General features: G+C 39.3%; 6 protein-coding genes across 12 annotated transcripts; 4 read left to right on the plus strand and 2 right to left on the minus strand.

The window, feature by feature from the left end:
* The first annotated feature begins 23,401 nt into the window (after positions 1–23,401).
* Positions 23,402–263,455, plus strand: Sytl5 (synaptotagmin like 5). Of its 3 annotated transcripts, XM_036175313.1 has the most exons (20): positions 23,402–23,664; positions 23,784–23,921; positions 66,061–66,171; positions 163,765–164,246; positions 182,946–183,155; positions 189,709–189,824; positions 191,326–191,425; positions 197,139–197,273; positions 209,122–209,263; positions 214,566–214,695; positions 217,176–217,282; positions 223,296–223,388; positions 224,117–224,182; positions 227,052–227,230; positions 228,920–229,019; positions 230,707–230,868; positions 255,723–255,831; positions 257,294–257,429; positions 261,021–261,229; positions 262,642–263,455. In XM_036175313.1, the coding sequence occupies exons 4-20, from the start codon at positions 164,128–164,130 to the stop codon at positions 262,782–262,784; spliced, it is 2,256 nt and encodes a 751-aa protein (XP_036031206.1). In that variant the 5' UTR covers positions 23,402–23,664; positions 23,784–23,921; positions 66,061–66,171; positions 163,765–164,127; the 3' UTR covers positions 262,785–263,455. The 3 variants fall into 3 exon arrangements, with proteins under 3 accessions (XP_036031206.1, XP_036031207.1, XP_036031208.1); XM_036175314.1 differs by lacking the exon at positions 66,061–66,171; XM_036175315.1 differs by lacking the exons at positions 23,402–23,664; positions 23,784–23,921; positions 66,061–66,171 and adding an exon at positions 157,790–157,810.
* On the plus strand, positions 123,541–124,071 carry LOC118574418 (huntingtin-interacting protein M). Its single transcript, XM_036175316.1, has one exon. It carries the CDS (start codon positions 123,623–123,625, stop codon positions 123,971–123,973), a length of 351 nt encoding a protein of 116 aa, XP_036031209.1. The 5' UTR covers positions 123,541–123,622; the 3' UTR covers positions 123,974–124,071.
* Positions 125,662–125,991, plus strand: LOC118573957 (histone H2A-Bbd type 1-like). Its single transcript, XM_036174543.1, has one exon. It carries the CDS (start codon positions 125,662–125,664, stop codon positions 125,989–125,991), a length of 330 nt encoding a protein of 109 aa, XP_036030436.1.
* A 19,803-nt stretch (positions 263,456–283,258) lies between the features above and the next one.
* Positions 283,259–362,530, minus strand: Srpx (sushi repeat containing protein X-linked). Of its 2 annotated transcripts, XM_036175471.1 has the most exons (10): positions 362,300–362,530; positions 314,535–314,594; positions 310,002–310,193; positions 307,861–308,037; positions 300,809–300,935; positions 294,867–294,988; positions 294,091–294,270; positions 292,439–292,572; positions 288,852–288,973; positions 283,261–284,527 (listed from the first exon to the last, which is right to left on the minus strand). In XM_036175471.1, the coding sequence occupies exons 1-10, from the start codon at positions 362,391–362,393 to the stop codon at positions 284,344–284,346; spliced, it is 1,392 nt and encodes a 463-aa protein (XP_036031364.1). In that variant the 5' UTR covers positions 362,394–362,530; the 3' UTR covers positions 283,261–284,343. The 2 variants fall into 2 exon arrangements, with proteins under 2 accessions (XP_036031365.1, XP_036031364.1); XM_036175472.1 differs by lacking the exon at positions 314,535–314,594 and having other exon boundaries at positions 283,259–284,527.
* Positions 362,531–411,796: 49,266 nt separating this feature from the next.
* Positions 411,797–461,083, minus strand: Rpgr (retinitis pigmentosa GTPase regulator). Of its 4 annotated transcripts, XM_036174390.1 has the most exons (18): positions 460,905–461,083; positions 458,713–458,838; positions 457,953–458,045; positions 457,127–457,189; positions 456,131–456,289; positions 454,109–454,258; positions 451,693–451,851; positions 447,731–447,886; positions 444,438–444,562; positions 441,437–441,619; positions 440,213–440,381; positions 435,209–435,306; positions 430,433–430,498; positions 428,148–429,008; positions 418,884–419,099; positions 417,355–417,412; positions 415,951–416,039; positions 411,797–412,540 (listed from the first exon to the last, which is right to left on the minus strand). In XM_036174390.1, the coding sequence occupies exons 1-18, from the start codon at positions 461,044–461,046 to the stop codon at positions 412,334–412,336; spliced, it is 3,120 nt and encodes a 1,039-aa protein (XP_036030283.1). In that variant the 5' UTR covers positions 461,047–461,083; the 3' UTR covers positions 411,797–412,333. The 4 variants fall into 4 exon arrangements, with proteins under 4 accessions (XP_036030283.1, XP_036030280.1, XP_036030282.1 ...); XM_036174387.1 differs by lacking the exon at positions 428,148–429,008; XM_036174389.1 differs by lacking the exons at positions 428,148–429,008; positions 460,905–461,083 and adding an exon at positions 460,700–460,735.
* A 21,309-nt stretch (positions 461,084–482,392) lies between these two features.
* Otc (ornithine carbamoyltransferase) lies at positions 482,393–570,585 on the plus strand. Its single transcript, XM_036174391.1, has 10 exons — positions 482,393–482,485; positions 509,538–509,676; positions 512,512–512,593; positions 522,586–522,673; positions 539,907–540,060; positions 548,306–548,428; positions 560,118–560,171; positions 560,255–560,404; positions 563,395–563,532; positions 569,522–570,585. The coding sequence occupies exons 1-10, from the start codon at positions 482,448–482,450 to the stop codon at positions 569,579–569,581; spliced, it is 1,026 nt and encodes a 341-aa protein (XP_036030284.1). The 5' UTR covers positions 482,393–482,447; the 3' UTR covers positions 569,582–570,585.
* Positions 570,586–576,716: the final 6,131 nt, after the last annotated feature.

Genomic DNA, 576,716 nt, shown 5'->3' on the forward strand with positions numbered 1-576,716 from the left:
AAGAGTTAGCAATGCGCTGTTTATCTAAAAGTAGAAGAAAGAGGCTGAAATGTGCTGATCTTACAGGTTCAAGACACACAATATCTCCAGCCCACATCCTTCCTCACTTCATGCCTTACCTTCACAGTTTCTAGGTCCCCATTCTGACATCCAGCTCATTTATTGGATATTCAGGGACTCTCCAAACCACTGGTTAAGGTTTTTTTTAATCAATCTTGGCTGTAGCTCATCATCTCTCCATCTATGAAACTTGTTTTAAAAGTGCCAGTATCGTGCAGGGCAGTGGTGGGGCACGAGTCTACTCTGAGCACTAGGGAGGCCGAGGCAGGAGGACCTCTATGAGTTTGAGACCAGCCAAAAACCAAAACCCATTTTAAAAAAAGGTGTCATGACATAAAACGTGTAAGGACTAAAAGTATGGCTTTTTCTCCTGAGTTTCCTCCCACCCCTCTCACGTGGCTTAGAGAACCAAATTCGGGAGATCAGAGGAGTGAAATGTGTGAGGGAAACAAAAGATCAGGGCAGAGCGGCTCATGAAAAAGGGGAAGGGGAGGGGGGATTTGAACCCGAGGGCCCCGGCACTGTATCCCTGTACTCTGCCTTAGGGCAACCGGCTCAGGTGTAGTAAAAGCTGCCTAAACGGGCTTATGAAGCTGCTTATGAAGTGACGTATGTTAACAACTCCGGAAGTCAGGATTTAGAATGTAGTTAGATCCACTTCCAGGGACCCAAGACTCTCAGAACTGCTTTCAACCGCCCTCCTAGCATGAACCTACAGTTCTCAAATCCACAGTGAACTGCCTTTCAAGGGACCCAACACTTGGAGAACTCTGATAAAAATCCTCCTGTGACCCAACTGACCGTTGGTTCTGTTGATCACATGGGGAACGTCAATCATCTCTGCAAACCCATGGAATGCTTAGGTCCAGTACCTGACACATACCACGTCCTCAATAAATGTCTGTCTTCTGGAGAGGTTCTGTGTAAGGTCCTGTGTGAGAGGTAGGTGAGAAGATTGAAGAACTCACCTGGTCCATCACTGCTGGATATTTGGGTATTTGTAGCCATAGGAACAATAGCTGCTGTGGCTTTTTAAAAATTATTTATTTATTTTTATTGTATGTGCATTGGCATTTTTGCCCGCATGCATGTCTGTGTGGGGATGTTGGATTCCTTGGACCTGGAGTTACAGACAGTTGTGAGTTGTCATGTGGGTTCTGGGAATTGAGATCCTCTGGGAAGAGCGTTTTGTGCTCTTAACCACTGAGCCATCTCTCCAGCCCCCATATGATGAGTTTTTTAGCAGAAAAAATGAAAAGCAAAGTGCAGTTTACCGAAGATCCCCGTGGGGAAAAAAATTACTTTCCCTTCTCTTGCCTACTTTAACCTTAGTTCTGAGACAATGAAGGCCTTTATGGCAATTTAACAGTTTCTTAGATTTTAGCTGAAGGAAAATCAAGTCAATGAGGTGCTGCTAATACTTAAGGAAAATGTGTAGTCTTTCAGGAATGGAGTTAACTTGTTTCCCAAACAGATAATGATAGAGGAAATTGGGGTGGGGAGGAGATGGCTCCGCAGTCAAGAGTGTTGTCTACTCTTCTAGAGGACCTGGGTTCAATTCCCAGCACCTACACGGAAGCTTACAACCTTTGTAATGCCAGTTCCTGGGGATTCTAAGCCTTTTTCTGGCCTCCGAGGCAACAGGCATGATAGTGGTACACAAACATACACACTGGCAAAACACATATACACAATAAAAAAATAGACAGTGCACTTATGCATCACTGAGGTTGCATTCTCGTGTTTTTTTCTTCATGATATACTAATGCTTTGACAGCCCCAAATTTACTTGTATATTTGCTGTGACACCGAAGAAGTCTTAAATGGTTCTTGTATGTTCTGTAAGTTTTACATTTGTATTTTGCTTTCTTTTAGAATAATGTAATCATTCCCTGAAGATTTATAGACAGTTAAAAGTAGATAGGGGGCTGGGAGAGAAGGAGACAGTTTTTCCAGTGACATGGCATTGTTCCAATAAAATCACCTTTCTGCACTAAAATGAGCAACACTGGTTAGATCTCTCTCTCTCTCTCTCTCTCTCTCTCTCTCTCTCTCTCTCTCTCTGTCTCTGTCTCTCTGTCTCTGTCTCTCTCTCTCACACACACACTATATGAAATTAGAAGGGGGACTAGTTAGAGGAAAGGAATGAACAAGAGTGCATTGAGAACAAGGGACGGTAATGGGATGCATTATGATCAAATTATATTGATGCAAGGACATGCCATCCTGACACCCATTGTTATATATGTTTAATATATGCCAATACAAAAAGCATTATACCTTACAACAGATGAGCATAGCTGGGCAGGGTGACTGAGGCCTGGAATTCTAGCACTTCAGAGGAAGGAAGGAAGGAAGGAAGGAAGGGGAGGGTCAGGAGTTCAAGGCCATCTAAGAATGCAGACTAAGTTCAAGGTTAGCCTGGGGCTCATGAGATTTCTGTCTCTGAAAGCAAACAGAGACTCAAAATCAAAGACAAAACAACAAAAAAAAAACATGAGAAGGAAATCTAAGACATTTTTCTTCAGGAGCTATATCAGTAGCCAATAAAGACATGAAAACATGAAAAATTGCTCAACATCAAATGCAAATCAAAATCACAATGATAACTAGGCACAGTAGTGCATGACTTTCATCCCAGCACTCAGGAGGCAGAGGCACGCAGACTTATGAGTTCAAGGCCAGACTGGTCTACTTTAAAAGTTCTAAGCCAGCCAAGACTACATAGTGAGACCCTGTCTAGGAAAAATTACAATAATATACAACTTTATGTAAAGTGAGAAATCCATGGGGTCTGCTTAAAGGGTAAAGGGATTTATTAAGTAAGGAAAACTCACAAGAAAGAACAGAGGAATTGTCGCAGGGTCCTGGAAAAAGTGAGGCATGGTACCATGCTGTTCTGCCTAGAGACTCCCAGCATCCAAGTCCCATGAGGGAGCAGAGAGAGCTGCTTATGTATATGTCAGGTCTTAATGACAGCTGCTGAGAGGCCACACCCCAGGGGCACGTACTTCAAGGTCTTAGGCAGATCTGCTAGGTCTCCAGGACTGCTCTTTAAGGTCATAGAACAGATATCCACTACATCTCCCCTTTTGTCTAAATAAGAAAGTTCTAATCTAATATAAAACTACATACACTGAAATGATTATCAAGTATTGTCCAGGAGAGGGGAAAAGTAATAATTTAAACAAAAATAGAATTACAACCAGCAAGAACAACATCAAACAAGAGACACATACGAAAATCCAGAGATTTCCAGAACATAGGTAAACACATGTTACAGAGATTACTCCAATAGCTGTCCTAAAAAAAAAATCTAACTTTAGTATCTGAAATGTTCTTAGTTAAGATATAAGAGAATTTTAACTGTAACTATCTAGTCTTCAACCCCATCAAAGTCCTGAGAAGGAACGTAGTAATACCTGAGAAAACAGGAAATGCAAGCAAGCAATTTCTGAAAAATTTTGAGAATAGACAGAGACAGCTAGCAGCCTGGACAGTCACTTAAAGTTTCTCAATGTCATTGGTCATCCATTTTGGCTATAGGCCTAGAATATCTGACAGACCATTTTCAGAAGAAGGAATTTTGAAGGAACATCTTACCCTGTCTTGGCAAGGTTCAGTAGTCACTTTTCTTTGTGTCTTGCTCGTCTGGAAAGGACGGCATTCATACTTTCAGAAGTTGAGGAGAGGGCAGTTCTTTGTCAAGAAGAAGACAAATTTCTAAATGGAGTGTCTTAGAAGCTCAACATTCTCTCAAGATCAGATTGGTACTGCCGGAAGCAATCATGTCTCACATCAACAGAATTCTAAGTTATCAAAACATGTAAATGCCATATTTTCTAGGTCTGTGAAGTGTTTGAAGATTACATATCCTTCTGACATATGTTTCTGTAAATCTGGAAAACCTAACTAACATAACTATAGATATGATAAGCATGGATGACTACTAATCTGTAAGTCTTATCTACCTAAAAAACTTAATAAGGTAAACAGTCTGTAAACAGATGTACAGTATAAGGACAATGACCTCAAAATTGTGACAATACACAAAATATCTTAAATGGAGGTAGAAATGTATAGTGTAATATGATAAAATATCCTTAATATGTATTAATATACAAAATATCCTAAACAGAGGTAGAACGTTTGTATCAATATACAAAATATTTCAAATATGAGTAAGAACATGTGTATAATATGACAATTATAGTTATAAATTTGTATCAATATACAAATTATCTTAAATAGAAATATAAAAATAGTTTACATTTGTATCAATAGACAAGAATCCATATCAGTGCAAAGTATCTAAGGCTGATAGTTTGCTAAGTAGTTTACTAGTAGATCCAATAATCTACCTTAACATCCTATACCTAGCTATTCTCTTTTTTTCTCTTTTCCAAAAAGGAATCCTGACTCTAAACTTTATTGTTCCACCCCAACCCTGTAACAATTTATCCATAATGCTGAGAAAATGAAAACTTTTGGGAGAAGGGGCGTTGCTTTCTTAAAATTGCTTCCTGATTTTTAGGGGGCAATGGTATGTGGTGGTATTGTGTTCCCTGAAATATTGTGTGTTCCCCGAAATAAATTTATCTGGGGTCAGAGAACAGACAGCCATTAGAACAGAGCCAGAAATGGTAGCTAGAAAATTGGTCAGAGCAAGCTATAGCAGAAGCTAGGCGGTGGTGGTACAAGCCTTTAATCCCAGCACTTGGGAGGCAGAGCTAGCCAGGTCTCTGAGTTCAACGCCACTTTAGAAACAGCTAGGCATGGTGACACAGCCTTTAATCCTAGAAATCCAGTCTTTAATCCCAGGGAGGGATGCAGAAAGTAGAAAGATATATAAGGCATGAAAACCAGGCACCAGAGTTAGTTAAACATTTAGTTAGTTAAGCATTTGGCTGGTTTAGCATTCAGGCTTTGGAGCAGCACAGTTCAGCTGAGAGCCATTGATGAGGATTTAGAAGCTTCCAGCCTGAGGAAACAGAATCACCTGAGGAACTAGCAAGCTGTGGCTTGTTCTGTGTCTCTGATCTTCCAGCATTTACCCCAATACCCAGCCCAGGTTTGTTCTTATTAACAAGTACCTTTAAGATTCCTACTACAATGGTATCTCTGTGGGATCCTGTAAAAAAGCCAAATAGTAATGTTTGTAGCCAGTCTCAGAGTAAAAGCTATCTGAGGTTCTGCTAGAAGTGTAGCATGGATCATCTCATCTTGGAACTGTCCTGAAGAGTTTGCAGTCCAAAGCTGATCATTGGGTGTTGTTTTTAGGTTCAATGGCACCATAATGGATTGGGTAGTGTTGTTGTGGAGCCCCATCTTCCTTCAGGAGACTTTAGAGACTGCTGTTGGAAAGATTTATATTTCACTGTAGAATACTTGAACATTATTAATATCAAAATGGAAAGTTTGAATCTTAAGATGACATGACATATAAGGAAGGATTCTAAGGAATCAAGAACAAGCAAGGAGAGAAATAGAATCTTGGCAATAATGGTCCCTAGATTGTTTTCTTCTGTCCCACTTTAGTTGGCTCTTCTGATATGAGACAGAATCTCCTATTTTTTTTTCTTTTAGTAACATGCTTGGGTTTAGAGAAGGAGAAAGACACATTCCAACTCCAAAGCCTTGGTTTATAGTTGAATTGAGACCACAATTTTTCTAGAGTTAAAGAGATATTGATGTTAGGCAGTGGGATATTACCCTATAGAGTATATTGGTACCAATAGGTTCTTCCCTTCTGCTGTAGACATCTAGGTGTCCAAGGCCTTTTGATTTCTTGAAGGTGGGTATTTCTATTTTCCTGTAAAGACAAAAAAAGAACCCGGCCAAATGAATTGTAAAAGCCTTATGGGTTGCCACACTACTACTAATAAAAAATGGAGTCTCATATCTGTTGGTGAGTATGTGGGAGAAACTAAAGTATTCATTTTCTAAACACAGATTCTCATATAATTCTGCAATTCTATTCTTAGGAATATGCCTAAGAAAAATGAAAACACATGTTAACACAAAAACTGGTGCATGAATGGTCATAGAAGCATTGCTTATAATAGTTAAAATGTGAAAACAAATTGCATATCAACTGATCAACCAAGGACAAATAAATGTGCTGTGTGGACACAATGGAATGTTGTTTAGTAAAATAAATGTAAAGTATAGATAACATATATTAATCTTGATATGCTAAATGAAAGAAGCTAGTTACTAGGCTACACATTGTACTATTCCATCTATATGAAATGTCCAGGAGAAACAATTCTATAAGGTCAGAAATTAGATTAGTCCTGTCTCAGCTGGAGAGTTGGGAAATAATGAGAAGTGATTGCAGATGTTTATTTGGTTTCTTTTGGGGGAAGAATGAGGAAAATTTTCCTAAATCAATTGTAGTGATGATTGAGTAACTCTATGAACATTACTAAATATCATTGAATTGTGCACTTTAAATGACCAAATTACATGATAAGAGTATATCTCAGTGCTGAACTGCACACAGAGACTCACATAAGCGTGTGTGTATGTATGTGTGTATTCTCTTTTTAATTAAATTCATTTATTTATTTTACATCCTGACTGCAGTTTCCTCTCCCTTATCTCCCTCTCCAATCCTCTCTTCTGTTTCTGTTCAGAAAGGGGCAGGCCTCCCATGAACATCAACACAGCCTAGGTCAGTCCCATGCAGGCTCCCTGGTTGTCAGACTCTGTGAGCTCCTATGAGCCCAGGTTAGTTGTCTCTGTGGGTTTTCTTGTGATGTCCTTGACCCCCCTGGCTCCTACAATCCTACCTCCCTTTCTTCTGCAGATTTCCCAGAGCTTGGCCTAATGTTAGGCTGTGGTCTGTGTCTGTTTCCATCAGTTACTGGATGAAGGCTCTCTGATGACAATTGAGGTAGTCATGTGTGTGCATTCTTCTGGTGTCACTTTCCATTTTCTGATTATTGAGTAGATGTAAGGAAAAGTAACTTAGAGAGCAGAGAATGCTTAGCGAAAGAGACATACATGCTAAACCTGTCCCAAACTGTTCATCTCTTTAGATAAATAAAATGTATATAAAATGTGTAAAGAAATTTATACTCTAGTGTAGCCATAAGTTTCTCTGGTTCCACCTGGCCCTGCAGTCCCATGTTTCTCTGGCCTCGCCCAGCCCCACGGTCCTACAGCTGTTTATAAAATAATCACTCAAAGGCTTAATAATAATTGCAAATAATATGGTCTATTGGAGCAGGTGTCTTGCTAGCTAGCTCTTACAGCTTAAGTCAGCCCATTTCTATTAATCTATGCATTGCCATGTGACTTCTTGACTCACTGGTGCTTTCACATCTTGCTTCTTCTGGCAGCAGCTCACAACATCTCCTCCACTCTCCTTTCTTCTCCTCTCTCTCCAGTTGGAATGTACTGCCTAATCTTATTCTGCCTCACCATTGGCCAAACAGCCTTATTTATCAACCAATCAGAGCAACACATATTCACAGCATACAGAAAGACATCCCACAGCACTCTAGTTTAACTCAATAATTATGTTTGAACTCCTCAATTATCTTTGAGGCAGGAACTATGATAAAGCAAAACTGTGTCAGAGAGAGGAATTGCTATTGACCTGGTTAACAGTGCATAAATGATGGAAGGTCAGCTACTATCTAGTCTGTAAATCACAGATATGCCATGGATGAAGCAGACATTGAATCAGAGCAGTAAAGACCTTCTGGCTAAAAAGACAAAATAAACAAGCATAATCTCATTTTGTGAATATAAAGCACACGACAATGGATCCAGACACATGAGAGATCAGTTTCTCAAGCAAATTAATTTCAGGTATGTTTTGAAGGTTTAATTTATTTGAACTTGTAGCAAGTGTGGTGAAAAACATTTCTTTAATAAAAAATTTTAAATTTTATGTAGTATAGCATACTTGTAATCAATACATTAATAATAAATATATACTTTGATAGAACTTGATGTCCTTACTATCGCAAGCCAGGTCATGGTACAGAACATTCCTCCTACTTCAGACAGATCCTTCTTGTTCTTCTCCTCGGCAATATAACTTTATCTCACCCTGGTAACCATTGATAAATTTTACTTCTTGAACTTGGTATAAACGAAACCACACATGTCCTCTTCTCTTCTACCTCTTTGCCTGTCTTAGGTTCAACAAAACAAAGGTGTCATAGAGCATTATACATACTGTTTTATATATCAATAGATCAGTTTTCTTTCTTGTTCTTCAGTAGTCCTTTGATTAGATATACTGGAATGTATACGTCCAGATTGTAGGCAACAGATCTGGAGACTTCTCAGCATCTATAATTTTATAAGGCAATTCCTAATAAGTTAGTCTATCTGAGTTTACATTTCTCTATGTTTCCATGTGGTTTTGCTTCTCTGGAAAAACCAAACATAGCCTTCCAAATATTGTCAATGTCACCAGAAAAATGGTGGAACATATTATCAGTAGTGATAATTACTTTCCAGAAGTCATAAATAATATTCTCAAAAGTATTTGCCCCGGTCCATATTTGTTATGAGTTGAGAAAATTTCCATTTCCTCAGACCTGGAGTCAATATCAAATAACACCTAATAACCTCTTAATCCTTGGTAAAGTAGTTAACCTTTTTCTTTGCTGTTTGATGAGGATAATAACAAGTACTCTGTGGGATTAGTCTACGGCTTTACCATTTGCTGGTCAATCACCCCTAATTTACTTTCTCTCCTTCCTTACTCCCTCTTTTTCTCCTCCTCCTGTTGTTCTTTTTCCACTTTCCCCTCATCCTTCCTACTCCCTCCTCCCTTTTCTTTTTTCCTCTCTTTCACTTAGTGAGAGTGGACAAAATAGTGATAGTGTTAATTATCTGAATAAACAAAAGTTCTACAATGACAAAGAAGAAAGTAGGTGGGTGGAGGACAGTTGAAGAAGGAACAAGAATAAAAAGTGTGGGAGGACAAGACATCATGTCCTTATCCTTAAATTAAAGTTCTCCATTGGGGGCAGAGAAATGATGAGTAGAAGAGAACACCTGATGTTGTGAAAATTAAGCCTTATTGTCTATCAATGTTAAGCACAGTGAAAAAAAATCAAACTGATCCACCTGTAATGATATATTATAAGGAGAACTGCACTGAACTGAAGGTGTGTCTATGAGACAGTATATCAAAATTAAAGTCTTATTTGCATATATAATAGTTAGAGCAAATGTTCACTGCATGATAATGCTCCCTGTAAGCGAGGCCATTAGGTTGATTTGAACTCATTTCAATGTTCATGTGGGAAGTTGATTTTTTCTATGTGATTACTAAAGTAGTGAAGACACTGTGCTAGTGAAATAGGTAGAAAAATGACTGCACAGAAGCTGTGTCACACAATGTGGCAGCTTATGTGCTGATTTAAGGAAAACTCCATGTTTTAAACAACTCCAAACAACAAAAACCCACCATTCTGCACATCTCCTTGCTCACTCAAGATTCTTCTTGTGGCCTTATTTTGGGAATTAATGGAATTACTTTTATAATAAAAATTAAATTTTACAGTACATTAGAAGTGGTGGCAGATTGTGAATATACACACAAATCCTTTCAATCCATCTCATATGCACCCTCCATCATAGCTTTGTTTTCTTAGTACTAAAACCCTTAGTCTGTTTTTCAAGCCCTTAATTTCAGGCTGGCCATATGACTTAGTTTGATTAGTAAGATATTAGTAAATAAAACACCATGACAAGCAGAAAATTTCAAAGTACTAGCTTACAATGGCTTGCTGCTTACTGCTCTTAGAACCCTGAGACCACCATGTGCATGAATCTCAGGAAGCCTGCTAGAAAGATGAGCTAGCTACTTGGAATCGACAGATACCGCAGCTGACAACCCACCAAACACTAGAAATGTGAGTCATGAGACTGTTTTACATCATCAGGTCAGTGGTTGTTCTGCCAGTCAGCTGACCACCAAACATGAGCAAACCTAGAAGAGATGAGTCCAGACAGGCCAGATTAAGATAACTGCTCTGCCAACCCTCAGAAGCATGACCTAAGCCAAATGGTTATCCTTTTTGGCCACATTTAAATTTCTGATAACTGTCATACAATAGCTAACTGGTATATGTGAAGCCCAGTTTCTTCTGACCTCTTCTCAGTTCTAGTTGTTGCTTTTAAATATGGAGCTTTTACTCTGTGAGGAAAGGTCACGAGGCATGACAAAACCCAGTATCAATTTTATTAGGAAGGGGGGCATAAGAAAGTAACCAGTTCTGTGAAAGACATGTGCAGGGAGAGGTGGGGGAGGAGGAAAGAGAAGAAGAGAGGAGGGGAGTCTGTGACTGGCTTTTAAAGATTTCCCTGCACATGCACATGTGGGCTTACAGATTGTGTAATCACGCAGTGCACTGATGATGTAAGAGGTAAGACCCCTTACTTCGATACTGAACTGCACATGTATGCACTGCATTGATGACGTTTAGTTACTGAACTGCATATGTACAGTCATATAGTTGGAGGAGTGGCAAAATTCTAACATTCTAGACATTTTGCTTATTATAAAAAAGGTGGGTGAACAGGAATAGGGGCATTGTTTCTCCTGCAAAACTGCTTCTAGCTGACTTGGTGGGCATTGGTTGACTCTTGCGGGGGTAGGGAAGGGGGCTTCTGAGGTAGACATCCTGGGATGGTGGGCTGTCATCTGCTGCCTTGGACCTATCCATCATCCCTCTTGGCCTGGGACTCTGGCTGCTTGTGTCTGAGAGGGTGCTGGTGAGACAGAGAAAAGCTTAGAAAAATTTATTATTATTATTATTATTATTATTATTATTATTATTTCCTTTGAGGGGGTTGCCAGTGTGAGAAAGGGGATCCCAAGACCAAGAAAGTTTGGGTTACACCTATTTTAAGCAGACCTGACCTGTCCAGATGGATTCAAACCAGTTTCGGAGCTCACTGACCTGTCTAAGTGGATTCTCTGGAGCTCGGAAAAATTTTTAAACATATTAAGAAGCAGCCATGGGAAATTTAAAATCTTGAGCTAGTGACCATATTGTAATGTTTTAGTACTCTCCTATATTGGCTAGTATTAGAGAGAGCGGGGGAGGAGGGAGAGACAGGGATATTTGAAACATGCTTTTAATTTTTACCTGAGATAAATCTTGTCAGAGACAGATTATTTTCAGGCACCTGTTTCCTTTATTAGTTTAGCATCCAGGAGACACAGGTGATCAATTGCTGAGAGCATTTAACAGTAATAGACTATTATATTAAAATCTGTTTTTTGCAGAGCCCAGACACTTTTGGGTCTGGGGGTGTCAATACCTTTGGACTGTTACTGTTCCTTACTGCCTGGGTATATACTTGATGGTCCTTGGACTCCAGCTCTATGGTGGTCCTGTAACAATTAGCTGAGTAGTTAATTAGAATAGGGAACCAGGAAGAGAAAAGCTTGTGGGGTGAGACCTCATTCTTCTGGAACTGGTGACAAGGCAGTGGATCGTGGTGTCCTCTGGAACTTTAGAGAGAACAGGGCCCTGTCTGTGTCCCTGTGCATGAGGAGGAGAAGCGTGTCTCACCAGTCTGGAGTAAGGCCCATGAAGGAGCAAATGAAATGAAAGCTCTTACCTTAGCTGGGAACTCTTCCCATCAGGTACCCTGAAAGTACAATTAAGTGGTGGGGTCTGGTGAGGTGGGTAAGGCTGTCCCCCTACCCCGACAAAAGGGAAACAAGAAGGAGAGGTGGGACCCCAAAACTCCTCAGGACTGTGTAAGTGGCTCAGTGTCCAACAGGAAGGAAACGGATGGCCCCATGCTACATCCTGGGTTCCCTGTGAGCCTGTGGCCACGCCCAGGAGGTCTGCTGGAGGTCCTTGTTTGATGTCCCCATGTCACAAGTGCATAAGGGCAGTCAGATGACCAGTTATCTCTCTAGGTGCCTTTTTGAACCGAGGAGCAGAGCAGCATGCACTAGCCCACATGGCCTTTTCTAGCACACATTTAAAACAGGGACCTGGGTGCCCTTATGCAGACACTCCGACAGTGTGTACCAGCATTTGGCAATTCTGTTCATGGGCTTTCTCATCTCTGCCATGGTACCTTAAATGCCACAACTGAAACTTCTGCCTGTGGGGTTAGGGGCCCTGCTCTCCAGATGCTTAAGCTTAGCCCTGATGTTGGGAAGCTCTGGGAGACGTGAGATAGATTTTATTCCATGACTTGAATTACTTTTTTTTTGTAGTTTCCAGGAGGCAGGTTGTAAACTGAACTCTGGCTAGAGAGCCATTCAGATTATTGTGATCCCAATGTGGGTCCTGGTTGTAGACTCATTTGCATGCATCCTAGCCTGCTTCCAGCCCTGTCCGTGCTTCTCAGGGCAGCTGGGAAAGGTGGCACTAAGAGTGGAGGTGGGAGCCGGAGTAGAGCAGGAGTGGCCCGGCCAAACTGGAGAGCAGAGCGGAGGTCAGCTAGGCAGAGGTTCTTTGGAGTCAGAGATTCCTCAGGTTGAGGAATGCAAGTGGGCAGGAGAGAACGACTCAGAAAGGGAGGGCTCAGAGCTTAGGTGAAAGTGTGGGGATAGATAAGGCAACTCTTTTCATTTGCCCATTTGCTAGCAGAAGTTAGATAATTCTGGTAAAATATTGTGGTTCAAGCAGCCGTTCTGTGGCCATATTTACCTAAAATAGGGATATTTAAGGTATTTCTCAGAGGAGGAGTGGGACCGAGAGGAGGAAGCCTCTGCGTCACATGACTGCAGCTGAGAGAGAAAATAAAAATAAAAAGTTAAAATAACAAACAGAATCCCAGACTCCCATTTCGGGCATCCCCGAGAGTAGGTAATCTGTAGACCAGCATAAATTATCAGCACAAGTTACCCCAACCTTCATCAAGAGAGGGGCAAGGGCTGGGAGTGTATGCAGCATGAGGACCCCCTGGGGGTCTGACGCAAGAAATATATCTCAGGTTACATTCGTGGGAAATGGCGAGGGATCAGAAAGGGAAAACTCACCAATCTAGGCAGCTGATGTGTTGTGTGTATCAGTCCTGGTAGCTGGGCAAATGAAAAAAAGCGGGCAGCTATAGATCCAAGAAACCTTGGTACAGGGTCTCGGATGCAAAGCTCTGGGAGAGCCTGCTTCATCACAGTAACAATGTTGGTTTTAAATGTGGCACTTGTTACCGTGCAAGAAAGGTCACGAGGCATGACAAAACCCAGTATCAGAGCTTTGTTAGGAGGAGGTGGGGGGGGGGGCAGAAGAGAGTAACCAGGCCTGTGAAAACTATGTGCAGGGAGAGAGAGAGATGGGTGGGCTGGAAAGAGCAGAAGAGAGGAGAGGAGTCTGTGACTGGCTCTTTAAGGATTCTTCTGCACATGCACATGTGGGCTTACAGAGCTATGCTACGCATGTGCAGATTGTGTAATCACGCAGTGCACTGATGATGTAAGATGTAAGACCCCTTACTTAGATACTGAATTGTGTATGTGCAGTCATATAGCTGAAGGAATGGCAGAATCCTAACACTAGTGCTCTCAAAGGAGAAGAATTCAGATGGGACACAGTAGTAGAACTATCAAGAAGTTTAGTTAGAACAAGCAAGGGAGGAAGAATACACTCTTTAGAATAAGAAAGGTCTGATTTTGTGGCGGGGGAGAAAACTCAGCGGGGGGGGGGGGGGGGGGGGGTAGGAGCACTTGCTATTCTAGCCTGACAAAAGGCCTGGAACCCACTATGAAAGGAAAGAACTTGTTGATTTAAGTTCAGCATAATGGCTGCACCTTAATCTACTGCTGTTTCAGACAGCAATTGCGATTCTGCCATTACTGGCCTGCTTCTTTAGCAGTGGCCCAGCCCCTCAGGCCACAGCTTGGTGAGAATTTTGCTCCTGCTATCTCTAAATGTAGCTTTAACTACTGTTATAATCAACTTATATCTACTGTTCTAATTATGAATAAGACTTGAGATTGAAAGGCTGGGGTGAAAACCTATGAGCTCAGAGAGGCTGAGTAGCAACTAGCTAACCTTCTCTCCTTACTGGCATCCATGGAAGACCTGTGGTTCCACATCGCCAAACCAGAAAAACCTGCCATACTCCAAACCTCACCCTACTACATCCTTTGTGTATCTCTCCAGGATGCCCTCTGAGGCTCTATGATTAATTTCTGTCAACTAGTTGCTAATGCAGCCTCCTGTCCCAAGGTTAATTTTATTTAAGTAATACAAATGCAAACTTGTGGTTCACAGTGTGACCAAATATCCCCCAACAAGAACTGGCTCTCCAAAACTGTTTTCTGAACTTCGCACATATGCTGTGACATGTGTATCACACACACACACACACACACACACACACACACACACACACTGGGGGAGAGGGAGAGACACACACACGGAGAGAGAGAGACAGAGACAGAGAGAAAGATAGACAGACTGACAGACAGGGAATTACAAGAGACAAAGGTCCCACAATCCCTTTTGAGAATACATTAAAAAAAAAAAAAGTAAGAGGAAGGGCATAGCAGTGGTGGCTTTTCTCCCTATTACCTGTTCCTCTGTGTCTCCTACAGGGTGTGCACTTTCAGGAAAAGACTTTCTCCCAGAAGTCCACTTTACTCAGAATTCAGTCTGCTATTAACTATACTTGTAAGACACAATAATATGTGGAAGGTTTTAAATACCCCACAATCTTTAAAGTTTACTAGAAGAAAGGGTATCAGCTCTCTGCACATACCCCTAGTTAGGAAGTCCTGAAGTTGCTTTTAGCTGATCCAGCTAGAGACCACTACCAGTTAGTTATTGATTTTCTTTTCTTTTCCTTTTAATAGACCGGGTCTGGATAGACTACAACTCACTATATAAACCAGGCTGTCCTCGAAGTCATTGAGATCCACCTGCCTCCGGCTCTAAGTACTAGGATTAAAGGTGTGTGCCACCATTATTGTCCTTTATATCCTGTTTTGGGGTCCTGAACTGGTTCATCTGGAAAAACCACCACTCTTTATATGTTATTTCATTGACTCCCACCATCAGCTATCTTTATGGCCCAGTTGGAGTGACAACTGCTTCCTATTATCCATTATATACTCTTGTGGAGGAGTATTGGTGGTCAGTCCTACAAAAGTTAATATCCTGCCGAACACTAGTACTAAAAGTTTTGAATACAGCAGAGTATAATGGATGAGAGGAGAGAGAAGCATGTGTATATGTATACATATGTATGTATAGTGGGTATTGAAATTTTAGATAACTTTATCAGTAAAAGCCATTTGAGAAGATAACATTTGAATATAATTTGAAAGACACAAAGGAGTGATTCATGTGGTTTTAAGAAACTGAATATGGAGGCCAGAGGAATGGCTCAGAGATTGAGAATACTGATTACTTTTCCAGAGGAGATGGGTTTGATTCCATTCACATGGTGGCTTATAACCATCTGTAACTACAGTTTCAAAGAATTTAACACCCTCTCCTGGTCTCTGTGGACACCATATATGCAAGTGATGCCCAGACATACATGTAGAAAAAAAAACTTCACACATATAATAAAATAACAAAGAAACTGAATATGCCAAGCCAAGAAAATGGCGAGTGGGAAGTTCCTGAAGCATATGTTCATTCTTTTGAAGTAAAGAAAGGATGTCAGAACACTAGGTCATATAGAAGATGAAGACAGAGAGGGTACAAGGTGAAATATATTCTAGGAAGCAGCAGTTTGGGAAGCCTTCTCCAATGGCAGGTGGTATTCCCATAGATTGTCATACCTCATATGAGGCAAGGCTACTTAATTTATCCAGAGGTATAAGACAGACAAAAACTGGGCCAATCAAGTTATTGCTACTAGCAATGTGAAACTTGAGACATAGAGACCCAGAGACTGAGAAATATTGAAACTAATGGTTAATTTTCATTGTCAGCTTGATTGAATTTGGGATCACCCAGGATATTTGAGGCATATCTCTGGTTATGCCCATGAGGGTATTTCGGAGAGAATTAACCGGAGAAAAGACCTAACCTCAACATGGGTGGCACCATTCTATGGGTTCAATGCTTGAATGGAGCAAAAGTGGAAAAAGGAGAAAGCCCCACTTCTTTGTTTCCTGGCCTGCTGAGATGTAAACAAGCAACTGCCTGATGCTATAGTTTCCTAGCCATGATGGAAGCTGTGATAGATTGAATTCCCTCTGACCATGAGGCAACATTGATCATTCCCCTCTTAAGCTAGCTCTTGTCAGATATTTGGTTGCAGCAGTGAGAAATGTGACTAATACAGAGCTGAAGCTGGATCACTTAGGCTGCTGGAACAAAAAATACAACCAACAGAACAGTTTAACAGCCACGGAAGTTTCTTGATAACTAGCCTGAAGATTGGGAGGTCAAGATCAAAGTGTAGACCCAAATCATGCAGATTTGGGGTCTAGTAGGCACACATCCTAATTTAGTGACAGCTGTGTTTTGTTGTTTGTCTGTTTGTTTGTTGTTTTTTGCTATATGTTCTCATGGTGGGGGAGAAAAAAAGAGCTCTCTAGAGCTTCTTTTACGAAGGGCACCAGTTCCTGCCGGGACCTATCTATTGCCCAATATGATAACACTGTCACATTTTGGGTTAGGTTTCAATATACTTAATTTTGGAGAAACACAAACATTCAGACTGCAACATTGGCTGAACTCAAGGGATCCAGAATCCAAACCAATGTCTAGTTACGCAATTTCAGGACCTTTACCTGGTTCTTGTTCTTCTCAAGGCTTGAGAGTTTAATTTGTTTTGAGTCTGGGGAGTGCTCCTGACTCATTATGATGAATTTGCTCTAGTACTCATTTTTTTAAATAAGGCACAGTTAATTTTTTGTTGCTTGAAAAGAAAAGTCTTAACTAATATAATTATTTTATGATTTCTCTCTAGTTCTTTAATCTATTCCTTCTCTTCTGAAGTAGATTATTAGTTTCTTCAAGACAGGAAAAATTCCCTCAATTTATTTTGTGTCTTTCCTCTACCCAGCTGTGCTTATAGAACAAGATAATAACAGCTAAGCGTTCATCCAATTACTATTATGTGTCAAGGACTGAGCTAAGTACAAATGTAGATCTTTTTATTTAAGCTTTACAATAAGTCTATGAATAACCATTCTGATTTTCTCTACAAATGAGGTTGCAGAGGTCACAGAGTTAATGCCATGGTGAATCAATGGAGTGCGGATTCAAACCCAGGTAACCTTATCTAATAACTTACGTTTTTAGCAGATTGTTACTTTTTAAAGTAAGGATTTGCCTTCTTATTTATTTATTTGCACATATAAATCTCTCTCTCTCTCTCTCTCTCTCTCTCTCTCTCTCTCTCTCTCTCTGTGTGTGTGTGTGTGTGTGTGTGTGTGTGTGTGTGTGTATGCTATGTGTGTGGGATGACTGTGATATCCAGAAGAAGGTGTCAGATTCGTTGAAACTGGAATTACAGGCAGTTATAAGCCATCTCATGTTGGGATTTGAACTCCGGTCCTCTGGATGAACCACAGCTGTTTGTAACAATTGAGCCATCTCTCCAGTCACTTTAGCAGGCATTTTAAAAATTCATGCATTGCATTATGAAAAAATACTAAGTATTTCCATGAAATTACTTCCTGGGACAATCAGCTAATCCTCACCATCCATCCAATCAAGGTTTCTGTTCTGCCAGCAACTCCCAAATACCCGGCAGCCGCTTCTCAAATTATTATACAGAGGCTTATATTAATTGTAAATGTTTGGCCAAGGGCTCAGGCTTATTATTATTATTAACTAGCTCTTACATTTAAATTAACCCATTTCTATTAATCTATTTATTGCCACATGGTTTGTTACTGGTTCTCCAGAGTCCTGCTTCTTGGCCTGTTAGCAGCATCTGTCTTGACCTTGCCCCTTTAAATTTTAATTTTTTCCCTTCTATAACTCCAAACCTTAAGGATGCTATATTCAGTGAAAAAAAATACATACTACTTAACCCTAGACCTAGATACTCCAACTACCAGGTATCATTCTACCTCTGATCTCAGAACACATTCAGGCTTCCTGTTTCTCTTGCTGTTTAATTATGTGCTGCCCTGTGACTCTAGAATGCTACTCCATAATTGCCATCATGCTATTTCAGTGCCATGCAGCTTCTTTTTAATTCTACTTCTCAGACCTTGCCTCTTATGTCAAGTACTGATAAAAATGGACTATTTCCAGGACAAAAACATATTTATAGTTAGCTTAGTATGGTTTAATGCCACAATGTTATAAAATTGATCTGCCAACAAAGAAAAGGTTGAATTGAACCAGAATTAATGACAAATAGACTTTTTAGATATTTTTAAAAAATCAAGGCCTGGACAGATGGCTCAGGGCTTGAGAGTACTTGTTCCTCTTCCAGAAGACCTGAATTGGATTCTCAGCACACACATAGCAGCTTACAATTCCAGAGGATCCACATGTGATGCACAGACATATATGCAGGCAAAACACCCATATACATAAAATGAAAAGAAAAAAAATCAAGCAACCCATTAGGTAGATTTTATATAGTTATAATTATATAATTTTCAAATATTGGTCGTATGCAGACTGATGTTAAATATAACATTCATCACATGTCCTCTGAAACATACCAACTTTGCTTATACACATGGAATAAGTTGAATGAAGATAAAATAGGTTTTTAAAAATCTAGTATTTAGTGAGTGGAGCATACAGTGTGGGGAACCTTGTCTCTTTTACTCAGTGCCATATTCCTAAATGCTTAGGACAGTGTCTGGTACATAATAGGAAGATATGTGCCCAAATATTTCGTGTCTACTGCATACCGAAATGTGTTCTTAGTACTGGGAAGACAGCATTGAAAAGTGCAGACATCTATGCTTCCTTGTGACTTATATTTTAAAGTTAGAGGGCACAGAATGAAGAAATGAGTACGGTATGTCCTATGTCAGGCAGTGATGTAAACTATTGGGAGGGGATAAAGCAGGAATGAGGGATAGAACAGGGATCACTGCTGCTTTGGTTAGGTGGGAGAGTTATTATTTCAAATAGGGTGTGAAGGAAAGTAGAAAACAAAAGGTAAGAGAGTAAGCTGTGGTGATATTGCAGGGGATAGTACCTGCAATGTATTAGCATGCAATGAGTTGACGACCAGTAAGCAAGGGAGCCAGTAAAAGTGAGCAGATTTTGAAGATGACAGGGACTATGTCATGCAGAGCCTTCTGACCATTGTAAAAATGAAGATTTTACTCTGAATGAGTTAGAAACAATGGAGGATCCGCCCACAGGAGATAGCATAAGTACTATATCTAAAATTAGTATACAAAGTAATTTACATCCATATTGAGTTTTCATAAATAATTCATAGATGAAAGAATGTTTGTGAATATATATTCTATTACAATACTATATATATATATATATATATATATATATATATATATATATATATATACACACACACACACAGTAAGTATATGTAATGTGTATATATATGTACATATATATATATATATATATATATATATATATATATATATATAGTATGGTATATGTGATGTACACATGAGATTATATTTTAAAGGCTTCTTCTAGCTGTCTTAGGAAAATAAATGGTGTGGGACAAAGGGCAGAGCAAGAAGACCAGTTAGCCTACTTGTAGTGACACTGAGATGATACTGGCTAGATAAGCATGATAACAGTGGTGATTAGGAGACATTATCAGGCTCCAGAAGTGATTTAAAGGTAGAATGGACTAAGGGTACTAGCTGCTTCATTATGGGATAGGATTTCAAGAGAAACTTAAGACACAGATTAAAGTTGTTAGAGCTTGAACTTCAAAATGTTTGGAGCTGCCACAAAAATAACAGGCTGGGGGCTGGAGAGGTGGCTCACTTGTTAAGAGTGCTTACTGTTCCTGCAGAGTGCCTTGCTTTCCATCCCAACAGCCACATGTGAAGCCTCAAACTGCCCCAAACTCCAATTCTAGGGGATCCAATGCCCTCTTCTGTCCTCTGAGAGCATTTTTTTAAATGTGGTACACATAAACTCACATAGCGACATAAATATACACATAAATAACAAGTAAATACATTTAAATTTTTAATTATACTTTTATTGTATGTGAATGAGGTGGGTTTTTTTTTTTTTTTTTGGCTTGGTTGTATACCACATCCATGTCTGGCAAGAGGAGGGTGTTGGATCCCTGGAGCTTGAGTTCCAGACAGTTGTGAGCCACCATATGGGTGCTGGGAATTGGACCTGGGTCCTCTGGAAAAGCAACTCTCCAGCCTTCATAAATGAATGTATTTTTTAAATAAAAGTTTAATTCTAAAGAGGAAATTTTCAGAGGGCATAGTTCAGGGGGGAAATAGGGAGAGGTGGGTTTTCTGTAAGACAGGTTTGAGAATCCTATTAATCATGAAGATAAAGACCTTGACTAGATTGCTGTCTACAATCCAAGGGAAGTAATTTAGAAAGAATATGTAAATTTGGGAGCCATTATCAAATAATTGGAAATTTAAAACATGAACCAGAATTAGATCATAGATGCGTTATAAGTATTTAAACAGTTATAAGTAAAGGTACACTATTTTCTTCAATAACAAATGGCTTGCACATAATAGAAAAAAGCAAACCTTCAACTTGGCTGCAGCACACTCAAGGGCCCCTTTTCAAAAGTTAGGTTCTGAACATGGGGCTTCTTCTCCAAGGAGATAACCCTTAGCCTTAGGGACATTGCTCTTTTACCTATGGGCTGCTTCACGCAGTGGTCCACTTCTTGCTGCATGGTCTCTGTTCCTTCAAGGCATAATTTCCACTCTGGCAGTTTCTTGCATTTTAATGTTCCCCTGAACTATTCTCTAGACACACAAGCTGTGTGTCTGAACTGCTCCAGTCATCGCCAGCTATATTAATTTTTAAATTTTGTTACTGCTTTGCTTATAAAGTCATGTAAGTTTTGAGTGTTTTGCTGCAGCTCTATTTTTTCTTCTAAGCCTGCTTAGCTTTAGTGTGTTTCTTGTGATTTTACTGTGTAATAATAGATTGTTAGGGTAGGGTGTATCATTTCATATCACAAATATTTGCATATATGCAGTAGACATGTTGCATTTGTCCACATCATTTTGGACATGTTAACCTTTGAGAATTATGCCTATCTTATAGGGTGCTCCTATCCAATGAGCCATCTCTCCAGCCCCCATAGTGGTATTCTCAATGGCCAGGGCCTTGACTTATTCATGTTGATATTCCTAGGACCAATCATAATGCCTAGGTCACAGAAGCTACATAGTAAATATGAATTAATGAATAGGTGATTCTGGTAATATTAATACATTTGCCTGATCATTGGATAAGAAGATATTTACATATATGCAAGTTGTTGAAGAATGTAGTATTTTTGACAGGTATGGGTTCTTTATTATGCTAGAAACAAAACAAAAAATAGCAAAGCATTGCATGCTAGTCAGTTTTCTGTTATTGTAATAAATACCTGTAGTAATTAACTTATAAAGTGAAAAGGTTTATTTTAGAGGTTCTGATCCATAATTGATTGGCCCCATGGTAAGATAGAAGTACATCATAAAGCAAAATTGTTCAGCTCATGGATGAAAAGTAGTAAAAAAAAAAAAAAAGAGGGTAGGGGGTCTCAGTACCCTAATCTGATTACATGTCCCTAATGGTTTTAAATCCTCTCACTAGGCCAAACCTTCTAGTAGCACCGGGGGCTAGGGACCACTCCTTTAACACGTGAGGCTTCGGAGGACACCCAAGATCTAAACTATAGCAAATTCATTGGGATTAAATGGAAAATAAGGCAAGAAGACAACATGTGCAGTAGGGAGGCATATAGAATTAAGAAGAGGTAGAGAAATCGAGGGATGCCATTATTCAGTAAAGTAGATATGGAAGATAAGTCAAAGATTATAAAAGATGAAAAATAGAAGCAAGAGGCAGACGAAGGAAAGAAAGACCTGGATGGTAACTTTGCTGTCTGAGTACAGCTTTGGCTTTTAACTGTATGTCAGGGCATCTGCAGGGTTATTGGGAAGTTGAAATGGAAAAACAAAAACAAACAAACAAAAAACCTCCTAGCTTTCACGCATCCTGTTATGAGAGAAATCTATGTTTATAATGATGATGGGAAAGTGTGGGATGAGAGGGGATGTGTACTGGGGAAGATAGCCTACTGTTTCAAGGAGGCCAACTCTTTCTTGCTTTACCAGAGGTGTAGAAAATGTGGCAGCCTTATTGAGAAAGTGCTCTCTCCCTCTTTCAAAGTTAAAGTAACTAATTTCCATATGCTCTTTGTCACAGTATATACATTTTTTTTTAATGAAGGGTAGGCCAGATGTGGTGGTGCACACCTTTAATCCCAGCACTTGGGAGGCAGAGGCAGAGGCAGAGGCAGGAATAGCTATGAGTTCTAGGCCAATCTAATCTACATAGGGAATTCCAGGCCAGCCAAGGCTAAAAAAAAAATCTCCTCACCACCCCCCCCCCCCGGAATTAACATTCACCCCCTCAGTTTCCTGAGTGCTTGGATTGCAGGTATGTGCTCCCTTCTCCGGTTTGGTCTCAGTTTTGGTATAATGTAGGCAGGAGTACCATTTCATCACCCCTTCGCCAGCAGAACAAGAGACTGTTAACAAGGAAACACCGCGTCCCAGGGTGGAATCAAGAGCCTTGTTTGATGGATGTAATACCGATTGTTTGAGCTCATTCTACACTAGGGCATCCTAACGGTGCCAAGGAAGCACTAGCCCCAAAGCCGGTTTGGGCAGAGCCTCGCTGCTCTTCTTACTGAGAGTCTAATGAAGAGGGTGTCCCTTGCTACATCATGAGTTCACCATTCCTCCAGACTAGTTTTCCAGAGTCCCGTGGCACCGGCAAGGGGAGAATATCAAAAGGGGGTCTCAGGAGACAGGAGTAACTAGTGTGTGGCCAATGATGGGCAGTAGGGTACCTCAGGAATAGTTACTAGTGTAGAAGAGATGGTACCTTGGCCATATCCAGCTGAGAAGCAGGATGAGGAATGAATCCCTAGTAGATCCTGCAAGCTAGAGGAGCCAGCCACACCTTCTCTAGGCTGGATGGGTTCTGGTACTACCACAAGGGGGAGAATGAGGATGGGGTGGTGGACCTCTGTGAGGGTTTGGTTGGTCCTGAAGGTCTTGGCAATACCGAGCCCAGATGGCATGTGGAAGGTGTGTAGGGCTTGCATAGACAGCGGGAGGACAGCAGGGACCTGGAGAGACTAGGGCCAAGAGATGAAGGAGCCTTGTGACAGGAGCACGGGTGTGTGCTGGGGTGGGCTGTGCCTGCCTGGACTGTGGCGCCGCCGCCTGGTGGAGCCTGGCACTGAGCCTGTGGGTAGGGGCGGCTGGAGACCGCCTCTCTGCGCGGTCCCTCTACCTGCTGGGGGCGGGGAGGAAGAAAGGCGGGCACCAAGCGATAGGGTGAGTCACTCCTCTCCCTAGGGTTAGGAGAGGGACTTCTCTCTCCCTTCCCAGGGTCTGCGCATTGGCTCCAGGCTCCGGGCTCCAGTTCCGCGACTCCCTCGGCTACTCTCCCGGGCGGCGCGACTCCTGCCTCCCTTCTGAGGCTGCTCCAGTCGCCTTTCTATATAGGTGAGGACTAGGTAAGTTCTCGTCATTTGATACCCTCTGTTAGGGTGCTGGCTGCGGGGGATGGGGGAGGGTCTTCCAGTCTGTGTCTCTGTCTTCCCTTGCTTCCTTCCTCTGGTTCTTTCCATTGTAGACAGAAAGTTGGATTTTTAAAAACGCGTCAGAGAATATCAAATCTGTGCTTAGACTCCCAGCCAAACCAAACTCTGGAGCCATATTCTTAATCTCCCGGGTACCTTCAAACGTCCTGATGCGATGTTTCTGGGACAAGGTATGTTTGATTTGTTTCCTCTTTGCTTACTCAACACCCCCCCACCCCACCACCACCACCTCTTTTTGTTCCTGGGATAATTTTTAGAGGTGGGGACAGGAGAGCTGAGCTGGGATCCTTTGCCGGGCGCTTTCTTCATTCAGCAAGGTAGCTGGGTGTTTCGTGTAGCCTGAGTTGGGATCTTGGAAGACCCATTCTAGCCTGGACACAGCAGAGCTGGTAAAGAACTGCAGTTATTGCATACCTATAAAGTGACCACGGACAGAATCAAAATATTTTGGAGGTACAATCTGTGCCAATGCAACACGAATGTTGAGGGAATTCATTGAAAGACTCCATGGAATATCCTAGGGAAAAATTTGAGGTTATTGTTGCTTTTGTATTTTCTGTTTTCAGAGATGCTTCCAGGTCTATTATTTCCCTTGCAGAAAAATCAATGAGAACCTATTCTGTGTCTTAGAAGGATTTACCTGTACAAAGCTACATGTTAGTTTGTCCTCTACCAGTGTATCAGGGAAGGGAGTGTCAAAACTCATTGTTTTTAGTAAAATCAATTTGGGGAGAAGGTGTTTCTCCTTTCACTAACATTAAGCAGCAAAATGTTTCTGTGACTAGTAAATAGACACTAATTATTGCTGTCGTTTTTGCATAGAAGTACCAGGGAGAGTATGCTGAAATGCATGAATCTGTGGCTCATGCTGACAACTGGTTGTCAGTATTATTCAGTGTGATGTGATGTTAACAGGTGGTCTTAATTCATATCACAAAATGATTCTGTTCCAGACAACTTATCTGATGGTACAGTACCAAAGTACTCCTAAAATCCAGTATTGCCTTTGATCTTTTGGGGGAGAAATATGGGTGAAGGCAATTTATGAACTCCTGATCATAGATTACTGGTTTTGGAATTGCCCTGTGGATTGCAATCTGTGGCCATATAAACAAACCCCTCTTGCTTCCCTTAGAAACTTTAGATGGGTAGTCAAGTCACAGGGAGTCACTGATAATCCCCTTTCAAGGACCTCCAGTAAGCTCTTCAAAATAAGTTATATTTCTCACTTCCATGATAACCTAGCTCTTCAAAGTAAGTTATATTTCTCACTTCCATGATAACCTAGCTCTTCAAAATAAGTTATATTTCTCACTTCCATGATAACCTAGCTCTTCATGCCTCTGTCATGAGTCTTATTCACGTTTTTATCACTGGAACTTAGTAAAGTATGTTGGAAATATGAGTGAATGATTAAATCATTTTGCAGTTCATATTTCTCAAATTCTACATGGGCAAGCTTCCTCTTCACCCCTAGAATATAATAATATAATCCATGTTATTCAATTCAATGGTATTCATAAAGTGTAGGTCATCAGATTATACTATTTTGTAAATAAATAAGAATATGAATACATACAAATGTGTGTATTTCACATATATACACACATTTATTTTAAAAGTGGCTTTAGCAGTAGAGAAGTCTGAAAGCAGGTGAACACAATGGGACAACAATGTCAATACCTCATCTTTATGATTTCAAAATGGCTTCAACTGCTTCAGATATGATGTCCCTATGCCTTATCCAAGGACGAGAAACAACGGGTTGAAAAGGGAGAGTGGTTTCCTTTGTGTAACTTCCTCTTTTCAGAGGAATGAAAAATAGTTTTCCTCAAAGTTTCCTAACAAATGCTCCTTTTATTTCATTGGCAGGAGCTGGGGCATATAAACTGCTCTTAGTGGCAAGAGTGGAAAAATCAAGACTTTTAGCTTCTATAATGGAAGGCTTATTGGGAGGGATGTTGTTGATGGCTTTGGAGAGCTAACTAAAAGGTCTGCTTAGAATACTATGAAAATATTTGAAGTTTTGATTGTGTCACAGTAAAATAAACATTACTCAAGGTAGCAAAATCACATTCGGAAAGGATTCTCCCTGCCCCAAATTGTATCCTTTTTAGTATGTCTATGAAACCTTCATGAGTTGAACATTAATCCCTATCATAAGATTTTAAGAGGGTGGAAACTTAATCTGACTGTGATATTTATAAGTAAGACCTTTGGGAAGAGATTAGAATTGGATGTAGTCATCAGGGCAGAGCTTTCATCACTGAATACTGGTGGCTTCCTGAGAAGAGGGAGGAGGAGGCCAGAGAACCCTTATGTGCATGCATTTTCTGTCAATTACTTTGTGAAAACCTGCACTATCTCAGGATTCTGCCAGCAAGATCACCACCAGTGTTCTGAACTAAATAAACCACATACACACACACACACACAGCCAAAAATGGACTAATACATTAACATTCAGAAACTATATTGTATATATTCATATTTACATATAAGTCTTACATGGCCTCCATTAATATTAAATATAAACCAGATCCTCTAGTTCTTGGAACACAGCAGACTTTTAATAATTAGTCCTTTGAGTAGATTGTTGGGTTTGAGAGCTACAGGGATAAGGAAAATGTGGAAAAGCTTTAGCACTTAAACGCTGTTTAGAACTGTGGCATCAGAGCCCTGGTGTGAGGATTTATAGAATCCAAGTCTTTCATTTGGATCCTAGGAACCTTGAAGGCATCTTAATGGGAGGAACAATGAAAACCTAGCAAAAATAAGTGCTGACAACTTAGGTCAACAGATTTTCTTGAGGGAGGGACTTCTCTATGCCTGTACTGTGGAGGATGTCCTACCGAAGTGGGGGGGGGGCAGTAACAAAATAAAAGGCCAAATCACTTAAAATGTTGATGTGTGAGGAGAACATTACCATTACAAATTTGCCAGCTGTTATTTTGACTTCCTCCTAGTTGGAGTCCTCAATGTATAGAAGGTCCACTTTGGGGAACATAACAGCAGGAGACTGGATAAGCAAGGGTCAGAGACTGGAATTTTAGATTTTAGATTTTAGCGCTCTGAGTCTTGGAAGGTTTGCCTGATAAGCCTGGTGTAGATACCAACAACTTTCAAACATTGTGGCACAGTAACAATTTCCAGGGAGCTTTTTAAAACCCAGATTCATGGGTTAATCCTTAGATCACTTATGCTGGAAACTTTGGGAATGGGAACCAAACATTAGTGTTTTTAAAAACGTCTTCTAAAATTGCCAGTACCTACTTGAGTTTGGAGACTCTTAATTTTCTGGAACTGCCATACTACATGCCACAAAGGAAATGTGACAAAGAAAATAAATTTATTTTCCCTGAGTCCTGGAGATTAAAAGTCTAAGATCAAAGCACCAGCGGGGTTTCCTACTTGTGAAGCTGATGGCTTTGATTTGGATGCAGCTGCCCTTTTGCTGTGTTAGTCCATAGCCTTTCCTTGGTGCAAATCTGTGCTGCGACACCCACTCTCTAAAGACATAAATCACAGTAGGTTTACTCTAATCACCTCATTTTCACGTGATCACATCTTTAAAGGACCTGTTTCCAAATATAGGCATATTCTCAGGTCCTGCCTGTTAGAACTTAAGCATGACAACATGAAGAAGGCCACAATTCAGCCCATAACAGAAAGTGGGGTACAGCATGGCAGTTCTTACATTTGAATGTGCACATGAGTTACCTAGAAACTTTATTAAAATGCAGGGGCCACTTCTTAAGGTGAGGCATGAGAGTGCACAATTCTTACACATTCCTGGTGACATCATGTTGCTGCCTCATAGATTGTCTTTTAGGTAGTGTGGTCTGTGTAGATCAGTGGCAATCAAGCTTCAGTCACCAAGCTCACCATGAAGAAATGGTTAGAAACAGGTTTCTGGTGTCTGATTCAGAATTTGTGATTCCATTAGTTTGGAGTAGAACCCAAGAATTTGCATTTCTAACTGTCCAGATGACATCCATGTCACTTGTCTAGGAATGATGGTTTGCAAGGCACAGATCAATGACATTTTGATACTTTATGGTACTGGTGAGGTCAAGATCATTACATATATCATGGTATCTATGATATTCACTATCTTAATACTGGACAGATTACATTTTATTTTGTGAAGATTACCTCCCCATAGAGCAGAGAAAAATGTGAGAAAATGCTTCATTGGGATTTTCTACATGTCTTGTAGAAACTGAGGTAGGTGACTATGTGTAGCCTCACGTGTCTCTAGTCATGTTCCTCAACAAGAGAGCTAACTTGCAGCTTGCTGTTTTTACCAGCTTAAAGATGATTGTGTAAGACTTCTCCTATGCAATTTAAAAAGGATTAACCACTCTAGAGAATGTGTGTCTCTCAAAGGGGCAATGAGTTTTTCTCAAAACACATTAATTTTAAATAATTTCTTATTTAGTCCCATTATCATTTCTACACGAGACTCATAGTGTACTATATCAAACAGCATTTCTTCCCCAAAATAACTGGAGATGAGAAAAACATGTTGCTTGTTTGTTGAGAGTAAATTTATTTCTGTGGCTGTTTTAATCACTTATAAAAGATGTAGCTAGCACTTTTATACTATTTTCTACATATTTTCATTATTGTAAATGTTATGCTTCATATACATTCATTTGTAATTCAATAAAACAAGATTAATTTTTAAAAACATTTATTTTATCATTTTAAATTATTTAGGGGAGGGAGAGTGGGTTTGGGTGTGTATGTGGGCATGAGCACACAAGTAGCAGGAAAGGGCATCAGATCTCCTGGAGCTGGAGTTACAGGCTATTTGTGAACTACTAGATGTGGGTGCTGGGAGCCAAACTTGGGTCATCTGCAGGAGCAGTATGCACTCTTAAACCATTTACTCTAGAACTGGACACAAAGAATGGTTTTTGCTAAAATTTTTCGCTTGCACCTTTTCCAAAGATGCCAGATGTATAGAACCTCTAGTCAGAATAAAGCTATTCATTTAATTCCCAAAGAGGAAGTAATATCTTTTCCACATTCTATAAGCGTTTTGCGTTTACCTTCCCAGATTGCCCACAGTTTGCACTTGTTGATTTTTTGCCATCCGTTGGCTGTGTGCCCCCTGCATTGTCCAGGGGAAGAGGTTTTAGGTAGTATTCTAATAGAAGTGTCTTATTTACTGGATAAGACAAGTGCAGTTGGTAAGACAGCTACAATAGGCTGTGAGAGCCCAACAGCATTAAGCATTTGAACGGTACAGTGGATTCTGTTCCTCCTGATTTCATGCTCAACAATAAACCTGATGATGCCACATGTTCATTGCCTACAGGGAGAGGATAACCTGGTCAGGCTGTCTGTTCTGCTGACAGTTATGTTTTTCATTGTAAATTACTAAGCCAACACTCTGGCTTTAAACACTTATGAGTGTTTTGAGTATGAGTCAGCACCCAGCACCCTTAAGCCTGATAAATTCAGGGACACTGATAAGATCTGTTATCTGACAGATGGCTTCATGACAAGTCCTGATGCTGCTGACTCACTAAAGTGAATTAAAACCAGCCAACGTTTACGACTATTAAGCATTTTCTGCATACCAAGCAACATGCAATTTTATTTACCTTATCTCATTTAGCCCTCATATTAACTCTGTGAGTTATTTGGTATGTTCATTTTATAATTTTAAGACAGACATATATATTTAAAACATACCCCAAGACTACTGTAATAGAATTTTTTAAATGAAATTTAATTTTTTCAATTATCATGAAAAATAACAATTCCCTTACGACATTTTTATATATACTTAGTCTGGGTTGTTCCTCTCACCCCCACTTACCCTCTGCTCTCCCTTAACCATATTCTTCTCCCTATCCATACTTATGTGCTTCTGCTCCCAGGATTCTCCTTTCCTCTCCTAGTAACAGAAACTTAAGCTGCCCTCCAATATTCATCCTCACCTTCTCTCTTAGGAACTGAATCCCATTGTTCTTGCTGGTGTATCTAATGAAGAGTCTCTTACATCCAGCTGTGAAGCTATGACTGAATTTCACCAGTGAGAGAGAGGTTTTCTATGAGATACTTCTCCAAAGCCCAGGGGAAGGGAGTTAGCATGCTTGAGAGGAGAGCCTTGTTCTCCCTATTTCTTTCTGGTGCTGGTATAGAATACAGGCAAGACAGCTGGTGCCATCTTAGACCATGGGGCAAGCTGCTGGATGCAAGCTAGCTTTGAACTTGTTGGAACAGCTAGGTAAAGGGGGGAATGCAGGCCTGTGTTGGTACCAGGGAACTTCTGTGGCAGTTTTACTTTAGACATTTGTCTGTTACTGGAACTAACTTGCATTCCCTCACCAGAGAAGCAAAATGAGAATGGTTATTCGCTAGGCATTGGGCAGTGTATACAAACTCTTTGCCAAAGGCCCGCTATTTGTACTGTAATAAATACATGTGCTTGAGTTTCGTTTCTGCCATGTACTGGCTCTGTCTCCTGCACACATCCTTACAGCCCAGCTTTTCAAAGTTTTCATACATGTACATATGGTTTGTTGATCATATTCTCCCTCACCTATCGAACCTTCCCTTTCTTGCCCTGTCCCCTCCTATTAGTTCCCCTTGACAGTTTCAAGTTCATATTACATCTATTCACTTATTCATGTGCCTGCACTCGCACTAGCATATGCACATACACAGAGGTCAAAGGTTAACTTTAAGGAGCTGTCTTTCCCTTTCACCATGTTGGGGCCTGGGGACTGAGCTCAGGCCATCAGGCTTGGTGGGAAGCATCTTTACTGGCTGAGCCATCTGGACAGTTAAACAATTATTTTGTTCATTTGTTTGTTTGTTTATTTCTTTATATTTTGTGTATGGGTAGCATGCGCCATGATGTGGATCTGGAGGTGGAAGGATCACTTATAAGAATTGGTTCTCTCTTCCATCATGGGGGTCTGGAAACGGAGCTCCGTCATCAGACTTGGTGTTTTTACCTGCTTAGCCATCTGACTGGCCCATCCTTGACAGTTTTACTTCTGGTTTTTATTTTGTACATACACACATGATGTTCTGTGTCTATATAAATTTAAAATCCACAACTGGAAAAAAGTGACTTTCCTCCCCCAGACATTCAGTCCAGCTCTTAATCAAGTCTTCGGTCTAGTAACTAACTTCATGCTGTATATCCAGGTGGTGCCTTCCTTAAGTCCTAGTGAATACTCCACTTTCCATACTAGATCTTCATTGGTATTTCCACACAAACGCTTGTTGGAGTACCCTAGCACTCACACACATGTGTTATATAATCTGAGAGAGTTAATAATCTAAGATGGGAGCTGGCGATGAACCCCCTTTATTTTACCTATCCTTGACAACATAATTCTCATTTGCATTTTAGTAGAGTTTGTTCCTCAGAAGTTCTCAAAGGGTCTAAGTAAGATTAAAATATTCCTATTTTAGTTTTCTTTTTCTTTTTCCCCACCTGTATACTTCTATTCACTGGAAACTCTGCCCCAAACAAATTTACCTGTGTACAAACCTTTGTTTCAGGCTCTGCTCTTAAATACGTTTCTGAAACTTATTTAAGACATCATCCAAGCCTTGAATTAAACTGTACTGATGGCACTTTCACATTCTTGTGGCTTTTGATTGATGAAGAACATAGTATGTTTGGTGTGAAAATGTGATGACACATGATGGAATCTGATAACAAAAGTGCACGTGTGGATGTGGATCTGCAGGAGCTCATATATCTTGTTTTGTTCGAGTACAATTTGGGATGATTTTGGAAAAGCAAATTCTGTTGCTCCTCTAGTTTGATTTGTGTGTGTTTTCTAAGGATTTGTGAGCTGGAAGCTTTGTTTGCACGATCTTAAGGGGTATTAGAATCTATAAGAGCTCGAGAGGGAAGATGGTTAAGTTGTGGATTAATGTAGTTTTCCATGGAATAGGATCAGTTATCATGAGAGCAGAGTCTTACAGAGTTGGATCACTCTGTGCACTTGCCCTGTTCGGAATGTAGTCTGTGGTCTTTTATCTCTCCATGTTGTGGTGCAGCCCAGGGGACTCCATCAGAGGCTAAATAGGTAGGTTACCCAATCTTGAGCTTTCAGCCTCCCCAACTCTGAGCTGGATAAAACACTTTTCTTTATAAAGTCTCAGCCTCAAATATTGTGTTATATCAGCAGAAAACAGACTAATTCAGACATTATCTTGGTAAGCTGAATCTACCAACCCTATGACTCAATATTTTTATTCCTACTTAATCTCTAGAGAAAATCTGAATGTGAGTCAGTGTCCTGTTTTTTTTTTTTTTTTTTTTCCAGCTGAATACAAGCTAGAGTTATCTAGGAGGAGAAACATCAAGTGAGAAAAAGGCCTCCATGAGATTGCCTGTAGGCTAGTCTGTGGGACATGACTGATGTGGGAGAGAGAGCTCAGCCAAGCAAGCCAGGAGAAGCAAGCTAGGAAGTAGCATTCCTCCTTAGCTTCTGCTTCAGTTCCAACCTGCAGGTTCCTGCCTTGAGTTCCCAACCTACTTCCCTGAGAGATGGACTAGAAAGTGTAATCCAAAATAAACCCTTCCCTTCCCCAAGTTGTTTTTGTCAGGGTGCTTATCACAGGCATAGAAGCCTAACTAAGACAATTGTACCTCTAGAAATAATGTGCACCACAACATGATTCATAATAAAAACATTCTAGAATAACATAGTTATCCATTGATAGGAAAATGGTAAGTATAATATTTGTTTTTAGAGTAAAATGAATTAACTCTGGATATAGGGAAGAATACAGATTCATAAATAAAACATAAATATAAATCCTTAGGGATTTTACACATTATATATATATATATATATATATATATATATATATATATATATATATATAACATATGCACATATATGCATATGGGTATATGTGTACATATGTATGTATGTATCTCAGAACCTAGGCCAGTACTGGGGAGACAGATGGGATTGGGTAGTAGTATAGTAGATGCACTAGCTTTAGCAATGTTGTAGGTACTGACCTGGGTAATAGATTCATAAAGATTCATTTATTAAAATCTATAACTTAGTCAAATATGCAGATACTTTTGCATTTACCATCTATTATATACATACATGTTGTTAGACTAGTAAAGGCAGCCTCAGTGAAAGCTTCTGCTAGTCCTCACTCCAGCGGCTCTTAGAGCTTTCCATTATGTAATGGATTTTCTCCCTTTGTGTTTCCTAATACCTTTTAGCTAACTAGAATGGAAGGAAATAGTTTTCCTTACCATTATCAAGAGTCACATCCTCTTGTACAAGTGGGAAAGAGCAGTTCACTGTGTCCTCTCTGCCTGTGTCCACTTACCTCTGTTTGCTGTGCTAGCACTCTGCCCAGTGCTCGCTGATGTCAATAGCACAGCTGTTACCCCACTGCTAGGCTCAGCACAGCATCCATAATGCTATATTTTTCATTCTTTGGAGGACATGTGTTTGTGGTGTGTGTGTGTGTGTGTGTGTGTGTGTGTGTGTGTGTGTGTGTGTATGTATGTACTTAGAGAGGCTACAGATCAACCACAAGTGTTATTCATTTTTATCATTTTTATTATTTAAAACCATTTTTAAATTTAAATATATTTTGATCATATTCTTCCCCTCCCCAACTCCTTTCAGATCCTCTCCTCCTCCCTACCCACCCAACTTTACGTTCTATCTAAAAAAAAAAAAAACCAATACAATAACAAACCCCCCAAACCAAGAAAACAGAATAAAACACAGCCTCTTCAAAAATAAAACAAAAATAAAAACACAAAACAGTAACTACAAAAAAAAAGCACCCACAAAAAAAACCATGGAGTCCATTATATGCTGGTCAACTACTCCTGACCATGAGACCTGTCCTGGACTGGTTGATATATCTGGTGTCACTCTATTAAAGAAAACTGATTTTCCCAGTGCCAGCTGGTATAAGTGACAGTTCAGTTGTTACCTTTACCCTAGTGACTAAGTTTCCATTCATTCATTCATTTTTTAAAAATATAACAAAATAAAATATAATAGGATAAAACAAAAATGATCACATCAAAAGTTGGACAAGATGAACAGAAGGGAAAGAGCCCAAGAGAAGGCACAAGAATCAGAGACCTACTCATTCACACACTCAGTAGTTCCATGAAACACTAAACTGGAAGCCATGATATATATATGACCTAGTACTGACCCATGCAGGCCCTGTGCATGCTGCTTCCATCTCTGTGAGTTCGTATGAGCTTTGCTCATGTTGATTTAGAGGGCCTTGTTCTCCTGGTATCTGCCATCCCCTCTGATTCTTACACTCTTTCTGCCTTTTCTTCCACAGGTTTCTCTGAGCTCTGAGGGGATGGATCTGATGGAGACATCCCATTTAGGGCTGAGTGTTCTAAGGTTTCTCATTCTTTGCATAATATCTGGCTGTGTTTCTCTATATTTGTTTCCATCTGCTGTAGGAGGAAGCTTTCTCTGATGATGGTTGAATAAGACACTCATCAATGAGCATAGCAGAATATCAATAGGAGTCATTTTATCACTACATTTTTTTTTCTTTTCTTAGACCAGTATTATTTTGTTTTCCCCTAGGTCCACTATCTAGCCTCAAGTTCTTGGTCATCCAAGTAGTGTCAGGTATGGGTTCCCTCTTGTATTGGTTTGTTACTCTCAAAAGCTTTGTGCCACCATTCCTCTATAGGACACCATTGTTGATACAGTATTTGTGGTTCACTTGGTGTTCATGTTTCTCTTTTGAGAGCTTGCAGAGTACCTTCGTGTCCTAAAGACCCTGAACATACGGGTGAAGACTCTATGTAGGCACTGGCTTGGCATCTGCATCTTCAATGAGTTGTGTGGGAATTGTCTTCAGCAATGGGGACATTTTGTCTGTTTTTGGAGAGAAGCTTGGTTATCACTGATTTCACAGTAAATATCCACATATAAGCAAATACATACAAAATTTGTCTTTCTGAGTCTGAGATACCTCATTCAGTTCCATCCATTTACCTCCAAATTTCATAATGGCATTTCTTTTTAATACCTGAGTATTACAAATACTCAATTGTGTAAATGTATCACATATTTTTATTCAGCCTTCTGTTGAGGGACATTTAGGTTGTTTCTAATTTCTGGCTGTTATGAATACAACAGCAATGATCATGTTTGTCTCTGTGGTAGGATGAAGTGTCCTTTGGGTATATTCCCAAGAGTGGTATAGGTGGATCTTGAAGTAGATTGACTCCTATCTTCATGAGAAACTGCCACACTGATTTCCATAGTGGCTGTACACGATTGAACTCCCACCAGCAATTTATGAGTGTTCCTCTTACTCCACATCTTCACTAGCATGAGCTGTCACTTATTTTGTTGATCTTAGCCATGCTGACGGGTATAAGATGAAATCCCAAAGTAGTTTTGATTTGCAGTTCCCTCATGAGAGGGATGTTGAACATTTAAGTGTTTTTCAGCCATTTGAGTTTCCTCTATTGAGAATTCTCTATTTAGATCTGTACCCTATTTTAACTGGGTTATTTATTTTCTTGATATCTAGTTTTTTGAGTTCTTTATACATTTTGGATATTAGGCCTCTATCAGATGTGTAGCTGGTAAGAATATTTTTCCATTCTGTAGGCTGTTGTCTGAATGATGGTGTCCTTTGCTATGGAGAGTCTTCTTGGTTCATGAAGTCCCATTTATTAGTTGTTGATCTTAGTGCCTGTACTGTTCAGAAAGTATTTTCCTGTGCCAATGAATTCAAGGCTATTCCCCATTTACTCTTCTATCAGGTTCAGCGTAACTATTTTATGTTGATGTTTTTGAGCCATTTGGACTTGAGTTTTGTGCAGGGTGATGAGTGTGGATCTATTTGCAGTCTTCTACATGCTGATATTCAGTTTGACCAGCACCATTTATTGAAGATGCTGTTTTTTTTCTGGTGTGTATTTCTGGCTTCTTTATTAAAAATCAAGTGTACACAGGTGTGTGGCTTTATGTTTGGGTATTCAGTTCAATTACATTGATTAATGTATCTGTTTTTATGACAATATCATGTGGTTTTTATTACTATATCTCTGTAGTAGATCGTGAGATTGGGAATGGTGAGACCTCCAGCAGTTCTTGTATTATTTAGGATTGTTTAAGCTAGCCTGGGTTTTTCTTTTTTTCATGTGAAGTTGAGAACTTTCCTTTCAAGATCTGTGAAGAATTGTGTCAGAATTTTGATGGGGATTGCATTGAATCTGTAGATTGCTTTTGGTAAAATGGCCATTTTTACTATATTAATCCCAGTGGCTCATGAGCATGGGAGATCATTCCATCTTCTGGTATCTTCTTCAATTTCTTTCTTCAAAGATTTGAAGTTTTTAATCCTACCCCAGGATGGGTTATATTATTTGAGGTTATTTTGAAAGGTATTGTTCCCTGATTTCTTTCTTAGTCTATTGGTCATTTGTATATAGGAGGACTACTGATTTTTGTGAGTTAATTTTGTATCCAGCTACTCTGCTGAAAGTGTTTATCAGCTGTAGGCATTCCCTGGTGGAGTTTTTCAGGCCACTTAATGTATACTATCATGTCATCTGCAAATAAAAGTACTTTGACATCTTCCTTTCTAATTTGTAATCCTTCACTTGTGTTATTGCTCTAGCTAAGACTTCAAGTACTATATTGTACCAGGCTTTTTCTTTTGGGCCACCAGCCAGCTCCCAAATCCTGACACAGAGACTTATTATTAGTTTTGAATGCTTGGCTTAGCTTGGGCTTGTTTCTTGCCGGTTCTTATAACTTAACCTGTTTCTCTTCATTTACGTTTTGCCTCAGGGCTTTTTACCTTTTTTCTTTCCTTCTGTATATCTTACTTTCACTGCTTCTCGTATCTGGCTGGCAGGCTACCCTGGCATCTCTCTCATTCTCTCCTTTTTTCTTCTCTTTCTTCTCCTGAACCTCCTATTTATTCTCTCTGCCTGCCAGCTCCACCTATCCCTCTGCTGCCTAGCTATTGGCCATTCAGTTTTTTATTAGTCCACGCAGGTGCCTTGGGCAGGCAAGGTGAAACAGATGCAACACATTCTAACATATTTAAAAACACACCCTTAAGCCGGGCAGTGGTGGTACACGCCTGTAATCCCAGTACTCAGGAGGCAGAGGCAGGTGGATCTCTGTGAGTTCGAGGCCAGCCTGGTCTACAGAGCTAGTCCAGGACAGGCTCCAAAGCTACAGAGAAACCCTGTCTCGAAAAACCAAACAAACAAACAAACAAAAAAATCCTTAAATTATTAAACAAATGCACCATAAACAGATGTAACACACTTTTACACAATTAAAGTAATATTTCACAGCATAAACAAATGTAACACATTTTTGCCTGGTTAAAATAGTATTTCATTGAAAGGACTAAGTAGATACCATAACATGGTGCTCAGTCTTTTCTCAGAAATCAGGCCTCAATTTCAGTTTCCTGAGACTTAAGCAAGCCGTTTCCGGGAGGGCCATGAACAAAAGACAGTCCTTGCGGTAGCTCCTTTTCTGCATGTACTCTGACCGCTCAAGGTCCCAGTTGTTTACTGTCTGGGACCCCTCACCAACTTAGAACTAAGTGCATGAGTCAAGCCCCCACAGTCAGTATGTGCTAGGCCAGCCAGCCCCCATGGCAGCTCAAGGACAAAGCCTGGGAATTGTCAGGCCTGCCTCAAAATGATAACTGTAACCCCCCAACCAGTAAATTCTAAGGTTACACACTCTCACCCAATCATAGGATGCAAAGGCTTGTTACCACCCTACTTGCGGTTTTTCCCTTTAAAAAACCCTCATCCTGAGAGTTCAGGGCCGTCCTCCTCTATATGCTGTGACATGGATCAAGCCCGGGCTTGCTTGTTATCAATAAACCCGTGTGTTTTGCTTCAGATATCGGCTCTGTGGTGGTCTTGCTTGGGGTCTCGACACAGGCACAAGACCACAAAATTGTATTGAATAGGTATGGAGAGAGTAGACAGCCTTGTTTTGTTTCTGATTTTAGTGGAACTGCCTTGAGTTTCTCTCCCTTTAAGTTGATGTTGGCTATGGGCGTGCTGTAAACTACCTTTATTGTGTTTAAGCATGTCCCTTGTATCCCTAATCTCCCTAGGACTTTTATCATGAAAGGGTGTTGGATTTTATCAAAGGTCTTTTCAGCATCTAATGAGATGAACCTGTGGTTTTTGTCTTTCAGTTTGTTTATATGGTGGATTACAGGTATAGCAGGGTCCTGTGCTGTTGTTCCCTTTGGGGCAGGGGGCCAAGTAGGTGCAGAGTCAAACCACACAGACTCCAGGGGAATGTCGAAACAACAAGCTCAGTTAATTCAGTTAGAGGCAAGCCTGATATACCCTCCACCCCTCCCTGGGGAGAGGTCTGATGAATATGCATCTGCTAGTGTGACATGGCTGCCTCTCATTGGTCCAGGTCATCTCCAGATCATGTCTCAGCTGCTGTAGCTAAAGCCCTTAGGCAGACCTAGGCTGGCTCTCAGAAAGTATCTTTTTTTACTTATTTGGGCCAGCTGGCCCACAAGCCTGTTAGGGATGAGTCGTACCACAATTCTTAAGGAGCCTCCAACTTTTTTTTTTTTTTTGAGATATGATCTCTTTTTTAAGACTTATTTTATTTTTCTTTTTTCTAATATATTCTTTTTAAGACTTATTTTCTTTTTCTTTTTTCCCTAATATATTCTCACTAGGACCTGGTGCATACTGATTAGGTTAGTTTTTCAGTGAGACCTGCCTCTTTTTTCTTTACTAATCTTTGTCTGTCTCTGCCTCCCTAGTACTAGGCTTAGAAACCTATTTGCCACTACATGGGTGCTGTGGATCAAGTGATAGAGAATTACATGTCCACACGGTTGGGCTTGCCCGGCAGACTGCCTAACTATTTCCGGTTCAGTATAGCCATCTCCGGGTCAGACATCTTGTGGGACCGGAACTCTGTGGCTTTGCGTGTTTGTGTAAAGCGCGCGCGCAGCCATGTAATCTACACGCATGCGTGGAGTACCCACAGGAGTTCCTGTATGCATGCACGGCCCAACCTTTAAAAAGCCGGTGCCATCTTGCATGAGCCCCCCCTTATCTCCTCACCCACGTGTGTTTCACACAGGCCTGTCACCTCTATCCTCTTTAATAAAAACTCTTCTGTGGTCTTGTCATGTTCGGTACGTGTTCCTTGCGAGGTAAAGCGCCGCTTAAAAACTAACATCAAGTGCTTTACCAACTGAGCCATCTCTCACAGCCTCTCTAAGATTTATCTAAACATCCTTAGTAGGGATTTCATTTTAAGCATAGCCAAGGGAATTACAGCAAAGGAGCCAAGGAAATTACAGCAAAGGAGCCAATCAAATGTTATCTAAGCCATATGCCACAGAGTGGAACTTCACTCAGTGAAAGGTAGAGAAGGTATGGGTGCATTCCAGGCCCCAGTCACACTTCACATGGCTTCTCAGGAACTTTACACTCCACCCCTTTACAAGTTGGTCTCCATACTTCCATCTGGACTTCCTGCCTCCTACTTTGATGTGTTGGTTTTACTCCAGTCTCCCGGGCACCACTCTGATTTCCTGCTGAGACCCATCTACTGCAGAATAACTCTCTGCTGGCTCCCACAGGGCAGCACACAATAGGGTTTTGGCACCCTATGGCTTGTCTTCTTCAAGGCTTTTCTGCTGGGGTGAGTGGTATATATCCATTAACACTTTTGCTCTCAGAGATAGTACAATCTTCTTCTTTAAAAAAGTAGTTGCTTATTTATGTATTGATTTAATGCATATGTGTGTATGTGGCTGCATGTGTGTATGTGCACCACGTACATGCCTGGTGCTTATGAAGTCCAGAAGAAGGCATCCGTTCCCTTTGAGCTGGAATTACAGACAGTTGTAAATCACTATGTAGGAACTGAACCTGAGTCCTCTACAGCCGCACCAAAATGGCTCTTAACCACTGTGCCATCTTTCCAGCCCTCAGGATGTCACAATTTTAAAGCATGTGATAGAATGGGGCTGTGTGTTTTGGAGAGGAAGATCCCAGGGGTTAAAGGCCATTCTAACTCCCCATTTCAAGGGTAGAGACTGTCAGCATTATCGATCACTTCATGATTATCATGACCACTGTCTAGCTGAGGTAGTGTTTGTCAGGTTTCACTAGCTTAAAGTGATTCTCTGCCTCCGCTTCCCCACTGAAACCCAAGGTGCTAAGCAGAAGCCCCACTAAAGGAATGGGGAGCTGTGTGTCACTGCCTTGAAGGTAAATTATCAAAATAACTTATTTGAAATTCTGCCCTGGAGATTTGTCACCTCTCTCTAATTTACTTACTTATTCATTCAATCAAGCATTTGTTTATGCCGGGAAGGCTTCATGGTAATGAATTTTAATTAAATAATCTAATAATCCAATTTTATATTTGACCAATGACATGAATTTCTGTGTCTATGGCTCTGGTTCCTAAGCACCCAAAAAAAGTGATATCGGTGGGTACACATGGAATCTGTTCATTATAGTCTATTTGTATGTTTATGGTTTTATATAACTTTTTCTGCAAATGAGTAAATCTCAATCAGTATCATAGTAAATTCAACTATAAAAGGCATAGTAAAAAAAACCCTCAATTAAAGAGCACACAGTGAAAATTAGGATGCCATTCTCATACCTTTGTATTCCTTTTCAAGGGAACTCCTATCACTGCTATTTTTAAATATTTATTTGTATATACATGTGTGGGTCTGAGTGTAAGTATGATGTTACATATGTGCAAGTACCTACAGAGACTAGAAGGGGAAATTGGATCCCCTGGAGCTGGAGTTATCGGTAGTTAGGAGATATCAGATGTGGGTAATTGAAGCCTGGATTCTCTACCAGAATAGCGAGTGCTCTTAGCCACTGAGCCATCTCTCTAGCCTCTATTACTGCTATTTTGATACAAATTTCATAGATGCAGTGTCTGTCAGTCTGCCACTTTAGATTCTAAGGAAAAGGGTCATGAGGGGACAGGAGAGTCAAAAAACAAAAAAATGGTGTATTGGGACAGGCAGATCAGATAACTATATAATCCTTAATTCTAGCAGTACATTTGCTTAGCAATCTGTTTCCCAAGGTTGATTTTTTTTTTTTCTGGTGCAGTTCTTCTAAATCTCTGTTTTCAACCTCCGACTAGCATACACTGTGGCCATATCAATTTTCTTAGTTGGAAATAACCAAATAAGCTATGTACACTTTAAGCAGATGCCTTTATTTAAAGGTATTAAATGGTGGCATATGTATGGTTCCATTTATCCCCACTGCTAACCATGTCTTGGGGACATGTGACTTTTTAATTTTTTTCTATTGTAATTATCTTTATTTTAGTTTTTTATATTTATATATTTTCCATACCAACCACAGATCCACCTCTCATCCTCCTCCTGCTACCCCCAACCTCCCCTTCCCAACCCCCATCCCCTCCTCTAAAAGGGTAAGGTCTCCCATGGGGAGTCAGCAAAGCCTGGTACATTCAGTTGAGGCAGGACCAAGCCCCTCCCCGCTGCATCAAAAGTGAGCAAGGCATCTGACCTTAAGTAATGGGATCCAGAAAGCCAGATCCTGCACCAGGGACAAGTCTTGATCCCACTGCCAGGGACCCCTAAAACACACCCAGCTACACAACTGTCTCCGGTACACAGAGGGCTTAGTCCAATCCCATTCAGGTTCCACAGCTGTCGGTCTAAAGTTTGTGAGTTCCTTGGAGCTTGGTTCAGTTGTCTCTGTAGATTTCCCCATCATATCTTGACCCACCCCCACCCCTTGCGCATATGTAGTTGGAGTTTCTCTGGTCCCACCTGGCTCTGTGGTCCTGTGTTTCTCTGGTCCTGTCTGGCCCCATGTTCCTGTAGCCGCATATAATCACTCAGAGGCTTATATTAATTACCAACTGTATGGCCTATGGCAGGCTTCTTGCTAGCTAGCTTTCATCTTAATTAGCCCACTTCTATTAATCTATGTTTTGCCACATGGCTGTGGCTTTACTTGAGTCCCATCACATGCTGCTCCTGGGATGGAGGTTTGGCATCTCCTCCACTCTCCTTTCTCCTCTCACTGTCTCTCTTGGATTGTCCTGCCCTAGGCCAATGCAGTTTTATTTATTAGCCAATGGGAACAGCATATATTCACAGCACAAAGAAAGACATCCAACAGCACTCACATAATCCCTCTTCCCTCTCTTTGACCGGACTCCCAGAGCTTGGCCTAGTACTTGGTTGTGGATCTCTGCATCTGCTTCCATCAGTTACTGGGTGAAGGCTCTATGATGACAGTTAGGGTATTCAGTGTAAGCCAGCTCAGGCACCCTCTCCACTATTGCTAGGAGTCTAATCTGGGGTTATCCTTGTGGATTCCTGGGAATTTTCCTAATACCAGGTTTCTCCCTTACCCCATAATGTCTCCCTCTGTCAAAATATCTCTTTCATTGCTCTCTTACTCCGTCCCTACCACAGCTTGACCATCCTGTTCCCTCATGTTCTCACCCCCCTTCCCCTCCCCTCTACTGCCTCCCTATCCACATTTTATTCATGCAGATCTCATCCATTTCCCCTTTCCAAGGTGATCCAGGTTAAACAGCATTTTACTTTCAATAGATTGGTCACTGTAAACAAGGACTTTGACCTCATTTCACTCCACATTCTCTGCATGTGAGTGAAAAGCCACAGCAGAAGCATTAAGAAAGGTGTATTGCTTGCTTCTTTTGAGACAAGAATGCAAAGAAAGAAACAAAGTCCTACATTGCCTCATTTCCTATATGCCTATGTCAATTTCCATGACCTAAATAACTAAATACCTTACAGGTGACACTATTGAGCTGATGATCACTTGTAAGCTCATCCCTGATCTTCAACTGTATTCCCACAACATGCTATAGTGGTTGTCTGTAATGCCTGGTATGGAGCACAAGGCAACATCTGATAGAGGCATTTTACTAAATGAAAGCCTTTGGGTGTAGGTGGATTTGTTTGTAAAGTACATTTTAGAAATTGGTCACATGGAACTTTTATTTGTTCTTCTTTTTTTCCCCTGAAGATCTTGTTCCAGTTAAATATTTGTTGAATGAAACATTTTCATGACCTTTTTGTGTTTTAATTTAAAAGGCAAACCATGCTTCTCCTGATATTAAAAAAATAGATAAAACAAACAAAAAATAAGAAAAATTTCATTTCTGCAGTATTTTAAGGAGTGAGTTTTAGTAAGTTTTGGTGAAATTGGCATTGGTCTCTATAGCCAATGTTGGAACCTTTGACTGGTCACTACTAAGAGTGGAAGGAAGCCAATTGGAATGTATATAACATTTGGCCCATCAATTCCTAACGGGCAATGTGACTGGAACATTTCCTTGGAGGATCAAAAGATTCTGTATTGCCAAAATGCTACTTGGCCCATATGGTTTTGGGCATTTAATCATTTGGTTTTAGCATCATTGTGAACTGGTGACAAATCTAAATATGGATCAATCAATAGTAATAATAATGTGCTCGGCTAACCAGGAGTTTGTGGAAGCCACTCCTAAGTTTTGTCATTTGTTGAGGTAGTTTTCTTTGTATGCTATGAAAAACATTCACAACAAGGTCAAAAACATCTGGCCAACAAGATGCCAGAGGAGAAGACAAACTCCATCCAGGGAAAAATCTCCCACCACAGATTGGCCTCCACCTCTTACTAGCTCTCTATAGACTCATCTAACTTAGGCAACCAGAGTAATCACTGATCCTTGATGATCGCATATATTTTAAACCTCTTCTTTCTCTCTTTACCCTCTGCAGAAGATCTCTCTGGCCCTCCTTGTACATCTGTTGTTTACCAGGCAAGGCCTGCTCCAATCCAGCTGAAGGGAAAGCTTAGCTAAAAATTTTGAATTCTCTTGATTTCCTCATCCTTTCCCACTGTTCTTGCCTCTAAACTTCTGAGACATCTGTCCTTTGATGTCTAGATGAGCTTTCTATGTCTCCAAGATGACTACCGACAGTTCAGCTGTTAGTGTCTGGGCAATACAAATAGACTGATTCTGTATATCAATGCCTTACACACATAGTCAGTCTGTAGTTGGTGGGATACAGTTCTGGAACTTCAGCAGAAAGCTACAGTGCTCCATGCATTTCCTGGGTGCTTGCTGGACGTGTAGACCTAACTTATGACTTTGCTCTTATTTTGAAAGGCTTGCAGAATCCCTGTTGTCACCAAGAGCCATCAAATTACTGCTTCTCTATATTAGAAGGGATTCTGCATTTGCTTTTTGTTTCAAATTCCTCCATGTAGTTTACATGTAAGATGCTGGAAGCCACAAGAGCTTTGACCTGGGGATGTGATTGATTTTTCTCATTTAATTCTATCAACTACATTTAAGAGGTAGCTACAATTATCATTCCTCATTGGAGATAAAGAAACTGGGGCATGGTGATGATAAATAACATAACAATATGAAGTGTGGGGAGCCAGGCTTTAGACTAAGGCATTCTGTCTCGCAGGAAAACTCTAGCTACACCACAGCTGCCTTTCCACTGGCTGGGTGGTGTTTATTGATGCCTCTGGTTACCTCACAGTTTAAATCTACTGAAGCTATTATGAGTCCTGGAACCTCTTCAGTTATGCTCCTTGTCTTAGCAAGAATCGTAGAACACCCCCTTGCTAGAACTAAATGAGTGGGAATTAATTCTAATATGTTCCTAAGGCCACAAAATATAGTATTTCATGTCATTAAGATCATCACTTCTTATCTAATGACACAAAGAGCCAGACGGCAACTTCACACCAAGTAAAGCACAACGCCATTGTGTATGTTACGTGACGTCTTTAACCCAACACTTGAAAATGCTGTATGTTTGCTGTCATTTCTATATCATCTTTCCCTTGACGTCTGGTTGTCTTCATATCAAAGCACAGTGTAACTACCTTTTACATCTATTAGAAAGCCACGTGCCTCTGTTTCATGAAATTAAATAAACATGGTGGTAAATATGAAAAGAAAGACGTCAGAGCATCTTCGTTTTCTTTATAAATGGAATACTGAGTTGAAGAGAAAGGAGTGAGTCACTCTAACAATGAAATGCTACAAGTTTAGGACTAAACTTACTATTTTTTGGCCATTGCTTGTTTCCTGTCATTCATTTGTTGTACATTGCAGGGACAACTGTTCCTCGTTTGCCTTTTATAGTCTCATAACTGAGACATCCACTTTGAAGCTTCTAGCTCCTCTTCATTTCAAAGAACAAAAATTAAATAGCCAATGTTGTCCAGACATTTTAGAAATTTTGGGCATGTACTCTTTCTTTTGGAGTACTTCTTGTGATGGGTTTGGCATGAAGAGTGGATGACCATCAAGGATAGTAGAGAAAATATCATGTTTCCTCTTTTGAAGATGATATTGAATGGAAAACCTTCAAGATAGAGAATCACAAAACTTTAGTTATAGGATTCAAGTATCAGAGAATAAAATTGCAATGTGGACATAATAGAAAACTTGTAAGACTTAGAGTTCATGATCCATTTTAAAGGATTTTTTAAATTTTAAAGTGGGAGTGATGAGATAAATACTAATCTAGGAGAAATAAGAATGTATTTTATAGATCATTTAAATTCAAACTTTCCTTTTCCTTCGGTGCTATGAGCTGAGACTGGACAGAATATACCTCAGGTATACACAATCTTTTGTTACCTTTGCAATCAAAGAGACCTGTGTAGTGCAATTAAGTTTTGTCTAGTTCTTCAGATTTCAGAAATGAGGGGAAGGGATTGTTAGAAAATGCCATACATATATTTCTTTCTTTTTTTATTTTTCTTTATTAAGAAATTTACTACTCACTCCACATACCATCCACAAATCCCTCCTCCCACCCCTCAGCCCTCTCTCCCAAGCCACCCTGCATCCCCACATCCCCCAAATCAAGGTCTCCCATGGGGAGTCAGCAGAGCCCGGCACACTGAGCCTAGGCAGGTCCAAGCCCCTTCCCACTGCACCAAGGCTGTGCAAGGCATCACACCACAGACACCAGATTCCCAGAAGCCTGCCCAGGCACTGGGGACAGATCCCAATCCCCCTTCCTGGGTACCCCCCAAACAGTTTGAGCCAAACAACCATCTTTGGTATCCAGGGGGCCTAGTCCAGTCCCATGGGGGCTCCACAGCCACCAGTCCACAGTTCATGGGCTTCCACTAGTGTGGCTGGTCATCTCTGCATGTCCTCCCATCATGATCTCGACATCCCCCACCTGCAGAATCCCTCCTCTCTCTGGATTCCCGGAGCTCAGCCTGGTGCCTAGCCGTGGATCTCTGCATCTGCAAGAGTCATACTTTTTACATCTCCAGTTCCTCTCTTTCCCAGGAAAGAGGCAGCAACCTTGCATTCTCATTATAAGAACTGCCAAATGGTTCTTGTGCATAGCAGTCATTATTGTTTTGCAAAAACATAATCAGATGTTCTTCTGAGGAGCAGTTGACTTGACAGAGTGATATACAATAATGTCAGGCAAGAGCGTGTAGTCTATCTCTCAGGTGTTTGCCTGTAAAAGCTCTCCAGGCAGAATCTCTGTGAAATAAAGAGATACTTCCATGTAAAAATATCTACAGGGACCAATGTGGTGATGAACACTTTTAATCTCAGCATTTAGGAGGCTTGAGGCTGGAGTGGAGGGCCACTAGTTTGAGGCTGGTCTATGGTCTATAGCAAGTGCTTTTCTCACCAAGCAAAACAAAAGTAAATGGCAGGTTCAAACCCAGCATTGTTTTGAATCTTCAGAGCTAATGGTTTGCAAGAGATGAATGGAATTATGGAATCTGGAAGTAACATGAACTTAAAGGAGAGGCCTGATAATATTTACCAAGTTAATCAAAAAATTCTAGGTTTCATTCATTTGTTTATTTATTCAAGTATTTGGACATATGTTTAATGGGTTCTTGTCACAGGTCAAATACTCCATCAAATATCAAAGATATTTTGGACGCAAATATTACTTTCTAAACCTTATATAATCTCTTGGGGGAGAGATGACGTAAATATAGAGACATGGTAGAAAGTTCTGGGTGTCCTTATAAACTTACAAGATCTACTCATCTAACACCTGTTTAAAGTGAAGTTTCATTAAACATTGCCTCTTTTCTGTTTCCTTTGTAATAACACAGAGCACTTTTGACTATGGATTGGTAATCACTGGTCTGATGGGTAATGAGGTTTGACAATTGTGCCATGCCTATTACAGACATAATTTTAACAATTTTTATGCATTTTAAAGTTTTTTTTTGTGTGTGTTATTGGCCAGTCTTGAGAAGAACTCAGCACCCCTGAACCTTATCATCATCTTTTCTTGTTAATGCTTCTTGTCATGGGTACTCATGAATTGACGTTTTTACTTCTCAATCTTCTTTTCTCTCTGCCTCAGTGGTTTCTGTGTAGTAGCTGCTCTGTCACATTTTTACCAGTAGGTGCCAGTGTCAGATATGACTTCAGGATGTAGATCAGCCATATCTGGGGGGTAAATGTTCTCACGAACTCATAAAGAGCAAAGGATTCTTTCTGCATGTAGGAAGCGTCTGTCGAATCTTCTTTACTAATTATGGTGTGAACTTTCTGAGACATGAACAAATGGCTACACATCTCATATAAGGCACCAATGACAGAAGCAAAGACATAGTCCTCCTCGGAGTGCAGCTTGATGAGCCAATAAGTTGAATTGAGACTACTTACAGGACCATGGACAATTCATAGGTGGCTACACCACTGAAGAAAAACTCTCTTACAGCAACTGCTAATTGTATATAAATCCTTAGGGACAGCCAGGGCCTCGTGAGTCCCTTTCCTCCCCTGATGTGTAGGTCGCCTATCAGTAATCACAGCTGGGTACAGCTTAAGTGGGCAACAGCCATGTTTTTCCTGGAGAACCATGTTTCAAAACACCAATTGAAAAATAGCATGATTTGGAGTAAGTAGATTCTGATACCATTTTTTCATTCAAGTTTTTTTGTTTTTGTTTTTGTTTTTGTTTTTGAAGTCAGGGTTTCTCTGTGTTGTTTTGGTGCCTGTCCTGGATCTCGCTCTGTAGACCAGGCTGGCCTCAAACTCACAGAGATCCACCTGGTTCTGCCTCCTGAGTGCTGGGATTAAAGGTGTAGGCCACCACTGCCTGGCAATTCATTCACGTTTTTTTTTTTTATAGAATTCTCTTGAGTATGTCTACATATCATAACACTTTAAAATGTATGTTTAAATCAACTAAAAAGGCAATTATGCTATTCAATTACTCACACATTCCATGAACTCTTACACACTTGGGTGACTCATCAACAAATCTACAACCATGTTGTTTTCTTCCCATGCTTTGGGACTGAACCTATAGCCATAGTGTAAAGTGACCTTAAAACAAATCAAGGTGTCTTTGAGAATGAAGAAAGTTGCTGTTAATAATTATATCAGCGTAAGATAGTCCCAGACAATCTGGGGTGTACTGTCACATACCAGAATAAACAAACTAGCCAAACACTCAGGGTGCACTAAACTTTTGTTTTAATTAGCATATACTTGGGTTTAATATTATCTCTCAATGCATTTATAGTTTGTAGTGATCAAACTAGAGTAATTAGCATATCTGCCACTCATGTATTTAGTATTCATATTTATCTTTTAAAAAGATAAATTTTATTTAAGATAAAGATTGTTTTTGCAATAGGGCACTGCTCTCAAGTTCATAATTGGTCAGCTTTTGCCTCACAGGTCTGGAGTTTACAGATGTCAGTTTCCATGCCTAGCTTCAAGCTATCCTTTTAATTTCTTCTTCTAACAGGTACACAATCAAACTTAATTCTTTGTATAACTCATCTAGGATTACTAACTAGCACAATTATTTTCTCTTTTATCATTAAATTTCCATTTTTGTCTTTATTTCAATGGTAGTGATTTTTTCTTAGTTATTATAAGCCTCTTCATTTCTAACTTAGAAGTTAGAAATTTTTAGCATTTTGTGTGTGTGTGTGTGTGTGTGTGTGTGTGTGTGTGTGTGTGTGTGTGCCAGCCACAATGAAAGTGTGGAGGTCAACTTGTAGGAGTTGTTTTTCTCCTTCCAGTACTTGGAACCTAGGAATTGAATTAAGGTAACCAGCTTGGTAGCTTGGTGCCTTTACCCACTGAGTCATTGAAGTTGGCCCCAGAAGGTAGATTTTAAATGACAAAATTTTAATTGTTTCCCAGTCATATAGGCTTTATAATACATTGAATAGGACCAGAAGTTGCTATTCTAAAATATAGCTGTAGTTCATGTGTATAATTTCCAAGTTAAAGACAGAATTTGTCATGGGTACATATAGGAGCTTTTGTGTACATGAGGGAAACACCACTTTAATACATTTAATATATTGAGATGAAGCCTAGATCCAGTTATATATAAAAATAGCAAATGTTATCTTTAAAAGTATCTTGTTTAGAACTATGTCTCTTGTTCTAGCTTCTTTTGAAAGGTGAAAGTTATAGGGCAAATGATGTATGGGGCAGAGCACCAGACAGAGCATTTTATCTGAGGAGAAAGCAACTTTTCTTCTGACCAGTAAGAGTGGAAGCCTTGTGCACTCAATATGAGAGCCCCGAGAATGGTCATGACTAATGGGTTCTAGAACAGCTTTTAGATTTCTATCTTCATGATCATCTGCTGCTCACCACAAGGCTTCAGGAACATTGAGAAAATCACAAGTTTGTCCTTTATGTAAAGTAATAGTGTTTATCCTGTTTTGGTGAAATGGGCCAATGAACAAGATCAAGGATTGCTGAGATAAGTGGAAGCGAGGGCAATCTATAAAGAGCAGCCCTCAGGAGCAGGTAGAAGGTGGCGGAAGTGGTCTGTGGAAGGGGCGAGTCTAGCAGGATCCAGGGCAAATCACAACTTTTGAAGAACCTCAGAAGCCTTTGGGAACATTCCTTTCTTTAGCTCAAAATAAATAAATAAAAAAGATCTGAGGGCTGGAGAGATGGCTCAGTGGTTAAGAGCACCTGCTGATCTTTGAGAGAACCTAGGTTTGATTCCCGGCCCCCAAGTGTCAACTCACAATCTTCTGTAAGTACAGTCCCAGTTCTCTATTCCATGACACTTAGGTGGTGCACAGACTAACAAGTGGGCAAAACACCTATATATCTAAAGTAAAAATAAGTCTTCCAGAGGGGATCCAAGAAAGCTGGAAAACTAGAGTTGCATATACAAAGCACCTTCATATGTGGTTGTTTAAAATGGCTTTAATGCTATAATTGAGAGAAATAAAAACTATAATTGATTTGATTGTGATCCTTGTAAAAGTAAAATCTAAGAAAGTGACAAGAATTCTGAAGTCAATCAGGTAGCCCAGAGATTAGCTGAAGAAAAGCAGATGAAAGAGTAATTGGAATTCAGGGAAATTTTGAGTTAAGTCAAACAGATCAATTACTTTCAGGCAAAAGCTGAACGCAGCCTAGGCTGTTAGCCCTCAGAACACTGCTGAAGAGTCTCTGTATCCATAGTGAGTATGAAGTGACTAAGGCCATAAGGCCATCTATTGAGCCCTTCCTCTATCAGATCCTGTATCTTGACAACCTTATCCGTGCTCTGAGAGGAAAACAAGAGTTTAATGATTTACAAATCCTATTTACTCAGCCGTTATGTTTGTGAGGTGGAGATGGTTAGTTACAACTAAATGTCACTTTCCCCCTTTTCATGGTGTTCTGAGCATAAGGATGCTCAGAATAAAGATTACATTTCTAGTTTTCTTTCTAATTGAGTTGGACATATGAATGCATTTTAATCAAAGGACTATAACCTGGCTGGCATTAAAATCATGCTCCTTCTGCTTCAGCCTCTGGATGATTAGAATTGTAGGCTTTTAAACCATGCCTGTCTCTTAGAAAGCTGCTTTGGAGGAAGAAAACTCTGTGTTTCTTCAGCCCACCTCTCTTGCCCTCGGTTGGATTACAGATGTGATGACAATAATTTTCATGGCAGAGCAACTGTGGCAGAACAAGATAGATGGAGCCTAGGCCCCTGAAATTGTTTGTGGGATTGCTAACCAGCTCTCTTGACTTTTTTAGACTTGCTGTGAAGGGGCCCCAAACTAGCTTGACCACATAGAAGCCATGACAAGCTCTGGGCCTAAACACAGCTTCTGTGACAGGCTTACTGACAGGCAACACCCAGATCCAGGAAAAGCCTTAAGCAGATACCACCCAGGGATCCACCCAGGGATGAGGAAGTACCTGACATCCCATATATTCCAACCATTAGATAAGGTGGCTAGATATCCTAGAGTCTAGCACACCTATTTTTGTTTTACAGATACCCTAGACAAGTGTCAGCCAATCAGGGTCCTGGACCATGGAAATCCCCTCACCCCAACCTCTGCTATGATAAAAATTCTGCGCCACCTGAGCTCAGGGCTCTCTGCTCTGACCCCTGTGTCAGACAGACAGAGGGACCAAGCTCTGGAGCTTGAATTAAAAGCTCTTTGCCTTTACATGCGGGGATTTGGTCTCTGTGGTGGTCTTTTGGGGGTCCCTGCGATCTGGGCATCATAGTATACTAGGGGAGTTCATTTTTTTTCCTCCTTCAGCTACTTTTGCAGATGAACATATCACTGCTGTAATGCTGTGACAATCACAAGATCTTAGAGACACTCCCTTAGCAGCTTAGAGCAGACTTGTGTTCATGCCAGAGATGCAAGAAATGAAGGATTGTTTTTCAAACCCCTATCTGCTTGATCTTTGTAACTATTTCAGTATCTAAAGATTGTACCTGAACTCAGACACAAAGGGAATATATGTGCCTCTAGATGGGAAGAATTGCAGTCACTTGGCAAAAGGCATGAATAGAGTGCAGTACAAATTGGTCTCATTGATGTGGTCAATCTAACCTGAATACTAATGTTTTTTAAAATAGGCTCCAAATGAAATTTGGGAACAGTTTTTTTTTTTTTAACTACTGTGTGTAGACTTGATAGTTGATGTATTTGTAATATTGAAGCAATTTTAGCATGTTATCTCTAACAAGAGACTTTGATTATGATTGTGATTCCAATTTCAAGTGCACAATTTTGGCATTGATTTTAATCTTTTAAATTTTGGAAGGTGGAAGACAGATTTACTCTTCTTAAATATATGACAGTAAGAGAAGCTGAGGTTGACTAAATTTTGAACTAAAATTTAGATTGGTAAACACTGACTATTGTGAAGTATGTTATTTGGGAATTTTCTTTTCTATTTACCTCTTCTAAAAATAAAGTTCCCTAACAGTTTTGTAAAAGACTATCTCTAACCTTGTAGCCTATCACTATCTGCTGTTATGTTATAGATTTGCATGTTACCTATTTTACCTACTAAATGCAATTTCTACAAAGGCAAGTGTTCTCGCTTGTTTCTGCTTGCTATTGTATCATGCTCAGAATACCTACAAAGGTGCTTGGCTTGTTCTAGGTGCTCAAACATTTGCTGACTGTACCTATGACTGCATGCATAAGACAGGGCTATCAACATTCTGTCATGGGGGGCGGGGAGTGAGAGCTCACAAAGCCCCGCCCCTTCCTGAGGATTTATAGGCAGTTGATTGTAGCAAGGGGTAAAAGCACAGCAGGCTCCACTCCACTGGAGGATTGATTGGCAGTTAACTGTAGCTAAAAGGCATAGAGCTGATGAGGCCCCTCCATTCCCTGAGGAACTAAAGGCAATTAATGGTTGCTGGGGGAGGGGACATTTTCCCCAAACAGCAGGGTACCTATGCTCCGGTAAATAACCTCTTGCTTATGCTTCTTTTAGCAACTCATGGGTTTACCAAAACACAGAAAAAGAAAAGACAAAGTAGAAATGGAACCAGTTAGAGGAGAGGGACTCAGCCCAAGTGAGAGCCAAACAGGAAAGGCAGTATGATCAAAATCTATTATATATGTGTATGGAAATGTTATAGTAAAAGCCATCGCTGTGTAATATATGTCATGTACATGCATGCTTTGTATAACTATATAAATATAGTACATGAAAAGGGTGAAACCAAAGTACATATATAGTGCTTTTCTACATGTAAAAGTTGCTCAGGGATTAAAACATTCAAACACTGATCCCAAAGTGTCTTTAAGATGCACAAGGGGCAGACACGAAGCACTTATAGCTGAGTCCCGGGAAAGGAGCGGGGAGATGATTATAGTAAGGCTGTCCCCAGAGGGGCTGGCAGGATGGTGGCAAAATCCAGAAAACGGAGGGATTGAGGGCAAATGGAGGGAAGAGGAGCTATTTAATCCTCCAAGTCTTCCAAACTGAAACTGGTTTCTGACACTCTAAAAACCCTCTGATGGATGAAAACTTCAGAATTATAGATGCTTCTGTACCCAGGAACACTAATGAGGACATTCCAGATAAATTGCATTGAGAAGAAGGAGTAAATAGTTTTAAGGAGTTATTGATACAGGCAGTCACTGGGAGTATTATAATAGTGGAACTGGCCTGGCAGAAATGAGATACTCTTTTCTTTTTTTTTAAATTTTGAGGTAGGGTTTACCTATATGGCCCTGGCCAGCCTGGGATTCACTGAGATTCTCTTGCCTCTGTTTCTGGAGTGCTGGGATTTAAAGTGTTGGTCACAATATCCTGCTGAAACACTTGAGTCCCTTAATCAGATTGTTCAAACCGTGGACTCTATAGATTATAAAGGAGGAGGTCAATTCTCAATTGCTTCTAATCTTAAACAGTTTGGTGTAAATGTACCTTGTAAAATACTTAAAATAAAAACATTATTATTTACAAAAGAGTCTATGTTCACTGGATTATTAAATTCAATATTTATGTTTATAGATAAAATATTCTTTGATATGTGTTATGTAACTGACAAATACAACATTGCAGTTTGATAAATATAAACACACATATAGGTACATAAACTCACACATATGTGTATATATATATATATATATATATGCATATAGACACAACACACACACACACACACACATATATATATGTGTGTGTGTGTGTGTGTGTGTGTGTGTGTGTATGATACCAGTAACATATCACAGTTTCAACAGGAAATCTGTTTGGAAGCTAGCTTTTTCTTTTCTACATTTCCATATACATATATATGTATGCATATGTATGTATGTATTTATTTCTTAAAAGATTTATTTATTTATTATGTATATAGTGCTCTGTCTGCATGTGTCCCTACAGGCCAGAAAAGGGCACCAGATCTCATTACAGGTGGTTGTGAGCCACCATGTGGTTGCTGGGAATTGAACTCAGGACCTCTGGAAGAGCAGTTGGTGCTCTTAACCACTGAGCCATCTTGCTACATAGCCTTGGCTACTATGGAACTCATTAAGGAGAGGATAGATCAGGCTGGCCCCTCACAGAGACACACTTGTATCTCCTGGAACAGAAGGCTTAAAGGTGTCTGCTACCATATCCAGTTGAAATATATATTTATTTTTATTTCATATGTATGAATGTTTCACCTGTCTTATGTGCACCACATGCATGCCTGCTGCTCACAGAGGCTAGAGGGTGTTGCCATCTTTAGAAGATACAAATGGTTTTGAGCAGCCATGTGGTTGCTGGGAGTTGAACATGGTCCTCTGCAAGAGCAGTTAGTGCTCTTAATCACTGAGCCAGCTCTACAGGACCTCTTTTCTGCTTATTTTCTTTTTTCATTTTGGATAAAAGAAAACAAGCTCCTTTCTTTATCTTATCCTGAGCATTTCTTCAGTTTCCCTCTTTTGTTTGAGTAGTTATATTTCCTTGGAATGTGAGGCTTGCCTTTTCACAATTGGGTGTTACAATAGACTATGGTAAGTATTGTGTATGGTTCAAACTGTAAAGTTCTGCTTTCTTTCTTCCATTATAACTCTGTGCTGTTAGGCTGGTAGATGAACTACCTGGAAGCTCTTAGCAAAAGACTTTATGTGGAAGGCTTTAGTCACCATGTGGTCATCACGTGAGCTGTGTGTGCTCTTGGCTGCTTGAGGGCTCAGGAAGCTTCTCTTCAAAAATAGAAATTGGACTCACAGGCAGACTCTCAGTAGGGTGCCTGCCCTTTCCTCTTACAGCCCCTATGGGAAAGCGAGCAAGTGAGCCCCCTACAGGTGAGCACAGTCCTGAGTGAGCGTTCAGTTCAAATAGCCCCAGTTCAAATCTAACAAAAGCTTTCTTAGAAAATCCAGTTTATGAACTGCTTTTTCTGTGGTTTATCATCCTATCTACTTTTGATGGCTCTTTTCTAAGATCAGTTAACGTCTCAGTGTTTTGACCTGCTGATTGGTTTTAAAATGTGTTTGGGTCACTTGTTCACCTCAGTGTATGTATAATGTAAGAAATACACAAGAACTAATCAAGCTATAAAGAGTTATCTGCTTGTTGTTATTATGAAAAGATCTTTTAAAAAACGTTTTACTTGCTTAGTTTTTAAAATGAATAGTGAATATGTAGCTGGAGTTTTCCTGGTCCTGCCTGGCCCACAGTCAGGACAAATTTCTCTCACCCGCCAGTCCTGCAGCCACTCAGACCCAACTAAGTAAACACACTTATAAACTGTATGGCCATGGCAGGCTTCTTGTTATCTAGTTCTTCTATCTGAAATTAACCCATTTCTATAAATCTATACCTTGCCACATGGCTTGTGGCTTACCAGTATCTTACATGTTGGTACTCATGGCAGCAGCTGGCAGCGTCTCCTGACTCAGCCTTTCCTGTTCCCAGAATTCTCTTCTCTGCTTGTCCTGCCTATACTTCCTGCCTTGCTACTGGCCAATCAGTGTTTTATTTATACAGAGTGATATCTATAGCAGATATAGGTTACTGTTTAAAAAATATACTTTGTATGGTATTTGTCTATTGGGCATCACACACACACACACACACACACACACACACACACACACACACACACATGCACACTCACGCATAATAACAATCCATAAATGGCTGCTTGACATCTTCTCTTCTAACAATTTAAAATTTATGATGTTTGAGTTTTCTGTCTGTAACAAAGATTTAGACTAAGACAAAAAAAAAGAATATAAGAGGAATACCTCATCCCAATTATAAAAATCCAGTTTTAAAACTAATAAAATTCATCTATTTCAAAATTGTTAATGTTATAAAGATATCAGTGCAGGACTCTAACAGGGATGCCAGTGTTACCCAAGTAGGTTCTTTGGGACAGGCACAGACTAGACTGTCTAGGAGAGAGAACAGATTGAAATGCAGAGAGATCAAAAGTAACCATTTTATTGGGCACCCTGGTAGGGTGTGAGAGCAAACTCGAGTTGGTAGTGCAGTTAAATTGGGCATTTTATAAAATTCCTTAGTGCTCCCATCTTGTCTACCTCTAGTAGGTCTTTTCTTCTCCTTGGTTTTTCCCATGAGAAAGGAAACAGCCCTCTTAGGAAGCCCATCTCTGTTCTCCTTAGCCCTCTCTATTTTTTAAACCTTTGAAACTAGAACCTAATTCCTGTGTCTAAAGCAGTGAGAGCTTTGTAAATGATTGTTTTGCTCTTTGTGATAGATTCAAGAGAAGATTTTATGTTTGTTAAACAATTGTTTTATGTTTTGTACTGTTTGTTTTTCAGAATTTTTGACTATTTAGGAAATTGTCTCAATGTTCATTTAAGTATCAGTCTGTGTTAAGGTCTTAAATGACTGCTTTGTAAGCAGCTATTTTAAATTGATTTTTAGTACATTTAATGGCCTATGTATCTATGACTAGAGACATGTATAGCTGTGTATCTAAGTGACATATTATACAAAAATGTATGGAGTTAAAAACACGTAACAGTTCATACATGCAAAGTAATCAACAAAAGCTGCTGCTCAGTACAGTGCCTTCTCAGTAGCCCATTGTGGCTCCAACTAAGCAGAGCCAGGGGCACAGCAGGCTAGAGCATGCCCTGCTTCCCCTTGACCTGGGGCTAGGCTGAATACCCTGACCTATTTCCACCAAAGATAAAAACTACAAGAAATCCCTGTAATAGCACCCTGGAGAAAGAAATAATTCATGGAGATTATGAATTATGGAAGGCTAACAAGGAAATTCTTTCCATTCACAAAGGTATTCATCACTTTGGTCTTTTAAAGGAATAACTGCCACAGATGGGGGGCTATTTTCATACTATATTGGTCCTTGCTAACACTAATATGGGCCTCTGGAGACAGCCACTCTTTATATAAAAGTTCCATTGCATGTTTGGTATAAGGCTGTCCTTACAGACTTAAAAAGGATATCTGGCACTATGCTGTTTGTGACGTGAATTTTTTTCTTTCTTTTTTTTCTTTTTTGGTTTTTCGAGACAGGGTTTCTCTGTGTAGTTTTTGTGCCTGTCCTGGAACTCCTTTGGAGACCAGGCTGGCCTCGAACTGACTGAGATCCACCTGGCTCTGCCTCCCAAGTGCTGGGACTAAAGGCGTGTCTCCAAAAACCAAACCAAACAAACAAAAAACCCCAGCAAACTTTGTGGCATTGTTTCTTTGTATATGCTTATTCCCCAACCTTGAGCATGTGACAGCATTGAGAATCCACTGTCTACCATCACAGTGAAAACCAGAATCCTGGAAGCCAACGAATGAGTAGAACACAGTTGAAGTATTTTCAAAGCCACATTCAGAGAATTATCCTTATTTGACCCAGCTTGTGTTTCCAGGAAGAACATGTTCAAGACTGTCTTTATTGGATTGATGTGCATCTTGTACAGTATGGAAAAGTTTTTCTGCAGAGCATATCTCAAGTAGGCAGGGACAATGGTTGAACCTTGAAATTTCCTATGGTAGACAACAATTGGGGTACACAACAAGTTAACTAAGAAAAACTGTGGAAATGTCACAGTGGACACAGGCTCTCCTTCTGCCTCATTGATAAAAGAACTTAAAAATGCACAAAAAGAGAACTTGAGAACAATTTATTGGTGTCAGGAGAATAGCCTGAATGCTAAGGTAAAGGTGTTGGAGAAAGCAGATGGAAGAGCAAGAGACAGAAAGCTACAGTTTTAGGAGATTACACATAAAAAGGTAAATTGTAATGACAATTACCAAGGGAGGCACAATTTCTACAGTGGTATAGCCACTGGTCAAATGCCTATGTTCATGTAAATGACTGTTCATCTGTGTTCCTATTAGAAACTCTATTCATACTGGGTCACCTTGCTTAGTCTTACTACAACTTGATACGCCTTGCTTTGTCGCTATCCATGGGAGACCTCCCATTTTCTAAATAGAAATGGAGGAGGAGTGGATGGGGGGGCAGAAGGGAGGTGTGGGGGAGGGACTGGGAGGAGAGGATGGAGGGAAAACTTTGGTTGGGATGTTAAAAAAAGAAAAAGAAAAAAGAAACCCTAGGAAACAAGAAGTAAAAGGGGCCTAGTTGGAAGATCAGTGAGTGTAGGAAGGGATAAAAGAGGGTTTGGGGTATGAATCCAATCAAAATATATTACATACATGTGTTGAAAACATCAGAATGAAACAATTACTATATATACTTAACCTAGGTTCATAACAAAACAAAGAAAAATTATCCATCTTGGAAGACACACCAGGTGTACAGAGCCTTTATTTTATTATACTCTTATTATAGTTTTATTCAAGGGGTTAAGAAATTGCCCTCCTTCCAGGGTGGTGTGGACCTTGGGCGTAAAAAGTGTTTTACCCTTTCAGACCAAACAGGCAGGAAATATAATATTTGGTTCAGCCTTGCAGTCAGCCAAAACTTGCTCTATGTGACCTTGAGGTCAGGATGTGTCTAAGACAGGAAGGAGTAAGAGCTAACCGTATTTATTGTCTTCAGTTTTCCTTTCAGCTAGCTTTGTTAGCTTAGCACCAGGAAAGAAGAGGTAATCGTGTTACCATCATCAGTTTCCCTCCCGCTCCATGGCGGGGGGGGGGGGGGGGGGGGTGTTGGGGTCTACAGACTACATAGGAACAGACTCAGGATTGGTTTATGTGAGTGGCAATCATGTTAGTAACTTTTAATTGGCTAGGGTTAGTTGGGGCTTACAGTTAACATTTTGGGGCAGACCTGGACAATTCCCAGGCTTTGTCCTTGAGCTGCCATGGAGGCTGGCTGGCCTAGCACCTACTGACTGTAGGGGCTGACTCAGTGCAGAAAGGGAGCTACTGCAAGGACTGTGTCTTTTGTTCACGGCCCTCCCAGACACTGCTTGCTCAAGTCTCAGGAAACTGAAATTGAGGTCTGATCTCTGAGAGAAGACTGAGCAGCCTGTTTTGGTGTCTGCTCCATCCTTTCAACCCAAAGAACTGAAGGAAGCTGGGCATGGTGGTGCACACCTGTATCCTGATGTGGTGCACACCTGTATCCTGGTGTTCACTCCAGTAAGATCAGGAATTCAAAGTCATTCTCAGATAGTGGGTTTAAGGCAAGCCTGGGCTCCACGAGACCTTGTCACACAAAACCAAGCAAAACCAGAACAAAACAAAAGAGAACAGAAAAGAAATAAAGGATACCAGGCCTGGTAGTTCACAACACTTGAAAGGCTGAGGCAGTAGGATCACCCATGAGTTCAAGGCCAACCTGAGCTAGAAAATGAGACTCTGTCACAAAAGCAAAACAGAGAGAGAGAGAGAGAGAGAGAGAGAGAGAGAGAGAGAGAGAGAGAACTAAAGTGTCCAGCAGTGCCTTACCTGAAAGGCAGGGTGCTGATATACTCAAAGTACTTAAAAAATACAAAAAACTATTTATACCTACATAAACCAAAAAAATCAAGAGAATTTGTCACATGATGGGTGACTACTCAGTTAAAGAATTAAATGAAATCTTTTAGGCTGAAAGAAAAGACACTAGACTGTTATCCAAACTCACAAAAAAAAAAATATTAAGAGTAACTAATAAGGTAACCACATAGAGAAACATAAAAGCTAGTATAACTTGGCATTTTGTTTATAAGTTTTCTATCATATCTGATTCAAAAGGAAACTGTATAAATCCATAATTATAACCTATTAGAAGCTCTAATTTGTATAAGAATAATACTATAAGGATGGAGTATGGACTGGTGACAAACTGGGGCAAAAGCTTTTACATTCAGTTGAAATTAAACAAGTATTCATTACTGGACCTAGTGGTGCAAGCCCATAATCCCAGATGTTCAGGAGGCGGGGGCCAGAGGATTAAGAGTTCCAGGTTAGTATTGTCTGCAAAGTGAGTGTTGTGGGGTATCTACCCAAGAAGACTGCTCAGACATGGGTTTAAGCCAATAGAAAGGCTTTATTAACTGGCCAGCAACTACACTGGGTGTTCAGGATCCCAGTGTAGCCCAGAGGTTTCTCAGGGTGAGCTTTTAAGCACAAAAAGACCATGTTCTGGGTTGACATACTTCAGTTAACAAGAGCAGTTAGCCAGATGTGCAACTACAGAAGCCACAAAGCAAGCTATGAACTTCCCTGGATTAGGTCTTTGTTTTAGTTTTGGCAGGTGATGCTATCTATGCACTGAGTTTTATGGCCTGAATGTTGGATAATTTATATTCACTTTTGTTAGATACAGATTTCTATGGAGGTGATTTTCTTGATGGAATGTTATCTTACTAGAGAATGACCTCAAAATATCTATGTAGCCCAGACTAGTCGTCAGCCTATGATTCCCCTGCCTCAGGCTCAGCTCAGCTCAGCTCAACTGTCATTAGTAATCTATTGTTTCCTGATGCCAATAACTTTAAATTAAAAAGTAGCACAGTTTGGTAATGCTCACCTTGTTGTTCCTGAGACAGAGTTTCTCTCTATGGTCCCTCCACACCTGGAACTCACTCTGTAGACCAGGCTGGACTCGAACTCACAGAGATCCTCTGCCTCTGCCTCCCAAGTGCTGGGATTAAAGTTGTGCACCACCATGCTAGTGACACACACCTTTAAACTCAGCCCTTGGAGGGCAGAGGCAGGCAGATCTCTGTGAGTTCAAGGCCAGCCAAGCTACAGACTGAGGCACTCTCAACAAATTGAAACCAATCCTGCTTTGAGTTGTAGCATATCGCCAGGGAAGACTGTTCAAAAAATGGGTTTAAGCCAATAGAAAGGCTTTATTAGCCTGCCAGCAAGTACACTGGGCATTGGGAATCCAGTGCAGCTCCAGGGTTTTCTCAAGGTGAGATTTTAGGCACAAAACTCATGTCCTTGATTGGTATACCTCACTTAACAGGAGCAGCCTGGAGAGGTGGCTCAGGGCTTAAGATTACTGGTTGATCTTTCAGAGGTCTGAAGTTCAATTCCCAGCAACCACATGGTAGGTCACAGCCATTAATAACAAGATCTGGTGTCCTTTTTTCTGTTCTACATGCATACATATATGTAGGTAGAACACTGCAAACATACTAAACAAACATATTTTTAAACAGTGAGCCAGAAATGGAAGTACAGAACCCAAAAGCAAGCTTGGCACCTTTAAAGCTCCCCAGAACTGTGGACTTTGATGGATTGGATCTTTGCTTTCATTTTTGGTGGCTGCTTCTGTCTACATGCTGCATGTGTTATATACAGCCTCAATGGTACTTCCATCATGGAGTCAGTTGTGCTAAGGTCTGGGGGCCTGTTACATGAGTTCTAGACTAGCCTGTGAAACTGAGTGAAATCAGGTTTCAAAAATGAAAAGTCAAGAGAGAGGTAGGGACATACATAGTTCAGTGGTAGATCACTTATCCATCATGCCTCAGGCCCTAGGTTAAATATCTAATACAGAAAAAAAAGTTGGTTTAATTGAAATTTCTAAGGCGAACATTAATGAAATAAGTGAAAAATATATCTAAATAAATGACAGATGAATTAAGCTATATGCTATACAGAACCATTTTAACACAAAAAGGCAATAATGGAGGAATTGAGTAACAAGAAAAGCACAAGACGTATCAGAAATAAATATGAAAATTCCAGAGACAAGTCCTACTTTATTAGTAATATTGTTATATATAAGTGAATTGGGCTCTCCAATCAAAAGGCCTAAATTGGCACAATAGAATTAAAAATATAAATAACCAACTATATGGTGGCTATAAGAGACATTCTTTATGTCCAGTCACAAGTAGGTTGAAAGTTAAAGGTTAGAACACGATGCAGTATGCAAACAGTAATAAAAAGGGCTTAACAAAGCTATTCTATCATACAAAATAGACTTGGAGAAAGGCTGTTGCTGTAGTAGCTGGTGAGATGGCTCAGTGAGTGGAAGGCATGAGGACCCGAATTCAAATCCTCAGCACCCACATAAAAAGACAGGTGCAGCCATGCATGCCTCTCACCCTAGCTTTCTGGGCTTAGGGACATGCAGATCCTTGCAGCTTGCTGGCCAGCCAGCTCAGCTGGAACACTGAACTTCCAGCTCAGCGACAGACCCTGTCTCCTCTGGCCTCTGCATGTGTGTGCCCATGGGAACAGTCATGTATGCTTCTCCACATACAAACACCACCCCCACACAATTGTTGCTAGAGACAAAGAAGCACATTTTAAAATGATAAAATGCCAATGTGTTCCATCGAGAAGATATGGCAATTGTAAATATATACCCAACAGACACCCCAAACACCTCAAAACAGATGAAGCTGACAGAAAATGTCATAGGGAGTATTTTTGTGTTCATTTTCAGGAAGTAGTCTATGACAACCACATGTATTAAAAACTAGAAAAATTATACTGTTTTAATATTGGCATCATCTTGTTTCAGTAACTGTCATTTTGATATGTTATAGTCATCAATGGGTTGACTACCACTTAGATTTCATTACCACTTATTTTTGTGCATGTAAGTCTCTCTGTGTTTATGTTCCTGTGTACCATGTGTGTGTATGGGTGTATATGCAGTTTTGTGTGGAGGTCAAAGTTCAATCTTGGGTTTCCCTCCTCAGGTGCAGTGGACCTTTTGTAAAATTTTATTTTATAACAGGATTGCTCACTGCCTGGAGCTCTCCTGCTAGGCTAGTTTGACTGGCTAGGGAGTTTCAGGGGTCCACCTGTCTCTGCTTTCATTGTACTGAGATTATAAATGAGGACCATCATGCCCCACTCTTCCGTGGATTCTGGGCAATCAAACTGAGGTCTGTATGCTTGAACAGCAAATATATTACTGATTAAGCTATATACTCCCAGCTTCTTAAGACCTTTATTAAAATCTCAATAACAATTCATGAGATTTTAAAAGGTCAGAGAGCCTTTGCATCCAGACTGCTCATATTCAATATATTACCAACTTCTCTTAGACATCTGGAGGCGGCATATTCCTGACTGATGCTGTGATGACTGACAACCCTCAGAATCCTGCTTGGCCTACCAGAAATCTGAGGGTTCCTTTAGTGGACATTCAGAATGATATTCATCACCTACAGTTTGTATGGTTTGTGCTGTGCTTGAGAAGTGTTCTCACACTCCCCAAAATGTCAACTGATAGACATGAGAAGTATACTTTCTATAATGGTGCATCAGATTATGAGTCTCAGTCTCCAGAAGCTGTGACTATAATGAGATACTGTCGTCGTGGCTTGTTGTTTTCATCAAATTCAGTGGCTGCCTCTTAATCAACAGCTGTCCTCATCAGCAACTGCAACTCTGCAGCTACCAGCAGCTGGAATTCTGTCCCCTCAGGCCACTAAAGGAAACTTTATCTATATCTCTAACCCTCTATAGAAATCAGGATTCAAAGGTAAAGGTGAAATTCTGCTTGCTCAGAGAGGCTGAATAGCAAGTAGCTAACCTTCTCTCCTAGCTTGTGGCTCTCTAAAAAATCCAGCACCCGTCTGCTCTGCCCCCACTTAAGAACCCTAGCTACACATGGTTCCAATCCCTACCACTTCCTGTCAGCTAGTTGCTGACTCAGCCTCCTGACTACAGGTTAATTTTATTTAATCAAACAAATGTAACACGTCTTTGCGTTGTTAACAAAAGCAGTAGGAAAAAAATGTAACACACCTTAAAATAATATTCCATAGCAGTTTGTCATTTGGGACAGACTTTTTTTGAAGTAAAGTGATTGGACCTAACCAAAATACAAGCTCATAGGGCAGAGAACTACACCCAGTTGATGATGGAAGATGTGAGAAGGGAATGTGAGAGAGATTCAAAATAACAAAAGACTAGGATGCACCATTCCTAGCTTTGAAATTGAGAGGACAATGTGGGAAGAAGTGTAGATGTCCTCTAAGCCAAGAAAGGCAACCGGAAGTGAAAGGGAAAATATTTGCCAATAACCTTGGTGAACTTTCTGTTGAAGCAGATTCTCCCAACCAGAACCTTAGAGAACTTAGCCTAGGCAGCTGATGACCTAAGTCATGCCCACCCAAAGGTCTGACCTTCAGAATTATGAGGTCATGTGCTTAGTTACCTGGCAATTTGATTCACAACCCTAGCAACACAGTGAATCAATTGAGTACCAGTGAGGAGTTATCCTGTTAAATATTCTTTCTTCCTGTGAGCACATCAATCAGGTACACAGTAGATGTGAAGATGTCTGGGGCACCCAATGAGCTTTTCAAATGTAATATTTTACTAACATAGACAGAAATGGATTTAGTGATTGGCATATACGTGATAAATATTTTCTTCATTGTTTCTTCAAAGGGATTAGGCTATAATGCTATCTGGGGGACACATGGGCTAAGGTACTACTCCTGTACAAATTATTGAGAAATATGAAGGGCATATATGATCTACCTGCCCATTTTTAACCTTTTCACAGCAGTGTAGTAGTTTCACCGGACCTGTAGAATTTATAGGAATATAAATAGGGAAATCTTTTCTAGGACTGTCTTTTGTTATATGGTTTTCTGTCATAAAAAATGTTCCTGTGCCAGGTATAGGTGGTTAAAACTACCTTAATAGTCCTCCTGCTGTCCTACAAAGTAGAAAAGTTTTGCTCTTCAATGGAATCTCTCCAATAGCAGCAATCTCACCCCAAACTTTGGCATGATTCAGCCCATGGCTGGCTTTAAACTGTTGACAGAAACAGTTAATTACAATGATTTTTTTGTTCCTTTATATTTTCTCAACCTGTCTTTTCTAAGTCACATGCTTTAAAACTTTGGTTTGAATGGAAAATAATCTTAGAACTTACCTTCTGAGCTTCATTGTCAACTTTACATCTCTGAAGTTTCTCTCCGTCTTCACTTTCTCCTAGTCACCTCTCAATCTCCCTCTTTCTCTCCCCACTCTGCCTATAAAAGTGTGTGTATATTTATACATAAGAGTATATACGTGTGTGTGTGTGTGTGTGTGTGTGTGTGTGTGTGTGTAAATGGATTCTATAAGTAGAAGCATAGGGCCTGTTAATATTCTGATCCCGCCCCTTGGTGTCGCCCTGTGTCCTGACATAGAAGTCTCTTTTTAAGGAAAAACTCCACCCCTTTCCTCTCTATTTCCCTCCACTCTCTCTTTCTCCCTTCCCCCTCTCCCCTCCCTCTCTCTGCCTTTTTATCTCTCTATTATAATAAACTCTCCACGTGGCTGCAGCGTCTGGGTTTTGTATTCCTGGCTACGACCACCATGCTTACATGGCATGCATCTCCCCAGCCTGCTGCTGCATCTGCCCAGCATGTTTCTCTGCACGTTTGGGATACCCTTTGGAGGGGGGGTTGTGTCATAATAAATCATAACAGTTCCCACTTAGTATTTTCACTTTTCATCAGCTAAGCTCAGAAACTTTCAAAGATCAATTCTGATAAATTACCATGAAATAGTGAGACAGGCCACCTGGCAATTGTTTTTCATCCCAGTGAAGACTGAACTTCTAAACAATTTATTTGCTAGATCAAATACCTAGTTACATGAGCTTGCATTTGTACAAATATTTTGGCACTAAGTTTATGAGGTTGAGTTGAGAGATAATTAGTACTAGTTTCCTAGTACTAGTTTCCTTTTGCAGAAGTCATTCTCTCACTTACAATTTTATTTCTCTTTAAATTTTAAAATTACTTTTATGTGTATAGCTTTTTTGGCTGCCTGTAACATGTGTGCCTGGTGACATCAGAGACTGGAAAAGGGCAGTGGATCCCACAGAACTGGAGCTACAGATATTTGTGAGCTGTCATGTAGGTGCTGGGAATTGAACCTGGGTCCTCTGGAGTAGCTCTTAACCACTAAACCATCATTCCAGCTCCTACTTATTTCTTAAGCTTAACTTCTCATCATGATTTTCTTCTACATTTATTCCTTCAGCTTTCCCTTGCTGTGCTGATGCTGGTGTAGAATTTCTTAGGCAAGATCTCTGTAGGCAGTTGCAGGACTTGACTTGAGATAGTCAAGAAAAGTATTGCTAAGTGTGCAACAGGAACTAGATCTCTGTTAACTTTAACAGTGTCTTATGTGCTGTATGCTGTCATAGTAGGTGAACTGTCTGAGCTCCACGAGTCATACACTTCACTGCATTTGATGAAGTCAGAGAGGCCTGAATTTCCAAGGAAAAGTCCCTAAGCACAAGGCATCTGTGTATAAGGTAAGAAAGTGTTACATTTCCAAAAGTTTTATGTTCTAAATCATGTTTATGGTAGGTTATAAGTCCAATGCTTCTGAAGGCACAGCAAGTGTACAACAGTACATCCATCAAATACAATAATCTTGGGTGTTTGTGCACAAAGTAGGCCTGATGTTGCTATGCAGATTTGAGATCAACATTGGTGATCCTCTGATTTTTTTTTTGAAACAGGGAGATTATTTTATGGGAAATTTCCTCATTTAAAAGTGTCATATAATCTCAACATAATGAATGGGCAGGACAATAAAGCATTTTTCGTCTGGATTTAGACACTGGATCATTTAGTAATCATTGAAACCAAATTTTCTGAATTTTGGTTTCATAGGAATAATTATCCTTATTAATTCTTTCTTAGAATTCCAGATTTTCAGGTTTGATACAATCAGGGACAGTTCCAATCAATGGAGTAATTGTGGGAGTCTGCTGGAGTCCTGCTCTGACCTGGGTTCTTAGGGGGAGGAGAGAAAAATGAGGAAATGATAGATAGAAAGAAAGAGATGATAAGAAAGACAAAGACACACGATAGCTTTGGGGGGGTCCTGGGTCACTGTCACCTCCTACCTAGTCACCCTGACGTTTATTGAAAAGGGATTTTTATAATATGCCAAGGAGAGAGGCAAAAGCCCTCCTTCTTGCAAGATCAAAGCACAACATACAGCCAAAAGTAGACCCTTCCAAACACCTGGTAACCACGCCCCTGGCCAACTTATCTCATTAAGCAGTCCTGCTGGGCAAAGCAAGCTCAGATTCTGTGACCCTGAGTAAGGTCTCACTAGAGAGCCTCTGTGGGCCACCACAAGTAATGGAGTAAAAAGGGTTCAATCCTATCAATAATTGATCCAAATCAGATATTGATCAGCACTTGATCCTGATCTAGAGTTGATTCAGTCAGTTGCCAGTCTGATCCAGAATTGATCCAGTCTGAGCTGGATCTAAAATGTGGTTAATCTGATAAATATGGTTACAAATCAAGGTTTTGTTCTAAGTACTGGCTAATCTAATAAGGGCATTGATGGTGCCGAATTTTACCAGAGTTAATCATTTCAGAGCTTTATTTCATGGCTCCCCAAACTGAAACTGATTTAATCTGATGTTTGCTCTGACCCCCAGATAAGTTTATTGGGGTACTCAATATATCAACCACAGCTGAGGTAGCACATCTTTCTCATAAAATGTTCTGAAACTATAGTTGGTTAATCTTGATTGTTAACTTGTCTGTATTGAGTGATGCCTGAGATATTCGTAAAGCACATCACTGGGTATGTCTATGAGGGTGTTTCTAGATAGGAAAAGATCCTGAGGCCTCCAGACTAATGAGTTGACTAATCTATTGTTGGATTTAAGATTTGAATAGACATGGGAGGTATCACAGAAGATGCTTCTTAGTTGCAGAAAATTAAGTGATATCTCTCTCTCTCTCTCTCTCTCTCTCTCTCTCTCTCTCTCTCTCTCTCTCCCCCCCCCCCCGTGTGTGTGTATGTGTGTGTGTGTGTGTGTGTGTGTGTGTGTGTGTGTGTGATGTATCCTGTTCCTCTCCCCCTACCCTCTCCCTGCTTCCTGGATATGGGATGAGCGGCTCTGGCCTATCATACTCCATACTCTCTCTGCCATGATGTTTCACCTCAGGTATAGAAAAAAAAGCATCCCTCACATGATCCGTAAGCTCTGAAATTGTGATCCAAAAATAAATCCTTCCTCCTTTTAAGTTGTTTTTCTTGGGTATTTTGACACAGTGATGAAAAATGAACCCACACATCCCTTTAGTGTTCACCTGAGTATGCAAAAGACTACTTATAGCTGCTATAGCTACTCTCTGCCTTGTTGCTGTTTTTGTTTTGTGTCTGTGGCCAAGGAGGCAAGTTTATCTTGTACTATGGGGAAGGGACCCAAGCGCTTTTAACCAGAGACTGGCTGCTAAGGAGTTGTGGATAAAACCACCACAAGTTCTTTGCTCTTCTATTAAAGTATCTTTAAAATGTAAATTTCATTTTCAGTCACTTACCAGCTACTGTTCTTCTTGCTGATTTAGGATCACACATGGCATCACAGTACTAAAAATACCAAGCCACATCAAGGTCCAAACCATTTTCATATATATATATATATATATATATATATATATATATATATATATATATGTGTGTGTGTGTGTGTGTGTGTGTGTGTGTGTGTGTGTGTGTGTTCTTTTGGTAGAATAAGTTTCTAAAGTCAATTTTAATTGTGCCTTCTATCTTAGGAAATCAACTACTTGAAATTACATGCAGGGGAAAAATATCTTGATTTATATTTTACCTTAGCCATCCCTGTACTATGACTTTGGTTTTCTTGATGTTAAGGTCAACTATCTTGGTAGGCTTAAACTACCATTAAAATCATCAGTGTAGTATGTTTTTAATATTTTGAAATAATTCAAATGCATTATTCATACATCTGCATGGATCAAATATGACTTGTACAAGTAATCTTTATAGTAATAAGCCTTTCATAAACATAAACATGAATTATTTCATCAGTGCATTCTGTTCTGTCTATAATGTGTCAGCGTTTTAGGTACATATGCAGATTTTATGGCATTTTTCCTTTATGGTAATGGTAATATATCTCTTTAAAGAAAATATCACTTTATTTCAAACTTCTCTTAATTTTACCCACTGTCACCTCCTACCTAAATGAGTCATGTCAAGTATCACACGCCACTTCTTTTGACAATTACCTGATGTTTGAAGTAATTTTTATGCATTCTGTCACTTTCCCCTCTTGGTTCTTTGATGTATTATAAGCAGCATGCTCCACTGACTTCTGAGAAGAGTTTGTAGGAGGAGACTCAAATGGTGCTTATGCTTGTCTTTCAGCTCCTGCATCTAAGAATCTTCATGGTTTGTTTTCTCCTGCTCTGTTCATGGAGTAGGTCCACTCTCTGCTAAATTTCTGAATGGCCATTTCTTCTCATCTTCTCTGTCTTGTATGGGTTCTTCTGTCCCCTTCCTCATTGTTATGATACACTTTATCCTCAGATAAATTTAACCAAAGACTTTTCTGTGTGGAAATCTCGTAGATCGTAATGGAAAAATAGTCCAGTACCACGATCTTACAACTGCTTCCCACACCAACATAACCTCAGCCCATGGCAGGGAATTTCTTCTCAGGCTCCCCACAGTACTTATCTTCTTGACACTTTCTCTTTCTACTTGCTTGCTGTCACTTTAACTCCACTACCATTTCACTAATTCAGTTCTCCTTTCTGGTTCTCAATGATTTGTAATTAAACAAGGGCCCTGGCATCTTTCCACTCCAAAGCTAGTCCAGATCCATCATCACAATATAGTGTTTTCCTAACTGAGAAAGCTGTCTGCCTCTTGCCTGACTTGGATCCCTCTCTTACAGAGAGGAAAGTGCCTGTAGTTAGTATGACTTTAAGTACCATATTTCTTCTGTTATGGTAGTTAAAAGGAAAGATAATGGGATCTCCTTGCTACAGAGAATATTAGCACAGGTTTGGGAAAGAAAACCACGGTGAATTAAGAAATAAATACATCCTCATATTAACAAGGGGTGAGCACTGTAGATATAGGAACTATTGCTTGAGGTCTTATAGTGGGAGAGAGATTGAGCTCCGCTCCAAGGAAGACAAATGGTGATTTAAAATGGAGAAGTAGGGTGTTGATAGGATCTGTCCATGAGGGACCAGGAGCTAGCCAGATCCTTGACAGGCAGCGAGATAGGGAAGGCGGCTACTGATAAAGATGGCAAACTCTGACTTCTTCCTTTTCCTCCTGACAAAGGTCTAGTGGGAGTTTTCTCCCACCAGCGGGGCTCTCCTTCTGGCTGATATATTCAAAGTCAGTCTTGAACATGTTTACCTAAAGCTGTGGAGCAAACAGCTCCCCTTTCTTTGTTTAAGCTGCCCAGTCCAAAATTAGGGGAGAGGAACCCATGCAGGCCACCAAAATCACTTAACTCCCTCATGGATTTAGGTCACTTCTCTACACTGCATGGAGCTTCTCCTCTGCATACGCACTCGTGCCTGCATATGTGCATGTGTGCGTGTGTGCGTGCGTGCGTGCGTGTGTGTGTGTGTGTGTGTGTGTGTGTGTGTGTGTGTGTGATGGTCAGAGGACAAATCTCAGCAGTTGGTCCTCTCCCACAACAAGATCGAGCTCAGGTCACCAGGCATGGCTCCCAAACTGTCTCCCCTGGTCTGACTCAGAACTGTATTGAAGAGTGGAAACATGAGGAAGGTTGAGAAGCACTGACTTAGCAGGATTCTTGATTGAACTGGATTCTCTAAAGACAGCGGGGAGGTGGGGGGGAGCCCGAATTCCATCCTACTTGATCAGAGGGCTCAGCTGAGACTGACTAAGGTTTCATCCAAGGAGAGTATTTGCCGTTTTCCCTTCTTCATGGAAAAAACAGAGAAAACATTTTGTCTTGTGGACATAATAAATCCAATTCTTGGTTGGGCACAGCTTTTGTTCACTAGCGTTTTCAAAAATAACTGTAAAGGTTGGTTCCTAGACAGTTTTGTTGGATGATACAAGTTATCAGCGATTTACACGTGAGTATTTCTATGATGACAAATGAAACACAAAATTAATAGTTGCAAACTCAGTTTCTGAGTCCTTAAGGGAAGCAGGCATTGGTTTTAGACTGAGCTTAAAGCGTCTTGAGATGGTAGTGACAATCTGTCTAGTCTTCTGATTTGCACTTTGAATGCCTTCTTTGTGTTCTGATGGATTTTCTGAGCCTTTCTGCAGCATCAGGGGTGATCTGTTGCTCTGAGTTCCTTTAAGTTCATATTATGTCACCTACCTTTAGCTTAAATGTTTTTGGGAAAGAGATTAATTCTCAGAGATGCAAAATCAGTAGAGCTGGAGGAAAAAAATGAAAATACTAGTTTGAAAAATTATAAACTTGTATTAGAGGAGGCAAAAATAATTAGGAATTTTGTAAGGTTATGCTATAGGCTTTGTCAACTTGAGCTAGCTTAATTCACCTGAGAAGGGAATCTCTTTTCAGGGATTGCCCAACTCAATTTGGTATGTGGGTATATGTGTGGAGGACTGTCTTGATAGTTTTTCTTGTGAAAGAGCTCAGACCACTGTGGGCAGCACCATCCCTAGGCAGGTGGTCCTGGTCTGTATAAGAAAGATAACAAAGCATGAACCTGAGAACAAGTGTTCCTCTCCAGTTTCTGCTTCAAGTCCCTGCTCAAGTTTCTCTGCTTACTTCCCTTAATGATGTCCTCTGACCTGGAAGTATATATAAGCCAAATAATTCCTTTCCTTCCCTAAATTGCTTGGGGTCAGAATGATTTATCACAGTAATAAAAAGGAAATAGAACAGTGTCCCATTGAAACAAATTTCCTCCTTACATTATACCTCTTTTTAAAATTTATTTATTTTTCATTTTGAGAATTTTATATCTGAGCAACATATTTACATTGTTGCTGTATCCCTTCTCCCCAGCTCTTCCCATGTTCCCGCACTTCCTCTCTAATTCATGACATTTTCTATCATTATTAGTGTTATATACAGAGCCCCTACTGATTTCATTAATATTGCTATTAACCTATCAGAAGACTCATCTCTGGAGAAAACGGATTCCCCTTCTTTCAGCAGCCATTGGTTGTCTGTAGTTTCTTGTCTATGGGGGAGGGGCTTGAGAAATTTCCACCATCCATGTTGGCATGTTGACTGGTGTTATTAGGCAGGTATTATTTAGGCAACAGAATCGTTGAGATGTCCTGATCCTCTGGCTCATATAGTCTTTACATTCCTTCTTCCATATTTCCCAAGTTTTAGGTGTAGGAATTGTGTTATAATGTATCAACCAGAGGTGGGGAACTCACAGTCCCCATTCTCTTTATTTCAACTAGTTATGGATCTCTGGTAGCAGCCTCTCTCTACTGCACAGAGAAGTACGTTTTTAAAAACTGCACTTTTTTAATGAGTGATGAGATCTCATCTTTGTCATTGGCTGTGAGTGTGTCCAAGTGACTCTCAAAATGTTTATTGCCATTGTTTGAGGTTACCTCCCAGAACTATTGCTTACAATACCTCCTATTTTAGACACAGGACTTGGAGATATCCAGCTGGAACTGACCTAGAAGCCTCCTCCCTGAGGATTGGTTTTCATATTATCAGAAGGTGCTATGCAAGCTGCCAAGGGAGAAAAGCAATTATAGTCATGTCCAGCTGTCAAACCTACAAACCACAACAGTGACTAGCCAGGCACTATATTCCCAGTGGTGCTACTTTGAAGGTGACCAATGGCTGTCTAATTGCACTTAAGACCCCCCGGCCAGAGGAAATTAATGCCTAGTGCTGTAAACTTAGCCATCTGTGTCTGATGAGCTCATTCACCCTAGAAGAGAAGCTACTGTATTACCACCTTCCTACACCAGGACCATTTGTAACTGCACCCCCAAAATTTACCTTTAGACACACAGATGAAGTGTATCTGGAACCCTTCATTAAAGAATCTTTTTAATTTCCCTTTTGATTATTGTTTGCAAATGAGGTCTGGTCTCATTAGATTTTTGACCTGATTATTATATAAACACACCAAGAATGGCAATTGGTCACATAGGACTTTCAAAGTTAGACAACCTTTTGTTTGGTAGGGTGAGCAGAGTCTCACTCTGTAACCCAGGATGTAGTTTAATTTATATTTGTCCTTCTAAATCAGCCTCCAGGGTTTCAGGGATCACAGGCATGTGCCACCATTTCTCAGAGCCACTGAAACTTTCCATGAGAAATATCATATTAGGGTTTGGACAGACAGCTCAGATGTTAAGAGCACTTGCTGCTCTTGGAGAGGACCTGGTTTCAGTTTCTAACACCCACATGGTGGTTCATCATCTTCTTTAACTTCAGTTCCAGGGGTCATACATGTTCTTCTGGCATCTGTGGCCATTGCACACGGGTGGTAGACGGACATATATTCAAGCAAAACATTCACACACATAAAATAAATCTTAAAAACAAACAAACAAATCAAAGGTTTAGAAGCCTCTTAAGACTAAAAGGCTAAGTCGAGTACTTGCCATCAGAGTTTAGCTGCAATAGGTATAGATCAGGGCAGATATCTCTGTTGTTGAGATTTCCGTGTGTATATTGAGGTTCCTGGGAAAGCCAGAGAGTGACTCTCTGATGTGTAATGTGGGAACCTCACAAATCAAGTACTATCCTAGTATTCCAAGTGGGCATTTGTAAGTATTGGTTCCATAAACCTACTTTAGTTTCTTGAATCTGTCTTATATCTGATGCTAATATGATATTCAACCAAAGCCTTGATAATACAATTAAAGTTTTCAATTGTGTCCTATTATAACAGATTCTTACTGAAGTTTATACAAATAATTAATTGCCTTGAAAATTAGAATTTTAAAATTATATATATATAAAACAGAATGAGGAAGGGATGCTTAATTTTTACTTGCCAAAGGTATACCCCACTAAATTCTGTGTGTTATAGACAGTTTGAGAGAAAAGTGGAAATTTTTTTAATCTGGGGAAGAAACATTAACTGAAAATCAAGGTATCAAATAGGAAGGCCACAAAACTATGGTCATTCTCCTTAGAATCAGTTCTCCGGTTCTGCCTGTCTTAGGTGAGACATTTTATGAATCCCTGAGCTTTTTTAAATTTATTTTTTATTTTTTACTAGAGTTCTGGAAATATTTGTACAGATCAGTTTTATTGGTCAGAGATATATTTTGGAGTACTTCTTAGAGTTGAATGTTTTTGACGATGAAACACATTGGGATACTAGGGAATTTTGAACTTGAGAAAAGAATCAGAGTAAAACAATGACAGAGTAATAAAAGACCTCACAATGGTGACTGGAAAAATTGTCCAGAGGTTAAGAATACTGACTCCTCTTCCAGAAGATCAGAGTTTGGTTCCCAGCACTCATGTTGAGTGGCTCACAATTGCCTGTAACTCTAGCTCAAGGGGATCTTATATCCTCTTCTGACCTTGGTGGGAACTCACTGTTTAGCCAAGGCTAAGCTCACACTCTCAAGGATCATCTTGTATCAGCCTCTAAAGTGCTAGAAATACAGGCATGAGAAACCATGTATGGCTTTATCATTTTATTTTATTTTTTAGATAAAGCACACTGAGACATACAAGTATGATTGTATTTTCATTTTATTTTTTACATTTCCTAGGCCACTGAATCAAACAGTCCATTCCTCTCTCCTTTGATTGGTGTGTTTGAAACAATTTATTTTTAAAGTTTATCTCACTGTAGTATATGTTCCCTTCCACAACCAGTTTGAACCATGGTTTTTCATGATCTCATGACCTAATCATCACTCTCATGACCATTTGTTGTCTCAGAGACCCTGTTGTCATAGGCAGAGCTAAGATTAAGCAACAGAGCCTTGCTGAAAGCCCTATTTCTCCATGTCTTATATGTAACTTCTACCAAACATTCTCCCTTGAGAACTGGAAACCTCAAATGTTTTTAGAGAAGCAGATGTCATCATGTCTGTTTCTTGCTGGAAGAGGTTCACAGGCCTAGTGTTGTTGTTTGTGTTTTGCTCTTTTGGGGGCCACCACCCAGCTCCCAAATAAATCACACATGGAAGCTAATTCTCAATTATGAATGGCCGGCCTTAGCTTAGCTTCTTTTTAGCCAGCTTTCCTTGACTTTAAATTATCCCATATAGCTTTTGTTTCTGGGATGTTCCCATTCTCATACTTCTGTAAATCTTACTCTTACTCCATGGCTTGCTGGTCCCTGATGTCCTCCTCCTCCTCTGTCTGCTAGATCTCCTCTTCTCCCAGGTTTCTCCTTCTGCTTGCCAGCCCTGCCTGTTTCTCTCTCCTGCCTCATTGTTGGCCATTTAGGTCTTTATTAGATCAGCAGGTGTTTTAGACAGGCAAAGTAATACAGCTTCATGGAGTTAAACAAATGTAAAATAAACAGAAGTAACGCACCTTAAAATAATATTCTCCAACAGTCTAGGGTTTAGGGTGTTCTAGATCTTACTATCATTGCTATCATGGATATCTAGGGGCTCCCTATTAAAAGAAGGTGGACAACAGGTAGCAGTTGGTATTTCTAAGTCATCATCATTTTAAGTTTTAGTACTTGTAGTCTAGAAGACATCAGTTGGACCAGGAGGAAAGTGAGCAAGGGCCAATTAAATTAGCAATAAAGAGTCTATGGGGAGCAGTATAAGTTACAGCTGATTTTGTTGATAGAAATGTTATCCAAACTATTTGTCCCATTTGGTCCAGTGTAGAACATGATATCTGGGGGAGTTAGGCCAATGTCTCTGTTGAGTAATCATTTGAAACTGAATCTATTCAGTGATGGAAGAAACAAACTTGATTAGCCATTGAAGAAGCCAGGAACTGAAAATGTAGAACACCCATTGCAATCCTATTAGAGTGGCAAGAAGAAGCAGTCATGGCCATGCCTATTCAAACAGTGATTGGAAAATATGTCAGTGAGAACAAAGAACAGAGCATTAGGCCAAGAACAGAGCATTAGGCCAAGTACAGACCCTTCCAATCACCTGGCAACCATGCAAGTGGTCGAGCAATCCTCTAATGCACTTCTGGTAGGTTAAGCAAGATCAGATCTCACTAGGAAATCTTTGCAGGCCTCCACGGGGGACCCTTAGATTTTTCTTTCTATTTCTGACTTTTTATGATTATTTTGTGCAGTTTTTCTTTCTGTTTTGGTGTTTTGGTTGTGAGTCCCATATGTTCTTCATTGTTTTGATAACTTCATACATGAGCATTCTACTTGTATCACTCTTGCCCCTCCACTCCCCGCTGATTCCTCTCATGTCCCACTTCCAACTTCATGACCTTTCCTTAATTATTATTGTTATGCACACAAACACATAAACATGTGCACATGCATGTGCATGCACACACACACACACACACACACACACACACACACACACACCAATTTACTGAATTTGTTCAACATTGCTCAGATGTACATGTGTTTAAGGGTGACCACTTAGAATTGGACAACCTATGTGGACTCTGGCCTCTGATGAAACTGATTCTCTCTCTTAGCAGCCATTGACTACCTGTAGCTCCTCCTCTAGGAATGAAACCTGATGTAACAACATGGACAGGCCCCTTCTAAAGTGAAAGGATAAATCCTCAGTTTGCTACCCAGTAGGGATCTCTTGTATCTTGCATTGAGCATTTCTTTTTCTTTCTTTCTTTCTTTCTTTCTTTCTTTCTTTCTTTCTTTCTTTCTTTCTTTCTTTCCTTCTTTCTTTCTTTCTTTTTTTTTTTTTTTTTTGGTTTTTCAAGACAGGGTTTCTCTGTGTAGCTTTGTAGCCCAGGCTGGCCTCGAACTCACAGAGATCCACCTGGCTCTGCCTCCCAAGTGCTGGGATTAAAGGCGTGCGCCACCACCACCTGGCTGCATTGAGCATTTCTTGAAAAATCTTTTTTTTTTTTTTTTTATCCCACACAGGTGAGCCCAATAGGTCACATCATGAAGTTTGACAGCTGTCCCTTTTAAATTGGCCAAAGCTGGTCATCTCACCTATCTTAGTAGGTCTTTTGGAGTGCTAGGTTTCCTGGTTGAACAAGGTCAAGTTGAGAATCCTCCTGTGGGTTTGTTGAGTTTTGTTTTATAATATCAGGTATTTTGTTTTTATGATTATACTTTCCTTCGGGTGTTTAAAACCATGTAGATGGCCCAAATTAATCTCTTCTTTCCTCCCTCCTTCCCTCCCTCCCTTCCTTCCTTCTTTTTTTCCTTAGTATTTAAATTTTTTTCATTTTACATACCAACCACAGTTTCCCCTCCCTCCCCTTGTCCTGTTTTCTCCCATCCCCACCCTCATCCACTCCTCATAGAGGGTAAGGCTTCCCTCCCATGGGGAGTCAACAAAGTCTGGCATATCAAGTTGAAGCAGGCCCAAGCGCCCCCCCCCCCCCCCCCTTGTATCGAGGCTGAGCAAGGAATCCCACCATAGGGAATGGGCTCTAAAAAGGCAGTTCATGCACCAGGGATAAATCCTGGCCCCACTGCCAGGGGCCCCACAAACAGACCAAGCCACACCTACATTCAGAGGGCCTAGTTTGGTTCCATGTGGGTTCCCCAGCCATCAGTCCAGAGTCTGTGAGTTCCCACTAGCTTGGGTCAGCTGTCTCTGTGAGTTTCCCCATCATGATCTTGACCCCGTTGCTCATACAATCCCTCCTCCCTCTCTTTGACTGGACTCCAAGTGCTCTCAGCCCAGTGCCTAGCTGTGGATCTCTGCATCTGCTTCCATCAGTCACTGGATGAAGGCTCTATGATGATAATTAGGGTAGTCATCAATTTGATTACAAGGGAAGGCCAGTTCAGGCACCCTCTCCACTATGGCTAGGAGTCTTAGCTGGGGTCATCCTTGGGGATTCCTGGGAATATCCCTAACCCCATGACGGCTCCATCAAGATATCTCTACCTTGCTCTTCCTCTCCATCTCTCTCCCCCTACTTGAACATCCTGTTCCCTCATGTTCCTATCCCTCATCCCCTGCCCTTTTCCCCCTTCCCAGTTTACCCAGGAGATCTTATCTATTTCCTTCCCAGGGTGATGATTTATGGGTGTCCCTCTTAGGATTCTTCTTTTACCTAGTTTCTCTGGGGTTGTGGATTATAGTCTGATTATCCTTTGCTTTACATCTAATATCCGCTTTTGAGTGAGTACAAACCATGTTTATCTTTCTGGGTCTGGGTTACCTTACTCGGGATGTTTTTTTTCTAGTTCCATCCATTTGCCTTCAAATTTTTATGATTTCGATTTTTTTAACCACTGAGTAATACTCCATTGTGTAAATGTACCACATTTTTTTTTTATCCATTCCTCAGTTGAGGGACATCTAAGTTATTTGCAGGGTCTGGCTATTACTAATAAAACTGCTATGAATATAGTTGAGCAAGTGTGCTCATGGTATGATTGAGACCAAGGATTAACAGGAGCTGATAAAAACCGGACTTTCCAATTAAGTCACACTCACCCACAAAAGCTGAGTCTTGAGGTAGGTTGATCCCCAATTTTCTGAGAAACCACCATCCAGTGGTGATGACTGGATAGGAGACTTCCTGTTGGGCCTAGTGACAGAAAGCTAGATTCCTAGCATTTGTAGTTTTTTTTTTTTTTGTAATATTTGTAGGTACTTAGCCAGGGCTAGACAGGATTGCTTTCTTGTCCCAGTATCTGTGACCTTGAACACCAGGCCCTTTCTGTGTTTTGAGGTTCTAGGGTGTAGCAGCCTAAAGTTAATATTGGTCTAATTATCTGTCTTCCAGTAGTTGTGTTTTCCCTTCAGTATAATCATTATTTGTAACCAGAGGGGAAAAAAACTCTACAAAGGCAACAAACAAACAAGAACTTACCCCACAGTGGAAGATATGGTCTTAAAGGGCCATCCTCTGATGCTTAATTTTTTTAATGTCTAATCATCTCCATTATATGATGAGACCAGGTTATATCTCATTTTATCCCCACTGAATTTTGAATGAATGAGAAATATATAGGTTATAAGATAGATTTGACCACAAGAATAAATCATCTGTATTGGAACCTAATTTACAGCTTTTACGGAGGTCAGAAGTGAGTATCCTCTAGATTGGGTAGGGTCATTGGTAATGGGATGGGGGTGTAAATAGGTGTTACTGGGAGAATAGAGGAAGTCTCAAGAGTCTTATTCTTGAAGGACCTTAAATTAATGAGGACCTTCCAAGCTTCTGGAAGATTCCATGTAAATAGATCCCATCAAAGCTAAAATGGAGGAGTCATCTTTACATTTACTATAAATATCTTGGCGATCAATCTCTAAAGAACAAAACAACTTTGTGTAATTAATATCAGACTATTTTCCCTCCCATTTGCAGAAAAGCTCCAACTGAGGACTGGTGTTCTGTTTAAGGACGCTGCTAGATGACTATATCTCCTCATCCTCTAAGAGGTATCCCAGTTTCTTGGGGGTGGTCCCAAGGGGGTTAGACCCTCTGGTATACAGAGCTGTAGCTCGAATGTTAAAAGGTCTTTTAATAAAAAAATCTGGAGCCAGAATATTGGGGTAATGCTGAAAGATCAGAGAGACAAAGGAACAAGCCACAGCTCACCTCAACAACTTCATGAATCCTCTGACTGAATGTCTTTGAGTCCTCACCTGAAAGGCTTCACCGGAAAGACTTCAGCTGAAAAAGCCTCTAGCTGAAAGGGATGCTTCTGCTGAAAGGCCTTTAGTTTCTGTTTTCTCATACCTCATCTACCTTTCTCTGCCCTGCCATCACTTCCTGGGATTAAAGGCATGTGTGCTTCCTATATACTGGTAGCAAAGGCATGAGATCTCAAGTGCTGGGATTAAAGATGTGTGTGCTTCCCAGTACTGGGATTAAAGGTGTGTACCACTACTGCCTGGCTCTGTTTTCTCTCCTAGACTGAGTCAATCTCATGTAATTCAGGGTGGCTTTGAACTCACAAAGATCCAGACGCACCTCTGCCTCCCAAATACTAGGATTAAAGGTGTATACCACTACAGCCTGACCTCTATGTTTAATCTAGTGGCTGGTTTTGTCCTCTGATCTTCAGGCAGTTTTTATTAGGGTACACAATATATCACCACACAGAGCTGGTGTAGAGAATTTGCTTTCTAATCAGAAGAGGGAATAGAAGGGAAGGGCCACAGGTTACCAACAGACATGTCTAGTCCCTGGGTGTGTCTTAAGTTCCTGTTGTAAGTAATTCAGGTCTCACTACGAGTCAATTATCCCCTTCTCAAACAATGATACCCATAGTAATAAACACGGAGCAGTTCCCTTTAGCTCCAAGGATCAGATGCAGCTAGCCTATCCTGTCATATCCTATCTAGCTTTACCTATAGCTCCTCATCAACTCTCTATATAATTTCTCTTCTGGTATAGGAGCAACTTTAAGGTTTTTAATTCTGCATATAAGGACTATGAAGAAAGGAAAGTGCTTTTCGTATCTGTGCTGGTAGATCTTAATTGTCAACTTGACTGGATTTGGAATCACCTAGAACACATTTGTAGGTATGTCTGAGGTGGTAAACCATCCCTGAATGTGTGCAGCATGGGGCTGAGGGACTGTATATAAATGAGGGACTGAATAAAAATGAGAAAGTAAGTTGAGAACTAGCATTCATCTACCTCTGTTTCTGGATTGTGGATGTAATGTGCCCAGACACTTCACACTCCAATGCCTTTCCACCATGATAGATTTGATAGATTGTATCCAAAATAAACCCTCTTCTTTCCCTAAGTTTCTTTTTGTCAGTATTTGGTCACAAGAGGAAAAGTAACAAAATATTCTGCAGTCCCACATGCATCTTTTAGATTTCATATTGACCTAAGAGAGGGACTTAGAGACTATAGTTAAAGTTTGGGGTCCTAAACTTGGAACCTAATGAGTGACAAAAGTCAATGGCAAATCCTGTAGAACATGTGGGTAAGGACATTGATTCTCCTTTCTCAAAGTGGGGATAATGTGCTCAGGACTTTGTCTCTAGGGCTGTCCTAGAGTAGTTAGTTGAATATGATCAAAATATATAGTATGCAATTCTCAAAGAATTAATAAAATGCTTCCAAGGGCACTCATGCATATGGTACACAGATACATATAGGCAAAACACCTATATATGTAAAATAAGAATAAGTAAATCTTAAAAATTAGAACAAGGGGAAAGGGTATTTACAGAAGCATAGGCATCTTACAAATTACTACACTATTATAAGAAATACCCCTCCCCCAACAACTATTAACTTCCTATAGCTTCTTGGGGAGGGGTTGGTGTGGGAGACTCCTATGCCCCCTTCCTTAGCTACTGTTAACTGCCTACAATTATTTACACACCCACAATGGAATACAGTCGCAACCTTGTGCAGATTAGCAAAGCTGCTCTGAGTGCAATGGCCATGTCAAGCCCTGAAAACTTTGTTCCACAATATTTAATCTCGTCTTCCCTTGCTTAAAATCTCTCCACCTTTTCTTCTATGATGTTCTGTGAGGTTTGGAGGGGTGATATCAGTGTATCATTTATAGCTGAATATGCAACACTTATTCTCAGCACTTTGAAGAAGGTATTGGATCCCTGGGGACTGAAATTAGACAGTTGTGAGCTACCATGTGGGTGTTTGGTATTGAACCTAGGTCCTCTGGAAGAAGAGCCAGTGCTCATAGCATCTGAGCTGTCTCTCTAGCCCTCATGGCTTTATTTTATCATTATTCTTTAAAACTTCTTACTTTTAATTTTATGAAATTAAAATGTAATTTCATCATTCTTCTCCTCTTTTCTCTCTCCAGCACATCCCATGTACCCCCTTGCTCTCTCTCTCAAATTCATGATCACATTTTCTTAAAAAAATCTATATATACACATCATACTACACATACACACACACACACTCACACACACACACACGCACACACACACACACACACACACACACACACACACATTTATAAACTACAGGGTGAAGCAACACTTACAAAGTCTCAACAACATGGCTGCCTAATCAAGACTTCAACAAGGAAGACACCAATAGACATGCCAAGATGGAAGGTAGAAATATCATGGGGCCCCAACCATAGATAAAGCAAGTTAGGAATGTTGAGAGTGAGAGAAATATCCTTCCCTCAGAGAAAAGCTCCCCAACTGATTATGTAATACCAAGAGGTCAGTTCTAATATCATACACATTCAAGAAACATTATATGATGTGGGATTTGAGTGACAATGGCCCCCATAGGCTCATATGTTTAAATACTTAGTCCCTAGTTGGTGCAACTGTTTTGGAAGGGTTAGGAGGTGTGGCCTTGTTGGAGGAGATAGGTCACTGAGGGTAAATTTTGAGGTTTAGAATTCCTGTACCATTCCCAATTCTCCCTCCCCCCCTCTCTCTCTCTCTCTCTCTCTCTCTCTCTCTCTCTCTCTCTCTCTCTCTCTCTCTCTCCTTCCTGCTTATAGGTAGATGTAAGCTCTCATCTAGTTTCAGCACCATGCCTGCCTGTTGCCATGCTCACCACTATGGTGGTTATGGACTCTCCCTCTGAAACTATAAGCCTCCATTAAATGCCTTTTTCTACAAGTTGCCTTGGTTATGGTACTTTGTCACAGCAGTAGCAAAGTAACTAAGATAGAAGTTGTTACCTAGAGTGGGGTATTGCTGTGACTGACCTGTCCATGTTAGTTTTTTGGAGGAATATGGAAGACTTGCAGACTTTTGACTAGGAAAGCAGTTGAATGTTGTAAGTGGGGCTTAGTGGGCCATCATAGTAGGATCTTGGGAGATAGCAGGGTTGAGAGCAATATATACTGTGGAAACCCAGCCCAAGAGGTTTCAGAGGGGAATAATGTTAGCAACTTGGCTAGAAACCATTCTTGTGATATTTTAGCAAAGTATGTGGCTGGTTTTTGCCCATGTCCTAGGAATCTACCTGAGGCTAAATAGACTAGTTTGGGTCTAATTATTTGTGGAGGAGATTTCATGACAGCCTAATATTGACTATGTTGTGTGTTTATAAATGATCACTCTTATGCAGATGTACAATGAAAAGGAGCAATTGAGGCAAAAAGAAATACAAAATGTACAGTTTGAGGAGAAATATAGAACCAGGCAATTTAATGTTGGAGCCTTGGTTTGTACTGAAAGAGATATAGAGAAATGGAACAAAGGGAATGATGCCCTCAGGGCAAGACCCCATCAGCAACTAATCCTGCAACTAATCTTATGCAACAAGAGCAGACCTAAAAAATTATCTGTCCCTAAAGAGCAACAACAAATCAAAGTTTATGCAAATGAAATTCAAGGAGGGGACCAGGTTCTACCTCAGGCTTATGGCAGAACTTGTCAGCTTTGGCTTCAGGCATGTGTGTCTGGTTTTAGAGTCATGAAGGATACAGGAATACAGGTGTTAATGGAATCTTCCTTCTTGGTTAAGGAAAGCCCCTGAGGTCAGGGATATGGCAGGAGAGTCCCTGCATGGAGGCCTTGAGAGGCCATTTTGTGAAGCTGTGAAAGTGTTAGCGATGTCAGACCTGAGGGTGTTCTTCCAAAGAGAATTGCAGGGTGGAACCAGCTCAAGAGAGAGAAGTGTGCTGATGTCAGCAAATCAGAAAGGGGATGGGTTATCTAAGCCTTTTGGCATCAGAGATATAGGATTCCCTTTGGGAAGGGTTAGGAGGTGTGGCCTTGTTGGAGGAGGTCTGTCATTGAGGGTAGGCATCCTACATCATTCTCATTTTTCACTCTTTGCCCCCTACTTATGGGTCAGATATAAATAAGCTCTAGCTAGTGCTCCAACATCATGCCTGCCTGCCTGCTCCCATGTTCTTGCCACCAGCTTCCTACCTTGAGTTACTCTCTGGCTTCCATCAATAACTGTGTGACCTGCCATATGTAAGCCAAGCAAATCCTTCCAAAACCCAAGTTGCTTTTCATCATAGTCTTAATTACAGCAATAGAAACCTAAGGCAGTAACCTGGTCTCAAGTTTATAGCAATCTGCCTACCTCTGCCTCTTGAGTGCTAATATTACAGGCATGAATCACCATACCTGGCTCTAGAAAGGGAATTTTAAATTAATGTACATCTATTATTATAATATTTGAGTTGGGAAGAATTTCTTTTATCTAAAGAGCAGTGCATTATGTAAGTTACAATGAAATAGTGCACTTCATTTACAATAAAATGGTGATTCTTCATTTTTTGACAATAGAGTATCATTTTAGAACTATGGTGAAGGAAGATCATTTATACATAATTTAGTCACAAGTGGTTTTATTGTAATACTGAATATCTGCTTACTTTTAAGGAAGCGTAACATGTTAGGAGATCAGTACACTAAAATTTCTGTTTTTAAAATTTTAGACAATTTAATAGTTTCTTAGTGTGAAATTTGTAAATCATCTTCTATTGTAGTAATATGCTTTTTTTTGAGACAATGTCTTACTCTGCAGCCTAGGATGACCTAGACTGGCATCAAACTCACAACAACCTTCCTGACTCAGCCTCCTGAGTGCTGGGATCATATTTGAGCCACCATGCCCAGTGGTCATTTTTTTAATGTCGTTTTACTGATGTATAACCTAAGTGCAAAAAGTCACCAAGTTAAACTGTTTACTTTATAAGGTTTCTATTGAATGTATGCAAATAATTAATTACCACAAATAAAACACAGAACATTTCTGCTTTTCCTTAAAGTCATCTGGACAATTCATGGTCAATGCCTTTACCTTAGACCCAGGTAATTACTGATTTGCTTTCTTTGAAAAGAGGATTTAGATTTTAGATTTTTTTTTTAATACTTGGAATTATGCTATGTGTAGCTTTTGTCTATGGGAAAAAGTAAATTAGAGGACAGTTGGTTTTCCCCACAACAGTAAAACCACTATTGCATAGGTTGGCATATTTTTCCATCAAGTTGGACTTTTGGTCCATAGGGTTCACAGCTAGCTAAAACCAACAATGATTCCTTTCTCCCTCAGCAGCCTCTGGTGGCTCAGATGATAGCCAGCAGGAAGAAAGTTTCCAGCTCAGTGCCAGCCTGTTATCTTACAGCCAAGGTGTGTGGTATCTTTTGTAATATGATTTTATCTTCCAGTTCTGCTAGGTAGCCAAGATTATTGATAAGAGTTCATATTATTGTAGGCTCTGGACCCTCCATACTTGGGACTATTAATTCTTCTTCAACCCAGAACACACGCCCTCTCTACTTAAAACTTTCCACCTACAGTATTCTCTCTTTTTATTTTCCTTTGTTCACTGTTCTAGTATCTTTCCTCACCCAAGATACTACCCTCCATGTCCCTTAGTCTGTTTTCTGGCTTCCATCAGTATTCCATGTTCAACAAGTAGAACTTGAGTGGGAACCAATATCCACATATAGGGAAAAGCGTGTGGTATTTGTCTTTCTGGGCCTGGCTTATCACTTTATATATAGGGTTTTTTTTTCAATTCTATCCATTTCCTTGCAAATTTAATCATTTCATTTTTCTTTACGGCTGAATAAAATTCTATTTGTATGTGTACCACATTTTCATTATCCATTCATCACTATTTCCTAGGTGTTATGAACAGGGTAGCAGTGAATGTGGGTGTGGCAGTATCCCTGTCATAGGGTAGAGAGGCCTTTGCATATATGGCCAAGAGTGTAATATAGTGTCATATAATAATTATATAGTGTTATATGATTTTTGTTTGTTTGTTTGTTTTTCGAGACAGGGTTTCTCTGTATAGCTTTGCGCCTTTTCCTGGAACTCACTTGGTAGTCCAGGCTGGCCTCGAGCTCACAGAGATCCTCCTGGCTCTGCCTCCTGAGTGCTGGGATTAAAGGCGTGTGCCACCACCGCCCGGCTGTATTATATGATCTTATATAGTAGTTCTAAGTTTAGGTTTTTTTTTTTTTTGAAAGCTAAGAATGATTTCCAACAGTTTATATGTTTTAATTTTTTTTTCTGATGGCTAAGGAAGTTGAATAGAAAGTGTTTCTAGCTATTTGTATTTCTTCCTCTGAGATCTCTCTCTTTTTAGTTTGTAGTCTATATTTTAAATTTTTGTTTGTTTTTGTTGTGTTTAGGTTTTTTTTTTTTATTTCTTTCTGTATTTTTGTTACTATTCGTTTGGATGTACACCTGGCAAACTTTTTCTCCAATTTTGTGGATTGGTTTTTCATCTTATTTACAATTTCCTTACAGATTTTTTTTACAAAGCAAGTAAATTTGTCTAATTTGTTAGTTATCTAATGTTGATGCATAGCACCACTGTCAACTTTCATTTTAGATTCTATTCTTTGATCTGATAATAAAAACAGGTCATTCCAGTATGTGCTAGTTAGTATGGATAGTTACCTTGACAGGCTCTGGAATCACATGGGAGACCTGCCTTTTACATGTGTGCTCACGATCCAAATTCATGCTTACATATCAAGTACTTTAACAAATGAGCCATCTCCCAGTCCCTATTTATGGTAAGTGCCCTTTATTAATACTGAAGAACACAATAGAACAGTGGTTCTCAAATACTTTGGCCTCCCCAAAGTTATTGTGGATCCCAAAGAGCTTTTCTTTCTGTTGACTCAATCTCTTTACATTAATAATACTAGAATTAATACTATACTGAACAATATAGGACGTGTCTGTAATCTCAACATTCCAGAAGTAGATGTAGGAAGATTGATGTAAGTTAAAATTCAGCCTGGTCTGCACAGTGAGTTTTAGGCCACCCAGCAGAACATAAGAGCAAGATATTGTCTTAAACAACAAGAACCAAAACTGTTATTTTAATCATAATAATATAAAGAGATGTGTTCTACAGGCTCTCAGAAAAGAGTCATGGCATCACCACAGTGTTATATATTGAAATATATTCCACTGTACACAGCAGATGAAAAAGGCGAACAGAACCTTGGCATTAGGAAAGAAAATGTGACTTCCCAGGAGGCAGTATCAGGGATCTCTAGAGGTTCTCAAATGATGTTTCAAGAACTATTTCTGGGATAATGTGGCTCAGTTGTAGAGTACTTGCTTAGTATACAGGAAACCTAATAAATACATGACTAAATAAATAGAACCACTGATGCATAAATGTATATTTAATATCTTTATGAATAAAACCAAATTAGCATTTGTGTATCTAGGTTGTCATTATCTGTCTCTTTTCTCAATGATGTGAGCAGTACCTGCCCAAACAATGTCAATCTAATTGTAATATATTTCAAATAATGTAGGGTATGGTCCTAATACGTAAGAGAAATATCTGATTCATGTATGTATTTTCTTCTCAAGTCATCCAGTTAGTTTTCCGAGGAATGCCCTTCTGTTCTTACTGGAATCCTTTCTTCTGCAGCTAAAGGAGGTTTTGGCAGTACAGATGATGGAACTCAGATCCCCGCATGTGCTAGGCAAGTGCTCATCTACTCAACCACACCCATGGCCTGAAAGCCCACAGACTCAGCTTAGTCTGTTGTGGGCAGAGGCTTATACACAAACACTGCAGCTTCTCGCTTTTAGCTGTAATAATTCTGAGTTGTATTCTCTGTAAATTCAGATGATCTTGATGGAATTGTGCCCCAAATGCCCATCACAGGAGGCTGCTCATGAATGTGCCAGGTATTTCTTCCATCTTTAACTCACTGCTGGTGCTCCCTGAGGTCTCTGTCATATGCACTCAAAACCTGGTCTCAAAACCCACTTGTGGCCCATCTTGAACTAAAACAGCCAAAAGATATAGTTCTGTCTTTTATATTTACGTGTAAGCTATCCACACCAATACATTTTGCTCACTATAGCATTAGGACTAGGTTTTAATCCAGGACTGATTACTGTTCCCATGGTAGCAGCTGGAGCTCACTGACAGTAGTGTCCCAGTAAATATTTAAACAACCAGCTCCAGGAAAAAAATCCTCACTCACTGGTTATGTTGATTCCTGGAGTATGTATTCTCCTAATGTAGGTGATTTCAAGCTACCAATATGTTAGAATAAATATGCACAGTGAACTCTCATGAGCCCGGATAAGTTGGCTTTAGTATATATTCCCTTTTTGTTGCTGTGGTAACGCCTCGGGCAACAGAAATTTAAGGGAGAAAAGGGTGTATTTCATCTTACAGGTTCCAGTCCATTATTAAGGGAAGTCAGGGCTGGAACTTGAAGCAGGGACCATGGAGAAACATTGCTTACTGAACCTCTCACGGCCTCTTGCTTAGCTAGCTCTCCTATCCACTCTAGGACCACCTGCTCAAGGGATGTCTGCCCTCAGTGGCCTTGGCCCCCCACAGCAATCAGTAATCAATACAGTCCACCTAGGCTGAGTCAAGCTGGCAGCTAAAGCTAATGAGGACTACTACTGCTGCTTACAGGAGTGAACTGTCACAAAATGGGGAGTTCTGCTGGTGAATATGACAGAATTTCTCATATTGTAGCATAAGTGTAAACTAGCCATATTTTCTTTTGTTTTAAATGTGGACTCTGAGGTCTAGGGTGAGGAAAAGATCTATCTAGTAGCATAGAGTTAGGCACACCCTGGATCCAGTTTCTTTATTGTTCACTGGGAAAGATGGCAAGGTGCAGAATTTGGTTAGTATGGACTGGCAAAGGATTTGAGTTTTCTAGGGTCAGTGGTAATGGTAAAACATGTTCTGGAAGTGTAAGGAATAGGGTTAAGTCAGAGAAATTGTTGCTAACCGTCTTACTGGGTTGGATTGGATTTTTTGTTTGGTTTTTTTTGCTGTTTTTGTGTTTTTGTTTTGTTTTGTCATGCTCTTTCCTCCTTCTGACATTCCCTCTGACATGCCTGGATAAAGCTGTGTTCAGTCCTAAGGGTTCAACATTTAGTAAAACAGCCACTGCCCTCATCCAGTCCTCGTTTGAATGAAGATGTTAAATAATGGACTATGAATGCATTAAGTCTTAAGGCAGGAGGAAAGGTGCTGTTTACTAACAGCAACCTCATCTGGAACTTTGGAGAAAGGATCAGACTGCAGGCAAGCAAAGAGACTTGCAGAACAAGGGTCAAGGCAAGAAAACAGAGCTGAAAATATGACAGTACCAAGGAACAAATTGAGGGACAAATCAACATCTCAGAAAAAAAGACAACATATATGATTCTAATGATCATTTAATTTGTTGTTTGGGGTGAGATGGATTTGGGCAGACGTGAAGAATCAGTGAAAATGTTAAGCAGGAAAGGGCATGCCTTAGTTTGTTTTTAAGGTGATCATTGTAATTATAGAGTAAACAAGAAACCAGGCTCAAACTCAACCAGGACAGTTTACTCTGGTATGATTAGGTAGTTAACCCAATATTTCCATAATAAATATGCTGATGGTTTAGTTTGCCAATCTGGTAGTTTGATATGATATAAATATCACCTATGGTAACTTAATTTTTATTCTTATCAATCTAATTTCCCATCTTTATACCACTATAGTAGTTATGAAGTCATTGAATTTGTACCTTAAGACAGTTATAACCGTAAAATGTAAAATGTAAAAATGCCAAGCGCAGTCCTATGTACTGTGTAGGTATAAACACTCTAAACATGCATGCCTATCCTATATTCTTCCTTATTTGGCCACGTGTCTAAAATACAGAGAAATCACTTGCCCTATCTTATATAACTGAGAACCCAGAGACTGGCTTTTACTACACAGTCGTTTATCATCTGTGTCAGAAGGGTTAGTTGCAGCAAGGCAGTTAAATTCACTTAGTGAAGTAAATTGTTTTCAGCTATGTGAATTGCCCATTCAACCATTTTGTTTGATAAATTTGTTGCCTGATAAAAATAATTAAACTTTTCATTTAGACAGTCAGAACCACAGCATTATGCATTCTTTGTTTTTAACCTCTTTTGTTCAGCTAGCAAGCATCCTTGTATTGTTATGGACTTTGTATTTTTATTTGCTTTGTATGTTTCTCTTTTTCCTGAGGTGCTGCAGCTCAAAGCCAAGGCCTCACCTGTGATAGGCAAGTGCTTTACCAATGAGCTACACTCCTTAGTTGCAGGTACTCTTATAAATATGTCAGAAACCCTAAGTGATTCCAAATCAAGGAGGTATATTTCATCATTTTCTGGCCTTCACAGGTGGAGAAACTAAGGCACCAGAGGTTTGACCATGACTGAGGTGTCCCTGAGTGTGGTGGAGCACACCTGTAATTCCTCCAACACTTAAGGGGAGCATGAGTCAGGAAGACCAGGAAAGTTACTAAGTTAGTTTGAGGCCAGCCTGGGTATCATGAGACCCTGTCTTAAAACAAACAAAATGAATATGTAAATACACAAATTAAACAAACCAAACCAACCAAATTACCAACAAAACCAAAAACAAAATAAGACTAAAGTCAAAGAGCAGCAAAGCGCCTCAGGATGGCACATCTGAGCAAACTGGCTAGTGAGCACGTTCCTCACCTCTTGGCTGTCATCTCTTTCCTACCTAGAACGCATTACCTCAGTCTCCGGGAATGCTAATTTGCTAATGATGAGAATGCTGCTCTTTTGTTTTACATTGAAACTTATTTTCCTAATCTTTCCTCATATGGTATGTATGTGTACTAATATTTCTAAATGTTTCACAAAAATTACATAAAAGTTAGGTCTGCAGGGCGGTGGTGGCGCACACCTTTAATCCCAGCACTCGGGAGGCAGAGGCAGGCGGATCTCTGTGAGTTCGAGGCCAGCCTGGGCTACCGAGTGAGTTTCTGGAAAGGCATAAAGCTACATAGAGAAACCCTGTCTCGAAAAACAAAAACAAACAAAATTAGGTATATAATCTATAGATTTTTTCCTACTTTACTAATATATAATTAGTATAAAGCAAGTGTGTTTAATGCATCAAATTTGATTATATCTGTATATATGTATTTGTGTGTGTGTGTGTGTGTTTGTGTGTGTGTGTGTGTGTTAATACCACAGTCAAGTTAATGAAACCATACTTATCAATTTTTAAAGTTTCTTATTTCTCTTTAGTTTTTCTCTTTTGGTGCTAAGGACATTTAACATGACGTCTGCCCTTGAGAACTGTTTAAGTGCATATATTAGTTTGCCTCAGCAATTTTATTATAGTGACCAAAAGCAAACTAATACGCACACTTAAACATCCCTCAAGGGAAGACACCATATTAAATGTCCTCACGTTTGTCATATTAAATGTCCCTATACATACTGGAATGTTGACTAGCTTGATCAGTCAACAGATTTTTTTTTAACTTCCCTTGGCCTCAGAGTGGAAGAACTACCACAGATACGCTATAATTTGCTTGCTGATTGACGGATACATCTTCATTTTCCATGCTGGAGCTGACATGTTTAGGGCCTGCCTAATTTAGATCCTTATAGATGAAGAACAACCTTATATTTCATTGTTAGATATTTTCAGGTGAAAATTGCAATGTGGTCACTATTCACATTCTTCTCAAATGAGGTACACATAAAAGAGAATAGAAATCTTCTTTTAGAAAATCTGTATTTAAATTAGAAGTGGAACTGTAAGGACTCTAAATTATATGATATCAATATGAAAATACTTGAAATTAATACCTAGGTGGTTTGTTTGTTTGTGTTTTTTACTATTTTGTGATTAAAATTTCTTGAACACTTACCCGAAACAAGTACAAATCCACACTGCAATTTTATGCTATGATGAGCTCAAGTACTAAGGATATTTTAGCTTTAAAGAACGTTCCTGGTAGGGCATGGTGGTACATGCATACAGTCCTAGCACTTGGGAGTTCAAGATCAGCCTCAGCTACACAGTGAGTTCAATGAGAGCTTGGGTGACATGAAACTGTTTAAAAGAAATGAGCAAGGCAACGTCCATGAAAGTTTCCATATGATGAGACACAGGCGCTCTCCATGCATAGCCGACTTTCTCGACTGCTTTTCCATCACTAACTGAAACTCCAGGCATTGCCCAAATAACTAGAGAACACTTGATACCGAGCCAGAGAGTAAATACCTCTACTTGTGCTTCAGCTTGGGAAAATTCAGCCCCTTAAATGCTATCAGAAAAGATAGCATGAGTCAGAGTACAGAGGACACATCTTAGCTTGTTTGCACAGGTGATTCATACTTCACAGATGGGTGATTGCAATGACAAAGAATACCTTTGCTCCCCATTTCCGAGTTTGAATTAATTCCTTCCCTCTTCCCTATCCTTAGTGTCCTTGACTTTGGTAAGAACCTTCTTGATTATATAACTGTTTTTGCTTCTTCTATTATGGAAATGACTTCTGGAATGTCCTTTGCTTTTTGTGGTTAATTTTGTACTAGAAAAAAACATGAGTTTCTTGAACCAGAGATCATCTAAATCTTTTGAGAAAAATCAAACCCACCCAACCAAGATCTCCTGGATCATTTCGCTATTGAGCAAAGATTACTCAGTATTCTATATAATCTTAGCATTAGGTATTAAAAGATGAACATACCATGCTAGCCTATTCTAAATGATTTTTCACAATTTAAAATATTCGAACTTGCTGGGCAGAGGTGGCACATTCCTGTAATCCCAGCACTTGGGAGGTACAGCCAGGTGGATCTCTGTGAGTTCAAGGTCAACTTGGTCTACAGAGCTACACAAAGAAACCCTGTCTTGAAAAACCAAAACCAACAACAACAACAAAAAGAAAGAAAGAAAGAAAGAAAGAAAGACAGACAGACAGACAAACAGAAAGAAAGAAAGAAAGAAAGAAAGAAAGAAAGAAAGAAAGAAAGAAATGAAGGAAGAAATTTTAAAAATTGAACTCAATATAAAATTGCTTGGAATTGATGCCAGCTTTCTCTGTTTTGCAGTTATTGTTTGAGACAGAGTCCCATTCTGTAGGCTAGGCTGGCCTCAAACTTGGAGCACTCTTCCTGTCTCTGCCTCCTAAGTGGGGCTTATAGGAATGAGCTACCATACCTGCATGGTCTGCTTATGAACTGTAGGAACTGAAGAACAAGATAATATTTAATACACGTATTATATTAGTTAGATAGTTTGAACAAGATAATATTTAATACACATATTATATTACATTATCTAACTAATATAATATATGTATTAAATATTATCTTGTTCTTCAGTTCCTACAGTAAAGAAAACTTAGAATAAGAAACATTAAAGAATTTAAAGTTACAGATTTGGCAGACCTGGGGTTGCCAAAAAGAGATGTGTTACCTCAACTTCTGGGTTCTCCGAACTGTCCACTATAAGAGATTCTGACTCATAGCCTGGGTTTCCTTTTATTCAAGTTCTGTTTTTCCACAGTGGAAAAAAATCCTAAGGAGAAAAAAAGATGAAAACCATAAAAATACTCAAGAAAATAAAAGGACCCTAAAGTGGACTGAGGCAGTGACAGTGATTGAATAGTGTCAAGTTGGGTCAATGGAACCAATACTATTCTCTACATTATTCAGAAATAGCACCTGCCAACTCTGTGTGAGACTGTGAAGGGGAAAAGTGTGTGGGCTCAGCAAACTGGGACTTTATGACCATCATACTCATCTTCTGTTTCATGGCAGATGGCTGGACAACTATTTCAGATTGGTCCAATTACATCAAAAGCATTTAAACTTGAAATAATTTTTCCAATTTTTGGACAACTGTCTTGGTAAGAAATAATTTCAGACATGCAGTCAACATGAAATCACTGTTAGGCTTGTATGTTCTAGTTATATTTATTCTGCTTATGTCCTTAAAACAATGCAGAATTCATTAGTTCATTAAATGAGCAATGTTTTTTTGGTTGATGTCTATATGTGAATTACAGATAATTATTGACCTGCAGGGAAAAAACTGATACTTTGGTGGCTGGGGTAGTTTTTATGATTATTGGTGTCATCTTTTCACTTTGGTTAAACTCAATAGATTTGCTTTCATGTGGTAACACACATCATATTTCTGGGCCTGAGTTGAGGTGGAATCCTTTGAGGATTTTTTTCTCCCATGTCATGGCCAATAAATACTCTGGGAGATTTCTTGGTATCCACATTGGGATACTAATGAAAATTCATAATTCTGACCTTGCTGCCTAGAACATGAACATTTTAATGATATTTTTTCTGTGTGTGGAATGCCATAGACACAATGAAAAGGACATGATCCATGTGTGTTAGATACATATCTGTAATTCCAGTACTTTCAAGATTGAGGCAAGAGGTTTAGAGGTTCAACTCAAGCCAGGTGATGGTGGCGCATGCCTTTAATCCCAGCACTCAAGAGGCAGAGCCAGGTGGATCTCTGAGTTTGAGGCCAGCCTGGTCTACAGAGTGAGTTCCAGGAAAGCCAGGGCTACATGGAGAAATCCTGTCTTGAAAAACCAAAAAATGTTTAACTCAAGCCTTAACTACATAGTGAGTTCCAGACAAGCCTGGACTACATAGTAAAATAAACAAGCTTCAAGCCTGGCCTGGCCAACTTAGAAGGACCTTGTCTGAAAATAAAGCGCTATAAAAGGTCTGTGGATACAGCACAGTGGGGGTGTGTTAGTGACATGTTGTAGTTTCTTTTGATTGCTGGGCCAAAGCACTTGAGCAAAACAGCTCAGGGAGAACAAAGGTTCTTTCCTTTACAGGTTACATTCCACCAGTGAGGGAAGTCAGGGCAGGAACTTCAAGCAGAAACTATGGGGGAACACTACTTTCTGCCTCTCTCAGGGGCTCATGCTTAGTTAGCCTTCTTCACACCCCAGGACAGCCAGTGAGGCCCTAGATTAGTCTCTATTGTCTGTCTTCCCAGCCATTTCTACCTTGCTCTCTCTCTCTCTCTCTGTCCCGCTCCCCTTTTCCCCTTCCCTAGTCCCACAGCTGTTAGTCCCAAATAAACACACAGAGGCTTATATTAATTACAAACTGTTTGGCCTATTGCTCAAGCTTATAGCTGACCAGCTCTTATGCTTAAATTAACCCATCATTCTTGTCTATGATAAGGCACATGACTTCGTACCTTTTCTCAGTCCAACATTCACATCTTACTTCCTCTGCTAATGGATGCCAACTCCATCTCATCTTTTCCTTTTTCCAGGCTTCTGCTAGTCTGGTCACCCCACCTACATCCCTCTTCCCCTCTCTTCTGCTCTCCAGTCTCCCTCCCCTCTCCTCCCCATCTCTCCCTCTCTCTCTCTTCTCTCCCTGTCCCCCTCTCCTTTTCTGCATCTCCACCTATCTCTGTCCGCCTGCGTCTGTCCCTCACCTTCTCCTCCTCTCTGTCCCTCGCCCCACCTGCTGTCTCTTTTCCTCTCCCCTATCCCCCTCTCCTCCCCTCTCTCTCCAACTCCCTCTCTCCCTCTCTCCCTCCTCCCTCTTACCCCCTCCTCCCTCTCTCCCACTCCTTCTCCCCTCTCCTTACTTTGTCTCTCTTCATCTCTACCTCTCTGTCCCCACTCCCCCTCTCCCTCCCCCTCTCTCTCCCTTACAACCTCTCTCGCTCTCATCTCCCACTCCCTCTCTCCCTCTTCTACTTTCTCTCCCCCTCTCTTCTTCCCCCATCTTTTCTTCCCCCTTTCTCTCCTCCTTTCTCTCTCCTCACCCTTTTTCCTCTTTCCCTTTCCCCTCTTCCTCTCCCCTCTCTGCTCTCCCTTTCCCTATCTCCTTCTCTCCCCACTCTTTTCTTCCCCTGTCCCTTCCCCTCTCTCCCTCTCCCTCTCCTTCTCTCCATTTCTCCTCTCACTGTCTCCCTATAACCCTCTCTCCTTCTTCCTCTCTGCCTGCCCCTCACCTTTTTTCTCTCCCCATTTCCCTATTGCCTTTCCCTCTCCTCCTGTCTCTCTCCCTCTCTCCCCTTCTCCCTCTCTTTTTTCTCTCCCCCTCTCTTGCTCCCTCTCTCTCTCTCACCTCTCTCCATGTCTGTCTCTCTCCCTCTGGCCTTTCTTTTCCTCCCCCTTCTCTCTCCCCGTCTCCATTTGCCCCTCATTTTCTTGTTCTATTACCCTCCCCTCTCTCCCTTTCCCCCTCTACACCTCCCCCCTCTCTTTTCCTCTCTCTCCCTACCCCTTCTCTCCTCCTTCCTCTCTCCCTCCTCCCTTCTATCTCTCCTCTATCCTTCACCCTCTCATCCTCTCCCCCTTGTCTCTCCCTCTCCCACTCTTCATCTCTCCCTCTCACTCTGTCTCCCCTCTCTCCCACTCTCCTTCTATCCCTCCCTCTCTCTCCCTCTTCCTTTATCCCTCTCCCTCCCTCTCTCTTCCTCTCTCTTCCATCTCTCCCTCTCCCCCTTTCCTCTCTCCCCATCTCTTCATCAGCCCCTTCACTCCCTCTCTCCTTCACTGTCCCACTCTCTTTCCCTCCATCCCTCCCTCTTCCTCTCCTCCTCTCTCCCTGTCTCCCCCTCCCTGTCTCTCTCTTTCTTTCCCTCTCCATCTGTCTCTCTCCTTCTGCCCCCTCTCCCTCTTTCCCTATCTCCCATGGCCCTCTATCTCTCCCTCTATCTCCCTCTCTCCTTCTCTCCCTCTTCACTTCTCTCCCTCCCTCTCTCCATTTCCCACTCCCCTCTCCTTCTCTCCCTATTCCTCATCTCTTCATTCACCTCCCTGTCTCCCTCACTACCTCTCCCTCCCTCTCTCTCATTCTTTCCTTCTCTCTCCATCTCTCTCTGTCCCTCTCTGTCTCCCCCTCTCCCTTTCCTCCTCTATCTCCTGTCTGCCTCTCCCCCTCTCTCCTTATGACCCTCACTCCCTTTCTCCCTCTCTCTTCCTTTCCTTCTCTGCCCTTTTCTCCTCCAATTTTCTCTCCCCCTTTCTCTTCTCTCTTTCCATCTCCCTCTCCCCTCTCTCCATCCCTGTCTCTCTCTCCCTTTACTTCCCCTCTTCCTCTCTCACTCTCTCACTCCCCCTTTCTCCCCTCTCTTCCTCTTCTCCTTCTCTCTCTCCCTCTCTCTTCTCCCTTTCCCTCTCTAGCTCTACTTCTCTCTCTCCCTGTCTCCCCTCTCCCCCTCTCCACTTTTCCTCTCTCCCTGTCTCCCCCTTCCCCCCTCTCCACTTTTCCTCTCTCCCTGTCTCCCCCTCTCCCCCTCTCCACTTTTCCTCTCTCCCTGTCTCCCCCTCTCCCTCTCTCTCCTGCTCACTCTGTACTTCTCTCACTCCCCTCTCCCCTCTATCCACTTCCCTGTTTCCCCATCTCCCTCTTTCTCTCTCTCTCCCTTTCGCTCTCTACACTTCTCCCTCTCTTTTGTTTTCCCTCTCCCCCTCTCAACTTATCCCTCTGTTCCTCTCCCCTCTCTCTCCCTATCCACCTCTCCCTCTCTCATTCTTTATCTCTTCATCTCCTGCTTCTGCTCTCTCTTCCTCTCCCCATCTCCCTCCATTCCTCACCCTCTCTACCTTTCCCTCTCTATACTTCTCCCCTTTCCCTCCCTTCCCCCTCTCTCTACATCTCTCACTCTCCACCTTTAATTCCAGAATTCAGGAGGTAGAGGCAGGTGAATCTCTTGAGTTCTACACCAGCCTGGTCTGCAAATCAAGTTTCAGGACAACCAGAGCTAAACCAGAAACCCTTTCTTGAGAAACTAGAAAAAAAAAAAAAAACAGCTGCTACAAATTTTATGAGAAATTTTCTCCACAGCTAGAGGTAAAGTAATTTTTTTAAACTTTAATTTATGTACCTGGGTGTTGTGTCTTTATGTATGTATGTATGTATGTATGTATGTATGTATACCACATTTGTGCCTAGTGCCCTTGGAGGCCAGACAGTTTGTGGTCCAAGGCTTTTAAAAGTTCACTAGATGAGCTTGGAAAGACAATGAACATAAGGGTGTAAGGCATGACCTAGAGGAAAGAGCACCATAACATTAGCCTAGAGGCCTGAGAGCATACAACATACTTGAGCAACCACAAAAAATTCACTATGATTGCGTGAATTATTTTGGTTTTCAATTTTATGCAACACAGTATGTCCATTAAAAGAGCACAGTTCATAGTTTTGATATATACAGCCCTGCCACAATGGCTGTTATAGTCAACATACAGAGATTCTTGTTCTCTAGTATCCATTTTACTTTATCTCCTCTAGTTCTAGCATCAGAAAAACAGTGATCATCTTCCTGTTTCTGTAGATTAACTTCCCTTTTCTAGATTTAAAACTTACTTTTAAAGACTGGATCTCACTGAGTGGAGCATGCTAGCTTGGAACTCACTATATATACTAACATGGCCTTTATCTCCCAATTGCTGGAATTGTTGTGTACCATGTATGAATAATACTTTTGATCCATGAGCATAGAATATCATTCTTCTAGTGTCTACAATTTTTTTCACTGTTTTAAAATTTTTACTGTAGAATGCTCTTGTTCTCTTGATTAGGCCTATTCCTGTGTATATTCTTTTTATGGTGATTGTGAATGTACTTGTTTACTGCCTTAGGGTTTTTATTGCTGTGATGAAACACCATGACCAAAAAGCAAATTGAAGAGGAAGGGGTTTATTTGGCTTATATTTCCACATTGCTGTCCATCATCAAAAGACGTCAGCACAAGAATTCAAGCAGGGCAGGAACCTGAAGGCTGAAGCTGATGCAGAGGCCATGGAGGGACTCTGCTTACTGTATTGTTCCATATGGTTTGCTCAACCAGCTTTCTTATAAAACCTAGGACCACCAGCCCAGGGATGGCACCACCTACAATGGATGGGTCCTCCCCCATCAATCACTAATTAAGAAAATATCCACAGGCTGGCCCACAGCCTGATCTTATGGAAACACTTTCTCAATCAATGTTTTCTCCTCTCAGATGACTATAGTTTATGTCAAGTTGACATGAATCTAGGCAGCACATTTATCTTATATTTCTTTTTCAGTATGCTTATCATTGATATGTAGAGAGGATAAGACTTTTGTGTGTTAATTTTGTATACTGCCACTTTACTGAATGGGTTTTTTCAGCTCTAATAATATTTTTGTTTGTTTGGTTTTGGTGGCATCATCTGGGTGTTTTATCTATAGAATCATATCATCTGCAAATTGGGGTACTATGACTTCTTATTCTCCTATTTATGTCATTTTTATGTCCTTCTCTTGTCTTATTGCTATAGCCAAGATTTCAGACATTACATAAGAATGGAGAGAGTCAATACCCTGGTCTTGTTCCTGATATTAGTCAGAATGTATTGGGTTTTTGTTCCACTTAGCATGATTTTGGCTATAGGATTTTTATGCAGAGCCTTTATTAAGTTGAGGCATGCACTCTCCATTTTTACTCCACAACTTTGATCATAAATGTTTATTGAAGTTTTTCAAAGGCCTTTTCTGTGTCCATTAAGATAATTATATAATTTCTGTCCTTGAGTTCATTTATGTGATGATTTACATTTTTATTTTGAGATGGGGTCTCATATGGCCCTGGCTTGGAACTTAATGCGTGGCCCAGCCTGAATTTAAATTTATTAACATCTCATCTCTGGCTCCAGAGTTTTGGGATTGCAAGTGTCTTAGTTAGGGTTTATATTGCTGTGAAGAGACACCATGACCAGGCAACTCTTATATGGAAAACATTTAATTGGGGTGGCTTACTTACAGTTTTACAGGTTCAGTCATTATCATCATGGTGGGGAGCATGGTGGCATGCAGGCAGATGTGCTATAGGAGTAGCTGAGAGTCCTACATCTTGCAGGCAACAAGAAGTTGACTGAGACACTGGGTAGTATACTGAGCATAAGAACCTCAAAGCCTACCCCCACAGTGACACACTTCCTCCAACAAGACCATACCCACTCCAACAAAGCCACACATCCTAATAGTGCCACTCCCTATGAGATTATGGGCACCAATTACATTCAAACTACCACAACAAGTAGTTGCCACCACATATGGCTTTTTATTTCCTTAATGTTATCCTTTGATGAGAATTTTATTTTAATAATCTGTTTTATATTTCATTTATGCTTTTGGAGTCTTAAGAAGTCTTCACCTATCTGGGTGGTGTGGTGATTTTTGCCAGGCGGTGGTGGCACTCGGGAGGCAGAGCCAGGCAGATTTCTGTGAGTTCAAGGCCAGCCTGGTCTACAGACCGAGATCTAGGTCAGGCACCAAAAATACACAGAGAAACCCTGTCTCGAAAAACAAAAAAAGTTTTCACCTAGCTTAAAGTCACTAAAATCTATTTCCTTCTGAAAGTTTTGTAGTTTTGTCTTTCACATTTAGTTGACCATCTATTTCTAATTTATTACATATATTATAAGTGTGCATTCCTGTGGCTTTGTGTGCATTAATTATCAATGCATCTCCAGAACTCTTTTGTGGGTCCAGAACGAACCTCTGCCCTGATTAAAGCTAGCTCCACATTCCTTTGGCCTCACCATTCTTGTTTCTGTCTCTAGGAGTTTGACTACTCTTAGTTCTTCCGATAAATGGAATGATAGTGTCTGTCATTTTGTTTTCTTTCCTTTTTTGAGACAGGGTTTCTCTGTGTAGCTTTGGCGCCTTTCCTGGCAAAGGCCTTTCCCAGGCTGGCCTCGAACTCACAGAGATCTGCCTGGCTTTGCTCTCCAAGTGCTGGGATTAAAGGCGTGACTTACTTCCCTTATGTATTTGTATATATATGTGCATCTGGTGAGCAAACCTAGGGCCTTCTGAGTATTGGACAAGCACACTAGCTCTGAGCTGTATCCTCAGCCTTTGTCTTAGACAATGGTTTATCTTCAATTCCCTACATAATGCCTGTAATATAGTAGATACTTAGTGAATAATTGTCAAAGGACAAATGAAAAGGAAGGAAGGAAAACAATCTGGTAAAGCATTAGCTATCTTAATTATGATACAGAATTAGTATAAGAAAATGCAAAAGGAAGTAAGCAATGTCTGGTGTTACTGATAATTTGGTATGTTCGGGAAGTGCTTACATATCCCTACCTGCACTGTATCATTTAGTCTGTACCATAGGCCTCTGAGTTAGATGACATTCCTACTTTACAAATCTAAAACCTGAAAATAGGAACAGCTAAGGGATCTGAACAGAGTGACTTCACTAGGTTGTAGAGTTTGAATGAAGTAAGTTTGGAGCTAAGTTGTGGGAGAAACAATTTTAGCTCTAGGAAAGAAGTCTGGACTCCAGTTACACGTGTTGAAATCAGCAGTAGAAAAGCATTTATTGTAACATGTGAATGGAAGTATTTGCTCGAGAACACAAACTGGAGGATGAAACTAGATATGTGTGGAGGGGGAATCCTAGTGATCAAACTGGGAAGTATCAAAGAAAGAGGTAGGAAGAACTATGGAAGAGTCATGCCCTAATAGCTTAAGGAAGAAGAAGGGCTAAGGAAAGGAAGTGGGTGGCTCATATCTCACAGGAAGAAGAGAAGACCTCAGAGATAATGGCCGAAAGTAGTCATTGTGCTTTGTGGATAGCAACTGTGTCAGTGGCTCTATGAAAAGAGTACTGCTTTTGAATTGGTTTGGACAGAGTCAGATAAAAAAAGTGAATAAAATTAGATGATAAGGACATAAACCTGTGTTTATGAAGGCAAAAGCAATGGGAGGGAGGAGTAACCAAAACTGTGACTTGTTGTTGTTCTAAGAGAGAAAGTATTTGACCATGGAGTGTGGGTTGAGGCGGGTCATTGAGTTGGATGAGGAGGTTGAAGTGCCAGGACAAGTGAATGGGAATCCCAATGAGAGACATCATTATCTGTTTGTGCTACTCAAACTGTGGTCAACAGACTTCTACTAGTCAGTGGGTGGTGACTTATTTGTCTGAGAGGCGACAGGCACAAAAATAGAAGATGGAGCTTGGGAAATGATGAAGGTAAAGAAACCTAATTATACAACCCGGGGACCAGAGTTCAAACACCCAAAGAGAAAAATGTGGCATGGTCACTTAGATGCCTTTAACCCCACTGCTGAGGAGACCAGAGACAGGATTGCTGAGGCTTCCTGACTGCCAGCCTAGCTCTCAGTTTGGTAAGAAAACCCTGTTCCAGGGGGATAAGTTGCATAGAGCAGCACACCTGATGTCCTCCACTGACCTGCACATGCACCTACACATGTATATGCACTGCACATATACATTCCCCTATATAAATAAATAGATAGGTAGATAGATAGATAGATAGATAGATAGATAGATAGATAGATAGATGTAAAAACCATTTAGGAAAGTTCAAAGCAATCTGACAGTCATTTGTTATTTAACTGTACTACTTAATATAAATATTTTTAAATTTAGGGCTTGCCTTTTTATATCTTTTATCATTGTTTTTCTGGTGATTTTTAAAACTTACAGTGATTGATTAGTTGAATGATTGTGTGTGTGTGTGTGTGTCTGTGTGTGTATGTAGGTCAAAGGACAACCTGAGTGACATAGTTCTCTCCTTCTGTGGTGATTCCAGGGATTAAACCCAAGAATCATTCCCGGTGGTAAGTGCCTTTACCTCCTGATAAATACAGTTGATTTTTATTCTTTGGTAATTTCACACATGTATGGAATATTTTTACATCATATCCACCCCTTTCTTCTCTCTAACTCCCCCTAGATCCCTCCCAACATGTCCCCCTCTCAATTTCATGTTCTCTTTGACCATTTGCTTCTAAGTAATCCATCAATTCCAGTTAGTGTTTGTTGTCTAAGTGTGCATGGGTTTGGGGCCCTCTGCTGGAGCATGGGAACCCTACTAAGGACCATAACCCCGGAAACTTACTCTCCTCCCTCAACAGCCATTAATGCCCAAGACATATAGCATCTCAGCTAGAGAAAGGCCTTGGTGACCCCTCCCCTATCTATGCTGGAATGTTGAAAGGCTAGACCTTGGGCAGGCAGACAGAGCTGTTGTAAGTTCTTGAGTGGAACATCCTTGTCATGGATACTAACAATCTTTCCACTCCCTTCTTCTGCGGTGTCTCCTGTTCTGTAGAGATGAGCACTCCATAATCACTTATTTTCTGCACTTTGATCAGTTGTGAATCTCTGTATTAACTATCATCCAGAGCAAAAGGAAGGTTCTCTAATGGAGGAATAAAATCTGTACTTCTCTGTGGGTGTAAGGATTGTATTCAGAAAGCATTTTGGTACTATGTCCATTTAGTAAAATAATGACAGTAGAATGTCCCCTAGTGCCTATAACCAGCCATGGGTTGTTGCCCAGTTTATAGTCCGAGCCTTAAATCCAATTAGAAAGCTGTTGGTTACCTTATAACATTTTTGCCACTATAGCAACAGTAGACATATCTTGCCAGTCCAGTCATTATTGTAGCTTATAGTGTTCACACCTAAATAAGACAGTTGATTATACCCCACCCCCAGCAGCTGCATAGTACCTCCTGTCACTATAAAATCTAGTCATCATGGAGGAAACTTGAAGACAGTATTAATTTTATTTCTCCATATCCTGTGACCATAGTGTGTTCTGTCTTCAGCAATAGATTTTTGTTTTCTTTTGAGATAGCGTCCCACTATATAACCCTGGCTATCTTTGAACTCACTATGTAAGCCAGGATGGTCCTGAACTCACAGAAATCGCCCTGCCTCAGCCTTTCAAATGTGTGGATTGAAAGCATGTGCCACTGTGCTTGGCTTAGCAGTAGAGTCTTACTATGAAGTTCTGGCAGGCAACTAATAGCCATGACAGTAGCCTGTGTTGTTTGGGGTGTGGTAGTCTCTGGAACTCCCTTGTCCAGCAACTCTTAAGAGAGGGCTATCCTTCAACCTGGCACTGGGCTTTTTGTTTGATAACTTATGGCTTCTGGGAGAAACATTATTACCTGTGTAGGATAATGTCAGTTAAGCTTGTTAAAGAAATGTGTATTTTTAGAAAACCTATAAATAGATTCCTATTCCTATTCAAACATCTTTAACGTCATCTATCCTTCTTCCATCTCTCTGCCCTACTTTTCCATTTCCTTTCCCACTTAACCCCCTCCCTTTATTAGTCCTCTTTCCTACTTCATACTACTGCTGTTCTCCCATATGTCTTCCCATATACTCTTCCTCTACCACTGGCCCCTTTCTAGTTTCCTGGATTATACGACAAATCTGAAGATCTAAAGCTACATTGTGTATATGAGCAAGAACATGTGCCATTTGTCTTTGTGGGTCTTGGTTGCTCCACTCAGCATAAAAATTCCTAGTTCTATCCACGTTCTATTTTGATATCTGTTGTTATAATAACACATTCTAGCCAAAAGAAACTTGGGAAGGAAAGGATTTATTTGGACTACACTTCCAGGTCACCATCTATCACTGAGGTAAGTCAGGGCAAGGGCTCAAGGCAGGAACCTGAAAGTAGAAATCATGGAGGAAGATGACTTGCTGGCTTGCTCTGTCTCATGCTTAGCTAACTTTCATATACAGCTCAGTACCTACCAGTCAAGGGATTGTGTTCACAGTGGGCTGTGCCCACCTGCATCAGTTAGCAATGGAAACAATCCTTCACATACATGCCATATCTACCTGATAGACAATTAGCTGACATTCTACTAACAGATCTCTTTAGGCTGTGTCAACTTGGTAACTAAGGTTAGCTAGGATAACCAATTTACCTGCAAATTTCTAATTTCAGTTTTCTTTACAGCTGAATAAAATTCTGTTGTGCATATGTACCACATTATTACCATCAGTTAATGGACATCTAGGCTGACTCCATTTCCTGATTATTGTGATTAGAGCAGCAAGAACATGGATGAGCAAGTATCTCTGTAGTAGGATATGGTGTTTGGAATACATGCCCAGGAATGGTATAGATTCATCGTATGGTAGATGTATGTCTAGCTTTCTGAGGAACCTCCATAATGATTTCCCTAGTGTCTGCACCAGTTATAACTTCCAAGAACAGGGAATAAGGTCTCTCTTTTCCACACAACCTCAATTTTTTTGTTCTGTTTTGAGAATTTCACACACGTATTTTGGTCTTAGGCTGAGCCATTCTGATAGGATGAAATCTCAGCTTTGATTTGCTTTTCTGTGATTGCTAAGGATAGTGAAGACTTTCTAAACTATTTCTTGGCCTTTTTGTATTTCTTCTGTGAGCTCTCTGTTCAGATATAAAACCCATTTAGAAAAAGCATATTCTTTGAAAATTCCATACATGTATGCAATATATCTTGATCATATCTAACTCTCACTCCCTCACTCCAGCTCCCCCAGAACCTCTCTTATCCTATCTATTCCAACTTCATGTCTTCTTTTTACATTTTTAAAAAATTTACTTATCTTCTTCTTCATTTTTAACCCAAAAAGCCCAGTTAGTGCTGCCCATATGATCATGGGAATGTACTTGCAGTCACATTCCTGGAGAATGACTATCCATCCCCAGCAGCCATCAGCTGCCAGCAGTTCCTTTACTTAGGGGTGGACCCTCCAGAGGCTACCCCTCTCTTCATGCTGGAAATTTTTAAATACCCGTTTTGTTGTTGAGGAATGTCATACCCATGTATAATGTATTTTGATCAAGTACATTTCCATTGCTTCACTCTCAATTCCTCCCCTACACCCCTCCATTTCCCTCCCAGATTTCTCTGCTCTTTTTTTTTAAACTCACTGAATCCACTGGATTTATCTTGCTCAGGTCTTGTGTATGTAACCATTGTTGCTGAGTTCATATATGCAACAGCCCTGCCATATGCATATTAGAGAATTTCATAGCTCTTTTCCCCATCCTCCAGTTCCTACATGCTTTCTGTCCCCCACCTTCATGATGTACCCTGACCCATACGGTGGGATGATATCTCATAATGTCTCATGAATCTCTGCATTGACCTATTGCAATAAAAAGCTTCTCTGACCAAGGTTGGGTACAGGACAAGCATATGGATATAAAGATCAGCATTTAGAAGGCAGTTTGATAACAGGATTCTTTAGAAAAAAAAAAACACCAGTACATTCTCCTCTATGGCCTATGATTTCCATAGCTGTAGAATTCGGCCATATTTACAGCACCAGACATGATATCTATCCAATGGAGCAGACATCAAACCTAATCAAGAGAGAAGTTTGTAACGCCTGTAAATAGGCCTGCCACTCTTGCACAAATGGGCACATCTTGCCTGGCTGATTGGTATGGTAATGTTCAGGGTCCACCAATGGATAAGACCATTGATGACTTTTCTCCCCCAGCAGCTTGTATAATACCTTCCAGTTCCATGGGAACCAGCCACAAGGAGAGTATTCTGGTCAATTAAAGATTGATATCTCTGAGTTCTGCAGCCAGAGGGTGTGGTGTCTGCAGCAGGAAGCTGAAGTTATGGTGGGCAGCCAAGAGCAGTAGCAATGGTCTGTATTGCTTTGGGTACTTCTGAAGCCTCTCTGATAAATAGAAAGGCAACCTGTACCTGACACCAAGATTTTCATTCAGTTGTACCTTTTGGGAGCAGCATTGTTCTCCAAAGTTGGATGTTTCTATTCAAATTCCTTTATAAAATTGTTTTTTTACTTAGCTTAAAAAACAGTGGGTTTTCATAGGGTCTCTTTATAATCCTTACCTTTTCCAGCATATCTTCTACTGCCCCTTTCTTCCACTCTTCTGTCCTCAACCTCACTTAAACCTTTAGTTTCCAATATCCTTCTACTAGTCTTTCATATCATGTTTATTCCAGTATCTGCTCTTACTTTTCTTAACTAAGGTTGAAGGATAAGTTCTCTAGTAGCTTCTTCATGAACACTCATTTTCAGTAGGACTTCCCTGGCCCCTCATTTCACCATCCCCTTCTGTTCCCCATCCGCTCGAGCCCTTCTGCCACCAGGATATCCCCTTTATGCTTTTATTTCAGCTGTATGCTACTTTTCCCACTCCCTCAATTTGTCCTCCTTGTCAGTGACTGGTTCTAGATTCCTGGCTTCCACATATACTCCTCTTAAACACACACAATTTTTGAGGCCAGGACTTTCATATGAGAAAGAACAAGGAGTACTGTTTGTCTTTCTGGGCCTGGGTGACCTCACTCAGTATTATTTTTTTCCAATACTGTGTACCTTGAATTTTCATCACTCAGTTTTTCTTTATAGATGAGTAATAGTCCATTATGTATATGTACCACACTTTTATTATCCATTCGTTAGTTTATGGACATCTAAGTTATTTCCATTTGCTAGCTGTTGAGACTATGGTAACAATGAACATAGGTGTCCAGGTCCTTGGGTATACAGTACTTTGTATATAATCACATCCATGCAAGCATTTGTTGTTGTTTCCATTCCTATTTAGAAAGTTATTTCCTGTACTTATAAGTAGAAGTGTGTTTTCTATTTTCTCTTCTAGCAAATTCAGGCTATCAGGTTTTATGCTGAGATCCTTGGTGTGTTTTCGTTTGAGGTTTGCCCAGCAGCTTTGTTAAACATGCTGTCTCTTCTCCAATGTATACTTTTTGGCATCTTTGTCAAAGATAAGGTAGCTGTAATTACATGAAGCTATAGTTGGGTCCTTCTTTTGCTTCAGGATTGCTTTGGCTGTACTTCATTTTTAGGCCTTTATATAAATTTTGTGATTTTTTTCTATATCTGTGAAGAAAGGTTTTGATTACAATTATATCACATCCGTAGATTAATTTTGAAAAGGTGACCATTTTATGATACTAATTTTTCTAATATATGAGCAAAGCAGGTCTTTCAATCTTTTGGAATTTTCCCCGAATTCTTTCTTCAGTTTTTAAAATATTTCATTGTAGAGGACCTTTGATTTCTTGGTTAGTTTTATTTCCAGGTATTTTATGTTAGATTCTGTAGATATTATGAATGAGATTTCTTTTTTGAGTTCTTTTTCAGTATATCTGTCATTGGTACATAAAAAGGCTAATAATGTTTGTTGGTAGTTTTCTATTTTGCCCTTTTGATGAAAATACTTATCAGCTCTAAGAGCTTTTTGGTGAAGTCATTAGGGTCTCATGTCTGCAATCAGATCATCTGCAAATATGGAAGCATTGGTATCTTTTCCTATTTGTATCTCTTTTATTTCCTCTTATTGTCTTAGCTCAAGCTAAGACTTCAGACACTATCTCGACTACAAGTGGAGACCATGGATGCCTTTGTTTTGTTTCTGATCATAGTAGGAATGTTAGTTTTCATTACTTATCATGATGTTGGCTGAAGATTTGTTGTGCATGGCCTTTATTATGTTGATGTGTGCCCTGTCCATTCTTAGTCTCTGTAAGACTTATCATGAATGGATATTGGATTTTATCAGAACCTTTCTAAACAGTCTATTGTTGACACTACAGAGTGTGTTTCTGGGGTCTCGGCTTGCTACCTTCTTTGCTGAGGTCAGCAAGTGTGATTGTTTGAATAGCTCTAGCTAATTTTTTTATTGTACTTGAAAATTCTTCCCTTGGATATTGGTGTTTACCACAAAGAAAAAGTCTTTTAACTGGAAAGATGGCTTAGAAGTTATGAGCACTTATTGCTCTTGCAGAAAATGAAGGTTCAATACCCTGCACCCATACAGTGGCTCAAAACCTTGCTTAACTCCAGTATCTGTTAATCCAACACCCTCTGTTGATCTATACAGGCGGCAGACATACCTGTGGTACACATATTTACATTCACACAAAACACTCATACTCAGAAAACAAAAATGAATATTTAAAACATTTAGATAATACAAAGTCTTTGTAAACAAAAAATAGAATTTATTGGGACTTTGAATTTTTTCGCTTAATAAGATTACATTTGAATTGTTCGCACATATGTGCACATGCTATAGTTAGTGCACATGTCAGGGGACAACCTGTAGCAGTTGGTTCTCTTCTTTCTTGGCAACTGAACTCAGATAATCATCCTTACCCACTGAGCCATCTTACTTGCCCCACAAATCGTGCTTTTCAATCAGTTTGAATATATTGTAAGGAAGAATGAGATGGGCAGACTGAGAATCTCAGAGATGGCTGCTCTTTCAGGTCAAGGAAAGATAGTAGAAATTCTGTATGGGGCTCTAGTGGATGCTTTAGCTATCTCCATGGAAAAATCCTATTGATTAGATGTCATAATTACCTATCCAGTGATTTGGAACTTTGTTTGCTTTATGAATAAAAAGCCCCAGGAATGTCTATATCTTTTGACTCTAGTGTGGAGGGTTTTTTTTTAAGTTTTTTTTTTTTTTTTTTTTGGTTTTTTGAGACAGGGTTTCTCTGTGTAGCTTTGCGCCTTTTCCTGGAACTCACTTGGTAGCCCAGGCTGGCCTCGAACTCACAGAGATCCACCTGGCTCTGCCTCCCAAGTGCTGGGATTAAAGGCGTGCGCCACCACCGCCTGGCTTGTGGAGGGTTTTTTTGTTGTGTTCTGTTTTTGTCACTTTCTGCCTATATGTCTGGAGGAGGAAGTTATTATTTGACAAGTTTGGTTTTCATAAAATGGTCTTTTCAAATGTAGTGACGATACCTCTTAACTAAAGACCTAAAGGTCTCTCTGTTTTGCTTGCCACTGTGAGAATTGTGGGGAGTATCTTGTCGCTGTAATTCAATGAATTGCTGGCTATTTCTTATTGCTTAAGGAATTAAGCATCATTTCAGCCTCTCTGCAAGTCAAATCATTTCCATATGACTTATTTTATGAGAACCAGTTTTGGAAATTACATGATCAAGTATTTTCCAGACTACCAAGTTATTTATCATAGAGGAACTTTATAAGTGTGTGAAGTCTCTAGGGTTGTTTCATTTGCAATGGAATAAATACTCTAGATTTTCCATGAAATACTGAGTGTCCAGGGATCTGTGGCTCCACGATAAAGTAACATGTATCAGATATCTTTTGCCATAGTAATGCTATGTAATAAACTGACAAATATTCATAAATTTAAAAAATGAATTCTTTTAGCTAAATACTGTGAGGTGTTCTGCCATTAGTTTTGCTGAAAATGCTATAAATTATTTTTCAAGCAACCCTTTAAAATCTCTGGAAATAGTCCCACAGACATAACAAATGGAGATTGTTTTTGTTGTTTTTCCAAGACTAGGCATGTTTTACTTCCAACCGGCCTCTTTCTCACAGCAATCCTCCTGCCTCATTTTCCTAAATATAGAGATAAAATGTATGAACTCCCATACCTGGTAGAAATATTTATTCAAGAAAATTTATGAACACTTCCTAAGAGTAATTAGAATATATAGTTTGTGAATTGAGACCTCAGTCTTCTCCCCCCACTGCCTTAGTAAAATGGAAACTTTACTTAAGACTTATAGCAAAGAACACATGAATCCATTTCTCTTCAGCTCCCATGCCAAAGGCTGTTTTTAGAACTAATAGGATGCTTACTTTGAACATTTCATAGGTGCTGGTTCAGTCATTTCAGGTATAGTTAGAGACTGTAAAACTTGGTCAGTTTTTTCCTCAATACTGTGCCTAGTAGTGTCCATTTGAATGAAACTATAAGAGCTGGCATAGTGCTCAACATCTAATCTAGATCCAATCTAGCTATTTTTGCTTTGTAGTATTAACTTTGTAGGAACTTTATAAGTTCCCGTTGGGTGTTTAAGGCCATAAAGATGCATCTGGATCTCACCATGTGGCTTCCCTTGGAAGCATTGCAGAAATTCTTCTCTCCAGAGTCACCTCCCTACATACCGTGTACTGTGTACTGATAAGACTCTTCTTATGACTGTGGTTATATGACCTCACTGGTTAAGATCAGGTGACTCACTGGAATTGTGGGTAGGTGTCATCTCCTGGGCCCTGGCTGACCAAAGTATTAGTTGCCCTCTTATGCTCTTTGACTTCTATCCTCTTTTGCTTCAGTCTCCAAGTTTTGATCACTCAGAAGGACAATTCAGTCAGTCTTGGAGAAGGAATAATATCATGTTTTAGTTTTAACTTTTGTCTAACATTTACATAATGCCCAAATATACAGCACCTTTAACCCTTAAGGATATGCATATATATGATGTGGATTAGTGGGCACCTTATACACACTGGTGATTAACTCTGAGTCACCAATAATGCATTTGCGTCATATTAAGGAAAGAGATAAAACAACAAATGGAGTCATTTAACCAAGAGCAAGACCAGCTATGGATTCCTCACTTCATGTTTTGTGTGTCCTTCATCTCCTTGGCTTTCTATTGCATGAGCCTCTATCTGTGCCTGCCCGTGCCCATCTTGTCAATCTGCTTGTCCCTGTGTCCATGCTTGTTCCTGTGTGTGCTATATGAGCTGTGTGTATTTCTCCCTGGTGAAGGGCTTTACTCTGTGTTCATTGAACAGCACAGAAAACATCACATGGGGGGAAGGAATGGGATACTTTACAGAAATCTTTAACAGAGTTTTCTGAGGGACTAAGTCTCTGGCTCCAGCTGATCCCAACTAACCCAGATAACAAACATCATTATTTATCAAGCAATACTCCTAATGATTGCTTTCAAACTCTATGGTAGATTTTAGAAAGTTGCTTTCAACTTCTGTATTTGCTGCTTCATCAAATGATATACATGTGTTACTCTGGGTCAGGGTCATGGAAGAATGCATAACTGAAGATTGCAGCTACACATTAGCTTAGATTGTAAAAGTTGATTGCAAGGCAAATCCAAGGTGAGTAAGGTTGGTTGTTTCATTGTTTTGTTAAAGGCAGGTTAAACAAACAGGCTCAGTACACAGTCGGCTGGCAATCTTAAGTCTTAAGTGACTTCAAGGTGAATTATTAGCTTTGGCTCTAAGGTCCAGCAAATGTTCCAGTCTCTTAGGATGTAAGATATATTTTCAGAATATTGCATCACCACAGAATATACCATAATAACCTCAAAACTACTTATTAGGATTTTAAGAGACTTTAAAATAAACAGACTTCATAAATCCATATTCTATGAAGACTTATCTTTTGGAAACTGGAGAAGTGTATTTTCCTAAGTACTTAAAAGCCTGACACACTAAGCAGAAAACGTAAGTGATGCTCAAGAAATATGAATCCTTGTTCTTCAAGCCATTTTTTCCATAAATGCTATAAAGAACTGGCCACTACTCCTGGGCATAGAGCCTACCCTGGAATGTGGTGGATATACCCAGTGATACTCACTATTATTTTACTATACTAAACATAGCAATAAAATGACTCTTAGTAGCATATTGATACACCCATAGATGAGTACATTGTTCACACTTCATAAGGGAAATTCCTTCATGCAATAGATGCCCCCTTTTAGTTCTTTATATATTTAGATATAAACCCTCTATTGGATGTATAATTGGTAAAGAGCTTTTCCAGTTCTGGAGGCTGCCCCTTTGTCTGAATTATGGTGTCCTTTACCATACAGAAACTTTTCAGTTTCATGAGATCTCATTAATTGGTTATCTCCGTGCCTATGCTATTAGTGTCCTGTCTAAAAAATCTTTTCCTGTGTCCATGAGTTCAAAACTATTCCCTACTTTCCCTTCTATCAGGTTCAGGCTATCTAATCTTATGTTGAGGACCTTGATCTACTTGGAGTTGAGTTTTGTGCAGGGTGATAAATACAGATCTATTTTCATTCTTCTACATCTACTTACTCTGACCACAACCATTTGTTGAAGATGTTTTTCATCCAGTATGCATTTTTAGCTTCTTTCAAAATTTAGGTATCCATAGGTGTGTGGACTTATGTCTGAGTTTTCAGTTCAATTCCATTGATCAGTGTGTCTGCTTTTATGCCAATATCACGATGTTTTTTATTACTTTGCCTCTGTAATACAATTTGAAATCTGGGATGGTGATACCTCCAGAAGTTCTTTTATTATTCAGGATTGTCTTAGCTGTTCTTGGATTTTTGTTTCTATATGAAGTTGGAAATTTTTTTTTTTTAATTTCTGTGGAGAATTGTCTTGGAGTTTTCATGGGGACTGCATTGAATCTATAGATCCTTATGGTAGGATGGCCATTTTTCTATGATCCATGATTATGACAGATCTTTCCATCTTCTGGGATCCTCTTAATTTTTTCATCAATTTCTTAAAGTTTTTATCATACAAGTCTTCCACTTGCTTGCTTAGAGATATCCCAATATCGTTTATTTTTCTTAGGCTATGGTGTTGCATCCTGATTTCTTTCTCAGTCTGTTTGTAATTTGAACATAGGAAGGATACTTGTTTTTGTGTGTTAATTTTGTAACCTGCTACTTTGCTGAATGTTTTCATCAGCTGTAGAAGTTTTCTGGTATGTCTTTAGGGTCTTTTATGTATAAAATCATATTATCTGTAAATAAGGATACTTTGACTTCTTCCTTTATCATTTGCACCCCTTTGATCTCCTTCAGTTATCTTATTGCTCTAGCTAAGACCTCAAGTAGTACATTGGTAGGTACAGACAGGATGAATTTGTGTATGAATTAGTTTTTTATTGACATAATAAAATGAAGGTAACATATTAGAAGGAACTATTTATTTTAGGGTTTATAGTTTCAAAGAGATAGTAGTCTATTACCATCAGGGCAAACTTGAAATCCTATAGTACAATGAATGTCCTATGCCCAGCTTTGCTGCCTTCAAGATACAGCTCTCTGATGGGCTGGTTCCATTCCCTTTGTGAAGCTATCCTTGGCAGATATCCTATGTCTCTAGCATGCCTAACATGATGCCTCCAACAAAATCCAGACTTCACTTTCACAGCTTTATACATTGACATCTCAGGGCCTCTCGCCCTCTCCAAGCCTTCATGCAGGGATTACTCTGTCACATATTGCCTGGCCTCAGAGCCTCTCCCTGACCACATAGGATTCCATAACCCCTTTACTCATGTGCCCTTCATTACTCTAAAGCCAGAAAAATGTGGACAACATTGCCAAGTTCTGATGACTACTTGAAATCGAGCCTGGCCCCCTTCAAACACATTTGCAGCAGCTTTTGTTGGTTGGTTTTTAGGGGCAGAACGTTCCATAGTCCATTTGCTTTCACAAGTTGGAAGCTTAGCTTGGTGGGGTCTTGCTCTGAGGGCAACCCTCACTTTGTTGAATTGCTAGTCAGCCTCCCCTCAACCTCCTATCTATTTCAGCACAAGCATTGCTTCCAACATTAACTTTCTTGATACTTTTTTTTTCTCTTCAAACTGTGTGTTTTGTATTTCTTTTTGTCCCATTTGCTATTTTTTCATTATGAACATAAATAATAGTGACCACTAATAATAGTACAACAGAATTACTATTAAGCTGTCTTGACATCTCTGAAAAAGAAATTAGTTATTACTTTTTAAATTTAGCCTTAGGCAAATTCTTAGGACAAGGACAAAAACCAGCCACATTCACAAGGATGGTCTATTTCCTAGTTGCTAATATCATATCACCCTGAAATCTCTTGAACCAGGTCCCCATAGTCTGCTTAGATCTCTTTTCTTTCTTTTAGGATCCTACTAATATGGACCATTAAGCTTTGCTTTTTAGCATTCAAGCATTTTTTCAAGTCCAAAGGCCCAAATTTTCCACATTCCTCCAAAAAACCACGTGGTCATATTTGTCACAGCAATAGTTCAATTCCTGATACCATTTTCAATATTAGCCACCCCTCTATTGCTGTGATAAAATACCATGGCCAAGGAAACTTATGGAAGGAGAGGTTTATTTGGGGCTCACAGTCCCAGAGGGACAAGAGTCCATCACCATCACAATGAGGAGCATGGCAGCAGGCAAGAGGCATGGCATTGGAGTAGTAGATAAGAGCTCACCTCCTGATCTGCAAACAGGATGCAGAGAATTCCCTGGGACTGAAAGGAGGCTTTTTGAATCCTCAAAGCCAATCCCTGTGACATACCTCCTCCAACTAGGCCACAACTCCTAATCACTCTCAAACAGTTCCACCGACTGATACCAAGTAAATAAACACATGAGTCAGTGAGACCCATTCTCATTCACACTATCACAGTATCTTTGTCTTGTTCCTGATATTAGTGGGCATGCTTTGAGAATGATGTTGGTTGCAGGCTTGCTTTAAATGGCTATTTTTATGCTGAGATATATACCCTATGTCCCTAATTTCTCCAGAACTTGTATCATGAAGGGATTTGTCAAAGGTCTTTTCTAAATGAAATATGAGGATATTATGGTTTTTGCCTTTTGGTCTGTTTATATGGTAAATTAGATTTATTCGTTTATGTATATTAAACCATTCCTGCATTCCTAGAATAAAGCTGCGTTCCTAGAAAAAGATCATCTGCAGATGATCTTTTTGATATGTTTTTAATTCACTCTGCAAGTCTTTTATTAGAAGCTTTTGCATATATGGTTTTTTTTTTTTTTTTTTTTTTTTTTTTTTTTTTTTTTTTAGCTGAGGATCGAACCCAGGGCCTTGCACTTGCTAGGCAAGTGCTCTACCACTGAGCTAAATCCCCAACCCTGCATATATGTTCTTAAGGGATATTGGTCAATAATTTTATTTTGTTGAGTCTTCATGTGGTTTTTATATCAGAGAAACAATGGCTTCAGGATGTTATTTTAATTTTCCTGTATCTGCTAAGACTTTTTTTCTAACCTAATACATGGTCATCTTTGGATAAAGTTCATGGGTTTCTGAAAAGAAAATGTATTCTTTAGTGTTTGGGTTGAATGTCCTGTAGATGTCTGTTAGATCAATTTGATTTATGATGTTATTTAATTCAGTGTTTCTTAGTTTAGTTTTTGTTTGGATGGTCTATCTTTTGGCAAGAGTGAGATACTGAAGTCATCCACTATCATTGTGTGAGGGTCAGTATATGATTTTAGCTGTACTAGTGTTTATGAACTTGGGTGCCCTTGTGTTTTTGCAAAAATATTTAGAATTGAGATATCCTTTTAGATTTTTTCTCTTAATAAGTCTGTAGTGTACTTTTCTCTCTCTTCTGATTAGTTTTATTTTGAAGTTTGTTTTTTTTCAAACATTAAATAAAATACTACTGATGTGATGAAACATCATGACCAAAAGCAAGGTAGGGAGAAAAAGTTTATTTGGCTTACATTTCCACATGGCTATTCATCACTGAAGGAAAGCAGGACAGGAATTCTCAAACAGGGCAGAAACCTGGAGGCAGGAGCTGATGCAAAGGCCATAGAGGAGTGCTGCTTACTGGCTTACTCCTCATGGCTTGTTCAGCCTTTTTTTTTTAAATATATATATATATAGAACCAGGACTACAAGCCCAAGGTTGGCACCACTTACAATGGGCTGGGTCCTCCCTCATCAATAACTAATAAGAAAATGTCCTACAATTTGATTTGCTTACAGCCAGATCTTCTGGAAGCATTTTCTCAATTGAAGTTCCCTCCTTTCAGATGACTATAGCTTGTATCAAGTTGACATAAAACTAGCCAGCATGCTACACCTCTTTGATTCTTTGTCCGTTTGCTTAGAATACATTTTTACAGCTTTTTATCCCAAGGTGAGGTCTGTCCTTGATGGTAAGGTGTGTTTCATGGAGGCAGCGGAAAGATAGATCCTGCTTCCTAGTAATATCTGTTAGTCTATGTCTTTTTATTTAAGAATTGAAACCATTAATATTGAGAATTATTGAGCAATATTTATTAATTTCTGTTATTTTGGTTTGGTTGTGGGTTTCCCACCCTCTTTTTTTTGTGATTGATAGTTTCACTGTGAATAGTAATCTGGGCTGTTATCTGTGGCCTCTCAAGCTTTGAGTATCCATCCAGACCCTTCCTGCTTGCAGAGTCTCCACTGAGAAAGGTCAGGTGTTATTATAATAGTTCTACTTTTATATGTTAGTTGGTTTTTTTTTCCCTTACAGCCTTTAATATCCTTTCTTTGTTTGATCCAGTTAGTGTTTTGATCATTATGTGTCACAGGGGGTTTCTTTCCTGCTCCCGTGTATTTGGTGTACTGTAAGCCTCTTGTACCATGATAGCCATCTTTCTTTAGATCATGGAAATTTTCTTCTATGATTTTGTTAAAAGTATTTTCTGTGTTTTTGAACTGAATTTCTTCTGCCCTCCTCTATACTTATTATTCATAGGTTTGGGCTTTTCATAGTGTCTCAGATTTCCAGGATGTTTTGTGCTTGGCTAGTTTTAGATTTAAAATGTTCTTTGGCTGATGTATCCATTTCTTCTACCTTGTCTTTTCCATGTATTTCAGTCTGTTGGTTATTTGCCAGTTTTTAATTATTATACAAAGCAATAGTTTTCATTATGGCATTTTCATATATAGCCCCTTCCCTATCTCTTCCTTCCCCATATCCATTTCTTCTACACTCATGTGATTCCACCCCTCAACCCTTCCACACTCAGTATTACGCTTTCTATTTTCCTGTTACATGTGTTCCCTCCTACCTCCATTTTCTTTCAGCTCATAGTCCTCTTTCTACTTACATGATCTGTCTGTACTTACAAAAATACACATCTTTAAAAATTTAGATACTAATTATATATATGAAAACATATAGCATTTTTCTTCCATGCCCTGGGTTACCTCACTTAGTAGAATATTTTCCAATTCCATCATTATCCTGATTTTATTTTTCTTTATAGTACAGTAAACTTTCATTATCTGTATGTACCACATTTCCATTATCCATTAATCAGTCTATTGGTATCTAGGTTAGTTCAATTTCCTAGTTATTATGATTAGAGCAGAAAGGAACATAGATGTGCAGATCTCTGTAGAAAGATAAAGAGTCTTACGGGACAGCTAGAGCATATGGTAGTTCTATTTTTAGCTTTCTGAGGTGCCTCTTCCCTGACTTCAGTATTTGTACTAGTTTACACTCCCACCAGCAGTGACCAAGTGTTCTTCATTCCCCAAGAATGCCAGGATTGTTATATGTTTTCTTAATGATAGTCATTCTAACTGGGGTGAGTTGGAACACCAAGGTAGTTTTTTTTTTTTTTTTTTTTTTTTTTTTTTGTTTGTTTTGTTTTGTTTTTGTTTTTTCGAGACAGGGTTTCTCTGTGTAGCTTTGCACCTTTCCTGGAACTCCCTTGGTAGCCTAGGCTGGCCTCGAGTTCACAGAGATCCACCTGCCTCTGCCTCCCGAGTGCTGGGATTAAAGGTATGTGCCACCACCGCCCAGCTCAAGGTAGTTTTAATTTGCACATCCCTGATGGTTAATGATGTTGAACACTTTTAAACACATTTTTGGTTATCTTGTGTTTCTTCTTCTGAGAATTTTCTGTACTTTAATTTATTGACCAGTGGGTGTGGGCATATTTATTTCTTGTATTTTTATATAGTCTAGATAATAATCCCTTTGCTGAAGTATAAGTAGCAAACATTTCCTCTCATTCTGTAAATTTATTTTCAAAGTGTCTTACCACTTTGCTGATAGTTCTTTTAGCCATACAGAAGCTTTTTAATTTCATATCATCCTATTTGTCAATTCTTAGGTCTATTTCCTGTTACAACGAGAGTCTTTTTTTGGAAAGTTCTTGCCTACATTTATGTCTTGAAGTCAGGTTTTAAATGTAAGCATTTGATTCATTTTTAATCTATGTTTATTCACAGTGATCGCTGTGGATCCCATTTCATTCTCCTGTAGGTGGATGAACAGTTTTGCTGATAACATTTCTTGGTTAGGTGTTTGCACCTTTGACAGTCAGTAGAAAGCCATAGCTGTGTGGGGTTATTTCTGTGGACTTTCATTGATCTGCAGAGTGGCTTCTGTAGCCGTACCATGCAGATTTGTCACTAATAATCTATAGAATATGTGAGATCAGTTCCTCATGTGGTGACCACAAACCATAAAGTTGTTTTCGGTGCTACTTCATATGTAATTTTGCTGAATCGTAATGTAAATATCTGTGTTTTCTTAGGTGACACCCAAAGGGGTGGTGAGGCACAAGTTGAGAGTCACTGAATTAGTGAAATGACGTATGAATTGGGTATGGAGAGAAGAACAGTGTGTCAGAACAGCTCGACACTTCTGCCTCTTGTAGTTGTGATTATCTACTGGTTCAGATGTAGCTTTGAATGAGGCATGTAGCTCACTCTTTCATAGTCAAACTCAAACATGAATTCTTATTTAACTGTTTTTCCATACCAGATCTTTATTTTCCACAAACTTCTCTCAATTTGGCACATGAAAACTCAGGCAAGGGATTGTCTTCCTTCTAATATATATATGTATTTTTTTTTCATCTAATTTGGGTTATCTCACAGGATACTTCAGACCACTTTCCCAAATAAGATGTTCTTCTTCATGGTCTGGGATTCAGAATCTTCCAGATAGTGAGGTGTGCACCCAGCAGTGACTTCTGGGTATTGAATGGCTGGTTGTTTAGTCTAGGGAAGAGCAAACCAGGCAGGGGACACGTGGTTCTTTTGTTGTTGCCATGGTCACTACCAAAGAGACTTGTTTCCTTGAAAAAGAAAGAAAACAAGAAGCCAAGTGGGGATGATGATGGGGAAGAAAAATCTCTGTTTTCATGCCTGCCAGGGTGTGACCCCCAATGAAGTGGTCCTTTGACAAGCAGTGGCTTTATACCTTCCCCAAGGTGTCCCCACCAGTATGGATTTGGAATTGCTGGCTATGCCTGAGGGCATTCATTGCCAATTCATTGATATATCTTTGCCCAAGTTTCTTAGACCCCCTCCAACCCAGTTATGGCATGATTTAAATCTTAACTCTTAATTATGGCCCTTGAGCTCTGTAATAGAAAATCATACCATATCCTGTGAGTTGTGAGTTTCTAGCATTTGAGGGCCCACTTTATCTGCAAAAGGTACTTCTATCTTCCACTAAGAAAGCTTTTTATTTTGTTCAATTTTCATTTATGCCACCTAAGTCTAAATTGTATTTTGCTCCCCTTTATAATCTTCATGTCTACCTGATAGTAGTTAAAGAAATACGTGACTTGCCAATTGAGTATGGAAAAACAGTCTTCCTTGGATTCCAGGCCTGCAAATAGCAAAGCTTATAGTGACCAGCACAAATACAAACAGTAAAATCAAGAGCTCTTGGCCAGGTGAATGATAACTCTGTAAGCCTCAGGTCCCCGCGAACTAACTGAAACACTGATAACATACTTATGTCTGCAATCTACAGAGGCTAGGCATACTGAAGCGGCTGTCCTAGTGGGTTTCTCTATTGCTGTGATAAAATATCCTACTTGGACAAGAGAGAGTTTATTTGGACTACAGATTCAAATCATGTCATTGAGGAAATCCAAGGCAGGAACTTGGAGACAGAAACTGCAGCTGGAACCCTGGAGGAACTTACTGGTTTGTTGCCACTAGCTTCCCTAGTTACCTTTGTGTTCCTTTCATTTTTGAGATTATCATACAATCACATCATTTCCCTTTTCCCTACATCCCTCCAGCATTTGTTGTCAGTTGTTTCGTTGACCTTTGCCACTCTGACTGGGGTGAGCTGAAATCTCAAAGTTGTTTTCATCTATAGTTCCCTACTCACTAAGGCTAATGAATATATTTTTAGATATTTCTTGGCCATTTTTTCTTCTTTGAAGAATTTTCTGTTCAGGTCCCAGGCCCATTTTTGAATGAGTCATTTGTTTTATGAGTTCTTTATATATTCTGGTTATTAGTCATCTAACAGATGCATAGTTCCATTCTGTGAAATTCTTATTCACCTAGCTCATTGTTTCTTCAGCTGTGCAGAAGTTTTTTAGTTTTATAAAGTCTCACTCATCAATTGTTGGCCTTAATTTTTGGGCAAATGGAGTTCTATTCAGAAGCTCCATTCCTCTATCTGGATCCTGTAGCATACTGCCCATGTTTTCTCCTAGCAGTTTCAGAGTTTTGGGTTTCACACTTAGGTCTGTGATCCATTTGGAGTTAGTTCTTGCTCAAGGTGATAGATATAAGTATAATTTCAGTCTTCTGCATGTGGACATCTAGTTTCCCTGCATCATTTATTGACGATGTTGATTGGGATTGTATTAATCTGTAAATAGCCTTTGGTAAAATGGTTATTTTCACAATATTATTTCATCAATACATGAGCATGGGATGTATTTCCATTTTTTAGCACCTTTCTCTCTCTCTCTCTCTGTCTCTGTCTCTGTCTCTGTCTCTCTCTCTCTGTCTCTCTCTCTTAGGAACTACAGTTTTCACTGTAGATGTCCTTCACTTCCTTTGTTAGGTTTATTCTTAGTTATTTTATTTTATTTGAAGCTATTGTGAACGAGTATATGTCCATAATTTCCTTCTCTGTATGTTTGTTATTAGAGTACACAAAGCTATTTATGTGTGCAAGTTCATTCTGTACTCTGCCATGCTGCTGAACTTGTTTATCATTTCTAGAAGTTTTCTGGTAGAATTTTTGTGATCCCTAATGTATTGTAGTATCATGTTATCTTCAAATGAGATTAATTTGTCAACTTCTTTCCCTATTTGTGTTCCCTTTCATTTCCTTTACTTGCTCTTGCCTTATTGCTTTACCTAGTACTTAGAGCATAATGAGGGTGTGGCTAAGTGGCTACCCCTGTCTCATTCCTGACTTTAGTGGGATTTTGTCAAGCTTTTTTTCCACTTAGGATGATGTTGGCTGTGGGTTTCTATTCTTTACTATAAACTCTAGGACCAACGTCTAAGGGCTTGCACATCCACAGTGGTTCTGGTCTTCCTTCCATCAATCATTAATCAAGAAAGTGCCCCTACAGACTTGCCTACAGGCCAATCTAATGAAGTCAGTTCCTCAATGAAGCTCCATCTTTCCAGATGATGCCAGCTTGTTTCTGATTGACAAAAGTGCCATTCCAGTGGTCATGAGAAGGGGAGACCAGGAAAAGCCTGTGACACAAGGACAGCTTTGACCAGAAAGCAGGTTGAGAAACAGGCCAGGAAACTAGCAGGGCTGAGTGGGAGGGTCCACAGACAGAGAACAATAGTGTCTCTCCTAGAGCTGCTTTTGAGGAACAGGTACCCTAGAGGCTATGGAAGAGAGCAGTAGCTACTGAAGAGAACAGGAGAACAAACAAGGTTTTTAAAACCATCGACACTATGGCTTCTTAGAGCCAGGATTGGGAGAGCAGTAGTTATGGTCTCTTCTGAGGCAGGTGAGACCAGAGAAGCAAGAGAGGAGAGGAGGCAGATGCCAACAGAGAGTACCCAAATGATCAGGGCCATAGAAGAGGGAGATACAAGAATGGAATTGAGGGCTTTGGGATGAAGGAGAGGGAACTGAAACTCAAGACAGGGAGAGAATGGCATCCTAGTGGCAAGAACCCCAGGGAAAAGAAAGAGGGAACCGGAGAGGATCCCAGGCAACAGGATTTAGGAAAAGGAGAGAGAGCATCCCAAACAGGGAAGTAGGTGGAGGAAATAGTGGGGACATAACACAAAGGAAACAGATAAAGTAACTACGGAAGAATAAATGTGCTGCAGGAGGGTACTAGGGGGGAAGAGTGGTGGTATCTGAAGCTACAGAGTCAGTGAGGAGGCTATCATCTTATATTCAGGTCACCCTTATACATCCAAGTCACACTACCAAGTCTGTTATTAAAGAATCACTGAGGTCCTTTGGATGAGGATATCTAAGGTTCTTCTAGAGCACTTTCCCAAAGAATGAAACAGTACCACCAACTGGGAACACAGACATAGCAAATAGTCAGATGCATTGAGGTTGGATGAAAACAGCATTCTGCCCAGGGTCTCATGAGTAGTGAGTGTGAAAACTGTGTTCCCCCTCCTCTGGAGAACACAGCAAGAGCCACTTTTATTACTGTTGGATTTGTCTAGAGAGTCAGTTTCGAATATGTTCTGTGTGGTTTGAGATAGGTGTTTGAGATAGGATATGGCTAAGTAAGTTTGTTAACACAAGTGATAGTGTACCTTTTGGACTCGGGAGGCAGCACAGATACTGTGTTTACTGTCATTTAGCCTTTAGCTTTGTGGCTAAGTTAAGGCCCCAAGTTGCTCTTCTGCTTTATCTTTAACTAAGCTGGGACCGGCAATTTGAGGATTACTTGATGTTCTAAACTGCCTCTTTCAGACTCTCTCGCCCTTCCCAGTTTCCTCTGTGCACACTCCAACAGCTGGTGTCCACCAGTGTCTTGCCTATACTAGTAAGAGGAAATTTTGGCTGAATTGTTTCCTATCATTATGTGAAAAAAAAAAAAACAAACTTGTGACTGATCAATGTGAATATTTATTTAGCTGAACAGATTTCCAAATAAAATGTTGAAACCATACCCCCAACTACCACTTAAAGTAAAATGATAGAGGAAGGAAATGAATTAAGGGAAAGCTCCTAAGGAGAAAGGAACCAGGATTTGATCATGTGAAAGCCTCAGCCTACTCAAATTGTAAATGATGAAAATTAAGAGATTTATTCTCAGCAGTGGTCCTCTGTAGATTAAGTCAAGATACAGCTAGACATCTTAGTGCTAGTGCCCTTGAGGAAAGCAAAACTTGAAAGTATTCCATCCCATAATGGCTATTTTGAAGATGTGCGCTTCTCAACACAACCAAAACTTAGAGATAAGATATTTCCATTAAGGACCTGTGAAGTAATCCAATGTCTAATGGAATGAATTCCCATGAGTTATACGGAAGTTTAGGAAATGTTATATCAGCAGAAATAATGCCAGATTAAACTGATGACAGGCTGAAATGACAAAAGCCTGTGGGATTCCTAAAATCTGTGAGGACAAAGGTGGATAACTTTTGTAACCTTATGTTGCTACTCAAAGAGACTATCTGAATGTTCAGAGGGGAGAGCTTTGGATATAGATAAAGTCATAGGTCCAACAGGGCCAGAGCGAATGGTCTCATATACCATGAGGTTATTGTTCTGCCCTAAAATCTAATAAAAGTTTAGTTATTACCTGAAAAGTGTGTTTGACATGTTTATCGGTGCCCTGTAATTAATGTAAGGTTATAAAGATAGGCAGTTTTCAGCTAAAACACATTATTTCTACAATGTTAATTCAAGTGTAATTGAGGGTAGTTAAATATCTCTCAAAATCATGGAAGGGAGGTCAGATTGCTATGGCAGATATTTCTAAACTGAGGCCTAGTCTGGACTCATTGATGCCCACTGGCACCAATGACATCTCAAAGCCTAAGATGTCATAAAGGTCTGACCAATAGCAGAGGCTGGGGATGCAATGGGCAGGGCTAAACTTTGAGTGTCTTCAGAGACCTAGTCTTGCTGGTGAACCAAGCAGAGCGTACCGGAGCCCAGTCCATCAAACCATCATGTCAGAGAAGAACCAAGGAAAGTCTTGCAGTGACAACAAGAACATGGAAGATTCTTCTTCTATACCTGAGGTACAGGTTCCTGTGAACTGTGTGTACCGCCTACTGCAGCAGGAGCAATATACCCCCTGCCTAGGCTCCACCACTTCAGATTTCCTCCTCGCCATGCTTGATTACCTTACCGACTACATCCTAGAGGTGGTGGGCTCCGAAGCCAACATCAACAGCCAGCAAGATGTCCCACAAGATGGAGAGAGGCAGGCAGACAACAACCGTGAACCCTCTCATGCCTTCAAGAACGCACCTTTCTCTCTGTTTGATGAGATGCCTGGACCCAGAAGGAATGGCTAAAGAATGGGGACAGAACCTAAGGGTGGGAAGCCTCATGGACTCAGCTAGAACCATGATGGCCAATAGCAGAGGAGGCTCCCCTGGTGTCCATGAGTACTAATAAAGCATTTGACCAAAAGTTACTTGTCCTGACTCTTCTCAGTTTGTCTTTCTGGGTTGGAGATGTCCACAAGATACTAAGGAGAGGGTGGAGGATGGAAGTTGTGGTTAGTAATGGGTATGTAAATCAGTGATATATAGTGACCACCTCTCTGTGGGGGTGGAATGGGCAGTGACCCTGATAGGAAGAATTGGGTGGAGGAGAGGGTAGAGAAGGCTCCCTTGTTGACTCTGAGGACAAAAGAAGCCTCAGGGAAGCTTGGAAGTTGGCTGGAGTCTCACTGGCAAGTTGGATTTTCAGTATGGTAACTTAGGAGACACTGCTGATGACCAGAAATTCTGCTTGGAAGTCTTCTTTCATGGGAGTGAAGGTCTCAGATCAGAAGAAAATGGCTGTTGGCGAGGGGTTCCACACCATGGGCATGAGCTTAAGGGGACAGACCATTCACATGACGATGGAGTGATGGTGAAGCTGGATAGAAATGAACATTTTAGAAGAGCTCAAGGGGTTGGGGATTTAGTTCAGTGGTAGAAAGCTTGCCTAGCAAGTGCAAGGCCCTGTGTTCGGTCCTCAGCTCTGGAAGAAAAAAAAAAAAAAAAAGAAGACCTCAAGTGGTTAGGCATCTGGTTTCAGGATTTGCCTTTCTAGAGAGCCCACAATTTCTAGAAATTAGTCACTTCTGGTTAGAAGACTGAAGAGAATCTAGCTTGCCAGATATTTCTACTGTTCATTTGTCTGTTATATCTTAATTCAGTCGAGAATGTTATACTCTCTGGGAATTCTAGTTGAATTTTTACACCTATTTTCATTTATACATGACCCACAGTTGAGTTGCAGAGTTGAAGCTATAATCTCTGTTCCCTTGAACTTGTATCACCTCTCAGGCCTGTTGTATAAAGGGCTTGACAACACAGTATCAAACAAGTGCAACCTCAAATTCCACCTCAGGCAGTAAACAAAATCTGAGAAATGGTGACTACTTAATCACATAGAACTGTCCATCTAGCACGTTTAATCCACCTACTATGGCTTCTCTGAGATTAAAGCCTGCCTTCTACAATACTGCCCTGAGATTCTCAGAGGGCTACATTTATTTCTAATAACCATAGCCATGGGCCAGAACCCAGGTTTTACACATTGGGCAGCTTTGGAATCCCTGGACAAGGTCTAAGTGTACTGATGGATTTCCTGACGTTACTCATCTGCCGATGGAGGACATTTCATGTTCAATTGTAACACCTGTCAGTGACCAACAGTTTATAGAAGGATGCACAAAATGTCAAAGGTGATGCTAGAATCTTTGAAGCTGGAGTGGGCTAAAGTGGGGTGAACGGTTTTAACTGAAAAACAAATGTTTGCTGTGCTGTTGAAATAAGCAGAACATTTTCCTACCATGGTCATTTCTAGACTGAAGGAGGAGCAGTGGTCCAGGGGGGGCACTAATGACATAACAAAGTCTGCTGTCACAAAGGTCTCTCCTGACCAATGAAGGGCAGGCATGAGCACTTGGTGGTTATAAAAGCTGATGTCTTGAGAGACTCAGTTCAGAAGAGATCCAGAGCTGAATGCAGTACATCCAACGGGCACCATGGAAGAGAAAAGGCGTAAGCAGAACATATCCCGGTCCAGAAGAGCTCAGCTGCAGTTTTCTGTGAGCCTTGTCGACCACTTCCTCCGAGAAGGAAACTTCTCTCAGCATCTGAGCGCTTCCCCATCAGGGTTCCTCAACGGTGTACTCGAGTCCCTGACATCCAATATCCTTGACCTGACCAGCAAGGAGGCCCACAGCAGCGGCAAGAAGCTCCTGGACTCAGAGCATGTGTCCCAGGCAATACAGAACAACGAAGAGCTTCATCAATTCGTCCAAGATGACAACAAATCTGTGGTTGACAAGACACCAGAACCCGATAAGAACTGATGATACTTGGGTCTCAGAGGCTGCAGGTTCCCTCCTTAAGCCTCAAATTGCCCCAATGTCCCCCTAGCTGGGGGGAGGGAATTAGACATGTTATTAAAAGTGTCTAAACCATTACCAGTGCTTCTGACTCCTTTCAGTGCGCCTTTTTGAGCTAGATGTAATCATGAAACACCCTGGAATGCCATGGGTAGGGTGGGGGGTGGAGTGGGGGTGGGGGTGGGAGAGAAACTGTGGTTAGCATGAAGCACTTAAACTGTGAATTGGGGGGGGGGAGTTTCTAGTGGAGATGGTGTGTGATGTGAGGAGGCAGCTGAGGCAGATGACAGAGAAGCCATTCTGGTGAGCTGTGAGCATAGAAGGCTTTGGTGTTGCCATCTGGAGTTGGGTTGGTGAAAACATGGGCTATGTCGGGGAAGACTTCATTCATAGTGGGGAATGCTTCAGGTCAGCAGGCAATAGCAGTGTGTGTGGGAGGGACATGGAGTAGAGTGGCACACTGTTGGCTTAAATCTCAAGGAACGGATATAAGCATTGCAGCTTGGAATGGAAAAGGATCCTGGCAGTCAGGATCCAAGGAGAACCACAAAGTCACTGTAAGCAAAGGCATTTACAGCCCTGCTGCAGTGAAAGGTTTTCTCAATGTAACAACTGCCCCTGAGGGGAAGATTTCCCCGAGAAGCTGTTACAGCTTTGCCGGGGTCCCCCAGAGTGTGACAATGCTGCCCCTGAGGGGAAGTTTTCCCAGCTTTGCCGGGGTCCCCCAGAGTATAACAACTGCCCCTGAGGGGAAGGTTTCCCCAGAGAAGCTGTTACAGCTTTGTCGGGGTCCCCCAGAGTGTAACAACTGCCCCTGAGGGGAATTTTTCCCAGCTTTGCCAGGGTCCCCCAGAGTATAACAACTGCCCCTGAGGGGAAGGTTTCCCCAGAGAAGCTGTTACAGCTTTGTCGGGGTCCCCCAGAGTGTAACAACTGCCCCTGAGGGGAAGTTTTCCCAGCTTTGCCGGGGTCTCCCAGAGTATAACAACTGCCCCTGAGGGGAAGGTTTCCCCAGAGAAGCTGTTACAGCTTTGTCGGGGTCCCCCAGAGTGTAACAATGCTGCCCCTGAGGGGAAGGTTTCCCCAGAGAAGCTGTTACAGCTTTGTCGGGGTCCCCCAGAGTGTAACAACTGCCCCTGAGGGGAAGTTTTCCCAGCTTTGCCGGGGTCTCCCAGAGTATAACAACTGCCCCTGAGGGGAAGGTTTCCCCAGAGAAGCTGTTACAGCTTTGTCGGGGTCCCCCAGAGTGTAACAATGCTGCCCCTGAGGGGAAGGTTTCCCCAGAGAAGCTGTTACAGCTTTGCCGGGGTCCCCCAGAGTGTAACAACTGCCCCTGAGGGGAAGGTTTTTCCAGGGAAGGTGTTACAGCTTTGTCGGGGTCCCCCAGAGTGTAACAATGCTGCCCCTGAGGGGAAGGTTTCCCCAGAGAAGGTGTTACAGCTTTGTCGGGGTCCCCCAGAGTGTAACAACTGCCCCTGAGGGGAATTTTTCCCAGCTTTGCCGGGGTCCCCCAGAGTATAACAACTGCCCCTGAGGGGAAGGTTTCCCCAGAGAAGCTGTTACAGCTTTGTCGGGGTCCCCCAGAGTGTAACAATGCTGCCCCTGAGGGGAAGGTTTCCAAGCTTTGCCAGGGTCCCCCAGAGTATAACAAGGCTGCCCCTGAGGGGAAGGTTTCCCAGCTTTGTCTTGGTCTCCCAAAGTATAACAACTGCCCCTGAGGGGAAGGTTTCCCCAGGGAAGGTGTTACAGCTTTGCCAAGGTACCCCAGAGTGTAACAATGCTGCCCCTGAGGGGAAGGTTTCCCAGCTTTGCCTTGGTCTCCCAAAGTATAACAAGTGTCCCTGAGGGGAAGGTTTCCCCAGAGAAGGTGTTACAGCTTTGTCGGGGTCCCTCAGAGTGTAACAATGCTGCCCCTGAGGGGAAGGTTTCCCAGCTTTGCCTTGGTCTCCCAAAGTATAACAACTGCCCCTGAGGGGAAGGTTTCCCCAGAGAAGCTGGTACAGCTTTGTTGGGGTCCCTCAGAGTGTAACAATGCTGCCCCTGAGGGGAAGTTTTCCCAGCTTTGTCGGAGGTCCCCCAGAGTGTAACAACTGCCCCTGAGGGGAAGGTTTTTCCAGGGAAGGTGTTACAGCTTTGTCGGGGTCCCCCAGAGTGTAACAATGCTGCCCCTGAGGGGAAGGTTTCCCCAGAGAAGGTGTTACAGCTTTGTCGGGGTCCCTCAAAGTGTAACAATGCTGCCCCTGAGGGGAAGTTTTCCCAGCTTTGTCGGGGGTCCCCCAGAGTGTAACAACTGCCCCTGAGGGGAAGGTTTCCCCAGGGAAGGTGTTACAGCTTTGTCGGGGTCCCCCAGATTGTAACAATGCTGCCCCTGAGGGGAAGTTTTCCCAGCTTTGCCGGGGTCCCCCAGAGTATAACAACTGCCCCTGAGGGGAAGGTTTCCCCAGAGAAGTGGTTACAGCTTTGTCAGGGTCCCCCAGAGTGTAACAATGCTGCCCCTGAGGGGAAGGTTTCCCAGCTTTGTCGGGGGTCCCCCAGAGTATAACAACTGCCCCTGAGGGGAAGGTTTTTCCAGGGAAGGTGTTACAGCTTTGTCGGGGTCCCCCAGAGTGTAACAATGCTGCCCCTGAGGGGAAGTTTTCCCAGCTTTGCCGGGGTCCCCCAGAGTGTAACAACTGCCCCTGAGGGGAAGGTTTCCCCAGAGAAGCTGTTACAGCTTTGTCGGGGTCCCTCAGAGTGTAACAATGCTGCCCCTGATCGGAAGGTTTCCCCAGAGAAGCTGTTACAGCTCTGCCGGGTACTGATCCGCCAGAGTGTAACAATGCTGCCCCTGAGGGGAAGGTTTCCAAGCTTTGCCAGGGGCCCCCAGAGTATAACAACTCTGCCCCTGCAGGGGGAGGTTTCAAACTGCAGTGAAAGTGTTACAGCTCTGCTCAGGTACCCCGGAATATAACAATTTACCTCTGTTAGGGGAAGGTGTCCCCCAGCGAACGTTGTTACAGTTTTGCTCCACTCTGCTCCATCAAAAATTGTTACTTCTCTGATCCACTCTATTCCTGCCAAAGAAGGTCTAACCCAAACCTCTTTGAAGATATTTATCGGGGGGTGGGCAAGAATATGGAGGGGGGCTGCCTCTTTGCCAGGGTGGGAAAGGGCCGCAGTCAATTGAACAGGTACAGGGCTTATATAGGGCTTCTTCAGGGTGGAGTTTTTCTGGATGGGAACCGGTCAGATTTCAATTCCTTAGTTTGGACAAGCTCAGACACGGGCTGGATTTCACGCTCAGGCACTGGTTGGTTTTTGTGCTCAGGGATTGATTGATTTTCGTACTGAGTTGGTCAGGGGCAGAAAGTGTTGGTTTGGCTCTGATTTCAGGGCCAAAGTGTATTTCTTTCACTGGCCCTTTTTAGCCTTCTGGCTGTGGTTTCAGGGTCAGGGTGTGTTTCTTCGGCTGGCTCTGGTTTCAGGGCCAACATGTTTTCTTTGGCTGGTCCTTTTACCCTACAAGGGGTGTTTGTGGAACACTGAGGGGCAACAGTGAAAGCAGAAGGAAATACACAAAACAGAAACTATTATCTATGTTTTCCCTTGGAAGAACTTAATCCTCTGCTTCATTTTAAAAGAGAGGATGTACACAAGGGTTAGTTGGTGCCTATGGTGCTTAGATGTGTGGAATATGTGCTTCAGTTCCCTGTGTACACTGGTAAACTAAGTGACAATTGTATCTAAATGCTGTCTGGCTTAAGACCTGCATCCAGGCAGGTCTAACTGGTTACAGAACACTGGTTTCTTCTAGTCCATGCCTTTAGCGAGAATACCATGGAGTTAGTCATTATACTCAGATACCTTTTCTAAAATAATGCCTTTTGTGTGAAGCCAGCCTAGTTCTCAGGTTTGAGTACTAGGTTTGTGAAACACTGTCTGACACTGAAAAGCCATTTACTGGCTTAGGCTTGAGACTTAGGCCTGAGGCTTATGTGTGAGGCTTAGGCCTGAGGCTTATGGTAGTCTAAAACATAGCCCTCTGGGTATGTCACAGTACAGCATCACAAAGGGACTGACTTAGTATGGGAGAAGTTACAGTAGATAGGTTGGTTAAACATGCAGAACGAACAACTGTGTGTAGACTTTATAGTCCATGTGGTAGTTTAAAGTCCCAGGCTTTCTAGTGTCCTTGAGATAGTTCCTTTTCTGAACATGAGTTTGGAGGTTGGACTTGATTCAGCCATGGCTGGCAAAGCTGTTGCAGAATCAAGGATAAACAGGAATACTGTTCTCCTTTTAAACATTGGGTTGAGCCATGTCTTATGGATGTTATAGGAAACAAAGAGCCCATAGGGAGCACAGTAGAAGCCCAATGAAACCCCTATCAAATGCCCATTCTACAAGCACAAGGAATCTGACTTTCTGGGGTGGTAATAAGGCAATGTGAACACTGATGCCCTTAGGAAGTCATGAGCCCACCCAAGTATAGTCTTTATGCCTTTATGAGAAGTGAAAAGGAGAGGGTGAGAACAGATTCCCTGTAGCTTGGACGATTTGAGACAAACTAGTATCTATTAGTGCTCTGTTGGGAGAGAGTACAATTAAATACCAGAAATAGGTTCACACTGTAGCCTCCATATTTTCCAATAGGCTTCTAATCAGGTCTGATCATACCAATGTGATGGTAGGCCAGGATCAAGGTCTGACATGGCTCAAGTTAGCACACAATATCATATTAAGAATTGATGTGCAGCTGGGTGGTGGTGGCACATGCCTTTAATCCCAGCACTCGGGAGGCAGAGCCAGGCGGATCTCTGTGAGTTCGAGGCCAGCCTGGTCTCCAAAGAGAGTTCCAGGAAAGGCACAAAGCTACACAGAGAAACCCTGTCTCAGAAAACAAACAAACAAAAAATAAATGATGTACATTATTATAGGTGTGTGACTATTTCTGGCTAGAATGCCAGAAATGCCTATAATGATGGCACATGGAAAGTTAAGTCAGGACAACAAGTAGTTCAAGGCAGCCTTAGCTACATAGCACATTTGGGGACAGTCTAAACTTCATGATTATGCCAGTCACAGCAGTAGCCTGCTCCCTGGTATCAACTTCTGTCTTAGTGTTCTTAGTCAGTCACTGTGAAGAAACACCATGACCAAGGCAACTCTATCAAAGAAAGCATTTATTTGGGGCCTTTTTTACAGTTTTAGAGGTTTAGTCCATCATCATGACAGGAAGCATGGCAGCATGCAGGCAGAAATGGTGCTAGAGAGAGATTCTGGGCTTGGAATGGCTTTTGAAACCTCAAAGCACATCATCAATGATACACTTCCTCCAACAAGGCCACACCTTCTAATCCTTTCAAATAGTGCCACTCCCTGGTAACTCCTGGTAAATCTATGAGACTATAGGGGTCATTCATATTCAAACCACCGTAATGACTAACCAAGCAAGAAAACAACAGCAATAACAAAATTAAGAATTGATAGAAGGATCTTGAAGCAATTGCTTGGTTTGGGCAGGTACACACGTCTGGAGAAATAAAAAGACTTCATATGTGTTTTAATTTTGCGCATCAGCCATGGGTTCCCCTATCCTCCCCATCTTGCGCCCGCCCCCACCTTCCCCCCAGCCCCTCCCCTCCATTCCCATCTCCTCCAGGGCCAAGACTCCCCTGGGGATTCAGCTCAACCTGGTGGATTCAGTACAGGCAGCTCCAGTCCCCTCCTTCCAGGCTGAGCAAAGTGTCCCTGTGTAAGCCTAAGCTTCCAAACAGCCAGCTCAATCACTAAGGACAGGTCCGGGTCCCAATGCCTGGGTGCCTCCCAAACAGTTCAAACTATTCAATTGTCTCACTTATCCAGAGGGTCTGCTCCAGCTGGGGGCTCCACCGCTGTTGGTTCATAATTCATGTGCTTCCATATGTTTGACTATTTGTCCCTGTGATTTTCCAATCTTGGTCTCAATGTTTCACACTCTTATAGTCCCTCCTCTTTCTCAACAATTGGACTCCTGGAACTCCACCTGGGCCTGGCTGAGGATCTCTGCATCCACTTCCATCAGTTATTGGATGAGAGTTCCAGTATGACTGTTAGGGTATTTGGCCATCTGATCACCAGACTAGATCAGATCAGGCTTTCTCTCGACCATTGCCAGCAGTCTACAGAGGATGTGTCATTGTGGATTTCTGGGGACCTCTCCAGCACTCTGCTGCTTCCTGTTCTCATGTGGTCATCATTTATCATGGTCTGTTATTCCTTGTTCTTCCTTTCTGTTCTTGATCCAGCTGGGATCTCCTGCTCCACTAAGCTTTCTTTCCCTCAAATCTTGCCCTTCATTACTCCCACTGTTGTCCAGGTTGTTCATGTAGATCTCATCCATTTCTCTGTCATTGGGTGATCCCTGTGTCTTTCCTAGGGTCCCGTTTTCTAGGTAGCCGCCCTGGAGTTGTGTAGGAGTCTAGTCATCTTTGTTTTACATCTAGTATCCTCCTATGAGTGAGTACATACCATGTTCTTCCTTCTGAGTCTGGGTTACCTCACAGGATGATTTTTTTCTAGATCCATCCATTTGCCTGCAAGCCTCATGATGTCATTGTTTTTCTCTGCTGAGAATATGTACCATATTTTCTTTATCCATTCTTCAGTTGAAGGGCATCTAGGTTGTTTCCAGGTTCTGGCTATTACAAACAATGCTGATATGAACATAGCTGAGCAAATGCCCTTGTGGTATGATTGAGCATTCCTTGGGTATATGCCTAAGAGGGCTACAGCTGGGTCTTGGGGGAGATGGATTCCCAATTTTCTAAGGAAGCGCCATATTGATTTCCAAAGTGGCTGTACAACCTTGCATTCCCACCAGCAGTGGAGGAGAGTTCTCCTTGCTCTACATCCTCTCCAGCATAAGCTGTCTTCTGTGTTTTTTATCTTAGCCATTCTGACAGGTGTAAGGTGGTATCTCAGAGTCATTTTGATTTGCATTTCCCAGATAATTAGGGATGTTGAGCAATTGCTTAAATGTCTTTCAGCCATTTGAACTTCCTCTGTTGAGAATTCTCTGTTTAGTTCTATAGCCCATTTCTTAATTGGACTGTTGGGCATTTTGATGTCTAATTTCTTGAGTTCTCTATATATTCTGGATATCAGTCCTCTGTCAGATGTGGGGTTGGTGAAGACCTTTTCCCATTCTGTAGGCTGTCGCTTTGTCTTGTTGACCGTGTCCTTTGCTCTACAAAAGCTTCTCAGTTTCAACAGGGCCCATTGATTGATTGTTTCTCTCAGTGTCTGTGCTACTGGTTTTATATTAGAAAGTGATCTCTGGTGCCAATGCATTTAAGACTACTTCCTACTTTCTCTTCTATCAGGTTCAGAGTAACTGGATTTATGTTGAGGTCTTTGATCCACTTGGACTTAAGTTTTGTACACGGTGACAGATATGGATCTATTTCAGCCTTCTACATGTTGACATCCACTTATGCCAGCACCATTTGCTGAAGCTGCTTTCTTTTTTTCATTGTACATTTTTGGCTTTGTCAAAAATTATATGTTCATAGGTGTGTGGGTTAATGTCAGGGTATTCAATTCGATTCCATTGGTCCACATGTTGGTTTTTATGCCAGTACCAAGCTGTTTTTATTACGGTAGCTCTATAGTAGAGCTTGAGGTCGGGGATCGAGATGCCTCCAGATGTTGTTTTATTGTACAGGATTCTTTTGACTATCCTGGGTTTTTTGTTTTTCCATATGAAGTTGAGTATTATTCTTTCCAGATCTGTGAAGAATTGTGTTGGTAATTTGATGGGAATTGCGTTAAATCTGTAGATTGCTTTTGGTAAGATCGCCATTTTTACTATGTTAATCCTGCCTATCCATGAGCATGGGAGATCTTTCCATTTTCTGACATCTTCTTCAATTTCTTTTTTCAGGGACTTGAAGTTCTTGTCATATAGGTCCTTCACATGCTTAGTTAGAGTAACCCCAAGGTATTTTATATCATCTGTGGCTATTGTAAAGGGCGATGTATCTCTGATTTCCTTCTCAGCCTGTTTGTCTATTGTATATAGGAGGGCTACTGATTTTTTTGAGTTGATCTTGTATCCTGCTATGTTGCTGAAGGTGTTTATAAGCTGTATTAGTTTCTTGGTTGAATTTTTGGGGTCACTCATGTATACTATCATGTCATCTGCAAATAGGGAAAGCTTGACTTCTTCCTTTCCAATTTGTATCCCCTTAATCTCCTTATGTTGTCTTATAGCTCTGGCTAGAACTTCAAGTACTATATTGAATAAGTATGGGGAGAGGGGACAGCCTTGCCTAGTTCCTGATTTTAGTGGTATTGCTTTGAGTTACTCTCCATTTAATTTGATGTTGGCTATTGGCTTGCTGTAGATTGCCTTTATTATGTTTAGGTATGTTCCCTGTGTTCCTGATCGCTCCGAGACCTTTATCATGAAGGGTTGTTGGATTTTGTCAAATGCCTTTTCTGCATCTAGTGAGATGATCATGTGTTTTTTTTTTCTTTGAGTTTGTTTACATGGTGTATTGCATTGATGGACTTTCGTATGTTGAACACCCTTGCATCCCTGGGATGAAGCCTACTTGATCATGATGGATAATTGTTTTGATGTGTTCTTGGAGTCTATTTGCCAGTATTTTATTGAGTATTTTTGCATCAATGTTCATGAGGGAGATTGGTCTGTAGTTCTCTTTCTTTGTTTCATCTTTGTTTGGTTTAGGAATCAGGGTAATTGTAGCCTCATAGAAGGAGTTTGGTAATAATCTTAATTTTGTTATTTGCTGTTGTTTTCTTGCTTGGTTAGTCATTGTGGTGGTTTGAATAAGAATGACCCCTATAGTCTCATAGATTTGAATGCTTGGTTACCAGGGAGTGGCACTATTTGAAGCTTCTTTGATGAGAGTTTTCTTGGTTATTGTGTCCAACTGCTCAGTTAAGCTGTTCTAGATAGTAGACTGTCTCCACTGACAAGACCTCAAAGGTAGTTAAGTGAGGACATGATGAGCCACCCTGCTGCAAGAGTCTATTCTTTGAATAACTGAGTTCTTCTCTTTTTACTGGGATTTGAGACAGTTCATGAAGACAAAAACCTGCATCCTGCAGATGAGTTTAGGCCTCCCAAGAAGAGAATACAGCAACTGAACGACAGGTATTATAAGGTTCTGTTATCTCTGCATGTTTTTTCACAAGTAAGGATTTTGTATGAATAATGCAATGTAAGATCAAATAATCTTTCCATGATATGTAAAATAAAAGTATAAAGTCATTAAAGGTGGTGATCAAAATATTTGTAAACATGATTTACTTGATTTTCTTGTAAGCATGGAACAGGTCCTGAGCATCTGTATTTTAATCAAAAGCAAAGGTAAGTTTGAAATGCTTCCTTACTTGAAAACTTCTAGAACATACTAGACACACACTAATACAGGTTATAATCAACATCTAAAAATAGTGACTGAGGGTTGAGGATACAGCTCAGTGCTATAGCATGATTAAGCCTTAAATTCAACCCCTAGCAAAACAAACAAATCAATCAATCAATCAATTAATAACTAAAACCGTGCCACTATAATGTTTACTATTGTCTGGAAGGAAAGTACTGCCAGAACACTAGTAAATTAAAAATATTTAGGACTCCCCATTATTTAGTTCTTTCCCATTAGGTGACATACTTTCTAAAATACTTATTATTTCCCATGCCCTAATTTAAGCATTAGATGATATGTATTATATAAAAATAACTGTTCATTGAAACATGTATGATTGTTATGTATAATTTATAAATAAAATGAATTAATATACAAATATAATCTATAGCAGGCCTTGATCTTGTTAAATTAAAATTTTACTTATTTATTTTTTGAGCTGGGAATGGTAACAAACCATCTTTAATCCCAGAACTCCAGAGGCATCGGTAGGTAGATCTCTGTGAGTTTAAGGGCAACCCAGTCTACACAGTGAGTTTCAGGCAAGGCACAATGACATAGTAAAAATCTGATTTTAGAAAAAGGATATTTTTTGAGAATGTCATAAATGAGTACACTGTACTTACATAATTTTCATCCCTCCCTCTTCCCCATCCAGCTCCTCCCCTGTTCTCCCAAGCCCTGCTTGAATGCATGGCTCTTCTGTAATTAACATTCATTTACCTCCCATCCCTACAAAACCTCCTTAGTGCACTCGTATAGATGTGTGTTTAGAACTGATCATTTGGGATAGGATAACCTATCAGGAGCCTTTTCTCTGGAAAAAACTATTCTCGCTCATTACCTGTAGCTTTTCAACCTGGAATGGTGCCTTGAGAAATTTCTCCCATCCATGTAGATATGTTGACTGGTGTTATCATTATGTGGGTCTTGTTTAAGCAGCCATATTATTGAGATTTCACAGAGCTTTGTGAGGAAGACACTGTCTCCCAGCAGGGGTACTGGTTGTCTGACTATTACAATCCTCTCCAACCCTCTTCTGAGACTTTCCCTGAGGTTTAGATGTAGAGGATGCTTTGTAGACATAACAATTGGGACCGGGAGTCCCATGCTCACTTTTTCTTTGCATTTTGACCAGTTTTGGCTTTCTATAATGACCTCTGTCTTCTGCAAAAAGAAGCTTTTTTGGTGAGAGTGTATATAAGCATAAGTATTTAGAATATGATTAGAAGCCATATCAATTTAGAAAAATGTTACTATTGGGGAGACCCTCTTGAATGAAATTTTTTTGCATGGAACTCCTGAATATATATATATATATACACACACACACACACACACATCAGATAAATATTTCTGTAAGGACTTGCTTGTCACAAAGTCACAGAAGAAATATTTGTATGTAACTTTCCAAGGGTTTGTTGGAAAAAAGAAAATTTTAAGTATAAAATGCATTTCAAAGTATTTAAGATGGCTTGAAGAAAGATACAAATAAAATTGCCAGGGGATTGGAGCATTTATGATAAGGTCATGGATGCTTGAAAAGTTAAATGACTTTAGCATGGCTTCCTATTATTCAAAGTGGTGATATAAGAAATAGTTAACACTACAAACTATTTTTCTTTTCTTTGTTGATATTTATTTTTGATTGTTTATGATAAGACTTTGCTATATAGCCCTAGCTAGACTTGTACTTGTTTTGTTTTCCAGGCTGGCCTTAGACTTGGGGCAGTCTTCCTGGCTCAGCCATCAAGTCCTGTGATTATATGCCTTTCCTTTTACTTTAAAAGGAACAATCCAGGGCATGAGAATATGAGACTAATTTATTTTAAGTTATTCTGTTCAGGTACATAACATCTGCTTGGCAGCTGTGGTTACCCACCCAGGTTCTAAATGAGATGGAGCCTATCAACATTCCATCACAGAATCAGGAGGAACTATTGGCAGTTAACAGCCACTGGTTGAGTGGCAGCTTTTTTTTTTTTTCTTAACTCAGTGATGATTGGCAGTTAACAGTCGCTGAGGGTGTGGGTTTTTTCCCCTCAGTGCTTTAGTCAGTAGTTAAGTTTCCTGTACTTCTGTAAATAACCATTCAAGAAACCTTAATGAAATGTAATGAGTCAAATCAAAGATGTTAAAATAGGACTGGATAGGAAGATGAAGGAATTCATTTGGAGGGAAAAAGAGTAAGAGGACAATGGGGGTTGAGTATGACAAAAATAATGAATGTAGATAACTTCTTGGGAGTACATTACTAAGAATAAAAGAAAGTGCGTTTGTACATTTTGACATCCAGAACTGTATGCATATAAATATGCATGCTTTATAAGCCACCAAGTGTTTGCTAATGTGTTTACCAACACTTTGGAAAATTGATACATCTGAAGAGTGATCCTTTAGCATATTTTATTAAACCAGACTCAAGCTGTAACAAATCTTAGTCTGTTTTACATAGCAAATCCAATTCTCCAGTTGAGTTCAGCACCCAGTATGAAAATGTGATTCTAAACCCCGTTTTGAAAATCTTATGCATTAACTCACGAACTCTGAGTCAGCCTTGAAAATACTTAAAACAAATTTGTTTCCTCTTTCAAATTATGTTTATATAAACTTTCTGAAGTTTTCTGTAGCCATTTAATTTTGTCTTGTATGACCATTTTTCCTATTCTAGAATAAAAAGCCATTTGCCTTCAGTACAGAAACATCCCTTCTGTGCAAGGACTGGCTGTGCAGGCCTGGCATCTCAGAAATAGATTTGATATTTAAATTTGTTATCTCAAATGTAGGAGCCAAAAAGGCCCTCAATCTGTAAACTTGATACTCAGGAAACCTGGCCATGTCATTGGGTCTGGAAAGGGGGAAGGGTGAGGGAGGTAGCAGAATCTAGCCATCCATCCCTAGTCAGAATCTCTAAACCTCAAATTTATGAATGCTCATGGCTAAGGGGGGAAAAGGGAATGTCTCATCTCAGAAAGAACAAGTCTAACTGTCTGCCTTTTTGTGCTTTTGAGGCCCTCAGCGAGTTAGATGATGTTTACCAGCATCAGTTAGGGTGCTCTTGACTTAGCCTGTGGATTCAAATGCTGATCTCGTCCAGAAGCAACCTCCCAAACACAAGTGGTGTTAATATTTTGTCAACTGCCAGGTGATCCCTTAGCCTACTCAAATTGACAAGCAAAATCAATCACTCCAAAACAAAATATGAAGCAAGTCTTGTTTGACCAAGATTTTTGTAACTTTATGTGAATTTCAATTCTTAAAGTGATTATGTGAGATATATCACTCAGAAAAGAATTCCTTTCAACTCAGAGATTTTAAGAACTAATATATTAGTATCATTCAGAAGTAGGACAAATGATACATTCATGTAATTGGAAAGGAAGGCATTTCTGAATTACAGACACAGAAAAAGATATACAGGTCAAGAGAAATTCTATTTCTCAATTCTTCAATTCTACAGTTTCACTCATAGTCAAGATGAACCACAGATATAGTAAGTATTACTTCAGATACTTAAGCAAAACAAAGCAAAATTGTACATTCTCCCAATGGAGATTATTTGATCTAAAAATCATACAAAAAAGTGACAAACTGGGTGATATATTACCTCTCTCATAACAGGGATTACATTTCCATCTCATCCAAGTACTAGCCACATCTTACCCTGCTTAGCTTCTAAGATATAAAAAAGATAGGGTTCGTTTGGGATCATATGGCTGTAGATGAATAATGTCTCACCAAATCAGAAATCCACTTACAAAGCTCTTAAAATCATCAGACACCAAAACCCAAATTTTCATCTAGCACTGCCAATATTATGGAGTAATTGATTGTCCCTAAGTATCTAAAATCATGCAACCACTAAGTTAGTAGCTCAGCAAATTGACACTAGGAAGTTAGAGTTGGCAATGATCTATGGGTGATTTGGATCCTCTCAGTGAGTTAAGAAAAGTCTGTGTTTGCTTAAACCATGCATGAAGTATACTTTTCTATCTCTGAAATTTGTCTGGCCTTGACAGGTGAATATACTGAGAATTTAATTTGACCTCTAAAATTATTAATGATAACTTTTAAAAACAGGGTTAAAGCATGACAATCATACATATATGAAATAAACGTTTTTAAAATGTGATCTTTGTGGCAATATCTTAGTTCTGTTGCTGTGACAAAATACCATGACCAAGGCAAGTTATAAAAGGAAGCATTTAATTGGGCTTATGGTTTCAAGATGGTTAGAGTCCATGGTGGAACAAAGGTATGGTGGCAGGAACAGCTGGAGGCTTACATCTTGATCTGAAAGTGGGAGCCAGAGAGAGGTGGGGAGAGACAGGGAAATTGAAAAGGAAATGACTGTAGTCTTTTGAAGGCTCAAAGCCCACATCCACACAGTGCCACATGTTAATCCTCATCCTTCCCAAACTGCTCTACCAACTAGAGACCAAGTATTCAAACACAGGAACTTATGGGGATCATTGTGATTCAAATCACTACAGACAGGATCTTGTTATACTGCCTAGGCTGCTCTGGAACACATGAATCTCCAGCCTGTAACTGTTAGGTTTATAGGCTTGTGGCACCACATCTGGAAACGTATGTTGAACTACATCTTTTTAACTCATGGAGAAACTAGAAGTTATAAATAAGAGAATCAAAAGTATAGACACGAGAATACCCACCAGAACTGTTGAGCTCTACCCCAAGATCAGAGTAATAAGCCTTAGGGAGAAGCTTCTGCCCAAAACAGTTGAACCATGGGCCTAAGCAACATAGTATGATTTTGAGGTGTTGATACCTAGTAGTATTTTCTACTTATATATTAGAATTTCTTGAGAGCAATGACTCTACTTTTTCTTTCTTTTTTTGAAACCAGACAAACCCCTACCTTCTTAATATATTGGCTGTTCTAAATTTTTATTACGTGTGTGTGTGTGTGTGTGTGTGTGTGTGTGTGTGTGTGTGTGTGTATGTGTGTGTGTGCTGTAGCATGCGTTTGGAATTCAGGTGAACACTTGTGGGGAGTAGGTTCCTCCTTTACACCATGTGGATCCTGGTACTAGAACTCAGATTGTCAGGCTTGGTGGCAAGTGCCTTTACCCCTGAGCCATATCAGGGTACAACACCATAATTTTGATGCTTTTACATTGTACTTGATAGCAGATAGGTTGCATTTCAGTTTAACACAACCACAATTGAAGAAAAAAATTGCCTTAGAACACAGCTGGCCAAAGCCTCACTTGACTGAATGATGAGACTCAAGCAGTGAGTCATATGACATTCACAGTCAAAGGAGAAAGACTGCTTAATTCAAGCTCTAACCTACCTTTTTTCTGTCTTATATAGTTCAAGACTCCTTGAGTAGAGAATGGAACTGCCCACAAAGACTTGAGTCTTTCACATCAGTTAACAATAAAGATATTCATAGACATGATCATAGGCCAACCTGATTTAGATAGTTCCTTGGGTGATTCCAACTTGTGGAAAACAACCAAAACACTGATGGCTCACACTTAGAATCCCAGCAGCTGGGAGGGTGAAGTAAGAAGATTGTCATGAGTTCAAGATCAGCCTGGACTACATAGTGAGTACTAGGCCTGGCTGGGCTACAATGTGGGTCTATCTCAATGAAGAAAACAAAATGTTATGTGTGTGGCAGTTTTGCTTACATATGTAATCTAAATCAGTATATATATATATAAGTAGGAATTCATGGAGGTCTAAAGCAAGGTGGGAGAAAGAAGAGGACAAAATGGAGTAATGGGGATGGGAGACAATGTGTTCATTGTAGTTTGTGGTCTAGGAAAATGTGGTCCAAACTGTTTACAACTGCCCTGGCTGAGGCTACCCTTTCAGGTGTTGGGACAGTGAGCTGCAATTGTCCTGTAGTTTCTTCAAGGTGTCTGTGGAGTGCTCTAGATATTTGGTAGTCACATAAGAAGAATCCTGCTGGCTAATTGACTGAGAGTTCTTTTGCTTAGGGCAGCCAGAGCAGCAAGAAAGAGTCCATTTAGAGAGTCTGCTAATTCAAGAGTCAATTTGCCCTGTTCTCAATGTCATTGCTCAGTTACAGAAACATTAATGTCAAAAGAAGTATTTACAGTGTAAGCTTAATGAACTTCTCATGGATGCTACTAGTGATTTTAACGGTGTTTTAACAGTACCCCAGTACTCTTGCTAAGAAAACATCCCTCATTGTTCAATGTAGTGTCATGGTTAAGTAATGGACTACGAGACTTCACTTCTATTCCTATGAATTACTAATTGGGTAGCTGAGAAAACTACTTTTTTATTTCTAATATGCATGTAATAACATTACCATAGGTTTAATAATTTGGAGGAAATGTAGGAGATGATATATGTAAAGCACTTTAAATAGTGCCTGACACATTATTATTCCTTTTCATCCCTCAGATTCTGTATTACCCATGCTTTTCATGGGTAGAAAAGAATATTAAAAGAATGAATCACCTTCAAAACATTGGTATAAAAAGGATGTCATGTCAAGATCTTCTTAAGTGTTTACAAGATGAAATTGACCCCCTTCCCAGTCCTTATTCTTGCTCAGCTCTATAGACATTGCATACTTCCTGAAATAGCTGTCTACCACAGATAAACATTACCGTGTGTCACTGGGTGTGTTCAACGTGTAAACATATTGTGGGAACAAGGGAGGCTGGTTTTTCAAGTTCCTGCTCTTAGCACTTCCTGAGGGTCAAGTAGTCCAGTTTGTGTGTCTGTAAGAAAAGTGCGCCTACAAAAGCCCTCTCACCTTACTCAGGTAAGAATGATGTCCCTAGGGACCTATGGGATGATATTTGCTTTCTTGAATTTTTTCATTTTGTAATTATTTGAGGTGAGCAAAAAAATAGGAAAAATAGGGAGAAAATGATTCTTTCTAGCACTTGATACAGGTCTCACTATAAAGTAAAAAATGGAGAAAGGGGTTGTTAGATGCTGAGAGTTTGATAGCTTTGGATGGAAAATGGATGTTCTGAATTCAGTATTCCAAGTGAAATCTTGTGGTAGAGTCTACTCAAAGGCCAACCATCTCTAAAACCAAGTAGGTGTCCTAGTGACAAAAATAAATCAAGTTCTTAGCAAAAGTACTGTCATTTGCCAAAGAGTTTGCATGCCTCTCTCTATAGAAGACAGAGTCATTTGCTATGAATTCTTTCATTTATTTGAACTCTCAGATATTGTAATTAGAGTTATTAAATTATATTTATATTCAGCTCCATTCTCTTTTCTGTTGTTTATGGTTTGTTTGTTTGTTTGTTTGACACAGGGTCTCTTAATTGGACCCCCCTCTGGAACTCACTATGTAGCCCAGCCTGGCCTCTAACTCATAGTAATTCTCTTTGATAAGAGTGTTTTAATTAGGATTGCTACTTTCCTTATTTAAATGAAATATATGTAGTAGGGGCTCATTATGCAGCCCACAGTAGCCTAAATTTGTGGCAAACCTCCTGCCTATGAAACTGAATGCCGAGGATTATACATTTAAAGGACCTACCACGAACTACTGAAAATATTCTTGCAATTCACACAGTTTGTGAGAAACTGTATATTTAGAGACAATAGGAGTTTATATTTAAAACATTCAAGAATGACGAGTGTAAAATGTTCCTTATATGGGAAAATGTATGTAAAGTACTATAAGATAATCTAAAAGAAGGAATTACAGATTTTCATTTTGAACTTTATTCATGAGCTGACTGGACAGCAGTTTCCATGAATGACTGTTACAGTTCATACATGAAGTCATTCTACTACTCTAGTGAAACCCTCAACTACTATAGAACTCATAAGTACTATATAATTCTTAAATCCTATGTCAGTAGATAAACACACATATCAACACATCTGTATATTTCTATATGAGCAACTACTATCAAAAAAAAGAGAAAACATGAGAAATAATCTTACTGGCATTTCAGTTGCTGAAATTCATTTTTGTCTATGTGTTTACAGGCTCCTGACATCCTCTGCTAGCCTCTCTGTGGGTTAGTGGTGTTGTCCTTCAGTTTATTCACATTTGATGAAGTTTTCTGATTGGTTTTGTTTTCCTCTACTTTGTGTCTTGGAGCACATTTAGTATTTTTGTTGTAACTACTACCTTACAATTATTTAGTATGTAAAGAGAAGGGAAAGAAATGCTTTAAAATATGGGTAATGAGCAGTTTATTTGCTTAACTTTATCACACATTGCCATATGTTATGACTGTTTTGCCAACATGCATAAACACATGGTTAATCATCTTTAGTGTTTTCTATTTCAGATTTCCTTTAGCCATCTTTTGTACATCCATATGTTACATGTGTGTATCCTCTGTTCCTCTCTTACCACCTCCTTCCCACACAAATTCACACATTTTACTTGACTTCCCAGAACTCTCCAGTCTGGCTCCATTCCTATGCAATCTCTTTCTGTGGGTTGTTTTGTTTATTTTGATCTATTTCTTCATACCTTCTGGTTATGTTTTTTTCTGCGTGTTCTATCATGGACTTCTGATTCTTCTTTAAAGACATTGGTAAACTACACAGACCCTATTACAGGCTGAGCAATGCTAGTGGCACCGTAAGTTCCAGAAGAAAATCTGATAGAGGATAGAGTTCTTAGAGAAACAGAATGTAGCCCTGCCTGGTGGCACAGACCCATAACACCAGACAGTTGGAAGGCGGACGCATAAGGGTTGCAAGCTTAAGGTCTACCTAGGCTACAGAGTGAGTACAAGGCTATATTGGACAACTTAGTGAGACCAAATATCAAAGTAATATATATTGTTATTATATATTACTCTTGTCTTTCAGAAAAAAATCTCTAATAGATAATTCATACAAGATGTCCCTACTGTCACCTAACTTTCTCTCTTAATATTTCAAATGTCACATCTATCTTGGTCATTTTATGAACATTGTACATCCAGGTACCATATCATGCTGCTGTGTGTCCAATTGTATTGTTTAATTCTGATTTGAACATTTATTTAGGGACAATTATGCATTAGAACTGCTGGGCACTAGGGTTACAGTGGAGAACATACAGGTTTGCCCTTGTGTTCTTCCAGTCTAGTTAGGAGTTGTAAATTTACCCAAGTAATTAATAAAATCATGGTAAGAATAGTAAAGAATACTTTTCCAATTCTTCATTACATTTGTCTCCTTTACGGCATTTAAGATTGGTTCTTATTTCTTGAAATATCTTCTTCCTTGTCCATTTCTACACACTGATCATCATCTTTTTTTTCTATCACTTTCCCTTTTGTCTCCTTGTCTTCTTGTCTTTTACTGTTAGTTTAACATTTAGCTTTGAACCATTTCTTTCCTTTGCCTGTGATTCAGCATCAACATCAACAGGGAAGCCAGACTAGACTTGAACTTGATATGTAGCAAAGAATAGCCTTGAACTCCTGATCTTCTTGTCTCTGCCCACTAAGTGCTGCACCCCACAGTTGTGAGTGTCACCTCAGAGTGGCTGCTTATCTTCAGACATTATCTTTCCATCAGGTATATATTTTTTTCCAGTGACACGTGCAACTTCACCTGATGTTCATAACTGTTTAGCCAACATCACTGTCTTTGTGTCAAACACTTTATTTTCATGTGTGTTCTTGATAATGACATTGATGATAGGTTTTTCATATTTGAAACCTTAGAGACAAATTTTCTCCTAATGTTCCTTTGTACCCAAACTGCTACCAAGTCTTTTTATTTTTATTTCTTCCATCTAGTGGTTATCTTTTCTCATGTTTCCTTTCTGTTATTTTTCTTTTATTCTTTATTTTATAATTTTTCTCTTCCACAAGTCTAAGAACTTTCTAGAATTCAAAATCTTGCCTAGACCATATATACATCAAATGTCTATAACTCCTAGATATCTTCTTTTTCTGAACCCTGGAAACAGAATAATGAAGTTGGTAGAAAGAACACTGCCAAAATCCTAGGGTGAAGATACAATTCTACCATTCACTGCCTCCACTATATCCTTAGCCTCGTTTTCCTCATACTCATCCATTCTTACACAAAGATCACAAGGACAGAGATCAGGGAAGTTCTTTTATGTTCTGTCAAAATCGTCTTAAAGTGTCAAGCATTATATAAATATTACAGTAAGAGTTTTGTTTATTAGAATAACTCAGAACTAGAGTGTAGGGGCTCGATTCTTATCTATGTGAGGGAATAGAGCATATCTAGGATGAAAAAAAATGCCTGGTAATGTGAGTTTGCATCTCAGGTGTGCTACATATCAGCTATGTAAAACTGAGTGTCCTTACCTGCAAAATGAGTACACTCACAGGAATGTTGTAGAATAAAAAGTGGTAGTCAATGTAAATTACTTAAAAACCATGACTAGTGTAATAAAAGTAAACCTTCTAAAATTGTGAAAGAGGTGCTGGATGACAGGTATAAGGTGAGAGCAATTTACTAGAATTGAACCACTAGGTGAGAGTTGAGTACATCCAGAATGGAAATACAGAGCCCCAGAATGAATACCTACATCTACCACAGTCACTTACATCAAAATTGCAGCAGAACTGAGCAATGTCTCATCAGAAAGGCAGTCGGCTGGGGCTCGAAGACACAATGTACTCTTTAGGGTCATGAAATGTGTCAGTTTGTTGTGGAGTGAAAGTGTCAGTACTCAAATATCCAAAAGCTGGCACGTCTGTTCTTTCTGTTCTGGAAACCCCTTTACCTAGCATGGGTGTTGAGTATTTCAGAGTGAAGGGATCTTAGGAAGATGGTTAATGTTAATGTCCACATCACTCAAGGTGTTTTCTTAGTAGCGCATACTAGTCACCTCAGATGAGATTGTTTGCTTTGCTTTCCATGTTGAAAGAAAAAAAATGATGCTTAGAATATTCCAGATGGTGCTTTTTAATTGCTTAAAATTTTAAAACTCACTTAATTCTCATAAGAACACCATGGCACAGGCATCATCATGCCATTTACATAAGGATCATCCGAAGATCATCAGGGTTATGTACTATTAATGGGCAACTTGACCAGGCTTCAAATCTAGGCAGCCCAGCAGATCTCATATTCTCAGCTCTGTTATCTCAGGGCCTTTGTGCTCCAGAACCTGGAATACTGGACTGCTATTACATGCTATAGTTCCAGTTTTTCTTTATTTTTAGGTTTTTTTGGTTTTGTTTGTTTGAGGTAGGGTCTTACTGTGTTGCTTTGTATGGCCTGGAACTCACTATATAGACCAGGCTGGCCTTGAACTCACAGAGATCTTCCTGAGCACTGGGATTACAGGTGTGAGCCACCATGCCCAGCTTTGCTGTGTAGTATTCCATGTCTAGTATTCTTTTCATAATAGATAAAAAGTATTTAAATAATATTTTAAGACAGGGTCTTGCTATGTAGCTCAGACTAGCCTTGAACTTGAAATTCTCATGCCTCAGCATCCTGAGTACTAGGGTTATAGACATATACCATCATGACCTTAAATATTAACATTAAATATTCCAGTATTTACAGAAAGAGTCTGAGTTTTTCTTCTATGACTATGTTTTAGAATTAAACATTTCCAGTACTGATGCTTTCAATTTCCTACATGGGTATAGAAAGATGCTTTTTTTCTTGTGCTTAATGTTACTAGCCATGAAGATATTTTCATGAGTCTGTTAGTTTCCATTTTTTCCCTCACTAACATTGTAAAGTTCAAGGTGTAAACATGGTAGTTTTACATGTGGCGTCTCAGCACTTAGGAGGTATAAGCAATAGGATCACAAGGTCAAGGCCAGCCTGAGCTACATAGTGAGACACTTTCAAATCAGAAAACAACAAGTTCATATTTTTTTACAATGCCACTTTGTTCCTGCTTCTTATTTGACTTCAGTATTTTAAATCTCTTCTTAAATTCACATGACTTTACATGTTTATAGGTACATTGTATCCTTTTAATTACTTCTTGGCATTTAAATGTTCTCTCAAACCTGAGTTTTTAATTTTTCTCTGGAATCTTTATTAAATACAAAATAAATAGGCTTTTACTTCATTTTCTTCTTCATTGACTAAAAGTATTAAAGCCAAACTTACCTTCACTGACTGAAACCTTAATGACCTTATTCATTTTGAACTCAGCATAGTCCTATTTGTAACTCTTGTTAAGGTTTAATTTAGCAGTTTCCATCCCTTGTAACAGTTGACTTATCCAGGCTAATTCAATTTACTCTTTCAAACAGAATGTCAGGAAACACTGTGTTCCTACATTAGTAGGAACAAGAACATATCCAATTCATTTAAGAGTTGGTGGTTCATGTAAATAGACTTCACTAGCATTTTTATTTTAGTGGTGTGCAGTCAGAAAATGTTTCCAAGATAGTATCAGGACTTGGAAGGAACTAGGAAAATTAACACAAAAGCAACTCTAAAATCAACATCATTCTAAAGCTGTTAAGATTCTAAAAAACCACACAATATGGTTCTTAAAAGTATTTAATGTTGCTCATGTTTTCAAAGAACAAAAGTGATAGACTTTACCAGAAGTTATAGCTCAGTTGGAGTAACAGGTGTAGTGAATGTTTGGGAGAAATCAAGCTTGGAGCAAGCTACCATATCACGATATTCTAGGATTCAAAACTAGACTTTAAATATAAACATACATTTATATGGATCATAAAATGGAAGTTCAATAACAGCCCACTTGGTAAACAGATAGTCATAACCAACACATTTTTCTAATACAAATAGTCTAGTTAAATCCCTTACTATATATTGCCAAGAGCTATACATATAGACACTGATAGTTTTTGTCTCCTAGTATGAAGTTTTGGTAAAATTAATGTATGATTTAAAATGTAAGTTAATTTTATTAAATAGTTTCAAACAAAACAGTAAAAGCCTAGTACAAACAGGCTGTCTTTTTTTTTCTTCTAATTTTCAGCAAATAAGGCTATATATAAAGATGTTTATAGGAGTTGAAGATGCTGCTTGGTTTTAGGGCCTTCAATTAGCATGCTCAGGGCCCTGAATTTGATTCATAGCAACACACACACAAAAAAATCGTAAGTGTAAACAGACAAATATTACAGTCCATATTATGAATAGAGATAAATGTATACTGAAAACTCAGTTTGTAATGAAGACTCACTTTACTGAATTCCTTGTAGTTGGGAAATTACTGTTTATCTTAACTACATAAAAATGGATGTTCTGTTTTCTCTTTCATTTTTACATTTTATTTTATTTCTCATCTTTTTCTCTTTTTCTGTCTCTTTCCTCTCCTCCCCTCCCCTTCTTTCCTTGATAGCTAGCTCTTATAACTCAACTCAGCCCATTCCATCAATCTATATGTTGCCACGTGGCCGTGGCATTACTGCTGGTCTGCTGGCATCTTGTTGACTTCACTCTAATAAATAAAGGACAAAACAGTTTTATTTATTATCCAACAGGAGCCACACATATTCCCTCCATTTCTCTCTTTCTCTGTGTGTTTGTGTGTGAGTGCATGCACATGTCTAAATCAGTTCAACACAAAAATTCACATGGCTAGTTATTATCTTTCAAGTAAATTTTTGTCTATCCTGTCTATCATTGTTCTTGTGAGTGAAAGTCCTATGCCTGGCTCTGAACTTAAACACCATAGGATGTAACTATGTATTAGTTCTTAGCCCCACAAAATATGTTCCAAAGCAACTGGGATGAAATATAGTACAAACCTTTCATTATATCAGGGGAAAATAGTAACCTAGGTCTGCAAACATGAAAGGTATGCCCAATACTGCTACTAATAATAGAAACTGCTCACATTTCTGCGATTTTCCATTTCTCCATCACTAGTCAAATAGTTTCTGTGGTACCAAGGCATATACAAGTTCAGTCATGCATTTGAGATCTTATATCTCTCATTTTTGAGACCTAGCTTTGACCCAGAATTTTGGGGTCCCATTGGTCAACTTAAGTAACTTCTGATGGATTCTTCCTGGCATCTATTTTTCTGCTTCCCTGATTTCAATCTTCCTCTATTGTCCTTAGCTAGAATCTGCAAAGCTGTTGTGAATCTGGCTCCAGCATCTCACTAGTTTGCTTCCTGTCAGTGACCTTTTGTGAAGGGCTCTTGAATTATCTAGGACCACCATTATTCAAAATATCTTAGGTCTATTAGCCCCTTCAGTACTCCCATTCCCTCAACCCCTCAACTTTTCTTCCTCCTTTGTCTTAGCTCCCTAATCCCTCTGTGCTCACAGAAACCAAAGGGCACCAGGCCTTCTACAATTTCATTAATCTCTAGCCTGAAGTCTACAGCTTTGCTTTCTTTCCTTAGTCAGAGAAAATTGTTCCAAGTTTATATCCTCTGTCCTCTCTATACTAAGAAAAAATTCAAATAGTCAGGCCTCCAAAAGTTGATATTGGTAGAAAAATGCAGAATTTGAAATATATTTAAAACAAATATATTGAAGACCACCTTATAGTGATGTTTCCTAAATTATCTGAGGTAGAACAAATTAGCTTTTTTGTTTTAAATTTTCAAACACCCTCAAAGGAAAATGTAAATAGTAACAGGATGTAAAAAATTCTAAATATCATATATATAAACACATACATATGCAAACACACGCACTCATGGTGATGGACACTTTTCAAACCATCACTAAATAGCACAAAAAGCATGTGATATCACTCTTCCAAGTATAAAAGGAGTGAATGAATGTACATTTCTATGGTCCATGTTTCATTTTTCAACTGTGTCTTCATGTATAGCAATTCATCTCTGCCTATTTCTTTGGTACAGATGTGTATCTTCCACAGCAATAATTTTGAGATTAACTAGGGAAAATGGAATATATGTAACTATCACAGATATGTATACACACAAAAATCTATGTGAATATGATATCTACTATGATACACACATACACACATATAATTGTATAAAATGGTGATTGATTGAGTACACAGTGACTAGGTAAGTGTCTTTATGGCACTGCCAGTCTGTACTTTTTTTAATGCCTTGTCATTATGATCATTCCAAATTGAGGAAATTGTGACTATTTCTGGCTAAAGGCCAAGAATAAGGAAGCCATATCTGTCAAGCAAAGAAAAACAATGATATCACAAAGCTTAAAGTTCACTGCAGCAGGCAGCTTTAGAACTTTGTCAGTGTACACAAGACGAAGACAAAGAAACCGAAGCAGGCCCTGGCCCCAGGTTTGACAGGGATGGAACTAAGATGAACTAAACATGTTTCAGAATGTGCCAAAATCATGGAAAGTCAATAACAATAAAGGAGCAGCATCATTAGAGGCAGTTAACCACAATTTGAATTCTAGCTTCACCACTTATAAACTGTGTGGCCATTGGCAAGTTACTGAATGCCTCTCTATTTGTTTCCCTTATTTTTAATTTAGAAATAATAAAACTAACTCAAAGAGGTCATACCTTAGAACAGAAACTGACTCTTCTATATAAGTGCCATACAAGGATTATCTTTGGCATAGCTACAAGGAAAAAAGACATAATGCAATATAATCATTGAGTGGTAAAAATACATTCCAGTATAAAATAGAGCATAGGACATGTGACTTTCAAAACCTTGGATATTTTGAATAAATTCTACTTGGCCTTACATTTGATGTCTGTGGAATCTCATCATTTCATACAAAAAAAATTGTAACAGGGATCCTTGGAGGAGTTTTACATTAGACATTCATTTTGGTTTATCCAGGTAAATGTTATTATTTACTAACTTCCTATTATATAGGTGGAATATGAGGATTAAGCATGTTAATTTCTTCAACACAGAGATGTAATCTGATATCAGATCTTCCAGACATTCCCCACATAAGGTAGCTATTTAACTACCATAGGAAATTTTTATAAGCAATGTTTGGATCTCAAACTGAAAAATCAGATTTGATGTGAAAGAATGCACATAACATACAATTCACTCTGAAGTATGTGGTTCAGTGGGTTTTTCAGTGGCATAAGTACAGATTAGTTATCCATCATTTTAATTGACCTTTACAATATTTTGTTCTGTGATAGATATGATAACAGAATCCCTAAGGTCTTAATATTTGGGCCACTGATACTATAGAAGTCTTGAGTCAATGTCTAGTAGTTTGTGAACCTTTTCTAGGACTCTCAGTTTCAATTATTGTTTTAGGGGCATATATATAACTCAGAAACTATTAAGGAACTTTCTACCACCGTGCTCTACTGTGCTTTCTGTCTTTAAATACATACATCTCAGTAAGGGCCCTTCTTAAAACTTAAAAGAAGTGTACTTCATAACTTTTGTCAACAAAATATAGTAGAGATTATAATCTTAATTGTGGTATAAGCACTAGTTACTAGAAAGTGTTTGCCAGCCCTTTGTGTAGATGGTTGTATAAAACCATCTTTTAGGAATAGAAATATTGTTCACCTTACTATGCACAGCTTCATAAATATGTGGTGAACAGGCCTGTTGTGGAATATAAGTGCTTAATAATGCGAAGATGTGTTGCATCCTTTTATGTTGTTTGTTTAACTCTGTGAAGCTATGTTACTTTGCCTGTCTAAAACACTGGATTGGTATAATAAAGAGCTGGATGGCCAATAGCTAGGCAAGAGAAATGATAGTCAGGGCTGCCAGGCAGAGAGAATAAATAGAAAAATGAGAAGAACTAGGGGTGAGAAAGAGGCAAGAGGCTACCAGGGACCAGCTACCCAACCACACAACCAGCCATAGAATAAGAACTAAAGAAAGATACAAAATAAAGAAAGGTAAAAAGCCCAGATGCAAAATGTAGAAGAGAAATGGGTTAATTTAAGTTAGAAAAGCTGTCTAGAAACAAGCCAAGCTAAGGTTGGGTATTCACAAGAAAGAGTAAGTCTCCGTGTGTGATTTATTTGAGAACTGGCTCAAAAAGAGCAAAGAGAAAACAAAGCTAACTACACAGGCCAGTGCCAAGAACTGTTTTTGGTTGTTTTTTACTCTTTGCTCTTTGGGGGGACCCGCCACCAAGCTCCCAAACAAACCACACACAGAGGCTTATTCTTAGTTATATATGCCCAGCCTTACCTTGGCTTATTTCTAGCCAACTTTTCTTAACTTTAAATTATCCCTTCCATCTTTTGCCTCTGGGCTTTTTCCTTTTCTTACTTCTGTAATCTTAGTTTCAATCTTACTTTGTAGCTGGCTGTGTAGCTGGGTGGCTGACCCCTGATGTCCTCTTCCTTCTCTGGCTACTTCTTCTTTCAGATTTCTCCCTGTATATATTCTGTCTGCCTGCAAGTCCCACCTATCCTTTCTCCTCTCTTGCTATTGGCCAATTCTTTATTAGACCATCAGGTGTTTTAGACAGGCACAGTAACACAGCTTCACAGAGTTAAACAAATGTAACAAACAAAAGTGACATACCTTAAAATAATATTCTACAACAAAGTACTAAGTAAGTGGGGAAGCAAGCTGTCTGTATTTGGAGATAGTCCTCTTTTAGAAGAGCAATCTTGGTAGATGAAGGTCAACTTTGTTTGAATTTAAAAGTAGAGCTTCCAGGGCTTAGACTGTAGTTATGTGGTTGACTGTCTCTAGAACTTGATTATTGATATGCTCAGCTTTTTAAATAATATGGTCTTGTGTAGGCCTAAGAGATTAGGATGCCTTGGTAGTGACTGATGGTACAGCTTCCAGGCAGGCATATGAATGGCCCCAAGTTTAATTCCTAACATTACACAACAAAAGGATTTTCCTGGAGTTACAATCTACTTTCATGCTAGCACTATGTATGGATTTCCATAAAGGACCTATGCTGGTTATTTTTATGTAAACTTGATATAAGCGAGGGTCATCTGGGAAGAGGGAACCTCAAGAAAGTGCCTCCATCAGACTGGCCTGTAGGCAAGTCTATGGGGGCATTTTCTTGATTAATGATTGATGTGAGAGGGCCTAGTCCACTGTAGGTGATGCCACCTCTGTTTATGTGGTTCTGGGAGGTATAAGAAGGTTGGATGAACAAGAGCCTGGAGAATAAGCTCTTCTCCTTCATGGCCTCTCCTTCAGTTCCTGCCTCCAGGTTTCTGTCTGAGCTCCTACCTTGACTTCTGTCAATGATGGACTATGACTTGACAAATCTTTGGAACTCTTCCAGTGACGGGGACCTGCCCGTTCTGTTCTTTGCTTCCTTGTAGCTATTTATTTCTTCAGTCTCATTCTCTCTCTTCTTTTGCCGTCTCTCTACTTCCTCTGCCCCTCTTCCTGACATGGCTGCTCTTAAATTGTTCAGCTGTGTTTGTTTGTTTCTTCATCTGTCATGCTCTCGTTTTAATCATAAATTGTATGATCATTCATGTTCTATTTTTGGTTATTCTATTATACATATATGAAAAATATTTTGTAATTGATTTGTAAAATTTTATTCTTTACTTATTTTATTTTGTATGTATGGTATTTTTGCCTGCATGTTTTTCTGTCTGTGCATCATAGGCATGCAGTGCCAATAGAAGCTGGAAGTGGGCATCAGATCCATTGGCACTAGAATTACAAATAGTTGTGAGCCATCATGCAAGTACTGGAATTGAACCCATCCTCTGGAAGAGAACCTAAACTATGAAAACTTCTCTCCAGCCCCTAAAATTAATTTATTGCTTCTTCTTCTTCTTCTTCTTCTTCTTATTATTATTATTATTATTATTATTATTATTATTATTAAGAGATTTTACATACCAACCACAGATCCCCCTCTCCTCCTTCCTCCTTCCCCCTAGCCTTCCCCCCTCCAACATCTCCTCTAAGGCAAGGTCTCCCCTGGGGAGTCAGCAGAGCCTGGTAGATTCAGCTGAGGCAGGTCCAGTCCCCTCCCCCCTACACCAAGGCTGTGCAAAGTGTCTCACCATAGTCATTGTGCTCCAAAACGCTGGTTCATGCACCAAAGACAGATCCTGGTCCCACTACCTGGGGCCTCTTAAACAGTTCAAGCTAAACAACTGTCTCGCCTATCCAGAGGGCCTAGTCCAGTACCATGGGGGTTCCTCAGCTATTGGTCCACAGTTCATGTGTTTCCACTAGTTTGGCTTCTCTCTTCATGTTACTAGCTCTGTCTGTGTAACTGACACTAGGTAAGAAAAGCCCCCTCAAAAGAAGCCTGTTACTGAGCCTAACGCTCAAATAGCAAGGGAGGCAACACAGGAGAAACCCTCCCAGCTGACTTGCTGAGTCTGAGCAGCCAGCTTATACAGCCTGACAAGGAATATTTAACCAATCATAGTCATTTATTTCACACCCTTGCCTTGTTTTCACTGTTCACAGCAGTCCCACTAGACCACCAAGGCAAGTGCTTCCTCTCTCAATTACATGAAAATGCCCCTGAGGACATCCAGAATTGATCAAAGTTTGGGATAGCAAAAACCCTGGGGCAAACAAATTCTGGCAGCCCGGCTGTGGCTGTGCTTAAGGGGCTCAGACAGGCAGCTATGAGTTGTATGGTTTTCTTAAGTATTCTACATGTCTGCTACTGGCATCAAGGTAGCCTACTTGAGTAGTTGACAGATAAATATTAAATAAAAATATTTTATTTTGGTCAAGAAGGCCAGAGAAGCAAGGGAGATTGTTAAAACTGTTAACTGTGGAGTTAAATTGCCCTATTGACCCAAATCATTACTTATTTCCAGGAAAATGAGCATGAGACTGTCTGCTTACAGCTTGAACTAAAGACCTTTCAAGTACAGATTCTGATTTGTTTCAACACATTTTAATGCTTTAAAAAGATCTATTTTTAATCATGTGTAGATATGTGTTTTATTTTAACATATTTTAATGCTTTAAAAAGATCTATTTTTAATCATGTGTAGATATGTGTTTTATTTTAACATATTTTAATGCTTTAAAAAGATCTATTTTTAATCATGTGTAGATATGTGTTTTATTTTAACATATTTTAATGCTTTAAAAAGATTTATTTTTATTTTTTAATCATGTGTGGATATCTGTGTTTGCATGTGGGTATGTGCACATGAGTCCTTAGAGGCCAGTGGAGTCTGATCTCCTAAAGCTGGAGTTACAAGTTGTGAGTCACCTGAAGTGGGTGCTGGGAACTAAACTCAGGTCCACTGGAAGAACAGCAAGTACGTTTAACTGCTCACCTTCTCTCCAGCTCCTATTTTTAACATTTCTTAACACCTGCCAAGTGTTCCAGGGACACATGAAGATCCATTTATTTTCCAACATTCACTCATTTCCAACCCTATGAAAAGAATCTCACTACACTAATGCTGGAATATGTGTGGCTTTCTGCAATTCTCCAGGATTCCAGTAGTCTTCCATACCATCCATAATCCTCTCCCACACAGCCTTGCTCAGATGTCCATTATTATTTGTTTTCATCTTAGTTCATGATAATTTCAGATCTCCTAACCAAATGCAAACCCTTTCCTATTTTTCTTTTTTAAATCTAGGGTTGCCTATTCTAAATACCTGCTTTTCCTTCCAAATGATGCTCATTATGACAAGGTCTACAGCTATGTGAATTTAGCATGTTTTAGGTGACTATAATCACAACATTTGGCTTGCATGTAATTAGATCACAAACAAAAATAATTCCAGGATATACTAACTTATAAGAAGCTTGGGCTGTTAGGCTAAATAAGGTATTATATAAACCTGGATTTGATTAAATTAATTACTATGGTGACTTTTCTAGCTATAGTGTGATACTCTTTGCACCTGGAGATATTTGTAACAGATTGCTTGATTGGTTAGCTGAGAGTTAAATATAACAATGGTCTGTGTCATTACCTATGAGTGGTAACCTTGACTCCCAGCTCAATACACTCAACTACCTCACCCACTCTGTTATTTATACCTCCCATCCTTTTCATTATCTTCCTTATTCTTCTATCCATTTTTTGAGACATGATCTAATGTAGTTCTGTCTTGGCTTGAACTCACTATGTAGCTGATTCTCTTGTCTTCACTTTCTTAATGTTGTGATTACAAATTTTAACCACTGTGCTCAGCTCAAATTCTCCATACTGAAAGTTTAAAATATTTGAAAGCAAATATGACCAAATGGTAGGGGACATAGGAGGGCATCTATGAAACTTATGCAAGCTGTTTTTGAGAGTCTCACTGTAGTACAGGCTGGCCTTGTACTACTCACTGTCTAGCACAAGTTGGCTTTGAATGTCTGATCTTGTACCAACCAAGTGCTGAAGTTATAGGTGTATACTGTCATGCCTGGTGCTCCTTATGGTTCTACCCTTGGCACTTCTTTTCCTCTGAGTAATTTCATTGATTTGCTTAGATTAAGCCACTGCCCATTATCTAGGCCTTAGTGCTTCCCAATAAAATATCACTAATCTTTGTTTCTCTGATGAACTCTAAGGTGATGATTAGAAGTTCCATATCTCAAATTCCCAACAGATGTTTGTTGATGTTGGCTTCAGAAGCACAATGACTTCAGGTCTGAACAGAAACGAATTCCTTTTCTTTCTCATTTTTTCTTGTCATAGAGTCCCCAGTTCTGTTAACATTATTTCTAACATCAGCATCCCTATGCTTTCCACACATTATGTTAAATCAAAAACCCTGGAATTAATGTACATAAGAATATCACAAACCTACTTTTGAACAAAACATTAGATACTCTTCCATCATTAAAAACAGAAGAATCTTTTCATCTCTCGTGGGAAAGCTCAGAATCACCACTCCCATGTAGCTAGTCACAGGATCTTGTTACAACAATTATTATTATTATTATTTCCCCTCTTTCTCAATAATGATCCTCATTTTCTTTCCCACAACAGAGTTTCAGTTGCTAATTGCTACCTGGCATTCTCAAGGGCCTTCTCATGCTTTGCCTGACTGACCCTTCAACCAATCACCAAGGAGTGCTGGTCTTCCAAAATACATGTCTAAAATAAAAACCTGTATTATCTATTACTTGGTTTAAAAGCATTCAACAGCTTGATAGCAGAGGGACACTCTTTGTCTTTACAAGGTCATGGATCTGTTTCTTCAAATAACATCCTATCAGGAATTCAACTTACAGAACATTGAAATTTGAAATAGAGGTCAGCTCCATAGGTTTGGCCACACAGCATCCCTTTGCTGTATTTATAAGAAAATATTCCCAAATAGAGTTTTCCAGAACACTGAAGTCCAGTGCTATCTATCAGACTAGCAAGTCTTCATTACTTTGGTCTTCCCCTTCCTTCTTCCCTATTGACCCATACCTTAGGCCAGCAGTAACAGTATATCCTGAACTGGGGGTGTTTGCTCGTGAATTTCTCATGCCTTATCTGTATAACCCATAATTACAATTTGTTTCTTATTAACTGTTATTTTGTCTTACCAATTATGGCTTTTTCTGTTTATCTCTATCTCCATTAGGAAATATCAAGGCTCTTCAGTCTAGGACCCATGATTTCTTCATGTATGTATTCTTTCAAGACAGTTTCTGATATTTTGCACACATCTATTGTATGAACATTTCTATGCTTTGCAACAAGCTCTTTTTTAGATTTTTAAAAAATATTCAAATGGATAGAACATCATGTTTTAAAAACACCCTTGGCCTTAAATCTCAATAAAATATTTTTTTCTGCTTTGTGGCTGAACATGATAATTTCTGGATATGTGTACATGTATCATGAGAAATGAAGATGAGCTAAAATGGTTAGAATATTTTTTTATAGAAGCCAGTTTTTGAATTAATTAATTTGTTTAGTTTATATCCCAGTCACAGTTCTCCCCTTCCCCCTTCTTTTCCTACTCCCCAATCCACTCTTCCTCCATTTCTATTCAGAAAGCAGCAGGCCTTTCATTGATATCAGCAAAAACATGTCATATCAAGTTGCTGTAAGACTAAGCACCTCCCCATGTATTAAGGTTGGGCAAGATGAGCTGCTACAGGCCAGAGGAATATATTATAAGAACTTGCCAGACAGTGGTGGTGCATGCCTGTAATCCCAGCACTTGGGAGGCAGAGGCAGGTGGATCTCTGTGAGTTCAAGACCAGCCTGGTCTACAGAGCTAGTCCAGGACAGGCTCCAAAGCTACAGAGAAACCCTGTCTCGAAAAAGGAAAAAGAAAAAAAAAGAGTTGGGGATTTAGCTCAGTGGTAGAGTGCTTGCTTAGCAAGAGCAAGGCCCTGGGTTCGGTCCTCAGCTCAAAAAAAAAAAAAAAACTCAGCTCACTATGGCAAAGCCACTACCTGAAGGGATCAAGGAATTCCTCCAGAGGAAGTCAAATTACAAGGAGCTTTTGGTGTTATTATTTAGCTTGTTATATATCAGCTGTTTTCTGTTATGAAAATCATGTGTGCCTTCATAGCTTTCCCAATTGATTTTTCCTAAGAATTGCTAACAGTGTGGACTGATCACTATTTGTACATATATGTTTGAGGTATTTGGAGAGCCACCTTAGCCAATATGACTAGGGTCCCAAAAGCTAGTAAAAGAGTCAGAGACAGCCCCTGCTGTCACTGTTAGGAGTCCCACAAGCTACACAACTGTCACATATATGCAGAGGGCCTATATAGTCCCATGCAGGCTCCCTGGTTGTCAGTTCATTCTCTCTGAGCCCCTGTGAGCCCAGGTTAGTTGACTCTATGGGTTTTCTTATGGTGTCCTTGACCCCTCTGGCTCCTACAGTCTTCTCTTCTACTTCTTCAGGATTTTCCAACCTCTGCCTAGTGTTTTGTTGTGGGTCTGCATCTGTTTCCATCAGTTGCTGGATGAAGCCTCTCTGATGACAATTGGGCTAGTCACCAATCTATGAGTATAGCAGAATATAATATTGTTAGACATCATTACATTGATATTTTCCCTCCAATTATGTTTGTTTAGTTCTATCTTAGGTCTCTGGGAAATCTAGCCTGTAGGTCCTGGTGCTCCAGAAAGTATTAGGGGTGGGCTTATTCTCCTGGCATGTGTTTTAGGCTAGACCAGTCATTGGTTGGCCACTCCCTCAATCTCTAGGACATCCTTACCCCAGCACATCCCATAGAAAGCACATCATTAAACAAATGTTACACCACATAAACAAATGTAACACATCTTAAAACAATATTCTACAACAAGTTATCCTTTACTTTACAACTAATATCCACTTATAAGTGAGTGGTGCATGCCATGTTTGTCTTTCCATATAATCTCTCCATATTCTTCATGAAGGCACCACTTTCATCATGTCCCATAAGTTTAGGTATGTTGTGCATTTATTTTCATTGAATTCTAGGAAGTCTTTAATTTCTTTATTTCTTCCTTGGCCCAGTGGTAACTCAGTAGAGAGTTGCTCAATTTCCATGAGTTTGCAGGCTTCATATATTTTAAAAGTATCTTGGTACTATTAAATTTTTATTATTAATAATAAACTGACATATTTATAAATAGTTGCTAAAAGTCTTCATAGAAAATCTAGGAAGCCAGAGATGCCCCAGGTATTTTGCAAGTCAAATGAAACGGAGATATGTTTTCAATGGATCTATTTTAATGGTATATTGGTTAGCTTTAGTAAGGTCTAAATGTTTTTTAGCATGTGTTAAGCAACTCTATCAACAATTCATTTCAATAAAAACAACAAATCCATGAAATAAATTTTAATATTTTCATTTTAAATATGAATAAACAAAGACACAAAAACTTAGAGCTTGTTAATTCTCAGAGTAGAATTTTAACCAAATCTGAGAGAGCACTCAAAGACATCCTTTCTTCTAAATATGTATTACTGCATACTCTGTAAACTATAAGGCATTTGATAATTTTTGTGAACCTCTGAAATGCCCTCTCTTTGCCATTAGAACATATATTATCAAGGTAGAGCATCTGTCATTCACTCATCATCTAAGCTTCAACTGTTTGTAGAAAGCTCATGAATCTCTATTATAAATAATGGCATATACAAATGTATAAAGAATTTAGTTTTCCCTGTCTTTTTACTGATTTGTGCATCTTTGTGTGAAAACTTTTATACAGCTACCTCTTAATAATTGAGTGTTTTATACCTTGCTAACTTTTCTTTGTGCAATGACACACCTCATTTGGCCAACACAAAATGAACTCAATGTTTGTTTGTTTTTGTTTTTTGTTTGTTTTTGTTTTTTAAGAAAGAGAAAGAACATTAAAAAAACATAGGGAAGGATCCAGAAAGAGGGGAAACAATATGATCAAAACATAGTGTACGTTTTATATTAAAAGAATCTTACCAAGTTGCCAGGGTAGGTCTTAAATTTGTGATCCTCCTGTCTCAGCCAGATCTAGTTCCTTTGGACAAATGCATTTGTATGCTTAGGGTCTTAGGCAAGTGCTCATGCTCAGGCCGGATGTGGACTTGGAGATGCTGGTTTAAGAAAAAAATGTTTAACAGTTACCTTGAGTTAGTTGCTGAGGGATCGTTATTGATTCGATTTCAGAACTTGTGTCAGTTGACAATGTGAAAGTGGGGAAAGATAGCATTATTATTATTATTATTATTATTATTATTATTAATAGTCAAAGAACTATAAGCTAATGACCACTAACCTATCAGTAGAGAGAGAGAGAGAGAGAGAGAGAGAGAGAGAGAGAGAGAGAGAGGAAGAGAGAGAGAGAGAGAGAGGAAGAGAGAGACAGAGAAAGGAGAGAAATTGTTTTTAAATAAAATAGTAAGTAATGAGATATACTCAGACACACCTATTTTTTTAACTCAGTCATTTATTAGCCCTTGCTGTTTTCTACTGTGTGTTGTCCAAAACAGATACTTAAAGAAAATATCATGTGTCTATTTGAAGCTGTGGTAATTATTGATGTAACTTTTTTGATGACCACCAGAGTTAATGACATGTCCAAAGTGACCAATGTCCCAAGCAGCAGAGTTTAGCCCAGTTCATCGAGGCTATTAACCACACAGGGAGGAACACACATTTAATGTGTGTAAGCCCATAGCTCTATTTACATAAGGAAGTAAGAATAAAGTAAAAATGAATTTATGTCTCCTAATTTGACTAGTGTTCAGAGTGTGTTTAACAAAAAGGATGAGAATAATTAACTCATTTCCTCACATTTTTTGTTTGTTTTTGTTTTTTGCTTTGTTAAAGGTGGTAAAGGATTCCCAAAGTAGAGCTACAGTCTAGCTGAAGAGGGGTTTCATAAATTGGCAAATAGTTAGGTAAACTAATTGCAGCCAGGTTAGTCCTCAGTACAAATGCTCAGAAATGCAATTTAGCTATCACACAATGAACAAGTGGATAAGAAATGGTTTCAAACTAAACTAAACACAGGGGGCTCTGCACACAAGACTAGAATATTCACTCCTGAAGGGAGAACTCTTTGGGAAGACAATTTTATCTAAGAAGGATCTAGAAAAAAATGAAATTTGAGCAAGGGAGTAGCTATATGATTTTAGTGATTAATTATATGAAATTTACCTATACAGTGGTCCCATCACTGAGCATGAAACGTGTTTCAGGTAGCAAGTTATTCCCACTTGGAGGCCACGTGATTCTTTCCTGATGGGAGGAGCATCTATCTCCTTTAGTCTCCCTTATCTATGCCCAGGCTCACCATCTTCTTTCTTCCACTCTGTTTCTAAATTATAATCACAGTGCAGTTCTGCCTTCCAGAGGAAATATCCTGATTTTCTTAATGAAATGTTGACTATTTATGATCTCTTTGGTCACCATTTTATACATCAACTCAGGTACTAATATATTAGCTTATTAGTCCACATATGAGCAAAAGGGTCATATTGCTAATTACATTCTGTCGATTCAATTTGGTTTCTGTTAGATTCTTTAAATTTCCTTCTATCTGTCACTTCATGGTTTACATCCTTCCCTTTATCAATTGTTACATGTATTTATTTATTTATTGAGTGAATGAGTGGGTGGATGTGCACAGCATGTACTTGTAGAGGTCAGAGGTCAACTCACTGGCGTTGGTTCGCTTCTTCCACCATGTAGGTTGTAGGGACCAAACTCAGCTCATCAGGTCTGGTAGCAAGCACCTTTACTATTTCATCTTGTCAGCCTTCTCTTCCTTTATTTACTCCCAGGACAAACTCGTGGATTTTCGGAGTGCAGACTTCTATCTGCAGGTCAAAACATGCGTAACTATTGATTTAACTCAAGCATTCCCAACCCCTCGAATATTTTAAAAAATACATTCTGTAAAATATGCATGTAGGACATATGAAATCTGATTTTTTTAGTATAAAGTATGTTGCAAGTGAACCTGGACTATAGGGATTATATATTCAGTCACTGAATTTCCAATTATTTTTTCCATTTCAGCTTAAAAACAGATGAGACACACAAGGATGGAAAAGCAAATTGTGTACTTTATCTGGAGAGGCAGCAATTGACACTGGTAGAAAATGCCAAGCATTGTATTTTCTGTAGGATCTCCCTTGACCCTGACCTTGCTACTTCCTCTTCATTTCTAATCTCCACAGACTAAAGTAATGGTCTTTGCAGATTGGCAAAAGGCCTTGAGTAAATCCAGTCTGGAGGGACCTGGGATATTTCCTCAAATGGAGCTACTTCTTGGTCTGTAGGAATCATTTCAATTTGGAGTCACTACAGCAATGTTGTAGTTGGTACACTCTGAATACAACAAAGTTAGTGGCTTTGAAAAGTTACAGAGCTCTGAAAAAGGTCCTTTTCTTTTTCATTGACTAACATTTTTTGGGTCAGTTTGATATCATGGGTAGTTGGCTGTGCTATAGCAGCCTTTGAATAGGTATTTAGTTATGTCTAGAAGCCTGACAAGAATCAAGGAAACTATGTATCTGTAATTCATAGGTGTTAAGGGACCCTGAGGGATGGTATTTTCAGATGGCAGCAATTCCAAAATCTGGCAAACAACTGTAAGAATAATCATTCTTTAAATTTTTTTTTTTTTTTAAATTTTTATCCTGGTGTGACCAGACACCGGATGACCTGGGAATTGAACCTGGTTCCTCTGGAACATTAGTCAGTGCTCTTAACCACTGAACCATCTCTCTCCTCTCAGGGTTATCATCATTCTTAAGGGGCTATAAAAAGAGAGTCCAGGTACAAAACTAAAGTTAAGGCCATGATCCAAGTCTTAGTGATCTTCTTATGTTGTCAAGAGAAGTAGTTGAAATATGTCTTTCTTCAGCATGGTTGTTCCCTGTACCTGGAGGGGATGTGGTCCAGTGTTTCCAGTGATTACCTAAACTGTGACTAGTAAAAAATAGACACACACACACACACACACACACACACACACACACACACACACACCACAGAGTCATGTATTTTTATTAATTTGAAAGTTGTGCTTGAGCTAGGTACACCAATGTTTCAAAAATTAAGTAATTGAACAAGTGTAATGTGTGATATGACCTAATTAATCTTTCTCATCTTTGTTTTTTCCACCTTTTCAGTGTTTTCTACATTCTTGGGCCCAGAGGAATTGGTTCCTGTTCTGAAGCTTTTGGAGAGGTCAAGGTTCAGCAACATTAGTGAGTCTTAGCTGCTGACTGGGTATCATAGCAAAGGCTTTCAAGACTTGTTTTTTCAGTGCAAACAATGACTTTCATGGACTGTAATCTCAGTAGCACATGTTTTCTCTGTAACGTGAAGGAATACCCAGCACTCATCAGCAAATCTGTGGAGACCTTATAAAACCCCTTGTACCTGAACAGCTGTGATTCCAGGGGGCCAGGGAGCTAACTTAACAATAGTAAATATCCATTTGCCTTCTGGAAGATTCAACTGCTGCCACACAGAGCTGCTGCTGCAATACCATGTCTAAGAACTCAGAGTTCATCAATCTGTCATTTTTATTAGATCATGAGAAGGAAATGATCCTGGGAGTCCTAAAGAGAGATGAATATTTGAAAAAAGTGGAAGACAAGAGAATAAGGTAATACGTGGTTTTTGCTTGGCCCGTTTTCACTGATTTCTATGTTTGCGGTAATTTTAATTGGAAATGTGACAGCCGCACTGGAGACAGCTACTGATCAGGGACTTTATGACTTTTGAGAAGTAGCCCAAATATTTGAAAATGGTATCTCAGACATCCAGAGAACAGAAAAACAGACTAGAGGCAGAGCTGTCCTATAGAGTTCTCAACTTCCACCTGTGTGAGCCTGTGTTAAGCCTTATGCCTAGAAAGCATCTATAAACTCTCAAAGCAATGCCTCCATCTGGAGACCAAGTTTTCAAACCAGGTTTAAATGAATCCCCAGGGGAGTCTTGGCCCTGGAGGATATGGGAATGGAGGGGAGGGGCTAGGGGGAAGGTTGGGGCAGGAGCAGGAGGGGGGAGGACAGGGGAACCCATGGCTGATGTGTAAAATTAAAACACAAATGTAATAAATTTTAAAAAGGGGGAAAAAAACCATGGAAACCCATAGACTGACATCATGCATTTAAACTTGACAGATCTAGTGTGTCCCCAAAGGTTCATGTGTTGAGGTCACTATCCCAATGGGAGGGAGTGGAATCTAGTTAGAAGTTTTAAGTCACTAAAAGCATGACAGTTAAAGGGGTTATTGGACACTAGTTTCTTGCTCTGGCCACCATGAGATGGTTAGGCATCCCTTACTATATGCTCTTGTCATCATATTTTTCAATAATCTCCAAAAACAGAGCCAAACAGCTGTGGTGATAATTTGTTGTACTTCAGTAAATCTTGCCTGAAGGTCAGAGGACAGAGTCAGCCACTAGATTAGACATAGAGGTCAGGCAGTGGTGGCGCACAATCTTAATCCTATTACTTAGGAGACAGAGATCCTGTAAATTCAAGGCCACAGTGGAAACAGAGCCAGGCAGTGATGGCACACACCTTTAATCCCAAATTTTGGGAAGCACACACGTCATTAATCCCAGCACTAGGAAGGTTGAGATAGGAAGTGAAATGGCTGGGCAGCGAAAGGAATATAAGGCGTGAGGAGACAGGCACTAGTCTTTTTTGGCCGAGGACTCAGAGGCATTCAGTCTGAGGATTAGTGGAGACAGGATAGGCTGAGAAGTGGGCAAGGTGAGAAGTGGCTGTGGCTTGTTTCTTCGTCTCTCTGATCTTTCAGCATTTACCCCAATATCTGACTCCAGATTTTTATTATAAAGACCATTTAGGATTTGTGCAACAGCAGCCAGTGAATGAAATCCCTTTCTTTTTCAGTTTTTCATCTCAGATAATACAAGAATTGCCTACTACTGCCCCCAATTTCTCTCATTTAGATTCTTCATCAACAAAACAATAGTGATAACATTGTTCCTCATAGCGCTGCTGTCAAGATTAAGGAAACTGTTATACTTGCTTGTGAATTCACCTCTCCCCGACCCCAGCAACCTTCAACTTACTATGTATTCTGGAAAATGAGTGACTTCATGAACTCTCTCTCCTGTAGCAACTCTTAGCTGTTTATAAATTTTCAGGCTGGGCGGTGGTGGTGCACACCTTTGATTCCAACACTCAGGAAGCAGAAGCAGGCAGATGTCTGTGAGTTCAAGGCCAACCTGTTCTCCAAAGGGAGTTCCAGGAAAGGCGCAAAGCTACACAGAGAAACCCTGTCTCGAAAACTAACTAACTAACTAACTAACTAACTAACTAAATAAATAAATAAATAAATAAATAAATAATAAATAAAAACATGTTTTAAGCCAGGCAGTGGTGGCACACACCTTTAATCTCAGCACTCCAGAGGCAGAGCCAAGTGGATCTCTTTGAGTCTGAGGCCAGCCTGGTCTACAGAGTGAGTTCCAGGAAAGGCGCCAAAGCTACACAAAGAAACCCTGTTTTTGAAAAAAAAAAAATTTCAAGGATGAGCAGGGCTTTGTGAATCTTTTCCCGCCTGCACACAGAAAATGAATGGTTCCAATCTAGTGTAGGACTCCTATTGATCTTCAAAGCTGTCGACAGTTTGTTAGTGCAACAGTGGCCATGCCATGCCTGGGAACATTCCATAGTAGATACTTGTATAATTATAGCTATTTTGACGACCCTGTTGAAAATACACTCATGGTATTACCACTGCCATCAGTAAAACGGAACAGAACAGAAAACATTACATTACTTCTGCCTGGCATTTACTGATCATTCTGTCAGCTGTATGCCATTATCCAAAGTTACTACACCTTTTATCAAACATTAAAAACTGACAGAATGTTCTTTAAGTTGATCTTCTCTGTGTGGTGACTGAAAAACTAAAGTGCAAATTTACTGTTTTGTTCTGCATGCCTAGTTCCACTGAAATGGCTACTAAGAAAGCCTGAACTTAGTTCCATCAAAAACCCATGCACTCGAGCTAAGACGCTGCCTTCCACCTTTATTTGGCGGTTCATTCTTTCGTTTCAGTCCTGGGGGAAGAGAAAGAAGGAGAAAGATTAGAGAAAAGCAAGTAAGATAAACATTCAGTTCAAATGAATTTAATGTAATTTCAATAATAATACATTCAACCTGTAAGTCAGGGAAGCCAATAAGTACAAAGAAGAATATTCTTTCAATGCCCTGTAAGTGTTTAATCTCACGGCCTCCATAGCAATCCAGAGAAATATTGGCTTGGACTTCTAGCTTGGTCAACATTTTGTTTTAATGTTAATAGAATTTTCACAAAGCTTCTTAATGCATTAGCAGAAATCTCAGCATGAGAGACTTCAGAGAGTGGCTCAGGAGTGGAGTGTGTACTGCTTGTACAGAGGACCTGAGTTCCAGTTCCTGCACCCATGTTGGCTCTCAACTGCCAGTGGCACTAGTTTCAGGCACATCTGACACCTCTGACCTTCTTGGGCACCAACATTCACCTGCATATATCCACACATAGACACATACATAAACATAATTAAAAATAAGAGATCCTAGTGTGAAAATACTAGTTCCTTAATGGGACTCAAACTGTGTAATGAGTCCTACAGAATAATAAAGAAGTTCTTCTACCAAGAACTTACTAATTTTAGTGAATAGATATATGGAGTCCAACTAAAATTTGATTTTACAGAATTTTCCTTCAAGTGATTTTTTACTGTTTTACAGTCAAGGCATATTGTAGGAACAGGCATATAAAGACATGCTATTTGGAGACATGTCAAGCATTGAGCTGCTAAATGCTAAATTTCTACATGCTTCAACTATTTTTTGTTTGAAATAATGTCACTATAGTCATAGATAAGTGTGCTGCTTTTCTATATGTTTTTTATCTATGTGTATATATTTGTGTATATCTCTCTGTAGAGATGTATAGTATACTATTTTATTTTCAATTTATATTATTATTTTAAAGTTATATTCTAGATATATAAATAGACAGGAAAATCAACTGTCTTCCTTATATATGTATGTACCTGTCTGTCTTCATCCTTGTCTCCTCCATGCGTGTTTGTTTTAGTATTCTCTCTTTTAATGTATTGTCTTTAGGGAGAACTGATGTTGAGGACAAACATCTAGGTAGCAGAAGGTAAGCTATACCGATAGCCAGAACACTGACATTCTCTTTTTACTGTAAACTGTACAGACAGTATGATAAAGTCCATGTAATCTAGAACATGACTGAATGTTGGAGCTAAGGGTAGGAACTGAAAAATATTTGCCTCCTCCCGCCTCCAATGGTGGTCAGTTCATCAGAAAATATATAATATTGTATATATTCCTAGGAATGTAGGCATTTTGTTTCTTATAAGTAATATAAGTAAAATTTTATTAAATATCACATTAAAGATTTAAAATTTCAAGTAAATAGTCTTTTGATATCAATAGGATCATGTATCTCATGGGTCGATTTTGTTTATTGTTTGAAGATGAACATCTCATCTTCCTGTTATATAATCTAAAATTAATTATCAATTATAGTTTTTTAGAAGCAGATAATTTTTTTTCAAAAAGCACATTTAAGTCACTTATTAATCTTCAGTGAGTTTCAATTAAATGGTAGCTTAACTTATGCCAACAACCAGGAAAAACTCATGGAAACATTTTTGTAATGTCGCATCTATGGAAATATGAATCCACATCATTTTCTTCTTTAAAATTAAAATGTGGAAATTAAGCACTAAAACCTTTGCTGTACATATTCTACTTCCTTATCATAGTTAAAATAAGCCACATTGTACCAATTCAATTTAGAGACATTTCAGAAATGTACTTGTGTTATGTATCTGCCCAAACTACCTGTACCCAGCAGCAGAAGTGCTTTGAAAGATATTTTCAAGGGCAGTGTATTCTCTTTAAAGCATCTTGATTTTTTGCATAAATGTCCAATTTATTTTCACCAAGTCAGTTCTATTCTTCCATTTGTCATAGCAACCATCTTTTAAAGCCCAGTATTTTGTTCTTTGTTGTTTCTTAAAGGAATACCATTTTCCTACCGGTCACTGTACTGATTCTATCCCTGTTTCTGTGTTTTCTAAATAATTTATTATATTAATAATATATTTTTCTGTTTGGATGCTCAGGAAAGATATCCTTTTGAAAATGCATTCTTATTCCTCTGTGGGTCAAGATAGACAACAACAGTTGTTTTCAGAAGACTCAGTTTGCTAATTACATATGAAATCAATTCAGTGTCAAAGAGTACTGATTCATTTCTCACTTCTTTAGAGTTGTAGTGAGTTAGTTATCTTTGTCATGTGACCTATGAAACCATTGTCTAAAATGTTGGGTCTATCAAAAGGAGACCTTGAGCCTAGGGTTTGTGTGCAAGTTATCTATATTTTTAAATTGGTAAACCTTGAAGTCCTAGGGAAGACAAGGTGACATGTCAGGTAGCATCTGGCAGAGGGAACTTGGAAAGAGCTTAACCAGGGCAGACAATATTTGCTATTTTATTTTCCATCTTTAAATGCATGCAGAATGCCATCACATATTTGCAGTATATCTACAAGCACATTTAATGTATCTTGAATGTCCATAATGAGTCTCTGGGTTGGTTTTTTTTTTTATATATATAGTGATAGGGCATTAGTTACACTCTTCCTTGTATTCCTGTGGTTTTATCTATTTTGCTTAATTCTACTGCTTTTCAATATTATTACTCTTTTAACTATTTGTGTGGGGCTGGGCTGGGGTGCCAGCTGTCTTAGAGTTTCCATTGCTTGGTAAAAACACAGTAATCAAAAGCAACTTGGGCAGGAAAGGGTTTATTTCATCTTACAATTCTCAGGTCACTCGGTCAGGTTTCAGGGCAGGAACCTGGAGGCAAGAATCAAAGCAGTGGCTATGGAGGAATGCTGCTTTCTGAACTGTTCCTCAAGACTTGCTCAGTTCAGTTTCTTATATATCCCAGGACCGCCTTCCCACGGTTGGCACCATCCACAATGGGCCCAGCCATATCAATGATTAATTAAGAAAACTCACTACAGACTTGCCTACAGGTGAATCTTAATGGCAGCCTTTTCTCAATTGAGACCCCCCCCCCAAATAATTCTAGCTTGTATCACATTGATACAAATTTAGGGGAGACACTAGCTATCCAGCTTTTTATATAGTTTTGTGGGAACTCCTAGTGTATTACTAGGCACTAAGCTTTATGCTTAGAAACCATTGTCTTAATTTGAGTTTATCAAAAGGAGACCATCTATAGATGTACAAATTTCAGATTGCCGCCTTTTCTTAAGACAATCTCCAAACACGAAATGGGCAGAATTCACAGACTTCTTCATTTGGACAGGAACCACTGCAATCCTGTAATTCTATCAAAGAGTCTTTTCTTTTGATCCAAATCCAAGTTCATCCTGTCTCACAATTCTCAGAGAGTGTTTATCTTTTAATAGGCTCTGATCTGAAAACTAATCACAATTGCTATGAAATTTGTTATAATGAGAGTGGTGTTGGTTAAAATGTAGCTGCTTAGGTGATAGTTGTTATGAGAGAGTTTGTGACAAGATTCAACCCAGGAAGATGCTGTCTGGTAGAAGTAGGCCAGCAAAAGAAAGCTTTTGTGTTTATTGAGGCTCACCTTTGAGTGTGCTCAGCATGCCTTTGCACGGCTAGGAAAGACACACCATTCACAAATACATTGTCCTTTCTTAGCAGAGCAATTTAATGGGCACAGAGCCTGTTAGTGTATGGGCAGAGTGTAGTGTGCTTATTTGTTTTAAATACCAGATTCTGCCTTTCAGCTTTCTTTGCTATAAAATGGGCATCATACCTTTCTCCTGGTTGTCAAATATTAATATCTTGACACATTGTTGTGGCTCTACACTGTGGTGTTTAGTAATCTATCATACACTCACAAGCTGCTATCCAAACAAAAAGGTAGTATATGCATGTCTATCTTAGGTTTCTTTGCTCTTGTGCTGCTTGAGATAGAGTCCAGGGCCTCATGTATGGTAAGCGAGTGCTCTGCCACTGAGCCATACCTTTAATCACAAAGCTAATGGGTTTTGAATATTTTTTGAGATTATAATTACATTGTTTCTCCCTTTCCTTTCCTCCCTCCACGTACCCAGCCTTGCTCTTTTTTAAATTCATGCCTCTTTTCTCATTGAGTTTTGTTCCATGCATATATGTATATGAATATACAAATGCATTCCTAAATATAATCTGCTCTGTTTATATAATGTTACTTGTATATATGTTTTCAGGGCTGACCATTTTGTACTGAATAATTAGTTGGTGTGGCCCTCCCTGAGGAAAACTATTTCTCTAAGCATTACTTAGTTGCCTGTAGTTTTTTGTGTAATGTTGGGGCCTCTTACCCTTTCCCGTACCCACTTTGTCTTGCCTATTGGTATTGTCCTTGTTCAGCTTGTGTTTAGGCAGGCATGTTAGTAGATTTCATATAAAAGCTATTATTTTTATATTCTGAGTGTATAGGATGGAGATGCCATCCACCCTGAATTTTCTTCAAGCAGAAATGAATAGATGGCACTCCTTCTGAATATTAACAAAGGAAGAGGTGCTATGAGCTAGGCAGCAATCATCATCAGGCTGATGATATATTAGTCTGCCTGTGTATATGATTTCTGTGGTCCTTGTCTTGTGACTGGTTTGCCATGCATTTAATCAGTCCCATCAGTTTCGCTTTCTTAATGGAGTTTGAAATTTTAGCTCTAGACAAAGATTTAGTTTGCTTGATGATGAAGGCACTGTAGCAGAGATCCCAAGAGTACCTCTTTCATGAGTGGGCAGTGCAAGAGCTAATATTTATTTGGTCCTTTTTGGATTTACTGGGAAAGATATTTGGCTACAAATGACAGATATTATGTAATGACTTAAACAATGTGGAAATATTACATAAATTTTCACTAGTGTAAAATTCTAGATTGAATGGCAGCTCTATTGCACTGTTAATTCAGGTAGGGGTCCTTAACTTTTACTTTTCCAGCATCTTGAAACTTTGTCTCTTGATTCAAGATGAGTCCGTAAGTCTTACAACAGTACCTAAGAAGATAAGGGAAAGTGCTTGTTCTTATTTGGGTCATTGTTTTTAATTTTTAAAAATTTTATTGCATTTCCTTTATTTTGTGTGCATGTGTATGTATGTGTATGAGCATGCATGCCATAGTATGAATAGGGTATGTAGATCAGAAGGCAACTTGTGAGAGTTGGTTTTCTTATTCCATCATGGGATCCCGGGGATCAAACTCTTGTCTTCAATGGTGTTGAGAGTTCCATTATGTGCTGAGCCACCACATTGGCTCACTAGATATTAATTTTTATTAGATGAGTAATTTGAAAAGAATACCTGCTAGACTATAGGTTGTTACTTCCCTGTGTTTATTTTTTCTTTTGCTATACAGAAACTTTTTAGTTTGATAAAATTCCCTTGTCTACTTATGCTCTTATTTCTTGTGTTTTAGGATCCTAATTTAAAAGATCATCGCCTATACCGATGTCATGAAGTGTTTCCCCAATATTTTCATCTAGGAGTTTCACACCTTGCATTATATTTTGAGTTGGTTTTTTTGTATTAGGTGAGAGTTAAGGGCCAGGTTTCAATTATCTGCATATGAGCATCCAGTTTTCTCATGCCTGTTTATTGATGAGCTTGTCCTTTTTCCAGAATATATTGTAAGAATGTTTGGTAAGAGTAAGTGGACAATAGACTCATGAATTGATTTCTAGAATCTTGTGGAGGTTTGAGTAAGAATGCCTTCCATATGTTTGAATACTTGGTCCTCAGTTGATGGAACTGTTTGGTGTGTGGCCTTGTTGGAGGAGGTGTTTCAGTGGGAGCAGGCTTTGAGGTTTTAAGACTCATGCCATTTCCCAGTGTGCTCTCTGTCTCTTGCTTGTGGTTCTAGATATGAACTCTTTGTTGTTCCTACCACTCTGCCTTGACTCCACCATGATAGTCGTTAACAGCCTGGAACTGTAAACCCAATTAAATGCTATCTTTGTAAGTTGCCGTGGCCATTGTATTTTATCACAACAACAGAAAAGTAATTAATACCCACCTCTATTATATTCCATTGGTTAGTGTGTTTGTTTTTATGAAGTATTGTGATATTTTGTTCACTACGGATCTTTACTATATCTCAAAATCAAGTACTGTGATATCTCCTTTTGTTTGCTTGCTTTTTTAAAATTTAATTTGAAGGTGTTTTTTTCTCCTATATGAAATTAGAACAGTTTAGAAATCTAGTCTCTCTTCTAAGTACCTGTGAGATATTCTACTAATTGAGATAAAAAGGAAAAGAGATTCTGAAATACTTATTAGAATTGCCATTAATTACAATTCTTCAAGCTATGCTAAATACTTACAAGCAATGTCATTTTAAATCCTCATAATGATCTTATGAGGTTGTTCTGCAGTGGGGACATTTGGAGATATGGATTTGGATAACTATCCAGTTACCTTTAGTCTTGAGGAAGAGGGGTTAAATAATTGTGTTAAGGTCTCAGATAAAATAAGTGGCATATTACACATTTGAACTCAGGCAGTCTTGATTGTACAATTCTATGCCTTGGACCACTATGTAAACTTTCCTTGCTTCTTATCTTGGAGCTTGTTGTATGCATGAGATTATTGAAAACATCAAGAATTAAGAGAGCTTTATAAACTGTTTATCTATGACTTCCTTCTCTAAGCAACTCATTGCTTACATTCCAAAATTCCTACTTTGATTCCAAGTTCTATTAAGCACAGCTTGCTCTAGTCAGGATAACAGAAGACATATTTTTTTGTTAGCAGTTATGCATTTGCAAATAATGTATCTGGGTTATGATAAAGTAAGGGGCTTTTATATGTTGAGCTGTTTGGATGATTAAATAGAAAAAATGAATTCAATATGTAATTATAATAAAGAAATAAAAAACTAAATCATTCAGCAATAATCAAGTAGTCCATCTATTCAGTCCTTAATATTTTAGATAAATTAATATAGGCTATCAATTCACATGTTCATATTAATGTTATTTCTGTGCATCAACAAAGGAAACTAAGAATAAACACTTTAAGTGTTTATAAATCCCAGGTTTATCCCAAAGAAGGGATGATACTGTTTTTTAATTGACTTTCTTCAATAGCAAAACTATTTTCTGTTGTCTTGCCTTGTAGCTGAGGCTGGTTTCTTCCATGCTGAAAACATATAAACTATCCCCTATCTCAGTTTTTTCTTGAGGTGTTGGGATTGAATCTAGAGCTTTCCATATGCTGCTAGGCACTCTACCACTGAGCTATGCCTCTCAGACCTCTTTGCTCCTCTTTGAGTAAAATCAACTAGACAGAATATGGAGGCTCAGACAGCGCAACAACAAGCTCAAAGCCAGACTGGGATAAATAATGAGAACTTGTCTCAAAACAGGAGAGAAGTAATTGGAACCAAAATATTCCTTCTTTCTGAATATAATCATTTAAAATGAGGTTAAGGAAGATAAGACAGAGATGGGGAAGGGATTATTATTTTACTTTCAACTTGGAAAGGCTAACTGGAATGCCTAGTGATAATGAATAGTGCTCATAGCTAGGCCAACCAGACTTCCTCTCTTCCTTTCCTCTCAGTCCTCCCCTATCTCCTCCTGTCTTACTCTCTTACTTTTGCTTAAATTTCTTTTTATTCAGTCCAATGAGTGATATCTGTCATGTCCCAGGTACTGAGTTATGTACTGAAATGTACAATACATAAGATTTAATCTGGCCTCTATTTCTATAGTCTTATTGTTTTGCAATGTATGTCTTATAGAAACATGAAACCACTTTAGAAACATGGAGAGAGAAACATGAAAACAGTAAAAGCAGCCAAATAAGGATTTAATTTGAAAGGTATGGTAAGTTCTGTGAAGAACCTAAACATATTATTCTTGGTAAAAATAAGATAGGAACCAACCACAGATTTGGTGGTCAGAAATAGTATATTTGGAGAAGAATCAATAAAACTAGAAATAAAAAAAAGATATAAGTGTGGGAGAGATGGCTTAGAAGTTAATAGCGCTAGCTACTCTTCCAGTGGACCAGGGTTCAATTCCACGTACCCACATGGTAGCTTATCTGCAGCTAGTTCCAGAAAATCTGACACCCTATCTGGCCCCCATGGGCATTGCGTGCATATGGTACATATATTTACATGCAGCCAAAACACCATTCATATAAAATAAAATAAATAAATATATTTAAAGATATGACCAGGCAGCCACATTGAAAATCAAACTGAATGATCTTTAGTCAATGTATGCTAAGTTGTCTTGCAATAACAATAAAACCCCACTACATATCCATGGCAAGGTGGGCTGAGGATGTTACTTCACAACATTCTCAGATTACAGCCCAGACTTGTAGAGAAGACACAGTTTTAGACATTGCTTTCTCTCTAAAAAACATACAAATGATGTCTGTGATCATAAAGCTTTTATGCAAAAGCACATGCCATATTTCATGGGCCTATACAAATTGCATGACCATATCCAACACCAAGAATGCAGAGATGTCCAATTTTAACTTGTTCATAGGGAACATGGGAAATATTTGTGAAAAGTGTTATATCAAGGAGCAGAAAGGGAAGACACGCTCAGCAAAAGAAACAGGATGCACAGAGGCCCTTAGAGCTGAGGAAGAAGTTTGTTCATTTTTTGAACTTGAAGAAGCATTTTGTTGCCAGGATTTGGTGACTAGAAGGGAAATGACTAGAGAAAGGTGGGAACAGCAAGGACCACATTAGGCAGAGGGGAGTAGATTTCATTCCAAGTAGAAAGAGTAATACCTGAGAAATTTTAAGCCAGTCAAAATTATTTGAGAAATATTTTAAAAGGCTATTGTTCAGTGGCACAGATTATTCCAAGCAGAATAAATTAGAATCAACTTAAAAGGGAAATAAGAAAAACAAACATTTTCAAAATTCTAACTGAAACTATATGATGGGCCCAATTTAAAGCAGTTTTATTTGAGGTAATACACTGACTGGTTTAAATATTCTTCTCTTTTTAAGTACATATTATTCTCTAATTCTATCTTCTTTTCTTATGCTTCTAAATGTACAAGTGCTTCAATCCACTACAGTGGACCACAGGAAGAAAGACAATGATAGGTATTGTGGAACAGTGTCCTCTAGGTATGTCTATGGGACAGAATTTATAAAGCACTGGCATCTTGAAGATTATAGACAGCAGCTTCAGAGAGAGAGGGAGGGAGGGAAGGAGGGGAGGATAAAGAGAGAGGGAAAGAAAGAGGGGGGGAGAGAGAAAAACAGAGACAGAGTTTTAGTAGGTAGCCTTCCATACATTGTCCGTGTTCCTGTTAGTAACCCCTAACCTGTGCTCCAGTAAGTAGTCTCAATTAAATTACCTGTTTACCAACCTGCACTTGAGTTGAATAGTTTGTTTCTATTGCTGGTGCCCTATCTGTGACAAGTAGACATTTGTTGGCATTTCATCAAAAAAGTTTATGAAACGGGGCTTTCTCTTCCCCTCCCTCTTCTATTTCCTCTCCTCTCTGCTCTTCTCCTCCTAAGGATCCAGGCCTGTTGATGTTGGAAGGGCAGAGAAGAGCTCTGCATCACTGCCTTTAGCATTTGATGATGGGTCAAAGTCATTCTTTTTCATGTGTTATGACTGCTTTTTTGTATGGGGCTGATGACATATACCGACTATTGCTTATCCTTTCAACCTATTGAATATACACATATTACCATAGTCTTCTGACTCCAGGTCTGTTGGGCAGGAGAGACACAGCGTAGGAGAGTATCTTCAGTCTAGGTTCCAAGGGGAAGCGGCCAAAGAGGAGTACTGATGGATATGCTGAAATGATAGAGTCATAAGTAAATGAACTTGAAAAAAATATCTGGTCTGAGAATGTAAGATGTTTGAATTCATGATTTTTAATATAATTTCCTTTCTAGAGATGATAAGTCCCAAGGCTTATCTGTGACAGTGTATTATTCATAAGAATACCTAAAAGTGAAGTCAAATATGAGCAGGCCCAAAACCTGAGAACCCAGTGAGTTGAACTTGTTATGCATAAAGATGTTAGAGTCTCCAAGAAATTAGGCTCACAGGAGGACATATTTATACCTGATGCCTCTTATAACAGATTATCACAAAACTTGTGGCTTTATGTAAAGTAAATTTATTTTCACTCCTCTAGAAACCAGAAATCCAGAGTGACTATTACTTGATTAAAAATCAAGATGTTAGTATAACATTACCTCATCCAGAACATCTTCAGGAGAATCTTGTCCTTTATTCTGCTATTTCCTCAAATTCTTGGGCTGTGGTCACATTACCTCTGTTTCTATCTCTCTGGTCACAGTGCCTTAACCTCTGCATGTCCTGTCCTCATCAATCTCTATCATATTGTTTTCTGTTATTGTTATTGAAAGAATACTTGTGATTAAATTGGCCTATCTGGATAATCCAGGATAATTTTCTAATCTCAATCTTTATCTTGTTACATTTGAAAGCACTCTTTTTCTTTTTTATTATTAATTTTTTTCATTTATTTTATATATCAACCACACTTTCCCCTCCCTCCTCTCTTCCTGTTCCTTCCTCTATCTCCTTTCTACCCTTGACCCTGCATTCACTCCTCAAAAAATATATAAGGCCTCCCATGGGAAACAACAATGCATGGCTTATCTTGTTGAGGCAAGACCAAGCCCCTGTCCCCTGCATCAAGGCTGAGAAAGGCATCCCACCATAGGGAATAAGTTCCCAAAACCCAGCTCATGTGCCAGGGATAGATTCTGGTCCTACTGCTAGGCCCCACAAACAGAACAAGCTACATAACTGTCATCCACATGCAGAGGGCCTAGGCTGATGACAGGAGAAGGCCAGTTCAGGCACCATCTCCACTATTGCTAGGAGTCTTAGCTAGGGTCATCATTGTAGATTCCTGGGATTTTCCCTGGAACCAGGTTTCTCCATAATCCCAAAATGGACACCTCTATCAAGATATCTCTTTTATTGCCCTCCCTCTACATCCTTCCCCCAACTTGACCATCCTGATCTCTCATGTTCCCATTCCTCATCCCCTTCCTTCTGCTCCCTCCCCCCACCCTCAGTTTACCTAGAAGATCTAGTCTCTTTCCCCTTCCCAGGGCGAACCATGCATCCCTCTTAGTGTCTTTCTTGTTACCTAGCTTCTCTGGCGCTATGGGTTGCAGTCTGGTTATCCTTTGCTTTACATCTAGTATCCACTTATGAGTAAATACATACCATATTTGTCCTTCTGAGTCTGAGTTACCTCACTCAGGATGATATTTTCTAGATCCATCCATTTGCCTGAAATTTTCATGATGTCATTGTTTTTACTGTTGAGTAATAATCCATTGTGTAAATGTACCATATTTTCTTCATCTATTCTTCAGTTGAGGGGCATATAGGTTGTTTCCAGGTTCTGGCTATTATGAATAATGCTTCTATAAACATAGGTGAGCAAGTGTCCTTGTGGTATGATTGAGCATCCTTTGGGTATATGCTCAAGAGTGCTATAGCTGGGTCTTGAGGTAGATTGATTCCCAGTTTTCTGAGAAATCACCATACTGATTTCAAAAGTGGCTGTACAAGTTTGCACTCCTACCAGCAGTGGAAGAGTATTCCCATTGCAAGAGTTGTAACTGAAAAAAAAATATTTTAATATAATATATTTTGATTGTGGTTTTTACTCACCCAACTCCATCCAGATCCACACCCATTCCTACCTACTAAAGTCCAAACCATTTCTTTCTCTCTGTAATTAAGATGTAAACAATTCTAAATGGTATAATGTTTACAAGTTCCAAATATTAGGACCTGATATGTTCGGCAATTATTCTATTGACATAATGGGGAGATGGTAGTGTGAAAATATTCAAAGGATGAGACAGGTGATTAAGTAGGTAATAGATGGTGAAAATTAAGGAGACAGCCTCATTTACTTTCTATTGCTGTGATAAACACTGTGATCAAAAGGAAGTTGGGGAGGAAAGGGTTTATCTCCATTTACGTCTTGTAGTCTATCATCCAGGGACGTCATGGTAGAAACTTAAGGCAGGAACTGATGCAGAGGCCATGGGGGTGCTGCTTACAGGCTTGCTCCCTATGTCTTGCTCAGCCTGCTTTCTTATAGAAGTCAGGATGTCCAGGGATGTTGTTGTCCACGGTGGGCTGGGTCTTCCCATACCAAACATTAATCAAATAAATACCTCTACAGGCTAGTTTAATGGAAGCATTTTCTCAGTTGAGGGTTCCTCTTCCCAGATAATCATGGCTTGTGTCATGTTGAAAAGATACTAATGAGCATTGACATAGAGTGGGCAGATGATATAGCTGGCTAGTTTTTATCTCAAAAGGATGATGTAGCAATTAAATGAGGAGCCCAAAGCCAGCTAGGGCTATTCTTTAACCATCACTGACATTTAGAAAAAAGTTGATGATGAATGTAGTGAAATGGAACACCTGGGTCTGAGTGTTTGTGTGACCCAGAGCCTGATTCTTGTCTTTTCATTTTCTTTCCTGTAAAGTTAACATAGGAATATTGTGATGTGAGACATAATATGTTTTGCAGTTAGCTGCTGTCTCCAGAAAAGAGGGATTGCTTCTCTGTGAAGAATTCACAATATAACACAACACATAATCCCTCAGGAAAGGGGAATTATTCTTCCCCCAATAGTCTTTACCCACTTCCACAAAACAGGGTGGTGTCAATTCCTTATCCTCCCTTGCAACTACTTGGCAATGATGTGACGCTGTCTAGTCAAATCCAAGAAGGCTTTTGGGAGGATTTCCAAAGTAGATTTTGCTTTGTCTGTGAGGAGCCCTGTGCTAAAGCACCTAAGCATGCACTCCCTTGTTCTGCCTTAAACAAGGCTACAATGCTGGAGCTTCCTGGTCATTCTGCATAAGAATAAGCCATATTTTGTACTTAAAGAAGCAACAAGGTCAAAGGATGTAATGATGCTATTTTGCATCTAAACTAATCAATGCAACTGCCTATGGTGATATTTTGTTTATGCTCTAACAAATAAATCTTGCTTAGAGATCAGAGTGCGGAGCTAGCCACTAGAGGCCCGGCAGTGACGGCACACACTTTTGATCCCAGTACTTGGGAGGCAAACAGGAGGAAACAGGAAGTGATATGGCTGGGTGGAGAGAGGAGCTGATAAAGCAGGATGGAGACAGGAGCTCGGCCCTTTGAGTCTGTGGATTCCTACATGTAAGAAGTCTTTCTAGTGGCTGGTGCTCTGCTCCTCTGTCTTTCAACTTTCACCCTGATTAAGACCAATCAGGATTCATGCTACAACTGCCTAACTTGGTGTTTCTTATTATCTAAAAGAACAGAAAATAAACCCAGTTGAAAAGCCTGGTTCTTGGATCCAGAAGCATTTATAGACTGTGAAGGCGGCTTTTCTATTTGTGAGAGGGAAGATGAGGTACTAGGATAACAAGCCAGAAGGTGCCTTCTTGAAGCTACTACAGCCATGCACATATAAATGAACTCCACCTTTATTTGTAAGAGCTGGCTGCTTGAACAGAAAGCAGATATACCTCTCAGTTTATCCCTTTCTTCCAGCTTTCCATACTTCCTTTCCCCTAAGTACCATTTTTCCAATTGGACATTTTAATAAATAAAATAAATAATAAATGATGAAGTGATTGTGTTTTTAAAATATTTTATTTTTAATCACAAGTGTGTGTGTGTGTGTGTGTAGATATGTGCATGTGTGAGTGCAGATGCTTACAGAGGACAGAAGAGGGCATCAGATGGCCTGGAACTGGAGTTACAAGAAGTGAGCTGCCCAATGTACTCAGGTCCTCTATAAGAGCTGTACTTGAACTTACTGCTTAACTGTTTCTCCAGCCCCTGATTAAAAAAAAATTAAGACAGACTCAGAAGGAGACTTGAAGTCCATTTTATTAGCATGAGAGAGAAACAACAGTAGGGGGAAATGGAGGAGAAAGAGAATGTACCTTTGAGTTAGAGTTGGGGAAAGCATTTTCAGGACTTTGGCTGGTAGTCCAGAAGAGTTAAGGAATGAGAAAAGGTTATTTTGGGGGGGGCTAGAACTCAGAAAAGTGTGTACATTCAGCAGTGAAGATCTGTAAGCAGAGGATCTGGGGGCCCAGAGGTCCTGATGTGTGTAAGTACATCATCTCATCAGTGGGACAATTATTCTTCTTTCTTTAGCATGTTTCCCTTTGAATTAGCTTTCCTGAGGGGTAGTCTCCTGACTAGGTGACTGATGGGCCAAGCTGGTTTAGCTCTTAAGGGAGGTGATGATATTGTATATTTCAGGCATGTCAGAATGTCATGTTTCTACCCAGGGCCAAAAGTAGAACTCAGATTTTGATCTTTTGACCAAGACAAATTAGCTTTCTTTTAATGGTCCAAAACCACAGTCCTGTTCATGCATCGTTTTAAATCATAAAGATGTAGCAATTGTGATGCTTCTCTTTCTAACGTTACCAGGGAAACAGGAAGTAGGGGCCAAAGTTGACTATGATCCATAGTAAGATCCATCCATAGTGACCTCCAAGCCTGCTTATGTTGTCATGACAACCTTCCAGCACATGCTGAATTAATATATGAAAAAATGTAAATAATTTTGGAAAACTTATTCCTCAGTTTAAAATTCTTGATTTATGATTCTCTCATTGGGCTGAGAATGAAAAGTTCTGGTTTTATCTATCCTGGCTATTATCTTTAAAATATTTTATTTTTATTAACAGGAATGAACTGTTAATAGCATCCACTGTGATTTTAGCATATACACACTACACATGAACCAATGCAGATTCATAAGACTTCACAAAATAAATAATTACCTTCAACTATTCAACTGCTTTATAAGCCTGGAGTTAGACCCTGAACACATGCTCAAGAAAATACATTCATCCATTTTGTATCTGAGAAGACGCTAGTCTGATTTAGTCTGTCAAAAGTTAATGTCATAAACATGAAAGGAAAATGGTGTGAAAGATGTGGAATGTCTCCAGGTTTTCTTTCTGGGCATTGAAGACAAGATAAGATATCAGTAACCCGAATGAGTGGCATATCTAAAAAATATTAAAATGGGAACTGGTCAATCTTCTAGAGCAGTGTTTGCCAAACCTGACAGTATACTAGAAGAAATAAAGACATTTTAGACATAACATTTCCCAGGCCACCTCTTAAACCAATAGCATTCAAATTTGTGGAGATGAGACTTGGCCACCAGTATGTCTATGCTATTCTGGTGTTTAGACAAGTTAGAGAAAACTTGTTCTATACTGTCTGTACTTCCTATACTATCATCAACTGGATATTTTGATAAAATGCAGGTTATGGCTTTAAAAAGCAGATTTTGATCTTGTAAACTAGATCCTGATATTTAGTATCCCCAAGAATTTCCTAAGCACTGCTTCTGGAGAAAGGGCTATGCTTGCAATTTCAAGTTTCTAAAGGGCAGATAATTACATTTTTCTGTCAAATAGTTTTAAAAAGTGGGTGTGAAAGTGGCATGTACTTGATACCTATGTGACAGGAATCATGCTAGGAACTTCACTTTTATTAACTCATAAAAACTATCTTTGAAGAAGGTAATTGTTCATGTTTTAGAAAAGAAGAGATTAAATTGAGTGGATAAATCATTGCCTGAAGTTGGACTGCTAATTTGTGTTCTATCCTGGACTCAAGCATAGATGTGTCTGACAGAAAGGTTAATATGCATTGTTGGAAACTCTTAAATGCTAAGCAGAAGTATGTAGAACTGAAAGGGTAGAATATGTTTGTAGTTACACTCTTTATAGGTGCACTCCAGGGAAGAACTGATGTGACTGAATAGAGAGCACCTCCAGGATTATAATATCAGAGGCATCCTGGGTAAATGAATAAACACTGATGATAGCCAGTGCTGGTGGAAGATAACAAAAGACAAATACTCAACAGCTAAGTTCAAAAGATCATTGATTCTGGAAGGAGAAATTGTATTGGCTTGGAATATTTGGCTCTGATTCCTTGATTCAATTATGAAAATATTTTTAAATAAAGAAGGCTGTGTTCTTGTGTGAATCTTTTGGTTCCATCTATGTATTTATTTGCATGTTTGGGGGGATAGCATACACACATGCCATGTGTGATATGGAGGTCAGAGGACAACTTGAGGGAGTCCGTTCTTTCTCCTTCCACCATGTGGGGTTGAACTCAGATGTCAGATTTTATAGCAAGAGATTTTACCCACCAAGGCTTCTTGTCAGCCCTCTTCTGAGCTTTTAATGGGCCTTTTTCTCTGACCAGGAAACTGAAAAATGAACTTTTAGAAGCAAAGCGTAGAAGTGGGAAGACTCATCAAGAGACCAGCAGAGTCTGTGTTCACTGTCAGAAAAACCTTGGCCTCATCTTTGACCGGGGAGATCCATGCCAAGCCTGCTCATTCAGGGTGTGCAGTGAGTGTCGAGTCACTGGCCTTGATGGCAGCTGGAAGTGCACTGTCTGTGCCAAAGTCGCGTGAGTTTCCTGCCTTTCTGTACAAAAATCCATATTTGATGATTGACAAGATTCAAATGGAGAAAGTAAGAAATGAGAAAAAGAATTTTAAATTGAGAGTAGATTTAAAAGCACACCTACAGGCTTGATGTGTGTGTGTGTGTGTGTGTGTGTGTGTGTGTGTGTGTGTGTGTGTGAGAGAGAGAGAGAGAGAGAGACAGAGAGAGACAGAGAGAGACAGAGAGAGACAGAGAGAGACAGAGACACAGACACACAGAGAGACAGAGACACACAGAGAGAGACAGAGACATAGACAGAGACAGACAGACAGAGACACACAGAGAGATGCAGAGACAGATATACAGGCACAGAGACAGATTTAAAGGAGTGTTCAGTGCGAGAGAAACAACCCTGAAGCATTATAAAATTGGAGACCCAATGGAATCAGTGTCTCCCTGTAGTTAAAAGCCAGCAACATATTTTCTTTTCTATAAGTCTGCTACATTACTGAAGGTGTTTTTCAGCTGTAGGAGTTTCTGGTAGAATTTTTGGGGTCACTTATGTATATCTTCATATCATCTGCACATAGCAATAATTTGACATCTTTATTTCCAATTTGTATCCCCTTGATCTTCAGTTGTTTTATTGCTCTAGCTAAGATTTTAGGTACTATATTGAATAGGTATGGAGAGAGTGGACAACCTTGTTGTGCTCCTGATTTTAGTGGAATTGTTTACACAAATCTCCCAGGACTGATGAGAAGTTTCTCAATAACTATTTTTCCAATTCTTATCCAATACTTTCTAGGTTGTCCCATTTCTGTTCATTCTCTGACATAGCCCAGACCCTCATTTGTTCTGTCAAAAGGACCTAAGGCCTAAGACTCAAAAGCCCTTTACTACATGGAGCCTCAGACTTCAATATAAGACAAATTTTTACTATACTAGTTCTAATTACTAAATCACAAGACCTGTGTCCCTATGTTTTTAAATCAGTTCATTTGCTAGATAATATTGGTGGTAAATAAAGGTCTAATTCACTATATCTTTTCTATGAAAGACAGGAGTCAGATTCTCTTTAGGGTATATTAACAAGAAATTAACTCTTAATATGTTGAGTTGAATTTGGAGATTGTAATAGAATCCTTTCCTGTGCGTCCCACTTAGATCACTTGTGCTATGTATTTCGCTTATTTATTGTATTCTTTATCACTCTTCCTCTGCTATAATGTAAGCCCCATAGCCATGAAGACAGGAGATTCAAAAAAATCTCTGTTGTTCAGTGATGATGTCCTCATGCCTGGAGGAATGTCTAAAGTAGGTACTCCATGTGTATTGGTTAAATGAGTACATGGATGGATGAACAAGATAATGAAATGATAAGTGGATGAATGAATGTCTTCTACTTAAAGCACATCAGGCTGGAATAGGAGGGAAAAATAGAACAAATATAATTTTATTCTATGGGGAACATGAAGTTGGCAGGGGGTGGGGCAGGGGGGGGAACAAGAGCCATGACAAGTATATCTGCCCTTTAAACAAAGTAAATGTCTACCCATCACAGAAAAATACAAGTTGTTGTTAAAAGATGCAAGTATAAATATTAAAATGTTGAACAGGATGCTTTGCTTAGGAAGTATTAATATATTAATAGAAAGCTTCTCAATCAATTGCCTTCTTTTTATTGGTGAAACATTAACTTGATCAAGCCAACCATCTATTTGTCTTATTGATCTATTCATCCACACATCTGTCCATCCCTTCTACACATTTGGTGTTAACCTATTAGTATAAAAGGAGCTAAAATACAAGGATAGGGAAACATGGAATGCCTTCAATGGCTTTGTAGTCTAACATAAAAAATAAGGTTATTGTGTTATTTTTTGCACCTATGAAAGAAATTCTTTGTCATTCTGGACATTCTAAAGAGAAAATAGCTTTTGATGTGTGATTCTTATACTTCTCCAGCAACAATTTTTCTATAGTTGGTTTTTCTGCAACTAATCGGAAATTACATGAGTATTTAATATATGAAAGTCCATGCTTACTTTTCCAGCTGAAAAATCTATTAGTAATACTTCTCTAATATTTAAGCTACTTGTTTGGGTGATCTCTGAGACTAAAGCTTTCAATATTGGTAATAACCTGTTTGCTATTCATGGAGTGGTTTTCAATAAGGAAGCATCAATGATATTTTATTGGCAAAGACTGTCCTTTGTTATAAGAGGATATTACAGCCCTACTGGGTTGTTTAATAGACCATTAAATTGAAATTCCCACCCTAACCTCTAAGAGATGAGATGAGTCAGAAGGTGACTCATTCTCTAATCAGTTGGAAGAACAACCTTTATTGTCATTTACTTTGGAGAAGGTTTTATTTCTAAAGCACTGAAATGTTTATTGCAAGGATTGGTAGAAGGAGGCTGCTTCCTTTGTAGCTAATCCATTTTTGCCTTTGTTGCCCCTGAACCACATTTCAAATGTTTTCATTGCCTGTAAGTGATTTGTAGTTTCACTATCATATGTACAAGGATTTCTTTGCATTTTTTCCTGCTTGGAAAAGAAGGAACCTAGACCTCTCCATATGGACAAAGTGTTTGTGTTTCTCTTCTTCTTTTCTTTCAACCTCCAATAGTAGGAATTCAATAAATATGTACTATGTAGTGAGTGAATTTATAAATAATAAGTTTAACTAGCTTCCTTATGATTAACAGGTGGAAAATAATATCTTAGTGTATCTTACAAAGCATATGTTATTACAGGTGTCTTCAGTAGTTAATGATAGATAAGCAAACAAAATACTTTGGTTGCTATGCCTGCTTAAAACAAGAATAGAACTTCTTCACATTTATGTAAATGTCCAAGTAAAGGAAACTTACATAAGCCCCAGGAGTTTAATGTTCATTCAAACCACAAGCTAACACTCTCTGATAGTCAGCAGTCCAATCAGTATTCACAGATAGTAAGTATGGTGCATTGTAATGTCAGTCAAAACCCATACTTCAGAGTTCAATTTAGAGGAAACAGTCTATTTCAAGCCTTGAGTTGTTTGAATACTACAGTGACATGGTAGATGGATTGAAATCTTATAGCAAGTTCCACATTGCTTTTTCATCTTCTCTCATCACTTCTTTATTCTTGCTACTTGGCCCCAGTGGGCACACACGTGGAAGTGTACACACATTCATTTGAAATGCTAAGCATTGTGACTATTGCTTTTGCTTCCATACATCTTCCCACTCCCATCAAAGCCTTGTTGCAGCTGACAAACATAAATTCTCTTCTGGTGATATATGTCCCAATGGAAAGAGTATGAGACTTGGAGTATGAATGCTGTATCTGCTATCACATCTTTGTAGCTTTGAGGAAATTGTTTAACCCATGTGCGTTTCCTAGTCTATAAAGTGAGGACTGTCATTGGTAGCTTACATCTCATAGCAGGAATTGGAGATTGAACATATAAAGTGCCTAGCACATTACTTGGTACCTGGTAGGTACTCAGTATTAATTTCCTGTTCTTCTATTAACTTTCTGTCTACATCCAGAAACTGCAAAGGGGACAAAGGCATTATCTCTGATACTTCAGAGTTCTAAAAATGACAAATTACTCAAGTTCATACCAGAGGTGAACAAATACAGTTATAACTATAGTTCTCACACAGATGGCAGGAGGTAGTGACTAACAGCTCTGGAGAAATAGTATTTGTGTTATCTGTTGGCAGCTGTAGGTATATGCTGAAGACAGTATGGAAGTCCATTTCCTTTAGAATGTAGACTGCCACACATGAAACTGTCACTGTACTATCCTCTGCAACCCCCCATAAGCACACACACAAGTAAGAGACAAGACTTTAGCACACCCCATTGGATGATTTTCAAGTGCTCAGCTATGTCCTGTTGCTCCTCTCGTTCTCATGTCACTCTGTGACTTCCTGCTCTGTGCTGTCTCTTTTGACTTCCACTTATTTTTCTTGGTTTCAATAGTTCATGTGATTACTTTGGATCCACATGAGTGATCTAGGACAGTCTTGGTACTTTCATGTCACTTGATTAGTCAATTCTTGCTGTGAAATTGGATTACTTTAGTACTTACTTGAGTTTCTGATTGACAGGAATCTTGAAAGAACATGTTTAGAAATTAACATTCCACAGATACATACATTTCTAGCCTAGGTAATAATATATAAGCCTATAAATCTCTGGAGATATATCCAGGAATAATCTATTCAAATGTATTCTTTTGGCAGATTATATCTTCCTTATATTTGATGCATTTTGAAATCTCTACAGTTATGAATTAACCACTAAATAATCTGTGCTTTTCAAGAGGTTATAGAGCCATCAGGAATGAGTGTGGGGAGTACATGGTATGGCCATATTTTCACTGTCTAAGGTTAACAGTTCGATATTTAGTAGAACTGTGGTGAATTTATATCTTGCCTTTGTGTCTTACACTAAGAAGCAGGATTTCAATTACTATGAGGAATAAAGCTGATGTGTTTTCCTGGATGAATTTTATATGTGGGATCCAATTACTGATTTTAAAGCACAGTTTGTTGATAAATCTCAATATGATGCTCTGGGGTTAGAAATCTCTATTTGGATCATAGTTGCTTTTCTTCAGCCATCATACCAGACTTACTAATTCTTGCAAAGTCTCATCCTCATGATACCTTGATTTATATTTTATCATTTCTTGTCTTGTCAACTAAAGTAGTTTCCTAATTAGTTTGCTAGTGTCTCATTTCTCTATGTATTTATCCAAATGTTATATAATTGAGTGTGAACTTTAGTGTGAGTTTCCTATTGCCTCCAGAATGACATTTTGGCTTCTTAGCATGGCATTCAAAGGTTGCTATTTCATAGCCCAGGCATACCTCTCAATCTCATTTTCTACTATAATCCTCTAAAATCATTTACCCAATAATACAGGATTATTTCCCATCCTCAGCTCATGCCCTTATGATCTATTTCTTTGTTTAATTAGAAATAATTTTAGACTACCTAATGACTTTTATGGTTCTATGTCTTTGTTGTAAACCTCAAACTGAGCTTTCTAACAGTGTAGCTGCCATGGGTTGAATTCCAGGAAACTTGATTCATTTCACAAATGCTTACAAACTACAGTACCAAATATTACTGCTAGAAATGATAACCCAAAGAGCCAAGACTCCTGCCTTCATGTCACTGATGCTAGTGAGGTTTGTGGTAAAGATATGAAATGAAGCTAAAATCTTAAAATGATGGAGTAGTCACTCATTCAAGTAAAAATTATAACTTGAAGTATAGATCAGTACCATTTATGTGCAATTTTTACACAATAAAACTACCACAATAAATTTCACCATCTGTGTAACAAATGTATGTTAGTATATATAATAAAAAGAAGAGCCAGGCAGTGGTGACACACGCCTTTAACCCCAGTACTCTGGAGGCAGAGCCAGGCGGATCTCTGTGAGTTCAAGGCCAACCTGGTCTACCAAGTGAGTTCCAGGAAAGGCACAAAGCTACACAGGGAAACCCTGTCTTGAAAAACCAAAAAAAAAAAAAAAAAAAAAAAAAGGAGAAACTATTGCTTGAGAGCACAGTCTATAAAAAGCCTATTATTACAGTACTATGTGGGGAGGAGTTGAGTTACATATAGAATGTCTCTCAGAGAGTTAATAGACCAATAGACAGGACTTATAATTCTAAGATAAAGTTTAAAGCTCTGTAGGTCATAGAAAAGGTGAAGGCATAAAAGAGATCCACAGACATTCCTAGAGGGAAGGTAAGAGGTGATTCCACATAGCCACTCTAAGATGGCTAGGATCTGTTCTAGTTTCTTTTTGACTGCTGTGATAACACATGGACCAAGAGCAATTTGGAGAGAAGAGGGTTTATTTGGTCTCCATGTCCCAAGCACAGTTCATAATTGAGGGAGCCTGGGGTAACAACTCAAGGAGGAGCAGAAGCAGGAACCTGAGGGAAAGTTCCTTACTGGCTTCTCTCTATGGATTTCCCAGCTTGCTTTCTTATAGAACCCAGGTCTTAGTTCCCAGAGATAACATCACCCACAGTGGACTGGGCTCTGCCACATCGATGATCAATCAAGAAAATGCCCAAGGCCAGTCTGATGGAGGCAGTTCCTCAACTGTAGTTACCTCTTGCCAGGTGATACAGTTTGCCCTGACTTGACAAAAACCAACCAGCACAGGGTTGTTCAAGGATTCTTTCCCATCAATTGATTACAAAATCCAGGAAGACATTCCTAACAGGACAGTTTGAAAATCTTTCCGCCTCTGTTAGTTCCCCCTTGCTCAGGAATGCATCCCATCACCGTTCTCCCAGAGTATTGTGATAGGCTTTGTCCTGTTCTCTACTATAGCCCAGCATTTATGTTCCATGAAGGAATCTTCCCAAAACAGGTTCTTACTGATGCTGTTATCTCATACAGAGACTTTGGTTGGTCCTCATTTCTTATATTGAAGATCTTTTATCCACACTCAGCATTTTTACCTAAGTGGTTTTGGAAAGTTACCTATGCAAAGCTAAAGCATTTAATTTTAGTACCTTCCTTTTTGTTCCGTGAGCAGGCAGCTGAGGATTATAAGTGGAGAATGGTTTTTTGAAGAGAAGGCAAAGCGTTTCAAGCAAGTCAATGTTCTGGGCACTGATGTTGTTCGACAGTCCATCTTAAGAAGAAGTCCAGGTAACTAATACAATTATTTGTTTGGGTAACTAATGCAAGCCTTTGGTTGGGTTAAGTAACTTCCCTATAGTAATGTTGCAGGTGAACACAGTCTCATGAGCCATTTCACAACTTAGTGAATTTAAAGCTTAAAATCTAAATCTGAAAATCATAGAAATGAAGTCAGTGGAAAACAAACTTCATACTGATTTTCCACATATCTGACATGCTGAGAATTTAAAGAAGCCAGTTATCCTCACCACAGCCTATTACTTTTCTAGACACATTTCTGATGTTTTACTAAACATTTAAGAAAGCAACCTAAAACAGGTGAAATAAATTATTTCCATTTTGAAAACAATTCTTGATTTTTTTTTACCAAGTTTAATTTCAGATCTTCTGTTAAATGGTAGTTTTTAAATTTAATTTTTGGTTCCTAACCAAGCACTGGTATTGTACCCTAAAGTCCCCTCTCTCACAAATGGGAACATTGGGAAATGCCAAGGAGAATTTTGGTTGTCATAATGATTAGACTGAGTCAATGGCATTTACTGGACAGGAACCAAGTGTGATAAGCTAATGGGCTTAAAATATGCAGGAAAGTTTTAGTCAATGAAAAATTATACTGGCCCCAAATACCAAAGATAACCAGCTTGAGACTGTTTTCCAGTGTACTCAGATTACAATCTAATTGGTTCAGGATTGAATAAAGCTTTCTTACGTGCAAATTTCCCATGCACGGTTTATATAATAAAAGTGGAATGGGTACCTTTGGGTCTAGGAAGCTTACAACTGATATTTGTGTCACTTTTGGTGTGGCATTCACAACGAAGGGATCCTTCTAAAGGTGAGTAACATCAGGTCTGATGTTAGAAGAGTCAGTTGAATGAAAATTATCCAGTCAACTATAACCTCTCTGTATACTAAACCTCAGTGCCTTCCAGTGTGTGGGCTACATTGCCAGGCATAAGATACATGCACACATGCCTGTCATCCCAGGAAATCTGGCCTCTCATTTCCATGATCTCTGGCTGTGGTGTATTGTGGCACACTTGTGTTCACTACTTCTGGGAGACTGAGGCACAAAGGTTATGTACTTAAAAGCAGACTGGGAAACATAGTGAGTTCCAGACCAGCCTTAGGAACATAGAGAGAACTTGCCTCAAAACAAAACAAAACACCTATAAAAATAATTCCTATAACCTATGGATTTAGAGATTTCTTGAACTTAGCATTTCATACCTTAAAGATATCTTTATTGCAGTCTTCCTAGGGAAGCTTATCATGCCACACCTTGACCTGAAGAGTCCTGGTCTTATTTCTTAGTTATCTCTATGCATTCAGCAAATTAGAAATACCTATGTATACAAATAACTTGGCATTGAACTGTTATTACCAATTATTATAGGCTTTTTTTGGTCTTGTGGCAACCTAGGAAAATGAGTGCATAAGAGAAATGTATTATCCTTTCTGCTTTTTTGTATGTAAATTTATTTTCTATTTTTCCCATGATGATCTGAAGAAATACAAAGCCAAGAGCAAGCCCACCAAGATGTAGACAAGTCAGATACTTCATCTTCTATCAGGCAGAAAGCCACTCATGATGGACCTAGGAGGAAGGGGTAAGCACAGCCTATGCACTCTAATGTGTCTGATGTGACTTCAGTGACCCAGAGGAGGTGAGAGGCTCAAATAGGGGAACATTTTCTCCTATGGAAATGCAGTCTTAAATACTTTCAACCTCAGATTAAAAATTCCCTGGCTGGAGCCAGTCAATGGTGGCCCATGCTTTTCATTCCAGCACTCAGGAGGCAGAGACAGGTAGATCTCTGTGGTCTTGAGGCCCATCTGGTCTACAGAATGAGTTCCAGGAAAGCCAAAGCTGTTACACGGTGAAACCCTGTCTCAAAAAACAAAACAAAACAAAATCCCTGGCTGACCTGAATATATAAAAGTCCCTATTTCATTTGCCTTATTTATTCTTATGTCAAATGATTCCCATTACTTCAGGCAGATCTCTAGTCAGAGTTAGAGCCTGTGCTTCCAAATGCCAGTATCCCTCCCTTCCAATCTAACTGCTGGTATATAAAAGCATAGTTACTTGAACATTCTCTATTTAAAATGCAGGCTGACTTAAGGAGAAAAACAAAAGTCACATTTGACTGCTTCGACTTAGTTCAGAAGGCAAATGTGCATGTCGAGTACTGCAATGGGAGATAGGTCAGAGAGCAAGGTGCAAGAAGGCACGGGGAACTGGCAGTGAGGTGCCACAAAAGAATAGGAGTTGCCCCCAAATAAAGACCATATTGTAAGGGTTCTAAGGTTCGAAGCCTCCTGGTGCCCCTCTCTAGGTTGCACTGCATTGTTCTCTCTGCAGAAACCAACATGCTGACAGTGGCTGACTGTAGCTCATTTTTCTCAGTATTCTGAACTATAAGTGGAAATGAAATTAAAGTGTAATTTAACTCAGACTCTCTTGACGAAGCCCCCTGTTCATTAATTAGCAGAGACAAATGCAAACGATTTCTTAAACTCCTATCCTAGACATTGAATCCTCCCTGCCCTATTGCGTTCACATATTTGTCCAGATTCCCACAATGCCTGGTGCCCGTGAATCTCTTGTCATCTTGCACTCTGACCCATGCCCCATAGACACACACTTAATGGTAAGCTGTTTTTGTGCTGTCCCAGTGGCTTGTTTACTTTTGTGTTAAGGGATCTAGCATAGTGCCTAACCTTAAAAAGAAACAGTGGATTGACTGAATGAGGATCTCAGAGCCTCCAGACGCTGTTAAGAGCTATAGTTCCGGCACCACAGTTAGGGCACACAACTGGAAAACAATAACTGACAAACACAATGAGTCACACAGATCCTGACTCATTCGAACCACCAGAGCACCAGGCTGAGCCCTGCTGGCACTCGAAGCTGGCAGCTGTGGCTCTGCCTGGAAGGATGGTAACATCCGGTTAGAGAGAAAAGCTTAACACCTAAAAAGTTACTAAGTTTTAAAGGCTTGTACGAAAATATAAAATGGCAATACATGCTGTCAGGGTCAGAAATACAGCAATGTGTTAATAAGTCACAAGAGATGGCATAGGCAATAAACGACACATAATTAAATAAATAGATACTAGCTGCTTTGGGGGTACACAAGAGTCATCAAGACCCACATCAATTACAAGTGGAACTTGACAAGGAGATTGACAGATGGGTGGGGTTCATGTTACCAAAAAGAAGAAGGGGTGATTCTGAGCATCAAAAGCTAGTATTACATCAAGCATCATTCTCACCCCAAATGTAATTTTCCAGCAGAATGAAGATTCTGACATTTTGATAGTGACATTTTGATAAAGTCCCTTGAAGCAAAGACAACTTAGCAGATTCTGTTAAGATTCTGCCAGTACCTTTGGAATCCATTTGTTCACTTAGAACATTGTTGAATATAAAATAAGTGAAATGATCATCCTGGTACCATCTTCCTAAAGAATACAATTGGGATTCTGTTGCTGTCACATTTAATACTTTTATTTATTCTTTGAAAATTCCAAATGCGTATGCCATACATTTTGATTTTATCCACCCATATTACCAGCAAATCTCCCTTGGACTCACAAACCCATCTTCTTCTGTACTTCATGTGCTCTTCCAAAATTATTATTATTATTAGACCCCTGAGTCCAATTCTTATTAAAGTGTGTTTAGAAGCAGCTATGTTTGGTGCACTCAATATCCTGGACCAGGCCTTGAACTCCATTTCCTCAAAAGCTATTTTTGTTTTATTTCCAATTAACTACATGACATAGTAATGTGATCAGATTTTGCCCAGCATGTGACCTTTCTTTGTAGAAACTTCATTACCACAGAAGAGGTACCATGGAAGATAAAAAGACAGATTCCATTAAAGAATGCATGCACGTATGTATGCGCACGCACACACACACACACACACACACACACACACACACACACACACACACCTATGAAAGAGAGACAGAGAACACAAAGTGGATAAATGGGGAAGGGAAGGTGGATTGGTGACAAGTTGGGGGAGTGAATGTAAACAAGACCCATTGTACAAAATTGTCTAAGCACTAATAAATAATTTAAAAGATATGTCATTCCCAGTGAATCTTGGTGATACAGAGTATGCTTAGTAGGAACATAGCACATTCTTTTATTCCCCAGAGTTCTTCTGGGTTCCGTTAATGAGAAAGGTAGTCACAACTTTTTTGTTGTTGTTGTTTCTAATTTTTTTTCTTTATTATTATGTGTTTTAATTTTATACATCAGCCATGGGTTCTCCTGTCCTCCCCCCTCCCGCCCCCACCCCCACCTTCTCCTCAGCCCCTCCCCTCCATTCCCATGTCCTCCAGGGCCAAGACTCCCCTGGGGACTCATTTAAACCTGGTGGATTCAGTCCAGGCAGGTCCAGTCCCCTCCTTCCAGGCTGAGCATATGTCCCTGTGTAAGCCCAAGGTTCCAAACAGCCAGCTCATGCACTAAGGACAGGTCCTGGTCCCACAGCCTGGGAGTCTCCCAAACAGATCAAGCTATTCAATTGTCTCACTTATCCAGAGGGCCTGATCTAGCTGGGGCCTCCACAGCTGTTGGTTCATAATTCATGTGCTTCCATTCATTTGGCTATTTGTCCCTGTGCTTTTTGCAATCTTAGATTCAACAATTCACGCTCTTGCAGTCCCTCCTCCTTCTCAACAGTTGGACGCCTGGAGCTCCACCTGGGGCCTGGCAGAGGATCTCTGCATCCACTTCCATCAGTTATTGGATGAGAGTTCCAAGACGACTGCTAGGGTGTTTAGTCATCTGATCACCAGACTAGGTCAGATCAGGCCCTCCCTCGACCATTGCCAGCAGTCTATAGAGGCTATATCATTGTGGATTTCTGGGGAACTCTCGAGCACTCTGCCTCTTCCTGTTCTCATGTGGTCTTCATTTATCATGGTCTATTATTCCTTGTTCTCCTTTTCTGTTCTTGATCCAGCTGGGATCTCCTGCTCCCCTAAACTTTCTTTCCCTCAAATGTTGCTATTCATTACTCCCACTGTCATCTAGGTTGTTCATGTAGATCTCATCCATTTCTCTGTCATTGGGCAATCCCTGTGTCTTTCCTAGGGTCCCATTTTCTAGGTAGCCTCCCTGGAGTTGTGTAGCAGTCTAGTCATCTTTGTTTTACATCTAGTATCCTCCTATGAGTGAGTACATACCATGTTTGTCCTTCTGAGTCTGGGTTGCCTCACTCAGGATGATTTTTTCTAGATCCATCCATTTGCCTGCAAACCTCATGATGTCATTGTTTTTCTCTGCTGAGTAGTACTCCATTGTGTATATGTACCATATTTTCTTTATCCATTCTTCAGTTGAAGGGCATCTAGGTTGTTTCCAGGTTCTGGCTATTACAAACAATGCTGATATGAACATAGCTGAGCAAATGCCCTTGTGGTACGATTGAGCATTCCTTGGGTATATGCCCAAGAGTCCTATAGCTGGGTCTTGGGGGAGATGGATTCCCAATTTTCTAAGGAAGCGCCATGTTGATTTCCAAAGTGGCTGTACAGGCTTGCATTCCCACCAGCAGTGGAGGAGAGTTCCCCTCGCTCTACATCCTCTCCAGCATAAGCTGTCTTCTGTGTTTTTGATCTTAGCCACTCTGACAGGTGTAAGGTGGTATCTCAGAGTCGTTTTGATTTCCATTTCTTGGATGATTAGGAATGTTGAGCAATTCCTTAAATGTCTTTCAGCCATTTGAACTTCCTCTGTTGAGAATTCTCTGTTTAGTTCTATAGCCCATTTCTTAATTGGACTGTTGGGCATTTTGATGTCTAATTTCTTGAGTTCTTTATATATTCTGGATATCAGCCCTCTGTCAGATGTGGGGTTGGTGAAGACCTTTTCCCATTCTGTAGGCTGTCGCTTTGTCTTGTTGACCGTGTCCTTTGCTCTACAAAAGTTTCTCAGTTTCAAGAGGTCCCATTGATTGATTGTTTCTCTCAGTGTCTGTGCTACTGATGTTTTATTTAGAAAGTGATCTCCAGTGCCAATGCGTTCAAGACTACTTCCTACTTTCTCTTCTATCAGCTTCAGAGTAACTGGATTTATGTTGAGGTCTTTGATCCAGTAGTCACAACTCTTAACTGTGCTGTGCTCTACGTTGACACCTTTGTTTTTCCCAGAGACTCCCTTCTGGGCAAGTCATCTGTAGTTCCCTACTCTCAGCGTGCTTGCAAACAGCCCCCGCCCAGAATATGCTTCTCCCTCTGGGCTGCCACTGATGAGTTTCCAAACTAGGCAGTCTTTTGCTTAGCAGGGACAGAGCCCTGGCTTATCAACTAGTATGATGGCTGGGGAATTAGAGGCCCTGGCACCCAACTACCCAAAACCCCTCAGTCATGGCCTTTTATTGAACAATCATTTATTGGTGAAAGTAATATGTTATTTTTATTATTCAATTTTGGTGCTGGAGATCAAACCCCGGTCTTTGTTCTTACTAAACATGCTCTGTATCACGGAGACACACTTGAAATTATATTATGTATATTATATATACATATAATGTGTATAGGTGCTTTGCCTTCATGAATGTCTATGCACTATGTGTGTGCCTGGTGCCCAGGGTTGCCAGAACAGGGTGTCAGTATAACTGGAGTTATACACTATTGTGAGCCACCTTGTTGGTGCTGAGAGTTGAGCTTCGGTCCTCCAGAAGAAGAGTCAGTAATTTTAACTGCTAGATTGACTCTTCATCACCTCCTTTACTTTTTTAACCCATCAAGAGCTACTTGTGATATCTAAATATTTTTGGATATGTGGCTTTCCACTTGAGTGTGGTTGACTTACCAGGGACTACATTCTTAGAGAAACCTGACTCTCCCTAGATTGGCAGTTGCTCCACAGGTAGGGGAGGGATTTAGTCCCCAATTCTCCTTTCCATACTGGGATTTTTGTCTGGCTTTGGCTTGCACATGTTTGGTTTGTTGGTTTGTTGGTTTTGTTGTTTTTGCACGCTGTCACAACCACTGTGAGTTCATATGCGCAGGTATCATTCTGTGCCCAGAAGATGTTGTTTCCTTGTGGTTGTCCATCATCTCTAACCCTTAGACTCTTCTGTCCCCTCTTTGGAAATGATCTCGAAGTCTTGGGAGGAGTGGTGCGCATTCTGCAGTCTCACACATTTTGTGTTCCTTTTTCAGTTGTCAGTTTGTGTTAATCACCATCTACTGCCAATGCAAGGTTCTCGGATGGGAGTGGACAGATGCATAGTCTATGGTTACAATGAAAGAGTTTTCTTATCTTACTCTTGAACTCATGTTTATTTTCAGATTTCTTCTGAGCAAGTTCAGATCAGCAACCAGAGGAGAAATCAGAACTCCAAAACCTGAAAGTGGGAGGAGCTATAGCCTGGATTTAGATAGTCAAACTCTTCAGAGTTTCAAGTCAGCCCCTGGTTCAGACAGGTAAGTGACATACAAACAGACCAATGGGCAGCCTGGGAATCAGGTTGATAACCTTTCACCCACATAGGGAGCCAAAGTTTTTGTAAAGGATTGGCATATAATACAGAAAGGACATATAATACAGAAAGGCAAGAAGATGCTTTCCAGTTGTTATAGAAAACCTTTCCTCTTGACCTACAGCTATTAGAAATATTTGTGTCATGTAAAGGAGTGCAGCCTTATGTTTGGGGAGTTGGGCTATAAGTTCCAATAGAGATGTACATGGCAGAGAATTCTTTCATTGATTTCTTATTATTTTTCTGTTTCAACTTCTAAAACAAAAACCTCTAAGTGTCATTTCCATTCCTTGCAGCTTTCAAAAAATAATAATTTCATCATGTGTGTTGCCCTAGAGCATTTTTTTTGTAATTCCATTTATTTCTTGTTCCACTGCCTCTAACTGATTTCCAGATGGGTCAAGTGAGAATCTCCTGTGTATAGTGTCATCACTTGTCAGGAAAAGCCAAGAGAAAAAGTACGGATAGCCAAGAGCACAGTCACTTCTAATCAGAGTTGATTTTCTGGCTTGTTTTGGCATAAGTCAGGCCTTATTTTCATTACTATGAAAGCTAAAAGTAAGAAAATATTATCTGCTCTCATGAGCATGTACATTGATTTGTCCACATGCTAATTCCATTTTGTTTCTGATTGCTCAGGCTGCAGGAATCCTGTTAGTATTTCTTTTCTTTTCTCTCTAGGTTCTATAAGAAGAATTTCATTTTCCTTGTAACACCTTGCCCTTTTTCTCATTGTGGTGCTGAGTATGGAACCCAGGAATTTACACGTTGTAATCTAGTATACAGACCAGAACTATATATATATATATCCCAAAAGAGGGGTCATTCTTTTGATTTTTGGTGCTTGTATTAATGATAGCTTTTCATACTTTTTCTCTGGCATTCCTCTACACATCACTTTTTATAAGAACATAGAGAAAAATATAAGAAAAAAATTTATTAGCCACTTTCAGAGGATTAGTGTTGTATTAAGAATTTTCCAAGTTTTCAAGAATGTAGATATATTCCCTTATATGATTAAAGAATCCCTGTGTGATTAAAACATAAACAAAGCATCTTTGCCCCTGAAATAGTTTTGCTTTGCTTCCCTCTTTTTTTAATTTATTTTACATACTGACCACAGTTTCCCCCCCCCCCTCCCAGTATGCACTACCTCCTCTCTGTACCCCCATTTACTCCATTTCTATTCAGATCAAGCCACACAACTGTCACATATGTGCAGAGTGCCTAGGTCAGTCCCATGCAGGCTCCCTGGTTGTCTGTTCAGTTTCTGTGAGCCCCTGTGAGTCCAGGTTAGTTGATTCTGTGAGTTTTCTTGTGGTGTCCTTGACCCCTCTGGCTCCTACAATCCGTTCTTCTCCTCTTCTGCAGGATTCCCTGAGCTCAGCCTAATGTTAAACTGTGGGTCTGCATCTCTTTCCATCAGTTACTGGATGAAGCCTCTCTGATGACAATTGGGCTAGGCACCAATCTATGAATATAGCAGAATATTATTTGGCTTTATTATATTGACATATTTCCCCCTACAGTCATGTTTGGTTCTATCCTAGGTCTCTGGGCCATCCAGTCTATGGGTCCTGCAGCTCCAAGCAGTATCAAGGGCAGACTTATATCCTGGCATGGGTTTCAGGCTAGACCAGTCATGGTTGGCCACTCCCACAATCTCTGCAACATCCTAACTCCAGCACATCCCATAGGCAAGACAGACTGTAGGTTGAAGGTTATGCAGCAGGATTGGTGTCCCAATCCCTCCACTGGAAGTCTCGCCTGGTCACAGGAGAAGGCCAGTTCAGACTATGCATCCACTATTGCTAGGAGTCTTAGCTGGGATCATTCTTGTAGATTCGTGGGAGATTCCCATGTGCCAGGTTTTTACCTGACCCTGAAATGCTCGCCACCCCTTTCCAATAGTCTCTTTCAGTGCTCCCCACCTCTGTCTGCCCTCTAAACTGACCTCTTATTTTCCCTATAGTTGCCTGGGTTTTTGTTTTATTTTTTTACTCTTGTGGGGCTGGGGCTGCCACCCAGCTCCCAAATAAATACATGGAGACTTATTTATGAATGCCCAGGCTTAGCTTGGCTTGTTTCTAGCCAGATTTTTAAACTTAATTTATCCTGATCCTCTTTAACTGCATTTGCCTCTGGGCTTTTTCTTTCCTTTATTCAATATATCGTTCTTTCCTTCTTACTCCATGGATGGCTGTGTGGCTGGGTGGCTGGCCCCTGATGTCCTCCTTCCTCTTTTTCTCGCTCCTCCCCTTTTTTACTTGAGCCTATATTTCTTCTCCTATTTATTCTTTCGGCCTGGCTGCCCCACCTATAGCCATGCTATTTTGAATTATTTGCCTTATACTAACTCTTCAAGAATGAGGGGCTTTCTCCCCATGATTAAGGTGTTTATACTGTTATTCCAGCAATGCCATATAGGCGTGTTTCATCAAATACTGGTGTTTTGACACAAGATTTTCTTGTAATTATAAACTGGAAGACAGTCTGTAAATAGACTTTAAAAAATTTGTATTTATTCTTTGGAAATTTCATATATGCATACAATGTATTTTGATCATATTCATTCCCCACTTTCCCATCCAACCTCTCCCAGGTGCCTCCTTTATGTCTGCAAAGAAGACTTTATCTTTTAAGTTGTGAATATCTGAAATAGTTTGTAGATAATCCAAATATTGTCATCAGAGTTGTTTGGATTTAGCATGTCAAGAGCAAGGCTTTCCTATTAAGAAAATTAAGATGCTCAAGAGATTAGTAGAGCAAACTGTCCTTTCCCTGGGCTATTTATTGACCTTGGTGATGCATTAATGGATTGCCATAATGAGCTTCATTCCAAGTGATTCTTTAGAAGTTGAGGTTTGTGGGGGGTATCTTTTTTTAACTGTCATCTAAAGAGATTGTGAGATGTCCATCTCTTTCATCTATGACCTGACCCAGTTAGGCAATTATTTTCTTTTCTTCTTGATAAAGCATATTTCTTCATGGTTCATTGGTCTTTTCCTGGAGCATCTGAGCTAAGGCATTCCTTTTAAAAACTCATATATATGAGTGGAAATGATATTTTATCAGATGCCTAATTGGTATATTATTGTCAGTAGTTTCAAAGCTGGAGAAATATGAACAGGATAGGAAAGGCATAGCAGTCTCTCAGGAAAACATAAAAAAATGGCTACTCATTTGTTGCTAGGGACTGGACATACAAAACATCAGACAGTTTTTATTAGGTTGTAAATGTGAACTGTAGTTAATAAATGGGATGCTACTCAAGGCAGCTATTCCAAATTCCTTCTAAGTTTTAGTGAATGGTTGTGTGCTCTTTGAGAAACAAACCTTCAGACAAGGATTCATGGAAGACATTTATCAACCAACTGACTTAATTTTTAAAAGCGTATTGTATGTGTCTTGGTGTTTTGCCTGCATGTATGTCTGTGTACCACATGTGTGCCTGCAACTGGAGTTACAGACAGCTGTTAACTGCTATATGAGTGCTGGGAATTGAACACAGGTCTTTTGCAAGAATGGTAAGTGCTCTTAACTGCTGAAGATTCCAATCCTTAATAAAGTTGGATTGTTTATATAAAATTCAAATTTAACTAAGAGCTTTGTACTTCAATCTAAGTTTTCTACCATGTAGGGGAGAGGGAGAAAAGTTCCAAGCCATTTCTAGGCTGCAGTGTCAATGAACAAATCTTTAAGGCATACAGTGCAAAGCATCATCAGAAAGGCCCTTAGAAACTATGGAGAGTTATACAGAACTAGTAATAAGATGTGTCCCCTTGACTTTATATGAAAAGTGTAGAACACTGAGTCTGAAATGTGCTGTTTAGTAGAAGTGACTGGAGGGTGAGCTGTATTTCTAGGCAGTATTTCTCCCATGTTAATGGAGGCTGTGGCAAGCATCTTACCATGAGCCTTTGAACACCATCATACCCACCTGTTTTCTTGTTCCTTCCACACACACTAAAATAATCCTTTTACTTTGAATTGCTCTCCACAAGCCCTGGGACTGGTTGTCACACTGTCTGTGAAGTTTCATAAGCTGTTGTGCTTGGCTCTGAGTAAACAACAGAAACAACCTCATTAAATCCAGTCCATAGCTAACCTCATCCTCACTCTAAGCCCCACTTTTCATGTCTCCTAGAAATAGGGCATATTTGGTATGTTCATGATTGAAAAAACTTGTCTTTCTGTAATTATATTGTTTGGGGAAAGTAAGTTTGTTAAATCCATCCTATGATTTAATACTACCTCTATTTTTATTAGCAGTAGCATTATTTTCATGTCCTAAGTAAAATTTGAATTATTCTCTTTGCAGCTTCCTCTCCATGGTAGTATTCTATAGCAAGGTGGCAGTGTTCTACTTTGGACTCAAGGTCATGTACATAGTCAACACTGGTTTACTTGGCTTTTGGTTTCTTTACATGAAACACTATGATTTACTCAGCAAATTCCTTAAAAACAGGCTTTAAAATTGTTTTCTCTGAAAACATGTGAATTTTATTCCCTAAATTCACCTGAGTGTTGGGGATAGAGCACCTGAGTTTGATGTTGATATTCTATCTTTAAATGTTGGTCATTCAAAAGTTAAGTACATGGCACCTGAAATATAGCACTCAAGATTGCCCACTGACCACCATATATTCAGATACCACCCACAACACATATTCAAAACTAACTCTGTGTGTGTTTATGTATGTGTGTGGATATGTATGTGTGTGTATGTCTCTGTGTGTGTATGTATGCTTGTGTGTGTGCATGTGTGTGTATATGTGTGGTGTATGTATGTGTATGTGTCTATGTATGTATATGTGTGTATATATGTGTATGTATGTATATGTATGTGTATGTATCTGTGTGGTGTATGTATGTGTCTATGTATGTATATGTGTGTATATATGTGTATGTATATGTATTTGCATGTGTGTGTATGTGTGTGTATATGTGTGGTGTATGTATGTATCTATGTATGTATATGTGTGTATATGTATATGTATGTGCATGTGTGTATATATGTGTCTCTGTGTGTGTATGTATGTTTATATGTATATGTATCTCTGTGTGTGTTTGAGTGTGTGTATGTGTGTTGCATGTATGTGTGTATATGTGTATGTCTCTGTATATGTATGTATGTATGTGTGTATCTATGTGTGTGTGTGTATGTACATTTGTGTATGCATGTGTGTATGTGTGTATGTATATGTGTGTACGTATGTATATGTGTATGTGTGTATGTATGGTTGTGTGTGTATATATGTATATATGTTTGTCTGTTTGTGTGTGCACATGTATGTGTCTGTGTGTATCTGTGTGTGTCTTTGTGTGGTGTATGTATGTGTGTACATGTGTATTGTGGTATATGTTTGTATGTGTGTATGTGTGTATATGTATGTTTGTGTGTGTATGTATGTGTGGTGTATATATGTGTGTTTGTATATGTATATGTGTGTATGTATAAGTGTGTGTATATATGTATATATGTTTGTATGTGTATGTATGTTTGTGTGTGTGCATGTGTATGTGTATGTCCATGTGGTGTATGTATGTGTGTACATGTGTATGTGTGTGTATATGTGGTATATGTTTGTATGTGTGTATATGTATGTTTGTGTGTGTATGTATGTGTGGTGTATGTGTGTTTGTATATGTATATGTGTGTATGTATAAGTGTGTGTATATATGTATATATGTTTGTGTATGTATGTATGTTTGTGTGTGTGCATGTGTATGTGTATGTCTGTGTGGTATATGTATGTGTGTATGTATGTATGTGTATGTTTGTGTATGGTTGTATATATGTATGTTTCTGTGTATGTGTGTCTATGTGTGGTGTATGTATGTGTGTGTGTGTATGTATGTGTGTGTATATGTCTGTGTAATGTGTGTGTGTGTGTGTGTGTGTGTGTGTGTGTGTGTGTGTGTGTTCTGAGACACACAGAAGAATTGCCTACTGTAGGACAGGTAGCTTCCACTATTTTCAATTCTTTTGTTTTCATTTGTCCAGGTCTACTAATTCCTTTTATTGGAAATAGATTCATTTCCAGATAATATATCCTGATTATGATTTCCCTTCCCTCTATTCCTCCTCCCCATCCCTTACTGCCTCTCCTCCCCTCCAGATCCACTGCCTTTCTGTCTCTTATTAATTAGAAAAAACTGCTAAGAGACAAACACTACAAAACAAAATAAAATAAGCTAAAGCAAAAACTATCACTTCAGAGTTAGACAAGACAAAGAGAAGGAAAGAGCCTAAGAGAAGGCACAAGAATCAGGAGTTGCACAAAAACTGTACACATGTGCAGGCCCTGTGCCTGCTGCTTTAGTCTCTGTGCGTTCATATGAGCTGTGCTCATTTGATTTAGAGGGCCTTGTTCTCCTGATGTAGTCCAGCTTCTGTGGTTCTTACACTCTTTCCCCTTCTTCCATGGGGTTCCCTGAGCTCTGGGGTAAGGGATTTGATGGAGACATCCCATTTAGAAACATGTGTTCCAAGGTCTCTCAACCTCTGCATAATGTCTGGCTGTGGTCTCTGTATTTGTTCTGACCTGCTACAGAAGGAAGCTTCTCTGATGATGGCTCAATAAGGCACTGCTCTATGAGTATAACAATATCATTAGGGGTAATTTTACCAGTACATTTTTATTCATTTATTTAATTTTGTAAAGACTGGTACTATTTGTTTTTACTCTAAGTCCCAGGGCTGTCAAGTCTCTGGTTGTTGGTCACCCAAGCAGTGTCAGGGATGAGTTCCATCTTGTACAGTGGGCCTTAAGTCGAATCAATTATCATTTGGTTATTGTCATCAGCTTTGTGCCACTATTGCCCTGGCATCTGGATTTACTAATTCCTACTTTTCTATTTTAACTTCTTTTGGATAAGGGTGATCACTCTTTAATGAAAGCAAGGGATGAGAACCAAAGCCACAAACTGTCATAAACAGCCTAAAGCAAAATTGTCAGACAATTGAAGGCTAAAGAATACAGTGAAGTGAGGATAAATGGTAAAAGAGGTAGAGAAGTATGGGATTCAGCCATATTATCAGCAGGAGATGCAAGCTAATGTTTAGCTCTATAGCCTATAAATTCTCCATCTCAATTTCTCAGTTCTGCTGGAGAAAGAAAGAGGTATAGACAATACATAAATGAAAGGGTATGCCTGTTTTCCAATGACATTTAGTTTATTGATATTTAAATATGAATTACAGTATTTATGTATCATAAGATACTTTTCTTCTTTTGTATTTTATCATCAATCTAAAAATTGGAAATTACTCTTATCACACTAACCACAAAAATATTGTATTGGGAGTATTTCAATCCACATACCATTTTGCTAAACTGTAGTATCTCACAGTCACTCACCATCCAGAAAATGTATCTTCCTTTATCACAGTCACCATGAGGACAGCTCAGCACTTTTCATGTGAGCACTGTGCTAAACAGGAAGGAAACACGGTGGTACACAGAAAGAGATGAATGCTGGTAGGCACATAGAGCTGCAATTAATGCACTCACTGGGCACTTGAGCACATATTTCCCAGCTTCTTCTGTGTACTGGAATCAGATGGGCAGTTTTAAAACATACTGATTTCTAGATCACATGCTCAGGGTATTCAATGTGATGTCCAGATGTGCCACATGGGATCAAGGCTTATCTCTCATAAGACAGTTTAAAGGGATGCAGCATTCGGGGTCCACCAAAGAGCTGCTTCTAACTTTTCCCTCTAGTCTTTTTAGATTTTTGCTATTTCTTTCTCATTTATCAGACTTATCTCATTTTCCAGTTATAACGTCTCTTTCTATCTTTCCTATATATTCATTTCAGATTTGAAAAAACTAAAAGAGGTTAGAAAAGCTTATATGCCTCAGAAGGAATATTCTGCATTCTCTGTGTCATACCATGCATTGCACCTTGGTCTCGGTGTTACTGGCTTTTATATTAATGGTGTCTTCTGGACACACTCATTTAACCATGTAGTGCAAACTCAACATTGTCAGCCAATGTAGAAAGGGAGGGTACTGGAAAATTATTTCCTAGATATCACTCCTGGGAGAGCATTATGTAAACACAGAGAGACAATGCAAACTATAGTATCTGTCCTATCCTTGGATCCTCTATACAGAAATGTATGTATATATCTCAAAAGGCATCATCAATATCTGGGGACATCATGGAATTAGAGATAACAAAAGAGTAGGCATTTCAAAGTATATTTGATACACTAAATTAGACGAGACTCTTCTAATCTAGAAAATGTCTCTCCATAACCTAATATAACTAAGCTTCACAGACCCTGTCAAATGTATCTCCTTCTTTGCAGTTTTCCCTTAACCATGTTAGCCTGAACATTTGTTGCCAATGGTTTCTACTATGTATTTCAATCATGGCAACATGATATCTGAATCAAAAATGGAGCTTTCTTAATTGGCTTTCAAACTTCTTTAAATTTGATGTAGATGCTATCATTCCCTTTCTAAGTGGCAAAGGTCCACGTACTTATGTCATATTTTAAACAACATCTAAAACAATTGGCACCTAAGTATTTAAAATTCTGTGCCTCTTTAGACTAAACCTTTTCTTAGTCTAATCAAACAAAAGGAAAATTTTGAGATACTCACAGTAAATGTCAGGGACAAATGTGAAAGTCGGTGTCATTTCTGAGCTAATGCAGTTGGCAACAATAATTTCCAGTAGCTGACTTATGATCACAAGAATTTTTTCCTTATTACACATTAGCCTGTTAAATGTCATCATTCTGATTAACCAACTGTTGCCAGAGCTTCTACAGTAAATAGAACTTTTGCTTTCAGCCCTTTTGAAACCACGATGGGAAATTTGTCGAAGCTACTTGGATCTGGGATGGCTTTCAACACAGATAGAAGCAGAAGTATTCACATGAATCCCTTTGGTTGTAATTTATTGACTTCTTTTTGAAAGACTCACCATTAGACATTTTCCTTAAGATTTATTTATTATGTATACAGTGTTCTGCCTGCAGGCCAGAAGAGGCCACCAGATATCATTACAGATGGTTGGTAGCCACCATGTGGTTGCTGGGACTCAGAACCTCTGGAAGAACAGCCAGTGCTCTTAACCCCTGAGCCATCTCTCCAGCCCCACCATTAGACATTTTTAAAGGTATCTCCCTCCCTGAAACAGAAGGTAGAGGTGCTTGTAGAATACTGTTCTGAGAATCAGTAACCTATGGTCATGACACGTCACTGGATTGGTCTCTGATCTCTTCCTAACCTAAGTAGGATTTCTGAGATGAGTGCGTGTGGAAAAGTCAAAATGCAGTGTCTGCTGTAGGAGGGTTCAGGAAACTTGTTCTAAAACTTAGAACTCTAAATTGCATTGAACAACTACAACAGAAAATACGTTATTTTGTCAGGATCAACAAGCAGTCAGAACTACTCTAAGCTATGTCGATAGCACTGGAATTTGGAGTTATCTCTAAAAAGAGGCCAGAGATGTTACATGCTATCAAAAGGATACAATATAGAAGGTATATCAAGATTTTCATAGTTGGATGTCAATAACTAACTTGCAGTTCAGTGTTCCTTTGTCCTTTTGTTGCTAGTGCATTCTATCAATGCAGAATTCTTCTGGTTAGAAAGGTTTGATCTTAGTGAAATGACATGAGATCAGTATAAAAAGCAGAATAAATAGGCCTGGGCTTTGGTAGATATGCCGATATATTCTTGCTAGTGCATTCTATTGATGCAGAATTTAGTTAGCGGGAAAGGTAACCAGGTTCATTGTGAAGTTGTCAGACACATGTCTTATCACACATTACTCTTATTTGTTTCCCACTGCCTTCTTCATCCCCCTCTTTTGTTGGTCCCCACACAAGAAGGAAAAACAATTTAGGCAGAAAGGATAAGAATAATTGTTCTCTCTCCCGTCTTTTTGTTTTATGATAAGATCCTACTAAATAGTCCAAACTAGCCTCAAACTCACGATTTTTCTGCCTCAGCCCTTGGAATGCTGGGAATACTGGGATGGAACACTATGCCCTACTTATATTTAACCTCTGTAAGACACCCTTTCCTTATCATTACAATAGAAAGGGAAACTGATGAAGACCTGAAAGACAGTAATATTGCTGCTATTTGCATGCTTATTAAAGACAGTGGTGGCTGGTGGTCCATCAGGGAATAATTGGCTTTGGCAGCTTCTCAGACGAAGTTGAGGTTGGCAGCTATGATGGTCATTGCCTGCTCTTTCTTTTGCAGATTTACTTTCTGGTGATAATGTATGTAGGTTCAAGCATTGATAAAGTTCTTTCTTTGCCTGGTATGCTAACACACATCTTCAATGCCAGCCCTTAGGAGGCAGAAGGAGACAGATCTCTGTGAGTTCTAGGCCAACTACAGCTATATAGTGAGACCTCTTCTCAAAGAAAAAACGGAAAACAAAATTCTTTTCTTACTCCATTTGTTCTCACTTCCAATTGGCTCAACTATAAACCCTAATCACTGGTAATTTAATTGTTGGAATGCCTTAGCAATCATATGCTTACTGATATAGCTTACAAAAACAATTGAAATCATTGTTACATAGTTTTGTTTTCTAGCCTATTTTAGACTCACAGGGGATAAGGAATAAAATAAGAATGAGTCTTTTTTTTTAATTCTTTCCTATGGTGGTACACTTTGCATAGCCTTGGTGTGTGGAGGGGCTTGGACCTGCCTCAACTGAATGTACCAGGCTGTGCTGACTCCCCAGGGGAGACCTTGCCTTCTTGGAGGAGGGGATGGGAGTGGGTGGAGGAAAAGGCTGAAGGGTAGGGAGTGGGAGGAAGGAGGAGAGGGGGATCTGTGGTTGGCATGTAAAATGAATAAAAGTTTCTTAAATAAATAAGTCATCTATTCTGTCATGACTGCAGTTTCCCCCTCTTCCTCCTCCCAGCTCTCCCCCACCTCTCCTCTCCTCCAGATCCACTCTTCCTTCATTTCCCCTCAGAAAAGAGCAGGGCTCCCTGGGATGAATATCTCTTTTAAATTCTAATTTGCCTGAATTGTGTATTTACTTATGATGCTTCACTGAATAAGAACCCTGTGATCACCTCCTGAGCAGGAATTACTTTTCTCATCACTGAATAGAATCAAATCAGTCTCTCAAACGTAAAAATGATTCAATTCTATTTATCCAGTGTCACTATTTTATAGCATATTTGTTAGCCACCATGAGTCAGCCTTTAAGAAATGAACCATAATTTCTAATCATTGATTAACCATAGCTGAATGACTCTGCACCAGAGAACATGGGAGCCCACAGTTAATACCTTCAAGATGCACATATGCATGGGAATTAAGATGCCAAACAATATATTCTGTAGTCAAAGAGGAGACAGCCTGTCAAAACCTGTACGGAAACAGGGACTGAGGAGAGCAAGACAGACAAGGCCTGTGCTTGTCAAGAAAGGCCTGAGTGGGAAGACGGAACTTCTGTTCTAAAGGCAAGGGGGACTGACACGGAGAAAGAATGCTAAAGAGATGGAGACGGAGCAAGCAAATGACTTAGATGTGCATGTAAATTTGGTCAAAGTGCTGATGAAACTGAGAAATGAAGTTGGAAAGGCAGGGTGAAGCTCAGTTGAATGACAATGGAGTTAGACAAGTTGGGATGTGGGCACAGGACCTAGTGAACCCCTGCAGTTTTAAGGGAAGGTGCACACTGACTAGGCAGCTTGGTGTGATTTGCATTCCTCATCATTTTCCTCATAAAAATTTCCTGGTGTCTTTGGCTGCTCTCAGAGTTAGAATGTGCTTTCTCCTATCATTTAGGAGAAGTATGGCATCATCAGACCTCATTGACCAGGAGGCAGGACGAGGAACGCTGAAAAGTAGCTACAACAGTGGTGGAATCCCAGTCACTCAGAGGTCACCAGCCCCAAGTGCTCGTAGTGTGAGCTCCATCAGCAGTAGAGTAAGTAAACAACTGTGAAGAGACACCCATGACTTGGTTTAAATTCTCTGCATCTCATAGCATATTGTTTATACTATTGAATGGAATGTATCCTTAGCTTCGGGTCTGAAACCCAAAGTGAAGACAGAAAGGCAAGCCAGGTTTTAAAGGATCTTTAAATAAATAGCTGTGCAAGTTAAATATGAAGAGTTTGTTGGAGGTTCTGACTTTCATCCTTCCTGCTACTTCTCAGAGGACATATTTATAAATTAGCTGTACTAAATTTTTCCTAAGATGATTGATATTCTATAGGAAAAGTAGAACCTTGGAGTCATTTTATAATTTTCTTTTCTTTCTCTACATCTGTTAAAATGAGAGGTCAATCATATAATTGCTATTATATATGTGTATGTATACATATATATGTATATATATATATATATATAATAAATGAAAAATTATCTTTTGTATCACATTTTTTTCTTTTAAGGAAGAAAAAGCACCAAACATTTGGAAGTAATACTTTTTTTTAAATCAACTATTCTATTGGAAGTCATTCTTGGAATGTTACCATCCATTAGATTTTTTTATTAAGGAAGAAATTCAATATTGCTGGAATCCATATTTAAGAAATCATTATATATGAACTTTAATACTTTGATTCAGCCATAATTTAGTGAAGTGAAACTTCCTGAGACACCCTAGACATGCAAAGATTTAAAATAAGTGAAAAAATCAGCCATGCAAATGTCTGGGTGGGCAAAGTGTCCTCCAGACAGACTAAATCAACATTCAAGAGATACAAAAAGGCTGATCTATCTTTAATGATCAGTGGCCTGACTCAAATAGTTTGTAAAATATCTGTAGAGTTCATGAGGAGCTGCCAGCATAAAGAACCTGATGTGGGCATGCCCAATTTGTTAAAGAAGACTGGAAAGGCCACTGTCCTGCTGTTAGCACATGGAGAAATGAGTACTTCCATATGAATGCAATGAAGTCAAGAGTCAGCAAGGACATTGAAAATGACGCTACAGGCTTTCATTACTTAGTCTGGTTAAGACAGGTGAAGCTATAGGGCTCATGTAACACAGTGATATAGTCTAGCATCTGTTTAGGCAGGATCTTGGGAGGCAGCTGGTGAGGAACAGCTGAGGAAAGTAAGAGAAGCCTGTAGACCATTTAGGAAGCCATTGCCATAGTACAGCCATTAAAAGGGGCTTGGGAACAGGAAAGTAGCAGTAGGGTGGGGAGTGAGCAGGCAGAGTGTTTTAGTATTTTGGAGAAAGAATCAAAACACATTCAGACACACTGGGTATCATTCATTGATCTGTTTCAATATAGCCTAAATTGTACTTCCTTAGATTAAAAAGCATATTTTGAGTTTCATAAATATTTATGCTAAGCTCAGCAGCTGGCTTCTGTTCAGCTGTCAGAAAAGTGCATAGATTGTTGATGACTATATTTTCTTCTTCGGTAACCTAACAAGGAGTAACATTTAATGTATTTATGAGCTGGTGGTAAAGAGATACTGACCAATCAGAGCAGACTTGTACGAGGCTCAGGGGCTTTGCATGTCTTATAAAGAGAATTGTGTGCAAAGAAAGGCATGAGGAAAGGGGCTGAGTAGGATGAACATAATGATAATGTTTATAAGCTATTATGATATAAAAGTATTCATTGGGAAGGTTTTCTCTGCATATACAGTGAGGGGTGGAGCTCGTTCCTATGTTCTAAATGGTCTAAACTGGTGTTTTTAAAGAGGAAAAATACTTTCTTGTTAATAAGATAGTAGAGTAATTTATAAATCACATTGCTTGTATGTGTGGGTGTGAGCTCACAATTTCTCCTATAAATGAAAACCTTTTGAATGTCTCTGTTTATGCTATGATATAAACAGCTAATTTTAGGCTTCATCACCTGAAGCTTTAATGCAGTGGTTCTCAGCCTTCCCAATGCTGTGATCCTTTAATACAGTTCCTCATGCTGTGCTGACCCCAACCATACAATTACTTTGTTGCTACTTCATAACTATAATTTTGCTACTGTTAGGAATTATAATGCAAATACCTGTGTTTTCTGATGGTCTAGGTGACCCCCCCCCCCCAGCCCCATGAAAGGGTCATTCAACACCCAAAGGTATCTTGCCACAGGTTGAGGACACTTGCTCTAGATTATGTGTTATATGTTAATGACTGTACAATGCTAGCCAACCTATTAATGTTCAATATTAATGGTAGCACCAGATCACCTATGGGAAAAATTTCCATCACCATAATTGCCAGTAAGGAGCTTAGTCTTGCTTCATTAGGGGACTTCTGTGTGTGATGAGCTGTTAAAACTGACATAAACTAATTCATCCATTTGACCTTTGTCACACTCTGGATAAACTTTGCTAGTCTATGATAATTAGAGGAATTAGAAGAGATGTACTTTCTGCTATAGGTCTTACATGTTCAAAATAATGAAGTACTGAAAACAGTCTACTGGGGCTGAATTTATTAGCATGCTAAGCAAGTAAGAGCCAGATCTATCTGTGGAGACTTTATTAAAGTATTCTTGAATATTGAAGATGTCAGGCAACCAGGAGGGAATTCATCCTGTAGGCACTGTTTAACTGTTTATAACAGAAAGAATGGTAAAATCTCTCTTAAGTTTAACAGTTATCATGCCATAGTGCCATCTTCACGGACATTTAACCTCAGCCTAGTTCTCAAGAGGACCACAGGGTTTTAAAAAAAAATTAAATAAAGCTTAGTGCCAGGAGGTGGCAGCACACACCTTTTATCATGGCACTTGGGAAACAGACGCAGGTGGATCTCTATGAGTTCAAGGCCAGCCTGGTTTACAGAGAGAGTTCCAGGACAGTCAGGGCTGTTACACAGAAAAACTTTGTCTAAAAACAAAAGAGCTTAGCTAGACAGTATCCCCTAGACATGACAGAGAAAATGTACCTATGAAATGTCACTAATATGGCTGCTAAAGGGGAGAATCAGTTTCCTCCAAGGCTGAGTTCCCTCATAGGTTTTCCAATCTCAAGTGGTCAGCCCTGGACACAAATGTATGTATGAGCAATGCTAAATGGACTCAGTAAGTTATACATACATACATACATACATACATACATACATACACACACTCACACACACACATGCATGCGTGCAAACTATTATTTTTATGTATTCAATGACTGTCTAAATTACTGATAGATTAACAATTTTTTTTTTTTGCAAAAGTAAGCTTAGACCAACCCTATAGGAATCAGCAGAGCTTGGACAAAGTTTTGATTTTGTTATATCATACAATGAAAGCCAGTCTCAGGCTATATTCTGCCACATGTACAATCATTTACTTGTAGTTAGGTGTCCCTGAAATCACCTATGGCATTAAGTTGAAGAATTACCTGCTGTGTCCTGCAGGGCTGTTGGAATTGTCTGAACTGGGGCAGTGAGGGAAGGAAGAAAGGATGAACATGGACATAGAGAAAAGCTGGGATCAGGTTCACCAGGCTCTCTGATGGGAAAGCTGCAACCCCCATCACAAGCTCAGGCTGTTTATATAATAGTCGAATAGGCAGGTGGGTTTGTTGCATACAGCAGAACAAGGAGAACGGGTTATAATGTACAGTTGAAGAAGGATGCAGTTTAGTTAATCTCAGGATCATTCTCTGTAGGGAAGCAGTCTTCTAGCCATTAACATTCAAGGAAAAATAGAGCTGCAGTATATATTTTCTGCACACACTATCAACATTTGTATGTATACCAGAAGAGGGCTTTGCTATTCCTCTGAGTCTCATCTGAGGAAGGATTTGCTATTGCCATGGTGATGAGGCTTTGGTCCTTGACATGGTCATTCTCATGTCAAACAATACACATTCATCCAGGACTTCACCTGTTCCCTACAAGTCTCCGTTCTTATAAAAACAGATAAGCATCATGCATGACATTTATATTTCAACAAACATATAACCATATTTTGATCACCCAGCCTTCTAGATGGAAAAGGTGACAGGGTTTTAGGTTAAATGTTAAATGTGGTCAGAGAAAGTACGGTGTATGTGAGTGAGCTTTCCAGGGTCTAGTTCAGCAGTTCTCAAACTGTGGGTGATACCCCTTTGGAGGTTGAATGACCCTTTCACAGGGTCACCTAAGACCATCAGAAAAAACACACATATTTACATTACAATTCAAAACTAGCAAAATTACAGTTAGGAAGTATCAATGAAAATAATTTTATGGCTGGGGTCAGCACAACATGAGAAACTGTATCAAAGGGTCACAGCATTAGGAAAGTTGAGAACCACTGCTCTTGCTAGACAAAAACTAATAAAAAAAGGAGTCTAACTCAGTTTTCCATTATTGTCACAAGAACTTTAAAAGAAAAGTTTGCTTTAGCTTACAGTTTTGGGGATTGCAGGTCAGAACAAAAAGAAAGAGAAAGAAAAATACCTTCCTTTGTCTCATATAATAAAAAATACCATGTCAGGAACAAGCTGCTCATGTCATGGTTGCCAGTTACCTAAAACCATCCACTTGACACACATCTAAAAGGATCTTATTATCATCCAATAACACCAACCTGAAGGTCCAAGTACCCATTGTTCGGGCCTTTGGGGTAACTGTCCTTATTGGTGAAATTATTAAGGCCACTCCACATAGTTAAAAGGGAGGTTTATTTGTGGGGTAACTCACAAGTGAAGGGATAGGTAGGTTGCAGGGTCTGGGAAAGGTATGGCGCAGTCCGGCGGGGCTCTCTGGAGAACTCTGCTCGGTCTACCTCCAGCATCCAGGGTCCCAGAACCAAGCGAAGCCTCTCCTCTCAATCCTGGGTCTTCAGCTTCCTCCTCCGCCCCGCCTTGTGGGCGTGGTCATTACCGAAGCCTCAATGGGGGTTGGAACTTCCAGGCCAAGGCTGGGATGGCTATCCACTGCATGTCCTGATTCAAACCACAGCAGGGTAGTTGAGGAGAGGGATGTTGACAGAAGACAAGTCCAAGCCCAAACAGTTCTAAGGCTAATGGCTACTCCGTGTAAGATTGGAAGTTCATATATAATCTTTCTTGCTAATCTTATATCACTAGTTTCATGGATGAAAAAAAGTATTCAAATATGTTTCGTGTTAAATTGAAACATTCTTGGATTCAGTTTTATACAGTAACATTTGAAATATGGGCTTCTGATAAGGGTCCTTCAAATGTTATTTCATTCCTCCCCCCCCCAAATAATACACATGAATATCTTTATACTAGAACATATTTATATGAAAAGGTTTTAAGAGAAATCAGTCAGTATAATGTTTCTTTTTTCATTTTTTACTCTGTGGGAAGGAACATGGTTTTGAAAATTCCATGGCTTCGGCTGCCAGTGAAAGCGCCTCTGAGGAGCTCATGAAGAGTCACCGCAGAAACACATCTGTTACACCCTCCATAGCAGTGTCTGGTGCCTCCCTTTCCTCAGGTAGGTGGTTACAATATGAGTGCTGTACTGTTAAAAAAAAAATAAAAGACCAATCAAATTGAATTTCCCGCTTTATATGGTATTGAGTAGATGTTTTATACTTAAGAAAACAATTATCCGTTATAGTAATATAGTAATACAGGTCAAAGCATAAGCATTTTCTAAGGGTGGTCCCAGGTGATACCTTAGGCTCACTGCATTTAAAAAATTCTGCTTATTAAATGTATATCTTTACTATAAGTTGTTGTTAAGGTTCAAGGTTATACCAGATTATCATATAGAAAGACAGAAAATACAAATATTTCTAGGGTACATTTGATACGACAGGCAATAACTCGTGCCTAAGGATCAAGAAAATGATAGTTCAATCTATAGAATGACTAGACATTTCATATTCCCAGAAAAAAATGTTTCATTCTTTAAACTGGAATTAGTTGTAAGTAGCTTGGCATAGTTTGCTTTCTATTGCTGTGATAAACACCATGGCCAAAAGCAACTTGGAGAAAAATGGGTTTATTTCCTTGTATAGCTTATAGCCCATCATGAAGGGAAGGCAGGAACTAAAGCATAGGACCATGAAAGAATGCGGATTACTGGCTTGCTCCTCATGGCTTGCTCAACCTACTTTCACATATACCCCAGGACCACCTGCTGAGGGGTAGTACTGGACACAGTGATCTGCTTCCTTCCATATTAATATCAGTCAAAAAAATGCCCCACATGCTTACCAATCTGATGGAGGCAATTTCTCAATTGAGCTTCCTTCTTCCCAGTAATAACAGTTAAAAAAAAAGAGGGTGGGGTATATACATGGGATGGTTTGGAGGGAACTAAGAGAAGGGGGAAGTGATATAATTATACTATAATCTCAAATATATATATATTAAAAATAAGTAAGTTCAATATCATCTCAATAAAAGGAATTCCATAATACTTTGAAGAAAAAACTAACCAGCACATATATTAAAGATACTAGTAATAAGTCTTTTCATTTATATGGATATTATTTACTTTGCAGTTTATTACCTATGAGTAGAAAAATTCTTCAGAGAAATACATAATTATTGTAATGTTTATGTCCTATATATTGAACTAAATTCATAGTTAAATCCTCAACATTAAGCCATTATCTGTTGCCTAAGGATAATATCTGCATGCAGTCTAAGGCTAGATTCTGGCTTATAACTTGAATGACAAGGAAGCTTTTCCTAGGCAACAGGCTGCAAAAGGGTTTGTATGTACATGTTTTTGTGTGTTTGTGGGTGTAGCCATGTACATGTGTGGCACTGGGAATCAGAGGTCTCTAAAGTATATGTTCTCAAAAATAGGCCAACACGATGGTGCAGTGGGTAAAGGTACTTGCTGCCAAACATGACAACCTGTGTTCAGTTCCCTGGGACCCACATGATGAAAGGAGAAAACCAACTCCCAAAAGCTGTCCTGTGATTTCACTCTTGTTTCATGGCACATGTGAATGTGTACATACATTAAACAGATGAATGGAGTTTTTAAAGAAAAAGATAGGAAAGGATTCACCTGTTCAATGGAAAAGTTTAACGTATCCAAGAAAGTAACATCCTAAAGTCAACTTCTACTGCATGTCTTCCCCAACTCCTCCTCATTCAGTACATACTCTACCTAGCACTGTGCTAAACACTTCCTCATCTCTGCATTTGCCATTTCAAACTGAAATATTTGATTGCTCTCTCCCGTCTCTATAAGCAACTATATTTGTCTCAGCAGGACTTTAGAACAGAACTATTCTGTGGAAGTAAACTGCCCTGACTTGGTAAGCTGTCTACAGCATTGTCGAGAAGCACATCATTTGTTAACCAATATCTTAAAAACTGAAATCAAGATATTCTATTGATTAAGGAATGTTCTAGTAACTAATGAAGTCCAAAGCTCTCAGTCTTTCTATAGTCATTCCCTTTTGCATGAAAGGAAGTCATATCATTTGAAAGTGGAAATTTATGATCAGTTGGCCTCATTTTATGTCAAATGTAAAAACACAGTGAATTCTCTTCAAGAATAATAAGTCCATGAAGCTTAAGAACCCAATCTATGAGCATTTTTTAATATTTAGGAAAGAGTAAATCAGAATCTTTAAACAGCTTAAAGCTACCCTTGGATTTTATAACAGAGCACTTAAACCCTGTGATCAAAGGACAAATGAACACAGATGTGTTCATGTTCATATCAAGGCAATTTCCAAAATAATATAAAAATGTAAGTATGTTAATGTAAAGCAGCATGGAATTTGTGAGTTTGGATACTCTTTCCATTGCATTGTATTTCTCTCTCTCTCTCTCTCTCTCTCTCTCTCTCTCTCTCTCTCTCTCTCTCTGTTTGTGTGTGTGTATGTGTGTATGTATGCATGTCTAAACTGAAATATTGAAGTACTGAAATATTTGCAATGGAAATACAGAACCATGACAAAATCGCTTATTTGCATCTGCATTTCATATTTATCCCTCTAGACCGGAGTCAATCTGAGTTAGATTTGAGTGAGTCACTTACAGAAGACTTAGAGGACACTTCAAGCATAAGAAGCAGATCTGTCCCTGGGGCATTAGACAAAGATTTGGTAAGTTGGATGTGAGAGAAAGTTCAATAAGACATGGAAAGGAGCGCATGATCTTGCTTCAAGCATTTGTACTTTTAGGTGATAAGTTGAGAGTAAAATTAAGACATACAGTGTGTCTTCCTGGTAGTTTTCACAATAAAATATAAAAGCAACTAAAACACTAAAATTGAAAAAATAAAAACAGTATTGCAAGTAAAATTACATTGTGAATATATACATATAACTCGAAACAATATAAAGTAACTTAGCAATGAATTAAAAATGCTATAGTAAGAGAAAGTACACTTTGTTGAAAAATATGGAATATTTAGTATGTATATGAAATGAAGTAACATATCCGAAAAATTTATTAAAGAATATATAAAACTTTTTTTAAAAAAGCCAAACACTTGTAATAAAATTTTAGTCATACCTATAAAATTCTTCTTTAAAACTGATGAAAACCATTTAAATATTATTTTAAAATATTACATATCAAACAGTAACAGTATATGCCATTTTAAATGATGATGTTATTAAGCCATTCCCACTACAACTTAGAAGACAACATGGATTTTCACTGTTATTTTTATTAGTTAATAATATTCTAGAGGTTTGGAAAATGCAATAAGATAAAATAGAAATGTTTTTATAAGTTTCCAGAATGTTTTTATATGGGTCCACAGTAAGTTGGGCTCTTTTGCATTAATATCAATCAAGAAAATGCCCCACAGGCTTGCCTACAGCCAATCTGATAGAGACATTTTCTCAGCTTAGGTTCCTTCTTCCCAAATGACACAGAACTAACCAGAACAACAGACATTAAAAAGGGAATGACATACTGAAAATGGAATTGAGGAAGAGATTGCAGCTTGTCTTTTTTTTTTAATTAAATTTTTTCATTTATTTTACATGCCGACCACAATTTCCCCTTCCTCTTCTCCCATTTCCTCCCCACACGTCCTGTCTATCCACCTCCCCTCAACCACTCCTCTGTCTCAGTTCAGAAAGGGGTAGGCCTCCCATGGTAGTCAATAAAACAAGTTGAGGCAGGACCAAGCTTCCCCCTCCCCGCCCCCAGCATCAAGACTAAGCCAGGCGACCCAGCATGAGGAATCAGAATGTTGACTACCTTAACTGTCACCAGAGAGACTTCATTCTATAACTGATGGAAGCAGATGCAGAGATCCACAGCCAAGCACAGGGCTGAGCTCTGGGAGTCCTGTTGAAGAGAGGAAGGAGGGATTGTAAGAGCCAGTGGAGTCAAGGTCATGACAGGGGAACCCACAGAGACAGCTGACCTGAGCTTGTGGACTCTGGACCCACAGCTAGGGAGCCTGTATGGGACCAACCTAGGCCCTCTGCATGTGAGTGACAGTTGTGTAGCTTGGTCTGTTTGTGGGGCTCCTAGCAGTGGGATCAGGACCTGTTCCTGGAGCTTGAGCTGGTTTTGGGGAACCTATTCCATATGCAGCTTGTCTGACTTAGTAATGATTTTACAGTTGTTTGCTTATGATTGGCTGAGACTTAACTACATTACGGCACTAGGTTACAGCTATTTACATATCAAGTTAGGTTGCAGTAGGTAGGTTGTATGGAAAAACCTTTAGGCTAAACTTAAATTTTGTGTGGAAGCCTCTTCAGATCAACCTTAAAATTTCCCATGGAAAAATCCAAGATGTGGATCGTTTTACTAATGAATTCCATCAAGTATTTGAGCTTATTGCAGTTGTAGACAGTGTCACTCTGTAACCCAGACTAGTCTGGTACTGTGTAGCCCAGGCTGGCCTTAACCTCCCAAGTAGTGATGTTACAGGTGTGAGCCACCAGGCCTGGTCCATTAAGTATTTGAAGAAGAAATTATGGAATTCACAAATTCATTCAGAAAGTTGATGGGGAAGTATTTCCACATTGATTATGTGCCATCCATTACTTCACTGGTTAACAAAGCTAGATAGGCATTAGAAGAACAGAAAACAATATCTCAGTACATGTAATGAATACAGGTGCAAATGTCTTTAATAAAATCGCAGTAAGCCCCATTCTGTAAATAAATAAGTTAATTAATTAATTAATTAAATGGGTCACATACTATAACTAAATGAGATTTACTCCATAAAAGCAAGGTTGATTAGTCATTTAAAAATAAATGAATGTAGGGGCTGGAGAGATAGCTTAAAGGTTAAGAGTGTTTGCTGCCCTTAGAGAGGACCTGAGTTTGTTCCTAGTACCTAACTCAGTTGTCTCACAAGCACGTACAATTCTAGTTCCAAGAGATCTGACACCATCTTCTGGCCTCTGTGGGCACATATACATACAAATAAAATATGAAGCTTTTATAATTAAATGAAGCGGGTACTAAAAAATTATTGGCCATAACATCTGAGTAGGAGAGAAATTGTTTGACAAAAATCCCACTTGTATATATAATAAAACCTCAACAAACTAGAAAGAAGGAGAAATTCCTCAGCTTGAGGAAGGACATGTGTGGACAGTACAATGAACATGATACTTAATGGCAAAAATGAATAAATACTAACTCCAGTAAACAAAGCAGGGTTCCTTCATTCAGCATTACACAGGAAGAATGGAAAGGGAAAAGTGAAAGAAGGTTCTCACTGTCATTAATTTTCAGATGATGTGATCCTACATGTAGAAAATCCTAAATGATATAAAAAATACGACATGACTGCAGCCAATTCATTGAGGTTGCAAGACAAAAGATTAATACATAAATTTCAATTTTATGTTATATACTATCAGTAAATAACTGGAAAACCTAGTTAAGACTGTAATACTATCAATAATATGAAAATAGTTGAGAAAGTGGGAAATAAGTATATTTTCAAAAGTATGAGGCATACTTTGTGATTTACAAAATTTTTAAAAAATATTTATTTTGTACACAGTATTCTGCCTGCATGTATGCCTGCAGGCCAGAAGAGGGCACCAGATCCCATTATAGATGGTTGTGAGCCACCATGTGGATGCTGGCAATTGAACTCAGGACCTCTGGAAGTGCAGCCTATGCGCTTAACCTCTGAGACATCTCTCCTGCCCCAACTTACAAAATTTTATTGAACTAAATTAGAAGCCTGAGTAAATGGAGAAATACTTTGTTTACAGGTTAGAAAATTTTGTGTTTTTAAGATGAAAAACTCTTTCCAGGTTAATCTCTTGAATAAATACCAATCAAATTCCAATAAAATATTTTGTATAAATGGACATGAGAATTCTGAAATTCATATGAACATGCTAGGAGCACAGAAAAAAATTTTAATAACAAAGTTGGATGATTTACACTACTAAATTTTAAGTAACTTCAACTATGAATAAGTGTAAGTATAGGCAATACATGGAACTGAATTGAAAGTCTAAAAATCAACTATTTCAGTTAGAGTCACAAATGCATATGGTTATATAGTCTCTTGTGATTGGGGAAAAGTAATCTCAATGAATGATATTGGGACAATGGATATCTGTATGCCAAAAAAAAGAAGGACAAAGGCTCTTATTCGTCTCACATATATCATGCACAAAATTTACAAATCAATTCAAAATTAGCCATCCAAATGTAAGAACTATTGGTGTGCAATTCTGAAAGGAAACCTAGGAGAAAATCTTCACCACATCCTTTGTTCAGCAGCGCTCTTGGACAGCTCCATAATTATAACACATAATACAGCTAAGGAAAACTGAATTTCACCAAGATTAAAATCATTTGTACTCCTATAAACACTGTTACAAAAATGGAAACAGACATAAATGTTTATGAATCATATATTTGGGAAGAACTTCTGTCTTGAGCATATATATGGGCACCCTACGTTCAATAGTAAAACAACAGTCATTGTCATGTGTAAAAGACTTTAAGGTTGAGTGGTTGGTACTATGAATTCATTATATTAATCTTTCTACTTTTCTGAATGCATGAACATGCTTCTGAACACATCCCATTTCATCCGTATGCTGGAAAGTTTTCATAATAGTATACTTTTAAAACAAAGTCAAGAATGATGTCATCAAACACGATGACTAGCAGTTTGTGTTGTAACTGCTTTGCAATTGCACACTCAAAAATAGGAAATGTAAGAAATACAGAAAAGGCACTAGTTGATGCAACAGTAAGGATGTTTTTGCAATACTTTAAAGAAATGTCTAGTTTGAAAGTATCCAAGATGATAAATAAATAATAATTCACACTCAGAAACATTAAAGTAAAAAACTATCAAATATAAGGGAAAATTCTTAAAAACTTACAGAAATAAATCGTATTATACAAATAAACAAGAATCAAATTAGTATCAGTTTTCTATGGTAATACTGAGTACAAGATGAAAATAGTAATATTTTCAAAGTATTGAAAGAAAATTATTTTAAACCCAAAACTTCTTTCTCCTTTTTTTATTTATTATATTTGTGTTTTAATTTTACACATCAGCCATGGGTTCCCCTGTCCTCTCCCCTCCCACCCCTGCCTCCACCTTCCCCCCCAGCCCCTCCCCTCCTTTCCCGTGTCCTCCAGGACCAAGACAACCCTGGGGATTCATTTAAACCTGGTGGATTCAGTACAGGCAGGTCCAGTCCCCTCCTTCCAGGCTGAGCAAAGTGTCCCTGTGTAAGCCCAAGGTTCCACTGCCTGGGTCCCACTGCCTGGGTACCTCTCAAACAGTTCAAGCTATTCAATTGTCTCACTTATCCAGAGGGCCTGATCCAGCTGGGGGCTCCACAGCCTTTGGTTCATAATTCATGTGCTTCCATTCATTTGGCTATTTGTCCCTGTGCTTTTCCAATCTTGGTCTCAACAATTCACACTCTTACAGTCCCTCCTCTTTCTCGACAATTGGACTCCTGGAGCTCCACCTGGGGCCTGGCAGAGGATCTCTGCATCCACTTCCATCAGTTATTGTATGAGAGTTCCAGCACAACTGTTAGGGTGTTTGGCCATCTGATCACCAGACTAGGTCAGATCAGGCTTTCTCTTGACCATTGCCAGCAGTCTACAGAGGATGTATCATTGTGGATTTCTGGGGACCTCTCCAGCACTCTGCCTATTCCTGTTCTCATGTGGTCATCATTTATCATGGTCTGTTATTCCTTGTTCTCCCTTTCTGTTCTTGATCCAGCTGGGATCTCCAGCTCCCCTAAGCTTTCTTTCCCTCGAACCTTGCCTTTCATTACTCCCACTGTTGTTCAGGTTGTTCATGTAGATCTCATCCATTTCTATGTCATGGATCTCTAGTGTTGAAGATATGGTAGAAGGAATTAAACCCAAAACTTTTTAAAAGCCCATTTAAAGATAACAGGGCCTTCAAGACATACCAAACAAATGGCTACGTAGAAGGCAGTTTAGGTTTAAATATAATTATGAAAAGAAAGAAATCTTAGATCTGCTTCAGAAGATTTTAAAAGCAAATGTCATTATATAAATTGGTAAAGTTATATTAATAAAGCTAGGATCAAAGAAGCAGAAAATAAAGGATACATGTGAAGCAAGTCTTTAAATTCTGTTAAAAATACCAATCAAGGTCACTGCTCCTATAGCATCAAACACAAAAAGGTGTAAGTTAAAAATAATTCATGAATTTTTGTGGTAAAAATACAATGCTAAAAATTATTCAGATAAGAAATAAATCATAACAGATTGGGGGTAGAGAGCGACTAGAGAGAGAGAAAGTGTGTGTGTGGAGGTGCAAGTCTTAACTAAAAATAACAAGTGTATTATCCAAAGTGGATTGTCTTAGAGACTAGGGAGGTGGAAATTAAACCTAGGTTTGTAAGATTCCAAATTTCATGTTCTTTCCATCAAACAAGTATTGCCAGGAAAGAGACCCTACAATGCCCAGACCTTATCTACTCCTTTGATTTTGTAATTAAGATGAACTGGAAATGTGAAAACCTTAACCTAAAAGAGTTTCCTTCCCTGTTTTTCTTTCATTTTCCAAGTGTTAGTGAAATAAATCTGTTTTCATGTAAAATAAATCCTCCTAGGGTAGAAATAAACTGAACCATTGATGTTTACATCCTTTCCTAGAACTCCTTAGAAGAGGCTGAAGATGGTGCTGATGACTTAGTGTCCTCTGGGTTTTCTGCAAACCCCCACAGTCTGGCAACTGGTCTGTCAACGGTAAGCATTCTCCAGGAAACTCTCTTTCTCTTGTTCATTCCCTGTGCATTTTCAAGAGACAGGAAGTTGTGCTCATATGTCCCAAGCTGTTGTAAGTTCCTGCTTGCCCTATGCCCACACACCACCTTGCACTCTATTTTTATTCCTGAATCCTTCCTTCTTCTGTCATGATCCTCAGGCAGCTTTGGAACTCTCTTCATTCCCCTTTTATAAAGAACTGGATAATGACTCACAACACAAAGAATTAAATGGTAAAGGAGATAGAAAGGCCAATTGCCATGATATGACCATTGACAGTTGCGTGAGTCATTTGGTACTCCTAGAAACATACACAATTACTTCATAAACACCTGTCAGAATTCTTAAATTTCTTTATTTTCTAACTAAGGCCAAGTCATCTCAAGTGTATAAATTATTCTAGTTCTCTGTTGATGTTTCCCTCATATCATCTCTCAACTCCCCAACTGCTCTCCACACCACTGCAAGCCATTTTCCTACAAAACATCCCTACTTTGTTTTCTTTTCTGTTCAAAAGAACTGTCCAGAGCTCCCCACTGTCTTCAGGGAAAATTCCACTCTGACCTTGATTTGAAGATCCCCTTGGAGGGCAAGCCTTTAGCAACCAACATGCCATTGTATCTACCTGTGTACCTGTGCGTTCCTTTGCTTTTCTGATTTCTATGCTCTAATACCCTTTTTCTTTTGGTCATTGGATGGCATCCTTAAAGAACTCCCAAGCAGGATCTGATAGGAAGAGGAGCTACCTAAATGTGCCTGATGCTGATTCAGACACCGTGAGTCTTCACCCTTGCTGTTCCCCTCTTCTGAACCATACTTCATAAGCTCCATGGTTTGGGACATGTGGTTGAATGAGCAGTTCCACCTGTTTTCTGACTGGTACACAGCCAGCTACTCCTTTTGGATGGGATTTATGAGCTGACACATCTTAAGTATTCCAGTTCATTAAATGTTAAATCTGAGTACCAGTCAAAAGACATGTCCCAAAATGGTTTATTGATAACATGAGCATCTCCATTTTAAGTCACAGCCATGTTTTAACCCATAAAGAAAAGGAGTTTATTAGTAGTAAAATAGTCATAACTACTTTAAATCCCCCTAAGTCTCAGTTTTGTGACTTCTTAAATTTTCTTCTACTCATAGGGATCCCTTATCCCTCTCTGATCATATAGTTACAGGGGCTTGTGTTGAAAATATAGGTCAGTTATACAAGGAGGCAGTGAGTTGTGGTCCATAGGACTTTTGACTAGAAACCAGAACTTCCCTCTATGACTTAGTATTACTAACAAATTTGTGAAGTAGAGTTTCTTCATGTGTAATATGGTTGAGGTTAATTCATGAAGCTCTTAAGACTTGAACCATTGTCCATGGATCAACAGCATGGTATAGTCATGGACCCCAAACTTTCTCAATTTATACAGCCCCTAGAATCTCAGTAATTCTCTAATATAACTCCTAGGTGAAAAATAAGCACTGTTTTCCCAAAAACTTAATAAGCACTTACATCCTTTGAACTTAGTAGCTATTTGAAAAAAGAATAATTCAGATAAATTTTTATTCTGTTCTTAAGTTGTTCCATGACTTACTAATGGGATGTGTGTACTTGCTGAGTACTATATAGTTTGTCAGATTGTAGAATCTCATTAGATATCACATGTTCATGCGACATTCCACATTAATGTTTCTGCTTTTTTGGCTTGAGAAAATTTCATTTTGTTTGAGAAACTCAATACCCCTCTGCCTTCATCTCCTAAGTTCTGAGATGACGGATATGTACCACCACACCTCCATTCTATATAGATTTTAATGAAACTTTTTTAGATTGAAGAAATTGTCAAAAGCTCATCACATCACAAATAGTAATTCATTGGAAAAAGTATGGTATTAATAATGACACTACAGGCTGCTAGTTAGTGCTTTGTCAACCTTGTATGCTCTCTGATAGATGCTGCTATAGCTGTGTTTCCCTTTCAAATATATTTTGATACTCCCATGAGTTTGCAGTGGTACCCTGGGGTACAAGCACACATTATTTGGATCCATAAGACCTAGCTGTCTGTAGAAAAACTAAAATGTCAGACTCTATCCCAGACTTAATCTCCATTCTAAAATGATCCCTGGTAGATTTATTATGTAGTTAACATTTAAAAATTCTGTTGCATTACTTTAAGAATAGGAGCAACAAATTCTGTTACTTGTTGGCTCTCTTTAAGAAATAGCTTGTATGCAATTTTAGAATTTTTGGTTCATTCTTGCCTTTGACTTTGGTTTAAAAGAGACTATGAGCTAAGTCAGATACATCCTGTTCCTTGAAAAAATACATCTTGTTTGAAACATAATAGCCTTTGTAAAACAATAGCAATAAGATCCAATCATGCACAGGTAGACAGACACATAATAAGATAAGTAGAAATGTAGATACATAGATACATGCATGTATCCACAGATGATATACATCAGATAGATGATCCATAGTTTTCAAGTCTATATATCTATCTATATGAATGAATGACAGTTCTAAGATCTTTATACTACTGTAGTCTTTTCTTCTTAGTTGTGAGTGAGAGGTTATGAAACTTCTGTATCATTCATGAATGTCACTGGTCTTTTGTGTCCATCATGTTACTAAGTTAAAAATTCTTTTTTTCTAGCACTGAATAATAATGCTGCATTGATTTAAAATATGTATCTTTTTTAGGTGTGGTGTGCACACCTTTTTTTAAAAAAAGATTTATTCATTTATTATGTATACAATATTCTATCTGCACATATTCCTGCAGGCTGGAAGAGGGCACCAGATCTCATTACAGATAGTTGTGAGCCACCATGTGGTTGCTGGGAATTGAACTCAGGACCTTTGGAAGAGCAAGTAGTGTTCTTAACCTCTGAGCCATCTCTCTATCCCTAAAATATATATCTTATGTTATAAATGTCTTGACAAAATGTTTATTCATCCTTATAGAATTTTTTTTTATATTTTTGATTAAATGAGGCACTTAATTTTTTTGTGCTATATTTTGGTCATTTACTATTCCACAAAATTTCAAAGCAATCGGTCTTGGACTACCTATGTAGCCACACAACTACTAATTTGGAGAACTGACACCCTTATGAGTATAGGATGTCCTGCCATGCCTTTGTTAAGGCTGCAGCTGCGGTTCCCTGAGAACTGATGGCATACACCCTGTGAGTGTAGAGAAAGACATTTTAAGATTTTTGTTAACTCATAATATGGAGTGAACTTTTCTTTCTCCTGATATTTGAATAGATTGCATTTGAGTCTAGCAGCAAATAGCAGATAGTGACAGGGATGGAAACGCAAGATTGTATTAAAAATCCCCACATAACTCTGTATTCGTTAGAAGGCATGAATGAAGGATTTCAGCTAAGCCAGAGGAGATGTTTCCTCTCTCAGCAAGCGTCCTGCCTCCCTTACTAATGGAGCTAAGCAGAGTGTTCTTCTCAGGTTAGAATTTTATGCACCGCCAGCAAAACAAGCAAAGCTAGTGACTTGCTGCCTTTTTCCTCCTTTGACTCCCCTGCTAGTGACATAGAGCATCAGTTGGAACTGACTAAAGGGGGTGGGTTTTATGAATAGAGCCACAGAATAGCTCCAGGTGACATCTTCCATTTTGTTTATTCCAGACCAGCCTTAACAGCATGATGAGTGTTTACAGTGAGACAGGAGACTATGGCAACGTGAAGGTCACTGGTGAAATTCTTCTCCACATCAGCTACTGCTACAAAACTGGTAGCCTCTACATTGTTGTCAAGAACTGCAGAAACTTGGCCATAGGAGATGAAAAGAAACAGAGGACAGATGCGTAAGGACATAGGATGTTCCACAGCTGTCTCCAGCACTGCCTTCTCTGTCTTGCTTTTTCCATGGCATGCATATTTCTTCTTCAGAAGAGATTAAGAATTTCCTTCAATTAGGAACCTTCTCAGAGCCAGGAGGTGGTGGCACACACCCTTAATCCCAGCACTCTAGAGGCAGAGTTCTGTAGGCAGATCTCTGTGAGTTCAAGGCCAGCCTGGTCTACAGAGCGAGTTCCAGGACAGCTAGGGCTGTTATATAGCAAAACCCTGTCTTGAAAACCCCAAAAAACAAACAAGAAAAACCTTTCTTAGAACGCTCCTTGCAGCCTGGCATGGTGGTGGCGCATGCCTTTAATCCTAGCATTCACACTTGGGAAGCAGAAACAGATGGATCTCTGTGACTTTGAGGCCAGCCTGGTCTACAAAGAGATTTCCAGGGCAGCCAGGGATACACAGAGAAACCCTGTTTCAAAAAGTAAAACAGAAAAAAAAGAAAGAAAAGGAAAAAGAAAGCTACATGTGACTTCCTTCCTATACTAAACTTAAATATTCTCTGGAGTTTGAGTATAAATATTGTGTTCTTATTTTCCTGATTTGAAAGAAGCCATTATATGATTCAGGACTGACTTTTAGCTTGCACAGAGGCCACTTGTAGAGGAAGAAAAACTAACATATTGGCATACACCACCATTTCTAAGTGTATTGTGCTTATTGTTTAAAATACATTTCATGCAATATATTGTGATCATATTCTTTCCCCTCCTAACCCTCCCCCACACACATCAAATCAAAACAAAAACATGAAGTTCAATTTGTGTTGGTCAACCACTCCTGAGCATGAGGCCTGCCTTGGAGTATGTTTAACTACACCCAGTGTCACTCCACTGCAGAAAGCCATTTTCTCTCTCCCAGCAATTATCAATCATAAATAGCTTCTCAGGGAGAGGTGTGACTTTTTACTCATTTCATAGTCTCTTGATTTCAGATGGGTAAATGACAAATACAGTTATTTTGGCCAGCATGAAAAGGAACCATCTAAAACCCCAATAGATGTGCTTCAGAACTCTGGTATAATATGTTTCAATTTTGTGCACACCCCTGTCTTCTCTGATGTCCCTGTCCCAAGAGGCTTCTAAGATAGCCAAGGTATTGGGTTGAACCTCTTTCTGTTAGATTGTCATTTTCGATTTCTTCCTTTTTACTGTTTTCTTTCATTACTCATTGCAGTTGGTCCTATGCCCTGACATCAGAAGATAGGACAAATAATGGAGAGACACATATCCCAGAATGGGTTATAAGATCATTGAGCTAGCAGATTCCATTTGTGTAGTAGTACAAAATGGCAGTTCCTCATGTATGTTTCATGAGTTAGATATTGTTGCTATCCCACTTTCTACACTTGAGGAAACAGACAGAAAAGTTCAAAGCCCAAGGCTATCAAAAACAGTGATACATGGGTGGTCCCAAACAACTTTTCTTGATGCCAGAGCCTGTTCTCTACCAATATACAACACTGCTTCTTTCTTATAGAAACCCCATCATTATATTGATGATACCCTACTACACAGACTGAAGTCTCTTCATTCCTATCTCTTATCCACTTACTCCATTCCCTTTACTCACTGAAGTCCTAGAATATTTCTAGCAAAGTATATGTTTGAAAATAATGATTTTTTATCCCTTGTTATTCACAGTTATGTCAAGTCATACCTTCTTCCAGACAAGTCCCGAAACAATAAGCGCAAGACCAAAATCAGGACAGGTACCAATCCAGAATTCAACGAAACACTAAAGGTAAATAAATACTGTCACAGGGACTCGCATCATATTAATTAAAAACTCTTTGATTTAGAATTAACAACAGGCCAGAAGGTTGTATCAGGGATATTGTTAAGAGTTCAAGGCTAGCCTGAGATAGCATAATGACATCCAAGCAAGTCTGGTCTACAGAATAAGACTAGCCCCTGTATCAAAAATACAAAAACACTAAACAGAAAGGAAGAAATAACTAAATGGAACATTTTTTCATTTCGAAGTTTATATATGTTTTGGAAAGCTGGAATGTGAATGCTATTAGCTTTTCTGGAAATTTCTGGAAAAGAAAAAAAAGCAAACTATCCTTGCTTTGGTCACTCTCCACTGTTTCCGGGATTGTACCTTAAGTCAACATGAGCCAGGGAAATTACAAATTACATCTAGGCTGGTATATCTTGTCACAAAAATAAGTTGCACCTTTGAGAAATCTGCTTTCTTGGACATTTTCTTAAATGGACTTTGTCATTAACTCAGTAAATCATTTTGTACATGTTTATTGCTTTGCTAACAAGGGCTATGTGCTGTTTCTTATTAGGATCTCTGAGTTTGGCTAAGTATAGGTGTGTCGTTAATGAACACTAGCAAAGCAAGGTCAGGTTTGAGAAGTCTCAGAAAAATGCCTAGATAAAACATGAACCAGACTTTAGGTTCTAAAGTCTAAAGAAATTTCTATTTCTTTATAAATAAACCCTTCTCTCACTCTGGATCCATGTGGCCTGGTGAGAAAGACAAAGGAAGGATAAAATATATTAATAAGCATAGAAAAATGCTTGGACTTGTACCTAGAATGATGGATTCAGAGTCTATCACATTGGGTGGTAGCAATGGAAGAAAGCCATGAGTCTACATGCATTATTAGGGGCATGTGTGGAAGCAGGGGCCAATATTAAGGCAGGTCAAATGGAAAATGAACAAATATAGGCTGAGTGTGAATCCAGTGGTCATAATAGGATAGCAAAGATGAGCCCAGGCAGAACAGATAAAGACAGTGACAGATAGATTAAATGAGTAGAGAGCCAAAGTGAATTGTAATGGTAACAGCTGGGACAGGGATACATACAAAGCCAAGCTCGGAAATCAGTCAGTCTGAAGTGTGACCCAGATGGATATACAGAACAACGGAAGATTAGAGTAGCTCTGGTCAAGTGGCCGTGGCTAACATTCTGCTGGAAAAGAAAAGGCAAGCCCCATAATATTTATTTTCTGCTTAATTTATGTATAGCTTTTAACTTCTACTGGGCTTTATGAAGTTTAGGCTATAAATTTCTCATGTCAATACTTTCTGGATTTGAGGATTTTTATTATGAAGAAGTAAGTTGGGGTAGTGTTATATTAAGCCTAGAGCTACAAACTAAAAAACAAATAGGTAAATGACAAAAAAAGAAAACCAGTTAAAATTGGAAAGGGGCTTCTTCATCACATAATACTTTCAATATTGTCCCTGAAATTTATTGACCCCTGTAATAATTTGTTTATGTATGTATTTCTTAACTAGCTATAACCTAAAATGTGTTTTAATGCATATCTTCAATTGTAGCAGAAATAAAAGTCTTTTTTTCATATTGCTGATGCCTATGATCTGAAAATTGGTGAAGTAAATTCAGCCTGCTCTACATTTAGATAGAACCCTTCCTGAGAAACATGATTCTTTACATCTCATTTGTAGTATACCATCAGCCACACCCAGCTGGAAACAAGGACTCTGCAGCTCTCAGTCTGGCACTATGATCGCTTTGGACACAACAGTTTCCTTGGAGAAGTGGAGATTGCTTTCGACTCATGGAACTTTGAAAATCCATGTGATGAGTGGTTTGTGCTTCAGCCCAAGGTAGGAAATACTTCCAGATTAGTCTACCAGCTACAAAATTAGACAAACCTAAGCAAAACTGATATTTCCGGCCTGAAGATGCTGAAGGCTTCTAAATTTCAAGTAATAATCTGCAAAGATTATTAAAATCTTTAATATATATTATAAATCTATTATTTTAAAAAGCTCTTTATAGATACGTGTATAATATATGAAACCATGCAATCATACATGAGTAACTTTTATTACTGAAACTATTTTATCATTTGAAGATATCCATGGATTACTAAAAAAACAAACAAACACACACTATATGATCCTATTATAACAAGAAAGTCTTTGTTTTTATGCCATCAAAAACAAATCCATAGAGCATGACCAATCTCAAAACATTATTTCTCTTTCCCATTCTCTACAATTCATAGCATAAGCAGGAATGGTCTCTTTGGCTCACACAAGAAAGTGAACACAAGTCAAAATATTTCTACTTTAGGGTTCATAAAATGGCAATATAGTCTAGCATGTTCAACCCTAGAACAGCAATGCCTTGGATTCATTATGGCCAACTAAATTTTCTTGACATTTACCATAAGTTTTTAAGTAAGAAGGAGAATGGAAAGGTTACATTTATCCTGCCAGAGATTATTCTTTATATGTAGTGGCAAAAGACCATTTGGCAAAGATAGTGAACTGAATTAGCACTGGTTCCCTCATGGCCTCAAAATGTCTATGTGACCTTAGCCAAGTTCCTTTCTAACCCTTGGTATTCTAATTTGTAACATAACCATCACTGTAGTAGCTGTTGTTGCAACTCTGAGACCCGGGAGATCTGAAATGCTTGTCCCTCTTAGAGGACTGGTATTATGTTTGAATAAGCATTTTCTGTAAGGCTGTCAGCACTGTGTTAAGCACATTGTAAGCTGTCTATAAAAGCTTCTTACCTAGACCTTAGAGTCTCAGCTTTCTACTCTTCTTTGGCTTCAATTTCAGGGTTCACATGTTGTTGACCTCCCTTCCTAGCTCCATGAATGCTAAACCTGTACATTATTATTTGTAAGTGCATGATTATTTCATACTCTGCACTATACTATTCAGAAAAGGAGAATAGTTTTCCTTTTCCAATAGTCAAAGCAATGCCTTTGGCCTGCCTGGTTCTTTTAACTCTAATTATACTATCCTTCCTATCATGAGCTAATAACTCACCAATGGGGTAAGATGCATTGGTTGGAATAAAAACATTTAAAACATAGTCTGGTCATAATGATAGGATTGCCACAAAAGAAATCAGACATAATAGATAGAACTAATGGGAAAGAAAACAATACTAGAGAGAAAAACCAAGTGATGATTGCCGTAGCCCTATTAGTGGCAGCAGTGCTGGTACTTAATAGTCACAACCCCATGAGGTAAGTAATATTCTCCCCATATTATAGATGAAGAAGCTGAGACTTAGAAATTAAATTCAGAGCCAGGTGGTGGTGGTGCATGCCTTTAATCCCAGCACTTGGGAGGCAGAGCCAGGCGAATATCTGTGAATTCAAGGCTAGCCTGGTCTACCAAGTGAGTTCCAGGAAAGGCACAAAGCTACACAGAGAAACCCTGTCTTGAAAAACCAATAAATAAATAAATAAACGAACAAACAAACAAATAAATAAATAAAAGAAGTTAAATTCAACTTGCTGGTGGAGTTTCCAAACTACTGGCCTTAATATTAGTGTAAATAACTCCTAAAATTTTTAGGAGATATATTTGGCCTGTGTGAAATAAAGTTTTCAAATTCTTAAGCATAATAGTAACCATATTGCTGACATGAATGTGATAGAGAAGGAATTACAGTTTTACCAGCAAGAAAATTCATGATATCATTAACTTTTCCTGATATCACATATAAAAAATATTTGGTCATTCAGGATTAGACATTTGTAACTGAATGAAAATCCTTACCATAAAAGTGTTGAGCAGACTTAGCAGTTTTCTGTAACTTGCATTGTTTTTGTATCGTATTGTTATCAATTGTCTGTCTAAGGTCTTTTTGCTCTGCCTAGATAGATATAAATAGGAATAAGATATTAAAGCACTGTTTTGGAGAGCTGTTTGTCACTTGGTGTTTAATAGAAGCAAACAGCAACAAGATGTGGCAGTGGTGCACACCATTAATCCCAGCACTTGGGAGGCAGAGCCAGGAGGATTTCTGTGAGTTTGAGGCCAGCCTGGTCTACAGAGCGAGATCCAGAACAGCACTAAAACTATACACACAGAGAAAACCTGTCTCGAAAAAAACAAAACAAAACAAAACAAAAAACAACAAAAAAAGAAAACCGAAAACAATTTCTTACTGTTCACAATTGTGTTGTGTTGGATATTAATTGATAACTGAGAAGCTTAGGTCCTAAAGACAATTCAATGGAAGTCTTCTAGTGAATAATACCTTTCCCTGGTTCTTTGAGACCTCCTATCCTTTGTAAACTGCAGCTCTCCACATTTCTTGCTTCTTTCATTCCTCAAGGTTATGCATTTGTACTTTCAAACTGTTCAACTACTTTTATTGTTGTTTTCACTGCTCAGGATGCATCTATTGACACACTTTCATTGTTTTGCTGCTGTAATCACTTTAAAACAAGTCACATAAGCCCTTATTTCTAAATGTAGGACTATGTTTGGACCAATCACAGCATTCTCGATTTTATCACCAACAGAAGTAAGCATTTTATGCAAATTAAGGTTTGTATTTAGATTAATCACAGCACAAACTTTTATACATGTCACAATAAACCTCCTATGCAAATAATGCATTGTGTTTGGACCAATCATGAAGTGGTAAGTTTTGTACCAGTTACAAACCTCTAATGCAAATGAAGGCTTATTTTTGAACCAATTATAGCCATCAATTTTATACATGTCACAAAAAAGCTACTAAGCAAAATCAGGGTTGTGTTTGGGCCAATCACAATATTTTCCATTTTTATCACTGACAGAAGTGACTATATTATGCAAATGAAGAGTTGTGTTGGACTAATCACAACATTTTCCATAATATCATGAACAGAAGTGATCATATTATATAACTAAGGTGTATGTTTGGCTCACACCATCACAGCACTCATATTAACACCAATCACAAAAGTCCTCATATACAAAGAAGGGTTGTTTTGGGTCAATCACAGCACTCACATTCACACCTATAACAAAAGGCCCCATATGCAAATTAAGACTTGTGTTTGAACCAAACGCAGCACTCACATTAATACCTACCAACCACAAAACGACTCATATGCAGATGAAAGGGGTTTTGGAACAATAACAGCACTCACATTTATACCAACCAGTCACAAAAGGCCTTATGCAAATGAAGGGTGTATTTGGATCAATCACAGCATTTTCCATTTAGTCAGGGACAGATTAATACCTACCAACCACAAAAGGACTCATATGCAAAGGAAAGGGGTAATTGGAACAATACCACCACCCACATTTACACAAACCAATCACAAAAGAACTCATATGCAAATGAAGGGTGTGCTTGGACCAATGACAGCACTCACATTTACACCAACCAATCACAAAAGGCCTCATAGGCAAAGGAAGGGTGTGTTTGGACCACTAACAGCACTCACATTTACACCAACCAATCAAAAAAGGCCACATATGCAAATGAAGGGTGTGTTTGGACCAAACAGAGGATTTTAATTTTATCATGAACAGAAATAACATTATTATGTAAATGAGGGCTTGGGTTTGGACCAATCACAGCATTTACATTTACACCAACAAATCAAAAGAGATATCATATGCTTATGAATTTATATTTGGACCAATCATAGCACTCACATTTACATCAACCAATCACAAAAGGCTTCATATGCAAATGAAGGGTGTGTTTGCACCAATCACAAAATTTTCCATTTTATCATGGACTGAAATATCAGTATTATGTAAATGAGGGCTTGTGTTTGGACCAATAACAGCACTTACATTTATACCCACCAATCAGAAGAGTGTTCATATGATAATGAGTTGTGTATGGACCAATCACCACTCACATTTATACCTACCAATCACAAAATGCCTGATATGCAAATGAGGTGTGCTCGGACCAATCACAGCACTTACATTTACACCAACCAATCATAAAAAGTCCTCATATGCAAATGATTAGTGTGTTCCGACTGACCAATTACACCACGCACATTCACTAACCACTGACAAAAGGCCTCAATGAAGGGTGTGATTGACCACACAGAACATTTTCCATTTTATCATGGACAGAGAGAACATTATTATGCAAGTGAGGGCTTCTGTTTGGACCAATCACAAAACATTTACAACAACCAATCAGAAGAGGCTTTATATGCTAATGAAGTTGTTTGTGGACCAATCACAGCACTCACATTTACATCAACCAATCAGAAAAGACCTGATATGCAAATGAAGTGAGTGCTTGGAACAATCCCAGCACTTACATTGATACCAACCAATCAGAAGAGCGTTTATATGCTAATGTAATTGTGTTTGCACCTATGACAGCACTCATATTTACATCAACCAATCACAAAAGGCTTGATATGCAAATGAATGGTATGTTTGGACCAACCCCAGCATTTTCCATTTTATCATGGAAAGAAAATACATTTCAAGTAAATGAGGGCCTATGTTTGGACCAATCAAAGCACTTACATTTATTCCAACCAATCAGAAGATTCATATGCTAATGAAGTTCTTTTTGGACCAATCACAGCACTCACATTTACACCAACCAATCACAAAAGTCTTCAGGTGCTAATGACTGTTGTCTTGAACCAATCACAACACTCACATTTGCACCAAACAATTACAAAAGTATTTATATGCAAATGACTGATGTGTTAGAACCAATCACAGCACTCACATTTAAACCAGCCAATCACAGAAGTCCTCCTATACAAATGATTTTTGTGTTTGAACCAATGACAATACTCACATTCACCAACAAATGTAAAATGGCCTCAAATAAAAATGAAGGGTTTGAATGCCTACACAGAGCATGTTCCATTTCATCATGGACAGTAATAATATTATTATGCAAATGAAGGCTTGTGTGTGGACCAATCCCAGCACAAACATTTACATCAAGCTATATCAAAACGCCTCACAAGCAAATGAAGGGTGTGTTTGGACCAGTCACAGCACTCCCTTTTACACCACCCATTCACAAAAGGCCTGATAAGAAAATGAACGGTGTGTTTCCACCAATCTCAGCACCCACATATACTCCAACCAATCACAAAAGGCATTATATGCAAATGAGGGTGTGATTGGTCCAATCACAGCATTCATATTTATACCTACCGATCATAAAAGGCCTCATAAGCAAATGACTGTTATGTTAGAACCAATCACAGCACTCACATTTATATCAACCAATCAAAAAATTCCTAATATGCAAATGATTAGTGTGTTCTAACCAATAACAGCACTCACATCACCAACTAATGACAAAAGCCCTCTTATAAAAATGAAGGGTGTGATTGACTACACAGAACATTTTCCATTACATGGAGGACAGAAATAACATCATTATGTAAATGAGGGCTTATGTTTGGACTAATCACAGCCCTTAAATTTATACTGACCAATCAGAAGAGGCTTCATCTACTAATGAGTTGTGTATGGCCAAATCACAGAACTCTCATTTACACCAACCAATCACCAAAGGATGGAAATGGAAATGAAGGGTGTGATTGGACCAATGATAGCACTCATGTTTACACCAACCAATCACAAAAGGCCTCTTATGCAAAAACTGGAGTGTTTGAATCAGTCACAGCACTCAAAATTACACCAACAAATCAGAAAAATCCTCATATGCGAATGATTATTGTGTTTGATTCAATCACAGCATTTTCCATTTTAACATAGAGAGAAATATCATTATTATGTAAATGAGAGCTTGTGTCTGTCTCAATCACGGCAGTTACATTGATACTGAACAATCAGAAGAGGCTTCATATGCTAATGAAGTTGTGTTTGGAACTATAACAACACTCACATTTTCACTAACCAATCACAAAAGGCCTGATATGCAAATGAATGGTTTTGTTTGGACGAATCCCAGCACTTACATTTATACTGACCAATCAGGAAAGAGGGTTTATATGCTAGTGAAGTTGTGTTTTGTCCAATCACAACACTCATATTTACATCAACCAATCACAAAAGGCCTGTTATGAAAATGAAGGTTGTGTTTGGACCAATCACAGCATTTTCCATAGTATCATGGACAGAAATTACATTGTTATGTAAATGAGGGCTTGGGTTTGGACCAATCACAGCACTTGAATTTATAACCACCCATCAGAAGAGGCTTCATCTGCTAATGACTGTTGTGTTTGAACCAATCACAACACTCACATTTACACCCACCAATCACAAAAGTCTTTATTTGCAAATGATTGGTGTGTTTGAACCAATCCAGGCACTCGTATTTGGACCAACCAATCACAAAATCCTCATAAAGATGACTGATGTGTTAGAACCAAGCACAGCACTCATATTTAAACCAGCCAATCACAGAAGTCCTCCTATGCAAACGATTGTTGTGCTTGAAACAATCACAGCTCTCAAATCACCAACTAATGACAAAAGGCCTCACATAGAAATGAAGGCTTTGAGTGACTACACAGAGCATTTTCCATTTTGTCATGGACAGAAATATCATTCTTATGTAAATGAGGGCTTGTGTTTGGACCAATCACAGCACTTACATTTATACCAACCATTCACAAAAGACCTTATCTGAAAATGAAGGGAGTATTCTGACCAATCACAGCATTTTCCATGTTATCTTGGACAGAAGTGACAATATTATGCAAATGAAGGGTGTGTTTGGACCAATCACAACACTCACATTTACACCAACTAATCACAAACCTCCTCATATGCAAATGATTAGTGCGTTCTGACCATTCACAGCACTCACATTCATCAAGTAATGACAAAAGCCCACTTATATAAATGCAGGGTGTGATTGACTACACAAAACATTTTCCATTATATCATGGACAGAAACTGCCTTGTTATGTTAATGAGGGCTTGGGTTTGGACCAATCACAGCCCTTAAATTTATACTGACCAATCAGAAGACGCTTCATAGGCTACTGAGTTGTATATGGCCCAGTCACAGCACTCTCCTTTATACCAACCAATCACCAAAGCAAGGATATGTAAATGAAGGCTGTGATTGGACCAATCACAGAACTCATGTTTACACCAAGCAATCGCAAAAGGCCTCTTATGCAAATGACTGGAGTGTTGGACTCACTCACAGCACTCAAAATTACACCAACAAATCAGAAAAGTCCTCATATGCAAATGATTAGTGTGTTTGAACCAATCATAGCACTCACATTCACCAACTAATGACAAAAGGCCTCATATAAAAATGAAGGGTGTGATTGACTACACAGACCATTTCCATTTCATCATGGACAGAAATAACCTTGTTATGCAAATGAGAGCTTGTGTTTGGACCACTCACAGCACTTAAATTTATAACGACCCATCAGAAGAGGCTTCATCTGCTAATGACTGTTGTGTTTGAACCCATCACAGCACTCACATTTACACCAACCAATCACAAAAGTCTTTATTTGCAAATGATTGGTGTGTTTGAACCAATCCCGGCACTCGTATTTGGACCAACCAATCACAAAATCCTCATAAAGATGACTGATGTGTTAGAACCAAGCACAGCACTCATATTTAAACCAGCCAATCACAGAAGTCCTCCTATGCAAACGATTGTTGTGCTTGAAACAATCACAGCTCTCAAATCACCAACTAATGACAAAAGGCCTCACATAGAAATGAAGGCTTTGAGTGACTACACAGAGCATTTTCCATTTTGTCATGGACAGAAATATCATTCTTATGTAAATGAGGGCTTGTGTTTGGACCAATCACAGCACTTACATTTATACCGACCTATCACAAAATCCTCATAAAAATGACTGATGTGTTAGAACCAATCACAGCACTCATATTTAACCCAGCCAGTCACAGAAGTCCAACTATGCAAATGATTGTTGTGTTTGAACCAATCACAATACCCACACCCACCAACTAATGACAAAAGGCCTCATATAAAAATGAAGGGTTTGAGACACTACACAGAGCATATTCCATTTTATCATGGACAGAAATAATATTATTATGCAAATGAAGGCTTGTGTGTGGACCAATCACAGCACCAATATTTACATCAAGTAATCCCAAATTCCTTCTAGCAAATGAAGGGTGTGTTTGGACCCAGTCACAGCACTCCCTTTTACACCAACCATTCACAAAAGGCCTGATAAGAAAATGAACGGTGTGTTTCACCAATCTCAGCACTCACATATACTCCAACCAATCACAAAAGCATTATATGCAAATGAGGGTGTGATTGGTCCAATCACAGCATTCATATTTACACCTACCGATCATAAAAGGCCTCATAAGCAAATGACTGTTATGTTAGAACCAATCACAGCACTCACATTTATATCAACCAATCAAAAAATTCCTCATATGCAAATGATTAGTGTGTTCTAACCAATCACAGCACTCACATCACCAACCAATGACAAAAGCCCTCTTATAAAAATGAAGGGTGTGATTGACTACACAGAACATTTTCCATTACATGGAGGACAGAAATAACATCATTATGTAAATGAGGGCTTATGTTTGGACTAATCACAGCCCTTAAATTTATACTGACCAATCAGAAGAGGCTTCATCTACGAATGAGTTGTGTATGGCCCAATCACAGAACTCTCATTCACACCAACCAATCACCAAAGGATGGAAATGGAAATGAAGGGTGTGATTGGACCAATGATAGCACTCATGTTTACACCAACCAATCACAAAAGGCCTCTTATGCAAATGACTGGAGTGTTTGACTCAATCACAGCACTCAATATTACACCAACAAATCACAGAAGTTCTCATTCACAAATGATTAGTGTGTTTGATTCAATCACAGCATCTTCCATTTCATCATAGAGAGAAATATCATTATTATGTAAATGAGGGCTTGTGTCTGTCTCAATCACGGCAGTTACATTCATACTGAACAATCAGAAGAGTCTTCATATGCTAATGAATTTGTGTTTGGAACTATAACAACACTCACATTTTCACTAACCAATCACCAAAGGCCTGATATGCAAATGAATGGTTTTGTTTGGACCAATCCCAGCACTTACATTTATACTGACCAATCAGAAAAGAGGGTTTATATGATAGTGAAGTTGTGTTTTGTCCAATCACAGCACTCATATTTACATCAACCAATCACAAAAGGCCTGTTATGCAAATGAAGGTTGTGTTTGGACCAATGACAGCAGTCACATTTTCACTAACCAATCACAAAAGGCCTGATATGCAAATGAATGGTTTTGTTTGGACCAATCCCAGCACTTACATTTATACTGACCAATCAGGAAAGAGGGTTTATATGCTAGTGAAGTTGTGTTTTGTCCAATCACAACACTCATATTTACATCAACCAATCACAAAAGGCCTGATATGCAAATGAAGGTTGTGTTTGGACCAATGACAGCAGTCACATTTTTCACTAACCAATCACAAAAGGCCTGATATGCAAATGAATGGTATTTTTTGGACCAATCCCAGCACTTACATTTATATCAACCAATCAGAAAAGAGGATTTATATGCTAATGAAATTGCGTTTGCTCCAATCACAGCACTCATATTTATACCAACCAATCACAAAAGGCCTGTTATGCCAATGAAGGCTTGTGTTTGGACCAATCACAGCATTTTCCATTTCATCATGGAAAGAAATTATATTTTAAGTAAATGAGGGCATGTGTTTGACCAATCAAAGCACTTACATTTATACCAACCAATCAGAAGAAGATACATATGCCAATGAAATTGTTTTGAGATCAGTCTTAGTACTTACAATTACACCAAACATTCACAAAAGACATCATATGAAAATGAAGGGTGTGTTTGGGACAATCACAACATTTTCCATTTTATCATGGAAAGAAATGACATTATAATATTAATGAGGGCTAGTGTATGGACCACTCACAGCACTTATATTTATATCGACCAATCACAATAGCCATGCATCATATGCTTATGAATTTATATTTGGACCAATTATTGTGCTCACATTTACATCAACCAATCACAAAAGGCTTCATATGCAAATGAACGGTGTGTTGGGACCAATCACAGCATTTTCCATAGTATCATGGACAGAAATTACATTGTTTTGTAAATGAGGGCTTGGGTTTGGAGCAATCACAGCACTTGAATTTATAACGACCCGTCAGAAGAGACTTCATCTGCTAATGACTGTTGTGTTTGAACCAATCACAACACTCACATTTACACCCACCAATCACAAAAGTCTTTATTTGCAAATGATTGGTGTGTTTGAACCAATCCAGGCACTCGTATTTGGACCAACCAATCACAAAATCCTCATAAAGATGACTGATGTGTTAGAACCAAGCACAGCACTCATATTTAAACCAGCCAATCACAGAAGTCCTCCTATGCAAACGATTGTTGTGCTTGAAACAATCACAGCTCTCAAATCACCAACTAATGACAAAAGGCCTCACATAGAAATGAAGGCTTTGAGTGACTACACAGAGCATTTTCCATTTTGTCATGGACAGAAATATAATTCTTATGTAAATGAGGGCTTGTGTTTGGACCAATCACAACACTTACATTTATACCAACCAATCACAAAAGACCTTATCTGAAAATGAAGGGAGTATTCTGACCAATCACAGCATTTTCCATGTTATCTTGGACACAAGTGACAATATTATGCAAATGAAGGGTGTGTTTGGACCAATCACAACACTCACATTTACACCAACTAATCACAAACCTCCTCATATGCAAATGATTAGTGCGTTCTGACCATTCACAGCACAAACATTCATCAAGTAATGACAAAAGCCCACTTATATAAATGCAGGGTGTGATTGACTACACAAAACATTTTCCGTTATATCATGGACAGAAACTGCCTTGTTATGTTAATGAGGGCTTGGGTTTGGACCAATCACAGCCCTTAAATTTATACTGACCAATCAGAAGACGCTTCATATGCTACTGAGTTGTATATGGCCCAGTCACAGCACTCTCCTTTATACCAACCAATCACCAAAGCAAGGATATGTAAATGAAGGCTGTGATTGGACCAATCACAGAACTCATGTTTACACCAAGCAATCGCAAAAGGCCTCTTATGCAAATGACTGGAGTGTTGGACTCACTCACAGCACTCAAAATTACACCAACAAATCAGAAAAGTCCTCATATGCAAATGATTAGTGTGTTTGAACCAATCATAGCACTCACATTCACCAACTAATGACAAAAGGCCTCATATAAAAATGAAGGGTGTGATTGACTACACAGACCATTTCCATTTCATCATGGACAGAAATAACCTTGTTATGCAAATGAGAGCTTGTGTTTGGACCACTCACAGCACTTAAATTTATAACGACCCATCAGAAGAGGCTTCATCTGCTAATGACTGTTGTGTTTGAACCCATCACAGCACTCACATTTACACCCACCAATCACAAAAGTCTTTATTTGCAAATGATTGGTGTGTTTGAACCAATCCCGGCACTCGTATTTGGACCAACCAATCACAAAATCCTCATAAAGATGACTGATGTGTTAGAACCAAGCACAGCACTCATATTTAAACCAGCCAATCACAGAAGTCCTCCTATGCAAACGATTGTTGTGCTTGAAACAATCACAGCTCTCAAATCACCAACTAATGACAAAAGGCCTCACATAGAAATGAAGGCTTTGAGTGACTACACAGAGCATTTTCCATTTTGTCATGGACAGAAATATCATTCTTATGTAAATGAGGGCTTGTGTTTGGACCAATCACAGCACTTACATTTATACCAACCTATCACAAAATCCTCATAAAAATGACTGATGTCTTAGAACCAATCACAGCACTCATATTTAACCCAGCCAGTCACAGAAGTCCAACTATGCAAATGATTGTTGTGTTTGAACCAATCACAATACTCACACCCACCAACTAATGACAAAAGGCCTCATATAAAAATGAAGTGTTTGAGTCACTACACAGAGCATATTCCATTTTATCATGGACAGAAATAATATTATTATGCAAATGAAGTCTTGTGTGTGGACCAATCACAGCACCAATATTTACATCAAGTAATCCCAAATTCCTTCTAGCAAATGAAGGGTGTGTTTGGACCCAGTCACAGCACTCCCTTTTACACCAACCATTCACAAAAGGCCTGATAAGAAAATGAACGGTGTGTTTCACCAATCTCAGCACTCACATATACTCCAACCAATCACAAAAGCATTATATGCAAATGAGGGTGTGATTGGTCCAATCACAGCATTCATATTTACACCTACCGATCATAAAAGGCCTCATAAGCAAATGACTGTTATGTTAGAACCAATCACAGCACTCACATTTATATCAACCAATCAAAAAATTCCTCATATGCAAATGATTAGTGTGTTCTAACCAATCACAGCACTCACATCACCAACCAATGACAAAAGCCCTCTTATAAATATGAAGGGTGTGATTGACTACACAGAACATTTTCCATTACATGGAGGACAGAAATAACATCATTATGTAAATGAGGGCTTATGTTTGGACTAATCACAGCCCTTAAATTTATACTGACCAATCAGAAGAGGCTTCATCTACGAATGAGTTGTGTATGGCCCAATCACAGAACTCTCATTCACACCAACCAATCACCAAAGGATGGAAATGGAAATGAAGGGTGTGATTGGACCAATGATAGCACTCATGTTTACACAACCAATCACAAAAGGCCTCTTATGCAAATGACTGGAGTGTTTGACTCAATCACAGCACTCAAAATTACACCAACAAATCACAAAAGTCTGCATTCCCAAATGATTAGTGTGTTTGATTCAATCACAGCATCTTCCATTTCATCATAGAGAGAAATATCATTATTATGTAAATGAGGGCTTGTGTCTGTCTCAATCACGGCAGTTACATTCATACTGAACAATCAGCTTCATATGCTAATGAATTTGTGTTTGGAACTATAACAACACTCACATTTTCACTAACCAATCACCAAAGGCCTGATATGCAAATGAATGGTTTTGTTTGGACCAATCCCAGCACTTGCATTTATACTGACCAATGAGAAACGAGGGTTTACATGCTAGTGAAGTTGTGTTTTGTCCAATCACAGCACTCATATTTACATCAACCAATCACAAAAGGCCTGATATGCAAATGAATGGTTTTGTTTGGACCAATGCCAGCACTTACATTTATATCAACCAATCAGAAAAGAGGATTTATATGCTAATGAAATTGTGTTTGCACCAATCACAGCACTCATATTTATACCAACCAATCACAAATGGCCTGTTATGCCAATGAAGGGTTGTGTTTGGACCAATCACAGCATTTTCCATTTCACCATGGAAAGAAATTATATTTTAAGTAAATGAGGGCCTGTGTTTGGACCACTCAAAGCACTTACATTTATACCAACCAATCAGAAGAAGATACATATGCCAATGAAATTGTTTTTAGATCAGTCTTAGTACTTACAATTACACCAAATATTCACAAAAGACATCATATGAAAATGAAGGGTGTGTTTGGACCAATCACAGCACTAATATTTCTACTGACCAATCAGAAGAGGCTTCATATGCTAATGAGTTGTGTTTTCTCCAATCACTTCACTCTTATTTACATCAACCAATCACTAAATGCCTGTTATGCAAATGAAAGATTTTGTTTGGACCAATCATAGCACTTACATTTATACCAACTATTCTTAATAGGCTTCATATGCTAATGAATTGTGTTTTGACCAATCACAGCGCTCACATTCATAACTACCAATCATAGAAGGCCTGACATGCAAATGAAGGGTATGTTTGCACATTCATAGCACTTACATTAATATATACCAATCGCAAAAGGCCTCATATGCAAATAAAGCATTAAGTTTGGACCAATTCCAGCTCTTACATTTATACCAACCAATCAGAAGAGGCTTCAGATGCTAATGAACTTGTGTTTGCCCCAATCACAGCACTCATATTCCCACCAACCAATCACATAAGGCCTGATATGCAAATGAATAGTGTCTTTGGACCAATCACAACACTCACATTTGGACCAGTCAAAAAAGCCCTCATATGCAAATGAACTGTTTTGTTTGGTCAATCCTATCACTTACATTTATACCAACCAGTCAGAAGACCCTCATATACTAATGAACTTGTGCTTGCACCAATCACAGCACTTATATTTACACCAACCAATCATAAAAAGTCTGATATGCAAATGATCTGTTTGTTTTGACCAATCACAGCATTTTCCATTTTACTATGGACATAAATGACATTATTATGCAAAAGAGGGCTTGTGTTTGTACCTATCTCAGCTCTTACATTTATACCAACCAATCAGAAGAAAATAATATGCTAATGAAATTGGTTTTGGATCAATTATAATACTCACAATTACACCAAACAATCACAAAAGACATCATATGAAAATGAAGCATGTGTTTGTACCAATCACAGCACTCATATTTATACCAACCAATCACAAAAGGCCTGACATGCAAATGAGTGTGTGTTTGGAGCAATCACAATACTCACATTATACCAACCCTTCTCAAAAGAAATCATATGAATATGAAGGGTGTTTTTGGTGAAATCACAGCATTTTCCATTTTATTATTGACAGAAATAGCATTATAGTGTTAATGAGGTCTTGTGTTTGGACCTATCACAGCACTTACATTTATATCGACCATTCACAAAAGTCCTCATATACAAAGGTAGGGTGTATTTAACCACACATAGCATTTTCCATTTTATCATGGACAAAAATGACATTATTATGTAAATGAGGGTTTGTGTTTGCACCAATCACAGCACTTACATTTACACCAACCAATCACAAGAGGCATCATGTGGTTATGAATTTATATTTGGACCAATCATAGCACTCACATTTGTACCACTTACAAAAGGCAAATGAAAAATTTTTTCAAAAGCCTCATATGCAAATGAAGGATAGTGTTTGGACCAATCCCAGCACTTACATTCATTCCAACCAATCAGAAGAGGCTTCAGATACTAATTAAGTTGTGTTTGCACCAATCACAGCACTCATATTCACACCAACCAATCACATAAGTCCTGATATGCAAATGAAGGTTGTCTTTGGACCAATCATAGCACTCACATTTGGACCATTTACAAAAGTCCTCTTATGCAAATGAAGGATTGTGTTTGAACCAATCAGAGTGTAAGTTCTGAAGCTTCTCATTGAAATGAAGATTTGTGTTTTCACCAATAATTGCACTCTTTCTTCTATAGCAGTGTCTTTAGACCAATTACAGCACTGTCACTTTTTTATTAATATATTTTGCACCAACCATTGCAAACAACTTATATAAATGAAAGGTTGTGTTTGAATCTATCATATCAATGACTGTTCTAGCAGTTTTAACAGCCCTCCTATGCAAATAAAGGACTGTATTTGTACCTTTTGTAATTTTTTGCACCAATCAGTGCATTGTCCATTTTGAGCTAATCATAGCAATTCTTTTATGCAAATGAAGATTTGTGTTTGTACAAACCATGACATTTTCTTTTATTTATCAGTCACACCAGTCCCTCTTCTTAGCACACATGAAATATAGTTTTCCTCTAACACACCTATGTAGACTTACTCTAAGCTTACCTAGAGTTTACCAAGGCTTGTGATATTAAAGATTTTAGTACAGACTAGATGTATAGCCGAACATCTGAGCACTGCAAGACTAAAGCACCTGGCTTATGTTGTGTGGACACAACAGCTGCCTTGTCACCAACTTTCTTCTGTGCTGCCTTCATAAGACATGGTGCATGCATCCTGACCTGGCAGAGATGGTAAGCCACAAATGCTCATCTCCATCAGAGGGAACTGAAAGTTTCCTATCAAAAGTAGTATGGCTGGCACCACCACATTTCTACAAAATTAAAAGACTTGAAAACTTCCTCTCTCTCTGCTCTGCACAGATTTTGTTCAGATTGCACATAAAAAGGAGCTGATAAATGGCTGCCAGTAATATTGTAACTGTTGATGGTTCAGTCCATCTTCTACCACGAGATAAGTTGTATGTGAAAGATTCATACTTCTTTGATAAGCATATGTCTACTGACAAAAAGACTGAAGAAATCATGAAATAAGGCAAGGTACTTCACCCAATGGTGATCCACTACTTCCACCTTTACAATATCCATATGGTTCTTCCATCAAAGAAAAAGCACATCCACCTTAAGAATAAGGTAATAAAGTAGAGCCATGCTGTCTACTTGTAAGTTGGTCTGAATATATAGTGCTAGCAAATAATGAGGTTCCACTGAACTTGTCTAAAACCTAAGAACTTTGTGCCTACAAAAAATATAATGAGGTATTTGCTGTGTCACATGTATTGTGGAGTCATCTTGCTGGTCCTATGTTTCCCAAATTTTAAAGACATAGGAAGCCTTACAAAACATGGGCTGGTGAGATATCTTAGCAGATAAAAGCAATTGCCCTGTGTACCTGGTGACCTGAGTTTGATCCCCAGAATCCATGAAAAGTGGGAAAAAGAGAAACTATTTGTCTTAGTTAGGGTTTCTATTGCTGTGAAGAGACACCATGACTACAGCAACTCATAAAGTAAAAAATTTAATTGGGTGGCTTATAGTTTCAGAGATTTAGTCCATTATCATAATGGCAGGAAACATGGTGGCATGTAGGCAGACATGGTGCTGGAGAAGGAACTAAGAGTCCTACATCTTTGATCCACAGGCAACAGGAAATGAATTGAGACACCGGGCATGGTTTGAGCACATATGAGACCTCAAAGTCCCCCTCCACAAACGCACTTCCTCCAACAAGCCATACCTACTCCAACAAAGCTTCACCTCCTAATTAGGCCACTCTATGAGCTTATGGGAGCCAATTACAGTCAAACCACCATACTGCTCTACAAAAGAGAGCAGTCCCCTACCTCCACACATATGCCATGGTATGTGTGCCCTCTCTCTCTCTCTCTCTCTCTCTCTCTCTCTCTCTCTCTCTCTCTCTCTCACACACACACACACACACACACACACACACACACACACACACACATACCATAGAAGTCATCAGCCTTTATGTACTTAGGACTAGTAGTTAATGAATGCAAATAGGTTAGAAAGACAAAATGTTAAATTCGGGTAGTTTAATATGTTTAATGTGGTGACATTTTTTATCTCCATCAAAGACAAATGATCTTTATTGATTAAAGGTGAGATATGACAGTTAAGACATTGATTATTTTCATTTGTCTGTTTTGACATTTTTGAGACATGGTCTTTCTATATAGTACCATCTGCCCTGGAACTGATTACATAGACCAGGCTGGTCTCAAACTCACTGAGATCTGCTTGCCTTTGTCTCCTGAGTGCTGGGATTAAAGGTATATACCACCATACCCAGAAGGACACTAATTCTGCTGGTAGATCTTTGTGTTATGTGTTGTTCAGCTGATTTCCACAAAATTTCTTTATTTTCTTGTGAATAAAATAAAGGCAATAACAAACTGTGAAAAAAATTATAGTACAAATTATTTTAAACAGTCTCCTTCCTGTGTCAGTCATTTTGGCTGCTTATAATTTATTGTGAGCTGCCCTAGAGACTTGATGTTTTTAATCTATTATCCAGCTGAGGTGGAGGGTGAACTGTAGGGATTGATTTCTCTCATAATAAAAGATCAAAATCAATAATCCTTAACATTTCAGAAATACTGACTTCCTTTTGCAGTGAAAATGATGGAGCAATATCCTGTTGTACTGCACATTGACTATGCTACTGAAAGTCCCTTAGTACTGAGAGCTTTGTTTTGGTTAGATACTACAAAAGAAACCAGTGAGGAGGCTGGTGCTGACAGAAAATGCATTTGAGATGTCAAACTTGAGTAGCGTAAAGTAGTTTCACAGCCTAACTTCCATTTCACTGCATGACGTGGGACTCTTCATTACCTATAACTCATTATCCCTTTGAAAGCCATGTTATGTAGTTAGATAAGAAGTGTGTGTCAGTATGAATTGCCATCCAAGCCTTCCCAGGAGGTGCTAGTAGAAAAACAAGGACCTCTGGAAAGCAGCAGCAAGCTTAAGTGGTTTTCCAAGAAAAACGTCCTCTTATTTTGCCTTCAAGTGGAAAGTAAATGTACTTTTCTGTGGAATTATTACCTAGCTAAAAGCTGCTCTTTACTTGACAATGGTGGCACTTTTGTCTGTAATTTCTTTCCCCACCTTCCACCTGCAATGCACTGGGACATCTGGTTTTTCTGCATGGAAGTGGATTAGTCTTTTCAGATAGCACCAGACAGTGAGAGGCATCTGATGATTTCACACACACACACACACACACACACACACACACACACACACACACACTCCTGCTCTGAGAGTCTCGATCATTTCCTACTGCTTTGGGGTATAGTTTTAATCAGTGCTGCCTCTTTCCCTGGCACTAAAGTGCTCACTTGATATGGCCCAGCTTTGGTTGTAGCCCAGAGGCCATACCTTTATTTTCAAATAAATATCACTCCCCATTGTTTTCACACCCACCTTCCATGACCTCCCGGTCATATTGATGGAGTAAGCATTGTCTGGGAGCATGGATAACCCTAATACCACCTGGAGCTCAGGCAGATTCTCTCATCAGTTGCTGATGACTGAAGGCAAACAGACGCTCGTACTCTTGTACTTCTACGTAGGGCAGTTCTTTGCTGACTTGTTCCTGGTGCTACCTTGTGTTCTGGTTTCACTTCATTTGCTGACAAAAAGCAACAGAATGAAGGAGAAGGTTCATTTGGCTTACAATTCCAGATCACTGTCCATCATTTTAGGGAAGTCATGGCAGGAACCCAAGCAGTTGAGGAAAGAGAGAAAGAATGCATGTTGGATCATTGATTGCTTGTCTTCATCTAGTTTTCTCATGTCTAATAAAATTCAGAATCTTCCTGATTATTTAATGCTGCTGGCCATGGTGGATTAGGTCTTTCTGTGTGATTGTTAGGTTTTTGTCTGTTTGTTTGGTTGATTGGTTGGTTGGTTTTGTTATTGGTGGTAGTGGTTGTCAAGATGACATAAGCTAGGATCTCAGTAAAGGGAATCTCAATTGAGGAAATGTTCCTATCATATTGGCATGCAAACAAGTCTGTGAGGCATTCCTTTGGTTAGTGTTTGATGTAGAAAGGTCCAGCCCACTGTGGGTGATGCCACCCTGGGTCATGGGGCAGGTGGTCCTGGCTTGTATAAAACAACGAGCTGAGCAGGCTTCTTCCAGCAAGCAGTCTTTCGCCATGGTATCTGTTTCAGTTCCTGCCCTGACTTCCCTTCATGATGGACTGTGAGCTGTCAGGAAAACTAAACCCTTTCTGCCCTGGGTTGCTTTTGGCCATGATGTCTTTAAAACAGCAACAAAAAACAAACTAGAACACCAATCAAAATTTTCTGCAGTCATGGCCACAGGCCAACCTAGATAATTCCTTTATTGAAACTTTCTCCAAGTGATCTAGATTGTATCAAGTTGGCAGTTAAAACCAACTACCACACTTTAGGACTGAGCAATCCCCCCGCCACACACACACACTGAACTTTACCTGCTATCACATACTTGCTAAGCATTTTTTAAAATCTTTTTTTTTTTAATTTTAAGTACATTGGTGTTTTGCCTACATGTAGATCTGTGTGACGATGCCAGATTCCATGGAACTAGAGTTATAGACAATTGTGAGCTGCCATATGGATGCTGGGAATTGAACCTAGGTCCTCTGAATGAACATCCAGTGCTCTTAACCTCTGAACCATCTCTCTAGCCCCTTGTTAAGCATTCTTAACTTTCAGTTTCTCTTCTCTATTCTTGGTAAAGTCATTGGCATAAATTCATGTTTTGGAGTCCTCTGAGTGAATCCAGAATAGAGACTTATTTCCATACTCCTTCTTATTGCTTCCCTACACACATAGTGTTGGTCATACCTGGCTTCCAACAATCTAAACCCATTTTACTCAGTTCCTGTCATATTTTTCTCATACTTCTTTCTCAGTTCATTTAGACAGAAATAACAAAATTTCTGTCCATATAGACCACATATCCACTGTCTATTCACCACTGATGTACGCACGGGCTGCTTAGAATTTTTAGCTATTGTAGAAAGCATTGCAATTAACACAAGAGTACAAGAGTCTTTTGGAAATATGGATTTCATTTCCTTTGGTCATATAACCAATAGAAGGTTTGCTGAATAATATGGTAGTACTACTTTTTAATCTTTATTTTTGAGAAGCATCCATGCTACTTTGTATTACAGCTTTGTTAATTTGCATTCCCACTAACAATGTGCAATTATTTCCTTTTACAGTTGTGCATGTCATCTTTGTAGTAATTTTGAGCACTATTCATAAACCTGTTCATCACTTGCATGCGTTCTTTTGAAAAGTTTAGCAAGGTCATTGGCTTTACTATTGAGTTACTTGAGTTCCTTATGTATCTTGGTTACTTTCTCCTTGTCAGAGGCAGTTATTTTCTCACATCACCTAGATTGTCTCTTTACTTTGTTAATTGTCCCCCTTGTTATACAGAAGTATTGAAATTGTTGTGATCTCAGGTTATAAGATGTGATCCTATTTGTCCGTTTTTGCTTTTGTTTCCTATACTTTTGAGATCATATCCCCCCATTGCCAAAAAAATATGGTTGACAATATCAATGCCATGGAACCCCCTACACTTTCCAAATTATTTTCTAGTTGTCTTACCATCTCAGGTATTACACTTAAATCTCTAATCTGTTTTATTTTGATTTTATATATGGTATATAATACTTATATGGGATAAGTATTTAGTTTTGTTCTTCTGTCTGTAGACATCCAGTCTGTCCAACACTATTTATTAAAGCTATTGCCCTTTGTCTATGTGTGCTGCTGGTACTTGTCTTAGTCACTGTTCTATTGCTATGAAGAGACACTTTGACCACAGCAACTGATATAAGAGAAAGCTTTTCATTGGAGTCTTGCTTACAGTTTCAGAGGTTTAGTCCATTATCATCATGACAGGGAGCATGGTGGCACACGGGCAGACATGGTGCTGGAGAAGTAGTTAAGAACTACATCATAATCTGTAGGGGAGAGTTGAGGGAGAGAGAGACAGAGACACTGACTAGACCTGTCATGGGGCTTTTGAAACCTCAAAATCCACCTCCCAGTGACACTTCCTCCCACAAGGTCACACCTCCTAATCCTTTTCTAATAATGTCACTCCTTTGTGACTAAGTATTCAACTATATGAGCCTATGGGAGTACATTCCTACTCAAACCACCACAGTACTTTTATTGAAAATCAGTTGGCCACAAATTTCTGGATTTATTTCTGGGTTCTTCAATAGGTTCCATGTGCCTATTTGGTTATTTTTTATTCTAGTACCATATTGTTGTGATTACTTTCACAAGGTAGCACACATTTGTTTCAGTATAAAGTAAATAAATATACATTTATATACAAATATCGGTAGGAAACATTTAATATTGTTTGAATATATTTTGCAAATAAAATTTGACTATATTTCCCTTTTATTGATGCCATTCTTAATGCATTATCTTCAACAATTTCTAATGTGTGATATAAAGTGAAATAAGAACACCTTTAAATGAAATTTTTTCTAAATATTCATAATTTTTCTAATCTTCTACAGTTTTAAGGCCACATAAACCAATTTGGCATTCAAATATTTGTTCCTCTAAAGTAGTCTAATTTCTATAGTGACAGCTGTCTTTGTTCACAAATCAATTTATGTAATATTGAGTTATATAATTACTACACAAATGTATCTGTCATTTAGAACCTTAGAGACTCATACCGCTGACTCTCTGTGGGCATGAATTGATCAGAGCAAATACACATGGTCTTTGTAGAGGTAATCCTGCTCATTTTAAGGATAGACTACATTAATCTGATGAATTAGAAATGTGGGTAGTTTCAAGCAGCTTCTAAACACTATTGAAAGTAGGGTCTATGTCTAATGCATCCCCACAATACTTACAAAAGTACCCTGTAGGAAACTGAATGAAATTCTACATTTTCCTGGGCAGAAATTGGTTGAATAATGAAAGTGATGGTATGGCAGAACATGTTACCTTAGAATTTCCAAGCCAGAATATCAAATAAACCCCATTATATATGTGAAGACTTGAAGATGACTCTACACTGTAGCTATCTTTTGTATATTATTATGTTATAAAAGCACTGGTTACTTTTTTTGTCAACTTTACACAATCTAGGGGCATCTGAAAAGAGAAAACTCCAATTGAAAGATTGTCTTGATCAAACTATAGGCAAGACTGTGGGGCATTTTCTTGAAAAAGGATTGATGTGGAGCATCAATAAGGATGATAGAGAGCAGTTCCACCCCTCAACAGGTAGTCCTGAGTTGTATAAGAAAGAGGTTGAGCAAGGCACAAGGAGCAAGCTAATAAGTTTTCTTTATGGCCTCTGCTTCAGTTCCTGCCTCTGGGAGCCTGCTTTCAGTTCCTGCACTGATTTCCCTTCATGATGAACTATAAGATGAAATAAACCCTCTCCACTCCAAGTTGCTTCAGACATATGGTTTGTCACAGCAATAGAAACTAAACTAAAACATCTTAAGATCTCATTGTTACTGTGTTATACTTTCATAATTCCTGGGGGTTACGTTTATTAAAAGTCACTAGTATATTTTACCTTTAGCTGAAAGTCCACATGACATCAATATATCCCAACAATGTATGGTTTGAGTATGTACTAATATGCTCTGTATCTGTAATATGCTCTGCACTTATCTTGTTTCCTAAAACCTATTTCTTAACTCAAAAATTTCACCCACTATCAAATAGGGCTGCTTTGATTAACTGTGGCAGTATAGTAAACTAATGGAAACCTTCCTGGCTTTAAACAAAAATCTGGGATTGCTGTCTCTCATAATTCTGTGTGCTAAATGAGCTCATCAAGGTAGTTCTCAGTCAAGGTATCATAGAGTTGCAGCCAGATGGTTGACTAAAGCTGACATCACGTGAAGATTTTACTGGATTGGATGTTTAAATTAGCTTGCTTCCATATCCCATACTTGACGTTGATATATGCTGGCTGATATAGCTAGGCCTGCAAACTAGATCATTTAGGTGTCTCTTCAACATGTGGGCTGAAACTCTCACAGCATGGGCTCTAAGAGGAAATATTCTATGAATAGCCATTACAAGAAAGGAAATAGAAGAGGTCAACCTTTAGACACAGGCCCAGAAACAACAAGTACTTTGTTTGCCTCCTCTGCCATGTTCCAATTACCAAAGTAATACAACAGCTGCTCAGTCCCAGAGAAGACAAATGGCCACCTCCCATTGATCATAGTGTCAAAAAAGTCGAGACTATTTTAATCAACTATAGTGTCCATTTGAATTTTTCATTTATGACATATAAACTAAAATTACTGAATTTTTTGTTTTTGGTAGAATTGGGGATCAAATTCAAAGTGCCATGTATGCTGGGAAAAAAAGATCTACTACTAGGTACCCTCAGCCCTACTGGTAATTTTAGAACAGTAAGATAAGTTTTTGCCACATACTTTATTTAAAATAATGAAGTTAGCATATGATGGCTTATTTTACCTTATCATATCATTTTTGCTTCTGGTAAGGTTAAATAAAATACTTGCTACTCTTACAACAGAAATAAAAGTCAGGCAAATATCTCCTCTGTGTGTGCATGCGTGTGCATGCATGTGTGTGTGTGTGTGTCTGTATGTCTCTGTGTGTGTCTGTGGGTCTGTGGATGAGTGGTAAGACTTCAAGAGTCTCTAGCTTTACTATGTGAGGGTTTGGCTTCTGAGCATTTTACATCTGCTCTCTGAGAAGCACAGTTCTCTGCCCTTGACTCAGTGCACAGGAGTCAGCTCTCTCTCTCTCTCTCTCTCTCTCTCTCTGAAGAAAACTTTTTTGTTTATCTATTCATTTTGTATCCCAGCAGCCCCCCCATCCTCCCCTCCCAGTTCCTCACCCCCACTCCCCCACTCTCAGCCCCCAATCCCTTCTTCTTCCATCTCGATCCAGGAAAGGGCAGGTCTCCCCTGCGTATCAACAAAACATGGCATATCAAGTTGCAGTAAGACTAAGCACCTCCTCATGTATTAAGACTGGGCAAGACGACCCAGTATGGGGGTGTAAAAGAGTTGGAGAGAGCTGCTGTTAGAAGTTCCCTAAGAGCTATATAACTGTAACATATATGCAGTGTGCCTAGGTCAGTCCCATGCAGAACCCCTGGTTATTGGTTAAGTCTCTGTTAGCTCCTATGAGCTCTGTGGGTTTTCTTGTGATGTCGTTGATCCTTCTGGCTCCTACACTCCTTTCTCCTCCTCCTCCACAGGAACTCTGCCTAATGTTTGGCTCTGCCTCTCTGCATCTGCCTTCATCAGTTTCTGGGTAATGCTTCTCTGATGACAGTTGGGCCAGGCACCAATCTGGTCACAGGAGAGGGCCAGTTCAGGCTACTTATTCACTATTGCTAGGAGTCTAAGCTGGGGTCCTCCCCATAGAGGAGTGAGGTCTCTTAGGGAAATAATATCTAAGGAAATATGGATTCCCTGTATTCCAAATGTGAGAGAAAACATGTAATATTTGCCTTTCTGAATATGCTGTATTTCATTAAGAAGATGATATCTAGTATTCTAACTTTCTTTTCACTTATCTCCCCTTGGCTAGGTGGAGTTGGCTCCTTATATAGGCCTTCAATACAAAGGAGAGCTAACAGTTGTTTTACGCTACATTCCTCCAGAGAAGAACCCTATATTCCCAGTAGGACAACCTCAAGGTAGGGTTAAAATCAATAGATATGATCAGTGACATTCTGTTTCTACAATTGTGTAAATAGATATTAGGGTGTGGTTGGACTATGTTACTTTTCCAGTACAATAATAAAATAGGATCGGGTTCTCTTGAGAGTTGAGAAGTACATGCTATAATGGATATGGAGAAGAAAAGTACAGGACAAAAATCCTACTTAGAAACCAGCCCTGATGGGAGATTATTTCCTGTCAGTCCAAGAGATACAGAATCGCCCCAGTTTGGGAGAGGTGTGTTGTGTGAGGGGGTTTCTAGGAAGCTGCTCTATGGATTCATTCACAGCTACTCGGGAAGTCTAAAGAAGAAATATCTGGCATAAAACAGAGAAAACAAAGAGAAAATTCAGATGACATCAATTTGAAATTTCTCTTTTCTTCCTCCTTTCATTATCTTCTTAGACAGCTTCCTTTATTTTCCCATTCATGGCAATACCGTATGGTCATCCCTGAAAACATACATACGGGGAATGTTATTCAGACCGAGCAGGTTACAGTTAGGAACATATATGTACATACATATATGCATGTAATAACAGCCAATGAAAAAGAGACCATGAATTTGAAAGAGAGAAAGGAGGGATACATGGGAGAGTTTGGAGGACGATTATTATAATTATATAATTATAATTATATTATGATCTCACAAAAAAGGAAAATAATTTAAAAAGCAAAAGCATTGTGAGGATTAAATAGGTCCATATATGTAAGGTATGTCAAAGAGTATTAAATAAAGATCGAGTCATGAGTGATTATTGCTCATGTTGAACCTATTACATCAGAATAAATATTGAAGTTGAAACAGTTTTCTCCCAACCACAAAATGTAACTGAATCTAGGCTGTACCCTCTAGAACTGACCCTGTCTGAAGTTGACAATTTATAAAAAGTGAGTTATTGAATATACCCTTTGGAAGTCAGTTTAAAATATCCAAGCTATAGAAATGTCTCTCCTGGAGCTCTGGTGCTTGGGTCTGGCTTTCACCATAGCTCTTTCTCAGTAAGAACAGGATGGTGCCAGGCTGTGGTGGCGCACGCCTTTAATCCCAGCACTCGGGAGGCAGAGGCAGGTGGATCTCTGTGAGTTCGAGGCCAGCCTGGTCTACAGAGCGAGTTCCAGGAAAGGCGCAAAGCTACACAGAGAAACCCTGTCTCAAAAAACAAAAAACAAAACAACACAACAACAACAACAACAACAAAAAAACAGGATGGTGGTCCAGGCAGGATACTTTCCATTCTATTACTTTAGAAGCTTTACATCTTTCCTTTCCAGAAGCTTTGTGTGTGTGTGCATGCATGCATGTGTGTGTGATATTTTATATACAACAAAAATGCTTGATTACCAGAAAATGAAGTAACTCTTTGTAGATGTTCTCTGTAAATTGCAAAGTGGAATCACTGATCCCTTCCACCTCCTTTCTGCTGGTTCGTGCAGGAAAGAAGACCTTTAAAAAGGGAAAGAAAAAAGAGTCACCTGTCATCTCTGGTGGAATACTTGAAGTGTTCATCAAAGATGCAAAGAATCTGACAGCAGTGAAATCGGGAGGCACTTCTGACAGCTTCGTGAAGGGGTAATTTTGTTCTAGCTCGACACAGATGACACTTACTGGATGTTGAAAAGAGCTGTGATCCACTAGACAATGGGAGTTGTGAGAGGCCCACGTTCTGCATATTGCATGTACTTTGGAAAAGCTCCCCTTAAGCACTTGCTTTTCCATCTGCAGCAATCTGAGTATGGAGTACACTTGCTATTCTAGCTCTCACTGTGTCGCCAGCATGTTTCTAGAGGGCACTGTGAGGCTCACTCTCATCCTGAAGGCTGGAAGATTTTCCCAGGAGATTCATTTCCCAAAAGAGAAGAAAGCATGATTTTCTATGTATAATTTACTTTCATTTTTTCTTTGTTTTCATTTGGTGCAGCAACCAAAATATTAAATACTTGCTGGTTTGCTCTCTTGGGGAAAATTGCAAAATGCAGAGAAATTTCAGCATCTTTCCTGGAAAGTGTTTGAGGCAGGCTCCAGGACTACCTAGTACACATTTGTTGCCATATGGAGCAAATAGCAGTTTTTGAAGGAACATTGCCCTTTAAATGGATGTTCTTGCTCATTCTAGGCAATCCAAATAGCAAGTCTCTCTCATTTCTGACTATTGTAGACTTTTCTCATCCAATTAGAAGAATTTGGGCTAAAACGATATTTTTCCATTCATTCAAGCAAACACTCAAATGTATATGCATCAAGGATTAAATGCTGCTCTTTGAAAAATAGATATAAGTGACCTCACAGAGCACCATTAAGCATAGGAAGGAAAGCAAGTTTCCATGATGCCAAGCCATAGCGTGAGTCTTCAAGGCAGAGATGTTGCCTCTTTGAAAAATGATCCAGGCCTGATGGCAGTGCCTGAAATCCTACTACTGAGGACACTGAGTCAGGAAGATCACCAGTTTATGTCCCTCCCAAGCTACATGTAGCAAGTTCCAGGCCAGCAGGGGGCACAGGGTGAGATCTTGCTTTTCTTCTTTTCATGTATAATCTTTTATAAATTGTATTTTACTTAACTTTTTTCATTTATTTTACATACCAAACACAGTTACCCTGCCCTCCTCTCTTTCCATTCCCTCCCCACCACCACCCCTGCCTCCCATCTACCCCCTTCACCACCCACTCCTCCATCTCCATTCAGAAAGAAGCAGGCCTCCCATGGGTGTATTTTCCCACAAGGAAATGAATCATACCTTTATTCTCATGTGTTTTAAGTTTGGTAAGCCATATACTGAAGAGAGTAAGATGACTAGGGTTTCCACATTGCTGAATTGTGTTCTTTAGTATAAAAGAAACACTTTCTCTGAATCATGCTGCTGTAGTTGACCTCAGGAGCCCCAGCGTCCAGTTTAGGACTTTGTTCCTTACTGTCTTGTATGGTAAGAATATTGTTCCTGTCCTATGGCCCTATTATGACCTTCCAGGGATGACTTAATATTGTCTGAAACAGTTTTTACATTTTCTTATTGAGAATTTATGAGGCACAAATAATAAAGAATAGTGCTTCATTCTTTCTTTAAAAAAAAACAATAAATTCTCTTATGTATTCTTAACTATTAAGCCAATTTAAAAATTATGCAAGGAGTAGGAAAATGGTTCAGTAGTAAAAAGCACTGGGTGCTCTTGCAAAGGACGCAAGTTCAGTTCCCAACACCCACATGACACCTCACAACCATCTGTAACTACAGTCTCAGGAGTTCTGATACCCTCTTCTGGTCTCCATAGACACTGCTTGCACATAGTACATAGACATATAGGCAGGGAAAACACTCACACACATAAAAATGGATAAATAAATGTCCTTAAAAATGAACTGAGATATCTTTTCAAAGAACCAGAGAGCAAGCAAGAACAGGTGTATTTTTAATGTTATAAAATATGTAAATTACATAATTACATATGCTCTGTTTATGAACTGAAATATTTGTGGCTTAAAAGTCAGGGCCCACAAGATGGCTCAGCAAGTTAAAGAGAAACGGGCTTGCCACCAAACCTAATGGACCAGTTTTGGTGACTGGAACCCGCCTGGTAAAAAAAAAAAAAAAGATAACTAACTCTTGCAGGTTATCCTTTGGCCTCCACATCTATACCATGGCATGCCCCCACACATACATGCATACATAATAACATACATACATACATACATACATACATACATACATACATACAATAAAAAATAAATATTACAAAAACATTAAAAAGACATTTTCTCTTATACGTAAACAATGACTGAAGGTAATTTATCTAGGGTAGATGTGGAAATGTCCTGATTATCAGGGATGAAGGTATTTTTCTATATCATTATGGCATCTTCTCCATGGACCAGGATACCTAGCTATGCAGAGCTCAGCTATCCTATGCAAGTCTAAGCTCAGAGGATGCCTCCCATAATTTTTTCATACAGCTGCTTCTATTCTATTGACCAGAACCTAGTCCTGCCGCTATATGAGTTGCAAGACAGCTTTATGGTCTTAATTATGGAAAAATATGTGCCCAAATGTAGAACCACGTGTTTTTAATGATGGAAATACAAGAATTGAAATAAAAGAAAATGTAATATGCTAATAATAAAAATCATGAATTTTAAAAGAGAATAAGTATAGAATGGAGATTGAGAGATAATAGCATTCTCTGGTTAATTTATTAATTCTTCACTGTTTGGTGGTAGTGCTGGGCCCTTGCTAGGTAAGTACTCTATCACTGTCCTACTTACTAGTGCTGACCAATATAGTAAATAAAATACCACATGACCCAATTATCTTCTTTATCCCTGGGCCATTTAGTTTTATTTCTCATAATTGTTTCATGTACTTATTCCATCTACACACTCATTTTCTTCCCTAAACCATGTTTCCGGAAGGCACAAAGGTGTTTGGGACTTACAATTTGAACACACTAGAGATGACCTAGGACACAGGTTGTGTACCAGAGAAGGACTTCCAGGAAACATCAGTGAAAGAGGATAGACCATGAAGCAAAAGATAGAGGGAAGCAGATTAAAAAGAATTGTTAATGGGAAGGTTATCACTGTAGGGTTCAGTTCCACTGGGAAAGCAACAAGAACTCCATGTAATGTTCTTCAGGCGTATCCTTTGAAGACCTGTGGAACTCACCAACCTTTTCTAAAACCCACTGATTGAGAATTACCTTTCAAGCACTCAGTCTTCAGTGACTTCTAGGTGCTCTGAACATAAGGGAGAAAACTCACACAGAACCAGATAACACACAGGATTTGAGGTGTGAAGCTGAAAACATGCCAGGAACTATCCACCCTGCCTTCAAATCAGCCTACAGATGACCCAAGAAGATACAAAGTGAAACACTCAATAGTGGCTACCACCACAGGTCTTTTCTTTCCCGGATGGAGAACAAAATATTTAGAAGGGTTTGGAAAGACAAAAATTGTATTCAGAAACAGATAGAGGTCATTTTACTATTATGGCACTGGTCACCCCTCCAAATAAGATATTATTTAAGCTTAGACGAATCAGGGAGAGAACACCAAGTATGCATATTGCATTCACTCACAGTTACACAGAATTGTAGAAAATCCAAATGACAACTCAAAGATAATTTTTTTTAACTTTCCCACTAATGGGATTGTGTTTCTTTCTACAGCTACCTGCTTCCTGATGATAACAAAGCCACCAAGCATAAAACTGCAATTGTAAAAAAGAGTGTTAATCCTCAGTGGAATCACACATTCATATTCAGTGGCCTATATCCTCAAGATATAAAGGATGTTTGCCTAGAACTCACCATCTGGGACAAGGAGGCCTTTTCCAGCAACATCTTTCTAGGAGGTGTCCGGTTAAATTCTGGAAGTGGTAAGGAACTGGGTGAGCTGGAGCTGGCCTATGCCTGGGCATGGGCAAGAGCATGACTGGTACAGGTGTGATGTGTTACAGACTTTCATGTAGTTTGAGCTCTAACTAACTCCTGAAGTAACACAGATGCCTCATTCTTTTAGATGGAGATCTGATCACTGTTAAAATGTAAGTGTTAATGTGGTAGCTTAAAGTTGAACAAGTGTTATATTTATACTTGATACTTTCATAGAAAAATCTTCAATACATTCATGCAAGTCAATTTCAAGTACTTTCTTGGGTCTTCAGGTTCTGCACAGGTGAAAATCAAGACACAGACTTGTGATAGGAGAGGAAGGCCTCATAAGGTTGCCGTTACTTCATCTTCTTTTAGAACTTCAACTCAACAATGATCATGTTGAAAGGAAACCACATTTTCTCTACAGACAACATTGTTCATACAAGCACTGTCTTAGTTTGCTTTCTATTGCTATGATAAAGACAATGCCAAGGAGCAACTTGGGGAGAAAAGGGTTTATTTCAGCTTGTTATTTACAGTCTGTCATGAAGGTGTGAATCAAGGCAGGAAGTCAAGGCAGGAACATAGAGACAGAACTGAAGCAGAACCACAGAGGAATACTGCTTACTTGCTTGCTCAGCATGTTTTTTATATAACTCAGGACCACCTGCCCAGGGGCAGCACTGCCCCCAAGCGAGCTGTTTCCTCCCACATCAATCATCAGTCAAGAAACTTCTTCACAGCCTTGCCTTCAGGCCAATCAGATGGATGCATTTTCTCAATGACCTGAGTGTGTTATGTTAATAGAAAACTAAACACAGAATGAAAATATATAACTCATGTCATAAAATATAACAATGTGTGAACTAGGTGGGGAGACATATTAGAGTTGTCAAATGCTTTGTCACTAGAAGTACACATGTAGTCATCGCAAATCTCTTTATCCCATATCTTAGGTCAGCCGTATGCCACATTAACATTTTGGATGAGAAACACCCCATCTATATGAAGCTTTTTTATAGATTAAAGAGAGCAGGGGATACATATGTCAGTAAACTTGAAACTTCCAGGGTCAGAGAAGCAGCTATGTTAGAAATAGAGATCTTCATATCTGAGGCCAGCCTGTGAACTCACATTAACTTGGTTTAGATGAATTGGTTCTCTGCCAGGATATCAAAATAGGAAGGAAATGAGACATCAGGGGCCATTCTGATCTCTCTGCACAACTTAAGCAGAAGGAAGTCATGCAGGCTTCAATGGACTGACTCATTTTAACACCTCTCACTAGATATGGGAACTGAGAAGAGGCCAGCAAGAGGATTTCTACTTAAAAGCTCCCCTCAGGGATTCTTACTTGCCTTTTAGAAGGTTGACCCCCTATGTGAAATGTTGTACCCCCTTTTCCCTTCTTCAGGTTTCAGCCATGGTAAGAGTGTAGACTGGATGGACTCTCGTGGGGAAGAACAACGCCTTTGGCAAAAGATGGTTGACAACCCTGGAACATCTGTAGAGGGAATTCTCATGCTGCGTTCAAGCATGGCGAAATGTAGGCTCTGAAGGGACCAATTCTCCAAGAGCTGCATCTCTACTTGCCTGCTGTTTTCTCTCAGCAAAGGACTGGGACCTTGAACTCTGTTGCCCTGTCATGTCTCACCAAAGGGTGTTAGGATAGGAGATGAGCCATGTCAGTGTCATGAACATTTAGGATCTTGCTGATTGTCTAAAAACCATATCCTTCTATATGTTCACCTACTTGGGCTTCCCTGAGTAGATGATAGGAAGTGTACCACACTATTTTGCCAACAAGCCAACTGTGCAATTGCTCATAGACTTCAGAGTGACAGAAATGACACAAGCTTATTGGAAAATAGTATTGAGATTAGGGGGCCTCAACCCTTTTCCAACCAAGTTACTTAAGGTTTCCTCAGTCTGAGAAGAGAAGGGAACACTAAGAAGTAGATTGCTTGATGAATAACAAAGAGAGATACTGGCTACTTTGCTTATCCTGGGACTGCCTGTGATGTAAAGAAGGCATGCTGGGAATGGTTTGAGAGAAGGGGTAGAATCCATTGGTAGTGGCGAACTTCAGGATGGAGGTGGTAATGTTTTATGATGTCCTGGTGGAGTTCTGGTAAGTGCAGAATTCATCCTCTAATTCAGCCTCATTTTGAAAGTGAAGAGAGCTAAATGATTACACATGATTACACACACACACACACACACACGCACGCACGCACGCACGCACACACACACACACTAAAACAGACACAAACTAGAATGTGTGTAGAGAAATTGGAATATAAAGTCATCTTGCTGACAAACTAGCAATTAGAGAACTGTTACAAAAATTATTTTGTCCAATATTACAAGCCATTACATAAAAAGAAATAAGAAATAAGGGACAATCAATTTATATCTTCACATCTCTCCTGCTGCTATAGGAAAAAATCAGAAACTCCATGTTCTCTCTTTCATTTTCTGTTTACTCAAGTTCTTATCTGCTTATGCTATTATAATGGCAAGTTACAAACTACACCAAAAGTCAAGGACTTAAAGTGAAGACCAATTATTTCATGTCTATGAAGGTTGGTTAGGAAAGCTCTGCTTCATCCTTATAGGCCTGAGGATCTAAATCAGATGCTTATTTCTCATCCTCATTAGACCAAAGGAATAGCCTGAGTGTGGTGATGGCAGAGGTGTACTTGGATAAGTCACACTGCTCAATCACGTAAGTGTGTATAGCTCATTTGTCAAAAGGAAGCCATATTGCTAAGTCCAAAATCAATAAAAAAGGAAATATTCCTTGCCCGCAGTGATGCCAGTGACAAGAATGAGTGTTCAAGAAATGATGGTGAAACAGAGGCCAGTAGTTGAATCCATTATAAATCCTGTCATTTTGGTGCCTAAGCTACCAAATTTAGAAGCAAAGTCATTTAAGTACAGAAGGGTTGCCAAGCTTGGTTTTTTATTTTATGGGTTACAACCCTTCCATCAAGAGAACTGAAATAACTTGTCCAAGGTCATGCAGAGGCTGTGACTGAATCTGGACTTAGCTCCTAGGCAAGTTTGGCATAACTCTATGTTATCAAGGTGGATAGATGATCACATGTCAAAGAAATATCATAGTCTGATATTTAAACATAAACATACATGGTCTATGCCAGACGTGGTAGGTTACACTTGTAATCCCAGCACTTTGGAAGTGGATGCAGGAAGATCAGAAATTCAAGGTGAGCCTTGGCTACACAGAGAATTTTAAGCAATCCTGGGCTAAATAGCCAGACACTATCTCAATGGCACCCCATGCACCAAAAACATGCAGATGTTATGGAATCAGATTCATGTCTTCATTTTAGTACATACAAACCCTTTACAATCTAACAAATGAATGTTAGTAGTAGGAGAACTAAAAGCATGTTCAGATTTATTCTTATTTGCTACATGTTTTTAGATACATTTTGAAATTTGAAAACTCATTTAAGAATGTATCTAATATTCTTCATAGTAAGGGAATACACAAACCATTTCCAGCATTATTCAAAAATAGGCCATCTGTAGAAAACTCAGTCTATTGTAGCTCAGTAAATACTGTACTTCTTAAGGATTCACACACCATTATGCAGAAAAGAAAACTATATGCTTGGTACTATTTCTCACATTAGAAAAATAAATCATCTTCAAACATGATTGGATTCAGTGACATGTTAGAGGATGTGAGAAGGTGGTGATGGTGAAGCCAGTCTCTGGATTAGATACAACAAAGTAGATTTATTCACTAAGAAAATGTAGTTAAATAATTCTTAAATTTACAACTTAAACCCAAGAAGAGCATGAACCTTTGTGTTCAGATCAAATTCAAAGCAGTTCTCTGTACAATGGTTTCATGAAATCCAGCATCTTACTGAGTATTTCTTTAACACAAACCCAAGAAACACTAAATAGAACAGAAACCACAGGAAATATGGGTAAGCCATCTATGTTTAATGCTCCTCCCAGCAATCTTCTCTTTTTAACAACAAACACTTTGAAATTCAAAATGAGATATATATCTTACTCAGCCATCCACTTTCATGCATCCTCCCTACAGAAGTAGATATGTATATGAGAAATGAGCACCTATAGGTGCGTGAGTTTCTGAAAGAGATCAGAAACAATATAAAACCCACCAACAGAAGTCTGAAAATCACACACTCTGGATTTTTTCTGTTTCTAGTTACTAGTTGCTTCTCTTGTGCCTCTGATAGTTCTCAGCATAAGCGTTATCATTTGGACTCTTTTGGTGCTCTCTTTCTCCTCACTTCTAACCTACTTTCATGCTAACATATACTTATTATGTAAAATTTGCATATCTGATGCAGACCTTTCTTCTCAGCCTGAGAAGATCCATCAAACCACTTTAGTTATTCCTGTCACAGCCAAGTAAACAGAGCTAAGAAATCATAGGGAAAACACGTAGGTCACAAATACCTGTTTCATAGGATGCCTTGCAAGCCCTAGGTGACCAAATGACCCATTATGACTTTAAGACAAAATTTACTTAGCAGTTGCCACTGATCACCAATCCAAGCTTGCCAGCTTCCAAAAGACATTACCGGTCATTTGAACTTGCTTCCAAAACAATCTGTGTTACTTCCTCTCTCTTCAATAAAATTATAATCTTTTTTCTTTATTCTCTAGATATACCAGATACTGCCGAGTGTGTGTGTGCGTGTGTGTGTGTGTGTGTGTGTGTGTGTGTGTGTGTGTGTTGTATAGTACAATTCTATCTTTCCATTCACTCTCAAAACTCCCTTTCTTGAAGATTTATTTCTATAACTTTATTTTATGATAACAACCTAGATCTAAGCACCAGTATGACATCTCAGAATAGCTTCTTTGAAAATATATTCAAACTAAATACTCTGTTATCATTCTTGTCCTCATGTTCTTGCTCTAGCCTGTCCCATCTCAGTTATTAGGGGCACCCATCCTCTAACCCATGACAGTAACCAGGCATCATGGACTGATTTTCATTTCTTGCTTCTCCTTTGTTCCACATCAGTCCGGGAATCATACTGAGTCCTACTTCTTAACTTTCCTCACCCCTGTGATAGCACTCAAGTCTGAACTAATGTCACTGCTTTCCACGACTCCTTCAATAGTCTCCCAGCTTTAATCATTTTGAATTGTTCATTATTGTTTACTATTATATATGATGTGTGTGTTGCATATGCATGTGGAGTCCTCTCTTTACCCCTTCACATAGACGCTGGGGACTGAACCTGAGTAATTAGTGTCATGCTGCAAGTACATTACAGCTGAGACTTCTCCCTGGTTATTATCTTACTACCATTCCAACCTCCACACTAGAAACAGAATGATTCATCTCAAAATTGTATTTTCAGTGTTCAACCATACAGAAAAGTCAAAAGAACTGTCTAGTGACCACTCTTGACCTAATGACCTAAATTTGCCATGTAGCATTAGCACATGACTGTACTTGCTTGTGATTATAGAGATGATATATGTCCGTCCCTGTGATCTATGCAACTTCCCATGGGCTTTCAATTGACCTGAAAATCAAGTTTAAATTACTGTATATGGTCCAGCATAAGAAGGCCACTGCCTTTCTCTAACGTATCCCAAGCTGTGTCTCCCTTCTCTGCTTCCTCCCTTTCTCTTTAACCACCTTGTGTGCTTTCTTGTTCACATTAACCCAGTCCCCATAAGTCATCCAGGTCTCAATGCTATGAATGCTACTTCCTCAGGAAAGCCTTCTAGATCCTGTGCTGAACTAGGCCACAGAAGCCTGCCTCCATTTCCCGTTCACTGCACCAATCAAAATTACATTCAGTTATTCATGTAAAGAAACTTTTGGTGCCCAAGTGTGCTGTCTCCCCATTATGTAAAGTTCATAAGGCAATACATTTTCACAGCTGTATCCTCAGTGCTTGACTGAGAATAGATAATCAAAACTGTATGTGAAATAAGTCAAAAGAATACAAAAATAACATTACAGAACGTTACATCAGTAAGCATTTTTAAAAGCCACCATTTCAAAGTGAGAGGGGAAGGAGGAGATAGAGGAAGGGTGGATTTGGATTTGCATGTCTTAACTAGGGATTTGGGTCATTGACTGAATGAAATGGGGACCACTGAGTAATGAGCTGAAGACTGACAAAGTATCACGTGATTCAACAGTATCCCTCTGACTGCTATATCCAGTACATGTTGATGAGACATCAACTTGCAACACTCAGGCTATTTTCAACTACAAGTAACAAAATAACAAACTAAAGGTTATGTCATCCATAAGCCTATAAGGAGGGCTTAGTCTAGTTTGCACAGCTGTGATTAAGACTACTGATTCTTCATCACTGTTATAGTCACAATGCTGGTGATTATTAGGGTATCTGAATGAAAACTGAAGAAGGGAGAGAATGTTGGCAAACTAAAAGTAATTGATAGAGAGATAAGATATTACTAATTTGAACAATAGTGTCAGTGCTTTGTAGGAAATTTGTGGACACTACAGATAAAATTTAAGTTTTCATATATGTTATTCTTTATTGTTAGTCAATGCATTCAATAAATTATTTCATGAACATTAAAAAAGATCATTATTTCCAATTCCCAACTAAAAATAAGGGAAAACTGAAGCCCACACAGATTAAAAAAAAAATTCTGAAGGTGCTTGCAAATTGGTCTTTTAAAAATACTATTTCTAAGTTAGTAATAATGTATTATTTCAAAACGACTAAAGGACAAGTTTTAATGTTCTGAGGACAAATGATAAATATTTAATGTGATAGATATGCCAAATAGATTTATTTAATAATTAATGTGTGTGTGTGTGTGTGTGTGTGTGTGTGTGTGTGTGTGTATATATATATGAAAACACCATACCATATCCTTCTAAATGTACATAATATTTGTTAATTGAAACAGAAATCAACCTTCTGTAATACTATAGTAATAGCCCTAGACGGGTAGATAAGCTTTTCAGGAGAATAGAAGACAACCTTGCCTGGAATATTTCACTCCTTATTTGGAGATTCCAGTTTTCAATTTTCCCATGAATAAACCAAACGTGTTGTGAGGAGACAGATAATCTTAAAAGCCCGATTTTATCCTTGAATGCATAAATAGTACTTGCAACATATGAACATAATCATCTCTTATTTTACTCATTTTGTTATCACTGTACTTACTAATGAGGATATAGATTTCCTAGGGCACAAAAACAAGGACAGTTTGGAACATCCTCTACTTCCTCTTCTTTAAAAGGTCATTAATATATGACTAATGACAATTACATACTTAGTAAGTAACAAATGAATTGCACTCACCTGATTCACAGTAATGGGAGTCATGCAATCCTCTGATACTCTCCAAGGTTTATATTTAGCTAGAAAGAAGAAAGCCATGGAAGAAATAATGACGAGCCCTACTTGTAGGAATAAAGTTGTTAGAAGTATCAAGTCCAAGAATCCTCTGAAACTGGAGCATTTTAAGTTGTGTTCAGTGTTGTTTTTTTTTCCATACAATATGTCTCACATTGATCTGAATTAGCAGAACCTTTCCTCTAACAATAGTGCCATTTATGACCTTTGAACTAAGAAAAGAAACAGCATGTACAAATGTATACTGGAAAATCAGGAATGTTGTGACATATTAAGAATTAGGAAAGATTATCTGAAGCATTATTCCACTGCAAAAAGAGTTACAATTTGAGAAATGCTGTATTTAAAAGACAAACTCTGCCTCCTAAACATCCCATAACCTTCCCAAATAGCACCACCAACTGAGTACCAAGTGTTCAAACTCATAAGCTTGTGGTGTTAGGACACATTCAAAACACAGCACAATGCAACCAGGATGCAGTGAAAAAGCCTTAACCCTGGTCTCAGAGGACCTAAGTTCAAATCTTGACTACTTACCAATCATCGGAAATCGGTTAATTATCCAAAATAGCCCTTGGTCTGTTTGACTGTCAAATGGGAAATAATCTACCTTAGAATAACTAAGATACTGAGCCAATGACATGGCTCAGGAAATAGAAGCATGATGACATGAGTTCCATCTCCAAAACCCATAATAGAAAGAAAGCAGTGACTCCCAAGTGTTATCCTCTGGCCTTCACATGCATACTATGAAACATACATGTATGCAGACATGAATTAAATTTTTGCAAAATGAAGATATCTAATGAATTAATGTATATAAAACATGGCTTACAAAATGTAAACTATTGTGGAAAATGAATAACTTTAACACTTTGTGATTTATAATCTCTTTAACTCTTTGTATTACATGCTGGGTTGGATCTTAAGCATTCTATATACAATAAAGTGCCCCCCATGTACAACAAATATTTTAAAAGACACCTATTATGAGACATACTATAGTTTGAATATTATATGTCCCCCAAAAGGCCATGTGTTAAAGGATTAACCACTATTGGGAGGTAAAAGAAAGTTTAAACAGTGGATCACATGTGATGTCTTCAGGTTATAAGGGGTTATTAGGATCCTGGCCCCTTCCCACCCCCAATGCAAGCCATAAAGTAAATAGTTTTATCATATTTTCTTGCCAAGATTTTCTGGCCCACCACCAGAGAACCAAAAGCAATGAGGTCAACAAACCATGGGTTGAAACCTCCAAATCCTATCTATCTCAAGTACTTATTACAGTAAATGGAATGCTAACAAATGTGACAATTTACTTTAGGCCAGAATTTCATGTTTCAACTGATTTGTTAATTAATATTACAGAATATATTTAATTTGCTGAAGATAAAATGTATGGCCCAGTTTTGTTTATGTGATAAAACTGAGAACTTGCTAGCAATCCAACAACCAAGCTTTTCATTCTTTACTACCCTTTCCTCAGATCTTCCCCCAGAGTAAAAGCCATCTTTTTCTATGGGCCTCCCTTATTCTCCATGACATATTGATGAAACCTGCCTTTCTCACATGAATATTTTTCAAGATAACACTTTTAATCTACAGAAAGAAAGTTACCATTCTGTCAAACACACACCCTACAAAAACACAAACTACCATGTCACCATGAGTAAGCCATAATATTTCAACTATGATCATTTACTTCACTAGAATTCATCAACCTGTTTTGGAGAAGGAGCCTTAGAAAAGTAAAATTGAGTTCGTATTTAGTATACCCTGTAAGTGCCAAAATGCTCATACTTTTATCAAATATTTTAACAAAAAAGAAAGTTATCTGTGTTTTCCCTTTTCTCTAAATGAGGCTGAACTGATGCACACAGTTAAAACAAAGTTGAAGTCATTAGAATCTGGCACCAGGTCAGAGAGCTCTCTATGTGCTATCTGTTGTTAAATATACTTATGCCAATAAAGGGAATCTGATTATACTTGCCACATAATTTTATACTTACCCAGATTCTATTTGGACATCAGAAAGTTCAAACTTGTTTGTGAAATGCATAGAAATTGATGGAGTACACTCAGGTTTAAGAGATCCTTTCACTGCTTTTTTGCACGTAGGTTTCTGGAAATATCATTACTGAATTTAAACTCTTTCCTGGCACCTCAGGACCCAGGTTAACATTATTTACTTGTAAAATATATTAATTATCAGAGCTGTGTGAAGATCAAGGTACCCTGGTAGCTTCCTAAGGTCCCAAGAGGCACTGAGCATCACTGCAAAAATAATGAAGTAGGGAACTGCTCTCAGGAAGAATACGGTATTAACAGGAAAAAACCATAATAGCTGCTTGACTGTATAGGTGAGGTAGAGATCCTGTCCCTGAAGAGCAATTCATGAGTAGTAAATTGCTTTCTATGGACAGTTTTAGGACGATGGGATTGTTTTGCTGAATATGATATACCAGTTTGGGCCAGACATAAATTGCTAAGAACATAGGGGAAAGAGGAGCTTGCCTTCCCTGAGGGCTCCCTTTGTATCTCTTCCATCAGTAAAGTGTGCCTCAATATAAGTGTCATACAAATATTTAAGGAGGTTATCAAACACATAAAGTGGTGGGGCACAGTTGTAACCCTATCTACTCAGGATGGTAAGGCAGGAGGATCATAAGTTTCAGGCCAGCCTGGGTAACTTATGAGGACCTTGTCTCAAAAAAAAATTTAAGATGTGAGGTGGAGCTCAGTGTTAGAGCCCTTGCCTCACATGTGTGAGACCCTGGGTTCAGTCTTCAGCATCAAAAGTAAAGTAAATTAAATTGATCTGAGAACTGCATCACCTCATCAGCTCAGCAGGTACTGGCCCAGCTCTGTGACTGCACTGAGTCTCCCATTCCTGGACTAAGCATTGTACTGATGAGCATGGGTTTAGTGGATTGCAGAAGGAAGGCACATTTTCAATGTCTCATGAACATCTATGGATCACTGAGCCACAGACTCAGACCTCTTCTTTAGGAAAAATAAAAAGGGGCAGTTTTCCCAATTCTGTTATAGACTGAATCATCCATACACATATTCATTCACTTGCCAATGTACTCACCTAAACTTTTTTTTTTTTCTGGTAGAATGTTGATCTAGTTTGCCCGCTTATAGTTAACAGATTTTATTTCTTAGAGAAAATTTGGGTTTACAGAGAAACTGTGCAGAAGTTGCAGGGCAATTTAATATACTGTCCATCTCCACAGTTTCTCCTGGTTATCCCTTTTGTATCTCTGTGGCACATTTATTAGAATTGATGAGACAATATTTGGACTTTTTTGTTTGTTTTTTTGAAACAGGGTTTCTCTGTGTAGTCTTGGCTGTCATGGAACTCACTTTGTAGACCAGGTTGGCCTCAAACTCACAGAGATCCCCCTGCCTCTGCCTCCCAAGTGCTAGGATTAAAGGCATGCACCGCTACCACCTGGCTTTGGACATTATTTTTAACTTAAGGTAATACTTTATAATAAGGTCTATGCTTTATATTTCAGAGTACTGCTTGCCTTGATAAATGCATAAACCATAAAGATTCCTTATAGACTTGTTTATTTTGCTTAGCAATATGCATTTAAGGTTCTTTCATGTCTTTTTGTGATGTGATACTTCAATGTTTCCTGTGGTAAGTGCAATTAACATGATACCAATGCTCTTCACAAAATTTTAATGCATATATATATATATATATATATATATATATATATATATATATATATATTTAAGTTTGCTTTTATGTATAATCTATTCAAAGTATGGAACATTGAGAAATTAAATGTTTTAACCTCAGGAGATGATAGGAAGTCTGCATTCATTTGGCTATTTTGTAATTGCTGGCTACGAAGTTCCTATTTGCTTACCTTAACATGTTTAGCACAAAATTAGTAATAATAACATTTAAATGTTTAATATGTTTATTTCTAAGCTTCTAAATGAAGTGTTATGCTAGACTAATGATATATGCCATCTTGGACATTAGACAAATAGTAATGTATTGTTCATTAAATTCACTTTCCTAATATCGCTAACATTTTGTCTTCTGAGTTATTCGGAGCTCTGGAAGATGGATTGTGTGTGCTTGAAGATTAATTATGTGCCATCTAGTCTTACTGTTTTACATTTATTTGTCTTTGAAGACATGAGCATTTGCTGAACTGACAGGGATAAGCTCAACCTATGATTCTGTGTATAAAAATAATCAAAGTCTTAACAAAAATCAGAGAGGTAATGTAGCCCTAAAGTAGAGGTACGTTATTTTCCCTATTGTGTGACTGTACCACATACTTATACTCAAAAGAATGCCTTATGTAACTCTGGCCAAGGAACTCATTTTACAGTGAAGAATGTGCACCTTGGGCTCATGCTATGAAATGTATCTTCAGTCTTACCACATGTCTCATCATCCCAAAATTGTTGGTTTGATGTCTTGCTCAAAGCTCAGTTGTAGAAACAGCTGATAAACATTTAGTGAGGATGAGGAAATAACTTCATGATATAGTGTGTGCCTTAAACCAGAGGCGCATATGTGTTTATGTATATATGTGTATGTATGTGTGTGTGTGTGTGTGTGTGTGTGTGTGTGTGTGTGTGTGTGTGGTGTCTCTCAGAATGCCAGAAGGCATGGGTGAAGGACCATGATGTAGAGCTGTGGATGGCTCCTCTTATGTTTAAACCTAATTGACTTCTAAAGAAATGTTCTTTACTTATTTACAAGCTTGAATTCCATGATTGTATGTGTTCTGAACATATGCCACTCAATTGATTTGGGTAAAGAAGGAGGGTGGAATGATTATTGAAAGGAAGTTGGGTTGCTCACACACAGGGTTACAAGGAGAAGCAGGTAGCCAGAGCAGGGGATTGCCTAAGGAGAACACTTCTTAGCACTTTGATCTATAATCCTGCCAGTGGAAACTACAAGCAAACAAGCAAAACAGGGCCAGTAAGAAGTGTACATTCCAGAAGTGAAAGGTTGGCTTCCTCATCTAGATGAAGCAATCAGTCTAGTTGAAGTGCTGAGGAAGAGTCAAAGAGAATCTGAATGACATATGAGCTCGGTCCCCAAGGCTAGTCACAGAAGAGAGACCAAGGCACTTACATTAGTTAGCTTTTTCTTCCAACTATATTATTTCCTGGCTATAATATTGTAGGGAGAAAAATGGTGGTAGCTAAAGTTTTACAGTTCATATGGGAATATGAAAAGATTGATATTGCCCTTCACTGACAGTAGTCATGGGACTAAACATTTTCTTAAAGGGATAGATGATAAATTGGACTTTATGAGCCATATGGTCTTTGTCAAAATGACTCCTCTCTGCTGCTCTAGCATGAAAACAGGTATAAACAATTTGTAAAAGAATGTGTGTGTGGCTGTGTCCCAACTAAAATGTTACTAGCAAAAACAGATGGCTAGCCTGTGGGCTGTAGTCTGCTGACTTAGGGAGTAGGTGATGGGGAAATTTTGGGATCCCTGTACTGAGGAATTAGATTTTTATTTGGACAAAAGAACCCCGTAGATGCCACAAACCTTCAACATACTTTCTTTTAGCATTTTGAAATGCAAAGTTGTTATCTATCATTGCCCTGAGGTGTATCAGTATATCAGAATGTTTTCCTCTTTTTTTGCTGATAGCAGATAGATTGATATAAGCACAAAAAGAACAAAGAAATAGAAATAGAGTAGATGTGAAGGGCGCAAAAGGATGAGCTATGTTGGGTAGTTTGATTTGTCCCACCACATCCACTCTAAAACTTTCCAAACTTGTGTGCTTTGCTCCTTTATTCTCTGTGTTTTGATTGGTTTGCCAATGGCAGGAACTCAGAGGACAGGAGGAAAGAGGTTGAGTTTTTATGTGCAGTGCTTTTTTCCTCCTGGCCTGTGACTTCTAAAACTATACACACAGTTCTTTCTAGGTTCCCATAATCATGCTCTCTTCTCATCCTGTAAGCCTAGGATAGATGATTCTTGGTTCTGCTGGATTTGAATGCTTCCAAAGCTCTTACTGAGTTCTTTTTCCCATGTCCACATCATTACAAACTAGTCCTTTCATTATGCCTTCTTTAATTCACATTTGAGACTGCCATGTTTCCCACCAGGACCTTGACTGAGAAGGATGTTATTTAAAGACACTGCTACTTCAGAGATGTTCAAATCTGAAAAGAAATCTGCACCTTAAGATCAGTGAACTATGCTGGTTGGTAATACATGCTTAATAAATGAATGAATAAATGAGTTATTAGTGGTCAGTGAGGTAGTGTGATGTTATCAATTATGTATTATACAGAAACAACTTTAAAAATCAGAATCAACACTGCTCCTTCCTAACTACTTAGATGCTCCCCCCCGCTTGTTTCTGGAAACTAACAAAAAGATCGCAGAACTAGCTGTTAGATCAGAAGCATAAACATTAAAAGGTGATTGAGTGATACCATTTCTTATGAGATCATTCCAAGCAAATGCTTCCAAAATGGATATACTTCCCCTTTCTGTGAAATAGTAAGAGGGACTGCGAAGGAACCCAAGAAAGCCTTGGGTGAATGTGTAAAGGACAGATGAAATCCTGAGTGAATGTATACTGTTGGATTTGATGAGCATAATCATCTCAAGGAATCCATTGTCTCCAAGGTAGTGCTCAAAATCTTCCCCTGGTTATGCTCAGTGACAGCAAGGCTTTCCTCTCGTCTAAGTGTGAACATTGACAGTATGTGCAAATAAGAAGTATGAGTGTTTCTGGATGTTTGGCTAGTCTGCAAAAACTAGCAACTTGCAGCTTCCTCCTCTTAAATGACTGCAACCTGAGACTGCTCTCCTAGTGTAGACTAGCTAACTCCTCCTCCTGTGTCATGCATAATAAGCACACTGAGGTTCTGAATTGTTGAGTAGTAGGAGTCTTCCATCAGAGTGACCACATTCCACATGATCCCAGCTTTTCTGTATGTGCGTTTGTTTGTGTTTCTTCATTCCCTCAATGTCCCTCCCTGGTCAGATCAAGTCCTAGCCATGCAGGACCTGTCAGGACAGTCACTTGTGACTATAAAAACTGAATTCTGAACTTTCTGGAGCAGAACAGTTCAGCAGCATGGGAATACATCATACTCCTCAGAGGAAGGGCACACTCATATTCACTCCCTTATGAGATGACTGACATATTATGGCCAAGGCTATTTTAACAGACATAGTCTTCTGTACTGCCATTACTTCTCAGATATTATTTAGTTCAGACTGCCTGTCTAGAACTTAGAAACCCTCTAGTAAAACTAATTATCAGAACTGCACATGTCATATTATGGAAAACTAGTAATGACAAAGGCTACTCAATCCAAAACAAGAATCATCGTACTTTTGCAAAAGTCTATCGCATTTCCTCCGGAATTTCCAGCTTCATGGTTGTTCATATGAAGAAAAAGGAACAAGTACCTCACATCTAGCACTCCTCAGTGTTTCTTGGAGTGCTAATCCAGGAAAAGATGAGGCACTTTCACCAGAATCTAAATCAGTGTGCTGACTCCTTCATTAAGAAAGCTTTGCTATCAAAACTTCCAGCTGAACAATGTAATGTTTATTGACATTTCTAATACCTGCTCTGGGGCAAGCTCTATAGTTTCTTTCTAGATTATTATTTTTTATTGCTTTTAGTTATTCCTTTGAGGGGGACACCCACATGCCAAGACACACTTGTGGCAGTCAGAAGATTAACAGAACAGAGAATCAGTTCTCTCCTTCCAAAATGTGGGAACGAGTAATTGAACTCACAGGTCATTGGGCTTGGTTAAAAAAAAAAAGCTCCTTTATCTGCTTAGTCATCTTGCCATCTTGCCAGGCCCTCCTTGTCTTGATGACCCATAACAAGTGGTTCAGGGATCAGCAACAAATAGGATGGTCAAACTGTGAGAAGCTTTGGTCTAGAGAGTTTTGGAACTCAGTCCTTTCTAAAGTCCACATTACTGCCACTTAACCTTTTTCCCCTTTCTGGTTTTCTAAAAAAGAAGTCCAAGTTTTCACTCTAATCTAGCAGTTCATGCTTTATATTGGGGCACAGGCCTGCAATCATTGCCACTCAGGAGACTAGGGCACAAGGATTACAAGTTCAAGGCCAATCTTTGCTATAGACTGAGTTCAAGAACAGCCTGGAGAATTTAGACAGACAATGTCATAAAACAGGGAAAATAGGGTAGGCTATATAATATGCTCAGGTGTTGAGAACTCACCTGACTCACATAAGGCCAGTCTTTAGTTCAAATCACCTAATAGCCTGCTCAAGTGTCAAACAAAATTCCACAAAAGTAAGGGCCACATTGGAAGATATTTCAGAGAAAGACTGAGATTGGTTTACGTTCAGAGATGAAAGCTTTGCAGCATCCTTCTGCAGAGAAATGTATCATTTCTGGAGAGATGGGGAAGGGAATGGGCAGAGGATAGGGGAGAGGAGATGAGATGATGCAAAGCCCCAAATTTACAAAATGCTATGTAAAGAAATTAAATCATTTTCTGGCTCAAGCAAATACATCAATTGCTGTGCATTGTCACAAGTAGCACTATGTAATGGAAACATCTGCACAATGTACACCCACCAGTAAAACTGATTCTGATTAAAGAAGCTAGGGCTTGGGGATGTAGCTCATCTGGTAAGAGCTCTTGTTTAACATACACAAAACTCAGGGTTCGTTTCTTAGCAGGGTATAAGCCAAGAAGGATGTGCATTCCTGTAATTCCAGCATTCAGGCAGTAGAGTCAGGTCCTGGCCAACATGAACTAGGTGAGACCCTATTTCAAACAATAACTGTAAAAGCTAGAGTCACACTTTTCTGTGTCTTTTTCCTAAGGAGAAATGAGTGCTGCATTTTCCATGAGCTAAGCAAAATTCTGGTATTGTAAGTGTAGAGACTAAGCATTGTCCAAGGCAGAGAAGCACTAGTGAATGTTTCTCCTGTCAGCAGTTCTACCCAGCAACCTTCCACTTCACCCCAAACAGTGGTTGCCACCACAGGCTGCACATGAACATTCCCTTGGAAGTTGTTTTTTTGTTGGTTTGTGTCATTTTCGTTTGGTTTTGGGTATTGTTGGTGTTGTTTTGGGATGTTTGTTTGTTTGAGACAAGATTTATCTTGCAGTCCTAGTTGTCCTGGCACTCACTCTGTAGACCAGGCTGGCCTTGAACTCACAGACATCTGCCTATCTCTGCCTCCTGAAAGCTGGGATTAAAGGCATGTGCCACCACTGCCTGGCTTTCCTTGTAAGTTTTTTATATTAATGTGCTGTCTGTCTATAGCATACTACATCATCATCCCTGAGCATTAGTAGTTTTTAAAGAATCTCAAGCCATTTCAATGACAACCCAAGGTAAACACAAAAAGGCATTAAGATGATGTGTAGGTCAAAGGTGGCTGTAGGCCAGGCAGCGATGGCACACGCCTTTAATCCCAACACTCAGGAGGCAGAGGCAGGTGCTTCTCTGTGAGTTCCAGGCCAGCCTGGTTTACAAAGCGCTATCCAGAAAAGGCACCAAAATTACACAGAGAAACCCTGTCTCGAAAAAACAACAACAACAACAACAAAACAAAAACGAAGCCACAGGTGGCTGTAGGTCTTGTGCCCCAAACACCCGCTCTCCGTGTGGCAGCACTTAGGGTGCAGCTGTATGCACGTCTGTTGCTTTAAAGCCCAACACTAATGTTGGTGAAAAGTAAAGCCTGGAGAAGAGGAAATGGTTGTGGTTTCTGGTGATGATTCATTGTGAGTGCATTGTTAGTATTTGGATGTTTTAACAGGTCGAAAGAGTTTGCCCACCCCAACTATCCACTTATGATCAGTTTACTGAAGGTTGTCATCACTGTCAAGAGACACCGAGAACAGAGACAAACACACCGAATTTGGAGGAATTTTCTCTTGCACTGTGGATCTTTACAGAGCGTATAGCTACTAGGGATAGACTTCTCCAGTCTTGTCAGAATTGGGGAAAAAAAGTCAAAGTTTTGTTCCAAGTTTCTGTCAAAGGTTTCATCACCACTATAGAACTGTGAGACCATTTCTCAAGGAAAGCATGACATTATTCATCAATGTGTTCAGTTTGAAGCAGTAAACTTTTGGTTGTTTAGAGCCATGGGTACCCTAAAACCTCTCCAGAACTAGCAATGTCAAACCCATCCTCCTTATGGGTGTTTTAAATTGTGCAAAAGTGAAGCACTTTAAGCATGAATCAAGCTGCTGTATTTCAACTTCAGCCATTCACAGCAACAAAACAACAAAAACACCACTTTTAAGAATATCATTGATGGCACAGTAAAACCTATTAAGGTGGCTGAATGTTGTCCCTTAATAACATATGTTTTTAATATTTTCTGTACATACAAAATAGAATGTATGTCACTGTTCAATTTGGAAGAACAAATGACACAAAAACTGTGATTATTCAGGCTTGAAACTTTGGCAGCCTTGGTTCAAAGGTGAACCAAGTGAGCCTGTTGCTTTGGGAAAAACAGCTGACAGTATTTATTGCCAATGATAAAACTTATATTTTATACTTTTTGCTTTTTTATTATATTTGTGTTTTAATTTTACATATTAGCCTTGGGTTCCCCTGTCCTCCCCCCTCCCGCCCCCCCCCCCACCCCCACCCCCACCTTTCCCCCAGCCTTTCCCCCCCATTCCCATCTCCTCCAGGGCAAAGACTCCCCTGGGGATTCAGCTCAACCTGGTAGATTCAATCCAGGCAGGTCCAGTCCCCTCCTCCCAGGCTGAGCAAAGTGTCCCCACATAAGCCCCAGGTTCCAAACAGCCAGCTCATGCACTAAGAACAGGTCCAGGTCCCACTGCCTGGGTGTCTCCCAAACAGTTCAAGCTATTCAATTGTCTCACTTATCCAGAGGGCCTGATCCAGTTGGGGGCTCCACAGCCTTTGGTTCATAATTCATGTGCTTCCATTTGTTTGGCTAGTTGTCCCTGTGCTTTTTCCAATCTTGGGCTCACACTCTTACAATCCCTCCTCTTTCTCGACAATTGGAATGATCAGGAATACAGGGAACATACCTAAACATAATAAAGTCAATTTACAGCAAGCCAACAGCCAACATCAAATTATATGGAGAGAAACTCAAAGCAATACCACTAAAATCAGGAACAAGGCAAGGCTGTCCCCTCTCCCCATACTTATTCAATATAGTACTTGAAGTTCTAGCCAGAACAATAAGACAACATAAGGAGATTAAGGGGATACAAATTGGAAAGGAAGAAGTCAAGCTTTCCCTATTTGCAGATGATATGATAGTATACATGAGTGACCCTAAAAATTCAACCAAGGAACTGATACAGCTTATAAACACCTTCAGCAACATAGCACAATACAAGATCAACTAAAAAAAATCAGTAGCCATCCTATATACACTAGACAAACAGGCTGAGAAGGAAATCAGAGATACATCACCCTTTACAGTAGCCATAAATGATATAAAATACATTGGGGTTACTCTAACTAAGCAAGTAAAGGACCTATATGACAAGAACTTTAAGTCCCTGAAAATAGAAATTGAAGAGGTCAGAAAATGGAAAGACCTCCCATGCTCATGGATAGGCAGGATTAACATAGTGAAAATGGTGATCTTACCAAAAGCAATCTACAGATTCAATGCAATCCCCATCAAATTACCAACACAATTCTTCACAGACCTGGAAAGAATAATACTCAACTTCATATGGAAAAACAAAAAACCCAGGATAGCCAAAAGAATCCTGTACAATAAAACAACCTCTGGAGGCATCATGATCCCCGACCTCAAGCTCTACTATAGAGCTACCGTAATAAAAACAGCTTGGTACTGGCATAAAAACCGACATGTGGACCAATGGAATCGAACTGAAGACCCTGACATTAATCCACACACCTATGAACATATAATTTTTGACAAAGAAGCCAAAATTGTACAATGGAAAAAAGAAAGCATCTTCAACAAATGGTGCTGGTATATTTTATATTTTATACATGAGAATTTTATAAAAAAATGCTTGCTTTGCTATAAATATGACAGCAATATTTACACTCTTTTCTGATGAAATTGGTGATCATACTAACAAATATGTAACAAAATTTAGTGACCTTTCAGTAACTTGTATAACTCAGTAATTCAATATTTAGGAAATTGACCTATGCATAGGTTATAAAAACCATGCTGGACTAAAAGACTTAGTCAATGTTTGAATTTGAATGCAGACTATTTAAAAATTTTTTCATGTTGTTATTTATCTTTAAGGAGCTACCATTTATTGACTTTTGGTAACATATCAAGAAAAAGATTCAAGTTACCTAAATGGGTTAACTAAAATACTCAATTTTCCATGGTGTGTGTGTGTGTGTGTGTGTGTGTGTGTGTGTCTGTGTTTGCACTGTTGTGTAATCTTTAAAGCCAAATTTTCTTCTACATTTCAAACAAAATAACTGCTGCAAATAACTGCAACTTCTTTTTCCTCCTCTTCCTCTTCTGCTTCTTGATCCATTCATCCACATTGTGGAGTAAACAGTCCTTTCACAGGTCTATAGCAGTTCTGTGTGGCCCCTTCTAACATAGCTCGATTTCATTTACAAATAGACTGATGTTTGCCCGCTGGTGCTCCACAGACAATCAATAGTGACCACGAGCAGGTGTGAGACTTGAGCCTTCTTTCACTGGCATGCCTGGTTTTACAATTGAGTTCTTAAACTCTATCCCTCGCAAAATCTCTTGGTAAAGTTGGATATAGTATCTTTTCAAGAGATTTCAAAGATTGTAAAAGTGATTTATCTTACCATAGTGCCAACTATGAGGCCACACATGAGCTCCACAGCCCAGCTAGCCTCTTTGATGCCAGATATTAAAGAGACTATCTAAAATGTTAACTAATGTCCCTCATTTTGCATACTTGTTCTGAAAGCATACTTAATTTTCTCAGAAAAGACACAATTCGCTAGCTTAAATTGTGTAAGCTTGGTTGTAGGCATTGTTTTATATATTTTATTTCAAGTTAATCCCCAGGCTTATTTTTTACTTTTGTGGGATGGACCTGGATTTTCAGTGGATGTCCACCACCACCCTGCTCCTTGCCTGACTTTTTACATGGGTGCTGGAAATTGAACTCAGGTCCTCCTGTTTACACAGCAAATACTTTACCAATTGCTCTGATCCATCTCCCTAGCTCTAGCTGTTCCTTTCTAGGATTTCAAAATACATTTTTTTAAAAATCCTGTGAGATTTCCAGGGAAAAACCTGTGTTCTAGAGATAGCAATTGATAAACTTTTTTAAAGTGTTTTCCATGTCTTTTTGAAGCGTATTTTATTTTTTAAAACATCACAGGTCACTCACTCGTCTTCAAATAATCTGCATATTTGGGGGTGAGGGTCAAAGTGCTATACTCCATCAAAGTAACCAGAAAGACTGGTTTGAATAAGTCAGGTAAGTTCCTTTCCGGCTGTCCCATGGGCATAGGGTAGTTTGTAAAGTTCATCACCACTTGACATTCCTCTTCCATTTGTGCTTTTTACTTTAATCTGATACATATAAAGGAAGCAGTAGTTAGAGTGGATTTTAGTATACATGAGAAAAACTGTCAATTTTTCTACATAGACTGTAAATCTATTCAAGGGTTGGCATTTACTCTGCCTAATCTACTGTGAGAATATTGTTCAACTAACCTCCTGTTTTAAGCCAATATATGTTGGAATTTGGACTTTTTTATCATTTTACTATTTTGTTTAAGAATAGATTATGGGCCAAAGTAATGCCAGAAATGTTAGGAAGTGTTTGCCTAGGAGTATAATCTAACTCCTTATTAAATGCCAAGGTGTGATTTTTTTTCAGGCTTAACCACTGACAAATACAAATGCAGGCTCCATAAGTAAAGCTGACCTCCCCACAAAGGGATGCATTGTGTAACCAGTGAGTGGAAACCTCCATGGATGGGTTGCAGTCAAAATTCAGCCCTACTGGCCAATCATACTTTTTCATACACAAACTCGGGGATTGGTTTCAGGACCCCCAAATTTACTCAACTTCTGATATAAAATGGCACAGTACTTACCTGTAATCTATGTACATCCCCTTGTGTACTTTAAACATCTCTGAATTACTTGTAGTACCCCATATGAGGGAGACAGTTTTTATACTTCATTGGTTTGGACACAATGAGGGAAAAAGTCCATGCAGTTTCAATATAGGCATCATGTAGCTTTGTCTGAATATTTTCAGTCCAAGGTTAATTGAATCCACAGATGTAATAGGCACCAAGGGTAAGCAAGGCCAAGTGTATTTACACTCCTGCTTCTAGTACCTTCATTTCTAGGAGTTCTCTTTTTTAACTAAAAATACTTAATTAAATATAATTACATCACTTCCCCCATCCCTGTTGTCTCTCTAATCCCCCATGTCCCTCCCTCCAACACCCTCCACATTTCCCCCTCACTCCCTCTCAAGTTGATGACCTCTTTTTATTATTATTGCTACACATATGTGCATAAATATATAAATTACAACCTGCCGAGTCTGTCTCTTTAGTGTGGCTTGTATTGACAACCCGTTAGAGGGATCATCCCTAGGAGATGATCCTTCTCTCAGTGTCCATTAGTCGCCTGTAGTTCTTTGTCTTGGAGTGGTATTCTGTGATATTTCTCTCTCATTGATAGCATGTCCATTGAGGAGGAGGATACTTCGAGCATCTCTGATAAGATCTTTTATTGAGAGTAGGAGGAAATGGGGGAGCCTTTGAAGACATTTCTCAGGACTTTGAGAAAGTACTTTTCCACTACTAAATTTCAACCTGACTCCAGCATCTATATTACTGATAAGTCCATTGTTTGAGGCTTCATCCATCAACCATCACCAAGATCCACCAAGATCCACCGAGATCCATCTGTCCTTCATACACAGACCACAGAAGTGAATGGTTACAGGACACTCAAGGATCGCCCAATCTGTGGATATCTAACTGTTTATATAAAACCTCATTATGGTTGCCTATAACCTATGTGTATCTTCCTGTATGCTTTAAATCAGCTCTGGATTACTTACAGTTCCTCATACAAGGTAAATACATTGTTGCACAGGAAAATGGAGTAAGAGGAGTCAATACTTTCTCTAGCTGTAGGATCTCACACCATTAGCTATAAGAAGTTAAAGGTTTAGTTTTTTGATTTTTGGATTAATATATTAGGGCCTTAGCTCTCTCTCCCACCTCACTTGATCCCTTGCCAGGACTACAGTTTCCCTGTCTTAAGATAAACAAAAAAAATCACAGTTTTAAAACTACCTATCACATGAAGCAAGTAGGCCTGATGCTTGATTTATTTTTTAAAAAGTGAATTTTAGTAAGTTTGCGTCAAAACATTTTATTAACAAAAGTCTTATATAAAAAAAAAGGAAAGAAAAGTGTGTTTCACAATGAATAATATGCTGAGAGCATGTGTGTGGTTGTAATTTCTAATTATAGAGTTAACCAGCCACAAAGGACTAAAGGGGGGGTTAGAAAGAGTAGATATAGTCATATATTTTGAAACATTTCAAAGTTTAAAAAGATTATGTCAATTTTTAAGGGCAAAGAAAGCATATAATAAAATAGACTTTTAAAATTACAAATGAAAATCTGTACATCAAGAATATTTTTAAGGCCTTCCCAGGTAAAGGGCACTATGTAAGGTACAGCACTATGTAAAAAGAGATGAGGAACCGCCAAGAATGTAACATCCCATCAGGTGTTGCAAGTCTGGCCCATCTCAGCTTGTAGGATCATCTCTTCTTTTCTCAGGGGGAAAGTGTCAATGAGGTTGAAGAGAGCCATGGGTGTCACTAGGGAGACATAGCGTTCTTTGTCCATGCCATGCTTATCCACTAGTACCATGCTGAAGGAATAGAGTGGGATTCGAAGCAACAGCCTGGAATAAACAAAAAGAAGACTTGACTATGTTAAACCCCGACCCCCAAGACTTCTAGGGGCCAACCAGAGCCCTATGACAATACTTTGCAGAGAAATGCTTGATGCCATGAAGGACTGAATCATTTTTATGTCCCCACTACTCAAAGTGTGGACCTTGGACCCATAGCATCACACGAGCACTTGCACAGAAAGAGTTTGCTCATGTCGGACCTCATACCTAACAATCAGGATCTGGGTTACTAGTAATATCTCTACACGATTGGTATTTGGAAGTTGAGAAACTCTGCTTTAGCTTCTTATGGTCTGGAAGATCTCAGGCTGGCTATGGTACTATAAACCAAAAGTTACTACATGCATGTAGAGCAAGGCTAGAAGATTTGGGGAACAGTAATGTCACAACTATAATGGTGATAACTATCACCAAGAATATTTTACCTCTGGGGGGACATTTGGCCATGTCTAAACACACTTTTGGTTGTCCTAAGAAGGGAGTTAGGTACTACTGGTGTCAAATGGATAAATGTCAGACATATTAATATATTTAGCCTACAGTATACAGGACAGATTTTTAACCAGTCAAATCCAGCCTCAAGTATTAAAAGGGCCAAAGCTCAGGAAGCCTGGACAAGGTAAACTTGATTAAAGTAACATTCAACAAATTATAGTGATCACTATCAGGAATACAATTAGAACTGTGTGAGCTGACCTACACCCAGACACTCTTACTTATTTCATTATAATTAGTATCACAAATAATTTTTAAAAATACTCTGGTGCTGGGTGGTAGTGGTGGTGCACGCCCTTAATCCCAGCACTTGGGAGGCAGAGGCAGGTGGATCTCTGTGAGTTCGAGGCCACACTTGTCTACAGAGTGAAATCCAGGAAAGGCACCAAAACTACACAGAGAAACCTTGTCTCGAAAAACCAAAAACAAAAAATTCAGGGATGGTTTCAGCAGTGTGGTGTTTGTTACATAAATAGATTTCATCTGTGTAGATGCTGTATATCAATACCAGCAAGATTAAATGAGAAAGCCAAGAGGCAAGTAAGCAGACAGCTGAGCCCAATGAAATAATGAGGCCACCAATCTCCTCTCCTGGTTTTTGTTCCAGTTGAAATGTGAGGTTATGAAGCAGGCAGAACATACTCTGCCATATGAATTTAAAGCGAAGTTTTCCTCTTATGAATGGTTATTAGTTTTTTTAATTGCATAAAGAAAAGGTAGTGAGGTGGGTAGGTCAGTCAGAAATAGGGGATGAATTAGAAGAAAATATAATAACATACACGTATGAAAATGCCTTAATGAAACCGATTCATTTTCATGCTAACTTGAAAAGTTAATAAAGATAGCATTGAATAAAATGTAAACTGACTGCACTTCTCAAGAAGCAGTTTCATGAAATAGGGAAATACTATTTTTCCCAGTGGAAAGCTAACTTGCTCATCCATATCTAGTGACTAGAAATCCAAAAGAAGATGATTCCACTGCCTCCACCAGATAAATTCAAGCACAAGGGGCTTGGTTCCAGGAACATAGAGGACTAAGAAACTAAGCAGAGCTGGGAGAAGAAAGGTGCCAAGCAATGTTGAGGCTGGAGCTTATAGGGAGGATAGCTGAATGAAAGTGCATCGCGTGGTTTTCAGTTATCAGTTATCAAATGATAACATCCCCAGGGCTATCACACACATTCTTCATGTGACTCTTGTACCTTGATTAACACAGAATGTAAAAAAGGACCACTGCCATGGGAAAAGAGAAGTGATCACATCAGCAACAGTAACATGAGTGGGTCTCACTGGAGCTGAGAGACCACAGACATCTCAAGAGATGGGTAACAAGGTACCTCACAGATTGTGGGTTTGGTTTGAGGGTGAGGTTGACAGTATTCCTGAGCTACATGATGACTATTATCGGATTGGAAGGAACTCTTCCTGTGTCACCTTCCAGGGAAGTCTGAGAATAATGTGATTATTAAAGTGATGTCCTTCTTGGTTCCTGTCAGCTCTGTTCATTTTTTAAACAGTTTAAAATTACATCGAGATTTTATTATTCTTGTATATGTATTTATCATGTATATGTGTATCTGTGTCTACCATCTATCTGTTATGCAAAGAAACTAATTTTACAAACTCTGCAACAAATTTTATCTTTATGTATGAATGTGTATGTAGTGTATATGTTTCTGTATCTGTGTTTACATGTGTTCAGGTATACTATATATGTACAGGCACATGTATATATGTGTGGATGTAGATGTGGTAGCCCAAGGTTGGCATCAGGTGACTACCACAATGACTCTCCATCTTATTCATCAAATTAGGGACTCTCAATCAAACTCAGAGCTCACTGATAAGGCTAATGTAGATAGCCAGCTTGCTGCAGAGATCCCTGTCACTGTCTTCCAAGGATGGAGTTACAGACAGGCCCATAATGCTGTCTTAGACTTTACTTAGGTTCTGAGGATCTGATCCAGTCTTTATGTTTATGAGGCAAGCACTTTATCCACTGAACCACCTCTTTAGTCCTCTGTAACAAGTCTGTTTAAGTAATTGATAAAAGGTGTGATGGAAATTTGTGTGTGTGTGTGTGTGTGTGTGTGTGTGTGTGTGTGTGTGTGTGATCCATACCCAAGCTAGAGTCATCTGGGAAGAAGTAACCTCAATTAAGAAAATGTATTCACCAAATTGGTCTGCCTATGGGGCATTTTCTTGAATTATGATTGATGTGGGAGGGTCCAGATCTTTGGGGGTGGTGTAATCTCTAGGCAGGTGGTCCTGTGTGGTATAAAAGTGCAAGCTGAGCAAGCCAGGAAGAGCAAGTCCATAATCAGTGTTCTACTATAGCCTCTGCTTCATTTCCTGTCTCCAGGTTCCATCTTGCCAAATGATGCTAGATTGTGTCAAGGTGGCATAAAACTAACCAGGGCATCTCTCTGTGATACAATTCTTAGGGAATTTTTGTGAACTTACTTGAACACCTTTGGTAGAATTCGCCAAATGCCATTTCATTGTCTTCATAAAAATAAAAAAGCACTGCATTTCACAGTTTCCTTTGAAGTTCAATTGTAATAATGTGATTAGTTCTGGCCAATGGACTCGGGGGTATAAGTAATACATAACATTTCCAAGGATAAATTCAGAAGAGTATGCTATAATTTGGGTGGCAAGTGTCCTCCAAAGGCCCACATATTAAAGGCTTACTTAGGTGGCGCTACTGGAAGATGGTAGACTCTTTGAGAAGCGAGGTCTACCATGAGGATTTTAGGCCATTTGGAGGCCTCTCTTTGAAAAGGATTATGAAACCCTGGTCTCTTTGTCTCTCTGTTTCCTGGCTCTCAATGTAAGCAATTTACATGACCCTATTTTCCCTCCATGATGGATGACCTTCACTAGAGACTCAAGCAATAGAATCCCCCCATCTCTGACTATAGTCTTCAGAATTACGAGCAAAAGAAACAATTGTAGGGGTTACTTGCCTTTGGTATTTTGGTATAAGAAGAACCTGACTAATACCATTATTTGCTTTTACTTTATTTATGCATATCTCAGACATAAATGTACAAGATGGTGAAGTCATCTGGGACTCTAAAAGACAAGGAGACTTCTGGGACCTTGAGAACAGAGACTTGCTCTGTCTCATGTAGTATACAAAAGATAAAAACTAGGCTAGAAGGGAAGTTTTTTAGGGAGTATTAGTTTACCTTAATTACCCACCTCAAGGTGGCCAAGAGATACAAGAAAAAACATAGGCTATTCCAGAATTGCCTTTTAGTTGTTAAAGCTCACTTTAATGCATTACTCAAGGTCTGACTACTAGGGCTCTAGCTTTATGAGTATGACAGAAAAGAGATACAATTGTTGAAACAGGGATATGGACAAGTGCTCTGGAAAGATGGGGAAAAAAGAGATCAAGCCTGAAAGGGCTAATTAGTATCTGTCCTAACATGAGCAAGGGCTGCTGCTTAGGCTGTTTTGTTTTCAACCTACACACACACACTCACACACACACACACACAGAGAGAGAGAGAGAGAGAGAGAGAGAGAGAGAGAGAGAGAGAGGGAGGAGAAAATGCTTGGCTGGAGGGGGAAGAAGGAAACATTAGCAATTTTCCACTGCATAATTCAGTTGAACATGCAGGAACATGCCAATTAGCATGATTATAATACTCCCAGAATAAAAGCAATTAAGCACTGAAGACTGCCTGAACTAAATACTGAATAGAAGAAAAAGAAATCGGGGAACCTGATCAGATACAAGCACATCCATCGTGAGATACAAGTGTATCCCAGGGCATGAAATTTAAGGTGAGAACACCCCTTACCTGAGCTGCAGCGCTAGAGCTGGCGGCAGGATCTTTGCTCTGATCCTGCCGATGAGGGTTGGGAACACTCCTACCAGCTCCACCACGGTGACATGTCGAAGATCCAGGCCACACTGTGCTTGCTGGAGGGTGAACCAACAGGGGAGGTGTGAGTATAACTAAGGAACCACAGACAGGAACCCCAGCAATGGTCTTGTGGGTACTTCTTTGCTGACTCCAAATTGTTCTGAAAACAGTTGAAAAACCAAGGCTAATCTGGTGCCTAGAAAACCTAAATATCTTCCTAGTGGAATTACACAAAACAGCCTGGCAATGGGATTTTGAAAACCTAAACAATGGTTACACTAAGGTACTTCTAGACATGGTGGGACTTTGCTTAAGTCAAATTTCCAAAAAGCATCCAAGACACACCCTTATCCCCACTCTGAGGTTTCTAACTTCATTCTTATAAGGAATTAAGAATATTTTCCAGACTTGCCTTTTCTGCACTAATTAGCCACCCTCCGCATACTCCTACCCTTTCTCCCCATACCCTAACTGCAAGAAAACAAGGATAAAGCAATTCCTGGGCTCTTAGCTGGCTTTTGGCAAGAGGCTTGCAGATGTGGCTCAGTCAACTCCATGTTAGGAGGTCTCAACAGGAGTAGCAGTGACAATCAAAGCCAAAAAATTTATCAGAAGATAAACAAGATGAATCTGACTGAATGGAAAAAACAATTTTAAATCCTGAACTGTTTTAACAGTACTTTATGACTAAGTCAAGCAAGTCTCCCTTGAAGGTAAGTGTAAAAGTGCTGACAAGAGGACAAATATAAGAATATCTAGATCCAAAATGCCATGGCCAACTAGCTGATCAGCAGTTTATCTAGGGCCTGAGAGGACAGGAATGGGCTAAGTCTGCGGGCTACCAAAACTTCTCCAAAAGAGGCAGATACTCAAGCTTACAGTGACTCAGGGGCTTTTAACCTAAGTACTCAATTCTATCACTACAATCTACAAGTAGTCATAATCAATATGCAGGTGAATAAATGGGCCTGTGACCAATAAAATCTAGCTTTCAAAATCCAGCAGCAATAGGCCAAATTTGGTGCATGAGCCAAGGCAAGTTTATTGGCTTATTCATTTTTCTAGGGATAAGAAAAGCTCAAGGCATGTGTGGCCATGCCATGCTGCTTTGCCAAGAACTATAAAACCAGCTAAGCATATACATTTGCATTTTATGAGGAGCAAGAGGATTATGCTAGCTGGTTTTGTGTAAACTTGACACATCTGAGAGGAGGGAACCTCAATTAAGGAAATTCTTCCATAAGATCCGGCTGTAGGCAAGCCTGGAGGGCATTTTCTTAATTAGTGATTGATGGGGGAGGGCACAGCCCATTGTGGCGGGTGGGGGATAATGTGTACCCTAATAAACTTACCTGGGGATCAGAGGACAGAGCCAGTTACTAGATTAGACATAAAGGTCAGGCAGTGGTGACACATACCCTTCATCCTATCACTCAGGAGGCAGAGATCTGTCTGGATCCCTCTGAGTTGAAGTCCATACTGGAAACAGAGCCAGGCAGTGCTGGCACACACCTTTAATCCCAGTACTGGGAAACATACAGACCTTTAATCCCAGGAAGTAATATGGCAGGTCAGAGAAAGGTTATAAGGCATGAAGAAAGAGGAACTCACTCTCTTCTTTTTTTTTTTTTGTTTTTGTTTTTTGTTTTTTGACAGGGTTTCTCTGTGTAGCTTTGTGACTTTCCTGGAACTCGCTTTGGAGACCAGGCTGGCCTTGAATTTACAGAGATCCACTTGCCTCTGCCTCCTGAGTGCTGGGATGAAAGGCATGGTGCCACTACAGCTTGGCTTAGGAAGTCACTCTCTTTAGGTTGAAGATTTCCTAGAGGTAAGAACTAGTGGTTAGCTGTTCTGCTTCTCTGATCTTTCATCTTTTACCCTGATATCTGGCTCTGGTTTTTTTTTTTTTTTTTATTAAAAGACCATCTAGATTCGAACAACAGTGGTGCCATTCTTGGGCTGGTGGTCTGAGCACTATAAGAAAGCAAAGCAAGCCATGGGGAGCAAGTCAGTAAGCAGCACTCTGCCATGGCCTCTGCATCAACCCCTACCTCCAGGTTCCTGCCTTGCTTAAGTTCCTAGCCTGACTTCCTTCAGTGATGGACTAAGAATGTGGAAGCATAAACCAAATAAACCATTCCTTTCTAAATTGCTTTTTGCCAATGAAAGGCCATTGTAAGGGAAACAAGGCCCCCCCCACTAGCTCTGCTAATTGTAGATTCAGTGGAAAATACTGCACTCTGCCCCCACGCCCCATACCAGAAAGTTAGCCCATCATGCCGTGCTAACAGGATGCTTGCAGGATAACTGCCTGTGGTTGTGCTTGCAAGATAAATGGCTTGAGAAGAATGCTTGCAAAATAACCCCTTGCTAGGTAAGCTTGGAATTTGTTTACCCACCCAGATAAGCTTGGAATTCATTTACCTACCCAGATTCTGAGAAAGACCGAGAAGACATCTGGCCCCCAGATGTCAGCACTCTGGATGACCCCGCTCCCCTGCCCTGATAGAACCGCCTTGTAAAAGGCCTGCGAGCCTTAGACTCGGGGTCACCAGTTATTTCTCGCACTGGTGGCCCACGAGCTCGTGCTAATAAAGCTTCTTTTGTGACCCGATATCGGAGTGAAGCTCTCTGTTTTGGACGCCAACCCTAACACCAAGGTGCTTCGATATAGCTAGTAACCCTAACTAAGACAGAGGTATACAAGGGCAGGTAGGGTGACAGGGATTTATGATACAGATTTAGTGAATTTGGTTCTTATCAAGGGAGCCCAAACATTTCATATGGCTCTTCACAGTTCATGGGCAACCTGTTCAGATGACAAAGAACAGTGAAAGACTCATTATTCATTGTACTTGTGCTGAGTAGTAAACTGCTGCCTTTGATTACACCAAGATGGTTTGAACAGGAATAAATGAATGAGGAATCCTAGAAGAGGAGTGCAGCATATCCTGCTTCTTTAGCATTTCAGTGAAGTTGGCCATTCATTGCCATGCAACTTCAAGACAAAAATCAGGCAACTTCCAGTGCGACCTTTGCAGTTTCTATCCTCCCCCAACATGTTGATTGTCTCATCCAATAGCAGCAAAATTCACCTTTATTAGAGGAGGTGGAATTCCCAAGGAGGGATATTGTGCCTAGAGGCTTTCAGATGCCTTGTATCTTCTTAGCCAGTCTATTGGGAAGATAACTGATTGATCACCTCCAGTCTATGAATGTGCTGGACAGGATCAGCAAAGACAATTGTTCTTTGGCTGGGCCTGGACAACATGCCAATTAAGCTTATTTGCAAAGACAGACAAACCTCGCTGATTGGAGAATGATTGGGTTAGCTCTGGGGAGTCAATGTTAATAAGGTTATACACCAGCACCAGAAATGAATGACTGTCTCTAAAGTGCTGGTCCCTTAAACTCACCCTAAATGCATTAGGCATTGAGTCTGGCCTTTGCTTTGAGTGAAGTGCCTGTCTTCTTCCTGTTAGAGGCCTCCCTCCCATTTTAACTCTGCCTCAAGGCCTCACCTGCAGCATTCCCAGCTGCAGTCTGTAGAGGAGATTTCGAGCTGTAGGTGTGGACACAATGAGGAGTCTCCTTTTCTCATAAAACTGATCCAGAAGCATGGCTGCTGTTCTGACACCAACATTGACATTCATTGCTGTAATCAGAAATGGTCGCATAAGTTCCAAAGCCTTAACTTAACCAGTCACATACAAAACCCTAAGTAGACCCTGAGATGAGAATTCACATGTAAGTAGTTGATTTGAGAAGTGAGTTCATGAAGCACCCATAGTAGATGAGGTGCCCTAGTTTTCTTTTGCTGCTGTAACAAATCACATTAAACTTAGTAGCTTAGTCTAACATAAATTCATTGTTTGGTCAATAAGGCCCAGGAGAGCATGAGTCAAGGTGCTTTAATTATAGTTCTTCCATGGAAACGGATAAATGACAGACAGCCCTAAATGATTGGCTCAGTACACAGAGCAGCAAACAGTCTGGCCCTGAGAAAGAAATCACAAAAGAAACATGAGAACACACTATATAGGGCTTATGAATATGGTGCTAATATTTCAAACTTCAGGTCAGCTTTGAAAACACGGTTCATTTACATTTTCGTTCAGTCAACTACCCTGAGTGACAGCTATGTGTCAACTTCTGGGCCATTGTTTTGAATGAGAGGCAGCCGTTATCTCTAACATGGCCTTTGGGGCTCACAGTCTTGGTCAATGTAAATTGATTTTACATAACTGTACAATTTGAATTTTTCTAGAAGCTTCATTACAAATGTACAAACACATATGTGACAATAGCTTTACATGTCAACCCAATATACCCAAACATTTCAACATGCAAGCAACACAAAAAGTAGGGATGCTTTGTATTCTTTATTGTGCTAAGACTTTTAAATGGGAGGATATTTTACACCCGACAACATACCTAAATTTGGACTTAGTTCAAGTGCTCCATGCCCATATATGGCTAGCAACTACATAGATTTATGAGATTATTTGACAATATATTGCAGGCCTCCGTGTCACAAAAATGGACATCAAGTACTTAGCTGAGGAGTCTGAGACACATGTGGCTTTTCTGCTCTGAATGGTATTGAGGAAATTAAAAAAAATTTTAAAAATTAAAAAAAAATTAGTCTGGAGTTTCCTAGGTAGTCTAGATTTCCCACCCTCAGCCCAATTCATCAGTAAGAGCCTCTGGCTGGCACTTGTTGAATGAAGGCTTACCCTGTTACTACTCTATTATAGCATTCAGTAGACGACCACATTTAGGAGAGGTATGATTCTCTTCACTTTACACAGGAGAAAGGATTTCAAGTGCCCAAGATATGTATGACACTTAAGGCAATGATGCAGGGCCAGAATTATACGGTCTCCACACAGCAGTGTACTAGCATTGAAAACTAAATCCTCAGCTGTAAAGTAGAGGGACAAATGTAAATAAACAAACTATTGGCTTAATGTCACTAAAGACTGGCATCCAGGTTGTTTCTTAAAAGACATGAAGGGGGGAATCAGAGAACAAGACACCTTTTTCACCTACTCAGATGAGCAGAGATGACGCTGAATTTTATGGTGTAAAGGCACTAAAGCTCCTTTTACCAGCTCTGGAATCAGGGTGTTTCAGATTCTGATGCTAGCTGAAGAAAGAACTGCACACATACCTGCACAGGTGGGCTCTGTGCCAGACCAAGCCAGATTGGACTGGCATACTCGGGCAGGACTACCCTGAAGTTCATAGCCACCGATACAGGAGAATTCACAAGTAGCTCCATAGTTATCACCATCGCTGGAACACTTCATGTAACCATTCTCTGGGGCAGTGAGTTTGCCGCAGCGTCTGACTGTAGGGGACACAAACCCAGAATAGCCTTAGCCCTGAGTACTCTTCCATAAAGTAACCCGAGAAGAGAGGCCCCGGGTTTGTCATGAAGTTATACACCAACTAGCGAAATGAGTGGGAGGTAAGGATGACTATTGGATAATGCCCCATAATGATCATCACCCATACCAATGGGACCCTTGAGAGAGCAGCATTAGTCCCCTCATGTGACAGATGAGGAGCCCTGAACAGTAAATGATACTGACTACCTGGCCAAACCATGAAACACCAAGTTTTCAAAATATTTTCTCAGGTAGACCAAAGGTCTGCAAGACCTAAAAGCTGGGACTTCTGACCACTCAGGTTGTTTATTGCAGGTATTAGAGATATTAGCTCAGAGATGGAAAAATTACTAAGTGGTGGTCTTCTTGGACAGACAGCTGTGGGTCCCTTCCCCCAATATTGAAATCCAGGCATTAAGATGGAATGCTTCCCTCAGCATCACCAAAGCCTAATCCAAAGCTGGCAGTAGCCCTACTACAAGGGGCATTGAGAACACACCCGCTTAGTGACCTGTTCCCTCTTTCTTTGACAGTCACCAGGAAGCAACAGTCTCACCTCTTACTTTAACTCGAAACTTGCAGGTGCCCTTGTTCTCAGCTCTGTCATAGACTGTGTATTCAATCTTGTGGTCTCCTTCTGGAAAATTCGAGCCTGGAGGGAGGCCTTTTAGAATAACACTTAAGGAAGAAAACAGAAATACCCAAGATTACGCTTGTGTACTAAAAAGCCGCTGTTGAGCTCTGAGACAGAGGGAAATGCTGCTGCTGAGCAGCCTCTGAGCCTGTCAAGCAGAACCGAGGTTCTGTGAGGAGCGGTCTCCTGAACTTCCCTTTGCTAAGGGGAGATTTGCTTTTTTGTTTGCTCATTTGTTTGTTGCTGAAGCACAGAACGGGGGTTGTGGGCTGAGCCTGCCTGTCATCCTTGTTTGGCAGACAACACAACGCTTTCTGAGTATAGTTTATTGGCAATTTGGGCCTGCAGCAGGTACTAGAATGTTCTTTGCTTTTTCTATCTCTGTCAGTGAAGACCTTTCTGAGCAAATGGTAAATTCTCTGTGGATCCTTGACTACCCTAATACTATGTTAGTAAAAGCAAAACTTGTTGTCTGCTTTATATAAATCTTACATGTATCAGGCATGGTTTATTATTGATTGTTTAATTAATCCTCATAGAACTATTTTGCAGGAAAGGAAATTACGGCAACAAAAGGCTAAGGGGCTTGGCCAGGATTGCACATCATGGGGTGACTATAGCATCTATCTTCATAGCTATTCGACAACACCACCAGTTGGCATAGCATAATGAAATGACAGCTTTGTGGTAGTTTTTAATGTATAGAAAACTCACCTTTTCATTGCGGCCCCTAGGAATGATGACATTTGATGATAATGGCCATATGGAATCATCATTGTCACCACTAAGGAACGCTTTACATATAGGCATGAACTGAGGAGTCTTGGGGAATTATCAGAAATCCCACCACTCAGAGATGTCATTTTTTTTACTTTAGATGCCTTAAGATCTTAAGATCCTTAGACAGTAAATGTAAATTCAGATAAACCCAAAAAGAGTGATCTTTCAAATAAGAGTGGCTGCTAATTTCTCTGAGACTCCATTTCATCATGAACATAACAGGAGTCATCAAGGGGACGCAAAACAAACACCTGTGTCAGGCCAGGCAGTGGTGGCGCATGCAAAAGGTAGATGGATAATTAGTTAAGAAAAGCTGGCAAGAAATAAGCCAAGCTAAGGCTCAGTATTTATAAGTAGTAGTAAGTCTCCATGAATATTTATATGGGAGCTGGGTGGCAACCAACAGCACTGCTGAACTCTGGAGGCAGATAAGCTGCATTGAACAGAGGGTCAGGGTCTACTGTAATCCTTCTGTTAAATGTCACAATTCTAACCTTAATAAGAGGCCCTCCACAAAACTGCAAAGCCTTTAGACAAAAGGGGTCACATGGTGACATGGGGGGGTGGGTGGGTTTTTTTGTCTTTTAATGGGTTTGGGGACAGGGATAATTTTCATTGTTTAGGAGGGTTGGTTACAAGTTGTTAAGAGTTAGGAAAAGGGCTAGGCAAAGGAGATTAGATTTAAGGTCCTTGATTTTAAAAAGATATATAGAAATAGAATAGAGAGTAGATTATTGAATATACTCAGAAAAATAAAGGGAAGATATAGATGCGATATAGATAAGAAGTTAGATTATTGAATCTACTTTTAAAAAACAATTACTAGTTTTAAATACTTTACATTGGATTGGATTTTTGTATATTGCATACAAATTATATATATTGAGATTGATATTGTTAGAAAATGCCATACATATATTTCTAATTTTGTTCAAGATATTGTACTTATACCGTTCATTTAACAATGTAATGCAATTTGCTAATCCTTGAATGTTATTATTACCACCTATTAGGATATAAAGAAATGAAAGTTAGTAATTAGACATTACAATTAAACTTGTAATCATATTAGGTATTTTTTCAAGATCGAGCAGATATAATTTAGACCGGTCATCTTCAAACCCTTCAGAGATCTACAGAATATGGCATTTAAAATGTTTTAATAACTTAGAAAATTTTTCTTTTTTATGACTGTGAGACATGTTGGCTCCTGGCAGTACCAATCTACTTCAGAGAAGATATGGGCATTGAAGAAACTGCATATGGGGTTAATTTTCATTGTGGCAAAAGTTAGCCACTAGACAAGAAAGTATTCTCAAATCAACTGCTGACAAACAGGACAAAATGGACAGACAGGACATGAAACAAAGGACTACCAATTCTTGCCAAGACAAGTGTGGTTGTGGCTTTAGTAACAGGCATCCTCTGAGGCCAGGACAATATGGCACCATACCTGAAGTGGCCTTTGAAATCCAGAAAAGGTACAGTGCCCTTTTCTTTGAAGGCAGCTGAACTGGCAGTGGACCAATGGCTCCTGGTGTGCAGTGGAACTGTAGCTGAAACAGTTATTCTTGAAAGAGTAAGCTGACGGAGTTTCAGTGGTAGACTAGCATTTAATAAAAGAGTTGAAGCCACTCACAAGCTGAGAAGAATAGACAGCTGAATTTAAAAAACATCAACAATTTCCAGAATTTAAAACCCTGAATCATGACAGGACACTAGTGGAATTCAGGTGTTTCTGGTACATGGGCTGCTCTCACCAAATGTGAGGTTGAGCTATAGGCCTTGTGTACATCCTAGCTCAGAAATGAGTCTGTCAGTTAGTTAAGCCTGTAGGCCGAACATGATGCCCCAACACTACAGAGAAACCTCAGGTGACTGTCCAGGCAGCTGGCTGTTTCTGTCAACTCACATTTTTTTTGGAAGCCACTAGTGTGCACTTCCTGTTTTTGTTTTTGTTTTTTTTTAGGTAATATTATTTCCTTCTTAGGTCTCTGAGGAAGTTGAAGATTAGATAGTTATTAAGAATTTCAGAAAAGAAACTCACTAAAGAGATTTAAGTATTTAAATTTGAAAGACATTATAAGATAGTTCTATAATATCTTATGTTAGTAATATAAGTTAGGATAGAAAGTGAATCAGGCACATTTTGGACTTACCAAAATAGGATAGACAATGGAATTATTTTCTCTGAATTTGTCAAATGGACTAGACATTGTTTAGGTATTTATTGCTTGTATATATTGTATATAGTTATTGTACTTTTGTATACAGTTTTTCTTTTTTTAATTAATTTTGTAATTTAATTTAATTTTACATATCAGCCACAGATTCCCCTGTCCTCCTTCCTCCCCCTTATAACTTTTTTCCTTTTTGCTTTTTATTAGAATAGAAGGGCAAAATATGGTGATATTTTATTTGTGCTGAAATGTGATTTTATTTGTATGTTAACAAATAAAATTGTCTGGGGGTCAGAGCTAATAGCAAGCCATTTAGCATAAGTCTGGCAGTGGTAGCACACGCCCTTAATCTGATCACAGCCAGCTTGGAGACACACGCCTTTAATCCAAGTACCAACCATAGAGACCTGGAGGTCTGTATAAACAAGCAGTGACGAGGAGGTCATGTGGTTGGGTTTACAACCAATGAGAAGGCAGAACAGAAAGTCAATAAAAATACAGACACACAGGAAGTCGGTCTTTTTTCTCAGGGGAAGGACAGCAGTGGCTGGTAAGCTAAGGGCTCTGACCTCTTGGGCTTTTAACTCTGCATTTGGCTCTTTGTTTCTTATTTAATAAGACCATTCAGAATTACATCTACAGTGATGTGATATTTTATATTTTGAATTTATTATACAAGACTTCAACTGTTACAGAAATCTAAGAACTGATTATATGCCATGGGCTGAGTCAGGCATTGTACAAGTTAAGGATAAATAGTGCCCAACCCCCAATTATGCCAATTCTGAATTGATTTTTTAAAATTTTTCATGTATGCACATATGTATATATGTGTATATACTATATATATATATACGCATATGCATGTCCCTGTGTGTAAAGTTAGTCACTTTTTTCATATGACTAACTTTTTTTGATATAAAAATTTATTTATCGAAAAAAATTGAGTTTGTGTATCCAAGACATGGTTTTAAATTCATTGCTGTATTTACAGATATTATTTCCAAGTCCCCAGAAACCATTTTTTTTAACTCAATTCCATAAAGTTTCTCCTAGGGACTTCATGATCTGTGTATGTAGCAAGAGTAAATATCTTAATTATCAAACTTTATCTTTGAAAAATTACACTTGGAAAAAAACTAATCCTGTTATTTAAAGAAGAAGATATGCTGGGGGATATTAGAATGTGGGAATAAAATATCCTGCTATGAATAAAAGACCTAATCACTCTTATTAATAAATATTATGTTATTGCTAACAATTGTGTACAAAAATGTTTTGTCCTGAGCCCTGCAATATTGACGAGATTCTAGAATCTATATCCCTGCCTTAATGGCCCAAAAGGACATAAGTCAGAAGCACCCAGGTATGGAACCTCTGCCAGGAGGTCTAACTAGCTATGAATTCTAATGTATAGATGAGCATGCTGACATATTGTTAGGGTACATGTCCAAATGGTAGAGTAGAACAAAATGTGACCACCTATTACTTGGCTGGACATCACACTATGAATTCAGTGGCCCAGGAAAATAGGCTTGAGACAGGGAAGAATTCAGAGGACACCTTCACTTGGATCACAAGCTTTTCCAAGTGTTTGATGTGCTCAAAAGTTTAAAAACAAAAATGCAGCCAGGTGGTGGTGGTGCATGCCTTTGATCTCAGCACTTGGGAGGCAGAGCCAGGTGGATCTTTGAGTTCGAGGCCAGCCTGTGCTACAGAGCGAGATCCAGGAAAGGCACCAAAACTACACAGAAAAACTCTGTCTCAAGAAAACAAAACAAAACAAAACAAAAACAAGCAAAAAATGTGAAGTTTTGAAACAGGAACAGACAACAGACAAGGAATGGAAAAGTTCTGCATCAAACCGTAACCACAGACTGAGAAAAGGCACAGCACTTGACTTAGCATGGGAGACACAGAAGGCTTCCAAATGGCTGTGAGGGCTTCGGAAGGCCCGGGGATATGAGGAGCCCTTTTTATAAACAACAGGAGAGAGTAGATCCCTGCATTAACCAGCTGCCTTCTTTTGCCTTTATCTCTTCCTCTTTCCTCCTTCCCTCTACCCTTTTTTCTGTCTTTCACCAATAAATCTTTTTAAAAATATATTTATTTATTAAAATTTCTTCCATTTTACATACCAACCCCAGTTCCCCTCCCTCCCCTTCTCCCACCTCCTCACCTCCCTACCGCTCTACCCCCATTCACTCCTCAGAGTAGGTAAGGCCTCCCATGATAGTCAACAAAGTCTGGCATACCAAGTTGAAGGAGAGCCTAGCCCCTCCCCATTGTATCAAGGCTGAGCAAGGTATCCCACCACAGGGAATGGGCTCCAAAAAGCCAGTTCATGCGCCTGGGATAAGTTCTGGTCCTGCTGCCAGGGACCCCACAAACAGATTGAGCCACATAGCTGTCACCCACTTTCAGCGGCCTAGTTCAGTCCCATGCAGGTTCCCGGGCTGTCAGTCCAGAGTCAGTGAGCTCCAACTAGGACCTCACCAATAAATCTTAACTGAGTGTTAACTATGTGCCAGGTACTTTTCTAGCCTTTAGGACTACAAATACTGTTTGTTATTTACAAATAAACTATATAGTATGTTAGATGGTGACCAGAGTGACCAGGTCTGAAACATAAATATACCAACATAGATAACACTCTACCCTGGGTAGTAAATATCTCACATTTAGGAAATGTCAGAACATTTCCTAGGAGACAACTTAGGTTGGAAATGTAGGTCAGCACCTATGCTTACTTATGATGTACAAGGCTTCAAGGAAGGAGAGGAAAAGAAAGGGAGGGAGGAAGGGAGGGAGGGAGAGAGGAAGAGAAAGAGAGAGAGAGAGAGAGAGAGAGAGAGAGAGAGAGAGAGAGAGAGTTGCAGCTGCCAAGTTTCATGTTTGACTTACTCAGTAAGAATGCCATCTGCTGTATCTCTTCCCTCTGGGGTTTCCCAGGACACCCGCACTGTTAGCTTATTTGGTTCAGCAATACGTTCTTTCACACTTGGGCACTTGATTCTAGGAGGTTCCATATCTTGAAAAGATAAGCCAATCAAGAAATAATTTGTTAAACTGGTGGTCAACACTTAACATCTGACAAACCAAGACTTCTAGACTCTTGCCATTTCTGAAGAGATTGTTCTCTCTGGATTTCTCCTCTATCCTTTCATCCTGCTTTCTCTCTTTTGCTGAGTTTTAAAGACCTCTTAGGACTCACCTGCACAAAAATAGACCTCCATTCTCTACCATTGCTACATGTACTGGGTGTATTCTTCCTAACTCTGTATACTGACTTAGCAGCAGCACAGTTACTCAGCTAAAGCCAGAAGCCATTCAGCTTTAGCGAGACTGCCCCGATTTAAAGACAGTGTGGTAGAATACCAAGCAAAGGTAGCAACACTATCACCTACTTTGATTCAACTCCATGCAACAAATCTTTTATGAGTGCCAACTTTATCCAAGGGTGTCATTCCAAATGCTGGCACTTGAGGTGGGAGTGAACCTGATGCTAAAAATTTATCAGAGTTTACAGTGTATTGGAGTGCTTATTTCAGGAGGCAGAGCTGGCTCAGGCAAACTTGAATGCCATGGATATGTAATGGAGCTACCTCTTTCGGTTTATACATATTCACAGTGATGCTCACAGGGTTTGGGTGCATTATTTAAGTTACTCCACACCCCCACCATCCAGATGGGTTGACAATGAGGGCTGGAAATGAGTGAGATGTTAATTCTGCATTGGGCTATGTTGCCTGTGATCGAAGCTGAAGTAAAATTTAGAGGTTTTCCAGTTCTTGATGGCAAGCAGGTGGAGAACGTATTTACAGACAGCATGTGGTAGTCAGCTTTGTGTTGCTTTACATAGCAACCGATAATGATCTAAATGCTGTTATGACCAGGGTGAAAAGGGAACGTCCTCTGTGCTACTGACTCAAATCTCTCAGAGACTGACTGCATCAGGTAAAGGCCTTCACACACTTTCCCCTGTAGCTTATCTAAGGATTGCTCATTTTACGTAGTGTAAGAAATAATGAATATTGAATGTTTTTTCAAACAGTTTTACCTTAAGTTACCCAAATTTGCTTTCATTCTATGTCATGCTTCAATGGACTGTGAATTTGCAGCCTTCTTACACTGATCTTAAATTGAATAACTATCATATTTCATTGAATTTAAGTCATAATCAACTAACTATAAGATGCATCCCAGCTCCAATGACATTAAAATATGAAAGCTATGCTGAAAGAATTAATAAAATAATGTATATGTGTCACAATGGTATGGAGTATACTTAAATCTACCTGAAGTACCCATTTGTGGTTACTAAGTTCTTAAAAATAACCTTTTTTATTGCTATGCTAGGCAATAGAAGGCATGCTTTCATAATTCAGGCGAGCATTTCAGTGTCAACGTTCTGGGTGGCTCAGATAAGTGCTGAATGACTGCTACCCACTGATCACAGATAGCTGGCAACTGTTCTCTAGAAAACATGCTTACACAGAAGGTACAGCAGAAAGAAGAAGAGGGGCTGAGGATGGGCTACTGATCTCCATGTAAAATTACACTGTGTTATTTATGAGTGAAGAGAGATTTTTGGTCTCTACATCAGGTAAACTAAATGTGGATGATACACTGTCTGTTTTCCATGTGTCAGCTAGGTGATTGGGGAGGGGAAAGGCAGGGGGTGGGAGACTCAGAGCTTCCCAAAGACAGCTTGTCTGCCTAACAATGATCAGTCAAAAGTGGCCTAGTTGTTCGATGAAGAGCTTCTCCAAACACGAAATGTCATACCATATAGGAAGCAACACTCTCTGAACCCTATGTGCCCACCCCAGCCTAAGTGCTATCTTTGCATGAGTTCATTGACTTTTCACACCTAATGTTAAGTACTAAGTTAGCAACTAAATCAATGTCACTAGCATTCCCATCTATAGACTGGAAAGCATGTCTTCTCTTTTTGGAGTGCCTTGTGTTCTGGTATTTAAATATACCATTCTATATTTTAAATGTGTTTTAAGAATTCAAATGCTTCTCTCTCTCTCTGTCTCTCTCTGTCTCTGTCTCTGTCTCTCTCTCTCTCTCTCTGTTGTTGACCTGGTATTTGCATCCAACCTTTATAAAAATGCATATTCTTTTTAGATTATTTACCACAGCTTCTCTATAAATCCTCAAAGAATATCAGAAAGACTGGATTCTAAAAGCCTCCTTAAACAACTGTCCTCTCTCTCAGTTGACAGACCAGCCTGTGGGTGCTGGTCCTCTGGAGAGCTAAGCTTATTATTCCCCAGTTACTCATAACCACCATAGTTTCTTAGAGTTATGATACATTTCCACGAATGAAATGGAGAAAGTTACTATAGAAACATAATTACTATTCCCCTCGAAGTCCAGATGCCTGCAAAGTCAGTTATTGTGTGGAAATCCTGAAGCCTCTGTGAAACTCCTCTTCTCTGTTCTCTGCCCCATTCACTGGAGCTATTTGACAAATCATGTACCTTCTCTGTATTCCACTTTCCTTTCTGAGTAGAAAATACAATAATCAGATATACTGTACTGTATCAGCGTTGGCAGCAGAGCTATTTACCCAGGATTCTTTAACATGTGCTGGAAATAAATAAGGGGAGAGCCACAGGAACACTGTTTTGGTAACAATGAACTCAAAGACCGTCTGTCAGTTTCAGACCTTGGCTGTTGTGGCAGGGTCTGGCACTTTACTGTCAGATTACTCTAGTTTGGAGGCACTTGTCATGTAATGCAATTCAAATGGCTTTAGGTCACAGTGGGGGGGGGGGGTAAGAAAACAGGCGGAGGTGGGGAGAGAAGAGGGGAAGATTGAGATTCAGTCAAACTCTAGTCAATACAGTTTTCCTGAGCCACAGTGCCTTCTATGTGCAGGAGGCCCATCCTGGACCCTGAAGTCGCTTAATCTTTATAACCTGAGCCATAATGGCTAGCAGAGAGCAGCAGTCCTCATGGCAGTCCAAATTTCCGACCCACAATGTCTCTCTTGGATCAATAATTTAGCTACTTGAAGCCATTTAGTTCTGGGCATTCTGTTGCACAACCACAGATGAGTGAGAGAAATGTGAGAGTCTGAGGGCTGGAGGGAGGGAAGGGAGGAGAAACTTATACAACTGTGTTTCAAATAGAAGTTGATTTTTTCAAAGAATCTAAGAGTGATGATGGAGGCCAGAGCCATCTGGTTCTGGGGGCGCATGAAGACCTGACTGCCAAGGCAGAAGAAAACTTGTCTTAGAAAGCTTGCCCGATTGTTTGCCTTTCTCCAGCCAAAGGACAATGCCCGTGGATGCCTCTGGAAAGTGCTTCCATTTCTTTGGCACTGCAAGATTTCAAGGAACTTTCCAGAAGCAACCAAAGAAACAAGAAGGGAAGCAGTGAGCAAGCAGCACAAGCAAAGGTACCCAACTGTTGACTCATTTATAGTCGAGAAGGCCGCTCACTAAAGTCTGCCTCTTCAGTCACAGTGGTAAATTATGTGAGCCAAAAATGGGACCGGTATTTCCGTCAACCAAGCAGTTGTAAAACTGGAATTAGATTCCTGATGGTATGTGATGTATGTGTTTATGTATTGTATTCCTTACCAGCCCAGGAAACACATTCATCTAAAATAACCTATAACAGTGTACTGGTGCACTTATTCCTAACCCTCTGATAGCAATGGAGTAGTGAATTGAAGCCCAACAAATATCCCCCATGCATCAGATAACAAATCATTTGCCATCAATTTCCATATCTTATATCTCAAAGATATATTGCCTTCAAGGATTTAACTTGTGTTACTGAATCATGGTCCACTCTGTAGAAGATATAAAAAAGAGAGAGGAATTTCAACAATCAAGCTGGTTTGTTCATTGTCCTTTTTTAAAGCAAAAACAAAAAAAAACAAAAAACAAAAAACAAAAAACAAATACAAACAAACAAACAAAAAACGGGCATTCTCTTCGTGTCAAGAGGCATTTGCTAAATTTTCTTCATCCATGCTTTTAAAACTCTCCTTTTTTCTTCTTGTTTTGGTCCATAGCAGAAACGTATGTCTACTTAAAACAAGGTTGCTAAATGAGGATTTGTGTTCACTCTTACTGTCCATAGTTCTATGGAACCAAATAAATGAAAATGGACAGAAATTAAAAATATCTCAGCGCACAATGCTAGTTTCAGTCAATGGGGGAAAGGGCTTCTTAACTTCTTCACTCCCCTGCACCTTATAGTATGCTTTCCCTCTACCCATATGACCCCGTTTATTTCTTAAATAACTGAATTGGACTTTAGTCTGAGGCAGAGAATTAATTTTGACTTGTGGCACTTACAAATTAACCAGACCCCAGAACTGACCACCTTGGAGTCAAAGAATGCCCAGCCTTCCCAGTTTGCAAGAGAACTGGGTTAGCTTTCCTAGCACTCTGCACAGTGCGGGCCAAAATGTGCTGTTTAAGGTTGTGTGGAAACCTGGGAACAACTCAAGCGCCATGTGTCAGCTCCTAAAATAGGCTGAGGCTCTGAGTTATGCTCAAGGAAGCCTGTTCCTGCCAGCACACAGGCAAACGTATTAATAAAGCCAAAGAATAAATGATAGCTTTGGAGCAGAACTCACTGGGGATAAACTCCAGCTTGTCTGTCGCTGAAATCACAGAAAGCACTGCTTACTCTCTCTGTTCCTTTTCATTTACCTTAGAGCTCTAAGCTCTTGGGGACCCTGCACTCCACTTCCCATCCCTGCCTGGTTGTATACACAATTTCCATTCCTCCAGTACACTTGAAAGTTGTCTCAGCAAACGGTAAGATAAATTGCCTGAAATTGGGGTTCATTTCTTACTTCCTTCCCTCTCCCTCTGGGCAAGTTCCAGGGCCATCTGGTCTGGCTTTAGACATGCTTGTTGCTTTTTGAGAACAATCAGCATTTTCTTTCCATTGTTGTGCACAATCTGGAAATCTGAACAACATGTCCCTAGAGTGTTCTGCCAAAGCTTGCTTAGCAGAAAGAGTTTGGGGCTTCTCCTCTCCCACACTGTGACCTCTGCTCCTTCCAATACAAGAACAGAGATTTGATTAATTTCCTCTGGGTTGCTTTTAAGAGCTAGTTTGCACACAGCAAAGCACAGAAGATACATACCAAAGGCAGCATCCATGGGGTACCCTTCTGCTCTGAACACATGGATTTAGCCATGGGTATGCCCAGATCTCACCCCCACACCCACCATCATCTCCAGCACATTCTATCTGTCCCCACCAAGCAGGCCTTCTCAGCAGTGGAGATGCCACATCTTCAGATAAAAGTGCTTTGGCCAAATACTTTGTGGGAATCAGCTTTGCCATATTGTTCCCTTTAGGGCCAGCACTATATCTTAAAACAATATTTGTGTAGATTCCTTTGTTAGCTGGGTGCCACAAAGGTCTCACTGATAGGATATAGAGGGCAGGAAGGCCAGGAGAAGCCATTAGATTTCTGGTAGCACCTTCAATGATTATTTCTTGAGCTCTTCCTTCTCGTCCATCATGGTGTCAATTACATGGGAGTGTAGAGTTGTGGCTGACACTACCATTTCACTGTTGTTGCTCTTCTAGCCTATGCTCAGCTCTCATCCATAGAAAAGTGGGGGATGGGAGTTAGGGGTGAATATGATCTAAATACTGTATGAAATTCTCAACAAATGTAGGATTGTGTTTTAATGTTCTCTGAGGGTAGGACCTGGCAGCTCCACAGTTTAGGAGTAAATGATCCTCTGTGGCAGAGGAACTTCAATACAATACCAGCACTTTGGAGATTCCAGCAGAAAACACTGTCCTATAGCTGGGTGCCTCAATGCCTACAGAAATACCAGAATCCAAAGGTGGTTTTCTATATCTGCAGGGCTCTCATGATTCTGTTTTCCTAACCGTCTTCCTCCTGGGGTTGATGCATCCTATCTAAGGACAGTATTTTTTAGTATAAAGATATTAAACTTCCTCATTTGAACTCCTAAAGCAGGTTTTCCAACTTAGGCTCACAACAGAATCACCTTTCCTGGCTTTTATAGAAGCAGATTGTTGGACACAACCTAGAGTTTCTAAGCTTGCTCATCTCAGGTGGGAAGGGAATTCGTATTTCCCTGGGGAATTTCTAATGCTACTTTCAGATCTCCAGCAGAAAAATAATAATCTGAGACGTTTTTAGAGCCCTATTGGCTTCCCCCAGCTGCCTCTTTGTCGGGTTAATTGAGTCAGAGTCTCTAAGGTAGGTCACTAAAAGGTACCCAGGTGGCAATTATAAGTAGCTATGGTGAGAACCCACTCTATTTGGCAAGTGATTGTCAATGGAGGGGTTATTTTTCTTCCCCAGAACCACTGAAAATATGTCTAGAGACATTTCTGATAGCTACAACTAGCCTGGGGACAGGGTGTGGGGATATTGTCACTAAGCATTTAGTGGGTTCAAATCCAAAGTTCAGAAACCTTCCCTTACAGGATGAATCCCCCCCCAAGCCTGACTTCCAAGACCTGCTGAGTTCAAATCTGCATTTTTCTTAAGGTCCCCAGAAAATTCCCAGGTACTGAAAATTTGAGAAGCAAAAATACCTAAGATTTGTCCCTTTCTATTTGAAGACTTTAAAATCCCTAGAGGGCCTCTGAAAGCACAAAGTGCTGAGCCCTACCTCCAGAATTTTAAATTCAAGAAGTAGAGAGGGCCATGAGAATTGACATTTCTGATTAGTTCCCAGGAGTGATAAGAACAGGTCTAGGAGCTGGACAAGTCAGCTGGAAGCAGGCTGCATTGAAGCCAACTAAGATAGAGACTAAGGTCTGGGGCTGGGCCTATAAGCTCAGGAGCTACTGAATGCAATGTTGGCTGTTTGGGTTGCAAACATGGAACACTGTTGTTTCCTTTCATGTGTATTAGACCAACAAAGACCTACTGCTCCTCTCCCAGGATGTGGCTCCTGAGGCCTGTGGCATTTTCTTACCCACACAGGAGGCTGGTCGGCCACTCCAGGCTTTGTTGTCCATACATGTGACTGTCCGTTCCCCTTTCAATGTGTATCCTGGCGAACAATAGTACTCACACCGAGAGTTAAAGTAGGCACCATCAACACACTTGAACCCTCCATTTGCTGGCATGGCAAGGGTAGGGCATCGTTTTTCTGAAAAGGAGAGAACCAAATATTCCATGTTTCTTAGTTTGTATCCATAAGCTCAGAATCCTGACACTCTGAAAGCATGTAGCAAACAGTTTGCTGCAATATAACACATGGCATTAAACAATGGCTCCTTGTGTGCCACACAGAAGACATTAAGTTTCACATCACATATACCAGGTGGCTGGTATCCCAGCTGCACCATTGTCTTAGCCTGAATTCCCCAGAAACAAACCTGAGAGATGGATTTGCATGCTAACACTTTTGGAAGAAAGTGTTACCAGGGGAGACCAGTTGAAAAAAATGGGGAAACGGGAGAAAGATGAGGAGGGCCCTGGCAAGGGGTGATGGATAGCAGAGTCAGTCTCCTTCAGGGAGGGAAGAAGGCAGTTCCCATTCAGCTTCCACACCTGGAACCACCCTCTACCACTCAGTCATTGGACAGGACTGTCCATGGGAGAGCCTTTCCCTTATAAGAAAAAATCAAATCAAGTCAAAGCTGGGCTGGTGGTTCACACTTGTAATTCCAAGATCCCAGGAGACTGAGGCAAGATTTCCTAGACTACAATAAACAACTAAACAACCAAATAAATAAGAAGGAGGTAGAGAAGCAGCAGGAAGAAAAAGTTTTCTGTAAGAGGTTTTCTTCTTTCTCTGAAGAAAGTGGAAGGGGGCAAGTGTGGCTGTCTCTGCAATCCCAGCTACTCAGGACACTGAAGCAGGAAGATGGCCAGTTCAAAATCAGCCTGGGCTACAAACTGAGCTCCCATCAGCCTTTCAACTTGTTGGGATCCTGCCTTAAAATAAAAACGTTTGCTTGTTTGTTTGTTTGCTTGTTTGTTTGTTCATTTTTAAAGCTAGAGATATAGCAGAGTGGCAGATTTGCCCAGCATTTGCCAGGCCCTGGGCTCACATCCCAGTTCTAGGGGAAAATGAAAACAAAAAGAAACGCAGCAACAAAGCATTCAGAAGGTGGGAAGATACCAGGAACTAGGAACGGGTCACAGGGAAACCTGGTGAAACATTGCTAAGTGTATATATACTACATGGCTACAGTCCTGAACCTCAGTTTCCCCAACCATATCTATCACATACTGTGCAAAACTTGGATGTATGTTAAAGACTTGGAAATTAGGCAATCAATAAGGGATGGCAACTTTGCACAATAAAGGCTTGACCAATGCTGTAGCAGCTATAGGTCTACTGTTGGAATACTGGAGGACTTATCTTGAAGGTGGTCTGCCTGCCTCCAGAGTTAGCCAGCAAGCAAGGAATGACACAGACCAGCTTTAAGACACTGCCCCTCAAATGCGACATCAACTTCTTCCCAGACCCACTCCCTCACATGGACTAAGCATTACTTTTGTTTTCTTCCCCCCCCCCTTTTTTTGTGGAGAGAGGGTGATTTTAGAGACAAGGTTTCTTATAGCTTTGCTGCCTGTCCTGGAACTCACTCTGTAGCCCAGGCTGGCCTCGAACTCACAGAGATCCGCCTGCCTCTGCCTCCCAAGTGCTGGGATTAAAGGCGTGAGCCGCCATCACTTGGTTAAAGCATCACTTCTTTAGGGACTCTTCCTTGTATCCCTAAGTCCCACTCCTCAGAACATTTGCTTTTCATGATTTTCTTTCATTTACCTCTACTCCCAGGGACCTATCACATGGCTTTCACTTCTACCCAGTTACCTCTGTGGTGTTCTGACAAGCCCTAGAAGTGTCCTATTTGTTTCTAAATCACCAACAACTATTTGGAACCTTGTATTTACTGAACAAATATCGCCAGTGTGCTGGGAAAAGTCTCTTATCCATTCTTTTCCCAAAGGTGCACCATACCCTTCCTTCAAAAAGAAGCACACACCCCTCTGCTGTAATGGAGAAACCAACTGGCTTCAAGTCACCACTCAGTGCGAAGCTTCGTCTCATAGCAAAACAGTTTTGCCCCTGAGGACTCAGCCCAGGCCTGGTCTACTCACGTTTGCAGATGACCTTATCCGACCAGCGCTTGTTTGACTGGCAGATGAGCTGGGAAGAACCCTGAAGCTCGTAGCCCTTCCTGCAGCGAATGTCACACCTGGTCCCCAAGGCTGTTTTGTAGTATCCCCCTGGAGGGGCCCTGCAGTACACATCCCCATACTTCACCTTGATGGGCGAGCACCATGGCGTGTCTACAGGAAGAAACAAAGGACAGGAGAAATAAGAAGCAGCAGGTGTAAACAGGGGAGCCCTTCACTCTTGCACTCCCAGATCAGCTCCCGGGCAGATTCTGGACTTCCAATGGTACCCCATGTATTAGATATTTGCACATAAGAAGGTTATGGCTATGAGACTGGCTGTCAGACACGACTAAATATGAATCCAAGTATCTCTAATTAGTTGTATCACGTGGACAAGCTACCTCAACTATATATCCATTGCCTAGCACAGTGCTGAGCAAAAAGTAAATGTTCAATAAGCACTTGCTCCTTCTAGTATTTACCTTAACATGATATCCTCTAGAGACTAATTGATACCATAGTGAATTTATAACACAGACAATTAACTGTGGCTTCCATCCAGCTATATGCATATTCTCTATAATGAAAACCACAGTGTTCTTGCTTACTAATTTGAACTAAGCTACACCAGTGTTCATAACAGAGTGTCATTGTGGCTTACACTCATGGAACAATTATTCCCCTTTTCATACCTCCCCAGTTATGCCCTGTTTAGGTAACACAGTAACACCCACCTCAGATAGAAATCTACAGGGTGCTTTGATATTGGTCTCATAGTTGCTGCATTGACTAGTTTTTGTAAACTTGACACAAACTGGAGTCATGTGGAGAGACAGAACTTCAACTGAAGAATTGTCTCCATCAGATTGGACTATGGCAGTGGTTCTCAACTTTTCTAATGCTGTGACCCTTTAACACCCTCATGTTGTGGTGACTTCCACCATAAAATTATTTTTGTCACTATTTCATAACTGTAATTTTTCTGCTGTTATGAATCATAATATAAATATCTGATATGTGAACCCCCAAAGGGCATGTCTTGCTTAAAGATCGATGAGGAATGGCCCAGATCACAGAGGTGGGTGTTGTCAACTCTGGGCAGCTGGTCCTGGATACTGTGTATAAGAAAGCAAGCTAAGCATGCTATGAAGAACAAGCCAGTTAGCAGCATGCCTATCTAAGCCTCTGCTTCAGTTCCTGCCTCCAGGATCCTGCCTTAAATTCCTGCTTTGGCTTCCCCTAATAATGGACTTATCCTGTAAGCCAAAAAAGAAATAAAAAGGCCTTTCCTATCCAAGTTTCTTTGGTCAGTGTTTTATCACAGCAACAGAGAAGTAAACTAGGACATCTGGCCAGAGCATTCTTAGGATATCACTCATAAAGCTGAACTTCTCCTGTCTTTGGAAGATACTCTCTGAGAGTCATGCAAAAGAAGGGCAAGACTACCATCTTAGTCGGGGAGTTCCTGCACTATCTGGGGACCAGCAATAAGCTCCATCGAGTCTCAGGGTGGGAGTGGAGTTAATGCTCTGAAGAAGTGCTACTGTCCTGCAGTTGCCTGGCTCTTCATCCCCCACAGACACCTGTGCAGTCAGTAAACGGGGTAAGTTCGCCATCATGTGGCCAGGAAGGAACACAGGCCTTATTCCGCTTTGCCCAGGAATTCTCTCCTAAGGACATGCTTCTGCCTGCTTGTCAGTCTTGATAAAGTCCAGGCTTTGCCAATAGGACACCTTTTTTTTACTCTGGTGCTCTCAGGTTCCCTTTGACTAATACTTTTTTTTTTATTATCATATAATGGTTTTCAGAAAGTTGCAAGTGGATCCGAAATTCAAGACTCAGGTAACATTCCCTAGATGGTCTACATAGATTGATGGGAGCGTACCCTAGAGTTTATTCACTTCCACCATGTGGATATAGATGTACAGAGCTCACCTCAGGCCTACAGGCCTTCCTGGAACTCTTACTTTCTGGAAGACATTATACATGCAGTCTTCACGTACTATGTATATTTATGTTCTATATAAGGTCTCTGTGTGCTTTCATATACAACAAATTTACATATTTGAATGTAGCATGTAATTAGCAGATTTTTCTCCCTCATTTTGATTCTTCAAATTCTTCTATCAGTATTGACCACATATCCAAAAGATGTGATGTTGTTATCAGGTGGAGGAAAAAAAAATCTTGTATTCATTTATTTGTAAAAGGCATTTTATTTTTGATTACTTTCCAAGACAAATCTTTGGAAGGTGTTTTGACAGTCTAACAGTTCCTTAGTAACAGCAATAGGAATGTGAATGAATGATTTGAATTTAAAGTGCATATAAGCACCATGAGTTAAGTCAAAGTGAATTAACAAAATGTTTAACATAGAGGCTTTGAGGAAGGAAGATCATGTACTGTTGAAGTAAAGACAAGGTTTACCAAGTAGACATCCAAACTGATTAATCAGGAAAGCCTTTGCATCTTCCTGGGCCAATGTGATAAGCACTCTAATTAAATGGAGTCTGTGGAGTAGGCAGCGTGGTGTGGCAGGCTAATGAGGGCTACTAGTGCATTATGGATATGAGCCAGAACATCTGTTCAGAGTCCAGTGCAGCATCTGTCAGCTGAATGAGTGACGCAGAACTCACTTCCCACTTTCTATCACCCTTGGGTCCCTCTTGCATAAATAGGGGATAATACTGACACTTCTCTATGGACCTTCTCCTTCCCTTAATTAGTGGGAATTTATTATGGTATCCCAAGCAAAACCATCAAGCCTAAATTTCATCCCCAGCACTCAAATAAGTAAATAAATAAAAACAAATCAATAAATAGATGTTACATCCTGGGAACCCACTGTATGCTATTTAATTTTTCTTCTTTTAAATTTGATTTAATTCAAATCAGTTATTGAGTATATACTCTGTACCAGACACTGAGGAGCTTAGTATTCCAGAGATAATCCCACAGTTAATCATGGCTGACCTCTAACTTTTAACATTAATGACACTTAAAAGCTGAGGTCCGACTCTTGAATAGACAGTTGTTTAGCATGAATAAAGGTCGAGGTTCAAGTCTCATCATAACAGTGATACCAAGAAGAAAAAAATAACTCTCTATTGTAAAAACTGAAGATACATAACATGTTTTAGTGTGTCTGTACATACATATGAAATATATAGTGTGATGATTCCTGCCAGCAAGCTATTTAACTGACAGCAGAAATAATGTATCATGAAAAGATTTATTCTTAGACATTCATGGAAGGTTCTGGGATAGACGTATTTTTATGTATATGATCTCTGTAAGGTGAGGATAGACACTGAGCACAATGTCCTAAGGACACGGGGCAACCCCTACTATGTAAGTAGTCTTTACATTGCATGCGTTTTAGGAATGTTTTTCAACTAGAGACTCAGAAAGGGCTTCTAAAACAAACCTTTCAGGAAGTTTTATGAATCAGAGTATGTCCAAACATCTGACTAGAAATTTTGTGCTTGGTTGGATTACTTAATGCCCAAGACGATGAGGATAGACATTATTTGACAAATGAGCTTTTGCGGTCAGAAATCAAAGAAAATGTGGAAACACACCTGGGCACAGGCACTATTGTCTACAAAGACTGCCCACTTCTCTGGAAAACTGAAGGACAGTCTTTAGGCAAAGGCTGACCAGAACTACTTCAATTCCCTGATAGTTCAGAAAGGTCATGACAATCTAGGGTAGTACTTTCTTGCCAGAGTACGAATGCATTCTTGGGCCAAATGTCAAAATGGAACTTTACCAGCCTATTTTTTTCAGAGTTTTCCTTTGCAATAAGAAGGAGCAATTTCAGATGAAAAACATTTAAATTTACCTTCATTTCCACCCTGAGCTCCCTGACTTCAAAGGAACAGCAATAGGAGTATCTGTGGATATACTTACCTGAGCCAGTATAGAAGGTTCTTGATTAGGCTTTATATACCTGCTGGGAGTGGATACTGGTGGAAATATGTAGAGCTGGATTTCTTATGATTAAGTTAAAATTCATTTGAGCAACAACACACTTTACTTATCATTTTAGGAGCCATGCTGGGCTCAGACAGAGCATGAGGTGAGCTCATGAAAATCAAGTTTCTCATTCTCCATTCAGTCAGTACATTAGCAGCACTGGGTGCAGAGATCACCTTGGGGGTTTGCTCTGAACAGTTCGAGCTGTAATGTATGAATCAGGCTTGATTTTCACTTTCATCAGCTACAGCTTGCCTTTGCAGAAGTGCGGACAGTAAAGACATTTAGGAGAATAAAATGACCATGGGGTGCTGAAAGGCAGCACTTCTGGGATTTCTTTTTCTTCCCTTAGTTTTCCTTTTGGAAGGATGAGTGCCTATGCACATTTACTTTTAAATATTTATCTTCCTGGACAGAGAATTAGAACTTCAATGTGTTGTCTGGTCACTTTATTACAGTCTGCTCTGCACAGCCTTAAAGAAAAATCCTCCTGGCCTTAGCAGGTCCTCATCAGCACATAAGCAAAGCATTCACCTTTATACAGAGAGTGTGAATACCAGACTCCATCGTCTTCTAGTGGTGAGTCTCCAGATCCTACAATAAAAAAAGAACAGAAACTGCAGCAAGAAGAGCCACACAGTATGGACGCATTATTTGAAAGCGTTGCTTGGGCATAATCCATGCAAGGGGTGCTATTAGAATGCAGAGCCAAGAGCAGAAGCATCTGTGGCCATTCATAAATGGACAGGAACCTCTCAGAGTGAACCTGGTTGGGCTGTGATGGCTAAAGCCAATCAAAATGAACCTCAGACTGTTTTTGGAATCACACGGGGCCATCTGAAATTTTGGAATCGGGAAAGAGAGTCAACTTCACTCTGAGATGATGCCAATGTATATGAAGCTCATGCCAGAGCAGACACTGTAAAATGTGTGTGACTCAGACTAAACCTGCAGTTCCTCCAGCAAAGACAATCCAGTAGAATCTAGTGTTTGTAGTACCTGAAATAGGTTCATCTGCCGAAATGAATGTGGGCAGAGGCCAAGAAGGGAAAACAAATGTCTTATCTCAATGACAAAAGAAATAGCTGCCTTGGCACATTTGTGGGAAATAAAGGCTGAAACTGAGGACCCTTGGTATTTATTCAGAGTTTCTCGTCTACCTTAGGATAAAGTAAAATTTCTTTGGGCATCTTATGTGGGGGTCCTACCCCCACCTTTCCCAGGGTACTCTTGAGAAGAGAGGGATGAGAAACTTGTAGATAGAATGATAGGCCTAGCCAATGGGAGAAAAGACAGAAACACAGGACAGCTTCTGGAGGACCTGGGTCAATACCCAATGGTCCAGAACTTTATTCAAAAGGGCTTTTTATAACAATTCCATGGTACAAGGCAAAAGATCTCCCCCTTGCTAGATACAGCCAAGTATACACCCTTCCAAACACCTGGTACCCGGCCCCGTGGTCCAGTCATCCTCTTATGCAGCCCTGCTGAGTAAAGCAAGCTCCCATCTCACTAGAAAACCTCTGTGGACTCCTACAGTCTTACTACCCTCAAAACCCATAGGCTCAGGTGTAGGGGGGAAAGACAGTATTATTTTCAATGATCTCAGTTGGCAGTTAAAGGCAAGTCATTTTGTGAATATTGAATGAATTCCTATAAGTAATGGATCTTTATCATTTGAAGCAGTAAGCAAATCTCAGATTTCAATACAGCAATCCTATAGTTAGGTACTTCAGTCTGATCACCAACCCTTAACTTAGCACCATTTTAGCCACACATCTACTTCCCAGGCACCTTCCACTGAACTAGAAAAGGAATGTCTCTCCTAAGAGCTTAGGCAAACGTCTGTGCAAGGGCAGCTCATAATTAATGGTCCCTGTTTCACTGGTGTTCTTGATGAGAGATGCAGAATATGGAAGTGAAAAAATGAGGAAAGGAAGCCAGCTGAAGTGTGACCATTTGGAGAGAATTTCCCAGACAGAGAAGGCCTTCCCTTTGTTCTGCTCGGTTGTGGATTTCCTCACCTGATCCCTTGGCTGAACCACCTGATTCAGACTGTGCAAAGTTACAGAATTTTCTTTGTTTCATATCAAATGGTGAGGGTGTGAACATGAAACCTAGGAATGCAACCAAGAAACATAAAGTCTGGTTTTAGATCCCGTGGTCCAGTCATTCCATTGCTGCACGTATACCCAAGGAAATGACAAAATTCCATGTGAACCTTTAATCACTCACATTTTAAAAGGAACAACACCATGAGCAGTGAACACACACACAAACACACACACACACACACACAAACACACACACACACACACACACACACACACACACACACACACACACATGCTATCCTCCTGGTTTCAGAATGAATTGGCACCCACCTATTCCATAAACTTTTTTTTTCACACTAGCTTCCTTGGTTTTTCTTCTGTTCTGAACAGTCTCTGGACACAACTTCTCATCAGTCTGCCATGTAGACATAGGTGTTTCTTGGGGCTCTGGCTCCACACTTTTCCCCAGACCAATCCTATTCACATAGTTCACTTTAACTGTCTCCATATGCTTATTAAAAAATCCATTATTTCAAGCCTTAAACTTTCAAAGGCTAGAACTTTAATGGTTTTTGTAGCTCCAAAACATAATGAGAAAATATCCCCCAAACCACAAATTCCAAGGTCCTTTAATTCCACATACCTGAGTTTCTGGGCCAGGTTTAAAGAACTCAGTCATTTGCACGAATTCTAGGAATATATGGGTGTCTAGCATGTAACTGAAGATTGCCTTGGACAAACATAGAAGTGTATGTCTCATGATTAAATATGGCCTGCTGTTGTAGAATATTATTTTAAGGTGTGTTACTTTTATGTTGCATTTATTTAACTCTGTGAAGCTGTGTTACTGTGCCTGTCTAAAATATCTGATGGTCTAATAAAGAACTGAATGGCCAATAGCAAGGCAGGAGAAAGGATAGGCAGGGCTTGCAGGCAGGGAAAATATATAGAAGGAGAATTCTGGGAGAAGAGGAGATCTAGCATCCAGAGGAGAAGGAGGACTCCAGGGACCAGCCACCCAGCTACACAGCAAGCCATGGAGTAAGAGTAAGATTTACAGAAGTAGGAGAACAGGAAAAGCCTAGAGGCAAAAGGTAGATGGGATAATTTAAGAAAAGCTGGTAAGAAACAAGCCAAGCTAAGGCTGAGCATCCATAAGTAAGAAAAGCCTCTGTGTATTTATTTTAGAGCTGGGTGGCAGTCACCCTGCTTGCCTGGTTGATCTTTTCTACAATAAAACACGTCAACAATCAAGCCAATATTCTTAGTTCTTACTATTCTATGAGTCCTGAAAGCAGAAGCCTCAGCTCCCCCAGGAACTCCATATATCCCAAGGACTGTAGCACCACTGCCCACAGCACTTAATACTAATTGTCTGGTGCAGTATTTACATTTCTTGGTGCCTAGGTCGAATCTCTTAGCTGAACCGGACTTGCAAATGCTTTGTGGAAGGCATGATTTTATCATGTATATCATAATAATACAACCAGATGTTCAAGGCTCAGAGAATCGGAAGCCACAAAGAGGTATTTCACAATGGCCTGCTTTCAACCACAAATCCTTTGTGGAATAAGTTATCATATTGTAAAATATGTATGATTAGATGAGCCACACCAAATCTTGTTTAGGGGCTCCCAGTTACAGAATCTTCTGTTTCGCTGCTTATCAGTATTTTGGAGGTAGGGAGTTTACAAAGCACAGTTCCTAGAGTCCCCTACTCCTAGATTTGCCCACAATTATTCTGGGCAAATCTGCATTTTAGAGATTTGAAAGAAGAAAGGGAAGGCATTACTCTTCATGTATTTGTTATTTGAGAATTTCATACATGCATGTAATGTGTTTTGATAAGATCCACCCATTCCCTCCCTTCCATTCCATCCTATATTTTCACTACCATTTTTCTCTTCCAACTTCATGTGATCTGTCCCTCCTTCTTTCCCCTCTTCCTTCTCCGATTCTCCATCGACTCCATTCAGTGATGCATGTATGTGAATGGGTGAAGCTACTGGAGGATGAATAGCCTCTCAGGGGCTGCATCCCTGAAGAAAACTGACTCTCCCTCTCACAGAAGTTGTGGAATAGAATATTTGTTTAACTATGTAAAGATGTGTTGCATTTGTTTGTGTTGCAGAATAATTGTTTATGTATATAATATACAATATAATAACTGTGTAAATGTGTTTCTTTTGTTTCTGCTGCATTTGCTTAACCATATAAAGATGTGTTGCTGTTTCACCTTGCCTGCCTAAGGCACATGATTGGTCTAACAAAAAGCTGAGTGGCAGAGGAGGGACAGGTGGGGTTGGTGTGCAAAGAGAAAAGGGGAACCAGACAGCCAGACATGAAGGAAGCAGGAAAGCAGGGTGGACAGTACATAGATGAGGTAAATGAGCCTCAGGGCAGCACAGAGATTAATAGAAATGGGTTAAATTTTAAAAACTAGCTAGAAATAAGCCTAGCTAAGGCCGAGCTTTTATAATTAATGAGTCTTCATGCCATGCTTTGGGGGCTGGCAGCCCAAGAAAGCCAGCACAAGAAGTCATGAATTGCAATAGCACTTCAGCTGGAGATGAGTCCTCCCTCACCAATGCTGGAAATTTGGCTGGCTTGATTTTGTGCAAGAAGCCACAACTGCAGTGAGTTCATAAGTGTAACAGATTTGTCATGTCTCACAAATACTTTTTCTTTTTTTTTTTTTGGAGCTGAGGATCGAACCCCAGGCCTTGCGCTTGCTAGGCAAGCACTCTACCACTGAGCTAAATCCCGAACCCCACAAATACTTTTTCACTGCAGACATCAACTACCTCTAGCTCTTACAGTCTTTCTGCCCCATCTTCTGGGATGATCCCCGAGCCTTGCAGGAGTGTGATACATACATCCCATTTGGGACTGAGCACTCCACTGTATCTTATTCTCTGCATGTGGACCAGTTGTGAGTCTTTGTATTCATCACCACCTGCTGCAGAAAGTAGCTTCTCTGGTGAAGGTTGAAAGATGCACTATGGATATAAAGATAAGACTTGGAGGCAGTTTACTTCATCCCTTTAGCAGAATAATAGTATTAGATTCTCCCCCAAGGACCTATGGTCTAGCCAGCCATAGGTTTTAGTTCAGCTAATGGTAACTATATGAGCTGTTAAATAGGGTTTAAATACAATCAGAAAGTAGCTGGCTACTCTCAGTTACACTAGTGGGTGTGTCTTGCCAGACTAGTCATTATTATGGTTCACAGTGTTCATAGCCAGGTAAAAGTACTGATTAATTTTCTCCCCAAGTGGTGTGCATTGAACTCTCCAGCAATATGAATGCTACTCATTAGCATTAAAATAACCACATCAATACCAGCTTGTTTTCTCCATGCCCTGTGACTCAAATACGTAGTACCTTCAACAACAGGGTCTTGTCATCATTTCTAGACAATAATTAAGAGCAATGACAATAGCTTGTAATGTTGGAAGTCGACAGGTGCACACTGGCTAATAAATCCAAAAGATGTAACTCCTTCCTGGAACTGGGCTTTTTATTTCTAGCCTATTGTATTATGGAAGCATCATCATCCTATATGCTGGGTAGTTTTATATCAATGTGACACAAGCTAGAATCATCTGAGAGGAGGGAACCTCAGCTGATAAATTGCCTCCATAAGATCTGGCTGTAGACATTTTCTTAATTAGCGATCAATGGGAGGGCCCAGTCCATTGTGGGTGGGGTCATCCCTGGGCTAGTGGTCCTGGGTTCTATATGAAAGTAGGCTGAACATGCCAAGAGGAGCACACCAGTAGACAGCACCTTTCCATGGCCTCTGCAATCATCTCCTGCCTCCAGGTTCCTGCTCTGTTTGAATTCTTGCCTTGATTGCTTTTAAGGATCCAACTATTATATGAAACTGTGAGTAAAATAAACCCTTTTCTTTCTAAGTCACTTTTGATCATGGTGTTTTATCACAGCAAGAGTAACCCTATCTAAGACACCCTGTTATATATAGGTAGCTCTATTTAAACTCTTTTTATACAGGTTCATATTATGGAAAGCTTTCACAGTAGTGGGTTTTCATATGACTTTCCAAAAGGTCTCCTTGTATCCCTTCCTCTACCCTGTCCTTTTCTCCCCCATCCCATTTAGCCTTTCCTGTTCCATTATTTCCTGTTCCCCTTATATACCACATGTGTTCTATCCATTCCTATTGAGACCCCTCAAACGCACACTCTGGTCCCTTACTATATTCCTGAAAACTAGAGATACTCCAATTTCAATATGCATATCTGAAAATGGGTTATCTCACCCAGAACAATTATTTCCAGCTCCAACCATTTACCCAAAAATGTCATAATTTCATTTTTCTTTATAACTGAATACCATGGGTACATGTACAACATTTTCATTTTTCACTCATTAACTGGTTGGCATCTAGGCTATTTTATTTTCCTGGCTATTGTGAAGAGAGCAGCAATGAATATACATGGTCATACATCTCTGTATTAAGCTATAAAGTCCTCTGAGTATGGTGATGGTACAGAGGGATAAGATGGTTGACATATTTCGAGCTTTTGGAGGAAACTCCCCACTGATTTCCATAGTGGTTGCGTCACTTTGCACTTCCACCAACGGTGAATCAGTGTTCTCCTTTCCCTACAATCTTTGTTGCTGTTGTATCTATCTTAGTCATTTTGACTGGGGAAAGATGAACCATCAATGTATTTTCAGTTTGTATCACCCTAATAGCCAACATTTAAATAGTTGAACATTTAAAATAGTTTTTGGGGTTGGGGATTTAGCTCAGTGGTAGAGCACTTGTGGGTTCGATCCTCAGCTCAAAAAATAAAATAAAATAAAATAGTTTTTGCCATCTTTTAGTTCTTGGGCCAATTTTTTATTGGGTCATTTATTTTCTTGATATTTAGTTTTGAGTTCTTTATATAATCTAGACACTAACCCTCTATCAGATGGAAAGAATTTTTTTCTCCCATTATTTGCTCAAATGCCCTTTGCAGTACAGAGCTTTTAAGTTCCATGAAATCCCATTAGCCAACAGTTGGTATTAAGGAAAGAATTAATATTTTCCTAAGTTGTACATGCAGAAAATATGCTGTGGTAGATGTGTTAACAGCAGTGAGATGCCATGCCCCTGGCCTCTCACCAGCATTGTGAGATGGACAGAATGTGACATTGGCAGTGATGGCGGTCAAACAACAGTTTTCTCACCTTAGAGTGACAGAATCAGCTTGACCTTTGACCACTGATACAGACTTCCTGACTTCCCTTGTTAGAATCCATCTAATTTACTTTCCTTTTGCCCAAAATACCTAGTGAGGAGTTTGTTTCCTACATTAACCTTTAGCAAATATTTAAGCAACCAACACAGCAATGAGTGGTGTGTGTGTGTGTGTGTGTGTGTGTGTGTGTGTGTGTGTGTGTGTGTGTGTTTTCTGCTGCTACAGTAAGGTTCTGAAATGTCCCCGAAGGCCTCTATGTCCAAAAGATTGGCCCTCTGGGTGGCAATATTGGTAGTGGGCCCTTGGAGAAGATTATAGGACTGTGGGACTCCAGCCCTGTCTCCCCCCATTCTTGGATATTATGAAGTGAGCAGCCTTCTCTGGCCCAGGTGCTTGTCAATAATGCTCTGCTTTGCCACAGGTCACCAAACAATGGAAACAGCTGACCATGTACTGAAACTGTGAGCCAAGAGAATCCTTCCCTACTTTAAGTTGATCTTTTCTCAAGTATTTTATCACAGTGAGAGAGAATTGAGCAGCTTTCTCTTAGTAATTGCTACCATCTACAAATCTTTTGACAATGTGAGAGGGGACTTTTATGTGGGTTGGCTAAATGAGGATTTTGTTTTGTTTTATTTTTATTTTTTAAATTCTCTCTTACATTACATCCTGGCTGCAGTTTCTCTTCCTTCTACTCCTCCCACTTCCCCCTTCAACTCCCACTTCCCCAGATCCACTCCTCCTCTGTTTCCCTTTTAAAAAAAAAGCAGATCTCCCAGTGATATCAACCAAACTAATAATAATAAGATGCAATAGGACTAGGTATAAATAAATCTTCATATCAAGCCTGGACAAAGCAACCTAGTAGGAGGAAAAGGGTCCCATGAGCAGGCAAAAGAACCAGAGACATCCCCACTCCCATTATTAAGAATCCAACAAAATCCCCAAGCTAAAGAATATAGATAAATTAAATAGAGGACGTAGCACAGACCCATCAGGCTCTGTGACTGCAGCTTCAGTCTCTGTGAGCCCCCATGAGCTCTGCTTAGTTGATTCTGCGGACTGTGTTCTCCTGGTGTCCTCAACCCCTCTGGCTCCTATAATCCTTCCTCCCCGTCTTCTGTGGGATTCCCCAAGCTCTGTTTAATGTTTGGCTGTGGGTCTCTGCATCTGCTCCCATCAGTTGCTAGAGGAAGCCTCACTGATGACCCTTGGACTAGGCAACAATCTATGAGTATAGCAGAATATCACTAGGAATCATTTCATTGACATCTTTTTTCTTGCCAGTCATGTTTGGATCTATCCTAGGTCTCTGGGCTATTCAATTTCTGGTTCCTGGCCATCCAGGAAATGTCAAGCCTCAAGTTGGACCAGTAATTGATTGGCCACTTCTACAAGTTCTGTGTCTCCATTACCCCAGTACATCACGGAGGCAGGACAGATTGTAAGTTGAAGGTTTCATGGCTGGGTTGATGTTCCAGTCCTACTGCTAGGAATCTTGCCTGGTTATAGAAGATGGCCAGTCCAGGTTCCCTATCCCCCATTAGTAGGAGTCTTTCCTAGGGTCACTCATAGATTCTGTGGAGTTTCTACTGCACCCACCAGGTTCCTATATCACCCATGCCCAATTCCAGTAGTCTTTCCCAGTAGTCTCTCCCTCCATCTTCTACTCCCTACTTGATTTCCTGTTCCCATCCCTGCCTGCCCCTGGTCCACCCACAAAATCTTGAGTGAGGATTGTAAAAGCAGCTACAGTTAAACTTTCCTTCTACTTTCTGACTAGTTTATCCTTTCACATAACAGCAAGATGTTTTCTGACCAAGTGAATTCTTTTGGAAAGAGAAATACACACTGTGAGCCTATGATAGGTACTGCTTAGCCTTCCTATGCAAGGTTTTCTAGCTAATGAATGGTGTAAATTGGACACTCAAATCTAGTTTGTCTGACCTCCAACCCCATCATGCTATTTTCCTTAAGCCTTACTGCCTTCTGCTCCTGCGTTTTCACACATGGGGTGGTAGGCTTTGGGATTACTGACAGGCAAGTGGCCTCTTGAGTAGTGCCAAAGCAAGTATGCAAGGAACAAGAGAAGAGCAAGATGAAGGATCTGTGCGTGATAGAATCTGCCAGTCCGATATCCGGTAGCCATGATCTCATTCCTTCTGTTCACTTTTCTTTTTTGTGCAGTTCTGAGAACCAAATCCTAGACCTCTTGCTTACTAGTTAATTGATTGATTGATTGATACATTCATTCATTCATTCATGTATTCATTTTAATACTGGAGATTGAACCAGTGAGCTGTATTTTCAATGTTTTTTTTTAACTTTTTATTTTAGACAGGGTTTTACTAAATTGCCTAAGTTAATCTAGAACTTGTTTTGTAGTCTGCACAGACCATAAACCTACAATCCTCCTGCTTCTGCTACTTATCAAACTGCTGGAGTTACAGTCATACACCACCAAACCTGGCTAGTCCCTTCTTAAAAAATCAGAGGTTGCGTTAGCTCTAAGATGCCCTTCCCCAGGGAAGAAATCATGACTCCATGTTAAAATAGATTGCCCTTTCCAATAATTGCTTCATGGAAACTAAAATTAGGCAAATGAAAATAATTCTGTTTGTGGGAGGATCATACTGCAAAAACATTCCCCAAGAGAAAACATACACATTCAAAAGGACAAGACTCGCCCCTCTTTTTCCTTCCTTCTGACTTTGAAGGGTATTATATAATGGTTGAGACTGCAGCAGCCATTTTGTTAGCACAAGGCACAAAGTCTTAGGATTGAAGATTTAATCTGAGGATGGTAGAATGGATGAATAATAAAAAAAAAAAAAAACCTGAGGTCTTCGATGACCTCATTTGACTACTAAACAACCTTTAGATATCAGCTACCTCTCCATATTTTGTCAATGATAAATGTCCTTTCAGTCTAAGCCACTGTGAATAGTACTGTTTGTTTCTTGCAGCTGAATACATTCAAGCTGATATAAACATGAAGACTTCCTATCATTAACTTTTAACAAGTTCAAAGAAAATAAATGGATATTAATTGTTTTTCCAAAAACATTTCCGGGCAGTGGTGGTGCACACCTTTAATCCCAGCACTTGGAAGGCAGAGCCAGGTGGCTCTCTATGAGTTTGAGACAAGCCTGGTCTACAGAGCAAGATCCAAGACAGACTTCAAAACTACATGGAGAAACCCTGTCTCAAAAAAACAAAAAAGAAAAAGAAAAAAAAATCCAGTTTATATTCAACTTGAATATATAGATCAACTTCTATAAAATACCTGGTGAGGAGTCTACAAAATAGAGATCCCAAAAAGTAAAAGACAAACTCAATCGATGTGTTCAGGAAGTTGGGCTTACTGAAAAAAGAATCATACACATTAGCTAAAGATTTTCCACAACGTAAGAAAGGGAGGAAACAGCCGGACCATGGTGGTGCACACCTTTAATTCCAGCACTCGGGAGGCAGAGCCAGGTGGATCTCTGAGTTTGAAGTCAGCCTGGTCTACAGAGTGAGCTCCAGGATAGCCAGGACTGTTATACAGAGAGAACGGGGCTTTTTCTCATAAGGTTTCTATATAAAAGGCGATCCCTTTCGAAGTCCCTTAACTGAGGTTTAATGTGGCAATCATTTCAGTCTGCATATGGTTCAAATTACCACTCTTTGGAAAGCATGCTCCAGTGCTGCTTCCACACAAAGGCAAGCTGGCCCAGAAACCAGGAATCCAAAGCCATGGATGATTCTGTCCCTCAGCTATACTTAAAGCCAATTCCATTTAAAATTCTGCTCTCCTTGCAGAAACTTCTTCTAATTCAAAAGGTCTTTTAAAAGTAACTGTTCACAACTTCCCCACAGTTCAAGGAGGGGTCTTCCTGGGCTCTCTCCTTTCCACTTAGAATACATTGTTTGCATTGAAACTCTATGAGGCATCTAGAGTTTGGAAGATGACTACACTATTCCTTTCCTCCCTCCATAAACTTTCTTACCATTCGGTGGAGTGTAGGGACTTTGGGATTGAGAAAACCTAGCCAGTTGGCTAAAAGGCTCTGTTCATTCAACATGATGCATAATCTTAACTGGCAGATGTATTGGTTCTGTGTTATGTTATCAGTCAAAAGGATTGGATTTATTTTTTTTACTTCATTCTGCATTCTTAATATTTTATACTTAAAATTATACTAAAGTCACTGAGAAAGCAGATAGAATTCACTGTGTGCTAGAATGTTTCACTTGAGAACTATCTCCTACTCCAGAATCAACTGGAACACATTTTTAGTATATAAACTCACTTTCATGGGAGAAAAGATGATAACATTAACTAGAGTTTAATAAGGCTCTGTGACATAAGAATTAAGAATCATGCTTTTATAGCATTCTTTACTATGACACATGCTAACATATTTTCTAAAGAAATATGTAAGGCCCCCGTAATACTGGAATCTTTCTAGTGTGGGATAAGCAAGAAAACACGTTTGAAGCAAGAGGAAGCTATCTACCTCTGTAATTGAAGCATCTGGGAGGCTGAGGCAAGACAACAGCCATAAGTTCAAGGCCAGCCTGGATAACACAGTGAGATCATGTATCAAGAACCAAACAAACAAACAAACAAAAAGCAAAAGAAGTATTTATTTACATTAGATCAGATTGATTTTGTCAATACTAGTCATGTCCAGTGACACATTCTACAGTGATGGAAATGGCCTTTATGGGCAGTACCTAATGGAGTAAGCAGTAGCCACATGGGGATACTGGGATTTAAATGTGATTATTTTGACCAAGGAAATGAATATTTTCTTTTCTGCAGTTTGTCAGCCATGCATAACAGAGGTTCAACAATACTATATGGAAAATTCCATGAATGTTTAACCCAAGACTTTTCACTACATACCATCCTAAATAGCATGACAAAATCACATAGTCTGACCTAAACCTGAATTATCTTTATCCAGAGTATGCATGTTGTTTATAATGTTCACCCATTCATCATCCCAGAGCTATTTGCTTTAAGATCAATTATTATGGTATCGTAGTATCTGTGTTCATGTGGCCTTATTTTACTTCAAAGCACAGGAGCTGGCAACTTAAATATACCAGAGAGAAGCTGCAAAGTTATTCTTTTAGTTAAAAAAGTTAAATTTTCCTAGATAAAGCAAAAAACAATCAGACTGCAACCCACAAAACCAGGGAGGCTACATAGCAGTGGGGACCCCAGAATGACTGTGGTTTATAAGTTTTGGTTTTACTCAATTACTGGGCAAGCCTCAATGAAACATTTCATTATTAGGATAAGAATGTATACTGTATCAAGCTGATGATACAAAAATAAATAAATAAATAAATAAATAAATAAATAAATAAATAAATAAGAAAAAATTCCAATGTAGGAAAGAAAAAGCTCACAAGCTGAAGTTGCTGTGGTCTATAAGGGGACGAATCTTTTATCTATGAACTCATGAAGGCTATACTAACTCCAGATGCAGAAGCTACAACCAGAGCATAAAGGCTTAGTCATTCAGCTAACTTCATCATATAGGCATTGGATTGTCTCACATCGTCACTAGAAGCATGAGCATTGTATTAAATATATATTTAAGAGAAACCATATTTCTATAACATTTATAATATAGTTGTGGTTATTTTATAACTTATTACAGTATAGATATGATTATTCTGTTCTAAAATTGTCAATCTCTTTGCATAATTTATAAATTGGAAATTTATCACAGGTATGAATGTACATGTAAAACCGGTATATGTAGAGTGTGATACAATTCAGAGATTCAGGCAACCCCTGGGACCACACTCTCTGCTGATCAGGGGAAAACATATTTGATTAGCTTTTTAACAAAGATAAATATAGGTCACTGCCAAGGAAACATTATCTAAAGATAAAGCCAAAGATGTGGCTGTAGAATTCTTTGTTAAACTAATAAAGTAATACAGTGTACCTTTTATCATACAAAAGTCCCTTTAAGGGAATTAAAGGTAGGCCTCAGAGCCCTCTAAAAACATAGTATTTTGTGACATTTTCATCTGAATCTCTCCTTCCAAGAAAGCAAGTGAAGATAACATCTGTTTAAACCTCAACTACTCCAACAATATTTTACTGTGTAATATGTTCCTAAAATACTATATTAAAATCAAAGAAGTTATTTTATCCTTGGTTTGTTTACTCATCTCTGGTTTGATGATTCATAATCACACTTTCTACTTAATTCAGTAAGTGTATATTAAAGGCCTCGATTACCTTGTACTTGCAAATGAGCTTCTGGGGAAAATAGCAAAATATGATGATCATACATTACTGGCATAAAATTTAAAGTATTACGTATAGTACAAGAATATTAGCACTATCAAACTTTTCTGTGTGTTTCAAAAATTTCTGTCTAAACCATCTTATATGATTTGCAATTAAGAAAATTATATGTATGCATTTATTCAATTTAATAGCCACTAGGAAAAGCCATATACTCAGTCTTCTCTAGAGAAATAAATTGTCGTCAAGTTTAGTCTCTAAATTCAATGATAAAATTTGTGTTTGGGGAAAATGTATTTCTGGCTCAAGGTATTACAATATTTTATCCTTTGAGACAGTGGTTTGGTATATGCTTTCATAACTTAAAATTCCTCAAGAAATGGGAGCCCACAGAAAACTTTTGTCATGGAACAATATTGTTACTTATTCTCTTGAATTCTACCAGTTGTTAATACATGTGAACAGACAAACATGTGTGGTGACCTCAATCAATGGCCAGTGCACAAGCCATGTGGACAGATGGCAGAGCAGTAATCTTTCTTTCCTGCACACATTGAATTGTAGGATATTCAAATGCATGGGGGACTTTTGGGAAATCACAGCACTGGGTCCCCCAGGGCAGACCACCAGACCAGCTCTGTTAAGTTTTTAGCAACATTTTCCCACAGGAGAGAAAACAGACCAGTATGTAAATGAAGAGTGCTTGGGAGAAACTTAAGTTTTACAAGATGTTTGCTTTGGTCTCAAGAAGCAGGCCCTGGACAAGTATTCACAGAAGCAGAAACTGTCAAAAGTGTCTTTCTTGGATGACGAGTTTCTCAAAATCCATGGCAGACGAACAGATAAAACTGAAGATGAGGAAACAGAGGCATGCACATGGGGGGAAGACCCTTGTTATAACATACAGGTTTGTCTAGGTAATTCTTTGTTTCTTTGTTCAGAATGGAAGACTCTAAAGATTTGTGAAGGGCTTCCAGGGACTGGGGATGGCTTTGCTTTCACCTGATTGATTCGGGAGCTAGATGGTATACCCCATGTGACATAAGGCTGATAGTATGCTGCAGTGGGATGGTCTTTCTGTAAGTATTTGGTTTGTGCAACTCATTTGAAATTGTAGTGTATAGTTAAGAAATACAGATTAATAATTGGTCGTATATGATAATCAAACTTTTAGTCATGTTAGTTAAGTTTTCTAGGTATACATAGATATATTTCAATTAGATAATCTTCAAACACTTCAAAGACCTACAGAATATGGCATTTAAAATGTTTTAAAAACTTAGACTTTCTGGACAGTGAGACATGTCTGCTTCTGGCAGCACCGATTTACTTCAAAGAGGATGGGCATCAAAGACACTCCATATGGAGTTTGCCTTCTTCTTGGCAAAAATAGCCATTTGGGCAAGAAACTGTTCTTGCCTGGACTGCTGATAATATGTTATATAAACTAGACATGCAGGACCCATAGAAAGATTACCACTGAACTTTGCAAGGTGAGATGGTTCTTCAGGTTCCTGCTTAGCAGAGGAGACTGCCAGACATTCTACAGGACACAAGGAGAAGTGACTGAAAACCCCTAGACCTATAGGCTAAAGATGGATGCCCCAACGTTACAGAGGAACTTTAGATGACTGTCCAGGCAGGCAGCTGTCTCTGTCATTTCCAGAATTTTGGAAGTTGTTTACAATGCATTTCCTGTTTACTTAGATAATATTATATCCTTCTGGGGTCTTTGATGTAGTTGAAGACTGGATAGGTATAGTTATTTTTCCTTGGTTATGATAAAAGATAAGTTAGATATGAAACTTTAGACTCACAAATATAGAATAAGTAGAATATTTTCTTTGAATTTGCCAAATACAAATAGACTAGATATTATAACTGTAATTCTTGCTTGATAACTGTTCTATTATATGTAATTTTACTATGTTAAAGTTAAAACCTTCCTTTTTGAGTAGACAGAAAAGAAGTACTGTGGGATGTTGTTCTGTGTGCTGTGAATATGTGTTGCTATGATTAGTTGATAAATAAAGCTGCATTGGCCTATGGCAGGGCAAGATGGAGCCAGGTGGAAAAATCCAAGAGAGATAGAGAAGAAAGGAGAGGCAGAGAGACACCATCCCGCCATCCAGGGAGCAGCATGTAATAAGACATAGGTAAAGCCACATAACATGTGACAATACATAGATTAATATTTATGGGTTAATTTAAGATATAAGAGGTAACTAACAAGAGTCCTGCCATAGACTATACAGTTTTTAAGTAATGTAAGTCTCTGTATGTTTATTTGGGACCAAGTAGCTGTAGGACATGGGGAGGAGAGATTGGTCCTGACCATAGAAATCTTCGAACTACAGTATGCTTTTTTTGTCTATTCTTGGCCATCCTTTCTAGGAGGAAACAATGTTGAGATGGACAGCATTTGGCACAGTATTAAGTTACTGTTCCTAACTAAATGTATGGCCCAGACTGAAACAGCTTTCCTGCCTTTTAAAAATGGGATGGAGGGGACAGGTAGAAGGGTGCAGTATGAATTTCAGAACACTTTCATCCTCAACCTTTGCAGTTAGGAAAAATGAAGTCAAATGAATCAACTTGAGCTCCCCTCCTCCAACAAGCAATAAACAACTAGCATGATGTGCAGTTTCCATAGTCACAATGTTCTTTCATATATTGCCTCTAAGTCCTCAGTTAAAACTTATTCTTTTGGTAGGTGTCATTTAATGACCCTGATGTCATACTGGGAGAGGCAGTGACTCTTAGCTGCCTTGTTCATAACTGTATTCTCAGCTCAGAGAATGATCTCAGCATCAAGGAAATAAACTTAATTTTTTTCAATAATGATATTTTTTTCAAACATCAGTGGGTTCATTATTTGCCAATCCTATCATACATCAAAAGAGTGCCTGGGCTTATTTCTTTGTCCTTTTGTATGATCCTCATGAAAGCCAGGCTCTTCCCCTTAGTCTATTTTCTATTTTTATTTATTATTGTATATGAATGTTTTCCATGCATGCATGCATTTATATGAACCATATGCATGCCTTATGCCCACAGAGGTCAGAAGAGGGTATCATATCCCTTGGGACTAGTTATTGGCAATCGTGAGCCACCATGTGGGTACTGGAAATCTAACCCAGGTCCTCTACAAGAGCAACAAGTGTTCTTAACACTGAGCCATTTCTCCAGCCTATCTTCTCTATTTTAAAGACTTTAAAACCTACTCTAGTTTGTTTCCAGTAATCATTATTAATTTTTGAGGCAGAGACACTCTCAATGCTCAAGCATTTTAAAACTTACTATGTAGCCCATGTTGGTCTCAAATTCTTCATCCCCCTGCCACAGCCTTCTAAGTGCTGAAATTACAAGTATGAGTCTCCATGCGCCATGCTCTAATTAGTCTTTAAAACTCAATTCTCTTGAAGTTCCATTCCCTTGAGATTCTCTGTTTACAATTTTGTATTAGCACTGAGTCTGTGTTTGAATTTTTCAGAAATCGTTTGAGAAGTGTATAGGGTCTGTCTCTGCAGATAAGCATTAACACTTCAGGGAATATGACAGGGGTTTGCATTGTCATATAGCAAAGCACTCCTCTCTACAAGAACCCTTTGAAAGGGTTCTTCTTCTTAAGACAGTAGTGAACACACTACTCATTTTCTCAAGCTGTTTGCCCAGTATCAAAAAAAAAGAGACATTCGTCTCCCTCATGAAGGGTGTACTTACAGAAACAGATACTGTATTTAAGGTTCAAAAACACTGCCCAAATAAATCTGTGATGGGTACATAGTTCTTGGCAGTCAATCAGTGCTATAATTTACAAAATTCTGGCAGATCATGGCAAAACAGAGAATAACTGGATTGAAGAGACGAAAGGTACTAAGCAAGTCAAGTAAAATCACTGTACTGTGTGCCGAGAGTGGTAGGCAGCAGCCCTTAATTGCCAGCTGCAGAGTGATATTTTAATGCAGTAGATTAAATGGTACACAGAAAGAGAAGAGACTGTGTGGAAAGATGCTTCCTTCAAATCCCTGAAGTGAACATTATGAAATGTCTGTAAGTGACAGCCTCCTTAGCTAAAGGACATCTAAGATATTTTTTCTTCTGGAATATTTTCTGGAATATGACTTGGACTACACTTGAGGCCTTTCATGAAAGACTTTTAAGACAGCTCTGCCTGTATTGAGAGGTAGATGGTTTCTTTTCTGGAAAATTTCTCTTGTTTGAAAGCATCCATTTTTCATTCAATGTTCTCAAACTGACAGTCACATACTGTCTGCTACTATTTATGACTGTCACTGAGATTCAAAAACTCTAGTGGAAATTAAAAAAGAATGTAGAACTGAACTGATGACAATTCTGTTTTCCAAAGTGATAATCTGTAGACTCTGTTACAACATCTGTCAAGGGAGGTGGAAACATACCATACAGTGCTTGGGGCCTCTGCTTTCTAGGCATCTATTGTGTTTTCCCAAAGGAACAAGAACGCTGATGTTTTCTAGAATCACTTTCCCTTCAATGAAATCCTGAGCAAGGGATTCTAAGTAAGAAATTAAATCAGGCAGTGAATTGGTACCATAATAGGTGGGCCTTTTATCTCTCCTCTTGATGAACATATACACAAAAATTCTTAAATATTACAAAAACAGCAATTTTGTTTTATTATAAATTCTTGATGAAATGTTTGGTTAGCCATCTTCACTGATAAATTTCTAGTTTGTGAATCAGAAGAAGGCAGTTATAGGAGGTAATATGTCCTTCAACACACCAAACTACTAGATTACTTTTACCCAACCACGAAATGAATTGGAAAGGAACTATAAGCTAAAAGGGAATCAATTTCAAAATCAAGATGTTAGAAGTCTATTTCAAGTAGTGTAATTAACTACTTGGCCTGTGCTCACTCACAGGAAAAGCTGCTAAAAGTCCTAGATGAAAAAAATTAAAAGCCTTTCAAATTTTACTTTGAGCTTGCAAAAATGCAAAGTACAGGCAGGGCCAAAACTTCTAAAGCAGCAGGCATCTGGCCAGGCTAGCCAGATATTGAGGCTCCCATTTCACTCTGACAACAACTGCCAAAACAGAGCTTTGATTTCTGTGCACTGGTGAGCTCTGGATTATGGAAAGCAAACTCAAGAGACCATTCAAGTCAGTATATTAGAGAATACCTGCCACCTTCTCTGTCCTCCCCCAGATACCCCAGTTATTTCACATGTATTGGTTCAAAACATGTAGTTAATATCTTGTCAAGTGTTGGCAAAGGGTGTCAAACATTGGAAGCACACACTGGTAGCATAAATTCAAGGTAATATAATCTCTTCAGTAGACAACTTGGTATTACTATCTAAAAATCAAAGATGATGTTCAGAAAACCCACTTCTGGGTATTAATTCTGGAAAAATTCTGTGCATTTTACCAAGAAACTAGACTTGTATTCTATTAACAGCACTGTTTATAAGTTCATAAAACCAACAACAATGCAAATGCACAGGAGGAGTAACGTAGATGAACCATGACATATTCACACAAGTAATATGAATGTTCTTTGTCTAAGTCACAACCTCATGCAATGAGATGAGTAACTTCCAAGAATATGATATTAAATGAAAGTAAAAGTCAATTGTAAGAAAATTACAGTCAGTATGAGTTCAGTCATACTAAGGTCAAATCCATGTTTTTTAATCATATCATTTGAAATATAAATATGTTTGGTAATAATATAAAGAAAATAAAAAATGGTAACTTCAGAATTTAGTATATTGGTCACACCTGAGGAGGCAAGGGAAAACATAGCATCCAGCCAGGACTAGCAAACTCTACAAAGTCATACTTTATGTTCTTTGGGAGACTATGTTTTTATTAAATTAGCAAATAAGCATAGCAGTGTTTGCTGAATTTTTGCCTATTCATATTATATAAATAATCTAGGATCTAGAAAAAAATCATCCTGAGTGAGGTAACCCAGACTCAGAAAGACAAACATGGTATGTACTCACACATAGGAGGATACTAGATGTAAAACAAAGATAACTAGACTGCTACTCACAACTCCAGGGAGGCTACCTAGAAAACAGAACCCTAAAAAAGACACAGTGATTGCCCAATAACAGAGAAGTGGATGAGATCTACATGAACAACCTGGACATGAGTGGGGGTAATGAAGGGCAAGGTTCGAGGGAAAGAGAGCTTAGGGGAGCAGGAGATCCCAGCTGAATCAAGAACAGAGAGGGAGAACAAGGAATAACAGACTATGACAAATGAAGAGCCCATGGGAATAGGAAGAAGCAAAGTGCTAGAGAGGCCCCCAGAAATCCACAAAGATACCTCCACTGTAGACTCCTGGAGATGGTCGAGAGAAAGCCCGAACAGACCTAGTCTGTGATTGGATGGCCAAATACCCTAACTGTTGTGCTAGAAATTTCATCCAATGACTGAGGGAAGCAGATGCAAAGAGCCATGGCCAGGCCCCAGGTGGAGCTCCTGGAGTCTGATTGGCAAGAAAGAGGAGGGCTTGTATGAAGGAGAATTGTTGAGACCAAGATTGGAAAAAGCACAGGGACAAATAGCCAAACTAATGGAAGCACATGAATTATGAACCAGTAGCTGTGGAGCCCCCAACTGGATCAGGCCCTCTGGATAAGTGAGACAGTTGATTAGCTTGAACAGTTTGGAAGGCACACAGGCAGTGGGACTGGGACCTGTCCTCAGTGCATGAGCTGGCTGTTTGGAACCTTGGGCTTACACAGGGACACTTTGCTCAGCCCAGGAGGAGGGGACTGGACCTGCCTGTACTGAATCTACCAGGTTGAGCTGAATCCCCAGGGGATTCCTTGCCCTGGAGGAGATGGGAACGGGGGGGGGGGGGGGGGGGGGCGGAAGGGGGGAGGACAGGGGAACCCATGGCTGATATGTAAAACTAAATTAAATTACAAAATAAAAAAATAATCTATAACTGGGAACATAGGTCAATGCTAGAGTACTTGCCTAGCACATGTGAGGCCCTTGGTCCAATCCCCAGTACCATAAAGAAAATAGAGACATATGTAAATATTCTGTTCTCCTTGATGTCTAATTTCAAAAATGAAGCCATATCCATTTAAATGCCTCTGATTCAAAGAGCCTGATTGTTAGTTTTGTTTATCATTTGTTTGCAATTATCAGAACCAGTTTCTCCTAGAAGTACTTAGGAAGAACCATTTGGGCTTTCAACCAGAAGTCATGTTTGCCAATAAACTTAAGAGTCTTAGCTCTGGAAATGCTTTTGGGGATCATCTGATGCAGGCACCAACATCAAGGACTAAGAGTGTCCTGATGCAAACCCAAAGTTTGGAAATACAGCCAATACAGCCAACTCACAAGCTGCTAGCAACAGTTTCTTCTGGGACAATCAAAATTGCTTCCTCAAAATGCTCCCCAAACATTCTCATTTTAACATATGTGCTAGAAAAAGACACCAATGAAGGAGGGGATGGGGGATGGGTTAGGAGTGGGGGAAGGCTTCGGAGGGGAGGGGAACAGGAGGAGGGATGAGATGGGGATCTGTGATTGGGACGTACAATGAATAAAACATTTCTTATATAAAAAAGAATAAGCAGCAGTGAGTTACTTTACTTGAACTCAAATTTCTAGTTGCAGGGAAACTACATCTGTAGGCCTTGAGAGTGAACAATGCAATCCATCCTTGCATTCAAAGGTCATGGGTGGGTAATTCTCAAAGCTGTTAAAATATGGGGTGTGGGAACTCTAGACAAATTTTTCAGTTCAACCCTTGGACTTAACCTGTGAATATATTATTACCCCCAAAATTGAAAGATTTTTTAGAATGGTGATGGTTTCAAATTTGTATGGCTTTAAAAAGAGCATTAATAATATACATACATACATACATACATACATACATATGTACTACAAATATATATACATACATATGTACGTACGTACATACGTACATAAATACATACATGTAAGCAACATTATACAGACTGAAAAGGTTAAATTTATGTATTTAGGAATATAAACATACATATACATATATGTATGTAACAATAATTAATGAAAAAAGACACCATGAATTTGAAAGAGAGTAAGGAAGGGTATGTTGGAGGGTCTAGAGGAAGGAAAAAGGAGAAATCATGTAATTATAATATCAAAAACAAGAGAAATAAAAATAAAAAGAACAAATCACACCAATGTCATTTATTTCTTTGATTTACTCAACAGGATGCCATGTTTGATATAGTACATGCAACATGTGTAAATGTATACTAATATTTTAAGGAAGTATCAATTGGTGAATTATATTAGCAGAGAACAATATTTATTTTTACCTTTTTATTGTAAATTACATTGAGAAATACGTTTCATCTTGTGACCCAAAACACAAATAGACTTATACAACTGAAATCTAAGTTTGATAAAACAACACATGAAATATGATGCTCTTTCATATTGAATTCCTATAGTTTTGAAAAAGTACTGATCAATACTCACCGAACAAAATTCGCAACCCATGAATGGGTACTATCCTCTCAGGAGGTATTATGTAGATCTCAGTGTAGTTCTATGAATCAAAGTATACAAACTAGAAAGGGAAAAATAAATCTGTAGACATTAAGAAAACTGGAGTGGACACCTTCATGGTTTTTGTTTCTCCCCAAGTGGACCCAACCTGAGACAAGAAATTGAATGCTGGTAGTTCATTTGGGAGGTGATTCTTGAAAGCAGAGCAATAAAGTAGGGAACATAATAAAAGAAAATGGGGGGAAACTCATGAAAGTAGTCTTGTGAGCATGATAGTTCTAGAGGTAACCTGGACTTATCTCCACTGAAGAAATGCAGGAGAAGCAATCCAGGGACATGGCAGCTGAGACATCTGTCCACTGACCCCCACCCTTCTTGGTCCAGTTCTACTAATCTCCTATTCTTCCAGAACTTCCTTCTGAGCAAAGTCTCAGGAAAGTGAGCAAAGCCTGGAAAGCAAGCCTCTGAGACTTGCAAACATCTGAGGGGGAAACCATAAGCATGTGTGGGAACTGCCCACCTCAGCTGAGGCAGAATGGTGCAGGGCACTGTCGGTGCTGGCTGCAGATGCTCAAAACCGACACACAAATCATCAGTGCTGGTACTTCCTTGTAAACACATGGGAAGGAGTTGAATAGAAATATAAGCCTGAAACCTTGTATTTTTTCTTTTCATGTTAATCTGTCCACCCAGCTTAATGGGGGGAGGTTTACCTTCACAGTCTTTGGAGAGAGCAGCCAGCTGGCTACCCACATGATGAAGGAAAAAAGGAGAAAGCAAAGCAACAGTGATCTGCAAGAGGACAGAGGCTAAACTCCAGAAGTCTGGCTTTTCCAAACAGAATCCACCCTGTGAGACTGTAAATAAGTTCTTTGACCCACACCTTAAGAAGGACAGAGACACCATGAAAGATGCTGTTTAAAAAAAAAAAAAAAAAAAGCAAAGGTACCAGGCTTCACAGCAAGCATTTATCTCCTCAGTTACTCGAAAGTCTGAAGTAGAAAGATTGATCAGGAGTTTGGAAATAGCCTGGACAGCATACCAAGAGAATGGCTTTAAAAAAAAAAAAAAAACAAGTAAAGGGAGGCAAGTGTTCAAAACAAAATAAAACAGAAACACTATGGACTAGATGTTATAACAAGTAAAAAAAAAATAAGTATTTTATTAAATGATGAGGGAATTTTAGATCAATACTTTGTAGGAAATCAGACTTAAGTGAAATACAATCACTGCATTCTGACCACTTAATGGCCATCATGTTGTGGGAGATTTGTTTGTGGTGTTGTTCCAAGACCGCCAATGGAGTCGGACCTTGGTTTGGAAGGCTCAGAGTCCACATTCAGCTCTATGGTCCAGGGTGGACCATAGAGTTTTCTGGTGGACTCAGAGGAAGATAGAGAGACACAGAGGGAGTAAGGGGGGGACCTAAAGAGATGCACGGCTTTTTCTATTGGGAAGGTAGAGAAGAGGGAGGTGATGGTTTCTCAGCCGCTCTGTGGATCTTTCAGGTTTATTCCCTAATATTTAACTCTTGGGTTTTATTTTTTTAATAAAAGAAGTCACAATACCATAACATGAAAGCAAAAGGAACTTATTTTGTATAGTCCTAAAAGGGAGGAACAAGGATGATAGCTAGAATTTTGCTGAATTGGTTTCATCCCAAAGTGTAGTCACATGTTATAAGGTTTTGAGACCCTCTTGAGCTGCCATCCAAGCTTGCTGTACCGGAAAGCATTCTCTGAGGCTGAAGAATGCTGGTGAGAGAGGGAAAGCACCTGGGACAAGGTTGATTCTGTGAAGCTTCAGTGTCAGTGTTTCTCACACAGATGCTAGATTGACTTGTATGTATGTTGTGGAGAATCAAGTGTTTGGGAGGAGGTGGTGAGCATAAAGATAAAGAAATAAAACATTGAAATATGAGAGAGGAAAGAATTTTTAAGTAAAGTAAAAGATATCCATGAAGGCTAATTTCTTCAGCCCCAGGGAGGAGAGAAGGATGCATGGCTATAAACAGGCAGTTCCTGTGCACTGTGGAGATGGGGAGAGAGGAGAGGTAATCCTTAGAGGATACTAATTTCATGTGTTATGGAATTAATGTTTAAAAAGGAGAGAGGGGAAAAAAACCAAGAGGTTTGGGAGCCGTCATTTCGAAAATTAGCTTCAAGCTCTTCTTGGCAGATGTTGCTGGGGCCCTAGAGCACAGACATGCAGGAAGGATCTAGAGACAGATGTGCCCTGGTTTTGTGGAAGCACGGATAGTGAATATTAAATAAGGGAGCACCTGGGAAGGTGGCCAAGATCACCACTTGATTATCACTGTTCTTTTGCTCTGTGACAGATGCCTCCTACATCATGTAGGTGCCAGGAGGGAATTTAAAAAAGGGGGTTTCAGGAGAAAAGTGAATCCTATGATGGAAAATAGAGATGACTTGCACAACACAGGGTGTTAGTAAATATTTCAATGAAGATCAAGTAAAAATCAGGGGCCAAGGTCATAGACCAGTGGTCTCCCAGTTTCTTAGCCTTCCCTAACACATCCACTACTGAAATGATTCCTTTTGTGTATACATTTTCTTTTTCCCTGCCCCACCCCCACCCTGCAGGATCTTTCTGTAGAGCTTGAATTGGCTTGGAACTCTCTATATAGGGGCCAGCCTCAACCCTGCAATCCTCCTGCCCTAGTCTCCGGAATGCTGGTGTTATAGATGTGATCCACCATGCCCAGCTGCCACACTTTTAACACATTTTTAGAGTGCTGAGGGAGGAATCCAGGGCTTTGTGCGATCCAGGTATGTTGGTTACTTTTCTCTTCATTGTGGTACAACACTTGACAGATGAATTCAGGAAGAGAGGTATATTTTGGCTCACAGTTCTGCCAAGAGCAATCCAGTATGGCAGTAAGAGTGTCTTTGGAGGTAGTGGCTCCACAGTGCTGCCTCTCATATTATGGCTGATTGGAGAACAGATATAAGACCGGAACCAACCAACTCTTAAAGATTCCATGACCCCCTAAACCATACTACCAGGTGAGGAGTTAAGAGCTCAAACATGATGAGGGACATTCCAATGTCATAACACTAGGCAAGAACTCTACAACTGAAGCACACCCACAGCTCTAAACATTCCATTTTCTTTTACACACACAAGTCAATAAATGAATTTCTACAAACTGAACATACCTATGTAACATCACTCAAAACAGTAAATAGAATGCAACCAGATCCCACCACCATCCTGATTTATAGCATAACACATTGGTTTTCTTGCATATACTTCTGAGTGAATCAAAAACACAGTGAGCCACTATGAAGTGGCTCAGCAATCACAGGGCTTGCTGTGTAAGCAGGAAGCATAAAATTTGGACCTCCAAAACTCAGGTAAAATGCCAGGTAGGTGTGGTGACTGTCTTGTAATTCCAGCACTCAGAAGGCAGAGTCAGGGTATCCCTGGAGCAAGCTGGATAGCTAGTCTAGGCTTATCAGCAAGCTTTAGGTTCAACTGATAGGCTTCATCAATGAATAAAGCAGAAAACAACATGTACACAATACATGTGCATGTATACACACTATACACACAAAAAAATGAAAAAGAAAACAATACCTCAGTGTGCTATCCTCTGAAGTAAGACTCTGAGAATGCCACACAGGTTTTCTATAATAATCAATAGAGTGGGATGCTAAGAGTTCTTATGGCTCTACCCTATGACCTTGCTATATGACTGGCCAGCCCCACCAGTTTTCAGAAACCTTAGTTTGCTTATGGAATTGGTACATCCTATTGAATATCTTTACAATTAAGACACAGGCATTGCAACCAAAGGGAAGACTTGTTATCAAGAGTATAAGAAGGAAACAGATGAGAGAGATAAGGAGATATGAGGTTAGATGCTGTCTTAGTTACTGCTCTATTGCTGTGAAGAAACACCATGACCGAGGCAATGTTTAAGAGAAGGCATTTAATTGGGAGCTTGCTTACAGTTTCAGAGGGTTAGTCCATGACCATCAGGGAGGTAAGCATGGTGGCAAGTAGGCACTTACATTCCAATCAACAAGCAGCAGGCAGAGAAAGACGTAGCTTGGAATGGTATGGTCTTTTGAAACCTCAAAGGCCACCACCAGTGACATACCTCCTCCAACAAGATCTCCTAATTTTTCCTAAATAGTCCACCGACTGGAAACTGAACACTCAAATATATTAGCATTCTCCCTCAAACAACCACAGATGCTTTACTTGAAGCATAACTAAATGTTAAGCTTTAATAGTGATTTATATACATGAACTATTTTATGAGCAAATGATGAATCACATGTCAACATAGTTGGTTTAAAGAAGACTACAAAAGAAGTCATGAAATTAGAAGCTATGACTTTTACTGATGTTTTGAATAAAGCCTGGCTATGACTATGAATTTGTTTTTTGAAACTCAGCTATCGTTGGAATTATGCTGAAGCTATTTTCAGCTTAATTCTGCTTAACATAAAGATATTAGGCTGGGGTTGGAGAGGAGGTTTAGTGGTTGAGAAATCCTAATACTCTTTAAAAAAGAAAAAGGCTGGTTCGTTCATTATTAGAAATAGATTAGGTTGGGCTGGAGATATTGCTCAGCAGTTAAGACCATAGGCTTCCCTTCCAAAGATCCTGAGTTCAATTCCCAGCATCCACAACCATCTAAAATGGGATCTGGTGCCCTTTTATAGTGTGCAAGTATACATGCAGATAGAGCACTCATACCTTAAAAAATACATAAATAAATAAAATTTGGGAAAAATACCTAGATTGAACAAGGAGTTGAGTTAAAAACTTGAAGTAGCACCACTTGGCACATGACCTGCACGGTGCTGCAGGAAGTGATGTTACCTGGCTTTACTACACAGGAAACCACCCTGGTACTCACAGGTCACTCTTTAATGGACAAGTGGAGCATTTCTGTTGCATTTAAAAGCTGTCTAATATGTGATAATACCAATACATGGGCCTAAAAAGCAATCAATTGGCATGAAAGATTTTACTGAATTTTTTACTGAATTTTCCCAATTCCCCAATTTCATTTCTCAGGCTGCAGGTAGGATTGCTAGTGTGTATGTGTGTATGCCTGAATGCATGTGTGTGTTCCAGGTGCATGAAGGGCCCAGGAAGGCCAGAAGAGGGAGCAGATTCTCCTGAAGCTAGAATTACAGATGGCTGTAGCCTGCATTATGTGGATGCTGGGAACTGAACCTGGGTCCTTTACAAGAGTTGTAAGCACTCTTAACAACTGTGCACTCCCTTCAGCCCCCAAGACTACATTTATTTTGAGGAACAAATGTAACTTGTGTCTATGCTAAGACAGATATACCTCTGGAACTGTGACTCCAGAAAAACCATTATTCGACACTTTTTGGACTGTGGATATATATATATATATATATATATATATATATATATATATATATATATATATATATATATATATATATCCTAACAGATATATCTTTAAATAGAAAAATTTTCTGACAATGAGCATTCCAATCAATTCTCTAAATTATAATATACATTAGGCTTCAAATAAAGACTTTGCCATCTGAAACACACCTAAGACAAAAGTCATTCATCAAAGCCTAGTCATTTTTCATAGGCAATAATTCAAGAATGGTACTGAAAAACTAGTCTAATGTCCATAGTCTAGTGAGCTCACTGGCCCTAGTGAGGAACCTACTACTGTTTGTTTTGCCAAGTGTAAATGCTGTCAACTATGTCTTTCTAAATATTTATTAGACCCTTTGATTAGTGCTTCTCTCAACCAGAGAAGTGCTTCTTCTGTAGTGGGCAGCAGTTAATGCAGAGACTCAGAACTGGTCAAAGTGCTGAGAATGAGAGAGCATTGGGTGCTCAGCCCTAACCAGCACATCTGTATCAACACTTTCAGGGTTTAGAGAACAGAGTCAGAGAGCGGGTAGAAAAAATGTCAGAGCCCAAGGATGAAAAGCAGTGCTACGAAATGCTGTCATGAATTAATTAATTGTTGCACTGTTGAGCTCACTATGACTGTGGTACCTGCACAATACCTGACCTGAACAGGATCAAGCCAGCAAGATAAATCAGTGTTCTAACAGGGAGTGCTAAATGGACTCGATGGGTTAAAAAGAAAGAGTGAGGACATGAAGGAGGGAGTGCCCAGGAGGAGTGAGAGGAGAGAGTGTACAATGATCAAGACACATTGTATACATATATGAAATTGTTAAAGAATAAGTAAAAGACATTCAAAAATAAAAATGAAACAAATAAAAAATGAAATACCTGCAACTCCAATAAAATATGTGTCTTATCTACTTACTGAAAACTAAAAAAAAAAAAAAAAAAAAAAAATTGCTAGTGAACCAAGTCAAATAAGACCCAAATAAGTGAAGAGTTGTACTGTGCTCATGGGTTAGAAATTACGAAAAAAGACATCAATTATCTCCCCAAGTTCATCAATAGAATTAAAATAATTCCAATCATAATCACAGCAAGATTTTTGTTGGAATTTATGTCTAAAGTGATTTCTTAAAAATCAGGAAAAAAACTTGGAGGAATCACATTATCCAATTTAAGACTTAGTGCAAAGCTGCAGTAATCAAGATGTTACTGGCATCAGTGCAGGGATAGGCTGGCAGACCAATACATGCTCTGAACTGCATGTCAACATTTGAAAAAGTTACTGAAGTAATAATAGATGAAAATAAAGTCATGAAATTCACAGGAATATAGATGAATCTGAAAAATACTTAATCAAGTGGGTCATCCTGACTCAGGAAGGTGAAGGGAACACGTTCTCTCTCATATGTGAATCCTAACTTTGAAGTTTTTATGTGTCTATAAGTATGAGGGAGGATGTGGGCATAGGTCATGAAACCAGGAAGAGGAGCATGAGAGGAGAGGAAGAGGGCTTATGGCAGATGGATAAAAGAGGGTGATCAAATACAAGAGACATCAAAGTGGAAAGGGCACTACTGGGGTGGGGCAAAAGGGTACAAGCAGGAGACAGGTAGGCATAGGCAAATCTGGAAGAAAAGTAGGGAAGAAAAATCAACCAAAACAAATGATGTATGAATATGTCAGTTAAAAGAATCCTGCTACTTTCTATGTTTATTACAAACAAACAACATATACACATACATACACAATACACACATATATACATATCTAAACAAAACCTCTGTGGGTTCTCATTTTTTTTTCATTCTAGGAATTTCTGGAATGTTAAGTGCATGAAGAAGGGCCTTTGGGATTCGCAGAAATGGGAAATTGTTTGGGACATTGCAGCTGTTCATCCAGGATTCTTGTTCCAAATTTAGAAACTAGATGAAAAAGGTTGTTTCTTACTCTTCATATAATCAGCATTCTTACTGAGCACTGAACATCTAATTTAGCATTTGTTTCTAGAAAAAAAAATGTAAAATAATACATTTCATACTTTAACACTGCGTATAAGTGAATTCAAAGAAAAAATTTCAAGGTGCCATAAGTCTCTTATGTATTAGTAGTACCAGTAGTACAAGGAAACTAAAGCCCTGTGTCATAAGGCCAAAATAATGCAAAGTCCTTGAAATGAGAGGACATTAGGTACTTGAGGATAGATGTAGTAGATGAAGGGAGGTTTTTAGGGAGCCCAGCAACCAGACAGGCTTGGAAAAGCATGGGAGAAGACACCCACATCCTCTTGAGCTTACAGTAAATGATCTGCTTCAAATTGTGGTAAAGTTCCTGGCTAGCAATTTGTGGATGTGTGTCACATAAATTCTAGTAAGGAAAACATAAAATAGCTAGTCAGCTCTACACAGGGATTGGAAATGTGTGCAAATCCCTTCCTGATAGTAATAACCACACCTTGTACTTGCACTGTAGAGTGAAAGTCAGTTTCCAAAAGGAGAAGTTGACTGTGTTCACATTTTTGACAGATTAAAGCAGAAGTTATATCAGCAGAAGTTTTATATATATATGCTCATCCAATTGTTAGTAGGTGAATAATGATATTCAGCATTTTCTCATATATCCTCTTTTGTGTCTATTCAAACATTTTGACTTCTTTATAATGGGGTTGCTTATTTTCTTATTATTGAGTTCAGAGCATTCTTGGTATATTTTGGTGAAAGCCCTTTAATCAGACATGTCATTTCAGAATATTTTCTCCATTCTGTGATTTGTCTCTTCATTCCCTTAATAGTATGTTCTAAAGAGTAAACAATTGCAATTAGGATGATGCACATCATTCCCTGTACCTTTTATAGACCATGTTTTAGAGGTCATATCTGAGAACCCTTTCACCTTACTTAAGCTTACAGTTTCTCTGATGTTATCATCAAGAAGTCTGACAAGTTTTGTATTTAAGTCTACAGTCTATTTTTAGTGTCCATTTGATCACCGCCTTGGTGAAGGAAGGAAGAAAATCTTTGGGAAGGGAAGGTAGGTGGCGCCAGTACTAGTAACCAGTGGGAAACGAATCTTGCGTGTTTCCAGAGATGTCAATTGACTTAATTATTTGCAGCATCCATGAATACACTCTCAGTCTTCATGCTGCACTCTACCTAATAGGTCTAATACCATTGATATGCTAGCCACTTTTCATCACCGTGACAAAATACTTGAGATGAACAACATAAAGATTTATTTGACTCATGGTCTCAGATATTTCAGTCCATGGCCATTTGGCCACTTAGTGTATGCATGTGGTAAGGCAGGACATCATGGCCAAGACAGCATCATAGATTTGAGCTGCTCACTTCATGGTGGTCAGGAGACAGAGTGAGGCAGAGAAGAAAGATACAGAAACAAGAAAAAAAAATATGCTTTCAGTGATCCATTTACTCCAATGAGGCCCCATCTAGTTCTTATAACCTCTCAATAATTCTGTCAGGAGATGAACTTTGAATGATTTTATCCACTGACTATGTCAGAGGCTTCATAGTCCAGGTACTTTCCAAAAGCCCTACCTCTGAACATTGCATTGTAAATCAAACTTCAACTCATGACCAATGAGGGACATTTCATATCCAAGCCACAACAGTTGCATAATTAATTTGGGGTCCATCGCTGAGTCAGAATATACCCAGAAAACAACCCAGACAGTTAAACTCATATCTCTAATTTGCAGTCCCAAACCAGTCCTGTAATGAGTTCTTTCAAAGTAGACCACCACCAATTTCTCCCACTTGTACTACTACTTTAAACTATTAAGTGTTGGAATCTACCTACTGTTGCCACCAGCCTAAAACTTGGCCTGCCTTGTCTCTTTCTTTAACTAATAAAGTTCAATAAAAGTGCTGTGTCAAATCCAATGACCTATGACCTATGCCTCATAGCAGAAACCTGACAGGCTTTGTGTTTACTCTATTGGGAAGCAAGCTGAATACAAAGATGTCCATTTATCCTGCTAGACAGTTGGGAAAAACTGGTCTGATCAATGAAAGGCTGAAAGAAGTGGGGGATGGGAGGGCTTGGACAGTGCAGATGAAGTACCAAACACATGAGAGGAGCCATCTTGGATCCAGCAGCCCCAGATAAAGCCACAGAGCCAACAGCATGCCCATGAGAAATGAGTCTTCCACACTGAGCCCTAACCAAACTATAGTATCATGTACAAGTAAGTAGTTATCACTACTCAAATCACCAAATTTTGGATAGTTTCTTGCATAATAATAAGCAAAACAACCCTCAAGCTTTTATCACAGAAACCCCCATTACACATCTCTATTTAGCAGGTATCAACTTAGCAGTTGAGCTAACTTTGGGAGGGAAACCAAATCCCTGGGTTAAATTGCAGCGTAGTCAATGTTTGTCTTCTCCCAAAGCAGGCCTTAAAACAGGGCACAAGAAAGCACAATGATGGGCAGACAAAGAGAGGCAAAGAAGGAAGAGTAGGCCAAAACGACAGCCCTTACTGGGCAACTGAAGAGGGTTGCCAATGTGGGTGACTGGAGCTCCATCTTACTGTGGAGTCACCCACACTCTTGCACCCAACCACTGTCCTTATGTTAATTTTTTCTCAGTCAAGATTGCTCCTACATGTCCACTGTAGCTTGATTTTATTTAAAAAAAAAACCCACAGCAGTAGAGTGGGTGGAGGATGAGGAAGTAATCCTTGGGAAGCATGAACTCTTATTCAGCCTTGCTCCTATAGCTGCTTCATCGAGGACAGCGTTCCCCCCTCTATTGAAACACTTCTGCAGAAGAGCCCCAGAGGAAAACTCTAGGCAGAGACGATGACCCCCTTTAGTCTCCAACAACTCTGCTTTTAATTAGCAAAGACAATGAAGACAGCATGTGGCTTGTGAAATTTTAATTGTGGCCATATTTTAGATCTTATAAAAAGAAAGCTGAAAGGATAACTTTATAAATGAAGGCATTACTCTAATCCAAAGGGAAAGAACACATTTTCCAGTATAGTCTCCTATTGCTTCATAGTTTGAAGGACCAAGTGTGTCTCTGCCTGTTGTTTAGATCTTAGAGACAGAGGGGGAACAGGAAAAATACAGGTACCTAAAAGTGAGGACGTCAGCACAAAGCAGGGGCTGTTAACTAATGCCAGCTCCTGTTTCCACTAAGGATCGTTTCCAAAGCTCTGAAACCTAACTGTTCCCACTCAACACAGACAGAAGGAAGAAGGCTACCCTTTAAAGTAAAACCAGATGATGGAACAAAAGCAATTTGTGGTGTGTCATATGGTCCTCCAAAGGTTTAACTGTCCACACAGAATGCCAGGGACACAATGAAAATTAAATAAAGGAAGGGAGGCTGCAGCCAGGATTTGGACAAGGCCACAGACCAAGACATTGGCTGAAGACTCATGGTATCTGACAGTGGAGCATGGGAGAGAGCTGGAGACAGGTTTCCTCTCGGAGCACATTCACATCTGAAGCCCTTTATCTCACGGGCCTATTTCCTGGCAAATGAGATCATTGCATGTATTTACCATCATTGTGGTTTCATATGGCAATACAATATTTTTTCAAACCTCTTGTATCTTTACCAAAATCACACACAGAGAAAAATGTCTACAAGTTTATACTAAACTGTTCAGAGTGGTGATTTTCGGGAGAAAATGGGAGTCTAGAGGAAAATGAAAGGTGAATCTACTTCCAGCTTTTCAGGTCTTTGAGTGTTTTCACAATAAATATGATTCACTTTTAGTTTTCTTCTGAGTTGGAGCTCAAACTCAGGGCCTTGCAAGTGCTAAGTAAGTGATCTACCACTAAGCTCCATCTCCAATTTCTTTTTATTTCATTTAAAAGCATCATTTAAGTGCATTCATCAGAGTTCTAGTTTATCTACAACATCAAATAACCTGTGTTTTTAAGCATAATTTTTGTTTTGAAGCATAGCTTTTCAGACTACAGGGCAGACAAAAGTAAGATAGAGCACAAGAGTTTTCTTTCCCCTCCCAAAAGAAGTATAAACACAGAAGCTGTCCGTTGTCTTGTTCTCCCTGAAAACCAAGGTCTGCGTGGTCTCCTCACCCCAAACTCCTCTCACTTGCTCTCAGAGGAAGTACAATAACCTCAGTGTCACTGTAACTTTCAGACTAAGTGACAATGTGGGAGATACAAACCTACTGCAAGCAAAGGAGAAAGAATGTGTACATGAGAAGGGATGAGGTGGGCTCGAAAAAGCAGGGCAACCATCTATCCTGAGAGTCACTGCCTGCAGACTAGCACACGCTACCACAGGTCAGTATCCTGAAAGGATGAAGGACTAGCCCCAGGGCTGTTCCTCAGCCTTCTTCACATTTCAGTATGCAGAAACACACTGTAAAGAATATGTGTTTGCATCAGCTGCTGCTGCCTTTTGATCTGGGAAACTGTTTTCAAACCAAGCGTGTATACAAACTGCTTCAGGACACAAATCTCAGAGAGATGATTCAACTCAGGGCTTACTCCCAAAACCTACTGTGTCCATTTCTGCTTAGTAAGGCCAGGGTGGTGTTTCCCAGGGTCTTGTCCTAAAATTTAAAATGAATAAACAGTTCTCATTAAAAACAGCATGGGAAACACTAATCTAGTTAGAAGTTCTGAAAAACTGATTTGAAATTGTCCACACAAATGATTCAAATACATCACTGGGTAAGTAGTACTTGGAGTGTCTGTTAAAAGAGATTTCTGGGCCCCAACTTTTCTAGGAACCTGTTTCTGATTCAGTAGTCCTAGGGTGGGGCCTGAGAATTTATATACCTCACATATTCTTGGGTGGTGCTGCTACTAGAAGTGGTCTGGGAATCATAATTTGAGATTATTCTTTCCAGTCCTCTATCAGATGGTCACAAGCTATATTAACATACTGATGATTCTGAGAAGTCCTGTACTACGGAAACATATTCATCCTTGTCTTTGGGGCCACTTTCTGTTGCTACAGCCAAACACCAGAGACTGGGTGATTGAAAATGAACTTATTTTACTTGGCAGTTCTGGAGGCTGGTAAGTTCAAGATAGGAAGTTATATATAGCCTTGTATTACAACACTTAGTGAGAATGAGAAGGGCATGTATGTGTGTATAGATACCAAATGAGAGGTATCTTTGCTTTATAATAATCCAAAATCACTATATCCGATTCAGTCCTATTGAAGTAAGGACCCACTCATGGGAAAGGCATTAGTCCTTCCTGGTGTTCCAATAGTCTCTTCAAAGTCTCACATCCTAACCCCACCACAATGGTAACCAAATCACTGAGTTTTGGAGGGGGACAAACTTTATTAAGAGGTTAGTACTCAGCATGTCTCAACTTAATGACAATGCAACATACATTGGAAATAAATAGGAAATATCTACGTGCCTCTGGAAAACACTTCAAAGAAGTGTGTGGAAGACATTAGAGGGCTTTGAGCCATATCATGTAGCAAGATCCTGTCAGGATCCAAAGAAACCAGAGTCCAAAGCTGCTGTGGAATAATGCTTTTGTACACTTCTTTAATAAAACACTGATTGGCCAGAAGCCAGGCAGGAAGTATAGGCAAGATATGCAGACAAGGAGAATTCTGGGAAGAGGAAAGACTGAGTCATGAGACGCCAGCCTGCTGTCCAAGGAGCAGCTTGTAATGGCACACAGCTAAAACCACAGAACACATGGTGGCATATAGATTAACAGAAATGGGCTGAGTTTAAGTGTAAGAACTAGTCAGTAGTAAGCCTGAGCTAATGGCCAAGCAGTTTTAATTAATATAAGCCTCTGTGTGTTTACTTGGGTCTGAGCGGCTGTGGACACAGGAAAACTTCCAACTACATGAAGCCTCCAAACCCTGGCAACATCAAGGCAATCTGTCAACAGATAGCAAAAGCCCAGCCATTTCCAGCTTGGATTAGCACACTGGGACTTAGCCAAGGACTGGAAGGAATACAATGAGAACTTCATTTCCAGAGAGTTTGAGATATCTAAGTGTTACAATCCCAAACCTAGAAAACTAGATTTAAAGTTGTGTGCCATATAAACTGAGTACAGTGTTAGTTATAACATGCTGGTCTAGACCTCCAAGATGAGTCCTGAGCTGAGTCTACTGGTGGGGAGGAAGCAATTCCAAATACCTAGGCATCCCTCTTAAAAGGCAGGCTGCAATTTCATAGGTCTGGAATGGTATTAAAAATCCAACATTTCTCTAAAGCTACCAGGAAAAGCTGATTCTCGAGTTACAATTACAGAAGGAAGATCACCTTACATTAGGCATTGGCAAACTTTTTAGGCAAACTGTTTTTAGTTTCATAAGACATGATCTCTGTCAAAATGAGTCAATATTATCTTTATATCACCAAGTGGACACATAGTATACTCAAGTGAATTAATACAGCTGTGTTCCAATGATAAGAAAATAGTTATTAGTTTCCTTTTGAATATTTTTAACACTTAAAACTTTTGCTTGACTGATGATATGAAAACAGGAGGGGACAAATGTGGCATGCCTGGACCAAATTAACTATTCCCTGCTCCAGATCTATCAAATTAAAATTCACCAGGCTCCACTATTGGGTCTTCTTAGAGACCATTGTTGGGTTCATAACCACATGCTTACCCCAACATAACCCACAAATAATCCTCTTAGATGCTATTAAAACTCAATCATTCTAGCCTTTCCAATTTGTGGACTTTTCAGGGCAGAGCCTGAAGTGAGGCACTGATGTGTTTACCTGACCTCCCCATTGGTCTTCCTTTCACCAAACTGCCACCTCTTCTAACCTCATTGACATTGGTTTCTAGTATGATGACAGGTAATTTCAACCTCAGCCTTTAAGGGCCAGTCAGTTCTAATTATTCTCAGAATAATTAGAATCAAGTCTTGTTAGGAGGAGGAAGAGCAGCATCCCTGATTGGTCTACATTTCTTTCCTCCTCCCTTTTCAATACTGGGGGTTAAACTTAGCATCTTGCATGTGATAGGAAAGCACTTTTTCCCTGAGCCATATCTCAAATTTCCTTTGAGCCAGGTTATCACTGTTACCCAGGCTGACCTTGGACTCACTCTATAGCCCAGGCAGGCCTTAGCTTCCCATGTACCTGGGGGTACAGAGCTGTGGCATTAGACCCAACTTACTGTTCTTTTTTTTTTTTAACTAGCTAAAATTATTAGCTGCAAAGGAAAGCTATGCAAGGCCTCTCTTAGCAGTCAATCTTAAGATATGCTTTGCTGTTGCTCTGGGTTGGGCCAGGCAGGGACTGAACTGGTCAGCAGACTTGAAAAGAAATAATCAAGAGCAGAGATAGATAGATAGATAGATAGATAGATAGATAGAGAGAGAGAGAAACAAAACACAAAATGGTTAAAAAAAAAAAAAAGAAAGAAAGAAAACCAGAGTGGAGGGCCTGAAGATTTATGTTTGTGTTTTGAGCTAGAGAAGGGAATAGAAACCTAAAGATGTAAATGTTTATCTCAGGAATGTAAAGGACTTACAAATGGAAGTTCAAATGATTCAGTGATGAAATCAAAACTACCCACAAAAGGAAGAGGAGGGGAAGTGAGCCATTGTAAACAGGCAAGCCACTCTGTTTTGGCAAAGGGCTGTGCTTGGTCATCAGACCAGTACTCAGATTTCCTTGTCTACAGATCCTCAGCAGGATCTTATTAAAATGTAGATGCTGATTCAGCAAGTCTTGGGCAAGGCCTACATGGCTGAATTTTTGACTTGGTTCCAGATGACCCAAGGGTGCAAGGATCATGCTGAAATGCAAGCACAGCTTTTTGTTTTGTTTTCCTTTTAAATACTCAAGGCTTTAAAAGAATACCAGATCCATAGCTTTGTCTCATTTGAGGCTAAACCACTATCATTCAACATAACTTACATGTCTGTCCAGGGAGTTTCCCACATCATAATATCCACCAAAAAAGTAACCAGGCTCACCACACTAGCCAGCCTTTCCTCTTCCAGTCTCAATTCCTGGACCTGCCCCTATTTCTAAAGTAGCCCAAAGTCTGTCTCCAGATAGAATTCTATGCCCATGTAATTCGAGAGGTGCATTGTGGGCTAGCAGTACTCCTCCAGCCAGCAGTGAAATAGCAGATATCATTGGCTTTCTTTGCCTTTCTTGGTTCACAGAAAGGACACAGTTTTGTCACTCAGCATGTGACAGGAAACTCTGAATGAGCAGGGGTCTACTTAATAGAAAAGACAATCAGTGTAAGGGTTAGTGATGCTGAGATTGTACAGATGTTAGAACATACATTACTAGTGGGACAGTAAAAGGAGATAGTCATTCTGGAAAAGAGTTTTATAGGTCCATGGATGTTTCACCCCAGAGTGACCATATGACCCAGAAGTTCCATTCCTAAGCATCTAGCCAAGAGAAATGACAGTTTATGTCCCCACAAAGATCTGTACATACTTTTTTACTGCAACATTTATTCCTAAGAGACTGAAGGTGGAAGCAACGCACTTGTGTATTAACTGATCAACAGGTAAATAGAATAGAGTATGTTTGTAGAATGGACTGGAATAATTACAGGATGGAGTCAAGTGACAACAAGGATGAACTTTGAAAGCACTGTGATAAATGAGTGTCACAACTCACAAAAAGACAAGTTTTGTGTAACTTCATTTTATAGAGAATGTCAAGAGTAGGCAATTCTATGGAGGCAAATAGGCTAGTCATTGCCAGGCAGTCAGATTTGGGCAGTGACAGCCAAAGGGCATAAGGTTTCTTTGGGGACAATAAAAATGTCCTAACATTGATTAAGGTGATGGATACAGAACTCTATGAATATACCACAACCACCGAAGTGGACAGTTTAAATGGGTAGGTGAAATGTGTCTCAGTAAAGCTGTTAAAATGTCACCACAAATCAGGTGCGCAACTCAAAACAAGTGGTGTAGAGACAAAGCTTATGGGACCCTAATGTCCTTAAAGGGGACCAAGAGCTGGCCTTGGGGCAGGGGCTTCTCAGACAACCATTGAGAAATACCTAAGTAGATGGATCTAAGATGAATAAGTGAGAGTACACATAAGGATTCATACAAATAATGATGCTGAGTTTTATATGCTGGATGGGGTCTCAGGGAGTGCTGCAGCGTAATTTATTCTCATTTGCACTTGGGCCAGAAAAGTGCTTAATATGTAGTAATCACACCAGATGTAAATTCAACCACAGACCTGTAGGAGAGAAGGGAACTCACTGAGCTCTAACTACAGCTCTTCTTTGAACTACCTATGTGACTCCAGACACACCACCTAGCCAGGCCTGAGATGCACCTCCCTAAAATGCATGAAGAGTTCATGTCTGATGCATCCTCACTGCTGGAGGTTTCCACACCAAATGAAATAGGCAGGCTGCTCTGGGTATAAAAGAAAAAACTAAATAAAAACCTATATAGAACCTGAGTCACCCATCCAGGTGGGTGGGTTGAAGCTGGCCAGAAGCATTCCCGCCTGACATGTTGTTACCCTCTTGAAGCCAGGTTCCCTGCTAAGCTATAACTATAGAAAAATTGGTAAGACTTTTCACAGGCGAAGGCATTATATCTACACATAGATAATACTGAAAGAATATGATTCTACTACCTAAAAAGCGGAGTTAAAATCTGAGATAAAACAGCATTTTACCACTGGCATTAAGAGGAACTTCCATAGTCTGACAAATATTGAGTCAGTGACCATGTGTCTGCAGAGTTCCTATAAGGAATGGCCATGTGGGAGCTGAGTTTCAGGAAATGGGGGATGTAAACAACACTTCCTCAACAGTCCACAATGGGCCTGAAAACTCTTCGCTTGATTCTTACCCTGTAGCTCCAATTTAACTAGTGTGTTTGAATATTCTTGGAAGCCCAGACCAGGCAGGGTCACTCAGCTCAGCCACCCACACAATAAGCCACAGAACAAGGCCAATCATTAGAGGACACTAGAGTGCAACTTCATTGAAGACATGTCCTCTAAACACAACTGGAGGGACACTGTGATGGTGACATCAGAAAACATATTGCTGGTACATGTGACTAATCACACTACAGGTCACTATAAGAGCAGGACAGAAAAACTATTGTAATGATATTTGAAACCCAAGCAAAAAGTGTGCCATGGTCCACTCTCTTCTTGTCTATTCATTATAGTACTTGAAGTTCTAGCTAGAGCAATAAGACAACAGAAGGAGATCAAGGGGATACAAATTGGTAAGCAAGAAGTCAAATTTTGATATTTGCATATGATATTATAGTATTCATAAGTGAATTCTATCAGGGAATTTCTACAACTGATAAACACCTTCAGTAATGTGGCAAGATACAAGATTATCTAAAAAAAAAAGAAAATCAGAGCCCCCCTATGTACAAATGATAAACAGGCTGAGAAAGAAATGAAGGAAACAACACCCTTCACAATAGCCACAAATATAAAATAGCTTGGAGTAACTCTAACAAAAAAAGGGAAAGATCTGTATGACAAGAACTTTAAGACTTTGAGGAAAGAAATTGGAGAAGATACCAGAAGATGGAAAGATCTCCCATGCTCTTGGATAGATAGGATTAACAGTAAAAATGGCTATCTTACCAAAAGCAATCTACAGATTCAATGCTATCCCCATCAAAATTCCAACACAATTCTTCACAAACCTCCAAAGAACAATACTCAACTTCATATGGAAAACAAACAAACAAAAAACAGAATAGCTAAAACAATCCTGTACAATAAAGGAATTTCTAGAGGTATCACCATCCCCAATTTCAAGCTCTACTATAGAGTTATAGTAATAAAAACAGCTTGGTATTGGCATAAAACAGACAAGTGGATCAAAAGAAATGAATAGAAGAGCCTAACAAAAATCCACACACCTATTAACACTTGATTTTTGACAAAGAAGCCAAAATTACACGAAAGAAAAAGCAAAGTACCTTTAACAAATGATGCTGGCATAACTGGATGTCAGCATGTAAAAGAATACAAATAGGTCCATATCTATCACTGTGCACAAAAATCAAGTCCAAGTAGATCAAAGACCTCAACATAAACACTGAACCTGACAGAAGGGAAAGTGGGAAATAGCCTTGAACACATTGGCACAGGAGACTACTAGATCACTTCCTAATTATAACACCAGTAGCACAGACACTAAGATCAACAATTAACAAATGGGACTTCATGAAACTGAAAAGCTTCTATCAGGCAAAGAACACTGTCAATAAAACAAAACAGCAGCCTACAGAATGGGAAAAGATCTTCAAAAACCCCACATCTGACAGAGGGCTGGTTTCTAATTATATATATCTTTTTTCAAGAAATTAAATACCAACAAACCAAATAATCCAATTAAAAATGGGCTATAGAGCTAAACAGAATTCACAACAGAAGAATCTCAAATGATCAAAAGACATTTAAGGAATTGCTCAACATCCTTAGTCATCAGGGAAATGTAAATCAAAATGACTCTGAGATATCTATCATCTTACACCTGTCAGAATAGCTAAGATCAAAAACACTGATGACAGCTTACGGTGTAGAGGATGTGGAGTAAGGGGAACACTCCTGCATTGTTGGTGGGAGTGCAAACTTGTACTCAGAAAACTGGGAATCAATCTACCTCAAGACCCAGCTATACCAATTTTGGGCATATACCCAAAGGATGTTCAATGACACTACAAAGACACTTGCTCAACTAGATGTCCCTCAACCAAAGAATGGATAAAGAAAATGGAGTGTTACTCAGCTGTAAAAAGACAATGACATCATGAAATTTGGAGGCAAATGGATGGTACCAGAAAAAAAATAATCCTGTGTGAGGTAACCCAGACCCAGAAAGACAAACATAGTATGTGCTCACTCATAAGTGGATATTACCTGCAAAGAAAAGGATAGCCAGGCTACAATCCACAGCCCCAGGGAATCTAGATAACAAGGAGGATCCTAAGAGGGAAGCATGGACTCTCCTAGGAAGGGGAAGTAAAAGAGATCTCCTGGGTAAACTAGGAGCATGGGTCATGGGAACATGAGGGATCTAGTGGGCTGGGAGCAGGACAGAGGAGAGGAGTAATGAAAGAGATGTCTTGATGGGGGGCACTTTTCAAGGTTAGGGAGAAACCTGGTGCCAGGGAAATTCCCAGGAATCCACAAGGATGACCCCAGCTAATACTCCTAGCAATAGTGGATCCATAGCCTGAACTACCCATCTCCTGTAATCAGATTGGTGACTACCCTAATTGTCATCATAGAGCCTTCATCCAGTAACTGATGGAAACAAATGCAGAGACCTACAGCCTAGCACTGGGTAGGGCTCAGGGAATCCTGTTGAAGACAGGAAGGACTGTCTGAGCTAGGGGGTCAAGGTCATCACAAGAGAACCCACAGAAACAACCTGGGCTTATAGGAGCTCACAGACTGGACCAACAGATAGAGGGTGTGAATGGGTCCAACCTAGGTCCTCTGTAGATGTGTGACAGTTGAGTAGCTTTGCCTATTTGTGGAACTCCTAGCAGTGGGATCATGCCTTGTCCAGCCTTAATACAAGTGGAGAAGATTAGTCCTACCTCAACGTGATATGCCATGCTTTGTTGAGACCATGGGAGGCCTGCCCTTTCTGAACAGAATCATAAGGAGGACTGGATTGGGGGCAGAGCAGGAGGAAGGTGTGGGGAGGGGATGGGAGAAGAGGAGGGAGGGGAAACTATGTCCAGTATGTAAAATAAATGAAAAAAATTAATTGATTAAAAAAAGGTTTTTAAACAAATATATGCAATTTACAACTCCAAGTTTCTGGGATAATCCTAGTCATTAGGTCCAAACCCATTTATCTTCTCCCTGGAGAACAATGCACAGAGAACATCCAGTATTAGCTAAGAATCATGAGCGAGTGATTATTTGGCTGAGGAATGTGTGCTCCAGAGTTTTCTGAGGACAGAGTGTGCCACGTGCTTTTATGATCCAGGTGTAACCAATTATTACCTGAAGCACTTGGGCAGCGTAGTGCTCCTGAGGACATTTGGTGCAAGCTTGCCTTTTAAATCTTTATCTGAAACCCTCAGAACTTTTAAACTTCCCAGAGTTTCTAAATCTCTTAGAGTAGTGCCCTAGGGCAGTTTGATGATTAAAGGTCTCATCACCTAAGTATGCCCCGACTTTCTTCCTGTCCAATTGGCTCTTTCATTCAGAGTATTATAAATATTCACTGCCATTTTGTTATCTTCTGTTCCTTTTCCCCTTGGAAATTCTGTTAACTGCCACAAGAATATTTGTTTAGGTGTTCTTGTTTGTAACCCTGGCTGTCCTGGAACTTGCTCTGTAGACCAGGCTGGCCTTGAACTCAGAGATCTGCCTGCTTCTGCCTCCCAAGTGGTGGGACTAAAGGTGAGTGCCACCACCACTAACCACAAAGATATTTGAAATTGAGTAGTTTGGGTCTTATTCACAACTACTTCAGACAATCAATATCCCAAATATTGACTCAATATCCTCCCCCAGATGTTGGGCATTATGCTAAATGAGGACAGGGAATAGTTTAGTCTATGCTGACATCTACTTTGTTTGATATTTTTCTTTATTTATCATTTATTTTTACTTGTGGGGGGCACCGGAGTTTGAGCTTAGCGCATCAGATGTGGTATATCTTTTTGAGCTACACAGCCCAATGTTGCTTTGTAAGTGAGAACTAGAAACTGTATAGCTAGTGGTAACTAGAGAGGTCACCTCCACCTACCAATTGGTTGAATAAAAGTTTTCCTATTCTGGTAACTTCATCTTTGTGTACTTATCTATTTATTTGTTTATCTTGACTGTTACGTGTTCATTTCTCTCACACAGCTCAGGAAGACCATCTAGTGAATCGTGGACTTGGATTGGGATAGGGGCTTTTCCCCATGGCAAGGGGAGCAGAATAGCTGCCCAGAGTTCTGGTTTCAATTTCAAAACACTCTTGGTGAAGCCCAAAGTCATTTTAATGCAACCTTGGACCTTTTGCATCTCCATCTAGGGAGCAGCATTTCCAAGCATCAGCTTTCATTCAACATGCAGACCAAGTTCCTGTATGGCTCCTCTGTGCTTCCAGAGCCCATCACACATTTATATTACAGTGTTGGCCAATGTAGGTAACTGTGCCTAGTTCCCCAGAAGACAGGAAACCACTGAAAAGAAGGAATGCCATACCTTGTTCAGCCCCCTTTCCCAAGCATAGTACCTCTTCATCATTCATGGCCACGTGGTAAAGTAAGTCTTTGGGTAAAGCTCAGATTTGATTAGAGAAGGCAGAAACCAATTCTATTTTAGAGCAGAATTTAAACATCCTGAGACAGGAGCAGCCCCTTTCAAGGCAAAAGGCCCACTGAAGCTGGCATTTCTGAAAACTTACAGTTAAAGATGGAGAGGCTGGCTAGAATTATCTCCCTACAAACTAGAAACTAGAACTTGAGAGGCAATTATTCACACTGCTATTTTGTAAGAGAATCTTCAACCTAAATGTTAATCATAACTTGGCTGCTACAAACTCCATGCTATGTCACAGTTTGGCAACTGTAAAACTCTTGAAGCTCTCTTTGCTTTCAATTACTAGTTTTAGTTGTGTTTACTGAAAGGGGAATTGATGTAGCACATATATGTGTTTACTAAGGAAATTATTCAACTACTTTGGAAGGATATGGAATGAAGTGGCCAACAAAAATAAATGCAAACTCCAGCTTATGATTGTACTCAGTCTTTCATCTTACAGAAACAGTTATTGCTTAAACAGAGGGTACTCATGGATTTAAAATGAATGTCTGTGGCCAGCAAGCCATAGTTTCTATGTATCTATATTCATGGTAGCACAGAATCCCATTTACCCATGCACCTTTCTTGCAGATCATTGGAGTTTCAGAGTCCATTAAATTCCATAAGCACAAATATCCATCAACATCTAGTATTCTGCTAAGCATTCTTGGAAATACAGATAAGGGTAAAACAAAGTGCAAATGTAGCTTTTAGGGACTCAGAATCTAGAAGAGGAGTGCATAACTTACAATGCATGGAATGTACGATAAAGACCACAAAACAGCCACAAGGAGCTGTGCTTTTTAAAGAAAGACAGGAGGTTTCCTTTTTTGTGATCCAGAAATAACTTCAGGAGCTGGAGTGTAGCTCAGCCACAGAGCATATACACAGCATGCACAAAGGCCATGTGTCCCATTCCCATCACTGGGCAGGAAGGAAGAAAGGAAGGGAGGGAGGAAGAGAGGGAGGGAGAGAAGGAGAGTCAGTCAATTAATTTCCTCAAAGTGTGGATGTTGTAGATAATAGGGAGAATTTTGAAGAGGTGAATGGCTGAGTGGGCCACTCCAGGATGCAGGCAGTGACATCTATAAAGAAAGAAAACTTAACTAAATTGCCATAGGGACATGGTAGTGCATATGGACTAGGTTATAGGTAGCCAAGAGTGAACACTTGAGAATTGTGCTGGAACGATCTAGCCACCTAGTATAATGGATAATCTTCCACATGAGAGTAGATGTGGGGAGCTACTGCTCTAAGTGAATAGAGGAATATGGAATACAAATTAGTCCACTTAGGGGCTGGGAAGAGAGCTCAATCAGTAAAGTGCTTGGCACATATGAATAAGAATTTGAGTTCAGATTGAAGTATCTACATAGAAAGCCAGGTATGGTGACACACATTTGTAATCCCAGCACTAAATAGGAGAAGACACCTAAAACTGATTTCTAGCTTCTACAAGAACAACACACACACACACACACACACACACACACACACACACACACACACACACACACTCTCTCTCTCTCTCTCTCTCTCTCTCTCTCTCTCTCTCTCTAGCACACATGCATACTCTTACACACATATGCACATACCTGTACACATGCACATGTACACACACGCATATACCTGCACACACACACACATGTACACACACAAATAGTTTACTGAAAAGACCAGTATTTGGCTGACAAAAAAATTATAATGAATTAGCTCCTGAGAGACTAACAGTGAGACTGTTATGGTCGTCATCTAGAAGGGAAGGGATGAAGGGATGTACTTTGATTATAGTGCAAGGACTGAAGAGGTGGGAAGGTCTGAAACTGGTGTCTTAATGATGGTTTCTGGTACTTTGTTCAACTCACAAATCTGTGAAATGAGAAGTGGTAACAATTTACTGTAGGGAAGTGTTCTCAACAAAGACAATGCCAGATGAAAATGCCCTCCTCTCTCTAGCAGATCCCCTTTTATATTGCAGAGTCATTTTGTCAGTTGATTATATGCTTTAAACACAAATAGAAAGTTCTAGCCAGTTTATGGTGAGACCTTAATTGTAGAGTTTGAGCCAGGTGCTTGCCTCCTAATACTTATCTCTAAATGTGCTGGTTCCGAAGACTGCTTTGACTGCCGTGGTCTGATGTGGCTTTAGGTTTTCCTAACTAATGAAATCAAGGTACTTTACCTGTTTTCTCCAGAATTGGAAGACTCACAGGGCCTTTTTCCACGGCCACAGCAATCATTCTCCACCTTCAGCTTTGTTTGCAAACTCTCAGACACATGGAGGCCTTCAAGAATTCATTTAAGAATAGAAATAATGAAAAGTTCTATTCCTTAAAACACTCCAAACACAAACACAGGCAATTTTGCTAGGAGCACTTCATATGCTCTGTGTGGGTTTCTGTAGCCACACAGCCTTTGCAAGACTGCAAAGACTGCATCCGAGACCTGGAAAGGCTGCATCAAATTCTTGTTTGGGAGAACTCCAGAGAGCTTCTCTGGGAATGGGAAAGATTTGCCCTTTCTCTGACAGATTTACTATAAGAGCTCAGATGGTTACATAATTAGGGTGCTGATGGGGCCCTAAATTCCTAGCTCCCTCTTTGTGAAGTTCCAGATCCAAATCTTCTTTCACTGGCTCTTCCTGGAGACATGATGTTCACTGACTGAGGGAGCGCCACACAACTAACAGTGAGCTCAGCTGACGTGATTTGCTTCCAGATGAACAAGTCTGGAGTATTTCCCTTCCCCAGAGTTTTACAATCTCTGGCTTGGACTTAAATCCCCTCTGTCTGATTCAACAGTGCCAGCAGAGCTCACTTCCCAAGATTCTTCGTAGAGATGTGCCAAGATAGGGTGATGTAGAAAGCAAGGGGGTGAGGTATATAGGAAGGCTTGGAGAGAGGAAAAGGAAGGGAGAAATGTGCTAGAAAAGGTGGGGAGAGGGCTCCAGAGAAATGCTTCCTTTGCTTCTGAGAAAAGCCAGCTGGCAGGTTAGGAATCAGCAGGACCGGTGGCAAAGAGGAACCTGGTGACTGGCTGCCTGACTGACAGAAGAGGGACCTGCAGGCTCTCCAACCGAGCCAAGAAAGCCAAGGGCAAGTCCCCAAACATAAGCAGTAGTAAGTGCCTGAGCTGGCCAATCTGGGATTCTGTGGGTGTCTGAGGCTTGGCAGCAAGCTATACTATATAAGGGTAGAAGCTGAGAGATAGGAGGTGGGGGGAGGAGCAGGAGAGAGGAGGAAAAACAGATGAAAAAGAAAGGGGAGTCTGCCTGGGACAGGCTCAACCAGAAGAGGAGGTTCTTTCAGTTAGCCCTTTCTCCTCCTCTAAGCTCCTTTGAACACAATGGTTGTCAAGGAGGTGGGAGTGGGGGCGCTAACATCATAAAATGGCATTTCCCTAGCAAGGGAGGTAAAGACTCCTTTGCATTTTGCCCCTAATCAGTTCCTTCAAAACTTTAAGCCTGCAAGCATCAGCTCAAAGCACAAATGTTCTTGTCTATTAATACATGTCATTCGTTCGTTCGTTCATTCATTCATTCATTCACTCGGAACATGATCCCTACCTACATCTACCCAGCTCTCTAGCTGGGAACTCCTTATCCTTTTATCTCAATTCCAAGAAATTTCTTCTCAGGCTCCAGATTTTAACTGCCCATAGTGATGTTGAACACATAGGCAAGTATTTGCATTCCTTATAATTCATGTCACCTCTTTTCCATTACCAGAAAGTTAAAACCTCTGCAAAGACTGACGCTTCATTCCAAAGCCACAGGGGTGCAAGACATGTAGCCCTGCTCCTCTGAAGCTCTGTTAACCTAAGACTTCATTGTGAGGACATTAACTAGAGATTTTTAAAGAGGCTTTTTCACAGAGAATTTTCCCTGCACTGTGAAAACTCAGTAAATACCAGGATCCCCTTATATGCTGGAGACCACGCCCTCCAGCACAACCCTGAGCCTTTCCCACTTTCCCTGGTGCTAACCAAGTGCATGCCACATGTCACCACTTCTCCCTCAGAGAAGCAAACTTTCTCGGAATTCCAGAGTGTGGAGCGCGGGGCGGGGGTGGAGTGGGGGTGGGAACGGACACGAGACAAGAGGATGCATGAAGGCTCCCCTAAGGCTGGTGAGGTCCATGATCTCGGCAGCTCCAGAGGGGGCCAAGATATGGGGCGCCTTCCAAAAGTAAGATGCCAGGCCCAGAGCGTTGACAGCCATCAAAACCGTGAGAGGAAAAAAAAAAAAAAAAAAAAAAAAGCAACACGGTGTGGTGAGACAGAAGCAAAAATGCCTGCGACCAAACTTTCTCTTCATAGTTTTCTATGCCAAGAGGGTTTGATTGAAAGCCCGGAGCCCTGGGTGCAGAAGGTGCTCAGGCTCAGGTTCTGGGCACTGCGTGATCCCACAGCTTCAGATCCCCTTCCATGTACCCAGTGGGGAGCCCCACTCCTCTTTACCCGCTCCGGGGAACTGCCAAAGCTGAGTTCAGAGTAAACAAAGGGCGCCCCCACACCTCCCGCTGTTCCGAGCCAGGGGTTTCAGCAGACGGCTCCGAGGTTCTTCGATGCCCCGCTGGAGAGACACCCCCATCTCTAGCTCCTACCTGGGAAGCCCTGGCTGGGCGGGACGCACAGCAGCAGCAGTAGCAGCAGCCCTTGAGGCAGCAAGAGCAAGGGCCTGAGTCCCAGGCTCCCCATGGCGAGCCGGCGCTTCCCTTGCAGAGCAGGCTGCTCAGCTCGCTGAAGGGGCGGGAAGAGGCCAGGAGACCAAGGGGCTGTGTAGTGAGCCAGAGACGCGAAGGCCAGGCCTCCTTCTTTCCCTCCCTCCCGTCTGGAGCCTGCCCTCCCTCCTCCTCTTCCCTGGAACACAGAGTGGTTCAGGGTTCCCCGCCCCACCATTTGCCCATCCTCTCTTTTTGTTCCATCCTTTCTTTCTGGAAACGGGCTGTTCCTCTTAGAGCCAGAGGTCTCCCAGCAAGAGGCTCTAGAAACCCATTTCATCCGAAAGTATCCTTTGCTCCATTTGCACGCCCCTAGGCTCCAACACACAAGCTAGTGCCCCCAGGACCTCAGGGATCCTGGGCCCTTACAAGGAATCCATGCATGCTGAAGGCTGAAGTCCCCGTGTGTCACATAGAAAAAGAGGCAACCTAGAAATCCAGAGTTGTCCTCTGAAGCTGGATGTTACCGCCACGTACACTGGTTTGACACTCATGACTACACCCGAAATTCATTATTATTATGCCCACAGTACCAGGAAAAAAAATCAACAGCCGCTCAAAAACTCCTTATGGACAGAGCCGGGTTTGGAACCAAGGTGTGCTATTACACCAGCGCCAAGACCCATCATACTACATGGTTTTACGTTTCTCTTTTGTAAAGGACTCAATCAAGGACTAGGCCTGGTGATTGCCTGCTATGCTGCGGTTTAGAATGGGACTTAAGGAGCAGCTGATGGGGAGCACAAGGCACAGGAAGTTCTCTGCCTACCTACAGCCTCACAGATTCAGTGGTAGTTTTCTGCAGCCAGATCTGTCCATCTCCCGAGTTGTGCTCAACCACCCCCAGAACAGCAGAGCAGCCTACAGGACCCACCCAGGGGAAAGGCATGGCATCAGGATAGGGTTTCTAGGATGCCCCCAGGATGAATAAGGTTACATAGGGGCCTTTGGGCAAGACAAAACTCAGCTAGTTGCCAGTGGGTTCACTAGCTATGTGACTAGACAAAAACCATACCCATTGCAAAACTACATCTTTCTCCTTGCCAGGATGGTCCCTTTGATAGGTCTCTGGGAGCAATGACCAAGAAGATTTCCTTTTCTTTCTTTTTCTTCTTTTCTTCTCTTTTCCTCTCTCTCCCTCTCCTCACGCACCTCTCTCTCTCTCCCTCTCCTCACTCAACTCTCTCTCTCTCTCTCTCCTCACGCACCTCTCCCTCTCTCTCTCTCCTCACGCACCTCTCTCTCTCTCTCTCCTCACTCACCTCTCTCTCTCTCTCTCCTCACTCACCTCTCTCTCTCTCTCTCCTCACTCACCTCTCCACCTCTGTCTCCCTCTCTCTCCTCATTCACCTCTCCACCTCTCTCCCTCTCTCTCCTCACGCACCTCTCTCTCTCTCCCTCTCTCGCCTCACGCACCTCTCCCTCTCTCTCCTCATGCACCTCTCCCTCCCTCTCATCACGCACCTCTCTCTCTCCCTCTCCTCACGCAACTCTCTCTCTCTCCCTCTCCTCACTCAACTCTCTCTCCCTCTCCTCACGCAACTCTCTCTCTCTCTCCTCACACACCTCTCTCTCTCTCTCCTCACACACCTCTCTCTCTCTCCCTCTCCTCACTCACCTCTCCCTCTCTCTCTCTCCTCACTCACCTCTCTCTCCCTCTGTCCCTCTCCTCACTCACCTCTCTCTCCCTCCCTCTCTCTCCTCACAAAGCTCTCCCTCTCTCTCTCTCTCCTCACGCACCTCTCTCTCTCTCCTCACGCACCTCTCTCCCTCTCCTCACTCACCTCTCTCTCTCTCTCCTCACTCACCTCTCTCTCTCCTCACTCACCCCTCTCCCTCTCTCTCCTCACTCACCCCTCTCTCCCTCTGTCTCCTCACTCAACTCTCTCTCTCTCCCTCTCCTCACTCACCTCTCTCTCCCTCTCTCCCTCTCCTCACTCACCTCTCTCTCCCTCTGTCCCTCTCCTCACTCACCTCTCTCTCCCTCCCTCTCTCTCCTCACAAAGCTCTCCCTCTCTCTCTTTCCTCACTCACCTCTCCCTCTCTCTCTCTCTCCTCACACACCTCTCCCTCTCTCTCCTCACACACCTCTCCCTCTCTCTCTCCTCACTCACCTCTATCTCCCTCTCCTCACTCACCTCTCTCTCCCTCTCCTCACTCACCTCTCTCTCCCTCTCTCTCCTCACGCACCTCTCCCTCTCTCTCTCTCCTCACGCACCTCTCCCTCTCTCTCTCCTCACGCACCTCTCCCTCTCTCTCTCTCCTCACGCACCTCTCCCTCTCTCTCTCTCCTCACGCACCTCTCCCTCTCTCTCCCTCTTCACGCACCTCTCCCTCTCTCTCCTCACGCACCTCTCCCTCTCTCTCCTCACTCACCTCTCCCTCTCTCTCCTCACTCACCTCTCCCTCTCTCTCCTCACTCACCTCTCCCTCTCTCTCCTCACGCACCTCTCCCTCTCTCTCCCTCACGCACCTCTCCCTCTCTCTCCTCACGCACCTCTCCCTCTCTCTCCCTCTCTCTCTCTCCGCACTCACCTCTCTCTCCCTCTCTCTCTCTCCGCACTCACCTCTCTCTCCCTCTCCTCACGCACCTCTCTCTCTCTCCCTCTCCTCACGCACCTCTCTCTCTCTCCCTCTCCTCACGCACCTCTCTCTCTCCCTCTCCTCACGCACCTCTCTCTCTCTCCCTCTCCTCACGCACCTCTCTCTCTCTCCTCACGCACCTCGCCATCTCTCTCCCTCTCCTCACGCACCTCGCCATCTCTCTCCCTCTCCTCACGCTCCTCTCCTTCTCTCCCTCTCCTCACGCACCTCTCCCTCTCTCCCTCTCCCTCACGCACCTCTCCCTCTCTCCCTCTCCTCACGCACCTCTCCCTCTCTCCCTCTCCTCACGCACCTCTCCCTCTCCCTCCCTCTCCTCACGCACCTCTCCCTCTCTCTCTCTCCTCACTCACCTCTCCCTCTCCCTCTCCTCACTCACCTCTCCCTCTCTCCCTCTCCTCACTCACCTCTCCCTCTCTCCCTCTCCTCACTCACCTCTCCCTCTCTCCCTCTCCTCACTCACCTCTCCCTCTCTCCCTCTCCTCACTCACCTCTCCCTCTCTCCCTCTCCTCACGCACCTCTCTCTCTCCCTCTCCTCACGCACCTCTCTCTCTCCCTCTCCTCACGCACCTCTCTCTCTCCCTCTCCTCACGCACCTCTCTCTCTCTCCCTCTCCTCACGCACCTCTCTCTCTCTCCCTCTCCTCACGCACCCTCTCTCTCTCTCCCTCTCCTCACGCACCTCTCTCTCTCTCCCTCTCCTCACGCACCTCTCTCTCTCTCCCTCTCCTCACGCACCTCTCTCTCTCCCTCTCCTCAGGCACCTCTCCCTCTCTCCCTCTCCTCACGCACCTCTCTCTCTCCCTCTCCTCACGCACCTCTCTCTCTCCCTCTCCTCACGCACCTCTCCCTCTCTCCCTCTCCTCACGCACCTCTCCCTCTCTCTCTCTCCTCACTCACCTCGCCATCTCTCTCTCTCCTCACTCACCTCGCCATCTCTCTCTCTCCTCACTCACCTCGCCATCTCTCTCCCTCTCCTCACGCACCTCTCCCTCTCTCCCTCTCCTCACTCACCTCTCCCTCTCTCTCTCTCCTCACTCACCTCTCCCTCTCTCCCTCTCCTCACTCACCTCTCCCTCTCTCTCTCTCCTCACTCACCTCTCCCTCTCTCCCTCTCCTCACGCTCCTCTCCCTCTCTCCCTCTCCTCACGCACCTCTCCCTCTCTCCCTCTCCTCACGCACCTCTCTCCCTCTCTCCCTCTCCTCACGCACCTCTCCCTCTCTCCCTCTCCTCACGCACCTCTCTCCCTCTCTCCCTCTCCTCACGCACCTCTCTCCCTCTCTTCCTCTCCTCACGCACCTCTCTCCCGCTCCCTCTCCTCACTCACCTCTCTCCCGCTCCCTCTCCTCACTCACCTCTCTCCCGCTCCCTCTCCTCACTCACCTCTCTCTCTCTCCCTCTCCTCACGCACCTCTCTCTCTCTCCCTCTCCTCACTCACCTCTCTCTCCTCTGGCTTGCCTATCTCTCTCCTTACTCTCTCTGCATGCTCTCCTCTCTCCTGTCTCTCTCCTCTCTCTTTCCTCCATCTCTCCACTCTCTCTCCTCTGCTCTCTCCCTTCTGTCTCTCCTCCCCTCACTTTTTCCTCTTGCTTGTCTCTCTCTATCCTCTCTCTCCTTACTCTGTCCTCTCTCCTCTCATTCTTTATCTCCTCTCTTCTCTCTCTCTATCCTTTCTTTGCTCTCTCTCCTATCTCTCCTCTCACTCACTTCTCGTCTCTCTTTTTTATTTCTCATCTCTCTCCTCTCTCTCTCCCCCCTCTCTCTCAGAAAGAGATTTTTAATTTGTTCATTCAAAAAGGCCTTTCTTATTTGTCACTAAATCCACAAACCCATGCTTCCCTATCACCCTCTCCAGTATTTGGGTTTCCCATTGATGCTACTTCCTTCAGTAACCCTTCAGTTACAAAATCTTGGAGAGGTGGCCTTCCTCAGATCAGACTCCTCAGAAAGTTTTGTCAATCCTGTCACAGGCTGGACAGAACCTCAACAGAGCTTCATGAAAATGCTATTTCAGATACTAGCCTAGACCATTGAAGTCAAAATCCTTAGGGATGTGACACAGTCCTTGAGCTGGTGTACCTTTTTACTCTTCTCTGCTCAGTGGCACTGGTTGCTATTGACAATCGGGGCTAAAATTTTCTTTCCTGGGAAGGGGCTTCTTTGAGCATTAAAGGGTATTTAATGGTATACTCAGCACCTATACACCAGATATCAGGGGCAGCCCCCAATCTCCAGTTGTGACAACCAACAACTCTCACAAGGCAATACCAAATGTCTCATATCAAAAATTGCTCCCAGTTAAGAACAATTATTCTAGGGCCACAAGTAAGGAGTTATATGAACTCCAAATTCCAATTCTAAGCTAGCCTTGTCCAGTGGCTTTCCTCTCTGATATGGCCTCTAAAATGAGGTCTCTTCATGAAGACCAGCATTCACTGAGAAGGAGCATCTGGCTCTCTCCTGTCACAGAATCTGTCTTAGCCACAGGAAATGAAATACTAAGTGTTGAGAGTCACTCAATTTAGCCAGATGTGGGGATGCATACCTGTAATTGCAGGAAGATCACAAGTTTGAGGCCAGCATGGACTACATAGGGAGACCCAGTCTCTCACATTATTATCCGGACCAAATTGTAATTGGATTTTCATTTATTATTACTTTTGCTGCTGCTGCTGTTTTATTATTATTATTTGGATAGATGGAATGAGGGCAGAAAGAAGGTTTTATATACATACATACATATATATACATACATATATATACATACATATATATATACATATATGTATGTATATATATATATAAACAAACACTATCTTGATAGACAACACAATAGTTAATAGGCCTTCTTTGAGATTTCAAAAATGAACCATACATGAAAAGCCCAAGGATTAATTAGGTTAATGAGCTGATTAAATGAAAAAGAGTCACCCAGAGATGGACCCCGCATTACTATTAGTGAGCGAGCAAAAGGCGTTTTGGTCTTCAACATGAAGCTAGAAGGATAATAAGTAATTTCCAAATACTTGCACATGCAGAAATGCTGGACTGACTTGAAACCTCAAATCATAAAAAGACAAATAGGCCCTGTTTGAGATTTCAAAAATCAACCATACATGATTTTTAGAAATCAAGTGTTTTTCTCCATCAAGCATGTGTGTGTGAAGTGTTTGTTTAGCAATATGAATAGTAGCAATAGTTTAGTGGTTTCTGTACATATCAATATCCCTGAATAGAATAATTTTTATTACTTATGAGTATATATGTGATTAAATACCATGTGACCTTTAAAAAAATGAACAAGATGTCTATGTACTTATACAAAATGTCCTCAAGATATACTGCATTATGAAATGATAAGAAGTAAAATAATGCTTCTATTAGGCTGACATTTGTGGTGTAGAGAAATCAGGGTAGCATACTACAGTTTGGAGAAGGCAGAGTAGGAACAATTGATATTATTAAAGAATCCTTTGTACTGTTGAAATGCTTAAGTACATGATATTTCTTTTTTATTATTAGAAAAAATAAAAAATAAAGAATTGGAAGTGTTTTTTTTTTTTTTTAAATACACAGCTGACATGATGGTATGCACCTAAAATCTCAGTACTCAGGAGGCTGAGGCAAGAAGATTGTGGGTGTAAGGCCAGCCTAGGCTACATATGAACCCTGTCTAGGTGGGGGAAAGAATCTTCACAGTATTATCAGCAACACTGTAGCAGTATTGCCCACAAGAAAATTTGATACCTCAGGGGTATACAGGCATCTCTCCTGTTTCCTGGAAGGAGGGGACTGGACCTGCCTGTACTGAATCCACCAGGTTTAAATGAATCCCCAGGGGAGTCTTGGCCCTGGAGGAGATGGGAATGGAGGGGAGGGGCTGGGGGGAGGGTGGGGGTGAGTGCGGGAGGGGGAGGACAGGGGAACTCATGGCTGATGTGTAAAATTAAAATACAAATATAATAATAATAATAATAATAATAATAATAATTAAAAATAAAAATAAAAAAGTAGTTCTGATAGGTCTGCCTTTATATGTTACTTAGCCTTTTCCCTTTGCAGCTCTTAATATTCTCTCTTTATTCTGTATGTTTAGTGTTTTGATTATTATGTGGTGAGGGGATTTTTTTTTTTTTTGGTCCAGTCTATTTGATGTTCTGTAAGCTTCTTGTATCTTTATAGGCATGTTCTTCTTTAGATTGGGAAAGTTTTCTTTTGTGAGTTTTGTTTAATATATTTGCTGTCTTTGAATTACAATGCTTCTCCTTCTCTCCCTATTATTCTTAGGTTTGTTTTTTCATGGTGTCTTAGATTTCCTGGATGTTTTGTATAAGAATTTGTTGGATTTAACATTTTCTTTGACTGATAAATCTATTTCCTCTATCATATCCTCAGGGCCTGAGATTCTCTCTTCTATCTCTTATATTCTGTTGGTTATGCTTGGATCTGTAGTTTCTGTTCATTTACCCATATTTTCCATTTCCAGAATTTCTTGGGTTTGTGTTTTCTCTATTGTCTCTGTTTCAATTTTCAAGTCTTTAACTGTTTCCTTCACCCTTTTGATTGCTTTTTCTTGGTTTTCTTTAAGGGATTTATTGATTTCTTCCAATTTTTTGTTTGTCTTTTCTTTCATTTTTAAAAAAGGAATTTTTCATTTCCTCTTTAAGGGGCTCTAACATCTTCATAAGTTATTTTTAAGGTTGTTTTCTTCTGTGTTATAATGGTAAAAGCCGAAACTCTCTTAGTTTCCATCACGTTAAAGTCTACCATAATGATCCCATGTTTTGGTTTCTATCACTTCTTTGTACACAAACCCAAAACATTGACTCCTGTTGAAATAAATGGAAAATCAAGTATAAGGTCATAATAGGAGTTTGCCATGATATGTTGGATTGATATTTGGCAAAATTTATTGGACATGATTAACTGGGAAATAATGTTTTCTAGGTATAGCAGATCAGTTTCTTGCTAACAGTGCTTACTGTATATGTCATAAATATTTCCTGCTAACTGATAAGATGCTTTAACTTCTGATTTTAGTATGTTGTAGTATAAATACCCATGGCCAGATTCTTTCACTGAAAACATCTGAGAGACAAATTGTTTAATGGATATAACATAAAAAATAAAATCTGATGAATATTTTTAAATTAGATTTCTCAGCTATCAAATGACTATCAAATTGCTCTGACAGTTTCTAAAGTTTTATTCTATGTATCTGTACTTATCACAGTTAGTACAGGACACTTCAGAGAGCAGCACCTATACAAAATGCATTAGACTTTCCAGGAACAAAGAATAAAAGTACAAGTACAAGGTGATTTGACATGCGCCTATTGGAATTGCGAGCTGGGTTAGGGTTGTGCTTATTGGTTTCTGTTTAAAAACCCAACTCTGAGAAGATTATCTGAGAATGCCCAAAGCCAAGCACAAAGTAATTATGGACAGTCTAAGGGTAAGGTTCATTTACAACCTTCTGGTTTAAAGAGACTTCTTTTCTCTGATACTTCAAATCACCCAACACAAGAAATAGATACTATGTCCGGTCTGAAGATGCAAAGGTAAATAGATCTGTGATGTAAAACTAAACTATAGAAAAGCAGAGACAATTTCAGAAACAGTTGATGTTTTTGTGAAGATTCAAGAAAAAATGCTTTTATAAAAAGGGAGAATAGAGAAATGCAAGAAAGTAAAATCAAAAGAGAGAAAAGTAAACAACTTTGGTAATAGCTGTCCTTTGCTTAGAAGCCGTCATAGTTACCCTTATGGCCAAAGGGGGCTGAATAGCCTAAAAATGGACTTTTCTTCTACCCTAAAGAGAACTGAGTTTTAAGGGCAAATTGCCATCTTTCGACAACATCTGGAAAGACAGGCAAGTCAGAGAATCACAGCTGAAATCTGAAACAGAAGACATGTTGTGGCCATAATTTAAATCATAAATTGAAAATTTGCTGGTAACTTACTGTGAGATAATGTCATAGCAATGGAGCCTCCCTTTCCCTGCTGTGGGCTTTACCTTCAGGAGTCCTGCCACAGTCCCATGATGAAAAAAAGAGCCTTTCTGCTCTGGCAGGGGGAAGATCATTCGAAGTATTCAGAGAACTCTATATCAATTCGGAAAGACTCAATCAACCAGTCTTATTCCATCTAGGGAAGGGCATGTTCCTGCTTTCAGGTCTCTTAGCCACATCTTATATTACTTATGAGAGAAAACCCAAACCCAAACCAAAACAAAAACTAGGAAATATTTGTGAAGGTTACAGCCCAAGGACACAGGCACACTGAAAGTTTAAGATGTAACCTTTAAAGGACAGATCACATGCCCTCCCTACGCCTTCCCACCACAGGAGAAGGACAGCAGCACCATGTGTAGGAATATCAACTGAGCTGACAAAACAGTCAGTGAGAAGGTTTGGGGAAGCACAAAGTCGAGAAAGGAGACAAAACAAAATGAAGACTAAAGGAACAAAGGCATCCAGCATCAGTGGCTATAACAAATGTTGATCATGGCCCATGTTCTAGGCAGTTAGGTCCTCTCCATTTAAAGACTGATGTCAGAACTTCTCTTAGTAAGTAGAATCCACTCCAGAACCCTGTTCTGTGGACTGCTTCATCTCTACAACAGAAGATATGCTTGGAAATCTTAATTACACAAAAACATTTTCTATTGTCACATGAGATAACATAAACATGGGAGTAGCTCCAGGAGGAAATGGTAAAGATAGCCACTTCAGAGTTCTGCCTACCACTATCAGTTCAGTAAAGCATACAAGATGAAAATGTATGTTGACTAATAGTTTTATTATGTAACCAATCTGTGTGTATTCTCAAATTTATACCTAAGACATTTAGAGGAGGGCTTAAAGAAACAGAGACACATTGTCTCTATGGATGAAGAGAGTAAAGATCAAGCCTCAATTTGAGTTTCCTGAGACTTGAGCAAGCAGTTTCCGGGAGGGCCATGAACAAAAGACAGTCCTTGCGGTAGCTCCCTTTCTGCATGTACTCTGACCGCTCAAGGTTCAGTCAGGTGTTTACTGTCTGGGATCCCTCACCAACCTAGAGTTATGTGCATGGGTCAAGGACAGAGCCTGGACCACTGAGCCAACCCCCACAGTCAGTACATGCAAGGCCAGCCAGCCCCCACGGTAGCTCAAGGACAGAGCCTGGGACTTATCCTGGACTGCTCCCAAAATGATAATTGTAAACCCTAACCAGTAAATTCAAAGGTTACAAACCCTCACCCAATTAAAAGAGAACAGAGATCTTCAAAAAATAAAAATAAACCAATCCGAGTTGCACCAATGCCAAACCCCCAAACACCCCCAACTGCCCTGAAGGGCTTGTGGTTTTTGCCTTTAAATAGCTAGCCTCACAAAGAAAGAGCAACTCTCTTCTGCCTCACTGTATTGGGTGTAGGAATGAGTTCCCTGCCTAGGCTTGTATCTATAGAATAAACCTTGCTGTTGAATTCTGGACATTCATGGTCTTTCGTGGTCTCTTTGGGGTTGTGATCTGGGCATAACAGTAGGAACTTAATCCCGGCCCAGGTAGACTTTGATTTCTTTTCCAAAACCATGTCATTTGTAAACTTCTTCAGCCACAGATCCTTCAAACCCTTGTAATAAGTGTAGACACAAATTATTCTGGGTAGATAATTAGAAAGGTCAGCCCAGGTACTGGATAGATGGACACTTGCTCAGTGATCTTTAAAATAAAATCTGTTAAATGAATACCTTTTGCCTTCTATTTTGGCTGTAATCTATGAAATTCTGGCTTTAAATAGGGACTCAGAACAAGATACGACTTTTGTATAGCCTGGGGTGCAAGATGCTTCGCCATTTGGGGCCCTACAACCCAGAAGATGCAGTGATAGAAATGGCAGAATGATGCATTTTAAAGTGTGTGGCTTAGCCATAGGCCTGAAAGTTACACAAACTCAGTTGTCTATCACAAATGGAATATTGTTAAACTGGCCAAGTCATAAAACTATGTGTGCATAGCATCACTCCAGCATCAAATGGAAGAAGCATAGATGGTACAAGACTCTAGCAGGCCTGGAAGACACAAGAAAATTGCATAAAGAAGTAGCTCTATGCTCAAGACTTGTACTTTTGCTACATAGAGTTCAAGTGATAAAGTGATTGGAGGTGAGAATGGCAGGCCTGGTTTAGGGTAGCAGCATTTACATTCCTATACAGCATCTCTGAGAGATATAAGAATTCTTCTCAATAAGCACTATTGTGAGTACCTGCCTGGTCACTTGAATGGACAAAGCAGAGTCATTTTGTCAGTTGATTATATGCTTTAAACACAAATAGAAATTTCTAGCCAGTTTCTGGTAAGACATTATTTGAGCTGATGGAATACCTTGCCCACTGTCATCTTCTACAAAACAGAACTTTTTTTTTTTAAATTCATATTCTATACCAACCACAGATCCCTCTCTCATCCTTCCTCCCACCTGTGGTGGTATTGTGTTTCCCAAAATATTGTGCACCCTAATAAAGTTATCTGGGGTCAGAGAACAGAACAGCCACTAGATATAGAGGCCAGAAAATGGTGGAACACATGCCTTTAATCCTATCACTTGGGAGGCAGAGATCCATGCAGATCTCTGTGAATTTAAGCCACACTGTAAACAGCCAGGCATGGTGACTCATGCCTTTAATCCCAGGAAGTGATGGCAGAAAGCAGAAAGGTATATAATACGTGAGGACCAGGAACTAGAGCTGGTTAAGCTTTTAGGTTTTAGAGCAGCAGTTCATTTGGATGAACTGAGATTCATTTGGATGAGGACTCAGAAGCTTCCAGTGTGAGGAAACAGGATCAGCTGAGGAATTGGCTAGGTGAGGTGGCTGTGCCTTGTTCTGTTTCTCTGCTCTTCCAGCATTCACCCCAATACCTGGCTTTAGGTTTGTTTTTATTAATAAGACCTTTTAAGATTCATGCTATGCCCACCCCCTACCCTTGCTTAACCCCCCCAATCCCTCATCCCCTTCTCCAAAAGGGTAAGTTGAGGCAGGACCAAGCACCTCCCCACTACATCAAGGGTGAACAAGGTGTCTTACCACAGAAAGTCAGCTCATGCACCAGGGACAGATCCTGATCCCACTGCTAGGGACTCCTCAAACAGACCCAGCTACAGAGTAGAACATTTATACCAAACTGTAGCTGGTGGAAGGTTTCTCAGTTCCAACTGGCCCCACGTCCTGCAGTTATTTATAAAATAACTACTCAGAGGCTTATATTAATTCCAAACTGTATGGCCTATGGCCTCAGGCTTCTCGATAGCTAGCTCTTACAACTCAACTCAGTCCATTTCCATCAATCTATATGTTGCCACGTGGCGACGGAGTTACCGATCTGCTGGCATCTTCTTGCTCCTTGGGCAGCTGCGCTTGTCTCTGACTCCACCCTTCTCTCTGTATATCTGTTTGGATTTCCCACCTGGCTGTAAGCTTTCTTGCCACAGGCAAGAAATAATATCCAATGAGAGCCACGCATATTCACAGTGTAAGGAAGACATCCCACAGAACCAAACTCAAACCTAAATCACAACAAATGAGGTTCAGCTGTGGGCTGTATTCATATAAGGGTTTTTATCATGTTCTTCATTATCCTGGATTCATAGATGTGGACTGGTCCTCTGAAGACATAGTTTTGGCATGAGATAGGGGCCATCACCTTACAGGCCTGGATAATGTCCTCCCAGTTAGAACTCTATGCTGTTTCTTTTTTTTTGTTTGTTTCTTTTTTATCCAATGTTCATAAATCCAGGACGGAAAATGGAAGAGTTGCTGTGTCAGCACAATGGCACATTTCCTGAATTTGAGAGATGGAGGCAGGAAGACTTTCAAGTTGCAGGCCAGACTGAGTGACATAGAGGAACACTGTCAAGAAAGGAGAAGAAAAGAAGGGAAGGGAAAGGAAGGAAGGAGCATTAGAGTGGCACCATTCACTATTGCCTTTAGAGATTTGCTAGCAACATGTAGCTTTCCATATCTGCTGGTCAAGAGAGTATAGTTCCAAAGGGACCAACACAAATTCCATTTAGTGAAAGTTGAGACTATTGCCTGGCCACTCTAGGCACAGCATAGCACTGGATTAACAAACAGGAAAGAATGTTGCTGTCTGGACAGGGTGTTTAAGGCTACCAGAGATATATTAGATTGCAATTATCACACAATAAGTATATAACACAGCATGCCTGGAATATAGGAAATTCTCAATGGTGTCTCTTAATAGTCCCATGTGATATATTAAAATCAACTCAGGTAAGACTGCTAATATTCCCAGAGCTTTCAGGAACAATGTTTTGTGCCTACCCATCAAAGAAAAACAATGAACAGCTGAGGTACTTGCTGAAAACAAAAAGAGCGGGAATAAGGGGGAGAAAGCACTTACTGACATCATCTATGAACACATGAGCATTGTAGCAATGAGACTTATTATACTTGTCTTTCTTCCTTATTTTAATGCAAACAGGTTTACATATACAGTAGCCAGATACTTTTATTTTCTTCCAATTTCCATCACCTTATTAACTAGCACAAAATAAAATCTTAAGTTTATTTAAGACATCATAACTTAAATATGCAATGGACAAGATATCAAAGGAAAAGTACGAATCAGCTTGGAAAAAATGACCATGACTCAAAGATAAAAATGAACTTTGTATAAGGGATAATTGTGTCAGGCAGCAGAAGGCCTTAATATTATTAATATTTTTATTATTATATTATTATTATATTATCTTTATTCAGAGATTTAAATATATGTTTAGGAGATGTCAATGGCCTCCAGGTTGACTAGGAGTGAACTTCAAAGGTTTTCTAATGTATCAACTTGCCTAAACTGAGGTACGTTTCCCAGAATTCACTCTCTGGAATTTTTCCAGTTAGGATCAGCCACAGGGGAGATGTTCAGGGATTTTGAAACTGTTAGAAAAGCACTGGACATTCTGAAACATGCATACTCCTGCTCTGTTTACTCACCTCATTGGTGTGAAATAACAACCAAGCCTGCAAGTGATCTACCTTTCCCAGAGAGATTCTCCTTCAGTGTCCCAGACTCCCAGGCCATACTGCGCATTTATCTTTAGACAAAATACAATCCCACTTCTGCTAGATATTCTCACCACTAAGGCCAGAAATGAGAAATAACATGATTTCCAGTTCTTCCTCATTGGTTCTGGCCTATTCTTGATCTCCTCCATTTGATGTTGTTTCCTCCCCTACTGTTTGTTTTATGATCTTCAAGCTCCGGCAATGAACAGAGTCAGAGACAATGGACATACAGTGGCCTGCTCAGGCAGTTCTCACTGTTTCATGAAAGCAGGTGCCTTTAGCACATCCATATTAGAATGGCTTCATATACTTCTTACTGATTTTGCTTTTCTGGTTGGTCTTGCACTGAGGCCACTGAGGAGCCAGCATGGAGGGAAAAAAATGCATTTCATTTTGAACATGTCAAGTTTACAATTCAAGCGGAACAACCATGCGTGGCTATCTAGAAATGAGGCCAATTGAAATTCAGGAGATGAGTGGGGAAAGGCTGTACATTTGAAAGGTTTGATATAAAGGTCACAGCTGTCCTCATCACAGTGCACATGATCTGATCTTTGAAAATGTTGGGAAAAAGATAGGGGAAATATAGGATAGCCAAACAGGGAAGATATGGTGAGTACTAACTTGTGCATCTCAACATTGGTGAGAATTCCGAATGTCATATCAGTTTGGCTCCAGATAGGACCTGAAGAAATATATACAAGGGAACATGAATCAGCACAAAGAACATATGGAAGTATAGTCTAGGGCCAGGAAGGACAAAAGACAAATGGAACAAAGTGAAGAAATGTAGGCTAAATGCTTTCTTGATTAAAAATTGAGCACCGTAACTTCAAAGACTTCATTCAAACTAGGTTGTAATTTGGTTTATAGCATAATTACTCCTCTTTCTTATCAGAATAGCAGTGAAACAGGAGGTCAGGACACTTCAAAGGCAGAAATGGATAATGAGGAAATAATCCATTTGTGCTCCTTTGGCTATGAATTTGAAAAGGACTTTTATGCATACAGACTTTTCTCAGAGGTATGTCTCAACACGAATATCATTATATTGATTTGCATATTCCCAGACACAGATACACAAACACCATTTCTAGGTCTATGGGATTGGCTCTGTTGTCTACAGAAGCAGTAGACCAGAAGCAGCTGAAAGGACACAGACTTCTTTCAGTTGGCAGCCCGAACTCCCTGTTCTTCCTAAGCTTTGCTAATTCTGGTGATGCTTTCATCTATCCCTGGGGGCTTAGCATTTTAGAATGGTGATTCATTCAGAAAGGATTTGCTGGAAGTAACAGCCTTATGACATAGTTGAATTCAAAGAAAGATGATTTGGAGGAGATGGAAAGTTCTGATGTCTCTTTGTGTAATCAATCCAAAAGTCAGCATCAGTGCTGGGTCTTATGCTAGAAAATTAGTTCAAGAATATCTAAAAGGGCCAGTAGGTGGTGGTGCATGCCTGTAATCCCAGCACTCGGGAGGCAGAGGCAAGTGGATCTCTGTGAGTTCGAGGCCAACCTGGGCTACAAAGTGAGTTCCAGGACAGCCTCCAAAGCTAGAGAAACCCTGTCTCGAAAAACCAAAAAAAAAAAAAAAAAAAAAAAAAAGAATATCTAAAAGGGCTTCCAGCTGCAGCGGCAGGCAGCATACATCGCCATTTTACTCCATCCTCCTTTCCCTAAAGACTTTCCTTGGATGTGGAATATCTCTGACTCATTGGGAGGTCCTCAGGGAAGACAGATGACACACAGAAATACTGCTGAAGCCAACTACACAACCGAAGCCAAGTTTAAAAACAATGAGTTAATAGTCCTTCCTGGCTTTGTATCATGTTGTTGATAACTAATCAAATGCTTCATTTAGCCAAATCTTGTGGGACTTTTTGTTCCAAGCATTTTCCAAGGATCAGTCTTTCTCTGATCTGAGTAAATAGCCAAGCAAAGTTGATGCATGGAAAGGTTACATGATTTTCACAAGAGTTGAACACACTAAAGCCAAATAAAACTTTTTGAGCTATCACTGTTGGCATGCTCTAGAATATTTTTCATATAGTTGCCTAAAGCTTCCATAATTTGCTCTATATTCAACCTCTGCCTAGGGATATTGTGGATCCAAATTACATTTGTCTGAATCACATAAGATACATGCAGTTCCCCATTTTCCTCATGTTTCCTTGTTTAAAAAGGAATACACCATGATAACTTTAGGGCATATGATCTAGTACTGTGAAATCCAGTGTTCAATATATCTTATTCTCAATGGGTTATATTACGTGACAACCTCATTGCTTAGTTTATCTTCAGCTACACAAGCAGTCTAAACTCCCTGTTTCTGTTCTGAAAGGCTGTCTCTAGGACATGACATGGCCACTGCTTTCTTGATCTCTCAGCAGCTGTGAATACCTGCACAAAATTTGGTCCATTAACATGTCCTCATGGTGGGGAAAGGGACTCACGAGGTCTTGTTTCTCCCTAAGGATCTACAAGTAGCTAAACAGTAGCCAGAGAAGGAAGAGATGTTTTTCAGTGGTACAGCCACTCCTAAATTTCCTAGGCCCCTGCAAACAACTCATCATCCATGTTCTTTTAAATAATCTTAATTAAACTCATTGACTCACCAAGATGGACTTCAGTAGAATTGTTTCTTTGGTCTGTCATTAGTACCTGGTCTGGGATGAATACAAATCTGTTCATTCCCTCAGGAAAAGTTGGCACAATAACTTCCAGCATCATACTCCTAAGATATGCCCTGCACATTGTTGACCCCAGTAGATATATTTTAATCATTACTCTTATGTACCCCTTGAGAGCATTCACTGCTGATAACAACTTACCACTTCTAATAATATGACCAGCTTTTACTATTTATTGTTTTTGCATTCATTCTGGCAACTCATCATTCTCTGGAAAAGCATCAAAGGTATTGCACAAGCAAGACTCTGTATTCTCTTTACATCATCTTATGCAATTAATTACCAGCTAGACACCATGCACTCATAAATATGTATAGTTAGGCTCTCACCTGTGTTCTTGGTTCTATTGATTATATTAATTTTGATTGTTTAAGCTTGCCTCCAACTCCACATATACTGAACCTCAACATTTCAAATCTACTTTTTTCTGTGTCTCTGTGGCTGGCACCACAATCCACCCTTGACTCCTGCCTTCCACCACATCCCATTCAACCCATCTGTAAGTCCCACTGACTTTTCTTCCTTAGAGTACTTGAATCTAGCTATGTCTCTCTAGCTTCTTTGCAACTCATTTAGCCAATACTAGCTCCAATCATGACCTAAAGTGTCATCATCCATGGCCACCTAAGTGATTCTCTGTATCCCTTCTTGTCCCTTCTGCAATCTCAGTATACACCCCACTCGGTATAATCAGAGCCACCTGATTATATTAGAGTTTTAAGATTTTTACGGATTAAAGAACAAAACTCTGAACATAGACAAGAAAGTTGTTTAATCTGGACACTCTGTACCTACTATACACCACCAACTTGCTTCACCCATCCTTTCCATCTCTATACTGCACCTTCTTTCTGTCCTGTGGGCTGCTCTGTTCTGGCTCAGGTCTTTACATATATTTTGTCTGTTTGTTTTTCCTATTCCTCTTTCTTTATAACCTCTCCTTATTTTCAGATCTTAAATTACTCTTCTTCAGAAAACTTCCCCTGATCCTAGCAGATCATTCTAGTATGTCATATGCTGTGTATTTTCCAAAATGGCTGCAGCCATTACTAGAGCTCCTCCTGCTATTCTGACTATGTGATATTGCCACTCTTCTTATACATGGGGATAAGGAAACACTCAAGATCACCTTAACTCCAATCACTGTTCCACTGCAGAGGCATGAAAAGCTATGGGTAAAAATTATCCAAGTAAGCCAAGGTGACCTATAGTCAAGAAATCATCAGTGTTGATTTAATTTTAATTTAATTTTATCACAGCACTAGATAACCAAAATCCCTGCTTTGTAGCATGAATCTATATGTACAAACTACTTGGATCCATCATAGAATTTGTTTCTTTCCATTTCCCAATGGGCTAAATTGTTTGGGTGCAAATGGAGACAATGTCCCATGTGTTCATCATTGTCATGTACTCAGAATCAGTGAAGAGAACATGGTAGGTATTCAAAACTATTTTACTTACTTATTTAGTTACTAATTCTATTGTTTGTATAAGTTCTGAAAACTCTTCCATGGGAAAGCTTGAAATAACAATTCAAATACATCTAGTTATGTACTTCTTATTATGTATTTAAGATGACATTTATCACAAAAATGTTAATGACTCTAAAGCATAGTGTATAATGATCTAATGTTCATTCACCAAACATTTGTTGGTCATGTGCAAAAGTAGTTTGAGAATACCAAGAACTAAACCATAGTGGTATTTCACTCTGGTAGTTCATATGTGGAATGTTTCAAAAATTTACCAAAGACTATCAGTATTCATGCATTATACAGTTCCTGTTGCTATTTTCTGAATGTTTGTGCTTCCCTAAAATTCATGTGTTGAAATGGTAAACACCAAAGTAATGACATTAAGAGATAAAAAATATTGGGAGATAATTCAATTGATCAGATTCTTCATGAAGAAGCGTTGATCCTTAGTTGTTTTACAAAAAGTAGTAGAAAGCAATTAAGTTTGCATAGCTGTGACCAAAACACCTGAGAGAACAATGTAAAGTAGCAAAGGTCTGTTCTGTGTACAATTCAAAAAGATTTCAGTTCACATTCCTTAGTTCTGCTGCTTCTGGGCTCACGGTGAAGCAGAACATTATGGTGGTGGAAAAGTGTGGCAGAGCAGGGGATGTTCACCTTGCAGTAGGCAGGAAACAGAGCAAGCGGGGCCTGGGGGCCAGGTATAACTTTCAAAGACACACTTTCAGTGGCCTACATCTTCCCATCTCTTAAGGCTGTCAGAATCTCCCCAAAATAGTACTAACATGTGAAGACCAAGCACTCAACACAAGAGCCTGTGGGGTGGCAACTGTCTCATATTTAAACAATAAAGGGTGGAATTGAACAAACATGTGCAGGAAGAGTGAGAAAGGGAGGTAGAGAGGTAAACTGGAGGCCAAAATACGTGGATTTTTATAGAGGAGATTGAAATCAGTTTGATTATAGAGCCTAGAATTATAGGTGAGTGATTCTCAAGAGAAATGCAAAACCTCTTCCTAGGACTATCAAAATATGTTTCTGTAAAGGTTTACTTGGAACATTCAATATAGATGGTCCTAATTTATCCTGTGTTCCTTCAGTGGTCAAATAGTGAACAGCAAGCTTTCATGACTAATCGGTGTAACAGGAATCTTAAAGAGTCTTATTAATAAAACTCAAACCTGAGGCCAGTTATTGGGGTGATTGCTGGAAGATCAGAGACACAGAACAAGCCACAGCTATCTCACCTTGCTAGTTCCTCAGGTGATCCTGTTTCCTCAGGCTGGAAGCTTCTGAGTCCTCCTCCACATGAATCTCAGCTGAACTCTGTTGCTCCAAAGCTTAACTAACTACATGCTTTTTTCTTAGTTCCTGGCCCTCACGCCTTATATACCTTTCTCTTTCTTTTTTTTTTTTTTATTTTTAATATTTTTTTTCTTTTTTTTTTCTTGGTTGTAATGTATACTTCATATATGGCTCGGGGTGTGTGTCATCTGCTGGCTTCTCATGGATGATAACAGGATAAGCCTCTTTAAGATTCATACTACAAATCGGCATGTTTTGCTTCTCTGTGTGAGTTAGAGCAAGAAGAAAATACAATGAGAAGTTTAAATTATAATGTTATCTTTGAGTATCCACTAAAGGCTTTTATAAGGCTTATACCTTTTATAATACATAGTTAACAAATATATGTAACTCTTACAAGTTGCATGAATAAAGCAGTGTTTGATGGAGTTAGCTAATGACAGTGGGTACAATGAATAAGAAGGGAAACCTAAAGGCAGGAAGTTGATGGTTCAAATGCTGTTGGTTGCCAATCTAGCATTGGGTCAATGTTGTGGAATATTATTTTAAGATATGTTGCATTTGTTTATTCTGTGGAACATTTGTTTAATGATGCAAAGATGTGTCGCATTCTTTTATGTTGCATTTGTTTAACTCTGTGAAGCTGTGTTACTGTGCCTGTCTAAAACACCTGATTGGTCTAATAAAGACATGAACAGCCAATATCAAGGCAGGAGAAAGGATAGGCAGGGCTGTCAGGCAGAGAGAATAAATAGGAGGAGAAATCTGGGAGGAAAAGAAGAAAGAGGGAGAGAGAAGGAGAGGAAGATGCCAAGGGCCAGCCAACCAGCCACACAGCCAGCCATGGAGTAATATGGAAAGTAAGATATATAGAAGTAAGAAAAGGAAAAATCCCAGAGCCAAAAGGTAGATAAGATAATTTAAAGTTAAGAAAAGCTGGCAAGAAATTAGCCAAGCTAAGGCCAGGCAATTGTAAGAAAGAACTAAGTCTCCAAGTGTATTTATTTGGGAGCTGGGCAGCAGGCCCACCAAAAGAACAAGAGCCAAAAGAGTTTAAAAAAAAAAAAAACAACAACAGGTCAGTTCTAACATCTTCTCTACAAGGCTTAGGAGACATTGACTCCAATCCAGCTTTGAGGGCAAATCCCACTTGTAAGCCTATTATGACAGTGTTGTTCCCCCTAACAGGAATCCATTTAGTGGTATGTGTTTGTTACAGAATGGCACTGGGGTGGGAGAGGAGACCTGTGAAAGGTTTCTTCACTTCTCATTGCAAATAAGGTTCCCTGAAAAGTGGACAGCAGGGAGTTCACAAAGGAATGCACTTGGACACTTATGAAATGAATGTGACAAAAGAGGGTGAGGGAAAGTTCATCTGACAAGGAACTGTGAAGGTAGAGCTATGTCGTTGTTTTGAGTTTAGATGAGATTTGAACTGATATGCTTGTAGCAAAGAGTTATTATCCATTGACTGCTCCCAAGAAGAGAATGGCAGCTTGGACATGGCAGGTATCTTCAAAAGGGCATTTACAAAAAGCACCAACATCTGCAAGTATTCTGCTAAAAATACTCACAGCAGATGGAATAGTAAGTCCTTCAGTCATAAAGTAGTTATATGCTGCATACTGCAGTTCCAACTCTAATCCTAAAATTATCATACAGCCAAAGAAAAGCACTTCTCCTCTGATGATCTGTTTGAATCTGGCACCTGAAATACCGTAGCTATTTCTCTGCATGCTGAGATTAAAGCTGACACACAAAGAGGAGAATAAAGAGAACTACAAGATTAACAGAAGCAGAGCCCATACCCATGGTGCCTAAAACCTAACTAAGGCACTGGACACCTTCACAGAGGTGGTGACAAATGTTTCTATGTGGAACTGTTGAGTTAGGCTTTATCCTCCTAGTTGCCTCTCAAGATTCTAGCCAAGAAAGGACACTGTCAATAGGACAAAACAGCAGCCTCCAGAATGGGAAAAGATCTTCACCAACCTAACATCCAACAGAGGGCTGATTTCTAAAATATATAAAGAACTCAAGAAATTAGATATCAACAAACAAAATAATCCAATTAAAAATGGGGTGCAGAGCCCCAGTAGTGGTGGCACACACCTTTAATCCCAACACTCACAGGAGGCAGAGGCAGGCTGATACCTGTGAATTCAAGGCCATCATGGTCTACAGAGTGAGTTCCAGGACAGCCAAGGCAGAGAAACCCTGTCTTGAAAAACCAAAAAAAAAAAAAAAAAATGGGGTACAGATATAAACAGAGAAATCTCAACAGAAGAGTTTCAAATGGCCAAGAAACACTTAAGATGTTCAACATCCTTAGCCATCATGGTAATGCAAATCAAAAGGACTCTTGGATTCCAACTTACACCTGTCAGAATGGGTATGATAGAAAACACAAGTGACAGCTCATGCTGGAGAGAATGTAGAGTAAGGGGAATCTTCATCCACTGCTGGTGGGAGTGCAAACTTGTGTAGCCTCTTTGGAAGTCAGTGTGGTGGTTCCTCAGAACACTGGGAATCAATGTACCACAAGACTCAGATATATACCACTCTTGAGCATATATCTAAAGGATGCTCAATCATATAACAAAGACACTTGCTCAGCTATGTTCATAGCAGCTGTATTTGTAATAATTAGAACCTGGAAACAACCTAGATGTTCCTCTACTGAGGAGTGGATAAAAAAATGTAGTAATTTACACAATGAAGTATTACTCAGCTGTTAAAAACAAGGGCACCAGAAAATTTGAAGGCAAATGTGTGGAAATAGAAAAAAAAAATCATCCTAAGTGAAGTAACCCAGACCAATGAAGATAAACATGATACGTACTCACTCATAAAGGCTAACTATGCTACTCACTCATAAGTGGATACTAGCTGTAAAATAAAGGATAACTATGCAACAATCCACAGGTCCAGAGAGACTAGGTAACAAGCAGAGTTCATGGGGGGACACCTAGACTCTATGGGAAGGGGAAATAGAAGGGATTTCATGAGTGGACTGAGGTCAGGTTGGGATGGGTACATGAGTGATCAGGTTGAAAGGCATGGAGGGGGAAAGTATTGAGGGGAGCTACTGGGGCATTTCGGGGTCAGGCAGAAGCCTAGTGTAGGGGAATCTCCCAAAATTCTATGGGGGAGGACACCAGCTTAGACTCCTAGAAATAGTGGATAAATAGCCTGAACTAGCCATCTCCTGTGACCAGATTGATACCTGGCCCAATTGTCATCAGAGAGGCTTCATCCAGCAACTAATGGAAACAGATGCAGAGAGCCACAGCCAAACATTAGGCAGAGTTCGGGATTCCTGTGGAGAAGGAGGAGAAAGGATTGTAGGAGCAAGAGGGGTCAAAGACACCATGGGAAGGCTCACACAATTAACTAACCAGGGCTCATAGGGGCTTGCAGAGAATGAGCCAACAAACTAGGAGCCCTTATGAGACTGACCTACACACCCTGCATATATGTTACAGTTGTGGAGCTTGGTCCTCTTGTGGGACTCCTAACAGCAGGAACGGGGGTTGTCTCCAACTCTTTTACTGGCCTTTGGGACCCCACTACTCATACTGTGTCACCTTGCCCAGCCTTAATACAGGGGAGGTGCTTAATCTTACTGCAACTTGATATACCATGTTTTGTTGATACTCACAGATGTACCCTTTCCTGGATGGAGGCGGAAGAGGAGATGTTGTTGAATACAGTTTAAGATATGTTACATTTGTTTATGCTGTGGAATTATTTGTTTAATGATGCAAAGATGTGTTGCAACATAAAAGAATGCATTTGCTTAACTCTGTGAATTTGTATTACTTTGCCTGCCTAAACCACCTCATTGGTCTAATAAAGAGCTGAATGGTCAATAGCTAGGCAGGAGAGAGATAGGCAGGCCTTCCAGACAGACAGAATAAATAGGAAGAGAAATCTAGGCTCAAGAAAAAACAGAGGAGAGAGAAAAGGAGAGGAGAGAAAAGGAGGAGAGGACACCAGGGACCAGCCACCTAGTCACACAGCCAGCCACCAAGGAAAAAGGAAAGAAAGAAATATAGAATAAAGAAAGGTAAAAAAAATCCCAGGAACAAAACATAGTTAAAGAGAAATGGGTTAATTTAAGTTAGTTAGAAAACTGTCTAGAAACAAGCCAAGCTAAGGCTGGGCATTTGTAAGTAAGAGTAAGTCTCCGTGTATTTATTTGGGTTGCAGGACCTCAAAGAGTAAAAAAACCCAAAAACTACAAGTAGGGTGTTGTGGGAAGGGAGGGAAATGGGGGATAGATGAATAAAAAGAGGAAAAATATTATTATTATTATTATTATTATTATTATTATTATTATAAAGATTCTAGCCAAAATCATCAATCCAGTATGATGTGGTATATATAGGAAACATATAAACATTGAGGGGAAGAATGGGAAAATACAAAAATCATTACAGTGACCTCAGCCAAATCCAGTTTGTGGCAGTATATGTGGTACAATGGTCATGTCTTTGCCCCAACCTTACTTGTATTTGGGACTACCAAAGAAAGTGAAAAACAGATTCATTCTCTGGAAACCATTTTAAGTGATTGCTATAAAAGATATGTATTTGGTCATAGTCATGTGCCTCTTCCAAATGTACCCCAGTTCTTTTTAGAAAACTTTCCCTTATTTAAAAAAAAATGGTGATATGGGAATCCAAATTTATTCCTCTCCAAACTGTAGAAGATAAGAACTTTTAAATAGTAATTTATTGCCGGGTGGTGGTGGTGCACGCCTTTAATCCCAGCACTCGGGAGGCAGAGCCAGGTGGATCTCTGTGAGTGAGGCCTGCCTGGGCTACCAAGTGAGTCCCAGGAAAGGCACAAAGCTACACAGAGAAACCCTGTATCGAAAAACCAAAAAAAAAAAAAGTAATTTATAAGTAATTTATTCTATTTTATGTGTTTGCACAAGTAAGTGATTTGCCTGTGCCTGTGTCTATGTGTCATGTGTGTACAATGCCAAATGGAGGCCAGGAAAAGGTCCTAGATGCCCTGGAACTGAAGTAATAGATGGTTGTGAGCCTCCATGCAGGTACTGAGAATCAATCTGGGTCCGCCAGAAGAGCAACATGTACTTTTAATTGATGAGCTATCTTTGTAGTCCCAAAGATTAAGGTTTTTCAAATAGGTGGCATCCATCTGATTTTTCCTTATTTCTCCGATACAACATAAGACAGCTACATTTTCTTAGCCACTTGGATATAGAATTTATGCCCCAAACCAAGAAATGACATGTGGTTATGCCTCCTCATAGAGCTAACATGCCAGTCCTATGCTCCCCTCCCCTTTTTGCCAACATTGTGCTCTCTTGAATCCTACTCACCTTTCACTAATATCCAGTCCCCCTATTTTTAGTAATATAACTCCTTTGTTTTAGCCAGGCACTAGGTTTCTCAACTCAGGATGATCTTTCCTACTTCTTTGAAATTTGATGTGCTCATGAGACTAAATTTGCTCATTGCAGGGAAGCAAAAGTATGCTACTTCCAAGGTGTCACTCCACAAAGGAAGTTCATGTGCATTCCTGAGTGTTTCCTCTTATTCTTGGCTGGTGCATAATGGGTGATAGACAGCTGTCTTAAAAACAGAAATGGACGCTTTACATTGAGGATCTCAGTAGTAGCTTTACTAGGCTTATACTGTACATTTACAGATGACCTGATACAGAAAAAAATCATGAATAAGCGACTAAACAGAATATGATAGTTTTTTGTCAACCTGACACAAGTTAGTCACTTGGGATGAGTTCCTGCCCTGACTTCCCTCAGTAATGGAGTGTGACCTAGGAATTATAAGATGGAATAAACACTTCTCCCCAAGTTGCTTTTTTGTCATGGTGTTCATCACAGAAACAGAAACTTAAGAAACAGTGGCTCCCTTTGGCTGTACATGCCATATACCTGAGTAAGATAGTTTCCAATATAATCTCAGTCATGAAAAAGTAAAGTTATCTGGCATGAGTGATAAATTAATATTAATAACAAAATATTAATAAAATTTAAACATCTGTGGGATTTTTGTAGTCCAAATATTGGTGGATACGAAATATTTAAAAAGTTCTGTAGCCAAGATAAGCTGCTGCAGACACTGGAATATTTATAGTGGAAGACAGGAAGAATCATGGTATTTGTGTTTCCATAAGATGAAGGAAGCATTTTTATCTTGGATCCACTGTAAAATTCTTTCTCTGCCAAAGTCAAACTTGGATGAAATCTTTTACAAACGTCAAGCAGAAGCCATAGGAGTAGAAAACCGAGTTTCCACTGAACAGAGAACAGAGCCATAGCTCAGGCAATGAGAGATTTTTCAGTTGCATGATAAAAGTGTGGCCTTTTGGTAGAACCCTGGAGGGGAGAAAACATAATCCTGTGACTGCTAAACCATCAGAGATTAAACAAAGCTTTGAGCAATTTTGAATGTGTGCATAACTTTTTAGACATTTTCAGAAAGACCTAATGTTCTTTTTAAAATTTTCTTAAATTGTTCATGTATGCATGTGTGTGGTGCAGACACAATATGTGTACAGTTATGTTTGACTCTGCATTCCTGAAGAGGTCAGAAGGGGACGTTGGGCATCATACTCCATCACTCCCATCCTTGTTGGTTTAAAATAGTGTCTCTCACTATTTCTAGAGCTGGGCTAGTGGCCAGCAAGCCAGCGTGATATTTCTGTCTCCATCCTCTACTGTGTTTGGTTTCTAGGCTTGTACAGCCATACATAGATTTTCACATTGATGCTCCAGCTTTGAACTTAGGTCTTGAGTTCAAATTGAACAATAAGTACTTTTACCTGTTGACCTAGATACTTATTGAATCTATGTATTCCTATATATTTCTGGATGTTATTGCAGTTAAATGGAACTACACAGATGGTTCTGATGCTAAAAGCCTTCCTACAAAGAAAACTCCAGACCCAATCGATTTTATTCATGAATTATACCTATTATTTAAGGAAGAGTTTATATTCTCATGAACTCGCAGAGAAAATTGAAAAGGGAAGAGTATTTCTTTGTTCATTCTAAGAGGCCAGAAGACTTTTGATATCAAAAGACATTACTAAAGAGAAAACCATGACCAATTTGCCTCATGAAAGTATACATAAATATTTAATATGAAAATGAATCATTATGATCAGTTGGAGTTTATTCCAGGAATAAATTAATTTTGTCTTTTCTTACTTAATCAAGATAATTCCCCATATCAACAGAGCAGAAAGAGAGCTATGCTCTCAGCACATGCAGACTATTGTATATCTCGTAAAATAATTCAGAAAGCTAAGACCAGAAGGAAACTTCAATTTAGCAAAGAGAAAAGACCTTTCAAAAGGTCGACAGTTGATACCATACTTGAAAAAAAATCATTTTCCTCTGTACTGGTTAGGTTTTTGTCAACTCAAAATAAACTAGAGTCATTGGGGAAGAGAAAACATATTGGAGAATTGCTTCCATCATATTTGTCTGTGAGCATGTCTGTGGGAGCATTTTCTTGGCTAATCATTAATATAGGAGGGCCCAGCCCACAGTGGGTAGTACTACCCCTGGGAAGGTGGTCTTTGGATATACAAGAAAGCAGCAAACTGAGCACAGCATGAAGAGCAAGCCAGTAGGCAGCACTCCTCCATGGTCTCTGCCTCAGTTTCTGCCTCCAGGTGCCTGCCTGGGTTCCCTCCCCATTTCTCTTCGTGATGGACCATAAGCTATAACCTGAAATGAGCCCTTTCCTCAACAAGCTGCTTTTGGTCATGGTGTTTTGTCGTACCTTCCTATTATTCCACTCTTGTTTTTATGTAAGATTGTACTAGACGTTTTAGCCAATGAAATCAGGCAAGAAAAGGAAATTAAATTAAATGTTTTTAGCATAGGACGAATAAAGTAAAGCTGACTATTCAAAGATAACATGACTATTTCTGTAGAAAATCCAGAAAAATCTATGCAAATGTGTTTAGAACTAGTAAGTTCTCTATAGTGTACTTGCAATTCGAAGTGTATATTTCAAATGGTACATCCTTAAACAGCATAAAAATAGCAAGACATTTAAAACCAATACAATGTTACTGAAATTAAAAGTTCATTTGTCAGAAGATTTGAATTTCTATACTTTCAATAGAATCCAATAAAATTCAATGAAATTTTTGGTGGGTGGAAGTTAACAGAGTATTACTAAATTGAACATGGAAATGCAATGTACCTAGCACAACAAATTCTTGGAAAAATAAAAACAAATTTACATGAATAACACCCTGTAACTTAAAGATTTATTAAAACTACATTCATGAAGGTATGGTGGTATTGAAATAAAGATAGCAAATGGACCAGTGAAACAGACCACTCCTCTCTCTAAAAGAAAAAAAATTCAGATATATGCATATACATGTCTGTGTATAGTCAATTGCTTTCTGATAAAAATGCTGTAAAGTGAGAATAATATTTTCAACAAATGATGCTAAATAATTAAGCAGCTTTATGCCAATAATAAAAGAATACCTTGACCCATATTTAGAATAAAACAGATGAGAAAATCTTTCTGGGACTGGTATAAGAAAATATTTTAGCTATTGCACAAAAAATACAATCCATAAAAAAATGGTAAAGGGACTTCATCAAGGTGAAAAATTTTCCTCTTCAAAATACACTCTTAGGAGAACTAGAAAGTAAAGCATAGATGGAAAGGACATTTTTATAATCATGTAACCATCACATATGAATGATTGTATAAGACAAAAAACAAACAAAAAAAAAACCAAAAACCAGTCTTTCTTACTGAACTCTGAACAGACATTATATCAAAGTAAATGGGGCAAATAGACATAGAAACAATGTCTGTCATTGTTAGAGTACTTCAAATTAAAACCATAATGAGGTATTAATGTATACCTCCAGTATTCCTATTTACAATAACTAAAATGTAAAATAGTGATCAGGGTTACCTCACCAAAGATGATTTTTTTTCTAGTTCCGTCCATTTGCCTGCACATTTCCTGATGTCCTTGCTTTTAATAGTTGAGTAATACCCCATTGTGTAAATGTACCACATTTTCTTTATCCATTCTTTGGATGAGGGGCATCTAGGTTTTTTCCAGGTTCTGGCTATTACAAATAATGCTGCTATGAACATAGTTGAGTAAGTGTCCTTGTGGTATGATTGAGTATCCTTTGGGTATATGCCAAGAGTGGTATAGCTGGGTCTTGAAGTAGATGGAGTCCCAATGTCTGAGAAATTGCCATACTGAGTTCCAAAGTGGCTGTACAAGTTTGCACTTCCACCAGTAGTGGAAGAGGGTTCCCTTTATTCCACATCTTCTCCAAAGTAGATGTAAAGCAAAGGATAACCAGGCTACAATCCACAGCCCTAGAGAAACTAGGTGACAAGGAGGACCCTAAGACCCTAAGAGGGATGCATGGATCACCCTGGGAAGGGGAAATAAATGAGATCTCCTGGGTAAACTGGGAATGGGAGAGGCAGGGAGAGCAGTAGAGGGAGGGGATGGGGCATGGGAACATGAGGGATCAGGATAGTCGAGTTGAGGGAGGGACGAAGAAGGAGAGCAACAAAAGCGACATCTTGATAGAGGGGGCCATTATGGGGTTAGGGAGAAACCTGGTGCCAGGGAAACTCCCAGAAATCCACACGGATGACTCCAGCTAAGACTCCTAGCAGTAGTGGAGAGGGTGCCTGAACTGACCTTATCTTGTAATCAGATTGATGACTATCCTAATTGTCATCATAGAACATTATCCAGTCACCAATGGAAGCAGATGCAGAGATCCACAGCCAAGCACTGGGCCAAGCACTAGGCCGAGCTCTGGGAGTCCTGTTGAAGAGAGGGGGGAAGAATTGCATGAGCCAGAGGGATCGAGATCATGACAGGAAAACCCACAGAAGGAGCTGACCTGAGCTTGAGGGAGCTCATGAACCAACAGCTAGGGAGCCTGCATGGGACTGACCTAGACCCTCTGCATGTGGATGACAGTTGTGTAGCTTGTCCCTGTCACATGAACCTATTCCCTTTGTTGGGATGTCTCGCTCAGCCTTGACACAGGGGGCAGTGGTTTGGTCCTGCCTCAACTTGATATGCCAAGCATTGTTGACTCCCATAGGAAGCCTTTCTGAGGAGTGGATAGGAAGCCTTTCCCTTTCTGAGGGGCAGAAAGGAGGTGGGGGAGGGAACAGGAGGTGAGGAGGGAGGGGAAACTGTGGTTGGTATGTAAAATAAACAAAAATAATAAATAGCATCCAGGTATAACAGCTGTTGGATAAAATATGGCTGAAATGAAACTCTCATACACTACTATGGACAATGTCAAATGGCACAGCTGAAAGAGCAAGACAATTTCCTAAAAAGTTAATACATATGTGTTTACCATGAGATCCAGTCAATCTGCACACAGTAATTATTTTGAATGAATGAAGTTGCATGGAAAGGAGCACATACTGTCTGATCCCATTTACATGTATTCTAGAATAGGCAAATGAATATATAGTCAGAAAGCTTTTTGGTGATTGCCAAGGGAAAGGGATGAAGAGGGGAAGAAAAGGTCACAAAGAGGAGTAAGTAAACTTTGAGGAGTGGTGGATAAAGTATGGGCAAAATTTGATAGAAATTGTGTATTTCAAATACTTCTGATATATTTATATTTATTCAAATTGTACTTCAATAAAGCATGCCTCCTAAATACTTTAAAGTTCAGAACAAGAGTGTAGGTGTGGGAGGACAGTTGGGAGATTGGCTCCCACATCTTACTCCAGGGAACTCTTGAGTGAGGATAAGAGATTTAGATAGAAGGATATAGGGGAGAGAAACACAGGATAGCCTCGGGAGGGCCTGGATCATTACCCACTGGCCCCTTCTGTCTCTTCTAATGGGCTATATTATAAGAATGCCAAGAAGTGGAGGAAAAGACCTCCCCCCAGCACAGCCAAGTGCAGACCCTTGCCAATCACATGGTCAAGCAATCCTCTAATGCAGCCCTGCTGGGTAAAGCAAGCTCAGCTCTCACTAGGAAACCTCTGTGGGCCTCCACATGTAGGTATCAGTAAAAATTATTTGTATAAAACTTCTGGGGGAAAATATGAAGACAATTAGGGCATTCCCTCATTTTATATATTCATCTATATTCATGGTGAAAGTGATTATATCTACTCATTATAGATATAAGAGAGAGATAGACAGAGAGAGAGAACTAGCAAAACATGTGCCAGATCTGTGAATTGTATCTCTAAAATGACCATGAACATGATCAGTAGGATAAATTCAATACAATCATATCACCAAGTCTAATCTCATTTTAGCACATTTTCAAATATGAGTGGGTTCATGTTCATGTGTGCTGATATGAATGTGTGTGCAAGTGTGTGTAAATGTGTGCACTTGTGTGTGGAGGTCAGAGGTCAAATTCAGATGTCATTCTTCAGGCACCTACGTCTGTTTTTGAGACAGGGTCTCTCACTGACCTGGAGCTCAACAACTAATCTGGGGTGACTGGCCATCAAGTCCCAAGGATTTCCCTGTCTCCACTTCACCAGAGCTGGGATTGGACATGCATAATATAAGCTTATAGTTCAGTTCATATGCTTTTTTTTACATGTGCAATACAGTAGTTATATTAAAATTGTAAAACCAATACACTTTCATCACCACAAAGGAAATACTATTAACAATTAGCAGTCACTTTCCATTCCCTTTGTCTCCATGCCCCCCCACTACCCACCAAATCCCTAATATATGGTGCTTGAGAGATGGCTCCGTGGTTTAGAACATAAACTGCTCTTTCAGAAAACCTGTCTAGTTTGATTCTAAAAAGCACCTGTAACTCCAGCTTCAGGTGATTTGATATTTCTGGTGTTGGTAGACACCTGCACTCATGTGTGCATGTACATGCATGCAAACACAAATTTAAAATAATAAAAATAAACTCTAATGCACTTTGTGTCTTTTATATTCTGAATACAAGTAGAACTGGACATCTCAGAACACTGGCATTTGATTTCTGACACTTAACAATATTTTTCAGTGTCATCCACACTGCAGAATGTGGTGCTACTTCATTCCTTTGTCTCCATGAATAATCTTCCATTACAGGAATACAACCTATTTTAATCTATTTATTCACTGATATGGTAAGTAGTATTTTTATTTTATGTGCATGGGAGTTTTGTCAATAAGGATGTGCACTTTGTACATGCCTGCTGTCCACCTAGATCAGAAGAGGGTGCCAGATCCCCTGGAACTGGAGTTACAGACAGCTATAACCTGCTATCTGCGTGCTGGGGCCCAAACCCTGGTCCTCTACTACGGGGGATTTACCCCTTAACTCCACAGTTCCCCAGAGTTTTCTTGAGTGTGAGCAGCAGGAAATATTAGATAGAAGGATTCAGAGTGTGGAGAGTTCTCTCAGCCGTTCTGGAACCGGCAGAGATGCTCTGTCAGTGGTAAACGGCTTTTAACTAGAGGCTGTCCCTTCACCCAAATTCATAATAGCTCCCCTAAGTGCTTCAAATTCAGATAAACATTTCTATTACAGCAGTACTTTTGGTTTGTTCTACCAAAAAACTTCACTTCACCTTGAGGGTGAAATTACCGTATTTAGCTGCTGTAAAGCTCTTCGCCCAAATACTGCACAGGTATTAGGTGATATAAAGTATTTTTCTAAAGGAGCTAGTAAAGCCAAAAGTGGCACAGCTCTGAACTTTATTTCAGTGACAAAACCTCAGAAACACTAATCGAGTCACTTTCATTCTGGTTCCTTTGTAGGAACGTCATTGGAGCTGACCTTCCTTAATTCCACGCTCCTTAACACACGCTCAGTAACCACCGAGCTTCATTCTCCTCTTGTGAAAAAACACAAACATGATCTGGACCCCATATTAACACAGGATCGGGACCCTTCCATAATCCCGAGCAGGGATTTTTCCAGTTCACTTGAGCAAAAGTCCCTTCGGTGCCACTGTGCCAAAATCCATCCGTGGCAGACTGACTGCTCATGGACATCCATACTCAAAAAGTTCAGAACAAAAAGAGCATGGATTTAATGTATTATGTGGTGTTATGTGGCAATTGAGGGTAAATTTCTTCCTTTTCTATTTTTATTTTTTGAAGTTGTATTTTAAGACTGCTATGAGCCCTTTCCACAATACCTTGTCCCTCAGGATTATAAGGAATACTTGTTTTATGTACGATTTCCCATTGGGTACAAAATTGTTGAAATGCCTTACTACTATATCCAGAATCATTATCAGTTTTAATAATTTTTTGGGTATACCCAAATACGAAAAACACTTCAAGCAGTGCATAATTACATGTTTCATAGCATCCCCAGGTTGTGCACTAGCCATTAAAAATTCTGAATAAGTGTCAATGGTCACATGTACATATCTTAATTTGCCTAATTCTGCAATATGAGTAACATCCATTTGCCATAGATGATTAGGAAGAAGACCTCGAGGGTTTACCCCTAAGTGAGAGACAGGAAAATATTTTAGATATATCCAACATCGTTTAACTATTTGATGAGCTGCTTCTTTGGTAAGATTGAATTGCTTTCTTAAACTTTTGCTATTTTGATGAAGAAGAGCATGTGACTGTTGAGCCATTTCCACTTGGGATAATGCTACTATCTTTGTTAACTTATCAGCCATTGCATTACCCTCAGTTTTTGAACAGTATCGTCATCTTTAGCTGAAATACCAGGAAGATTGGAGTGAGCTCTAATATGGCCCACAAAGCATGGCAGCTTTCTCTTGTGGAACTGCGTCTTGAATTGGGTGACACATTTTGACTTGATTGTTGTTAGTTCCAGTATTTTCACCATTCAAAGGAGTCAAGAACATAGATGTTCTTTCATGAAACATCCTTCATTAGCTTACTTTGAGAAAAAGCATTTTCAGGATTTAGCATTTTCACTTCATTAGCTTTAACTCCTGATGTTATTAGCAGCTGTGATATTTAGCATTGATTTCTTATAAGGAACTTTCAGGTGAAGCAATTTTTTTTTTATTAAGATAGCTAGATTTTCTGAAGTTTGTTCCCCATCTATAAAGCAGTTTCTTTTTGAATGCATGTTTCCTTGTCTCCTTATTAGATTTGCAAAGGAATTACTCATTGCAGGCAGTTTGTTCAAAAGGCAAAGAACTTTAATTTCAACATAAGTTTCTTCATATCTAAGACAACATTCAATGTATAAACTGCTTTCCCTTGCTTTAAGGATTTTAAAGTGACTTGTTTGCTCTTATAGGTAGCTTTTTTGTCTGATCCGAGTTCTCAAGAGGTAAGATTAAGCTTTCTAGCATTGCTTTAAGAAACTTCATTCTGAGCTATAAAGTTTTTGAACAGTATCGTCATCTTTAGCTGAAATACTACATTTCCCAGAATGCATTTCTCTTCATCAGCTCACTGCTAAGAGCTAGCTTATGGATTCCATTTCCCATAGTTCTTTTTGGTTCTGGGACTCAACCTCCAGTTCTCTTTTACTGGACTTGCTTTAGAAGTTTTTGCTTTTGCAACAAGAGATTTGAACCAAGAGTTTTAAGTTTTCAATTATGGGACATTGAGAGATTTCTATTCTCTCTTCATCTGGCTTTAACAGGTGTCTGTCCTTCATTTGACACTGGCCCAGGATCAGAACTGCACCTGCCTCATTTTAGTGTGCATTGAGGCTGGCATCTCTGATAGCAACTTTCTTCAGAGGGCTTGTGTTTGTCTTAGCCATTTAGTGAAAAACAAAAACATTTACAACAGCTTTTCCATAGCTCCTTCAGAGAGATGTTCTCCCACTGATTTCATTCTCATTTTGCTTGTTCCTTTCCCCCCAGATGCAGAGCTTCAGAGAGCTCAGGGTGCTCTCTCTGTTCCTCTGCTAGCTGCCTTTGCAGGTAGTGGCTTTCTTTCCCCACCATCTGCCTCAAACTCTTAGCAGCTTTCACAGGTCATGCATTTTCTGGGGAGGAATCTGTCCCTCCTCTGTTTCTTCAGAGAATCTTTCTCCCAGACAGTTCTGTTTGGTCTCAGTTTATCCCCTCTACCCCAGAAACAGTTTCCGACACTACAGTGGCGGCTTTCCCTGCTACTGAAGGTAGGGACTTTTTGTCCATTTGTTTTTGGGGTCTGTGTGGTTTGCGTACAGACTGGAACTCTAACAGGGAGGCTTTTGCTATCTCTAAACTCCCATTAGGACAGGTGTTTTGCCTCATCAGGCCTTCACCTGGCCCAGTCCCCCCGTGGGTTGTTTGCTTGTCTGGGTGCTCAAGGACAGAGTTTATGCCAAAGGCAATCACCCCTCAGGGCTACACTCCCTCATCTCACCAGGAGTCAGGTGAAACAAAGCTTTTCTAAAAAAGATGCTTTCTCTGATAGAAAAGAATGCTTTACTCCTGGATAGCTCTGTTCTGCCCTGGCTGGGCTCTTTCTCCAGACAGCGTTCTTGACTAGGTAGACCAAAGGTAGACGCAATTTGGCTTTACTGCTTTCCCAGAAAGGTATTTTCTCTGGTAGGAACGCTTTTCTCAGATTTCTTTTTGCGGCTGGGAACCTATCAAGCCGGGACTTGTAGGAAAGCGGACAATTGTGCCGTTCCCACCAGCTTTAGCTTTGTTGATTAGCAATCTTCCCCTGGGTCCTGCACCTTCCTGCCTCAGCTCTTTGCTCCAGGAAGTTTACAACTGCAGGAACCCTAGTATCCCAAAAATGCACTCCAACTCAGAGAAGTTGGCCAGTCGCCTCTGGGTTTTTGGTCAGAAGCGAGTATACAATGCTAACAGAGTTTGCATTGCTTCAGGGGATCTTTGCAGTAGGATTAGGAGCACCTTTTCCATTCTGAAATGCTCACTCAGAAGCAAAGCCCTTGATGCCTCAGCTCTGCTGTAACTGAAAAGCTTGGCTTTTTTGCTTTTCCCAGTAAACAGTTTCCTGCCCTTTTGGGCTCCGTGGCTCTTCACCCTTACTCTCCCAAGTGTTTCCCTCAGGGGACCTTGACCCACTGTCTTTTACTAGCTTGAAGAGACAGAGCTTTAGAAGAGAGGTTTTTAGGAACTCCATCCCTGCCTCCTGCATTGCAGGGAGGATTTTTAAAGCTTGAAGAGAACTTAGAGAAGTTTTGCTGTCTTAAGAAGTTTGTTTTCCCTTAGAGCTAATCACGGGTGGTCCCCATTCTGATTTTTGTCCTTCTGAGAGAGAAAGTTAAAGGCTTTGGTTTTTAAGTTTGAGAGAACTTTTAGTTTGAAAAATATTAAGGCTTTTTAGAATTTTCCCCCAAATCTTTCGAGAAAAGCTTAAGTTATTTTTTCCCCCAAGAGAGAAAGACCAACTTTTCCCAAAACTTCCCAACTTTAAATTGTGGCTTTTTACACCCGCATTTTTGCCTCAGGGAGAAATCACTTTCTCCTGCCGCTTGGACTTAGTATTTCAGCTGTCCCCATGTCAAAAGCTTCCATAGGAAACTTTTTCTTCCCCATAAGCTCAAAGAGCTTTTTTACTACCTGTAAAGCTCAAAGAAAGATTTCTTTCCCCAGTTTGTGTTCATAGCTCCCAAAGTTAGAAAATTTAGTTTTTCTGTCTAGTTGCCTTAATTTTTTCTATACGATCTTACACTTCTAAGTTTTTCCTGCACTATACATGTATATATGTATATTCAATAACACTGGCATGCCACTTTCCACTGGCAGGGCTGACTCACTTTCCCAAAAAACTCTGTAATAAAACTATTACTTTCCTTTATCTTTAGTCCCTATTACTTTGTCTTTAGTCCCTGTTCATTTGTCTTTAGTCCCTATTTTCTCTTCTTTTATTAGTCCCTGTTCATGGCGCCATTCTGAGGGACATTTACCCACCAACCCCACAGTTCCCCAGAGTTTTCTTGATTGCAAGCAGCAGAAAACATTAGATAGAAGGATTTAGATTGTGAAGATAAAGTAAAGGATGGCCTCGAGAGGGCCTGGAACCTTTTCCAACAAGCCCTGAGTGTCTCTGCCCCAGGGTATTTATAGAGACGCCAAGGGGTGGTGCAAAAGACCTCCCCCAGCACAGCCAAGTGCAGACCATCTCAGATACCTACTCTCAGGCCCGTGGTCCAATCATCCCCTCTATGCAGACCTGCTGGGTAAAGCCACGAGGAACCTGAAAACGGGCTCCCACACTCTGCAACAGCATCAACTACTGTAAACTGCTAAGCCATTTCTCCAACCCTTCTACCAGGTACTTAAGAGTTGTACACCACTAGAGTAGTCACAAGTCTGGGCAAAACAAATAAAACAGTAAAAGAATGCTTTGACAACTTAAGACTTAATAATCATCTTGAGACTATAATTTTTGTCTTTTAAGTATATATGCATACATACATATATATTTATATACACATATATTATATGTATATACATATTTAACACTACATTTCGTTATCTAGTTGTCAAAGTTAAGCAGACAAAGCTATACATATGGAAAGAGGGCATAGCTGACCTTCAATAACTAATCTATGCATGGCAAAGAGCAGAGTAGAAGGAAGATCTAAGGACCATAAAGATCAGTGTGTAATAGGATTTCCCTGATGTTAGGGCCTGATTTAGAATTTTCTTCACTTATCTGCAGGGTAGGATTTGGGAAGTGCTGTATCTAATGATCGTTCTGTGTCCTTTCCTTGTCTAGTAGGGACAATGTTTACTGCTACCATCTTGCAAGTATCTGATGGAGAGGAAGGCCAGATAATTTGTTCTTCTTTGCTTTCTGGACCAAGAAAAACCAGGAATGGTTCTACTGTAAAGACATTCATGCATCACCCAGTGAAAGGCCATTGTAAGGGAAACAAGCCCCCCTCCACTAGCTCTGCTAATTGCAGATTCAGTGAGAAATACTGCACTCTGCCCCCACACCCCATATCAGAAAAGTTAGCCCAAATAACCCCTGGGGTTGTGTTTGCAAGATAAATTGCTTGGGAAGAATGCTTGCCAAATAACCCCTTGCTAGATAAGCTTGGAATTCGTTTACCTACCCAGACTCTGAGAAAAGACCATAGAGACATCTGGCGTCCAGGTGTCTGCACTCGGGGTGACTCCCCTGCCCTGGTAGAACTGCCTCATAAAAGGCCTGTGAGCCTCAAACTCGGGGTCACCAGCTACTCCTCGCGCTGGTGACCCACAAGCTCGTACTATAAATAAAAAGCTTTATTTATGACCTGATATCGGAGTGAAGCTCTCTGTTTTGTACATCGACCCTAACACCAGAGTTGAAAAAATATAAGCCAGATTTGTTTACTAGGTGGTACTTAGTGTATTCTCTTATGGGATGGCAGAATGCAGTTTATATGTAGGTATGTTTCAGATTAGGCTTTCTGGAATAGTATGTAATATTCTTTTTCAAATAATTTATTGGGAGTCTCATTCTCTGTATAAAGGAATGTAAGGAAAGAGCATCATTTGGAGATTTAAATGGAAAATGTGTTACACAGAATAACTTCAGTTTGCAGTATATAATAATTCTGGATTAGTTGTTTCTACTCTATAGCAAAGCAGATGACTTACAGAACCTGATGTCATTCAGTAACCAATGGAAGTTCACCCCCAAGGGATACACACATCATCTTCTGTTTGTGCAGACCTTCTCTTTGGCCAATGGCAATATTCCATAACCTGAATATCCTGGGAACCATTTACTTATTGTGGCTAAGAAATGTGTGCACCTGCTCAATAAAAAGCATGAAGATGGAGTAGTGCATGTAGTAACATATACTACAGGGAAAGGGAGGAACCAAGGGTTACTGGGAGAAATATGAAGTGTGGCAGAGAGATTTACTCTTCATTGAATATCTGTGTTCCCTTATATTCAAAGTACCCTTTATAGATAAATGAGATAGATACCCTTTATAGATAAATGTGCTCAAAGTGTTTGAAGAAGTAATGTTATTTTCTTTTGGGGGAGGGGACTTTGCGTATATTCATGTCATAATATGTGTTGTATATGCTTATGTGTGTATGCTGGTGCTCAAGCCCACAGATACAAGGAGGTCAAAGGAGGCTATCAGTATCCTGTACTCTCACACCTTGTCTTATTCCCATGAGACGGGACCTATCACTGAACCTCAAGCTAGGCTGCCTGGCTCCCAAGCCCTAGTGACTATTTTTTCTGTGTTCCCACAGTGCTAGGAATACAAGCATATGCAAAACCATACCTAAGTTTTTATGTGGATTCTGAGCATTTGAACTTGATTTCTTATACTTACTCTTATGCTGAGGTAAATGCTCTCATTGAGGCATCTTTCTAACCCCCAACCATTTATTTATTTATTTATTGGTATTTTGAGACAGGGTTCTATAGCATGAATCTTAACTGGTCTTATTAATAAAAACAAACTCAGGGCATGGTATTGGGGTGAACGCTGGAAGATCAGAGAAGCAGAACAAGCCACAGCCACCTCACTTTGCCAATTCCTCAGCTGATCCTGTTTCCTCAGACTGGATGCCTCTCAGCTGAACTGTGCTGCTCAAAAGTCTAAAAGCTTACCCAGCTAGTTCCTGGTTTTCATGCCTTTATATACCTTTTTGCTTTCTGCCATCACTTCCTGGGATTAAAGGCGAGACTCACCATGCCTGGCTGTTTCCAGTGTGGCCTTGACCTCACAGAGATCCAGAGGATCTCTGCCTCCCAAGTGATAGGATTAAAGGCGTGAATGTCACCATTTTCTGGCCTCTATATCTAGTGGTTTTTCTGTTCTTTGACCCCAGATAAGTTTTGGGGAACACAATATCACCACAGGTTTCCAATATGTAGCCCTGACTGGCCTGAACTTGTTATGTAGATGGACCATACTAGCCTTGAACTCATAGAGATCCTTCTGCCTCTGCTTCTCAAGTACTGGAATTAGAGGCATGCACGACTATGCCAGGCTTCACCCACTCATTTTGAGGTTGACTTGAAACTCACTACATAACCCTTTCCATTCTCTTGCCTCAGATTCCTAATTGCCATGATTAAATGCATGTGCCAATATGCATGGATACATGTGGGAGCCCATTTTCAGGTTCCTCATGGCTTTACCCAGCAGGTCTGCATTGAGAGGATGATTGGACCACAGGCCTGAGTGCAGATGTCTATTGGTGAAATTATTAAGGACACTCCACGTAGTTAAAAGGGAGGTTTATTTAGTGACATAACTTACAAATGAAGGGATAGGTAGGTTGCAGGGTCTGGGAAAGGTGTGTTGCAGTCCTGCGGTGTTCTCTGGAGAACTCTGCTCAGTCTACCTCCAGCATCCAGGATCCAGGAACAAAGAGATCCCCGGCATCTGGAACTTGGGTCTTCAGAGTCCTCTCTCAGCCCTGCCTTATAGGCGTGACCATTAGCGAAGCCTCAATGGGGGTTGGAACTTCCAGGTCAAAGCTGGAATGGCTACCCACTACAGATGTCTGAGATGGTCTGAACTTGGCTGTGCTAGGGGAGGTCTTTTGCTCTATCCCTTGGCATTTCTATAAATACCCTAGGGCCAAGACAGGGCCCATTGGAATAGGTTCCAGGCCCTCTCTAGGCTATCCTGTATTTTCTGTTTATCTCCACACTCTAATCCTTCTATCTAATATTTCCTGCTGCTCTCACTCAAGAAAACTCTAGGGAGCTGTGGTCATTTTCAAGCTGAAGCATTTCAGAGCCCCATGGTCATTCTGTTTCCTGAATTAGCAGGGATGAAGCCCAGTATCAAGATGCCAACAACATTTTTATCATCCTGTGTCATTGAGTGACTATAGTGTCATAGCAACCCTTGAACACCCATCCTTGATGTTCCACATACTCATTTACTGTCTCTGCATATGGTGACAACTCTGAGGTCCCTCTAGATAACAGGGCCCAGCAGTCAGAAAGAAAAGTTAGAGATGATGTAAGAAAGAACAAGGACAGGCTGAAACCTATTAGGACAAACAAGAGATGGTGTTTTAGACACTATCCCCAGCTTCAATACTAATGCATTATCTGCAGACATTGGCAGACTGGAGATCATGAACTGACCATGTCTAACTCAGGGTTCAAGGAAGCTGAAGATGTTATAAAGAAGTTGAAGATTTCACAGGCCTAGCTGCTGTCTTGTATCAACAAAATAAGCCAATATATCAAGAGTAAAACAAACACCCTGCAGCACTTATGTTTAGAAAATAGTGACTGTTCATGTGTGATATGTAGCAATACTAATTAAAGAGTAAGAGGTTATGAATTTGAGGAGGAGTTGGGGGACATGAAATTCTCAAAAAAAAGTTCACCTCATGTGGCTGACTATAAACAAAGAACTAATTACACAGGAAAAGAAATTCAGGGAAATGTAGCAATGGGCTAGCTACGTGTTTATATGCTGCGATCACACACACAACCTAGTTGAATAAATACCAACAGGGATGGTAATGTGACACTCCCAAGTTGATTTATCATTTGGACATTGACAACACAAATTAAGTCCAGAAAAGATCAAAATGAAGATAAATTCTTTAGCAATGTCTGGCTAAGGATAATTGATGGTGGTGATATTTTGTTTGTGCCTGGAGATCAAAGTGTGGAGCTAGCCACTGGAGGCCAGGCAGTGGTGGCACACACCTTTAATCCCAGTTCTTGGGATCTCAAGCCTTTGATTCTAGTACTTGGGAGGAGGAAACAGAAAGTGATTTGGCTGGGTGGAGAGAGGAGCTGGCCCTTTTTAGTCTGAGGATTCCTGGAGGTAAGAAGTCTTTCTAGTGGCTGGCTGCTCTCTTTCTCTGATCTTCCAGCTTTCATCCTGATATCTGACTCTGGGTTTTTATTATTAAGATCAAATAGAATTCAGGCTATAATAATCATCAAATTTTCACTAAGAAAAGCATGAGATAGACATGTGCTGGTTAAGAAGAGAGGTTTCTTAAAATTAGAAACAAAGCCATATAGTGTGTGTTCTTACACAAGTTTCTTATCTCTCTGTGAGTCACAGGGATAGCAAAACTTTCCCTATGTGATTGTTGAGAACATTGAAGGAGTTACTAAAGAGACAGTATTGAGAACTACATGCTGCTGCTGCTTCATTAAGGTCTAGGAGAACTGTTTTTTCTTTTCTCTCTCTCTCTCTCTCTTTTTTTTTTTTTTTACATTTTCTACAGCACCTCGATAATTGAGATGGAGACCTCTGCCTAATATCTGTAGGCAAAGATTTTGATGTCAAGAATGGGCAAAGCCAGGTCTGCAGTCTCATTGATAAATGCTTCCCACTGGAGAAAGGATTTAGCATCATGTTCACCTTGTGAGCACCAATTATTACTTTATTGCTGTTAATATATTCCTTTCTATTAAAAAGAATAAAACTATAAGACGAATTGCTAAATAGTCTTATTAATAAAAAAAACTCAGAGCCAGATATTGGGGTGAAAACTGAGAGATCAGAGGAATAGGACAAGCCACAGCCCACCTTACCTTACCAACTCCTCAGCCTCCAGAGAGAGCTACTTCCTGTATACCCACACCTATATCCTTTCTGTCCCTGCCATCTCACTTCCTCTCTCCACCCAGCTACATCACTTCCTCTTTCTGCCCAGCTCTGTTACTTCCTGTCTGTCTGTACAGACCTCCAGACCTTTACAGTTAACGAGTGTTGGAATTTAAAGGCATGTGTCACCATGCCTGGCTCTGTTCCCAGTGTGGCCTTGAATTTACAGAGATCCAGAATAATTTCTGCCTTCTGAATGCTAGGATTAAAGGCATGTGCTACCATTGCCTGACTTCTATGTTTAATATAGTGGCTGGCTTGTGTCATGTTGATGAAGCATGCTCCCAAGGATGGTAGCCCACTAGAGTCAGTCCTGCAGTATGTGGTAGTTATGTCCTGAAAGGTGGTATCCCTCAAGACCAGGGCCCTGCTGTTGGGGTCTTGGGCAGGGATACACTTCCAGTGGAGCACAGTTCAGCCAGCTGTGTAACAGCTTTTGCACTGCCTCCCACTCTGTATGCAAATATGTCATCGACACAGGATTCTAAGCTAGATAAAAGATGTGTTCACATCTGTGAATAATCAGAGAAAAACCAAAACAGCTTGGAGGACAAAACAAGTAAATCTAAGTTGGCTACAGTCTTCCACGGAACTGGGGATATATGGTTCAATGGTAAAGCATGCATCTAGCATTTGCTAGGCCTTGGGTTCAATTCCCGGGTATCACTATGAAAATAAAACAAAATCAAATCAAACCTGCCCTGTGGGTATGAAGAAGGCTTTTTCTTCCACATAGGATAGATAAAAATCGAAGTATTCATGCAAGTGTATTCTGCTTTATCAGGCTCAGCTCTAGATCTGGGGTTAATTTTCATTAGGTGTGTGTGTGTGTGTGTGTGTGTGTGTGTGTGTGTGTGTGTGTGATATGCATTTGTGTATAATTGAACGTTTAGGATCAGAGTTTATATTTGGTAAATTTTGACAACCGATTTGACTGAATGCATTTTCTTTGTTTACTGCATTCAGTGCTTTTCGGGGCCTTAGAACTGCAAAGCCACAATTAGGCACAACCAAACTGGTTCAGAATGGTTTTATGGGGCTTTTGTTAACATAGATATGCTAGGTCTTTCCCATTTCTTCCATCAAATAAAGAGAAGTCCAATGATATTGTTAACCCCAAGGTTGGGGGGGGGAGGGGGGAAGCCCACTGACTCAAATCATCATTGCCAAATTAAAACAACTAATTAAAGCAAGCTTTTGTTTTTATTCATGCACACTGGGTGCCTCCTCCAAGGCAGGGTTTGAGAGGTCAGCATTGGACATGAAGAAGACAGTTTTTTTTTTTTGAATGCCGAATGCCGTTTATTGAAGGAAGGAGGAGGTCTTAAATACAGGCTTACAGCACAATGGGAGAACCCCGGAGGGCAGAAGTTCACTCCCCATGTTTTACAATCTTGCATCTAAGCTGTTAATGTCCAATATGCAGGATATACAGACAAGGAACTTCCCTTAAGCATTCAGGAGGGTGGACTCTCACAGGGAATTAGCATAGGGAGGATATCAAGGTCAAGGTCAGCAAGCAAGGCAACAGTTACCCAAAACGGGGTGGGGGTGGGGGGCGGCCAGGACCTTACAGGTCCCCCACCCCACTTTTACTAAAAAATGAGCTTCTGACTTAGGTTGCATGGGACGTCAGTAGGTCACCTTACCCATCATGGAGACACCTGGAAGACAGTTTTTATAGCTCAGCAGTAGGGTTTCTAAATGGGGGCTTGGCAGGCAAAATAGGTGGAGTTACAGGAGCAGAACATAAGCATAACAAGTGAACCATAACAACTTCCTGAGACAAAGATGTGGTTGCAAAGTGGGTATTACAAGGCAGTCACAGGTGGTCACAGAACCCTTTGAAACAAAGACATGACTGCCATTCCCTGAACAGGCAGTGCAGAACCATTTGTAGTTAAGGTTACAGATGAGTCGTAGCCCAGTTCTTGAGAAATAGAGGTTTGATCAGAAACAGGAATGAACCTAGTTTGTCTTTACTATCAGACGGCTTTCAAGCCTAAGATGGAGGGGGCTGGTTCTTCAAAATAGTCCAAATCAGAAGGCTGCATCTATCTAGTCTCACATCTGGATTCTTTCCAAGGTCTGTAGCATGCACGTGTGTGTGAGAGAGGGGACTCTTTAGTATGTGATGGATTCTATCACTCATTAGTTGTTTGAAAGGAGACCTCTCGTTTCTAGTATGCCCTGTAGGAAAAAATATTTTCCCTTCCTCATTTTTTCCCTAAGTTTTTAGCTTAAAATCAGACCAATGAGGTGGGTTTTTCTTTTGTTTTTTGATGTGTGACCCAGATGTTTGTTTTGCACTAACAATCCTCCTGCCTTGGTCTCCAGGGTGCTGGAATAACAGGTGTGTGTCACCGCTGAAAGATCAGTAAGACAAAGACTTCAGTTTAGTAACAGAGTCTTAAGTGGCTGGCAGTGTAGTTCAGTGGTGGAGTACATGCAGAGGCAGTGGTTTGATTTCTGACATTAAATAAATACACAAATCCCTTATTTTTAATTAGGGACACTGCTTCCAAGACAAAAGACTACATTTTTCTGGCTTCCCCTGCAGAAATGTAACCATGTTCCTGCCAATGAAAAATGTTGAAAGTTGTTTCCCCAGCTTCTGGAGAAAGCTGATAAAGGAGGCAATTGGGGGTGGAGCATGCTTCCCTTCCATTCTCTTTTCAACCTGGAATACAGGTATAAAGTCTGTTTTCAAATAGATGCAGATGCTGTCTGTTGAAGCCAAGGGAAGCCACAGGATGTTCTAATTATCAGATAATATACAATTTCTATTATTCCCTTTCCTCCTTGGTAAAGCATAGTCAATTCCAGGACCATCTCCCATCTTCTCACTCCTGCTGCCAACATGTTTTTCCACAACATTCTCATACAAGCCCAAGAATTGTTTTGTTTTGTTTTTTCAAGACAGGTTTTCTCTGTGTAGTTTTTCGCCTTTCTTGGAACTCGCTCTGTAGACCAGGTTGGCCTCGAACTCACAGAGATCTGCCTGCCTCTGCCTCCCGAGTGCTGGGATTAAAGGCATGCACCACCACCGCCTGGCCTTAAGAATTGTTTTTATGATGTTCAGTAGAGAGTGAAGAATAAAGAATACCCAAAGTATTTTCTTGGGGTATCACTGAGATGCTCATCCTATCAACCATATCCAATTTATTGTATGCACTAAGACATATGGTCCATGTTTTATGTTAGGGGTATTTTCACATGCTATAATAGTAATGAGTGGGATAATTTTCAGTGTGGGAGGTAGAAAGGGTGGAAATATATCTGTTTGGATATTCATTGACTACCCGGAGCAAAATAGCTAGAAAAATAAACAAACAAACAAACAAACAAACAAACAAAAAACCCTTTCAGGTAAAAGATTTTACTTGAGTACCAGGAACTAATCAGGGGTTATGTTAGTATGTTAGTAGGCTTCAGACCTCCGAATCTCAAAATTTTCCAATCTACCTCATTGAGATTCCCAGGGTAGCTGACCCAGATAGTTGCCTTACACAGCTGTTGTTTATGAGACATTTGGCTCTACTAACCCATGTACCCTACCCAGTAGGACAGGAAGTGTGCAGATAGGCTATAGGAATCAGCTCAGCCACTGTGGGACTCCAAAGAATTTGAGTCTATTAGCCCCCACCCATCCCATCTCTTTGGGCAAACTACATTGGTGATAAATTCCTTGATCCCAATAAAGGCTGTGTCCTTAGGTTCCTTTCTCTCCACCTCATTGCTAGCAAAACCTATGCTTTGGATGGCCGCTCCCATTGCCATGGTAGGTATGCTGTCCTCTTCTCTGTAGGGTTTGTAAGTGATGCACCATGCGCTCTGTCATGTCACCTCTTTTGTGCCTCACCAGGCCACAGACTTTACCCAAACACTTTCTAGATTCAAGGCTCTCCCCAAGTGTGGCCTTCTTGTTACAGGTAAGACACAGGTCAGACAAGAGCCACAGATATAACTACTAGTATAAAGAAGCTTCTAGGAGAACACCACATGGTCAGGGAGGAGGAATCCAGTGGACGGCGCACTCCACACAACCACGGCCATCTTTGCTTGAGGGTGGGACCAAGTCTACAGCCATGTTCCAGAGAATCAAATTGGAAGAAAATTACAACAATACAGTTATGCTTTGGAAATGAACTATTTTATGTTTTGTCATTTAAAATGGAATTTATAGCATAAAATTTATATAAAATGAGAATTTTGTTCTACTTTACTCAGCTTATTGTGAAAGAGCATGAATTCACTTTTCACTGGCACATAGAATAAGAATACTTAATTATGACATTTTTCTTGTCTTCCTGAACTCACAAATGAGTCTACATTTTCTGATTTTCCATGTAGAATGTTGGGCACATTTCCATGGAATGTGGGCAAAAGTACACATGCTATTTTCAGGCCTGTAGATTAAGCTCAATTAAAATGCCAAAGTTACTAGATGATCAGAGTCCAGGTTCCTGAATAACAAGGCCATGCTCTTACCTTTGGTGAATTATGACATCCCACATTTTAAATTTTACAATGTTAAACAACTCAGATTTGGAAATACTTTATTACAGCATCTAAACAACATACATTAATGCAACAATTGTTTTTATAGGAAATAACGTGGACATCTTGTTAATTATTAGTAGGAGTCAGCTTGTGAGACACATCATTCTGTAAGCTCATGGTGATTCTTTATTCACATTGCTGCATCAGAAGAAGCTAATGCAAAGAACCCATTCCCTAAATGACTTCATTGGACCTGATGGATCACTTCCTCAAGCTTTATGGCTCTTACCTCATAGCTTTGGATCCATTTGATTTACTTTACTGAACTGAGTTATTTATTTGTTTTATAGATTTTTAAATCAACATGTAATGCAATGGACCAGTTTAGCTTTATAGTTTTACAAACTGCACACATTTTAGTTTCATACAGTAACCAGCCAGGTCAGAATAGGGACCAGTTTCACTAAAATACTGTCCAGTGCTCTTTGAAGTCTCACTCTTAGCCCCTTTAATCGTGGATTTGTTTCTCATTGCTACAGTTTTGTATCTGGGATAACACCACCGAAACAGAATCATATAGTAGGTAACCTGAATGGGTGGATGCACATAGCAAGTGTATGTTCTATGGAACTGCTACATTTTGCTTTTCATTCACTGTTGAAGGTTGTTGGGTCCTTTCTGGGACTGGGGATTGTGAATGAAGCAACTATAAAATATTTAAATGTTTTCTGTTTTCACTAGTACAGGTTATTTGAAATGTGAGTATTATTGATGTTTTGGAGAGAATTGTGTTTGGGGTGGGCTGCTTTGCAGCATCTCCACCAGTACTCATCTCTCTGCCTTCCCAGGTGTTGCTAACGTCCTCTGGAGAAGGGCATTAATCCTCCTTGGGAGCACAAGAATATCTATTATCACTTTAGTGTGAACTTGCTATAGATAAATCTCACTTTTTATCTTAAAATGTTACATTTATTCACATTTATGAAACAAATTTTCTCTATAGAATTCTAGTTTAGCAGTTGTTTCAGCACATTTAAAAGTCATTACATTGTTTTCTTGATTTTTAAAATTTTTATTTCATTTTTGAGACCATAATTTAACTACAACATTTCTCCCTTCCCTTTCCTCTTTCTAAATCCTCCCATATATCCCTCCCCACTCTCCTTCAAGTTCATGGCCTCTTTTCCCACTAATTGTTATTGCATGCATATATAACTAAACAGAACCCGCTCAGTCCGTGTAATGCTACCTGTAGGTGTGTTTTCAGGGCTGACTGTTTGGCACTGGAGAACCAGTTGGTGTGCTCTTCCCTGGGGAGGGCCACCTCTCCCACTCCCAGCATTCTTCAGCTGCCTGTAGTTCTTTGTGTGGGGCTGAGGCCTCATGGGCTTCTCTCCCTCCAGTCTGGCATGCCCATCTGTGTCATCCTTGTTTAGCTAACATTTGGGTAGTCATGTTGGAGGGACTTTACAGGGGTTGTGTCTTTGTTTGGTATGAAGTAGGCTATCACTATATATAGTCCTGACTGGCCAGGAACTCACTATACATATTATGCATTGAAAATTTTGAAATTACTGCAGGTGAATCATAATTTTTCTAGTTATTTATTACATTATAATTTACTGATTCAAACTTAATGATAAATTAGTGATTATTATAGCCAAGATAAATCTAAGGCCTAATTATTTCAACATGATTTCCTTATAAAATTATTTTCTCTTACCAAAGCGATGTACTTCACTTAAAACAAAGAAAAAACCCAAAAAACAAAGCAACAACCAGAGATCACAGGCTGACTGACCAAATTTGGTATGTAACTATGGTTTAGCCCTTTCTAAGTTCACACACACACACACACACACACACACACACACACACACACATATACACACACACACACGGAGTAAATAGTATAAAATTGTAAAGCAAGCCACCATATATTTAGTAGATGGAAACTCCTGAGTTTTGATGACAGGAGTGTGAGCACTGCTCTACTGGGTCTTCTGCTCAGTCAAAAGGCTGCAGCCATGTGCCAGCCAGGGTTTGGACCTCATCTGAGAACTGGGTTGCTCTCCTAGGCTCACTGGTTTGGGGTAGAATTCCATTCCCTACTTTGCAGAATGACGAGCCTGCAGATCACTGAGGCTGTCCCATATTCTGGTGTAAAGTTTTCTCCATAAATATGGCAGTCGGTATTTCTAGGACAACAGGATCTCTGTTCCTTTGAACTGTTCTGACTGCTTCTGTGTCTGACCTCTCAGGACTCTTTGATGAGGTTCACCTGATGAACTCCTTTGGCAAGTCGAACTTAAGGTCAAGTGACTATGTACTTTCATTACAGCTGCAAAGTCTTTGTAAGAGGCCCTGGTAACACAATCAAGGCACTGACATCCTATCATAGTCACTGCTTCCACCCAGACTCAGAGGGAAGGGGCTATTCACAGGACTTGGCACCGGCGTCAATCTTAGGAGTCACCTTAGAATTCTACCTACTCCAAACAGCATGTCCTAGTAGCACTTTTGAGTTTTACTTCCACTCAGCTCTTACACTTTATGTTTCAGATACGTTTACAATATTGTACTGGTACTGCAGCTTTAGAAACCCAAGTTTTGAAATTGTATTTGCCTTTAATGAAATGAGAAATCTACTAAGTGTAATATCCAGTCAGAAAACTATCTTTTAGGATTTTAAAGCCATATCCACTCTGGATTAATACTGTTTCTTTACCCTCTAGGTAGAAACACAAAGACAGGGTTCTCTTTTCTTTGTTTAAATTGGACAATGGTCACTGTAGCTGAAGAGCAACATGTTTCAGTTACAAGGGAGGATGGAGGATGTGAGTGTGCTTCAGTTTTTAAAAATACACCATGTAAGCAAGGCAGCAAAGATTCCATCAGAGTGGATGGGTAGCTTTACCATCCTTGTGCACTTTGTGGTTGCTCAAGCCATGAATGAGGCAGCCCGTGTCATTAAATGGCTAGAAAGCTGAAATGAGCAAGCCGGACTGACTGTTTGGGGTCTCAGGGTGGTAACATACCTTTGTTAAGGGTTAAGAAAGATATTTTGTACCCTTTGATTAAAAAAATGGATTTTTTTTAGATTGTTTTGCCTACATGTATGTCTGTGTATCAGTGCCCACCTGGTACCTGCAGGAATCAGAAGCGGGCATCAGATCCCCTGGAACTGGAGTTATGGGCAGTTGTAAACCCTATGTCTGGGCTGGGAACCAAACTCCAGTCCTGTGTAAGAGCATCAAATCCCCCATCTTTCCAGCCTCCTCCTTTCATCATTATTGATAAGTCCAAGTACCTTACCCATTTTAACAGCAGAACCAACCAGTTATAATTTATTAAAGTAAGTTCATCACAATTTTGCCTGTTTTTAAATGATGTAAATATATTCAAAACTGTTCCAGTGTTTCAAGATCGTAAACATCATCTTAGGAAATTACAAAGGATGATAACTGTGTTAGCAAAACTATGAAATATCTGCATTCAGCTTTCAAATATAAAAATATATTGTTTTGTGCAACACTGAACAGTTAAGGCCAGAACACTTCAAGGAGGGTTGGAGGTACAAGTATTTTGGAAACTGCTCATTAATATCAGTATAAATAAATATTAAATCTGTTCATACTGTTCAAACCAAGCCAAACAGTAATTTTATCTTTTTTAACAGTGTTATCAGGAAATTTCCTTCAGAAGTCATAACATTTTTCAAGTATGAAGAACAAATGTGCTCGGTGACCACAGAAACATAAACATACATTTATAGTATTGTACAGGATTTGGACTTTCCCGCCATACTTGGTGTTGCAGTATTCCGAAGATTTTGACCCATGTGGTTCTGGTTGGCATCTTTCTTATCACTTTGTAAGGCTATTTGGTCTCCTATTGGCTTTATCTCTGGGAGTGGATCATTAGTATTTTGCATCATTTTCTGACCTGTCAATGACATCCGATTAAAGAAGGAAATCTAGCAAAAACACACAAACAAAAAGATTTAATTTCAGTAAGTAAAATATTCAAAAAGTACACAGGGATATAATTGTCAACAGCATATAGTAATCACATTTTAATGTACATATATGTACAACAATATGTTCTTAGCATCCAAATAGATTTTTCCCCTTTTATCAGAATGCAGTCATGACTAAAGACCTTTCAGGTTATAACTTTCAACACTAACAATATCTTCAGAATATAACATTATGTTTCTTCAAGGGTGAAATCACTCACTGTTAACATTTAAACGTAAGAAGACTGGGTCATTTGGGGACTTTTCTGGTATCACTGCTGTACCTTAACCACAGAGAACTTCTGCTGTGATAGTCTAGAAAAGGAGGGCAGAGCTCCATATTCCTGAAAAACTGGTAGAGTTGCCAAGTGAAGGCTGTGTGGTGCTTGCATGTGTGAGTCCTCAGCAGGAGAGATGGAAGGGGCATGGCAGACAGATGAAAACAGCAGGGACCCTTGGCAGACTCGGAAGACAGTCTAAGAAAGGCTGAAGAGAGCAATGAGCGAGAGGCAGGCAGATGTGGCAAGCTGTCCCGGAGGACTGAGGTTTGGAGTGCCCAAACTGGAACACTTAAAGCAGCTTGGAAGTCAGGGGTAAAAAACATAATAAGAAGGCTTAGGGGGGCATGCGCAGGAGACAAGCAGGTAAGATTGCTAACTGAGGACAAAGGTCTCATCTGACTTAGGACCTTTGAAGATTTATCCAGAAGAAATTAGTATCCTTCATCCTGTCTCAAAACTGCCCCCCCCCCAATATTGCTTTTAAGAGATGTCAAAACTAGGAAATAAAAAATTCATGAGGATATGTGAGGCTCATTCAGAAATTAAAGTGGAGATGATAATAATAATAATAATAATAATAATAATAATAATAATAATGATAATAGTTCACCTTTAACCTTAAGATGGAGGTAACTAGAGTAAAATGCAACCTATAAAGACTTCTAGCAAAAGGTTTATGGATTAAAATGGAGGTACTCCTTGACTTAATATATTGGAGGGTACCCATCTTGAAAATTTCACCCCACAAAACAGCAAAAACCTCTCACTAAGTTAGGAAAGTGTAACTTTCTAATATGTTAGTAATTCCTCAAAAATTTAAAGACAATCCCCATGGGCACTAAAATAAAGAATCACGTTTTGGGGGTGATCATTGAAATAGCATTTGTGAACCTTGTAACCTAGATGCTGGGTTATAAGAATCCTGAGGTCACAAAACGTAGGGAATTGGACCGAGTCACCCTTACATAATGTGGGCCCTTAGAGGACTGTTCATGGAAGTACACCTAGAAACAGCAGGGGCAGACGAAATGGCACGTGTCACTTGGTTTGTGAATGATAAAGAAACATGTCCTCCTGAGGAAAGTTTGATGTTCATATGACCAGGGTGGGCAGGCAACCCTTAAAAGAGACATTAGCCTAAAGCCACTTCAGATCTAACAGACAAACTAATAAACATTCTTGATGGATAGACTGATACTTAGCTGGGCTTTAGAGGATTTACATGCAATTGTCCTGATTGAACATGCATTCAATCTAAATTTCAGAACATATGCAGAAACAAATCACTATGATTAGTAAGTGAGCCAAAGCAACACAGAGATTTTTGACACTGGAGGATGGCTGACATTAAAAATGGGAAGTCAAAAATAGAAAATAAGTATGCTCAATTTATTTAAAGCAGAAAATATTACAACAATTTGAAAACAGAATAAATGTAAGTTCACTTAAAATGCAAGGGGGAAAGGCTGCAGAGACTGTGTAGGAGCATTTGTTGCTCTTCCAGAGTACCCAAGATTGGTTCCCAGCACCCATATGGCAGCTCACAGTCTGTAACTCCAGTTCCAGGGGATGTGATGCCATGTTCTGGCTTCTGAGGTGCACAGACATACATGCAGGCAAAACACAGAAAATAAAAATAAATAAATCTTTAAGAAATGGGACTACAGAGATGGCTCAGCAGTCAAGAGCATATGCTGTTCCTTCAGAGGATCTGGGTTCAATTCCCAGCACCCACATGTTGGCTCACAATCCTTTGTTTAACTCCAGTTCCAGGGACTCTGGTGCCCTCTTCTAGCCTCTGTGGGCATATGATGGATGCAGGTAAAATATTCATACACAAAAAAGAAAAATAAATTTTTTTAAATGCAAAAAACTATTGAAATTAGTACCCAAAAGGTATGCTAAAAAGCAGAACTGTTTCATCCAAAGAAGAACTATAAAGTCAATAAAAACTAGGAAATTGTCCAAAGTATCAAGAGACATAGGAAATATTAAATTGATATTAAACACATTAAATTGAATTAAATTAAAATTAAATTGAAATTAAACACATTAAAATTGATATTAAACACAAGAGAAAGAAAATATTTATGCCATATTCTGAAACATATATATTCAAATATATAATAGATAACAAATTTTAAAAATATAAACTAAATGACTTCTCCGATTCATGGATCATAATAAATTTCAACTAAGTTCAAATAAGGAATACATATATATGCATGCTGCAACAAAGACAATCTAAACAATAAGCACAGATAAAATTACAGGTTATATACAAAGCTCCCAACAATTATGCTAAAACAATATTTACTTTGCAGTGCTGGGGAAGAAATACAGGGTCTGAAGCACACTAGGCAACTGGTCTACTTGAACTGTACATCTAATCTCCCTCTAAAGTAGTATTCTTAATAGCAGCAACTGGAACAGATATAAGACCAGCCAACTAGCCATACTATTTGTCATTCAAGAACTATGATCAAATAGAAATATACTCAAGCCAACAGAAAATGCAAAGTGTGAACTACCAAAAGACATCTATGGAAGCAACTTCCAAAGGATTTCTTCAGGGAGAATAAGGATCCCAGAAAGGACATCTGAGAAGTAAAAAGTAATGGTGAGCAGAGCGTATGGTATTAAAAACAAGTAACAACATGGTTTGTGACATTAATAAAATTAAAACATTGTGGGTACAGTGATTTGTAAAATGGGAAAGAAGGGATGGCAAGGTAGAAAAATATTTTAAGGTTCTGATATTGTTTGAGAAAAAGATAAGAACACTGGTTAGTTCCAGACATTAGGTATGCATGGAAACATTCCAAGTGAAAATCCAGCTGCTTTGGCTATGCACAATATACTCATCTAAGATACTAGTAAAAAAAATATAAAATATTTCTACCAGGCAAATGGTAACAGAAGAACACTAACTTACTAAAAACATGAACCACCACTTTAAACCTTTTGCATATTTTGGGGTTATAAAACTCTTAAGGAACTCATAGTATGTGGATTAGCATAGGAAAAGTAGAATGTGAATGCAATACTTCAGTCTTAACACCAAAATGCAAAATTCATTTCACTTACCTTTTTAGACTTTTTAATGTCTTTACTTGTTGATTCACTACCTCCCAGAACTTCTGAAGAACTGCTCTTTATACGATCATACATGTGTCCTACAATTGGATAGATATAAAAATATTATCCTAACTAAAGAGAAAGAAAAGTCTTGATGTTTATAGGAAAACTTTATCAACCCTGAGTTGTGAGATAACACTAAAAGAGCTCACCACTGGAGAAGTGAGCAATGGCATACCACACAGTTCCTGAAAACTGGAGTCAGTTTGGGTTAGAATCCCAAAATAACTTAACCAATGCAAAAATATTTGGATTATGTGTCTAAATATTTCCTACTGTGAAGAGTTATTGGGAAATGTTAGAGGTGTGAAATATACACTGGAAATGCTAGAAGAAAATGTGGAAATATAAACTGTTTTTAAAGGTCTGTTGGGGAGGCACCCATGCAAGTGTGTATATGTGTGTGTAGGCCAGGGGACAATGGTTGATATCTTCCTTTATTCTCTCCACCTTAGGTTTTGAGACAGGATTTCTCCCTGAACCTGAAGTTCACTGACTGGGCAACACTAACTAGCCAGAGTTCTTGAGAGACCCGTTTGCATCTGCCTCCCCAGCTCAAGGAATACTGGGGTATATCACCATATCTAACTTTTTAATGTGGTTTCTGGGATTACAAATTCAGGTCTTCATGATTACATGGCCAGGGCTTTAATGACTGGGCTATTTTTCTGGCCCTTACATTACTGATTTTATTAACTGTAGTGGGAATTTGCTCTGCCCATGACCTTGGGTTCTCTGGCCTGATAGAGGCAGTGCTTCTTATCTGCCTATGTGACTGCTTAAAAGGAAGGAAAAAGGGGTTGCATTCTCTTGGGTGGTAAGAATCTTGCCTCTTTGAAACTATCTTCTCTGATTTACTTCAGACCTGCCATTCTATACACAGCCTACTCAAGAAAATGGAAATTTCTTTCCACATGTTCCCTCAAATGCCCTGGCCAAGCAAGACTGTATTTCGAACACTGGAATGACATGTACCATTTTTTTTCTCTCCATTCCTTTTCATAGAACTAGCTCATGGATCTCCCTATTTCAAGGTTTTAGAGAAATATGAGAAATAGATATAATATTGGAACAGCATTTTTTGCCCACATCATATATCTCATTGATGATAAAAATAATAATTTTAAGTGGGTTGAGGGGCTGGAGTGATGGATCAGCAGTTAAGAGTGTATACTGCTCTACTAGACGACTCAGATTCACTTCTGTGCATCCACATCAGACAACTTCCAACCCATTTCAAACTCTGGGTTTATTACCTCAGATTTTGGTGGTCAGACAGACATACATACATATAAATGTGATTAAAAATAAGATGAATTTAAAATGCCATTTTAAATTCAAATGTGCTCATACCTTTTGGATTTTCATTGTACTCACAAAGGGTCCGTTGCAGTAGGCTGATGCTGTCTTCCTATAAACCATAAAGAAACAGTATGACAACACACAAAAAGAACTTTCCTCCTATCTTTTGTGCTCTGTTTGAAAACCTAGTTTTGGTTTAAAAGTACAGCTCTAGAGCCTGCCTCTAATTAATAACATAGGTATGTGATAAATGCTCCCCTTTGCTGGGATCCTATGAAATGGGAAGCCTCAGATGCTCAGTGATGGCTAATGCCCTCAGTGACTCTAAACCAGACATAGTGGCACATGCTTGTAATCCTCAGGAAGCAGCAGCAGGTAGTTTCTACAGCTCAAGGTCAGTCTGGTCTACATAGCAAGTTTGAGGACAGCTAGGGCTATATAGCTAGACCTTGTCTTTAAAAAAACAATAAAAATAAGTTTATGAACTTAAGAAAACTGTGTGATTCCATCACTTATAAGATGACTAACGAATGCTAAATGACACACAATTTCTCTCAAAAATTTATAATAAGAAATGGGTTCTTAGTGCTTTCTTTAACTGACCACCAAAACCTGAGGTAATAAAAATGTCCACAAACAGGATAATTTTTTCTTTCTGTAAGAAACAGTAACTTCCTGAACGATTTTTTTCCTCAGTGAAAGTAAGGAGTCTTGAGAAATATAGAAACTAACAAAAAATGACTTCTACATGACAATAGTATCTTTTAAATTAAAAATGGCAGGCATGGTTGAACATATCTTTAATAGCAGCACTTGGGAGCGGGAGGGGATCATGAGTTCAAGGCCATCATCAGCTACATAGTGAAGGTGATGCCAGCCTGAGACATTATAGAAGACACTATAGAAAAATAAGAGAAAAACCAAGGACACAATATACACTTTTAAAGTACACATTCAAATATAAGGTTAACTATGTTTTGGTAGTTGTTTCTGTTAGGAGAAAGAGAAGGATTTTTTTTAAAAAGTGTCTTATAGAGCAGAATGAGAGTATTTCATTAACTAGAAACCATAACTAACTCAGTGTTTCGTGAAAGTAATCTGGAAGGTGAAAATGAACACAATGCCATTCCATTTGGGTTTCAGCAGTCCACACATCTGAAATGAATCTGTGTACTGTTGGCAGTCTTGACTGTACCCACGACAAACAGGTTATTAACTCAAATATTGCTGTAGCCTTATACATTTACATTTGTGCATGTATGAATAATTTCTGCCACCAGAACCTAGGTTTCCAACTTTTTATCTTAAGCATTTCAAAGACAGATACCCACCTTTCTGGTTCACTTCCTAAGAGTATACTATCTGTACCCATTTCTACTCATGTAGGAATAAAATACTACCTAGCAGTATGGCCAGTATGCTAGAGACAAGGTTTGCTTAATTCCTAGCCTAGACAAACATACTTTTCCAGTTTATGAATGAAGTGACACATAGATACATTTCTGCTCCCATAGGAAACTGCAATCCACCCTCTCTTTCTCTTGGGTTCTATCTCAGGACATAAGCCCTTGTCATGATACCTCTTTAGTGATTTCTTCTGGATTGTCATCAACAGCATCAACGGTTTCTGAACCTTCTGTTCCAGGAAGGCCATCTTCAGGTAAACTTTCTTCTTCTCCAGTTTCCTTCACTTCTTCCTTCCTTTCTTCTTCTCTAATGTCTTCTACATTTGGGGTACTAATTTGCTTATCCATGTCTTCTGGTTCTGGTTTCACAGGTTCTGAAAGTTGCTGATTCTGTGACAAAAGTGATCGTAAAGATTTCCTTTTTTAATGAATAGATAGAAGATAATGCTACTGTAACTATATGATCTCAATGAACGTATACACTATTAAATCACATTTAGAAGCCGAAGATACGAGATACTAGAGACTTCATGGTGAACATCAAGATGCTGCACCACTAAGGATTTCATGTCTGTTGCTCTGTGTGCATCTGCTGCTTTAAGACAATGCCTAGTGTTCCTGAAAATCTGTTAGTAACTATGGTAAGACCAACCTGGAAAAAAGGAAATATATTTTTTTGGCTTTCTCCAAAGGATGATTTTAAGCTTGAGACAAATTAAAAAGCTTTTTCTTCACTATAGCATTTTAATATAATGTATTATGCTCATTTTCTAAAATAGGGATTTAGAGTACCTCCACCCCAAATTCATAATTCACTTACATTTATGAGTGAGGTAAGCATAGCTATTTATAACCCAGAAATAAAGATAGATAACACATTTTAAATGCTATTAAACATAGTATTTTTCACTAAAAGTTACATAAATTGTGGCACTCTGAACTTGTTATTAACACATCTGCATAACTACTATAAACCACAGAAAACACTTACCTTTAAAATTGATATAATTTAGGAGAGATTGGCAGAATACTGTCATTTTATAAAAAGAAAAGGTAAAATTTAAGTACATTTTTAATAGTCTGGAATGGTCAAGTACATGTCTTGTGTTAGGACTGTAGTGAAGAAGTGAATGGGTCAGACAAGTGCAACGGAACCATCATTTCATTGGTCACACACCACAGCTAGCTCTGGTCTTCAGTTTGTCTCAGGGCAATATTCTTTGTACTTCTTGTGAGGGCTTATCAAAAAAGTCAACGTTCCTTGTGATGTTTCAGTTTGCCACAGTATCCCAGAGAAGTAGCCACTCGCTTTTTCTACCTTCATCTTCAATCTTTATTCTAGATTAGTACCCTGGCTGCTAAGACAGGCAAGGAGAAGGATGTTCTGCACCTACCAGAAACAGCCATGGGACCACAGTGAGCAAAGAAGATAGGGTACCCTGGGCTAAAGCTTTACACCAGAGGAGCCTTAGAATTTAGTGCTTAATGATGCTTAGGTCCTCTAAGAGAGGGCTCTCTAGGGAGAAAGGGAGGGAGGTAAATACATAAGGAGAGAGGAAGGTAAACTAACAATAACAATGTCTGAAAAAGTCAAAAGAATCATACTATTAACTGTCTAAAAGAATCTACAATACATGCAATTATGTGTCTAAATATACATATATAGATTAAATGAAAATTTATCTTTTGGGCTGAAAATGGTCCTTCTGAGAGTCAACAGTCACCTAACAAAAACCCCAACACCAGACATGAGAAGCCCTCCTTTGAGTTGTAAGCCCTCCTTTGAGTTGTTGCTCAGGGCTGTCCAAGAGGCTTCCAAAACCACATAGGCTGCTGCTATTTCCCCTGGTTGACTCTCAGAGGTGGAATGTAAGTTCCTATTGCTGAAGACACCAGAATTTTGGGGCCTTAGTGGCCTCAGAGCTGGAACTGACCAGAATGCCCACTTTATGAAGACTAGCTTTCATATTTCATAGTACCAGAAGGCATCAAGCAAGTTTCCAAAGGAGGGAAGCAATCAGCATTCCCAGTTAGCTATAATGCCTATGAATCACAATAATAATGAGCATGGTTCCATAACCCTAATGGTGCTATAGTGGCATGCATACCTTATCAGTAACCAACAGCTCTCTAATAGGACATAAAACCCTTCAACAAAAAGGACACCATGCCAACTACTTAGTGCTAGTGAAGTCATGGATACTGGAGGAAAACCTATAACCACTACTTTACTATCACTAACAGAAATATAAACATTTGTTGTTGTACCCACAGATGAATGTAGTCCTCACTATTCATCAAGGAAACTTCTCTTTGCGACAGATGGAGAGCATTATAGAAAACCACCAATCAATCAAAGTCCAGTGTTGGTGAGCCCAGTCCTAACAGGTACATCTACAACACACTCCCACACCTAAGGCTCAGGGAACATTTTAGAAGAGGGGACAGAAAGCTCAAATGAGCCAGAAGAGCAGGGAGGTTGCTTTGAGACTGTGTGTCTTTGTAACGTGAGAAGCAACACCCGCCAAGTCTCTCCAACATGACAGCTTAAACATGAGCTGCACAAGGACACCATCAGACATGCCAAAGTGACAGGGAAAAGCCCACGAGGCCTCAACCCTACATAAAATACTAGAGGCAGCTCAGAGTAGGAGTATTAGTTTTCCTAAGGAAAGTTCACACCACTTGGTTATCCAATACCAAATGGTCAGTCCTGAAAACACACATATGAGTACATACATATGAGTAACATTATACAGACTTGGCAGGTTATATTTAGGAATACATACATACATGTATGTACAGACACATATGTGCATATAATAACAATTAATAAAAAAGGAATCCATGACAAGAAAGTAGGGAGTGGTATATGGGAAGTTTTGGAGGAAGGGGAAGGGAGAAATATTGTGACTATATTAAAACCTCAAAAAAGTGATTCTGTAATCAAAATTTTAAAACAGTTTGGGCAAAGTGTTTTAGATGGTAAGCTAAATCAAACAAACATTTATTTTACTTCATTAGCTATTTTTTGCTTAGTCGATCTAAGCACTTTGTTTTAAAGATATTTTGACTTGATTTGTTACAATATTTTATTTGAAAAACAAACATATTGAAATGTTTTTGTTTTGTTTTCAAATTTTATATTTATAAAGTATATATATGTGTATATATGTATATATATACATACATACATAAAATCAATATATGAATTAAAAGAAATCATTTGCAGAGGAAGCAAAAATAAAATCTACAGGCCAGAGTATGCCTATAAGATGCCAGTTTGATGTCTGGATTCTTCTTATAACATGAATTTATAAGAAAAAGTCTTGTTTCTTTCTATACACAAGTCCTTATTTCACTCCTAATCTTTTACTGTAACTACGGTATACCTTGCAGTTTGACTGAGAAGCAGGTCTACAAAAGTGAACGCAATGTTCAGGGCACTGTACACTGTAGTGGTAGGCAGTTTTACTCTCATCTTTCCATTTATTCTATGCCATTCTCATTCTTTTTCCTTAGACCATTCATTTCCTTTTTGTATTCATACATTTTATGCTAACTATTTGAGTGGGATCAAGATCAACTTCCCTGTGCTTTAACACCACAAATTAAAACTCTTTCCCAGTACCTACAAGGGTAATCAGTGGAGGGCTGGGGTTGAGTTCATGGTTGTTGGACGACAGAAGCTCTGGTCTTCCCCCAAATCTATCCAAATAATTTGAAGATCATAAGAGCCATCATGTTTTCCCTACTCAGTGATGTTTTAAACATTGCAGATCTTCTCTCTAGGTTTTGTTCCTCAAGCTCATTACTATTCTTTTACTCTAACCCAGTGTTCCCAATGCTGTGACCCTTTAACACACTTCCTCATGTTGTGGTGACCCCAACCATAAATCACTTTGTTGCCACTTCACAACTGAAGTTTTGCTGTTATGAATCGTAATATAAACATCTGATATGCAGGATATCTGATATGTGATCCCCAAATGGGTCGCAACTCAGAGGTTGAGAACCACTGTGTTTAACCACTCACTGATGTTTTGCCTGAATCCTGCCTGAAGCATGTTTTCCCTAGATCCAGTTAACTGTATGCATAAGCTAATGATCCGCAGCAACCCCTACTGAGCTCCAGACACATATGGTGACCTGCAAACTGAACTCCTGGAGACCAACAAAAGCTAGCAAATACAGAACTGTCTCCCTGAACTGTTCCTACTCCCTTATTTGCAGTCACAGTGAACAGCATTTTCCACTCAGTTCTCGAAGCCAGAAGAAGGGATTCACTTTCCCCTTCCCTCCCAGCTACATCTTTGTCCTAATCCCTCCCACTCCTTGATACCTATCTCCACATCCCCACCCCCACTGTCCTAACCCATGTCTATTCCAGTCTTTACCTGGACTACTCTAACTGGCTGCTAACTTCAATCCTATGCTCCTGCTTGCTTCAAATCATTCTTCACACTGCCATCAGAATAACCTTACAAAACCTCAAGTGCGGTCACCTTATTCTTTTTCCTGTATGAGTACATAAGGCCCTTTGCTGGTTGAGTTCTAATCAACATAACTCATTTCAAAGTTTCCCTACTCACTCCTGGCAAGTTCATTCTCAACCATTTCATGTGGGAGCTGAAGTTATTCTGCTAACATATTCTTTGGTACTAATGAATTTTCCTGTTGGCTTATAGAGTCCTGAAATCAGGGGCCATATCTTATGTCTTACACAGCCAAAACACAAAACCTTTCTTCTCTTTAATTAGTCCACTTTTAAAAAGCACACCATGCATGTACTTTGGAGCTGAATTTTCATCTTAGGGCAACTCTGGTTAAGGACACAGGAATAGAAAAACAAACAGCACTATTAAGAAATAGTCATACATATAATTAAGAAAAAACATGATAAAAATGAAATAATCACGGCAGAGGCACCTCAGAGTTCCCAAGTGTTCTTTGGAGAAATATATCTTTAGTCTTCCTGCAGTTATGACGGGGTAAAAAGAGGGCTGTGGGAGGTGGATTGTAACCTGCCCTCACTCTGGAGTTCTGACTTGAGGAAGACCACTCATTTTTTGGTGTCAGACACATAAATACTTGATCTAATAGTATGTACCAGGCATTAAACTATATGTTCGGAACTAATCATGCCACATGCCACTGAATTTTCACAATGGAAAGAATTGAAGAAAAGATGGCAGCACCCTCCTTTACTATTGCATTGGTGGGAGAGAGCATATGTCCATGTAAGCTGATCTCTACAGTGAATCCTTACCAATCAAAACACATTTCAGCGCCACTCACCTGGATGGCTGCTATTGAGCAGCCATGATGCTCTGCAGAAATTCTCTGCAGCTTACCTGAAAGTCTTTCTGCCAGAGTCCGCATTAGAAAACTGTAACTCAAGGGATTCTACATATGCAATGCCTCACATTCCCTGCAGTAATAATCAACAAACTAGAGGAAACACTTGACCAATCAGCAGATTTACCATGCCTGTAATCCCAGAACTGGAGGGGTAGAGACAGAAGGGTCAGAAGTTCAAGGCCACCCTTGGTTATGTAATGAATAAAATACTTTCTAAGCAAGCCTGGGCTATGAGAGACCCTGTCTCAAAAATGAAATAAATAAGAAAGAACTAGCTATTGAAATCTATGTAACCAGCTATCAAATCACAGGGGATCAAATGGTCTTATTCTTCACTCTTCTTTTTCTCTAATGATGAGATTTATACATATGGAATAACTTCTACTTATGAAAGCTTATGCTCTTTTATACTCTGTCTCAGTGTATCACTAACCACCACCAATCTCCTATCCATAAGTTTTGGAGGGTATTAGGTCTGCCACATGTATGATTTAATATGTGTTAGCTGAAGACTGGGCACAGAAAGTTAGCATGCTTTTGTTTAGGGCTACTGCTCACTATAACAAGAAATTCACATATTGTTCATTTGTTTGAAGACTGGGTGACTTTTGTGACTAAACGTAAGCCTTATTTTTTTTTTTTAATTGAGGAATAGGGATAGCAGAAATTCTGGTGTGACAAAGCTCTAACAGCTGTTCCTATCACTTAGATCTCCCATTCTAATTCTGTATGTTTCTAGAAAACATGGACAGCTACAAAGGCAAAGAAGCTGGTGTAACTTCCTACAGCTTGAAGGTACACATTGTAAGTGGGGCCCTGAAATGACTACGGAAATGCTCTTTTGACTGTAACTTGTAGGAACTACTAATTCTAAAGGGTGCACCAAGTTTGGAGGCAGGGAAATGCAAAGAAATTGGTAGGAACTGCTGCTCAAAAAGTGGTTATCTCTATCAGTTCAAACAGTGAAGTGTGTGAACTCAAGAACATGACTTCAGTATTGCCGGCTGATTGTCCTCTTGGAAGACCAATGCCTCTCTTTCTGTCTTTATCATAAACAACTGGAGTTTAGATTCTCATCTCCCTGGCATTCTCTTATGAATTTCCTTTATGAACTTCATGTCTGCCATCCCTCTTACTTAATCTTTTAAAATCTATTTTTAAATAATCACCTTTGGTGCACATCCTTTATCATGCTATCAATTCTACTCTACAAGCAATGAATATGGTAGACTTTGGCCAAGGACTGAAGCATCACAGCAATGTAGTCCATTATTCAGAGGAGGCTACCAACTATCTTTGCAGCAAGTTATAATTTACAGATTACTCATTTGATTCTTGTCATTTATCTCATTCTCACAGAGAATCAAATGTATGGAGTTCAACTACATTCACGAAAGTTACCATGAAAGTCTTCCTTGAAAAATGTGTAAGAAATCACTCAAGCCCAAGGTATGGAAAAGGATGAGAAGGGAAATAAATGAAACAGCAGTTAAGACTACACAGTCAAATTAGCTACATTATATAAATCTAGTGGAACCTGGCTTTTCAACAATTCAGTATCTAATGTTAGATAGTTTTTTCTTTCCACAAATAATATTGAGTATATACATTCAATCTTTATTTTACTTGGAACATTCTGATAAGCAACAGATAAACAGAATTACAAAAGTCAATGAAAATACATTGAGGACACATAACACACATGGAGAATGAAAGCTCTGACAGTTGAATTAAAACAGAAATTATTTGAGTTCAGAAATTTACAATTACAAAAGATGAGACATTAAAATTATAACTTTTAAGAGCAGAAAAATGAATTTTAATGCATAATTTTCTTCCTTGAAACATTTAAACTTCTTTAAGTTTTATTTATTATTATGTATATAGTGCTCTGTCTACATGTATGCTGCAGGCCAGAAGAGGACACCAGATCTCATTTTAGATGATTGTGAGCCACCATGTGGTTGTTGGGAATTGAACTCAGGACCTCTGGAAGAGCAGCTAAGTGCTCTTAACCTCTGAGCCATCTCTCCAGCCCAAAACATTTAAACTTCTATGAGCCCCTATATTATGTGTTTAAGTTGACTGTCATTTCATGAGCTATGATGTCCTATGCCTAGGCAGCAATTACAAGAGATCACATCATTAGCCTCAAAGGCCTGAAAAGATCTGTTGCTTTATAGATTTTTATCAAAAGGGACAAAAAAGTAAAGGAAAAATGGTATTCCTTTAAAATAGGAATTTCTCACCTCAGTTATGGTCAATTATCATCAACTCTTAAAAAATATTCTACTGAAAAGGGGTACTTAAATATGCATTGAAAATCAGAAGTTTTGATAGCCCTTAAGCATCTGTACTGTTTTAAAAAGACTGATTTTTATATATGTAGTACTTACAGTATGTTTCTAGTATACAGATCTGTCATTCATGAGGAATATACAATGTTAACTATAAAAAAAACAGCCTTTTAATATTTTCTAGTGGGGAACAGATATGAGTTTAAGAGGAATCAAGACTGTTGTAGCCTTTGATACCTTAGTACAACTGATATCAATTGTTTTTTAATTCTGTGTAAAGGTACCACAGTAGCAAATCAGTTTAATAATCTGTAGTGAGTGTATCTATTATGCATAAGGCATGCAAAATGACTTGACTGCCCATAATCAGGTCAAATTTAGTCTGTTACTTCAATTCCAAATAAAGTGGTAAAACATTATTCCAGAATTTTTTGGAACCTGGGAGTCCATTCTCTAAAAGTTGTTTTGACTTCACTGGCATTTTAGACCTCTGCTCTTTCCCCCTTCTCCCTGGGTTAGTAATCGGCTTTTCCCAATATGTTCCATGTCTGCCATTTTTTATAGAACCTTTTGTTTTACTCACTTTTTGGGACTCTGTTCTGTCTTCCTGACTTTCGTTTCCACCTATCTCCTTGTACCCCCCTTCTCCCCTACCATAAGCTTCTTCTTCCTCCTCACTGTTGACACCACACTTTCCATTTTCTTCTCTTTCTTCCCCCTCTTCCTCTCCTCCTTGTCCCTCTTCTTCCTCATCACCTTCCTCTGCATCCTCTCCTTCCTCCTCTTCTAGTTCCTCCCCCTCCCCTTCCTCCTCTTCTAGTTCCTCTCCCTCCCCTTCCTCCTCTTCTAGTTCCTCTCCCTCCCCTTCCTCCTCTTCTAGTTCCTCTCCCTCCCCTTCCTCCTCTTCTAGTTCCTCTCCCTCCCCTTCCTCCTCTCCCTCCTCCCCTTCTTCCTCTTCCTCCCCTTCTTCCACTCCCTCCTCTTCCCCTTCCTCCTCTCCCTCCTCTTCCCCTTCCTCCTCTCCCTCCTCTTCCCCCTCCCCTTCCTCCTCTCCCTCCTCTTCCCCCTCCCCTTCCTCCTCTCCCTCCTCTTCCCCCTCCCCTTCCTCCTCTCCCTCCCCTTCCTCCTCCCCCTCCTCTTCCCCCTCCCCTTCCTCCTCTCCCTCCCCTTCCTCCTCTCCCTCCTCTTCCCCCTCCCTTTCCTCCTCTCCCTCCCCTTCTTCCTCTTCCTCCCCTTCTTCCACTCCCTCCCCTTCCTCTTTCCCTTCCCCTTCCTTCTCTCCCTCCCCTTCCTCCTCTCCTCCCCCTTCCTCCTTTCCTTCCTTCGACCCTCCTCCCTCATCTTCCTCCCTTCGCTTCACTCCCCTTCCTCTGTCTTTCTCTTTCCTATGTCCTTCCTTGTTTCCCTCCTCCTCCTCCCCACCACTTTGTTCCTCTGATGTATCTTCTCCTCCCTCTTCCCTCCCCTCTTCTGGCTCTTCTTCCTCCTCTTCCTCTTTTTCATTTCCTGCATCCTCTACTTTGCTTTCTTCAATCTCTTGGTTTCCTTCATCCCTCTCCATTTTCTCTCCTCCCATACTCCCCTCCTCCCATCTTTCCTCCTCTTCCAAGTCTTGCTCTTCCAGAACCAAGATGTGCCTTTCTCCTTTCCTCTTACCTGTCCTCCTTTGTTCTTCCAGCACCCTTTGCCATTGTTCTGCTCCTTCTGCACAGTTTTCATCTCTTCCACCCTCAGAGCCATCCTCCATCTCTTCCCCTGACTCTCCCTTAATTTCACTCACCTCTTTGTCTGTACTGGCATCTGACAGGCTTTCTGCTTCCTCCTCCTTTCTTTCTACTTCCAAGTCCACATTTTCCTCTTGTTCCTGAACCACTTGCTCCCCTACTGCACTTCTTTCTGGGTCCTCGGGTCCTTCCTGCTCCTCTGGGATCCCTGACAAATGGTCATGCTGAATATCGTATTTCGCAACCAGTCTGGCTGCCTTGGGCTCACTCTCACTGTCTTGTTCAGCACATTTCCTGCTGTACCATAGGCAGGGCTCAGTCTCCACCTCATCGTCATCTTTCTCATCACTACTAGGTTCTACTGCCTTGGCCTGCTCGCCCTCCTCTGATCTGTCTGGCTGACTCTGCCTTTCGTATTCCATGTAACTGTCTGGTTCTTCTAGCAGTTCTGTTTCGCTGTCCAAGATCAAATTCTGCTCGTCGCTTTTCCTCTCCTGAGCCAGATCTTTATTCTCTTCACTCTCGGAAGTCATGTCTTTATCTTGGAAGTCATCAAAAAGTGCATCTGATTTTGCATTCTCTTCCCCTTCACTGCTATCTTTCACACTTGCTATGTCCAGCACCTCAGTTTTCTTCTCAGAGGCTATTTCTTCCCCACTTTCCTGTTCTAGATCCTCTTCTTGTAAACTCTTTTCATCAGTGTTGACCTGAGGCCCCACCTGCTCTAGGCCATTACCTATTTCCTCCTCTGAAAATGCTCCCATAATCTCGGGGGGTCGTATCATGAAGATCCCTTTTGCTAAATATTGTTTGTATACTGTCCCTTCTTTTACTTTTGACATCTCTTCATATTCATAACTATCATCATTTTCAGTACAAGGTGTACTTTCCATCACTTTCTCAACCATGTCTTGATTCTGCAAAGTTTTTGAAGTAACCATCAAACTATTAGTTGTTGACAAAGCCATCAGAGTTATATAAATCACTCTAAAGATTTTACATTTGCATCTACAAGCTAATAGGTGGTAAAGGCTCACTAATTTAAACTTTATAAAGTGTGATTAATGCTTATAAATTAACAAGCTAATATATAGAAATAGTATAGCAAATATAATCACTTTTACCCACTAAAGTAGGCCTGACAGAGCCTAACAGAAAAGCAGTATGTGAAATATGGACTACATAACCATTTAAAAAGAAGGGGTTCCCATTTCTACTGTTTCCAGGTCTGTTCTTTAGGAAGTTTTGAAATTTGAATCCTAAGGGAGACAGGCCTAACTGCCAGAACTCATTTCTAACTGTATGTGCCTTTCTTTTCCTAGCACCCCAGAAAAGTTCAAGTCTAGCATCTAAGACAAGAGGAAGGAATAAGACAGGAAAGATGGCTGCTGCAGGCAGAGTCTGTCACTGAGGTCATGAACACTCATGAGCCTAGCCAGCCATGTCAAGAGAACAGCTCGCTTGTGTTCAAAGACGTGCTGTCACTCAGCATTCTTCTCACTTTAGAGGGCTGCCTATGTGGTTTTATAATTCAACACGATCTTCCTGCATTTTATGGGATCTGGTTTTATGAATTTTTAACCTAATGATGTAGCAAAGGCAGTAGAAAATAGAAATTAATGATTTCCAAAGCCAAACCTCAAACTAAATTGCTTTATTTTAGCAACTTCTGAATACCTCGTATTTTTATTTCATTGGCCTCTAAAGTCAGGACAAGCAAAATAATAAAGAGCAGGTTTCCATTTATTTAGGGTTGTGGAAACCACAAACTGTTTTTTGCTCCTGATATTTTTACTAACTAAAGTCTCTCTTTCTTACCCATCTATAGCTGCTTACTAATTTCCAAATTTCATTTAAATCCCACTTTATGCTAATACTTCCTTGATAATAAAGTCCAATCCAAATATTATAAAATGATTATCAAAGAGTTTATACTAAAATATCCACAAAATTTTAGAGTTAGAAAGATGTGAATATTATCCAGCAAAGTCTACATAGTGACTCAAAGTCATACACAACCAAAGTACAAGACATATTCTGATAAATAGTAGCCTCTTCCCCAAAGTATGAGGTATGATGACTATCCATTGCTTGGCAGAAAAGAATCATCATAACTTAGGTAAACAAGTGGATGAACAAATCCTAGCAATAAAATTCTATGAGAAAATATATACCAATAAAGGAAACAAAACAGAAGTAATCTACACTGCATTCCTGTCTTTTAAATTTTAATATAAGTGAATGATTACCTTTTTGTCTTCTTTTCAAAAAATTTTCAAAGAAAAATAATTAAAACTGTTCTTACCCACCATAATAATAATAATAACTCTACGTGTTATACCTGTTGTTTTTGAATTGGTGAAAATTCTAATGACTTCTCATTGGAACTCAGGTTCACCACATGTGTCTGAAATAAATAAAAATGTATGTTCTAGATAAAATGGAAAAATTATATATATGAATAATGAGTACAAAGAAGCTCAGACATTAATCTATTTACAACTGCCATAGTAATGATGTCAGGATAGAAAAGCTGCTGAGAACTCCACAAATAGACCCGATACTCAAGATATAGCTTCAAGCAACTCAGTGCTGTCCAGCTTCTCCATATTGGAAGCAAAATGGGAGTCCTTCCTACTTGTTTCCGTGGATGAGTACAGGAGAGTGGCAGAATGTGACACTGGAGTGACAGATGCTTAGAGAGGGCTGGAACTGGGGAGTAGAATTACGAGAAGAGAGGTGCCGAGACCAGTGGCATGGCAGTTGGCACGGGGCAAGAGGAGAGTGGACCAAGGGGTGGTAAGAGTGAATGACAAAACGCCCCAGTGAGCGCCACCAGTGGAGAGTTTGGTACTCAGGGTTTATGGAAGTCCTGGCAGGAGCTAACAGACTTCTGAATTTAGCCTCCATGGGCCTAGATTTAAAAAGCTACAACCACTTATTGATTTACGGCATTCTCACACATGCACAGTGTGTATGTACTTCAGCCCCACTCCCCTTTCTCACCCCACTGTCCCTGCCCCTACAAGGTTTTCCTTCTACTTTCATGCCAGGTTTTTCCTTGTCAGTCAAGATTTCATGCATGAGAGACAAAATGTGGTATCTGTCTTTCTGAGTCTGTGGGCTTATGGTTGCTTTCCTCTGAGCTCTGGCACTAAATACCACTCACCAATCAGCTTTAGAACTATAAGAAATTACACTGTGGGGCTGGGGAAGACACACAATCTAGATAGACAAGAGACTTAAAATCAGCACTGTAAGCTTGTTCTGGAGAATTTCTCTGTATTTCCAAGATTATTCTCAGAGTGCTCTAACTAGGGAGCCATCTTGTGATGGCTAATGTGTAAGTGCTCTGCGAATTAAAGGTTCCTATATTTTCCTATCTTTGCAACCATGTTGTGTAGCAATTTCCTCCTAATTGAAGCATTACATCTTGAAGGGAAGCTCACTAAGACTTATGAAATAAATCACAAGTCTCAAGAAGTCATTGAAACATATAAGACTCACACAGTCACTTTCCAGGTTATATAAGGAGTAAGCACTACTGGTGAGCGGAGGCTCTCTGACCTGCTGAGTTGCCTTCAAGTTCTATAGGAGATTCCAAGGAGGTAATTTTGGGGCAGCATCATACATACTAGGATGAAATTTTCAGTGATAAGATTTTCATAGATGGCCTTGGAGTCATCTATGCACTTGTATTTAACCCCTCACACACATTCCTATAAGTAGCCCACATTGGTTTATCATGTAGGACTTTGGTGGTATTGTTAATTTGGTCTGTTGTTAGTTCCCTATATGGGATGGATGCATGTTTATTCATGTATTCCAAGCAAAAGCTGCACACCAGTTTCCAGGCAATATTGCATGAGTTTGGTAGGCAGCAGCCTAGAGTCAGGTTGGCCTGGGGGAAGAGATTCTGACCCCTACCCCCTGAGAATTCTATGCAGTGGGAAATTAGAATGCAATGCTGAGTGGAAAGGCAGGTGCTTTCCTTGAAAATAGGAGCCTCAGGAATCCAACTTTCAGAAACTAGAGCAAAGAGTTGTGTAAGATTCTACATGATAGCCACCTGTGTGTGCACAGAGAGAGTGGCTTTACTAGACCGATACTGTACACATCATGTCAACACTTACTGATCACTGCCAAATATTCCCCACAAATGTTATAGCAGGAAGTCTAACTGCAATTCAACTCAACACTACAAAATAAGCTGATACCTCAAGGTATACCATAAGGAAAGGGGTGCTAAGTGAGGAGGCCCTCACATAATAGTGTTAGACACATCCATTCCAACAAATGTGTAAATCTCAACATAGAAACATACTATGAAGGCTGTGGCCATTAAACCCTATAGTAAGTTAAAGGCCAGGCAGGACTAAAGAGTAAATTCTAAGACAGAATGGCTACAGAATGAGATGGAATCTCAAAGGCAATCAACAATCAAGCCATGAGAGGAAACACTTGGTTACATTTAATGGCAAATCAATTAGAATAAGAGATTTATCAGCATAACTAAAGAGAATGGAATGAAGATGTATTTCAATTAATATAAAAAAATCTGGCAATCAAGATTATCATATGCTGGCTAGTTTTCTGTCAACTTGACACAAGCTATTGTCGTCATCAGAGAGGAGGGAGCCTCAACTGAGAAAATGCCTCCATAATATTGGGCTGTAGGCAAGCCTGTAGGGCATTTTCTTAATTCGTGTTGATGTTAGAGGGCCCAGTCCATTGTTGATGGTGCCATTCCTGAGCTAGTGATTCTGGATTCTATAAAAAAAAGCAGGCTGAGAAAGATATGAGGAGCAAACCAGTAAGCAGCACCCCTCCATGGCCTCTGTATCATTTCCTGCCTCCAGGTTCCTGCCCTGCTTGAGTTCAGTCCCCATTGCCTTTGATGACAAACTGTTATATGGAACTGTAAGTAAAATGTAAAATAAACCCCTTTACCCCCAGTTGCTTTTGATCATGGTGTTTCATCACAGCAACAACAGTAACCCTAAGACACCTAGCAAAGCTATCTTTCAAAATCAAAGGAGAAATAAAGACCTTCTAAAATAAGTATGAATCAATGTAAGTCATGACTAACAGACCAGCATCACAGAAGACAAAGCAATCCTACACATAGAAAAAAAGGAGAGCACACACAATCATGAAAGCACTGAAAAGAATCCATCTCGCTGTAAGAATAGGCATACATGTCAGAAACAGCTAACCACCACTTCTAGCATGAGAGGAAGACATTCTAAGACAAGAAGAAATAAACAGAGGGTTTTTTTTTTGAAAGAACCAAATCAGTAACATATATGCACCTTTCAATAAATAACTTGAATGTAAATGGTGTTAATTTACCAATTAAAAGACACCAATTGGGTGACTGTATTTAAAAGAAAAGAGCAATATGCTTTATGGAAAAATTGCATCAAAAACATACCGAGAACTGAAAGAGATGGAGATTTATTTCAAAGTGAATGGAATATGAGCATAAGCAGGAATAGCTACACTAATATCTAACAAAATATACTGAAAGCCAAAATTAGAAACCAGGACTGTCACTACATACTGATCAAGGGAACAATTCATGAAAAAAATTAAATATATATATGCACATACATAATATATGTGTGTGTGTGTGTGTGTGTGTGTGTGTGTGTGTGTGTATTCATCAAATACTGAAGCACTCAATTTTATGAAAAAAAAATACAACTATAGATAAAGGGCAAGATAGGCTCCGACACAATAATAGTGGTGACTTCAGTACCATACTCTTATCCAAGCAAACAATCAACACAGTAATGTCACATATATCTCAACAAATATAGAATCCACATTTCTTGACATCAGCATATGAAACTTTTTCCAAAATATACCATATGTAAGACCATAAAGTAAAATTTCCAAAATTCAAAAATATTTTAATTTCTGACCTCTTATCAGAGCACATGGAATACAAAAGAAAATAATAGAAATCGATAGAAAGAAAAACTATAATGCAAACTCAATACACCAGAACCTGTGGGCTACAGAGAAAGCTGTATAAAAAGGGATGTTCATAGCAGTGAGTGCTAAAGGAAAGCAAGCAAACAAAATAGCCAGAGAGATCCTAAAACATAACAATGCATTTCAAGGCCTTCGAAAACACACACAAAGCAGAACCCAATCAGGAGATGGAAAGAAAGAATACACCGTAAAGATCAGCAGGTCAGAAATGAAGTCACTGCAGCACAAAAGATCAATGGAACAAAGAACTACGTCACTGGAGCATAGCTAAAACGGACACCTTCGCTAAACTAACCGAAGGGAAAAAAAGATCCAAATGCACAAATAAGAGACAGAAATGGGACAATGTGGAGAAAAAGGAACACTTCAAACCCTTAGTACAGCCATGATGGAAAACAGTACAAAGGTTCCTCACAAACATAAATACAACTATTCATTATTTAAAAATAACTATTTGAACTGTTATTAAATTACTAATTATTATGTATTTCTAATTATTAAAACTGTTATTTAAAAATAAAATAATCTAATTCGACTAGTCTGGGGTTTATATGTGAGAGAAAAGGGGTGAGCATACAAAAGAAATGCCTGTATAGCCAGGTTTAGTGCAATGAAAGTCATTAGTAAGTTAACGGATTCTGTCAACAGCTGAATGGATAAAGAAAAATTCTCTCCCCCACTCTCTCTCTTTCCCCCACACCCCCACACACAGCCATAAAGAATAATTAACTCATGCCATTTTCAGGAAAATAGATGTAACTGTAGGACACATGCTAAGTAATCTAACATCGACAAAATATTACATGGTTTCTCTCACAAACAGAAACTAAAAAGAAAGATGACCTACAAGTAGAAGGTGGACTGTTAAAGGAAGGGGAGGGGTCAGCAGAGGGGAGTAAGTGTAGGGTAAGAGAGGGTCAAGGGAGGGTACACATGATCTACACTTGACTTATGAAGGTATGGAAATATCACAGTGAAACCCACTAATACTAGTATGTGCTATTAGATATTAACAAAAATCAGCTTTTACACATAAAGTATAAAAAGTATATACACCCAAGTTCATGAGGAACTCAAATTCAAGTAACTCATATCTAAATAGACAGGAAGTAATTACCATATTTAAGACATCAGTAGTTTCACCAAGGTTTTCTGAATCCACTGCTGAAGAATTTTCTGTCTCTGTCTCTTTGTTCATTTTATCTTCAAAATAATCTGAATGAATACAAGCAAAAGCCAGGCTCAGATCGAACAGAAATGAGAAAAGCAAATGAACAAACAAATCATGGGGTGTGATTGAGCCCAAGGCCCTTTACTCTTGTAGTTAGAGATGATGTCATTCCTAGTAGCAGCGCATTTTCAATCTCCTACTGAAAGTTTAATTCTTTGCCAATTATGTAGCAACAACTTCATTCACAAGGACATGCAGATACTATTCCTTTGGAATAGGTATTTCTCAGTGGAACTGTATGTATCAAGAGCCTGAGACGGTCCCAATGACGCACACTCCCCTGGTATTCTTATCCAGGTGTAGCTCCCCATGCATATAGTATGGAGTTGAGTTCTGTGTGTGTGACTGATCAAATAAAGTGGACACAACTGTGACATGACTACAGTTTCTTAGTCCCACACGTGCCTTATTTCTCTCTTTGTGACTCCTTGCTCCATATTGGGAGCAGTTCTATGGAAAAGCCTATATGGCAAGGTCACATGAATGAGCTAGAAGTCCAGTCAAGCTTCCAGATACTAACATCCCATTTAACAGTGCAAGTCTATGAAAGAGCTTGAGCATGAAACACTCAGCCAAGTTGCTTCTAGATTCTTGACTCTCAAAGTTGTATGAAATATCTTTAATTTTGACCTGTTAACTGTGGTCATTTTTAAATGTAGCAATGAGAAACTAGTGTAAGCACTTAGAAATAAAAAAATGGTAATATCACAAAATATCATAAAGGCAGAAAATTCAAAATCAATTGGCTCTATTTGAACTTACACTTTTGTCCATCTGTAACTATTTCCTTTTTGATCACCTGACCATCTATGGAGTACTCCCTGATGAAATCGCCATTAAAATGTCAGCATACACTCACTGCTCTCTTTTAAATCCTTTCCATTGACTGTTATTGAACGTAAATTGTTCATTTTATATTCTTTTCACATGAGATACATGAAGAGAAAACTTAATAACTTCCTGTGTTTCAATTATCTCTATTTAAGGTTTAAGACAGATGGTGCGTGTGTGTTTATTAAGAAATAGTAATGTAACTGTTAACCCTTAATGAACTTATGCTCTAGAAGAGATGTAGAACATAGGATACTGGGTAAAGAAAATAATCACATATGGCTATTGGGAATCAGAAAAGATTTCATTTGCATGGTACATGAAAGGATGCCCAGAATTCTGAGAGGTAGGTGGAGATATAGGTGGGAGAGGAAGAGACTAAAGACCAATACTACTAAAGCAAAGAAGCAGAGAAAGCTATAAGAAAATAGCGTATGTTGAATTTCCCACGTGTCAGAAGCGTATACTTTAAGCTATGACAATGAGAGAAAAGTAAGCTCATTGACTCTTCTGGTGCCTACTTCCCATCTCAGTTCTGTCTGAGTCTGGAGTCCATGTTCTTCAGTAAGTCTAATGGAATCACTCACTTTGATCAACACCACGACCATAAGTTAACATCTGAGGCTGTGATTTGAAAGTTTCAGACATTAAGCAAGCACAGGAACTGTACAGCTGTTCTTCACATCTGAAACTTTCAAAAAAGATTTTATTATTGTGTGTGCGTCTGCATGTGCGCACGCACACGCCTGTAGAGGCTAGAAAAGGTTGTCTGACCCCCCAAAGATGGAGTTATAGGTGGTTGTGAGCTGTCCAGTATGGACGCTGGGTCCTTTGCAAGAGCAAATGCTCTCAACTGACATTTTAGCATGAAAGCAGCCATTCACAATACAGGATGGATGGGTTTCCACAAATTCCCACTTACGAAAATAGGACAATAGTTAGATTTGGCCCATGGGCCATGGTTTTTCTCCTAATCTAGATGAATATTTTAAGAAAATATTATTGAAAGATGAAGCTAGAAAAGCAGGTGAGACTCATATAGGAAATTTTATGTTTTTCATAAAACTGAGGAATCTTAAGATGAGAAAGATCAGATAGGCATTATATTGCACTTTAGAAAAGATTAATGTGGAAACTGTCACAAAAGGATAGATTGGAGAACCAGAGAATGTAAGTTTGTAAAAAATGATTAGTTTTATGGCCTTGCCTCAGGTTTGACTGAGACAATGTCACCAGACTTACCATCTTCTATCTATCCATCCATGTATCTATATACATTTGTATCCAACTTCTCATTTTTCTGTTAAAGTGTAGTGCATCTTCCCTGATACCAAAGACTGTTCTGTGTGCCAGCCTCTCAAGTATTTCAACCATGCTCTCCTAGACTACTGGCTTACCACCATTGGCTTACATGTGGTATCATCCCATTGTGTCCAATATTGGCTTCACAATCCCTCCAGCAGTTCTTTGGGCTATCTCAGAACCAAATAGGCAAAATAATGATCTAGAGAGCTTAGCTCCTCTTCACTTCCTCATTCTCCTTTCATGCCTCAACTCTCTGGCTTCTATCCAGATCATTCCCTAGAGCTTCTCAGGTTGAGGTTGCTGGTATTCTCCAAATGCATTGGAACTCTGGGAGCTCTTTGCTTGAGCTCTGACCAGCACTCTGCATTCAAAACAGCACTCTCTCAGATACTAATTCCCTGAGTCCATGGTTACTGATTAATATAGTCCTTCCTCCTTTACCTTCTAAATAACAAGTGTCCCTCCAACTTGCAGCCTGAATTCCCTACAATCCACAATAACCCAGAAGTGGCTATCTTAAAAGGTCAAAGGGGGCTGGGGATTTAGCTCAGTAGTAGAGCGCTTGCCTGGCAAGCACAAGGTCCTGGGTTCGATCCTCAGCTCAAAAAAAAAAAAAAAAGGTCAGTTGGACAGGATCACATCAGGTAAAAACACCATTAGACTGAAGAAAAATATTCAATACAAATAGGTCTCTTCTAACCTAAGACCTGAAGATTTTTCTTACTGCTTCTTTCTCCGACAACATAATCACCTGAATGTTCCCAATCCTCTAATCATACTGATTGCCTTTTCTAATACATTGCCCCAAAATCTACTATTTTCTTTGTTTGGAATGTGTACATTCTGTCTCTTTATGTGGCTGACTCTTTTAAATACTTTATTTTTTAATTAAGTTTGTTTAAATTTATTCAAGCTACAAAATTATAAAATTATGTATCACACCATACCGAATGCTCCTAAAGTATTGAATAACTTTCCTACACTATAAATTCGTCTTTCTCTGAGCATGCTGCTCAGCAAAATCCGCTATTACTTGAAACAGTTTTAAATGTTTTTTGAAATTTTTATTTTTGAGAATAGGATCATCTCGACCCTACACATCTAATTCTTCTTATGCTCCCTCCCAACTTCACATCTTTTTTATGTTTAAGGTTAAATAGCACTATCTGATGTTCATGCTTATTTCAAAGTGAACCCTATGAGAGGTGCATGTTAACTAGCTCATTACTGATGCCTTGCTTATAGTTTCTATTCCACAGTCTGCTCTTGCCTAGTCCCTGGCCCTTTATTAATTCAGTCATTTGCCTAGGTTCCTCAAATATACAAAGAGTCATCTCTGCCATGCTTTATCCCCAACTTCATTTTCAACATGATTTGTGTGTGTGTGTGTGTGTGTGTGTGTGTGTGTGTGTGTGTGTGTGTGTGTAATGTATATGGGTGCCTCATGATATGGCACGTATGTGAAAGTCAGAAGACAAGTTGTGGAGTCAGTTATCTCCTTCCACCTTGAAGTGAAAACCAGGCATGAACTCCGGTCACCCAGCCTTCACAGCAAATGCATTTAACCCCTGAGCCATCTCACCTGATTCTGTTTCATATTTGAATTTCCAAACTACTGTGGGTCTGATCTCTTGGTCATGAGGTTATATTCAAGTATACATTTGTAGTAATGGACAGATTCTCCTAAGCTACACTAATGTTTCCACATAAAATTATGTAGGAGAGGTAAAGAATAGTTAAAGGAGAAATACTTATATGATCTGAAGAAAAAGTAGAGTCAAAGAGGTGTATAATACTAAAAGAGTTGGGGTTGTAATTTAAATTATGTAATCTATAGTTAATATGCAATGAGGTAGAGGCATTAATGATCATAAGTATATTCAGAAAGGGGTTTATAGAGGTGCTGAATGCATTACCACGTATTTTACATGCTAGGTGTCACTTAATCCTCATAACGACTCTCTTAATTATGCACTTATAAATTTTGAATTATTATTATTGCTATGTACACATGTGCCACATAAAACCTTCATGCAGCCATCAGTTCTCTTTTAACCTTTATGTGGGTTGCAGAGAGTAAACTCAGGTTGCAAGGCACACATGCCTTTATCTTCTGTGTTATCTTGCCAGAACTTTAGTTCAGTAGTCTCCAGCCCATGTCAAAGATAAAGAAACCGGGGCTTTGAAAAATTCAGATGGTTCCATAGTTTAGAAGTACCAGACCCAGCATGCACTTTAGATGACTTGAACTACACAACTCCATGCTGAAGCACATAAGCACTGTGGTGCATTACAGAACTTCCATTCTGCAGTACAGAACTTCCATTTATACCCTGTCTACTACACTCATCAGCTGAATGGCTGGAAGAAAGTCACTGTAGCTCTTTGAGCCTTGCTTTTCTTGGCCCTACAATAAAGCCTATATTCCCATCTAAGTCATGGAATTCGCAGGCCTAGAATGACTCTATGTAGATTATTACACAGAGTTGCTGCTGTGATGAGTGCTGAATGATGTATATAGATTTCAGCTCCAATTAGAAATGTCACACTCTAACTAGGGAGAAGATAATATAACAAACTGGGAAAAAAACAGGTGTTTCATTTATTTCCAGTCCTGGGAATGAATCTCAGGGCCTTACCTACATTAAGCAAGTACTATAATTACACCACTGGCCCAAGAGAAAACATCTTAAGACAAGCAGGAATACTACAGGAGTGCAAGTCCGGTTTCCTTTGAAAGAAGGCCTACATTACCTGAGTCCAGTGGCCCCACAGACTCAGCAGGGCTTTTCTCTGGGTAGTTATTCATAGACAAATGGAAAGGGATTGAAGTGGGGGAAAAATAAGGAGCTGATGTGGAGGCAGAAGTCCCCTCTAGCGGAGGCAGTGTTCCCATCACTACAGCAGAACCTGGTGGTCGCTCCTTTAAAATAAGGTTAAACAAACTGTTAGTGATTATATACATTATCTGCACACACTTTCCCCCAGTTACTGAAAAGATGGAAGACAAAGGCCTTGAAGTCTGCCAATGTTCTACGACATGCACTCAAGTATTCCCAAGGACTCAAAAGCCTTCTGGGTTTTTGTCTTTGTATCTTGGGTACCGTAAACTGTCACTATTAAAGTCTATTTTTCATGTGTTAGGGAGTATACTTGTGTTTCATCTGTCTACCCTGAGAAATAAAAAGTTGCTCATAAGAAACAAGTATTACCATTGTCTAATGGGACAGTCTTCAATATTCCATATATATTTTTCATAATAAAATACAGAACCTTTTCACTTCAAAAGGAATACATTTTAGAACTTAAAATAATTTTCAAAGCTTTTAAGCATTTAACTATTTTCTTTTTAAAGATGTGCAACTTAAATAGCAATTTTGAAGCACAGAGAGTCTCTCAACGTAGTTGGTAGGAAACATTCTCTGTCTCCAAGTAAAGGACTTCTTTCTTTCTCATGTTTCATTGTTTATAGTCTATAACCTTCCACTGCTTAGGAGGCTTATCAAAAAGAAGGCAGCATTGTGCTAATGATGAAGTGTCCCATACCTGCTGTACAATAGAACACTGTATCTCTTATTACACTAATACTGTGTTGTACATTCTTAAAGCTGTGTTACATGGATACAAATGTTCTTACCATAGTATTACAAAAAAGCATGTAACAAAGAATCAATCCACTTAAGAAAAGTTCAAGGGACTACTCACTTTGAGGTAAGGAAGATCCATACAAATGTGCTGTGCGTTTGATAATGATCTATAAACAAAGGTTATCCATGGTAATTTGAATTTTCCAATTTGTATTTTTTTAATATCTTAACTCTGAACTTACTATAAAAGTTGAAAAGCCTTTATCTCTTATCATTTTATTACCAATTTCATCTTGAAAGGCCCTCCCTTGACTTCAAAAGAAAAAGGATTGTTCCTGTTTTCTTTGCAGTGTTAGATAGTACTATCAATACAGACAAGACCACACTGTACCCGCTCTCTTCGCCGCAGGCGTGCTGATAAAGATCTATTCAGTGGAGTTCCTGGGGAGAGGTCACTGATGGGCAAAGAACATGTACTTAGGTAAGGCTCATATACTTCTTCAAACTCAGATTCATCTAATGCACCAAGTCGTGGGGTGGCAAAAACTAGCATATGACAGCCACCACAGGCAATCTGCAAGCATAAGTCCACAGAAAAATTAATCAATGTTAACATCAAACACAAATAGGCTAACAGTTATCAGATCAGAAACACGACATTTACTTAGAGGTAAACTTCCAAGACTGGCTCATGGCTTTTCTCCTTTCTTTCCTTCCTTCCTTCCTTCCTTCCTTCCTTCCTTCCTTCCTTCTTTCCTTTCTTTCTTTCTCTCTCTCTTCCTTCCTTCCTTCATTTTTTTCTTTCTTCCTTCCTTTCTTTTTTTCCTTCCTTCCTTCCTTCCTTTCTTTTTTTCCTTCCTTCCTTCCTTCCTTCCTTCCTTCCTTCCTTCCTTCTTCCTATCTATCTATACACATACATACACATAAATTAAACATATATTCTTTAAACACTGATGGAAAATTAAAAGCAGTCTATTCCATTATTTACTTTCAACTTAATATAATCTAGAGAAAATGCCCTTGTCACAGTATCTCATTAAATATATCTCATTAAAACTTAGAAAATGTTTTTTTTTAAGGTTTATTTATTTATTATGTATACAGTGCTCTGTCTGCATGTGTCCCTACAGGCCAAATCTCATTACAGGTGGTTGTGAGCCACCATGTGGTTGCTGGGAATTGAACTCAGGACCTCTGGAAGAACAGTCAGTGCTCTTAACCACTGAGCTACCTCTCCAGCCCCAGATAATGTTATGTTTTGATCTTTAAACAACATTAAAAAATTCAGAAAATATCCAGAGACTAATTAGTAGGGAAATTACTGAAGAATAACTAGTCTCTGACCATTATGCGTATCTACACAAAATCTGCACAGGATTGGGCCCCTCAACATTCCATCATGGAAGGCAGAGGCATCCACGAAGTACCACCGTGTTCTAAGAAACTACTGGTAGTCAATGGTTACTGAGGGAGAGGGTGACATTGTCTTTAGTGGTGTAGACAGTAGTGCATTGGCCATGTTCTAGCAAGTAGCCCTTTATCATGGAAACAATCCTAAACCCAAAGAAAGGCATGGGAATAAGAGATGTGCTAGTTGAAAAGAAGAGAGCATTGAGAGGGGGAGGGGAAGGCCATGAGAGTAATGAGGAGATGAATGCAATCATAATACAAACCTATCTACATATATATATATATATAATGTCTCCAAGCCTTTTCCTTCCCAAGAACACTTTCTAAATTAAAGGCTTACAGGTCTTTAGAGGAAAATACAAGCACACTGAACACAAGAATGAAAAATACGACGGCTAATGAGTTTTACAAAAGCCCTATACTAAGGACTGCAGTGTGAGAGAGAGTTAGTCTTCTCCAGAAATGAGCCCTCTTGTTGTTTATCGGGCTCTAGAATATGTACAACTCAGCAGGCTATACTTATAGACCTGTTTATATGTATATGTAAAAATGATTAGAGAGGATGCAAATTTGGGAGAGAGGGGGCTTGGAAAGGGAAGGATGGAGGGGAAGTGATATAATTATGTTTTAATTAATTTTGAATGACAGGAATTAACACACCTATCTCAATAATAACCCTAATACAAATGGTCTTAACTCATCAATAAAAGCCATTGGAAAAAGAGCCTATACTATTTTCAGCCTCAGATTCTAGCCACTTTGCAGTGCTCTTCCTGGAGATCTAAGAAGACTTGCATACCCTGCACCTAACTTTTATTAAAATTTCATCTAGATTTTTGTATATTCCTCTTTAAAAGTCTCCTCTCAATAAAGATCACTGAACAAGCAGTTGGTATTTTTGCTCATAATTTGTATTCCTAATACGTAGACCAATATCTTGTACACAGTAAGCTTCCGTGAAATGGTTATTATCTTAGCTTCTCTTCCCTTCTCTGTGATAACACACACCGAGGAAAGCCACTCAGGTGTTTATTTTAGCTCTCAGGTACAGGCTGAGGCCCATCATACCAGGAGTTGAGCTTGAGGGAGGTAATCACCTCAGATCCACAGCCAGGGGCTGGGAGCAAAGCATGCACACATGCTAGCTAGTGCTCAGCTTGCTCTCTCCTTTTCACACAGTCCAAGGCCCAACCTATGAAATGGTGCTGCTGACATTCAGAATGGCTTTTCAGACTTCAATGAACCCAATTAAGAAAATTCCTCACAGGCATGCGCACCGGCCTACTTAATCTAGATAGTCTCCAATTGAGGGCCCCTCCCCATCCCCAGGTGATTCTAGATTGTGTCAAGCTGGCAACTAAAACTATCCCAGTTATCAAATTAATAACAGAAGTGTCCCATCGTATGAGACACATCTTTGGAGAAGCAATATGAGCATCACTAAGTAAACTTCACTTACATGTCTATAGTTCTTAGCTAGCAAACATACTAGAAACAGTCAAACAGGAAGCCTGACCATGATGTCAGTACTGAAAAGATAAGTTCTTATCTGAGTGTTCCGCCAATAAATCATCTGCAACATTGTTCCCTTATCATCACGTCTCTTCTTGTGCAGGGGTTGAGAGTGCCCAACCTTCCCCAGTCACACTGCATTTGCCCTGTTAGCCTGGTGAGCAAGGCCTTCTATTGGGTACTTGCTACATGAGACAGAAAGCTTACAGGCATGGCACAGTCCTGGTTTCCAAGAGAAGTGGATATGAAGCAGAAAAGTCAATATGTGTACAAAAAATGTGGTTGAAGGAGCAAAGTTAGAAGAGATTTTCAGAGTAGTATGATGTCTAACATTTGGCTCTCACAAAACAGGTTATAGTTATTATTAGCTATATCTATGAAATGCTCACACAAACATGTATTTTATGAAATAACAAAAGTTTTAAATCTAGAAATATGAACACATGCAAAAGGGAATGTGAAACCCTTACCAATTGAACTGTAAATCTCAAAAAATTAGAGCACAAAGTAGGAAAGAACTGATTGGTAAAATTCTCCATTCCAAGTCCTAATTTTCCATGTCGGCCATCTCCAAAAGTATACATGAGGCCGATATCTAAAATGCAAACAAAACTGATGTTACTAAGTTCCATTTGTACAGATCTAGTTATAGACAAATACCTTAAACTTCTAATGCCGTTATAATCTTTACATAGAATTCTGAATTAAATTCACTCTGGTCTACTGACCCATGCAAAGTATAGTATTTGTGGTTCTTCATATAACAGTAGGCAAAGGAACTGAGGATGGACTACTAAGTCTCAGTGGTCAAAGACTTGTGTGTCTTCCCTTACATTGTAGTCTGTTGTGTGCCATCAGTAGCCTCTGTCCACTACATGCCAGGAGAATAACCCCTTTCTGCAGCAGTGAAAGTCAAAAATGTCCCCAGATCCATTTGTCTCTCCTATGGTGCAAATGTGTCACTGGTGGAGAATGATGTCACTTCGAATACAGCTGCTCCTTTTATGAATTTGGCTCCTGGGCTGTGGGACGCTGCCTACACAATGTCAGGAGTCAAGCAAGCATTCTGACCAATCCCTGTATCAATAGATGGTATGGGTCCTGTCTTGAGCAGCACATAATGATGAACAATCCTGCCACTTCTAACTAGTACCATCACATATTGACACAGCAGTTGCACTTAACTTTTGCACTTCTTCGCAAGCCCCTCCTTCATACCCTGCATTTAAAGGGTGTGTAGTGAGAGCCACAGAAGCAGAGGTCAATCAGGGCACAGAGGAGGGGAATTTCCCTCTAGTCAGGGGATTAGAGAAGGCTTTATGTGAATCCTAAAAGAGAGAATTTAGCTAGAAGAAAGAAATAAAGCTTCCTCTAGGAAGAATCAGCAGTATAAGGGAAAGCCTATATAATAACAGGTCAGGCCGAAAGGCAATCAGCAAGCTGAATAAGGAGAATTGTGAGAGATCAGAATCTAAAGCAGTACGGCAAGACCACTACAGAGGTTGAAATTAGTTTAGATTGTACATCGTTTATTAGAGTTGAAGAGTGGCAAGCTTTTTAAGTGCACGGCTTTCAGCTGGGAAATGATGGCTCATATCTTGGGATCTCTGCCTCAAGAAGGCAGAGCGGTTGCACACTGAGAGAATGTCCAACAGCCGATGGAAGACTGCCTTGAAGTCATAGACTAGAATTCAGTGAGATGGTAAGTTACCATTTCAATTTACAAAAGGAAGCAAATTCCTAATGCGTGCTTTTCCAAGATTTCTGTTGCCTGAGAAAGTAAACCCTTATCTCATTTGCTTGATTGTACTTCCAAGCTAGAAGAACGTTTAAAAATATGAGCTATTTCATAGGGAAGTGGCAAGAATTTAAGAAAACTCAACATATATCATTGTACTAGATGTATTAGAGAGAAAAAATCTGTAACACTTGTTCCCTGGGAAGGATGATGGATGAGCAAAAAGTCAAACAAACTTAATATTCATTTATTATTGCCATAACCCTTTCCATGAGGCAGAAAAAGTACTATGCAAACTTAAGTGAACAATCTCTAGCAAGACACCTGATTCATAAAAAGTATATTCACCATCAGTGGCAATTCAGGATCGATGAAAAGGGTCACTATGGACAGAGAAGCTATTATGAGGGCACACATCAACAGCTTCTATGGGACAATGAAGGAAGGACACGTTTTTGTTTGGTTTTTCATTCTACAGAGTGCTGTTACATGCTCTGCAAAGGAGATCATTAATACTTGATGATGTGATGCTCAAGTCCTTTTTTTTAAAGGCTTCTGTGGGAAAGAGGGAACTATTTGTGGTAGTAGCTCATGTTTTCTAATTCCTAGTGTCTCTAAAGAGACACCATTACATGACATCTGCTCTTTTTGGAGTTGTTTTAGATAGAAGGAAGAAAAACAGAAATATGAGAGTCTGAATTATTCAAATATACTAGAATTATTTCTGACTTTTTCATGTTTTACTTTGTTTTTAGATGAAACAGAGGAATTATAGGTCTTTTTGTTACAAAGAATTTAAGTTTTCAAATTCACAAATTCCCTACAGTGAATGGCTACGTCATTTCAAGGGATAATTTTTTTGAGTTCCACATTATCAACACCATCTAAATTAAGAAGTAAAAAGGCCAAAAGAACATCTCTTTGGTTGGGTAACACAGAAGACAAAAAACCAGACATGTATCTCAGTGTTTTTACAGTGCCCGTCTCCAAAGGGAAGAAAAGAGTCAGTCCTGAAACGCCCCCTGGTGGTCATTGCAGTGCCCTAGAGCCTCTCTCTCTCTCAGTCTCTCTCTCTCTCTCTCTCTCTCTCTCTCTCTCTCTCTCTCTCTCCCTCAGTCCCTCTTGCCCCCTCTCTCACAGCCTCCCTCTCTCTTGCTGTCTCTATCTCACCCTCTCCCTCTCACTCTCTCTCTCTAGTCCTCTCTCTCTTGCCATCTGCCTCTCGCCCTCTCTCCTCTCTTTTCTCTCTCCCTCTCTCTCTCCTCACTCTGTCCTCTCTCTCTCTACTCCCCCTTTCTCCTCTCACTCTCTTTCTCTCGCCCTCTTTTTCTCTCTTGCTCACCTCTCTCTCTCCCTCACTCTCTCTTGCCTCTCCCTCTCGCCCCCTCTCAGTGTCCTCTCTCTCTGGCCCTCTCTCTCCTCTCTCGCTCTCTTTCTCTCTCTCTCACCCTCCCTCCCTCTCTCTCTTGCCCTCTGTCTCTCGCCCTCTGTCTCTCTTCTCTCTCTCTCTACTACTTTGCAAAGAGAAGGAATGAGTGAGTCCTGATATGCCCCCTGGTGGTCAAAGCATCCTAAAATGTCACTCAGCATGATGGCAGCTCTTTTAGACTGAGTAGGCAGAAAGATAAGCTTTTCTTGTTTGATTTTTTTTCTCTCTGGCCTGAGCAGAGTTTTGAGAAGAGTTAAGAGTCTTCCAACTGACACATTTTCAAAAGGATTTTACTGTCGTCCTCTTCACCGACGGTCGACTTTAAAATTCGAAACGTGGATCACTTTTGTTTTGGGTGCTAGGGATTGAACTCAAATCGTCATAAAGCTCAGAACCTATATTACCACTATGCTATAACCAGGCCCCACATTTCTTTTAATCTGAATTATATTTTAACGTACTTTTCTACTAACTTATAACTTTATATTTAGAATAGTAAATTCCACAAATAGTTAGATACATTCATTCCACATAACATTCATTTTATAATGAGGTATATCAAATTCCATAAACACAAATCAAAAATGATCACATACCCGTCATCAAAGCCGTATGATTTTCTCCACAGGAAATGTAACTTATTTTCTGATCCTTAATACGCTCAATGATTTTGGGTTCTGATGTTTCAAAAAGAAAAGTGCCAAGGCCCAGTTGTCCAAATTGTCCCAGCCCAAAGGCATACACAACAGTCTCTGAAAGGAAACGGACACATACATGAAAAGAGTTGCATGGAGTACATCATATCTGAGATAATTGTGACACTCACACTTTTACAATGGACACTAACTGTTCAGAAAAATGCTGACATCAAGTGAAAGAAGAGAATAATGAAGTATTATAAAATAACTATCTGGATCTGATTTTGTTTTTTATGAATAACCATAAAAGGAATTATTGTAACCATCAGGTATGCTACAAGATGTTAATTCAGAGAACTCCCTGACATGTATTTGTAAATAATACATCAGCTCAGAAAATCTCAAATGTTATTAAACTATTTCCTTTCACTGCCACAATTTAAAAAATTTCCACAAAGATATCCCCTTTTAAAAGTAATATAATAAAACTATTTTACGAAACAACTGTGAGCTGGTGGTAAAGCAGTTGCCTAGCACACACAAGGCCACATTTTCTCCCTGTAGAACACACCACACACACGCACACACACACACACACACATGCACATGCGTGTGCACACACACAAAGACTCAGAAAATTATTTGCAAAAGAATTAAAAATTGCAGTAGCTATGCTGTATGTATTCATAGGCAAACTTTTCTTCCTCTATGCGATGATTTGGGTGCCTGCATAGGTCCTTCAATAATTCAGTAAATCTGAGCTCATTCGTCATCTAGAGATGGGAAGCTGGGAAGCACAAAGCAGGATATATGACTAATGACAAAGTTCCTGGGGAAACAATCTGCCTGGTCAATGTACTGAAAGACATGCTGCTCACATGACTGTCTTCTGTGGAGTCTCAGGAAGGAGAGCAGGAATCCCTCACTAAGGGCAGAAGGGAATCTTCTTATCCCTAACTGCAATCAGTAGGCAAGTTCCTTACATCACTTGATGTTAAAATCCTAGCTAATAAACCCATACAAACTCCATCCAGGCAAATTTAAAAACATTGAGTTGTAAAGATTTCTGAAAAGAATCTACTTAGCTCATCTGAGAATGAAAGGTACTGATGAATTGTCGCAGCATGGGTGTGTGGGTTCATGAGTGTGTCCATTGCATGAAGACTCAGAGGCATCTTAAGAATGAAGCTAGCCTTTCACTACTGCAGTGGGATCCAGCCTCTAAGGACTGAAGAATTTACTCTTCGCCCAGGGTATTTTTACTTTTCTCTATATTTACCATTTCGCCAGTTGATTTCCATGCTCAAAACAATCTGAATGAAGCTTCCAAAAATATGATGCCAAGTGCAAATTTCTGGATTCATCAGGTACCACAGTTTTCTGGGATTCCTGAACCAAGTTTGCATAGGCCTTTGTATCCTTGGGAGACTCTCAGACAAGATTCACACAGGGAGCAACAAGAGAAACAAAGGGTGTCTGCTAAACAAAAGATGGATCAGGGCAGGTGCTACTCTCTGGAGCCAGCCAGCAGGAATTCAGCCACAATGAATACCTAACTATTGCTGCATATTTTACATTTTTCTCTTTAATAAGAATGCTTGAGGGCTGGAGAAGTGGCTCAGAGGTTAAGAGAATTGGCTGCTCTTCCAGAGGACCTGGGTTCAATTCCCAGCAACCACATGGCAGCTCACAACTGTCGGTAACTCCAGTTCCAGGGGCTCCTACACTCTCACACACAGTATATATAGGCAAAACATCAGTGCACATTGCATAAATAAGTAAATAAAAAACCTTTAAAAAAGAATGTTTAAAATATAAACAACCTAGAGATAAAACTCCTTAAAGAAACTATACCTATAACAAGGATATGAATGCATACTGAGGCAATGGCAAGAGATTCTTATTTGAATATATCATATCATCCCTTATCATATAGCACATTGCCTGTTCTAAGTGTACTAATTTTCTCTGTTTTTCCTTTATCACATTTTCTCCTGAATTTCCCCATTCAATCTTGCCTCACAGACAAGACAGGAGGAAATGGCTACTAAAATTCTCCAGAGCATTTCTAATTGTGAGTTGCTGCAGATTAAGCAATGACTGGACTTATTAGATTTTTATTTTTAATATCTATATGTATGAGTTCTTAAGTGAATGCAGGTGCACCATATGCATCCAAGTGTTTGCAGAGACCAGACATTGGATCCCCTGGAAGCAGAGCTACAGGCAGTTAGGAGATGCGGGTGCTGGGAACTGTCCCAAGTAACTCTGTAAGAGCTAGTGTGCCTGACCACTGAGTCATCTCCCCAGCCCTTATTAGCGTTATATTAAAAACCTGTAAAATATATTATAAATATATTGTGTAACTATATTAATACTATACTATTTAAATTAAATCTGATGCTGAACAAATTCACAGAATTCTGTTTGATTTTCATATTACAAAATAGTGAGTATATTTCAACATATTGACTAGAAACTTAAAAATAACATGGCATATTATACCAAATAAGAAAGTCACAAGCCAAAAATGACATTATTTTGAGGGTTTTAAATTTCTTTATCTATAATTTAAAACTTTACCTTTTTAATTATTATAATAGATTATAAAAAACACACAGAAATATTTAAGCTTATACATTATAAATATAAAATATCAAAATCAGAAAATAGCAGGAAGACAGCTTCTTCAAATGGAAGTATTTTAGGAAAGATATTAATTTTCAGATAAATATGAAATATACATAATTAATACAATTTGCTGCCCCTAAGCATATTATGGCTGGGGAACTGTCAAGTGTGTTAGCAGAATGATTAAGATTCAGTTTTTCCTACTTAACAAAGTCTGCCCGGAACCAGAAATCTGTATTAGCTATGTAAATGAAAGGCAAGGATCATAACCTAAGATGCAAGGTTTACTTCCCTAAGGAATCTACAGGAGTCAAACTCATAGACACTAAGAATGGTGGTTTCTGAGCTGGGTGGTGGTGGCGCACACCTTTAATCCCAGAACTCAGGAGGCAGAGCCAGGCGGATCTCTGTGAGTTCGAGGCCAGCCTGGTCTACCAAGTGAGTTCCAGGAAAGGCGCAAAGCTACACAGAGAAACCCTGTCTCGAAAAACCAAAAAAAAAAAAAAAAAGAAAAGGAAATGGATGGAAGACTTAGAGATGATAGTTTAACAGCAAGGCAATAAGGTAGGTGGACGATAAACAGTGAGTGCACATATGAATGGATGAGTGGGTAGAAGGACAGTTAGGGACTAATTTCTTAAATAAGACTTAAACAGTAGAAGCCATACAGAAAGGCTTATACATTTACACATTTAAATTTAAGTTTTAAAAATTATGTTGCTGGGCGGTGGTGGTGCACACCTTTAATCCCAGCACTCAGGAGGCAGAGCCAGGCGGATCTCTGTGAGTTCGAGGCCAGCCTGGTCTACAGAGTGAGTTCCAGGAAAGGCGCAAAGCTACAGAGAAACCCTGTCTCGAAAAACCAAAAAAAGGTGTTTTCCAGGAACAAGGGAAGGGAAAGAAGATGCACTGGGGAGCAGATACTCTATCTCAGTTATATAACAAAGCTTTTCAAGATAGAGCATCAGATGGATAGGTAACGATCCCACATTATACACTTTCAACTCTCTGTAGAAGTTATAGCTCATGTTATTTGTATTATTTGTGTATGTCTGTGTCTGTGTGAAAGTGCCCACCAAGACCAGAAAAGGGTGTTGGGTCCCATGTAGCTGGAATTACACAGAAATTTGTGAGCTGCCCAACTCAGGTGCTAGAGTCCAAACTCAGGTGCTCACGCTAGAAGAGCAAGTGCTCTTAACCAGTGAGCCATCTCTCGAGCTCCGAGTATTCTTACCTGTCACAACAAAAGGATCATGAATAGAGACGAGTACCGCAGGCTCCATACATACCTGTGAGAACCACCGTGTGCCCTCCACCACAGGCTACCTGAACCACTTTCTCAGGAATCGCCAGCACACGCTGCGGTGATCTGTGATTGATCAGCAGCTGATTGGGAAGGCCCAACTTTCCATTCTCAGGTTCTCCAAATGTGTACAGTTCCCCGTCCGCTGTTGGAGGAAAAGGAGAAAGACTGCTGGGGATATAAATGGAAACAGAATGCTGGTCCTTGGGCAGATGTTCTCAGCCAAGAATTAAGTAAACCTCATCTTTCTTAAGGTATCTGTCACTGCAAGGTAGGAAAGTAAGGCCGGATGTTTCCCCCTTGGAGTTACTTCAATCTAGTACCCTTGACAAAGAATTCATGACTATAAAGAACGAGAAAATCATTTTAGCTTTTCCAGAAAATACAGCAAGGACTATCTTACACATTCTCTATACCTTTAGGGCATGCATGTGTGTGCATGTACGTTGGTGGTACCAGGGATTCACACTACAGCCTCAAACATGCTAGTCAAGAGCCTGACCTTGGAGCTCAAGCCATGTATTCTTTTTAAGTTACCCAGGCTGGCCTTGAACTCACTCTTGTAGCAGGCCTTGAACTTAGAATCCTTCTTTATCCCTTAGTCTCCTGACTAGCTAGAATTATAGGTCTGAGCAGCCAGGCCGAGAGAGTTTGCTTTTGTTTAATAATGCTTGCTCTAGAAAGCTTGCTTGTGTAGGAAATGCCTACGTTGAACAGCTGTGAAGATAACATTTTGCTTAGATGGCACTGTAAACTATTTCCACCTTGCCACACTAACACTACATTCCTCTGCGTTAGTTATCCCACTATAACTGTGAGCTTCTTGAAGCAGAGGCTTTCATATTCATATCTGTAATCCTGCAACTTCCTTCCTGAATCTACTAGTAATTACTGTTGCTATGGGACTGGAGGAAATGAGCCACATCACAGAGAAACAAAACAGTGACTAGAGAAGTAGTCAGGATGCATAGCAGTGCCTATATAGTATAAAGTTGCTCTCTATCTTCCTCTTCCTGTGTGTGGATGCAGAAAAGCCATGTGCTGACAGAAACCACTCAGGTCTATAAAGTTCAACAATCAACCAGGGTTTGGAAGCTGCTCCTCTAACTCAGATGCAGCATCACCTTGGGTCTGGCTGGTATATGAAATCACAGATGGCACAACTCTATCACAGTTGTTAGGAGAGTAAACAATAGATTTGTAATTCAAAATGCTTTTATCGACATAATTTTCTACAAAACACTCTTAAACAAGTTTATTATTGGTATTCTTTTGACAATCGCATGCCCCTCCCAGCCAACCTTTTCTCCCATTCCACCCTGCACTCATTTCTTCTGTTTTGTGATCTACTAATTGGGCATTCTTTCATGAGCACTGGTAGAGGGTTATTTACTACTGAAAAAACTCACTTCCCCTCCCACTGTAACCATTACAGGCTTAGGGTGTGGTGGAGCTGCATGAGCCTCCCAGGCCATGATGGCACCCCATCTTTTGCAGGTCTGTGACATCACATGTACAGGAGTCACATCATGTCCAGAAGACAACATTTTGAATAACTCTTCCTATCTTCCAGCTTTTACATTTTTCCTCCTGATTTTTGGGATGTTCCCTAAGCTTTTGAGGGAGTGATGTAGACAGATGTCCTGTTTAGGGCTCAGCTCTAGGCGATCACTTAGGTTCACCACTTTGTCCATTTATGAGTCTCTGAATTAACTGCTATTCTAAGAGAATTGACTGAACTATTTCATCTGGGCATCTGATTATTAAAAAATGGCTAGCTAGAAGGAAAGCCATGATCATCCTTCCATTGTTACTAGTACAGCTGTAAATACAGATGTCAACATAGATGTAGACTCCAAGCAGAGAAGACTACTAATGGGCCCAGGAAATTTAGGCTGCAGATACTGAGAAAAGTCTTACCAAAGGACTAAGGCCTCATCCTTCTCCATCTACTCTTCATCCTGGTTCTCACAAGAATACTCTATGACTCACTTATTTGAAACCATAAAGAAGAATTACCAGGACAGGAAGAGCAGAGCAGGCCAAAGTATGGAAGCAAGTGAATCCAAGGAAGAGTGGCTCATGAGTCTTGTTTTTAATGCCAAACAAGGCTAAGTTTGAGAACCAAAATTTAGAAAGGTTTCTAAAATAGCAATTTAATTTTTATAACAGACCCCATATTCGCTGCCAGAGAAAATGTGAATCTATAAACTGTCAATATAGAAATGGAGAAATGTTTCAATGAAAACATACATTAAAGACTACACTTTCAGTATAGTCTTTTCTACAGTTTGTAAACAGACATTATTTCAGTAGCTGAACAAGCATGTGAAATGTAACTCATTTTACCAGCAGTAATGATTGAGGAGAGACAATATAATAAATCCAAATGTTCATCTTACTTGTTACAAAAGCTGAATGGTAATAGCCACAAGAGATCCATGAGATCGGCTTCCCAACGGTCACTTCATGAGGGATACACACATTACTTTTATTTTTTAAACCAATCTGCCCTTCAGAATTGTCCCCCCACATAAAAAGTTTTCCATCTTCTATAAAGAAAGCACAAGGGGAGAAAAGTCTTTAAAGAGCTAGCAGGGCTCTCAAGCTATAACATTTCCTACAGATATCCTTCCTTCTGGCTTATACATTTTTAGTCTTATTTTATACTTTATTGCTATATAATAACTGTAGATATTTACAGACTGTAACATATTTCAGAATGCATCTGTATGATGTGATGATTAGCTCTGAGTGAACTACCTAGTATTTTAAACATTTATCCTCTCCTTGGGTTGAGAACACTCACAATCCTCTGCCAGCCACTTTGAAATGAACAATGCAGCCAGGTGTGGCAGCTCATGCCTTTAATCTCAGAGCTCAGGGACCAGTGGCAGGAGGATTGCTGTGAATAAAGCCAGTCACTGAGCTACATAATACACACCAGGCCTGCTAGGTTTACAAAGGAAGACTGTCTCCAAACCAACAAACAAGAGAAAAAAGTAATATACAACACATTAGTATGTCCCCCTAGAGACTCTGACAGTACTGACAATGGTATGCCATGGAAGCACAGAGCCATTTACAGCAGCTGAGAAGGAGTAGATGCTAAATCACTTTAGGTATCTCAGTAGTAAACACAGGATGCCATTGCCTATAGTCACTCTGTGTCCCTTCAATGTCTCCACACAGAAGCTATTCCCTCCCTCCAGGTAGCCTTCCTGCCACTGAACTGAGAGAAAGCAAAGCACTTCATGGCTCCAGTTAAAAAGAGCAAGTTCCCAAATAAAGAACCTTGCTCTGGGGACACTGTGGAAATGCTTTAAAGGAGTAAGAAAAAAAAACCCTAAAACACACAATGAATCTCACTAATCTGTTTTTATCATCATATACCTGAAAATACAGCCTCCCTAGCTTCAGAGAATAAGACATTACCATACATCATCTTAAAAACACATAAACTTATGTCTTTTCTGATAAAGTTTCAGTGTTGGGAACAGTTAGGCTAAATGGAGGATAAGTATTTCAGGGATTATTAATACCTGTTTACTTCTATTTTTTTTGTTTGAAATAGCATCTTAACTCCGTAGCTTAGGCTAGTCATGAACTTATGATCATCATGCCTCTGACCTTGAAGTTAAGAGATTAACAGTTCAACAACACTCATCAACTTTTTTCATTAATTAAAACATTGATCTTTGAGGTGGCTTAATAATAAGCCAAAATTAAAACTAAAACTAAAGACTGAAAGAGTGACATTGAATAGTAAACTACAGAGTTGATAAAACAACACCAGCTGTGTAGAGAATCTCTGCTCGGAAGAGAGCTGCAAGCCAGCAGCTTCAGTGAGGTCACATGGATCATGGCTCCGGCTTTTAAATAAAAGTTCTCAGATCAACTTTGGAGAAGGAGGACAGAGATATGTAATGACCATTAGAACCCACACTTTAACAACATACATCCCAGCCGATTTCTATCACTGTTTCCGGTAGCAACTTCAGCTAAAGCCGAAAGTGTACCTTTCAGAATATGCAATGAAGATAACATTTAAGCATATCTGGCTGGGACGGTGGTAGTGCACGTCTTTAATCCCAGCACTCAGGAGGCAGAGGCAGGTGGATCTCTCTGAGTTTGAGGCCAGCCTGGTCTACAGAGTGAGATCCAGGACAGCCAGGGCTACACAACACATTGAAACCCTGTCTCAAAAAACAAAACAAAACAAAAACCCAAAAGAATAGCTAGCTAGCAGAGCTGAGAATTTATATCAATCACCTTCTATATAGGTATTTATCTGGCACTCAAAATATGCATATAGATTTAAAGTTCTATTTTTAGAGTCTTCTGAAGGTACACAGAATGCTGACACTACTGAGTTTGTATATCCTTAAAAGATATGTCCAGAAAGAAGCACAAACAAACCTTACCAGTTAATGCAGCTGATGTATTAGCACCAGCAGAAAGCTGTTTAATGATATCTTTAGGTGTAAAGAAGCCAATTTGATGAAAAGTGTCTCTGTCATCAGTGTCACCAAGTCCCAACTGTCCTTCATTATTTCCTCCAGCTGCATATACACTGCCTTTATCTGTACATATAAAAGAAATGTTAACTAACACACTGCAGTCACCCTGCTACTGGGACATGCCAGTAGTTGGCAGATACCTGCTATAGTAACAGTGCAAAAAGGAAGAGCAGAGGTGAGAGAGATACAGAGAACTAAGAACAGCTAACTCTTCAGCAGCATGTGGTCAAAATGTACTTTTATCCATTGAACTGTCTTCAAAGCTGTGTTAGAAGTCAGCTGCTGGGGCTACAGTTCAGCAGGAGAGAACCTGAGAGCAGAAATCAGCTATGGATATATGTGTTGGCCTGCTTCTCGACACTTATTTCATTAAACTTTATCTACTCTTTGTCAATACTACATTGCCATAATTATTGGAACTTTCTGACACAGACTGGAATCAGAATATTGCTAGCTTCCAAACTTTGTTCTTTCTGAAAATTATTCTGCCTATTGTATCTCTCTTTTGATTTTCTATATAAATTTTTGAATCACTTTAACAACTTCTAGACACACTATACTGCCTAGTTAGATTCTGATTGAAACTGAGATGACTCCTACCAGGAACATTTCCTGTGGCTTCCACTACACCTCTGTAGCAAAGAAGGAAGCACAAGAAACAGGAGGCAGCAGCTCCAGGCGTGCTCCCAAGAGAGAAGATAGCCCTTGGTTTTTAGCTACTTGTTACCCATTTGTATATTCACAAAGGCAAATGCATGACTAAACACTTACACCGTTAAAACTCTATTCTAACTACCACCAAAGTATCGTGTGTAGTAATTTTACAAAGCCACAAATACTACTGATGTGAGACATCAGTTCTCAAGGCTAGCTAGAAGTTGCACAGGATGAATACTGTACCTGTTGAAACTAGGGTGTGGTTCCTCCCACAGGCAGCAAGCTTCACTTTCTCAGGCTTAAGAGCTAGACATGAGAATATGACAATTAGAATATTTTATGGGTTTGAAAATGAAAAAAATCCAGATCAAATGATAAGTAACTGGTAAAAACCTGAAATTTATTTATTTATTGTTCTTACCACACCCCAGGACTCTCTACCACCTTTTAAGTTTACTTAGTGTTCATAAATTACACCCAGAACTTTTTATGTGACATTGCAAAAGTTTCCTAGTGATAATATATATGCCATACACTCTTGAGACAATACCGGTGAGACAATACTTTGCTCTGTTGTGATTCTAGTCTTGATGTGTTGTTTAGTTCATTTCATTACTCTATATATATATATATATATATATATATATATATATATATATATATATATATATATATACTTCATATAACTGTGCTAAGACCGAACTCCAAACTACAACACATCATAAAGCCCGATTCCCTTATATATAATAGCAGCAACATTTAAGTCACTTTCCAAACAAACAATTGTTTGGAAGTCAAATTCAATAATAGAGGATCACTACTTCATTTGTGGTCCTTGGGCTTCAAGTCAAAGACATTTTTCAACTCCACTATAAAAGTATTTCTGAGTTTCACATAAAGAAGAAGAGTAGGTGCTAATAATAGTTAAGTAAATCTTATAAAATAAAAACATTAAAAGCTCTTATTTATGATATTAAAGAGTCAAAGAATCAGTACTAAGGTTATTTAACATAATCTGGACAATATTAAAAAAGAATATAAATAATATAAAGAAGAAAAGGCCCCAAACCTTTGATACATGTTGGTTTGCTGATAGTGGACTTTGATCCTAATCCTAACTGACCCCAGTTGTTACTGCCAAACATGTAAAGTTTATTATTTCCTAGTGGGAGGGAAAAGAAATAACAAGTTAAAGCAATTTTCACATAGACAACAGCAGATGAATGAATCACAAGGAAACAAAAAACATACAGTTTTTAAAATACCGAAGAAGAAGAAACAGCAGGAGTGGGGGACCTTTTCTGTCCATGTATGGGCACATCCCATTCAGTGTAAAGAGTTTTTAAGGTTATATGTCAGCAATTGTTTATTGCAATCAGATAGATTCCAACCAAGTTTCACGTGTAGAAAAGCCATTTACATTTATCAAGGTAACTTAAAATTGAAAAGACTCTTAAAACAAATACAGGCCGGGCGGTGGTGGCGCAAGCCTTTAATCCCAGCACTCGGGAGGCAGAGGCAGGTGGATCTCTGTGAGTTCAAGGCCAGCCTGGTTTCCAAAGCGAGTTCCAGGAAAGGCACAAAGCTACATAGAGAAACCATGTCTGAAAAAAAAACAAAACAAAAACCAAATACAGGCAATAAAAATAGATGTTTAAAATGTATCTTTCTGTTTTGAAGCAGTTTACCTTGTCCTTCTATGTATGAGCTGATTCTGTTAAGTGTAGAGTTCCTAACATTAGGCAGCAACAATTTTTATTAAATATAATACTCATACTATTTAGTATTCTCTAAGAATTACTGTCTTCATTTAGGACTGTAATACTAACCTGTCACAATAGCAGTATGTTCATCACCACATGAAAGACATATTGGTATGTCATTTTTAAACCAGAATTTGCTAGGAATATTTTCAGCAAATTTAGTTTTTCCAAATGTAAACACAGCGCCCGTATCTGCAAATGTAAAACAGTTTTCATGTCACAAATTGAAGCACGATGCCTCTTATTAAAACACATTTCCAATTCCATGCATGTAAACCTTTTCCCCGTGACAGCTTTGATTCTGCCTGAACATGCTTTAAGCCTTCCTTCTTTCACCTTAATTCAGTCCTGTTCCTCAGACCCGATTCTAGTGTCATCTGTGACATCTGTTACTCATTGAGTGAGCTGAAGTAAATGTATACACTGAGAAGGAAAGCCATCACCCATGACTAATAGTTGTGCTGTCACTCGATGGACAGCCCGTTTCTGAATGAGCAGATACAATCTGTGCCTTCTGCTCACTCTGCTTTAGGCCTCATAGTCTGGGCCCCCAATGGAGGATCTATTCCCACACTCAGAACCAAAACAGCATTGCAGGTTTTTTTCCCCTTAGCATCATAGGAAATTTGTGCAGAAGACCTTTTTAAGTGAATTTGGGTTTTCTTTAGTTCTTCCAAGGACTTGCTAATGTTTGCTTGAATGGAAGGAATGCTACTACAAATACCAAATTCTACTGATAATGCCAGTGACTATTCATTAAAACTAGAGGCAGGGCAGAAATAAGCATATTATTTACATACTTTCTTACTTGTACTATGGGAAGCCATAAAAGTCAATTGCGCACTACACAACAATCTCTCAAATTATTACTAAATATTTTGACGGGTATTTCTTTTCTCAACTATATTACTACTTATAGCCAGTGCACAAGGTGCTCCTCTAGCACACATCAGTTACATCCAAGTTGGTGCTCATTTTCACACTCTTCATGACTGTTTTCATGTCACCATAATGGTGGGGAGGAAGTCAAACACGGAGTTCAAGAATTTCAGTGTGAAAGACAGCATATCACCCAGGTTTTAACACTTGCAAACACTTCAGCTTTTCCTATTCCTACTGAAGAGAAATGAGACCTCAATTTATGGATCAGGCCATGGAGACTCGAGAATTCTTAAATTGTCATTATTTGATCTCAGGAGTATTCAACTTTTTTGGACCAGCACCATTTTCAAGACTAAAAATCCATTAACAGTTCCCAGTAACTATTTAAATATACACACACACACACACACAAATAGAAAGCCAGACCCAGATCTGGGAAAATTTCAGAGAAAGCATAGTGGATTTGCAAGGGGCTAAGCCACTTGAGAACGACTGTGAGGCAACCTAGCTCCAATTTAATTACTGAGCCTAGGGAGGCCAGGGCCTAGAAATGATTAAAGACTTCCCCAGACCCCAAACCAGGATTTGGTGGCTCTGTTCTAGCCTCTGACTTCTAATGTCAACCATTGTCCCTTATTTATTTATTTTCTTGTACCCTCACTAAGGTATGAACTCCAGCATGGCACAAACTGCAATACATATTTAAATATTGAATAATTCTACTCTAACATAGTGGTTGTTTTTCAAAGTGTTAGTCGTGACTCAGAGTTTATGTGAAAAATCAATCCAGTGGATTGGATTATGACTATCATTTTAACAGATTATTGAATAGCTCTACGTTCCAAACGGTTGTAGTAAATGCTGCTTCTGCAAATGTCTACCTGTGCTATCTAGTACGGAAGCCATACTGGGACATAATTTTAACATACGTCAAACTAGCGCTTAAGGACAGTCTTTTTTTTTTATTTTAATCTCTTAAGGCCTTTTTTCTCCCTTTGTCCAGTTCGTTTCTTTCATTCTTTTTAACCCCTCTCCGTATTCACCCACTCATTACTGACTGAATTCAGTACCTATGCAAATGTTAAGTACACACGCTGGGAAGCTTAGCGAGAAAATAATGGCTGCCACAGCCTCTGAGAAAAGTCATGGAAAGCTTACTAAAGACACATACAAGGTTCCTCATTCCCTGTTCCCTTCCTCACAGTCCCAACGAAGTTATTTATTCTCACAGGCAAGGTTAGGGCAGCTGTCTCACTAAAGCGGCTCAGATTGCGGCCTGCACCCAGACAGGGCCGGCCTGGAGGCGGGGCCTGGCCTCCCGCCCGCCCGCGGACCCTCCCTCCCGGCCAGCCGCCGCCGTTAGGGACTCGACTCACCCGGCACCAGTGATTCAGCCTCCGCCATGCCGAAAACTGTAAAGGGAATCTGTGCCTGCTTCGGAAAGACAGCAGGAGCGACTCGACTGGGCCTAAGGTACTGCCCTAGCCCCTGGGGCCCCCATCGCGACCCTCTTGGCATCGACCACTACTGCGCTCCCGGAAGTCAACAAACAGACTCTAGGGGCAACGAAGGCGGGGCGTTGGGGCGCGGGGCGGAGCGAAAGGCAATTGGTAGGAGGGAAGCGGAAGTGGTGTCAATGTGGCGCAAGCGCAGATGTCGTGGTCGAAGCTTTGAGTGGCCTTGCGCCCTCTAGCGGTCGTGATTGGAAGAGCGGCCACGCAGCACTCTGTGAGGTGTTGGGGGCACATCTACTGAGGAAATGCTTATCATGCAAGGACCTACAGGGGCTAGTGACAACATCATGCATCTCACATAGCCCCAACTTCTGTGACACATGCAAACGTCAACGCACAGCATTGACAACACAAGTAACAGTGATAATCTGTAACAAAGCTAGACACTATGCGTTTTACATCCTCAATGTCATTTATATTCCCAGAAACAAAACTTAATATACTAGATACACACATTAGATCTTTATTGGATAAATGAATGCTATTACAATAATGAAAGTTGGGTAATGTCAATCCTGTTTGCAGACTTATGGTGATTATACATGGGAAGGGAGAAGCCCAGTTAAGGTACTCAATCCTGAGGTCTGAACAGTCTGCCTGTGTTTCCTATAGAAGGAAAAGGCCAAGATATATAAAATTCCCTCTGAAATATTATATTTTTCTGGCTAAACCCTGGTTTTGGCCGCGATAAAATACATAGGCAAAACAAAACAAAACAAACAAACAAACAAACCAAAAATAAAAAAACCTTCCAGGATGAGAAAATTTATATACCTGTGGTAGTTTGGTCTTAAGAAGCACAACTGCTGGATTTAAAGCTCCCTGGATGACTTTAGAGAGTATTACCTACACTTACACAGGGAGTTTTTATTAAAATAAGAAGGAGGAATCAAATCCAATCATTTGTATACTAACTAACTAAAATTGAGAGAGAGGTGCTAATAGCAAGATGAACAAGCAGCTCCAACCTGGAGCAGGAGTTTAAGAAAGACAAAAGCTTGTCAAATGAGAACATGCTAAGTGTAAGAACTAAAGAAAAAGAAACTGGAAGGGATTAGAGGACTCTGGACATAGCCAATTGTATGCAAAGACTTGTGGGGAGTTTGATTCTTTCCAGGACCTTGATGAGACTGACTTTAGGTGGGATGGCAAAGTTTGGGGCATGTTGAAGAATCTGAATTTTTATCCTAATGTCCATGGGAAATCATGGAGGACTTTTAAGCAGTGGAGTGATAGGAGAGGATCAGCTAAGTATTAGCTTGAAGTCATTCTGCCTGCCCTGGCTGCTTTTCTGACAGGAAATTTGAGCAGTGAGAGAGAATTAAAAGATTACTACAGGTATTTAGGTACAAAAGTGGTCAGACAGCTTGGAGTCAAGTGTTTGGTCACACAGGAAATGGTGTCTGATTATCAAGTCCTGGAAAATGCTGAACTATTAAATAACTTACATCACAACCACCAACAAAAAGGGTAGCTTAATTAATTTTGAGGAGGAGCCATTTAAAGGCTCATAATAAAAAAGATGAGAAAAATCAGAACATTTAAAGACTTACTTTCCTTATAATGTGATTTCATTTGCTTTTTTTTCCTTTTTTAAATTTTATTATATTTGTGTTTTAATTTTACATATCAGCCATGGGTTCCCCTGTCCTCCCCCCTCCCGCCCCACCCCTACCTTCCCCCCAGCCCCTACTGTCCATTCCCATCACCTCCAGGGCCAAGACTCCCCAGGGGATTCATTTAAACCTGGTGGATTCAGTACAGGCAGGTCCAGTCCCCTCCTTCCAGGCTGAGCAAAGTGTCCCTGCATAAGCCCAAGGTTCCAAACAGCCAGCTCATGCACTAAGGACAGGTCCCGGTCCCCACTGTCTGGATGCCTCCCAAGCAGATCAAGCTACTCAATTATCTCACTTATCCAGTGGACCTGATCCAGCCAGGGGCTCCACAGCCTTTGGTTCATAATTCATGTCCTTCCATTCGTTTGGCTATTTGTCCCTGTGACTCTCCAATCTTGGTCTCAACAATTCACGCTCTTACAATCCCTCCTGTTTCTCGACAATTGGACTCCTGGAGCTCCACCTGGGGCCTGGCTGAAGATCTCTGCATCCACTTCCATCAGTTATTGGATGAGAGTTCCAGCACAACCGACAGGGTGTTTGGCCATCTGATCACCAGACTAGGTCACATCAGGCTTTCTCTCGACCATTGCCAGCAGTCTACAGAGGATGTATCATTGTGGATTTCTGGGGACCTCTCGAGCAATCTGCCTATTCCTGTTCTCATGTGGTCATCATTTATCAAGGTCTGTTATTCCTTGTTCTCCCTTTCTGTTCATGATTCAACTGGGATCCTAAGCTTTCTTTCCCTCAAACTTTGCCCTTCATTACTCCCACTGTCATCCAGGTTGTTCATGTAGATCTCATCCATTTCTCTGTCATTGGGCAATCCCTGTGTCTTTCCTAGGGTCCTATTTTCTAGGTATCCTCCCTGGAGTTGTGTAGCAGTCTAGTCATCATTGTTTTACATCTAGTATCCTCATATGAATGAGTACATGTCATGTTTGTCTTTCTGAGTCTGGGTTACCTCACTCAGGATGATTTTTTCTAGATCCATCCATTTGCCTGCAAACCTCATGATGTCATTGTTTTTCTCTGCTGAGTAGTACTCCATTGTGTATATGTACCATATTTTCTTTATCCATTCTTCAGTTGAAGGGCATCTAGGTTGTTTCCAGGTTCTGGCTATTACAAAAAATGCTGATATGAACATAGCTGAGCAAATGCCCTTGTGGTATGATTGAGCATTCCTTGGGTATATGCCTAAGAGTGCCACAGCTGGGTCTTGGGGGAGATGGATTCCCAATTTTCTAAGGAAGCGCCATATTGATTTCCAAAGTGGCTGTACAAGCTTGCATTCCCACCAGCAGTGGAGGAGAGTTCCCCTTCCGCCACATCCTCTTCAGCATAAGCTGTCTTCTGTGCTTTTGATCTTAGCCATTCCGACAGGTGTAAGGCAGTATCTCAGAGTCGTTTTGATTTGCATTTCCCAGATAATTAGGGATGTTGAGCAATTCCTTAAATGTTTTTCAGCCATTTGAACTTCCTCTGTGGAGAATTCTCTGTTTAGTTCTATAGCCCATTTCTTAATTGGACTGTTGGGCATTTTGATGTCTAATTTCTTGAGTTCTTTATATATTCTGGATATCAGCCCTCTCTCAGATGTGGGGTTGGTGAAGACCTTTTCCCATTCTGTAGGCTTTCACTTTGTCTTGTTGACCATGTCCTTTGCTCTGTAAAAGCTTCTCAGTTTCAACAGGTCCCATTGATTGATTGTTTCTGTCATTGTCTGTGCTACTAGTGTTATATTTAGAAAGTGAACTCCGGTGCCAATGCGTTCAAGACTACTTCCTAATTTCTCTTCTATCAGGTTCAAAGTAACTGGATTTATGTTGAGGTCTTTGATCCACTTGGACTTAAGTTTTGTGCACAGTGACAGATATGGATCTATTTGCATCTTTCTACACATTGACATCCAGTTATGCCAGCACCATTTGTTGAAGATGCTTTCTTTTTTCCATTGTACATTCATGGCTTCTTGGTCAAAAATTATATGTTCCTAGGTGTGTGGGTTAATGTCAGGGTCTTCAATTCAATTCCATTGGTCCACATGTCGGTTTTTATGCCAGTACTAAGCTGTTTTTATTACGGTATCTATATAGTAGAGCTTGAGGTCAGGGATTGTGATGCCTCCAGATGTTGTTTTATTTACAGGATTCTTTTGGCTATCCTGGGTTTTTTGTTTTTCCATATGAAGTTGAGTATTATTCTTTCCATATCTGTGAAGAATTGTGTTGGTAATTTGATGGGGATTGTGTTGAATCTGTAGATTTTGGTAAGATCGCCATTTTTTACTATGTTAATCCTGCCTATCCATGAGCATGGGAGATCTTTCCATTTTCTCACATCTTCAATTTCTTTTTTCAGGGACTTAAAGTTCTTGTCATATAGGTCCTTCACATGCTTAGTTAGAGTAACCCCAAGGTATTTTATATCATTTGTGGCTATTGTAAAGGGTGATGTATCTCTGATTTCCTTCTCAGCCTGTTTGTCTATTGTATATAGGAAGACTACTGATTTTTTTGAGTTGATCTTGTATCCTGCTATGTTGCTGAAGGTGTTTATTAGCTGTATCAGTTCCTTGGTTGAGTTTTTGGGGTCACTCATGTATACTATCATGTCATCTGCAAATAGGGAAAGCTTGACTTCTTCCTTTCCAATTTGTATCCCCTTAATCTCCTTATGGTGTCTTATAGCTCTGGCTAGAACTTCAAGTACTATATTGAATAAGTATGGGGAGAGGGGACAGCCTTGCCTTGTTCCTGATTTTAGTGGTTTTGCTTTGAGTTTCTCTCCATTTAATTTGATGTTGGCTGTTGGCTTGCTGTAGATTGCCTTTATTATGTTTAGGTATGTTCCCTGTATTCCTGATTGCTTCAAGACCTTTATCATGAAGGGGTATTGGATTTTGTCAAATGCCTTTTCTGCATCTAGTGAGATGATCATGTGGTTTTTTTTCTTTGAATTTGGTTATATGGTGTATTACATTGATGGACTTTTGTATGTTGAACCACCCTTGCATCCCTGGGATGAAGCCTACTTGATCATGGTGGATAATTGTTTTGATGTGTTCTTGGAGTCTGTTTGCCAGTATTTTACTGAGTATTTTTGCATCAATGTTCATAAGGGAGATCAATCTGTAGTTCTCTTTCTTTGTTGCATCTTTGTTTGGTTTAGGAATCAGGGTAATTGTAGCCTCATAGAAGGAGTTTGGTATTCCTTCTGCTTCTATTGTGTGGAACAATTTAAAGATTCTTGGTATTAAGTCTTCTTTGAATATGTCGTAGAATTCTGCACTGAAACCATCTGGTCCTGGGCTTTTTTTTGGGGGGGGGGGAGACTTTTAATGACTGATTCTATTTCCTTAGGGGTTGTTGGAATATTTGAATGGTTTATCTGGTCTTGATTTAACTTAGGTATGTGGTACCTATCCAGAAAATTATCCATTTCTTTTAGATTTTCCAGTTTTGTGTAGTAGGGGTTTTTGAAGTATGACCTGATGATTCTCAGGATTGCCTCATTGTCTGTGGTTATGTCCACCTTTTCATTTCTGATTTTGTTAATTTGGATGCTCTCTCTCTGTCTTTTGGTTAGTTTGGATAAGGGCTTGTCTATCTTGTTGATCTTCTCAAAGAGCCAACTCTTTATTTCATCAATCCTTTGTATTGTTCTCTTTATTTCTATTTTATTGATTTCAGCTCTCAATTTGATAATTTCCTGGCGTCTGTTCCTCCTGGGAGACTTTGCTTCTTCCTGTTCAAGGGCTTTCAGGTGTGCTGACAAGTCACTAGTGTGGGATTTCTCCAGCTTCTTTATGTGGGCATTTAGTGCTATGAATTTCCCTCTTAGCACTGCTTTCATAGTGTCCCATAAGTTTGGGTATGTGGTGTATTCATTTTCATTGATCTCTATGAAGTCTTTAATTTCTTTCTTTATTTCTTCCTTAACCCATTGGTGATTCAGTTGAGCATTATTCAGTTTCCATAAGATTGTAGGATTTCTGTAGTTTTTTCTGTTGTTGAAATTAAACTTTAAACCATGGTGGTCCAATAGAACACAGGAGGTTATTCCAATTGTTTTGTATCTGTTGAGATTTGCTTTGTGGCCAAGTATGTGGTCGATTTTAGAGAAGGTTCCATGGGATGCTAAGAAGAAGGTATATTCTTTTTTGTTCAGGTGGAATGTTCTGTAGATATCGATTAAGTCCATTTGAGCCATAACATCAGTTAAGACCATTATGTCTCTGTTAAGTTTCAATTTGGCCAATCTGTCCAGAGGTGAAAGTGGGGTGTTAAAGTCTCCCACTATTAATGTGTGGGGTTTTATATGTGATTTAAGCTTTAATAATGTTTCTTTTACATATGTGGGTGCCCTTGTGTTTGGGGCATAAATGTTCAGAATTGAGACTTCATCTTGGTGGATCTTTCCTGCGATAAGTATGTAATGTCGTTCATCATCTCTTATGATTGATTTTAGTTTGAAGTCTATTTTGCTGGATATTAGGATAGCTACACCAGCTTGCTTCTTAAGACCATTTGATTGGAAAGTGTTTTCCCAGCCTTTTATTTGTAGGAGGTGTCTATCTTTGAATTTGAGGTGTATTTCTTTTATGCAGCAGAAAGATGGGTCCTGTTTTCGTATCCATTCTGTTAGTCTGTGTCTTTTTATAGGTGAATTGAGTCCATTGATATTAAGGTATATTAATGACCAGTGATTGTTGGTTCCTGTTGTTATTTTTATTTTTTGGTGGTAGTGTTTGTGTACTTCTCTTCTTTGGGGCTTACTGCTGTGCTGTTATCTATTGCCTATGTTTTCAAGGTTGCATCTGACTTCCTTAGGTTGGAATTTTCCTTCTAGTGCTTTCTGTAGGGCTGGGTTTGTGGATAAGTATTGTTTAAATCTGGTTTTGTCTTGGAAGGTCTTGTTCACTCCATCTATGATGATTGAACATCTTTCTGGGTATATTAGTCTCTTTATGATGTTACTTATAAGGTTGTTTTCTTCCTCTTCTTCCATTCTCTGATGTTGAGGTCTAGCTGTCGGAGAAGGGCTAGGTTCTGGTGATGCTGTATTGCTCTTTATTTTGTTGTATGTACTTCTGCCTTGACGTCTGCCCTGTAGTTGGAGTTTTTCTGCCTGGCCCAGTTAGGACAAATCTCTCTTACCCACCAGTCCCATATTCACTCAGACCCAACCAAGAAAGCACACAGAAACTTACATTGTTTAGAAACTGTATGGCCGTGGCAGGCTTCTTGTTATCTGCTTCTTCTATCTTAAATTAACCCATTTCTGTTAGTCTATACTTTGCCACACGGCTTGTGGCTTACCAGTGTCTTTACATGTTGCTTTTCATGGCGGCGACTGGCAGTGTCTCTCTCCAACCTTCTATTTCCCAGAATTCTCTTCTCTCTTGTCCTGCCTATACTTCCTGCCTGGCCACTGGCCAATCAGAACTTTTTTTACACAGAGCGATATCCACAGCACTCAGCCCTTGAACACATAGGGCAGCACAGTGGAGGTGCTGAGCTGAGCAAGCAGTTGATGAGCACAAGTTCCAGGTGGAGCCACACATTTATGGAATGCCTGTATAAACATGATCACGACAGTCTAGGGAACAGGAGAAAGAATGAAAGGCAAAGGCAAATGAAACTAAGATGGGTCATGAAGACTGTCAAAGTATAATGTCACAGGAACAGATAGTAAAAAAAAAAGTGACTAAAGAGAGAGCCTGCAGAATCATGTGCCAACAAAGAGAGTATAGAAAAATTGTTCACATAATGTGGACATATTCAATAAGGTGAAACCTAAGTATCTTCTGAGTTCAGCAATATGGTGATTATTACCTCTAATGAAAGAGCAGTTTGGTGGAGCAATGGAAGAAGAAGCAATTTTGGAGTAGGAAGTAGGAGACACTAAGGGAAAAGCATGAACTGGAGCAACAGCATTAGAAACAGTGAGTGCTGAGGAATAGAGGGAGGGCAGACACAGCACTTGAACAGGGAAGTGAAGCTTTCCTCTCACAATATACTATTGATACTTGTGATTCATCTATATATTTATAGAGATTGTATCAATATACTATACTATACTATACACAAACATATATAAAATCTAGGGCATATATATTATATAATCCACCACACACACATATATACCTCTGACAGTGCCTTAGATCATACATATTCTATATTATCTGTTAATACTATCTATCTCAGAAAATCTCTTAGAGATATTAGTCAATGAATGTCAAACTGATACCTTAGTGCCCGGAATCAAGTAGCCCTTAATACTGTAAGTTATTAGTAACAATACAAAGTTGGCTATGATCACTGAAAACCCAGGCTATCTGTGCCATGATTGAAACAACACTCACATCTCAGTGACAACACAACTTTTGTTTTTCTTCCTACTACACACCCAGCGTGGCTTAATGGCTACACATGCCTGGGCTACTGATGGAGGTGTAACTGTGTTTTAGCTGCATTGTAAGTATGGCCTCTTTGGTACCACATGGCAGCAAGAGAGTGGTGTTAGAAATACAGTGTTTTAGATAAGAAGAAGCATGTTTTTCCAGTCTTCTGTGTACTACAGGGGACTGGAAAATGAGGGAGAGCCATTGTTTCAACCCATGGCATCACATCACCTATTGGAGAGGGTAGGGTGTACACGGCTTTCTAAACTGTGGTTTGTACCATCACATTGGCTCATGAAACTGAATGTGGAGGGTAACAAAATGCCAACAGTGTAAGGTTTTTTAATGACCAAAAGATAATTTCCACTCAAATGTCTGATGAGCTGAGGTGTTTCTGGCAGCAGTCTCCTGTGACTTTACCACAGCCTTGCTCCTAAACACAGGACCTGTGCACTTTTCACTGTGTGTGCTGTCATGTCATGCCTCAGCTCAGTCTTTAGGCTGTTGTAAGTGATGAACTGCAGTGTTTTATTGTACGTACAGAAATAAGATGCATTCTTTACTGGAGAAATCTTCTTAATAGTTTCTTAGTGTCATTCCTCAGCACATAAGCATCAAATTAGTAAAGAGTTGGATAGTATTGCATTGGAACATTTGGTTTTGAAAATCACTATTTGAATTGCTGACTGGAATTTCATTTTTTAAAAAATCATTAAACAAATTTTGGCTTGGGATTAGGATAGAGTGTCTAAGAATTTTTCAAATGGTCTTCAGATATTTCCACCATTTTGAGTTGTGTATTTATGCAAGACAGCATTCTCAGCATTGGTGAATCTAAAATCAAAACATTGATTAATTTTTAAAAAGATGCTATGTTCTGAAGTACGAAATATTAGGTCAAAATGGATTTTTTTTTCTTTTGGTTTTTTGAGACAGGGTTTCTCTGTGTAGCTTTGCGCCTTTCCTGGATCTCGCTTTGTAGACCAGGCTGGCCTTGAACTCACAGAGATACACCTGCCTCTGCCTCCCGAGTGCTGGGATTAAATGTGTGCGTCACCACCGCCCGGCCAAAATGGAATTCTTTATGTTAAAAATAAACAAGCACAGCCATCTTACTAGTATGGAAATTTGCTTTCATCTTTAATAAATGGTAAAATGTTATACGTGTCAAAAATCATCTTAAAATGACTTTCCTTGTGATCTGTTTTCAGGAACCTATTTGACCTACCTACAAACCCAGGGTCATGTAAAACTGTGTGGGGTGAAAAGGGGTCATAGGTGGAAATGATAAAGATGCTATGGTCTTAGACATATAATTAGAGCACTCACAAATGTAGTCATATTCCCTTTTGATGCACTCTGTATATATGGCAAAAACTAAGATAATCCTCAGGAAATTGTGTTGATTCACACCAGGTATCACACATCTGAAAAATGTACAGCTCTTGGCTATTTACTGTTGTACTCTAGCTATGAGTAATTTCTGAAGACTTGTGTCTACTAAAAATAGAACAAGGAAGACATTGCCTTGAGGAATTTCATTTCTTACTTCCAAGGTTGCATTTTGAGTCACATTACAGTACAGCTGCCGTCACTATTTCTCAGTTTTCAGGAACATAAATGGGTGTGTCTGTACTTTGTGAACTCCACTGTGGGATTCCATAAACAGCCAAACTTACATGATAGAGTCTAATGATTTATTTGATTTCTGAATTTTTAATAATAAACTATAATAAGACAAAACAAAAAATAATACATTGGAATTGGATAAAACCAAACAACAGAAGGAAAAGAACCTAAGAGAAGGCACAAAATCTAGAGACCCACTTGTTCACATACTCAGGAATCCCATAAAACACTAAACTAGAAGCCATAATATATATGAAAATTACCTGTGCAGGCCCTGTGAATGCTCCCTCAGTCTCTGCGTATTGACATGTGATTTGATCATGTTACTTTAGAGAGCTTTGTTTTCTCTGTCTCCACGGGCTCTTTCTGGCTCCTCTTTTTCAGGGTTCCCGGAGCTCTGAAGGGGGCGATTTAATGGACACATCCCACTTAGGGCTGAATGTTCCAAAGTCTCTCACTCTCTGCATAATGTATTTGTTCCCATCTGCTGCAGGAGGAAGCTGCTCTGATGATGGCTGACCAAGGCACGGATCTACAAATATAACAAAATATTATTAGGAGTCATTTTATTACTATGTTTTAATTTCTTTTTCTTTTTTAGAGAAGTATTATTTGGTTTTGCCCTGGGTCCCTGGTTTATCTAGTCTCAGGATCTTGGTCACACAGGAGTGTCCAGTATAGGTTCCATCTTGTGGAGTGGGCCTCAAGTCAGATCAGATATTGGTTGGTTACTCCCACAAGCTTTGTGCCACTATTGCCCTAGCTTATCTTGCAGGCTGACACCATTATAGATCAAAGGGGTTGTGGCTGGCCTGGTGTTTATATTTCTCCTCTGAGAGCAGGGAGACTTCCTCCCTGTACCAAAGACATTACAAAGTAGGGGTAAAGGCTCTATGTAGCACCAGCTAGACTTCTCTATGTTCAATGAGTTGTATAGATGTTGTTTTTATCAGTGTGGCCTTACTGTTCACTTGTGGAGAACAACCTGTAGTCTTGGCAACAGCCTAGTTTGTTTGGGGGTTCCCATGTAAATTTGAGGTCAGTGATGGTGAGAACTCCAGCAGTTCTTTTTGTTATTTAGGATAGTTTTAGCTATCCTAGGTTTTCTGTGTTTCTATATGAAGCCAAAATTTGTCCTTTCAAGATCTGTGAAGAATTGTGTTAGAATTTTGATGAGGGTTGCATTCAATCTGTAGATTGTTTTTGGTAGGATGGCCAGTTTTACTATATTAATTCTATAAAAATACTATATTGATCCTATACTGATCCATGAGCATGTAAGATCTTTCCATCTTCAAATATCTTCTTTAGTTTCTTCAATTTCTTAAAATTTTTATCATATAAGTTTTTTGCCTGCTTAGTTAGAGTTAACCCAGGATAGGTTGTATTGTTTGTGGCTCTTTTGAAAGGTGTTATTTCCTTGATTTCTTTCTCAGTCCATTGGTCATTTGTATATAGGAGGGCTACATGATTTTCTAAGTTAATTTTATATCATCCAGCAACTTCGCTGAAAGTGTTTACCAGCTGTAGTTTTCTGGTGGAATTTTTAGGGTCACTTATGTATCATATCATGTATAAATGCAGATACTTTGACTTCTTCCTTTCTAATTTGTACTTCAAGTATTATATGGAATAGATATGGAGAAAGTGAACAGCCTTGTCTTGTTCCCGATTTGAGTGGAATTGTTTTCAGTTTCTCTTCATTTAAGTTGATGCTGGCTATGATCTTGCTGTAAAACTGCCTTTTCTATGTATGTCCTTTGTATCCCTAACCTCTCCAGGACTTTTATTATGAAGGCTTGTTGGATTTTTTTTATCAAAGGCCTTTTCTGTATCTAATGAAATGAACATGTGGTTTTGTCTTTCAGTATGTTTATATGGTTTATATATTTATATATGTTGAACCAATCCTACAACTCTGATATGAAGACTACTTGATCATGGTGGATAATCTTTTTGATGTGTTCTTTGATTCAGTTTTCAAGTATTTTACTGAGAAATTTTGCATCTGTGTTCTTAAGGGAAAATGGTCTATAATTCTTTTTCTTTGTTGGAGTATCATAGCTTGGATATAGGGTTTACTGTGGCCTCATAAAACAAATTGGGCAATGTCCTTTCTGTTTCTATTTTGTGGAATAATTTGAGGTGTGTTGGCCTTAACTCTTCATTGAAAGTCTGGTATAATTCTGCACTAACACCATCTGGCCCTGAATTTTTCTTGGCTGGGAGACTTTTAATGATTACTTCTATTTCACTAGGGGTTATAGCTCTATTTATATTGCTTGTACAATCTTTAACTTTGGTAAGTTGTATGTATGTAGAAATTTATCCATTTATTTTAGATTTTTCAATTTGTGGAGTACAGTATTTTAAAGAATGTATCGCCTCCATGTCTGTTCTGTACCCCTTTTCATCTCTATTTCTCTTAATTTGGATATTCTCTCTCTGCCTTTTAGTTAACTTGGATAAGTATTTGTCATTCTTATTGACTTCCATAAATAACTAAATCTCTGTTTCATTGGTTCTTTGTTTTCTGTTTGTTTCTGTTTTATTGATTTCAGACATGAATTTGATTATTTCTTGCCATCCAATCTTATTGGGTGTGATTTCTTCTTTTGGTTCTAGGACTTTCAGGTGTTCTGTTAAGTGGCTCGCATGAGATCTCTTCTATTTTTTATGTAGAAACTTAGTGTTATGAACCAGATTCATTGTGTCACATAAGTGACATGTTGTGTATTCGTTTTCATTCAATTCTAGGAAGTCTTTAATTTCTTTCTTATTTTCTATCTTGACCTATTTTTCATTCAGTTGTTCAGTTTCCATGAGTTTGTAAACTCTCTGTGGTTGTTAATATCCAGTTTTAATCAATGGTGGTCAGATAAAATGCAGGGTGTTATTTAAATTATATTGTATCTGTTGAGACATTTTGTGTCTGAAAATGTGGTCAATTTTGGAGAAAGTTCTTTCAGTTCTGAGAAGAAGGGTATTCTTTTGTGTTTGGGTAAAATGTTCTCTGGACATTTGTTAGGTCTGTTTGGTTTATAATGTCTCTTATCTCTAGAATTTCTCTGATTAGTTTTTGTTTAGGTGATCAGTCCATTGGTGAGAGTGGGGTACTGAAGGCCCCCACAATCTGTCTGTGAGGGTCAATATGTGATTTAAGCTGCAGTAGTGTTTCTTTTACAAACTTAGGTGCCCTTGTGTTTGGTGCATAAATGTTAAGAATTACAATGTCCTCTTGGTGGATTTATCCTTTGTTGAGTATATAGTGTCCTGATTAGTTTTGGATTGAAGTCTAAGTCTATTTTGTCAGATATTAAAATGGCTATAACAGCTTGTTTCTTAGGTCTATTTACTTGGAATATCTTTTTCCAAGCCTTTATCCTCAGGGAGCTGATGTTTATCTTTGATGTTAAGGTGTGTTTCTTGGATGCATCCATATTGTAAGTCTTTGTCTTTGTCTTTTCATTGGGGAATTGAGACCACTGGTGTTTGCTGATTCCTGTTATTTTGCTGTTATAATGTTTTTCGGTTGTTGGCCTCTCTCTCTCTCTCTCTCTCTCTCTCTCTCTCTCTCTGTGTGTGTGTGTGTGTGTGTGTGTGTTTCCCCTCTTTTAGTTTGCTGGTCTGGAATTATTTATTCCTTATGTTTTCGTAGGTGTAGTTAACCTCTTTAGGTTGGAAGTTTCCTTCTAACAACTTCTGTAAGCCTGGATTTGTAGACAGATATTACTTCAGTTTGGTTTTTCATCATTGAGTGTATTTTCTATTGTGATTAAAAATTTTGCTGGACATAATAGTCTGGGATGGCATCCATGGTCCCTTAGAATCTGTAGAACATCTGCCCAGGCCATTCTGGCTTTTATAATCTCTGTTGAAAAGTCAGGTGTTATTCTAATAGGTCTGGCTTTTATGTATTAGTTGCTCTTTTTCCCTTGCAGTTTTTAAATATTATTTTGTTGTTGTTTTAAATGTTTAGTATTTTGATTATTATGTGCCAAGGGGACTTTCTTTTCTGACCTAGTCTATTTGGTATTCTGTATGCTTCTTGTACCTTGATAGGCATCTCCTCCTTTAGGTTAGGGAAATTTTCTTCTGATTTGTTGAAAATATTTTCTGTGACTTTGATATGAGTTTCTTCCCTTCCTCTATTCCTATGCTTCTTAGATTTGATCTTTTCATAGTATCTCATATTTCCTGGATGTTTTATGCGAGGATTTTTTTAAGATTTAACATTTTCTTTGACTGAGGTACTCATTTCTTCTATCATGTCTTCAATGACTGAGATTCTCTTGTATTATGTTGGTTAGGCTTGACATCTGAGGTATGTGTTTAAGTTTATAAATGTTTTATTTCCAGCTTTCCTTCTATTTAGGTTTTCTTTATTGGTTCTATTTCCTGTTTCAAGTCTTAAACTGTTTTATTCATTTCCTCCCTCTGTGTTTTCATAGATTTCTTTAAGGGATTTATTCATTTCCTCTTTAAGGACCTCTATCATATTCTTAAAAACTATTTTAAGGTCTTTGTTTTATGCTTCAGCTATGTTGCAATACTCCATGTCTGCTGTGGTAGGGCAGAGTGGATACATATTATTCTGGCTGTTATTGATTATGTTTTAATGCTGGAGTCTAGGCATCTGAGATCACTAGATTATAATTCTAGGTGCTGCTATCTGGTCTTATTGTTGGATGGACGTTTTGTTCCTTGGTTTCTGTTGCTCCCTCTGGTTCTTAGGAAGATTTGGTAGCTGTGTGTTGCCTTGTAGGAAATGCTTCTGGGATCCTGAGGGTTCTGGGTAAATATACTGGGAGCTATAAGGAATATGGATAAGCTGGGAGAGTGGGAGGGGGTCTGAGGGGTTCCACAGGAGAGAGGAAAGCAGGGTGTTCCACCAGGAACTGCTTATTCTCTTGGGAATAGGAGTAGAGAGTAGTAGAGGCCACAACAGGTTGTCTGCTACAGAGCTGTGGTTAGGACTGAGGGATTGGATGTGGAGGAGAAGCTTGCCTGTCTGCCTATTTGCGTCTTGCTTCTCTGGCAGGTTTGGCTGGTGGGGCCCCAGGGAATACCTGCCAGAGTTGGGGTTGGGATAAAGTAATGAGTTGGGGAAAGGAAGTTTGGAGGGAAAGATCTGTGTGATCCACTGAAGATGGATGGGAGATAGAGGGAAGGGAGGCTGCAACGCGTTGTCTCCTATAGAGCTGGGGATGAGACTAGAGGATTTGATTTGGAGGGGAGGAGGGAGAGGTGAAGACCCACAGTCAGCCTCCCTGCTTCCCTGGCCATAGTGATTTCTGAAATTTTTAGCTGCACTCGTATCTGTGAACTGAGGACTTATAGGTCCCAAACTATGGAGTGTTGTTAGAAACTTAGATGTCTTTAAATTAAAAAAAAAAAAGTACCAGATATTGGGTGAAAAATGAAAGATCTGAGAAGCAGAGCAAGCCACAGCCACCACCTATTACCTCACCAACTCCAAGAATCCTCCAACTAAACTCCTCTGAGTCTTCACCCAAAAGGATCTCAGCTAAACCGCCTTAGTTCCTATTTCCTCACACCTTAAATGCCTTTCTCTACCCCGCTGTCACTTCCTGGGATTAAAGGTGTGTGTGCTTCCCAGTACTGGGATTAAAGGTGTGTGCCAACACTCCCTGGCTCTGTTTCCAGTGTGGCCTTGAACTCATGGAGATCCGGAAGGATCTCTGCCTCCCAAGTGATAGGATTCAGGGTGTGTGCTACCACTGTCTGACCTCTGTGTATACCATAATGGAGTTTCATTCGTGAAAGAGAGAAGTGCATGATGTCTTCAACAATAGGGACTTCCCTTTCTGTAATGTTTTATGAGTCTTATGAACAACCATGACCAACCACCCAAAAGAGGGCTTCTCATGTCTAATATTGGGGGTTTAATTAGGTGGTCTTTGGCTCTTTGGAGGAGCTTTGTCAGACCACATGGAAATTTTTCATTTAAAATATGTATGTACATTTATATACAGACTTAGCATGTGTTTTTTTAGGTAGATAGTGTGATTCCTTATGACTTTTTCAGACATCCTTATTGTTATTTCCACTCTTCTATCCTCTGTATTTGTCTCTCTCTCTGCATCCCTAATTAGAGCCCCCTTTTCCCATTTCCTCAATGAGATCACTTGAATCCTGATATTCCCTCACTGTATTGCTCCTCCATCTCCCTAGCTGGCAATGGTCCCTTTTTACTTCCCTGATTTCTGAAATTACTCTAGGATATGCACTTGTTTCTGAGGATTTAGAGCTAGGAGTCTCAGATGAAAGAGAACATGCAACATTTGTCTGTCTGGATTTTGATTACCTCACTTGGTATGATCTTTTCTAGATTCATCCATTCACCTGCAAAGTTCATGGTTTCATTATTCTTTATAAGTGAATAGTATTCCATAGTGTATAGGTATCACATTTGCATTTTCCATTAATTGCTTGAAGGACTTGAAGTTGTTTCCATTTTCAAGCTATTGTGAATAGAGCAATAATGCACAGGGCTCAGCAAGAATCTGCAGGATAGGATGTCAAGTTCTTTTGGCATATACCAAAGTGTAATATAGCTGGGTCATATAACAGCCTTATTTTTAGATGTAGGGCATTCTCCACACTGATTTCCATAGCAGCTGCACTATTGTTATCTGACCACCAAGGAATGAAGGTTCTTTTCCTCTAGCATTTGTTTTGTTGATCTTTGCCATTCTGGCTGGGGTGAAACAAAATCTCAGTGTTGTTTGGATTTACATTTTCCTTATTGCTAGGAACAATGAGCACATGGGAGATATTTCTTAGCCATCTTTTCCTTCTTTTGAGAATGCTGAGTCCCAGGCCCATTTTTTGAATGTGTTATTTTTTACTCTTTGATATTTTTAAAGTTCTTTGTATATTCTGTACACTAATCATCTGTCAGATATATAACGGCAGGGATTCTCTCCCATTCTGTAGGATTACTGTTCACCTGGTTAATTTATTTTTTTAACAGTGAAAAAAGTTTTATAGACACTGACCCAAATTCCTCTTCTCTGAGGACTAGCTTTCATGGTATCAGAAGGAGCCATATAAGCTTCCAAAGTATGGAAGCAACCAACAGTCTTAGCCAGCTATGATGCTTATGAACCACAATGAGCAACATGGCAACATAAGCTCAAGGGTACAGTAGTGGCACATATACCTTGATAGTAGCTCCCAGATCTCTCATTGGACAAGAAAGAAGTCATGCCTGGGACTGGGAACCTAGCCAACTACCCAAGGCTAGTGAAGCCATACAAATTGGAGGAAAACTTGTAGCCACTATATTTTACTGAACCAGCATAATCCTTAACTATATGAAATATTTGTCCTATACCCACAGATAAGTATAGTCCTCATCCCTCATCAAGGAAACTTCTCTTGCAACAGATGGAGACCATTACAGAAATGCATAACAAATCAAAATCCAGGGTTGCTGAGCCAAGCCAAATTGGATACATCTACAATAAAACTTCTGCACCTAAGGTTCAAGGAACATTTCAGAAGAGGGGGTAGAGAGACTCTAAGAGCTAGAGAAACAGGGAGTTTGATGTGAGACTGTGTTGTCTCACCAACATGCCTGCTTCAACATGATTGAAGAAGACAGCAGTAGACATGCCAAACTGGATGGAGAAAGCTCAGGAAGCCTCACTCCTAGATAAAGAGCTACAGGCAATTAAGGAGTGCTTTAAGCAGAAAAACTTGTCTTCCCCAGAGAAGACCAATTGTCATCCCTGAAAATATGCACACAAGTAATATTATACAGACTGAACCAGTTACAGTTAGGAATATATAGATACAAATGTAACATTGTGTACATGACAACAATTAATGAGAAAAGAGACCATGAATTGCAAGAAAGCATATAGAAGGGTTTGGATGGAGGATAGGGAAAGGGGAAATAATGTAATTATATTATAATCTCAAAAATAATTTTTTTAAAAAAAAAGACAGACAGAGAAGACAGGGTTTAGCGAGCTACCACACCAGAGGAAAAATCTTACACTTTTGTTTCTTTTCTATTAGATACAGTATTTATCCTTAATTTGAATATAAATCATGTAGTTATTTAAAAAAATAATGCAGATTCTGATTCCACACATCTAGAGTAGGCTTAAGGAATCTTCAAGTTAAAGAAGTCCTTAGTTGCTGCTTCTGGTTCATAGACTGTACTTATCACTTGATGTGGAAAGGCATACAAACTAGTTTATAGAAGCAAATTCTTTTTTGATAAATTGATTGTTCATATTAACAGAGAAAGAATCTAATGTGAAGAATATGTGTAGGACATCAAAGATCAATTGCAAAGAAGTAGGAAAGTAAGACATTTTTAAATGGGTAAAGAATATTGCTTTCAGAGAGGTAAAAATCCAAATGACCAATAAAATCTTTTTAAAAAACTGTTCAACTTTACTTGAAATAAGGGAATTTCAAAATAAATAATAACAAGAAAAAATGTTAAATTCACAAAGTTGGCATTGAATATAACATAATAATACACATAACTTCATGTGCTTTTGAGAAGACATGTAGATATTAATATTTGCTGGAGTGTTATTGTTGAAGTTAGTATAATCACATTGGAAAATAATTCACAGAACTAAGCAAAATTGAAAAGGTAATTTGTGTACAAAGAGGCATAAATGAAGAGCCTCATCATGGTATTTATCCTAGTTAAAAAATGTAGAAATAACCTGCTACATTTTTATAAGTGTCTTCCAAAGGCCCATGTGATAAGGCTTAGCAGGCAGTTTTTAATGCTACCAGGAGTTGGTAGAAACTTTAGGAGGTAAGACCTGGTGACATGAAGCTAGTTTATTTGGAATGTGTCCTTGGAGGGTTCTTGGGTCTTTGTTCTCCTCCTGACTTCCTCTGGAGCAGTTTTCTCTGCCACATGCTTCCAATATGGTGGTACGAAGCGCCATTCCCTGTCATGCAATAGAGTCAACTAGACATAGACCGAAATATCTGAAACTATAAAGGAAAACAAACATTCCTGCCATGTAAGCTTCTCATCTCAGCTGTTTTGTCACTAACACACATAACCAGTTTCTGCACCAGTACAGGAATATGGATAGACTGTTTATTTCCATAGCAGAGTAGTTAAAATGAATGAACTAGCTTACATCCATGAACAGGAAGAGTTCTCAAAAATGCAATGTTAATCGAAACAAATAAGAAGATGATGTGCATTATACCATATATAAAAATTATCTAAGTGGCTAGAGGGATGACTCAGTGGTTAAGAGCACTTGCTGCTTTCCCAGAGGACCAGAGTTGTTTTAATTAGTGTTTCTATTGCTATGACCAAATATATAAAATGAGATAGGGAGTTTGTACAAAAAAATCTAAAAGTTTCCAGGTGTTTTTTTTTAATATTTTTATTTGTTTCAATATTTATTTTCCTTTTTATATGCTTTTGTGTATGGATGTTTTGACTGCATGTTTGTATGTATACCATCTATGTGCAGTGTCTGCAGAGGACAGAAAAGGGCATCGGATCCCCTGGGACTGGAGTTACAGGAGGTTTTGTATAGCAGGAATCTTAACAGGTCTTATTAATAAGAACAAACCTGAGGCCAGTTATTGGGGTGAATGCTGGAAGATCAGAGACGCAGAACAAGCCACAGCTTCCTCACCTTGCCAGTTACTCAGCTGGTCTTGTTTCCTCAGACTGCAAGCTTCTGAGGAATGAATCTCAGCTGAACTGTGTTGCTCCAAAGCCTAAAAGCTTAACCAGCCAAATGCGTCTTTTTTCTGGTCTTCACACCTTACATAATCTTTCCCTTTCTGCCTCCACTCCCTGGGATTAAATGTTCGCTTTCTGGGATTAAAGGCGAGTGTCACCATGCCTGGTTGTTTCCAATGTGGCCTTGAACTCACAGAGATCCACCTGGCTCTGCCTCCCAAGTGCTGGGATTAAAGGTGTGCACCACCACCGCCCAACTTCTGCTATGGCTTACTCTTCCCATTTTCTAGCCACCATTTGTGGCTCTGTATCTAGTGGCTGTCTGTTCTCTGACCCCATATAAGTTTATTACCTGCACAATATTTTTGGGAACACAATACCACAGTTTTGAGCAACCATGTGGGTACTGGGAATTGAACCAGGGTCCTCTGGAAGAGCAACCAGTGCTCTTAACCACTGAGCCATCTCTCCAGCCCGGTGACACATGTCTTTAATCCCAGCACTCGGGAGGCAGAAGTAGGTGAATCTACAGAGTGAGTTCCAGGACTGCCAGGGCTATGTAGAAAGACCCTGTGTCTGTCTCCTGAGTGCTGGAATTAAATTAAATTAAAGGTGTGTGCCACCACTGCCCAGCAAGATGCTAACTTTTAACATGTGCATGCATTTAAATAAGGAGTTGTGAAAGGGGGTATAGAATATGAAACTAAATAGGACACCACAAGGGGACAAGAGGTGTTGAGAAAGAGGGGCTGCTGGGCATGGAGGCACCCAGAGGGGCGTGGGAAAGAAGGGTGTTAGGCAGAGAAACATTTTTTTAATAAGATGTCATAATGAAATTATATTCTTTGTAAGCAAATAATATTTGTAACAGTGTGTTCTTGAAAGTATATCATTGTTAGAATGAAATAAAACATGTCCAAATGACTTCAATAAAATAAGAAAACAATTCAGTTTCTCTTTCTTTGCTTTTTTCTATTTTCTTTAATAGTAGGGATTGTGGTACAGGGAATGAAACCTAGGGCCTGGCATAGACTGGGAAAGTGCCTTGTCACTGAGCTGCTCCTCAGCCCTCAGTGAACCCTCCATTTGGTGCAGGGTCTCACCATGTCACCTCAGCAGTGTCTTCATACCTCAACCTCACAAGTAGCTGAGATTGTAGGCTGGCACCAGCTGACATGACTTCATAAGTATGTTCTAGGAACTATTAACTCACTTGATAGAGGTTAGTGATCTGTAGGTGATTCTATTAGAAAATATTGGGCCATGATTCAGTCCTTCCGAGTTTTATTAGACACGGATGACTGGACTTCTCCCATTATACCATGCACTAATAAAAGGTTAAGATTTTTGCAGTACCTTGAGAATTATCTTCTTACAGGCACAACTTACGCATTCAAATGAGACATTTACTGTCTTTTACCAGGTCACTTAGCCTAGCATTGCTTTGATTACTAAGAATTTTTTTGACTCTTTGTTTTAAATGGGTGTTAGAACATAAGATATGTTCTGATACATTACAAAGAGCCACAGGTATAGAGAATACTCAGTCTACACATTTTTTCTTCTTTTTTTTAAAAAAAGCAGATTTGATTAAAGTTTAGAAAACAAAGTTACTTTGAAGAATACTTTGAAGCTTAAGCTGATGAGCGCTTAGAACACCATTGAGGAGAAACAATGATTATTGTGCTGGTTAGTTTTTTGGTCAATTGACACAAGCTTGGGTCATCCAAGAAGAGAGAATCACAACTGGGAAAATACTTCCATCAGATTGGACTGCAGGCAAGACTGTGGGATGTTTTCTTGATTAGTGATTGATGTGGGAAGGTCCAGTCCCCTGTGGGTGGTGCCACTCCTAGGCTAATGGTCCTGGGTGTATAAGAAAGCAGGCTTAGCAAAAAGGAGCAAGTCAGTAATTAGAGTTCCTCCATGGTCTGTGTTTCAGTTCCTGCCTCCAAGTTCTTGCCCTGACTTCCCTCAGTGATGGACTGTGATGGGAATATGTAAGCCAAATAAACCCTCCTCTCCCCACGTTGATTATGGTGATTATCACAGCAATAGAAGGCAAACTACAATGGTAAGCATAGCTAAATGTTTGATGGTTTGCTTTCTTTAACCAAGATAGATTGACTTGAGCATGCCCAGGCTTCAAACACATGATTTGTTATTTTCTGTTTTAGTAGCCCAGGCTCTCCCTCTCATTCTTCCTCTGTTTCATCTGGATTCTAACCTCTAACTTGCAGGATTGTGTGTTTTAAGACAAGAGGCTGTGAATAAATTCTACAGGGCCTGCTTTCAGCAAGCTCTTTACATATTCCTTACCTTGTTGCCTGGTTTCCCTTCCCATTTCTTGTGTCTTGTACGAGGCCTGTGCTTTTGAAATCACATGACTTTCACACAGTCCCATTCTCAAATGGAGGCAGCCCTGCAGTTAAACGTGGTGCATCTAGATGGAGCCAGATTAATAGATTTCTCAGGACGGCACAGCTTTCCTCTTTGACAGTAAAGAAAACTGGAGAGGAAGCATCTGGAAAAAAAACCTACATGCATTTTATGTTTTGAACAATACTATAGGAATTGACTGTCAGACACTTCAAAATGAATATCCCAACTGTTAACCAATTGTGTGTCTCTGAACACAAACAGGCTTTTAAACTTTCTAAGTGTATTTTGAACTATTTTCATCTGTGCCTTTGTGTGAGTAACATTTTTGTTAGCATATATTCAGTGAAATGATAGGTTTCATAAATGACACTTTCATCCAAGTACATATTCACACCCCACTATTTTTTCCCTGTGCCCTTCTTCGCTTATTGGTCATTAGTGGCTTTTGTACAGGGTCACTCAAATACATCCAGTTTAATTTATAAACATTGACTAAAATTTTCACCTTTCATGTCAATTCTGAGGTATTGTTCCTTCTTGGTCCTCTTTCTGTTGTGTTTCTTTATGACAACATTAACCAGAAAGGGTGCACTTGCATCTCTGTCAGCCGAGTTTCCAACTAACAGATAGCAGTCGATTATTACGATAGTCTGAGAAGAATTTACTTGGACATAATGAATTCTAAACAGAAAGAATGGTACAAGTACTCATCAGTGCGGCTGTTACTATCATGTAGCCCAAAGCAAAGAAGGAATAGAGCATTTGTTAGAACCCGAAAGGAGAGAACCAAACTGGTGCCCCCTTAAGAAAAACTGCATTTCTATTGCGAATAAGCCAAATCTAGGTGTCAACATAAGAGTGAAAGAATGAGTTAGAATATGTAACTTCACTTCACTCCATCCCTCCATTCTACCTGTACGACTCCAGTGGCCAACCCCAGGCAGACGCTGGAAGACATGATAATTCCTTGATATAGCCCATGTGCATGGGCTTCATAGGCAGTATACCTACCACTTGATACACAGACTAAATGAGAAGGTGGGGCTCAGAAAAAGAAAAAAACAGGGATCTAGAATGGTGACCTAGCAGGACCAAACTGGATAGGACATCAGTGCCAGGCACAGAATTGCTTTCAGCATACTGATAATTTCATTGTCCCCTTATAATTTGGTCACATTCTCAAGAGCAGAGCCCTGAGTGAAAACATCCATTTGGGTGAGGAACAGACAATATCAACCACCTTAAACTTCCCTGGTTGGAAACCATGTGCTTCCTTCTTTCAACACTCATATTTAAAAACTTATATAATTGGAGATTTCTAGATATTAAAAGAAAGAGTTCAGGACTGGGGCTACAACTCAGTGATAAAGTGCTTAAGTATGTACAAAGTACCAGGTTCACTTCTTAGTGCAAGTAAATAAATGACGTTCAGAAAGAATATTCTGCCCCTTCTTTAAAAAAGAGGTCTTCACTAATAAATGGCCTCTTACATCCTTATTAATCTACAACAGTAAAACAATAGAGAATACAGAGTGCCTGGTTTTGTATTTGCAATTTCAAGTTGTCTCTCTCATTTCCTTCCTTCCTCCATTTCCTGTTCTCAAGAATGCCCCTTTCCACCTTTATCATTCTAGATCTTTATACAATAAGGCAGGGCTAAGTTACACATCTAGTTAGGAATTCAAATCTTGGGCAACTGACATACATACATGAGGTCACTCAACCCTTGGGACTACTGATTTCTCACCTTCAATGAACACATGTTACTTTCAATATAATCTTGGGTTTCTTTTAGCCACCATTTACATAGACATTTATAAAATGTTTATAGCCTTGAAATGCAATGTAACATTTTTAAGAGTCAGAGTGGTTTATTTTGGAAATGTAAGACAGATAGACAGACTTATGATTCCTCCACATGCTGTGTCTTCTAGTGTACATTCACAGGACCATCAATGGTCTTACCTTATGAAAAGTTTGTTCACATTTTTCTCAAAGCCTTCTTGCCTCCAGCCCTTAATTTTATTCCTTCTGTCTTCTCCCTTCTCTAGAACTATTAACCGTTACTCATGAAGGTGTATGGGTTAGTGCCTCAGATCTTCTCTCCCTCCAAGAAAAATGCTCTTAGGAAGTGTTTTTCACTGGATCCTCTGCCTTACACACACCTTGGTTTCAGGATAGCTGCCCAATCCACAAGGAATCTTGAGGTGTTAGATTCACACCCAATCTAAAATCATGTTTCTCAACCTTGGTTAACCATCCTCATACTCTTTCCCTATGTACACTTCCTAGGGTTTTACAAAATAAACTAGAAATCTAGAAATGTATTTGCTTCCTCTGGCTTTTGACTTTGTTAACATCACTTCCTTAGGGTCATGTTAAATTCGACAACCAATATGGAAGTGAAGTGGATGAAGAGAGCTTGTGGGGTAACTCCCTCAGGTGAAAGAATATCTTCAGTCAAGGGAACAACTGTTTCATCAGACAAAGTAGGAGAGATTTCCTAATCTGACAAGGGAGATTCAATGAGAATTAAGGATTCAGCCTTCATAGGGCCTTCTAAATCCTCCCATATAGTTCTGTGTTAATTTCTCAGCTTTCAAACTAACCCAAATGATACCACAATGTGCACCTGAAACGTGTCAGGGTTGGGAATAGCACTGATATTATAATTCATCAACACACTGGATCAAAGTCTGAATTTATATTTGACCATCTCAGTTCTAGTAAGGCAAATGCCTTCTTTTTATACTATTAAGCTATTTATTATAAAGAGCATCTCATTAGCTGTCATTGGATTAATTCCTCAGGCCCTTCATACTTTCTTTCTGAGTTAGATACATGGTGGGCATTGCAGGTGACTGTAGGCAATTGATAAGCTAATTTGTTGTTATACTTCTAATGTTACTGCCTGTCAACCAATTCTGGTTTTTATCAAGTTTTTTCTGCAGCTTAGTTTATGATAACAATTTCTGAACCACAGTTCTTGCAAGAAAAGGATTTAGTAACAAAACATGAATTAACAGACATTCTGGAGAGAAGTGCCTGGATGAAGGTAGCAAACTGGGGAAGGAAGGCAAGAGCAACAGAAGACTGGGTCTGAATACAGTTGATGCCTTTGCATAGTATATAGGTATTGGTTTTGGTTGCCAAGGCCAGGCCAGGCTAAGAACTCAACATAATCAGCACTGTTTGTTGTTATGAATACTATAAATCTCATCTCTCCAGCACTTCTTCTATGTCCTAGGTGGGAGCATCTTCCGGGTCCTCTGCACATGACCTGGCTTTATAGGTTATAGAGGGAAGCACTAGGATGTCACAGTAAGGCACACAATGGGAACTGGATGTGAGGTTCTGATGCTGTGGATTAAAAACTCCTTTTGTTTCTTAATCCATGGTGAAAGAGATTTTTATTAGGAACACCAAAGTTATTTTCTATTTCTTATTTCTCCCTACCTTTTAGACCCTGGAGAATGTCACTGTACTTTTCTAGTGTTCCTGGAGAAGAGAATTGGATTAAGACATTCAGGATATTGGATTAAGATATTCTGTCTAAAACATGATCTCTGACATCTCCTTACTATAGTTTGGAAGGTACTATGCTCACATTAAGAATTTAAGAAATATGCCATGTAAGATTTTCCCTTTTATTCAATGTGTTGTTTTAAATAATGGTGTTAAGCCAGTTCCTCTTTGAATATGAGACTTTTACACATGCCAGATTCTATGTATTTATTGAATTTCTCTATAATATTAACTCCAGAAGAATTTTTCCTTACTTGCTTCTTGACGTTTCTTATTGATTTTAGTAGTTTCCTTAATAACTTACCTCTTCTCTAGCAATTTAAAATGCATATAAAAATCAAGGTGAATCTAGAGGAGGGCAATGATAAAGGAAGTGGATATTTTAGGAGGTCTTAAGGTCTTACCAAGGTTGAAGCAAGAGTTTTACTTTAAATCTCTTATCTATCTAATTATTTTACCACTTTGATTAAATAAAGGTAAAATTGGTATTGATGAAAAGAGAAAGCACAATCAGACAAGCAGATAAGCAAATAATTGAACACAAATAACTTTTAATTATACTTACTTAATAGAGTTAAGGAACCATGTCAGGTGCCAGCATCACTTTAGCAAAACAAAGGGCACTGTCAGGATGAAAACAAGAAAGCAGTAGAACGTTTAGACAATTTTGGTCAGTTTCAAAATTGTGAAATATTCTTCTGTGACTTTTGGTTTCAGAGTAGCCCTAAATCTTGAGTGAAGGACATGTTAATGCCCTTCAAGGAAAACACATTTTTTTTTCATCCTTTCACATGCTGTGATCTTTTGTAGACTCCCATGAAAGTCCCCGGGTTCCTTCAAGCACAGATTTGGATAGATTTCCAGACAGTTTCATCTGGCAAGTTTCAAATGCTGCTCCACTTAGAATTCTAGTAGGACAGCTAGCAAATGGCTTTTGTCTTAAGCCAATCATACAGTTTTTTAAAACTAAATAATGCACTTCCTCTATTGCCTCTTTCCTAAACCAGATTGCCTGGATTAGTTACCCTTTCTCTCTGGGGTCTTGCTGCTATGATTCAAAGCACATAAAGGGAAAAAAATGCATGGTAGCGACATCTATCTTCACTTGTGATTTATTTATAACATTACAGTATATGAAACAATAAAAATTTAACAGAAAATGAACATGCAATTCAATTTTTAATCCTTTTTCCATTCCAGCATCATACAGTCCGATAAGCTCCTGTGCTAGACAGCAAGAGCAAGCAAGCCACAGTGCCCACTCAACTGCATGATCACAAAGGGAAACAACCAGCTATTTCCCGTGTACTGTGTTGCTAAGCTACGACTTTCTGTAGAGGAGGCATTTTGAATGCATAAGCTTGTTTGGACATAACCCCCATTATAAGTTGAGGAACATTTGAAAACCAACCAATACATGCAAAAGAGATGTGAGCAGCACATTCATTAATTACAGAAAGGGACTCTGGGTTAGGTGACTACTCAGTGACATTATCGGGAATTGAAGGTGATCTTCACACATTACTGTCATCTGATCTTGATTGGGAGAAACCTACTTTAGAAAATGGCTGGATTGCTTTTATGTCTCTTGTTGCTTTGTAAATTTTAACTGGAAGAGTAGGGTTGTGGCCATGGGAGTGAAGTGGTTTTGTGAGCCATTTTTATACTTTTACTTTTCACTGGCAGGCAAAAATTGCTCTTGGCATTATACAGTGCTTTGTATTTTTGAGGCACTTCACAGTCATTAATTACGTTATCTCCTTTCTATCTCAAATGAGGTAGGTTGATGAGCATGACAAGGTTATGCAAGAACAATAAGAGATTAGAAACTCTCAATATTAGGCAGATGATATACTGAGAGCAGCATTTTGTGTTTTCACACCATTTATAGAGAAAAAGAAACCGTGAGAAGACACCATTTCTCACTGAGAAACATTTAATTTGTTTATTTTTGATCTTTGATTAGTTTACAGGTTGGCAATTAGATTTAAAGTGACATTTAAAATACAATCCCAAATAATAGTTGAAAGAAAGAAGGAGACACCAATGCTTTTATTACTAGGAAAATAACTAGAACTTGCCTAAAATAGGACAGAGGTGGGCTCCCTATATACTTGTAGTAGTAATTTTCAGGAGCTGGTATTTATCAAGTGCTGTAATAGGCACTTTACTATAGCACTCTACAATCTACTTTACTATTTCATCCTTATAACAATACTACCAACAGAAATTGCTAGTGTCACCTCTTAATGGGGGAAGGAAATGAGACTTAGAGAGACTGAATAATTCATGTACAATAATATTCTCTACAACCTATAACTGACTCCCAAACCTTTGGATCAGTTCTCTTTATAATGATTTCCATGCGACCCAGATATTCCTTAATGGCAGCGTACTAGGTAACAATCCAGGGTGACTGAATATCCATGAGCTACTTCATTCCCTGGAAGAAGTTGTCCAACTAAACTCCACTGAAGAATTTTGAAGGAGGAAATCAGGGATAGTGAGCATACAAACCCAATGAACAAAAGATAACATTTATTTTCTAGATGTGTCTATAACCCATTCTACAGGCAACAGAGATGGCTGGAGCAATCCAATAGCTTAAGGTGAGGTAATGCCTTTGACTAGCAGATATGATCTATGATAACCCAGAGAAGAGCAAGATGAGTTCACAAATAGGCTTTACGACACAAGTATCAACCACAAAGATGACTACAAGTTTCATGAAGGACTAGAATTGGGAAAGAGGGCATTCACCAAGCAATGACTTTTGAGGGTATTGAAGGACATGACCTAGGCTCCAAGAGAGAATATTGTCATGGAAATTATTACCCAGACAGTACTTTTCTACTAAGCCCTTGTCAACGGAAAACAATGCCAAGGTTCTCACAGGGCCTCCATTATCCTGGCTATGGAAGTGTCTGTTAGTCACTTAGATGTTTGATGAACTTTAAACCTTTGGGATTTCCCTGTTTGCTTAATGCCTGATAGCCTTTGGTGTGCTAATAAATCTCCTTTATGCACACGTTGATCTCTGAACTTCTAAGGGGTGGGATAGGAATCAGCCTATGAGAGAGGAGATGGCTTTAGAATTCTGAGTGGGATCTTGAACAAACAAAAGGTATCCTTGAAAGAGAATTGGCCCTGTGCCTTTCATCTGCCTCAGACACAAATTTGGTTTACTTATCATACTTAGTTGCCTCTTTACAATCTCATAATTGTGCTATGCATTTCACAATTTTCTCTGTTTTGCTGAAATTTACCGGATCACAAAAAGAAAAGCACTCAGGAACAGTTGAGATTTTTCTGTTGCTATCTAAACTCTGAAAAATTCTTAGCTCTGCTCAAAATCAAGAATTGCTAGAGTGAATGAGAAAGGGAGAATGACTTCATTCACAAGAAAGGAGAAATCTTAGAATCCAATCTGTTGATTAGCATTTCCCACTGTTCAGAACATTGGTCTTCAAATGTCTCAATTGAAAGGGTATGGTGAGGAAGGGGGTGGAGAAAAATCTTTACTGATTTCACAGTTTTCCCTAGGGCCTGCCTGTTTGAACAAATATTTGGCAGTGACGTAGAAAGAAAACATCTCTGAGTCAATATTTTTAGTCAAAGTCCCATTACCATCTGTTAATTGAACAGTAATTTTCAGATTTTCTATAAATCATGAGCTCCTTGGATGACATATTTATCCGTGGAAAGAAAAATATAGCCAGATGATAGGTAATTTGGTTTTTGTCACTATCTTGATTCAGTTTTATTTCCTATTGTTCTCATGCACATCCAAGCTGCATCCAGCTTATGAAGCATTGCCAAGATAGTAAGAATTACTAGATTCTCCATCATGTCGATATAACCTAGGACATAAAGGGACCATAAGAAAAGGGAATTGAACACCAATTTATGGTGGCAGGGCTCAACATAAAACTAAAACTTTAGATAAAACAATTAAGAATGGATCACGGATCTGAATTGAATGTAAAATGTAAGGATATAAAATCTTTAGAAGACAACAAAATAAGATGATAAACTGAACTTGATCAAATTACAATTTTTTTGTTTGTTTTATGAAAGGTACTGTCCTGAGAATTAAAGTAATTAAAAAAATTACATCCAGTAAAGGTCTTAGACCAAGAAAACACACACACACACACACACACACACACACACACACACACACACACACAGGTATGTATATATACTAAGAAAACAAACAAGTCAGTTTTTGAAAGCAGGCAAAAAGATTTAACCTGTATTTCTCAAAAAGAGATACAAGGATGACAACTAATCACAGGAAAAATTTCTTGACATTATTATCCTTTAGTGAAATGCAAATTATTATCATCAATTAGGATAGTGATCATGAAAAAATACTGACAATACCAAATGCTGAGATGGATGTATAGCAACTAGACCATTCTTGTATTCCTTATGATACTGTAAAATCATGCAGTCATCCTAGAAAACAATGACAGTTTCTTCTAAAGTGAAGCTCATAATCTACTGGGTAAAGAAGCCATTCTTTTATAGGTGTTTGTACTAGATAAATATTTATATTCTGACCAAAATCTATACATAAATGTTTGTAGAAGATGTATTGACAAGCTCTCCGAACAAGAGATAACTGAAATGTTCCTTAATGGAAGAAATTGGGGAATAAACTTATATATCCACAGAGTGAGATACTGCTTAACAATAAAAAGGAACACAGTAGTGACAGCACAATCATATGGATAATGATAAATCTTAAAGATGTTATGATGACTGAAAGAAGCAGTCTCAAAAGAGTATATACTGTATGGTTTGGTTTGTATAACATTATGGAAAAAGCAAAACTATAGGGAAGGAAGAAAAGATTAATATTTCATGGCTTAGGAGAGAAGAGAATGTGATTACATGTTCACTTAAAAGGTAGTCTTCTGTTGTTAGAACTATTCTGTGCCTCAGTTGTAGTGGTGGTTATCCAGTCTGTACAATTCACACAATTGTACACAGTAATATTATAGTGGGGATATTTCAAAAGTCTTCTCTCAAATTTAGGTAGGCCTTAAAATTCATGTAAACACAGAACAAAGTGAAGGTTGTGATATACTAATTTACAATTTTAATCAATAATAAAATATATCAGGCAGGAGATATGGTTCAGTGGTTAAGAGTACACACTCCTCTTAAAAGGGATCCAAATTCAGTCCCAGCATCCATATGGGTCAGCTTACAATCTGTAACTCCGGATGCAGAAGGCCCAACACTATCTTCTGACCTTCATGGGTGCCTATATATGTGCTCATGCATGCACACGCACACACATAAGTGCACACATACACAAACACACACACCACATAATTAAAACTTAAGTCTTTAAAGATCAAATATATTCATTTAAACAAAAATAAAATTGTATAAGTATTGTTTTCCATTTGCAAGTGAAGAAACTTACTTGTTCAAGGTCATTCAACCAGAATCCATACCTCTTGGAAGGATTTTGCTATTTCTGTGTTGTTATATGAGAAATAAACCTTCAAACACTAAGCTAATTTTATGTTGTTGGCATTTGACTACTAGTGCACAATCTTAAAAAATTCAAGTTCAGAATTCTTTAAATAGTAAAGACATTTATTATTTTATATTGCAAGGGAGTTTGGTGGTAGAGAAGGTCATGAGGTTGGCTGGTGTTGAAATTTAATAAGGTCATGAATGACTAAGATTCATGCCCTCCTCCCAACACTGCCAATCACAGCCTCATTCTAAGTTTGCTTCCCCTCCTGTTTACACAATGTATGCTTATCTCAGACAGCAAAACAAGCCCCTTTTGTTCAAATCCAGCTTAAGGTATATACCCTCAACAATTCCACAAAACTTTTTTTTAAAGATTGTTTTAAAATTGATTGTATACAGTGTTCTGTCTACATGTATCCCTGTAAGCCAGAAGAGAGCATCAGATCTCATTACAGATGGTTGTGAGCCTCCATGTGGTTGCTGGGAATTGAACTCAGGACCTCTGGAAGAGCAGTTGGTGTTCTTAACCGCTGAGCCATCTCTCCAGCCCTCCACAAAACTTTTAAGATCTAGTCATGTACTGTATGCAAATGCTGTGTGTGTGTGTGTGTGTGTGTGTGTGTGTGTGTGTGTGTGTGTGCGCGCGCGCGCTCGTGTATGTGTTTGTGTTCCTGCAGATGCCACAAGAGGGTGTTGGATTTCCTGAAACTGAACTTTGAGGCAGATCTGTCTAAAGTGAGTTCTGGGAACTGAAATTTGGTCCTCTGGAAGAGCAGGCAGTGTTCTTAACCACTGAGCCATCTGTCTAGCCCTGATTTCTAAAATCATAAAGATTCCAGAGAACATGCTATAAAATTATTTATGCAATTTAGTAACACTATGAATCAGAACCTATCACTCTGGAATGTAACTTATTTATACAGATTTGTAATCTTTTAAAAATATGTATCTATTTTGTTTTATGTGTATAGCTGTTTTGCCTGTAAGTACATCTGTATAGCATGTGCATTCCTGGTGCCCTTTGGTAGCAGAAGAGGTCATTAGTCACCAGAAACTGGAGTTATAGATGGTTGTGAGCCATCATGTGGGTGCTGGGACCTGAACCTGAAAGAGCAACAAGTGCACTTAACCACTGAGACATCTCTACATGCAGCTCCCTCCTTTTTATCTACATCAGGTTATTAGATACTGTCTCATGATGGCTAGCATACTAAACCTTGTCCCAAAACAAGCAAGTAAACCAAACTTTAGATGAAGACTCTGAGAATTTCATGTCACTGGGCCAAACTCATTAACTCTAGTAACTGAGCCAGAGGTCATATTTGATCTTCAACATCATTCTCTTCATATATTTTTTATCACGTTGACTCCCTTTTCAGTGCTTGGATTTGACTAGGGAAACACAATGGCAAATTCACAAAAATATTTCCGGTTCATACCTGAGATTTATAAGTTGAAAATGTCATCAAAGTGAGCATTCTTTATATGCCTGGTGCTAATATTTGGGTATTTGTAATTTTAAATTCAAACATCATAGTACAGATATGAAATCTTTCCATCTCATTACCTTTTCAATATCCTTTCCCTCAATATCTGGTCAATTTTCCTCAAAGATGAAGTCTAGTCTCTAAACCTATATCTCACCCATCCTCTTGTTTTCTATTTCTTTTTACAGACCCTTCATATATTCATCTCCCTCTTACCCCACAATAACCTCTTTACTTTTTGCTTCTATTTTTCTCCTCATTGTATGTCTCAAAAGATAGTACCAGATTGATGTTTTCGATACACAATGAAGATAATGATAATGATGTATGTCTTCTTGTCTATTCCAGCTTTAAAACTTTAACAAACTTTTCCTTGACTACAGATTACATTTACTCCTCACCCTTGACAGTGTAGCTTCAGTAATGCCTTCCAAGCCTGGAGACAAAGGGTGGGAATTGGCTCAAAGCAGCTTGCAGGAAACCCTTTTCCACTCAATTTTTTTTTCTCCAAACTCTTTAATTATTGAAGTCACATCCATAGCTTGAAGTTGGTTTTTATAAGAATATTCATATGATGCAAAGAAGACAGTGGTATGAATCAGAATGTTTTGTTTTGAAAGAGGTAGTTATTAAGCATTTCCTGGCAGTTTCAATCCAACTCACATTAAATTTGAGAATGAGTACAGCAGGTATGGGACACCAAGATAATGACACTTGTTAACCTCAAAGTCAAAGATAGGATGGTTTCAACTCCAAACTTTAGGCAATAGAATCGGGCCTTGAAATGTTGGAAGGGATAAGGTTGAATTCCCCAGACACCAAGAAAGAGATCTGTCTTACTTAGGGTTTCTGTTTCTATGGAGAAACACCATAAGCAAACGCAAGCTGGGGTAGTGGGGCTGCTATTTGGCTTATACCTCCATATCACTGTCCATCACTGAAGGAAGTCAGGACAGGAACTCAAACAGGGAAGGATCCTGGAGGCAGGAGCTGGTACAGAAGCCATGGAGGGGAGCCGCTTACTGGATTGCTCCACATCACTTGCTTAGCCTGCTTTCTTATAGAACCCAGGTGTCCATCCTTCCTGGTGTGATTATTTGTGATTACCCATATGTTCTATTTGTTCCTTCTTTGGGTCTACACTCAACTTCCTTGCTGTACTATCTTCCACAGTTCTGGAATGTCCTCAATTTTTGTAACTCATCAAAGATTGATAATACCTTGTTTAGGAAACCCATCCTATACCACACAGTCATCAGGCCAAGCTAGGGAAGTGGGTGTCTCATGTGCCCTGAAGCAAAAGAATAAGTGGCTCAGTTAGGATATACATACAGAGACAGAAGTTGTAGTCTTAAGTCATTTCAAATCATGAAGTCTACATAGATAGTGACCCACCTTCCCTGTTTATCACTGTAATTCTCAGAGCCCACCCAGGACAGCAGTTTAGCATGACTATTGCTTTCTTTGTGGTAGCGATAAATGAATGAATGTGTGAAAGTGGAAAGAAGGGGAGCCAAAGAAGGTAGTTGATGCTAAATCAGAGAAATGGAGGGATCAGTAAGTACACATGGATGAGTTCTGAAGATGACCACTGTGATGGTTAATTTTGATTATCAACTTGATGGGAATTCACCGTGGACAACAATCTCTGTCAGATGAAATTTATAAATTAGATTATTTAGGGCAGAAGACCTACCCTGAATGTGAGCAATAAAATTATAAGGACTTGAGTTCTGGACTAAATAAAAAGAAGAAAAGGAGATGAGCTTTCTGACTGTGGATGCAATGTGACCAGCTACTTCAGGCTCCTGGAACCATATGATGTTCATCCCCCTCAAATTGTAAAAAAAAAATCATCCCTTTACTCCTTAAATTATTTTTTCTTGGTGTTTTATGACAACAATGAGAGAAGTAACTAATACAAACACAAAAGCTTGTATGGTAAAAACAAAAGAAACTCTATGTATGGTTCTATCAGGAGTGGGCTAGTTGCTATGTACCTCTCCATTCCACTGAAATAGCTTCTTGCCTTTTGAGATTCAATGAAAGAGCCTTTTGTACCCTCCCAGCTGTGGTGCAGCACCCCTAACCCAGTCTCTGTGGTAGCTTCAGTTTCTCTTAACCCTCTCTGGCTTAAAATTAGAGGGGCTGGTGAATTACTTTCTGAAATGCAGCCCACATTCTCTCGCCTAAAACTACAGACAAGTCTTGCCTTTTGCCCAAACATTGTACCTGTGAGTTGTTTTTGTGGGTAGCACAAATGACTAACAATACGGGGGTGATGCTGTAAGCTCTCTGTGGGCATGTGCTCTTCAGGATCTGTGCAGTTGTACACTTCCCCTCCCTGCTTTGTTGTCTTTTCAGACATGTAGCCATCTGTTCTCTAACTTGGAACATTCACACTCTACCTTCTTTCCTGTGCATTTACAAACAATTGCTTTTGATTGGAGTGTTTTTTCCAGAACATAAGATTTAGAAGAGGTTTGGAAATTCAATTTCCCCCTGTTCATCCAGAATCATTTTCCATAAGTAGATGGGAAGAGTCAAGGTTTATTTCCCTGGCAATATCAATGTTGATCTCACAACCATCTCTGCTCCTGAAGTAGCCACAGCTGACTTTCAAATGACATTGACTTGTGGTATTCTACAAATTTCTGGCAGGTGCATACTAGGGGTTGCTAAGTCATATGAATTGACAAGAGCAAGCTGCTGCCTCCGATTTCCCTCCTCTCTTGTCTTCCACCCTTCCTGGCTTAAATGTTTCCCTCTTCTGTGTTATGCAGGACAACTTTATCTGGACCTTTCATATGGGCTTGTACTAGGAATATTATTTACAAATGCTACCACTGTTGTTGAAATCTTAAGCTCTGCAGTGATGAGGTCATTTCCTTTTTTGAAATTCTAGTCTAATCTGCTGTCTGACACAGATGAGAATTTGAAACCAGTCAATTTCAAGCTATGGATAAATGAAGGCATGTGACTGGGGTAGTAGCTGGGGGAGTCACTGGTACTCAATGTAAGCTCATACCAGAATCAATAAATGCCTACTAATTTATTAAAGACCTATTATATGCAATACATAAAAGGAGCCCTGAGACTAAGGTCTTTTCATTATACCTCTATGCTTCTCTAGCATTTTGCCATGGAAACCCAACTTCGAGTCAACCCTCATCCTATTTGTTTTTGTGGAAAGGATGGGAGTGCCAGGTAGGAAAGTGAAATCAACAGGAATAGTCAGGGCTGTCATATCTCCATCTGGGGTTTTATACTGCCAATTCCCATTTTCTGAATGAGTTATTTCTGTGTATCTTCACAGCAGCCAGCACGGCAGTGCCTTGCATATATTATATGCTCAGTGGTTACTTGTCAACTGATTTTATACAAGCAAGTGACAGCGTAAATACACTGTGAAAAAATGGAGAGGCTGGGCTCTGAAAGAGTTAGGATTATTTCTTTAAAAAAAAAAAAAAACAACAATGCTGGAGTTAGGCTTAAAGTTCAAGTGGTCCGGCACCCTGCCCTGCTTTATCTCTAAGCAGGCTGATCTGATAAGGTGGTGGAAGGGTGCTAGGACCTTTGCTCCCTCTCTGCAACTGAAGGCATTCTCAGCTTGCCAGTGGCCCCCACTGCCTGACTGCGTGAGGAGCTCTCCAGAGCACAGATTTCCTCTTTAGCACTAGCAAAAGAAGATGCTGTCGCTGTCTAATTTGCGGATCCTGTTCAACAATGCAACTCTTAGAAGGGGTCACAATTCCGTGGTTCGAAATTTCCGGTAAGTGACAGAGAATGGGATCTGGTCAGTAGAGAACACTGAAATTTACATTCCTCAGGGGAGTGCACACAGTGATTCTTTCTGCTGAGTAAATGTGGCACCACAATTGCTATGTCAAGTTCTAGCTGGGTTTTCATCTCTCTGTCATTCTGTAGTTGAATTCTACCATGCTAACCAAGGCAAGTATAACGGACTAAATGTTCTTGACATCTTTCATTTGAGTACATTCTAAATGAAACCAGTGGCAGTAATTTACAAGGGCCTTCGATTCTTACTTGGTTTTTCTGGAAATGAGTATGTCACTCTAGGGTGTAGGGACTAATTTGGTCCTCCAATGGAAGTGAAGTGAATACTTACAGAGCTGCTGAAAAGGAAGCTTAAGTACTGGGGCTACCGGTAACTACAGCTGCTTTTTTTTTTTTTTTTAATGAACTAAAAATTTGAAATTCATCTCTGAAATTATTGGTGGCATGTACAGCAAAAGAGTCTGTTTCCAATGATTTCATTGCAAAAGCTTATCCACTGACCACTAAGAGCCACAAAGCACATGGCTGAAGTTGGCAGGCCATGCACCAGTGGCGAAGGGGGAGGGGAGAGGAGTTAGCTGGTCAGCACAGACCTGGTGGCTTGAAAGCTTCTAGAATAGTTGTCTGATGACGATCAGAATTTCCCCAGAGCTACTTTGCAATCTAAACCCACCAGTAAAACAATGGCCCAGGATTACTAAAAAGCTGGCAGTTTTCTCTCACTGTTGTTAATCTCAGCTCTCAGGAGGCAGAGGCAGAGCTCGAGGCCAGCCTGGTCTACAGAGTGACATCCAGGACAGCCAAGGCTACACAACACAGTGGAACCCTGTCTTGAAAAACAAATAAACAAAAAGAAGTATATCTGTGACAGTGGTCCTTGGGTTTCCTTGGTCTCAACTACCTGATAGATCTAGGTTCACTGGACTCCATCTTCAGCACCCATTCTTTTGTATACATCCCTCAGATGAAAGAATAATATTATACAGGATGTTGTAAATGAATCCCATGTTATCAGAGCAGCTGAGAAGTCATCTAATCATGCATTCTCTTGTTTTATAGATAGATAGGATAAGTGGAACTCAGAGATTGTGGTGTCTTATCAATTAGTGCCAGAGTCAAATCGTATAAATAATCTTGAAAAGCACCTGGGAAACCCCCTCGGGTTTTTAACTAACTATAGAAGTAACTCCTGAAAGTATAGTCTCACATCAAGGTTTTGCAATCTATAGAGCTGGCCTCCAGGCTTGGCCACATTACTAATTGTCTGGATGACCTTGAGCAAGTCAATAAACTTTTCTGCAATGTATGTCACATATAAAATGGATATGGGTATAATATATGTTCCATATTATAGGGGAGTTCAGTCATTCATTCAACAAATATGTATTGAGTACCTATTTTGTTCCATTCAGTATGCATCATGTTAGAGATGCAATGGTAGATAAGGTGTGGTGGCTAATTTCTTGTAATCCTCAACTGAGAAACTGTCTCCACAAGATGGGGCTGTAGGCAAGCCTGTAGGGTATTTTTCTTAATTAGTGATTGTTGTGGTACGGCCAAGCCCATTATGGGTGGTGCCATGCCTGGGGTGGTGGTCCTGGGTTCTACAAAAAAGCAGGCTGAACAAGCCTTGTGAGCAAGCCAGTCAACACCACCGCTCTACCTGCTTCCGCCTCCAGGTTCCTGCCCTGTGTGCGTTCTTGCACTGACTTCCTTCAATGATGAACAGTGCTTTGGCCATGGCATTTATTCACACCCTAACTAAGACATAGCATACTTCATTCCAGTCACATGAAATCACACTCTAGTGATAATCGATGAGATAATTTGTGCACAACATGTAAAATAACAGATAAGTGCTCCCTGTTTTTCACTCTGCCTCACTGGTTAAAAGGTTGATTCTATGGTGAATAAATAACCAATACTTAGATGTTACATACTGCTTTAATTTTATATTCCTAGCAGGTTGAATGTTGCAAGTAAAACCTCTCCCTAATATTTGTCTTCTTTGACCAGTAATAATATTCTCTTATTCATATGTACTAGCCTCAGTACTAATATTCTCTTTTTGATTGCATTTCTAAAAATCCTAGTTAGCCATTTTTAAAACCAAATAGGATCTGGAGCAAAGTCAGCTAAATTAGCCTAAATCTGTATTGGCTTTTTGAAAATACAAGAGCCATCTAGGTTTTTGTTGTTGTTTGTTGTTTTTTGTTTTTTTGTTTTTGTTTTTTTCCGAGACAGGGTTTCTCTGTAGCTTTGGTGTCTGTCCTGGAACTCACTTTGTAGACCAGGCTGGCCTTGAACTCACAGAGATCTGCCAGCCTCTGCCTCCCAAGTGTTGGGATTAAAGGCATGCGCCACCACCGCCCGGCTCCATCTAGGTTTTTGAGAAACTGAATAGTATATGTCCTATTAAAAATAAGATAATGTGATGGTTGACCTCTTCAACTTGACTGGACTGAAGAGCATCTAGGATATTAGTAAATCACAGCTCTAGGTGTGTCAGAGAGGATTAACTCATTAGGAAAACCTGCCCATTCTCTTTGCCTTCTGGCCACCAGAATGGAAGGCGTTCTTCATCACATCTTTTCTAACACAATGAACTGAACTTCCTTAAGTTGTTTACGTTGTCTATTTCATCACAGTGACACAAAAGTTATAAACACACACTGAGACGATTTGCATAGGGTATTCTCATGTAGTGTGTGTATGTGGCATTCCTACTGCATTATTTCGGCATACTACCCACTGTGTAGAGGAATTCCAAACAGATAGTCTCTATCATGACCCTCAGACTTTGACAAGACTCCTGACGACAGAGAAAAGCTCCCTGTAAGCACTGTTACACTTTTGCTTTGATTTTTGGCCATCCCCCAAATTTTACTTCTTTCTCTCTTTTCCATCTCTGGGGGAAAGTGGAGGGTCCCTGTTACACAACATACCATACAAATTTACCATTAGAGACGAACAGGAGCTTTGCAGTTAAGATTTTGGCCATGCCACAGAACTGAGATTTAACAGAAGTGTATAGTCTCATATTGCAATGCACACTGTAAAACAACACAGAAGTGCTGCTGAAGCCGCTACACAGACACCTGGATCAATCTGTTTTAGCCAATTAACTTTTCCTTTTCTCTTTTCTTTTCAAAATCAATAGGATCAGACACCAAGAATGGTGAAAACAGCAAATCATCAGGCATTCCATCTCATGCACGAGGCTGTGGAGCCTGGCTGAGTTTGGATAATAGTGTTCTATGATTTGTTGCCAGTTAGGAAAACCACTTACAGCTTTTAAAGAAACCACTAAAAATCTCTTTCTTTGTCAGAGAAGACCAATTTATAAGTGCACTTCAATTTCATCTTCCAAATAGAAATTTCTTCAGAGAATATTGAGCTAAGCCAGCCAATTCTGTAGAGGTTATGGATTGGAGCCGGAGGTGACTGGTTTGGGGGTATTTCATTCCAGACCTCCACAAGGACTCACATGACTCATTATGTTTCCACCCAGACACACACAGACACTCAGAAGAAGTGATCACAGACAGTGCATAGAGGAGAGAAAGGCATGAATGATCTTTGATTGTTTGTGTTTTAATGTCCAAATTAAAATGCCTTAAAATGGTTTTCCTATTCTGACCCCGGGAAACCATACAAGGACTGAGAGCAGCCTGGAATGGGGATAACAGGATCTCCTTAGGCCAACAGTGGATTTTCCTCCATCTACCAGTTAGTAATTTAATGAAAGTAATGGAAGCCATAAAACTCTTGTGGTTTTAGTTAGGAAAAGTCTTCAGGCTTTTAGGAATAGGTCCACACAAAGCTGGTGTTGGTCCATATTCTCCAGTTCTCAAAGAATTACCACAAGTTTGCAATATTGATGTTCTAAACTGTTTTGAGAAATAGTCATTGAATTATCAACAATAATTTATAGCACACATGTATATATAGAAACAGTAAGGAAAGTTTCAAATAATTTCACTAAAAATTATTATAAAAGACTTGTGGTTGTCTGGTCCCACCAATGGAATCCATTCAAGAGTTTTGTGAAACAAAGCCCCTTAACTGCTTTCTAATGTGCCTTTTTAAGAAAGAAAGTGAATGAGATTGAAGTTGGCCATTGCAAATTCTTGTGTTTATTAATTTTATGGATGTGGAAGACAAAGACATGAAGAACCATGGACTTAGTTCCCTGGTTCAGCTTTTTAGAAAAGAAATGGATGTCAGAGCTGGCTAATGACCTTCTCAAGGTCATAGTTTATTCCTGTGCCTAGGACTGCAATTCAACTACTTTAAAAAAAGTAATTCTCCTACTTTGGAACTTTGCTCTCTCCAAATTGATGAGATTGGCCAACCTACAAGGTTCCAATATTCTTTTACAGATATAGCCAAAATATATCAGTAAGTAAACAAAAATAGGGAAATATACCTTAACTTCACATTACTTCAAAGTTAAAGAAGCATGAAAATCTTAGCCTTGAGGCTCATTGGCTTTCTATAATGTCCCCAGAAGCTAAAGTCTTTATCAAATTCTCTGTAGAGATCAGAGGAACATTTAACACTCAAATTTTTCCTTCTCTTGAAAAGTTAGTATCTGAACACATTTTACTCAAATCAAGCAGTTTCTCTTCCAATGAAATACAATTATTCCAGAGAACACATCCAAGTCCTCCCCCCCAATTAATCTGTCAGAATTGGAAAATGCAGACTGTAGTGATGAAAGGCTTTATTCTGCCAGTAGCCCATGTGCTTCCGTTTTCTAGTTAGAAAGATATTTAGGTAAAGCTCATATGTGACTCTTTGTGGAGCTTCTTAGTATTTAGTGATTTGGGCTTAAGAAAGCTCTTCATTTATTTTTTTTTCAAATGGTGTAATTTGAGGAACTAATTGTGCTTTTCTCAAAGGCTCTGGCTCTAATTAGACTGCAAATTGGTTTTTAAATTTTATTTTAGTTTAGTTTTGAATTGGCACATACTATTTGTATATATTCACAAGGCACAATATATTTAGACTCATGTATATGAATCTGATATTAAGTAAAGCCCAACTACAGGTAATTAGTAGACACATCACCTTGATATCATTGATGGGAAATCTGTACATAATTCTTGTTGGCCCCAATGTTGTATTCTTTCTGCTATATGTGAGCTGAAGAATGAGAATGTGGGGCTGTAGATGTATCTCATGGGCAGGGGGCTTTCCTGGCATGCAAAAGGCCCTAGAAATCTCCAGTATTTCAATAAGATTAAAATCAAATCAAATGTATTTCTTAAAAAAGGAGAATGATAATGTAGCTTGGTTCTGATTGGAGAGGTGATTTCTTGTTTAATTTTCGTTTTTTATGTGCTTTAGTACAATAAGGGTAAACACTTCAGGAGCTTGTACTGCTCTTGCACAGCCCCAGAGGGATCCAAGATCCCTAGCCCATACCTATACTTTCATGCACATACCTCTCCACACAAACAAATTTAAATAAATCTCTTTTTAAAAGAGTGATTTGTGCCTTGGTTTCGGTTCTCCTGTGCTAGAGCAGGCTGTGTCTGATTGGATTTGGGACTTAGTAACTTTCCGCCATCACCTTTACCTGGCTAATTCGAATGTGGGCTTATCACCCCCAAACAGGACAATGGTTAGCAGGGACCAGAAATGAAGAGGTGTGCATCGGAGTGCTTTCAATGTGGTGCTCTTGCACTTTTCTCTAAGTCTTATTAGCTTAGGAAAGAGGTGTGGCAATTTCATTTTGTAGCCAAGGCAAGTTCTATGAGTTGATAATAAACAGGATAGGAATTAAACTAAGACCATTGTGTTTTCTTTCCTTTTAATGATAAATTTTCCTGGTTAGTTCTTGATATCTATGAAAAACAACGTTTTCCCAAGCGAACATTTCCTGCCCCACCTCCTGGACAGAATTCAAAAAGGGAATGACTACACTAATGAACTTTCAATGGTATAAACAGTATGACTCCCTTCATCAAGTGAGGTACAGTTAATCTTAATCTTTTTTCTAGTCAGTAAGTCCAGCCCTCACATACTGATGTCTCTAAATTTAGCATATCTATTTATCTACACTTTTTGGCATTGAGAACCATGGCAACTTACTCTGTCCAAAAGGGGCTTGTGGGTCACTATTACCATACTTAAAATTCTGCCATCTTTGTGCTCTAGACACACATTGATCCCACCTGTTTTTCCCATCAGGTTTTTTCGGTCTGGGCACCTGACTTAAAGAGATATGCTTAGGATGTACTCTCATTTCTGAATGCATGCCCATTCATTGTTCTCAGTAGATCAAATCCTGTCACAGAGTAGCTGAGTCCTAGGGGAGTTTCAGCTTTAGCAATATCCTAGGTCACAATTAATTATTTTCCATGCCCCACAAGTCTTTGAGTTGACTCCACATGAAACAGTAGAATAAACAACTGGCTATGGGATTGTTGATTGTGCCTCTGTTTGAAAGGCACTAATTATACAGCCAGAGCAACTTAATGAAGAATAATTTAGTGATGTAAATGCAGAAAATGGTTGTAAGGAAAGAACAAAGTCATCTGTGAGGAAGTGATACTGACTATGTACTTGATATTAAAGAATTCTGAGAGATAATATACAACATTGAAAGTGCAAAGGATAAACCAATCTGAGGAAGGAATATGGCAATTCATCAAAGACTAGGAGAGAGATTTTCTCTGTTTGGGAAGATATATGATAAAAAAAATCAAGCACAGTGAAAACTGCTTTTGATAGATTTTTACAAAGGAACAGAGCATTTCAAGCTTCACTTTTTCTTTCAAAATTGCAGTGTACTAAAGATACATCTGCTGTGATGTTTTTGTAATCCTCTACATGTTTATAGTGGAAAATATGAGAGCTTTTAATGCCTTGGTGATGATTTCTTAGAAGCAACAGAATAATATTGATTTTCCCACTAATTATTAAGCTTGGTGTGTCTTGTTTCAGATTTAATGGTTATTTATAATCTGACACTACCATGCCGAGGCAGAAAACACCCTTGCATGTTTTCTAAAGCAAGCTTTGGAGGATCTTACGCTACGTAAATCAAGCCAGCCACAGAAGGACAACTACTTCATAATTTCATTTATATGTCACATGGAAAATAGTTCAGCTTAGAGAATCAGAGACTGCAGCAGTGGGTGTGAGGCTGGAGAATGAGGCACATGAATATAAACTTTTAGTTATGCTACACAAAGAAGTCCTGAAAGCTCTTTGTGGTACAGTGCTTGTAATTACTACAATGGTATATTCTACTTCAACATTTGTGAAAAGACTAGATTTCCTTACTGCAGAAGAAAGCCTAAAGGACACAAGGACTCTTGAATCAGGAAAGGGTATCTGCTAATGGTTGTTGCTAGTACAATCTCTGGACGATGACAGTCAGGGCAACATTATCAGCTGATACTGTGGAAAATCTAGCTCGTTTCATAAAGAGAGTCTTGTGTCCCTCACACTTCATGGGAAGAATTAATAGTTTTTACTGTATATAAACTTACAAATCAAAGGATTAAAAGATAGTCAAACATGATGTTTGTCTGCCAACTTGTATGTTTGTACTCAAATCTTCTGTCAGTGGAGAAATATCAATATCAGCATTTTCCAGTGAATATCAACAGCAGGATACTGACCCTAAAACTTAACATGGGATCTGAAATATAAGAACAAATATAAGGATGACCTGGAGACCTTATCCCTCCTCCAACCTGTATTTTTAAAAAGAGAGATAATAAGATCTAGAAGTTAGAAGTTTTGAATCACTGAAAGGCATTGGTCTTCTTTCCTTGTTTCCCTTTCATAGAAATCAGGAGGAAAATTTAGTCTTTGTAAAAGAATGTGTCCTTTTCATTTCCATTTCTATTTCATGAAAATCAACCAGAATAATACAAATCTAAATTCTATGGTTATTATTATTATTATTATTATTAATTAGTTCTCCAGAGGCTTGAAGAGGGTGCTGGGTTCCATGGAGTTGTAGATGTTTCTGAGGCACCACATTGGTGCTACAGATCTAATCCAGTCTTCTAGAAGATCAGTCAGCACTCTTAAATGCTGAACCACCACTCCAGCCCACTCTATGGCTTTGTTGTTGTTTGTTTCATGAAACTGTGGATCATGTGAGAGCTCAGGAGCTTGACCATCAAGTCTAAAGTAAGGCCTTAAATGAGCCCATGAGTTTGTTTTCCTGTTGTTGGAAGATGTGAATCCAACAGCTATAATGGCATTTCCCATATTCCCTGAAACACAGAGGGTGGAGTTTTCCACCTGAATATTTTTTCCTTTAAAAATAATGTTGGAGGAAGTCTCGGGCCATATAATGGTAATGTATTATCATAAAATGTGAAGTCAAAAGAGTTTATCATCTATAATCATACATTGCTTAGATTATATTCCAGAAGAAAATGTATTTTCAAAACTGCCCTAAATGTGTAAGTTGCCACATCTCTATTCAAGACAGATTTAGAAAACCTATTTTATAGAGCTCCATGAGAAAGCTGCAGTTGAGCTTGGAACTGCATAAATATTAGTCAACAGCATCAGTGCTTATATATGCCATGTGTTTGTTAATATTATCATTAATTAATATTATCAGAACCAAATATAAATATTATGACTAGGACTCCAGTAGAAGGGAGAAAGTAGCACTCTGTTCTAGAAACTTCTTAGTTAGCAAAATTTCTTGCATATTTAAAAATTATTTTTAAGTATATTTTATTCTTGTTCTTTATATTTACTTTCAATTTTTTATTATGCTTTGTTATATAAAAACTGTTATGCTAACTCATATATTATAAATAAGCATATGTTATAGATTTATATTAAAAACTTTTATGAATATCTTTAAATTTTATATACACATGTGTGTGCCTGAGTGTATGTATGTGCACCACATGCAAAAGCCTACAGAAGAGGACATCAGATTCTCTGGAACTGGAGTTACAGCATTGTGAGCAACTATATGTGTGCTCAAAACAAAACCAGAGTCCTCTACAAGAACACTATTAACCACTTGGCCATTTCTCCAGCCCCATGTTGAAAGTTAGCTAGAAATTTGAAGACCACTGTTTGAAAGAAATTCCCATTTGTAGACTCTATTATTCATGTATTTTGTAAAATTGTAGAGTCTTACATCTATGAAATAGAAGTGTAGACCAAAAATTTTTTCCACACAAAAACGGAAAAGGTGAGTTTCTTTCTATGTATAGTGAAATATATCGTTAGTATCTCATATTAATATAGCTAACTAATTAGCCAATCTACCCACAAACTCTCAATCCTGGTAAAATGACTCTTCTTTATCAATTCAAAACTCTGAAACATATAGTTCCTATCATGTGCTCTGAACAAAATGTACTCACTCATTGAACTATAGATGAACAAGTTAACTCTGCTAGAAAGTCATTTAGTGAAATTTGTCCAGGTTATTAGACATCATAAAGTGGAATCAACAATTTGAGTGATTTGTGATTTTCATACCCATGACCATGTCACTACTGCAAAAAGGTATACATAAATCACAACAGAATATGTACCTAAATTCTTTCCTTATGATAGAATGCAAGCATGATCATTTTGTGATAGTTAGTATGTTCCTAGTAAATCAATTTCCCTCAGTTTATCATCATTTCTAATTACTATTCATCTCCTAGTGTGATAGACATCAGTTGTTATTAAATACAGGTAACACTGGGAATAATTAAACAAAACCTGCCATTTTATACAGTGATTATCTCAAATAACAGGAATCAACACGGTGCAACAGAATGCTAGTCTAGGTATATTTCTGTCTTAGTTTGTACCCAGGCCAGGCCAAGTAATGAATTTGCTCTCACTGGATCAAAGTGAGCAGGCAGAGCCCCCAAAACAGACTTGCAAAGCAGATAGACAAGAATCTGCTTTATAACATACATTATCGCTAACATAATATAAAATGGATTATAGAAACCAAGTCAGGGGGTGGAGATTAACAGAGAATTTTTTTTTAAAGTATGGTAGTCCAGCCATCTTGACAGACATCAGTCACAAAAGCCAAGATAAGGAAACAACCTAAGTGTTCATTAATAGACAAATGGATTAAGATGTGTGGCATATATAACACACACTGAAATATTTGTCCTGTAAATATCCAAGAAACTCTGGCATTTGGGATAGCACAGGCCAACCTAGAATACTATATATAAATGAAATAAACCATGAACAAGAGAGACATATACCTCAGGAGCTCACTTGTATGTGGAGTGTAAAAAAGTTTAACTTAGCTAGGCAGTGGTAGCACATGCCTTTAATCCCAGTATTTGGCTGTAGATGTATTTCTAAATGGTCTTATTAAATAAAAAAACATGGAGCCAAATATAGGGGTGAAAGCCTTAGAGAGGTCAGGGAAATAGGGAACGCTGCAACTAACCTTACCTCACCAACTCTGCAGCTTCCAAATGCAAGTTACTTCCTGTCTACCCACATCTATATGCCTTGCTGTTCTGCCCTCTGATTTGCTCTCCCTGTTCAGCTACATCACTTCCTCTTCCTACACAGCTCTGTCACTTTCTGTCTGTCTGTATAGACCTCCAGACTTCCATGGTTAACTAGTGTTGGAATTAAGGCATGTGCCACCATGCCTGGCTCTGTTTCCAGTGTGGTCTTGAACACACAGAGATTGAAACAGATCCCTGCCTCCCAAATAATAGGATTAAAGGCATGTACTACCATTTCCTGACTTCTTTGTTTACTTATAATGGCTGGCCTTTTTCCTCTGATCTCCAGGCAAGTTTTATTTATTAAAGCACAAATAAAATATCATCACATTTGGGAGTCAGAGACAGGAGGATCTCTGTGAGTTTGAGGCCAGCCTGGTCTACAGAGCAAGTTAATTTTAGGACGGCCAAGGCTACACAGAGAAACCCTGTCTTGGAAAACAAAACAAAAAGTTTGGGAGTAGAACAATGGTTTTCAAGAGATGAAGGTGAGAACAGTAAATGAAGAAATGAGAGATGTTAATGAAAGGGTACAACATTAGTTAGGCAGGAAGAGTAAGTCCTGGAAAACACACACACACACACACACACACACACACACACACACACACACACACACACACAGAGAGAGAGAGAGAGAGAGACAGAGACAGAGACAGAGACAGACAGAGACAAAAAGAGAAACAGAGAGAGATTGAGAGATTAAAGTAAGAGGTACTGACTAGTTTACTGTCTTGATTGCAGATTAAAAGAAGACTCTAATAGAATGTAGTAGAAGACCTTAGTCTCCTCAGGTCAAGCAGTATGGAGTGTTTCTCATGAAAGAGGATGGAATAAGAAAAAGAACTGGGGGTTGGGGATTTAGCTCAGTGGTAGAGCACTTGCCTAGCAAGCACAAGGCCCTGGGTTCGATCCTCAGGTAAAAAAATAAAAAATAACTGGTAGCATGGCATTGTTTCTGAACATGACAAGAGATGTCCTGGGGAGGTATAAAGATTTCATTGAGGTGGTGGTGGCTGAGAAAATATTTTTATTCACATCAAAAGCTGTTCTGGGAGAGTCTCTCTAGGGGACTCTCATAAATACAACACAAACAGTTGCCCTCAAACACCTATGCCAATACTAGAAAACTGAACATAGGTAGACTTGCTCTCCTATTGACCTCACCTTTAGGGACTGAAGGCAAGGAAAGAACAACCAGGTTCTGACTTGTCTTCCCCCAATAAAGGAGACCAATCTTAATCAGACATGAGCTTGAGGCAAAAGGTTTCAACTTGCAATGAATTTCCCAAGCTTAAAAAGTGATTACCATTGTTATATTATTATTGTTTATTATTTTATTGTCATTCTTTTTCTGGTGAAAAAAAATGACCAGAGAACTTTAAAAATTCTTTCTGCAATACTAAAAAAGCTATAGGGCTGACTATATTTTCTCCTAATGACAAAAGGAATACAATTCTTCACAAAGAGATCTGAAAGGAGTAAACAACACAATTTTCTGTTGTGCATTATAAATCTTGCTTGCACAGATTTCAATAGGAGTAGGTAAGTTTTACCTAGTGCATATTATGTTGAGCACTGATTTACATGACTTAAATAGTTTCACTTTCACAATGACACTAGAGAACTATTACACTCATGTTGTTGTTGAGAAACATCTGCCGAAAGAGGTTGGGTAACTTGCCTGAAGTGGTATAATTTAATAAAGCTGCCCATCCAGCTAATTCAAGTGTGTCAATTTCTTTCCACAAATTCTTCTTTGCTCTCAAACATAACAATTACTAGATATTTAAAGTTGAAACCACAGCCATATCAATTTTATTAACACTTTGCAGAGAGACATGTTGAACCATGTGATTTACTATGTTTGATTTCAAGAACCGGCCAATGGACCACCCCACAGCAATGTTTTCTTGAATACATACTGTCCTCTTCTGGTTTTTTCCTTCTTTTGTAGGTGTGGGAAGCTGCTACAGAGCCAAGTACAGCTGAAAGGCCGTGACCTCCTCACCCTGAGGGACTTCACTGGAGAGGAGATTCAATACATGCTATGGCTATCTGCAGATCTGAAATTCCGGATAAAGCACAAAGGGGAGGTATGTGGCATTTCTTCTTTCTTCTCTTCCATTACAAACCAATAGCCCTTTTGGAAGCAGCTTTCCTAAGGCAGAGGGAAACAAAGTACATTAAAATTCCTGAATGTTAGCTAAGCAATGAAACCTCACAGGCAAGGTAATTGATTGGCACCAAGTGTACAGGCATGTAAATAAGCATGAAAAGTAGTTATCCTATGACAAGTCCTTGCACCTTTTTTCACCAGCCAAAATTCATTAGTAACTGGATCTGAAGCTGAGATATCATTGTCTAGAAAGATTTTTTTCTTTTGGTTTTTTGAGACAGGGTTTCCTTTTGTAGCTTTGTGCCTTTCCTGAAACTCACTTGGTAGCCTAAGCTGGCCTTGAACTCACAGAGATCTGCCTGCCTCTGCCTCCCGAGTGTTGGGATTAAAGGCGTGCGCCACCACAGCCCAGCAAGATTTTGTTCTTATATGTCCCTTTTTCTCTCTGTATTGTATCAGTTAAAACTTAAAGATGGTATGTTGGTTTTTAACAATATATTTCTGTTCTGGATGATAATATTCACAATGGTAAGATTATGTTTTTAAAAGCATTCCAATTATAAAGGAACAAGTAAATGCTAGCCAAATAGGGGAAGAAATTGAATGTGGTGCTTAACTATGGGCATTGTTCTGCATATTGAGCAATTTATGTTTCAGAAGTTTAATGCAGTGAAAGCACATTTGTATTAAGAATTTATTCATCATTGTTTTACATCTAGTATCCTACTATGAGTGAGTGCATACCATGTTCTTCCTTCTGAGTCTGGGTTACCTCACTCAGGATGATTTTTTCTAGATCCATCCATTTGCCTGCAAACCTCATGATGTCATTGTTTTTCTCTGCTGAATAGTACTCCATTGTGTATATGGACCATATTTTATTTATCCATTCTTCAGTTGAAGGGCATCTAGGTTGTTTCCAGGTTCTGGCTATTACAAACACTGCTGATATGAACATAGCTGAGCAAATGCCCTTGTGGTATGATTGAGCATTCCTTGGGTATATATATGCCCAAGAGTGCTACAGCTGGGTCTTGGGGGAGATGGATTCCCAATTTTCTAAGGAAGCGCCATATTGATTTCCAAAGTGGCTGTACAAGCTTGCATTCCCACCAGCAGTGGAGGAGAGTTCCCCTTGGTTCACATCCTCTCCAGCATAAGCTGTCTTCTGTGTTTTTGATCTTAGCGACTCTGACAGGTGTAAGGTGGTATCTCAGCCAGGCCCCAGGTGGAGCTCCAGGAGTCCAATTGTCGAGAAAGAAGAGGGACTGTAAGAGTGTGAATTGTTGAGACTAAGATTGGAAAAGCACAGGGACAAATAGCCAAATAAATTATGAACCAAAGGCTGTGGAGCCCCTGGCTGGATCAGGCCCTCTGGATAAGTGAGACAACTGAATAGCTTGAACTGTTTGGGAGGCACCCAGGCTATGGGACCTGGACCTGTCCTTAGTACATGAGCTGGCTGTTTGGAACCTTGGGCTTACACAGGGACACTTTGCTCAGCCTGGAAGGAGGGGACTGGACCTGCCTGTACTGAATCTACCAGGTTTAAATGAATCCCCAGGGGAGTCTTGGCCTTGGAGGAGATGGCAATGGAGGGGAGGGGCTGGGGGGAAGGTGGGGTGGGGGCAGGAGGGGGGAGGACAGGGGAACCCATGGCTGATATGTAAAATTAAAACACAAATATAATAAATTTAAAAAAAAGAAAAAAAGAATTTATTCAAAAGCTCTCTGTTTGTTGTTTGTTTGTTTGTTTGTTTGTTTCTGAGACTGGGTCACACCCTTTAGCTCTGATTGACCTGGAACTCACTGTGTAAACCAGACTGGCCTCATACTCACAGGGATCCACCTGCCTCTGCCTCCCCAGTGCTGGGATGTGTCACTTTACCTGGCTCATAATCATTTTTAAATAATATTTAGTTTCAGGCTGAGGAAGTTTGATATGATTCTGGCTTTCTTATCTAGTTGGCTAGCTTTCCAAGTTCTGAAGAGTTCAGGCAATGCTCCAACTTCTACGTGCTGATGTTCTTGAAATAGGGGAAAGGCCTCCTTAGGTTGCAGACCTTTGCCTTTTCATGCTTTGCTGACTGAAGACAAGAAGACCAGAACACATCCTGACAGGAAGTCTAATAACACAGGAGGAAGGAGGAAGAGCTCCACCTAATACTCAAACTCCCAGAGTGCTTTCAAATGACTTCCAGGAACAAAGCCTTTATGTACTCTCATGAAGGAGGCTGATGAATATGAAGCTAAAAAACTGAGGTTCATCAGTGTCATAGAAGGACTTTTAGTGTCCCATGTTGTGACAGAGTAGGATCTTACTAGCTGAGAAAGTCCCTCTGAATCAACCATCTTCAGCACCACTGAAAAAATTGAATGGGATTGCAATAGTATTCAGTGAGATGATGGCTTCAGTATAAAATATTATGCTTTGGATACGCTCCCAAATTGAACCCAGTAATCAATATATGCCAGGCATAGCGTCATTCATCTGTAACCCTAGGCCTTGAAAGATGGAAATAAAAGTAGTTCAAACCCTGCCTCTGCTACACAGCAAGTTCAAGTCTACCCTGGGCTACACAAGAAACCTGTATCCAAAAATAGTCTTAATTCCTAATTCCATGCTAATAATCTGTGTATATTGAATGTGAAACACCTTTAAATTCAGTTTTTAAATAACATTGTGGCCATTTATTCAGAAGTAGTAATTAATTGATAAGTATTTTTATTAGCATTTTTAAGACAATCCTTGATATTTGATAGGAAGTATACCTTGCATTTTAATTGTAATTTTTTTGTCCTTGGTTTTCAGTATTTGCCTTTGATGCAAGGGAAATCCTTAGGAATGATTTTTGAGAAAAGAAGTACTCGAACAAGACTGTCCACAGAAACAGGTGAGTCTGCTGACCAGCTCACACTTGTGTTAAAGAGCTAGCTGGAGGATGGGCATTTGGAAGACTTAAGTCCCTGGGGAATTTATTGTGTCTCCTTAGCAACCACGGAGAGCAAGTGTTTCACTGGGGGCAGCAGTGCAAGGGTGTCCTTCATTTCTTGCAAAAGCTATAGGCAAAAAGATAAGCTTCATCTGCAGGAAGCCTGTGAAATGTTCAAATATGGCTTCACGTCTATGGCAACATATAAGTAGGCACAAACCCCAATACCCTAAACTCATGTGAGAAATGTATCTATTTTTACTCATGAACATTTTCTTCTGTGCTGTTTCTATTAGATAGTGCGAATTTAACCTCTTGTGCATTAGGCAGTGCTTATTTGTCTCAGGGTTTATGTTGTGAATATCGGGTCTCCTTTACCTGTCTCTGTAGCTAGAGTTTTCTTTTTGTAGTTAGAGTTTTCCTGCCTGGCCCACAGCCACTCAGACCCAATCAAGTAAACACACAGAGACTTATATTGCTTACAAATTGTATGGCTGTGGCAGGCTTCTTGCTATCTAGTTGTTATATCTTAAATTAACTCATTTCTATTCATCTATAAATTGCCATGTGGATCGTGGCTTACCAGTACCTTACATCTCGCTTGTCATGGTGGTGGCTGGCAGTGTCTCTCTGCCTCAGCCTTCCCACTTCCCAGAAATCTCCTCTCTCCTTGTCCCACCTATACTTCCTGCCTGGCTACTGGCCAATCAGTGTTTTATTTATTGACCAATCAGAGCAACACACTTAACACACAGAACATCCACAGCATGTCTCAAGTTATACCTAAGCCCTGGTAGATATTTGAATGTCTAGATAGCTAGGGATCAGCAAGTGTGCTTGGTCATCATCTAATGTCTACACTGGTACAAAAGGCTCCTGGGACTTTTGTACCTCTATTGGCTCTGCAGTTTGTCTCACTCTGATACTGCTCTCCACTTCACTGGAACAGGGTTACCATAAGGCCATCTATATCTAATTGTTCCCTTCTCAAAGACAATATAAGGGAACTCTAGAACATTTACTGCCTCTCAGTGCTCTGTCCTAAAGGCAGAAAGCAGATGCTCTCAGCCAGCACTGGAGTTCCTCAAACTCAGATGAGGGTTTCATGTTCCCCGTTCCTTAGAATGCATGTACAGTGACAAAGGTCTGCCTCTTTCTATTACTGTTTCCTCTTCTCCTGTGCTCTCCTTCTTTCCCTTCCACATTCCTGTACTAGAGGTCATGTGAGGAAAAGATTAGCTAGAAGCAAACTCAATCTTACTTCCAAATCTAGTACTACTGTCTGACTCCGGGCAGTCAAAACTCTAGTTGTTTTCATTTTTTTTTCTAAAGCTATTAACTCCACAATGAGTTTCAAAAAGTTTATCTTGAAACATACAAGCCACAAATTACCTATTTTCTTTTTATGTGTGTTTTTTCTCCATCAGAACTCCATTCATTCAATAATGTGACCCAAATGAACCATCAGAGTTGAGAAGAAAGTACCACAAGAACACTGAGTGATTCTTCAGTCCTCAAATACCTTACCCTACCTTACAAGCATCAGCAAGCACTTTCTCAGGCTTCTATGTGAACTACTACTCTATTTACATGTGATTAATAATGAAGTTCACCAAATATATAGCCCCCCCCCAAGAATTCCACAAGGATTAAGTGACCTCTAAGTTCACTCAGTAAAAATAGCACCAAGATTCAGATCTCAAGACCACTTTTCTTATTAAAATACTTCCCTTGCCCCTTGAAGAGGGAAATATGTAAGATGTCACCTAATCTTAGAAGTCCCAGGAAGGAAACAGATGGCTTCATTTTTCTCTTTAAACCTGGCTCCTGTAAGACATTTCTTTGGCATCTGATCATCTGCCAGTCATTCTCAAACTCTGTTTCCTTCCAACACTGATCTTCTAGGAATCTGGCAGAATTTTATTTTATCTTTTCAAAATTTTACCATTACTACTTTAAGAGAGATAGTCTTTTTCCAAGCCACCAAAAGAATTAGTATATAAAAACTTTCAATTTTTATTTTTTAAGTGAATATGCTTTGGTTGTTCTACAATTTTCTCTGTTTAAATATTATACTTGAAATTGAAATATCCCTGAATAGTTTCCTCCATAATGATGTATTAAAACTATCATTAAAGGCAAGAGTGGGGCTATAACACAGTTTTGGATAATGACTCCATGACAAATGCTCCATATTAATTCTATGGCTCACCTCACTTCATCCTCATCACGATGCTATGAAAGTAAGATGGAGAAGCACAGGTTGAACTAGGTTCAGGAAATGGTCCAAGTCCATATAGCTAACATATGGCAGACATGTGATTGGATGCAATTATTAAGTTTATTTTTAAAAATATCTAGTTTAATTGAAGCCCGAGATGGTCACATTTTATTCTAGTGAAATTGTTCCTACAAATGGCATTAAGCATTTTGTTAGGTGACAATTGTCTCTAAAGAAGGGCTCTAAAACCTGTACAAAATTGCAAACTCTATCAATAAATGCATGGGGACAAGAATATGTGGCCTTTAAAATTTATGGTTCACAGAGTATTTGTCATTATCCTCAGTAAATCCCTCTGGGTCTAATTGGACATGGCATGCTGCCAAGCAAACTCAGTAACAGACAAATCAGAATGAGAAGCTGCCTTAAATGCTTGCAGAAATGACCAAGCCATGGCAAAGCACTTCTGCAGCGTAAATGTACATCCTTGGGGGAGAGACTCCAGGTTCTTGTTTGAGCACTTTGTCATAGCACCGCATCCCATCTCTGTATGTGCATGGTAACCGTTTCCCCTTGCTATACTTTTTCAACAGATAACACATAGGTCCTTGGTATTTATAACAAAAATCGATTGTATCTCATTGTCTATTGCTACCACAGAATTGTACCATCCCCTGGGATGAGGCGATTCTTTTAGTATAGTCTGTAAGGATTCCATCTTAAGCCTGAGATTCAGGGATCCAGCAACATTTCTACTTATTTCAGGAAATAGAACATGATTATCCACCCATATTAATTGTTTATGAAACATGTATATTAAAGTCTAACACACTTACAGGAAAGTGTACAGATCATGAAGTATATGATAATTCAGTGGATTCTTAAAGTCAATACATAATTGTACCAAATACCCAAGAAAGCAGAATGTTATTAGGACTTAGAAGCCCTTTACATCAACCTTGTTTTTCCTTCAAGCTGCTACTCATCTATCCAAGGGTAACCATTATCTAGGTTTCTACTACCACAGTTTAGCTGTGCCTGTTTTCAACCTTTATATTAAAGGAGCCATTCAGCGTGTGCTCTTTTGTGTCTGGCTTCGTTGCTCTGCATTATATTTGTAAGACAATGTCCATCTCTCCGTGTGTAGTTTTAGACCATTCATTCTGCATCCCTCAGTGTATGGCTCCTTGGCAAACAGGCAATTCTCCTGTGTATCTACTGGCAATTGTATTCTTTTATTGCAAATTAATTGAGCTGATAGACAGATACATTTTTTTAATCTTAGTAAATGCAGTAGCTGAGAGAAAAACACACAGGGAATTCCAAGTGATGGTTCTTGCAATCATTTAACATGAACATGTCACTTCAAGGTGAAATTGAAGTTGGTACTGTAGCAGCTGTTTCAAATTCATCATCTTTGCAAAGATACAAATACGAAATCTGGGATTCTAGTCTGAAGCTATGAGAGCAGGGCACGGAGAGGTTAATGACTACCCGAAAGAGGCATCAGATCCCTCCTATTTCTACTGAATGGATTCTACTTACTCCCTTTTCCCCAAAGCCCACAGGGATATGTAAAGAAAACCAAGATAAGCATAAGATTTACTTTATTTTCTCAAACAGAAATTGAGAAATTAACAGGAGAAAACGCATTGAATGAAAATATCTGGTGTGACAGCAGGAACAAATATAAGAGGTTAAAGGATTTGTCTGAATGACCCATCCTTCTGTTTTCTCCTCTGCCATGGCCGTTCTTAATGTTTTTCAAATCCTCTAACACCCCTTCCCCCTTGAATACCACATCATCACCCAGGCCTGATAAATTAGCGAATAATTGACTTGATCCTTTGGATCAGGGTGTGAGTTCCTTTTTAACCAGTGAAAAAGAGAAACCCCCTCTCGGAAGCAGCATCCTACCCTGCTAGTTTTGTGTCAAGCTTGACACAAGCTAGAGTCATTTGGGAAAGGAGATTCTCAATTGAGAAAATATCTCCATAGGATTTGTCTGCAAGCAAGTCTGTAGAGCATTTTCTTAATTGATGACTCTTGTAGGAGGACCTAGTCCAATGAGAGAGTATAGCACCCTGGGCTGGCAGTCCTGGGTGCTATAAGAAAGCTCGCTGAGCAAGACATGGCAAGCAAGCCAGTAAGCAGTGTTCCCTCGTCCTCTCTGCATCAGCTCCTGCCTTCAGGTTCTTGACCTGTTTGAGTTTCTGCCCTGAATTCCCTCAGTGATGGAGTGTGTGACCTGAGAGTTCTAAGCTGAAATAAACCCTTTCTCCCAAGTTGTTTATCATTATTGTTTTATCACAATAAACAATAGAATCCCTAAGACAGACCCCACACATTTGCTCTTTCTCATGAGCTGCTGGAATCCTTGATTCCTGCTTTAAAGCACTTCTAGTAACCTTTCTTCTGACTTCTACCAGCACAAGGATGAAAGTGTAAGGACATTAGATTAGTCCCAAGTTGCTGCAGCAGAATGATTTCTACCTGATGCTATATAACTTGGATCAGACATGACAAGCAATCTTAAACTTTCTTTTTGCATAGATGTGTGTATTTCATATATACTCAGGTGTCTGTATGTGAATGGGTGCATGTGTGTGTGTATGTAATTGTATAGGGCACAGGACAACCTTGGGTGGCATTCCTCACCCACTATCCACCTTATGTTTGTTTGTTTGTTTTTATGAATTCAAGCATCTCATTGGACTGGACCTCACTGAAAAGACTAGGCTGATTGATCAGTAAGCCCTGAGGATCTGCCTGTCTCTACTTGCCCAGCACTGTCCAGTTTTTTATTTTTACATGGTTCTGGGCATTGAATTAAGGTCTTCATATACCAGATGAGCTATCCTTTAAGTGTCATTGAATTTTCTTTGCCCTTTTTCTTTAGAGTCACAACCCTCAGTAGTGCTTATCACTTTGCCTGGCATATGGTATAGGTGCCCAAAAATATTTTCTTGATGAATATGCAGTATTCAAATTTGTTTGGTTAACTTTTCATGTTTACATACAAATGAAGTGTTATCATTTACAATCATCACTGACCTTCAGTAGTTGACTTCACAGATAAGAAGTTTCTGTTCTTTTCATCAACACTATAGAGATGTTTGATGGAGATAAAAAGAGTGAAGGCTTATCAGTTTGGGAAATGGGTTCTCTCTCTAGAGTCAATGTCCTTTCCTCCTTCCTTCATACATTCAACAAGCATTCCTGATACACTTACTATTTGGCAGTCTTTATATTAAATGTTTGTGACTCACTCAACAATAAACAAAGCATAGGGAACCCCCTTGTCTCAGGGAACTTGATTTCTAGTGGGTATAGAGACAACAAACAATAGACATAATGAATAAGCAAATTATACAGTACGTTGAATGAAAATACATACTTTCAGCACAGAGAATGGCTCTAATGATAAAGTAGAAAGGTTTGCACCATTATTGGAATTTGTGCTTTTACCCTGAATAAAATAGAAGGTCACCTGAGAGTTTGGAGGAAAGGTAGACATAATCTAAGTTGCATTTTATTAGGTTACACTAACTACTCTGTTAAAAATGGACTGTGGGTGTTAGAAACAAGACAACAACAGTGAAATATGTGTGGTGGGAGCTGGAGAGAGGAAGGCTAGACCCAGTGTGGTAGTAATGAGCAAGCTAGGAGGGACAGGTTCTAAAGGAATCTGTTTTGAAAGGAGATCCAAAGAGATTAAATTTACTGGGCAAAAGACAGATGTCAAGGATGACTTCTAGATTTCTGCCTGAGCAATTATGAAAGTTGCAGGCTGAAAAAAAAAATGATCATTCATTGTTGCTTGTATTGAGTTTGAGATGTCTGTTAGACATACAAAGGAAGATGTTGAAAAAGCACTTGAATATGAGTCTGGAATTTAAGAGTAAGCCCTGGAAGGAGATGTTTAAGGGTCATCAGCATAGAGATAGTATTTGAAGCCAGAGAACTTGGTACAGTGAAGTTAGATTGAGAGAAGAGGACCAAGAACTGACCCTGGAATGCTCAAATGTTTACAATTCAAGGAAAACAGTAAAAACCAGAAATCAAGACCAAGAAGGAATAATTGCCAAGCTGGGTATACAAGCGAGAAGGTATGGTATCTTGGAGTTTGTATAAAGGACAATTATTAAGGAGAGGTTGATGTTCCACTTTGTTAAAGAGATTGAGAAGAAAGGGGGGCAAAAAGATGGAAGAACTGTTGATGGGAGGAGTTTTGCTCCAGTGGTGGATAGCAAAGTTTTCCAGAGCTAGGTTTGATGGAAATGAGAAGAGGAGAGAGAGAGAGAAAGAGAGTGATTAGAGGGGACAAGGAGATAAATTGATACTTGAAAGTGAACATAGTGCTAAGAAAAATAGTTTTATTATTGAGTGTAGTTTTTGATGGCTATGACATAAGAGATGAAGAATTGACTATGTTCATGAACAATCAAAAAGGGTTGACTTCTAGTGTAGAAATGGGAGCATGGGACAAAGATGACACATGAATTGTTAAGCATTTGAGTAAAGATCTAAAGAATATGGGTGAACTGGGGATATTCAGACAGTAGGAAGAGACATGGAAACATGACAGATGAGAAGTTCATCTATGTTTAATGGGAAATAAAACAGAATATATGGATACAGATGTAGGTATGTGGAGGAACCCAGAAGTCCTCTGAAAGTTGTTACTACTTCAGCTAATGTCATTTGGTCCAAGTTCTGAACTTCCATCCAAATTTTACAAATGTCTCTCCTTATTGGTCTCCTTGATTCTACCATATTATTTATATATTTTAATGTATTATTTATATATTAAAATTGTTATATCATTTATATATTATATTATAAATTATTTATATATTATTTAATATATATTCAAACTGAGGACTAATTGTCTTACTCATCTGCTCCAATCTTCAATAGATTTCCATTTTCCTCAGACACAAATCAGTTCTTGCCTTTTATTCCTGCCTTCCATTTGCAGCCTCCTTTCTACTCCTCACACACGCTGTATTTTTCACACCCACCTTCTTGCTATCTCCTGAATCCACCAGTTGTGAACTTTACACAAGACAAATAACTAGTCTTCCCACTATCTTATGTTTCTCATGGTCTACACTCACATGTTCCTCAACCTTCACTCCAATATCTCCTTGGGGACCATGACACTTAAAATGGAAATTTCTGTCTTATATTTCCTGTTGCTCTTTCTTACTCAATTTTTATAACACTTATCAGCATCTAATATCTAATTATATGAGGTTACTCACTCACTTATAATCAGTATTTCACCACTAGAATATGTTACAGGAAAGCAAAGAGTTTTATAAAATTCATACAATAGTATCTACTAGACCGCTTCTCAGAAGAAAATCAATGGAGAAAGGTGTGTAAAGTACCAGTAAGTGCTCTTGATTTGTATGGTAAGATTCAGCACACACTGGCTTCTAGTAAAATGACAGACATAGTAACAGAATAATTATTATTGTAGCTTTTGATGTTTATTTTTTATAATAGAAGTTTTCAAGTAAATACAAAATTAGGAAGACTAGGATAAAGAATACACAATACCCCTTATATCAATCTAACAATTGTTAGCATATTGTCTGCATTAGTTTGTCTATTTCTTCTCATTGCTAAAGTATTTTTAATGTAAACTAGAACTATGACATTTTATCCCCCAAAACTTATTATTTAAAATATACAGAATATTGCCAGGCAGTGGTGGCACCCACCTTTAATCCCAGCTCTCAGGAGGTAGAGGCAGGTGAATCTCTGTGAGTTCAAGGCTAGCCTGGTCTACAAATTGAGTTGCCGGATAGGCTCCAAAAGCTACATAGAGAAACCCTGTCTCAAAAAATCTGTATGTATGTATGTATGTATGTATATGTATATATGTGTGTATGTGTGTGTGTGTATATATATATATATATTTCCTCAGTAACTTCAATGTCACTAACAAAATAATTCCTTAATAACAGTCTGTCTTGGTTTGGGTTTCTATTGATGTATAAATATTATATACAAAAACATCTTGGGGAAGAAATGGCTTATGTCATATTAATTAGAACTCTCAGGTCACAGTCCATCATGAAGGGAAGTCAGGACAGGCAGAAACCTGGAGGCAGGAACTGAAGCAGAGGTCATAGAGAAACACAGCTTACTGGCTTGCTCCTAAGGGTTGCTTAGCCTGCTTTCTTATAGAAACCAGGACCTCCTGCCCAGAGATGGCACCACCCACAGTGGGCTGGGCTGGGCCCTCCTCCATCAATCCCTAATTAAGAAAAGGCCATACAGGCCTGCCTATAACCCAATCTTATAGAGGCATTTTCTCAACTGAAGTTCCTTCTTCCCAGATGACCCTGGCTTGTATCAAGTTGATTTAAAAAAAAAATCTAGCCAAGACATAGTCCATATTGAAACATTATTATTCAAATTATGCTAATAAATCAGTAGAGAGTTTAAGGAAATTTTGAATCAAACACCCATTTGTAGGTCCAGAATTCTTCACTCAATTCACTGGATGATTAATGATTTCCTCCTTACAAAGTAAATCCCCTAAACAGATGAGATTAACAAATTATGACAGTTATATGTTTTCTAGGACATAAATTTGACACATTACAATATAAAGGGCAAAGTATGTTTGCAAACTACAAGTATTTATCTTGAAATTATGCTTCTTTACCTTTCATTAGATCCTGGAGCAATTCTGCCATGTACTCTGTCTCAAGTGGCATAATAAAGTTCTGGTCAGCTGTCACCACCTCCCACAAATTTGCCTCTGAACCTGTGTCAAAAGACTCTACTTGTTGTCCTCATAGAGTTTAACTGTGGCTTGGGGCAGACTCCCTCGTGTCTAATCCCCTCTAATCTCTCAATAGAATGTGTTGTGAGAGCAGGGCTCTAGCATCTGTAATACTCTAAGCACACATTTGGTGGAAAGCAGTAAGGGCAATGTCCCAGTTGGCACTTAGCTTTGTCTTCAGTAGAAGATGATGGCCAGTAACCCATTATTTCTTAGTGACTTCAAACTACCATCTCAGTGATTGCTTTATTTTTAACTGCAAGTATATTTTTTGTATAGAAAATGGTCAATATTAAATATGCCATTCAGTGTTGAGAAATGTACATGTCTGTGTAACCTATAAACTCTATGAAGATGTAAAATATTTCAGTTAACCCAGAAAATACTGCAGTACGCCTTTCTAGTCACACCCTCCCAGCTACAGCAACAGCTATCTTAATTTCTTTTCCTCCAGATACTCACTCCTAGACATTTCCCTACACTAAATATTTACTCTTTCCTTTAGCATAACATTTTTGAAGGTTCATTACGCTTTTATTACTGATTAATACACCATTGTAACCCAGGATATTTCTTATAACTCCAGTTTATTTCTCTGTCCTCCAAGAAGGATATTTTTCTATAATTTGAAGAACTAAAAAGCAGGCATAGTTCCCCAAAGGAAACAATGTCCAATTATTGCCATCCCCTGAAAAGGGGTGGGTGGATAAGCATGCATTCGAAAAGAAGTTAAGTGGTTTTGCATATTCATATTTTTGTGTATTTTTCATATTCATCTCTCGATTTATCATTTTGCTATGCTTGGAAATTCCCCACGGAATGGTTGAAGAGCTTTAAGGAGATGGTACTAGTGCTGATGCCTCGTGATTTGGTTTTGCACTTTAGGTCAGTTTTCAAACAAACATCTTTCTTTTTCTTTTGTTGCAGGCTTTGCTCTCCTGGGAGGACACCCTTGTTTTCTTACCACACAAGACATTCATTTGGGGGTGAACGAAAGTCTCACAGACACGGCTCGGTTTGTAAAGTTTTTTTCTTTCAAACTCTGATGGATTCATTTCAAAAAGAAGATAATGCTTCTCCTTAAGTAATGGCTTCTCCTCTCATTGTCCTTTGTACTTCTCCCATTCACTGGACTGTTTGCCTAATGTTTGAAATGCTTCTCTCATCCTGTAGCCCCTTTCCACGAGAGTCTTAGTTTACTTCCAATTGCTATGGAAAAATCAATTTGGGAAGGAAAGCATTTATTTCATTTTAAAGTCCATCATGAAGGAAACCAGGACAAGAACTCAAGACAGAAACCTGGAAACAGGAACTGAAGCCGAGGCCATGGAGGAGCACTGCATACTTGCTCACTCCTCCTGACTTGCTCAGCCTGAGTTCTTATACCATCCAGGACCACCTGGCCAGGGGTAGTCAGTCACTCCCAGTGAGCTGAGCCCTCCTCTAGTCATTGGCAATCAAGAAAATATCCCCACAGGCAATCTGATGGAGGCCTTTTCTCAACTGAGGTTGTTCTTCCCATTTGACTCTAGCTTGTATCAAGTTGACACAGACACAAAAATCTAACAAGAACAATGGTTTAAGTCTTTTCCTTAGCAATTTATTTATTTCTTTATGTATCTGGTTGACCTGCCTGTATGCATTTCTGTGCACAGTGTACATGTGCCCTCTGAGGCTAGAAGATGGCATTGGAAATCCCAGGATGGGCATTACAGAAGGCTGTGAGCCATCATGTGGGTGCTGGGAATTGAACCTAGATCCTCTGGAACAGCAAGTGATGCACCTGTCCACTGAGCCATCTCTCCATCCTTCTTGTCAGTTTTATAGAGGTGTTTTAAACATTCCAAATTTAATAAAATTTAAAAATTATCAAAATGACTCTTACATTTATCAATCAAGAGAGTTTGAGTCTAAAGAAAGTGCCATGTTCAATGGCTCACAGCTCATTTGTATCAATAATATGAATAGCTAGCACTCATCTGATACTATATGGGCAAGTATTATTCTAACTTGTTTAACCCTAGTAAGAGTCCAAATAGATTGACACACAAAAGTGAAATGATATAATCAGGAACATACATACTAGCTGAGAAATCACAGTGTTTCAAATACCAGGATATTAATACAGTATAGATATTCCTGATTGGTAAGAGAAACTGGCAAACCATTAAAATACATGCTCACTTAGAAATTCTGGCACAGAATGGCTCTCCCATATTGATTATGTAGTCTTTAAGGTCACTGTAGATATCAACCTCCAATCAAAACCTAGGAGAAGAGAGCATGAAAAAGCTATATTTGCTTCAAAGTATCTTCCAGAAAAGTACCACAATCAATGGCAGCAACACTACATTGGCAAGTATTAGTAGCTCACATTCAGCTAGAAGAAAGTTGTGGTGGCAAAGGACCATAGCTCACTATATAATATTGAAACGTTGAAACATAGGCTCTCTGACTTCCTGTATGTAATGATCTTAAGATTGTATCATCTTTAGCTCATAAATACACAGTAAATGTCTTTCTTAAATGTTTTATAGCAATAGAGAAGATTAATTAATTAATTTCCCCTGAATATCTTATAATGCAAAACAACTCTTTGCAGATGATGTCTGCTTTTTATTCCAGTTCCTCCAGTATATGCTAGAGAATTTGCCTTAGTTGACTTGCTAAAGAGAGTTCAACAACTCATCTTCAAGCCTTTTATTTTTAAAGTCATTTTGTTATTTCATATAAAGCAATGAGTACTAAGAAGTGATGTCATTGTCTTCTGGACAGTAGGGATACAAAGAATAAAGGAACATATAGTAGGATATTTTTCCAAGTATGCTGCTACTAACTGAGATTATATTTACCTGGTAATTCTGATTCCACAAAAGTAAAGTGTACTTAATTCATAAGCAAATAACAAAAGCAAATAAAATGAAAAAGACAGGGCTACACCTAGGAGAGATGTTTTGATAGAGTGCCTCTTGAAAGCACTAGGTGAGCAGGAGTGAATAATTCATGTGTGAACTAATGAAGGAACAGCTGAGCTTCCAAGAAAAGGTAAAGCAGTGCAGACTGGCAGCTAGAACAAGACTAGTGTCCAGAAATCAGTGGACTGTTAGGATGCTCAAAGCAAGAGACAAACATCTAACCACAGTTGAGAGCTGGGGATAAATATAAACATGTGCTTTTCTTCGCCTTCTTTCCAAGCAATTCCTCCTGTGGGTCCTGAGAGAAGCTCAACACATATCCAGAAAAAAAAATCTATTCACAAGCTCTAATGTAACTGTGACCTTTTGAGTTCATACAATTATTTCTATTGTTGTGTATGGTAGAATATGGATAAAATTGGATCCATTGAATTCTTTCTGATCATGAAATCTAACTTAAAAGGTTAAATAAAAATAATAGTTACTTTCTTAAAGGATATTTACCAAAGACTTCTTGTGTTACCATTGTAAAATTTTTGCAAAGTGAGCATTATTGGCCCAGTTTTATAGACAAGCCATGACACACAAAAGTCATGAAACTTAGATGCCAAGTCTGTGTTTCCATGTTTTTATTACCTACTAATGGTGCTTCTATTCCATGGAAAGAAATAAGTTATAGACAGTATTGACCTGTTGGAGCTCTCTAAGACCATGCTGAGATTTGGTGAGTCACTATATTAGCCCTCATAGGAATCTACATGGTCATACTCATGGTTGTGATTTATGATACCAATAAGATACCAGATACAATCAGCAATGGAAAAGACACATGAAGTAGAGTTCAGGAGACACCAGGTGCAAGCTTCCAAAATTCTTCTGGTGGAGCCACAGAGTATATACTTAATACCTGAGTGATGACATGTGACACTCTGTGAAATATTGACAAGAAAAGAGGCCCATAGTAGACTCAAGGCACAATTTTTGCTGAAGACTGGTCATATTAGCACATTCCAACCAAATTCCTGCCCCTTGCCAACAGAAATCATGTGTTTATTTCAAGCCATATTGTTTATAAAAACATTTTAGGCACAGTGTTATCAGTTCCTGGGAATGGTGGAAACTCCCCCAAATGAAGTTCCCAGATGTTATTCCAAGACTCAGCCTTAAATTCAGGTCTCTTAAAGGGTAACAGTCAGGGCTGCTTTGTTAATTCAAACCATTGTGTCCTCTATAAGATGAAGGAGTTTGGGTCCTGAAGAGTCACTTCAGTTTTTTAGTTTTTAAAAGATGATGTTGTCTGTTTCTTTTATTTGTGTGTGGCTAGCAGTGTGTGTGTGTGTGTGTGTGTGTGTGTGTGTGTGTGTGTGTGTGAGAGAGAGAGAGAGAGAGAGAGAGAGAGAGAGAGAGAGAGAGAGAGAGAGATCATATATTTGTGCATGTGAAGATCATGAAACAACTTGTGGGAGTTAGTTACTTCCTTCCTTAATGCAGATTGTTAAGATTGAAATCAGGTCACCAGACTTCACAGCAAATGTCCTAACTCACTGAGCCTTCTCACCAATCCTACATTTCACATTCTATTACCAAATGCATGTAGTGTGTAACATAAAGGGGTGACCCCTAAACAGAAGCGTGTCCCAATGTAAACATCTGTAAATTACACACACACACACATATGTGTGTGTGTATATATATATATATATATATATATATATATATATATATATATATATATACATACATACATACATATATCTGAACATATATAGAGTAATTTGGATTATGGTAGAAATGTAAGGTAAGGAGATTAATGACAGGTTTTAAAACCTTCAGGAATTGGTTTGCTAAAATGTAAAATTCTGGCCCCACACTTATAAGTTTGTTCCCCAGTTAAGTTTAAGATGGTTTGTAGCTTGGTGGCCCACAAAAGCTTCCTAGTGAGATCTGAGCTTGCTTTACACAGCAGGGCTGCATTAGGGCATGGCTTGACCACATGCATGGTCACCAGGTATTTAGGATGGTCTGCACTTGGCTGTGCTTGGCAGGGGTCTTTTGCTCCACCCCTTGGCATTCCTTTAAAAGCCCTTTAGTAGAAACAGAAGGGGCTGGTAGGTTTTGACTCAGGCCCTCCCAAAACTGTCTTGTGTTTTCTAACTTTCCCTCTTCCCTATATTTCTATGTGCGTATTCCTTATTTCACCCTGCTCAAGAGTACCTTGGGGGTGGAGGGAAAGAAGGAGCTGGTCTCCCTCATTGTAGGACTCTAATAATGATAAAAGAGCAACTGGAGAGATCTTTGAGAGATCTTCCAGGCTGGACAGAAGGCTTGTTCAGCAAAATGCTGCTGTGCAAGCATAGGGACTCAAGTTTTGATCCCCAGCAGCCACAGAAAAGCAAGGTACTATGCCATGAAACTTTAACCCTAGTGCTAGTGGGGAATGAAGACAGGTGGATCATTGTAGCTTATTAGCCAGCCAACCAGCCTAGCTGAATCAATGAGCTTCAGTGAGATACCCTGTATCAAATAAATACAGTGGAGCAAGCGACTAAGACACCAATGTCAACTTCTGACCTCCACACAATGTGCATACATAACATATAAGAGAGAGAGAGAGAGAGAGAGAGAGAGAGAGAGAGAGAGAGAGAGACAGAGAGACAGAGAGAGAGAGAGATTTGGTGAGCTGTGTGGGAAATCTAGGTTGTTGAGCAGTGATCTATTAATGAAGTCATAGTAAATAATGAGATGGATAATAAGAGATCTACATCCTTCATGACAACGGATTATAAAAGGTGAAAAATAATGGTGGTTAAATGGTTCCAGATTTGTTTTTAATAAAGTGTGTGTGTGTGTGTGTGTGTGTGTGTGTGTGTGTGTGTGTGTGTCTGCTCTTGGGAAAAGGAATAGGTTAACTATTGAGCATATTGCACTAAAGGTTGAACCTCCAAGTACATGTATCTACATGCTAGTGGAGATAATGACCTTGGGTGATGTTGAGAGCTGGAGAAGTATGTATTAGTCAGTAGTTTAAAAAAAGTACTCCACAGGTTTACTGTAGGAGAATTGTGGAAAGTCATACCTCAAGAGCAGATGCAATTAGGTTAAAAAAAAAAAAAGAGTACATGCACTACAATATAAGAAGAGTCTGTGCTGGGGGGTAGGGGTGTCAGAAAAGAGTAGCAGTTTTTGTAGGCTTTGACTATCTTCTCTGTATCCCGTTACCACTGATCTGCCAAACTATCTGACAAACAAGATATGCTGAGATTCAGAAATTCAATAAGCCCAAGTTGAAGAAGACAAGAGAAATCCACTGCCTTCCACCGCAGCAACTGAACAGGAGAAGGAGGGAAGTGAATCTTAATGACATCTACCCTGCAATGTGCACCAAACAACCCTTAGCAACTGGATCCTTTGCTTTTTGTAGAAGTTTAATTTTGGAAGATGCAAGGCACTGTGTGGTGTTTGAATGACAGTGCTCGCCCTTTCTAGTCAAGAGAACAGTGCACACCTGACACTGATTGATGGCACTGCTTTTCCCATCTACCTGTCTGGCTGCTTTGGGAGCCTGGGCCAATAAAAGTGTCTTAGGCTGGTGGAAGATGACACTGGTGGGGGCGGGAGTTCAATAGATGCAGCCACCGAAAGGTGGGGGATAAAAGCAAAGCTGGCTGGTCTCTTTGTAACTGTTAAATGCAATTTCCAGAATATATCTTATTCTTTCAAATGATTTCATTATTCAGTTATTCAAAAACAGTTGTTGCATGCCTGTTTTTTTTTTTTTTTTGGCTTCCAAACTTCGTTTTACCATTGAGAATCAAGTGCTGAGTCAGTCAAAGAAGAGTGGGAATATATGCTATTGCAGAGTAAAGACAAGGCAGGGTGAGCTGCCAGTGGCTTACCTTACTTGGGATAGTCAGGGAAGGCCTCTCTGAGGATGTGACAGTCAAACTCAATGAAAAGACAGAGCCAGATACGAAATCTGTAGGAGGAGCATCACACAGAGAAAGAAAGAAAGAAGGCAGCAGCAAGCTGGTTACTCAGGAACAGAAGGGAAGCCTGGAATGTCCTTAAATTAGCAAGTAAACATATTTTTAATCTGAAAAATGTGTGTGTGTGTGTGTGTGTACTGAATCTTACCTACCAAAGGAAGGAAAAGTCACATGAATCCTGCTTTAGCCTCCCAAGTGCTTAGGGTCCCTGGGCTTTGAAGAAAATCAAAACAGCAAAAAATCAAATCAGGGAATTAAAAATCCAAATACTAACTACCTAAATGTCACAAAGTACATTATATGGAATGTCCCTGAAATGTACTCATCCATTTTGTATGTCCGGCTATTTAGGCCTATTGAACAGCAACTTTGATTTTTCAATGTTCTTCCTCAAATCCTTAGAAAGCACCGCGCTATTCCTTACTTCTTTGAGTTTGACTTTTTTCTGATATGTCATATAAGTAGAAATTGCACTGTATGGCCTTTTGTGGCTGGTCTGTTTCATTGACATTCCATTGTGTGCATATACCACACTTTCATCTCCCAGCCATATATTTGTCTAGTGGTTCCCACATCTCAATTATTATGCTGCCAAGAATGTGAAAATACAAATGTCTTTTAGGTCCTAATTTCAATTATTTTGAATAAATACCCAGAATTGTTAGTGTCAAGTGATATGATAATTCCATTTTTAATATTTTGAGGACACTCCTTATTCCTTTCCCTAATTCTAATATCTATTTACATTCCCACCCACTATACAAGGCTTTGCCGTGTTCCACACCTTAACCTCCACTTACTTACTGTCTTTTTGATGCCATTCATTCTAGCTCAGTGTGGGAAATTTACATTTCCCTTAGGACCACCACTGAACATGTTTTCATAATATATATTGACCAGTGCACAATTTCTTTGCAGAAATGTCAACTCACATGCTTTGCACATTCGGAAAATTAGAATTTGTTTTGGTATTGAGTTGTAGGAATTCCTTAAATATTTTGCATTTTGACCCCTGTACTCAGATACATGCTTCACAATTTTTTTCTTTTCTTGAAGATTGCCTTTTTGCTCTTCTGATTGGTTTTCTCATTCAGCTCTCATGTCACATATGTTTCTCACATTAAAAAATTATATTTAGAGTCAAGCAAGATCTTAAAGACTAGTAGAAAAGTATCCCAAGGACCAATTTTACAATTAATGAACAAATAGTCTACTTCTTTCCTTCTTGGTTTAGAACAATATAACCTGTTTATCATACAAGATATTGAGGATAAATTCTCCTTAGCTAAGCCTGAGTTGAATACTGGCGAATCTTAAGGTAGGTAAATTAAACAAGACAATGAGAGCCTGGGTGATGGTGGCACATGCCTTTAATTCCAGCACTTGGGAGACAGAGGTAGCCGGATCTCTGTGAGTTCAAGGCCATTCTGGTCTATAAAGTGAGTTCCAGGACAGCTAGCGCTGTTACACAGAGAAACCTTGCCTTGAAACACAAACAAACAAACTGCAAAAGAGAGAAAGATAATGGGACTAACCTGTCCAGTGATATTTGGGGAGAAACTGCTGTACTGAGCATTCTCAACACCACATACAGGTTCATTAGGAGGCTTCACTTGCTTCTTGGCCAAGATTTGTGGCAACTAAACGCTACAAGTGAAAATCACAATAGAATTGCACAACTCAGTGATCCAGCATTTGCCTAGCATGCACAAAGCCTTGAGTATAGTCCCCAACACTACAAAAAAAATGACAATTTTTTTTTTGAAATATGGGACAAACTGCCACAAACTCCTAAGTCTTCACTAAGTGAAGTCACATAGGATGTACTTAAATCACTTAGCAAAACAGTTCCCACGGTTTTTATTGGAGACTGGTCACATAAACACATTTGATTACTTCCCCAGAAAAACAGACCCCAGGGTTTTTTATTGGGGACTGGTCACTTCAGCTATCTGCCTAGCACAAATCCACATTCCAGCTTCCTAGAAGGAAGGTGTTCCACAAAATTGCAGCATGTATATACTTACCAGTTCAGGAAAAGCCTCCTAAATGCTACATTTCCAGATGCCAGCCAAGGGCCACCCTTGTAAGCAGGCCATTTCAAAGGACAGCCATTTCAAGACTGCTACATAGATAGCTCTTTACTGCACAACCAAGGTTTTCAACTTTGCTAGTGAGGAAATGATATGAGGAAGTTTGGTTGTACACAAGGACACCATCGAGAGCTTTGGGGTCATTTTCTCAACAATTATTCCCCATTTTGTTTGTTTGTTTGTTTATTTATTTATTTATTTTTCTTTTTCTAAGCAGGCCAAGTCCCTAGAGGATATACAGGCTCATCTCCAGTGTTCATTGATAAAGGATTAGGTTCTCAGTGATCGAGCAAAACTCAAGTTAAAAAACTTGTCAGAGAACTTAAACTTTTAGTCTTTTCCTTAATGGGGCATGGGTCATTGAAAGACTGGAATCCCACAGAATGAAGTCTACTCTACTTCTTCCTTTCCTTTCTTGAAATCTTTCTTAGCAACTCTCTCCACCATCCAATGTTTCAGAAAATTCCAAACATGCCTGTTTACGCACCAGGAAATTTGCTTCAGATTTGACAGTATTTTCAGATTCTCTAGTGTTCTACTGCAGTAGAACACTGGGGTTAAGAGTTAGATATTCTATTTTGGTCCTTGCTCTGAGATTGTACTTTTAGGTGTCACTTAACTATGACTCAAATCACTGATTCTTTTGGAAGTTTAAAATCAGATGGAACTCAGCTACAAGAGTGGCACATTATCTCTCTAGTTCTAAGGCTTTGTGTTTCTTCCACAATGACAGCTGTTCATGCCTAATGTTCTGAGTGCACTATTGAAAGGTGCGTAATGGCTTCCCAGTCATTTTCACTTAGTAATATGGCTCCAGGAGCCGTATATGTGAAAAGTTCAATATAAAAACAAATTGTGTGCTGGCGTCTACTCTAATTACCTCCACTACAGATGTCATTTACTATGGTAGTGATTGCTAAAGTGTTCTGCTGATGGGCCACTAAGAAAGCCAGTGGAAACCACTGTGGTAGTTTTCTGGAGCTACCATAACAAATTGTCATCAATTTAGAAGATGACTTTCTTTAGTTTTTCACAATTTCAGAGGGTAGAAAACCCATATCCGCATATCACCATCATCCTGGTTCCCTAACTGCTGTCTCCAAGCAGTTCTTCACATTTCTTGGTTTAAAGCTGCATCACTTCTAAGTCAGCCTCCATTTTCTCCTCAGCTTTTTCTTGTGTGTTTCGACGTATCCTCTCCTCTTTTTTCAACATAATGTTTTTGTTGATAATTTGGAAATTTCACACCTTGCACCCAGATCCCACTTCCCAGTCTTCCCAGGTCCACCCTTCACTCTTGTGACCTCCCCCTAATAATAATAATAATAATAATAATAATAATAATAATGTTGAATTTGTGTTGAGTAGCAGCATCTATTGGCTTTAGGATTTCTCCTACTTTAGTATTATTTCATATAAACTAATTACGTCTTCCAAGACCCTACTTGCAGGAATGTATACCTGATATGATTTTTGTACTGGGATACAAGATCCTGAACGTTTCGGTGGATTCCCTCCAAACTCAGATTCATGTCTATAACATGCTGAACACGTTTTGTGTTAGCCTACATATTGTATTCTGTACTATATTATTATTTGTTAATAGATTCATCTCCACTAGTTCACTGAGCTGTTGAATACTGGGACAATAGCTTCCTTGGTGTGGGTATTATTGAAAGATGAGCTACTTAAAATGTGACCATATGAGAACAGGAATAGGTAGAGTGCTGGAGAGGTCCCCAGAAATCCACAATGATACATCCTCTGTAGACTGCTGGCAATGGTTGAGAGAAAGCCTGATCTGACCTAGTCTGGTTATCAGATGGCCAAACACCCTGACGGTTGTACTGGAACTCTTATCCAATAACTGATGGAAGTGGATGCAGAGATCCTTGGTCAGGCCCCAGGTGGAGCTCCAGGAGTCCAATTGTCATGAAAGAGGAGGGACTGTAAGAGTGTGAATTGTTGAGACCAAGATTGGAGAGTCACAGGGACAAATAGCCAAATGAATGGAAGCACATGAATTATGAACCAAAGGCTGTGGAGCCCCCAGCTGGATCAGGCCCTCTGGATAAGTGAGACAATTGAATAGCTTGAACTGTTTGGGAGGCACCTAAGCTGTGGGACCCGGAACAAATGATGTATGCCATATCAAACATCTAGACAAAATATGATGGATAAATATTTTAAGCTGTATGTATCTTTTAAAAATTCCAGTATTGGCTATTAAATACTTATGGCATGCTGGTGTGTATAGGGGCGTTTTAAATACAGGAAATGTAGATTTTGCCAAAGCTGTTTTGCTATAATTGTTGGCGGAGGCCCGAGAGCATTTCAAAACTTGCAGGAACCTACTGGAAGTCAAGCAGAACTCCATTTCCATTCAATAGAAATGAAAAGAGACCAAAACGAAAAATCTTTACAGAGCCAGGAAGTATGTTTAACTTGCCAGCCTTTCATCTGTAACAAGTATAATCAAGATCTTAAAATGTTGAAAGCTGGGGTTTTGTATGACTAGAGAGTTGTATGAAGTTCTCAGCTCTAGCTGCAAGCTTGTCATTGTTTCAGTGAGAGGGTCTGTTTATATTTTAAAATGATCTTTATTAGCCTGGAAGCCCAGAAAGAATGATTTCTCTATTTCTAGAAATAGTAAACATGAAGAAACCAATGCCACAGGCAAAATAATATACACTAATTACCTAAAAGTGTCTTCAATATCTTTGTTCCCCCAAGTGTTTCTAATGCAAAAACATTCTGGGAACTGCTTCTCCCAGTTGTCCTACATCATAGCCACATCATTTGATGCCACCTCATCTGCACCTTTTATGGCTAAAGGGGGACCAAGTGGTGCTTTCAATAAAGTTTTGGCATGCTTCCGTTTTGCAATATTCCTTACACTGTCCTTTGTTTATGGTGTAATATAGTAACCACATGAATTTATTAAACATTTTCCAATCCTTTAAGTAGAATACAGAATACATGCATCCCTGTGAATCACTTACTCTCAAAATGTGGTTACCAAAGCAAAACATAAGTGACCCTTGGGAGCTTGTTAGAAAGGCAAACTCTCCAATCTGAAACCAGACCTTCTGAATAAGAAATAGAGCTGATGGTGCTTTGCAAGCCCTCCTGGTGACTCTGATGTGCACTCAAGTTTGTGTTTCTTTAAAAATGTGTAGGTAAGGGCTGACTGCATAACTCAGTGGTAGTGCACTTCTATAGCATGCATGAGGTCCTGGGTTCTATCCCTAGCACTACAAAAAGAAAAAAGACCCATACTGCTTATACAATCAAATGTGTAATAAGTGAACAAAGCACGTCTCAAACATTTCAATATTGATTGCAAACTTAATCAAATGTTTTCAACATTTAATCACAGCTTACCATTTCGTATTTCCCTGAATGCTCTAAGCATTTTACAAAGGAAAATGCATACATAAAATATCACATTGATTACAGAGTCAATTAATATTTTGATGATAAAATAGACTGTACTGTTAGTATTAGTTTTATAGTTTTATTTTATGTATTCTTATACCTTCTTTTTTTATTTTTTCACAGTCCTGAAATTTAAACATTATTGGGCTGTGTGTACTTTTGCATTTTCTCAGGATTTAAATAATTTGACCAAGATGGAAAGAAAAAAAATCTCAGAAACACAGGGATACAATTTAAGTGGGTTATTAAGCACCTGATTCTGATTGGTTAGTGAGACCTGGTTGCTAAGATCAAGATGAGTTGAACTCCACCTGTAGGATACTGGGCTGTGAAGCTTGTTACCACAATAGTTTTCATTTTTGTCATGGGGCTGCTTCTTTAATATACTGTCTCAAATGTCATGGCTTATGTAATTAAAAAAAACAAGCTTACTGTTTGGGGGGTCAGAAATTTAGAAGAGGTGCCTACTTCTAGTGGTTCTGGGAAAGATTTGAATTCTTGCCCTTTCCAACTCCCAGAGATTGGCCACATCCTTCAGCTCATCCCCAAACCTCACACCACTGCATCTTCTCCCATTTCTCATCTCCCTTCTCTATCTTATAAAGGCATCTGAGATTCTATGGAGTCCAACCCAGTGGAATCTTCCTCTCTCCAAATCCTTACTTTGATTATATCTGTGCAGTTCATTTTGTGAATGTTCTGAGTATTGGAACATGGGTATTTGCACCCCCATTATTCTGTTTACCACAGGATCCTTATTACTATGTTTCATGCCTATTCTGGAGTTTGCCTTTTATTTCTGACCATACATGATCCATTGCCATAGCTTTGTAACATACCACTCTTGTCCTCTCTCAATATTATACACCTTGGTTTTTAAAAGCATTGCATTAGAATTAGTTAGGTCATGAAAAGATTTTCCCTTCAGAGAAACAGGAAAGTGAATCTGAAACTTTAGATTGTCAGTAAACTACTTATTTTAGAATAACAGTTCTATCACATTTCTATTGGAAGTCACATGACAACTGGTGCTGGTTAACTACTGGCGTCTCTGCTATTCCTCTCTTGTACAAGGCCACATATGCTGATAAGGCCTATTTTTGGAACAGCCTACTGTTTCTAGGACCAGTTGGCTGATAAATTATGGTAATTTGTTATGGCTTATGCAGATTGAAAATAATAGATATATATGTTTAATTTCAGAAAATATATTTAACAAAAATACCCATAAAATATCTATCTGAAAATACATGCATGTATGGATGTATTCCTACTTGTTTAAATAAATTTAAATTCAGAGGTAATATTCATCTCTCTTTCATATTTCTCTTTTTATGTTTGTACATTTTCTTCATATTAACCCATTTCTTACAAGTACCACTTCCTTTTACAAATAGAACTTGTTTCGTGTAATATTTTGTACTGCTATAAATAATTATGGATAGAAAGTGAAAGCTCCCATAAGCTGACTCCCTCCTCATTAGCAGTGCCCTTGCCATTTAAAAGCCTCTCTTGCTTCCTGGCAACAATGTGATGCTACAGGCCTGTTCTGATTTTATCCTGCCAAGGACATTGAATTGAATATCCTCTAATGGTTCCCTTTCCATTTTTTAAAAAATAGAACAATGTTAAAGACCAAACTTTTTGTGCTAAAGATGCTTGCAGAAATCTAGGGGGTTAAAAAAATTAAAAACAGCTTCTGTACTGTCACTCATGGTAACTGACTGAGCTGAAATGAAAATACTTAATATGTGTATAAAATCTTAATCCTTCCAGTCTATCATATCATGCTGTTATTCCATTCTCTCCCTCTCTCTTTCTCCATCCCTCCCTTCCTCTCTGTCTCTGTATGTCTCTGTCTCTCTTTTTTAATACAAGAGGAACTTTATTAGAATACACCAGGTTCTTTCTGGTATTTAAATTGCTGTAATGAATCCATAGTGAGAAGTACACATTCCTGAAGAGTAGTGTTATCATTTTGTCATTACAAATTTCTATTCTGATGCTGGATTCTGCATGAAGAGACTATCCCAAATGAAAGCTTTCCTTGCAGCCTGCATATGGAATTAGAATGGTGTGGGGGGTGGGTGGGTGGGTGGGGGTTGGGAGATGTCTTACTATATACCTAAGGCTGGCCATGAACTGGTGGTGATCCTCCCATCTCAACCGTCAGAATGCTGTAAGGAAGGTGCACACCACCATACCCGACTTTTCCCCCTCAGTGCTGCTGATAGAAGTAGAGCCCACGCATTTTAGACAAGTTGTTTATTGATTTACACTCCCAGTTCTTTTGGCCAGCTTTTTTAATCTTTACATTCTTTTATTGTGGCACCAAACTTGTAGATCATATGTTAGCAGACGTTTCATGAGTTCATTCATACCTCTACAAAATGGCTCAACAACTGGAATACTGCATAAGTTATCTTGCTTTCTGAAGGATGGTTTGTAGTGTAACTACAATATTCCTCCAGGTTCTTTGTGATCATACAGTGCAGAGAATTTTCTAGAATATAGTCCTCCCAAGATACATTACACTGTACTTGCCTGCTCCAAATCTGGGGACCATGTCCAAGGCTGTCTTCTTCTCATTTCAACCACATAAATTTTCAAACCATAAACATATCCTCCCTGTGCCTGGCTACTCTTCTACATAGGAGTTGTTGTGATTTGGATTTAACATATTCCCCACAGGTTCATAGCTTAGTCTGTATTGCAGAAATGTTCAGAGGTGAGACTTTTAGGAAGTGATTGAATCATGGCTGCTGTGACCTCATCAGTAGAATTATAAGCTGCTAGGATAATAGGAGGTGATGAAAATTTAGGAGGTGGGACCTAGGCAAAGCCATTCGATTTGGGGGCATCTGTATACACTTTAGGAAGTCATGCATGTTTAAAGAAATTTAAAATATGACAGATAAGGTCAGACATACTTCTGCATCTCTCTTATGAGATTATAGGTAACATAAAATTAATCCTCTTTAAATATGTACTTATTAGTTGATCATGATTTAGATCTTATTGAGTTGTCTACTTCCATTGAGCTACTTTTTCACAGCAGAGTTAGAAATTTGCATTCTACTGAGAAGAATGTTTGTATTATGATTCTCAAGAAAGGGGAAGAAAATATAAAATTATTTTAACATAGCTATTAGTGCCTTGGTTGTTAAACTTTGAATGGTTATCTGAAACACCTAAGGAGTTCAGAAGTCATCATTTATATTTGGAGCAAGTTCTGTTACTCAACACAAAGTACAGGTCAACAAAGATTAGGCTCATCAGATCCATGGGTAGCTGGATGCTCTACTGCATGAGATTTTACTGGGAAATATTTACTGGTGAATCATTCTATATTCAGAGTATTTGAGATACCTTTTATTTTAATTGACTCAAAGTATTCTCTACCATCTATTATAGGCTCTTACCTCAGAAGCATTTTATATTCTTGATTTTTTCCTAAATTGTTAGTATTCTATGAAAAGAATCAATTTTCTTTAAACATATGGTAGCTTTGATTCTCTTTTTAGTAAGAACCTCAAACTTTAATGTGCAAATTTGGACTTGGAGATCCAGTTACAGTGGGGATTATTCGTCTAAATCTGGGTGGACTCTGAGATCCCATGTCACTACTAACTGTCCAGGTGGTACCAATACTGATATGACGAACACTGTGCTAGTTTTTGTTTTTGGCCTTAGCTGGAAATTGGCATCTCTTTGGAAATTAAACAAACAAACAAACAAACAAACAAAAATCACTGATCCCTAAGTACCATCGCCTAGAAATTGATTTTTCTGACATAATGAATACTACATAGTGAGCATCAAAAATTTTAAAAACATTCCAAATGATTTTCATGTGGAGCAAGATTTGAAATTCCTTGTCTTAGTACACCACCAAAACATAACAGACACTACGTATTTTTAAATATATTCTATTAATTCCTTAAGAATTTGATATAATATGTTTGATTATATTCACCCCTATTTTTTCCCAATTCTTCAAAATCCACCCTACCACCCGACTAACACCCAACTTTTGTACTATTAAAAACAATAACCCACGGAATCCATTTTGTACTACCCATATACCACTCAGTATAGGGCTATCCATTGGAGTGTGGGTTGAGCTACCAGGAACCACACTCCTAAAGAAAATTAACCCTTTCTCCCCCAGAAGCCATCAATTGTCCTTAGCTTCTCAGTGGTAGGGGCTCATAAACCCCTTCCTACTCCATGCTAGAATTTTCATTGCCTTGATTATGGGCAGGTCTTGTGCAGGGAACCACAGCTGCTGTGAGTTCATGAGTGAAGTGGTCCTGGCATGGCCAGATTTACTGATTTACTATTGTGTTCTCCAACCTCTGGTTCTTGCAATTTTTTTTCCAAATCCTTCCTCTGCAATGGTCTCTGAGCCTTGGGGAGGAGTGACATCACCTAAACTATAAAGTGGCTTTTTATTCACCTATTTCATGCTATAATGCACAATAACACTTCCACAGTTTAGGCCTACAATTTATCTGGATTCCTCTACTGATGCCCTACTATGGAGAAACTCCGATCAATAATAAAATTAAAAAAAAAAACAATAAAGTAAATTTCAGGCAGCTCAATTTATGGGTTTTAAGGATCACTTCCCACACCTTTTTTGTTTTAAAATGTTCTCTACTTTATTAGAGAAGGGTAAGAATATATTACTTAATCATTTTTAATACCTTTGAGTTACTAGTCAGGGAGCTGGACATATTTTACAGATCTCCAGATGTTTTTGGAAAGTTTGTTCATCAAAAAAATCTGGAAGTCTAGGAATCATAGCTGTGAGCAATCTACAAACATTTGAAAGAGTCAAAATGTCTAGGAAATGTTAAATGTGAATATATTTTTCAATCTTTGTTCCTGTAAGCAAGAAATATTTGGGAGATCTTGAATATTATAAGCACTAGAGTTCATTTTGAGCTGTTACTATGAAGCATACTAGATGGTATTAGCCATGTAACACATATATTAGGGTAAACATCCTGTGGAAGATAAAAGAGGTAGAGGGCCTGAAGGATCTGGGATAGAGCCTTCACACCAGCATGCAGGACTGACCTACTCCACACAGGAGAAAGTGAGGAAGAAGATATCGGTAGGAGTAGAAGAGGTCCAGGTGGCAATGCAGCTTTGAAAAGGACTTGGCTGGGCTTTGGGGATCTACATGGTCCAGCTCTATCCCCCTTGCTGAACTAAGTCATTGGGTGGCAACAGCCTGTGGAAAAGGTGGCCTTGGCTTTGATGCTGCAGATCCCAAATGTTTGACATCCAGAGTTTGTCAGTAGATGGTTTTCTATACAGCAGGTTCTCTATTGTAGGACAGTCTCTGTGTGTTGCCATAGCTGCTACATGGATGCTTTATATTTCAGAGAAACAGTGAAATTTTTTCCCGCTGTGGGCTAATGTAAGAGAAAATTAGCCACATATGAAGTCATTAATGTTTCTTCAAATGTCTTCTTTTTGGTCTTCTCCCTTTAAACTTAGATAAACTGACAAACTGGCATTTATGAATTATAATTTATCATGTCTGCTGGGCTCAAAATGTATTTCTTATCTCCACAAAAATCTAACATGGTCACTGGATAAGACATAGGTGGAACAATATCTGTTTTCTATAATAACTATATGTTTAGTGTTAGTTTTTCAATCTCTCATGTTCATAGGTATATTGTAATACATATTTTACTTTGTTAGCACTTATTCATATCTTTAAGGAGCTTTTATTAAAGAAGTGGTTATTAGTTATTAAGCAAAACTTGCTTAGAATGACTTTTCTTGGTTTGCCACAGTGTGTTATCTAGCATGACAGACGCAGTGTTGGCTCGAGTGTATAAACAATCAGATCTGGACACCCTGGCTAAGGAAGCATCCATTCCAATTGTCAATGGACTCTCAGACTTGTATCATCCTATCCAGATCCTGGCTGATTACCTCACACTCCAGGTTGGTGTATTTCTTTTCTTTACAAAACAGGAAAAAAAATCAGCAAATAATTCCAGACTACCATCAAGTGGAACCATTTACTTAAATGATATTTAATCATTATTGTGAATAACTTCTGTCTTAAAAATAATTATAGCATATGTGTGAATATAGATCTAGAAAACAGTGCATTACTATAAACAGACTGTATGATCCTTTTCTTCTCAATCCCATTTCAAAACCCCTTCTAGCCCCTCTCACATCGTCTACACTTTCAATCACTTTGCTCTCTGTTGCTCAGTTTAACAATGGATGAATAAGGAATAAAATTGCATGTAGAACTGACACAACTTAAGTGACTGTGCCACGTAAGAGTGTCAACTTGGTAGGCTCTAGAATCACCCAGAAAACAAGCCTCTAGATATGTCTGTGAGGGACTGTCTACAATAGGTCAGCTGAGGTGGGAAAAGCCACATTAATTATGGGCAGCACTATTTCATGACCTGGTACTTGGAAGAGAGAAAAAAGAGAACATGAACTATGTTGACTATGGATTCAGTGTGGCCAGCTGCCACCGCAAGCTCTGGTTGCCTTGACTTCCCCACAATGACAGACTGTATCCTTGAGTCTTTGAGCCAAAAAGATACCTTTCCTTCCTTCCTTAAGTTGCTTTTATCAGGTATTTCATCCTAGCACTGTGGAAAGTAACCAATACAGTGATCACACATTCATAAGACTCTGTAACTTAGAAATAAAGATCAGAGGAGTTCAGTTCAAATGCTTGAGATGCTCTATTACTGCTGGGTAATATAAAGAGGGGAACATTTTCTGTCATTTTATAAAGTGATTAAAAGTAGAATGAAGAATATGTAGACTTTGTAGAGTTAAGGATCTAACTCAGCCATGTGCTCCTACATCAGGAATTTGAATAACTTTTAAGACTTACATTATTTGATTAGACATACCCAAACTGCATGTTTTTGTCACTTGGAATATTAACGGTCAGGGTTTCTGTGTCTCTGGATGATTTTGAGGAGACAGGTCAAACTGGATAATCCCATCTTCCCTCTCATTTGAATAAGCTGTGAACATTGAAATGAGAGGTCAAGCCAAAGAAACGCTGTTCAGAGACAAAGACAAGTTCCACAAAGAGAAGACAAAACAATGATGTCAGATGGATAGTTGCTGTTGTTTAGTGAAACCTATGCAGACACTAGATGGCCTCATGTTTCTCACTGGGACTTTATCATTACTAAATCATGCGCTCACCGGGGGTGGGGCATGAGCTGTTTCTGTTCATCATAGGGTCTCTTGCTGGCAATGTGCAATGCTTTACCAAGGAGACACCAAAACAGGATTTCAGTGAGCATGAGCAAGAGCATGAGGTCTAAGTGAGATGAACTTGGCTTCACACCCTTGCTTAGCCACCTAGTAGTTTCACAATCTCCAAACTATTTAGTCTTTCTCCTTCTTCTTTGACCTTTACAAATATTTAATTCTAAATATATTAAGCCTACAAACATTTCAAGACAAATAAACAGTGGGCCAATTGTTACCAATACTCATTACTGAGTTAAATTCTGGGAAAGCACATGGCAGAAGACAACTAACCCTGGAATTGTCCTATGACCCCTACACACATGATGTAGCCATCCCTCCATAAAAGAAATGTTTTTAAAGATAAGAAACAAAAATAAAAACAAATTCTTTTTATTATTTTTTCTTAAAATTTTCCATTTATTTTACATACCAACCACAATTTCCCCTCCCTCCTTTCTTCCCATTCCCCCACCCCACACCTCCTATCTAGTCATACCCATCCACTCCTCCTCCATTCAGAAAGGGGCAGGTCTCCCATGAGAATCAACAAAGCGTGGCATATCAAGTTGAGGCAGGACCAAGCTCCTCCCCCTGTATCAAGGCTAGGTGAGGCAGCCCAGCATGGGGAGTAGGTTCCAAAAAGCCAACTCATGCTCCAAGGACAGTTCTTGGTCCTACTGCTAGGGTCCCCACAAACAGATCAAGCTACACAACTATTACCACATGTGGAGGGCCTAGGTTGGTCCCACGCAAGCTCCCTAGCTGTCAGTCCAGAGTCTGTGAGCTCCCACTAGCTTAGATCAGCTGTCTCTACTGGTTCCCCCTTCATGATCTTGACTCCCCTTGCTCCTACAATCCCTCCTCTCTCTCTTCAGAGCCAAACCACACAAAGATGCAACAAAGAAAGAGAATTACAGACCAATGTCCCTCATGAACATTGATGTAAAAATACTCAGTAAAATACTGACAAACTGAATCCAAGAACACAACTATTACCACAGCACATCTTGGAGGCAGGACAGATTATAGGTTGAAGGTTTTATGGCTTTGTTGGTACCCCAGTCTCACTTCTGGAAGCCTTGCCTAGTTAAAAAAGATTGCCACTGGGGCTTTGCATCTCCCATTACTAGGAGTCAAAGATTCCTGAGAGTTTCCACAGCACTCAGTTTCCACATACCCCCTAATTCAGGTTCTCTCTCCCAATACTCTCTTCCTCCACCACCTCCCTCCCCACCTGAACCCTCCTGTTCCCATCCCCACCTACCCCGTTTCCCTACAAAATCTATTCTATTTCCACTTCCCAGGGAGATCCAACCTTCTTGAGCTTTCCTTGTTACTTAGCCTCTCTGGATCTGTGGATTGTACATGATTATCCTTTTCTTTACAGCTAATATCCACTTATAAGTGAGTACATGCAAAGTTTTTCTTTCTGAGTCTGGGCTACCTCACTCAAGATGATTTTTCTAGTTCCATCCATTTGCCACAAATTTCATGATGTCATTGTTTTTAATAGCTGAGTAAAAGTCTTTTGTGTAAATGTACCACATTTTTTTTTATCCATTCTTCTATTGGGGAATATCTAGGTTGTTTCCAGTTTCCAGCTATTATGAATAAAGCTGATATGCACATAATTGACCAAATTCCGTTGTGGTAGGATGGAGCACCTTTGGTTATATGCCCAAGAATGGTGTAGCTGAATCTTAAGGTAGCTCAATTCCCAATTTTCTGAGGAACTGACAGTGATTTCCGTAGTAGTTGCAGAAGTTTGCACTCCCATCAGCAATGGAGGAGTATTCCCCTTGCTCCACATCCTCACCTGCATGAACACTTGTGTTTTTTATCTTAACCATTATGGCAAGTATAAGATAGAATCTCAAAGTAGTTTTGATTTGCATTTCCCCTATGGCTAAGGATGCTGAATATTTTTTTTAAATTTTATTTTACATCACAGCTACAGTTTCCTCCTCTCCTTCTAGTCCCTCCTCCCCAAGCCCACTCTGTTCCTATTCCCCAATCTGCTCCTTTTCAGTTTCTGTTCAGGAAGGGGTAGGTCTCCCATGGATATCAACAAAGCATGGAATATTAAGTTTCAATAAGACTAAGCACCTCCCCACGTATTAAAGCTGGGCAAGGCAACCTAGTATGAGGAGTAGGGTTCCATAAGCCAGTAAAAGAATCAGTGACAGCATCTTCTCCCACTGTTAGGAATCTGTTTCTCAGCCATTTGAGAGTCCTCTATTGAGAATTCTCTGTTTATATCTGTACCTATTTTTAAATGGGATTATTTGGTTTGTTGATGTCTAGTTTCTTGAATTAAAAAAATATTTTAAATATTAGCTCTTTGTTGGATGTACAGTTGGTGAAAATCTTTTCCCACTTTGTAGGCTGCTGTTTTGTCCTATTGATGGTGTCCTTTGCCTTACAGAAGCTTTACAGTTTCATGAGATCCCATTTATTAAGTGTTGATCTTAGTGCCTGTGATATAGGTGTTCTATTCAGAAAGTTGTCACCTGTGACAATGTGTTCAAGGCTATTCCCCACTTTCTATCTTATTAGGTTCAGTGTATCTGGTTTTATGTTGAAGTCTTCGATCCATTTGTACTTGAGTTTTGTGCAGGATGATAGATATGGAACTATTAGCATTCTTCTTTATGCCAACATCATTTGTTGAAGATGCTTTCTGTTTTCCATTGTGTATTTCTGGCTGCTATATAAAAAAAAATCTGGTGCTCATAGGTGTGTGGATTAATGTCAGGATCTTCAAATGATTCCATTGGTCCACATGTTTTGCCAATACCAAGTTGTTTTAATTACTATAGCTCTATAGTAGAGCTTGAAGTCAGGGATGGTGATACCTCCAGAAGTTTCTTTATTGTATAGGATTGTTTTAGCTATCTTGGGTTTTTTGTTTTCCCCTATGACACTGAGTATTGTCATTTCAAGGTCTGTAAAGAAGGCATTGGGATTTTTATCGGGATTGTATTGAATTTATAGATTGCTTTTGGTAGGGTGGCTATTTTTATTATGTTAATTTAACCCTACTAATCCAGGAGCATGGGAGATCTTTCTTTCTGATATCTTCTTCAATTTCTTTCTTCAAAGACCTGAAGTTTTTATCATACAAGACTTTCACTTGTTGGCTTAGAGTTATCCCAAGATATTTTATATTATTTGTGGCTCTTGTGAAGGGTGTTGTTTCCTTGATTTCTTTCTCAGCCCATTTATCATTTGTATATAAGAGAGCTACTGATTTTTTTAGTTAATTTTGGATTCAGCTATTTCAATGAAGGTGTGTATCACCTGTAAGAGTTCCCTGCTAGAATTTTTGCCCTTGCTTATGTATAACATCATATCTTCTGTGAATAGCAATACTTTGACTTTTTTCTCTCCAATTAGTATCCTTGATCTTCAGTTGTCTTATTGCTCCTGCTAGAACTTCAAGTACTATATGGAGAGAGTAGACAGCCTTGTCTTGTTCCTGGTTTTAATGGAGTTGCTTTGAGTTTCTGTCCATTTAATTTGATGTTGACCATGAGCTTACTATAAATTGCCATTCCTATGTTTAGGTATGTCCCTTTTATCCCCAATCTCTCCAAGACTTTTAGCATGAAGGGATATTGGACTTTGTCAAAGGCTCTTTCAGTATCTAATGAGATGACCATGTGTTTTTTTTTTCTTTCAATGTGTTTATATGATGGATTACATTGATTTATTTTCATATGTTAAACCATCCCTGCATCTCTGGGATGAAGCCTACTTCATCATGGTGGATGGTCTTTTTGATATGTTCTTGGATTTGGATTTTATTATTTGTGTCTATGTTCATGACAGAAATTGATCTGTAATTCTCTTTCTTTGATGAGTCTTTGGTTGGGTTGGGTGACTGTGGCCTCATAGAAAGAATTTGGCTGTTACCTCTGTTTCTATTTTGTAGAATAATTTGAGAAGTATTGGTTTTAGCTCTTCTTTGAAAGTCTGCCAGAATTCCACACTAATACCATCTGGCCCTGTTTTGTTGTTGTTTGTTTGTTTGTTTTTAGTTTTTATTTTGGTTGGTAGACTTAGTGACTTCTATTTTTTTATGGAGTATAGGGCTATTTAAATTGTTTATCTGATCTTTATTTAACTTTGGTAAATGGTATCTATTGAGAAACTTATCCATTTGTTTTAGATTTTCCAATTTGGGTGGAGTACAGGTTTTTAAAGTATGACCTAATGATTCTTTGGATTTCCTTGATGTCTGTTGTTATGTCCTCCTTTTAGTTTCTGATTTTGTTATTTGGATATTTTTTTCTGTGTCTTTTAGTTAGTTTGGATAAGGGTTTGTCAATCTTGTTGATTTTCTCAAAGAACCAACTCTTTTTTTTTTTCATTGATTCTTTGTATTGTTCTCGTCATTTCTACTTCATTGATTTCAGCCTTCAATTTATTTCCTGCTCTCTTCTCCTTTGGGTGTGTTTACTTCTTCTTGTTCTAGAGCTTTTATGTGTGCTGCTAAGTTGCTAGTATGAGATCTCTCCAATTTCTTTATGTAGGCACTTAGTGCTATGAACTTTCTACTTAGCACCATTGTGTTCCATAAGTTTGGGTATGTTGTGCATTCATTTTCATTGAATTCTAGGAAATCTTCAGTTTCTTTATTTCTGCCTTTACTCAGTAATAATCCAGTAGTTGGTTATTCAGTTTCCATGAGTTTGTAGACTTTCTGTTGTTGATATACAGCTTTAATCCATGGTGATCTGATAGGATGCAGGAGTTATTTCAGTTTTCTTGTATCTGGTGAGATTTGCTTTGTGACCAAGATTTTGGAAAAAATTCTGTGAGGTTCTGAGAAGATATTTTTGTGTTTGGGTGAAATGTCCTGCAGATATCTATTGGATACATTTGATTCATAACATCTGGTAGTTCCATTATTTCTCTATTTAGTTTTTGGCTGGATCACCTGTCCATTGGTGAAAATAGTGTATTGAAGATTCCCACTATCAATGTGTGAGTGTAGATATGTGACATAAGCTGTAGTATTGTTTCTTTTACAAACATGGGTGACCCGGTGTTTGGGACATAGACAATTTTAATAATTGAAAGATATTCTTGGTAGATTTTTCCTTTGATGAATATAAGAGTATGAATTTTCCTTCCTATCTCTTTTGATTAATTTTGGTTTGAAGTCTATTTTGTTAGATATTAGAATGGCTACACCAACTTTTTTTCTTAGGTCCATTTGCTTAGAAAATCTTTTTTCATCCCTTTACTCTGAGGTAATAGCTATCTTTGGTGTTGAGGTGTGTATTTTGTATGCAGCAGAAGGATGGATCCTGTTTTATAATCCATTGTGTTAGTCTGTGTCTTTTTATTAAGGAATTGAGTCCATTGATATTGAGAGATATCAATGAGCAGTGATTGTTAATTCTTGTTATGTTGTTGTTGTTGTTGTTGTTGGTGGTGGTGGTGGTGGTGTGTGTGTGTGTGTGTGTGTGTGTGTGTGTGTGTTTCCCTTCATTTGGTTTTGCTGATGTGAGATTATTAATTTCCTGTGTTTTCATGTATGTAGTTAACTTCCTTGGGTTGGATAGATATTGTTTCAATTTGACTTTTTCATGGAATATTTTGTTTTCTCCATCTATGGTGACTGAAAATTTTGCTGAGTATCTTAGTCTGGAATGGCATCTGTGGTCTTTTAGAGTCTGAAGGGTATATCTCGATGCCCTTCTACAGTCCGGGCCCTTCTGGATTTTAGGGTCTCCATTGAGAAGTTGTGTGTAATTCTAATAGGTCTGTCTTTATGTGTTACTTGGCCTTTTTTTCCTCCAGTTAATAATATTCTTTCTTTGTTCTGTATGTTTAGTGTTTTGGTTATTATGTGACAAGGGGACTTTATTTTCTGGTCCAATTTATTAGTTGTTCTGTAAGCCTCTTGTACCTTTACAGACATGTCCTTTTAGTTAGGAAAGTTTTCTTCTGTGACTTTGTTGAAGATGTTTTCTGGATCTTTGAGCTGAGCTTCTTCTCCTTCTTCTATTACTATTGTTCTTAGTTTGATCTTTTCACATTGTCCCAGAATTCCTGGATGTTTTGTGTCAAGAATTTTTTAGATTTAACATTTTCTTTGATCTAAGTATCAATTTCTTCTATCATGTCTTCAATGCCTGAGATTCTTTCTTCCATCTCTTGTATTCTGTTGGTGATGCTTGTATCTAGTTCGTGTTCACTTACCTAGATTTTTTTCCTTTCCAGAATTCCCTCAGTTTTGTGTTGTCTTTACTGCTTCTATTACCATTTTCAGGTCTTGAACAGTTTTGTTCATTTACTTCAAATGTTCGTTTGAATCCTTTCTTGGCTTTCTTTAAGAGATTAATTTATTCATTTCCTCTAATTTTTTGTTTGTCCTCTCATTGATGTCATTGAAGAATATATTTTCTCTTTATGGAACTCTATTGTCTTCATAAAGTTGGGTTTAAGGTCTTTTTCTTATATTTCAGCTGTGTTGGAATATTGAGAGCTTGCTGTAGTGGTATAACTGGGCTCTGGTGATGACATATTGCCCTGGGTGTTGTTGGCTGTATTCTTATACTGGGGTCTAGGCATCTGGGTTTGGAGTGATTTTATGTCTAGGTGCCAATTTCTGAGTTTGTCTTTGTTGGATGGGTGTTTTGTTCCTTGTCTTCTGTTTCCTCTCTGGTCTTTTGTCCAGAGTGGCTTATAGTTGAGTAGAGGGTCTCCAACCCAGTTGGGAGCTGGACTTATGATCAAGATATCAGACCTTTTAACTACTGTTTTGTAATTGTATGTCCATGTTATTGAATTTAATGCAAAACACAGTTTATTCATTCCAAGAAGGCATTTATTTTCAGTAAAAAACTGTTTCCTTTAGCTTAACTCTATTAACTATTTTATAAAAGTGTATATCCTCCCCATATTTAATCCCCTTTACCTCTTGATTTCTTAGGAACACTATGGCTCTCTCAAAGGCCTCACCCTCAGTTGGATAGGGGATGGAAACAACATCCTGCACTCCATCATGATGAGTGCTGCAAAGTTCGGGATGCACCTTCAAGCAGCTACTCCAAAGGTAGGAAAACTTTCTGCCCTGAAAGAACCTCCCTATTGATCAGATGCTATTACCCAGTAGAAACAAAGCTTCTGATCAAGGACAGCATACCTGAAGCCACACAATGTAAGCTACATTACCAACTCCTCTATTGAATGGCTATCTGGTTTCTTAAGAGCCCAATTTTCCTTTTCTATAGTGGAAGCGAGTCTTGGCTGATACCTTTTATTCCTCGAGTCTGTGATAAAAGCACATCCAAATTATGCCTTTGAATGCCCTAATACTGGTCATTATCATATCTTTGTGTATTATCACCACACAGGCTGAAGAAAGCAGTGAAAACCAGACAATGTAGAATCCTCAGTGCTGGGAAATGGTGCTGTAATCGCTCCAACACAGCAATTTGATTAAAAATTAAAGAAATAGTCAATCCTATGTGAAAAGCACATTGCTTACATCCAACTTAAAGTTCAGCCAGGTGGCAGTGGTGCATGCCTTTAATCCCAGTACCAGGGAGGCAGAATCAGGAGGATCTCTGTGAGTTCGAGGCTAGCCTGGTCTATAGAATGATCCAGGACAGGCACCAAAAATGACATGGAGAAACCCTGTCTCGAAAAACCAAAAAATCCAGGGTCTCTTTTAAATCTGAGACTCATGTGCCTGTGAAAACTGCCCCTACATGTTTTTATACTGATTCTACACTCTTATAGAATGTAAGGGAAAGCCACTCTTTAATATCTTAATTCTTGCTATGTAAGGAGATGGTAACAGTTGTAGCCTCTATATAGAACTAGAAGGTTCGAGAATAGAGGTAAAAGGGAGAATAGTGGTAAAAGGGACCCCCAGGGAATGTCCTTTTATATGGTTTGAATTTCTTAATACATAAGTGCATAAATAAATAAACTAAAATAAAAACAAGCACCCCCCCCCCAGAAGTAGCCCTATGTTTAGTTACCTTTGTCCCTCACAGAATGAACAGAACTTGGAAAAGGTAGAAATTAACTCCAAAGAATCAAACCCAAGCCAACCCTGAAGGATCTACAAGGAATGATTTAAACACCCAGATCCACTACTCTATTCTCTCCATTTTGTTTCTTACTTAGCTTCTGCTGTCCTTTTGGGAGTCTTTTAAAAAGGAAAATTTCTCTAGGAAGAAACTATTTCAGAAACTAAGTGTTGATTGTAAGAGAATTGACCACCATGTTAGGAGACAATTGTACACAATGATTATGTGCCAGTGTCTCTCATCAAGTACTTGTTTGCTGTTTCTCAGTAGTCACACCTGTAGCTCACACCTGTGGCTCAAACTGAGCTGACTATAGTGGAACTTCAAAATTTTTCTCTCTGATTCTGCTTTTAGAATTTGATGTTTATTTACCAACTACCAGGGACATGAATTATAGCAGAAAGACAAATAGCTGAATTTTTTGAATAGTAATTACTCAGTCCTTGAGTATCTCATGCATGTTTCACCCAAATCAAACCTGTATCTTAGGATATGTTTCCTCTTAACATATCCCTGGTGAACTAGTGGAAGAAGATCAGGGAAAGGAAAGAATCAAAGAAGGGTACCATTTGCAGGGACCAACCATCTTCGTCACTCTAGACCTTGGGTATTTCTGGAGGTGAAAGGCATTAAATGCTAAAATTTCAAGAATATTTGGAAAACTAGGATGATTTGGTCACTCTAGCACCATGATATGTTCAGTCCAACAAAAAGGAACTGAACTTGATACAACAAGTGAGTTCTAGAGTATACTGTATGCTTCAGAATTGTCCCAACCAGGAGACATGAGAGCAGGTTTCCTTCCTTCTGGACTGGTTACTGCTGAGTGACAACAGGCATAGTGGAGTGGCAGTTCTTGGTATTTACAGTGAGAAGAGCAGCTTGGTAGCCAGAGAGTGGCCTTCTGAAAAAAGCTCCAGGTTCTGTGTTGGAAACATGCTTGCATGGCCTACTATATCTCAAACATGCTAACGAAACCCACTACATCTTTTTTTCTAGTGTTACAGCTGAGTCAGTTTGAGTCATTGTGTCCTTCTCTCTTAGTTTCCTAGGGTGTCAAAAACAAATTATCACAAATTGGAGGGCTCAAAAAGCATAGTAATATGTTGTCTGAAATCTAGGTGTGTGCCCATCCATATTCCATTTGTTACTTGGCTTCTTCCTGAATTACTCCAAGCCTTTCCTCTATCATCTCCATTCTATGTACATATATCTCTATGTGCAAATGTTCCTGTTCTTCAAAATAATAGTTCTACTGTTACCATGACCTCATCTAAAATACTTAAATATGTAAAGACCCTGTTTCCAAAAAAGTTACAGTCTGAGATTCCCACTGGGCAGTGTGTGTGTGTGTGTGTGTGTGTGTGTGTGTGTGTGTGTGTGTGGTGCAGGGGGATCAAAGCCTTATATATTCTTCCTAAGTATTTTGCCACCAAATTATGCTCTATCTCTAGGGCATGACTTTTCTAAGGACATTATTTGCCGAAATGTACCTGCCATGCTGTAGAACAAATGGAAAACACATGCAATAATAGCATGCTCTGGAAGCTCTATTACAGTGAATTTTAGTGACTCAGAGAGATGACCCTTACAACTGTCATACCCCTTTCATTTAACATGCACTGAAATAAAAGCTCAGGTGTGACATGTTTGAGCACACTCTTAAGAACACTGGTTTGCAGAAAGGCTCCACATTAAGGCAAAATGTGACTGCACTTGCTTTTACAGTTAAAAATGTGCATTGACAATAATTGTTCCCTGCTATAAGGTTATTTTGGAATGGCTCCATTCTATTGAAGAAACATACAGTTTAAACATTTTATTGCATGTCAAAAATGTTTTATTAACATTAAAAGAAAAATTCCAGTATTATAGAGTAATTTCAGTATTGTTCATTTACGGAAACTCATTTAAATGATAAAGTGTACAAAAATCCACTTAAATCTTGGTGAGAGCAAGGTTTTGTTTAAAAAAGTCCTGCTGTTAAGTCTGATAGTGTAGAAGTTGGTCCATCAATTTGTAAGTCTTCACTTGTTTGTTAGTAGAACTATTTCCCTTAAAGATAAAGCAAGGAGATTTATTGCAAATTTAAGAAACATTGAACAGCTTCCAGAGTCATAAGTAATCCATTTTCCCATGCCTCAACCAATAATAACTTACATGATTTGCAGCAGTGTTCCATAAGCCATTGACGGTAATGCTCTTTAACATTGTTCTAAGTGAATATTTAAACTGGGTTTGTTAATCACCTTCTTCGTCTGGTTTATGGAGAAGCCAATGGGTGGTATAGTATTGAAAACTGAGACGTAGGAAAAGAATCTGTCTCTGCATTCTAAGTCATGGCTTGGGGTGTGCAAGGTTGGATGATTTCCTAATTTCAAAAGCCTCTCTGTCAGTTCTCTAAGTATTTATTGATTCATCCTCTAAGAATGATTATTTTTAAAGAGTCCAAAACCTGCTTTCTATTGGGAAGACTATATTTTCAGAGCAGAAAGAACTTGGTGTAATATCCAAGTCTCTTTACTCATGTTTACTAGCACAATTGTTCACACCAAATTCACAAACCTTTACTAATTACTTCCCCCAAACCCCTACAAACCAGGCTCGGAAAGCTCATGGCATTTTGAGCATAACAAAGCTTGCTTTAAAATGTCTTCAGCTATCATAATCAATATCTCAGCAATTTCTTTCCTCCAGAAATTGATGATGGGAGAACAATCATAGACAGTATGTGTAAAGAAGTCAGATTTCAAATGAACAGACCTGAGCATGCCTGTCACAAGCTGATGTTCTTGTAAAGTAGAATCTGAGAGTTTAGTGGGTAAGATGTATAAGATGCCCTTGACAGTATGTCCTTGAAATCAGTGGCTGTGGAAAAGGGCAGGGTAAGGAAGCAGGAGTGTGCAGGGGGAAAAGTTGAGATATGATGTGTTCCCAACCCATAGTTTCCGTCAACCTACAGAGCATTTTGTATATGGAATGATCAGTTGGAACAGTCTGGGTTTGGGCAGAGAGGCTCTGATTTTCATATATTCCTATCAATCAATCCTTGAATATATGGGGCCCTAGAAGGCTATGTTTGCTTGAGTGAGGTGATCTTCTATAGATGAGTCAATGTCCAAAGAGGGCTGGATAAAGGCACCTTCTGGCACTACCATAGCAACTGAGAGGAGTAAGTCCTTTCATCATGATTATCAATATTGGTGGGGGTGTGAAGAGGATATCACAATATTCCGCAGAAATCCATATTTAAAATGTACAAAAATTGATTTGTAATAAATGCTAGGTATTCAAAAATGAGAAATGTGACTCTTCTCCCACCCAGAGAATCCTGTCTCAAGGACCTAGGCCATGGGGCACAACTAGTACCCTCCTACTCCTACCCATCACTGCCCCAGTTGCAGGCCAGTAGGGAAGACTCTTGCGGGCAAGCCTTCCCACCAACACCCCATCAGACCCTGCAATCTAGAAGACCTACTGTCTTCCCCAGCCCACCCATTTCCCTGCAACCTCAGCTGCTCCCTGAAACACAGAATCTTCCAGCTCTTATTGGACCGAGAGGTGAGTGACTCTTCTTGCACCCACAGAGTCCTATCTCTAGGACCTAGGCCCTGGGGCACAACCCATGCCCCTCCATCCCCATCCATTGCTGCCTCAGTTGTAGGCCAGCAGGGAAAACTCCTGTGGGCAGACCTCCCCACCAACACCCCCATTTGGACACTGAAATCTACAAGACCTACTCCCTGCCTCAAACCCACCAATACACCCACACCCCAACCCTTGACCTCAGCAGCTCCCTGAGATGAAGAATCCACCAGCTCTTATTAGACCAAGAGTGGCTAACTGAGACACAGAATGTGCCAGCCCCAATTGGACCAAGAGTTCTGATTGGACCAAAAGTGGCCCCCTGAGACACAGACACAGTAAGCACATATTGGACCCAAGAGCAGCTCCCTCAGACACAAACACCTCTTGCACCTATTGGAGGAAGAGATAGGTACACTTCAGTGAAAAAACACATATGACAACTAAAGACACCACCAGAACCTAGCAGTTCTACAATAGTGAGACCTGAACATCACAACATAGAAGAAGCAAAAGAAATCAACCTTAAAAATAACTTTATGGAGCTGATAGAGGCCTTTAAAGAGGAAATGAAAAATTCCTTTAAAGAAATTGAGGAAAAGAAAAATAAAAAATTTGGAAGAAATCAATAAATCCCTTAAAGACAGCCAAGAAAACCAAGAAAAAGCAATTGAACAGGTGAAGGAAACGGTTCAAGATCTGAAATTGAAATAGAGACAATAAAGAAGACACAAACTGAGGGAATGCTGGAAATGGAAAATCTGAGTAAATGAACAGGAACTACAGATGCAAGCATAACCATCAGAATACAAGAGATAGAAGAGAGACTCTTTGGTATGGAGGATACAATAAAGGAAATAGATTTGTCAGTCAAAGAAAACACTATAGCCAAATATGTCTAACACTAAACATCCAGGAAATCTTGGACACCATGAAAGGCCAAACCTAAGAATAATAGACATAGAAGAAGAATACCATCTCAAAGGCACAGAAAGTATATTCAACAAAATCATGGAAGAAAACTTTCCCAACTTAAAGAAGGAAATGCCTATGAAGATACAAGAAGCTTACAGAATACCAAACAGACTAGAGCCCCGAAAAGGTCCCCCTGCCACATAATAATTAAACAACTAAACATACAGGATAAAGAAAGAATATTAAGAGCAGCAAAGGAAAAAGGGCAAGTGACTTATAAAGGCAGACCCATCAGAATAACACCCGACTTCTCAATGGAGACTCTGAAAGCCAGAAGATCCTGGACAGACATGATGCAGACACTAAGAGACCATGGATGCCAGCCTAGACTAATATACCCAGCAAAACTTTCAATCATCATAGATGAAGTGAACAAGACATTCCAAGACAAAGCCAGATTTAAACAATACTTATCCACAAACCCAGCCCTACAGAAAGCACTAGAAGGAAAATTCCAACCTAAGGAAGTCAGATACAACCTCGAAAACGCAGGCAATAGATAACACCATAGCAGTAAATCCCAAAGAAGAGAAGTACACAGACACTACCACCAAAAAATAAAAATAATAACAGAATGAACAATCACTGGTCATTAATATCCCTTAATATCAATGGACTCAATTTGCCTATAAAAAGACACAGGCTAACAGAATGGATATGAAAACAGGATCCATCATTTTGCTGCATACAAGAAATACACCTCAACTTCAAAGACAGACACTACCTCAGAGTAAAGGTCTGGGAAAAGACTTTCCAGTCAAATGCTCTCAAGAAGCAAGCTGGTGTAGCTATCCTAAAATCAAACAAAATAGACTTCAAACTAAAATCAATCAAAAGAGATTGTGGAGGACATTACATATTCATCACAGGAAAAATCCACCAAGATGAAGTCTCAATTCTGAACATTTATGCCCCAAACATAAGGGTACCCACATATGTAAAAGAAACAATACTGAAGCTTAAATTGCACATCAAACCCCACACACTAATAGTGGGAGACTTCAACACTCCACTCTCACCAATGGACAGATCTGCCAGACAAAACCTTAACAGAGAAATAAGGAATCTAACAGATGTTAGGACTCAAACGGACTTAATAGATATCTACAGAACATTACACTCTAACACAAAAGAATATCCCTTCTTCTCAGCGACCCATGGAACCTTCTCAAAAATTGACCTCATACTCAGTCACAAAGCAAATCTCAACAGATACAAAAAAAAATGGAATAACCTCTTGTATTTTATTGGACCATCGTGGCTTAAAGTTAGAATTTCAACAACACAAATTACAGAAAGCCTATACTCTTTCTGTATAGGAAATTGAATAACACTCAGCTGAATCACCAATGGATCAAGAAAGCAATAAAGAAATTAAAGAAAATAAATAAATAAATAAATAAAAAGAAAGAAAGAAAGTAAAGACTTCCTAGAATGCACAACATACTCAAACTTAAGGGACACTATGAAAGCAGTGCTAAGAGGAAAATCCATAGCACTAAATGCAGACATAAAGAAGTTGGCGAAATCTCATACTAGAAATTTAGCAACACACCTGAAAGCTCTAGAACAAAATGAAGCAAACTCACCCAGGAGAAATAGATGCCAGGAAATAATCAAATTGAGAGCTGAAATCAATAAAGTAGAAACAAAGAGAACAATACAAAGAATCAATGAAACAGAGTTGATTCTTAGAGAAAATCAACAAGATAGACAAACCCTTATCCAAACAAACCAAAAGGCAGAAAGAGAACATGCAAATTAACAAAATCCGAAATGAAAAGGGAGACATAACAACAGACAACAAGGAAATCCAGAGAATCATCAGGTCATGCTTCAAAAACCTGTACTCCTGAAAATTGGAAAATATAAGAGAAATGGACAATTTTCTGGATAGGTACCACATACCAAAATTAAGACCAAATAAACAATTTAAATAGACCTATAACCCTTAGGAAATAGAAACAGTCATTAAATTCTCCAAACCCAAAAAATCCCAGGGCCAGATGGTTTCAGTGCAGAATTCTACCAGAATTTGAAAGAATAGCTCATAGCAATACTCTTCAAATTGTTCCACACAACAGAAACAGAAGGAACACTGCCAAACTTTTTATGAGGTTACAATTACCCTCATACCAAAACCACACAAAGATGAAAAAGAAAGAGAATTACATACCAATCTCCCTCTTGAACATTGATGCAAAAATACTCAATAAAATATTGGCAAGCAGACTCCAAGAACACATACAAATTATCCACCGTGATCAAATAGGCTTCATCCCAGAGATGCAAGGATAGTTCAACATATGATAATCTGTCAATGTAATCTACCATATAAACAAACTGAAAGAAAAGAAAAACTACATGATCATCTAATTAGATACTGAAAAAGCCTTCAATATAATCCAACACCCCTTCATGATAAAGGTATTGCAGAGATCATGAATACAAGGAACATACCTAAACATAATAAAAGCAATTTATAGCCAGCCAACAGCCAACATCAGATTAAATGGAGAGAAACTCAAAGTAATTCCAATAAAATTATGAATAAGACAAGGCTGTCCACTCTCCCCATATCTATCCAATATAGTACTCAAAGTTCTAGCTAGAGCAATAAGAAAACAAAAGGAGATCAAGCGGATACAAATTGGAAAGGAAGAAGTCAAACTTTCACCATTTGCAGATAATATGATAGTATATACAAGTAACCCCAAAAATTCTACCAGAGAACTCCTACAGCTGATAAACACCTTCAGTAATGTGGCAGGATACAAGATTAACTCAAAAAAAAATCAGTAACCCTCCTATATACAAATGATAAATGGGCTGACACAGAAATCAGAGAAACATCACCATTTACAATAACCACAAATAATATAAATTACCTTGGGTAACTCTAACTAAGCAAGTGAAAGACCTGTATGACAAGAACTTTAAGACTTTGAAGAAAGAAATTGAAGAAGATACCAGAAAATGGAAAGACCTCCCATGCTCATGGATAAATAGGATTAACATACTAAAAATGGAAATCTTACCAAAATCAATCTATAGGTTCAATGCAATTCCCATCCAAATTCCAACACAATTCTTCACAGACCTGGAAAGAACAACATTCAACTTCATATGGAAAAACAAAAAACCCAGGATAGCTAAAACAATCCTTTACAATAAAGCAACCTCTGGAGGCATCACCATCCCTGACCTCAAGCTCTACCATAGAGCTATAGTAATTAAAAACAGCTTGGTATTGGCATAAAAACTGACATGTGGACCAATGGAATAATTTGAAGATCCTGACATTAATCCACACACCTATGAGCACCTGATTTTTGACAAAGAAGCCAAAACTGTACAATGGAAAAAAAGGATCTTCAACAAATGGTGCTGGCATAACTGGATGCCAAAATAGATCCATATGCACAAAACTCAAGTCCAAGTGGATCAAAGACCTCAACATAAATCCAGCTACACTGAACCTGATAGAAGAGAAAGTAGAAAGTATCTTTAAATGCATTGGCACAGGAGGCTACTTCCTAAATATAACACTAGTAGCACAGACACTGAAACCAACAATATTAAATGGGACCTCCTGAAACTGAGAAGTTTCTGTAAGGCAAAGGACATGGTAAATAAGACAAAACAACAGTCTACAGAATGGGAAAAGATCTTCACCAACCCAACATTTGACAGAGGGCTGATCTCAAAATTATATAAAGAACTCAAGAAAACTAGACATCAAAATACCAAACAATCTAATTAAAAATGGTCTAGGGAGCTAAACAGAGAATTCTCAACAGGAGAATCTTAAATCCAAAAGACATTAAGGAATTACTCAACATCCTTAGTCATCAGGGAAATGCAAATCAAAGTGACTCTGAGATAGCATTTTACACCTGTCAGAATGGCTAAGATAAAAAACACTGAAGATAGCTCATGTTGGAAAGGATGCGGAGTAAGGAGAACACTCCTACACTGTTAGTAGGAGTGCAATCTTGTACAGCCACTTTGGAAATCAGGATGGTGGTTTCTCAGAAAATTGCTCCTCAACTGAAGAATGGAACTAGAAAATATCATCCTGAGTGAGGTAACCCAGCCTCAGAAAGATAAACATGGTATGTACTCACTCATAAGTGGATACTAGTTGTAAAGCAAATGATAACCAGACTACAATCCACAGCCCTAGAGAAACTAGATAATAAGGAGAACCTTAAGAGGGATGAATGGATCACCTTAGGAAGGGGAAGTAGATGAGATCTCCTGAGTAAACTGGGGATGAAGGGGGTAAAGATGGTAGGAGGTGGTGGATAAAAATATAATGGAATGGGATGGTTGAGCTGCAACAGGGGTGGAGTAGGAGACCAATGAGGGAGATATCTTGATAAAGGGAGACATTATGGGGACAGGGAGAAATTGGATGCTAGGGAAGTTCCCAGGAATCCACAAGGATGACCCCATCTTAGACCACTAGCAATAGTGGAGAGGGTGCCTGAGATGGCTTATGCAAATAATCAGATAGAGCCTTCATCCGGTAACTGATGGAAGCAGATACAGAGATCCACAGACAAGCACCAAACCAAGTTCCAGTATTCCAGTTGAAGAGAGGAAAAAGGGATTCTATGAGCAACGGGCATCAAGATAATGATGGGGAAATCTACAGAGACAGCCAAACCAAGCTAGTAGTAACTCATGAACTTTAGACGAACAGCTGTGGAGCCTCCATGCGACTGGACTAGGCCCTCTGCGTAAGCAAGACCATTGTGCAGCTTGGTCTGCTTAAGGGCCCCTCTAGCAATAGGATCAGGATCCATCCCTGGTGTATGAGCTGGCTTCTTGGAGCCCACTACCTATGGTGGGACACCTTGCACAGCCTTGATGCAGGGAGGAGGGGTTTGGACCTGCCTCAACTGAATGTACCAGGTTTTGTTAATGGGGAAGGCTGGCAGGGGAGTGTTAGGAGGGAAGAGAGGGGGATCTGTGGTTGGTATGTAAAATGAATAAAATATTTCTTAATAAAGAAAAATAAAAAAAACAAAAATTGGGAAAGATGGAGAAAGGTGAGTGTAATTGTGGGGTTTGATCTGACATGAATTCTGTATGGAGGCACTGGAGAAGAGGCTAGAGTTCGTGAGCTGCCATGCTCTGAAGAAGACACCCATCAGGAGGTGTTCAAGGGTAAAAGGCTGAGATGGCAAAAAAGGGCAAAATGTGTACAGGGATGACAAGATGATTGGCTTTCCTGTGGCAGTACTTTGAGAAGAATTAAGGGAAGATGGAACCAGGAGATGTAGCCAGAGAGGCTGAAGACTCTTAATCAGCTTTGACATAAGAAGCAAGTATTGAACAATTGAGGCTGTTGTCTACAAAACAGACAAGAGAGTGTTTATGGAGGCATGGCAATAGCTTTAGCCACTTTAGTTGCCCACAAAATGTCCATTACTGCTAGGAGAAGGCTGAGTATGCAAAATCATTTAATTCTAAGAATGAATACCTCTTTATAGGCACCTTGCTTACCTCTCCAAACCATTCAAACACATACATAAATGACATTTCAAAGCAAGTCGCATTCCCCTGGAAAAGAATAAGGCAGGAAAGAGCCCATTAGTATTTAGCTGGAACAGAGGGCTTTTCTGGGGAGCAGTCATTTAAACTGAGACTTCAAAAATTGTCCATGGAATGGGTGAGCAAAAGCATGTTAGCTAGACAAAAAAGAGTCATTTGTACAAAGGCACAGATAAAAATGTACCAGGCTGTGCAATTATGTATCTAAACTTCTTATGCCATTAAAGGGTCAAAGAGAGATCTGTCGTGAGGTAGAAAATGCCATGCTCTGTACATTTGTCTTTACAACTAAAAAAAACAAAACAAAACAAACAACAACAAAAAAAACCAAACAGAGGTAGCCCAGGAAAGATGGAACAATTATTTGCCTTTTTCAAGTCCAAAGAACAGCATGAAAGCCAGTGTGCTCTACTGAACATGGAACATGGAGCATCTTTTAAAAAGTGAAGAGAGAGACTACTCTCGAGCTTTATTTTGTCTTGTTTTAAGTCATTAGATATATATTAGGTATAAGATATAATAGTGTCATATATAATTAAACTATCTAATTGCCTAAATAATGGTTATTTTTTCTTCTTGCAGGGTTATGAGCCAGATTCTAATATAGTCAAGCTGGCAGAGCAGTATGCCAAGGAGGTATCCTCTCTACTTGTAATGTTCCAATGTTCGCTGTCCCATGAAGTTTCTGGTTTTTTAACCAGCAAATTTTTCTGTGCTAGAATGGTACCAAGCTGTCAATGACAAATGATCCATTGGAAGCAGCACGTGGAGGCAATGTACTAATTACAGATACTTGGATAAGTATGGGACAAGAGGAGGAGAAGAAAAAGCGTCTTCAGGCTTTCCAGGGTTACCAGGTTACAATGAAGGTACAAATTGCTGCTTCTCTGAAATTTCATCAACTACATTCATAAAGACTAGAACCACCTCAGCATTCATTCACTTTAGGGACAGTAGACTGACTTTTCATATTCCATTAAGAACTCACTGCATCCCAACATGATCTCTCTACTCCCAAACATTAGTGATATCCTTTGGAAAAAACACTTATGATACCTGGGCTGTAGAGAAAAGTACGTTTTTTCCCCTTCTAACAACAATTGAGGTTTCAAAATGCTTTACTCTGTGTAAGTTTGGAAACATTGGGTTACTTCTGGTGCAAGCAATTCGTAAGATTTCTCCCAGAAGAAGAGCTTGTGAAACTGTGCTTGCCAGGTTAGCTCTTGCTTTTATTTTCTAAGGTCTCTTAAATTCATGACAGCTTTGCCAACCCTCCCTAGGGATTCCTAAGGGACACCCCTTCAATCTAATGCCTTCCAGGAAGATCAGTCTTTTCTTCCTGATTGCCTCCTTCCCTTCCCTTGCCTCTTTCTTTTGTTGTCTGAAGTATTGGATTTTGGCATAGAGCCCAGGGCCTAGTGCATGTTAGACAAAGAACTCTACCACTGAGCTGTATCTTCCTCCACACACTCTGCTTCAATCAATCTTGAGCCATCATCAGAATGGCCTGTGTGTATTGCTAATCCTCAGCTGGATAGCCCCAACCCCAGGGGTTCTGACTCAGTAGGTCATACGTAGAAGAATTTGCATTGTAGCTGACTCCCAGGTGATGCAGTTCTGCTACATGAGGGCCACACTTTGGGAACCTCTGTTGAAAGTGTACCCCAAATGACAAGAGCACACTAGGGTGGAGAAGTAATTATACAAACACACAAAAATTTTAAATAAAGTAACAGAAATAATTTTCTTTTTATTACATATCAGTTGGAATGGAAGTTTGAAAAACAAAGCAAAACTATTCCCCCCTTTAACAATGTATACAAACATGTTTATTTTTATTTTTCTCTCTCTACTTCTCTCCTAACAGTGATTATTTTCACAGATAGTTACTATGTAACAAAATAATGTGGGTCTTTTCAGACCTTTTCTGCATGTTTACAATATGTTTGCCCATTTACATACAAATACTGATTTGATTTTTGATACATGATACTTTAGACATATTATTCTCATTTGCTTTTTTTCACTTGACAAAATTTAGATTTTCTTATCAATTCACTTAGATATTTTTAGTTTGTAAAAGTGTATTTCCTTCCACTTTTATTTTATGTTTATGAGTCTTTAGCCTCCATGTATGTCTGTGCACCACTTGCATGCAGTGCCCATTGAGGCCAAAAGAGAGCATTGAATCCCCTAGTGCTAGAGTTACAGACAATTGTGAGCTTCTGGGAATCGAACCCAGCTCCTCTGACAAAGCAACCAATGCTCTTAACTGCTGTCCTGTCTCTCCAGACCTTAGATATTTTTTAATGAAGTTTTTCTTAATTAAGGAACAGCATGCATGTAAACATAAAAAGCACAAACCCTAAGTATAAAGATGATCCCCTTTACATCCTTTAGATCCTTTAGATCCTCCCAGCATCTAGATGGAGAACCATCACCTGACGCTTCTGTCCAGTCACAACTCAATTCTATTTAGATATTTTATTTTTTGCAGTATTGCACATAGAATTCCAAAGTACAAGTATATGATAATGTGTCCATAATGATTCCTATTGATTTAATTTATTAATCTATGTATTTACAAATCCTAATTTCAAACAATTCTACAATGAACAACCTTATTCATATTTCTTTGTGAAATGTTACTAGAGACTAAGTTTCTGAAAGAAGAATTTTTGTGTGAGGTGTTATATATGTTTAAAAATACCAGTGGTGTTCATCTACACAGGGTGAATAGTTTAAACCCTTCTAGGTGAATATTATTGCTCTTTCTCTATACATCTTTATTATTTACATTTTACATCTTGTAAATTGAAGAGAAAATGGTATCTTGCTGTTTTTAAAATTTGCCTTATTTCTGATTATGCTAAGCATTTTTTCATGTTGGTCATTTCCATTTCTATGTCTTTACATTGCTATCATATCTTTACATGGTGTCTATCCCCCCTTTTATCGCTGTTTGCAGGAGCTTTTATACACTATGGTTAGTCTTTTGTCATGTATGTTTCAAATATTTGGTGGAGCGATTTTAACTTACCTATGGTTTACCTCCTGCTTGCCTTGGGTGATTTTCTGATTCTGGTACTGTAAGCTTGCAGAATAATAATTTTTACTGATGTATGACAGGTTAAATGTTACTTCCTTTCCATCTCATTTTGCCAGTGCTTTAGAAGCTCAATTATTCTCAACTTTAATGTGAAATAAAATTTCAGTACAAAGGCAGTAATTTTGAGGTAAGAATGCATGAGGCAATGTAGTTTTGAATCTGTAAGTGAAAAAATGGAAATGGATGGGGGAATGTTACTTTTGGGAATTAACTGCGGGTGAAAATTGAGAGTGGTAGCACATTTGCATTGGGAAGAAAAGATCTAGTGCAGAGTGCTCAGAATCCTTTTAATGTACTCCTACCTCACTGCTTTCTTCAAAATTATTTTAATTTGTGACAAAGTATGCTTCAAATTCTAAAACTCATAATTTGAAAAAAGCTCAAAATATAATACCAATGCATCAAAGTAACTTCTTTGTATATTGGAAACTTTTGCTGGCAACTCTCTATCAGATAGTTCATCACTGAAAACGTCTATGGCCCTGTTAGATGGAATAACAGAAAAGTGAGTTACTGGTTTAACTTGGAGTGATGATCTCCCAAATTTAAGAGTGACTACAAAATGCCATAGGTTAAAGGAATTAATTCATTATCCTTGGTGTCTTTAGCTAAAAACTTCACTCTGCCCCTTTGCTTTGTAATGATACATTATGCCAGGGCAAATATGTTATTAAATACTGAAGAAGATATATGTGACTGCCATATATAAGAGTTAATACTTAAAATGTGATCTTGTCCCTATCTCCTTAGACTGCTAAAGTTGCAGCATCTGACTGGACATTTTTACACTGCTTGCCTAGAAAACCAGAAGAAGTGGATGATGAAGTGTTTTATTCTCCTCGGTCATTAGTGTTCCCAGAGGCAGAAAATAGAAAGTGGACAATCATGGTAAGGAAAAGGGTGTGTGTGGAAGGGTAAGAAATTCTAAGTGTGCTTGCAACTTGTCAATTCATGCTTTTGGGTAAATAAGCAACCAAGGCTATCCAACTGTACTGATTGTTCATATGGCATCTATTTTTTTATTTTGAAATTCTATCTTAATTATTTTTGAGTGTGCAAGGGTGGCATGCACTTAACACAGCATATAATTGGAGGCCAGAGAAGGGTTTTTTTTTTTCAGGAGTCAGTTCTTTACTTTCACCAGTGGGTCTTGGGGGCCAAATTCAACTCCTCATGTTTGGTGGCAAGTTGTCTCTACCTGCTGAGCCATTTTGCCAGCCTAGTATTTATTTTTGTTCAGAAAGTTCTTAAGCCAGTATTTCTTATTAGCATGCATAGTATATTTTTATGAACTGAAATTGATTCCCTTCCAAATTCATCAATTTTAATCAAAATTCTTAACTGTTGTGAGAAGTAGCTACTGTAATTGGTCAACTGTTACATGTTATAGGATTTTTAGATTTTAAACTGCCTGTGTTCAGTGAAACTGCTAATTCAGTGCCTGGTATAAAATGGGCATTGAAAAAATACCATTTTCTTCTTTTCCTTTTTCATTCTTTTCTTGATACCTTAACCAAATGATTGTAGTTCTCTGAGTTTGGCCATGTGTGTGTGTGTGTGTGTGTGTGTGTGTGTGTGTGTGTGTGTGTGTGTGTGTGCTTATAGGTATAAAACATCTCTCATGTCAAATTTTACTTCAGATGTTTTTTGACCCTTTCAGATGAAGCCATTGGTCATCTTTATCACTGACTAAAAATGTTAGCCTTAAGACTATTTTGCAATATTCAGTGGGAAATTTATCTGGAAAACTGAGTACACACATGCTGTAAGTCAGCTCTACCATTTTTAAGTGGTTTACCCAACTGATCTCAATTACTGTACTAGCAGAGTCTTAACTGCAAACAACAGACTCCATCTCAGGTGGATAAATGGAAAGAGGTTCATTAATAGGCATTAAAAACCTCTTGGAAGAGGAGCGGCAGTGAATCATTATGGAGCACCACATAGCAAGGACATCAGAGGCGGGGAAATTACCCCCAAAGCACTGTGGGTGTTTTATAGCTTACAGATAGACCACACACACACCAACATACACACACACACACACACACACACACACACACACACACACACACACACACACAGCCTGGTATCTAGGGCCATTGAGATCACATGTACTACCTGAAACAGATGCTCCTACCTGTACATGGAGCAGAAGAAGATTCAGTTATTCAGAGAATGACTTCCATTACATGCCATTCACTTGTATTTCCAAGGCTTTAGTAGATGTAACTTATTACCCTTCCTGTACTAAAGCTTCAAGGAAATCTGGGAAATGTAATATTGGCTTTAATCACCACAGTAGAGTAAAGTGAGTTGGGAAGGACTATCTTCTTATTCTTTATCTATCAGTGAGAATAGGATCATTGTAATATTTAATAATACATGAAAAATTAGTGTAGTGCCTAATGTATTATAAGTATTATCATAATTATTTTATTCAGGGTTGATCTGATACTGTGAATAGCAGGACATCAATTTTGGCTAAAACTGCAATTGCTCTATCATCTAGGCTAGTCTCTGAAGATTTAATGTTCATTTTACTCACCCAAGTATCTTGTTAAGTGAAAGTTTGGATTTACTAGTTCTGAGATGGGGCTGGAGAGTTGGTATTTTTTTAAGAATTTTTTTTTAATTCATTTTACATACCAATCAAAGATCCCCCTCCTCTTGCCCCTCCAGCCTCCTCCCAACCCATCCTCCATTCCTACTACCTATGATGGGACACCTCACACAGCCTTGAGGCACAGGAGGGGTTTGGACCTGCCTTTACTAAATGTACCTCCCCATGGGTGGCCTTACCTTCTTATAGGAGAGTTGGTATTTCTAATGAGAACCTAGATAATTCAGGTGCCATTGCATTTTGGACCACCATTTGAGTATTAAAGATCTAGATGATAAAAAATAGAAAACAGAAGCTCTCCAATATTCGCCTTAGGAGAAGACCATAAAGTTTCCCCCCAGACTCTATTTTTTTTATCAGAGGGGAACTGAAGTTTCAAAGATTTTCCAAGTAAGTCTGTTAAGGAAGGTTGTAAAAATACAAGGGATGGTCCATATTTCTGAACTTTGAAAGTTTATTACACAACATATTTAGGTTCGGTTTACTTCCAAACTTACATGTCTAGTATATTGATATGTCTAATATATTGATATGGTTAAAATGTTTATAAGAACATACATTCATGCAGTGAATTTTTACACCCCACTTTGCCTATCTAGGTCTTACTATTGTTTCTCCATCCTGTTGCTTTGGAATACTCTTATTAGGAGGAGATTTATCTTAATGAAATCTAGAAGGTAGAAGCATGTTAAAAATGAGTGTAGAGAGTCTAAAGTTGAAAGAATGCTGAACTGGCTATGAAGAAACCTCTTCTACCAAACTGTTTCAATACAAATCATTTGTGTCACCCTGAGTAAATTGCCCCAATCTTCTTACCCATAAAATGAGCTCACTGAGTCATAGAGATTATAAATGAGGTCACTAATGTCATCAATAGGCTACTTGGAGCCCTGTGTGGAGTGAAATGTTGTGTGGAACACAAAGAGGGGGCATAACTGATTAATTAACAGGCTTGACACGAGTGATGAAAAGTTTGGCAGCACATCTTCTTGTGTCTATGCTGGAGGATTTGGAGGTTCCTTGGAGTTCAGTTCATTTCAGCCACATGATTTGAGTTTACAGACCTTTGCCAGATGCTCTGCCAGGCACTAGGGAATTTAAAAGGAAAATATTAAGAGAATAATATGCAGCCCTCACATAGCCTGTTACAGTTATAAGTGCAGAGCATTTGCAAGCAGAATGAGACTTTGGAGGTCATCTAGACTGCATCCTTGTTTTATAGGTAATAAAATAATTTTCTACTTGTTCAGAATGGCCTTTAGGTTCAGCACCACTGTGATAATTTTTACAGGATGCTCTAAATGGACAATACCCTACAATTGTTCTCCCAATCCAGGAGCCAGTAGCTGCACATAGCTATTTACATTTATATTTAACTTAATAAATTGAAGATTCAATTTCTCGGTCAAACTAACCTTGAAACCCACATTAAGTGTTCAATATTGTCTGTAGCTAGTGGCTACCATATTAGACAGAACAGGCAGTGTGTTTTCATCACTGCAGACAGTTCTATTGAACAACACTACTCTAGGGCATGATTTTCTACTATGTAACTTCATTTAAAATCTGAGATGCATACAATGACTATTAGTGTCACTCACAAAATGTAGAGCCTGTTCCTAAAATGTGTAAGATCTTTAAGCAGAAGTGTGCTCATCCAGTTCCTTTGTATGGCCTCCACATGAAGTACTTTCCCACAGACCTGTTCCTAGCATTCTCATGAACACATCATTATCTCTATAGTGCATGGGTCTATGGGCTTTTTCATTTAAAAACATTAACAAAAGGTATCCTTTCCTCTCCAGAAAGTTTGGTTTTGTGTTTTCATGTGATTAGTAAGAAAGCAATACTTGCAAAACTCTTGGTAGATTTTTTTCCCTCTGTCTACATTTTTTAAACCCATTCTACTAAAGTAGCCTAAAGAGACTCTTTAAAAATGCAAATACTTAAAAGCACTGTCATCTGAATGGCCCTTAAGTATGGAACACCTTTGCAAATACAATTCATAGTACTTGAAATCATTCTCTCCTCTCTAAGCTAGGATTGGCAGATTAAATATAAATTGCGATTTCAAATAAACAATGTATTTTAAATATTAATATTTTCCATACAGTATTTAGAACATACTTATAGTAAAAGAAAAGTACTATTTATCTGACATCTCCATGTAAGTGTAATTTTTAATTTGAGTTTGTCTGGCAACACTGCCCATTTCTAATTGTGTGTGTGTGTGTGTGTGTGTGTGTGTGTGTGTGTGTGAAGATCAGCTTGGCATGTTGTGTGACTACAAGCAATAAAGGAAAACAGAAGACGTAGACCTATAAGACCCTAAAAGAGCTTAAACTTTTTTGCCTGTTCTATGTTTTTATCCTCCCTGAGGATAGAATGGTCTCCCTGGGTCCTTTTCATCAATGTCTCTCTTTACCAAGCCCTCCCTAGGCTGTCCATTCTTACTTGGTTCTTAAGCATCCCTTTAACCACTTTAAAATTATATTGCCTAAAAGTAACACCTTGAAGATTTTATTTCTTTGTCTATTACTTTTTCTCCTACTGAAATGAAAGAAAATGATCATTCCTAAGAACAATGACCTTGTCTGGGATGTTCTGCATTACGCCTAGAAGAGTATTTGCAATATAACTGAAATATGTGCTCGAAGCATTTTTTTTAACTCTAAAGGCAGGATATGATACTGGTTTGGGAATGCAGGCTTTGAAAAATGGGTTTAAACTTAATCCTCTGATCTTGGGAAAATATATTAACTTCATTTAATCAAATTTTCTCATATGAAAAAACTGAGGCTAAAAACAGAAGCAAATTCAAATTGTCTTGAAGATTTAATGAGGAAAGAGTTATCTGAGCACAGAGATAAGATTCCCAGGAAAGCAAGTACAAATCCACTTTTTACCACCAACCATTCAGAAGAGCTGCACCTCATTTTTATTGTTTATAGTTCATGTCTCTTACCACTTCATATAATAAAAAAAGGTCTTAAAATGACATAATGTACAGAAACCACTCAGCACAGGCTAGCTGCTTAAAAGTACATTCAGGGGCCTAGAGATACAGCTTCGCAGTTAGGAATGCATACTGCTTTTGCAGAGGACATGAATTCAGTTCCCGGCATCCGCAAAGGGAAGCTGATAACCACCTACTAACTCCAGCTCCAGGATCGAGCTCTCTTCTGGACTCTGTGTGCACCTGCACATAACTACAATCACATGCACATACCCACCCATAGTTGCACACATATACACAATTAAAATCTGTTGAAGTATATTCAGTGAGCTTCTTTGAAACACTACATTTCTGCTGGAGCCTGTGGACACTTGTTCAGCACACTTGTTTGGAAAAGAATACTTGAGATGCACTAAAACTGCTTCTTCAGAGTAGATCAGAGACTTCAGCTTTAAACCCACTTCTGCACTATCTGCTTTTTCATTTCTAAATAACTACAGACACCCTCCTTAGGTCATTTCATTAAATAAGATAATGCATGAAAGTTCATTTCTAGCTCACCCAATTTATCTAGCCTAGAGGCAGGCAAATATTTTTTGACTGATACACAATAAGGTATTTAGTATACTATACTGACAAGTACCCAAACGAGCATTTGGGGTGTGTGTGTGTGTGTGTGTGTGTGTGTGTGTGTGTGTGTGTGTGTTGTTTCTGATAAATTTCTGCTATCCCCTAGCATGGATATTGGGAAGAGTAAAGTAAAAGTGACAATAATTATTTGTGGTTGATAGCCCAAGACCAAGTTACACTCTTGTCTATAAAGCTAATCCTCTTTTCCAGAGGACAAAAATTTAGAGAGCAGGCATTATTCATTAGCCTGAATAGTTTACATTTATTACTTACATATGGCTTCTCCCAAACTTCTCTAGGTTTCAAGTGGCCAAACCACAGAGCAGCTGGGATAGGCTATAAAACCAGTACCCATGTTCCATCTAATGACTGGAAAAAAACCAATCATTTTAAGCACCATGGCATCATATTTCAAATCTCTGACCTGGAATGAGTGCTAAGTAAGCATGGTGTTTATGCATATATTGTGGTCTGTCTAATTCCTCAGGACCTTGCTTTATCCAAACAAACATAAATATCACTTGAGAACTGTTCTCTTTTCATGTCCTTGGGAAAACACATTTTAACTCTAGGTGTGTAAAACTAAAACCTAATTCTCTCAGTTTAAGTCCCAAAGCAGACTGTTGTTAATGTTTATACATTTATTTCTCTTTTTTATGTCATCCCAGGCTGTCATGGTATCCCTGCTGACAGACTACTCACCTGTGCTCCAGAAGCCAAAGTTTTGATGCTGTGATGCATGCCAAGAGAAAAACAATGCTCTTTAGGAACAGAATAAATCAGTTTATGGGAAAAGAGAAGAATTTAAAATGTAACAAATCCCTAATACATGGAATGAGTAATATATGTTATTGCTTTGTTATTGTGAGACTGTCTTGAAGCCTCTCGTTTAAATGCCAAGGCACTTTAATATTCTGCTTGACTGGGTTGAAACTCACTCTTCAATTCACCATTTCTGAATTACATTTAGGTATCATATTAATTATCATACACATTTCCTTCTATTAAACATAAATCACTATGCTTACAATGCATAATGTCTAACTCATTAAATGCAATCTATCCTTATTACCTTAGTAAATGACCATTCATTTATAATTTACAATTTTCAGGCTGATGAGGAAGACAGACAGTCACAGAGAGATCATGAAATTCTTTAAAAATAACAACTTAACCATACTGAAGTATTTTTCCAATCATTTATCAGAAGATGGTAGTCCTTCAAGAGCATACATTCCTCTGTGTATTGACTACTTTATATTACAAGTGGAAAGAAGCTCTGTTAGCGTATGGTGAAGCTATGGGTACCCATCCAGGAATGCAGGTCCATTAGAGACTGATGTAGCCCTTGATTCCAATTTTTCCAGGAGCAATTTAATTTTTTCACATCTGTGTTTATCACAAATCTACTCATACCACGCATTGACTATTTCCATAAATCTACTATTTGCCATATTTTAGCTTGTCATTTTCTCCCTACCTGGGATCATCACAATTTGAATAGATCTTCCTTTGTGGATGATCAAAATTTGTGTCATCAACTGACTATGATATGATTTTAAATGTTTTTAGTTGAAACTTTAAATAAGATAGGTGGTTGTTCTTAAAAATAACAATTTTAGGCAGGACCAAATAATGTAATTTATGTTATGTTCCACCTCTATTTTAAAAAATGTTTTCAGTCTGGTTGACTGATATTATTTAACAGACATTTATGACTTAAATGAGTAAACAAGAGATGAATAAAAAATTAGATTTTCAATGAAGATACAATAAAATGTTATTCTGTAATATCATGAAAAATATCAAACTTTCCAGGAAATGTCAAAGGTGACCTTCACATCTATTAAAGTTTACTGGAAATACTTAAAAGAGAAATAGAATGGCGTTTACTGGAATATCTTCTTTCAGCAAAGAATATTGAAATAATTCAACCAGCAGGTACTATATGGACTATGAAGGCTCACCTTCAAACTACTACATTAAAAGTAATGAGGCTAGGCTAATGCCTGCCACACAAACATGAGGACCTGAATTCTCATCCCAAATGCATGTTTAAAAAGCTAGGTGTGATTTGTGTGTCTGTAACCCTAACACAGCCATGGGGGAATTGGGCACGGAAACTAGAGTTCACTGGACATTCAGTCTAGCCAGTATGTGAGCACCAGGTTTAGTGAGTGGACCCTTCTCTAAAGAATGTGGAAGCCGGGCGGTGGTGGCGCATGCCTTTAATCCCAGCACTCGGGAGGCAGAGGCAGGAGGATCTCTGTGAGTTTGAGGCCACCCTGGTCTACAGAGCAAGATCCAGGACAGGCACCGAAACTACACAGAGAAACCCTGTCTCGAAAAACCAAAACCAAAACAAAACAAAAGATAATGTGGAGAGCAACTGAGGAAGATATCAGATGTTGACTTTGGCATTCATATCTGCACCTGGACAAACACATATACACATACACAGTCATATCCTACCAAGTACCAGATGGTCTCCCATGAAGATGGACTCTCATACTTTACCTGAGCTACAGGTATGGTCTAGCATTGTTCCTAAACCAGAAATAACTTGAAATCATTTTTTTTTTTTGGTAAATGTTTCTTCCTCAGAATTCTCCAAGCATCTGTTGCACATAATTTAACTTCTATCTCAAACAAAACTGGAAAGAAATTGTTAGTTCCAAAAACTTTTCTTTCCAAGAAAGCATTATTTATGTCATCAGAAAAAAAATAGAGAAAGAAGAAAGTTTGACCTTATTCAAGTTTTTTCAATGCTATTTTTAGTCTTCCTCTTCTTCCACTTTCCTCTTTGCTCTGCCCACCCTTTATATAATTTCTACAACTCCAAAGATTAACAAAACTCTAACAGTGACCGTTGGGTCCGAGACATACAGAAGAAATCCTATCCATTTCTTTAACAAAACTAGCCAAAGAGTTACTGTCTTCCAAGCTCTTTTCACTGTAACATTGGGAATAGAAAACCATACAAAATTGCACTCCAGTGATTTCTACACTGGGAAAGAAACATCAGTGGGGTTTCATTTTATTTATTTATTATTTTGGTGATCAATTTTTAGTTACCTCCAGAAAAACAATTTAATGTGAGATATTTCTAATGTACATATTTCTAATGATTTGACTAATGTAAAAATCCCAGGGTAGAAACAGCTTCCCAGAAGATTGACAACTGGCACAATGTTATATTTCTTATGTATGTGTATTAGTTCCTTCCTGCATCACTGTGACAAAAATGCCTGAAGGTGCGTCTGGGAAGGCATGGCAGAACACTCACTCATGGTGAGTGTCAGGAGCTTGGCCAATTGTTCATGTCTTGACAATTCAGGAAGCAAAGAGCTCAGGGTGGATATAGAGCCAAGCTCTAATCCTCAAAGACCTATCCCCAGAGATCCACCTTTATCTGTGAACCTTCCCATCCTGTAAGTTCAACAGCATTCCAAAACATGCCACCTATGAGGGACCAACTGTTCAAACACATGAGCCCATGGAGGGGGTAGTTCATATTCAAACCATAATGGCACAAAACCCTGGAACCATAGTTAACATGCTGGGGATTCTTTGCTACATTGTTAAAATTCTAGGGCAAGTCTTTTCACATGATCATGTATATTGATTGAGAAGATATCCAGGACACATTCCTTCAGGACCTCTTTGTCTTCAAAGTTCTCATTGATGACTCCTTTAAATCACATCTTGAGAGATGGCATGACTCAGTGGTTCTTCAAGATTGCTATCTTTTGACAAATATGAAGGGTCATACTGAAAATGGAAAGTCAGTTAAGGGGTCCTGCAAGCAGGAATGTCATATGGTGCTGTGCAAGTTGTACTCTGTGCAGAAACCACAAGGGAAAGTCCAAGTCAAGGTTGTGTTGCCTTACAGGCCTTTCAGCTAGGAGAAATGTCTTTTGTTGTTGCTGTTGCAACTTTCCCCCTCAGTGGGGACATTTTTTCAGTGTTGCATATGCCTGAATAGGTGCTTTGTTTTCATGGACAAAAAAGACTGGTGTCCATCGGTGAGTAGATCAGCCATCTACAATTTACATCAGGCAGTTCTGAGGACAAGATACACAGAAATAATACAGCAATCGTTTTGATGTCTTGCCTCATTTCCTGCTGTGTTCTTTAAGAGCCTATAGTAGAAAAATGATGGTATTTGATGACTTTGTGTATACATGACACAAATAATTGAAATGAAGATTTGAGGATCAACTTTGCAGTTCTATAATATTGTAAAATTATCAAGAAAAAACTATCAATTACTGCTAAAATGATCATAGTCCTATCAAATGGCATGGGATTCCCTGTCATGGCTAAAACATTCCAGTCTTATTAATATTTGATTTTGTCAATAATACTAGATTTAGTTTGTAATCCATGTTTTTGTGCAACAACTATTTTCTGAACAGAAACCATTAGGAAAATGAATTATAAAAACGGACCAGTATTTAACAGTAATTCAGTCTATATTTTCATCTTACAGGTAAAAAAATAAGAAATAACAACAGTGTATCTAAAATTAATATATATCCAACTGAGAATGTTAATTCTTGGGCTAAGTACTTCTTTATAAACTGTTTAGCATATAGCTAGCCACTTGGTTTGATTTAGAGGTATGGTTGAGAATAGGAAACTGGCTGGTCCAGAGTTATGGTTCTGTGGGATCAGAGGCTAGAACAGGAGGGGAAACTCTTGCACGAGGCACAGATAGACACCAGTATCTAAAACCATAAACAGAATCACAAAAACATTCATGTATAGTTGCTGGTGAGGGTCCATCTAGATCCCTTTGCCTGGATTTATTCACACACCTCCCTACCACCAGCTGTTATTGGTTTTCTGATAATGGCTCTCAGCTGCTCATTTCTTTGGAGTACTGCTCTCAGGATTCAAAGAACAATTTTAGCCAGGAAGTCACATTCACTGCTACCCTGCAACCAACATACTTAGCTTCCCCTCACTGCTCTAATCTATTTCCTTTCTTCTGAGAATTCCTCTTCATTACATTGCTTACACTAGAGTCTGCTTCCAGGGAATTGGAGCAAAGATTTCCTGGAATAAGGTATTTTGGGAAGTGGGAGGTACTGTACTATTCATTCTTCTGGCATCAAAGGAGAAGTAGGAAGAGGCCATTAGACAAATATTGACAAGGTTGTATTTAGCAATAAGCATTTCAGTTACCAACATCATACATTAGTATTCTGAATATTAGTAATAGCGATTTTTTCTCTCACATATTCAAATTCACACCAGGGAATGTATCACCTAGATGAGACAGATTGAGAGCAATCTACTTCCCTTCAGAGTAGCAGGCATAAGCTTACTGACACAGTTCTTACGTTGTATTACTATGATGAGCTAGCATTGCTATAGATAGGCAATCTTTACAACTGTTTGGTGGCTCTGCCCTTTGCTTTGCCTTTCTGTGGTACGGTTGTCCTTTCACTTGATTGTGTAGCAGAATCCTCTAGGGCCTGACAACCCATGTTACATGGTTGACTTTCTATTTCTATCTCTTTTCTTTTCTTTTTCTTTATTCTTCTCTCATATATTACATCCCAAATGCAGTATCCCCTCCCTCTACTCCTCCCTAACCCCCATTTCCTTTCTCCCTTAGATCCACTGCTCCTTTTTTCCCTTCAGAAAACAGTAGGCCTCCCAGGGGTATCAGCTGAACATGGCATAACAAGATTCAATAAGACTAGGCACAAACCTTCATATCAAGACTAGAAGAGGCAACCCAGCAAGAGGAAAAGGGTCCTAAGAGCAGGCAAAAGAGCCAGAGATCACCCCCACCAATGTTAGGAAACCCACAAAAACACCAAGCTAACAACCATAACATATATGCAGAGGATCTAGTACAAACCCATGCAGGCCCCATGCTTCCTGCTTCAGGCTCTGTGAGCCCCTGTGAGCCCTGTCTCCATTCTAACAAATTCCCAGGTTTACTGGTGCTGTGCTGCTGGTCCAGGGACTGCACTTTGAGAATCACTGGTCTGAGGTAGGTCTGAAGATTTGTGAAAGCTGTTTTCATCCACACAGCCATGAAGAATAAATTGTACAGATGTTCACACAACCCAAGGTTGTAACTATTACTCAGTCTTTGAAGTCATTGAGGCCTGCATTTTGTCTTTCTTTTACTATGCTCTCATCATATACAAAATGCAAACAATAATGTCCACCTCATTTCACAGGGTTATTAAGAAGATTAGGTGAAGTATTATGTATTAGTATTTGGTCCAGAAAAAAATGCTAAGTGCATATTATTCACCTTTTATTTGTTTGAGCATTTTTAAGGAAAAGAAGTATGTGTGTGTGTGTGTGTGTGTGTGTGTGTGTGTGTGTGTGTGTATCCTATCATGACAAAAGTATAATAGCTCATATAAACATAAGTACAAAGAATGGGATCACCAGAAAAAAGAATAGGAATTTTTTTTAAGTATTGGGAAGCTGATACAAATTTATAGAAATATTTCTTAAAATCTCAAGTTTTATCTTTGACAGTAATCAGTTGATTTCTTGGAAGTGGCAGCCTTACCTATTCGTTTAACAGGGCAATGTCTTGCAAATATCCAAATCCAAATGACCATAGTTCTTCATTTTTTCCACGTAAATTGAGTGTCCTAATTTTTAAAAAATGCTGACTTGCTCAATACATAACTCAAAGAACTGCACAAATGTCCTTTTAAATATAATTTTATCATGTACATACTTCATTATGCAGTACAAAGTCTAATGCTCACTCTAAATTTCAACACAGAGAATATAAAAAAGATGTGTATTCACAGGTTGAAATTTGATACTCATACTTTTTACCACTTAATCAAGGACCTTTTAAAGTGAACCTAGATATTTTTCAAAGTCTCTCTGTGTGGTTAAGAATACAATAGCTCTTGGTTTTCCAACTTCAACTTATGCTAAAGTGTCAAGAATTTTACCCACCATTCCTTTCAGATCATCCTGATATGTCAGGTCCAGAGATTACATTTCGTAAATCATGGTTCTATAATGCCCTTGGGAATCCAACAAAAGCCAAATGAGAAAATTTCTGGAATGCCCATTCTTGATTAAACTAGAACAACTGACTGTATTCTGCTTTATTTTCCAAAAACATTCTCCTGGGTTCCATAAAGTTTGTGGCATATTGTTACAAGGAATATCTTACTAATCTAAGATTTTAGTTCCAGGTTTGTGCCAGGATGATCTGTTTATTGTCTCATGTGACAAGAGCTGTGTGGAAAGCGGATGTCATAGAAAAATGAAGGGATACTATCAAAAATGCACATTTGGATCAGTAGGTCTCCAATTTCAGTGGTGATGGGATCACTTAGAGAGTTAATGAAGAACAGAGAAGTTTCGGCTTGTGGAAGTAGGGAGAGTCTGGGTCTCTGTGGCTTTACAAAATTTTAGAAGGACTTCTTGAAATGTAGTACCCAGAGCAAACCTCTCAAAGAAGGTGACATTAACAGTGAATCCAGAGTTATGAGACCAACTAGGAAACAAAGGCTGCTTCTTGGGATTGGGTCAGATTTGTTGGAGGAGATGCTATTCTGCTAAAGGCTCACCCATAGGACTGGCAGGTTCACTGAGTCATTAGGTGATCCCATTCATTTCTCTCTATAAAAAATATTTATTTTTTGCCTGCATCTTAGTCTATACACCATCTATATGCCTAGTATACATAGAGACCAGAAGAAGACATTGGATCCCCTGGAACTGGAGTTACAGACAGCTGTAACTGAGCCATCTTTCCAGGCCTGAATTCCATTTCTTACCACAAAAATATTTTATTACATTAGTTAACAGCTACATGTTCCTTTAGTAAATAGAAGATTTGAGCATAAATATTGGATA

Source organism: Onychomys torridus, chromosome X, assembly GCF_903995425.1.
Source record: "Onychomys torridus chromosome X, mOncTor1.1, whole genome shotgun sequence".
NCBI classification, from domain to species: Eukaryota; Metazoa; Chordata; class Mammalia; order Rodentia; family Cricetidae; genus Onychomys; species Onychomys torridus.

Coding starts and splice junctions, on each gene's coding strand:
- LOC118574418 (XM_036175316.1), top strand. CDS start 123,623: ATGTCAGAGAAGAACCAAGGAAAGTCTTGCAGTGACAACAAGAACATG.
- Otc (XM_036174391.1), top strand. CDS start 482,448: ATGGTGATTATCACAGCAATAGAAGGCAAACTACAATG. Junction 548,429..560,117: donor TTCAAGCAGCTACTCCAAAG/GTAGGAAAACTT, acceptor TTCTTCTTGCAG/GGTTATGAGCCAGATTCTAA. Junction 563,533..569,521: donor ATAGAAAGTGGACAATCATG/GTAAGGAAAAGG, acceptor ATGTCATCCCAG/GCTGTCATGGTATCCCTGCT.
- LOC118573957 (XM_036174543.1), top strand. CDS start 125,662: ATGGAAGAGAAAAGGCGTAAGCAGAACATATCCCGGTCCAGAAGAGCT.
- Srpx (XM_036175471.1), bottom strand. CDS start 362,393: ATGGGGAGCCTGGGACTCAGGCCCTTGCTCTTGCTGCCTCAAGGGCTG. Junction 308,038..310,001: donor GGATAAGGTCATCTGCAAAC/GTGAGTAGACCA, acceptor TCTCCTTTTCAG/AAAAACGATGCCCTACCCTT. Junction 284,528..288,851: donor GCTCTAGCGCTGCAGCTCAG/GTAAGGGGTGTT, acceptor TGTTTATTCCAG/GCTGTTGCTTCGAATCCCAC.
- Rpgr (XM_036174390.1), bottom strand. CDS start 461,046: ATGCCAAGAGGGTCGCGATGGGGGCCCCAGGGGCTAGGGCAGTACCTT. Junction 430,499..435,208: donor CTACTGATGTCTTAAATATG/GTAATTACTTCC, acceptor TATTTATTTCAG/ACACATGTGGTGAACCTGAG. Junction 412,541..415,950: donor ACATTAAAAAGTCTAAAAAG/GTAAGTGAAATG, acceptor TGTTTTTGCTAG/ATTTCCTTCTTTAATCGGAT.
- Sytl5 (XM_036175313.1), top strand. CDS start 164,128: ATGTCTAAGAACTCAGAGTTCATCAATCTGTCATTTTTATTAGATCAT. Junction 223,389..224,116: donor TGGCAACTGGTCTGTCAACG/GTAAGCATTCTC, acceptor GCATCCTTAAAG/AACTCCCAAGCAGGATCTGA. Junction 229,020..230,706: donor AATTCAACGAAACACTAAAG/GTAAATAAATAC, acceptor TCTCATTTGTAG/TATACCATCAGCCACACCCA.